Genomic DNA, 505,891 nt, shown 5'->3' on the forward strand with positions numbered 1-505,891 from the left:
TTATACAAAGGACATCCTAAGTGGCCTTCCAGTATTTTTAACATTTTACATTTAATTCCTTAAATTCACTTTTGTATTTATATTTATATTCATATATATGGTGAATAGTAATCATCTACATAGATGGGTGTGTGGGAATCATTTTCTTACTAATTGAACAGGCCAAATGCCCATATGAATTTAGAATTATTCCTGGACTCCCTACTTTGATTTATCTATTTTTGTGCTAATACCACACAGTTTTGATTCAGTATCTTCATCATCAATTTTAGTATCTGATAAGACAATTTTCAAAATTGTCTTAGTGCTTAAAGCACACCTTTTCTTCTATATGAACTTTAAAATCAGTTATAGCCATGATATATTTAGTAAAAAAGGTCAAGGTGCTGAACAGCATATATAATATGACCTGATGGCCTGAAAAACAGAGAACACTGGGTCAGGGGAAAGGGAATGGAGGAGTGGTGTACGTGTGTGTTTGTTTAAGTTTGTATGAGTATAAAGAAAAATGCAGCAAAAAACACAAACCAAGTTGTCAGTGTCAGTTACCCCAGAAGGATGGGGCTTGGTATGGAGACTGGCCACACAACCACGTTGTTGTGTTGCTTTGCGGTTTGGCTTGTTACAAGAATGCTAGTTTCAAAGAAAAAATCCAATTAAACATTTTAAATAAATAAAAGATAATTACATTATTAGACCTGGAAGAAACCTTAAAATGTATTTATTCCAACTCCTGCTCAAACAGGAATCTCCTTGGCAATATCTCTGCCAGATGGCCTTTTATACTGTTTGAAAACATCCAGAGACAGGGAGTTCTCATATTTTTGCTCGACTGCCTGCTCTATAATTGGAGAGCTGTAATGGTTGGAAGACTCTTTCTTACTTTATTCCAAATATGTCAGCCTCTAATATCCACTCAGGTCCTGGGTCTGTCTTCTGGAGAAACGTAGTATAAAGAGGACATTTTCTCCAATTCCCTAAGTATTTAATGTTCCACCATCAGCTAGGTCAACCCCTCAACTGTATTACTATTGTTGTTGGTGGTGGTGGTGTTATACACCTTTTTAGAGTGTATCATGTGTTAACCACTGTGTAATTAAGCATTTTACATGGATTTACTTATTTACTTCTCACCATAACCCAGTGATGTGGCTATTGCTACATTCTCCATTTTACAGATAAGGAAAGTAAACCAGAGAGGTTAACTAATTTGCCTGAAATCATCTAGTTAGTGACAGCACCAGGACTCAAATCTAAGTCTGGCTGGCTCCAAAGACTATATTCTAACTCCAGCACTGCACTTTACTGCCCCTCTATTATAACAATATTATGGGGTTATTATTATAACATAAGCAATGCTACAATGAACATCTTTGGCTATGTCTCCTTTGCACATGTGCCAAAAGTAAAAATTTCAGCTCACAGATAGGTGTACTTTCAGCGTTATAAGATGCTACAAGTAGCAGACCAATTTATACTCTAAATCAACTTTCTATAGCTGATTAAGGGCCCCCAAAAGAATCCTGATCCTAATCTCTAGAATCTGTGAATGTTACCTTTATGGCAAAAGAGGCTTTATAGAAGTGATTAAGGTACAGAGAGGTAGAGGGAGACTCGACTATGGAAATTTTTAAAAAAGAAAAAGAAAAAAAGCAATGTGATGAGGGAAGCAAGGGGAGAAAGATGATGTGGTGCAAGGAAGAGGTCACAAGCCAAGGAATGCATACAAATTCTAGAAACTACACACGGCAAGAAAACAGAGTCTCCCCTAAAGTCTCCAGGAGGAACCAGACCTGACAATACCTTAGTTTTAGCCCCTTAAAACTATTTTTGGATTTCTGGCCTCCAGAACTGTAAGGGGATAAATTCATGCTGATTCAGGCTACTAAGTTTGCAAATAATTTGTCATGGAAGCCATAGGAAACCGATACAATTTTAAAGCCCATTTTAAAAAAAATCATGAGTGCACCTAATTTTATTTATTCCTTTCTTTCTACATCAAATGAGATATACTTTATCTTTTTTACTTTGTTAAGATTTTGAATTACATCGATGGCATTGATGGATTTTTTTTTTTTTTTGACAACAAATAATCCTTACATTTCTGGGGAAAAAAATCATACTTAAGTCATGATGTATTTTAAAAATATGTTGTTGAGTTCACTTTGGTAATATTTTGCTTGTAACTTTTGTGTATCTATGTAAGAGTGCCCTCTCATTTTCTCCTTTTTACTAACATTGGGTGGTGCAACTGAGATTACTGCCCCAGTAAACCTTCCAGCACATTCTCTCACTCCATGTTCAACCATTTACGCCCAGGGCCTTTTCCTGGGAGTAAGTGCTGTCATTTCAGTATCCCTCGTCTTGTATTGAGCTGATTTTTAACTGAACTATGACACTTTTTTATTCAATTAAAATGAATTAAGTACCTTTTGAGTGCCAGGTTCAAGAGATTTAAAAATTAAAGACATAGTCCATTCCCTCAAATAACTGGCAGGCTGATGGGGAGAAAGACATGTAACAACAGAATAATGGGATAAAGCTCTTTCTTCAACAGAATATAGAAGGAACACCAAGAACAGAAGAGAATAACCATGCAAGGCACATATTTCCTGTCTGGCCACAATTTCTGACCCTTCTATGTCCTTGGTCCTTCGTAAGACTGATTCTACCAGCCATGTTCCACGGAGGCAGTCTCCCAATTTCAGGCAGCCTTTTCTCTGTCTTCCTTCTTGACCTGGAGCACACGGTTAGTTGTTCAAAGGGGACTTCTCTGCCACCCAAGAGCCTTCACCTTCAGCTTGCTTTTTCTTTTCCAGTCCCTAGAACTGGGTGCCTTCCCTTCACCATTCCCCTTAAATAAAGTTGCCTTATCCTCATCATCTTTCCAAATAAAAATGTCCTCAACTCATCCTCCCAAATATTGCTGGCCTCTACTCAATGCCCCCCCAAACCCAAATAAAGGCTTCAAAAATGTAAGAATTCACACTGTAAGTTTATAGGACTGTACATCTATATGGCAAAGGCTTAGGAATTGTTATTGTTGTTACCATCTCTTTCTGACACATACTTCATTCTCCACAGTAATGACTCCAAATCTCCATTCTCCCCAATGCTACCCCCACTCTGGTTACTCTTGGACAACCAATAGGCTTGATAGTTTTACTCAAAATCTCTCCATCATTTTTCTTTCCCTCAAGACCACAGCTTCTTCAGTCTTTACCTTGTCATCTACAACAAAAGACCCATCTCCTCCAGCTCTCGTGTTTTCAAAGTTATATTATAACTCATAAATGAAACATGACATAAAAGATATAAATATATTTACCCACCCAAACTATTTCTAAGAATTTATCCTAAGGAAATAATTGGAAAGATTTAAACACAAAGGATGTTTAAGGCAGCATTCTTTGTTAATTAAAAAAATGAAAACAGCCTACATCAATAAAGGAATAACTAAATAAATGTCAATATGTCTATATAATGGAACACTATGTAGTCATTAAAATTGATGAAACAGGCCAATATTTGTTGACATGGAGAAATGTCAATGAAGTATTATTGATTAAAAAGGAAAACTGCAGAGCAGCATGTATAGTAAGATTTAATTTTATAGAAATTCTCTGTGTGTGGTTATATACAAACCTGCAGAGAAATAACTTTAAACACATTCAGCAAAATTTTAATTTAGGTGGCTATCTCTGTATGGTGAGATCTGGAGTGACTTTTGCTTTCTATTTGCTTCTCGGGGGGAGGCGGGGGCCGCAAGGTTTCAGGTGACCTACGGGCAGTGTTTAGTAGAAATATTTTGGCAACCAAATCCTTTATCAAACACCACTACCTCCAAAGCACAGGACTGGCCATAAGAAGTGAGACTGTCCTAGTTGGACATGGATAAAGCCCCTAAGAGTTCTAGACAGATACACTGTTGCAAAACCTCTATTTTCTCTGTGTTCTTTCTGTGTAAAATTTGTATGTTTTTCCAAGGTTCAACTGGATGTGACTTTCACACGATCACTCCCAAGAAATAAACAGACAAGGTTTCAGTGATTGTGTCAAAGCATGTCATCTGTTGACTTATAAATGTTAATACTGACAGTTGACAGGTAGATAGGAACTGTTTATAAGAATTGTAGGCATTTCAGAGTGTATATTTACTGAACCTTTTAGAAATTAAACTTAGAATTTGTACCACGTGCAATGTTAAACACACTATTTTAAACTTAATGTGGTGCATAAACATGTTTGTAAGAATTGTATTCTGAGAGGTTTCTTTTCAACCTAGTCAAAGAATTTTTATGTGTTTTAGCACATGTGTTTATTTAATCAAAGATTTAAAAGTTTTAAGAAGTATAAAAATGGCTGTGAAGGAATCCTGAGACGCCATGGATGAAATGCTAATGAAGCACTGGAGAAGAGGTCCAATGAATCCCAGGACTAAGGCAAAATTCTAGGGTGAAAAAGACACAGAAAGAACATTTAAGAAAAGAGAACGCTTGGAAAGGAGTAGAGGAAAACACCATAGAAATAATCTAAGAGGAGAACCACACGTAATTAATCAAGTTGAAGACATACTTCAAAGAAAATATATAGGTTAAAATAGCACAAGGCAATGCAGATGTTGTCAATAAGAGCTAAACACGGAGTGAATACAATCATATTTTGGTAATAACTATGAAAAGCTGATAGACTAGAATACATTGTATCAGATATGGCTGGTGCACAACAATGGGAGATGATCACATGCTACTACTTATCAATCTGAGGGTTATAAATCGCCTCACATATGTTAGTAAATTCTTATACCAGCTCAGCTGATGTGGTGGTGTCTTCCATAGTATTGAGAGAGAGGCACAGACCCAGTCACATAGCATACTACTAGTAAGCCTGGAAGAAGACCAAAATCTTAGCCCATGAACTTCATTCCAACTTTTGGATCCACTTTGCCAAACAATTCCCTTGAGATGTTAGATTGATTGCCCATGAGTGAAGCTGCCAACTTTTAACTGTTACTTTTATTCATGCAACCCTGCTGTGCTGCAGAAACTAAAATCTGAAATGGTCCCCTGGCTTTGCCTATTAGCCCACAGGAGAAATTAAGTGCTGGAAACCAATACCTTCATCCATTTCCTTATTTGATTTATTCAGGCTCAGTGGAAAACTCCCATGCCTGTCTCTGCGCCTGGAAAGCCAGCCTGATGACCAGAGTTGTGGGAGGCAGGAGCCTTGATGAAAGGGGCTCCTGACCATTCTCTCCTCAGGTGCCAGCCCACCTCATCGTTTCTCAAGGAGACTCTCGAGCTATGTCAAAAGAAAATGCTCCAATGCCTGGAAATATTCCTCACAAGACTTCGATTCTTTTTTTAATACAGTTTGTACATCATTTAAGAGCTAGCACGATAACCACAAAGTTTACCAATTATCTAAGTCCACGTCAATTACTGTTTGCCCAGGACTGAGGGACTTTATCACAAGACAGCTGAGGAAGGTAAAGGTTTCCACAGACATCTGATTCACAAGAGAAGGTGCTCTCCCTTTTAATTTCATATGTATACAGTGAAACACATATAATGTGTATATAAATATATATAATTTCAGTAAGGTTGAAAAAGGATTGAGGCAATGAAAGAAGATGATCATGGGAACAGGACCCACAATAAAAGTTATTTTTAACACAAAGGAAAAAATTACAGTTAGCAGGAACCTTTTATGTAAAGACAGGAGGAAGCCTATAAGAACAAGGAGAGAGCAATGCCAGAGAAAACATGGAATGCATACATTATAAATGTGTATGTGTGAGAGGCAGATTCAGAGACAGAGACCCAGAGAATGAGATGTCATAAGAGAGCGAGCCTGACTTGTGGAGGCAACCTTTTTTTAGAGATTTACCTGAGTAAAGCAACGAAGCAATTTTCCAGTCCTACTCCTGAAGGGTAGGAGCTGAAGATGAGAACAGGGCTGGACACAGAGAGTACAGAATGCCTCACAATGTGAAGATTGGCTGCTACTGCTGAACTCACAAATTAGAGAGAGAAGGGAGGTCTCTGAGGACTTTGGGCACACACAGAGCAGAGGAAATTCCCTGAGGTCAAGGCCCAGGGGATATTCTGGTGACTGACATTAGATATGAATGGGGCTTCCAATTAGGCCATTTTCTTCTCAGTTGACCACGGACCAGCCTGGCTTGATTGCAGACTCAATGCAGACATTTTCTTGTTCATTGAAAAACCCATGGTAGTTTGGAGCTTTGCATGAGAAAATGATTGGAGGACACAGTGGCTCTATCAACGTGCACAGCTGGACCATGCTGACTCACCACCTCACAGGCCCAAGTCACCTAAACCCCTTGATGTCACACTCCGGGTGTTTCCTCCACACCCAATCACACTGCTGAGTCGTTCCTGGAATGGATGGGGCCATGACAGTGTCTGGAGATGACACACAACCTCACAGTGCCAGAGTATGATTTGAAGAATGAGTTCCAGCTGCAGTGAAATCCAGCCAAGAGCATAGAGCCAAGAGCATACTTGACAAGTTGCTGAAGGGCAACCTGAAGACAATTCTTTGCCCCGGAGAAGATGAAAGGGAAAAAAGAAAGGGAGACTTTTCTCAGAAGACTTTTGTTACCACTTGACTATCTTTTTCTATTATTATAAGCATAGTCAGTTCACAATGTTGTGTCAATTTCTGAAACAGCAAAATGTTTTAGTCATACATGTACATATATATATTCCTTTTCATATTTTTTCATTATAGATTACCACAAGACACTGAATATAGTTTCCTGTGCTATACAGTAGAAACTTGTTGTTTATCTATTTTATATATATTAACTAGTATCTGCACATTTCAAACTATCTTTTATTTTTCCTCACCAGTTACCACAAACTAATTCACTCTCATGGTCGTGTTTCCTTAAAATATTCCTTGTGAGATTTGTGAAATTGCTTTGAATTTAAATTGCATGCTGCTCCTCCCAGTTGGCTTATGTCCCTTGGTTTTACTGTCCTTTGCTACGTGTCTTTCTCACCTGAGTAGTTTACTGCCACCAGAGGACTTTGCCACTTGTTCCTCTCGTTGGCAACTCGTTAAAAAATGTAGCAACCAGTACCAAGCCCAAGGTTCAATGCTGGATGGTAGCATTATTAATATTTGGCCTGGCTCATGGTCTTGATTTGAATTGTGTGATTTTCAACCTATAATCCAAATATTTGTACATATGATATATAGATACATAATCTTAAACAATGCTATGTTATATATACCAGTTCTTTTTTCAAAATTCATTTATATTTTTTTTAGTTTATTTATTTATTTTTAATATTTTTTTACTGAGTTATAGTCATTTTACAATGTTGTATCAATAAGGCTAACATATATGGAAAGTATTGTTTGCCCTTCTGAAGACAAGTGAGAGTATTTCATTAGATTTTCTCAGTCACTATGTAAGAGCTTTCAGGAGACTATCAAATTTTCCAGTCTTTCATGAAGATAGGCAACAATTCCAACATTAGACAGCACCCTCTAGAACTCTAATACCTGTAACAAGAATGCCACACCTCCCCAGACAGTCCTCTTACCGAGAATGTGTTTCAGTTCCTAAGGAAAAGACTCTTTAAGCCAAAGCAATTTAAGTACAATTTAATTTTTTCAAGCAACATAATAGAGGGGGTGAGATTCCTGACCAACCGAAGAATTTACCACAATGTGACAGATAATAAACTATAAATTGTTTTTCAGTAAGTTGTACGAAAGGCTCTCTTTTGAAATAAAGGGGTTCTTTTTTAAATCATATATACTTATAGTAGAAAACTGGATACTAAAGAGAAAGAAGGAAAGGAAATTTCCCATTATCTATAATCTAACTGATTTGTTCATTTCAGTAGTCTTCATAATACCGAACTGATTACTCATAAGTACTAGGTGTGAGCCAGGCAACTCACAAAAGCAACTGAAGTAAACACTCAGTTGGCTCCATCCATTGACTTCCCACAGAATCAGGACCTTCAATTTGCTCCTTCCTTCCTAATAATAGTACCGATAATAACAACACTCATAATGATCATTATTATCAGTTCAGCTAACATTTATTGTGTAATTATCATAGTAAGCCCTTAATTCCACACTGCACAGGCATCATCTGTTTCAATGTCCACGAATGTTTTATGATGGAGGTATGGTTATTCACCCCATAATGCAGATGAGGAGACTGAAGTAACAAGCCCAGGTTCCTACAGCCGTATGTGGTGAGTCCACACATGGGGATCTGACTCCTAAGGCAGGTTTTATTACCACATCAGTGGATTTTCACACATTAGCAGTCATAAAAATCACCTGGAGAACTTGTTCAACCATCAGGTTCTCCAGCTCCAGTTCCTGAGACTCTGATTTTGCAGGTCTGAGCCGGGGCAAGGAACCTGCCTGCGTTACATCCGAGTCTAAAATGGCAGTATGTGGCCGGAGTACCACTTCGATTTAGAGTCCCCTGGGTGGCTTCTAAGATGTCTCCAACCACAGTGGTTCATAAGCTTTGTGAGGGAATCCCAGACCCCTCTGAGAATCCAATGAAAGCTACAGACCTCCTCGCAATCAAAATGCATCAAAAACTGTTTTGCATTCATTTTCAAGGAGTTAAAGCCCATAAACCCAAGATTAAGTACTCCTGCTTATTCTCTCTTTACCATTTTTCTCTAGTGTCTCTTAACTCATTATTTCCATCCATCTCTGAAATAAGAACACATACCTTCCTGGCTGTCCACTTTGCCAGGCTATTACAAAGATGTATGTGTGTGTGTATATACATATATATTTACACATGTATAAATAAGGGTTCTGAGATACAGAAATAAAAACACTACATGTAAATCTCACATTCATAACATATAGAGAAATAGGGAAGAACAGATTTGAGTGGAAAACTGAGAAACTTAGAAACCTGAGCAGTTAAGAGAAACTAAGCACTGGTTACGGAAATAACCAGCACATAACGTAAGTATAATTAGAATGGTCATTTGCCATTTGTTCAGTACCTATCATGTGCCAGGAGGCACTGTGGTTTGTGCCTTTAAAGCACTTTTTTTAGTGCTCCCAACAGCTTTTTGATGGTCACATCATCTTTATTTTATAAATGAGGAAACCCAGACTGAGAGAGATTATGTAATTTGCCGAAAACCAAACAGCTAGTAAAGTTACTCGGGCCCAGGACTGTCTGTGTGCAAAGCCCATCCAGTTTCCATGATATAAGGACATGGCAAGAGCCCCTTTCCAGCCTGGATTCCATACATGGACCAGACAGGGTTTCTGAGGTAAGCCCTGAGACCAGAGAGCTGAGCCTCCACGTCATCTTTCTCCCAATCATCAATTTACCTCCTATGGTAATAGCCCCAACAGGCTTTAGTTACTATTATCCATCAGTTGCCTTGTCCTCCCAATGGAAGCAAAATAACAGAAGGCACTGGAAATGCTTAGGTTCCTAGTGGCCAGGCCAACAAAGACAGATCTGCAGCATTATAAAGGTTAACATCTTTCCACTTGCTCTGCGGCAAGTTTCTACTATCAAAACCCTTGGGACCTGCTGCATGAGTCACACTTCTAGACATTGTTCCAACTGGTAGGAAACAGCCTTTCCTTTAAATAAATTTCACTTTCAGAAACGGCTTTAAAGGACATTACAGATAGGACCATGAAACATTTGGCTACATGTAAATCCTTCCACAGAAGAAAAAAAAAAAAATCCTCATGTACCAGTAACGCTAAAACTAAGTCCAGGAAAGTCTTAGCCAGAAGGAACGAAGAGATATCTGGTGGAAAAGAATGTTTTACTCTCTTTCTGTTTCAAACCTACAAGGGTCTTCTGAAGGACTCTTAAAAATAGGAATTAACGGCAAGAACAAAACAAAACAAAGAAGTGTTAACCGAGGTACTAAGCCCAGCAGGTAGTCTGTTCTCCTCCACAAGTCCCCCTGCACTCCTCCTCTCCTGCCTCGACCCACCCTAATGTCTTTTCCTTAAGGCTGCTTTCACGTCCTTGTTTGATGGAATAAAGCTGTTACCCACACTTGTCTGGGCACTAATGCATATCGCAAGGAACTACTTCAGCTTGACGCCTGTCTCTTGCCCTTTACTCCCCACAGTCAATGCCACAGTCCTTTGCACCCGAAGTGACAGTTCTAAAGGCACTAGCCATTTTGTACCATCCAATGAACTTTTTCAGTTAATTTTTTTTTAAAGGGGAGCTAGCTCCCTTGGCCATCTCAGACTATTCTTGGCTAGTTATTGGAGGAAACCTGTTACATCAGGCAGTTACTTTTCTTGTTGTCAAAGATAAGCTGTTTTGACCTGGTATGGGCTTGATTCTGCTATTTTCTAACGAACCTTGTGACTCCCAACAAATTATCATACATCTCAGAAACTTACTTTTCTTTTTCGCAATAACTTCCCTTAACTCTGACATAATACTTTCCCATAACTCTATATAGTATTTTCAAAAATCGTTAAAAGAATGACACAAACATAATGCTTTGTTATAATGGTTATTGGTATTGCTTTCATATTTTACATCATCCAGAGTTTTCTGAGACACCAGAAGCAAAGGCTCATTAAGAACAGACAAGGGAATTCTAAGCTCATGTCCTAGATGGATAAGTTAGTAGGCTCAATATTTTTCTGAACAAATCAGAATTTAGTATGTAACAGTTTCGGTATTTTATTAAACATAATAAAGCCTATAACCCTGGATTTCTAATTGCTTCCCACTTACTAGACTATAGTGGGCAAATGCACAATAGCTTGGAATTGAGGAACAAAAAGTGATACATCAGTGGTCTTGCAAATACTTGTCTAAAACCAAGGCAACAGCAATGGGGGAGGGCAGCCCTCCATAATACCTAACTCAGAAAGCTTGATTCAGCCCCTCAGTGGTCAGGGTTCCACTGCAGAGAAAAGATTCAATCTGGCTCGTTTAAGCAGATCCGGGTTTATTAGTGTGCTTGATGGTTTACAGGGCCTTGGGAGGGCTATTGAAACAAACTCTAGGTTCTTCTAGAAATAACTCCCAAGCCACACAGCAGAACCAGGCCACCCAGGTTGCTGCCTGCTGGTTGGGAAGCTGGTCTACGAACACACCCTACTGCCATGAGGAAGAGACTTCCACAAGCCCTACTCTTGCTGCCGGTTTCAGGACTCCATCAGGAGACCATTTGCACTGGCAATATGGGTGCCTCTGCCCCGACTCTCAATACCCACAACACGAGTGGCCGGGTTCTGGGGACTTTGTTAATACCGGCTACTGGGAAACCACGTGCTCCCAGTCATCCCTGCCGCAGAAGAAATACTTCTGCGCCACTTCTGCCTTCTAAATAAAAGAGCATCTAAATTCAGCTCATAATTCAGACTGCGAGGGTGTCTGGAAATGTAAGTTTTAGCTCTTCAGCCCCTGCCGTGTAGAGGGGCACGGCAGAAGGAGACTGACACGGATGTTGTGACAACCCCTCATACCCCACCACGTAAGTCAATACAGAGAGATTCACCTTCTTCACAAGCCCTTCTCCCCCCCACCCACCAAGACTGCTGAGAGAGTTGTGGGAAAACTAGGTGATAAATGCAGTGAGGATTTGTTTGTACAAATAGATGGCTCAGAACTGGCATGGCTGTTTACACTAGGCTGCTTAGGAGGAGAGGTTACAACAAAGTTGAGGAAACTTCCTCTCCATTAGCCAGCAAAATTTAAGAAAAAGCTTTGTTCTCCTTAGGACCCTCAGGGGACACGCCTTCCTCCCACTGGTGGTCTGAGCTCATTATGCCACTCTATTATATGCCTATTCACAAGCCAACCTAGGGTCACTGGCATTATTTTAAGTCTTCTCTTCTGAATGAGGCAATAAAATTACTCATCCTGAGATCTGCTTAATCCTATTGGGCAGAACTTCCAGACTCACCAAAGGTTCTACAGGAAGAGGGCTCTACTAATAGAAAACTGTCTATTTACTAATAAACATCTATCCAAAATAGCCTTCCTTCTGCAGTTAGAGTTGCTGTAATGTTGTTGGTGTTTGCATGTATTTTACAACAGGGTCTTTGCTCTCTGTCTCTGCTGTGTCTGCTCTATTTCAGCACCTTCTGTGAATTCCAAGATCCCAGCACACAGTGAACAAAATCCTGTCAGGTGCTATTATATGTCAAGGACAAGAGACAGAAATAAATAAGACAGACGTGGTACCTGCTCTCGTAGAGCTTGCAGTCTAGTGACGCATTCTAGAAAGACGTTTAACACAGAAAGTAATACCATTACAGCCCTGAGATCTGTGTGGAATTTCTGGAAATGAACTGCTCCAGTGTTAAATCACCTTTGGACTTTGTTCCCACATGTGAAGAAGTTGTAGGTACACAGTAAAATTGCTTCAGTGTTTGAATTTGGAGAGTCTTCTGGAAGAACACACCCGTCAAGGTCAAGTGTAGTATTCCAGGCCCCAATGCTAGACAGGTATTTCTGTTCTGAAAGAGGGAGCCTGGAGCTGACAGGGGCCGTAATTGAGACGTGGGGCTTCTGGTCAAGTTCCTGGTGTAATATGAATCAGTGAAGAAACCTTATGAAACTTGATCTCAATGACAATTAACAGGCCACAGGTCACATGTCAGTTATCTTCTTGGGAAACGGATAACCAGCAAGCCAAACTAACTTAGCCATGGTTCTCTTTACTGTCTGAATAGCACCTGCTTCCATTTAGCTAAGGAAAAACATCTTTTTAATTAAATTTCCCTCAAAATTCACGTGGGTTTAGAAGGTGTTAAACAAAAAAGGGGAAAGTTTTGCCAAAAACATTTAAAAATAGTTCTCTAGAGATTTTTCAAAATCCCTCAGGCTGTGAAATTCCCCTCATCCCCAGGTCGATTCCAGTTTGGTTTACATTTAGGCTGGAATTGGGAATGACATTTCATTCTATCAAAACAAAACAGACTAGTCACCCTGGGCTTTCCTGGCTCCATATTGGAAGAGAAAGGACCTAATCCTTGTGAGTGGGACCTCATTTCCTCTCTTTTTAGCAGTCTTTATTATAAGCCAGGCAGTGCTGGACATTATGAACACTGAGATGAACAGGTGATGATCTCTGCCTTTCAGAAAAATAGCCTGTAGCTCACAAGAAGAGATCAAGTGAAGCTCCATCAAAGACAAAGGGCCCTTTCTGACAGTTGTCACAAGTGAGCAGCCTGCCTTGGACATCAAGCAAGTGTGGAAATAAACAAAGACCAAGCAAATGAGAAAAGCAAAGGCTATTTACTCAGAGCTTGCTCTAGCAAGGTTGTCCGCTACCATCACTTGTGTTTTGGTAGAGACTCAAAGTAGGCAGAGTGAGGAAGCTTGATAGTGGGATAAAGAGAAGCCTTAAGATGAGCCCTGGTTGGAGGCTGTTGGCCTGGGGAAGCTGGAGGTGGTTTAACTAGAAGTGGGTCATCTGATGTGACTGGTTAGGGTGCATGTTTGAATTTCTTTGGTTGGTCCTAAGTTGGAAATAGGGACAAAATACAGGGAGCTGTCAACTATTAATCAAGTCCTTGGTGCGAATTGTTTAGCTTCCTGGATTGCTTCCTGCAAGCCTGACATCTAGAAGGCTGGCTTTCTGGGCTATTTACTGTAATAAGGGGTTGGCCCCCTGGGCTGGTTGCTGCAGGTTGTGGGTCAGAGTTCTGTTCTTATATATGGTCCAGCAATTGTCCATTTGTATATTTAGCCTCTCACAAGTCTAAGATTCAGATCTGTCCTGGCCCTCGGACTCCATCCAACATTAGCTCCTCCTTGCAGTGTGAGCATCTCCGGAACCTCCCACCTAGAACTCCTTAATGTCTCCCAACATCCTCAACTTCTGGCCTTCACAACTGGGCCAAGAGAATGTCTGACAGACTTCCTCCAGGCAAGCCTCTTCTGGCCCCTTTGCCCTGATTCCACCCTGTGTAAAGTCAGGAGAACCAGCCTTGCCTACAAGAAAACAAGCGAATTATCTTATATAAAACAGCAAGTCCTCGAATCATGTATGATCCTGTGGCAAAGGCCTGGTTTATCTTTAATGGTATTAAACATCTACAGGCATAAGCATACAGCTACAAGCATGACAGTGAGACTATATAGCAAAACAAAAAACAAACATTACGGAATGAAAAGGCATTTAAAGAACAATCATGTACACCATCCCATTCTAAATAATGTGTGTGAATGTATAGAAAAAATTCAGAGGATAGAAAAAAAATTAAATAAGTTCTCTCTCGGTTGTAGAATTAATGGTGACTTTTTTTTTTTAAAGCTTTTGCTTGCCTGATTTCCTGTTCTTTTACAATCACATGCATTTCTTTGTGAAATAATAAATAACAATAGAAGTTTAAACTTATTAAAAACCTAGAGTGTACTTAAAATATAGGACTCTCTCACAGCAGCACACCTAATTCATTAGATCATTAATAGCTGCCACCTCTGAGTACTTCTGTGGTTATTATCCTCAAAATAACTATGATGAATCTACAAAGTGTTTCTATCCCATTTTACAGATGAGGAAACCAAAACAGAGAGCAAAGGCTGACAACCTGCCAGGTCTGTCAGACCTCCTACGTAGGGCTCTCAGCCACTATTCTGTTCTGCTGTTCTGCCTCCCTTCTAGAACACATGCCCTTAAACTCTTCTTTATATCAGGTGTATGACCAAGGAAATTCATTTCCCATCTGTAAAATGGGCATGATAATTGTGCCTACCACATACAGAGGGTCATAAGGACATAGAGATAATACACATACAGAACTAACACAGGGCCCAATCCCTAGAAAGTGTTCGGTATGTGATTACCAGTGTAAGGACGACTGTTTCTATGAATGGTCCAGGAACGTCCTTTATCTTTAAGTTAAAAGAAACAGCAATGGGTAACAAGAAACATTGTAATGAATATTTGTGAGGCGATTAGGCTTTGGAAAAAATTGACATAGTTAAGAATGAGTATGAAGGACTTTTTAAATTTACTCTTGGAATTATCTTCTTCATTGTTCAACATTTATCTATTTTTGTAATGAGTTATGGTTTATTTTGATAGAATAATAACATGGGGCAAAGAAAATCTGAACCTTCCTCAGGTAATCTCACCTGTGGGTGAAGTCAGGTTGCTCTGGACCTAACAGCTGGGTTATCCCAAAACACTGGGAGGCCACATACCTTGACTCCCAGCTCTGACTCTGCTGTCTAACAAAGTTGTCATAGAGCCTGTAAGACACTCTGATGCCCACACTCACAGACGAGGTTTTGATCAAATTGGCTATGCTGAGGCCCTGGCAGAACTAGGAATTAAAAGTGTCCCAGGTAATTTAATATGCAGACAGCTGTGAACCACCTAAATCTAAAACCACTAGGAAATAAAGAACTTCTCTGGGAATTAATTTGCAAATCTAAATATAGATGACAATGGTAATAATCACCATAGGCAAGTGATCTGTTTAAAAGCAATTAACACTCATCTGTTTTGGACACATTTTCATTAATTTTATTTTTAAACTCCCCATTGATAAACATATATATATATATATATATATATATATATATATATATATATATATATATATATATATATATTTAATGAGCACTTACTACATGCCAGGTACTGTTCTAAGCATTTTTCATAGTGAAATGGATGACACAGTATTTGAATCCAATCCTCTGCATGGCAAATCCCTATTTTATGCTCTCAGCAGTGCAAAGGTTCTTAAATTTTAGAACTGGTTTGGGTGTTGAAAATGATTGACTTAAAAATTGGTAAAAATGCAATAAGCAAATTTTTTCCACTTGACCCAAGTTTTGTACAAATAGACAATTTGCTAATGGGCTGAACTGTTTCATTTGTCTATATGAGCCAATGTCATAAAACCTTGTTCTCTGGAACAAGCAGATGCATTTAACAATAACGACAAGGGCAAATCATTCTAACTCAGAAGCTCTCACGGTTTTCACCCAGAGGTGGATTTACCATGAAGTTGGGCTCAGCGTCCCTCGTTTGCATGTCCTCAAGGCCAGGAAGAAGCATAGCAATGTTTTTACTTATAAATTTGTTTTACTTTTCGTAAAGAGGATTCCCCCAAATCAGATAAGCTTTACTCTCCACCAAACCTGGATCTGTCCTTCATGGAATAGGTAGAAATGTGCTTTGAGTCTCAGTTCAAGGCTCTTAACACCCAGACTAATGCAAAAGTTTTCTACCTGATTTCCTCACCTGCAGGCTGCTGGTTTGAATCCTTACCACAACCATCATGGAAGAATTCTGCGAACACTACTGTCATCATATTACTTCCCTGCCTAAATTCAGTGATTCGTGTTACCTACAAAGCCCAGTCACTGATGACTCTTCATAACCTGACCTACACTTACATTTTGGGTCTTCTATCATTCTCCCACCTTTATACAGTCTGATACCACCTTTATACCCTCATGCTACTTTATGCCCCTTTCTACCCAACATAATTGGGTTTCCTTGTCTTTGAGCATGACTTATTCTTTCTTATTCCTTGTTCTCATTCATGCAGTTTGTTGTACTCATAATCATGCTCCATTTAAACCAGTCCTAGTACCACTGAAATATGTCTGCCCATTAATAATTCCTACCCATCTCTATGGCCCAGTACAAACACAACTTTCTCCAGAAGACTTTCCTGGCCAGAAAGGATCACTATGTAAACATATTGTTTGTATTATACATAGGATCCTTGTTCTGTAACTACTTCAAATTATAGTAGCTAGTATACATGCTCATCTCACCTCCTAATTTGTAAAAAGTGAAATCACACATATTGCTGAGCAACATGCCATGCAAACTATAGGATTTGAACAATTTTTGAAATATTTATAGTATCTTTAGACTGAACAAAATGTTTTCAACCTGTATTTTTGTATAAATGTCTTGCTTTCAATTTCATGGTTGTTGGGAAAAGAAGTGTGGCACAGATTTTTCTTCTTTGTGGTTGTAATGGACAAGGACTTCCTTCTACCCGGGCAATCTCTAGTCAGGTAGAGATGTCCACTGTCAGTTTATGGCGCTTGTGGGATCTTTCACCTTCTGTCCAAAGGAGAAGTGGTAGAGAAGCAGCATGGCTTTTCCCTAGTGAGTGTACACAGACAAGCTAAGAATCTAAGTAGGTCCACACTCTACCAGCATAAGCAGGGTAATTATACCACCATGAGCTGGGAAGGACAAAAGTTGCTAGTAAGATTAAAATTAAAAAGTCATGTGAAGGGAATTTTAACAGCAAGTTGGACTGAAGCCCCAACATTTAGTATCTACCCTGGAAAGGAACTGAGTTTAAATGAATTCTAAGTAATTTAGCAAAGAGACATAATCAAAGTCTGGAGGCTACAACTGAGTTAGATTATTCTGGAACTGGTGTAAGCATTAGTCCTAAAGTGAATACTGTCTAATTGGGCTATTGTTCTTTTCTCTCCTAAAAAATTAACTCTCGGATCATTTACTGTTTATTGTAGCTAGTTTGTTTTTATATTTTCAAATTTGGAAAAGTAGTAGTTATTCATGGAAGGGATCTGGTGCCAGACCTACCATGCAGAATTTGGAGCAGTATAATCCGATAGCATGAAAATGACCAAAGAAGAAAATGCTCAGACTCAACTACAGAATTTATAAAGCTTGTTATAAGGTTTTTTTGGAGACTGAAAATGTTACACCATCTTAGATGCCGAACTGTACTAAGAAACTAAAATTTTAAACTGTGCAGTTATATGGTATTTGGCACACCCTCCCTATCCCCAGCGACTCTTTCATTTGCATAAACTAAATATGGGAGATAAATGTTTACATGGAGTTAGGGAAGGGCAGAATCTTGATTCATCTGGGTAGCTGTCTGTTTTATTAAAATAAATCTCACAATAAATTTGCTTGTTTTCTTCACCCAAAATTAAAAGACCTGAAAGTAATAAAGGAATGAGAGGAGAGGGGTTACATATTACTTATGTTTATGAGAGAGTTGAATCTTTTACCATGGAGGATGTCACTGTCACGGTTGAAGAACAATTTTTATCATAAACTCCCCTTTGTTGATTGCTCATAACTATAAGTACTTTAAAAATATATATTCTCCTTTTAGTCTTGAATGTTTCAGTCTTGGTCTCTACTCCCCAAGGTAAATTACTTTGGGGCAATTGCACAAAATAGCCTAAAGTAAAATGCCATTTTTCACATTCAATGAAAAGCATCTTTACCCTTAGTGTTTCTCCAAGAAGTCTGAGTCCAGGATCTCAGACTTGGCAAACAGACTCAGAAGCACTGATGAAGAGAAACAGAGCCAAACATGACCCCACTAGCTGAGTGTTTTATTCATATGCAAAGGTTTTCATCTACAGATAAACTGAGTGCTGTAACAGGGGTATTCTGCTCAGTGGTGAAGTCTACCAGAAATAAAATCTCAGAGGGAAAGGCTACCAGGTAAACTGAATTCAGTAAAGTTTCCACCAGACAATAACAGTTAAGTAAGACGATTGGAATAATTCATCCTCCTGGAGTTCAAAACACAAAGGGTAATATGAAATGTGATATTAAGATTTTAAAAAGACGTACACAAAAGTCAGGAATATCCTTCCAAAATAAAAGTGGGTGGAATTGATTAAATGTTAGAAGTTGCTCTGCTCAGCTAAAAAAAAAAAATTTCTTTCTGCCAGGATTCAGTGATAGGTAGCAACCTTTAATTCTAACTTCTTTCAAACAAATACACAGGTATGGCAGCAGTTAAAAACAGTTGGCTGTGAGTTACATCCAGCTGACTTCATCTTGGAGCCCCATCTTATGCTTTCACTCCTCATCCAGCACATGGTCCCTGATATGAGTCTTTTTCCCATGAACTTGGCAGATATAACCTGGCACTTCTTTTGTGTCAACTCTTGGCTTGGAGTTTGAGAAAAAAAAAGCTTTTCTTATCCAGATCCTCTGGTTTTTATCTCCAGTATTTGACATCTGCCAAATCTTTATGCTCTACTTCTATACCCATCTCTATAGACACTTGGCTATATTCACTTAACAATTAGATAATTTCAAAATATATAAACCATACATTGATGAATTATAAGGAGAATCTTACAAATAACACCTACATGAAAGATTTTAACATTATTAAAACAGATTGGAAAAAAGCAAGTAAAGTTATAGAAGATTCAAAAAACAGAAAAAGCAAGCTTGATCTAATGAGCATGAGCATGGAGAATGACATTCTTTTTGAGTACACATGAAACAATTCCAAAAATATTATTGAAGCAAATTAAGGATGTCTCAACAAATACCAAAGATATGATATTATATAGACCACATTCTCTAACCATAAGGTAATTAAATAAGGAATCAATAAAAAATTAATTCATGTTTTTTAAAACTAAAAATATACTTCTAAAGAATTCAAAGGTCAAAGCAGAATTGCGATGGAAATTATGAAATGTTTAGAATTAAACAATGCATTTATAGTATGCAGCTAAAGTGATACAGAGAAGCATATGGACTTAAATTCAAATTTGGAAAAGAAATTTTGAAATTTAATAATTAATGCATTCAACTCAATACATTATTTAAAAAGCTATGGAGTAAACCCAGAGAGGGATAAAAAGGAAGAAAATATCAGTAAGAGAAGAAATTAATTAAATAGAAAATAAAGAAAAAATAGTATCAACAAAATCAAATACTCTTTGAATAGATAAATCTTTGGCAAGTGAGAGTATAATACAGGAAGAGTGTATGTACAGAATGCACAATATTAGAAATGAAAAGAGAGACAAAATAGAGCTACAGTAAAAATTTATAAAAATATAAAAGAATACCAAATTAGTCAATAAATTTTAAAAACTTAAATATAATGGGCAACTTCTTGGAAAACATATTGCAATTTCCCAAAACTGACTTAAGAAGTAACAGAAAATCTGAAGAAAAACATATCCATTAAAGAAAGTAAATCAGTCATTGGGAATAAAAAACTATCCCATAAAGAAGCATCAAAGCATACAAACCAGATAGGTTTTGAGGCATATTACCATATCTTTAAATATTATATAACCTCATTCTTATTCAAACTATTCCAGAGGCCAAAAAAGAGGGAAAAGCTGTCCAATTCCTTTTATGAGGCTAGCAAAACCTTAATATCAAAATGAAACCAAAAAACAGTATAAGAAAGTAAAATTATAGCCTCAATCACTTTTATGATTATAGATTATAGATGTAAAAGCTCTGAATTCTAATGTTAGCAAACCAAGCAAGCTTTAAACAGGAATATAAGGATGATTTAATGGATGTAAAATTTATTCATGTAAATATTGTATTAACAGAGTAAGGAAAACATCACAATAGATACAGAAAATTACATGATGAAAAAAGTTAACATTCCTATAAAACAGAGTTTTAGCAAACTAGGAATAAGAAAAAACTTCTTTCAGCTAGAAAAGTATCCACAAAATAATGAGCCTCTTACTTTGTGACCAATGATGGAAGCACCTGCAATAAAGTCAGGAAAAGAATGAACATGTCTGTTTTTGACACAACTATTCAACTTGTAACTGGAGGTCCTTGCCAATCCAATAAGACAGGAAATAGAAATAAGAGGAAAGAAGAAAAGGGTTCAAAATTGGCATTAATTTTAGAATATATTTTTGTCACAGAAAATCCGAAAGAATTCACAAACTATTAGAATAATACGAGAGTTCAGTAAGGTTACTGAATACAAGATCAATTAGTTTTTAAGAAACCAATGGCATTTCCATGCACAAGAAACAACCAATTAGAAAGTAGATGACGATAAAAATACTCATTCCATAATAGATGGAATTGTTTTTAATCTGTAAATGTCTTGTAACTAAATCTAATAAAAGTTGTATATTACCTGAAGAAATGAAATCATAGAACTTTAATGAAAGATATAAAGGAACACTCAAATAAATGGAAAGATATGCCATATTCATTTACCAGAATGCTCTCAATATCATAAAGATGTCAATTCTTCTCAGACTAAACTGCAGATTCAAGGAAATCTCAAATAATATTGTACCTTGTCATGAAAGTTGGCATGTTTTTCCTGAATTTTATTTGGATGAAAAAAAGTAAAAAATGACCAAGATCTCTTTAGAAGAGATTAAAGAATAGGGATTTGTGCCATCAGATACCAAGGCTACTGTAAAGCTGTAATAATTAAAACAATCTGCAAAAAGATCGACAGACCAATAGGAAAGAATGGAGAGCTCAGAAACTAAAACTTGTCAAAGAAAATATGTTTATGACCTTGAGTAGGAAATAGTTTCTTAAGTAAGACATAATTAACCCAAACCACAAAAGAAAAAAAAATGGTACATTCAACTATGTTAAAATAAAAACCTTCTACTTAATTAGAACATTATTTTTTAGAAGTGAAAAATCAAGATACAGACAAGAAGAGGTAGTTGCAATCACTATAAATAATAAAATTTTAATTAAAAAATTATATAAATAACTTACATAAAGATAAAGACAAGCAACCCAATAGAAAGTAGATAAAGAAATGAAAAGTCAATTCACAAGGAACCATCTGACTGACAAATACATATATGAAAGATTACTAACCTCATGTATAATCAGGGACATGTACATTTAAATTAACAATAAAATAGTGATTTATACCCATGAGACAAACAAAAATTACGAAGTCTGACAAGAATTACAAAGGATGTATAAAAAATTAAAACTCTACTGGTGGAAGTTAAAATTTTTATGAATGTTTATTAATAGAGTAAATTGGCAATATCTAGTAAAACTGATGGTGTATATACCCTACCACCCAGGAATTCCAAGCCCAGGTATATCCCCTGAAGAGACTCTAGCTCATATTCACATGAAATCATGCACAAGGATACTCAATGCAGAATCATTTATGACACTGAAAAAAATGGAAACTATTCTTAATGCCTGTTACTACAGGATAGATAAGTACATCATGATAGATTCATTCAATAATGCATCAAAAAGCAATTAAAATAAATTAACTAGATTCTCAAGCATCAACATGGTTATATGTCAGAAACAAAATGATGAAAGCAAAAAGCAAGTGTCATTCAAATGTGAAGTACATTATATGAAGTAATACAGTGCTTATAGAAATAAATATGTGCATGTATGTGTACAGTAAACGTACAACATAAGGAGAGGAAGAACACATGCTAACTTCAGAAAAATCTACCTCTGGAGAGAAAGGAGGGGGACTGGGGTCAAGGAGGGTAAAACCAGGTATCTGGCTGTTATAAACTGAAATGTGTCCCCCCCAAGATTCATGGCTTGAAGCCCTAATCCCCAGTGTGGCTGTATTTTGGGAAAGGGCCTCTAAGGAAGTAATGAAGATTAAATGACTCACAAGGTTGGAGCCCTACCCAACAGGATTAGTGTCCTTATAAGAAGAGACACCAGAGATCTCGCTCTCTCTTCATGCACACGAATTAAGGAAAGGCCAGGTGAGAACAGAGCAAGAAGTCTGCAAGCCAGAAAGAGAGAGCTCTCACCAGGAACCAATCAACTTGCCCATTGATTTGGGACTTCTAGCCTCCAGAACTGTGAAAAAATAGACTTCTCTTCTTAAGCCAAATAGTTGATGACGTTTTGTTACAGCAACCTGAGCTGACTAATACAATGGCAAAACATTAATGTTTGTTAAATCTACATAGTGACTATATGGGACCTTTTTATTTATTCATTATTTTCTCTATGCTTTTAATTTTACTTTAAATATTCCATTCACATATGCAGTCATTGTTTAATCTCACAGATGCCACAAGAAGAACATTAGTAATTTTAGTCACACTACAAAAAATGATACAGAACTAACTCTTCCCAGGAGGTCATAAAAGTTTTACATTCACTGAGTTAAGGTTTTTTTGTTGGGAGGGGGTCATTCTGCAACCTGGTGAGGTCATACAGGAAGCCACTAAGCAGTTGGAGAACCAATATGCCCCTGTGTCCCTTTGCTGTCCAAATAGTAAATGCCCAGCAGGATTGACATCATCATCAGTTTTTTGTCCCATTCCTTGAATCTTAGGGAATCAGACAGGGCTGGCCCCAAATATTTTCAATCAATCACTTGATGTGTGAGGGAGAATGTCTGACCACGCAACCCTTCAAACAACAAGGAAAGAAGTGGTACTGCTGGGTCTTATATTTGCCCACTGCGCCAAACGCAGTCATACTAAATGTACATTAAAGCATGCTAGAATAACATCTTGCACCTAGTAAATGCTCAGTAAACATTTGCTGAACAAAATATTCGTGTTTTTAACATTACCATTTGATTTTAGTTGAGCATTTACAGGTTGCTTCAAAGTTACTATATGAAACAAGACACCAGCTAAACCAAATTACATTTTAGATTGAAGATCATTAACATAGAACGGTAATGTGTCTATTCCAGTGGTTCTCAAACTTTACAGGGCATCAGGATTACTGGGAAGACTCACTGAAACACAGATCGTTGAGCCCTCCTCCCTGAGTTTCTAGAGTGGGGCTCAAAAAATTGAATTTCTAACAAGTTCCCAGGTGAAGTTGATGCCATTGGTCTGGAGACTACATTTTAATAACTATTTGGTCTAGATCTTCAGGGGTGCTTGGAGAAAACAGTATTTTCACTAATCTGAACCTTTTCTTAATATATAGACATATGTATATATAATAGTATAAGCATATATATAAAATACATAATAAAATAGTTATAATAATCTTATCTTACTATACCCCTTAAACTACAAATTAATAAAACTGAAAAATAATAATAGCTACCAACAATTGAGTATTATTATATGCGGAGTACTATGATAAATGCATAAGACACATCACTTATTTTAATCTTCACAACTACTCTGCAAGTATTTTTACCCCTATTATACATATGAGTAAGTTGAGCCTCAGAGAGGCTAAGTGACCTAACCAGCTACAGAGTGGTGACACCAAAAACTGTACCCGAGTCAAACTCCAGAGCCCCAACTATCAACATTGCTTTTTTCCTCTGAAATATCTGTGGACTTCCCACCCCAGCACTAATCCACAGACCTGACAGCTGTTTGCACTTCAAGGCACTGACAACTGGAGCCATCAAGTTCCCTGATTATGGGGAAAAGCTCTAAAGGACTTGCTCCCTTTCACCTTTGGGGGAAATTGACCACTCACCCAACAAGAAGACCAAAAGAAACAAACTGAAAACAAGACTAAAAGATCCAGGTACGATTTTTCTTCTTGATCTCCCCAAATCACAGAACAAAGATTCCTATGTAATACATTAATTTCCTCCCTCCGTCCCAGTGGCACCATTTGCAAACACAATAAAGAAAATGACTGAACTGCACTTTTGGGGGAAATATCTTAGCATCCTTTAGTTTGGTTTTCTCTGGTTAGTGAGCAGTTATGGACACTTTTGAAGACGAAAGGAAGATAGTTATTTCTCAGTTATCAGAAAGTATGCTGATGAGCTAATGAAAAAGCAATGAAGTAGGTGAAGTAGCAAGAGGGTATGAAATGAGGCTGACCTCGTCAAAAAGCTAGTAAAATTTTAAAACAAAAACAAAAACAAACAACAAACAAAAATGTTGACTGGGAAAACTGAGACAAGCTGCTCTTTAAAAGGGAGGAGGAAAGTGTCTTTTTTTTTTTAAGTTGATGGCATATTCATTTTTCAGACTTTCATAGTTTTACTTCAGTTTTAAAGAAGGAGAAAGTAGAAATATTAAAACACTGAATGGACAGAGCAGAGCTTCCCATTATAAATTCACTTTGTTTTATTGTTTGGAAATCTCTAACAAGCTCCAGGCTGCTAACTTAATTCTGTCATTTTTGAAAGAAGAAATTTTCAGCATATTTCCAGAAGGTATGTTAAATTGGTATCTACTTAATCTTGGAATTACAAGATTAAAAGAAAACATGCTAAAATACTTAGAAAAACTACATATTTTAGACCTCCAGTGTGGTGTGTTCATGCCGAAATTTGCCTCCTTTTTGTCTGAAATGTGACGCTATTAGCAACGGTAACCTAACTGGGAATGTTGTCTCAGTCTACATGGAGCTCATTTTGCTGTTTGGCTGAAGATGTCAGTAAAGTTAATATTGATCTTGTATGTTTATTTGGGGCTGAGAAAGCTGATTATCTAATTGGCTCTAGCATCCATGCACTGCTCAGAATTAAACCTTAAATTCATCCTTGATGCCTTTTTTCATACTCTATATTTAATTGGAAAATTCTTTCAGCTTTGCCAACAAAATTATAACTCAAATCTCGCCCCTTCTCTTCACCTTCACCACTTCCACCATAGTTCAAGCCACTAGAATCTTTTACTTAGACTGTTGAATAAACCTCTTCCTGCTTCTGCAGAATATTCTTCACAGAGTAATCAAAGCGATCCTTTTAAATGCTAAGTCAGATAGTGACATGACACTCCTCCAATGGCTGTGCATCTTGCTTAGAACAAAACCCAAGGTCATTATTAAAGCCTGCAAGGCTCTACTAGATCTGACCCCGACTCATCTCCCAGACCCCAATTCCTATCTCTCAAGTCTTCTGTATCTAAGACAATAAAATGCTACCCAGCAATTACAGTACCCTTCCTTGCTCCATTTCATCCCCTTCTCTCCTAGATAATTACATCAAAACTTACCTCCTCAAAGCTCCAAAATTCCTCTCCCAGATGATAACCTTGCTCCATACTGTACTGAGAAAACAGCAGCAATTAAAAGAGAGCTCCACATACTCCCACCTCTCTATTTCCCCTGCTACCAGCAAGTGTGCCCATTTTTATTCTGCCCTCCCCCATGGATGCACTGACCATGATTTGATTGAAGATTAACCTCTCTACTTTTGCTCTAGATCCCCTCCCTCTCATCTGCATCAGTTCTTTCTTCTCACTCTTATGTCATCCATTTCCCCCTCTCTCTTGGATTATTTTCTTCAGCATACAAACATGCTATCATTTCTCTCTTCTTAAAAATAAGAAAAAATATTCTGCATCTCATATCTACCACCCCACTGCAGCAAAACTCCTCTAAATAGATATGTATACTTCCTCTCCTCTCATTCACTGTGATCTCACTACAACTACTCAATGCAAATATTAATCCCAGGGTCAGTTTTCGAATGGTACCTTACATGACCCACCAGCATCTCTGGGCACAGTTCATCACTCCCTCTTCGATGTGCTTTCTTCACTTGGCCTCCAGAATGCCACATAATTCGGATTCTGCTCCTGACCAGTGCCTACTCTCCTCTGCTTCCTCCTCCCTACCCCATCCCTGAACTCACCTTCCCTGACCTCCTCTCCTATCATGTTCCCCTCATTCACTCTCAACCGCTGCACAAGTTGGCTTCTTTGCCTCTCCTTAAATATATCAGTTTAGAAGGATTTCTCCTATCTCTTCTACCTAGAATGCTCCTCCCTCAGTTCCTTCAAATTTTCATTCAAGTATTAATTAATGACATAATTAATGTCACCTTCACTGAGTACCCTATTTAAAAGTGCAATACCCACCACCCTCAAACTTCCCATCTCCATTTATTTTTCTCCATGGCACTTACCAACTTCTAACATGCTACTGAATTTTCTTATTTAGTTTAAATCCTCCTTTTTGGCCTGAATGTGGTCATCTTGTCCTTTCTATCAAATGACAGATACCAAGTGATTCCAGACACCTGGCACACAGTAAGCATTTAACAAATCATTGTCAAATTAATGAAACTACAAGCCTTGACTCCCAGGATATGAGTTGAGGCAAATATCACAACTGAAGACCACATATTAAAAAAAAAACTGAGACACACTTAGGACCCCAAATTCATGAGCAGCATATTCAATAATAAGTATACTAAGTTCCCAAAAGATTATTCAGAGCTGGTTTAGCCAACATACAGAACCATTTCAATGGCCATGCTGGGAAAAACTTACCATTCTTATAAAGAGGTCACTCAAATTATTAAGTGATTAGTGCCTAGGTAACTAAACAAGTAAAGAGAGTTATCCCTACATGTATTATCAGAGAGTCACTGGCCCTCAAATGCTGTCATCTCCACAAGCAGCTTGCTCTTCAAATTATTCAAGGCTTCAAATAGACATGGTCATTTTACAGAAGCCCAACTCAGAAATAATCCCGTATAAGACAACACAAGCAGCAGGGCCATTTCATGCCAAGCTAATGACTTCAGGACATGCAAGGCATGACTCCTCTGTATAAATCCACTTCAGAGCAGGGGTCAAAACCATTAAACTAATGTCCAACTGCAGTCCCTGGACCCAGAGCACCCCATGACTCCAGAGGATTGGGATTTGTAAGAAAATACTAAACACAGAGACATGTATAAACACTCTACAAGATTCTTTATACAAATGCCTTTTTGTCTGAAATCAAAACTTTGGAAAACAGAACTTTAAGTTCTTACTTTTAAATGAAAAAAATATCTCTAGAAAGAGATTCAAAAGTTTCTTAAAAAAAAAAATCTTCTCAGGATGAAGTATGAAGTCATCACTGCTTGACTTTAATCAGTGTTCTATTTAAAATGATCATTATAAAGGCCTAGTCTCTCTAAAACATTTTCTTAAAAATTCAAGTTTAGCAACTTATGGGAGCTTTGGTGTTAGTGTGATGAGTAATCTTTTTTTCCTCCTACAAAGAAATGTCCTGTTGAGGGCTGAGTTAGAGGTGAGTGACCCGGCTATATTATGTCAACATATTGCCACAGAAAACAGGAAAGAGAGCCATGTTCACTGAGCTTTAATTTCATATTTAAATATATGGACCACTTGTAACAAGGAAACTTATCCCACACATAAACTAGCTAGCTCTTTACCAAAACTTTTCTGTTCTCATCTGGCACACAACTGTACTATATTTCTAGCCACTCTTGCAGGTAAGTGTAATGGACCTCTAGGCTTTAGCCTATAAAAATATCTCCCCAAACAATGCCAGCTTGATGTAAATGGGTGTGGCAACCTTAGAAGACATATGTCAAAGTGGCAGAGCCACAAATAGAGAGAGCCCTGAATCACTACTTAGAAGATACTTGTCTTTTGGAAGGGAACCAAATTTAGATATTACATAGATGATAAAATAAAGCTTTATTAAGATATTTTTGTTGCCAAAAAAAAATGTAGCTTACATTGCCTTAACAAACATCCTATCTTAGTTCAGAATCATAAGACTTAATTAGTAATTAAGTTACTAATAACTAATCTATTTAAGGTAAACAACCGTATGCCAAGCTCCAAGAGACACTGTCTCCTGCATTTAAATCCTAGGCTTGCAAAAGTTGCAAGTGGAATAATACCAGGGTCTGCTTTTCAGTATCTATAACTTTCTACAGGCCAAACACTTGAGACTTCCACAAATAAGATAAAAACAAAGATTCTGGTTGCTGTTGCTTCTGTTGAATGAAAAGACTTACGGTCTTTTTACTCTAATCTAGTTTCATCCTACCTCTACCCTGGAAAGGGGCAAAAGTATCAGAAAGAGCAAGGGAAGAGAAGTAAAAGAGCAACAAAGAACAGAAAAAGGCCCTCAGACCTGGGCAGGGTGAGGGGAGAAGCTTTGGATTCAACATAAAATTGAAGTTTTGATTTTGCCTGAGCAGGACTTTAAAGCCTGGAAGTATTGTAATGATCAAAATGAGGGGAAAGAGAGGAAAAAAAACAGATGGGACAAACAGAAAACAAACAGCAATATGACAGATATACATCTAACTGTATCAATAATTACATTAAAAGTAAATGGGCTAAACACCCTAATTAAAAAGCAGAGATTGTCATATTGGACAAAATAACCCAACTACACACTGCTTACAAGAAATATACTTTAGCAAATTAACAATACCAGGAATGAGAAAAGTGATCTTGCTAGAGATTTAACAGCTATTAAAAAGATAATATGGGAATATTCAATAATTCTATGCCAATAAATTCAACATGGGTAAAAAGGAAAAATTCCATGAAACATACAAATTACTAAAGTTCACTCAAGAAAACAAAAAAGACAACCTGAATAGTTCTATATCTATATCAAAAGTTGAATTTGTAGTTTAAAACCTTCCCACAAAGTAAATTACTGGCCCAGATGCTTTTACTGGTAAATTCTACAAACATTTAAGAAGAAAAATGTAAATTCAACACAAACTCTTCCAGAAAAGACATTCAGATTGGAAAGAAAGTAAACCTGCTATTATTTGTAGATGACATGGTCATCTATGTACATAATCCAATTGAATCTACAAAAAAAAAAAAAAAAAAAAAAAACCTACTAGAACTAATAAGCAAATTTAGCAAGACTGTAGGGTACAAGATGAATTTACCAAAAAAAATCAATTACATTTCTATATAGCAACAAAACCCAAAGTTTTAATATAACTTATATTGGCATCAAAATATATGAAATACATAGGGATAAGTCTGACAAAGGATGTACAAGATCTGTTCACAAAAACTATAAAACATTGCTGAGGAAAGTTAAAGATAAAAATTACCTACATAACTGGAAAGATATACTATGTCCATAGGTTGGAAGGCTCAATATTATTAATATGTCAGTTTTCCCCAGACTGGTCTATAGGATCAATGTAATCCCAATCAACTTTCCAGCAGGCTTTTTTGGTAGAAATTGACAAGCAGATTCTAAAAGTCATATGGAAATGAAGCTTTAAAAAAGAACAAAATTAGAGAACTGATCCTACGAAGTTTCAAGACTTATTGTAAAGTTCCAGTGACAAAACAGCATGATTTGGGCACAAAAATAGACTTATAGATCAACAGAATAAAACAGAAAATTCAGAAATAGTCTCACAAGTATATGGATGGCTGATTTTCAACAAAGGTAAAAAGGCAATACAACAAATGAAGAATAGTCTTTTCAATAAATGGTGCCATAAGAATTGGATATCCATACACAAGAACAAAACAAAAAAACTGATTTATACCTCAAACCACATTAAAAAAAACTCAAAATGGGTCATAGTCCTAATTATACAAAGCCTAAAACGAAAACATCTGGATGAAATAGGAGAAAATACATGATTTTACATTAGGTATAGGTTTCTGAGATAAAACACCAAAGGAATGCTTCATGAAACAAAAATTATAAAATGGACTTCATCAAAATTAAAAACTTCTTTTTGAAAGACACTATTAGGATACTGGAAGACAAGCATAAGGAAACTTCAGAACATGGCACGTAAAGAGAAAATACTGAGTATTAAAGGGGGACTAGACTATCAGCTAACTTCTCAGTTGCTTAAAAGTAAGACCCAAAGGAAGTCAGAGGCCAGTGAAAAGGTATCTTTGATGAGATAAAGGAAATTAGTTGCCCTAAATCCTAAGCTTAGTAAAAATATCCTTTAAAAATTATTGTGAAATAGACATTATCAGGAAGGAAGAAAAAAAAGCTAAGAAAGTTTAGCATTATCATCTTCACTAAAGAAAATTCTGAAAGATGTGTTTTAAACAGAAGGAAAGCAGTCCTGAGATGCAAGAAAGAATGAAGAGCAAAGAAATTAATATGTGGATAATTCCAAACAACCATTGAGTACAGTATAAGACTACTAATGACAGTAGTAGTTGTAGTGGTGTTATAATAATAACAACAATCGTAATAGTATCTTGTGAGTTTTTTCTAAAGCAAGATATAATAAAAAGAAAAACAATAACATGTAAGTTGAGAGAGGGTAAATTGAGTTAAAATATTCTAAGGTCTTTGTATTTCTCGGCAGGAGGGTAAAGGTGTTGATCAACTTTAAACCTTGACAAGTTCAGTAAACATGGTAATTTTTTGATAATTACTAAAATAATAGGAAGAGTATTTAACTTGCAAACAAGTAGAAGAAAATAGAATCAGAAAAAAATTCTAAAAGTAGGCATATGGGGAAAAGAGGAACAAACAGCATAACATATGATGGTAAGATGTAAATCCTAGGGATAATTACCCTAAAATTAAATTGGCTCCATTTAAGAGGAAAATATTATCAAACTGGATGAAAAAGATTTAACTATAAAGAGTTTTCAAGAAACATCTAAAATATAAAGAGATAGTAAGGCAAAGAGCAGAAGAATGAAAAAACTGAATATCCTACAAATATTAACAAAAGGAAGGCTGGGGTTTTATATTTAAAAGACTTGCTAGAGCTAAAGAGAGATATTTCTTTATGAAAAAAGGTTCAATTCAGCAGGAAAATAGAATCATTTTAAATTTATATGTACTAAATATATAGTATTTAAATATACAAGATAAATTTGACTAAAGAAATAAAACAAGAAAAAATAGAAAAATCCATTATTAGAGTACATTGAGAGAATCAAAATAAATTATTAATTTCCAGGTAAGAAAAGGCAACATCACTACAGATGTTACAGACATTAAAAAGACTAAAGGGTACAATGTACAACTTTTGCTAATTACATGTGAAAATGAAATTAAATGAAATTTTTAAATTCCTAGAAAAATTAAATTTACAGAAATTAACTCAAGAAAAAATAAAGAATCTGAATAGTCATATAACTATTTAAGAAATGACTCTTTTGGGGAAGACTGAACATTACCAGTGAGTTCTATCAAACATTCAAGGATGACATAATTCCAGCATTGCATAAATTTGTATAATTTATTTCATCAGACTATCATAGCTCTGATAACAAAACCCAACTAGGATAATTCAAGAAAGGAAAATCCAAAAAACTCATTCTAAAATACAGACACAAAAAATCCTAAGCCAATACTAGCTAAATAAATTCAGAATTATATAAAGAATAATATATTGTAATAAAAATCAATTTATCCCAGGAGTATAAGGTTGTATTAACAATGGAAAACCAATTAATGAAATTATACTTTCAATAGATATAGACAAAGCATTATTAAAAATAAACATTTGTGATAATTTATCTAAACCTCTTAGTAACCTTAGAATAGAAACTTTCTTAGTCTGATAAAGATCACCTATCAAAAAGCTATATAAAATATCATACTAAATGGTAAAATGTTGAAAGTTTTTCCTTAAAGGGATGCCCATTATTACATTTTTTTTAATTCAGTAGTTTTCTGCTGACTTCACCCTCTGCTCTAAAGCAAGAAAAAAATAAATTCAAAAGGAACTAAAAAGCAAGAAGTAAAACTGTAATTATTTATATAAGATTGTATACATCAAAAACATATCTATTACATCGCTAAATCTAAATTATGATACCTCAAGACCCAAATAAAAGAAATTTTAATACATATTAAACTATGTCAGCAAAGCATAGGAACTGGAAGGTGGGAAGGAAGTTACAGCATTTTCAAGGCTCCTCTGAAGAAGGTAGTAGAGAGGTGGGTATAGACTATTCTCAGGCCTCATTATATAGGTCTGGAAGGCAGTAGGCAAGAGATAGAGCATCTTGTTAAGAAAAACCATGTATGTTTGTAGGGAAATGGGGCACTTATTTCCATGTGATATCAGAGTAGTGTCTAATATGAGAAAAAAGAAAAGGACAGTAACGTTTAATGGAAGGGAAAGTACAGCAGCATAATTTCCAAATTCATTAGAATAAAACAGAATAACTAGCAACTGAATCAAATTAACAAAAATAAGAAAAAGAAATGAGAGGGCAAATGTGCTAATAATAAAAATTAATCAGATAAAAGAAATGAGACATATCATGGCCCTACTAATTGTAAAAGGGCTGAACTTTTCCCCTTAAGAAGAATCAAACTAGGCTAAGAAATAAAATCTGGGCATATGCTATTTTATAAGAAGCACACTTAAAACACAGTAGTAAGGAAGAAGTTTTAAAAATTTTTTCCAAGTGACCAAAGAGGTACTGGGCAAATGAAAACAAAAAGAATGTAGGAATAAAAATACTAATTTCAGACAAAGTAACATTTAAGAATAAATGTAACAAATAATATTAAAAATATATAGAGAAGTATAAAAGATTCCATTTTAAAACAATCTATGACACTCATAAACTGACTTATTCCCAAACACTATAGTAGTTTAACACATATTTTTTAAAAGTATCCAAAATGCAGAAAGGACTTGATAAACGTTTAGCTATAGTAGAAGACAACCCTCCAAAATGGAGAGATTTAGAGGACAAAAAATAAACAATAATAAGAAATTAAGAAATCCCTTTAACTAGCCTTTATGTGGTAAATATTTCACAATACACGTGTATCAAATCATCACATTGTACATCTTAAATTTACACAATGTTAAATGTCAATTGTATCTCAATAAAGCTGGAAAAATAAAAAAAAAGAAATGCCTTCAATTAAAGAGTATATGAACACACATACGTACACACACATACATATGTACACATACATATATAAAACCTCATATATAGAACCTCTTACAATCCCTAGAAGATATATAAAATGTTACCAAATAGATGTATATTTAAAACATTTTTGAAAGTCTATTATGTACTTGACCATACAACAAACTTTAAAAATAAAATCTTAAAGGAGAGATTTCATAGGCTACTTTCTCTGATCACAAGATAATATAACTAAGAATAAATACAATGGGAAAAAAATATTTGCAAATCATATATCTGATAAGGGGTTAATATCCAAAATATATAAAGAACTCGTACCAGGCAATAGCAAAAAAAAAAAAAAAAAGAAAGAAAAAAAAGAATCCCGTTAAAAAATGGGCAGAAAGTCTGAACAGGTATTTTTCCAAAGAAGACCAACATACACATGAAAAGATGCTCAACAACACTAATCACCAGGGAAATGCAAATCAAAACCACAATGAGATATCACCTCACACCCGTTAGAATGGCTATTATCAAAAAGAAGTAAGTATTGGCGAGGACATGAAGAAAAGGGGAACTCTTGTGTACTGTTGGTAGGAATGTAAATTGGTGCAGCCACTATTGGAAAAGTTACTATGTTTCCTCAAGAAATTAAAAATAGAACTACCATAAGATCCAACAATTCCACTTCTGGGTATATATCTAAAGAAAATGAAAGCACTAACTCAAAAAGATATAAGCACCCCCACGTTCACTGCAGCATTATTTACAATAGCCAAGATATGGAAACAATCGAAGTGTTCATCAATAGTTAAAGAAAATGTTTATATATACAATGGAATATTATTCCTCCATTAACAAAAAGAACGAAATCTTGCCATTTACCACAATATGGATGGACTTTGAAGGTATCATGCTAAGTGAAGTAAGTCAGACTGAGAAAGACAAATACCACATGATCTCACTTACATGTGGAATCTTGGGGAAAAAAAAAAGTAAACAAGTACATAGATAAAGAGAATAGATTGGTGGTTGCCAGAGGCGGAGGTTGGGAGTAGGTGAAATAAGTGAAGGAAATCAAAAGATATAATCTTCCAGTTATAAAATAAATGAGTCATGGGGATGTAATATACAGCATGGTGACTATAGTTAATAATACTGCATGTTTGAAAGTTGCTGAGAGACCATTTTAAAAGTTATCATCAGAAGAAAAAAATGTGTAACTGAATGGTATGGATGTTAACTATACTTATTCTGGTGATAATTTTGTAATATACACAAATATTGAATCACTATGTTGCACACCTGAAACAAATACAATATTGTATGTCAATTATACTTCAATTAAAAAAATAAAACTAAAATTAAAAACAAAAAATAAGAAAAAAACTAAAAAGTGATCAAAGATGTTTACTAAGAAATGAAGGAATATATACTATTAGAAAATCACTGAAGGCAATAAAAGGAACACTTCATAGTAAAACCACCTAGAGGACATAAAAGCTATACTCAAGGAAAAATATACAGTTTTACATGCCTTACTTTGTTTTAAAAGGCAGAGAATAAAGGAACTTGGTATTGGTAAATAAGAAAAAAATAACAAAATTAGCAAAAAATAAGCTGGGAAGATAGCATTTATAAAGATAAAAGGTAAAATTCATAAAATGATTTAAAAAACAACAAAATAGTAGAAAGGATAATTAAAAAACCCAAAAGCTGATCCATTGAAAGGACCACCGAAATAACTAAAAGGCACGTAAGCCTGATAAAATAAACAAAAATTACAAAGGAAACACAATTTAAGAACGAGAAAAGAAACACAGCCATTGAGTCAGGAGAGACTGAATAATGACATAAAAATATTAAACGCAACTCCATGACAAAAGATTTGAAAACTCAGAGGAATGAATTATTTCCTAGCAAAATACCAATTACAAAACCAATCCAACAAGAAGTGGATAATTTTCATCAAAATTACCAAATAATCCATAAGATGGTCAAGAATCTGTCATTTAAAAAGTGCTTAATATCAGGAAAGATATCCATTTTATCCAGTACAGCAAAAATGTAAAATATAAAAGCCCATGTCTTACGAATACTTAAAAGACATTTGACAAAATTCAATAGTCAGTCCTAATTAAAAACAGCACTAGAAAGAAATATTTAAATCAATAAAAACTTTCCAAAAACTAGCAGAAAATTCTAAAATCAGAACCAGACAAAGATGGCCTATTTCACATTATTTTAACATTGTTATGGGTATTATAATAAATATTAAAAGAAGAAAATGAAACAATTGGCAAAAAGAATTGTAAAAAAGAAAAAAATTGGTTTTTGCTGATTACATGACTCTACACTTGCATACAGAGAAAACTCAAGAAATTCTAATATAAAAAATTCTAAAACTAATAAAATAATTTGTTCTAATTTCTGAATTAAAAAAATTTTTTTAAACTAACAGCTTTTCTCTGGCAATTAGGATTGAGAAATGAAAAATCAAATCTTTTTGCAATACAGACAAAAACTATAAACTACTTTTAAAATAATTTAATAAAAAAACAGGATGTACGGGATCTTATTAAAATATATAATACATGAAAAATATAAAAATGCATTCCATGCTCTTAGAAGGGAATAATAAATCAAAAAATGTCGATTCTCCAAAAATTAATGTACTAATTAATGCAATTTCCATTGGTATCCCACTAAATTTTTTATATCATACATTATTTTAAAATTATATGTGAAAGAAAATGTATTCAAGAAAAGTATAAAAAAAGATACGGGAAGATTAGCCAGAATATATTACAAAGTCATTATAATCAAATACAAACAAGTAAATGGAGCAGTGAAACAGGATAGACATTCCAGAAATAAATCCCAGTGTAGATGAGAGCTCAATATATTATACATGTGGTATATTTTCAACAGGAAAAATTACAGACTGTTTAATAACTGGTACTAATATCCTAATATTAGTATACAAGTTACTAATATCTCATAGAAAAAGAGATCAGATTTTTGGCTACCAGAGGTAAAGGTGGGGGAGACAGGGAATTAGATGAAGGTGGTCAAAAGGTACAAACTTCTAGTTATAAAATAAATAAGCACTAGGGATATAATGTACAATATGATTAACATCATTAGCACTGCTGTGTGTTACATATGAAAGCTGTCAAGAGAGTAAATTCTGAGTTCTCACCACAAGGGAAAAAAATTTTAATAATATACATATATGAGATGATGTTCACTAATTTATCATGATAATCATTCCATGATTATGTAAGTCAAATCATTATGCTGTACACCTTAAACTTATACAGCACTGTATGTCAATTCTATCTCAATAAAGCTGGAAGAAAAAATAATTGGTACTAATATCCTAGATATGTATCTGGAAGACAATAAACATGTCTCTTATAACAAACAGAAATAACTTCCAGATGGATTAAAGTTCTAAGTAACAAAATTAAGAACCTATAAGAAAATCTGAGATCTCACAATCTAGTACTGTCTAGAATTTGTGACTTAACTCTGACTAAAAATCCAGAAGCTAAAGCTAGATGAATTTGACTAAAGAAAATTTAAAAGCTTTTGTAATGACAACAAATCTCATAAACAAATATAATGGATAAACAATAGATGTGGAAAAAACATTTGTACCATGATGATTTAGAAGTTTAAATTAATAATATGCAAAAATCTCTTACAAATAGGCAAGAGACTAGTAACCCAATAAAATAATGGGCAAAGACAATTCACAGACGAATAAATCCTGTGGTAAGTTACAAATGAAAAGATGCACAAATTCATAAGGGGTAACCATGAATATGCAAATTACAGTACTTACATGATTATCACTTTATATTCATCAGACTGACAAAAATTAAAAAGAGCCACAACATCTATTGCTGGCTGGGATGTAATGAAAGGATACTCTCATATATTGCTGGTAGGAATATGAAGTGTCACAGCCTTTGGGGAAAGCAATCAGGCATCACGTATTATAATTAAAACGTATACTCACACTTAGACCCATACAGCAATAACATTCGTGGATATTCCAATAAAATAAAATAATTTATATATAAAGATGTGTGTAAAAAGATACTGATTGCAGCATTGTTAGTCGTGGTAGAAAAAAAACTAGAAACAAAAGCAATGCCTATCAATAGAAAAATGGCTTTTTAAAAATTCTAGTCATTAAAAATAATGAGTTGGAGCTCTACCAGATGACTTGGAGGATTTTCAAATGAGCTATTGTTGAATGAGAAAAGCAAGATGCAGAAAAGCATGTAATATATGATCCTACCTTCATTAAAAAACACATAAAACAGAACTTGTTATATGATATTGTGCGTATGCATGTGTATTACACATTATCTGAAGATTATATGGAGGATAGATAAAATATGCAGAAAAAGATGGATTTGATGCTGTTTTAGGGCTACTTGAGAAATAGGCTGTTGTGAAAGGAAGGAGGATAGTGAAACAAAAAAGAAAAAGAAAAACTTGCAGCAAAAAGAGCACTTCATAATTTCAAAGGTATGCGTTTGACAAAATTATGTATATGTGGACATATATAAATAAAATATATATTATTTTAAAATATGTTAGATTTAAGTATTTTCAGGAAAAAGATGAATACACCAATAGAAAAATATTTTGCTTCTCTAGTGATCACATAATCCAAACTAAAATGAGATGGCATTTTTCCCTACAAAACTAGGAAAGATTTTAAAAATTGATAACACCCACTAGTTGTGTGGATGTGAAGAATTAAACACTTTCAATGCTCTGTCAGTATAAACTGTTAGAACCTTTCTGAAGGATACTTTGGCAATATTTAAGAAAAACCTTTAAATAACCCCTGCATAATCATACAGAAATGTATGTAAAGAATAAGCATTGTCAGGAATATCAAGAAATTGTAATCAAGTTAAATAAATGAAGTAGCATATGTAAAGTGCTAGTGTAAGTTAAGAATATCATTAGCACTCAATAAATGTCCTAAAACAGGAGGGATTGGTTAATCAAGTAATAGTCCAACTTAGAGGAGGAAAAAACACTAAAATATTTAATAAGTAGTACTAGCATCCTGGAATGGAAAACAATGCAAGTTTTAAAAATGAGAATGCAGATCTATACTCATAACATAGAAAGACATTAACAAAACACAAGATATTATTAGCAGAAATGAAGTTGTAAAGCATTATTCATCTTTGAAAAGATATTTGTAATTATATTCGTGTAGAAAAATGTCTGGAAAGGAGTGAACCAAAATGTTTGCAGTGATTATCTCTGAATGGTGGAAATTTTTTTGAGGTTCTTTTTTTTTATTATTGAAGTATTGTTGATTTACAGTGTTGTGTTAGTCTGTGATGTACAGCATGGTGATTCAGTTACTTACACACACACACACACACACACACACACTCATATATTCTTTTTCATTACAGGTTACTACAAGATACTGAAGATAGTTCCCTGTGCTATACTGTAGGACCTTGTTGTTTATCCATTTTATATATACAGTAGTTCATATCTACAAATCTCAAACTCCCAATTTATCCCTTCCCCTCTTTATCCCCTTAGTAACCATGTTTGTTTTCTACGTCTGAGTCTGTTTTGCAAATAAATTCATTTGTATCTTACTTTTTATTAGATCTCACATATAAGTGATATCATGTGATACTTGTCGTTCTCTTTCTGGCTTACTTCACTTGCTATGATAATCTCTAGGTCCATCCATGTTGCTGCAAATGGCATTATTTCATTCTTTTTTATGGCTGAGTTGTGTTCCATTATATAGATACACCACAACTTCTTTATCCAATCATCTGTCAATGGACATTTAGGTTGCTTCCATGTCTTGGCTATTGTAAATGGCGCTGCTATGAACAATGGGGTGCATGTATCTTGTCAAGTTAGAGTTTCCTCCAGATATATGCCCAGTAGTGGGATTGCTGGATCATAGGCTAAGTCTATTTTTAGTTTTTTTAAGGATTCTCCATACTATTTTCCATAGTGGCTGCACCAAATTACATTCCCACCACAGTATAGGAGGGTTCTCTTTTCTTCACTTCTTCTCTAGCATTTATCATTTGTAGACTTTTAATGATGGCCATTCAGACTGATGTAAGGCAATACATTTTGATTTGCATTTCTCTGATAATTAACGATACTAAACATCTTTTCATGTGCCTATTGGCCATCTGTACGTCCTCATTTGGAGAAATGTCTGTTTAGGTCTTCTGCCTATTTTTTGATGGGTTGTTGTTGCTGTTGTTGTTTTTAACTTATTTGAGCTGTTTGTTTATTCTGGAAATTAAGCCTTTGTCAGTCTCATCATTTACAAATATTTCCTCCCATTCTATAGGTTATCTGAGGTTCATTTTTTAAATCCACTTGTGTTTCCTAATTTTTTCACAATAAGAATGCATTTTTGCATAATTTTAAAACTTTTCAGAGTAAAGTAGGGTGAATGAATATTTGGAATATGGAATTCCAGCTCCTTAATTTAATAGCAGTATGAAATTAGGCATTTTACTTGTAAAAAGCATGTTTTTCTCCTCTGCTGATTAATTACACGGAACCAAAATAACCCATCCATTGGGTGATTCCAAATCAATAGGCATTTACTTGAATCCATGGGCAGAGGTGTGTGCGAGGGGGCATGCTGACATTTGTTCACATTAGCAAAATTTTTAAGTTGCCCTAGTTGGTATTCAAAAGAGTGGATCAGACACAGGAGCTTGTGTGGTTATTTTCAAACATCTCATGACTTGAGAGAACAGGTGTTGGAGGAAACTGTGTCTACATATTTGCTAGGAAAGCATTCTCAGGTTTCTTTACTAATCATGGAAAAGATGATACGTTAATGTGACTATTACCCCTACTTTCTGAAAACAGCCAAGCAACCAGATGCATGAAACCCACATTGAGGAGAAATGAAGTCATTGGTCAGAGTCCCAAGCATTCTAGCAATTAAGCTATTAGAATTACATAACATACAAGTTCCAACACATTTTCCCAGGTCCACTATGTACCTAATAAAACTTTTCCAAGTTTTATTGACAATTCCAAATTCATATATCATAACCTTTGGACTAACTTCAATGAAATACAAAATGTCCCTAAATGAGACTGTTTATGGATGCAGTTGGTGTGTGCTCAAAATTACTTCGGAGAACTAATGGAAATTTTTGATTCAAAGATGGAACATGAAAAGGAGGAAAGGACGTTCAGTTCTGGAACCAAAAAAAAAAAAAAAAAAACCTATGAAAGAAATGAGCAAAAAGAGGGATTGGTATCTCCACTCTCCCTGGGAAGGACAAAGGAGGGAGGACAGTGAAACACTGGAGGAAGAATCTGCAAAGATCTACCAGCCTAGCACCATCCTCGGAAGGGAGATAATGAGGATCACTGATCTTCCTGATTTCCTTAATATCAAGAGCAAGTGATTCTGTCCATGAAGAAACGAGAGGGCTGAACACTCAGGATGAGTTCAGGGTGGAGTCAAATAAAATTTTTGTAAACCACCCCTATGTAAAAATGAGCTGTCATCTCCCAGGTGGGCTTTTGCAATGGCCTCCCAACTGTTTCCACTCTTGCCTTCCTCTGATCCACCTTCATAGGACAGCCAAAGTGATCTTTTTAGAACAAAAATCAGATCATGTCTCTCCCTGATGGCTTCTCTTCACACTTAGAGTAAAATCCAAAGTCCTCACCGGGGCCTATAACGTAACCGAAGGTTTTAGGTCTTCTGGGACAATGCTGGTTTATGGTAATGAGGTGCTTCCCCCAATATCCCTATGGTTCATGCCCTCACTTGACTCAGTTCTCTGATTAAACATCATCTCCTCAGAGAGGTCTTGATCTCACTATTGAAAACTGACTCTATCTCCTCTCCTTGCTTTATTTTTTTTTTTTCAAATACCTTGTTACTACTTAACTTTGTGTCACATTTTCATTTCTTAATCTGTTGTTTGTCAGATTGGAATTTGCTCTGAGAGGGTAGCACTTTGCTGGCTTCACTAACACACCCCAACCTCTGAAAGCCTTGCCTGGCACCTGGCAGTGGCTTAGCAAAAATCTGATGACTGAGTGAATGAATGAGCCCTTGGCTGTGCCTCACCAGTATTCATTCACTCCAAGTTTGCATTGAACATTGCTTTAGCTAGTAATTTATAGGTGATAACGAGTGCTGATACTGATAAATATTGCTTTTATACTATCAAACCAAATTTACGTTTTACTTCTGATCGCTTAACTAACTACTTTCTAGGTGCTATGAACGTTATCAGTGGGCAGTGTCTCTAAGACAAGCTCTGAGTGTGGATTCCCAACAGTCAGGATTCTCTAGGGCAAACTCCCCCCAGTCTCATGGCACAGGCTCGAGGATCCTTGCCCACCTTTGAACTTTTTCTCTCTGTGTGTAAGCAGAGATGAGCAAAGGACTAAAGGTAAGCCAGATTTTGCACTCTTTACAAAAATGTCCTAAAAAGCACGCACACACAAAACCAAAATCCCAACACATCTGATTTCTCCCGGAGCAAGCCAAGCATTTCCATTTCAGAGTGAGGTAATTGAGTCTCTGTAAGTTTAACGGGCATGTCAATGTTCATATAACTAATTAGTCGTAATGCCCAGATTTAGAGAGCCATGTCTCTCTGGCACCCAAATCTAAGCTACCTCTAAAAAAAAAGGGAGGATGCCAGTCTTTAAAGGGAAGTGAACTTTCCTGTTAACTTTTAAAGTAGCCTGTGCCTCAAAGGGGATCAACATTGGTGAACAAATGACCTGAAAACATATTCTTGACTGGACAGTAAATAGTTGTCAACAATAGCTCCCCAGGGACCCAGACTCCAACTAGCCTATCAACCAGCTCAGTTTCCTAAACTTTGAAAGCAGGCTGTAGACAGAGGTAAGCTCTGCCCTTTATACTTTTGCCAGCACATGGTGGCTCTTGAATAATTATATCAGAGGGAAAATTTGGCCTTGGGTACAGCTTTCAGTGAATTTACAGTTACCAATTAAATGACTCAGAAAATAGAATTTGTTTGCAGGCCTGAGAATCCAACAGCAAGGCTTCTATGGGAGAAACTCCATCCCCCAGGGGGGAGGGTCTGTGAGCTGCTCCCTGAAGTTCCTGGTTCTTCACCCCGTCTCAAAGCACAGCAGGCACTTGGGACCCCAGCCAGCAAACCCTGGATTGTATTCGGGACTTTCAGCAGTGGGAGGGTGTGAGTGCCACTGTCTTCCTCTAGCAAAGCCTCAACCTGGGGACTACTAACCATCGCCCGGGGGGTGGCTGTGCAAACACTGTGGCTCACGGTATTCTCTCCTCCACCACCCTTCCCTTTGTCTCATGGCTTCATTCTACCTCCAGTTTTATGGGAAGTATTGTTGTTCTTGGGTAGTTTTCTGGAAGCTCTCGGTGATATCCACCAGCCCCTGGAGCAGATGGAGGGTGCCATTCCGAGAGAGTGCGACAGGGTGGCTGGAAGCCCAGCAGCCAACCTCTGTGGAAAGCCCACCCTCTCTGCCTGGGTCTCCACAGCTTTGCACGCTGACCTCAGGGTGGAAGGGTGAATGCTAAGATCCACGGAGGGAGTTAAAACGACTGTTTCCTAGGGCTGAGAAGGGTGTGCCTAATGTCCTGAACTGAGCAAGCTCCTGCTGGAGTGATTACAGGGGAGGAAACTGCAGAGGTGAAGAAAGTGCCCCCAAGGCCTCACCCAGGGCTAGCAGGGCTGAGACCAGCATTTCCTCCCCGTGACTCTCATAGGATCGTAAAGACACGTGGGTATGGCAATTCACAGTCTCAAAAACACTTTTTTATGCATTAGTACATTGAACCATCCAGTGTGACCTGAGAATAACCAGAATCTTCTCTTTAGTACCCAGCACAGTGTGTCCAACACAGAGGAGACTCGAATAAATATTTATTGAATAAACTACAGAATGGGGGAAAGCAGAGTGAGGGTCAGAGTTATTGGGGAATTGGGAACAGGAACTTGAGGGTCTCAGCTTCAGGCTTGCTCAGGGAGGGATCTCAGTTTCAACAACCCACCTCTGGACAACTTCATGTCTTATCTCAGGCCCTGAAAGACTATTAAACCCAAACTCTCCAATTACTAAAACAAGTTTACAAAATAAAAGGTAGCTAAAACAATAGCCACTTGTCACCGTTCTAATTTTCAGATCCCTCTTTGTTTTATATCCGTAGGTATTTCCTTTACTTTCTTGAGAGCTCAAGTATGCATTTAAAAGGAATGCTTGTTATATTTTATCCAGCATTTCCAAGTGTTTTTTTGTTTTTTGGGTTTTTTTAGCTGGAGGGCTTCAGGTTATCTGATTTGCTAGTGTTACTGAAAATAGAACTACATTTATTTTTAATATGCTTTTAAGGGATAAAGGAATTCTACTCCACATTCTTTCCCTAGTTTTACTTACCTAGGGTCACTTTCCTTCAATATGTGCAAAAAAAAAAAAAAAAAAAAAAGCCGTACCCAGTCCTGCCTCCAAGCTCACCAAAAAATCCCTGTTTTCCAAAGTGCCACAGTTCTCATGAATACTCCTTCCCTTCCCACACTGGCACTCACTCAGGTCCACCCCTCTTTCCTTCCCCTTCCATATTACAGAGATCCTTCAATGCTTTTTCTCAAATTTAAGGAATTAATTGTCAAGCCCACGTTCAGTAACAGCGTACTCCCAACATTACACAAGGACAACTGAGTCACAGACTAATCCAGGTTATAACCTAATACTTCATAGTTTGCAAAGTGCTTTCCCATAACATCTCATTTTGATCTTCTCAATTATCTCAGTAAGATGAGAGCTTCTTCTAAAGGAAGAGAAAAGGCTCAGAAAGTTTAAGTGTCTTGCTTCAAGCTACAAACTGATGAGAGTTGGCTTAGATTCCAACTCTCTTAACTCTACATGTAGTTACCCTGGAACCACAGCTGTCAGCACCCCACAACCCAGTCTGTGTCAGGGTGCAGTTAGTTCCCAGCACATTACATCCTAGCACTCAAAGTGTGGTCCAGGGCATCACCCAGGAGCTTGTTGGAAATACAGATTCTCAGGCTCCTCCCCAGAACTACAAAATCAGAAATTTTTTTTAAACAAAACCCTTAGTGACTTTTGGCGCACTTAAAACTTTGACAAAAACTGCCCAAATCACTTAAAATCCAACACGGACTTCATCTTCTTAGAGGCCTTATCATTTCTTATCTTCAGTCAGGCAGGGTGGACAGTCTCTTTGTTTTGTATGCAAATTCAGCAAGATGAAAATAAAAGTCACCTCAAGTGCTCTATCACTTATCAAAAACAGGTTTTCCACATCAAACACTCCAAGGTTATTTTCAGCTTTTATTAGTTCATAAAGTTGGGTGTTTCCTCTGTGCTTTCTTCCCCCCTCTTTTGTCTCTGGGGCACCAGTAAACGTTCAGAGTTACTGCTCCAGGACAAGGTTGACAGTGACACGGGAAAACGCTTCTCTAGCTAGCGAGAAGCCCACAAACCAAAGAGGTTTTTTTGTGTGTGGAGTTCAAATCCTGGCTCTACCACAGTCCAGTCGTGCAAAGCTTCAATCTCTCAATCTCACTGCTTTAATCTGTAAAAATATCTACCTTTCAGAGTTTTGTGAGAGTTCAAGAGAATAGAATACCTAGCAGAGGGATTGATATTTTGCAGACAATAAGTGTTTTCTGACTGGCTGAATGAAGAAATGAATGAATAAATAAGCAGAAACTATGGGGAGGAAGGACTTGAGTAAAAAAGAAGCCAGAGGTAGGAAAAGGATAATTTATTCAATATAATTTCTTGTCATTAAAGAAGCAGGGTGGGTGATGAAGTTTACGGTATTAGGTGTAATAACCCAACAGGCACATAAGGCATGAGCAGCCCATGGATGCTGGAATAGGGAAACATTCAGATTGTACAAAAACGTTGTTCGTGGGCATTGTAAAGTACTTTCCAAACATGAGTATTACTATTACTAAGTGGTGAACAGCAGCACTGCTTTTTAGTCATATATCCTTTACTCTTATTGATTAACCTAAAGGTTGCAACACTCCCATTTTTAAAAAAATCTCTGCAACTGATTCCGATACACATTAATGTTGAAAAACTATTTCCACATTTGAAGGAGGAGCCCAAAAATAGGACAGCCAACAAATGTTGGGAAGAGAGTTTGCTCTGAGGAAGGTACAGAAAGAAGCAAGTGGGGAAGCAGTGGGGACTCGAGCAGAGGAAGGGGGCCCCGTCACAGGAATCTCTCTTGGACTTACGGCTGCTGAGTGCCTTGAGCTGCACGGAAGCATCTTCTTCTAAAATATACCTGAAACTCATGAGGCAAAATTGGCTATTCTGAAGCACTTCCACCTCCTAAATTCTACCCAGTAGCTGGGTATCCCTTACTTTTAATAAGTTAGCGATTAGGTGCAGTGTTATATTGACCACAGGAGAAGCAGGAGGCGGGAGAGGTGTCCCCTAATAGAACCACTTGGTCATCCATCTGCATATGTATGGACATGGTCTTTTGGACATAATTCTCAATATTTTTAAGGAATAAAAAAATTTTTTTCAAAAAACCTCACTGAAATCAGTTCCTAATACATCACATTTTAATTTCAGATCTATTACCAAGATTCCAGGCCTCAAACTTGGCAACAGATGATTAGCACCCAGATTCCACAGAGCAACAAACTTGACTCAGGCTACTGCAATCTCTCTGATGGATACGAAAGCTCAGTGGATAGGCAAGTGAATGCCCTTTGCACCTACAATATTTCAAGCAAAGAAGAATTGCATGTTTGTTTTAAATTTTTAGAAATACTTTAAGAACTACAGTGGTCTAAGGATGAAAAAGAGAAGCACAGTACATTTTTGGCACATACAATACTTGCCCCAAAAAAATCCTATGTCATTTTAAACTTTTGTAAACTTTAGAAACAAACCTGATTTATATCTATCTATTTTGCATTAACCTTTAAAATGGAATCTCCTAACATGTTTGCCATCAAACACCAGTTGTTTTTGTTTTTGTTTTGCTTTGCTTTGTTTGGGGGGCTACTTTCAGTTTTCTCTGCAGTAACATTCACAAGTAGGGGTGGAGGTGGGTTCTTGGTCTCACAGAATCAGGGAGATGCCTGAGACCTAGAAGATGAGCCAGACATTCAGACATCTAGGATAGCCAACAAAGGGAAATGCCTTACCTGCAACATTTCTCTTCAAGGACACACTACTCTTCAGAAGTGCACAACACAGGACCAATCAAACTGCATTTTCTAAAGCACTGTTTCCCAAGAGGTGTTCTGGAAAACACTAAACTCATGAGATGCTCTGTGAATAAAAAAGCGGGAAGATTGGGACTCAGACAATGTTTCTGCCTCTCCTCAGAAAGACTTTATTGTATTGATTCAGCTCATCTCAGATGCATATACCATTGGTCCAAATAGACTTCTATAACTGCATTCGTCATTCTGGACACTTTAATCCATTACTTAATGCATTACTCAGATCCTGGTACCAAGAGGGAATGGCAGGAAGTCAAGGTTGGTTATACATGGATGAAACAATAATAATTTCGAAAACACCTGCACCTGTGAAGAAACAGCCAGAGTTTGGAAACAGCTGACTGTATAAAAGTTTTACAATTTGTCATTTAAAATGCTTGCCAGGGATTTTATTTTTAAACACATAGTATCTTTAAGTTAGTGATCAATTTTTAAGTAATCATCCTTTAATTAGAGTAACCTCCAATCAAAAATGAGTCACTGACCTTTTACTCGGTGTTTTATTTCAGTAAGCCAGAATAAACACATGGAATTGTTACTAAGGAGACTAAGGTACTGGAGGGACCCGGCCTCTCATTAAAAAATTGACACACCAGCAGGAAAAAAAAATGATGGATGTTGTGGTTATTTTAGGGAAAATCATGTCCCAAATGTTGAGGTTAAGTCAGCCACCCTTTTTTCCTCCATAAAAAAAAAAGTTTCCGATGCAAATGGTTTGAATTAATGCCATGGATATTTATAACAACAGTCTGGTTAGGGAACTTATTTGCTATCCATCAAGCAAATGTCCCCTAGGATTAAAGAAGCCCAAAGAAAATATTTTTAAAATAATAAATAAAATGTCTTTTGGAGTGGGAAGCAGTCATATTCGTATTCAAAAGCATGAGTGCTGTGGTGAGTCCTCAAAGCCCAAGGCCACTGGGACCTGACGATTCCTCAGTGCCTTCAGAAGAAATCAGCAGGACATATGTGTCCCAGCTGACGTGCCGGCAGGAGAGCCAGTGTTTTCTTAAGTTGACACCCCAAGTAGTAAATAAGAAAAGAGAAACCAAGAGTAGCCCAATACACAGACCTAAAATTGGAAAGGCATCAACTGTCTCTTTTTAAAACAGCTCCTTAGTTGAGCTTTGGAGAGAAAAGGTGGGAGAGAAGAGGCTTAACTTTTTTTAGCAAATCATTGGAAAATGCCATCCTCACGTCTTAAAAATAGCGCTGAATGAGGACATATTGTTTTGGTGATGCCTGCAGAAGCACCAGCACACCGTCCCCTCTCCTCCGTAGTGCCACCATGCAAGGGGCCTATGGGTGCACTGGTGTAGCAAAGCGGGCTGAGGGGCCAAAACATTATGAAGGGCCCAAGAAGGCCCTTTGCAGGTGAGGACAGCGGGGGTGGCCATGAGCAGAGGGCCAGCATCAGGCTCACACTCCTGTCTGGTCTCCATTCAGGGACCTGGTAGCAGATGATCCAGGACCACAGAGACCCTGCCTTATTTTAAATGTTGATAATTTGTTCAGATATGGATTTTTTTCAAAAATGCTTATCATAAATATTTAATATTTATATATTTTAATACATTAAAATATTATCTCAATTATTGAAGTTTTGGTGTCCCCTTAAGCTCTGTACCCCAGGCACGTGCCTCAGTCGCCTTACCCTACTGCCTCATCCCCAGTAGGGTCCCTCAGAAGAAGAGCAACTGCTTTCCAAGTTAGGCAGCAGGAGAGAGCAGCTCAGGGAGAGCCTGTTATCAGGGAGAGTGGTGCCCTTGAGGGAATTTCTAAGCAGAGGACTCTCCTCTCTCAACAAAGCAGCTCAAGCAGAACCAACAGGACTCTTATTCGTCTTCTAAACCCCAAACTGAAAGGCAAAGTTACAGTTGTGGCTTTGACTCCCTGGTCTAAGCCCCCTGTCTGCCATTTAATTAGTCAAGTCTCCAAGATTCAGTTTCCTCCTGTGTTCACTGGGCATAATAAAGAAGCCCACTTCCTAGAATTGCTGTGAGAATTCAGTGGGGTAAAGCACATCAATAGCTGAGAAATATGACACACTCCATCAGCGTCAGCCATTGTTATTGTTCTTCAAATGCTGGTTCCTCCACTAGGCATTTCACTCCTTGATGTCCCAGTTTTCTCTTTCATAACCTGGGAAAATAACAGTGCTATCCCTTAAGGTTGTTCTAAAGATTAAATGTTACCAGATACTAAGTGCGTAGAACACTGTCTGCACTTAGTGTTAACTACTATTATTACAACTACTACTACTACTACAACTGCTTCTGTTGTTGTTATCATACTAGCTTCCTCTTCCTCCTCCTCCTCCTCCTCTTCCTCCTTCTCCTCCTCCTTCTCCAATTCTTCCTAATACTGCTGATGCTGTCCGCCTGGAAGCTGGAGAGTTAATACTGCTGCAGTGAAACCTAAAAACAACCCCCTTCACTGTGTGAGGAATCCTTAGGCAGTGTTTAACATCAAATCAATTTACTATATGCTGTACTTTCTTAAATGTTTTAAGCTACTCAAACATTTTTATTTTCTGCTTGCAATGCCAAATAACCTGTTGAAGTGATTTTCTCATTTTTTCAGCTTGGTTGTTTGGGTATGCTGTAGACAGAACCCGAGACAACAGAAGAGTTAGTGTACTTCAACTGTTTATAAAGGAGCGGCATAAAAATAATCTTTAAAGCTAAGGGAATGTTAATATTTAGATCCATCTAAGGGAAAATAATAACAGTTTGTGATTTCCTCCCTCCCCACTCCCAGGGCAAACATTTTTGAGGGAGGATTTTATTTTGTAACATAAATTGTTCTCTATATAACCCCAAAGACATGAGTGATTAATAATGAGCTATAGAAAGAGATGCCCATAATTAGCAGCTTGGGTATAGTCAGATATAAACATATATTTTGTTTATGAAACATGTAGCTTGAAAAAAAAATCACATCTTGCTAAATGTGACAACAGGGTCAAGATGATAAGGAAAAAAGTTATTAGGACAAAGATTTTTAAATAAAATCAAAATCAGATATAGTACATATATGCATACCTACCCCACACAAGCCGGAGACAAAATTTTATCGAGGTTTATTTCTTCATCATCACCAATATCACTGTAATTGTTGTTAATTATTATCTGCATCAATTTTGGTAAAACATGATTCTGATTTTAACTACACAGACCTTAACCAAACACACAGTAATTACCTTGAATGCAGATAAATAAATGCTTCATAGAATGAGTCAATATTTCATGACTGCATAATTTATATGGTCTATTATCACTAATAATAGAATTGATGACATCTGGCACTTATGGGGTACTTGTGAAGCAACGGACACTGGCCTAAATTCCTTAAATGCATTGAATCCTGTAATCCCTAAAAGAATCGCTGTAGGATAGAAATGATCACCCCCACTCCCCACTTACTGATGAAGACTTAGACAAATCAAGTAACTTGACCAACATCACATTTTATAAGCTGAGTTGAGATGTGAACACAGTCTCTTGAACATCAAAGTACATCCTCTAAGCCTCTTTTTTAACCAGGAACCACCCAAGTTGACAAAGCAACCTCCTTCTGATCACCATGAACATCTGAATCGGTATCCCTGCCCCTGAAGCTCTAAATGTGTTTTGCGATTCTTCACCAACAGCCAGCCAGTGACTGGACTAACAGTAGACACCTGACCAAAGACAGCCAATCAGATTCTTGCTGTGTGGACACTGAACTGTGAAGGAGCCTCTTTAATGGGGTGACTGAACAGGCAGGAGACCTGGGGCAGGGCCATCAGAGACTGCCTAGGCTCAGGGGATAGGCAAAGCAAGGAATAAAGAGATATGGGAAAGGCTTAGATCTAGCTCCCCAGATTCATGTGTGTAAGAAATAAGACTTTATTTTTCAATACTACAACTGAATTTCTAATTTGAGAGTACTTGCTGAAGGGGTGGGAGAAGCTTAGTCCACTCATTTCAGGATTCTGGGGGAGGGTTGAGTGGTAACAAGGAGGCAGGGTAGGGTTGGTGGACACTGAGTTCCTAGTCATTGTCATTACTATCCACAGTGGTGTCTTCTGAGATGCCCCCTGGACCACTCTCTGGCCCTGGTTATCATCGAACAAGTTCACTGCTGCCCAGCCCACATTCCCATCTATACCTTTGCTTTTGCTTCTCGTATGCTCCTCTCTGGTGTCCAGGAATTCATTTACCGCCCATGCCATGCTGGGCTGAGAGAAACTGTGAGGCCATTCAAGAACCCATCTACCTGGCTCAGAGAATCATTTTTCCCACCACACTGGGCCATGGGAACCTGATGCTAAGGCTCTTCATCCCCATACAGTCATTTCTTATCTGAGCACCACCAGCACGGTGCACATCCTGTGTGCATCCAATTCCCATGGATCTGTCTGGGGGCTCTGTAGTCACACCTTCCCAGGGCTTGACCCAGGTAAGAACTGGGCACCAGTCCTCTTTCTCAGGGACTATACACACCAAAGCTTCCAAATGTGCCCCTACAACTCCCTGATGGTCCTGCTCCATAGGCTCTTGTCCTGCTCCGGGAGGGCAGCTGGCCCCCGTCCTGTGATATTCTAGTTCACCTACTGTTCATGCCCTGAGGTTCTCCTCTCTCCTGAGGGAGCTAGGGTTTTAGGGCCCAAAAGCCAAGGCTGACCTCATATCTTGTGCTTGCTGTATGACCTACTTTCCCAAAGGCAGTAAAACTAGACAGACCTAGTTTATTAAATGGAAGTCAGAACCAAACAACTCAAGGAAATACTAGAAAAATCCTCAGTTGACTTCAAAATTCAAATTTCAAAATTTCAAATTTCAAAACATTGCCCCACTACAGTGCATCAGGACTCTACAATAGTCTCACAAAGCTTTGTTCTGGCCTTGATTTCATGGTCCCTTTCCTCTAGAGGATGCTGGCCAAGCTGCAGTGGGGTACCTCCAACCTTTAGCTAAGTTGATGGCTCTGTGATTCTGCCATTTCAAGTGTGATGATGGTGATGATGTAAGATGATCCATTTAACTCGTTTTCAAGATTTGCCTCACACTGTGAAATCTGGGAGAAAGTAAATTGTAAATGGAGATTTACCCAATTCCCTTATTTCACCTTTTCTATAAAAACGGTGATAAACATTAAGAAACTTGTCTTTTATCTGCTAAAATAACAGTCAGTCCACACCAAAAGGTAATTTATCCTCCTTAACATACTCCTCCATCATCATAAATATATTAAATAATACTTTCCCTTTTATATTTTATTAATCTCACAAGAGTACGAAAAACATTTCAATGCGGACAAAAGAACTTACTGGTGGTTTACAGAAAATACATCCACATGGAATACTACATTTAATAAAAATTTTTTAAAAAGTCATACTGCTTTATCAGAGTCAATATCAAGACTGAGAGCTGTGTCTAAACTTGACTTAGTTTGAGTTTTCTTATTTTCTAGCCTCAAAGTATCTCACCTTTTCTAAGCTTCCCTAAGAAGCTCATACCTTCAGCAGCATCTCTTAACAACTACAGTAGCTCACTCTTCCCTTGACTCTTTCAACATATATTTGCATGGAATTTAAAATAACTAACACAAGGAAGTCAGAGGGAGGAAGAGATGGAAATTGCAACACAAAGTAAGTTCTCAGGACAGAGAACTTACTAGTATTAGTTCAGTTTTCTGTGTTATGTCCCTGTGCTGGGTTCGCCACCCTTCCAGCCTCCATACTGGCACCAACTCCCTTCCTCCAGTGCATTTCAGATTAAATCCCCCTCTTGCTAAAAAATCTCAGTGGCTCCCCAATGGCATTTCCCAGTCTACTTTACGGGAACATTAGTTTCAGAGATTCTGAGAAGGCATTACATGAAAAGGGGACCTTGAGGTAGTATAAATGGGAAGTAACAGGTAAAACAAAGTTAGACCATTTGGTTGTGTTATTTTTTCAGGAATTCTCAGGGCTTGTTATTTAAGCTTATTTAGTTTTTAGCAATGCTAAAATGCATTAGTGTAGCGAAAACATTGTGTATATCCAAGAGTAAAGATGCATATTTACAGCATCTCTCCCAAACTTATGACCATAGAACATTTTTCTTTCAGGGCATCTTGCAGGACTAATGTTGAAAAAAAGGAAGGAAGGAAGGAAGGAAGGAAGGAGGGAGGGAGGGAGAGAAGGAAGGAAGGAAGGAAGGAAGGAAGGAAGGAAGGAAGGAAGGAAGGAAGGAAGGAAGAAAAAAGGAAAGAAAAGAAACCCCATGTGAAAAAACAAAACCAAATAAGGAAACAAACAAAAAACCTTGGGACGCACTTGTCTAAGGAATAAAGTTCAAACTCCTTAGCAAGGAGTTTGGCTGTTGTCATCTGTCTCTAATCTACTTCCTTGCAACTCCATTTCTTATCACTCCTTCCTTCCCCTCCATCATGCACCACCGTTGTTGCCTTATTGTTAGTCCTCTAAGTAGATAGTACACTTTAACATGCTTGAGTTTTTTATTTGTATATTTCTCTGCCTATGATGCTTCTCACCATTCTCCTTTATTTCACCTTTCTCTTCATCTGAATTCCTATCAATACTGCAAAACCCAATCAGCTGTCACTTTCTGATCTACTCTGCCTTCCCTGATCTACCCAGCCTGTGTGAAGCACTCCTCTTCTTTATTCCCACCACTCTTTTGTATATGGTAGCACCAATCACTTTGTATTACACATATCTCTGCCTCCTTCAATAGACTGCAAGCTCCTTGGACTTCCTCTATGTATCCCTAGCATCTAGCCCATCTTCCACCACATAAATGATCATGTATGCACTGAAAATTTCATAACAAGTTTTCCAACATTTGACAAAACTCCCTCACTTTCTTTCAAACCAGAAAAATGCAGGTATGAATTCAGTAAGCCCCTTTCTCCTAAATTTAGATTTCATGTTTGAAATGCGGCTCTCACCAGTAGATAGGCATCTTTGATTACCACAATGGGATTCTTAAGTCACCTTTTACATCTTAGATTTTTTTTCTTCTGCCCAATTATAAAGTCACATGTCCTTATCACATGTCATAACCACTTTTAAAATTGTACAAAATACTGCTCTGTATCTCTCTATAAAAAAGGAAAAAAGGCTTTATACTGCAGTGCCTGGCATAAAATACATTTGTTGGAAACATTTTAAAACTTATATTCTCTGGGAGAGCAGGTAATCTCTCCCAAATTCCAGTTCTTCCTCCAGGTCCAAAGAGCAGACCCACATGCTCCCTGCTGCTCCCTGGGCTCATCAGCCTTTCCCTCTGGATTTTCTTTCTTTTATATTTCCACCTGCCTCCTAGAGTCCAGGCATCTCCAGAACGTCATAAGAACTGCCAGGCTGCGGTGGTCTAGCAGTCTTGTCCTCCTCACATGCCCCATTGACCCCTCGTCCCGTTTCCTCCTTCTCTCACTGAGACGCCAAAAAAAATTGTTCATTTTGCCAAAAATCCTCAGACACTTTTAGTTCAGCAAAGAGGTTGAATTATTTTATTCCCTGGTGGGAAAAAAGAAACGTGACTTTCTCCTCATTATTAAAATACTACTTTTTCTTGCTGCTACGGGAAAATTCAACATCATACAGCCCCCAAATGCTGAAACTTTTAGTTAAATGACACTTTTCCTCCACATTTTAAAACCTTCTCTGGCATGCACATGTACACACACACAGACACAGAGTTTCTCACAAGGGTCTAAACACCTCCATTCTGCATTCAGGGTCCTTCATCAACTGGCCTCACCCTACACCTTTCCTGCTTGCTCACTGCACCCCAGCTTTACGGCAATCTGGCAATCCGATGTAGCCTGTCAACACCATGGCAAGCTCATCCCCTCAATATCTTCGCATCTGTGATTTCTGCCCTCATTTTTCCAGGCTTCCAACCACAGCTTGGATGCGCCACTAGGAAGCCTTCACTGCCTATGGGGTGCTCAGTGAGCCTTCTGTAATCCATCTGGTATTTTAATGCTATAGCACCTATGTTAGCCTTTATTCAGAATTTTTCTAGCCTGGTATTCACTGTTATGTCTTGACCCTCCAACCAGCCAGCCAGTGAGCTGGAGGGAGGGTGTAGGCTCTGAAATCAAGGAGCTGTTGGCTCTGGATCATAATTTCTGAGCTACATGAGGCTCAGTTTTATTATTTGAAAAATGAAGAAATAAACACCCTCTTGCAAAGGTGAGGATCGCCATGCATTAAATGAGGTCCCAAATGTGAAGCTCTCAGCCTTCCTGCCCTTCATGAACTCTCTCACACCTTTCCAGAGAGCAGGACCATATCCTATGCTGGTTACCAGGTCCACTGAATGCCTAGCATGGTGACTCGGGACATGATCAGCTGCAATTGTTGAAGAGACTGAATTAACAAAAAGCTAGAAACACAATCTCAGTTGGAAGGAAATGAGACAGACCTGTAACCATTCGAGACAATGTGCCGCTAGAATTGTGGTGGAAAATGAGATAGCATAAAACAGGAGTCCAGTCACAACACACAGACCATCTGCATACTGAGAAAGATATTTTAAGGAACACACATAGAAAATCAAACGTCCTGTCTCTAAACCTTGAACAGAGGCTGCCTTGAGTCTTGCAGGGACATATAGTAAAAAGGTGTCTCTCTCAGCCTTTCTAACTGAGTTCTGATTAGGTCCTATCATACATTAAATCACAAGACAGGGATCTAAAAGACTACAGTAAGATAGGAAGAACATTTCTTTAGTTTGTGTGTGAGCTCAAAAATGCTACACAGTTAAGCTATGGGTATTTGCTGGTTAAGTCTCACTGTTAACTTCAGGAGTCAGAACAAAACAACAGGCCCTTAATTTATAGTGGGTGTAAGAAGAGTGAGTATTTCCAATTTGCATGATTCCTATCATCGCCTATCACTAAATGAGAAAAAAATGCCATCCATTCACACACGGAGTTTTACTCAAAAGCACAATACTTCTTTCTGTTTACTTAAGCACTGAGCTAGAATATGGAGACGCACAATAAATTCTAAACATGGTGCACATCTGGTCCCAAAACCACAATCAATTTATTGCTGCATCTGAAACATTTTCAGTGATATATTTTCACACATTTCTAACAAGACATTTTCTTGGAACCAAAAGAGACAGGTATATCTGTCAGTTCAATTTCTTGCAAACGAATGAGAAAAATGTTTGGCTCAGATGTCTGTATTGTCTTTGGAGCTATGTACTATCATACGAGAAGGGTATTAGTCAAAGATGCCAGAAACTCAGCAATTACTTCCAAAGAGTGAAATTACTGGCTACACAGAAAAATAAAAAGATATATGCATGTATGTAGGCACCCTCCCTTTTTTCCCATTCCAACAGAACCATTTATTACATTTATTTGAAAGAGATGTACCACAGTCTTGTTAAACCCATCTATCTCCCAATACTATAATATTGGACTCCCTGTTAAATGGAATCTTTTGATCCCTGTGGCTCTTAAAGCAGAACTTTATTAAAAGTTTTATTAAAAATTAAAAAGTAATTGAAATCACATTAAAATGCTCAAAAGCCCTATATTTTCACCCTAACCCCTCATGAGCATTTGAAAGGAGAGTCACAAAGGTATTGGGTAGCCAAAGAGCCCCAAGCCCAATAAAGAGGACTGCCAAAATGTCCCAGTATTGGCCCCAGTGAAACCATTTACTGGCTCACCGCTGGCTGCATAATCTGCTTTTTAGCACTTTCTCCTCTACAAAAACTCCAGGGCTCCTTTAAGAGCTTTGCCTCAGCATACAAAACTTTCAAGTGACTCACCCTTCCCTACCCCAGCCCCTCACATCAGCTATATAGGCTGTGACCTTTCCTGATAACCCACTCAAAGCACATTCTGCTTGTAGGGCTGGCAAGAAATGCATAAAGGCCAGACTAGATGAACATTTGACAAGGCTCACAGACTGGACATCATCAATCCTCTTTCATACTCTGAGCCTTTGTCTGTGTCACTCCCTCCACCATGAAGGTCCTGGCTGACACTGCCTGGTGAACACCTCATCTTGCTTCAGAACTCAGTTTCACTAGGACCTTTGGGTGACACTTTCCCTGACACCCCTTCCCTTGCTGAATTAGGTAGTGCATTCTCTGTGTGAGATGGAGCATCCCATATAACCTTCCTCCAACTCTACCCCAGCATACTGATATCTAATAGATGATAGGATGTGTCATTATGTCTGTCTTTCACAGCAGCCTGCAAGGCCTTCTGGACAAGGCCTCTGTATCCCCAGCACCGAGGATGTTGTCTTGCATGAAGAAGGGACTCTGCAAATATTTCCTGCATGAAAGAGGAAATAGCAGGAGGCCGGAAAATTCCTGACTGTGCACAGAGTGGTTCAGAGCGTCTACTGGTTCTCCATAAGCAGAAAAGAGACTCTCAGGAAAGGGCAAACTCAAAGTTTTCAGGTCCTCAACCAAAAGAGCTGAGGGTAAGGCAAAATCCAACTGATCACATGGAAATGAAGGAGGGCAACATATGCTTTTACAACCTGAGCTGCAAGCTTGCTGCTAGAATTAGAGAAATACAAAAGAGATACGGAAGAGCACCCATGAGAAGGGAGTAAGTGGTCATAGCAAGCAGCAGACAAAACAGCAGGTGCTCTTCACTCCAAAAAGCACAAGCTGAAAGGACAGGATCAAGGTGAGGGAACCATGAAGGGAGTACGTGGGATGAGCAAGGGTGGGGAGGGACATATGCTGTATTAGCCAAATTACAGCACCCTAGAATGGCAAAGGGCCTCTTGGCTATAAAAAGGGTCTCTTGGTCCAGAAAAAAACTTAGAAAGACCATCCCTATGTTAACAGATAAGAAAAAGAGGGCAAGCAAAGAAGAGAAAAAGAGGGCAGACTGCTTGAGACCCACAAAATGAAGAGACCCCTTTTGTGCTAAGTTGAGTTGAACAAAGAAAACTGCACTGATGAATAAATATGAGGTTGATCCTGTACTTAAGCTCACAGTCTAGGGAGAATTCACACAAAATCCAGAGAACTTCAGGAAGCTCACTGAGATCAGAGAAAGGCACACAAGGGGCTGCAGAGCCCACAGCCCCAGCTTACATGAGCACACCACGTTCTGCCTGCTATGGTGCAGGTGCTCATGAAGGAGAACGCCTAACAGCAGCTAAACAACCAAAAACAAGGTGGTGAATGGCAGCCCTGGGCCAGTGTGGAGGCAAATTGGCTGAGTGGAGTGTCCCTCTGCAGAGCTCTCCAACTGTTTGAGAATTCTTCCATCTCTCCTGAGGTGCCCTTGAAAAGCCTCTTAAAATTTTATGTGGTTTCTAAGGCATCTTAATTTTTAATAGAAAGATCTTAATAACATTCTGGATAAAAGACTATGGTACTTACAAGATCCATTTTATAATGCCAAATTCTTTGTGCAATATATGTATATATATTTTAAAAGTCCATGGTTTGGCAAAAGCTAACAGTCTTTAACACATACGATTATTCCCCTTCCGTTTACTGCTTGATCCTGTGGCCAAGGGCAAATCCATCCAATTCTCTGCCCTGACTATACTTCTTTACAAGGGAAGGAGTTTAAAGTGAAATGTAACAGAGTGGTAACTTCCAACAGCCTTAGCCACTCACTGAAACGTGTTTGCCCAGATGACACTGTTTAAACTCGCTTTGGACACATGTTCCCTAAGGCCCAAGCATGTCAAGGGACGTGTACCTCAAGCATGTTTCCCCTAGGGAAGATGGCTATCTGGGGGTTGTCAATCACGACCAAGTAAGACACCTGCCTGTAAGTGTAGACTAGAATCCTTGACACTCTCCTGTCATTTGGTTAATGCCTTACAATTTACAAAGTGGGTTCCCTGAGCCTCAGAGAAGCTGTGTGATTCAGCAAGATTCCGTGGCTTGGTGCCAGAGCCAAAGGCTTCACAGACTTTTTCTTGCAAGTCCAGGCTCTCAGGGCATTCTGACTGGAACACCTGTGGCCACAAATGATTCAGCAATAAAGTTCAGTGATTAACAGCAAAATTCTGGAGTCATTCAGAAGAGTGCTCCATAAGGCAGATGTGAGGCGAACACCAGGGGAAATGACCAGAGCTAAGACATCAGCTGAAGTTCAAAGAGCAGCCAAGAAAACTTTCTAACATAGGAGAGAACTGGTACCAAAGCATCACTGGGAATGAGTTGTGGGAAGCCACAGTGTGGAAGGCCAGACATTGCAGGAGGAGAAAATGACATCTCATGTAACCTAAGCATTAGGCAACTGCTGAAAGCTTAGACTTATAAGAGTAGGTAATGTGTCAATCACTTGGGAAATGAGTCAATTTGTTGAGCTTTGTAACCTCTTATTTGAAAAGGAAATGTAAATGGTGTTTGGAGAGAAAGATAAAGGCCCCCAAGAACACACCCTGCAAAAGCAACTCATTTTCTAAATGAATGATGCATTGATTCTACTTTGTAATTTAGGCTTTTTTGTGCCTCAGTGTTCTCATCTGTAAAGTAGGAAAAATAATAGTACCTGCTGGTGGGGTTGTCAGTAGGATTAAATGACTCAATGTATATAAAGTACTTGGCATAGTGGCCAGCATAATAAATGACAAATAAATGTTAGCTGTTATTTGTATTCCAATGAGTGCTTTGGTTTCTATAAATCATAAAAGGTGATCCTTGAACACACGCATGCAAGAAGTTTCCAGTGGTTTGTTAGGTCTATGAAATTTGATCTTCCTTGCCTTTTCTTGGCAGGAATCTTAACTAGCTAAAGTTATTGATCCAGGTAGCAGGATCTACACCTCTACATGAGTATTTCCACTCACTGAAAATTTCCAGAAAGCAATCATTTCAGGCTGAAATTGTCCATGCTTGGTCTCAACCCAATGGAAACTCACTTGCATTGGAAGATGGGAGCAAAATCCACCCCCTGCTTTGGAGGAACTGGAGTTGAGGAACAAACAGACTTTCTTTTTCTATCCCAAAATAATGTCTCTTAGCTGAACTTTTAAAAATTACTCAACATTGTAAGTTTAAGCTTCCCTTAGCCCTGCACATAATAAGTGACCACTTACTTTGAAGCTCCTTTTATTTTTAAGATTTTTTTAAACCCCCTTTTGAGACAAAACTGGTCCCAAGTTTAAAATTTTGTGTTTTTTTACATCCAAGTTTTTCAGCTAAAATATTCTACATTTTAATAGTTGCTTCCCTGATTTTTCTCTTTTAACTTCATAAGGTCTTTTACAGCTCTGAGGTGCTGGTAAAATGATACTGGAAAATGTTCTTAATATAGATTAAGTGCCAAGAGCCCTCTACTCTACCCACCAGACATCTGCAGCCACAAGTCCTTTTCTTCATGATGCCAAGATACTCAGATCCAGTGTTTGAAAACACTGGTTTCCCAGTCACCAGACTAAGGAGGGCTGCTGCAAACCCAGCTCCAAACCCAGTGACCACCATGATGGATGGGTGACTGGATGAATGAATGAACAAATGGGCACTGTGTGGACCAAATTAGCTCAGGGTTTACTGAATATTCTACTTATCTGAATATTCCATAGAAATGTTATAAGGTTTTGTTCATTATAAATACTGCATTTCTCCAACACGAAGGTTTCTTCTCTCTTTGTTCTTATCACCACCAGCTACCAGCAGTCAAGTTACAGAATCAGCAGTGATAAATCCTCCAACCCATGACCACTCAGAGTTGTAGTTGTTTTGACTGTACAGCAATCATGGGAAAAGTTACTCTGAAATGAGACCTTTCTGAACTCCCTCCCCTCTGCCACACTCCACAAGCCAAGAATCAGTTCCTATCTAAATGAGGAAATGTTTGGATAGAAGGGAGGCCTGGAGGGCTGGAGAAATGTGACACAGAAGCCCAGCACTCAAGCACCTCCTCTCATTTGATTCTGTGTCAGAACAGCCTCCAGGCTTTGTAAACTATCAGGGGTCAAGAAAGCAGAAATGATGGCCCAGAAAACTTGGGCTCCATTCATAGCTCCACCTGGACAAACGATTAGCTCTAGTGAGCTGTAAGCTCTCAAAATGCAAAAAAACAGTCATCTGCCTCTTTGTATTCTCAGCCTAGTACAGTGGCTGGATTACGGAGGGGGGTAACTTAAGAAGTATTTGTGAGAGGAAGGAAGGAAGAAACAAAAAGGGGGAGGGAAAGAAAGAAGGAAGGGGAGGAGAGAGGGAGGAAGACAGATGTTCAGTCTCCTTGGAGCCCCCACTTTGCTAAAACATTACTACTGCCTTCTTTGGGGGCCCTGCCAGTTCACTATAGCTGCTACAACTTCCTGATGTCTTCCATCCAACTCCTTCACTAATTTGTGCCTGGACCATTTTCAGCTCTCTGGACAACGTAGGCTAGGAGGAAAACCTGGAGTTCATATAAATGATAAAGTATAGAACATTAGGTTGGTGGATGAACTCATGACTCCTCTGCATGAGTGGTTTACTTTAACTGCAGAGTACAGCTGGAGGAAGGGGGCAGGCATGGAATCCTATAAAACATGGAATTGCATTATTGAAAACTATCAAAGACCTTCACTTGCGCTCTCGAGGCTTGCAGGCATGGGAAATTAGAGCCCTGGAACATGTGACACTAACTCCAAACCAGAAGACACGATTCTTTGATTAAGCTTCAGGTTTGTGGAATCTCCTGATTGTCCATCTCATACTAATGATTTGGGAGAAATACTAGAAGGCAAGTTAATGATACTCGCTGCTGACTCTGAATTGGGGAGGGAGCCGCCTGAAGTATCAGTAATCGGCTGAAGTAATAAAATAATTACAGGCTGACTAGATTAAAAATTTTATCTCCATAGGACTTTCCCACAAGTAAATGAGATTAAATTTATAAAACATTATGAAGGGAAAAAAGCTATCACACACGCATCAGGTGTACCTTAGAAGACTGGCTACATCTTGACTCTCAGCTATGCCTTCCTCAGAGCTATGTGCCAGAGAGGTGGCCCCCAAAACAGAGTGGAGCTTCCAAACAGGAGATACTTTAAAATGTAAGCCCTCAGCCCTACCCACCAGGACTGGACACAAGCATGCCCACCACCCTACATATCCAGTGTACACTGAGCACACACCACACGCCAGACACTTGTGCCTGAAACCAAGTACACAGAGACAAGGAAGATCTCATCTCTGCACTTAGAGTACAGTTGTAAGCGCTCCTTCCTTTGGAAGAAGACAACTGGAACTACATTCCTAAAACTTGGAAACTTCTGGACCAGCTTTGGACCTATGTGCTCAGAAGCCCTGCCTTAGTGCAAGTTCCTCTAGCAGAGTTTGTGCAGAATCCCCTCCTTTGAGACGGAGAACTTCGGTTAGGTCTAGAGAGCTGTGAGCCTCAGGGCATTGGTGGCCTTGCCCCAGACTATCAGAGAGGGGAGCCCACCGTGTTTCCTAATTGCCCCTCTTTCTTGTTTCCCTTCTAGTATTTCCCAACAAGCTGTACACCAAAATCACTGAGGGAACTTTTTAAAATACAGATTCCTGACCATACTCCAGTCTTGCTGAATTAGAATCCCTAGATACGGTGGAATCTGCTTTTTAAACAATTTTCTCAGGAAACTTTTATGTCAAGTTAAAGAGCTATTTGGTGGTACAAAGAGCACAGGCGCTGCAGGCAGATAAACCAAGATCTGAAATCCAGCACTGCCACTTAATTAACGTAATTAACCTTAGGGGACCTGGGTTAATTTCTTAACTTCTTTGTGACCTAGTTTCCTGTGCAGTAAAATGGAACAATGCCTACTATTGTTATAATGTCAGAATGTGCAAAATAACTAACATTGAGCCACTATCATATTTTCTTCCCACCTCCACTAAATATCTGCTCCCAGGAAAACATCTTATATTGATGTTTCATAATTTGGTTTAAATTTAAGCCAAATTTCTCCAGGACAGTTGTCTTATGGGTGTATCTCTAGCTGTGAAAAAAAAAAAAAAAAAGAGCTTTTTCACTAATTTTAAAACTCCAAGAAGTACATTGTGAACAGAGCAAACTCAGGGAATTGAATTGGTTTTAGCTATGGGTATGGAGCTATAAGTACCCTTCCCTGGAGAGACAAGTTCAATTATATCCTGAATTACTGGGAGCAAGAGATACAAATGTGGTGAAAATTATGAGAAAGAAGAGAGGCAACCATTCTTTCCCCCTGTATTTCTGTATTTCTGAGCTACCCTTTACTGCATGATGAAGTTACAGTATGCAAAAAACACTGGACTAGAAACCAAAAGATCTGGGTTCAAATCCCAACTATGTAACTTTGGGCAGTTCAGTTCTCTCTAGGCCTCAGTCTTTCTCCACAGAATGAGTGATTTACTACACTGATTTGTGGGTTTCATGTCTTTTCAAAGTACAGAATATTTAACTAACAGTTACATAAATGACGCAGGAAAGCTGTGGTAGGCACCAGAGCACTGAAGAGCAAGGAAAACCTTCCTGAGAGGTAAGCATTCAGGAAGCCCAGATCTCAAATGCCTCACAGGAATCTAATCTTAGACAGTGTTTACCACGAATTTGCCAACTCTTGACCACGTTAGCATTCATAAAAGTTGCCTTTGGCACAAGTTCTCAGCTAAAAGAGGAGTCAGCTGAGTGTCTTCATGCCACCTGTCCCTGGATGCTCCACTGTCAGGAGGCAGCCACCAAATACTTGGATACAAACTTGGCTAGAAATGAGCTCTATCCAAAACAACAAACAAAAGGTGAAATCAATCAGCTCTCTTTCTAAGAAAGTTTGGAGAATATCATCAGGGATGAAAACTACCCAACAGGGCCACGTGAACACTGACAGTGGTCCAACCAGTCTATCACCAGTGGCCTAGCAGAGGCTCAGATGCATTTCTCCCTGGTAAGGCATCGTGATATTGGCAGGTCTGCAGCTGGGTTACCCTGGGGTTGAAGTGCTCCTGCTCATGCACAGCATGAGAGAAACTACTAACATGATACTTTGGGAAGGAAGGAATTAAGCCAGAAAAACCCAAAGAATATTCTACTTCCTTAAAAATATATGGGCCTTGACATATCTTCCTTAACTTTGTCTTCTCTACACTTTCTAGTGTATCTGTCTTTCCCCCATCACCTCTTCCTTCTCTCCTCTCTTAGAGGAAGAGATGTCACCTAAATTGACAGTTCTGCATCATTCCATTCTGATGGTGCCCTTCTCCTGGATGACCGCACCACACCCCACTCTTTTCTGGATGACCTCATACCACCCTCTCCTGGATGACTATACCCCACCCTCCCCTGGATGACCACACACCACTCTGTCCTGGATGACTATATTCCAGCCTCTGCTGGATGACCACACTCTACTCTCTCCTAGATGACCACACACCAGCCTGTCCTAGATGACTGCACCAAAACTGAATCTTCCTTTTGGACCTTCCTATTGGCTTGTCCTCCTCTATACTCCCCTTAATACTGGTCTCTAGGAATCCAGCCTGAGCCCTTAAACTCTTCATTGCACCCTCTCTCCTTAGACAATCTTACCCACACCTATGGCTTCCAGCGCCACCTTCATGTCACAAACTTCCAGGTCAGTATCAGAGTTTCCAGATTCAGTCTTAAGGTCCTGATTCTCAGACCTGAACTGTCCTTTGGTCTCTCCTTTTAAGAGTAAAAGAAAATGGCCTGTGCTATAAGAAGGAACTTACAGTAAGATGTTCCTCGGAAGGCTTTTTTCCTAGAAAGCCATTCTGAGCACAATTCCTGTTTTCCTATTCAAACCACTCCCCCTTCCCAATTTTATAGCTACTGAAGCAGTATAGGAAGTGATGCAAAGGTATCTGGCATCCGGCACCTGGATTTGAATTCCATCTCCACATTTAAGCAACCTACCTAACCTCTCCAATCTCAGTTTCGTCATCTGTCTTGAGAGGTTCATAAAAATATTCACATCATTATGAACATAAAAACTTTATAGATGATGCCTATAAAGTGCTTAGCACAATGCCTAGCACTTTGAAATCACTCAGTTAGCTATTATTATATATGTCTGTGGTTATTATGCAAAAATGGTGGTTCACATTCTGCCATCTCAAAAGGAAAAGGAACCCCTTTTCAATGCTTTCTAAATCCTTTAACCCCTTCCTGCCCCACAGCTACATATAATCCAAATGGTGCATACCATGTCCTGAGGCTGCTGGTTGAAAAGACCCATTGAGTGGAAAGGGCTTTATTTCTTTTGAGCCTCTTTGTCTAAGGTGTAAGATTCTCCTGTCAACCAGGATGAGCTCCTTCATGCCAAGCATCCTTCTGTCCAGGGTAAAGCTGAAAGGAAAGTGCATGTCTGAATTCAAACTGCAAGGAATAGAGAGATGAATATAAGGCAGAGTCAGAAAAACAAGACACCAAATACAGGAAGCATGTTTTTACAAAAGAATTTACTTTTGACAAATCTTCTCTGCTTTCAAATTCCATCTTTTGCCCTGTAATTAAAATCCCTAGTCTCACTCCCAACCAAAAGGGGTGGGAAAGAGCAAGCTTGAGATCCTATGAGAGACAACTGTCTAGAAAGACAAATTCTTGACCAATTAAAACAATTCTGTCTCTTACATCCTTTCTCCTGAAAAAAAAATTATAAAAATCTTCCTGCAGCTTTATTCTACGTGGTTTTCCTGGTGTGGTGTGCTTGTCTGCACGTGTTACTATTGGGCATACACCTTCCTCCTTGCAGAAGTTCCAGCTTTCCTTTTTCTTTAGAAAACAACGCTTAGTTCACCAGAGCCTGCTGACTATGAGGATGCACAGACCCAGATGAATCATAGAAGCAGGCAGATTGCACAAATACAAATCCTCTGCATTATGTCTTACACCCACACTAACCTTCTCATATGGCTTCTCTTCCCAGCATTCCTTTCCTTGATTATCTCATCCATACCCAAGGTGCAATCAGTACACTCAGGCACTAGAGACAGTTAACAATGCATGGAGGTGTATAGCAAACTACCTTCTGATTCCTAGAATCTAGACACAAAACAAAAGCAAAAGAAATTTAAAAAAAAATACTAATAGTATCTATAACAAATGCCCTGGGGTGCCATCCAGATCTCCCCATTAGCTCATTCCCCCAGCTGCCAGAAGTATAGGTATGTCACTTTCTAGGTTATGTCCTTAGGCTAAGGGAGCCTCTTCTCCCAAAGTTACACCTACTTCCCAGAGACAGACAGCAGTCAATACCTGGTCAGTGTAGGGTGTTCAAAGCCTAATCTCTCTGGGTGAATTCAGGGTAATTCTGAACGGGCATCCCAGGTCCAGTGCTCCCCACAGGGCTGATGGGAGCCTTTGTACGGACTTACTGCTCTTTAACTGTTCTCCTCTGCCCAATCTCCTTCCCCTCACTTCTAATAAATATCCTGAGTACAAATCTCCATCTCAGTATCTGTTTGCTACATGACCTAACACGATAGCCCAGAGAGGCTAACATTTCAAGGCTCGGTGAGACTGATATTCCAGAAACTCCCACCAAGACCTGAAGCCTTCTTTAAGATCCACGGAAATAGTGACAGAGTAGTCTATGGCGTTACAGAGTCAGCTTGGCTCTTGGCTCCACAATAAGATGGATACTCAAGTCGAGCTCTAGGGAATGAAAAGAGCTGGGATTGTAGCCAACAAGTCTTGGGCTCGGTTCCAGCGCTTCTTCTGTGTGCCCTTAAGTAGGTTTTTAGAGCAGTGCTTCTCAAATGATCAGTGGTGAAAGACCTTTTTCATTTTCAATCTATTACAAACCAACTACATTTTTATATCACACTATATATATTTGATATATATCACAAGCTATATTTTTATAAAGTACAATAAAATAAATTACAAGTCGCCACTCCTGAAGTGTGGGCTGCACATAGTGACTTCCTTCGAAAAAGTACACTATGGAAGTGAGATGTGGGAAGATAACTTTACAGTGGAGAAAACTGACAAATGCCACCTCAGCCACATGATCAAGGTCAACATCAACAGTAATAAGTCACGCTGAAAATATGTACCCTTGAAATGATGTGATGAAAATGCCCTTTATCTCTCTGGTCTTCCTCCCAAAAACCTATACACCCAATATAATCATGAGAAAATACCAGACAAATCCCAATTGAAGGATACTCTACAAAACTCCTCACTACTACTCCTCTAAGCTGTCAAAGTCATCAAACCAACAAATGTCTGAGAAATTGTCACAACCAAAAGGAGCTTAAGGAGACATGACAAAAAAGGTTAATGTGGATCTTAGACGGGATCCTGGGATAGAAAAAGGACGTTAGGTTAAAAACTAAGGAAATATACATAATTAAATACGAACATTAGTTAATTATGTATCAGTATGAGTTCATTAATTGTAATGAATGGACCATATTAATGCAATATATTAATTAAAAAGGGAAAATTGGTACATAGGATATGGGAATTCTCTGTACTATCATCTCAATATTCCTGTAAAACTAAAATTTTTCTAAAAAATAAAATGAATTAAATGTACATGAATTTTTAAGAAGCATACATAGCCTAGTTTCTTTATTATTATTATTAAATTAGTTAAATTATTATTATTATTATTGACTTAAATTTTCTCTGTCAAATTACCATAAAAGTTTCTAAATGTTTTATTCTATTTTTTTCTTTCTTTCTTTATAATTTAGGTATAGTAAATTTATAATATTCAGATATACAATATAGTAATTCAAAATTTTTATATAAGATTATACTCCATTTAAAGTTATTATAAAATATTGGCTATATTCCCTATACTGTACAACATATCCTTGTAGCTTATTTATTTTAACTAAATGCTTCTTAGTTTCACTTTCTGTACGTATATTGCCACCAACCAGTAGTAAGTGGTCCTCAGACAGGCACCAGTCTGAGGACCACACTTTGCAGAGCTCTCTGTTTGACTCTAGGGCTCAGCTTCATCATCAGTAAAATGAGAGTATAAGACTAGAGGATTAGATCCTATATGCCAGGGAATATCATAAGGGTTTTATATCAATAAACTAACACTCAACAACAACTCACTGAGGTAGAAATTTTCTCCACTTCATAGAAGCTAACCCAACCAAAGTCATACAACTAGTAAGTGGAAAAGCTAGAACTGGCACCTCAGGCATTCTGGCTCAAGAACTCAGTCTCTACACTATCATTTCCCACCTCCCAACAAATAATCCCTATTATTATTGTTATTTTAACACTTTTATTGAAGTATAATTGATGTACAATAAACTGCACATATTTAAGATGTACAATATGATAAGTTTTGACATACTATGTACCTGTAAAACTGTCACCATAATCAAGACTATGGACATACCCATCACCCCAAGAGTTTCTTCAAGCCTCATGATAATCCCCCCACCACCACTCCCCACATGCCCCATCCCCAGGCAACTATGTATCTGCCTTCTGTGACTATGGAACAGCCTGAATTTTCTAGATTTTTATATAAATAGAATCACACAGTATGACTCATTTTCATCTGTTTCTATCAGCATGCTTACTTCAAATTTTATTAATACTGTTGTATGTCAATAGTTCATTTCTTTCTATTGCTAAGTATTCTGTTGTATAGATATGCCATATTTATCCATTCACCTAGTGATGGACATTTGAGTTGTCTCTTTTTTTGACTGTTACAATAAAGCTGCTATGAATAATCACATACAAGTGTTTGTATAGATAAATATTTTTATTTCTCTCCAGTAAATACCCAGGAGTAAAATGGCTGGGTCATATGGTAGGTGTATGTTTAGCTTTCTAAGAAACTGCTGAATTATTTTCCAAAGTGGTTGCACAATTTACACATCCACCAGCAGTGTAGGAGGGTTCCCGGTTGCTCCATTTCCTCAACTTGCCATAGTTTATCTTCATTCTAATAGGTGTGTAACATCATCTTATTATGGTTTTAATTTTCCCGTAACAAATAATCATATTGAGCATTTTTAATATATTTATTTGCCACCTGTATGTTTTCTCTGGTAAAGTGCCAGCTCAAATCTTTTGCCTAATTTTAATTGAATTATTTGTTCTCTTATTACTGAGTTTCAGGAGTTCTTTAGATATCTGTTTGCAAGTCTCTTATTAGATACGTGATCTGTAAATATTTTCTTCCAAAATATATATAGCTAGTATTTTCATTCTCCTAACAGCCTCTTGTAAAGAGTAATTCTTAATTTTGGTGAAGTTAAACTTATGTATGTTTTCTTTTATGGCTCATGCTTTTGATATGAAATTTAAGAAAATTTTGCTTAATGCCAGAGTGCCAAAATTTTCTTTTATGTTTCCTTCTAGAAATTTTATACTTTTAGATTTTAAATTTAAGTCCATGATCCTTTTTTGGTCTGTATATGCCCCAAGGTTCAGATCAAAGTTTTTTTTCTTTTTTTGCATATGGATGTCCACTTGTTCCAGTACCAATTGTTGAAAAGACTAACCTTTCTCCACGGAATGCTTTGCATCTTTATAAAAAAATCAAGTCTGCTTTGAATCTATAGATCAATTTGGGGAAATTAACAACTTTAAAATACTGAGTTTCCCAATCTAAGAATTCAGTGTATCTCCACATTTATTTAAATCTTCTTTAATTTCTCTTAGCAAGATTTAGTTGTTTACAGTATACAGATATTGCTATTATTAAAAACTTCTCTCATGTCCATATTATTTCTTTACCTAGACTGTATCTAAGAGAAACACATCACTAACATCTGTCTTGTGTCCTCACTGAGCTTCCATTTTCTCTTCAGTGAAGAGGAAATTGAAAAAAAACAAAACCTACTTCACAGAGTTGAACACAAAATCACACATGTAAACCACCCAACATTTGTGCCTGCTGCTCAATTCTACTGGTCTGATTATAGGGTTATTAAGTTTTATTTAGTAAAAGGATAAAGAGGAAAATAGAGGGGTTATAAGGATGAAGCAACAAAGTGTGGGTTCAAAGCAAAAGACATCTGAGCTGATAAGATAGAGATGGAAGAAGGAACCAACGACCACAGCAGTAGGATCTGCGTGTAAATTAACCCCAAGACTCCAATAACCAAATGAGGTGCTGTTGTGGCAGCAGCATTAATACCCATGGCTAGACAGAGAATATACACTAAGAATCTGCTGCACGTACCTACATTAAGAGAATAACTGGTGATGTTCCAGTTTAGGGAATGAGACTTAGAAGGGATTAGCAAGTCAGCCAGAGAAGAAACCTGAGTATGTAGCACTGTGTGTTCTCTACATCTCTGGGCAGCCTGTAGCCTTCTCCAAGCCCTCGTAAGAACTGAATAAAGCTGACCTGGCATGCTTTTAAAATATCTTAACCTCTGTGTAGGCACCAGGAAAGAGGGTTTCACCTACCCAGACGGGCACCCAAGAGTGAAACACCCACCATAATGCTAGGTGTACGTAATACACAATGAAGCCTTGACTGACCAATCTTTTTCCAAGTGTAAATACTTTTACAATTAGGGTCCTAAAATGCCGTTTATTAATTGGTGGGTGTGACAAGAATAGATTTATTAATCAAGGTAGTTTGCACTTGGCAACCGCAACAAATAAACCAGAATCTCGGAGGCTTAGCACAATAAAGGTTAGTTGATATGTGTCGGGTAGGCTTCCTTCATCTCATAGCTAGCTACACTCTCTCTCGCATGTGGCCCCTAAGGTTGTCATACCAGGGCCAGAACACCATGGAGGAAGTACACTGACTCTCAACTGCCTCAGCTCGGAAGATTCACCTATAGTCCATTGAGCAGAACTAATCATGTGGCCGAGATGACTAGGCAATACAGGGGAGCAAGCATGTCGTGAACATTAAGCATATTACTGCAGATAAACCCAGTTCTTTCCCCGACTCTACTCCCTTTCCCGCTTCCAGAAGTGGTAGGGGAGCAAGTAAATAAACTATTTCAGCAAAGGGTCTGCTTTGAGGTGTGTTACATCGACGGGGGTGAAAAAAAGAAGGTGGAAATCTGGTCACAGTGATGAGGGAGATGGACCAGTATTTACAGAAGGAATTTCCAGAGAAGCATTCTCAAGGACAGTATTCTTGTAGCCAAATATCCACCTAAAAGCTCTGAAACATCTCAGTGTTCCAAATGTGTAACCAAGGGAGGAAATCAGAGAGACCCCACTCGCCATCACTTCCAATGACCTACTGGGGGATTTTGTCCTTCCTGTCCCCACAATTCTGGGTTCTGCAGAGTTGGAGGCCTTGGCCCTTGAAGGGCACATTCTAAGTAGAAGACACAGAAGAGTCCCATTGAACTGTAAGTTATGACTGTTGACAGAGCACGCTGGCCTCTCAGAGCCCAGGAATCACAGGGGCAAAGAGCAGTCAGCGTTTGTCTTATTATATCTCCATGGGGTCTGTAGTTATGTTCTCTTTTTCATTCCTGACATCAGTATTTTGTGTTCTCTCATTTTTTCTTGATCAGTCTAGCTATGGATCTATAAATTTTCTCTATCTTTTCAAAAGTCAACTTTACATCTGTCTTTATATTTAGAGTGTATCTCTTGTAACCAATGTAGTTTCACCGATTTCTGTTCTTATGTAGTTTCATCTTTTTACTGAATTGGGGTTTAATTTGCTCTAATCTTTCCAGGTTTCTAAGGTAGTACCTTAGTTCATTAATTTCTTTTCTAACATAAGTCCTTAAAGATATGAATCTCCCCCTAATTACTGTTAAAATAGTTGCCTTAAAATCCAGATCTGATCATTCCAATATCTGAGCCACCTCAGGATTGATCTATATTGATTATATTTTTTCTCAAGAATAGGTCAAGAACCCCATTCTTGCTCTTTGTGTGTCGAGTAACTCTGAATGATATCTTGGACATTGTGGATGGTTTCTTGTGAGGTCTCTAAATTCTATTATATTTCTCCCAAAGAGTATGATACTTTTGTTTTGGCAAAACTGTAAAAAAATTAAAAAGTCCTCTGCTTTTCAGGCAATAGCTTATATGTCAGTTCAGTTCATTTACCCTTTACTGAGCTACTTGTAGTCTGCCACATACATTTATAGTTCAGGAATCAGCCAGGAATTTGGGGAGTTTATACACAGAATTTACGGCTCCCTTCTCTGGTTCTCTCCTTTTAGAGATCCACCACCCTCTCATCCCTACCCGGCCACTTCTCACTGGTTGCATCTGCTCTCAACTCTTTCCTCTAGTTCTTCAGGCCAGAAGACTATGAGCATTGCCTATAGCCTACTCTTAAGCTAAAAACACCATAAGTAAGAGAAGGCATTTCTTGTCTTGTTCTTTCTTCAAGTGCCAACCACCCTCCGTAATCTCCTTGCATTTATTCACTTTCCAGTGCCTTCAGGTAGTTCTTAGTGTTTTTCATCTGCGCGCAATCCAGTAGCAACTTAGCCACCCCAGGAGGAAAAATCAGTACATGTTTTTAAAAACAACAATTAGGCATACGATATTTAAGTGTGTGAATTAACTTCTTGTGTTAACTTTTTTCACAAGAAGACTTAGAGGAGTAAAAGAACACAGGACAGCCTGGGAGTGAAGTGGAGAAAACACAGAAGAGGAGGCAGAGCCATCAAAGACAACAAAATTTTGTATTACAGTTGATTTAGCCAATTTGACAAAAGTGATAAAGATTATTAACATATTAATATGAGGCTGTGCTCCGTACCTTCTGCTTGTCCAAATCCACCTTCCATTCTTCACCTGCTCTCTGCCCTCGGGGCCGACTGTGTGGACTGCATCCGAGCTACCTTCCCCCTGGCTTCCATGGGGATTCAGCCATGGTGAGCATCTGCAGGAGATCAAAGGGAGGGAAGAAAGTGAGGTCAGGAAATTTTTTTCCCCCAAGATATCTCCCTGGTTGGTTTCAGTGGGTTGACTTCATCCCTCCACCAAAGGCCACAGTTCCCATCAGGCGGTTCTTTCCAAAAACTCTAGATTCTGATAAACACTCCCTCTGCTTGCCCCTTTAGACTTACTGTTGGTAATGCCCACACTTCCCACCCTCGACCCCTGCCCTGGGGTACTTGCAACATCCCTTGTGCTTTTCCTAAATCCAGCATACACCTTTGTAAACAATCCTTTTATTAAACTCTTCCCAGCATGAGTGCACCATCTGTTTCCTGCCAGGATCCTGATGGATAGAACACTCACAGGAAAAAAAAAAAAAAATGACTTTAACAGGTCTTAAAAAACAGAGGATGGCAAAGTACAGTCCCACATGTTGTCGAACAGTGGAGACCTCCAATGTCTCTAAAAATAATAACTCATAAATTTCACTCACATGCATTGTCTAATTGAATGCTAACAACACTGATTTAATAGGTATTGATAGCGGTTCCATTAAAGGTGAGAATACTGAGACTCTAAAGAAATGAGGTCACTAGGATTCCCTGATCTTCTTTAGACTACAAATCCTGTCATCTTCTCCCTAAATCCTGACCCTTACAATTCAGATAACACACACCACCAATGCTGAAATTCAAAGTTCTCTAACTTTGCAGGCAGGCAGGAAATTTTTAGTGTCTTGAAAGCCAGGGAAGGGTGTGGTCACTCACAGTTAGTTGCCTGTTAAAACCCAAATGTTGGAGAAATAGCACATGACAATTTCAGCCAGTTTAAGGACCTGAGTTTATTAGTCAGAGACCCCTCTTGTATTTATTTTAAAGAAACTTTATTTAAAATAAATTTATGGCAGTTGTAGTATGTACAGAACACTTAAATATTCCTTAAACATTATCTCATGGCTTCCTAGGAGTCCCCAAACTTCAGATTGTGAAACTCATGATTTGGAATGTAAGTCAGCAGAACAGATTAAGATCTCAGGCTCTGGGGACAAGAAGATCTGAGTCCCTGGTGTAACACTTGCTAGTAGCTGTGTTCCAGGCAAGCTACATAACTTTTCAGAGCCTCAGTTTCCTCATCCATAAAATGGGGATAATAATAGTACCTACATTACAAAGTTAAATTAATTAAATAAGCTAAAGCATTATAGTGCTTGATACAGGGCCTGGCTCCCTGTAATCACTTAATAAAATGCAGCTAATAATACCCAGACTCAAATTCACAGTAAAGATTTGTTTTGCTATAAGATAGCCTATAAACATTAAAGGGGAGAGGACTGTTTTAGACACACATTAAAGCCCCCTAATTAGAACTTGAAAAAAAAATTAAAAACTAAGCCTTAAGTGTATCCAACATTGCTCCCACTTCCATTTTGATTTAAAAAAAAAAAAAAAAAAAAAGAGAGAGAGAGAGAGAGAGACTCCAGGAGTTGCTGGCCTTCTAAATAAGCCTGTCATTTCCTAAAGTAAAGGCTATGTACCACTGGGTATAAAATGTAACAGAAAGCTGTGTGCTCAATTTATTTTATAGTTTCTTACTTATTGTTTTCCATTTCCTGTTTTAAAGCTGTAAACTTCCCTCAAGCTGCAGCTAAAATTACTATTGTCATTGAATTACCTAATTCCTTAGTATAGAGTCTGGATTGGAAGATACTCCCTCCCACAGCAAGCTGCAAAAGGGAGTGTTGCTAAACAAGGGCTGTGCAGTTTGCCCTTGCATGTGGTTACAGCCTTGCCATTTGATGTAGGCGAGTTCTTTGTGCAGATGAAATTGTTGTAATGAACAATTCTGGATCCAGATTTTAACCATGGAAGGCACGCTATAAATATTTGGGGATTGATTGGCTACCAGAAATAGAAATATTTTAATAGTATTTGGTCATCTTCCACAGGGAGACCAGAAGTTTCTCCCTTATAAAGGCTTTTTAACCTTTTAAATATTTTGTCCCCAGATTCCATTAAGTGTTTAGGGGAGCCTGTAATCTGTCTTCTTCCTTTGGGTAAGGGCAGGAGCAAGGCTGGACCACTGAGCCTCGCCTCCAATACCTGTCCTCGGAAAGATGCAGAGCGACCTACTGCTCAGTGTCAAGGCACAAGCAAGGCCTTCTGGGGGACATCATCTTGCAGAGTTGGGTTGAAGCCAGAGACCTGTCTGTTCCAGAGTCAGAACCCAGAACCTCTCACTCACTCCCATAAAAATGATTATAAGCATCATGTTATAATCAAATATCTGGTAGGGTTTTTTTGTTTGGTTCATTTTCTGAGTTGATTTTTTTTTCTTTCTTTCTCTCTCTTTTTTTTTTTTTTTTTTTTTTCTTCTTCATAATCAATCTCTGTTCTGAAAATCTAGAAGTAGGCTGCAGTAATTGATACTTTTGTTTATTGGGGTATAATATGTACATGGTTTGAATCCTGCAGTTATCCATTCTAATCTGAACCCCCACTTCCCTCCCTTTGGGTGTCCCAGACAAGCATAGATTTCTCTTTTGTGCAATAATTTGTGCAATGGCCTCTCAGATGGACGGCAAGATCCCACAACTCAAGATTCTGTACACTTGTGACTATTTGTGTCAATCATAAACAGGTATCATCTAAACCACAATGGCTTTTGGCATCCCCGAACTTGAATCAAGTTAAGTTCAGATGTCTCTAGGGAAGAAAGTATTGGATTTTAACTTAAAATGTTATAAGAACTCAGCGACTCTGAAGACAGATATTTAATCTTTCCTTATAGTAAAACTGGCTGATTAGATAGACAGGACTCCTAGTATTACTGATACAAAAATGACTAAACTGACAAACTATCTTCAGCAAAAAACAAGTATTTCAGTTTTCAGTAACCCAAAATAGCACATTACTGTGGCTGCTATTATCTTAGGTATTTCAACCACTGGTTAGGGTATCATTATAAACTGTAAGCACTCTCAGAGGTGCTGCCTCAGGCTCTGTGACCCATCAGCCTCACTGCCAAGAAGTCTGGATATCATGCAAAGTAGCTGGAAAGCAGGCTACCTGTTGCATGGTGGTGTGTCCATGGCATCATCAGGCCTTCTGCTGTACCCACCACAATCTACATATCAGCAGATGGATTAAACACGGCGTCAGCTTCCACTGCTGAAGTGGTTCCAGTGTCTCCATCATGAGACACACGCTGGGGCTCTGACCACTGGGAGGTGGTCAGAAGGGGCCAGGTGGGGCTGCTTCCATCCTGAGGAGGGCTCCTCCTACTCCCTAAATACAGGAGACTCTTTCAGCTTCTGTTCTAATTCGCCTGGAAAACCACCACGGGAGATTGGAAAAGTCAAAACTTTGCAGCAACGATAAGAGCACTGAGAAGCAGCAGACTTCCTGAGTCTTGAAAGGAAAGGTCATTGGAAGATGTTTTTCTCACTGCCGTCTGTGTTTTCTTAGGCCCAGCTAAATTCAAAGCTGGTCTTTCCCTGTCTTAGGTACCAAGGCCTTCTGGTGAATGGAAGGGCAGGCAGCTGCTGAAAATCTGTGGCTATGAGTCCAAGAAAAGGATCCGAAACCCTCAGGAAGAAGGTGTGTAATATTTTTGTTGAATCAAATCACGATTTTGTAAGGGAAAAAAAAGGACACACATAAAAGTCCGTTTAATGTTTGGCAAAAAAGGAGAAAAAATAAGAGCTTTCTGTGTTTAGTACAAACTCACTTCAAGGGAGCTGTAGATCAAATAACCAGCCTGTGACATGTGGAGATTGGCTGAGCAGGTTAGGGTAACTCAAATACCAATGCTTCTGGACTGTTCCTGAGCCTGTAAGCTACACAGAAAATGATCCTGTCTGCTGAATTATTTTCAGTTGCAAAAGCTTCTGTGACAACTCAGAGAATTTTAATATGCATATGCAGGCCTGGTGAGTAACCACTTCAAATATTCTGTGTTGGGGTCCTATCTTTCCTTTCAATCCTTTTAGCTAGAGATAATAGAGCTGCTTTGAGGGACCCAAAAGAATAAAGGAACATGTTCAAGGAGATCATACAAAGAGTAGAGTTAGAACCAGAATTCCAAGTGGCAGATTCACAGGAGGAAAAAAATGTACTTTTTTTTTTTTTACAATAAGCAAATACTCATGCATTACTTTTATAATTTAAAAAGTGAACATGGTTTTTAATAATCTGGATAAACCCATATAGCATCACGATGGAGCAGCTTTATGAAAAATAAGGCTATTTTTAAGTGAATTTGGAATATACTAACAAAGGATTTTGCAAGTTCCTAGGAGGTGAATAGGGTATTCTCCTACATAACTCTCATACCATTATCAATCATTAATATCAATAACAAAATGAGCAATCATTCCAGTCCATATTCAAATTTCCACGATTGTCCTAAGAATGTCTTTGTTAGCTATGTTTTTTTGTTGTTGTTGTTGTTCTAGAACTAGCTTCTAATCAAGGTTCACAAGTTATATTTGGTTAATTCTCTCTGGTCTCTTGTATTTAGTCTGGGATAGTCTCATCCCCATCTTTAGTCTCACTTCCATCAGTATGCAAGGAAGAATTTTTAAAAGATGACCTAAAATATACAAATAATATCAAACCTCAGGCAGCAAAAAAAAAAAAAAAAAAGAAATAATTATTAAATGTAATTCAGCAAGTAAAATACAAAAATAAGAGAAAAGTGGAAAATAATGGACAGTAGAGCTTAAAATAGAAAGAATTTTAGCAATAAAAGTTTAAGAATGATAAATTTGATAGAAACTAAAATTTGGGGTGCAAAAAAACTGAATAACAATCAGAATTAAAATCTATTTTAATCAAAATAAAATGTTCGAGTACAGGTACATCTTTAAAACAATAGGATTCCCTGTGTTACATATATAAGCACTTAGAACAGTGCTTGGTACACAGCATTTGCTATGCAACTGTTCTGTACTATTGGCACATTAAACAGATATTGGAAAGCAAATGTTGAAACAGGAAACATGAAATATAAGTGAGAAAAAAAGAGAAGATAGTACTATACTGGGAAAGAATTCAAAAGAAAAAAAATGAAGAGGAACTTAAATCACTACAACAAAATAGTCAATGCAAAAATACACACTAAAAAGTTTTAATTATGTAAAAAGTTAGACATCATAGGGATGAGAAATTCTCACTGGGATCATCTGAGCAGAGAATGTGGGCAGCTCCTCTCTGGGGAGAAGAACACCCTCAGTGATGTTGAATGAAGAGCCCCAAGGCAGGAGCACAAAGCTGGAGGCTCCTAAACAAACCCCAGATCAAGGGCCCTAGATTGAAGGCCAAGTTCCCAGACTATCTAACAATGTGCCCTAATCTACAAGGCAGGCTAAATGTTGGGACATCTTCATTCTATTTGCTCATCTGCAAGACACTGAGTTAGAAAAAACTATTTCTAAGATATGTTTCAATTCCAGAAGTCTCTAAATGTTCAGAGGTGTTCAGGTTTTATTATTCATTCATTTCTTTACTCATTCACTCATTCCTCTAATTAAATTCCTAGTGTTCTTTTGGTTTTGTCTCAGCCAGTGAGACTTGGCTTATGAGATGGAACCACAGAGCTGACATTTTAGGAATTTGTCCACCCTGTTTAAGTTCCAGGGAGTGCTTTCCTCTGCTCTTCCTCAGCAGCGTAAGTTTATAACACCAAACAATAAGAAAAGACCTCCGAAATCCCCATTTCCAAATAGAGGCTAATGAAGTAAAACCCTCTGTGTCAGTAAAACATCTCCGTTGAACCCCACACAATTCACACCTTGGGCACCCAGGAGAGGGAGAGAGACACAAGCCCTAGAAAAGCTCACCAGTAAGCAGTGACAGGTGAGGGTCTGGGACCTTCCACCTGTGCAGATACACCACTAGCTACAAATGACAGTAACTATTCTGCAACAAAGAGTATACAGTACATGTGAACACTTTGGAAATGGCAGAGGTTGGATTGTCAGAAGGTCTTGTATCAGCACAAACCCTGCACCATCCACCCACAACCATGGCCAAGCCCATGCTCAGGCTGAGTTCCAGCCCCAGGAAGAGAAGAAAGACAAAGTACATCTATATTCATGAACAGCCAGAGGCCACTTACCCTACCTATACAGGCATTCTCTTGAAAGAAATAGAATTTGGTCTAAGGCACTCAGCTCTGAGGTTTTTCCCAGTTATGCCCAGACACAGCAATCTCTACATAGAAGTTTTGATACTGCTTCCAAATATACACTTGATCATCTTTCTCCAATAACAGCCACCCACCCCACCACACACACATACACACCCCTCTCAATCTCCTAACACCCCCGTGGCTCTTCTTCCTGGGAGTGTAACCTTTGTCTCTCTTCTTCATTAATAACCTGTCAAGAAAACGCAGTCAGAGAGCACAAACATTGGGAGCTAATCCATAAACTTGAAAAGCTGGCCACTTGTTTAAAAGCAACAACAACAATCTTAGATGAATTTGTCTTGGATTCAAGTTTCCCCACATGCTTTTGTCCAGATATGATTGGTACCTGATCACAAAACTTTCTGGAGGAGAAAAGTATTCTAGCTGGAAATGAAAACAGCGGCACAGCTGTCACTGGCAGCGAGAACCATGCACTTAAATAAAAGAGGCCTTCACAAAAGTCCCCCAGTGGAGAAGTATGAGGTGGACAAGAATGGTTCAGCTCTGCCTGTTTGAAATGCTCTCCAGTCCTCTGCCAGTCAGGGGGGCTGGTCAGAGCTTTTGAAAGGCCCCATCTCTCTTACATTAAAACACAACTGCTCTGTTATACTTTCCTGATTCTCTGTTTTTTTCTACTGGGTGTAGAAAAGCTCTGAAGAATCTTTCAGCTCCAGAGCACTGAACTCTAAGTAGACGCTGATCTCTGTAATCTTGTTTGTTCATTTACTAAACTACACTACCTAGTCCAGTTTACCATCCATACTTGTTCTCTTGAACTTAAAGTTTAAGCAGTCACAGTAGGAATCCATTAATGAGAAATATTTAACAGAATGCCCCAGCTGGATAGAGATTTTGTAAATCGTTTCTGTTCAACAAAAATAATCTCAGATTTGTACCATTCTACTATAGCTACTAAATTAATAAATGACCTGTTACTCTTCTTCATCAGTTGAAAAATAATAAACACTTGATTTGATGACTAAAGTAATAGGATTGGATGGTTTGAAAATGTTTCTAAGGAAAAGAGACTTTCTTTGTGGGTCAATAATTACAAAAAGGTCACCAACAGTATTTAAATTGAGGATTCTCTGCAATGTAACCGTAAAAGTAGAACATGCATTAGGGGGAGGAAATTCTTACTTTATATAAAAACTAAAGGCGGCTACATTTAAAAAAATATATTAACCCACATATTTACCTTTTTTTGTTGTTGTCTGCTTACTCAATTTTTTCCCTGTACCTCAGATGTTCCTTCTGGGGCCACTTCCCTTCTTCCTAAGGTACTTCCTTTGAAAGTCCCTTTAGTAAGGGACTTTTGGTAATGAAGTTTTTGTTTGTTTGCAATAGCCTTAACTCTATTTCTAAAGATAGTTTCCCTGGGGTTAGAAATCTATGGTTGCTGGTTATTTTTTGTTCAATATTTTCCTTCTAAAGGAGTGGCATGAATCAGGAATAGATGGTTATTTTGTTGAGGAAAAGACCTTCATGGGTTGGTAGGCCTTTAGGACAAGAAAGGGGAGGCCTCCTGGGCTCAATCCAGTTGTACTGGGGCAAGTCCAGGAGAGATGGATTGTTCCTCACAGTAAGGTGAGAATTTTGCATTTCTAAGGGCAGTCTGACAAAAATAGCATATACATACAGAAATGAGGTAAAAGAGAGATATTAAAAGGGTCCAGAGAAAAAAAGAACCTTGAAAACCGTAACAGAAAAGGCTGAGAGTGGACCCAGTTAGTTAGATTCAGATTAGCCAATGAGTTTCTAGAAATAGCTCATCAATGTAATTGTGTAGTGAAGGACTGACCTCACCCAGAGGGAGGTCTGGCTTTCACCTCTTGGTCACTAGGAAGTGAGCTGTAGGCCCCTGGAGTATTTTACCTGATGAAAAGTGTCTTTGTGGGGGGGTTTTTTTGCCCGTATCAGGGGACTTAGGCCACTGAATGGTCTAACAATGTGATTTATAATGGACACTTTGAGAAATGTATAAACTTCCACGTCCAGAGAAACTAGAGACTAAAGGTATTAGCCTGAACCTCTGAGGGGGCCCGGAGACTAAAAGACAGTCACACAGGCAGTGTGTAAACAAGAGCCACTAAAAGTCTGGACACCAAAGGCTCGGGCGGGCTTCCCTGGTGGGCAATACTCTGCATACAGCCGCACATCATGGTCAGGAGGAGGAATGCCATCATGACTCTAAAATAGATAAACGACAAAATCCCAACATAAACATTTTAGTAGGTAGCCTCAAACTTCTCTGAGTTTTCAGAAGTTCTTACCAGAGAGGCAAACAGGAGGTAAAAATAACTCTCTTCAGCCTGCCTTCGCTTGCTACACAATTGCCAACTAACAGAAAAATTCCCCAAATGCCCTTTTGACCACCAAGAGCACAGAAAGAGTCTTACAGCCCACAAATAGGAGTCTCAGTCCCTGTTCTCCTAAACACTCATGATGAAAAGTCACAGAATAAAAAAAAAAAAAAAAAAGCACTGATGTTTTTATTCCCCTCTGTTATTGTCTCTTGCAGCATTTGTCACAACGTCTTTGTTGACAATAGGGCCACAGGTGGTTGGCCCTAGCTAGTATATCAAGAACGTAATCAGAGTTGTCATTGTCTTTAAACCCATTTCAGCAATGAGAGGTTATATGAATCATAAGCAACCATGTAATGCCAAACTGCAAGCTGTGGGCATTCTCTGGGTTTATGCTCTTAATTTTCTTGCCACTAATGGGCTCCCTGAACCTTGTGGGTCTTTCATTTCCCAGTAGAAAGCAAATCTTCCAAGGTTCAAGTTTAATTTGCAGCTACTGCTGCCTCCCCCAGGCTGGATGGGGTACAAAAAAACCCCCACTGGGTTCACTTTTCTCCTCCTCTACTGCTCAATAGGCAATTTCATAGAGGGAGATCCAGTGGCAGAAAAAGAAAGAGAAGATTGCGATAGTATTCTGAGACAAAGAGGCCAAAGCCAGCGCTGACAAGTTTAGGACAAGCAATTTCGATGGAGAAGCAGTGAAAAGCTCCCAGAGAGAAGCCACAGAAAAGAAAGCTTGACTGTCAGAGATTCTGGATTGACATGTAAATTAGCACAGACTTTCTGGAGGGTAATTTGTCCATAAGAATCAAAATCCTTAAAACTGTGCTTACACTTTGATCATGTAAATCCACTTCTAAGACTTCATCCTGAGAGATAATCACGTGTGCAAACATTTAGCTACAAAGTTATTTCTCACAGAAGTGTTTATAGTAGCAAAAAATAAACAAAAATGTCCAACATTAGACATTAAATAGATTAAATAAAAAATTAAAAAATTAAACTTCGCACACACAACAGAATATGGTTTAACCATTAAACATGTTGTGATTAAAAAGAAAAGATATTCACAATAGTTAAGTGAAAAAAACACAAAACTGCATAAACAGAGTGCTCCCACTTTTGCAATCAGAAAGAGAAAGTGCTAAATTGATATATATCAAAATTTTAGTGATTATCCAAGTTGGGGGGATTATAGGTAATTTTTATTGTATGCTTTGCAATTAATTGGACTTTCAATTTTTCTATAATTTTTCTACACAGCAATTTTGCAGGAAGAAAAAAGTTATTTTTAATAGAAAAAAACAGTCTTCAGAATCAACCGGAAGTGTTCATTGGAGTTTTTTAAGCTCAAAGGGACAGAGTTGTCAGGCTACTTCAAATTATGATGGAATTTCTTATGACAATACATTGAGTAATGAGGAATTTTATAACCAGAAGTCTATAAACAAGAACAGGACTATCTTGAGGAATCCAAGAAGTGGCACATCCCAGTCTGGCAAAAAAAATTGGAAGGTCCCAGAGTTGATCTAGGAATGGGGTTACCTTCTTGCCCCCTTAGAGCAGATGGTCAAAATCCATCTACTCTTTGATAATTCACATGCTCTGTCTCTGCCTCCACAGCTCTTGACACAGCGCATCAACCGCCTCACCCTCCACTCTGCTTATCTTTCCTGCCTCTTTTTCAAAACATCTGCCTACGCATAACTACGACTTACTCAGGAACCCTCAAGGACCCTAATTGCTCACGGCAGCCTCTTTCTGTGTCTAATAAAGTGGCTGGCCCTTTTCATGCTTCTCAATTCTGGCCAGTCCCAGACACCTGGGATCAGGTGTCCACTTCTACCCAAAAAGCCATGAGGAGAGGAAAGGTCAAATTATGGCTGCTTGTGATCAATGGCTTATTAACTGCTCAGTTAAATCTGTGGTTATCAAGGCATCACAACTGACCTACCAGTATAGGCCAGGTTCAATATTTCAAACACTGTACTGCCTGCAACACTGGTGTTTAAGTTTGTCGGCAAAAGGAAAATTTCCACGTTCAAATAGTCTTAGGAGTTCCTACAAACTTAGTCTCCTCTTAAAGATTCACAATATAAATCAGTAGATTAAAAGCTATAATGGTTTCTACAGTAATAATGCCTTCTTAATTTTGTTCAAAGCAAAGTTTCCCAAAGTTATTTGAGCACAGAATCTTTTTTTTTCCCCTAAACACCTACTAATATCAGTTAACCATGGGACCCTTTTTAAGAAATACTGCTACAGACCTATCTTCCAGAAGGAAAGAACAATCAACAACGATATTTATTCCACTTTTCTATGCCTTTATATTCATCATACATTATTTGGTTAATTAAGATATTCTACTTTTTCAGAGGAATCACTATGAAAATATTTAACAAGCCTAGATTCATTCCTATGATAAAATTAGGAGCTATTAGACATACTAGTAAAATAAAAGTAGCTTTCAATTACTAAACTCTTCCTACGGATGCAGAAATTCTTAATCTAACAAATAAATAATCAGCTTTGGAAATGAACTTGTAAGCAGAATGTAGTTAGTGAGTTTGTTGGGGTTTCTGCCCATGTGGATGGTCTATAACATTATTTAAGATCAAGAATGACCTGAGAGGGTGACCAAGGTGGACAGTCAGACAGAAATGAAGAGAAATGGGGTTATGAACAACAAGTCACTTAGGTATAATTCTGAGGTGGTTGGCAGCTGGCTGCTTTGTGTTTTGTGCTGTGTGTGTGTGTATGTGTGTGTGTGTGTGTGTGTGTGTGTGTGTGTGTGTGTGTGTGTGTGTGTGTTTCCATGCTGGTTCACCATGTCTTTGGCCTTGGCTCTGTGTTGATCCAACCCAAATCCCTCTGACTCAGCCCAGGCTACCAGCTCTGGAATTCCCAGTCTTCAGAATCACTGTGGTTAGAACACTTAGGACTTGCTGAGAAGGAAGGGCATGGAAATCTAAGACAAGGAAAATGCCTGTTGCTTGTTTTACTATTTTTGTTTTGGCTTTGATCCTCTTTAAGCAAAGGCCTTTGACCCCCATACAAGTAGATGAAGCTTTCAGAGCCTGTTTAGTAACCCAACCAAAAATATGACTCACATCACTTTTTATATGCAAGGATTTTAAGGTAGGAATGGGATGGGGGTGGGGGGAGTATGGAAAGGAAGGAAAGAAAAGAAATAGAATAGTAATACAGCCAAACATATATTAACCCAAAGAATTCTAATAGTGACAATAATATTATAATTAAAGTATCTGAGTATTTTTTACCTATAAAAACAGAAATTTCATATGACTCAACCTAATAATAATAGCCACTATTACTGCATGCTTACTCTATGCCAGCACTATATAGTTTATACACAGTTTATCCCTTAAAGCATTTTATTATTATTCCACCTCATCTGTAATTCATAAATCCAAAAGTTCTAAAACCTCAGGTTTTTTGTTTTTTTGTTTTTGTAAGTCTAGAGCAAATTTACTTGGCAGCAAAAGCTGACCTGACCTAATGTGAGGCAGCTTATAGTCTTTAGTTAACCCATTTGGTACACATTTCACTACAGAAATATTAATGTATTTCATTAGGGGATAGGGCCCATAACCCCCTTAGGGTTCCATACAATAAATGGCATGTTTACTTCATTACTTTTATAGAATATTAAACATGCTGAATTCTGAAACTCATCTGGCTCCAAGAATATCAAATTGTTTCTCCCTGTTTTACAGACAAGGAAACTGAGGTCTGTTTGTCTTCACTGATATCATCCTGGTATTTTATTTTGGGTCTTCAAGACTCTACTTTTTTGTTTACTTTTTTCTCCACACTATTTCAGTTCATATATGCACTGATGAGATTCTAGATTCTCCTACAGAACAGTTTTTAAAGACATCCTTTTTTCCCCCCAAAATGGAAAATGCTGACATTCTCAGAAATTTTCTTTGAACCCAACTGAACTTGTTTTTAATTCCCTCACCCTTCATTTTCAGATTACTCAGTGTATTTAATGCTATCCTTCCTCAATTCCACCCAAAGCTCACATGGCCATGTTAAGGGTATTGGTTAAAGACCCGTCGAGGAGTCTGCATGGGCCTGAGATACTGCTGAGCACTGTGTGGTTAGAGTGTCTACGTGAAGATTACCCATGCTGGGCTCCAGTAGTTCAATCACAACCCCAGAATGAGCGTCTGGTCACTCTGTGGTCTCAACTCTGAGAGAGGAGAGTATTTTATCCTACACTGCATTTCATAAACAATGATTTGATACATTGAAGAAACCATAAATATTATTTATCTTACCATAGGCCTCAGAATGTCCAAACACCACAGCTAATTAGGGCTCAATAATAGACTCAATAAGCTGAAGCCAGTTTTTCTGGCTGATCATAACAAGCAAAGCAAAGACCATTACTTTCTAACTTGTAAGCGATGTATTTGATGGCTCTGAATGGGAAGGACACAGCATCACTCATCCTATAGGAGGTTTTGCCACCATCTAAAGTCAGCACTAAGCTACATCTGTTGCCATTTATAATACTTTTTCCATTTGTTGAAGCACATTATTTGTTATAACCATAAGAGTATATTCAAATACAGATGGAGTTTTGGGTGGAAAATAGAAAGCTATTTTTTTCTAACCAGGAAGGGGAAAAAAGGATTTGGTTAAAAGATGCTGATGAGAATTTCTTGTTCGATTGTTCTTTGTCCAGCGGCTGGCTCCTAGGAAGACCTTAGCTCATATGCTACAGATGAAAATAAAGTAGACACTTTGAAGCACTGGTAATACACACTAGTTCATGTTACCATTTCAGGGTAGCCCAGTTGAAACCTTTTACTCAAGGCTCCCTAAACCAAGGTTTCACAGCCTCAGCACTGCTGACTTCGGTGGGTAGGTATTTCTCTGTTGTGAGAGATGCCCTTGTGCACTGTAAGACGTTAGCAGCATGCCAGTAGTATCCTCCTCTCTAGTCAGGACAACCAAAAATGTCACCAGACCTTGGGGAGGCAAAATCATCCCCAGCTGAGAACCCTGACACTGTTCCACTCCTTGCATGTGACACATCTTAATATTTCCATGGGGTGAATTTCTAACATTCATAACCTTGTTTCTAAACAAGCATATACTGATGTGTACACCCATTTTTTAAATAAGTAGAGCATTTGTTTAAATCCATATCATGCTATTCAGACTATTCTAGTCTTGCACTTTTTACTTAATTATATAGCTTAGGGATTATTACATATCATTGAATAAGGGCCACCTAATTATTTGTAAAGTTAGTTACAAATTATGTTATTATATTGTTAATTAGCTCAAAGCTACACTGTAATATTAGTTTTCTAGTATTTCCTTGAATGGATATGCCCTAATTACTTAAAAGTCCCCTCTCAAAGAACATTTAGTTTGTTTCCAATCTTCTGCTACTAAAACAAGGCTTCATAAATAAACTTGTATATAGACTGCTAGATCATCCAGCCATCCTCCTATCTTGAGGCCTTTGCTCTGGCTGTTCCCTCTGCCTAAAATATCCACATGGCTAACTCCCTCACCTCCTAAGTTTGTAAGGCTTGGCTATACTACAACTACAAACAAACCTCAAAATCTCAGTGGTTTAAACACACAACAGTCCTATGCAGACTGTTCATAAGGGCAGCATTCTTTCAAGTGGTAGCCAAATAGTTGGGACTGCTTCTATCTTAGGGCTTCTATTTTCTATCATCAAATAAGGCTGCTGCCGGTGCCATGTCAGGAAAGGGAAAAGGGGGTCATGTACCAATTCTCAAACACTTCTGCCCAAATTATTTACAATTATAGCCTATTGATCAAAGCTAGTCACAGGGCCTGCCTAATTGCATGAATCTGGGAAATGCAGGAAAGCACAATATTTGTAACCACTAAACATCCCTGCTGGAACTCCTCCTGGTTGTTGCTCACAAATCATCTCAATGAAGCTAACCCCAATCATACATTTAAAAATGCAACCCAGGAGGAGCCAATATTGCAGAATAGGAAGACCCTGAGCTCACCTCCTCCCATGGGCACACCAAAATTACAGCTATATACAAAGAAGCTATTAATGAGAAAGACTGGAACACTAGCAGAAAAGATCTTCAGCCTCCTCATGACCCAGCCCCGCCAACCAGCTGCAGGCAGCCTCCACACAAGGCAGGGCCTGGCAACCAACCAAATGGAGGGTCAGCCACACCTGCCAGACTGCCCACAGTAGTCAGCCCACCACAACAGAAGGACCCACACAGCCCAAATAAGGTGCACACCTAGAGCATATAGCTCTGGTGATCAGAGGGAGTGTGCTGCTGGGACACATAGGGTATCTTCTACAAAATGCCACCTTTCCATGGTCAGGAAATGTGACCAATTCACCAAATACATAGAAAGAAAAACATCAAATTAGGCAAAATGAAGCAACAAAGAAATATGTTCCAAGCAAAGGAATAAGATAAACCCCAGAAGAATAAAGTGAAATGGAGATAGCCGGTCTACCTGATACAGAGTTCAAAGTAATGATCATAAAGATGTTCAAAGAGCTCAGGAAAAGTTAGATGAACAGAGTGAGAAGTTAGAATTTTTTAACAAGGAGTTAGAAAATATAAAGAAGAACCAGAGATGATGTATACAATAACTAACATAAAAAATACACTACAAGGTATCAACAGTAGATTAGATGATTCAGAGGAACAGATCAGTAAGCTGGAAGACATAGTAGTGGAAACCACTGAAGCTATACAGAAAAAAGAAAAAAGAATAAAAAGAAATGAGGACAGTTTAAGGGACCTCTGAGACAGCATAAAGCGTACTAACATTCTCATTACAGGAGTCCTAGAAGGAGAAGAGAGAGAGAAAGAGGCAGAGAACATATCTGAAGACATAAAAGCTGAAAACTTCCCTAATCTGGGAAGGGAAACAGACATCCAGGTAGAGAGTTCCAAACAGGATCAACCCAAAGCAGGCTACACCAAGATACATTGTAATTAAAATGGCAAAACTTAAAGAGAAAAAGAAAGAATATTAAAAAGCAGCAAGGAAAAACCAAGAAGTTACACATAAGGGAACTCCCATAAGGCTATCAGCTGACTTTTCAGCAGAAACTCTGCAAGCTGGAAGGGAGTGGCATGATATATTTAAAGTGATGAAAGGGAAAAACCTACAACCAAGAATACTCTACCCAGCAAGGCTTTCATTCAGATTTGATGAAGAGACCAAAAGGTTTACAGACAAGTAAAAGCTAAAAGAGTTTAGCACCAGCAAACTAATTTTATAAGAAATGTTAAAGGGACTTCTCTAAGTGAAAATGAAAAAAACACAACAAGAAACATGAAAATTATGAAAGCAAAAATCTCATTGGTAAAGGCAAGTATACACCAAAGGTAGTAAATCAACCACATACAAAGCTAGTAGGAAGTTTAAACAACAAAAGGAGTTAAATCATCTATATCCAAAATAGGTAGTTAAGGGATATGCAAAACAAAAAGATGTAAAATATGTTGTCAAAAATAGTAAACACAGAAGGAGGGGAGTGAAAATGCAGGTTTGTTAACATGCATTCGAACTCAAAAGATGGGGAACCTAAAGTAATCACATATATAGAGATTGCTATATATAAACCCCATGGTAACCACAAACCAAAAATCTATAATAAATACACACAAAAAAAGAGAAATGAATCTAAACATAACACTAAAGATAATCATCAAGTCACAAGGGAAGACAATGAAAGAAGAAGAAACAAAAAGAACTACAAAAAAAACCCCAAAACTATTAACAAAATGGCAATAAGCACATACCTATCAATAAAGACTTTAAACGTAAACGGACTAAATGCTCCAATCAAAAGACACAGAGCAGCTGAATGGATACAAAAACAAGACCCATGCATATGCTGCCATATATATATATATACACACACAATGGAACATTACTCAGCAATAGGAAAGAATGAAATCTTGCCATTTGTGACATGGATGGAACTAGAGGGTATTAATGCTAAGCGAAACAAGTCAGACAGAGAAAGCCAGATACTGTATGATTTTACTTACATATGGAACTTAAAAACATAAAACATATGAACAAACATAACAAAACAGAAATAGACTCATAGATAACAGAGAACAAACCAGTGGTTACCAGAAGGGAGGGGATTAGGAGGAGGAAAGAAATAGGTGAGTGATATTAAGAGGTACAAACTTCCAGCTGCAAAATAAATGAAGCATGGGTATGAAATGTACAGTGAAGGGAACATAGTCAATATTTATGTAATACCTTTGTATGGTGACATATTATAACTAGACTTCTCCTGGTGATCAGTTTGAAATGTATAAAAATATCGAATCATTATATTGTATAACAAGAACTAACAGAGTGTTGTAGGTCAATGATACTTCAAAAACAAACATACATAAAGAAATCAGATTTGTGGTGAGAGAGATGGGGGAGGGGAGGGAGACTTGAATGAAGGTGATCAAAAGGTACAAACTTCCAATTATAAGATAAATAAGTAGTAGGGATATAATGTACAACAGGATAAATATAATTAACACTGTTGTATATATGTTATATATGAAAGCTGGTAAGAAAGTAAATTCTAATTTCACAAGGAAAAAAGTTTTTTCTTATTTCTTTAACTTTGTATCTACATGAGATGATGGATGTTCACTAAACTTATTGTGATAATAATCACTTCATTATGCATGCAAATGAAATCATTATGCTATACACCTTAAACTTATACACAGCTCTATGTCAATTATATCTCAATAAAACTAGAAGAAAAAATAAATTATATTAAAAAATAAAATAAAATTGCAACCCATAATTGTCTTCAGCACACCCAATCTCCTTTATCCTGCTCTGTTTCTCCAGAGTACCTATTATTTTCTATCTATTGTATCACTTATTTATTATGTTTATTATATATTATCTGTCTGCCCTTATTAGAATATAGCCTCAACAAGGGCAGGGATCTTTGTTTTATTCACTGATATATCCTAAGCAGCTAGAACAGTGACTGGCACATAAATACTTGTTGAGTGAATTAATAAATTTCACACATATATCACTATACCTATTGAAAAGATTCCCATAGGTAAAATTGCTGAGTCAAATAGTATTACCATTAAAAATTTTCATAAATATTGTTAAATTGTTCTTTATACAGCTTTATTAGCTTATATCCCCATCAATAACGTATGTAATTACCTGTTTCCCCAAACACCAAACGTGTTCTCAAACTTTTTGTCCTTGATAAGTTTGGTGAGTTAAAAAAATGGTATCTATCATAATTTTTTTTTTATATACCATATTGTGAGTGAAATTAAGTATATTTTCATGTTAAACAGCCATTTGTACTTATTTTTCTGTGAACTACTTGTTCTTGCCCTTTGCTAATTCTCTAGGGTCACCTACCTTTTAATTATTGATATTATACATTATATATATTTACATACACACACACACACACACACACACACACACACATATAATGACACAGCCACCCTGGAAAAGTTCATCAGTTTCTCATAAAACTAAACATGTTTTGCCAAATGACCCAGCAATTGCATTCCTGGGCATTCATCCCATCCCAGACTTATGTTCACACAAAACTGTGCACATGGATGTTCATAAAAGCTTTATTTATAATCGCCAAAATCTAAAACAGCCTAGATGTCCTTCAATGAGTTTAAAAAGCTATGGTACATCTATACAATAGACTACTACTCAGCAATAAAAAGGAACAAAGTATAAATACATGTAACAACCTGAATGAATGAATGAGTGAATGAATGAATCTCCAGAGAATTATGTGCCATGAGAAAAGCCAAACCCAAAAGGTTACAAACTGTATGATTCCACATATGTAATATTCATTAAATGACAACATTATAGAAATGAAGAGCAGATTAGTGACTGCCTGGGGTCGGAGCTGGGGAAAGTGGGGCAGGAGGGAAGTGGCAGTGATTATAAAAGAGAAATATGAAAGGTCCTCGTGGTGATGGAACTGCTCTGTATCTTGATTGTGGTGGTGCATACACAAATTAAACACAAAATGTGTGGTAATACTCTATGGAATTAAATACAAACACGTAACACAGACAAATGAGTACAAATAAAACTGGGAAAATCTGAATAAAATCGTTCAGTTGTGTAGATGTTACTGCTGTTGTGGAAACTGTACTACAGTTTTACAAGATGTTGCTGTTGTTGGGAACCGAGGTTTCTGTGTATTATTTTTTTTACAACTGCATATAAATCTGCAATTATCTCAAAATTAAAAGCTTAATTTTAAAAACTCCTGTGACTTTACAGAGACATTCCATGTTACCCTCTCACCGTTCAGGCACTCCCTCCTGCCTGCATCTCGCCTACTTAAATTGCTCTCTGCAGCTCACAGCTTCCAAAGCCCTCCTCTCTCCTCATCCTCTTACTTCCTATTCCCACCTTCTCTGCCCAGTGAAGTCAATTCCCTGAATTGCTGATCCCAGTTGACTTTCCTAACTATACAGCAAGTCATAATAAAATGTGACGGTGCTTAGGTTTAACATTATAATCCAGAAGCAGGTTAACTCAAATGATTGATACACTGTATCTAGGAATTTTGTGAGGTCATCTTAGCTAAAACTCCTGAGCTCCAACTGATCTGCTACCCGACCCACCCTCTATTCCTTTTTATTCCTCATCCTCTTTAAGTAGTTTTTCTGGAAGTTGAAATACATTCAATTATATATCTTCCTCTTCTTCTTTTCAAAGAGATCTGTATAAACATTACCACTTGCCTGAAGAGTTTTTGACTAACACTCTAATTTAACTACAGAAGGGAACCCCTACAACTCTTAAGAGGCTCCTGAATTCTGCATAAAGCTTGTCTAGGTGGAGAGCTGGAGAGCTGCAGAGCTGCATGCCCAAAGCCCAGTTTTGACAAAAAGAAAAGCTTGGGTTTTGCTGGTACAACAGGTCAGGACACTTCCCATGGTTCTGGATATGTAAATTGAGCTTCAAAGGTGGGACTTAACCGGGATAGTTTCCAGTGTTTGGAGGCTTCACAGAACTTAAAATGTTCTTCCAGACACAAGCCAGAGGCTGAGGTTGAAACGCCCACCTCTGTGCCCTCAAATACTGCAGACCCCCAGAGTAATTCCTGCTGACAAAGCTCCTCCTGTGGGGGACCCAACTCTATCCTGCAAGCCGTCTTCACAAACATTATTTTCCAACTCCCCTGTTGTATCATAAGACAGGAATTTCAGGGAGGAGAGTGGGAGCTGTGTCAGCGGCTTAAGTTCACACTTTATTATGCTTTTATTACACTTCCTAGTCACATCTGAACAATTCATTGCAAGAAAGAAATGCTTTGGCCCTTGGCAGTATGATATAGAGTTACTTACTCTCCACCCCACAGTTCTCCCTCTCATGGTGAGACTTTCTCTAACCAATATCACGTCTTCCACTCTCCTCACCTCACACCTCAGTTCCTAGAACAGCCTCCTCACCAGTTTTCTTCCTTCATTCTTCCCACGTGACTCCATCCCACACGCAGCTGTCAGAATAATCTTCCAAGAATCCCACTTACATCATGAAACTAACTTAATTACTCCTGCTCCTTGCTCCCTTCCCACCACTCCAGGCTCAGTCTGAGATCCATCTCCTCCCTGAAATGTCTTGAGGTGGCCCCTATCCCTTGCTCCTCAGAGGTCCCATAACCAGGATTGATACTCCTGGTCATGAATTGTTCACTCCTAGAGTATGTTCTGATTGGGTCCCATCCATTCCAAGCCTGTATGATGCCTGTGCAGTACCAGTTGTTAAATTTTTTTTTCAATTGTTGAATATTTTGACTGCCATTCTTGTCTACAGCACTTACAGTTTCTATTCAATCAACTGGGTACTTCATCATAAACGGATTGCCAGTGTTTTTAACTATTCACAATGGGCATATGTTTTGACATTCCTACCAGATTATGCATTCCCTGAGGGCAACAACTCTTTCTATCCCAATCCACAGGCACTAGCCCAGAAGCACATGCAGACGTTGCTCTCAGAACTGTTTCTGAAGGAGTCACTGGATGAGATGAATAAACACTTAAAGTAAAAACCCTGTGCTTACTTACCATCATCTAGCCTCCCGGTTTCAGAGCCCCTTGCCCTGCCCAAAACTACCCATCCCACCATCCACCTCTCCTTCTTACTGAGTATTATGCCCTTATGTTGCAAGCCCCTCCTGGCTGTCTCCCTCACAAATTTGAAAACAAGCCCTTCCAGGTGTTTCCATGCGAGACTCCAACAGGAGCTCTTCCAATGGTGTTTAAGTTATTTCTGGAGACTTTAAAATCCCACTCAAAATCCCCAACAAGCCAAAAATTTCTGGGCAAAACGTACCCACCAAGGAAGATATCACAGTTTCGTGGCTGACACACCAGACAACGTATTAACTTTAGCTGAAAAAAAAAACATAGAGCTATCTACCTTTTCAAAATACTGGAAACATTCCCTCCCTGCCCCCAACCCTCCCAATCGTCTTAAACTTTCTCTGTTTTGTCCTATATCACTCATCTCTTCCCAGCAAAAGTTCGTAATATACACCTTTAATCTGTTTACTGTTCATTATCTGTCTCCCCCAAGTAGAACATGAGCCCCACAATGGCAGGAGTTTTGTTTAATTGTAGCAAAATACACATAACATAACATTTATCATCTTAATCACTTTTAAGTGTACAGTGCAGTAACATTAAGTACGTTCACACTGTGGTACAATCATCACCACCATCCATCCACAGGACTCTTTTCATCTTCCCCAACTGAAACACCGAATCCATAATAACTCCCCATTCTCTCTCCCCTCCAGCCCCTGGCAACCACTATTCTACTTTCTGTCCCTATGGATTTGACTACTCGAGGCACCTCATATAAAAGGACTCATACATTACTTGTTTTTTTTTGTGACTGGCCTATTTCATTTTGCATAATGTCCTCAAGGTTCATTCATGTTGTAGCTGTGTCAGAATTTCCTTTTTTAAGGTTGAATAATATTCCATTGCACTATATACCACATTTTGTTTATCCATTCACCTGCTGACGGACACGTGGGGTGCTTCCATCTTTAGACAACTGTGAATAGTGCTGCTGTGAACGTGGCTGTACAAATATCTCTTTGAGACCCTGCTTTCAATTCTTTGGGGCATATACCCAGAAGTGGAGTTGCTGGATCATACACTAATTATGTTTTTAATTTTTTTGAGGAAATGCCATACAGTTTTTCATAGTAGCTGCACCATTTCACATTCTTACCAGCAGTGCACAAGAGTTCATATTTCTCCACATCCTCACCAACATTTATTATGCTCTAAAAAGACAGAGATTTCTCTTTCTATTCACTGGTCTATGCCAAGCACCTTAGAACAGGGGTTAGTACAAAGTCAGCCCTTCATTGTGTTTGTTTATTGAATCCAACTGTAGAACTGGTGTTAACCAAGTGGTCCAGCACTACCCGGATTTAAATTTTGATTCACACACACAGACACTACACTATGGACACATTATTTGACATCCCTGAAGCTCAAATTATCATTCATCTGTAACAGCACCTATCTCAAGGGTGTTATAAAATCCAATGAGATAATGTATGTAAAGCTCCTGGCCCAGCTTGTCTCAAATGCACCCCGCCCTCCACCCCGATTCTAACGGCACATTAAGCTGACTTGGATAGGAAAGCTATCAATAATCAAGGTCGATTAGAGAGAAGTCTCTGCCTTTTTTGGTAAGTTTCATTTGACTATCTCTTGACTTTTGAATCTAAGAAAATTTCCATTGACCAACAGCCTCTTAACATTTCTTTGTTCTTCTTCATAGCATGTATCATTACCTGAAAGTATATGTCATTTCTGTTTGTTTACCTGTTTACCCATCTTCTTTACCAGAATTTGAGTTCTATGGAGGCAAGCTCTTTATCTGTCTTATTTACTACAAGGCCCGGGACAATGACTGGTACATTAAATGCCTCAATAAATACTTGCTGAGTGAACAAACGCAGTTTTTATTGAAGTATAGTCAGTTTGCAATGCTGTGGCAGTTTATGGTGTACAGCATAAAGCTTCAGTCATACATGTACATACATATATTCCTTTTCATATTCTTTTTCATCATAGATTACTACAAGATACTGAATATAGTTCCCTGTGCTATACAGTAGAAACCTGTTCTTTATCTATTTTATATATAGTAGTTAGTACCTACAAATGCATTTAAATAGTTACTAATCACCTCTGCAGGCACTGTGCTTACTGCTGCACATCCTGATATAAGTAAGACATAGTTCCTTCCCTCACAGTTTAATTGGGAGATTATTTATAAACAAAACATTAAATACAGTGTGAGATGCACCACAAATAAGAATGTAAAAATAATACAAAGAAAGAAGTTACTAAGTCTATTTGGAGGCAGTGGTCAAGAAAGGCTTTCATAGGAACGTGTCCCTTACAAGGTTTTAAAGATTAACTAAGGTTTTCTCAGTAGAAAAAGAAGGACATAGCATTGTATGCTTAGAGGAGAGTAAGTTAAAGCTGCAGGACCAGGACCCATAAGGATGCACTGTGAAAACAACAAGTAATTTTGTAAAGCTAGATGTAAAATTAAAGGGAGGATATGAAAGAAGAGGAATCCAGAGCGGGGATAGATCATAGAGGCTTTTTACAACATCGCGCTTAGATTTGATCCAGAGGCAGAGACACCAGAAGGTCATATGTAGGAAGTGACATGGTGAAATATCCATTTTAGAGAGTGGACATGGCTCTGGTATGGCAGGAAGCCAGCTAGGAGCGCCAGAGCTTCTCGGAGTGCCCCCACCACCATGGGCATGGAACCAGGCGATCTGCTTTCATGCCATGAAGTCTGGAATGAGCTGCTAAACTGGCGCTGGATCCAAATCTGCACTAAACCAGCAAATTCAGAGTCTGCATCTCTATTCTAGTACTTTAAAAGGAAATTTTGTTAGGGTTCTAGTCATTTGGGTTTTAGAATAGCTACTTGGGATAGGATAGCTATATTGGATGTGGAATAATTAGCCATTGGACCCTTGGTTTTAACATTCCACATTCCAAATTCATTTTTAACTATATAATTAGGCTACCCTATACTTTTGTTGTCCCACTAGTAATAAAGAGGGTGTCTATTAAGCTGGGGTGAGTTCATGTTGTTTGAATGAGTGCACTCTGTGTGGTGGGAGGAGAAAGATTTGGCCCTTTTGGCCCAGATTACAGATTGCCTTCTCTTGGGTCCAAACTGTACATTGGGAGGGGGAGGGGAGAAGAATCACTTCAAATGAGTTTGAGGACTCTCATCATGACACTCTGAAACAGCTTAGAATCTACCTCCTCTAGTAACCTTGTTTCCACTGGTCCTTTGTCCATTCTACATGTCATCCTCACTACATAGTGTGTATGCAACAGATCCATCACCAGGTTCCATGCTGCCTAAAGACACAAGGCATTCCACACTGTAGCAGTTTCCTAGGGCAGTTGGAACAAAGTACAACAAACCAAGTGGCTTAAAACAATAGAAATTTATTGTCTACAGTTCTGGAGGCTAGAAGTCCAAAATCAAAGTATCAGCAGGGCCACATTCCTGCCGAAATCTGTAGGTGAGAATCCTTCCTTTTTCCCTCTCCTGGCTTCTGGTGGCTTGGGGGCATTCTTTGGCAGTCTTTGGTTTGCAACTGCGTAAGTCCAATCTCTGCCTTTATCATTACATGGCATTCTCCCTGTGTGTCTCTGCTGTCACATGGTAATCTTCTTATAAAGACACAGTTATACCGGATTAGGAGCCTACTCTACTCCACTGTCACTGCATCTTAACTAATTTTATCTGCAATGATGTTATTTCCAAATAAGATCACATTCTGAGGTACTGGAGTTAGGATTTCAACATTCTTTTTGGAAAGAGAGGAGACAATTCAACTCATAACACTGCCTCTTCCTTGGCTGCTCACCTGCAGTATTTAGTCCAGTGCTGAGAATAGGACAGTGAATGCTACTTACCAATGTGAATTAAGTCACCAGGCCATCTGCCTATCTGCAAAAGAGCACGGGAGCACCGTGACTGCTTTATGCCAACACACCAAACGGCTTCACTTTCAAGATGACTAGAGAAGACGCTGAGTGGGATTTGATTAAAGTTGTGGTCATCCTGACTAAAAGCTGGAGTGAGGCTGTTCAAGTGTCACTTATAGCATGAATACAAGGCTGAACTTTAATAGAACATAGATTTGTGGTGCATACTTAGGTGCTGCCCTATCATTTTAGGTCTTTCAAAAGCAGAGTATTGCTTTCAATCACAGCATCATCATAATTAGTAATGGCAACATTTTCTTCAAGTTGCCCTTGAGGGCTGTAGAATCTTAGGCTGCCACCCCTGCAATTAGACTAACAACTGGCAAAGAGCCAAACTGGGGAGCAGGGGAGAATTATACTACCAAATCAAATATGGGTTTGTTTTGAATTAAGCATTCAAACTTCTGGTAGGGAAATCTGCTCTGATTGTATCCTTCCATTTACATACGTAAAATATGTTAAAAGAAAAATATATATCAGGCACCCTTTTAGCCATTAACAGATTTCAGGATTCTTTCTTGTTAGGATCTTTCCAGTGGGATCCATAGAACTCAAGTTAATGACAAAGGGGGCTGCCCCTGTGCCAGAGAAGGGTCCCTGAGAGCAACCAGGAAGACATGGTTTGTGTGCCCCTCATTTATTTTATTTTGTCCAAGCAAACAGTTGACAAGAGCAGACATTTCCGATTGCCTGGGCAATGTTTTAATCACTGTTTAAGTATTTGCCATCCTGTCTTTGTTTTGGTTAGAATTGCAGAGTTAATGCGATACAGATTTGTACCTTCTGCTGAGTGAAATACAGATTTCATTTTATGAACTAGAGCTACGTTCACTGGAAATAGTTTTCCCCATGCCCCACTTCCACTACCTGTTTTTCAGCTTAGTTTCATATCTTCACAATGCTTACAGGTTACCAACAAATTGCCACACTAAGTTTCAGCAAACCTGGCCCCATGTATGACTCGCTACAAAATTTCAAGGACCTTAAGTCAATCTCTCTTAGTACCAGCCTAGAAAAATGTCAGTCCCAGGAAAGAGCCTCACCATCTGATGGACATTCTGGGGCCAAGGTAAAATGAGTTTCTGGCCTCAGGCTAGTCTCTGATGGACAATAGGTTTGTGCCAAAGACTCTTTTTATTAACAAAGTTTCATAAAGTTTCAGCTGACTCCAGGCTAACCTGGCCCCTGTGTAACCTGATTTCTCCAAGCTTTACCAGCCAGGGTGTTCTTAAAGGGTCATATTAACCGTAATAACTCAAATTTCACTGGTTCTTGCTCCCAGCTGCTGATGGAGGACTTCTGGACTTTTTTTTTTTTTCTCCTTGGCAGAATATTGAGTAAAAGTGTCATTTCTGTTTTAACACAGTCAACTGTCTCTATGCAACTCATCATATACCCAGTGGAAGCTGCACAGAAAAGAAATACGAATGACTGCTCATACTCACTCCTCCTCCTCTCTGATAACCAAAATTCCATTCTTAGGTGAGTTCATCCTGTCTGATTCTTTCTCCCCTCAGGACCAGCACCCTCTCAAGCATCTCCTCAATCCCCATCAGAGAAGAGGCCTCCAGTAGCTCTTCCAAAAGAACTGTTAGACATGCCAGATGACCAGCTCTGAATCCCACTTAGACTCTACCTGGGGACCCCACCAGACCTGAAATAACTGCTCACTCCTCTGAAAAATACTTGGTTGAAATTAAAAGGTTTGGGGCTAACTTCTTCCAACAACTGCAGACAGTAATTACTACCAAACCTTTTACAAAAGAATACAGAAAGAAAAACCTAGATAAAATATTAAAACCATATGTTTGATAGAATAAGAAGGTAAAAGTGATAGTGAATAATTACCGGAACAGAATCCAAGAGAAAGCATAGGACAGAAAAAGAAAGAGAAGAGCCGTACAACAGCACCAGCTTACTGCCATGAAATAGCTTCCATGCCATGACACAGGAAGTGGGATGTAGTTCAGCAGACTCCCTGTGGTAAAGAGATGCAGCTAAGAGTTTGAAAAGACCAACATGGTTAAAAATCGGCAGGATAGAGGGGAAAGAAAGAGCTGCAGGGAAAGAGAACTGAATATCGGTGGAAAGACCCTTGTGCATTCAGCAGAGAACTGATCAGTGCATACATGGGAGGAAATTAGCAGAGGCCAGGGAAGAGCTATCTAAAAGAATTACAGAGAAGAGTTTCTGGAGCTCACACAAGGACAGGAAAAGTGACTGCTCCCCCAGCCAGATTGGAAAACCTCATAATTTACAGAGAATTGAGTTGAGTACTCAGAAAGTTCTTGCCTCAGTTGTGGGAAACAATCAGCCCTAGACTAAACAGTGTTCTACTCCCACCTAACAAATATTAAAGGTGAGATTTAAAAGCATCAAACAATTTCTAAGTAACTTAGCTACATTCCAGCCCAGAACAAAGCTCAAAAAATTTATAAGAATAAAAAAAACTCAGAACCCAACAATGTAAAATTTACAATGGCCATTATTGCATCAAATATTATTGGGCATGCAGAGAAACAGGAAAATACTGAGGAGAAAAATCAACCAGTCAAAACCAACCCAAAACTTAACATAGATGTTAAAATTAACAGACAGGGGCATTTTAAAACATGTTCTAACTGTATTCCATACATTCAAAAAGTTAAGTAGAGAGAGGGAAAATATTATAAAAAGACTCAAACCAAAATTCTAGAGATGAAAACACCACTGGAGGGAATGAACAGCAGATAAGACATTGCAGAAGAAAATACCACTAATATAAATAAAATACAATGAGGAAAAAAGCTAAAAAAATAACAGTGTGTTAGCTATACTACAACTTCAGTCTAATATACATGTAATTGGAGTACCCACAATTCTGTTATTGACTTCTAATTTAATTCCATACTTTGTATGACCTGCATCTTTCTAAACTTATTGAGACTTCTTTTACAGTTAAGAATATGGTCTATTTTCATAATGGTCAGCGAGAAGCTGAAAAAAAAAAGTGTATTTGCTGTTCTTGGATGGAGTGTTCCATACATCAATTAGATCAATTGTGTTTTTTGTGTTTTTTGTGGGTTGATTGTGTTTTTCAAATCTTCTATATCCTATAGATTCAAAACAGAACTGAATGAAAACAAACATGCAACATATCAAAATGTGTGAGATGCTGCTAAAGCAATAATTTAAAGGGAAATCTATATAGCCCTAACACCTACATCAGAAAAGAAGGAATCAAATCAACGGGATAAAGCTTCCAGCTTAAGAAACTACAAAAGTTAGGAAGTAAAAAATATAAGAGGAGAAATCAATAGCAAAAAAAAAAAAAAAGGAAATTAATGAAACCAAAAGATGTTCAATAAAATTGAAAATCTCTACCTAGATTAAAAAGGAAAAAGAGAGCAAATGCAGTTTATAAGTATTGGCAAGGAAAGAGGTAACATCATTACAGATTCTATAGATATAAAAGGAAAAGAACAAAATATTGTTAAAACCTTATGCCAATAAATCTGGTAACTTAAGTGAAATGGAAAAATTCTTTGAAAGACACACATTACCACAACTCCACACAAAAATAGATTACCTGAGTAGTCCTTTATTTCCAAAAATATTAAATTCATAGTTAAAACCCTTCCTACAAAGACAATTCTAGTCCAAAAGACTTCATCAGAAAATTCAACTACGCATTTAAGGAAGAAATAATACCATTTCTACACAAACTCTTCCAGAAAGTTAAAGAAGACAGACTATTCCCCAATTCATTCAGCAAGGCCATCATTACACTGATAACAAAACCAAAAACATTACAAGAAAAGAAAACTATAATATTCCTCATAAATAAAGATGCAAAATTCTAAATACAATTTTAGCAAATTGGATCCAACGATATATAAAAAGGCTAAAACACCATAACCAAGTGGCATTTGTCCCAGGAATGCAAGGTAGATCTAACTTCCAAAAATCAATCCATGTAATTCACCATATTAACAAACAAAAAAGAAAAGCAATATATCATTTCAATGCATGTATAAAAAGTATATGACAAATTCCAAACTCCATTCTGATAAAAACTCTCAGCAAACTAGGAATAGAAGGGAACGTCTTCAAATAGACAAAGGATACCTACAAAAAAACCTAGAGTCAACATCACAATTCCCTCTAAGATCAGGAACAAGGCAAGGATATATATTCTTACCATTTTTATTCAACATTATATTGAAGATTATAACCAGTGCAGTAAGGTAAGAAATAGAAATTAGAGACATAAAGATTGGAAAGCAAGAAGTAAAATGAAGAAGATGACATGATCATCTTGGTGGAAAATCTGATGGACTGTATAAAGAAGCTACTAGAAATAATAAGTGAGCCAACACAGCAAGGTTGCAGTAATACAATACCAATATATGAAAATTAATTGTATTTCTACATATAAGCAATGAACAATCAGAGTATGAAATTTAAAAAAAAAAAAACCATGAATGATAACATCAAAAATTATGAAATACTTAGGAAAATAAGAAAACATTGCTGAAAGAATTTAAAATCAAAAAAATGGAGTGATATACCTTGCTCATGAATTGAAGGACTCTATTTTTAAGATGTCAAATTGTGCTAAGCTGATTTATAGCTGCAATACATAATCTTAATGGACAACTGATTTGCAAAGGTGCAAAATCAACTCAATGGAGAAACGATAGCCTTTTTAACAAATTGTGCAGAAATTAGATATCTACATGCAAAAAAATGAACTTAGATACATAACTTACACCATATATAAAAATTAACTCAGAAAATTCTAATATTATTGAAAAACTAAAAGTAAAAAAGACAAGAGGGAACTTAGTCTTAGATTTAAAAGACTTCATACAGTAAAGAGAAAAGTTCTCTGTAAACTGATCTATAGATTCTATGAAATCCTCATCAGTATCTCAGCTTTGACAATGAGAGACTTGATAAGCTGATTTCAATATTTGTAGATAAATGCAAAGTCCTACTAATAGGAAAGACACTGTTAAAAAAAAAAAAAGAAAGAAAAATTTTGGAAGACTCCATATACTTATTATCAAGACTAGCTAAAAAACACAATAAGATAGTGTAATATTAGCCCAAGAATAAACAACTTGACTAATGAAACAAATGGAAGAATCCAGAAAGACAGAATAGGAGATCCATATGGAAAATAACTGAAAGTCAACTCCCTTTCAAAAAGGAAGAAGATAATATTGGGGTAGAGAAGCAAGATGGCAGAGTAGAATGATGCTTGTAGCTCACTCTCTCCCACAAATACACCAAATACGGACCTACTCAGCCAACCAGAGCACCTGCCAAACTCCAACAGAACATCGCCCTCTTCGAAAAACAAAGACGCCACGAATCTGGTAGGAGAAAAGGAAAAAACAAAGAAGAAAAAGCAAAACAGTGCGGGACCGATCCCGCAGGGAGGGAGCGGCAAAGGAGGGCTGCCACTCGTTCGCTGGGTCACCCCTCTCCAATGGAGAGGCCAGCTGGACGGAGGGGGAGCCTCCAAGGCTCAGATCTGACCCAAGCACCCCTTGACCAACAGAACTGAGTTAAACCGGCACAAAGGGTCCCCACAACACCCAGCCCGAGACGCGAGCCAGCAGCTGGGACCTGGACAGGCCGCCGGAGCTGGGCGGAGGACTGGGGCAGCTGCACTGAGGCAGCCCCAGGGGACTGCAGGGTGCCACGTGCCGTGGCTGGGAGGGGACATGGAGCAGAACAACCTTGGTCCCACATAAATTGTGAAAAAAGCAGAGCAACACGGCTGGTGTGCCCTGGGGGAGGGGCGCTGTAGCTTTTGCCTCCTCAGACCTGCACACCATTACTGGTGCTTCTCGCTAGAAGGGAAGCAGGGGGCAACCACAGCTGCCATCTCCTCCTGTGCACAGTGCCCTGGCAGGGGCGTGGCCAAGTACTGAATCTGCACCCAGGGGCTCCACACCCAGAGGTTCCGCAATGTCCTAGGCAGGACTGAGACTTGTTTACAGCCCGAGGCAGATAGGATCTTTCTGCCCTGGCACCTCAGAGAACTTGTGCCAAGACAAACAAGGAGCTGAGATTTGGCACGGAGCAGGGGCAGGACCGTTCTGCGGTCTTCCCTGAGTCCGCCTCTGGAGTGCCAAATCGAGGCAGAGCGGGCAGCTGCACAGAGCAGCGGAGTGACCAGCACCGGGAGAGGGCAGGCGGCAACTTGCTTTCCTGGCAGGAACGCAGCACCTGACCACAGTGCTGGGTGGGGGTGCAATCCGCCTACCTTCCTTGCCCGAGCGCAGCATCTGACTGAGGCATCAGGAGAGGGAGTGACCCACCCACCCACCAGGTAAGAGCTCAACACCTGACCCAGTGTTGGGAGGGGGCGCGATCTGCTAGCCAACCGCAACTGGGAGCAGCACAGACAAGGGCGCCAACAGAGGGCCTCTGGAAACAGCAAGCTGAGTTCACGAAACAGGGTGAAGACACAAAGACCTCTTGATAAAATCATTAAGAGCACACCGTCTCCAGGAGAGCTAGAGAACTGATACTCCTTAAGCTACAGTGCCAAAGAGATATGAGCAAGATGAAGAAGCAGAGGAACCACTCCCAATTAAAAGATCAAGAAAAATCCCCTGAAAGCACGATCAAGGAAATAGACATTGATGGCCTACTAGATCAAGATTTCAAAAAAGGACTGATCAAAGTACTGAAGGAACTAAAAGAAATAGTGTTTAGAGATATAAAATATGTCAAAAATGAAATAGAAGCTACAAAGAAGAACCAAGTAGAATTAGTAAACTCATTTGCTGAGATGAGAGCTGACCTAAAGGCTGTACAAAGCAGGCTAGATAATGCAGAGGCACGAATAAGTGACCTAGAAGACAGGACAACAGAAAGCACCCAATCAGAATAGCTGAGAGAAAAACAAATGAAAACAATACAAGGGACCTATGCGACAATATAAAGCATGCCAATCTATGCATAATAGGGGTTCCAAAAGGGGAAGAAAGAACAAAGGGGATTGAAAAGGTATTTGAAGAAATCATGACTGAAAACTTCCCAAACCTAATGGAATCAGATATCCAACTACAGGAGGCTCAGAGGGTCTCAAACAGGAAGAACCCAAACAGACCCACACTGAGACATATTATAATCAAGATGGCCAGAGTCAAGAATAAAGAAATGATCCTAAAGGCAGCAAGAGAAAAACAAAGAGTGAGTTACAAGGGAACCCCCATAAGGTTCTCAGCTGATTTCTCTACACAAACACTACAGGCCAGAAGGGAGTGGAAAGATATATTCCAAGTCCTGAATGAAAAAAAGATGCAGCCTAGGATACTCTATCCAGCAAGGCTATCCTGTAGAATAGAAGAAGAGATAAAGAACTTCACAGACAAGCAAAAACTAAAAGAGTTCAGCAACACTAAACCCATGCTAAAAGAAATATTGACAGGTCTACTCTAAATAGAAAAGAAGCAAGATGCTACAAAAATGAGAAACTCATAACTGGAAAGGAGATAATTGCCATGAATTACAAAAAGAATAAACACAAAATTGTAAAAGAAGACATCGAAATCATTAAGAGTGGGAAAGGGAAGCAAGGAAAGCCACTGTGGAAAACAGTATGGAGATTCCTCAAAAGACTAGGAATAGACTTACCATATGACCCAGGAATCCCACTCCTGGGCATATATCCAGAAGGAAACCTTCTTCAAAATGACACCTGCACTCCAATGTTCATAGCAGCACTATTTACAATAGCCAAGACATGGAAACAGCCTAAATGTCCGTCAACAGATGACTGGATAAAGAAGAGGTGGTAAATTTATACACTGGAATACTACTCAGCCATAAAAACCGACAACATAATGCCATTTGCAGCAACATGGATGTTCCTGGAGAATGTCATTCTAAGTGAAGTAAGCCAGAAAGAGAAAGAAAACTACCATATGAGATCACTTATATGAGGAATCTAAAAATAAATAAATAAATAAATACATACATACATACAAAACAGAAACAGACTCATAAACATAGAATACAAACTTGTGGTTGCCAAGGGGGCAGGGGGTGGGAAGGGACAGACTGGGATTTTAAAATGCAGAATAGATAAACAAGATTATACTGTACAGCACAGGGAAATACATACAAGATCTTGTGGTAGCTCATAGAGAAAAAAAATGTGACAATGAATATATATATATGTTCATGTATAACTGAAAAATTGTGCTCTACACTAGAATTTGACACAACATTGTAAAATGACTATTACTTAATAAAAAAATGTTTAAAAAAAGATAATATTGGCAAATATATTCACAACCTCTAGGTAGAGAAAGACTTCCTAAACAGAACACAAAAAGCATTGACTGTAAAGGAAAACACAAATCAAAATTGATTTTGATAAAATTAAGAACTCTTGTTCATCAAAAAATACCATAAAGAAGTTATAGAGTAGGAGAAGATATTGGCATATATATTTAACAAAGAGCTTGTATCTAGCATATATAAACAACTCCCACAAATCAATAAGAAAAAGACAAATATCCGAATGGAAAAAAAATGAGGAAGAAACTTGAAAAGGCATCTCCCAAAGTTAATATTACATATGAAAAAATACTCTACTGGATGGCTAATACGTAATCAGGGCATACAAAATAAGATCACAATGAAATACTCAACAGAATGGCTAAGCTTAAAAAGACTGACAACACCAATACTGGCAAATATGTAGGCCAATGGTAACTGTATATGTCTGATGGGAAAAATATTTAGTACAACCATCTTGGAAAATAGTTTGCCATTATCTACTAAAACTGAAGATACTCATGTCCCGTGGCACAACAATTCCACCAAGATACACATGCAAAAATGTTAAGAAGAATGTTATAGAAATATTGTTTATAACACAGAAAAATGGGGAAAATCAAGTAGAAGAATAGATAAATAAATGTGGTAAACTTATGTCATAATGGAATACAACACAACAATAAAAATAAATGAACTATAACTATTCACAACAACACAAATGACTCTAAAAATGTAATGGTATGCCAAAGAAGACAGACACACATACAAAAAAACACATCCTATATGATTCTGTTTATATAATGTCCAACAACAAAAAAATAAGCCAAACTAAAGTTTAGCATTTAGGTATAGAAACATTTTCAGGTGGCATATTATAAAGAAAAACAGGATGTTATTACAATGAAAGTTAGGATAGTATTAGCCTTTGTAGGGAGAAAGAAGTCGGTGATTGAGAAGGGGCATGAAGGGGCCTTCCAGGATGCTGGTGATGCTCTATTTCTTGACTTGGGTGGTAGTTCTTCAGTTATTTGCTTTGTGATAAATTATTAAGCTGTACATATTTGTCATGTGCAGTTTCTTATGCATGTAATATTCCACAATTTTTACAATGCTAAATTAATAACAACAAAAACTCGAGACTTCTCTGGGCAAGCTTCTAAGGCTTGTGTGTGAGTAATGCCTACAGTGAGAAGTTGTTGGCCAAACACCTATCACGCACTGCCAAAATTAGAGTCACTGGAAAATTGACCAAATTCTTTTTCAGGTGTGCTGATAGTGGTCAGGATCCAGTGCAATAAACCAACCCAGGACAGGAACCCCTGTGTTTTCACTAGTCATCATTCACTCCTACCAATTCATTCATTAAACACAACAATATTAAGCATCTTCTGTGGTCCACGTGCTGGACAAGGTGCTGAGGTTTCAGAGAACAGTCAGGCATGATCACTGTCCTCATGGAGCTCTCCCAACGTTGTGCTGGGTGGTGGGGGTGGGAAAGAGAGTAGAGGGACAAAGGAGAGAATAAGCAAAGTTAATGTTAAAAACTGTGTGGACTGAACAATAAGTGCTACTGCTTCTTTGTCAAGAATGGGTGATCATATTATAGAGAAAAGATCATCTGAGAAGCCACCACTATGGAAGGTACCTCTTTGAATTCCTTAACAGAAAAGTTAAACAGCAGACCAACAATACAGTAGATTAAGATCCTCCTTTTGGAGAAAATTGTGAATTACCATCCTTAGATTCAACCCTTTTTGGAAGCCCATTCCATAACCACACTGTTAAAACATGTCAAATGGAAGAAAAGTAGGTGGATTTGTATACGTACATCAAGATGGGTCCTTTCAAAGGACTACATGTTTTGCATCCTTGGGATCACTGAAACTTAATGTTTTATCTATAGCCTCTGTCTTTATGTTCAGAGTTTATTGTACAAAGCAAATTTCTAATTGATTTCAACAATTCAACTCATCAAGTAATCCCCAAGTGCCTGTGTGTGCCAGGCTCTGTCCTTGGCACAGGAAACAAAGGTGGAGGTGCCATATTGAGACATGGGTGACCCAGAACTCAAGGATCATACAGGCTTTGGTGACGACTGGGGCTAACACGAGGTCCTCCTGAGGTCACCATTCCAGAGTGGGAATGTCACATCAGATGATGTGCCTAGCCTCATATCAGATCAGAAACTCAAAGGTGGGGGTGGGGGGCAAGTCAGGAAATGCCTGTGCACACATTATCAGGAGTCCCTTAGCTGGCTTCTAGATTGTTTCTCAAAAAAAAAAAAAAATTTGACCATATTGGCTCTTTCATTAATTAAACCAATACTTAGTGAGCATCAGTTACATCAGTGTTCATCACCCCAGTGGCTACAGGTGCTGATGGCTCCAGCAAGAACTTTCTCCCTTCTGAACCAGAGTCCCAGGACAAATGACAAGTATCTTGTATGGGACTATGGTTCTCGCTCAGAGTAGATGGCTGAGCTTCAATGAAAAGTCTGCTGATGTGAGTGCATCCATCACATCCTTTGGTGGAAGTACACGTGTATATCAGTCTTTGGGGGCCAGCCTCTCCCCTATACCTCCAGCCCCCAGCATCTTTCCAAATCTGCATCTAACTGATGGTGCTTCTGGTCCTGAGCATGGTGTGAGTTTAATCTAAGCAGAAGACTCCACGAGGGAGGTAGGGAATGAGAGGCTTTCCCCATTGGGGTGCAGGGGGACTTCTTGAGACAATGGACACTATGCAGTCAACTTCTGATCCCAAACTGGGGGAAAGGGTGACCCTTTGGTGGCTTAGCGATTCAAACCAGAGGATAAGTGCTCGGCAAACTGATGGCAAGGCATGCACATCAAAGAACCTCCTAGCTTGCAGGTTTGGTGATTTATGCCATCACCAAAGTAATGATACTGTGGGCAAACTATCAAGCTTGACACTGCCAGCCTTTCCTCTCCAAGTGCAAAGCAAACATCTCTCGAGCTCCTCAGAAACAGAAAGGAAGCATTTCCTCTCCAGAGACCACCCCAGTAGTGCCTGTGGGAAAGATACAGAGCTCAGCTCATATAGGGCTCCTTATTAAAACCTACCCTCCCCCTCCCACCTAAATAGGCAGACACCTACCACTACTTTCATCCTCAAATGAGACCACAGCCCAGCTGTCCACATGAAGCATTTTACCACTAGAAAGAAGGAGTTCTTCTGTCTTCTCAGCCAAATAAGAAGGCTTCATCTTCTTATTCTCAAGGAGCTTGCAGGGAGCAGGGAAGTGGGAAATTCCAATTCCTCGAGAGTATTGACTTGGGCAGAAGGGAGTAAGCACGGGCTTGTATAAACATGTGCACGTACAAGCTGTGTGCACGTACAGCAGTCATGCTGCTAGAAGAGAACAAGTAAGACTTAGGGCACAAAAAATGAATTTTAATTTAAGATTTTTTTTCTTTATTCTTGTTTCTATTTTCTTCTCTATATGAACCAAGAAAGAGAATGGCACTGAAGGTGTGTTTGTAAAGAGGCTTTGCTAATATTTCCAGCTCCTTGGAGATGCAGCAGGAGGAGAAAGAAAGTTGGTTTACTTCACAGTAGACCTTTACAAAGTCCAGTATCTTTGTATATGCTGAGCAGATGTGAATGGTGATCATACTAGCATCCTGGACTAAGATTCCACCAGTTTCCTCTGATGTAGTCAGACTCCCACCCTTATCCTCAACTAAAACAGATCTGAAACTCAGTCTAACTATCCCTGCATTTAAAAATACATTTACAAGTCATCCAGGGAATTTTATGTCCTTCCTAAAAAAAAAAAAAACAAAACCACCTCTAAATTTATTTTGTGAAGAGGTAAAGAAAAAAACAAAAGAGTATCTTTGCACTACCCCTGTAGTCTGTGGACTGACTCCAAAACCAAATACATGTGGTCATGACTATTTGAAAACTGCACTGTTACCCTTGTAACAGTGAACTCCTCTATTCTTTTCTTTCTTTTCCTTCAATATGAAATGAAGATAAACAGTGAGAGTGGCCTTGTATTGGCTTGTTTAAACATCAGGCTCTCCTCTTAAAAGTACTGTGTTAGTATGAAATTTTCCTGACATGATTTTAAACCCCACTGTGTACCCTGCTAGCTCTGTACACCAGAAGGCACTGTCGACTACCATGAGCCATTAATCAGAAGAAGAAATGGATGCACAGGGCCCTGGAAGTGGTGTGGGGACTCTGCTTCTCTGCAGACAGGCTCCTTCATCTGCCCCATTTTGGTCCAGGTCCCATCTGAGGACACAGACCCCCCAAACAGACCACATTCCTTCCTCACAGTGATGGGAGACATGGCGGGACAGCAGGGCTCAGGCTCAGGGAGACTCTGTGGTGTCCTGAATCCCTGGTGACATAACTGGGCACCACAAACTGCTGATAACAGGAGAATGGCAGAAAGGGGCATAACGTGTGCTTACACTGGCCTAAGACTAGGCAAACTCTGGGGACCCTTCGAGGCCATGACCCACAATCCCCAGAGGCATCACGCGTCCTGTCAGCTTTGGGCAAGTGCACGGCTACACCATCTTGGTTGAAAGTGGACTCTCGGCATCCATGCAATAAAGCCTGGGCTGCTTTCCTGCCAACTCTTTATTCTTTCATGACATTTGAAAGGCAAAGGAAAGGAAACAGTCTTAGAAGGTAAGCAGGCTACTTTCACTTCCAGACTTGATATTTTAAAGCAAGGCTAAACTATTTCAAGGTCTTAGTTTCAATTTGTGCCATTAGTAACAAAACATTTTCGAGAGTTAGTGGGTATCATAACCAACACTAAGACCACATAGAGGGTGCAGTTAGAAAAATATCCAACCAAAATACAGTCGAGCCATCCTTTTTATTTTATACCTGGGGTAGGGCACAGGGAGAGGTGCTGTTAGTTCTTGGTTTTTCGCTTGCAAAAGCACATTTCGCTTTTGAGCAGGGCTGTGCCAGTAAGTGACATAATGTCCACAGGGTAATATGATACGTAAGCACAAATGCGGCGCACAGACCAGACTGCGGCCTGGGAAAGGCAAGCTCTGTCCATATATCAACGGGAATGGCATGGAACTCGGAGAGTGAGTATTTTGAAGCAATCGCACATGAATTCACCTTCAGGAGATTAGAGGCTGATGTCACCAGGAGAGTGAAGTCATCAGAAATGACCTAAACTGATGGGACGTTGCCAGAACAAAGCCGCACTGTGCAGACACACAGCTTAACTCCTTCTGGGCTTAAGATGTCTCCGAGGCATTTTCTTTTTTGGTGAATGTGAGGAGCTTTCAATGGAGACACAAAGCTAATATGACTCCCACTCTCCTTGGCATCAGCCAGTGTTACTTGATGGAAAAGGCTGGAAAATAAATAGGTTGTACTAACCAAATGCCCTAGAGGTAAGCCCCTATCTTTTCATCCCATAGTTCTACCCTGTGTGTATAGATCCCCAGGGAAACAGTACTAGTAGGCTTTTGCTTTTAATAAATATCAACCGATTTGGAGTAAATGGAATTGTTAGCAATAGCAGGTCCCCAGAGTGGAATAGTTGGGCCCCCAGAATGGTGGTGGGATAACACTATAACAAAACAGTCCACCTGAAAAACAGCTGGCTGCCTGAGTCTATCTGTGACTCTCAGTGGAGTCCTCCACAAGCCAGTAAGTAATAAGATGCTTGGCCATCCTTGCCTCCATGGACAACCAGGACATCTTCTTCTACCTGTTACCTTCTTCATGCTTGAAAACCAGTGTCACTTGCTTGTTTCACTCCCTTCTAATATCACCTCTTGGTTAGTGGAGATGTCATAAGGCCTATCATATCTCACTTAAGTCAAGTAATAGCAACATAACTTCAAAGGTTAAAAGTTAATCAGACACAGGAAATACTTCTGGATAAATGCATCCTCTTCCAGGAGGTGGCCACATTAAAACTGAATCATCAAATAGTCACTGTGCTAGAGAATATCCTGCTGGAGGATTCTCAGAGGCAGGAAGTTGAACCTGGCCTCCCCTCTGGGATGAACCTAGCTTTTGGAATCTAGAATCCATAATCAAGTGGGCTACCATGGACAAAAGCACCTTACAAGCCAAAAAATATTCACTGAAGAAGATTTTTGATTCCATGATGGTCCTCTACAAAGCAAGGATAAAGGAGCAACATCAAAAGGTATGAGATGAATGAGCAGGCAAACCGGGAGGCTGGCTGCCTACATGGAATGGTGGAAGTTATGCACGGAAAGTCTCCTGCCCCTATACCTCTCTCTCCTTCCTAATGCTTGCCATGTGCCTAAAAATCAAACAACTTAGCTTAAGTCAGTGCTTTTCACATTTTTCTCATTACAACCCATGTAAAGAATACGTTTTACAGCACCATTCAGTACTGTCTCCTATACACATAACTGAAACAAAAGTTTTACAAAACCAATACTCTCCCTCCTGCCTAAGATGTGCTCTGATAGTTTCTAATCTGTTTCATCATAGTTCATTTTTCAGTGCTGGTTTGACCCATTAATTTAACAACCACTAATGGGTCAAGAGTCATCATTTGAAAAATACTGGTATTTAAAGCCATTTAGGAATGTAACAGATAAAACACAAATTAAGGTGTTCAAGGTAAGGAAATAGGATCCTTAGAGGGGAAAACCCACGATGCTTTAAGGCAAAGTGGGGGCCAGGAAGTTGGAGTCTGAGATCAGTTCATGAATTATCTCGGGCTCCCAGGGGACACCCTCATCAGAGCCTATCAATCTTCTTGACTACAAAACTCCTCTATTTACCCATCCCCAAGCTCATCCACAATCACAGAAAGATAATATACCCTCCTGGATAGAACCCAAAGGAAATCACTGTGCGCTGTTTAACTTAGACCACTTCAAAGATCAAAGGGACAATGACCAGTGAATGGATTGAAACCATTATGCAGCTGAGACTGAAGTGGGGAAAGTTTCTAAATATGAGTCAAATCACATTGAGGTGAGTGCACTCTTGTATCTACTCGACAGTAAATGGAAAATTAGCTCCACTTTCTCACTTTAAAGTACCTATGACCAGTCACCAAAGCTGTTGACCTTGGAAGCTAGAATTGGCTTTCAGTGCCATGGAAACACGAAGAGATTTAGGCTGACTCTATCTCGGACTATTGCACAAACTGCTGCAACCAAATATTTTCCAACATTGGGTCAGTTTTTAAAATACAGTAAATATTTACTGAGCTCTTACTAGGCTGGGCACTAAAATAAATTTGTGGATGCTTTTACTTGGTTGAATAGTCCAGGTGTTTGACTGAACTAATAGAACTCAGAGTTGTGGTTATGCTTATTATGATAACTCTGACCCTGAGGAGCCTCCAAGACCCTGGCACAATTTGTGGGTTTTTAAGATACTGTTCAACATTTACTGCACTGCAACAAAATGTTACTATTGATCCTTTGGATGTACTTTACCAAAATACCAGTAATTTTCAAACCTTCAAATCAACAGTGGAATCATGCACTGTCTGCTGAAGGAAGCAATTCAAGTATCTTAAAAAGGGGATCCAAACTGGTCAGTTTCACTTTCTGTTTCCATTGAGACTAATCTCCTGTGCACTTGCCTTTAGATCTAGAATGAACAAGAAATTTAACCTATTTTTAAAATTAAAACCCATGTTTGTTTGCCTTTTCTGAAGTATTGCACAAGCCGACAGGAGAGGTAGTGTGCAGGCAACCTTGATATGTGTAAGGTCCAGGCAAGAACACGTGAGGACACCAGGCACAAGGTTCCCCATTCTTTGCTCACCCAGCGCAGAGGTGCACCTGAACAGCACTGATAACTTGCATGTGGACAATCCAGCCAGCATGTGCAGGCTCTGCCCCCACATCATTCCACCTCCAAATATAGTCACTCTTCAGACCTAGGTGCGTGCACACCAGAGTAGACACAGAAGTCTAGATGCTGGTCTCAGAGCATAGTCTAGAAGTGGTTTGTCAGGAATAGGGGTGAAGGATTGGTCAGAGGTAGGCTGGAGCAGGCATGGGGTCCAGGGAAGGAGCCCCAGATGCCCAAAACCTAAATGAGGAAGGAGAGGCAACTGTTGTGCTAGTATTAATACATTCAAAGTAATGCATTCAATATGCTACTATCTGCACATGAGACATCCATAGGCAGCTAATGAAACTCTGTCATGACATCAACAGAACCAGCATGAAGGCATAACCAGTCTTAATTTATAACCCAAGTTTTAGCATAGTCATTCTTAGAAAACAAAACAAAAATAAAACTAGATTTGTTTTTACCCAAGCAGCATTTTTATTATTTAAAAAATCTAATATTTTTCATATACTCATTTTTTCAAAACGTGGCATTTCAACTTGGAACTCATTTTAATCCAGGCCTGTTTTTTGGAGCAAGTTTGTAAAGACCTTACACTTGATGTTCTCTTTCGCTGTTGATGTATCCCGCCATTTGCAGGGAGAGGAGAATGACTGGGAAATGTGCAGAAAGCAGATCTTTTCAGCAGGTTTATATGCAAGAGGAATGGGGGAAGGAGAAGATAGAAGCTATTTAAGCCCACATCTCCCCCATGTCAGCCTGTATATCATAATAGCTTGTCTGTTAGAGTGTCAAGTAACCCGTAGGAAAGAAAACATTTCTCAAACACCTGTAAGTCCATTCCAGGGGTCAGATATGGCATCTTTTCCCACCAGGGACCACTGCAAAGCTAAAATCAACAATTAAGAACAGCTGCAGCCCTGCAACCAGCTGCCCTTCCTAACCCACTTGGAGGGAGGGGAGGGAGAGTTCTGAGAGGGATAATCAGTGGAGAAGACTGAAATTACTCCTTCTTTGTATTACCTTCTCCCCTTGTAAAATGTGTTGAAACTTCCCCTGTATGCTGAACAGAGTCCCACGACTGCTTTTTAATTTATCAAATGTCCTGCAATATTTCCAAGTCTTACAGACTATGATGATATCTAACTGTCCATTTCAAAGAGCTGAGGCTCACAGCTTCAAACTGGTGCAAGAAAAGGCTCAAATATGCAAGGAAATTCTGTTGCATTTGAGCAAGTTCCTTTAGGAAGAGATCACTAAAATGTGTCATTTGGTCACAGGCTGTGGGACCCCTCCAGAGCTAAATGAAAAACAGAAGAGACCAACAGCTATTGACAAAATTATATGTGTAGCAAATCAATGAGCCTACATGTCAGAAAAGAAAGAGCCAAAGCCAGGTGATGGGAAGGCTAAAATGATGAATAGCAGTTCATAGGTATCTCTGGAGAGTGAATGCAAGGACAAAAAGAATTTCAGGGTTGTTCTAGGAAGATTAATGTGATAAGAAAATCATCTGAAAAAAAAGAAAGTCATCTGAGAAAACTGGTTCATACTGATGGTTCTTTTTTTTTTTTTTTTTTTTTTTTTTAGGATTATGTCCCTGAGGGAAGTGGCAGGAAAGCCATCAACTAAACCATTTATCATAAAGAAAGAGAGTCAGAAAACAGGTTACTGAGAACATCCTCTTCCTCCTTTTCCAGGCCTTTCAGGCAGCAAAATGGTGAGTTAAGTGAGATTATCTCATGTGCCTTCTCATCTCTTAATCTTGTTCAGAGTGGAAACCTGTTTCTGGCTGCATTTCCCCCACCCTTTTTGCCTATGGCCCTTCTGCTAATGGAGATGTTCAGCACATAAACCTGGGATTCACTCAATTTTCATTGAGCTTCTCCATTTCACTTTTAAATAAATTAGGTCACCTTATCAGCACAAACTGTGATTTAGAGAGAAGACAGACGAATAAATCAGGTTTGAAGACCCTTTGGCTGTAGATGTCCCATGCCCGTCTGGGAGACGTTTTGGTGATCTTAGTGTTGGTGCTTTCTTGCACTTGCCCATTCTACAACATGATAGTGTGAAAAATAAAAATAAAGCTAGTAGTGAGATTCTCAGATGTCTGATATCTTGCTTATATGCCCAGGTTGTCTGTTTTTAAAACAAAAGCACTCTCATCTGTGAATCTGTCAACAAGTCATAGGTCAGAGGCCTTGCCCTCTATTTGTTTTGCTCTATCACTACACACCAAATGTCTGGTGCAGATGTTTTTGAACCTGAGGAAGTCAACCTATTTGAAAAGTTTTTGTTTAAATTTTTAAGAAAGCTATTCACAGCACCTAATCAAGAAGACCCAATAGAACTTAAAAAGAAAATAATTCATAAATCACTGAGTTCTACTAGTACAGACTTCTGGGGACATCCAATATACTTTATCCCTTCTCTTTTGATTCACCACTATTTCTTCCTTTTCCTAAAGTAATTCATGTCAACAAATGTTGACCAGTGTGGATTTCTATATTTCACAAAAGTAAAGGGCATCCAGCACTCTCTTTAATTTCTAGCAAAAGCTTATAAAAGGTTTTGAGGCTGCTGTGAGACCATGCTTTACAGACCTCCAACTACAGGAATGTCATTAATCAAGGTCTCTAGCTGTTATACTTTGAATAACCACTGTCAAATCTGTACCAAGGTGACACTTGCCCCAGGCCACTCCCACCCAGTGCCTAAGTGTGGCAGGTAGTCCTGTTCCAGGGAAATAAACTCTGATGGCCAACATTGGCTCAAGGATTCCCCAGTAGCTATGCTGAAACTTTTAGGTTGCACAGCAGTTAAGGACACTTCCACCCAACTTTCCCTCCTTGTTTCTTTCAGTTGTGGTTAGGCTTGCATCATAGTCTAACAGCTCTTGCAGCTCCTCCTCCACTCTCTCTCACACAGACATTCTGCCTAGTAAAATCCTTGCACATTTAATCCATCCTGGTGTCTGCTTCTCAGAGAAACCAGACTAACACAGCTTGATTCTTCATTCTTGGCCCTTTTGAATAAATATGGGAATGCTGAGGTCTTAGTATATAAACATAGGCTCGTTACTTTCTGCTAAACTGGGTCCCAGTCTGAAGGAAACATATGAAACCAGTGGAGTAAGGAACAGATGATCTCAATAGAAGAGTTGCTGGGACTTTCATCCCTATTCAACCCAATTCTAGCAGACAAGGGAGTAACAGGAACCATTAACTCCCCTGAGCTGCACCAATGTTACTCCACCTGAGACAGCAAAAGCTGTGGAACTCTGCTCATCTGGTAAGTGGGGAAGGTATCATTTCCTCTAGTTTTGGAAGGATTAGCAACTGATTCAGAACTTGGTAGTTGCCTACCTGATGTCCATTCTCCCCTTTTTTCTTATGAAGAAAATCTCAATTTTGTTCGGGGTACAATATGTCCAGCCCAAAATACTACATTTTCTAGTCATTCTTGCAGCTAGAGATGGTCATGTGACATAGTTCTAGCCAGTAAGATTTAATAAGAAATCACTGGTTGGGGATTACAGGAAACCTCTTTAAAAGATAGTCAACTACAGGGTTTTGCATATGGAAAATGATAAGTTGATTCTAAGTTCTAAAATCATCAAACAAAAAAGCTTCTGCATAGCAAAAGGAAGAATCAACAAAATGGAAAGGCAGTCTACAGAATGGGAGAAGGTATTTGCAAGCCATATATTAGATAAGGGGTTAATACCTGAAATATATAAAGAATTCATACAGCTCAACAACAAAAAGTGATTAAAAATAAGCAGAGGAACTAAACAGACATTTTTCCAAAGAATATATTCAAATGGCCAAAAGGTACATGAAAAAGTGCTCAACATCACTAATCATTGGGGAAACGCAAATTAAACTACAATAAGATATCACCTCTTACCTGTTAGAATGGCTATCATCAAAATACAAGCGATAACAAGTACCATTGAGGTTATAGAGAACTAGCTGTCAAGATTCATTTTATTAAATAACACAATGTGATATTGAATCCAGAAAACACAAATAGAACAATGGAATAGACACAGAATAGAGTCCAAAAATAGATCCACACAAATATGGATGTCTAATTTACAACAACAATACACTGCAATGCTATAGGGAAAGGATGGTTTTTTCAATAAACAGTGGCAGGTCTGCATGGAAAAAAAAATAAACCTTGACTGCTACCTCACACCATATATAAAAACTAATTCCAGATACATTACACATTCAAATGTAAAAGGTAGAACAATAAAGCTTTTAGGAAAAAAACAAGAGAACAAACATCTTCATACCCTTGGAATGACAAGAGTGTTTTAAATAGGCCCCCAAAAGTTCTAGCCATAATGAAAAAACTGATAAATTTAAAAATACTGAGAACTTCTGCTTATTGAAAGACATCATTAAGAGAACTAAAAGGCAACCAACAAAACTGGGGGAATTTTTTTTTAATACATACACCCAACAAAGGACTTGTTATGGACCAAAGTGTGTCCCCATAAAATTCATGTGTTGAAGCACTAACCCCTAGTATCTCAGAGTATGACTGTATTTAGAGATAGAGCCTTTAAGCAGCAATTAAGTTAAAACAAGGCCACTGGGGGGACCCTAATCCTGTATGACTGGGTGTCCTTAGAAGAAGAGGAGAATAAGACAGAGAGAGACAGCACCTGTGCACCAAGGGACAAAAATGTGAAGAGGTAGCAAGAGAGTGGCCATCTGCAAACCAAAAAGAGAGGCCTTAGGAAAAACCAGTGCTGCTGACATCTTGACCTTGCACGTCTAGGCTCCAGAACTGTGAGAAAATAAAATTCTGTTGGTGAACCCAACCAGACCATGGTATTTTGTTGTTGTAGCCCTGGCAAATTAATACAAGACTCCTATCCAGAAGATGTAGACAACTCTATGAAACAATATGAAAATGACAAACACAATGAGAATAGAACAGAAAAGATGAACAAGTGTTTCACAAAAGAGAATATTCAAATAGCCAGTAAACACATATACATGAAAAGTTGCTCAACTTTAGTTGATTCACTAGTTATCAGGGAAACAAAACTAAAAACACAGTATGAGACTATTACACACCCACCAGAATGGCTAAAATGGAAGAGACAGATAATTCCAATTATTGACTAGGATGTGGAGCAACTGAAACTTTTACATGGTGATATGGAATAGTAAATCGGTACAAACACTCTGGGAAATTGTTTGGCAGTGTCATACCTAAACATAAGTGTATCTGTAACTCAGAGATTCTTCATCTAGGAATATGTCCACAGAAATGAAGACATTTGTTCACCAGAAGACTTGTACTGGAACAGTCACTGAAGTACTATGTATAATAGCTAAAACCTGCAAGCTATCCAAATGCCCACCGATACTAGAATGTATGTTTTAAAATTTACATTCACACATTGGAATAATACAGCAGTGAGAAAAAAATGTTTTACAATTACATGCAATAATATCCCACAAATATCATTTTAAATACAGGAAAGCAGACACAAAAGAGTACATGCTATACACCTCCATAAAGTACAAAATCAGGCAAAAATAATCTATGCTGTTCTTTTGGGTATACAAGATGAACTTCTGGGGAAATAAGGTGGATTCTGAAGTCCTGAAGAATGTTCTGGCTTTTGTTCTGGGTGCCAGTCACACTGATATGTTCACTTTGTAAAAATTCACCAAGCTATCTCTACTTGTGATTTGTGATCTTTTCCGTATGTATGTCACTATAAAGTTTTTATGAAAAAGAGGGAGCCAACCTATTTGGCTTGCACTTTTCCCTTCACCCTTCCCCCTTTTCCTGCCTGAAGCACAGATGTGATGCCTAAAGTGGAACCACAAAGGGACAAGCATGAGAACAAAAATCACATGCTAAAGATTGCTGGACAGTAAAACAGAGGTAGCCTAAGGGGTCCTTGAGTGCATCATGAAGCACTGGACTACCTACTTCCAGCCTTCTTGTTCCACAAAAAAGATTAAAACCCTAACTTGTTTAAGCCACTATCTAGTCAGGTTTTCTGTTATTCACAGCTATCTGCAATGCTAATCAATAAACCAACTCCTCAGCAACTTCCTAAAAACATGAGGTAGACGAAGAAGAAAATAACATGTTACACATGATGACCAAGGATAAAAATGGTGAACAGGGATGATCTGGACCAACAATGAGCCTGTCCCATCCTTCCTAGTTGGTGCTTTTGTACATACGTATCACTTTAAGCTAGTCTTCAGGCAAGAGAATTTAAATTCTTAGGGATGGTCTCTCTGGAAGCCTTTAATATAGAACAGAAACAGGCAAAGAATTCAGACATCAGTATCATATTGTAAATGTGTGTGAATCCTGAATAGAAAATAAGCAACTTTATATTAGTCTTATTACTAACAATGAGATATATAGTTCAAACGCTGTAACATAAATCCAAATTACCAATGGCTTATATATGGTAGCTCATCAGTGTTAAGGACCCAACTCCACTTACATTGCTGTTCCACCATCCCTGGGATGTTGCCCTCATCTGCAATGGTCCAAAATGGCTCTCCATTACTACTCTGCATTCCAGGTAGTAAGATGTAGAGAGAAGTACAAGAAAGACACATCTCTCCCTTTAAAGACACAACCAGGAGTTGTCACTTTCTGAACACATCCAATTGGCCAGAATTTGGTCAAGGATGTTAGTAAGTAATGTTAGGAAATGTAGTGGTTAGCTGAGTAGCCATGATCTCACTTAAAGATTTTTATTACTATGGAAGGAGAGAAAAAGTGGAAATGGGAGAAGTGGGGACTAGTGATCCTGCTGCTACATGGGCTACATTTTTCATCCACTTCATGTATTGAGAATCTACATATCAGTAAGCACAAGAAGCAACTTTCTTATTTTGTCAAACCAAGTTTCTTAAAAGGAAGTATGAGTTGAACTTAAATTTTTTTTTAAATGTAAACTAATTCTTGCCTCACCATATTCTATTCTCCAAGAATTCCATTCAAAGTTCACCTTTCCTGTTAGGAGCCCCAGACAAACTACACCTGGTTCCAATCGCTCTAATCACTTCCCCAATTTCACCCAGAGCACGTATCTGTGTGGAGCACTAAGTGATTATGCATATGTGTAGACATTTTTTATTGAGCTTAAATGTATTTTTCTATGATGAGGTGGAAATGATATGGCTTTTGAAGTCTGGCACACATTGATTCAAATCCCAACTCTGTGGCTAAGTGGCTACATGACCTTGCTACAAACTCCCCACACACACACTGATACCTCTGGTCTCAAAAGAGAAGTCTGCCCTGGTACAATCCATTTCTTGACCCCATCCTTCCTACTTACTCTAACAATTATCCTCCCTTGAAACTTCAATCTCTTTCTCCACTAAACTTCTTTCTCTTATATGAACAGGCTCCTCTCTCTCATTTTTTCTCAGCTGTCCTTCAAGGACACAGGGTTGAGCTATCCTAGGTAGCTCTTTTCCCTTTGTCACTTCACATATAGTTTCTTAAAAGTCTGTACCCCCTTCCTTACCTGCTAGTCAGCCCTCTGCTGATTTAATTCCTATTACAAAATGAATCTGTTCTTAGAAAGAGTCCTGACTACTTCTAAAAGCCAATCCAATAGTCAGTTTTCTGCCGTCTTCAACACAACTGACCACTTCATTTACGAATTTTTTTTTTTCCCTTGGGTTTCACAACCTCACCCCCTCAGATCTCTGCCTGCCTCTCTGGGGTTTCCTTCTGAGCTCCTTCATGAATTCCTCTTCCTCTGCTGCCCATCAGAAGTTGGTTTGCTCCAGAGCCATCTTTGGCCACCCTCTCTTCTCACTCTCCACATTCCCTATGGATGCTCCTCGGTGCATCTGGCTTTCAAAAATTCCAAATCAGCTTTTATAGCCCAAACTCTACTGAGTTTTAGGCCATCCCAGTTTCCTTGGGACCAAAGGATTTCTTGAGACTTGAAACTTTCAGTTTTAAGACTGAGAAATTCTCAGGCAAACCAGAATGAGTCAGTCACCCTAGAAACTCGAAGCACCTTCTAGACATTTCTACTTGAATGTCCTACAGGAACCACAAATTGAACATGTCCATCCGTGAAATCATTGTCACATCCCACCCCAAACCTGTTCACCTTTTATTCAACATCTTGATGAATGATGCCTAAACATCGACAGCTCTCTTAGCTACTATGTCCACTAGTCACTAAAACCTGAGCAGAATCAAAATGTACCTTTGTTGCCTCTACCTTCTTCATCTCCTACTTCAATTATCATTACTATATCCTAATCTCCCTGACCCCAGCTCTGTACACCAATCCATCCAAGTGATTTTTCTTGAAACAAAATCCAACCATGTTACTTCCCTGCTTGATTGAAGGTTTACATGGAGTTCAAACTCCTTTCATAGGGCTCCTACAAGTCCCACAAGATCTAACCCTGGCCTGTGTCTCCAAAAATCCTCCTTCTGATCTGGCTACCACCCCCTGTAATCTCCTTACATCAGATACTGCCCTCCTTGCACTTTCCTGAAAAAGGGGATGCTGTTTCTCACATCCATTACTTTGCTCATGCTGTCCTCTCTACTTGGAGTGTCCGTTCTTGCTACCTGACCAGCTCTCAATAACCCTTCAAATCTTAGTTCAAGTGTATTCTTCCCTGAGAAGCCTTCACTGTATCTAGACTATGCCTCTCCATAATACCTCTTAACACATGAAAATGCAATTGCAGACTTATTCACATCTGTTTTCCTTGCCAGGCTGGGTACAAAATTCTTGAAAGCAGGAACCTTTTATATTCATTTTGTATTCAAGGACAGTGTTTGGAATATACTCAGAACTAAAATATATTTTTAGTTGACTGACAGTCCTCTGGGTCTAGTTCCCCATCTGTAAGAACTCAGATGTTACACCCATTTTGAAGAGTATATTGTAGGGGATTAACATATAGGAAAGTACCTATGACTCTACCTGGAACTCAGCAGATCCTTGTGTTTCTCTTCCCCTTTATTATTAAATTAAGAGCTGCATTTTCTACATGGTTTGTTATGTCCCTCATTGAAACCCGATAGATATTTCTGGATGACAAACACAATGGTTCCGAGCTGGGGGCCAGGAAAAAGTCTCCGTTCCTCCTTGGAGGAGGGCAAGAAGTCAACTTAGGGATTAATCAATACTTATATCAGTATCAATTCCCAGCAACAATAGGTCACCTTGACATATAGTTAGCAAGTATCTATGCTGTTCGGCAAGGTTCACATTCATGGAAGAACAGTCTTGTTTTAAAATAATTCTCACTTGTGCACCATATACACTGCACTTATCACCGCAGAAGGTTCAATAAAGATAGTGAGATTAAGTGTTTGAAAAGAAAGTGTGAGACCATTTCACACCTACCAAACTGATAACATTTTTAAATGGAATTGCCAGATGCTGGTGAAGGAAGGATGGAAGGAAATGAAGGAAGAAATCCAATGTCCATAAATGGAAGTGGAATACTTTTATGACATTGGAAATGAATCAATCACAGCAACACACTTCAACATAAATGAATCTCAAAACGTAAAGCTTGCAGGAAAAAAAAAATTAGTGGAATTTCACTTACATAAAGCTCAACAATCACACCAAAACTAAATAATACATAGTTTAGAGATCTACATATATAATAAAGAAAGAAAAACAAAGGAACAACATGAACAAGTTTTCAGTTCAAGATAGAGGTGTGAAGGGACGCCGGAGGGGCCCTGAAGAGTTTCATAGGTTTTGGTAATAGCCTGTGTGGCTAGTATATGGCTGCTTACTCTATTTTTGTATTACTATCATATTATATATTATATTATTGTTTTTCAAACTGGACGTGTAAGTTATACCCTTTTCTACATGTAAGATATACTTTAAACTTTTAAAAGTACTTTTTTAGGGAGACGATAAGTAACTTTTTCATGGTCATACTAAAAAGGAACAGAGCCACTAAAAAGGAACAGAGTAAAGTGAGACCCCAGGTCTGTCTGACCACAAAGTTCATGGTGTTTTAAACTACCTCCAATACACACTGGCTCCCCTAATCTTGCACTCACATACAAGACACACGTCCTTAGCCCAAATGTCCACTGATGGATGGCTGGATAAACAAAAGATGGTCTATTTAAGGTTTTCAGCCTTAAAAGGAAAGAAAATCCTGTCACATGCTATAATATGGATGAATCTTGAGGACATTATGCCAAGTGAAGCAAGCCAGTCACAAAAAGACAAATACTGCCTGACTCCACTTACGCGAGGTACCTAGAGTAGTCAAATCTATATAGACAGAAAGTAGAAAGGTGGTTGCCAGGGCCTAGGAGAAGAGTGAATGGGTACAAAAAAAAAGAAATCATTAGTATTTAACAGTATAGAGTTTCAGTTTTACAAGATGAAAAGAGTTCTGAATGATGGTAACGACTGCACAACAACTGTGAATGTACTGAATGCCACCAAACTGTACCACTAAAAATTATTAAAATTGTAAATTTTGTGTTATGTGTATTTTACCATACTTTTTTAAGTTGCACATTCTTATGTGAATATTAATCAAGATGAGTGGAATTTAGTGGCAGGGCACAGAAAAAAGCTACTTTCTAGATATCTAGACTTGGCCCAGTGATTCACAGCTGACCTGCTTTCCTGGCTGCACCATCGCCTTAGTTTCTGGGCCGTGGCTTCCTGGAAAGTTGGTCTATCAACCAAGGCAACTGCCATTTCTGGCTTGTCCCTGGCCTCATCCCCATGGTGATGGAATGGAATGTAGGGTGGCTGCCAGATGGCAGATGAGTAAAAGCGCATGATTTGAAGTTGAGAGAAACAAGAAATAAAGGGGTATTAGATGCTGCTGAAGCAGGCCTGGTGCTCAGGGGTCTGTGGGCCTAATCACTAGCCTTCAGCCACATGGTGAGAGGCACAAGAACAGAAAGAGATGAGGCATCAGAGAAGGAAACTAGAAACAGAAATCAGCACCTGGAACACAAGCAAGGAAACCAGAACTTGCCACAAAGCTGAGCTTTGAGCCTGAACACATCTCCAAGAAGAACAATTTAGCTCATATATAATTAGCAACTCACTCTTGATGAAAACACAACACAAACCACAAACGTACACACACAGACACATCCCAGAACATGATGTTGAGAGAGACACAATTTCATCACCTGGAAAATTTGTCTACACAGTATCAAGAAACCAGACTCTAGATGACTGACTTAATTCTTTGTGTCTGATTCTTTGACATATGCTTACCTAGCCTCAGAAGTCCAAACACAAGCTGACACTATTTTTCCATTGCATTAAACCTACCACACAATTATCTTAAGAATTATCATGGCCAATAGAGAGAGTATATATTAAACTAACATTTAGAGATGAAATGCCACTGAGATAACAGTGTTCTTAAGCATTCATGAAGCATCTGATGTGTGAAAATGTTTAGGATCCCATTTTCAGTGAATCCCCTAGGATGGTGGGAACTCACTATTAAATGATCTCATGTCCATGATGAGAAATTGGGGCACAAAAAGGTGAAAGAACTGGTTGAGATTCCATCCAAAAGGCTAACTGCAGAGCTATGATTAAGCCTCCCAATGCCCCAAGCACAGGTGTAGGCTTTGTTGGTTGGGTCCAGGCACCTCGTCATAGAAGACTTAGCATGACTCTGGCTCCTCAGCTTCCCCACTCAAGGTGGAATCACACCAAGTATGCATTTCAGTGGCGTCCTTGAAGATATCTCTCATACCTGCTCACCCTCAGTCTGAAGGTCTCCCAGGTGAACAGATCCTCTAAGCCTTTTTCATAAGGGGACATTAATCTACTTCAATGTGGTCTGGACTATGCCTGACTCCCATTTCCACTTTAGCATAGACCAGATTCAGCCTCAGAAAAACAATCAGCCTTACCAAAATCCCAGGATGTACTTTCATGTCTTATACCTAACTCTAAATTCACCTCATTTCCACCCCTCAACACACACACCACATTCCTTCAGACTCCAGGCTAATGTAGTACAGCATACAACTAGACAGCCTGTGTTCTCAAGTTTTCTCACATACCCAGGGCTGTGTTGAAAAGGAACTGGCCCAGAGTGTGTGTATGTCTGTGAGTATGTGTCTGTGTGTACATATAAATAGAGAAAATAAGAGTTAGAAATAGTTACTGGTCCTACTATTTTTCTTTTTACCACATTAGCTTCTCTTCTTGGGTAGTGCTTAACTGTGAGTATTTGGCAAAGGCCCAAAGCTAAATCTTTATCGTTTCTCTTATCAGGATGCAACTTTCTACTAGGGTGTCTCCTCATTGAACCTCTATGCTTTGGGGAAAACTGAATCTCGAAGAACAATAGAAACTGATGGAAAACTGCAGGTGACGCTAAGCATCTCTAAAATGTATTAGTTTGCCAGAGCTGTGTAGATCATCCATTAATCAGTCCTTCAAATCCATGACTAGGAGTAACAGACATTGTCAATATCCAGCTTGCAACTGCTATTCTGGAAAGGTCTTTATTTTTTTCAATTGTTTTAAATATGAAATGTCAAGAAAAAAAGGAATGGACTCTCACATGGCTGTCCAGGTGCCTCCAGCAGTTCCACTATGTATCAGGGATGCTGGTGTTCTCCTGACTATGGTTTTCATCACGCTTCTCAGTCTTGTGTATCTCCACTTACCAGCTGTATAAGGTCGTATGCCCCACAGCTGGATGCATCTCCAGAAAGCAGAGGACTGCCTTGTTCTCATCACCAGAGAAGTGGTTCAGAGATGAAACTATTTAGCTGTGTGGTCCTCCTGCCCAGGACATCACTGATACCTTCCTAATAATAATGTCTGCCCAATAATGTTTTCTATCTCAAACTCCAGTTCTCCAATAGCAGATTGGTGAACTTAATTTAACTGACTCTAGCTAAACTCAGACCTTTGGGATTTTCTTAATCACTGCCACTTTTCTTAAGTCATTTCCAGATTTCTTCTTTCCATCCTCTTCTCTTTCTCCCTTAGACTGACCTGAATTTCAGAGGGCTTATAGAATGCCTCAGTGTCAGCATTGGGGACAGGGGTGTTTTTGTTCTGGGACTGGCCTTTCTCCTCCCCAGGGTACCTGAGTTGTTCAGTCTCAGCTGGTTTCCATGTGTGCCATCTTTCCAGGATGGCACTACCAAGATGTCTGTACCTATCTTGCCTTTGACTGGGACCAGTATTAACTTCTGCTGCAAAGACCCTAGGTAGGTAGGTAGGTAGGTAGGTAGGTAGGTAGGTAGGTAGGATCCTAAGACCCATTCAGTTCCACTGGCCCTCCTGCTTTCTGGTGCTATTTAGTCTCATCCTTCCTCTTTCCCTCAGCCAACTTCCACACCTTCCATGGGACATAGGAAAACTCAGCTGTTCTGAGGGTAACAGAAGACCAGATGTGCAACCATGGGACCTACCTATTATAATGAGGTTAAGGCTTACAGCTACAAGCAACTGCAGCACTGTGTCCAGGGATGAGTGAAGCAGAAAGAGCACCACTGGACAGGACATTAGACAAACTGGCCACTAATTCTCTGTGAACCACAGACACATTACTTTACCTCTCCCAGCTTCCATTCTGTCCTTTATAAAATAAGCATGTTCCACTAAATAAATGCTAAGCTCCCTTCTATCTCTCAAATTTGTCATCCTGGGCTCATCCTACATATTAGCCTGCCAGATTCCATAGGATGGAGCAGTGACTAAGACACCTAGTTCCCCTTGACATCCTAGCTCCAAAATGGGGCCTGGTCTCTCCACTCATCTAGAATAACAATTTGATAGGACATGTTAAACCATGAAGCATAATATAGTAATGTGCTACACACACAGCATCTCCAGGATCATTTTCACCAGAAAAAAAGGACAGCTTGATCAGAACAGCATGAGTCAAACAAGAAAGCTCACAGGGAAGAGATGAACAGGCAACAGGGCAGGGGATGATCTATGATGAGAAGGCTTTAAAGAGAGCAGACCCTGGAGGTTTACCATGAGTACGCACCATTTAAGATTTGCTTCTAGTTTTCGAGTGTATTTCTGCCAACATCACCATCTCATATTGAAGGAGTGAAAGACATTAAAGTCATGAGTTCACTCTGAGATCTGGAAAGAGGAAAAGGGGAAAATGAAACTGTCTTCACTCTGTGCAGCTTCCCAATGGGAGTAATAAGAGACTAGATGAGTTTGGAAGAGAAAGACAGGTTGGAGGCTAGGAAGGATAGTCAGGAAGAAACCCCCCAGCAAGTCTAGCTGTCTGCTTGGGAGTACTCTAGGCATGCAAGACGCTGCTCCCAGCTCCCTACCTTGGGGATTTCTGAAAATTGAGTGTTAGTGACCCCCTCGCTTGTGCTCCCACAACACTTAGCACATATCTTTATTGCACCACTTCAAATGCTAACTGACTACAGTCTATCTTCCCACACTAGACTCCTGAGGTCCCCTAGTGCCTGCCCGGTGCCTCAAGCCCAGCAGGTCCTCAGTAATGTTTGTTTTACCAATGAAGGCGGCAATTAATTCCAGCAGAGAGGGATGAAGGTTGGGTAAATTTCCACAGAGGTTTTAGCCTATGAAAAGGATTTTTTTAAACAAAGATTTTTCCAAATGAGAAAGCAGAGAGAGAGGACAAGACTGGTGTGTGGAAAGGTAGGTCATTTCAGAAGGGGCGGGGGCACTTAGTAACCAAGACACAGAACACAGGACGAGGGAAGTTAAAGGAACTCACAAAGACCCTGTAGAGGAAGTCCCAGAGCGGGCTGGCCTTGTGGGTATGAGCTGAAATCAGGAATCTGGATGACCCACCGACAACATGCAGAGGAGGAAAGGATGAAGGCCAAGCATGTGGCTCTGAAGACAGTAACATTTCAGGAACAGAGAAGAGAAAGCATCGAGGAGACTAAGAAAGAATACAGAGAGAGGAGGTAAAACAGATGGACTGTGCTGGGAAAGCCATGAGAGAAGAGAGTTTCCAGAAGTCAAGAACACAGGCAGCTGAGCTACATTTCAGTTTTAGACCAAACAGTGTGCTGAGTGGCTGTAAGTTCAAATCCCAGAGCCAGCTCTGGTTCAGTGGCTCTGCTCTGGGTCAGCAGAATCCCACCTAGCCCCTGGCAATTTTCATGGAGCCTGTGCAAATCCACTTTAATACCAATGAATGGGCTTGTGTTCCAGACTTGCTGCAAAAGACTTGAAGTTCTCAGAACGGGTGTCTTTTAGGGAGAAAAAAGAAAAAGAAAAAAAAAAGTGGGACCTTTTCTAATGCATGATAAAGGAAATGCAAAAGAATGTTCCCAGTGTTGGCCTGAGGTGATGGGTAGTTATTTTCCCATCAGTAAACCTCTGTGAAACAATCCAGGACTGTCGTCCTTCCTTGAGGAGCCGAGGCTGCTGGCAGTGGTCACCATCTGGGAGAGCAGGTGTGGTTGAAAAGTGATACTGACAGGCCTTGCCACACGTGCACGTGCAGAGGCTGGGTGTTTATTTAAACACTGCAGCTGCTGCTTGCAGATCCTGAAGCTGTTTGTGCCTAGCTATTAGAATCCTGGGTTTTGTTTTTTTTGTTTTGGGGGGTTTTTTTTGGTAATGCCTTAGCTCCACAAGACCCATCCCAATTCTGTTAGCTACATAATGTATATTTATGTTTCACTAAAGTGCTTGAATTTTGCAAACATTTTGCACAGCTGCAAGAATTGAGTCTGTCTGCCCAATCCTTTCTCAGAAACTTGCCCGGAGATCTCACCTAAGTTTGTGTCTTAAATGGCTTCTTAGATCCATCCTGAATTTAGATTGGAGAGTTGACATACGCTCCTGTCTGACAATTGATACCTGAAATTCCTAAGCAAAAGTTCTTTGAGTTGGTGCTCTGTCCTCTGGGATAAAGAAATCCCTTTGGGCTTCTGGCTAAGAAATGAGAGAACAGTCTGAAAAATCTTCCCACCAAAATCATCTACATGAACAAAGAAAATATGAAATAAGGAAAACCATCCATGCAATAACATAAAACCTTACAAATTACAACTCTCTGGATTCCAATACAAAATTAAATAATCCTCCTTAATCCATGGCAGGCGACCAGCATCTGTGTTTATTCTACTTCAGTGCTTCTGGCTCTGGAGTGGGTCTTACATCCTGTGCTACCCTGAGACCATTTTGTTTCCACATTGCCACAGGAAACTACATTTATATTGACTTCCTTCTACCTATGCATTTGTTACTGCCCATTCCCAAGGGATCCAGTTTGCTTGTGGGTCCAGGAAACTGTTATATGTTGACTGGAGGCATAACAGTGAGTCTTTTCTCCCAGGAGTCATTGGAATCTGTGCCAGAGGGCTCAGGAGTAGTTTCCATGAAATGAAGTCCCAGAGCAGCAGCCACCTTTTCCAGCACCACGACTACTTGGTTGTCAATGCAGCACCTCCCATGTGTCCTTTTCAGTCTTTTAATCTAACCCCAAAGAGGACCCTTTGTATCTTACCTAGGTGAGGCTATGTACCACTGGGTAACTCCCATTTCTTGTCTGTACTTAAAGATTGGTCCTTCATAGGATAAGTATAGAGAAATAAATCTGAGCAGGTGAAAATATTCTAAAGTACAAACACAGAGGAAAAGAAAGACCAATGTTCAAAGTTTGGAGTCATAAATAATTATTTTGTTCTTGATTTTGGTATTTCAAAAAAAAACTTTATAGAGTTGGGTTTTGTTTCTTTAAGGTATAAATTAAGAGAATGAAAAACAGGAAGTTTACATTCAAAAAGGAAAAAGCAAAGCAAATAGTATATACGGCACTAGTAAGAATAAAAGGGAAATATAGAAACAGAAAGTATAGATCACTATATCTGAAAGAAAATTTTTCTTTAAAATTTGTGGGAATAAATGTAAATGGATCAAATGCCTGTACAAAAAAAGGGAGCTTTCAGACTAGGTAAGTAATAATGAGCTATCTATAAGAGATTCTATATATTATTTTTTAAGATTGGCAAGGTAAACAAATGCAAGATGCAATTCAAACCAAATTACATTAAATTTTAAAAGATGCAAAAGTTTTAAATGGATAATAATAATATTATCACGGATAATATTTTGCAGTAGAAATCTTCCATACATCCAAGAATAAAGCACCAATATATAAAGCTGACTCCAAACTAGAGACACCAGTCACAGCCAGTACTAGACACTAGTACACCTCACAATAATCCCGGGATGTTGACATCATTGATGGTCTTATTTTATAGATAAGGAAACAGACTTAGGAAAGTTAAGTGATTTGCCCAAGGTCATACAAATAATAAGTAGAAGAGTTTACAACCTGCTACCAGGCCTTCTGACCAGAAATCCCATTCACCATACCTCCAATGTCATATCACCCATCGATATTTCAAGTTTTTGTTTGTCCAATCAGTGTGGCGGCCGTTAGGGGTGTTCACAAGTATTGTGGATCTCTCCTTGCAGGCACACGGAGAAGTGCCTTGTAGTGTGAGACTTGTAGTATGAGAGAGAAATCAACCTTTATTATTTTCAGCCACTAAATTTGGGGGGTTGTTTGTAACTACAGCATGTCCTAAAACCCATCCCAAATGACTCATCATTAATAAAATTTTTTCTCTACAATAGTGCCAAGGACAAAGCCTGGCAGCATTTCACAGGAAGCATTTCACAGGCCAACAGCCACTAATCAGTAATTTTGGCTTCAGCCATTTAACCAGTTGCTCTTCCACCTAATTGTACTATTACATGGACCACAAGACTATCAAGAGAGACTTATCAAAGACTTACTCAAGTCCAAATATACCATGTCTGTTGCATTTTCTTTATCAGATGAGTAATAAAGCTAAATATGAGATGAGGATAGTGTGTAATGACTTCTTTATCAAAAATCCATACAGGCTACCAGTGATCTGCTTCCTTTCCTAAAAGTTCACAGACTTTTTGCTGCTCAGAAATCTGTCCTAGGAGACAGAAAGGCAACAACTGGTCTGAATCTTAAAAGACAAATACAATTTTTACAGTCAGAAATTGAGAGGAAAGGACCTCTCAGGTTGGATGACAGAATGAACACAATAGAGGAGAAACAAAAGTGCATGGCTATGAGTAAGTTATCATTTTGCTCCTGTTTTAGACCAGAAAGCAAAGATTGAGAACTTGATTTCATAATACATAAAGATTATTATCGTGTGCAAAAAGTTTTAGAAACAAAAAGTGAGAAGACAGAAAATTCCATTTTTAAGCTTTCAGCAACTTGTAATAACTAATATAAACTTTGTCTTTTTAAATTTACCAAGAAAAATTTCAAGTACATAAAGAATTAGATATTAAACTAAGCCTTCCCTAAAATTGCTTTCAAAAAGAAAACTAATAAATTTTCAATAACAATATTTAATTTAAAACTCCTTCTTAAGATTACAGGCAGATAAATAAAAAGCTTTTGAAAGTTTTCCATTTGAGGAATGAATTCTCTCTGCTAGGCTTTTTTTCCTAAAGTGAATTCATTTCCCATGCACTTGATGACCATACTCAGAAATTTCACGACAAAAATAATAGAAAGCATCTGCAGAGTAATTATGGGCTCCCCTTGGCTGACTAGGAGGAGCCATATCTCCTCTTCATGCTGTCATCCCCAAGGTCAGAGGTCTTCTGTCAAGTACACGAGGCTGGAAATTTCCAAATAATCTAGGAAAACACTCAGACCACTTCAGACAGTCTTTTCCATTATTCACGATGCAGCCCATGATAAGATGGAAATTTTCTGAGGGCAGCATGATAAGCTTCATGTAAGCAAGACTCAGCTAATGGCCTGAGGAATGGAATTCTGGTGCTTCCTGAAGGGGCCATCTTACTATAATCTCCCCTTGACAAGGTTAAGCTGCTTATAGATTCCTTAGATAAGACTGCAAAGCAGACAGCAGAATGTAGACCCAATTCTAATGCCTCAACACAAAAATGTCAGAAAATAGCAAACCAAATACCAAAAAGCAAGGAACTCCTGAAATGCAAGGTGTTTCTCTCTGACACCCTTCAGTTTTTCTGCCCCTACTAAAGACTAAAATGACTGTAAGCTAAACTGTTTCAGCCACAGAACTGAGCAAGCATTTTCAAATTGAGTGAACCAAACCCCAAACTTTACCTAAAATGCCAACCATCTGAACCATGGTTTTTGAGTTTCTGATGTTGTATCTGGTTTGCTACACGGCCGTCATTTCTGAGCATGTCTTCCTTTTTTGGTTTTTGGTCACAAGACAGCAAGATACAATGATGATGCCGACTATAAGACACACTGGAGAGGTAAGAGGGCTATGTTTCTGCTGTCAATTCCCCTTAAACAAGCCTCACCTCTGGGCATCGGAAACCTTCTCTGTTCAGCTGACCAAGCAGCAGGCAGGGGCTCATTCTGACATTTCTTAGTGTCTTCTCTAGCTCAAATTTTTTAAAAAACAGGAAGTCAAAAATCCTAGAAAAGTACAAGTTCCTATTTTCGTAAGACTTCTCAGGCTACTCTGTAGTTTCAAAATACTAGACTGGTACCTAAAATTATGAGAACAGAGAATTTTTAAAGCCTTTAAATATCAGCTAGTCCAGAAAGCACTTAACAGTGATAAAGCAGTAGAAGAAGTAACTAGTCAAGATGATGTTGCTGGTGGTGGTCAGAGCCCTCATTCCCAAACCAGAATGTATTTCCTCTATGTTGTACTGACTTCTTTGTCCATATTCAAGGTCAAAAAAGGCCAGAGGTGGAGTGGACAAATTCTACCATCTAAGTATTTCTTGAGTCTGTTTCTCTCTAGCCCAAATGATACTACCTCCCCCATTTCTTAAATATTGTTGATAAAGGTAATGTTTTCTTTCCTAATGGATTGCCAGATTCAAATCTTATCTTCTCTAATACTCTTCTCTGCCGCTTAGAGTAAATTAGAATAAGCTACCTAAATTTCCCATTGTCAATTTGATCAATGTCTCTCTCCTGCTTAAAACCTTGTGATGAATTCCCATCTTTCATGATCCTTCTCCCTTTTGTTTGACTGGGTAATACTTATACTTCCACCTCTTTCAAAATGTGGCTTAATGAACTGCCCCAATAACCAACGTCTACTGAGGCCAAACTATCAGCCAAACATGAGGTGACTATACCTCATATTCAGAAGTGCCATGTTAGGCAATGCATGAGTTTGGTGGAGTATCTTATGAGCACCACAATGAAAACTCATCAAGATTTAAAACCCAGAAACAAAATGTTGTCTGATAAATAAGACAGGGAAAAACTTTCTGAGCATAAAAGCAAAAAAACCAAGAAGAAAAAACCAGTAGATCTGACTACATAAAACTTAGAAACTTCTGTTAAAAAGACTTGGAAATTTCTGCATATGACAAAAGATTGGTATCCTTAATAAATAAAAAACTCTTACCAAACAATAAGAAAAACACCAAAAACCACAATAAAAATATGAGCAAAGAATATGAACTGAGATTCATAAATGACATATAATTATTAAAAAGAATTAATTCCATTAGTAGACCAAAACAGAAAATTAAAAGAAAATAATGTTTTTCAACTATTTATAATGATGATCATATTCAGTGACAATAAAAGTAACCAGTAATATAATCACTCTCATACTTTGCTAATGGGAACTAGATTTATATTCTCTATCTGGAAAGCAATTTCACAGTACACATCACAAACCTTAAAACTTTACCCCTTTGACTCTGTTGGTTTTTTTTTTCTTCTCAAAATCTAGCCTGAGAAAATTGTCATAAATTATAAAAATCTACTTCACAGTATTATTTACAGTAGCAAAATGGGATACACCACTGTGTGCAATAAAGGACTAATAAAATAAATTATGGTACAAACAGAATATAATGCAGTAAATAAATGGTATGAGAAATGCTTATGATTCAATAAAAAAATCTTCTTAAAATGTGAAAATTGTTTTGGCAAAATGATCCAAATTATATTTTTAAATATATGTATGTCTAGCAAAAGGACTGGAAAGATACATATCAAAATGTTAACACTGATTTTTTTCTGGGGAATTTTAATTTTTTTTTATACTTTTTATGATTTTCCAAACTCTCTATGATAACTTTACATTGCTTTTATAATCAGGGAAAGATGCTAGTTAAAAAAAATTATAAATATATAAAAGTCATATTTATATATGTGTACGTATATACATACACATACATAAACATTTTGTGTGTGTTTAAAAATTAGTTCAATCCAGCAGTCCATTTACAGACTACATGATTAATCATTTTTTAAAACTAGGATATTCCTTTTAATACCTAATAAAAGTATCTAAATCATAATAAAAGGCTTCTGATATTTACAAGAAAATAAGGTATAGCAATCCCACCATTGATGAATCCATCACACAAAAAAGAAATCTTCTCTAACAGCACCATAAACATCTTCCTCAGTCACAATTTTACAATATTTTGTGTAGTTATATGATTAACATCCACCTCCCCCACTAGACTAAGAATTCCAGGAGAGCAAGGGCTACCTGCATGCTTGATCACGAGTATGGTCTGGGACACAGTGTGCCTGGGCACATATGAGGTGCTCAGTAATTTTTTTAATTGATTATGAAGAAGACAGAAAAAAAAATCAAGGACATCTGAGGTCACGGGAGCCTCTAAGAGAATGTGACATTTGCCAGTAAAGTTCTTAGTTATCTCACACCCTACTTCCCTGTCCCCACAGTCACCACCCAGAAGGAAATCATATGAAAACTGGAATCCACCTTTTGTTCTCTTTTCCTCAAATTCATCCTCACTTCAATCCTTTTCACAAAGACTAATTCCTTGTAGATATTTTACCTAATTAGAGCCGCTGACACTTAGACATTAACACTTGGCTAGATGCAGCCAGGAGGCGTCTGAATCTGTGAAGAAGCCCTTACTCTCTAGAATGAAACCCCAGTTGGCAAAGTGATGGGTGAGAGCTGGTCTTTGTGGGTTGTAGGCGTTCTGACATCCCCTGCGCTGTGTCTCTCCCAGCTGGCAAGACTTGCTCTGATCATCTTAAATGAGAGAGACTAAAATAAAGAGACTCCACGGTGCTGACTAGTCAGTCTCCCACCTCTAATGCATCCTCTCTCCGGGGCTTCCTCATCTCTTGAGTGACTACACCCAGGGTCGTGGTAAATGCAGTCAGTGACGGCTAAGAGAGCATTGTGGATTGGACCACTTACTGGAAATAAGAAAGAAGTATGCTCTGGGAGGCTCATCTGGGTTTCTCAATTCAACAATTCATTCAGGGCAAGCAAACAACTAGGCCAAGAGGAAAGCAAAGAAAAACGACGTTTTACTGCTTCTGAGACTTATAAGGGAAGAACGGATTGATAAATATTTTTTAAACTAATAAAATATTTCTGCTTGTTTATAAGGATTGCATGATGAGAATAAATTCTACCACAAAGAATGAGTGAATGAAGAGAAAAATGAAGATTTTCCAAGGCATCAAATAATGACTAATTTCCCCTGAGCTTCCAAAGTGTGTGACTTATTGATACCGTCTGGAATTCACATTCAAGAGAAAAGAATTATCTAAATTTTTATGAATCCCATCTCGCTCTTAATTTGCAAAACACAAAACAATAACCACAAAACATTCGCTGTTGCAACATAATCTTTATAGCTAGAAGGGGTGCTGACTTAACCATCAAACAAATCTGGTTTTCAGTCTGGCTCACACACTAGATAGTGGCGTGACCTCGGCCAAATCTCTGTCATCTCTCAAATGAAGAATGATGGCAGCCACCTCAAAGAGGTGTTGTTAGGATTATGTAAGAATGCTTCTCACAGTTCCTGGTACAGCAGATATTCAATAAATGGTCTGTATCCATATCTGAACAGGAATAAAGCCACATAATCCAACACTTAACTATAGACATTGACTTAGGTATGTACAGACCTTGAATTTAGATAGTTCCCTCTCCTTGAATCTGAATTTTAGTGGATCTTCTTGCTTGCACCAACATCTCATTTCAACCTCCCACCATGCCTGAAAAGGTATATGAAGAATAACACGTATCAAAGGCACTTACTATCCCCATTTTGAAGTTGAGAAATTAAAACTCAGACAAGTTATGTGAATTGTGTGCCATCATCACCATGGCTGGAAAGAAGCAGAAATAAAGTGAAATTCCAGGGGTTCTGAGTATTCTTACTTTACTTTTTCCATTCCCCCAAGTAGCATGGTTTCTAGACAAATATATCTGAGATGCCCACCAGACCAACACAGTCAACTAAACAACTTCACCAAAAGGTTCTCAAAACAGATGGTAGAGACACAAAGGCTGTGCTCAACAGAACATCTAGAAAGAGCAACCTTGCGATTTGTAGCAAAGGAAATATATATTGGAAAGCTAACCAGCTCAGCAAAGAGTAATAGATAGTAAAATAATGAATAAGATGAGAGAATTGTATATGGAACTTTCAGATACAGAAATTATTTATTTATAACCAAAAAGGATTTTGCAAAAACATTTCTGTCAAAAAGGACAAAGATACTCCAATGCTCAATAGCTAGGCTCTAAAATAATATTTTACATTGAAACAACATTTTTCTGATTAACACCACATTTGATAGAACTCTTTCAGTGAAACAAGATGAAGAATTCCTTATCAGTAATTCTAAAATCCAAAATGCTCTGAAAACAAAACATCTATTTCCTAAGTTTTGCACTAAAGACTCATTTGAACTAACAGGAGGCTATCCCACATAGTTTAAGTACTGAGATGTCTCACATTAGAAATATCATGCTTGATTAGAAGGTGCTGCCCCAGACCTTGACTAGAATACTATACAATACAGCCACTATATTATTTCCGTAATATCTGCAAAACTTTGTATTTAAAAAAATTTTATCGAGGTAACTAATTTATAACATTATATAAGGTTCATGAGTACAAGATTACATTTCTACTTCTGCGAACCCTAAAACATACTCACCACCAAAAATTTACTTTCCAACCCCATAAGTTGAATTCTTAAATGTATCTGGACCCAAAAATTTCAGACAAGAACTTGCATATGTGTATTATTACCTCCATTTTAAATCTGGAAAGTGGTTCAATCTCAAATTAATATTTATTTATTTGGCTTTGTGTCTAATAATAATCTCTAGGTAAGGATACTCAAAAACTAGCAGAGCAGGGAATCCACATGACAGTCATTTAAAGAACTCCTTTTGTACCTGGAAAGAAACCCAGTACATGTCTATAAAGCTAGAGAAATTAGTTCAAAAAGGAATTAAATCATGTATAAGTTCCCAAGGTTATATCTTAATGACTATAACACGACTGTTAAAGAAAATGTTTTTATCAAACCATGTTGTTAAAACCATTTGAGTTCTGATGTAAGAGGAAGATTTCAGCCAAGTCATCTGAGTGGTGTTCATAAAGACATCCTAGACCATTTGCCTATATTTTCATCTCTGCCTTGATGTGTGCCCTGGGACCAGCCCAGGACTCCAAACCTCTCCTCTCTTGGATAACTGCCTGGAGCCCAGGCTTGAGAGGAAAAGAGAAAAGTTACATCCTGAAAACAGCAACATAAAAAGATCAAACAAACCCACAAAACTCCTCTGTTTGAGGAAGATTTTTAAAAAGAGTTATGAGGCCTCTGGGCGGGGTTTAGGTGGTTTCGGTGTCTCTGAATTATTTTGGGTTATCACATGGAGGTGGGGAAAGGACAGGCTCCTGGTGGTTTGCTGAAAGTCATTTGCTTCAGATCAAATGATTGGCTTCAAGCTTAGAAGTGAGGAACTAACCCCCAAGAGGATTAAATCTGAAAGAAGGAGGTGTGTGTGCACTGGGGGGCAGGGAAGGTGGGAGAGGCCAAGGAAAGGATGGAGAAAGCATTACACCCTGAACCAGACTCTCCAGAGTTTCCCTGGTTCTTTTTAAGCCAAAGATAAACCCTGCCAGGAATCCTTCCTGCTCTTCTACCTCCTAGTAACTGACCTCCCCTAAGAAAACCAACAGCGATATCTCCTCTGCCTAGAACACCTTCCCTTCTCTTCATCACTCAACTCCACTTATCCTTCAGATCCCAGTCTAATAGTCTCTCTCTGCAGGAAACCATCTTTGACACACCCCCACATGCCCCTGCACTACATTAGATCTTCTCCTATATATTCCCACAGCTCCTTACATCCTCCATCAGAGCACTTACTTTTACTTGTCATAACTGCTTTTTTCCTCTGCCATCCCTGGTAGATATAATCTCCTTGAGGGCAGGGGTGCATTTATCTTGATCACCATTGTAGTCCCCGCACCTACTACAATGCCCAATCCATAATATGTTTCATAACTACCTATTAAATAAATGAGTAAATCAATTAATAAATTGATTCCTAACTGTTTGGGGTTTGGTATGCATTTAAGAAAGCTCCAAGCAGGGAAAAATGGACCCAGTAGGAGTCTTTCAGGAACTGGTGAGACAGAATAGACAGTATAATAGGCCTTTAATGACACCTAGGACTTAAAGGAGCAGAATGCTTCTTCTACTGTAAATGAGAGAGAAACATGGAGTGGCAGCAGGAATATGCCTGGTGTGTTCCAGAGCAATGACAAACCTAGCTTGCCTTCAGCAGAGGGTTTATGTGAGAGAGTAAAAGGAGAAAATGCTGGCATAAAAGTAAGGATCAATCACGGATCACGGTAGTTACCAAGCTAAGGTGTTTGAACTTGGCCCTGTAATAAGGTAGAGCCAAGAAATATATTTGACCTGGGACTAGTGCAGATGAGCTACAGGAGGACTGATGTGAGGAATGAGTGCCAATTAAGAGATAGTTTGGTCATAAGGCAGTAAGGCCATGAGAGCCTGGACTGAAAAGGTGAGAATGAAAGTGAAAAGAGAGAAAATATGAAGAAGTCTCCTGATACCACAGAAATAAAAGCAAAAATAAACAAATGGGACCTAACCAAATTTAGAAGATTTGCAAAGCAAAGGAAACCACAAACAAAATGAAAAGACAGTCTATGGACTAGGAGAAAATATCTGCAAACAATGTGACTGACAAGGGATTCATTTCCAAAATACCAAACAGCTCGTACAATAACAAACAAACAAACAAATAAAATCAAAAAATGGGCAGAAGACCTAAATAGACATTTCTCCAATGAAGACAGAAAAATGGTCATGAAAAGATGCTCAGTATCACTCATTATTAGAGAAATACAAATCAAAACTACAATGAGGTATCACCTCACACGGGTCCGAATGGCCACCAAAAAGTCTACAAATAATAAATGCTGGAGAGGGTATGGAGAAAAAGGGAACCCTCTTACACTGTTAGTGGGAATGTAAACTGGCACAGCCACTATGGAAAATAGTACAGAGGTTCCTTAAAAAACTAAAAATAGACTTACCAAATGATCCAGCAATCCCACTCATGGGCATATACCCAGAAAAGAAGAAAGATCTATTTCAAAAAGATATGTGCACCCCAGTGTTTATAGCAGCACTATTTGCAATAGTGAAGACATGGAAACAACCTAAGTGTCCATCGACACATGACTGGATAAAAAAGATGTGGTGTGTATGTGTGTATGTATGTATATATATATATATATATATATATATTTACATATACACAATGGAATACTACTCAGCCATAAAAAAGAATGAAATAATGCCATTTGCAGCAACACGGATGGACCTAGAGATTATCATACTAAATTAAGTGAGATAGACAAATATTATATGATATCATTTATATGTGGAATCTAAAAAATGGTAAAAGTGAACTCATTTATAGAACATAAACAGACTCACAGACAGAAAATAAACTTATAGTTACCAAAAGGGAAGTGGGGAGGGATAAATTGGGAGTATGGGATTAACAGATGTACACTACCATATATAAAGAAAATAGACAACAAGAATTTAGTGTATAGCACAGGGAACAATATTCAGTATCTTGTAATAAACTATAATGGAAAATAATTTTTAAAAAGAACATAGATATATTCAAATATATCTATAATGGAATCACTTTGCTGTATACCTAAAACTAACACAAATATTGTAAATCAACTATACTTCAATAAAAAAAGAAAAAATATATTTAGTGTCCAGACTGAGTGATCAATTGTCTAGGAAAAATAGTAAAGTCTAAGTAAGAAGTTAGTTTGAAGAAAGATTATACGGAATAATAATAATTACTGCTATCACTTGCTGAGTGTGTACCATATGCCATGGCTTTATATTTAACCTAATTTTCATAAAATTTAATTTTAATAACTCTCTTGGGAAAGTATTATTTCTGTGTTTTACATTTTAAAGCATTTTCAAAGGCTGTTACAATCACATAGGGTAGTGTTTTTTCAAACCATAGCATCATCTGGTATCACCTCACTGGGTAAGGGGGTTGCTACAAGATCCCTTCCCTCACCTTCAACTAATGCAGCTCTTCTTCATTTACCTTATATAATACTTCTTTATATAAGAGGTCACCTTTTAAAAGGGTTCTCTTTCTGAAAAAAAGAAAATTTTGAGAACTACAAAAGTAAGCAATGCTGGCTAGGAACGTATAAATTACATAGCATGGAGGGACATCTGACTTACAGTAGTAGAATTTGGTATTAATGGCAAAGGAAGAAAGGAGTAAAGAATGGTCTTAGGTCTTGGGCTTAGACCCACCTAAACTGGGTAGTGGGGAACTTTACTGAAGGCAGGTTACAGGAGAGGAACATTAGGTTGAGAACCACTTTGGTTTGGATTGGGTTGATCTTAAAATATTCTAGGATAACTCCATGAAGATAACCAGTTAGAAATAACAGGCCATGACCAGCAGATGGATGACCGTGAAGCCATGGTGTTGGATAATACCACCAAGGAAAAGAGGGCAGGAGAAAAAGAGAAAAAGCCCAAAGGAAGAATTGTAAGGAAAACTAACATTTTATTCATTCCTCCAACAAGTATCATTTATTATCTACAATGAAGCTGTAAATAGAAAGAAAGAAAAGACAGTAAAAGAGACAAAAAAGAAGAGTAATGAGAGAAAAAAATGACTTAAGTCACAAAGAAAGAAGGAATTTCAAGAATAGGGGGTTATCAGTGTCCAATATGCAGAGTTCAAATAGGATAAGATCAGGAAAAGGAGAAGTGTCAAATGTGACATTTGAAGGTCACAGATGACCTCTGAAATGGGAAATGCTGCTTCTCTTCACCCAACAAGTACTTTCTGAGCATCTCTGACGAACCAGACACTGAGTCAGCCTCTAGTACTAAATGGTGAGCAAAATCATACAGGCTCCTGCCTTCACGGATGTAGCTTAGTGAGGGAGACAGACATTAATCAAATAATCATACAAACTAAATGTAAAATAGCAATTATATAATAAGGGCCAAGAAAAAGACATGCCAGGCCATAGAAGTCTACAGTAGAAGAACTGGACCTCGTCAGGGAAGGTTCCCCTACAGAAATGATGCTTGAACTAAGATGGCAGAGATGAGGAAAGAGGAAAGAGCTCGTGCAAGGTTTTACAGTCAGAGAAAGCCCAAGATGTGTTTGAGGGGTTGAAAATCCAGTATGTCAAGAAAAAGAGTGAGTGAAAGCTGAGAATGGAGAGGTAGGCAGAAGCCAGGCTTTGGAGGTCACATTGAAGAGTCTTTGTCTTAGGATATCCTAAGAGTAACAGTGGCCCCCTGAGGTGTTTTAAGTATTTGGGAGTCAGGAGGCAGGCAAAGAGACATCATGAGATTCGCCTTCTGGCAAGATGGGTCCAGCTGAAGTGATTCAAGACAGAAGCAGGATATCTGGACAAAGTTCCACGTGATGGAGGAAGATCGCCGGGATGAGAGTAGGGGCAAGGATAAATATGGAAACGATGCCTCTTCCTGAGAGATAGGACAGGCAGAGGTAAAGATGTGACGAAATGGACACATCTGGAAATAAAGAGGAAGTTTCGTTGAAAAGTTGAAATTTTTATTTATCTGCTAAGAATGAAGAAAACCTGGATGGAAGGTGGGGATACAGTGCCTGCTACAAAGAAGGCTGCAGTCAAAATTTATTGGATGTTAATGAATGTAAAGGTTTGGAACAACTGCTGCAGCAAACCCAAAAGGGGTCTGGCCAGGGATGACTCTGAGGATTGCCTAGCAACCCAAGGCCCCACTTTGCTATTTCTACTTAGTGTGTGCCATCAATGCCTAGAGGGAAAAATGTGCAGGCTCTAAAACATCATAATCTTGGGAACACTGAGGACACCTGCACTAGAAAATCTGAATCATGGCGTCGTATTCCTTTAAAATGCTGAAAATTAGGAGGAATGTCTTTAACGTGCTTGATTACCACCTCACAAGGGTAACAGAGGTCATCCTGTGATTAGTGTGATTAGTCATAGGTGGCTGGAATATTCTGGAAGTGATTTTTGGCTGCTGGCATTTTCTAAAGAAGCATAAATTATGACTAAATTTCTCCTGTTTATATGCATTGCCATTTCTCCCCACAGCTTTCATCAACAAACAGCAATCAGAGCAATATGGCTAAGAAGTAACAGCTATGTCTTCCCTATGCCAAGATAGGCTGCCAATGCTGTCTGCCCACTCTTCTGTCCCCCCGAGTCACAGAGAGTAAGAGGTAAGACGCTGTGGTTGCCAGCATGGAGACCAGATTCGGTAATCACAGAAAATAATCTAATTTTGATCACTGGAATGAACATGGTGCAATGTTTTATTCTTTGGTAGCATTTCAGAGATAGAAAGCCATTTTACCAGCATTCTCCTAATCAGGGAACATGGTTCACATTATTGATGCGTGGAGGTATGGGAAGAAAGTATTAAAACTTGATTTTTAACTCACTAATTTATTTTTATTATTTAAGAGGCAAGGATTAAGCTTTACTGGTACTAGGTTGAATTTATTATACAAATCAGCACGACATCTTACTCAGTCTGAATATCAGATGCCACATGTCGCCCAAGGGAAGAGTGGGAGTTCCACAACCCAGAGGGTTTGGCAGTGGCATTCTCTGTTACGGTGTCTAATCAAGTAGATTTGTGAGCAACCCTAGAAGATGCAATTGTTAAGATGCCAGTTTTCTCCTAATTGACCTATAGATTCAATACAATTTCAATCAAAACCCAATTTTTTTGTAAGAGCTGACAGAAAACTTTTCTGTAGAAATTGAGAATCTAATTCTAAAATGCATATGGAAAATGCAAAGGATTTGGAATAGCTAAAGCAACTCTGAAAAAGAAGAACAGTGTTAGAGGACTTCCATTCCTTGATTTCAAGACTTATTATAAAGTCACAGTTATCAGCACAGTGTGGTATTGGCATAAATACAGGCAGATAAATCACTAGAACAGATAAATCACTGGAGAGTCCAGAAATAGATCCACACATACATGAACAATTGGTTATTGACAAAGCTACAAAAGCAAATTAATGGAGTAATTTTTAATGATAGACTTTTCCACAAATGGTGCTGGAACAACTGGATAGCCATATGCAAAAACATAAACTTTTATCTATACTTTGCATCGTATACACTAACTCAAAATGAAACACAGACTTAAATGTAAAGCCTAAAAGTAACACTGGAGAAAATCTTTGAGATACTAAGTTAGGCAAAGATTTCTTAAATGTAACACCAAATGCACAATCCATAAAGAAAAAAATGATAAAATAAAACTCATTAAAAGTTTAAAACTTCTGCTCTTAAAAGACTCTGAAGAGAATGAAAAGATAAGCTACAAACTGGGAGAGAATATTTGTAAATCACACATCTGATAAAGAACATATAAAAACTCAATAATAAGAAAACAAAAACCCCAGTTTAAAAATGGGCAAAAGATTTGAACAGACACTTCACAAAATAAGATATACAGCTGGCAAAAAAGCACGTATAAATATGTTCAACATCATTAGTCTCTGGAAAATGCAAATTAAAATTGCAATGAGGTAAAAAAATAAATAAATACAGTAACATAAAATTGCAGTGAGGTACCATGTCACACCTATTAGAATGGCTAAAATTTAAGACTGACCATACCCAGAGTTGGCAAGGAAGTGAAGCTACTGGAACTCTCACACACTGTTTGTACAGATGTAAAATGGTACAATCACGCTTAGAAAATGGTTTGGCAATTCCTTAAAAGTTAAACATACACCTACCATATTAACCAAAAATTCTACTCATAGATATTTGCCCCAGAGGAAAAAAAAGCATATGTCCATACAGAGACTTGTACACAAATGTTCATAGCTGCTTTTTTTGGTAATAGCCAAAAACTGGGAAGAACCCAAATGTCCATCAACAAGTGAATGGATACACAAATTGTAATATAACCATAAAATGGAAGACTACTCACCAATAAAAAGGAGTTAATTATTTATATTTCAACAGCATCAATAAATCTCAAAATTATTCTGAGTGAAAGAAAGTGGATTAAAAAAAACACATACTGTGTGTTTCAATTTATATAAAATTCTAGCAAGTGCAAATTAATACTTAGTGACATAAAGATCATCAGTTAGCTGGAGAATGACAGGACTAAAGGAGAGATTACAAAAGAGTGCAAGAAAATTTTTGAGGATAGTGAATTCATTATCTTGATTGTGGTGATAGTTTTAACATACACACATATACATATTACCAAATTGTACACTATACCTATATGCAGCTTACTGTATGTTAATTATACCTCCATAAAGCTGTTAAAAGAAAATATGTCCCTTCAACAAAAAATTATTTGTAGATTCAGCAAAATATCATCAATTCTACCTCATCCACCACAGCACTTAGACAGGTACAAGGAATCATTTAAGAACCCTGCGGGATTCCAGTGGTGTGCGCAAAATTAAGATAACACTGACATTGACCTCACTGAAAAATGATGAAAATCATTAACTAGTGTAGACTGGGTTCACTGAAAGTGCTAACTGTTGTACAAATTGCTTTATTTGTAGTTATAAAATATAGATGTTACTGTAGATCATCGGACCTAAACATAACACTGTTGGCTGAATTTGTCCCTAAATTCTTTCCTTTGGGCAAGCTACTTGATTTATAATATCAGTTAAGCACCTGTGTGGTTCTAGATTTTCAGGCTGTACTGGTGTACTAGCAAAGATTAAATTTTACATGTGAATGATATGCTTTTTTAATCTGTAAACTAAAAATGCATAATATGGTAGATTTCATAAATACAATGTAATTATTGGACTCCATCCACAATCAATTCATCAAATCCACCTGAACTCACCTGAACAGGTTTCCTCAAGAGAGAATCTAGTTGCTTACATATTGGAATGAAAAGCCTTTTCTCCTTGGATCTTCACATTCACTGACTAAGTGTGCTAAACAAGAAATGCATCAAAAACTTGTACTCTGGAGTCACATGAGTCTGAGTTTTAATCCCAGCTCTCCACTAACCTGCTATGAGATCTTGGACAAGTTATTTAACTGCTTCAATCTCTGTTTCTCTCTGTTAAAAAGGAGCAAGATGCTTGACTTTCAAGACTTTTAACACATCATCCTGAAAGTTGTCACAATCATCTGATTTTCAGTATTGAATCTTGAACCTTCACTGCAGTGGTGTGCAATTACAACACTTTGGTAAAGAAAAGGCACTGACTCTACTATGGTCTTGCACTGTGGTTTGATCTGACCCTCTAGAGCCCATGTCAAAGACAGATTTATTTTATTTTCCCAACACCTGTTTGAGACTTATGAGAATTAACAAAATATGGTGACACATTTATAAATTAGTTACCTAGTCACAACCATCATTCATTCTACAAACATTTGTTAAGTACTTAAACTGTGCATCAGGGAGCCTGCAGTTAACAAGTCTCAGCTTACCATTTGCTATGGACTGAATTGTGTCTCCCCAAAATTCAAATGCTGAAAATCAAACCTCCAATGTGACTGTATTTGGAGAAAAGAACGTCTAAAGAGATAAATAAGGTTACATGACATCATAAGGATGGGCCCCCAATGACTGGTGTCCTTATAAAAAGAGGAAGAGACACCAGGAGTGCCCACACAGAGAAAAAGCCATGTGAGAAAAAGGCAAGAAGGAAGCTCCAGGAGAAACCAGACCTACTGACACTTTTGATCTTGGACTTCCAGCCTCCAGAACTGTGAGAAAATACAGTCCTATTCTTTAAGCTGCCTACTCTGTGGTATTTTGTGAGGGCAGCCCTAACTGACTAAGACATCATTTTTAACCAAAAAACTGGCACTCTGGTTTGAGAATGTTTTTCTGGGTCAGAGATCAAGAGGAAAGACAAACAACTGAGAGGCTGAAAATGTGGAGGAAATGTTTTCAGAAATGCCCCTATACTACTGCTGTTTCCTGAGTTTTGGCCATTTTTCACCTATGAATCTTTCAGGGAGAGTTTTAAAAGCAGCAGTGAAGTTACTACGTCATGCAATTTGTCAGCGTAGGAAAATCTGCATAAGACTTAGAGCAGCAACTCTGAGGTAGCTCCTGGCCAGCCCCACCTCAGAGTGCCCTAATTCCATCTGGGACATCCCCATTCAGTCTCTCCTCCCAGCCCTGAAAGTTCTCACTTTCATTCTCTCTTTTTCCCCCTTGGTCTGGCCCTATGCATTCACTAACAGATGAAAAGTTGGTCCTAAAAACTGATCTTATAGTAAACTGCCCTTGAGTCTGTATTGTTACGCAGGTGTGCTGTCTTCTGGGTGTGTTTCTGATAGTTTTGGGGTTCTGAAGGAAAGCTCTCTACATCCTCTACAAAGTGGCCTGCGGTCTCTGGGTGATTGTATAAACCAAAAGAAGCCACCTCCACCCCAGTCCAGGAAGAGAGAGGGAAGGGAAGCAAGGGGGTGATACAAAGGGCAGAAGCATTGGAAGAAAACACTTTTCTTCTAGTCTGCACTCCTCTCAGTCCATATTCCTGTCAGGGACGCCTACACTACCCTCAGAGCTTCAGTTCTTGGCTCTAAAGTGGAGGTTCCTACGTTGTTCGTCTCAATCCCAATGTCTCAAAGAGCACTGGCACTAAGTCTATATTTGTCTACTGGATGTTTTCACTTAGATGCCCAAACTCATTTCTCACTAATCTAACTCACCAAACCTTCAGCAATAACATCTGAGTGTTCCTATATGTCAGGAACCACCCCATTAAATTCAGTTATTCATCTAATTCCAGGTATAGGAGTCTTTATTTTAAATTTCTTATCCTTTGGCCTTTCACAATAGAGACCCCATCTGGAGAGTGTTTTCCCATTTTATCTAGTGTTTTTTTTTAATTGCACAAATGTCCTGCCTTTAACAAACAAGTTAAATGCTACTATTTCTGAATAGTCATTTTTATACATAAAAACACATCTTAGACACTTCACACAACCCACACCTATCCTATGAATGCGTGCTCACAGAAAGTTTTGGAATGAAGAACAGACTATTCAGAGGTTTTATAATAGTTTTAAAAACTGTTATTAAATGTGTTAAATTTATTAACATTACCAACCAAATAAACACCAGACATGGACCAGTGATGAGAATGTGTCATGAGCCAAAGATTCCAACTGACCCAATGTGAAGCATCTGATAGTCATTTGATTTAAAAAAATACATAAACTTCATTATTCCATAAACTCTTAAGTTTAGCTTACAAATATTATTTCTATATTTGTAACTCTAACAAATTTTAGTATTCACTTTTAAGAATTTTTCGATATTGAGTTTAATGTTCAAATATTTAAAATTAAATTTACAAATTTAATATACTTTTTGAAGTATTTCAATTTTATTTAACCAACAAATTATCCTATGAACTTTAAGTAATTCTGATAAATCTGATAAATTAAATTCATAAATATGGTGAATCCTAAGTTCTCTTAAATGTTCCAATACTATATATAAACTAATTAAAACTTCAAGTTAAAACAAAAAAATCAAAGCTCAAAATCAACTACTCAAAGATGTAAGATCTGTTTCTTGGTTTACTTTTATAACATATGAATTTCTGACTGTCCCAGCACCACTTGCTGAAACGATAAAGACTGTCCTTTATCCTCTGAATTGCCTTAATTCCTTTGTCAAAGATTAGTTGACTCTATTTGTATAGGTCTATTTCTGAATTCTCTTCTCTGCTCCGTATCTGTCCTCTTGCCAGTGCCATGATGTCTCGTCTTGATTATTGTGGCAGTACAATAAGCCTTGAAGTCAGACAGTGGAAGTCCTCCAAATTTGTTCTTTAGTAGTATTTTTGCTACTTTGGTCTTTTGCCTTTCCATATAAATTTTAGAATCAACTTGTTGATACCTACAAAATAGTTTTCTGGGATTTTTTTGCTAACATTTTTTGAGGATTTTTACGTCTATGTTCATAAGCGATATTGATAAGTAGTTTTTTTTTTCTTGTAACGTCATTACCTGGTTTTGGCATTAGGGTAAAGCTGGTTTCATGGAATGAACTAGGAAGTGTTCCCTATGCTTCTATTTTTCTGATTATGGAGAATTGGTATCACTTCTTCTCTAAGTATTTGGTAGAATTCACTGGGCCTGGTGCTTCCTTTTTGGGGAGGTTAGTCATTGTTGATTCAATTTCTTTACTAAATGTAGGACTACTTAGGTTATCTGCTTCTCCTTTTGTGAGTTTGGATAGTCAGTCTCTTTCAAATAATTGGTTTTAATTTCCTCTGAGGTATCAAATTTGTGGGTATAGAGTTGCTTATAGTATTCCTTTATTATCCTTTTAATGTCCATGAGATAATCTTGTAAGATATATAAATATATTTTCCATTTCAAGAATCTTGAAGTACTCCTAAATTCTTTTCATATATTCCCTATATCTTAGGACCATGCAACTTGAATGGACATTAAAATGATACCCCTTTAAATTCGGAATATATCTCATTTATGTGTCTATCTTGTTGTAACCTCTATGTCATTTCCTCAATATAGTTAGGAGGACTTTGAACATTCTCACAGTGTGTAAGCAGTTCTAGTCTAAAGGAGCAATAGGTCAGCCTTGTTACACCAATTTAAAATTGTCACTTGAGTAACTGATATAGATGTGATTTTTAAATATAAATTTTACTATAATTATGTACATTCTAGGAATATTTAAGAGAACTTAAGAAACAGTGTACTTAGAAGTTATTTTACAGATTTATAAGCATTATTTAAATCTTCAGAAAAGTTTCAAGTCAGACAACTGACATACTTATAAAAATCAAGATAGTTAATTTTAAAAATAAGTAAATATAGGGAAGAGTTTAAGTTTGTAAATTAAAACCTTATTCAAAGTCCATCTTATGAGTAATTCTTAAAATTTATTGAAATAAATAGTGATGAGATCTGTAAGCTAAGTTTAAAAACTAAAGAAAGACCTAGGTTTTCAAATGCAACTTTAAAAACTGAATTATTAGTTTTAAAATCAAAGTCCCTTGAATTGCCTTTGTGGGCAAAAATCACCTTGGGGGCCACCAAAAAGGCACATTTCATGATTCTAGCATTTGGGGGTCAGATAGCTTGAAAGCAGAGAAGGCCAGGTAGTCAGTACAGAAGGGTGCATTTTTACAAGTGCTTGATGGGGGTTGATTCTCAACAAAGTACCAGCCCTGAAGATAACCTATAACCAAGGGTTACAGTAATTTAGTGCTTAAAAAGGCAAACCAACTCCCTCCTTTATACTCCTCAAAGGCTGAACATGAATAAGAAGGAGAAAGAGAAATAGGGGTAATGAAAAGATCAGTCCTGTTTCTTAATTGTGTGTTTTAAAATGCCTGCAGGAATACTCTACTTGTTAGCACTGGAAGCTGAAGGTGTGCCCTTTCAGCAAGATCAGAAACTTATTTGGGGGCTTTAAAATAGAACCCTAGACACTTCAGCAGCTTAAAAAACATTAACCAGTGCCTCCAAGTATCTAACAATCACAGTGGTCAGCCTGAATGATATGGAGATGCCAGCAGGAACAAAGCTCAGCCACAGACTCATTCTCCATCAAGCGAAAAATGGGGTCTTCCCTTTTCAGACCTCGTGTGATTGACATTCGTCAAGCACTTTAACCCTTCAGATGAAAAGTATCACACAGGTACAGGCTATTTTCTCCTAATCCCAAACAGTTCTTTATAAACAACATATTTACATTAACTAGCAGTAAATAAGATGTCCAAAGAAGGGAAGTAACATTTGTTAGTGCCATGTGCCAGGTATTACAGAAATTATTTCCGTTAATACTCCCAACAACCCTGTGAGATACATATTATTATCTCCATTTAACAGAGGATGGGAAATTGAAGCTTAGGAATTTTTAATAATGTATCCAAGGTCACGAGGCAGGAAATGGCAGTGCCAAGACTTAAACTCCCTAAGCTCCCTTCCTTAGTTCAACATCATCCAACAGAAATATAATTGCAAGCCACAAATGTCAGCCACATATGTAATTTTAAGTTTTCTTGTAGCCACATTTAAAAAGTAAGAGATAAGATGAAACAATGAAATTAATCATAATAGCATATTTTATTAGTCCCAATGGACCCAAAATATTAGTATGTAAATCAGTATGAAAATTATTAATGAGATACTTTACATTCCTTTTTTCAGTCTCCAAAATCCAGTGTGCTCTTCTAGCACGTCTCAATTTGGACTAGCCACATGTCAAGTTCCAATAGCCCATGTGGCTAATGGCTACCATACTGCATGACACAGATCTAACCTCTGGGTCACCTTACCAGACTATTGTACATTCCTGGATCAGAACCAGCTGTACTACACCTGCGATGAAATTGAGGAGAAAAATGTTACAGATTAAAAGTCAAATTGCTAGAAAACTATACATTTTTCTGGTCAAAAGACCAATAAAAGGAAGTAACTCATCAGCTGCATCCCTTCGTACAGCAATCATAAATGCACCAACTGCGCTGAGCTATTTACCTCAGTGGGACTGGAAACAAATGATCTAAAACTCATATATCCACACATTCAGAAAGTGTAGACTGCCAGAGGGTAGTAAATCCAAATGAGTCCTATCTGAATTCTTCTAGGCTGTTCTTCTTTAATCAATGTTAGAGGAATCCCCCACAAATTATACAGTTCTATATGAATTTCACCCACCCCCCACCATCCACTCTAACAAAACTCCCTCAAGGGGCTTAGTTTGGGTTAAGGAATTTCCTTTATTTATTTTCCATTTCCTTCTTGTTGTAACTGTAGTTTTATCCATCCTGCTCCCCACTCCCCGCTTCCTTTCCTTTACTTTCTAGTTGGTCTCTCAGATTTTTAAACCTGCACTAGGTCTTTTGGTTTGCTTTGTGTTTTAACATTAACCATATTACTTTGCAGCTGCTTTTCAACGATTGCCTGCCATGTAGATCATGCTCCCTCCTGCCTGGAGGATAAAGAGAAAACTTTCCCAGCACCAGGGTTGCTCCAGCTGCTGCCCGAAAGGAGCAAGGGATGGAGGGATGATGGAGACCACAACAGCTCACAACTCCCAGTAAGGGAGAGCTCCTAGTAGGGGAGAGTGGAGTGGCGTGAGACATGTCCAGCTGCCAGTGCAAGTTTTCAGTGGAAGAAAAGAAGTCTTCACTTTGTAAAACTCATTTACTTTGGTTGTTCTGGATTATGTTTACAAAATGAAAACAGCTTAATATTTTTAGACTTCAGAATAATACAAAAAAAAAGAAGAAGAAGAAGAAAGAAAAAAAGTACCTGAGATTCTACTAGCAGAGAGAAGCATTATTAGCATCTTCATGTTTTAAATCATTTAGTTTTTAACCCACAGAAAGTTAGTGAAATGCCCCCATCCCCACCCAAGGGTGAGAGGTGAAAGAAACAGTTCTGACTTAGTTCTGAGATGATGTAACAAATATTTAAGTGTGAAATGCAAACAAACATTAAATGAACTATCCCTCACTCAAGCTGCTAGCAATCTTTGCCTGAATGTTTGTCCTTTTTAATGTAATTGTGGAATAATAATAACAAGAATAATAATACTCATAATTTACTGAATACTAACTAAGTGCCAGGCATTAAACTAGGTGCTGGTCATATGTTTTCCATTTTAATTCTTATCACAATTCCATGAGTTATGAAGTACTTTTCCAAAACACAGGTGGGGAAATTGAGAGTCAGGGAGGTTAAGGCCAACTACTGACAGAGTTAGGAATGTGAACTTAAGCTTGCCTGATTTTAAAGGCTGACTTCTTTTTGTTGTATCATTGTGCCAGAGTGAAGGTCATCATAAAACTGTGCCATCCAGGGTTGAATGTTTCTTGTTCATAAGAAAAGAATAATTTATTAAATTTACCTTTACCAATTTTAAAACCTGAAAAAGTTGGGCCTAAAAACTTGAACCAAGTATGAAGCAATTTACTCCAGGCAGAAAGATTCCTGGAATTTCCACCATAAAACTTCTCCAGTCCCAAGGACAGCAGAAGGGTTTCCTCACTGCAGGAACTCCTCACTCCAGTAACTTTGCCTACCAGCCAATTACCATCTCTTTCAGGGCCGGGAGAGCCTTGCATTTTGGTTGCAAGGCAACCACTTTCATTTTCTACAAAATCAAGAGAAGCTTCTTAAAAAACAGCTTAGAGGGAGAAACTTCTTGTTTTTGATCAACAATGATCTTTCACCCTAAGGGCCATGTGGCTTAGGCTGTTTTCCCAGGGGTAGAATTGAGGCTGGAGTGAATTAATAAATTCACATTTGTGGACAGAGCCAAGATGGCAGAGTAGAGAGACTCACAGCTCTCTCCCACAAATACACCAAGAATTACATCTACAAACCCACTGAATCGCACAGAACATCTACTGAACTCTGGCAGAGTGTCTCTCATTTTGAAATATAAGAGGATTCTCACAAAATCCGGTAAACAACAAGTTTATACTGTATAGCATAGGGAACTATATTCAGTATCTTGTAGCAACCTATGGTGAAGAAGCATATGAGAACGAATGTATGAATGTTCCTTTGTTACTGAAGTATTGTGCTGTACAGCAGAAATTGCCACAACATTGTAAACTGACTGTACTTCAATAAAAATTAATTAAAAAAAAAAAAAAGAAATTCACATTTGCTATCCACAATCTCTGTATCCATACACCCTAACACCTACTTTGATTTACACGTACTTAAGAGCTTTAGGGCAAAATCTGTTCATAATACAAAGGAGAGATATAGAGAACTCCTGGCAATGGGTTAAGCTGATGAAGGTAAGACACTAGCCAGCTCACTGGAAAATCAATGACAAGGTAGGTAGCCAGTAACTATGCAGTGCACTGTTCTTTAAATTACTGCTTTCCAACATTGTCACGTCATGGCACTCAGATAAAATGGCAAATGGGGTAAACTGGAGGAGACCTGGAGGAAATTCTTACAGTTTCTTTATACTATATATTTATGATTTTGAAATAAAGTACAAGTATTAGGGAAGATAGTAAGTGCTGAAATATTTAAAACTTCCAGAAAAGATCTTTTCAGATTTTTAATGTGAAGTCTAAGTTTGCTCCTTTGAACATAACTTCTTCATATAAGGTCTTAGGCATAAATTAATTTCATGTACTTTCAGACATAGGCTTTTTAAACCATGATCTCTTTAGAATTCTTGGTCACCAGCAATGAGAAACTTTGCACCAGCAAATGATTAACTTCTTTCAAACATTTTATAATCATTCAAAAATTTACAATCACTGAAGCTGTATTTAGTGAATCTAAGCTCTTCCTCACTATAATCACATTACAGTTCCTGCAGTCAAAACAACCTTTCTCTCTTTATCCATCTGGTATCATCCCTCAGAGTTCCACTGCCTAGATGCTCCATTTTACTGAGTTCTCTTTGTAGAGGGCACATTTGGACTCACCTTCATACCACACAAGAATCACAAAGAGATTTCAAAATGAAACTCCCCTAAAGGAGTTCAAACTCTAATTTAAAATATTCTAATTTAAATGCAACTTTTAAAAAGTTTTATACTTAACTTTTTAATGAATTTTTATAGTCCTGTGGGGACTGTCATGTACATCACCTTCAGATCCTTAGGATGATTCTTTAAAGAGACAAGATGAGTATTATTTTTCCCATTTTACATGAGAAGCTGATACAGAGAGACTTAAGTAACTGGCCCAGAATCATTATACCAGTAAACAGTGAGCTCAGATCTCCTGACTCATAAGTCATTGCTCTTCACTGTCACATCTCTTACCTACTTGAAGTTAACTCATGCCCTGTAGGCTCTCAACTAAAAAGCAGGTCATAGTATTAAGAGTGGCTGTTACTTTTGTGTCTCCAAGGTCTGAAGTCACTGTGGCTTAAAGCGGACAGACTTCAACGGTGCCCAGGACTGTCCAGAAGAGATCCTGCTAAAAGGGGTCTGGATCCAGAGCAGGGTGGAGAAAATCACCCACCTCCTTCTACTCAGCTCTTTTTCCACCCCTATTTCTCACCCTTCAGCCTTACTACAACCTTGCATTCTCCTTTGTTCAATGACTGTGAAACCAATTAAAATAAACTTGATTGAAGGCAACTGCATAGAGAAAAAGAAACCACAAAGGACAAGCAGGATCTACACGTGAGGGAAGCCAGGACAGTCCATCTCTGCCTTGAGAAGGTAAATGAAGAGTGCTGTCTATGCAGATGAGCCAGAGCCTTTAAGCACTTTCTGGCAGGGCTATCTCCTTTATCCTAACTTCCTCCAGCATGTTACCTGACGGACCTCCATCATGAACAGTACTGCACCCCAGGGATGACTATGATGCCAGTTTTCTCTGTTATGGCCAAAATGGGTCTGCATGCTCAGGAGGTGTTAAATTCTCAGCGTGGGGGGGCCAAGCACTCTCATCATTTGGATGGATACGATGGTTACACGACTATATGATTTCAGTACATCATTCCTCATGCATCACTGAAAATATGGCAAAATGTCAGCAAAAAAGATTGTAGGCTGAAGCTTAGTTCATTCCTAGCTGTCTCTCAGCAGATATATCCTGCTTTTCAGAAAGGATAGCATTGTACATTCAACCAGTTAAGAGTCCACCTTCCTAATGAATAATTGTCATTGCCTCAAATTCCCCTATAATTTTTGTTTTAGCAACTTTCTTTGGCAACTTTTGCTTCCATGAATTTTTTTTCCTCCCATGGATGTCCTCCTCCTGTGAGGGAAAAGGGGGGGAAATATCCTGTGTCTAGTCTCTTGCCTTCCTCAGCTCTAGCTCTTGCCAAGTTCTCTTTACGTCCCTCATGCCCTGAAAGGTTCCTAGTTGAACCTCTCAAGAACTTATAAATCAAGATTACTGTCAAGGTTGTTTACACTACATTACTATTTAAATCCTTCTCTATACAAATCAAAATGGAATTACACTACTTTTTCAATTTAACATTTCCCAGTGAAGGACTGATGGTTCACATGAAAAGTGAACACTGTAAGTCATTTATAACTAATTTGTGTAACTCAATTGTTGGAAGAGTTTGCCATGGTTTTTCCATTTTGATAATATAAGAATGTTTCACAACTTCATCATATGGGTCAGCTGCAAATCTCAGAAATCCTTTAGCCATGAACGTTAAAAATGGTGATAACAAGACAAATAATGATTTACAATAAAAATTTCTGGAGCAGTAAAGATGGTGACTATCAAAGAGTTAAAAGGTGATCATATAATTTGACATCTCTAGACCCAGTGATACATCAAAATAGTCTATAGTAAACTAGTCTTTTTATTTTTTAGTCTTTTTAAATTTATTTTTAATTTTAATGAGTTATTTTCAATTCTGTATTCCTTGAAGTGGGAAACCCATTAACTCAGGAATAAGCCAGGCAAAATGTGTTACATGTTAGCAAGTTTTCACATAGCTCTGCTTGTGTTATTTTTTCTGATTCCAAATTCAAATTCCCATTGTCCCTGAATACTATTTCATACTCAGTTTAACTCAGCTTTCACTAGGATTGGGCATAGGTGACTCCTCCTTCCTTTCTGAAGCACTTCTCTCTCTTGACTTGCCTGACTATACACTCACCTGGATTTCCTTCAACCCCATTAGCTGCTCCTTCTCAGCCTCCTTTGCTGACTCCACGTTTTTTCTTATCTTTAAATTGTTGATGTTTCTTAACACTCAGCCCTAGACTTTCTCTCTGTCTCACACATTCCTTAGGCAATACATCCACTCCTTAGATTTTTAAGGTTATTTCCTACTTGAAATCCAATACCCTACCTCTAGCTTAGACTTCTCTATCCCAACTTCTGCACTTGGATGTGTTACAGAAAACTTGAATTTAACATGAAAGATATAAAAAGAATTAAAATTCAAATGTTGAATTTAGATTCAAGAATAGTCTAGAAGAGCAACATATTTTTGTTTACCCTTTGCTACAGTATTTCTCCAATAGCCTTTTTTATTTTGTTGAGGTCTACTGAAATACAGTAAACTGCACATATTTACAGTGTATAATTTGATTAGTTTTGACAAACATACTTGTAAAACAATCACCACAAAGATAATATTTTATCACCCTAAAAGTTTTGCCCTGTCCTTTTGTAATCCCTCCCTCCCTCTTCCAGACAACCATTGATCTACTCTCTGTCACTACAGATTAGCTTACATTTTCCAGGATTCTATATAAATGGACTCATTAGAATACACTCTTCTGTGCTTAGATTCTTTCACTCACCATAATGATTTTTTTACTGGAATTTAGTTGATTTATAATACTATATTAGTTTTAGATGTACAACACAGTAATTCAATATTTTTATAATTATACTCCATTTAAAATTGTTATGAAACAATGGCTATATTTCCGTGTTGTGCAACACCCTTGCTGCTTATTTATTTTATACACAGTATGCTGTATTTCTTAATCGCCTGCCCCTAATCTTGCCCCTCCCGCCTTCCCTCTTCCCACTGATAACCTCTAGTTTGTTCCCTATAGCTTCACCATAATGATTTTGAGACACATCTATGTTGTCATGTGTATTCATAGTTCTGAAAGGGAGCAGGACCCCATACCCTCCCCTCCCTGGCCTCTTGTTTATAGAAAAGCTCAAGTCTCACTGGCCTCCCTGAGTCATAGAAGAGCAGCCTTAAGAAGTTGATTAGGACGAGCCTGCAGGCACTGAGGGATGGCAACAACTCTGACCATCTATCGGGGTGGTCCCAGAAGAAGAGAGAAAGGAGGGTAGAAAACTTATTTGAAGAAATAATGGCTGAAAACTTCCCTAAGCTCACCTAATGAAAGGAAACAGACATTCAGATCCAGGAAGCCCAGAAAGTTCCAAACACAATGAATCTAAAGAGACCCATACCAAGACATTTTACAATTAAATAGTCAAAAGTTAAAGAAAAGAAGAGGTTTTTATAATTAAATGAAGGATTCTTTAAATTCTATAGTGTTTTAGAGTTTTCAAAAATTTCACACACATGATTTCATATAATCCCATAATACCCCTTTTTTCCCAACTGTATATTGCCCCTCCCTCTTTAAGAAGAGAATCACTTCAGCTTTAAGAACACACACAGACTGAAAATGAAAGAATGAAAAAAGATTTTCAATGCAAATGGAAACCAAGAGAAAGCTGGGGTAGCTATACTTATAATAAATAAAATGTACTTTAAGACAAAGATTGTAATAAAAGACAAAGAAAATCATTATATAATGATAAAGTGGTCAATCCAACAAGAGGATATAACAATTGTAAATATTTATGCACCCAACATAGGAGCAAATATTAACAGACATAAAGGGAAAAATAAACAGCAGTACACTGTAGCATTATTTACAACAGCCAAGATATGGAAACATCCTAAGTGTACATCAACAGACAAATGGATAAAGAAAATGTGATATATAGCGTCATATTGTATATAATATATATTAAATAGGTAGATAGATAAATAGAGAGAGAAAGAAAGAAAGAAAGAAAGAAAGAAAGAAAGGAAGGAAGGAGGGAAGGAGGGAAGGAAGGAAGGAAGAAAAATATTCAGCCATTATAAAGAAGGAAATCCTGCCATTTGAGACAACGTAGAATGAAACTTGAGGGCATTATACTAAGCGAGATAAGTCAGGCAGTGAAAGACAAATACTGTATGATCTCACTTACATGCAGAATCTAAAAAATCTTAATTCACAGAAATATAGACTAGATTGGTGGTTGTTAGGAGTAGGCGTGGAGGGTGGGGGAAATAGGTGAAGACGATCAAAGGTAAAAATTTCCAGATACAAAATGAGTAAGTTCTGGGGGTGTAACGAATAACATGGTAACTATAGTTAACAATACTGTACAGTGTATTTGAAAGTTACTAAGAGAGCAGACTTTTAAAGTTCTCACAACAGACAAACAAAATTGTAACTATATATATGATGGATATGGTAACTAAGATTCTTGTGGTAATCATGAAAGAGAGAGGAATCATTATACTGTACACATTAAACTTACACAATGTTAAGTATCAATTATATCATTTCATTAAAGCTGGAAAATTTTATTTTAAACAAATAAATAATCAAAACCATTCACAGTCAAACCATGCCATAAAATGTCTATGACTAAATCTTACAAAAGATGACCAAGACCTCTACACTTTCTTTTGAGATTTTCTTGTAACAAAATCAATTTCTTTAATAGATATAGCACCATTTAGAATTTTTTATTTCTTCTTGCATCGATTTTGGTAAGTTGTATTTCTCAAGAAATTTGTCTAGTTGATTTAACTTGTCAAATTTGGTGGCTATATAAAGTTATTCATAGTATTCTCTTACTACTCTATTATTATCTGTAGGATCTGTGGTTAGAACCCTTTTATTTCTGATATTGGTGATTTGTTTTGTCTCTCTTTTTTCCTTGGCCAGTCCAGCTAGAGGTTTGTCCATTTTGTTCATCTTTTCAGGAAGCCAGATTTCAGCTTTATTGATTGTCTCAATTGTCTGTCTGGTATGTATGTATGTATGTATGTATGTATTTCTGTTCATACCTTTATTATTCACTTCGTTCTGCTTTGGGTTTGCTTTGCTCTTCTTTGTTTAGTTTACTAAGGTGGGACCTTAGGTCACTGACTTTAAATCTTTCTTCTTTTCTCACATAAGCATTTAAAGCCATAGTTTTCACTCTAAGTACTATGTTAGCTTTATCTCACAAAATTTGTGTATTTGCATCATCATTCAGTTAAAATATTTTCTAACTTCTCTTGTCATTTTGTCTTTGACTTATGAAATATTAGGAATTATGCTCTCCAATACAGGATTCTTGAGGTGTCTTGCAATTGATTTCTAACTTAATTCTGTTACAGTCAGGGAATATAATTTGTAAGTTTCTGAGACCTGTTTTATGACCCATAACCTGGTTTTTGGCCATTATCACTTAATCTTGGTGAATGTTATGTGCACTTGAAAGCAATGTGTAATTGCTTTTCAGAATTGTAACTGTTGGATGTAACGTTTTATAAGTGTCAATTAAGTCAGAAATGTTGATAGTGTTGTTAAAAGCATCTATATCTTTACTGATTTTTTTTCTGTATTTGTTCTATCAAATGCTGAGAGAATATTAAAATTTTCTATCACAATTGTGGAATTTCTATTTCTCCCTAAAATCTGGTCAATCTTTACTGCATATAATTGAAAAGTCTTCCTGATGAAAAAACCTTTTTTATCATTGTGATATGCCCCCCTACTTTATCTCTAGAAATACTCTTTGTCTTGAAGCTTATTTTTTCTGATACTAAAATAGCCACTCAAATCTTCTAATGTTTACTGTTTGTATCTTGTATCTTTTTTCATGTGTTTACTTTCAACCTTTTTGTGTCCTTACATTTAAGCGTATTTCTTAGAGGCAGCATATAAAAAAAGTCTTGCTTTTTTGTTCACTCTGTCAATCTCTGTCTTTTAATGGAGTATTAAGATCATTGATACTTAATATAATTATTGCTATAGTTGAATTTAGATCTACCATTTTAAAACGAGTTTCCTGTTTGTCTCTGTTGTTATTATTGTGGCAGTTTTCTTAATCTACTCCTTTAGGGTTTTTTGCCACCTTTGGATTATTTGAATATTTTTTAGTATTCCATTTTAATGTTTTTGATTTTTTGGCTTTATCTTTGTTTGTTGTGGAATTTTTATTGTTATTGTTTTTTGTTCTTAGTGATTTATCCAATAATTACAATATACACACCTGATCTTCACATTCTACAGAGTCAATATGCCACCACTAATGTAAAATGCACAAGTCTCACAACCACAAATGCCCTTCTACCACCTTAACTGACCTTTATACTTGCCATATATCATATATATAAATCTCTTCAAAAATGCACTTTTGTTTTCAGTGATCATAAAGAAGTACAAGGAAGAAAAATATTAACCATTCCTGTTGCTCTTATTTCATTCTTAAAGAGCCAAGCTTCCCTCTGGTATCATTTCCCTCAGCTTGAAGGGCTTATCTTAGCATTTCTTGAAATGCTTATCGCCTGGGAATAAATTCTCTCAAATCTTCTTCGTTTGAGAATGCCTTTATTTTGCTTTCATTCCTGAAAGACATTTTTCCTGGGTGTTGAATTCCAGGTTAACAGTTGTCTTCTTTGAGCAATTTATGCTGTTCCAGTATCTTCTGGCCTCCCTTAGCTGCTGATTAGAAGCCTACAGTCACTTGAATTGATATTCTCCTGTCCATAATGTGCTATTTTTCTCTAGCTTCTTTCAAGATTTTTATTTATCATTGGTTTTTATAAGTTTGATTTTGAGTTCTAGGCTTACAATTTTTTAAAATTTTTATCCTATTTAGGGTTCACTGAACTTCTTGAATCTATAAACTATATTTTCACCAAATTGGGGGAATATTTTGGCCATTATTGCATCAAAATTTTTTCTGTCTTAGTCTCTTTATCCTTGCCTTCTGGGACTCCAATCACACATACAGATATTGTCCTACAGATAAGTAAGTTTGTGTTCTTTTTTTTCCAATTTTTTTTTCAGTTCTTCAGATTGGATAACTTCTGTGGATCTATCCTCAAGCTCACTGACTCTTTTTTCCATCACTTCCATTTTGCTATTGAGCCCATCCAGTTTTTAGATACTGTATTTTTTCAGTTCTAAATTTTCTATTATATTATTTTTTAGTTCTAAAATACCCATTTGGTTTTCTATTTCCCTGCTAAGAGCTCCTATCTTTCCATACATTTCAAGCATGTTTTCCTTACCTCATGGCACACAGTTATAATAGCTGCTTTCAAGTCTAATAGCTGATGACACCTAGGTCATATTGGCTTTGGCATATGTTGATTGGTTTTTGTTGTTGTTGTTGGGGTAAAGATGTGGACACGTCTTCTTGGTTTTTTAAAATATGTCAGGTAACTCTTGAAATGTATCTGGACATCATAAGTGTTACATTTTGTGAACACTGAGTCCTATTATCCTCTGGAGAATGTTGATGTTTTTGCTTTAGTGGCAATCAACTGTTTAGGTTCAAATTACAAGTTCTATCTTGCTATCTGTGGGTACTGGTGCAAATTTCAGTTTAGTGGTCAAAGCCTGTGCTGTGCTGGTTGAGTCTGTCACTCCAATCTCTACTTCAAGAATGAATCTGAGATATGGAAAGATTCATACACAGAATTAGGATTCCCTTTTCCAGTTCTCTCTACCCTGGCATTTTCCTCTCAGTCTCCAGACCCCGAAGGCTCCATTCCTGATTTCTCTAGCCAGAAGGACTGGTTTTCTGTTAGGGTTTTATCTGCCCATGCTGCCATCGCTTCCTTACTGCTCCCTTACATAAGGGCACCCATCCTTGGGGTAATGCTGTAAGAAAGAAGAGGGGAAAGGGGAATCTTACCACCACGTGGTGACTTGTGAAAGCATTGTCCCTCTTCAACAATATGCCTGCTTTGATTTGGTGTTCAGAGACCTCAAACTGTGTTTTGTTTTGTTTTTATTTTGTCCAGTGTTTATAGTTGTAATGAGCGAGACAGACAGTTGTATTGAGAGATGAGTTACTTTGTCATGCCAGGACCAAATTCCTTAGCAGTTTAAAAGGCTGAAAATTGGGGCTATTTCAATGCCATCCCAGTTATTTAAATTTAAAAATTCCAACAGGAGCTTGGGCACACATGTATCCCTGTATGTATGTGTTTGTGTGTGCCTGTGTGCAAAGCACTTGATCTATGTCCCATAGACTAGTATAAATTCTTATCTCAAAGTATTATTGCAAGGGTTAAATAAGGTAATGGAAAGAATACCAAGGTGTCCACTATGAGTGGCACACCATATTCCATGACAATTAAGAAAGATTAGTGCAACACAGTCTCCAAAAAAGGGTTTTGGAGGAAGTGGAAGAGAGATGGAATGAGGGAAAGTAAAGAAAGATTGAGTGAGAGAAGGAGAGAAACTAAAGTTTCCCTGTTTCTTAAAAATGTAGGAAGAATTCTAGTCAAAATATAATCATTCAAATCCTTTTCAGTCTTGCAGCTGTAACAATATGACCCAATCCCACAGAAGTCAAAGCCATTTGCCATAAATAGAGGTGTCCCATCACCCCAGGTCATGCATAGAACTGCTCTCCTGAGGCCCCTGTTTCTGGTACTCTGTGAGCAAAAAATTAAAGAGCATTTTTAAATGCAGAGTTAAAATGCAGTCTGCACAGAATTTAAACCCCTCTGTTTGGCCCTCTAAACATAACCATATCCACCAGCTTTTCTAGAGGCCTTGGCTAGGCAAGTGCAGACTCCATAACCTACCCTCCTCAGCCTATTTCACCCACTTATTCAACAAAAGCCAACCCACAGCATCATCCAGGGGAAAATCTGTTTCCATAGCTCTGCTCCATTCTAAAGCTTTAAGCCAGCTCACTGCCTGCTTTGCACCGTGGTCACACATTAGGGAACAACCTGAAAGGAAATCGTGAGAAGAACAGGAAACTTCTAAATCCAATCTCTCTTCAAAGTGAAGAAGTTCTCTAAATGCAGCCAAGAATATCAAGGTGCAATAGGTGAATGACAACAATATTCAAAGGCAATCATTAAAGGATAAGTGCAACACAGTCTCCCAAGAATCAGGTTGGTGATGGGAGCAGGAGTGGTGGAAGAGGAGGTGGCTCCCTGTGCGCCAGGCACTGGCCTCCTGAGAGCAAAAACAACCTTGTTTTTTCAGATCTTCTCCAGTCCAGTAGGGTCTCAAAAGGGAAAGAGCTTAGGAGTATAAATAACTCCCTCTTTACACCCTATGGCAGTATATAACTGGACTGGGGCTGCAACACTTACGAACAAGGTTGACATTGTTTCTTGCTACTCAGCTTTCCAATTGGGTCAAAGGCCTGGAGCTTCTAGACCACAGGGTTCATAGGAGCAGACCTCTGAAGGAATCATTTTTGGGTTAACAAGATTTATTTTAAGTCTGTAACCAATCAGAAAAATGGAGGAAAGCAGGCCTAAGTGATTACTGATTGCCAAGTGTCATAGAACAGGTCCTCTGCATACGTAACGTCATACAGATGTAGTTCTCACTCTGATGTCTTAAGGGGCAAAATGGCAACTACAGATAGCACAGAGAAGGATGTTTAGAGAACAACTGCAAGTGTTTTTGTAAAGCATTGGGTTACATTATTGAAGCATTTTGTTGGCTCCTTTATTTCTTTTGGTTGTAAGTCAGTAAAAGAAAAAGAGAAAGTTTAAGAAAGTTAAAAAAAAAAAAAAAGGAACATCACCTTGGAAATTTTCATTATTCCTGGATAGTGTTATAGAAAAAATCATGCTTGGGAGGAAGGAAAGATATATTTAGTGACCACTCTGCCCAAGCACTGACAAGTATGTTTACCGTAACTGTTTTCAGTTTCACAAACCCTGTGAAGTTCTTCTCCATTTTAGAGATGAGAAGACTGAGCTTCAGAGATAGTTAAGTGACTTGCCCAAAGTCACAGAGCAAATGAACAGTAGAGCTGGGATTCTAAATGGATCTTTTCTAATTGCAAATGCCCTTCCAACTCTACTATGCAAAATGTGTTTAGAAGCAACTGAGTGCTGATCCTGGTTTTTCATTTACTAACTAGCTGAGTGACCACGGACAAGTCCCCCTGTTTCTCTGGAACTTGTTTTCCGCATACGGAATTGGTGGCTCCCAAGGCATCCTTCTGAACTACCTTATATGCCCCCACTGTGAAGGGGTTCCCAACCCTTGCACTACCAAGGACCTTTTCCTCTTTCTCATATTTTTTCTCTTGGAAGTCACCTTTAGAATGATGGATTTACCCAAATTTGTATCCCTTGGATAATAATGATTTATTTTTTCCATCATAATTAATAATTTTTTAAAAAATATGTATCAGTTAGGGTCCAGTGTGGAAAACAGAAAACACCCTAGATATTCCAAACAGACAGGATTTGACATGAAGAATTTATTGCGCAGATGACAGGAGAGCTGGAAGAGCACCTAGGGAATGGTGAGACAACCCAGAACATAGCAGGAGCAGGAAGCCATTGCATTCCTATGGCTGAAGAAACAATGAGGAGATGTTGCTGTCAGAGTTCAAGGCTGGGCCCATCCAGCAGGACCCAGAACCACAATGAAGGCTGCCTAGTGGGATGGGACCATAAAGGGAAGGACTGTCCAGTGGAAGTCAGAGCCATGAGAAAACACAGCCAATGAAGGAGGCACAGTCCAAGGCAGAGAAGAGAGAGATTACTGGTTTCTCCCCATTTTCTACCCTCTAGTCTTCCTCTGATGCCTCCCATTAACTGAACCTACTCAGAAGCAAGTTTGAAGTATACGTGGTAAATATAATTCCCTTTGATACAGAGCAGAACAAGGAAAGGTGGACAATGGATTTGAGTGCAGTTAAGTGGCCCACACAAAGCCACTTAACTGGTAAACAGAGCTTCTGGTCAGTATGTGACAACAAAATGACCCAAGAGACTAGACAGAACTCTGGCCAAAAGTAAAGTAACTTCACATCTTATTTAGTCCATGAAGCTTTGCCTCAGATTAAATGTACACTTTCAATTAGGCTCCTTAAAATTGTTTTTATATGTTTTGGAATCCTCAGGTGATTGGGGACACCAGTTTGGGAATCAGAATTCACATTTCACCAATCTGTTCTGAATGTGATTCTAATGAAATGGTGAGATCAAGACTCAAAGACAGTGATGGGGAAAACTGGTTCCTGATTCTAGCTCTGCCTGAAATGACCCTAAGGAAATGACTTCCTTTTCTTTGTATGTCAGACTTCCTGTTTGCAAATGGAGTAGTCAAAATCACTACTAATCTCTAGAATTACAAATCATTACAGTGTTACAGAATCACCACGAATTTCCAGAATTACTGAATGAAGTTATATAGCAGAGTTCTAAATTTACTTATACCACATCCAGAAAACGTACTGTATTTCAGAATCTAAAATGTACTTTCTTTGTATTTTAACATCTCTACAACTGAGATACATCTTACCGTAATATACCATAGTTTAATTGGTAGCTGTAATGGTCAGTTTTATGTGTCAACTTGACTAGGCTACAATCCCCAGCTATTCAGTCAAACACTAATCTGGGTGTTACTATAAGGCATTTTATGGTGTAATTGAAGTACATAAGTTCATTTTAAGGAGATTGTTCTAGATAAACTGAGTAGGACTGATTCAATCTGTTGAAAGGCCTTAAGAACAAAGCTGAGACTTCCCTGATGAAGAAAAGATTTTGCCCGTGCACAGCACCTTCAGTTTATGTCCAAGATTTGCACCCTGCTGTACCTAACAACCTGCTCTAAGTATTTCAAACTTGCCTAACTGGCACCCACAATCACATATGCCAATTCCTTGCAATAAATCTCTTAATATAGATCTCCTACTAGTTCTGTCTCTCTAGTTGAACACTGACTGATATATTAGCTTCATTTTTTCTTAGTAATTCATAAAATAATGGTTCTTTTATTAATCAATGGTCTCCTAGTTTTGATAAAATACAAGAATTTCTACTCTCTTTCCATGACCCATGTGATCATCCTCATAAGCCCCTAGCCTCTAGAGCTAGCCTGGAGAAAAAAAATGAGAGGCCTTCCTAATCTAGCAAACTTGATCTCATCCAACAATTACTGCAGTTCCTTTAGTCAACTGCTTCATCTATTTGGGTAAAATCTCCTCTCCCTCCCCATCCTCCAAGATGGTGGCTGCCTGGATAGGATAGCAATGATCATACATGATGATGTGGATGGTGTGACAGAGAAAGAAAGGGGGTCATCTGGATTCTGCAGAGTGGCTGGAATGAGCTTCTCCCTGAACTGGTGACCACAGAGGTGCAAATGTGCCCGCCTGGCCTTTTGAGGTCATGTGCTAGCCCTCACTGTTGGAATCCATGATTTAAACTATTTATTTTCATTTTTAAGTCCTCACCCAAAATGAACTCTGTCCTGTATCAGGGCCTCTGCTAGTTCACCAGGACCCTCAGCATCTCCACCTCCCCTCCCTGAGGCATGAAGTAACTGAAAAGTCCTCTATGTACCATGCACAGGCAGGGGATCCAGAATGGCTGGCATGGGTTTCCAACACCACCTACATTTGCTCGTATGCCGTACAGGCCATGGTTTCAAGCCAATAGCTGCAATTTTCCTGCAGGGCTTCAGTCTTCACCACACTAACCCAAAGGAGCAAAGGTTTCTTTGGTTCCCCCATTCGAATATGAATGACACTTTCTAAAGCCAAACCCCCTTCCCTATCCCACAGTGGACCCTGAAAGAAGACAAACAAAGACCCGGACATCTGACTTCTCCTTATTTCCATAATCTTCCCAGGCCAGAAGGACAAACTTTGCATATTGCTCTCTACATCATGTCTTCCTTCTACCCAAGGGCAGCAAGACCCTTGGCTTGGCCTGCAGAGGCAGAGCAGGAATGTTCTGAACACTTCAGGAAGAAACTGAATGATCTGAGTCCTCCAGATCATATTCTTTATAGGCTGCAGATATTTTTTTAAAAAGTCTCTTTCATTGATTTACCGAGCCAATTATGCCAATAAGTAGGAAACCCCCAAAATATCAAGATTTACAACAGATGGAAATACACCTGAAAAAAAGCTTAAGATGTCATCTACATTACAAATACTTTTGTCACCATTAGGATCAAGAGTCTACATGCTGCAAATGAACACAATACCCAGGCTTTCATAAATCCATTAAATTAGGAAGATTTGGACTGACTAACTGAGCTTTACTGAATCAATGATGGGTAGCACACAGAACAGCAAACCTAGGTCTTTCCACTTAAACATCTGAGTTCTGCCACCTCCTCTGCAAAATCCTTCAATGAAATGTGAAAATGCTTTATAAATTTCACAGAGCTATGTGCGTACAAGGTATTAGTATTACTCTTTTTGAAAGCGTTAAAATTCTTGCTTCACTCGTTTCTAAAATTATGTTACTCAGACTAAATTCTTAAGCACTGCTGGTCTACAGCCAATTTTCCCAGCTAAAGAAATTCACGGTCTCATTATGCTGCAATATAATGTACTACAGCAGCAGCAGTAGTAGTAGTAGTATTACCTAAATGAAATATGTTCCTTTTTTAAGCAAGGCATGTTGACGTTTCTTCTTCCTTTTTTTTTTTTTTTTTTGTTTATTCCTGATAATCCGAGAAGGATTGAACAGATTTTTTTAACCAAGTTTTATGCAGTGTCATAGGACGATGAGTTATATCTAATTTGTTCAACAGGCCATTTGAAACAAATGTGTGTTGCTTCATTTTTCAAACACTGAAGATATTCTATAGTTTTTCAGAATTCCAGCAAAATCCGGTAAGTACAAAGAAATTACAGAAATTCAGACTTCCCTGAATGTTGACTGTAGGTTACAGGTTACAGTGATTTTTAGTATTAAGAGAAGCCATAGGGGAAAGGGACTGGGAAGGGATAAATTTTGGAATTTGAGATTTGCAAAAGTTAAGCACTATGTATAAAAATTGATTTAAAAAATTTCTTCTGTATAGCACAGGCAACTATATTCAATATCGTGTAATAATCTTTAATGAAAAAGAACATGAAAATGAACATACACATATATATGCATGACTGGGACATTATGCTGTACACCAGAAACTGACACGTTGTAACTGACTGTACTTCAATAAAAATAAATAAATAAATAGAAGCCATATACTTTCTGAACTTGAGGATGCTAACAAAGCCTAGAAGGGGTGGCTAAGTAAAGGCTACCTTTAGTCAAACAAAGGTTGTGTTCGTGTCACTGCAACTCTTAAGAGCAAACGAATCCTAGATCCAGTTAGGATTAAACTTAAACATGTTTGAATTTTAGGAACAACTATCACCAGCCATACTGACAAGCATACTCAACACATGCTTTTTAAAATTTTTGCTTTGTAATGTTAGCTCACACCATACTCACAAGGGCTATGAGCTGCCTTTCTGAATCTCAGACAAGGCCCCACTGCTACCACTGCTAAGAACTGTGGTTGTGAAATGCACAGACCTGTCTAACACCAGCTTTTATCTGAGTCTGCATGTACTGCAGTTGCCGTAACTGTTACATTGCCGCAGGCCTACTCAGCACAGCAGGTTGATTTAATTACTTTTCTGACCAACTGGGTAGAGAAATATTTCATGTGGGTTCTCCATACAGTACTTTATTTGGTTATTGGTCTTAGAATAGAGAAGGAAACAAATCTTTTTTGGCAGGAGCTGGGACCTCCAGACAAAATTTCTAGGAATCCTGTTTTTAAATAGAAATCATGCAGACAAAGCCTTGGTGAAGAAGCTGTCTGGCCATCCCAGTGGTCAGTTGCTCTCCTGAATGGAGACGTTTGTTAATCTCCTCAAAGGAAGAAATTACTATTATTGAGGACATATTCGATTTTTGGAGATAATTAAAGGCCATGTGGAGCCAAGTCCACTGAACTAGAACTTTGGGATTAAAAATAAAAAGCTCCACTGAAAATAGAATAATTTTTCTGTGTGTTTCATTCACTGGCTTTAAAGACAATTCAAAGGTAGAAGTTTTAAAAGTATTTGAGCACTAAGCTCAGAGTAAGCAATCAAAAAATATTTTATTGTTCTAGTAACAAAAAATGAGGCATCATTGGACTAAGCATATAATCTTGCAAGGTCACTGATTTAAGGAGCAATACTGATTTGAATAGATAAATTCTGGAAATCTTAGTTTTTAAATGGTTTGATGACTTCACAATCTCATTGTCTCCATGCCTAAAGAAAAATAAGTAAATAAGACAAAAGCTATTAGAAAGTACTTTCTAGACCTTTGGGTATAGACATTGTCCCATCCCGGTTTTGGTCCACATGTATTATCACCGTTTATGGATTTGAAGGTTTCTTGGGTAGCATCATTCAGAAGACATAAGCATCATTCAGAAGACTAGTTTGCAGGAATGCTTAGCAACAGGATGAGAGTAATAATCCTGAAGAATTTCACTGATTGAAAGTATGTGTCAGCAAAATATCATGGTTACCAAAAAAGCTAATGCAATCTCAGGAATCAAAATATAGTGTTCAGCTTAATGTCTGCCAGAGTCCTGCTAAAATTTGTAATGATAAGGGAACCTGAACTGACATGCTCACTTCTGGAAAAACTGAAGCACAGCCAAGTGAAGTGACTGGCATAGTGAGGAGAACAGAATCCAAAAAATATAAAGAACAATTGCCAGACTTAAGGAACTTGCACCTGGAGAGAAGAAGTTCTGTGAGACACTTGATGTTTCACCAATATCTATAAAGGAAGATGAGAGAATAGATTTATTGTAGCTTCTTCTTCTGGAAGAGGAAGATTTAGGACCAGTAGATAGATATTATAGGAAGTAGACTTGAGTTAGTATAGAGCATTCTGAAAATTTGGATTTCTGAAAATCCAGCAAAAGAATGAGCTGCCTAGTAAGATAAAAACAGGGAGAAGGGGCATTACCAAAGGTGTTTAGATGGAAATTACATGATTATTTGTCAAAAACATTATAAAAGGATTCTTTTGGCCTGAAAGACAACTAAGGACCTTTCCCAATTCTCACAGCCCTTAATTCTGGGTATTATGTGATCCCGACTGCACATGCTTCATGTACATATATACTTTACATGGGCAGTGGATTGATCTAAACTCGTTAAAAATACCGTAACCTTACCACTAAGAGAAAAAAATGATGTTACTCACTTCCTGATATAACTGCTATTAACCACTTATCATTATGAAACTTTGTGTTTTTTTCACTTCAACCTTACTACCAAATAGGAAGTAACTGAAATATTAGTTGAGTGAATGTTTAATATTCAGAAGTTGCTGGGAAACACTAAGCACGTGTTATGTGTTTGGCACTGCATTCAACACAGGCAAAAGTGAATAAGGCATAGTCTCCTTCCATAATATATTTATAGTCTAAAAGATCATATTACACATGAACAAAAATTCAAATATATTCAGTAGTAAGCCAGAAGCCACAGAATCTAAAGAAGGGCCCTTAGTTTAAGGGAAGAATTTCTAGAGAGAATGATGGCTTATCCAGTAAGAGTCAGTCAAATGAGGAAAAACAGGAAGGGTATCCCAGAGAGAAAGATTGTTGTGAAACGTATGGCCACACAGAGTGTCAAGGGATCAAAGTATATCAGAGTGTCAAAGTATAAAAGGTCAAGTGTGAAGCAGGGAGGGGCAGGAAATGAGGCTGGGGAGACAGAGAGAAGGCAGCACGTAATGGATTCAGATCCTATTGCTTAGGAGCTTGGGGACTGGCCACAACAGGACCATAATCAGGGAAGTAACAAGGTTAGATCTGCATCTGGGGTAGAACAGTCCAGCTAGAAATCCAAAGAGAGCAAACTTAGTATTTGTAAGTAAAAAAACTCATTTGAAGGATGGCTTATTCATATGCACTGCTGAAGGTTTAATTTTGAAATTCCACAAGATTAAATCCTAGGTTCAGCACAGTTATCCTAGGTTAGACACACTTACAAGCACAGATACATGCAACCCAAGGACGGGAAAGCATAGTTCACATTGCACTTGCTAAGACCCACAACTCGCTCTACTTCCCATTCAGTCACCTGGCCCCAAGAATAGAGGGTCAATCAAACACAGCTCTTTATTATTTATCTTTTTCAGAAATATATCTGGAAACCACTGTTCATCACCCTTGTCCTAATGAGCAGAAAAACAGAAGTAGAAACCAGTCCTTAAAGAAAAAATGCAGGACATCTTTCTCTTTTTTTATTACTGATAAGTTACCTCTAATTTTTTTTCATGTCACCATAAACTGATAGAAAGGAGAAACCTAAAGTCCAAGTAACTCTCAGAGGTGACTGTTCTCACCTTTCATTCTTCTGAGACCAGAGCAAGAAAATGTTGGTTTTGTACACCTTAAAGATCATCTCTGCAAGTCTCTGAGACATTTGGCTTTACCTGGTGAGGTCCCCCATCAAAGATAACACAAATAAAACTCCTGATATGCTCTATATTCTTTCTCCAGAATAAAAATCTCCTGTTCATAATACACACCACAACTCTTTTACCCTCCTGTCATCTCTGAGCATCCCATATTGCTGACAGAGTTCATTTTCCAGCACCTCTTATAAAACAGGGGCACCCTCCCATTTAATTCCATTAACACTCTTAACAGTTTGACATTAAGTATCCTAGTCAGGTCCTCCACACCAAGGTTTTCAAATGTGTGCACATGTGAATAAAACTATTTCTTTTTTCAAAAGCAAAAACTAACTTCAACTTCCTTATAATTCTGTCACAAAGCTACAAAAAAAAACTAAAAAGGAAAACAAAATCTAGCAGGTTAGAGGGCTGGAATTCTGCAACAATTTGCAAATGCTCATAAGTCTCACCAAAGCTTGTCTCACTGTGAAAACTGATCATTCAGGGAAAAAACCATTATGGTAACATGGCCACCACGTAAAGGCAGATGCTTCCTCCTCTTTTATCTCTAATCCCCAAACTCTTTCATTTTCCACGGAAAAGTTTAATAACATAGAGCTATGGGAAGACCTAAAATTTTGCTACTACATCCATCCAACCTAAAGAAGGGAAAGAACTGGGGTTCTGAAATGGAGATGCTGGGGAAAAGGTTAGCTTGAAACAGTGTAAGAAAAGTCAGTGTACTTGGAGACTAATCCCATCTGGTCCCAGTAACTCCAGCATCTCTTGTGGCCCTTGGGCACGTACCACTGTAGTTGGTGATGCCTGTGTTTCTGTGGTTTGTGGTTTTATTTACCTTTCTCCTTTCTTTTGTCCTTCTCCAGTAAATCGGAGAAACTGGCTTTGTAATTTCTACTTCCTCTAAAACTACAAGCAACTCCTAATAAAGTGCTCCCCATATGGGGCACATAAATGAGGCCAACTGCCTTGATGACAAAGTGAACTAAAGCAGAACTTGCCACTGAACACAGAAATGCCCTGGAGTGGAACCAGCCTGAGACTCCATCCACAGAGGACAGGATTGATGCCTTCTGGAGACATGTTTGTTTTCATTGAGAATGACTACCATTCCTCTTTGAACAACTATTAAATTGTTTTCACAGTTCACTGAAACAAAAATTCTAAACTTACATAGTGAATCATTTAGTTCTCAATTCAGAAGTCGCCTCCTCAGAGAGGCCTGTTCAGACCATCAAGCTAAAGCCACCTCCAGTCACCTTCTACCATAAGACCCAATTTAACCTTCTACTTAGCACTTACCTGTACCCAAAATTATCACACTTACTTATGTGTTTACTAAATTACTACATATTCATTTATTAGCTTATTGTCTGTCTCCACTCACTAGACCGTAGGCTGTACAAGATCAGGGATGCTGTTACCTTCTCTGCTCTATTCCCAACCTCCAAAACAGGGTCCAGCATACAATAAGTACTGATTAAATCTTTGTTGAATCTCAAATATTTGTTACATCTCTTCTTGTCTGATGTACAGACTTGTTCTGGTGGGAGTTTTTAAAATTTAGAGAACATATAGACATTAAAATTAAATAAAGCCAAGATTGGAGACCACTGGAACCTCAGCATAGTAAAACAAATAATTCCATTAGATGAATGCTTGGGTAAAGTAGTTTTCTTAGAAAACACCCATTAATCATTTTAAAAGATAGTTTATTGGAAAATATGCAGCTAGAAAATAAATTTGAAGTAGACTGAGCAGTTACTGGCATGGAGAACAGATTCCCCAGCTATAGGAAACAGGTACACCATGCAGCTGAAGGGTAAGACCCCCTGAGGGGGGGAACCTAAGACAGGCACAGTCGCCTGAGTCCAAGAAAATCTTGTCAAGCAGCTGATTCCCATAGGTTCCACCCTGATAAGCTGTAAGGCTCAACACGATTATGATTCACCAAAAAGGGTCTTCTAACCTTGAGCCAAACATCAACAATAAACAAAGCCTTTGTACTCATTGTGATCCCACCGTACTTCCCTCAATTCCTGCTTCAACTGTACTCAATAAGTATGAGATTTGAGAGGCTCATGGAGTTGGCTCCCGACTCCCTCTCGCTCTCTTGACTTTTCCCCAGAGTCTTGAGTAATTCATTCTGTCTCAGTGGGACTTCTGCTGGCCAGAACCCACAACTGGTGACAAACCCACATGGCACCATGCCGGGTGCTGACACTATTAACAAGACTGTTTCTGACCTGTTACTCACAGTCCAATGGAGGAGACAACAATGTCAATAACTGAATTCGTATTATCCATCGTGATTTATAATACTTGTAATTAGAAGGTGCAGATTATGATCTGAATGTTTGTGTCTCTAAAATTCATGTTAAAAACCTAATATCCAAGGTGACATTATTAGGAGCTGGGTCCTTAGGGATGAGATTAGGTCAGAGGGGCAGACAGAGACCTCACGACAAGATTAGTGCCCTTATAAAACAGGCCCCAGAGAGCTAGTTCACCTCTTCTCCTATGTGAAGATACAAGATGTTTGTGACCTGGGCCCCCACCCAACCGGGTTGGCACCATGATTTCAGACTTCCAGACACCGGAACTAGGAGAAATAAATTTCCTTTGTTTATAAGCCACCCAGTCTGCCGTATTTTGTTACAGCAGCCCAAATGGACTAAGAAGGAGTAAAAAGGCAGGAGGTATTAAGTCTAAGCTAGCCAAGGAAATCATCTGAGAGGAAAGGATATTCTACTTATATTTAAATCACACTTTAAAGCACACGAGTGCTTCTTTGGTTGTGTCAGCAAACGAATTAGCACTTCACTTCTGTGGAGAGAGCATGAAAATGAAGCAAGCGCTTGCTGAGGTGGACGTCCAACGTAGCGCAAGTACTAAGGAAACGTGATGCAAAGGGGGAAACCATATACAAGACTGACAGAAGCTTTTAAAATAAATCTCACATAATAAATAGATGAAGTAAAGGCTAAACTTCGGCATCCACCCTCTGAAGTTCTTCAAACATGAAGACCTCAAAAATGCACCAACAACACTGTGCATACCAGATTAAGACTTAAGTGAGAAAAAGAGCACCCTCCTCTCTCATTTTTGTTCTTTCTCCTTCAAAAACGGAGTGACTATGGCCTCTAGGCACTGTCTCCACCAGAATAAACCCCCGGCAAACTGGTCCGCTCTGGTCCGTTATCCCTCGGTTCTTTTTCAGATACTAACATCACCGGCAAAGCCCACTAGGGTCTCCGGGAAAAATACGACGGAATCTAGGTAGTAAGAGAAGGTCTAACCTTACTTGCCTGCAGGAGGCAGCGTGCGGAAGACCAAGGACTTCAGAACAGCGTTTCTTGTGCAAAATGGCTGCGGTGACACCTCAGCTGGGCGGGGCGTATGCAGAACGTCCAGGGCGACACCACGATTCAAGATGGCGGCGGCGGGCCGTGCGCAGAGACGCTACGGCGCCTGGCACGGGAGCTGGAGGTGCGAGCAGCACAGCTGCGCCCGCCCAGCAAGAGCCACGCCCCCTTCACTGAGGCGATCCTTATAGAGCAGCCCGGCCCACGGGAATAGCGAGTTCCGGAGCGAACTCACCCCTGTTCATTCTCGGATCCAAGAATAAAGCTTCCTTTTGATTCTGAACCGAATTCCGCCTCATTCCATTGGCTTAAGCGACACCGGGCAGAAGGACCCTTGTTGGGGCCTGACTTGGGAGGGTCGGTAACAATAAAGTAATACTTTGTATCTTTTAAACAGGCTATGTCTTGCTGAAATTTTTTCAGTGCTATTAAAGTGATTCCCACTGTATTTCAATAGGAATATTATGTAAAGCGCACTGTTTGTTCTGGAGCTCTACAACGTGTAAAGAACAGTGAAGTACCCATTTTTATTGTTTGAGAGTATCATTGAGGGGGTTCTTCTTGGACGGCACCACTAACCGCTGGTTAGGAAGAGGGCTTTGCATTTTGGAGACTCTAATCGTGTAGGGTCTGGGATGTAGAGGTTAGAAAGTTTGCATGTAGAGAGTGACCAGACAAGGCCCTAATATTCAGTGTTTGACCAGCAAGTTCAGCCCAGCTCAGCCCTGTGGTGTCTCCTGCCTGGACATGAGAGGGGCGGTCACACTGAGAGTCTCTCCTCACTTCTTTGCCTACTGTAGTCTCAGCCCTCCTTCTTCTGTGAAATGTCCCTCAAATCCAGCTTTGAAATTAATTGCTCTTTCTGTTAAGTTCCCACTTCAGCTATTATAACCCTTATTTTATTCATCCTTATGTTAGTTAGGTATTTCCTCCTCTGTCTCCCTCACTTCTTGAGAGTAAGAACTGTTCTAATTCATCTGTTGGCATGGATCATAGTTCTTTACAGTTAGTAAATCTTTGGTAGGCTGAATTTTATTAACTTCCATGTTTGCATGAGACAGTCTGATCAATTTATATTCAGCAACATTTAAACAGACTGCCTTACTTTCCACTAAACTTCATCCTTAAACTTGCAGTGTTAGGCAGTTGGTTCTTACATATGTGCTATCAGTCTGAGATTACAAGGCCCACATATTAGTGCAGCTCATACTTCTATTGTAGCTTGTCCTAGAAAACTTCTTTTTTCATTTCTCCTTCAGTGTTCTTACATATATCCACAATTTCAACTACCACTCACAGACCAGTGACTCCCAAATTTCACACCTCTGGCCCTCAAGTTCCAAAACTATACCTCTAATTATCCATCCACATATTCATCTGAATGTCTCACAGAAAACTCAAATTCAACATGACAACCATTCTCTCAAAAAAAGTCACATCAGTTTCTTGGGGCCAGCAGGTGATAACCACTATGTGTGATTTGAAGAATGCTGAAAGCCTCCCCACTTAAGCCTAACTTTTCCACTATAAGAGTTATTCCTCTGGATTAAGGTATGAGATTCTCCAAGATCTCTACTGAATGTAAAATAGTATATAAATTAATGCTAGAATTTTTGTTATGTCTCCCTTTATTGGTACTGCAAGAAAAGAATGGTCTCATGACTTATTTCACCTGCTAATAAGAGAGGATTGATGGCATGTTATAAAGGAGAAAACAACATCTATTTGGTCAAATACCTTGTCTAAACCCATAGAAAGCCCATTTTGTGTCTCTGCTAATTTAAGCTAGGAAACAGTCAGCATTCTTTCTAAGGGGTATAAAACACAGAGAAAATCAGTAGGTGTCTTTGCCCAACACAAGTGCACACGTATGAGTGTATCCCTCCAAACATACACACATAAGCAAATACAGGTAAAATCTCTTGTGAATGAACATTAAGACCAATCTCATTCAATGGAGCCAAAAGTTTAACCAGAGCAAACAAGAAACAGAAGGAAGAGCTGTTCTACAATAAGGAAGAACAAAGGTGGGCCACTATCAAAAATGCCAATCCAAAGCCCCAGAAGAATGTGTGGAGGGAGAGAAGGAGGAAGCTGGTTACCACCAGCCACCCCATCTTATGGGGCTAGTAATTGAGCACCTTTAGCACCAGCAGATGGTATCATCTCCTCCTCCTCCCCATTCTTGCCTCCACCCCCACCTTAGGCCTGGACTCATCATTTAGCCCAATTATTGGTCTCGGGGCAGAAAAGAACAGCATCAAACTGTGACCCCTGTTGGTCATCCATGTCCTACCCTACTCCAAGACTGGCCTGGCTAAAGACAGTCCATCTCAAATCATTTCTGGAAATAGGTGTATATGGGAGAAAATCATACAAAGATTTATATGTAATAATACTACGTTTTTATTATTTATTATCATATTATGTTATTGTCTTATTGCATTTAATATCTAATATTATATTGTCATAATTATTTTATATAATACCTATAATTATTATAATAATTAATATATTATTTCCCTTTCCTCAAGGCAGCTGCACTTCCATGTCCTTAGCCGTCCCCTCCCCCTTTTCTTCTATCCTTAGGCATCTCGGGCCAACATTTCTCCTTTCCTTACCCACTGAAAAAAAATGGAAGAACATTTTGGTCCTCCATCCCCTGACCGCACCCCCCCCCAAGAAAATTTTGCTTTTTAAGAGCCAGATATAATTCAAACAACATTTTGTTGTACACACTTACACTGACTGCCTGCAGTGTTTTACAATTTGTTGAGGGAATCATTAGACTCACTAGACTGTCTTTGGCACAGATTTAGAAATTTTGCTCTAAAAAAAAAAAAAACTCCTATGAAAACATAAATTGTTTTAGTGGCCTAGTCTCTTTGATAGCTCAGACTGACTTGGACTACATCTGGAGGCTTTAGCTTGATGAAAACTGCCTGCGTGCTTGCCTTTTGTTTTGTTCTCTCCCTCAGCGTTCAGATGTGTGGATATATAAGATCTTGGAAGATCATTTTGCATGTTGGGTGTGGTCTTGCCTCCCAGCCTGTGGTTTCACCATGGATCCCCTGGGATTTTGCCCTGGAGGCTTGGGGCCGCCAGCTGTCTGACCAGGACACGCTGGGTGGACAGGGTTAGTGTGCCCTCGGGCTTTCTTCCAGCTGTAGCCACATGGCAGAACCACAGAAGGGTAATGGGCTGACAACAGTGCCCTGGGCCTTTGCTGTTGGAGTCTCACCTCACTTGAGTGGGGAGAAAACTGTCACACAAGTGGTAGCTTTGATCTTCAAGAACACAAAAGGCCAGGTTTTTTTTTCCTTCATTCTCCCACCCTAGTTGGGTGTGAATAAAACATTCAGAGAAGTATAACTCAAAGCTATTGGGGGGAAAGCAAATTTCTATAAGTTAAGCCATATTTATCCTTGATTTTCATGAAGTTACATTCTCATAAAATAAACATCTTGTACATGAGACATATAGATAAAGGATACAACAAACCATTTGAAATTGTTTATTTAAAGAAATGAAACATTAGTGACAAAGTATTAATAATTATCCAAAGGAAACTAGCACCATTCAAATTACCTCCTCAAATTTTAAGCACCAAACCATTCTTAGGTGAAGTCCATACAAAGGGCAATGAATGTTAATAAATAACCTTTTAATGTCAGTCTTTATTTTATCCTAACATAAACAGGCCCAGTTCAGGCTCTAAATGTAGATGTCACTGTTCCTTCTGAGCAATGTTTGATTTATACAATAGGTAAGTCTAAATTGTGTGTTTAATAGCTCAGGTTAGGGTTCTTATAGCTCTCCATGTGTTTATTTAGCAGCTTTTCTAAATTTTTCATGGAGAAATTTGTATCATTCTGCACATGAATTTAAGGGGTTATTGTCTCATCCTAATTATTGCTAAGAATGAGAAGGGCAAAGCTTTTCCCAGAAAGAGATTTTTTTTAATGCAAGATTGTCAGTCTGTCCTTACTTTGTAATCTTTTGGCAGCTGAAGATTTTGTTGTCGTTGTTCAGTTTTAAACAATTAGGTGGAAAACACTAATTGCTAACGTATTTTTAAATCTGCAACTACCTGTGCTTACAATCCTCTGTTGCGACTACTGTTCATGACCAAGCCTCAGTGCATCCTACCCCCTACCAATAAATAAAGAAAATTTTTTAAATTTAATAAGGAACAAGTTGCAAGAAAGAACTGTTAGGAAGCTTTCATTGTTGGTTTCAAACTCTGGTTATAACTGAAAGGTTAACCTAAACCGTCAAGACACCAGCTGATGGGAAAATGAAGGTGATGAAAGGCATGCGTTTTATGTACTGTCATTTTGAATGTTTAAAACCTGAGAGTGCTAAACAGAGAATTCAGTACTTGTCTGCCCATCAGGACAGGCCGTCCAGTCTTGACGCATTAATCAGGGAAGGCTGTGGAAATGAACCCTATTACTTTGCTCAGAAAGAAATCCCTTTGAAGGCAATGAAGACATGCCAGACAGAGAATCTTCACAGAAGCATGTGCTGCAGAAGCATCTGGGAACCAAACAAACGATGGGACCACTCTCCAGATGTGCAAAATGACCATTTTCTTTAGAAAAAGAAATCTCTTATCTCATTACTTCTTTTCCACCACTATGCCCCCTCCCAATATAAAATGCCCACCAAGCTTTCTCTGCTAACACTTGAGGACAAAAGTGGGAGTCATCCGGACTGATAAACTATCAGGCTTTAATACAGTTTTCGGAGAAAATCTTATTCCTTTCCTCTAGGGGGACCCTTATCTAGACTTTTCAGGAATTCATTTTGATTCACGAATGATTGAAGCAAGATAAATCTAGGGGAGGCTGCATAGTTTTCTATCACCACAAAGTTAATGGTGAAAAATATCTGGCCATGTTGTAAATCCATTAGAATAAATTAATGGTTCCACTGACATACTCAAAATAAATATGTGCTTGTCATAAATGTAATTAAATAATTCAGTGGAAAAATTAAATGTTGAAACAATTACCCACATGGTTTAAAGCATTATGAAAATATGGAAAAGAAAAATGGGAGCTGTTATTAATAGAACATGGGGATTTTCATGTCTTTGGCTTTTTTTTTTTCTCATTCCCTCATAATGAAAGGAAGAAGAAAATAATATTTATGAAGTGCTTTATATGTGCCACTAGGTACATTCATATCCATCATCCTGTTTGATTGTCATAACAACCTTGCAAGTTCATCTGACAGATAAGGTAAAGGTAACTGAAGTTTGGAGATGTTAGATAACTTGTCCCAAACCACATGGCCAATCAGTGGACGAGTTAGCATTGCAGCTAAGGTCTGTGCAACTCCAAAACACCATGCTCTCTCATCTCTACCACTCAGCCTCTCACCTCAGCCCTCCATTCCACACCACCTCTCTGTAGAAGGCAAAGACTGCAACCTTCACCCTTCTCGTGCTGCTCTGTCCGCTGCCCATCCTATAGCAGTCAAGACATGCAGATTCCTCTTCCAGGCCCAGTGACTGTATCCTTGACTTCTATGTAATGTATAATCTATAAGCATAAAGGAGCAGTAATGTGAAAAATAATAATTAAAAGAGAACAAGAAGCAAATAATGCAATTGCAGGCTCTCTCTCAGAGCCTACAGAAATCTGCCTATTAATATAAGTCCCTAGTGGTGAGAAGGTACTGGGAGGGCAGCCAACAGTAAGTAGGAGTGGGTGTGGGAAAATGCAAAAGAAAGAAGGAAAGCTGCTAAAAATGACTGGCCATATGTAGCAAATTATAAATCCTCTGGCTGCAAAAATAATTTCTGCAAGTCCAGGGCCTCTTAAGGGAGTACACCTCAGACACACTGCAAGAATCAGTGCGTAGGACTCAGTGGAAGCCCAGACTGGGCCACCAAACCATGCTAAGCTGTGAACTTTCTCCATGATCAATGTGGCTGTGAACAGTGGATCTGGAGACTGACAGCCTGGTGCTAACAGAGATAATGATACTGTTTCAGGGCCATCTCCCAACCCTAGCTCAGCTTCAGCCTGTAAAAAGGCTGACACCCTGACATAATCCAAAACTTGGAGATTTCTGAAAATGTACAAAAAGATTCCATTAACCTAAAATTATGGTCATTAAGGAACACAGAAAGTAAGGGGAATTCCTGTGTTCTGAGCAATAAAGATCACCTTATGCAAGAGCATGCACCGTCGGCCCCCTCTCCCCCAAGAATGCTTTCTGCAGAGTAGAAGCCAAGAACTTGGTGTGGCTTGAAAGTCCCTTATCCACAAAAAATTTCTGCCGATCTCCTGAACAGCCTGAAATTCCCATATCACTTTCCCCTTCAGAATAAAACTCTCAAAGATTCCTTTTAAGGTGTAAACATTATCTTGGAGAATTAAACCAAAGAACTAATGCCATCTATAAACACCACAGGTCAAAAAATTTATTAGAATGGCTCACAGCACTAAGCAGGGAAGAGACACAATGATTCCCAGGATTCAGTGTAAAAGACATCACTACTAATCAGGTCTAGTGCAGCCCTACTGTCGTGTGTGTGTGTGTGTGAGTGCGTGTGTGTGTGTGTGCATGTGTTGTCTTGCTAACAGCTTTTTTGAGATATAATTCACATACCGTACAATTCAACCATTTAAAGTGTACAATTCAATGATTTTTAGCATATTTACAAAGTTGTGCAACCAGCACCACAACCAATTTTAGAATATTTTCATCACCCAAAAAAGAAACCACATACCCTTTAACTATCACCTCTTATTCTCCCATCCCCTCTTCAGCTGTAAGCAACCAGTAATCTACTTCCTGTCTATATAGATTTGTACATTCTGGCTATTTCATATAAATGAAACCATACAGTATGTGGTCTTTTGTGTCTGGCTTCTTTCACTAGCACAATGTTTTCAAGGTTCATCGATGTTGTAGCCTGTGTCAGTACTTCATTCATTTTTTTATTGAAGTATAATTGACTTACAATATTATATTAGTTTAAGGTATACAACATAGTGATTCAATATTTTTACACATTACAAAATGATCACTACAATAATTCAAGTTACCATCTGTCCACATGCAAAATTATTACAATACCATTGACTATGTTTCCTATGCTGTATATTATACCCCTGTGACTTAATTATTTTATAATCAGAAGTATGTCTTAATCTTTCACACCTATTTCACCCCTCCCCCCACGCCCTGCCTCTGGCAATCTCCAGTTTGTTCTCTGTATCTATGAGTCTGTTTCTGTTTTGTTATATTTGTTTGTTTGTTTGTTTTTCAGATTCTATACAGTAGAAATTTGTCTTTCTCTGTCTGACTTATTTCAGTTATCATAATACACTCTAGGTCCATACATGATGTCACTAATGTCAAGACTTTATCCTTTATTTAATGGCTGAGTAACATTTATATATATCTTTTTTATCCATTCATCTATCAATGACTGCTTCGGTTGCTTCTACATTTGGTTACTGCAAATGCTGCTGCAATGAACATAGGGGTGCATTTATCTTTTTGAATTAGTGTTTTCATTTCGTTCAGATAAATGCCCAGAGATGGAATTGCTGGATCATATGGTAGCTCTATTTTTTATCTTTTGAGGAGCCTCCATAATGTCTTTCATAGTGGCTGCACCAATTTACATTCCTACTGGTAGTGCATGAGGGTTCCCTCTTCTCTACATCATCACCAACACTTGTTATTTGTTGTGTTTTTGATAATAGCCAGTCTGAAAGTTTTGAAGTGATATGTCTCATTGTGATTCTGATTTCATTTCCCTGATGATTAGTGATGCTGAGCATCTTCCATGTGTCTGTTGACCATCTGCATTGTCTTCTTTGGAAGAATGTCTATTCAGGTCCTCTTCCCATTTTTTAATCAAGTTGTTTGCTTTTTTGATGTTGAGTTCTATGAGTTCTCTGTATATTTAGGATATTAACCCTTTATCAGATATATCATTTGCAAATATTTTCTCCCATTCAGGAGACTGACTTTTAATCTTGTTAGTTTCTTTCACTGTGCAGAAGCTTTTTAGTTTGATGTAGTCCCAGTTTGCTTATTTTTGCCATTGTTTCCCTTGTCTAAGACAGATACAAAAAAAATTGGTTTTTTTCACAGATAAAATGATCTTTTTTAACATTTTTTAATGATTTATAATCATTTTACAGTGTTGTGTCAAATTTCAGCGTAGAGCACAATTTTTCAGTTATACATGAGCATATATATAATTCATTGTCACATTTTTTTTCTCTGTGAGCTACCATAAGATCTTGTATTTATTTCCCTGTGCTATACACTATAATCTTGTTTATCTATTCTACATTTTGAAATCTCAGTCTATCCCTTCCCACCCCCAACCCCCTTGGCAACCACAAGTTTGTATTCTATGTCTATGAGTCTATTTCTGTTTTGTATTTATGTTTTGTTTGTTTGTTTGTTTGTTTTTTAGATTTCATATAAGAGCAATCTCATATGGTATTTTTCTTTCCCTTTCTGGCTTACTTCACTTAGAATGACATTCTCCAGGTGCATCCATGTTGCTGCAAATGGCATTACGTTGTCGGTTTTTATGGCTAAGTAGTATTCCATTGTATAATTATACCACCTCTTCTTTATCCAGTCATCTGTTGATGGACATTTAGGCTGTTTCCATGTTTTGGCTATTGTAAATAGTGCTGCTATGAACATCGGGGTGCAGGTGTCATCCTGAAGTAGGGTTCCTTCTGGATATATGCCCAGGAGAGGGATTCCCGGGTCATATGGTAAGTCTATTCCTAGTCTTTTGAGGAATCTCCATACTGTTTTCCACAGTGGCTGCACCAAACTGCATTCCCACCAGCAGTGGAGGAGGGTTCCCTTTTCTCCACAGCCTCTCCAGCATTTGTCATTTGTGGATTTTTGAATGATGGCCATTCTGACTGGTGTGAGGTGATACCTCATTGTAGTTTTGATTTGCATTTCTCTGATAATTAGTGATATTGAACATTTTTTCATGTGTCTATTGATCATTTGTATTTCTTCCTTGGAGAATTATTTGTTTAAGTCTTCTGCCCATTTTTGGATTGGGTTGTTTGTTTTTTTCTTATTAAGTCGTATGAGCTGCTTATACATTCTGGAGATCAAGCCTTTGTTGGTTTCATTTGCAAAAATTTTCTCCCATTCCGTTGGTTGTTTTTTGTTTTACTTATGTTTTCTTTGCTGTGCAGAAGCTTGTAAGTTTCATTAGGTCCCATTTGTTTATTCTTGCTTTTATTTCTATTGCTTGGGTAGACTGATCTAGGTACAAAAACAGACATATAGACCAATGGAACAGAATAGAGAGCCCAGAAATGAACCCACAAACTTTTGGTCAACTCATCTTTGACAATGGAGGCAAGAAGATACAATGGAATAAAGACAGTCTCTTCAGCAAATGGTGTTGGGAAAATTGGACAGCAGCATGTAAATCAATGAAGCTAGAACACTCCCTTACACCATACACAAAAATAAACTCAGAATGGATCAAAGACTTAAACATAAGACAAGATACAATAAACCTCCTAGAAGAAAATATAGGCAAAACATTATCTGATATACATCTCAAAAAAATATTGTTAAGACTGATGTCAAAGAGCATACTGCCTGTGTTTTCTTATAGGAGATTTATTGTTTCTGGCTTTATATATAAGTCTTTAATCCATTTTGAATTTATTTTTGTATATGGTGTGGGGAAGTAGTCCAATTTTATTCTTTTGTATGTAGCTGTCCAGTTTTCCAAATACCATTTATTAAAGAGACTGTCTTTTCCCCATTGTATATTCTTGCCTCTTTTGCCATAAATTAACTGATCATTTAGTGTGGGTTTATTTCTGGGCTCTCTATTCTGTTCCATTGATCTATATGTTTGTTTTTTGTGCCAGTACCATACTGTTTTATTATTGCAGCTTTATAGTATAGTTTGAAATCAGGAAGTATGATACCTCCAACTTTGTTCTTTCTCAAAATCATTTTGGCTATTTGGGTTCTTTCATATTTCTGTACAAATTTAGTACTATTTGTTATATAGTTCTATAAAAAATATCATTGGTATTTTGATAGGAATTTCATTAAATCTGTAGATTGCCTTTCAACCAGAAAGTGTTTTAAATTTATAATTCCATATTTATAATGTTGACCACAACATTATGATTATTCCTTGTCTGTACTTTAGAATTTTCACCATTTGTGCAGAAACATTAAAACAAGTTAAATGGTTTAAAAAAAAAGTGTGGTCATTTTAACAATATTAATTCTTAATCCATGAGCATGCTATATCTCCCCATTTATTTGTATCTTCTTCAATTTCTTTCATCATTGTCTTATAGTTTTTAGTGTATAGTGTCTTTCACCTCCTTAGTTAAATTTATTCCTAGGTGTTTTATTTTTGATGGAATTGTAAGTGATATTGTTTTCTTAATTTCTCTAATAGTTCCTTGTTAATGTATAGAAATGCAAGAGATTTCTGTATATTGATTTTGTATCCTGCAACTTTACTGAATTCATTGATGAGTTCTAATAGTTTGTGGTGGCATCTTTAGGTATCCCTTATGGTATTATGTCATCTGCAAGCAGAAACAGTTCTACTTCTCCCTTTACAATTTGGATTCCCTTTCTTTCTTTTTCTTATCTGCTTATTGTAGGTAGGGTTTCCAATACTATGTTAAACAAAAGTGGTGAAAGTGGACATCCTTATCTTGTTCCTAATCTTAGAGGAAATGCTTTCAGCTTTTTATCATTGAGTGGGATGTTGGCTGTAGGTTTGTCATCTATGGACTTTATTATGTTGAGGTACAGTCCCTCTCTACCCACTTTGCCTTTATCGTAAATGGATGCTGAATTTTGTCAAAAGCTTTTCCTGCATCTAATGAGATGATCATATGGTTTTTATTCTTCAGTATCTTAATGTGGTGTATCACATTGACTGATTTGCATTCTTGCATCCCTGGAATAAATCCCACTTAATCATGGTTTATGATCCTTTTAATGTTTTGTTGAATTCAGTTTGCTAATATTTTGTTAAGGATTTTTGCATCTATGTTCATCAGTGATATTGGCCTCTAATTTTCTTTATTTTCTTTCTTTTTTTCTTTGTCTGGTTTTTGGTATCAAGGTGATGCTGCCCTCACTGAATGACTGCAGAAGTGTTCCTTCTTCTTCAATTTTTTGGAATAGTTTGAAAAGGATAGGTGTTACATCTTTAAATGTCCGGTAGAATTCACCTATGAAGACACCTGGTCCTGAACTTTTGTTTTAGGGGGAGTTTTTTTTTTTTGAATTGCTGACTCAGTTTTATTACTGGTAATCAGTATATTCATATTTTCTATTTCTTCCTGATCAATCTTGGAAGATTGTACATTTCTAGGAATTAATACATTTCTTCAAGGTTGTCCATTTTATTGGTGCATAATTGTTCACAATAATCTCTTATAATCCATTGTATTTCTGTGGTGTTAGTTTTAACTTCTCCACTTTCATTTTTCAATTTTATTTATTTGGACCCTCTTTTTTTTCTTTTTTTTTTCCTTGATGAGTCTGGCTAAATATTTATCAATTTTGCTTACCTCTTCAAAGAACCAGTTCTTAGTTTCATTGATCTCTTCAATTGCTTTGTTAGTCTATTTCATTTATTTCTATTTTGATCTTTATGATTTCTTTCCTTCCACTCACTTTAGGCTTTGTTTTTTCCTTTTCTAGTTTTTTTAGATGAAAGGTTAGCTTGTTTGAGATTTTTCTTGTTTCCTGTGGTAGGCCTGTATCACTGTAAACTTCCCCCTTAGAATTTCTTTGCTGCATCCCATAGATATTGGATTCTTGTATCATTGTATTCATTTATCTCTAGATATTTTTAAATTTCCTCTTTAATTACTTCAGTGACCATTGGCTGTTTAGTAGCATATTGTTTAGCTCCTTTATCTTCATTTTTTTTCAGTTTTTCCTTGTAGTTGATTTCTAGACCAGTTCGTGTCATGGTTTAATATGGTTAATTCCAAGTATGTGTTTCCTCCCAGTTTCTGTCCTTCTTTTCCAGGTTTGCAGTGAGTCTCAATAACAGGGAAGGGAGGTATGGCAATGGTTCCACTAGTACTAATCTATAAAAGGGAAAGGGATTTTACTTCATTCTACCTTACAATCTCCATGACAAGAACTTCCCTGTCCAATTCCCCAGCACTCTGGCCCCCAGGACTGCAAAGTTTTCAAGAAATTAAATAGGACTTCTCTCAAATGTGCAGATCCTGGATATATATCCAATATAAAACTGAATTTGTTTTGCCATTCAGACAATTTTTCAGTATTATTTCTGTTAGGTAAAGTAAGCCTTTATTATGTTTGTGTTTCTGCATGTTTTTACCATTTTTTGACACACATATGAAGACTCTCCCAAACTTTTACTTGTTTGGATACCAGGTTACCTCTATGCCCCATACACCCAGGTTCCATCACAGAAGCCAGTTCATCCCAAATTCTTATCTCCAAATGGTTCCCAACCTCTTCATCTTTTTTCCCCTATATTTTAGGGTATGATAACTTTGTAAACTGTTTGAAATTCTTTTTAGAATTAGACAATGTAAAACTCATGAAATAGATAGTAATTAGAAAATTTGCAAATCATGTTTCTCTACATGCAAAATGTTATAAACTATATGGCACAGTGAAAAGCATCTTGGGATGGAAGGTGGGAGACCTGGGTGCTGGTCACTGCCGGCAGAGCTCTGAGGCCCTCAGAGCCTGAGTCTTAATGTCTGTCCTATGAGGTTCACTGAGTGGGTAGCTCTCTGAGGACCACTCCAGGCTCCTGGTTCTATATTTGGAAGAACTTATTAAAGGGCATTTTGTCGTCTTTCTTCTTCCTTTCTTCAGAAATATTTTTCATCTGAAGTATATATATAAAATGAGGAGCAGAGACAAGAGGTGATGACACATCTTGCACTGGGAAATATGGTGAAAAGAGAGCTGAGCAGACATTGAGGGACCATGAAATGTGGAGCCACTTTCTGACTTAAAATTCTTCACTTCACATACAGATCTAACCAGCCACAATAAAAACTATAATCTCTTTGAACTTACAATTATCTCCTTTCCTCCCTTTCTTTGTAATTATCAGCCCAAGTATAAGTTGATCATGGTTGTGCTACTATATGGGAATGTGGTTGATTAGCCTGTCAATAAATGAGCTTGGGCAGCTTTTCCCACACCAGGAGAGATGCTGAAAATGCTCAACAACCTGCATAGGGTGCCAACCAATCAGAACAGCACACAATTAACAGCACAGACACAGGCTGGCCTGCCACACAGGTGTGTCCCAGCTGAGTGTCAGCTGTGCCCTGTTTCCCCCCATATTCCTGTTCTAGCTCTTCTCAGAAGGAGGACACAGAGGCATGGTTGGGTGGTGCAAGGCCTTTAATTCTGTCTCTGGTGACCTCAGCACTTCCTAGTGACAGAATCTACTTGTGAAGTGTTGTGATCTGCAAGATAGGCAGCCTGAATAAAGAGACTGAAGACTCTTTTTAAAATATGGCCTATATCTGTCTATATATCTATCCATCCATTCTCTCTCTCTTTATTATAATAACATTATAAGTGCCCACAAAACAAACAAAATCTAGATTCTTTTTTTTTCCTTTTTTTTTTATTATTTTTTAAGTGAAATACAGTCATTTGTAATGTGTCAATTTCTGGTGTACAGCACAATGCCTCAGTCATGCATATACATACATATATTCATTTTTATATTCAAAAGCTAGATTCTCAACAATAGCCTCTAACTATACCAATCCCCCATTCCATCCCATAGTCTTCACCCACCTGAAACAACTATCATTCTAAATCCACATTCAGCACTCCCTTACTTCTTTTTGAATAGTTTCATTGCTTTATACTCTTCACAAAAATTATATTTTTACTTTGGTTATTGTTTATATTATTATAACTACATCATGTTGCTTATTCTCTTTTGGAACTTCTTTTTAGCTAAATATTACATGGCTAAGATTCATGCATATTGTTGCACTGAAGACTGTTTTTAAAGTGACCCCCATTTTCTGATAACAAAAAAAAAAATTCATGCTTATCGTAGAAACTTTAGAAAACACAAAAAATTCAAGGAAGAAAGTAAAACATATCATAATCCTGTGTTTCTATTGGTTTTTGCCTTTCCAAGGCACACGTTATTTTTTCTCACAAAATTGGGATCATGTTACATAAACGGTAAACAAACACGTGAATAGGTAATGACAAATTTTGATAAGTACAGTAAAGGAAACAAATAGTACAGTTTATTTTCTGTGTAACAGTAATGGGGTGGAAACCACTGAATTGTATACTTTTGCAGGTGAATTTTATGGTATGTGAGTTATATCTCAATAGTTATTTTTTAAAATAATAATAAGGTGGAAGAACAGAGGACCAAATTAAGGTAGCTAAGGAAGAGTTTTGGTATACATTACACAGAGACAGAGGTTGGAAGAGAATTTGGCGAATCAGTAAATACCTGAAATATATTTGATTTGCTTGTATGCATACTCTGGAGACCCTAACAACTTGCATTAACAATGTGTTATGTTACATCGTTTATTATTGACATTATTTTTTAAACTGTCTTCTTTAAATATTTTAAGAATTGCTACACCAAAACTCTAGAATATTAGCTATCAACATTCCATAAATAGGTCATATTTGAAACCTGAGGGCACAAAAGAGTAAAACTCTGTGGGTTTTTCTCAGATTTTATCCTAAAAAACCTATTTTGATATATCATTTCAGAATCAGATACAGTTTGGGGAAATTCTTACTACATTCTAATCAACTGAGAGATTAACAGGCATCTTATAATGACGGTAAAATCACTTTTGCTACTATAATTAAATATAATCAGGAGGACTAAAAACTTATGTGAAGTACCCCAGGGCCTCTATGAACTGGGTAATTTCATTATCATTTTACAGGTAAGGGCTCTAAGCCCTGGGAGGTAGACAGTTTGCCAAAGTGAATCATTTGCCACTAGAATGTCAGTTCATTACTGCTGGTTCACAGGTGTCCATACAGTACAAACCAGAGAGTTAGTAAATATCAAGTTCAGTGAATCAGTACAGCCCAACCAGGTAATTCAGATCGATCGCCATCTGCAATCTGACCAGAGGGATGCAGCTTGGCAGAAAAAGTACAGTTGGTAGAGACCAATTAACCATATTAGTCAAGACTCTTTCCATTGCAGGTATAGAAATCCTATTAAACAAGCACTTTTAAAAGGAGAACACATTAGAACCCCATAATTAGAACGTCCAGGAGCATTACTGAAGTACAGATAATATCACTGGGAATCTGCCTCAATTCCTCCATCTCTCAGCCCTGCTTCCTCTGTGTTGACTCCTTTATCAGTCTGTCTCTGCCCAAGAGTAGCAAAGCGGGCCACTGGCAGCTTTAGACTTCTACTGTCCTTCCAGCTAATGAGCCCGCAAAAAAAGCCTACACTTCTCCCCCGGCAGCTCCAGCAAGAGCTCCAGGACAGCTTCAGACAGGTGAGCTGAACCAAGTGTCCACTCTTGTGCCATGACTACAGGTGATGAGAGTTCTTTGATGGCCCAAGTGTGGGTTATGTGGGTCCAGAGGTTGAGAGTCAGCCCTATCAGAAACGAAAAGCCTGAGAACTGCAAAGGAATGGTACCCACAGAGATGTCAGACAGACAAAACCTTGCCCACCACAATAACTACCTATCATGGTTTACTACCCTGGCAATAAAGACTACAGCCTTAGGCTTGGTAAATGTATCAAGTTTCATGTTTCAAATACAAGGACAGTGCTATTAACCTGAGATTGTAAAAGGATTAGCCTTGAATCATAGCCAGAGGGAACATTTAGGGAAGACCTGCAGGGGCTACCCTGGCTCTGAATTTAGATGAGAAAACTCTTGGATGGGATGCATCTGAGTGATAGAGTCTTGACTCCTCGTTTAGCATATGTATCAGCATATGCATGTGCTGGCATTCAGCGCTGGTGTATCAGCACAACTCCACTACAGCTTCCCAACTCAAAACGCAAAGCTGTGAAATTCAATGAAACAAACTAACATCTTGGAAGTATTCTTATTCTTTTGATGTATGTGTGAATACGTTAAGATGCAACATTTCTGGATATCTTTTTGATAACTTTATGTCATGCAAAGGACCAAGATTTATGCAGGTTATAAGTACTGGAGTTGATAGTCCTAACTTTTTTATACAGACCTCTCCGGATTTTATATCATTTGTTTTCTTATATCACCAGCCATCCAAGGCAAAAAGAAAAGTTCATGTCAACAAGTACGTTTCTTTGGAAATATAATACAGAAAATAACTGTATTTGTAACTGTAGAATATAACTCAGTATTTAGTGTAACATCCCTGTCATTAACAACGTATCATTTCAAACAAATATTCTAGAAAATCAGAATGTCTCCAACCAGGTTCTCAACCAATGAGCGCCAGCACATGCAAAACCTGTACATTGCCCCCATAGCTAGTAATGTTCACACAGGGAAAATGTACTACTGTTAATGAGCCAAAAACATAACACCATGACCTATTTGAATAACCCACCCCTGACTCCTCTAGCAAGAGAGAAGGCTATGATGAGAGAAAGGGGTTCCACTTGGAGACTAAGCTGTTTCTATGGCTATAATTCAGACTTTAGGGGGGGTCTTATCTGAAAACTAAGTGGAGCAAGTCAACTAGAAGGCATTGGTTTCAGGGACTGAAGTGAAAAATCGGTTGAAAATAATTCACCCTGAGGTGAAAACATTCGCATGAGCTTGGTCCAACATCAATGTCCCCTCTTAAAGGGTAGAGCACGGTGTCAACCTAGCAAAAAAAAAAAAAAGCCAGGAGGAGGAAACACAAATAAAATCCCTGTCAAAGGATTTCTGTTAAAAATAATGGGCTGGACTTATACTGCTCCATCCCAAAACCCTACCAAAAGAACCGTAAAGCTCCTAAGGATAAGTGTGAAGATGGGAGGGGTGATAACAGCAAAAAACAAAAACAAAAAATAAAAAAACTTGGAAGCTAGAAAGTGGAGGAAAAAAATGGTAATTGACATCACGGAACAAAGAAAGCTGAGTCCTTATCTGGCATTTGGGGAAGCCCAGAAGCAACTCAATGTATACTTCAGAACCTCCAGGAGACTTCGGTACCTCTGGAAACAGGGAAGAAAGACAGGCTACAAGTAGGTTTCTTTGAAAGTCCTCACATCCCCCACCCTACCCCTAGATGATAAACGCTCATTCTCCAGAAGAGGAAAATCAGGTCTCTGGATTTCGAGACAATAGGCACCACTGGGGGTGAGTGTGTAATACTGACAACAGAAGATGAAGTAAAATCAGGAAGATGTTGAGACTCCCAGGCTCTTCTCTCACTCAACTCCCGTAACACTAGCAGTGAGGCTTACACCCTCCGGCAGGAGCTTGGAAGAGCCTCCTGCAATCAGCCCAAGAGAAAAAACATAAAGTCATTAACATCAGAAATTCACCCCACAAACAGCCCAACGTGCGCGCGCGCGCGCACACACACACACACACACATACAGGGGTTTCCAATCTGCTTCTGATGTCCCATTTTTACATATGAGCAGGCAATTAAAGATATGAAATATTGGAGAACTTCTATTTTGAAAGAAAAATAGAAAATAAACCAAAAAAAGCACTCTGGAGGAAACAAACTATGCAGGAAAAAGAAAGCTTCAAAAAACAATCTATCAGTAATGACTTTAGAGAGATATGGGAGACTATTGCACTTAAAAAAAAAAAAGAACCCTGAAATTTTAGTGTATTCAGAAAATTAAAGTCTTAGAAACTTAAAAACATGATAGCAGAAATGAAAAACTCATTAAAAGGGCTAGAAGTTAAAAATTCAAGAAATCTACTGGAAAGTACAACCAAAAAACAAAGATGGAAAAAGGTAAGAAAACATAAGAAAGTTTATTTATAAATATAATGATAAATATAAATATTTAAATATATTGATATATAAAATACCAATATATAAACACATAAATGAATATATATAAATATATATGTGAAACATTTCTTCCTACTCTATGCACCAAAAAATATGGGGTGTGTATATGCACATACACACACACACACACAGATTTTCATTTTCTTCAACTTACGATGGGGTTACATCCCTATAAATGTATCATAAGTTGAAAATATAAATCAAATGAATTTAATGCATCTAACCTACTGAACATCCTAGCTTAGCCTAGCCTACCTTAACTGTGCTCAGAACACTTACATTAGTCTACAGTTGAGCAAAACCATTGACTTGAAGCCTATTTTATAATAAAGTGTTGAATATTTCATGTAATTTATTGAATACTGTACCAAAAGTGGAAAACAGAATGGTTGTATGGGTCCAGAATGGCTATAAGTATATCAGTTGTGTACCATCATGATCGCGTGGCTGACTGGGAGCTGTGGCTGCAACACGAAAGGGTATCACACCACATATCACTAGCCCAGTAAAAGATCAAAATGTGAACTACAGTTTCTCTTGAATGTACAGCACTTTCACACCTTAATAAAGTCAAAAATCGTATGTCGAACCATTTTAAGTCGGGGGCCATCTGTATATACTATGTCATGTATTTATGTGCCATATATGTCAATCACTAGATATTGCAAGAAACCGTAGGAAATCTTGTAATTTCTTCCTCTAAACAGCTAACCAAGCATGCCGCACCAAATGGGCATGGTAGAAAAGGGAGAGGTACTGCAAAGGATGCAAGGATAGAAGAGGCTGCCACCTAAGGACAATCACTGGTTTCTCTGAAATCTTGACGGTGATGGCAGAGTGACTTAAGAATCAGCAGAAATGGCTGGGATGACTTCTATTTGGGGGCCACCTTGGATCACAGTTTAGAGAGGCTGACTATGAACTCCAGGAAGGCAAGAATGGTGCCTAATTGGATTCTTCAGTGAGAGCTTTTCAAGATCGTGGTTCCAGCCCCTGTGTCAGGCAAGCTGAATCTGCATTCAGAACATGTAAACATATAGTGAGGAGATGGCTCCCCTCCACTCACACAGTGGTCAACTGTTACAGCACACAGCTTAGAGGGGTGGGAAATGTACATCAGTATTATTCTCATAGCACTAGCACAATTCTGTGGAATTCTGGAGGGGGCAGAGGCCAAAGCATGAGAGTAAACATGGAGGTATGGCTGCAGGGTCTGCGGTGGTGAATACAGACCTGGAGGATCAAAGTTCAAGGCATGGCCCATGTGAGCCTTCCACTCCACTCATTCCCACCAGCACCATAATATTTACACTGTGCAATGCAGTTAAAACGAACATCAAGGGCAGATGCAACATGTATCTCTATAAGGCATGTAAGACCACCATCCTTGTGTTTGAATCCTGATTCATGTAACCAAAAATAATTTCAAAATAATGTAAACAAGATGAAGAGCATACACAGATCCCATTTATACTTCTTAATATCACCTTCTTCCTTCTTTCTCTATTGTCTTCACATATTAAAACTGCTTCCAAACCTCTCTTCTCAGTACTTAACCCCAAGACTCTTCCAGCATCTTGCTCCCAGGTGACCCTTAGGTAGTCCACCTTCCTTCCCCCAGGTCCAGAAAAGCAGGATTCTGCTCAGGAACAGAGACAGGCTTAAAAATTACAAGTTCCTGCTCAAGAAAAGAGACAGGTTTAAAAACTACAAGTGTTCTTATATTAATAACCTTTATTCTGTCACATTCCAAGAAGGAAACATGAACAACATTAGCTAAAGTGTTCTTCTAAGAAGGTGTGTGTGTGTGTGTGTGTGTGTGTGTGTGTGTGTGTGTGTGTTACGTGTACGTGTGTAACACAGGAGAGATTTGAATATATCTAAAGACAGGTGATGTTGCTGAGTACATCTGCATTCTATAAACTGTATTGAGAAAGAGAAAATAGCTGTCAAGAGAAATTGTGGAGAATGAATAATGTATAATTTATAACCTGGTGAAGTCTGTTCACATAGACAGCTCCAACACCAGTGCAAACACAATGAATAAATATATTCAATATCAATAAAGTCAAGCTGAAGTTGAAAAGGAACTTGAAAAATAAAAAATCCTGTCATTTGGGATAAAATTTCTCCAGTGGATTGAAAGCCAGCCCTGGGGGCAGCCCACAGAGAGAACAGATGGCTAGAAATATGACCACAGGCTCATATTGGCTACTTCAAGCTTGCTATGAAAAACTTAGAAAAGAAAAACCGTAAGACTGGGTTTGTTATATTTCCCTTGCAGTTCTTTTATTTTGGTGAGATAGTCTTTCTTTCAACTTGACCACACAAATAACATGTGGTTTTGTTTATCATGTTGTGAAAGGAAAGAAAACTGGAGCAGAGGTGCAAAGCAGAGAGGGCAGTGGTGTGAGATAATATTGCCCTATATCAACATGAAGGCAAGTCCCCAAAACACATGCAAATCATAAAAGACATAGTCTCCATAAAAGGAAATATTTCTTCTTAATACTAAATGGTCTTTTCCAAGTTGTCTGCAATAAGCAAATATCACTTTTATAATCACTTTTATTTTAAAAATTTGTAAATATTGAATGGGCCTTCTTTGTTTGCTTCTTTAACTTCTCAACTCTGTAGGATTGCTTAAAAATCTCTTAATTGTTCCAAACATGCAGGTCAGTGAATTCCTTGATGACAATATCAGCACTTGAGAGACTTCCAATGGTTGTGACATTGTTTAGAGGTATCACTAGGATGCCATCCCCAAAGTATTGCAACAGCAGAAACTGGTAATAGTTGCCCCAGGTTCAGCAGACTGACAGCATGTCACTGACTTAGCAGACTAAGTCTTCCTACCAGAAACTCTTGCAGTGTTTAGCATTAGACCAATCAAAGAGAGAATACAAGAGAAGCAAGTGGGGAAAGTAACAGAACAAGAATGAGTCCACCATGTTGGTTGTTATGCTACTTTCTTTGAAAAATATTCTGCTCTTGAGAGATTTTCATTCCAAAAATAAAGAATGCAAATAGGAAGACACAATCCAGAATAGACTTAAATATTCAGAGTCTGAGAAATAAATAAACATAGGTTGACCTTTATTCTATTAGGCATATTGTCAATAGGACTCAAGACAAGACCTATCTCTTTCTCATTAGCTTCCCGGTTGTTCCCAGAGTCAGAAGGCATCCCCCATCATGGCTTTTCTAAACACTAATTTGTTGCAAACTGAAGGAGTGTTAGCTGGACAGAGCTGTCTCCAGAGAACTTGTGGGTGAAACTAAAAGATTCTGTTGATTCTTACTCTCCTTTTGAACAATAAAACAATACCGCCTTTAGCTTGAATTTTTTTGTTTCACATTACCATTTTTATATCTTCTTTACTTTTTCAGGTTATCAACTCTTCATGTGTGCATAGTTATATTAGAAGAGTCCACTCTTTTAATATGGCTTGGATGTACTTAGTGGTGAACTCCTGAGTTCACAAGTTTTGTGTGAATGAGAGTAACATTCAGGGTCACAGCTATGCTGTATAAGGTTAAAACATGTTAGATCTGGCAGACACAGGCATAAAGAAGAAGGCAATAATTAGTGCCAGGCTCCCTGCTGGAAATACTGTTGCTAGCATATTTTCCTTCCAGTGAATTACATTGCAACAGGCACCACATTTTGACAACGGGCTATCTTAACGCCTACGTGAACAGCAAAACCATTTTTTTTCTATAAGAAATTCTTTAATTTCTTGGGAAGTGCCTCTTAAAATGGACTTGAAAGATCATTTTCTGAACTTGCATAAATCCCAATTCTTTAAAGAGCATTCTGGAGGGCAGCTCCATGCTGTACATTCAAAGAGCAGATCCTGAGATGACCCTCCGGAAAGGCAGAGGCAATACGCAGAAACCTTCAGAACAAGCAAGAGGGGGACCTGCCAGTCCCAACAAGTGTGTCTTAAAGCCACTGAGCTCTCGGGATTCTTCCCCCAAATTAATTCTCACCTACAGAACCCTAGTTCCACTTGTGTTTCTATTGAAGAGGCTGAGAAACATCATAAGCTGCAAGCGATCAGAAGACTGATACCCCTTAAAGGGCAATGGATAGACTGGGCAGAGTGGGAGGATATATTTAAACAAAAGATGGGGGTGGGGGAGGAATATGCTCCTTACATCAGTGGAGAGCCTCCCAAAAGTCATGTGTGGTCTGTACCATGCTTTCCCAATTTATTAGTGCTGTTCAAATATAACAGTAGAATCAACTCAATGTGTGTGCTGGAAATTCCAGCCGCCTTTCCAAAAGCACTCTCTTGTCATCACCTCAGACACTGCCATTGTAATCAATGTCATATTCCAGACAATAAAATGGCAGAGGAAGAGGAAGAAGAAAAACGACTGCTCAGAAACCTAACCACTACCAAGCCCAACATCTCCAAATTAGGGTTCTTGCAAAGTTACCAGCTACCTCGGAGCTGAATAACCTCAAGTCGGGGCTCATCCTGCATGACTGGGTGAGACATTGTTCAAATGTCACATCATAGGACACATCAGTTGTCTACATTTCTTCACCCCCTACTCATTCCCCATATCAATCTGGCATTATTACTCCACCAAAACAGCTTTTACTAAGGCCACCAATACCTAAAATGGCCATGTGTCCAGACCCTGTCAGTCAGCAGCAACTGACTCTAGTGACCACTCCTCCCTCAAAGCCCTCTCTTTCTCTGGTTTCACTGGTATCACTCTCCAGGTTTTCCTCCCAGTTCTTTACTGTTCCTTCTCACTCTTCCTTAAACAGCTTTTCCCTCTCTGCCTGGCCTTTAAATGTTGAAGTTACTCAATATTTGCTCCTAAAAGGTCAGCTTCCTTCTCCCTCCATATTCCTCCCCTAAGTCATCTATGGCCACCATTCTGCACAATTCCACAAAAACACTATGTACACTATGGTCTGTGTAACCAATGCATGGCCTGTGTGGTCATAAGGGCAGTTCCCTCTACTCCTGTGGCTTTAATTACCATACATACATTACAGACTACAGAATGTTTGTCTCAGACCCAGACAATGCTGAAACTCAAACCCACATGTACAACTGAGTACTTGAGATCCACCTGTTCATCCCAAAGGCACTTCAAATAGCATGTCCAAAAATGAACCCACACTCTTCCTGGACAAATCTGGTCCTCCCTCAGCATTCCTTGTCTTGGTGAATGGCACCAGCATCCATCCAGTTACACAACCTAGAGACTGGAGGGCATCCTTGTCACTTCCATTTCTGGCACCATCAACAAATGATCTGTTTGCATGTGTGTTTGTGATCTGTCTCTTTCCACTACAGTGTAAGCCCTTTGAAAGTTGGAATCGCTCCCATTCACCAGCATGTCTCCAGAGCTAGAGAGGTATGTCTGGAATTTAATATTTGTCTAGTGAAATAATAAAGTCCTATTGATTTTACCTGCTGTCTATCTCTTAAGTCTTTTCCATCACCATCACAGTAGTTGTGCCTAGGTTGCTCCGTCAAGCTTCGTCTCTCTTTTTAGTTAATGCCTGTCTATCTTTCAGACCTCAACTCAACATCACTCCCCCAGGGAACTCCTGTGATGTCCAAAACCGGTCAGGCCCCCTTTAGATGCTATCAGAGCTCTTCTTACTTAACACTTCTTTCCCTATCTGTTTTCCACCACATTTTTTTTTTATCTTTCATACAACCTCTAAGTCATTCTTCACTTTTCCATTCCCTCAAAATTATTCCTTAATTTATCCAAAGAAAGTGCCAAATCCCAGGTATAGAGATATGCACTGAGAATCCTGAAAGAATAAGCCTGAATAAGTAGTTCAGAGAAGTACAGGAGATAAGGACATGCAAAAAAAACCCCATGTAATACAGTATGTAATGTCTGCAAACATAGAGATATTTACAAAATACAGAAGAAAAGGTGATTAACCCCATTCAGGTTGGGATGGTCAGAGAAGTCTCACTGAGTGAGTTTTGCAAGGAAGATCTTTATTCTTACTTCCTCAAAGACCATTCCTATATTCAGAGAATTCATGCAAATTATTTAAGTTTTTAATATTTTCTTTTAACCAAACCCTCCAAGTCATCTCTAGACAGTTTGAGTATGGAAGACTTTGCCATTCACCTCTAAGACCTCCCCTTCCTATGGACTCACAACATCCTTAAACATCTTCATTCTTCTTAATTCCTGTTCATTCTCCCCAACCCAACAAGCTTTTTGCCCATTCTCCCCTTTTTCTTTCTTCAAAAAGTAATCTACTGTACTCATTCCCACAAACGTGTTATATCTTGTTAGTGGATGTAAATTTTACAAGAGGCCCTTGAGAGAAATTGCTACCCTAAGAAATGAGTCTTCATATAAGAATGGAGGATCTGCTCCAAATCCTTTAATTCACAGCAACAGACAAGACCTTGTACTCTGCCTAGAAGTAAGGCCAACACTGCCAGAACAAACATGACTTTCCAAGTTTGCTAAGTGTGTGTGCTTCTTGGGTTATTTCTTTCCAGCAAATATGAAAGCAACTTGAAATGATCATCACACTTAACTTTTGCAAAAGAATATTACCTATTATGAAAGATATTAAATTTTAAGGAAAATCCAACAACACTCAGCTCACCTGTGACATTTACCTGGACTGCTCTTCCCCTCTCTTCATGCTTGGCCAACTCACACCCTTCACTCAGCCTCAGCTCAAACCCTTTCTTTTTGCCTGACTCTCACTCTCACGGTAGTCTGTGCCTTCCCTTCCAGAATACTTACACACATGTAGTTCTTAGTTAATCTTCACAAGAGATGTGTGTCCCTTGTTTTATCTGTATCCCCCAGGGCTTAACACAGCATCTGGTAAATAGAAAGTCCTCAAAGCCAGTATTTATTGAATCGAATTGTTATGTCTGTGCCCTCTGCACACTTCTATTGCTACAACCATCACACTACTTTGTAATTTATTTATGTGCATGTCTATCCACTTCCCTTCACAGTAAGTCTCCTCAAAGAAATCATAAAGTATTCATTTTTTTAATTCCTGGAGCCTAGCATATTGCCAGGGCTCTCAATAAATGAAGGAAGGAAGGGAGGGAGGGAGGGAAGGAAATCTGAGTGGTTGACATTTCTACAATTCCAACAAAGTCTTAATAATAACAACCCTATATGTCTGCAGGGGATCACAATAAACATTGCAAAAGTGGGGAATCAGACTCTCAGTTTTTGAAGACTCAAAGATTCAGAAAAACTCCCAATTCCTTGAAAGGGTTTTTAGTCAGCATGTTTTCCAGGACCTATAGCATTCTGACTACAAAGAGAGAGGGGAAACTAACCTGACTGAGCACCTACGATGTACCAGGTGCTTTGCACACAGTATAGTTGGTGCAGCAACAGCTGAATTGAATACTGAGTTGCTATTAGGTACCACACATGTGACTCTGTGGATCAGAGACTTGTTAGTATCCGTTTGAAAAATAGGACTCCTAGAACTGAACACAATATTCCTGCTGTGTTCTGACCAATACAGGAGTTTAGGATACTCTATCCCTATTACTTTAGCCTAGGAGTCCACTAGATCATTTCACAGCTACAGCCTTTGAGTTGCTGAACATAGTGCTTGTGGTTAGTTAGCCAACCTGTCTCTAAGACCTCTTTGGTTTCAACACCCTGAAGTCAGGTTTTCCATAGCCTGGACTGCATCCATTGATTTCAAAATCTAAATTGGATACTTTATACTTTATGCTTTACATTGATTTCACCATCTCTTACGCCTGTCAAAAATGTTTAATTCTTGATTCTACCATCAAACATGTAAGAGTGGCAGCCTGAGACCACAAGTGACCTTGAGCAAGTCTCTTGACTTCTCTGAACAGGGCTGCCAAGTTGAACAACTCCAGAAACCTCATTCACATCACAGTCTATATGAAGGTCACCTTCTGAAGTCATGCAGTAGCTCAAGTTCAGGATCTGCCTTTGTTCCTCTGTAAAATCAGTGGGTTGGACCAAAACCTTGTTCTATTCTTTGGAGTCATTTGCACTTTTGATAAATATTTCTTCTGTGCTTTCATCCTATTTAATGATAAAATTACTGACTAGAAGCGAAGTACAGAGGAGCATGTGTGTACCCCAGGTCTCGTTTTGCATTCTTGGGAGGCTGCTTTAAGTAGGTCAACTGTCATCCCTCACTTCCTTTAGAGCACCAAAGACCTTCGAGAGTGTGGAAAGAGCAAATTGCCACTTCCTTGTCACACTGAGCAAGGTCCTTGTGAGCTACAGTGTGTGACAATGTGAAACACGTATTCTGCAAATCCTTGAAAGAAAAAAATCGCACCAACCAAGGAAATAAAATAACTCATCTGAAAGTCACTGATATGTGGCATTGTGTTCTATCATGCGCCTTTCTCTTTTGGTTTTGCTAGGCAAACACCCATAATAGTGATACATGGTTTGCTTTTCCTGGAAAGCCAGAGAAATGTCATGCAGCACAGTGCTGGTTGAAGATGAAACAAATCATACTCTATTTCTTTAAGTTACTAATTCTATTTCCTGAAAATATGGGTAGTATATTAGTAAATAACCCAATGAAAGGATATAGGATAAATGTGCTGTTATATATAAAAGTTCAAAAGGTAGCACGTATGAAAGCCCTACCTGCAATGGGAGAGAGCTTAGCGAGTTCCAGGAAGGGAAGGAAACCAGAGTGGCAGGAGCAGAGTGGTCAAGCTGGAGACTGGTGGGAGATAAGCCAAGAGGGACCAGATCATATGGGTTTGCAGGCCATGTTAAGGAAATTGGGCTTTATCCCCAGTGTGACTGAAATTGTTATCCAACAGTAGAGGAATGGGTTAGTAAATTATGTGATAGCAACACCTCAGAATACTATCCCTCCCTGATTTCCGGAGTGTGTTCTAAGCACTTTTCTGTAGAACAGATGGTTTATTGTATATTTCTTTTTAAGTTTCATATTAAAATTAATTTGAAGAAAATACATCATCATCTCTTTTTTTAATGCCTATGACAATATTACAGGCTTTGGGAAATCCTACAGTAAAAGAATGTATTTACTTTTAACAATTTTACAAACTTATTTGGCCTCAGAGATGTTTTATTTTCCCCAAGTAACACCAGCTAAAATCCCATGAAACTAGCATTTGTAAAAATATCCCTTGGTAAATGTTGCTGTATATCCATTTTAAATGATCACATATAGAAAGTCTGTGGAAAAATGAAAAATATCCCATGATTGCAACTATCTGAAAATAAGAATACATGCGAAAGCAACATGGAACAAGGAAAATATCTGTTGCTTAGGATGACAGATATTATCAGTGATTTTATTTTCTCTATTAAGTCTTTCTTTAATTTGTATATTAAATCATTTTTTCAATTAAAAATTATAAAGTAGTAAAAAGTTATGAGAGCCATATTTTTTAACGTATTTGAAGTTTTGCCAATTCAATCAATTCACAGCCTGCTGCACAAATTTCACTTCATTAGTGTGTCTAGAGACATTTTATGATGGAGAAGAAACCAGTTATCATAATACCAGTTCTAATCCCCTTGCTGGCAGGTTGATCTAATTAACATCTCTTAATTGGATGAATTAATTTAAAACTAAAACACAACTTGATTCATACCATGTTTAACTACAGACATTCTTTATAAGATTCATAAAAGCCTCTGAACTTACCTTCCAATCCCATTACTACCCAGAAAGCCATTTCAGAGAGTATTTCATATACACAAATCAAAATCTTTTTATAACTTTGGTGTTGGTGCCAGAAATTAAATTCTATATATTCATTCATTCCATTCATTCAACATTTACTGAAAGCACTAGACTATGCCTAAGAGTATCATAACTGAAAAAGACAAAATCCTTATCAACAATGAGGTATCAGTGATACAGACATGCAAAAAATGTGACATAGAATAAATACTCTGATTTTGGTATATTGGCATAATGTTGGTACAAAGAAGAGAGAAGTCAGTTCTTCCCAGAATAGGGAGAGTAAATCAGAAAGGCTTCAAAGAGGATGGGACATGTTTGAGCCACATCTTCAAAAATGACCATGACTTTGCCAGACAGGTGAAGTTAGGAACACTCCAGTCAGAAAAGAGGGTGTACAAAGAATGGATGTGTGATTCGGTGCAAGAACGAGGTGGGACATAATAAGAGGGCAAATGGAAACCTACCCTGGATCTATCAAATAAGATACAATTAACAAGTAACCATAGGTTTGAATTTTAGATGGGAGCAACCACTACAAAGCAAGAGCAGATTCAGAGAACCAAGGAGGAGCAGATTGAAACTGCAGTAGATTGAAGAGTAAATAAAGGTCTCAGGAAGCACACTCAGTAGACCCAGTTATATGTGGGATAACATTTTGGTAAGTGATATTCTTAACTCATGTAATAAGTAGGTGCTTATGATGGGATTCTGTAGTGCATTAAAGATAAAGTGTATTTTGTAACCCTGGACTTCTAATGTGTAGCAGTGACAGAATCTAACGTATAGATGACTCGTATGAACTCAAGCAGTTCATCCTTTTGCTTCCTTATAAACAACAGCACGTCATGGTAAGTTGTATGTAAATCTTGATACACTCAGTTGGAAATGCTATATAAATATAAAGGGTGATTTGTCAAATCCACTTCAAGTACAAAGACTCCTAAAGTAGGTGGCACAGAAACATGTGATCTGAGATCTTTGATGAAACAAACAGGAGAGCGGTGCATATTCATAGCGATACTACACTCTGAGTGTTTTCAGCATTTCTCTAAGGGTTGCAGGACACATTGTAAGTGTGTTTACTCTCGTATGAAGAGAGTGGTCTGTGTTCACATCCAAAGAAAGGTAAAGAGGTAACATTGTAAAATGCAAGAACTGCAAGGGACCTTAAGCATCCTCTAACCAACTTCTTCATTCTATGGATGAAAACAGAATCAGAGAGGTTAAGTAGGTTGCCCACGTCTCACACAGTGAGTCAGAGCTGAAACCAAGATTGCAACCCAAGATCCCTGCTTCCAGTAGTCAGGTACATTTGTTTTCACTGAACTCTCCTGGCCCAAAGCCTGAAACTAAGTCTGAAACAGAACCAAGGGAGTTAAATGTAGAATCTGCAATACAGTAATCCTATTACCTGTTGGCCTATAACTGAGGGCGAGTGTTAAAGTGAGCATCGGGGGAGGGAGGGTCACTGTGAACGCCTGCTACATGCCAGTCACTTTGCTGGGTGTTGTGCATACACTCATGACACATGATGCAAAGTTATCCTCTCATCATTTCATAGTCAGTGAGAAAATAAGTATTTCCTGGGGGGCTCTTATGTGCCAAGGACAGTTCTATGCCCTAGAGATCACATCACACTGAATAAGACAGAGTCCTTCCTTCCCAGAATTACATTCAAATTAGGAGAGACAGAAAATAAACCAGCCTACTAACGACTACACTAGAGAGTAGTAAGTGTTAGACAGAGAAATAAAGTAAAATGATGCATTTGAGTGCAGGAGGAAGGTGGGAGAATGGGCACTGCCTCATCTGGTACGGTCAGGAAAGCCTTCTCTAGCTCTTTTCCTTACTGGCTGATAAAAAGGACATGCAATCAGCAATTGGGCATGAACCTTCACATCAGAAGATGTGAAGATGGCCTAGAACCTGATGTCCAGGAGTAAAACCAAGTCAGAAGTCAGGGCAGGGCATGTGTGAGCCTGTGTGTGGAGGCACCAACAGAAGTGGGAGAGAATGGGCTGAGGACAGCTCAAAAGAATTTTCTATAACAGTCTGCTGCTGTTTCCTGTGGCTTCTACTAGGCTGAGCAACTTAAAATGCACAGGTTTTCACTCAGTGGCCTTCATTCCTCAAGGCGCTAATAATATCCAATGCCTCCCCCCACCCCTGCACACTTCTCTCCATATATTTTCTTCTTTTAACTGGATATAACTGTTTCATAACCGATGGGTTGAAGTAAAGGTGATAGAGGATGACTATCAAGACCCCTGTGCTAATCACAAGCATTTCTGGAACCAAGACCAATGGGACAGAGTGGTGGAAATGCTGGTCGAGTGGACATTCCAATAGGCATGAGCAGACTGAACCCAAAGCGAGTGAGTACCATCAGGACTCCTTAAGGGAAAACAGTAATGAGATGTTGGAATTAATTTGAGGCTTCTGACATTGACAGACTTGGAAGCAACACGAAGCTCAAAAAGTCAGTCTGCTTTGGGAATGTTAAAAGGAAACACTTGTTTGGAAAGAATGTTTAAGTGTGAAAAAGAAAGACTATTTTCAGCAGAATTTGTGAGCAGTGAGTCTGACCACACACTGGGGGCTGAGAGAAGATATATCACTGAGGGAACCGTGGTCTAGCTCCCAGCAGTTTTCATGCCCAGCACCCAATTGAGAAATAATATGCTGTGATTAATGTCTGCAACATGCCAAATGACTCCACTGGGAGTGAATCAGGCTCCCATATCCAATCTTGGTCTTATTTCTATGCTTCCTTCTCCTTGCCCCAGCATTCCCTGTGTTTCTTCATTCCATGGTAATTGTGTACACTTGAAGAATCACACACCTTGGGTTTAACTGTTTCATAAATCACTTCCTCATTCTCCATCGGTAAAAACAAGTTCACACAGAATGCCACACTTCAGTGAGAGGGTTCCAATTAAATCCACTAGACCATATTTCCTGTAACACATCCCCAGATGAAGTTAAAGCCAACAGGCTAAAGGACTCCATGCCTGGAGCGAGTTTACTCACTCCATTTCTGGGTTAACTGTGGTGTGTTTTATGACATCTCTCCCTACTTTTGGTGTCTGAATAGACATTCAATCTTTTATTTGCCTTGTTGGTGTGGTATTCAGGAACAATTTGGATCCTGGGGGTAAAAGATTATAGACTATTCTCATTTATCTTCCTGGATAGCTTTTTCTAGCACTGCATCAAGCACCAGTGGATTCTAAAAAGCACCCTTCTCATGATCAACATGCACTGAAAATGTCTAGTCATTCCCCAAATTCCATCATCATGCTACATCCATGAAGATGACACACCTGGGAAATCTCTAGCTGCACAGGGTTAAGGATGCCTTCCTAGTCTGAAAACTCCACTTCCTATCCCTTGATTTGCTAATCCAGTAAGACAAAACTCTCCTTTGCTTCTCAGTGAAAGCTCCTAATGATGTATTCTATATGATCATTGCCTTTGGAATGGTTAATTTTCCACTTGAATCTAAGGCAACTTTGCCTTCATAACATTGTAAATGTAAAAGTTCTTTGCCCTTTGAAGATATTAGAGACATAAATTTGAAAATGTTTTTATGGGGTGATAATAATAACAGATATCTCTGACTAATGATACTTCACCAAGGTGAAGGAGAAAATTTTTTAAATATTTCAGGTTAGACTTACAGTGTTTAGTACAAGCTACTATGTATAAAATAAACAAGCTACAAGGATATACTGAAAAGCATAGAGAATAGAGTCAATATTTTATAATAACTTTAAATGGAGTATAATATATAAAAATATTGAATCACCACGTTGTACACCTGAAACTAATGTAACATTGTAAATCAACTATACTTCAATAAAAAATACATTTTAATATATTCTTTAGGCATAAACATGATATTTCAGGTAATCACTGAAAATTGTCTCAGTTCCACTTTTTCCAGCAATAAAGGAAACTTTAAGATTGTGAACTATCACTTGATAAAATATGACATGATATAATATATGCATAAAATGTATATAAATATATAAAAAATATCTATTGCCTAAAGGTTTAAAGCTTAAGAGATCATACATTTTAAAATTTTATAGCTAACCTTATAATTTTCTCATTTCAGATTTCCTGGATCAAAGATACGGAATTAAGAACCATGATTTTACATCACTACATGTAATATTTTGTAACATACATGTAGTAAATTGCACATTTTGTTTTATTAAACATAGTGACACACTGTGCAACCTCATTCTTCACAGATTCCATATTTGCAAATTCCCCTACTTGCTAAAATTTACTTGTAAGCCCAAAAGCAATATTCACAGCACTTTCATAGTCATTTGAAGACATGAGGAGTGGTGAAAATTTTGAATCGCCTGATGTGCACATTCCCAGCCGGGGTCAAACAAGGCAACACTGCCTTCTTGTTTCAACTTCTATCAGATAAATAAGTGTGCTTTTCAAGGTCAACTAAGTTCCACATTTTTCATGTCGTTGTGCTTTTTGTTGGTAATTTCACTCTTCAAAATGGTCCCAAACATAGAGCCGAAATCCTGTCTAGTGTCTCTAAGGGCGAGACGACTGTGATGTGCCTCCCAGGGGATACACCTGTGTTAGATAAGTTGTTCAGGCATCAGTTGCAGCGCTGGTGGCTGTGAGTTCAATGTTAATGGATATATTAAATAAGGCATCTAAACAGAAACACACCTAAAACAAGGTTTTGTATTGATCAGTGACAAAAATGTTGTAACCACAGGCTGGTAGAAACTAAATCCCTTATTTCTCCTAAAAGTAATGGTTCAGTATTCACTAGTTCAGCATTCAAAGTGACTTTATAGCACAGAGCTCCCATGAATAATGAGAATCAACTTTATACATTTAAAATAAGCTCATATGTTACCACAAATTCTCTCCAGGGTTCTGTGCTTCCCACTCTGAAAACTCAACAACTATGACTATGGACTTCTTTTTCCTTAGACCCTACCTTACTTAGCACAATTAAAATGGGGAGTTTTTTTTACCCTGATTATCAGATGATGCTTCCCAAGAGGCATAAAGTCCTGGCCAGCAAATCTGGCGGGCTGAACAGGGTTTCCTACTCAGGGAAGCCCACTAGCCAGAGCTGTCATGAGGAATGTGGGCAGCTCCCAGAGGCTGTGTCCTACACGAAGCCACGTCAGTACTAAGGTGTGCACTGCATAGACAGGTTATCACACCTGAATGGGGCAAGATGAGAAGGGAGAGTCAAGAGGAGAACCAAGAGGCTCAGAAAGTGATCTGGGCAGAGGTTCAAAGGGAAGATGGGAAGGCAGGATCTGGAGGGATGACTGTGTCAGTACCATAAGTCTCCTGAGAAGTCAGAGGTGGAGATGGTGACCTCAGGCCGAGAGGAAGGGGAGCTGCTAAAGTGCTGACAGGAAGTTAACAAGGTGGTCGGCTATCTAAGTAACCTCCAAGGGAGGTGGACAAATCTTCAAGGTTCCTTTCAGCCCCTTGGATGTATGATGACAGGGTGATGATAAAGAATACCAGTGCCGACTGGAAGATCAGCTCTGTTCATTTTTATTGAGATTCTTACTTGCCATTAGAGTCCTTAAAAGAGAAACAAATGTCTTTTGGGGACAAGTTTCCCTGGTCTCTAGCAGGATAGAAGTATTTTGTAATATAAATTGTCTTTTGACTTTCTTAAACTGTTACAAAAAGGGATAGAAAGATTTTTTTAAAGCCTGGTTGTCTCCAATTATTGCATCAGTCTAGTCTCTTTTTTTTAACTGTTATTATAAAACTTCTCAGTCATACACAAAGTAAAAAGAATCATCTTATCCTGTTAGCCCAGCTTTTCATCCTCTTATTTGACTAAAAGAGGGTTCATATATTTTTTCATTCAAAAAGTATTTACTGAGCAACAGCCATGTCAGGTACTTTTCAAGTACTGGAGATGTATGAGTGAAAAGAAGAAAGAAAATGGGGGAAAAAAAAAAAAACCCTGCTGTCAAGGAGCTTACATCCTATTAAGGTAAACAGAGTAAATAATTTTACTGAGATCCACAGGACATCACTATTCTGGACACTTTACAATTATTTCATTTAATCCTCACAACAACCCAAGAGACAGTGGCTCTTATTATTCTCTTTTACAGATGAGGAAATTGTACACAGAGAGGTTAGGTAACTTGCCCAAGGTCACACAGCTACCAAATATAGTTGGGGTTCAGAATGCTCCAGAGTCTGCACTCTTAACCACCATGCATACTGCCTGTCTACACTTCAGCAGGTCCTGCCTCTTCCAAAACTCACTTCTCTGAAGAATCCTGGGCTTCCCTGACTTCCCTGATATGATGAGAATTACAGCAACAGGGTAGATGTTTGCTACATAACTTTTTTTCTCTGTTCATATTGACCTCATGGAATCTCTAGATCAACAAAGCTGTGCCTAATTGTATTTGTTGGTCCTACTTCATCTCAAAAGACTTGTCTTTTTGTAGATTCCAATTCAAATATTATAGCAAATTAAAATACTTTTTCTGAGCTATCAAAATCCCATGCTCTCTACCCTAATATTAAGAACAGCTAACGTTGATTGAGCCTTTGTTATGTGCCAGACACTGAGCTGAGTATTTTAGGTGCCTTCACAGAGACCTTGTAACAATTCTGCAAGATAAATATTATTATCCCCATGCTACTGATGAAGAAATGGGGGCACAAACAGGTTGTGTAACCTACCCAAGTACTCATGGCTAGAAAGTGGCAGAACCAGACCTTGACTTTATTCTACATTTTTTACTACACCACCCTCCACCTCCACCTTATTGGAATTCTCTATACTATAAAATCTAGAACTCTTTTAATGGTTCAGCAGAAATACTTTACATGTATCATCACATATAATATTTTTCAAAACAAACCTTTTCAGCTTTGTATTGTCTCACGCTGCATTTCAAATTGCATTAAAAACTTCAGTTAGTTCTCCAAAGGATGTTCTGATTATCTCATCCTATTTAATCATTCAAGATTAGGGTAAACCAACAGAGGATTCAAGAATGGGGTAAACCAACAGAGGGAGAGTTTTTACGTTGAGGCCAAGCTCTCATTATTAATGGTATCTGAAGAGATAGTAAAGGGACCCAGAAATAGGATAGAAATCACATACCAAGGAAAACATTCAATAATGTAGATCCCACATCAAGCCATAAATCATCAAATAAGAACTAGTAGAGTGCTTGCCGACATTGGTTTGATTAATGAATGAATTTTAAAGTCATATGCAAACAAATCAGACTCTTCTTTCGAAAAGTAGTCTTGAAATTCAATAGTAAACTATTTATGTTACTAGCAAGGTGGGGTTGTAGCACCACTTCTGTAATCTCCCAGGGTGCAGATGGGAAGAGAAAAATTCCCCTACTATGTTAATGGCCTATTCCTTCTCCTCTTCCTTCCTTCCAACAAAAAGAAAAACAGTAATGACTACAGCTATTACTATTAAGCATTGTAGCAAGCGTTTGACCTGCATTGTTTCATTTGCTCTCCACAAAAACCCCCTTTAGTGAAAGTCAGTAGCCTCATTTTAAGTATTAGTATCGTTTTTAAAAACACCGATCATTTTACCAATTACTGATCATTTATCAGTAACTATCAGTAGCCCCATTTTACTAATGTGACTGAAAAATTTAAATAAATAGCCCCACTAAGATATACTAGGGACTTCTAAATCTCAGTGTTGGGGAGGAATTTTAGGCATTGTGGCAAGCCAGTCAGAAAGAGAATTTTTGAGGATTAGGAGACTCGCTTTTCTGAATTACTCTTCAAACCTTCCTTCACGGAGCACCTACGAAAGTAAGTTAGTTCCAGAGTTCTCACCCAAATCACTCTCAGATTAGAGAGCCCTGGATTCCAAAACAAAAGTATCCAGTGCGATCTGAAAGGGGAAGAGGCACATGAGAAGGAAAACACGTCCAAGTGTGCACAAACAAGCTTTCCCTCCACCACCAGGCACATTTACAAGTGACCACGAAAATTGTGATTTAACGGTCCAGCATGTGGTATAAAATGTCAGCAACTTTCACAGTTTTGAACACGGTGCAAAAAGAGAGGCAGAGAGAGAAGCCTGCTCTTTACACCCACACAGTACTGTGTACTTGACTCGAGCGCCCCGAAAATTCCCCTAAGCGTTTTTATCGTTACGTATCACTCGTATCGCTCCACAGTTTAGTCAGCCAAACCATATCCTTTTCCAGCTTTAGATAAATTGCCTTTTGACAAACTGCACACAGACAAAATATCACGAAGTCCCCAGGTTGTAATCTTTACCCTGTTTTTCTACCGAGATGAGTAAGATTTTCCTGTTTAGTTTAAGTGCATAAGCACCAGATGTATATAACATGCGAGTACCGTCATTAGTATATTTACTCATTCTTTCTTACAATGTATCTGAGTTTTATCATTACCTTTGCCCAGATTATGGCACTTGCAAAATGTAAAAAAGAAAACTGCTGTGCAAGGACATATTGGTTTTAAAAAGAGGTGGCCATTTGACCTTTCTAACTCTCATTATGATGGATAAAGCTTTAGCTGTATTGGGGGAAAAAATGATCATCAAAAAGTGCTAGATGCTTTGTCACTTTCACCAAATTTATAGTCAATATTTAAATAAATCCTTTAATATACTATAGAGAAACCCAACTGTGTAAACCACTACAAAATGTTTAGGCATAGTTCATTTTAGCCAAAGTCAAATAAAAGTTCAGCTCACCTTTCTGTGCTATAACAAGGTTATGTTTATTTTGAAGAAAACACAGTAACTAATACTTTATTTGTCCAGCTAATGTTAAATTTATGTTCAATGGCTTTCTAAGAATATACTTAAGACTAAGATTAGATAAATGACAATATATGCACAGCTCCTGGTGCCCCTCAACCTTTTAAGGTTGTTAACACAACAAAAAGACGTTAGTCATATTAATGTACACAGCACTTTTGCCAAGCTAATGAAACTGTTGTGATAGCACACACACACACACACACCAGGGAAGACTAGCAACCATTGGCCAAATAAACCAGTGATTGCTCTAAGAATAGCTGTAGAAATAACAACCCTGACAGTGCCTGGCACGTGGCAGGACTTCGGTATTTGTTCACGGATACTGATAGATATTAACCCTAATGTGAATTTCTTAAGGAGAATTGTTAAAATGTTGGACTTAGAGAATAAGTCAGAGACAACAGGTTTTGAATATTTTTCACATCTCGGTTTTGTTTTTATGTTTTTTCACTAATTTCTTACTTGAAGTTAACATACTACTTCTTGAAATTAGTGTTACACAAGTTGCTGAGTTTATTTTCACATCCTAAAATATATGAGTTTTACTTTCAGTTTTTACCTAATGCATATTTCGATCAATACACATTAATTCACACAATCCTCTACAAAGTCAAGTGCTTTCAAAATGATTGTACTCTATATTTGTAAAGTACCTTAGGGTTTTCAATCACTTTCATGCCCTTTATCTCATTTAATGGCTGAGAACATCCAGGCGAGTGAGAAAGACAGCTTCACTGTCCCCTTTTTACAAGGGAAATGAGCTCAGAGAAGTCAGTGTCTGGGACGAAATCACAGAATTAATTAGTGACACAACTGGAACTGGAATCCAGGCCCTCTGGGTTTTCCTTCCACATGCCACCCACACATAGTCAGCACAGTAATTACAGCCATAAAATTCATCACACAGAAACGATTTCTACTATTCTTTCATTCATTCAACAAGGGTCTATTTGTTACCTATGTGTGCCAGACACTGAACTAGAAAGAGATAAAAGCTCATCAACTCTGCAAGCTTCTCCAGGAGTTTTGTCTGACTCTTTTCTTTCTTCTACTCCGTTTCCAGGGGTAGCCTGGGCTTTCCTCCTTAAACTGTCCAAAATAAACACGGCAACAGCTTGAAGTCATAGCATGCCATTGTGGGCACTGTGCTGAAGGCATCTCAAAGTTCACTTGGGGAAAGTTTCTGAGACATTCCTCGAATCCTCAGTCTACTAAAGACCAGGGTAAACAGAGGCATGACTCTGTTCTGCTGAGAAACCATGATTCTGTGATACAGGAAGATGATCTATTTAATGTCCCACTGATTTTTTTTTTCCTATCATCTCTATGGCTAGACAACCTAGGTACTTGGTAACCTCTTCCCAGTGCACATCCACCTTTCTGGGTGCATGTGATTCACTGAATCCCCCACCCACTCACCTCAGTATGAACATCTAACCAGGACTGTTTGAGGAGGTACTTTCCAGAGACTCGAGAATATCAAAATTTCTTATACAAAATTTCTCCTTCCTGAAATGTTATCATTCAAGTTTTATTCTTTTTTTGTTAAACATGGTTCTCTTCATTCAGACTGTTTTGAAAAATATGAGTGTTGTTAGAAAAACTACTGCAGGAAGCTTCTATCACCTTAATGTGAATTTGATTACTATGAGCTTTCTAGAAATGTGGGAGGAACCAGGCAACTACACTTAAACAGGGTCCTCAGAAAGAAGCTGTGGAGGAAGAACATTCAGAGGCAGGAGGAAAAGAGCAAGGGAAGGACCACCTCAGACACAGCTCTCCAACTTCACAGCTGTGTCAAAAGGAGCTCTGAAGTAAGAGGCGTATCATTGGCTCCTGGAGATATTATAGCCACCTGGCAGTTTTTCTGTCTTTGGTCTTTTTTCCTTAATAAAAAATTAATTTTTAATGTAAAAATGAAACTCTGACTTCTATGGGGAAAACGGATGAATTACTTAAAGCATGAACATTTCCAGCTGCCATTAAGAAATTTCTACCCAAGTACATTACCAAATCATCAAATTTAAATCATCACCCCCCCCAAAACCTCCCCAAACACTTCCCCAGAAATATTCAGTTTTTCCACAAATCCACAATTTAATCTACGATGTTGGGAACCTCTTTGATGCACTCTTTGTCTTTCCCTATATCTAATCTATCACTAAACGCTGACATTTCTCCCTTCAAACCGTGCAATTTGTTTTATCCCATGACTCTATGTCTTTCCATTGCACCCTGGATTATAGCAGTGACCCGGGGGTTAGATTACCTGCCTTGAGTCCAGAGGTTCTCCAACTTGGTTTAACCCTGGAGAAGGCTTTAAAATACGGAAACCCTTAATTCAGTGGATAGTTATTTTCCATTTTCTAGAAGTAGGATATGGAACTGATAATAGAAAAAATAATCCCCATTTCATTCTCAATAATTTGTATTGCATTGGGGCTCTTTTTAAAAAAATTTCAAATCATATCCTCATTATAATATTGTATGGAGAGTGATATTAAGATCAGATTACATTCCTTATTTACATTTCATCATGTTAAGAGGCAAAGAAAGCTAAAAGCCTGGAAACACCTTTTTTTACATTTAAATATTTGATATTCATAGTTGAAAGGCAACATAACATAGTTATTAAAAATAAAGATTTTGAAGCTAAACAGCTTGGCTCCAAATCCTGGCTCTTTTACTTAGTGGCTATGTAAGCTATGGAGATTACTTAACTTGTCCATGTAACAGTTTCCTTTTTGTACATTGAGGATAGTAATAAAACCTGTATCACAAGATGGTTACAAGGATTAAAGAAATTAATATATGTATAATCCTTAAAATAGGGTCTGTCACATATTAAATGTGTAAAGGATATGTCAATAATCAAGTATAACATACATAATAAAAAAAAAGTTTAACTAGTGCTTTTTTGGGGGAAAGCATAAGTGGTATGTTTTTAAAATCCAAATTAAAAAAAAATTAAATAAGTAAAATAAAATAAAATACAGAAACCTGAGGTTCACTCACAGAGATTCTGATTTGACTGGTCTGCAAAACAGCCTGTGCATTTAAGGTTTTTTTTTTTAATGTGGTAAAATACACTTAATATAAAATTTACCATCTTAACTATTTTTAAGCATATGATCCAGGAGTGTTAATTATGATTAGATTGTGTGCAACCAATCTCTAGAATTCCTTTCATCTTGCAAAACTGAAATTCTCCACCTACAAAACAGTAACTCCTCATTCTTCCCTCCACCAGCCCCCAGCAACCAACATTCTACTTTCTGTCTTTATAATTTTGACTATGCTATGTACCTCACGTAAGAGGAGTCATAAGGTGTTCGTCTTTTTGTGACAAGCTTATTTTCATTCAATATAATGTCCCTGAGGTTCATCAATGTTACAGGCTGAATAATATTCCATGATATGTATATACCACATTTTAATTATCCATTCACCCCTCGATGGACACTAGGATTGTTTCCACCTCCTGGCTATTGTGAATAATGCCGCTATGAACATGTCTGCAAATCTGTCACCAGCAAGGCCTGGTAATAATTCCTAAAATCTCCGTAATTTAATAAGTCTAACCTTTTTTCCTTTGTGCTTAGTCTGGTTTCACTTGCCCATAGGGTGCTGCGTGCAGTAGCTTTGTAACTTGCACCTCAAACCAGAGTTCCTGGTGCCAAACGGCTGCGCCAACACCTCAGCGCGCCGACACCTCAGCGCGCCCGGCTATAAGCAGAAGCATTCAAGATGGCGGCGGCGGCGGCAGGTGGTGCGCAGACAGTGAGCCCGACAGCGCTGTCCCAGCGGGGAGCAGCATGCCTGTGCACTCGCTGTGAGAACCCCGCCCCTCCCTCCACTGATGGGAGCCCTATAAACAGCCCTGCCCACAGCCTGGCGGGGAGAGCTGTTCTGCAGTGAGCTTGCACCTCTCCATTCTTTGGTCAAAGAATAGAGTTTCCCTTTGCTTCTGAACCAAACTCAGTCTTGTTCTATTGGCTAGAACAACACCGGGCAGGAGGGCCCTTGTTGGGGACCGACTTGGGAGGTCGGTAACAAATCTCTGTTTGAAACGCTGCTTTCAATTCTTTGAAAGGGTACATACCCAGAAATGGGTTTTCTGCCTTTGGCCTTTTAAATGCCCATAAAAGATGGTGATAATTGGCTCTGCTGTCAACAAACAACAAACCGGGTAAGACTTGAGGCACTCCACCCCGACAGAGTAGCATTCCCTTCCCAAGTCTGGCAGCATCCTGTCTTGAATGCAGAAAGTATAAAGAGCCTCTCTTGGCCTGGATACTGGGCTTGAGCTGAGTCATTTATGTGTTTCCACCGACATGGAAAACAGAAGGTGGGAGCAAACCAGAAGGGGTGGCAGGCACGACTCTGGCACTCTGGGTTAGAGGGTCATTTCCCACATCAGCAATTTAAGAGCTTCAGAGGCTTTGAGCACTGAAGGAATTATTATGCCCACTCCTCAACTGTAATTAAAATTGCAATTTTAAGGTTTAGATCCTAAAATGAGTATAATGAAATTCCACTGTTTTGGTGTTTCCTATCATATATATCAACCTCAATATCTGAGGGTTTCTCATCTGTATTAGGTAGTATAAGTAATCTAGAGAGGATTTCAAGTACATGGGGGTGTTCATAGGTTATGTGCAAATACCATTTTATATAAGGAACTTGAGCATCCAAGGATTTTATTACCCATAGAGGTCCTGGACCAATTCCCTGTAGATATCAAGTGATGACGATACACACACACACACACACACACACACACACACGTGTGCAAATCAACTATTACAGATATATCGAAGTCTAAAACTTTTTCAAGACATTGTTTTCTTATCTGAGGGGCTTCCTTCTTGCCAGTGCCCACAGCCAACTTGCCTGTTATATCTGGGTCACCAAGCATTGTCCATCCCTCTGGCAAGGACTAGATTGGGTGCAGACCCAACTCAAAAAAGCCTGCGTGACACTTCCTGGTCTTCCACATACTTAGCAGGGTCTTAGAGCAGGAGGTTATGACCCAGTCCTAACACTTTACATTGCTGAGGGCACCCTCCCAGGCATCACATCACTAGATCCCGAAGGGAGGAGGCGCTGTGCTTACACGCATTTACAGACAAGGAAGCTGAAACCCAGTCTAAAGTCATACAGCAAATCAGTGTCTCAGCCTGCTGTCCTGCCTCAGACAACTGCTCTTATTCACTGCATTCCTGGCACGGGTCCTCCGACTTCTGCTCTCCTGCCTTGCCTTTGAAGTAGCAGGATCCAGTCTGCCTAGCCATCAGCCACTGCTCTCTTGGTAATCTAAACCCTAAAGGAAATGGAAGCCCCAAACCCTCTTCTCAGAACACTTGTAATCCAGAGGAGAAGAAAGGATGCACATAACGAAAACAGACAGGAACACAAATTGTTTTAAATACATAACCATATACAAAACCAGTTGCAGCTGGTACACAAGGGCTGTGGGTGGCTGATGGAGGAAGGGGTGGAGCTGATCAGGAAAAGGTGGGCTCTGAGCAGAAGGGAGTGAAGGAGCATGGCTCAGAGATAGGGATGGTGCAAGAGAAAAATGGCTGTCAGGTAGAAAGTTGCAAAGTTTGAGAAATGAAACAGGATACATGATAGCAGCCCAGGCAAATGCAGGCAATTGGCAAATGTCACAAGCCTATGAGTGAAGTTGAACATTTGTTTTCTAGAGGCAACCAGAAGCCATGGAGACAGGAGCTTCCTCAGGGGTGTCCTTGGCCTCAGCTCCCCTATGAGCCCTGCAAAACATCCCACCCCAACCTCAGTTTCTCTTCGGGTGGCCTGGGGTGAGGCCATAATTTGAACAGATGCTTCAGTGTAGTAAATAATGGGTAATGATAGAAAGGGTCTGAAAGTTGCCAGAACAACCTTACATGAAAGAGATTTTTTTTTTAATTGATCCAAATATATAATTAGGGTAAGAAAGCAGATCACCTCAAAGGTATCTTTCCCTGTTTTTTTAACTCTCCACTGACATTCTGAGAGACCACCTTCTCTTCAAAAAAGTCCTCCCATCTGTGGCTGTTGGTTCTCTGCCTTATTACCAGACAGTACATTCTTCCAGAGCAAGAACCACATTTGTGTTCTTCTCAGTCAAATCCCCCACACATTCCACAGGCCTGGTCCATCGGAAGTGCTCCACAAATATTTGTTAATTGTTTTCCTGACAAACTGTGGAAATTTGAGTAAGTTACACCCCATCTTTGAGCCTCAGTTTCTTCGTTTATCAACTCACAGGTTTAAACTAGCTCAATAGTCAAAAAAAAAAAAAAAAAACCAAAACTAACCATGTTTGTGGCTGGTATTTCCCAAAAGGAAATGGGCTGTGATGAGACACACCCAACACGGGGCAGAGCTAGAGGCCCTACCCCAACCTCCACTGTGCACCTGGTCCCCAACACCAATCTCAAGAGGACACCTGAAGTGTGAGCTGGAAGACAAGCAGAGGATGCAGGAAAGGGCAAGACCCAATGGGAAGAGACCCGACTGGAGTTTAGGAGATCTGGCTCTGCTTCTGGTTCTGCTGGTTCCATCTGTGACCCAGAGAAAGTCACTGTGGATCTCACATTTCCTAATCCATAGAATGACTGGGTGAGCACCAAAGAAAGTTCCCTCCAGATCTATGATCTCTCTTTTTTTTTTTTTTCCTTCTATTCAGAGACAAAACTTGCTCCGTCAGAGCTGGGCTGGCCATAAAAGAGACACAAGCCCATCATTATTGCTAATATTCCCCTGGTCTTCTGCACTCCAGATCTGCACATTTTCCTTGGGGTGTGGGTGGGAGATTGAAACAACAAAAAGGAAAGAGACTCAGTTTTCTCTAACCTAAGCCATATTAGGCTACCAGGAAAAAAATATATAAGGGCTATCAGTAGAGAAATTTTGGAGCATCAGTATAATCCCTCCCCAAGCTGGAATAACTACATTTTTCAGTTTTTGCATCTGTGTTGTCACTGGGGAGTTATCTGGCTGTGTCTGTGTTTTAACATCTGTCAGCTAAATCAGAGACCTAACTGCAAAAATTGTAGGGCTCAGAAGCACCATGTGGTTTTTGACACTCCCTAGATGACACAGGGTCAAGAAAGCAATAAATGAATTGCCATGAGACCCAATATAACATTTTCATCAGTATTACAGCCCTTGTTCCAAAAAGCCTTTGCTCCAAAAAGAAAGAACTTGTACCCATTTTCCCCAGGACCATATTTGGAAATTTCAAAGGAGCAGACCATAACAAACTAGAAGCATCTGGGATGAACAACTGGCTTTCTATTTAAAGAGTGTCATGTCTCTAAACGTAACAGAACCAACATTGCCCGTCAGAATCTATTCCAGGTATGAGTATGTACTGCCTTGAAGCAAGATACATGTGCTTTGCCACCTGCTACACAATATCACAGGTATCCTAGCCATGGGGGCATATATTCACATAGAACTGATTCCTGAGGTCCTAATGCTTTAACCAAAGGTTCTCTTTCAATTTCCTTTGTTTTGCAGATAAAGATATTGAGCTAGGAGGTAGTGGAGTGACAAGTGAGCTCAAACAGCCTGATTTATGTTAACAGCAGGATTCAAAATCACTGAATTCTCAAGATTTCATATAAAAATTAAGTTACCAAATCTTTCTCCCCCATGCAAAGTAGTGTTCAGTGTTTCAGAACACCAGGTGGCCCATCAGCAAATCCCCATAACAAGTCTTCCACTGGGACTGGGGAGCCTTTCCTTCCTAAAGGGGCCCAAACTTTTAATATTACCTACTAATTCCAAGCAAGATCTCGACTATAAATGTGACAGCTGAAGCCCTGTGGAAAGACTAGTCAATCAATTGTCTGTACTACATTTCCGTTTAGGCTTCTTTTTCAAAGGCTAATGTTTGCTGAAGCTGTTTCAAAGGCTAATGTCTGAGTCCCTTTGCTTTTCACAAGTTTTGAACTCCACACCCAAAAGCCACATTCAGCAGAGGCCTCATTTAAACACTTGCTCTGTACTAACAAGTGCATGAATGTTTTTCTGCTCTTCCCTGTCCTTGGACAGCAGCTGAAGTTTATTTGATGTGTAATTGTTAACATTTAGTCCTTACTACGAGGCATCCATTCTTGTAAACCTCTTACACGTATTACATCATTTAATCCTCAAAACAACCTTATGAGGTAAAGACAGTTTTGTCATTCCATTTTTTCTAACATTTTTTATTGATTTATAATCATTTTACAATGTTGTGTCAAATTCCAGTGTAGAGCACAATTTTTCAGTTATACATGAGCATATGTATATTCATTGTCACATTTTTTTCTCTGTGAGCTACCATAAGATCTTGTGTATATTTCCCTGTGCTATACAGTATAATCTTGTTTATCTATTCTACAATTTTGAAATCCCAGTCTATCCCTTCCCATCCTCCACCCCCTTGGCAACCACAAGTTTGTATTCTATGTCTGTGAGTCTATTTCTGTTTTGTATTTATGCTTTGTTTGTTTGTTTGTTTAGATTCCACATATGAGTGATCCCATACGGTATTTTTCTTTCTCTTTCTGGCTTACTTCACTTAGAATGACAGTCTCCAGGAGCACCCATGTTGCTGCAAATGGTGTTATATTGTCAGTTTTTATGGCTGAGCAGTATTTCATTGTATAAATATATCATATCTTCTTTATCCAGCCATCCGTTGATGGACATTTAGGCTGTCTCCATGTCTTGGCTATTGTAAATAGTGCTGCTATGAACATCGGGGTGCAGGTGTCATCCTGAAGTAGGGTCATCCCATTTTACAGATACGGAAACCAGAGGCACAGAGATGCTAACTTAATCAAGGCTAAGTAACCCAACAAGCTAATCACTGACACAGTCAGGATTTGAACTCAGGCTTTTTCTGCACTGATAAGGAAGCTCCATCAGAACAGAGGCTTTGTTTTATTCACTGCTTTATTCTCAGCCATCTGCATGGTGCTCGGGTACAATTTATTTATTGAATGAATATACTGTACATCCTCCACAAACTGAGAATGAGCCAGCATCACAAGCATCAACTTTAACCAAAAGTAAGTTGCTTAGAGAAGCATTTTGGACAAGAATTCTTCACGCAATCCCTGGTCTTTGCTTAAAGAATGCAAACCCCATTGTGTCTGCCTGAGAAGAACCGGGAGAAATCCTTCTGACCTATTTCTTCCAAGTTGCTCCCTGAACCCCCCTTCTCACAGGCCACCCTGATTAGGTCACTGCTGAAACTGGGTCAGTGTTTAAACATCACAGCCCGCTTATAATGCTTTAATCATTAAGGTTGATTCTATCATCTGCATGTTAAGAAAGAAACTACTACTCCAAGACACAACACCCAGAGTCTCCTTTAGATCTGGCTACAGCATCATGTTAAGGCACAGACTTAGACTTTGTCTTTAGTTTATCACAAAATAACTCTTCTAGAAAATGGACGGAAGCACATGAGGCCTCACTCTACTCCCCACCCCTCATCGGAGGGCCACCTAGCTCCTGTCCTCTGCTATTCTCTCAGGCTCCTTCCTAAATTAAAATTTTGGATTACCCAGACTCTAATGCCTATTTAAAATAAAACCTAAATTACTACCTTATGTTTGGGGCAAGTCAACACTCTGTCTGGCATCTCTCATTTCTGTGTGAGATTTGAACAAACCCACCCGGCACAAGTGGAAAATTGGTCTCGCATCACATACACTGTTGGGATCACCACATTTGGAATTCTAGGTTTATTCTCCCACAGAGTCAAATTTAGCCCAACCCTGGAGAACAGCTCTGTGCACTCTGACATTCAAAATAATATTTGCTAAAAAGCGTGGGGGGTTTGCAGGCAACTTGAGCTGCAGCAAGAGGCATGTTATTACTGACTTAACTCCTACATGGGTTCCATCTTAGTCATCAAGCACATGGCCACGGCCCTGACAGGGTTTCACAACCTCCCCCTTTGTTTCAGTCCAACCTCAGAGGACACAGGTAGGTTTTGTGTAGTTGCTGTTTTGTGAAAGCCAAAGAGTAAGCCATAATGGTCACAGAATTTTCTTCTAAGGAAACCACCAAACATGAGATAAAACTTATATATAGGCAAGTATGCCTTGGATAATTGGAAATAATGATGATTGCCTCTAAAACAGCCTGGATTGAACAAGGAAGTAGCAATCTTTAAAATATTCTGTGATTTATAAGCAAATTTCATAGTTAATTTGATTCCCAGTGGTATTTGTCCTTCCTGCTGCTAATTTTAAGTGTTCGCCAACCATACAGGCAGATGTCATTGGTAAGAATAATTTCTCTTTTACCATAAAAATTGAACTTCATTCAAATTACCTCAAGTTAAAATTGGATTTATTTTCAAGGTAAATGGTGGGGGAGGGTATAGCTCAAGTGGTAGAGCACATGCTTAGTATGCACGCGGTCCTGGGTTCAATCCCCAGTACTTCCATCAAATAAGCAAACAAACAAACAAACCTAATTACCTCCTCCTGAAAAAAAAAAAAGGTAAATGGGCTAGATCTGGCTCAGAAAATATCAGGATCATAGGAAGGATCACTCTTCCTTCTCTCTTTAACCACATCTCTCCCTCTCCACATGTTAGTTTCATTCTTTTCCCTTTACCAACCAGATTCCTTGTGACTTCAGCTTGCATCTGACCAAAATAGCTTCCTTGGAGCTAAATCTACCAAGTGATCTTTTTAGTGAGCTGGCCAAGGCTTCTGTTTCCCATCTTCTGATTCTGAAGGACGTATATTATCTTTGTAGGCCAGTGTATGTAGGTCCTGGTAACTGGTCAGTCTAGGCAAGAGATATCCCTGAATGTGAAGTCAAGAGCCCACCAAGGTCTAGAAAGACACGGTGAAATTGGGTACCATAAAAGATAATTATTGTGCAGCCATTATGGAAAACAGTATAAGGATTCCTCAAAAAACTAAAAATAGACTTACCATATGATCCAGCAATCCCACTCCTGGACACACAGCTGTCAGAGACTATTAATTCAAAAAGATACATGTACCCCAATGTTCATAGCAGCACTATTTACAATAGCCAAGACATGTAAACAGCCTAAATGTCCATCAATAGATGACTGGATAAAGAAATTGTGGTATACTTATACAACGGAATACTACTCAGCCATAAAAAGAATAAAATAATGTCATTTGCAACCACATGGATGGACCTGGAGATCATCATTCTAAGTAAAGTAAGCTAGAAAGAGAGAAAAATACCATATGATATCACTCAAATGTGGAATCTAAATAAAAAAAAAAAAAGACACAAATGAACTTATTTACAAAATAGAAGCAGACTCACAGACATAGAAAACAAACTTATGGTTACCAGGGAGAGAAGTAGGTGGGAAGGGATAAATTGGGAGTTTGAGATTTGCAGATACTAGCTAATACATATAAAATAGATAAACAACAAGTTTATTCTATGTAGCACAGAAAGCTATATTCAATATCTTGTAACAACCTATAATGAAAAAGAATATGAAAAGGAATATATGTATATATATGTATGACTGAAACATTATGCTGTACACCAGAAATTGACACAACATTGTAAATTGACTATACTTCAGTTAAAAAAAAAGACAATTATTAAGGGACTAGGGGTGGACAAGCAATGTCTGGCATCTCCAGTACAAATGTTTTTAAATTTTTGTTCTCACTGGGGGCAAACTTGCTAACAGCCACCATTAAAAGTTAAGGTTTCATATATTTAATACTACTATGATTTTTAATCTTCATTCTTTTTTTTTAAATTGAGATATAATTGACATATAATCCTCCCTCATTTTTAAAAGTCAAATTGGACCAATTGAGGAAAAAAAACTTTAAATGGTAAATGTGATTATAATTTGAAAAGCTCTGGGAGTCTTTGATCTATGTGGAATAATGTATGAACTCTTGACTCTTTCAAAACACTATTTGTCAGTGAACATCATTTGTCCCCTCCAAATTATCCAAGCTTCACCAAGAATCTAAAAAATGTAGGATGCACACAATTTGAAGAAAAATCAATAAACATTGGTTAATGTCTCTCACTACCTCCGTTTTTCACAAGCTGCACTTACCTCCTGCTGCTCATGAATGCTCAGAAAATAGTAAGACATGGGCAATTCTATCACAGTCTTTGCATGCCCATTCTTGACACTCCCCCCAATTTTCTTTCTGATATTAAGAATAATGTTTACAATGTGATAACAGCTCAGTCCCAGTGTGAGTGTGGCCAACAGTCATAAAAGCAAACACCTAGGGCCATCTCTGTCAAACGTGCTTTACGGTACCGGTCCCCGTGGGATAAAGCAGCCCAGCCCTTGGGGAGGGAATTGTAGTACAAGCATCCATTGACCTGCAGCTGAACTTACCACTTGCTGTTTTTCTCTTATAATCTAAATCTGGAAATGTGCTGTCTGGTCAGCAGTGCACTACCAAGTCATTCAGCAAAATGCTCCAAATGCCATAAAAGCGTGCCTGTGTGTTAGAAAATGAACTTGTAAAATATAGTCTAAGGATTGTGTGAAGGCCATATTTCAGACAGCCAAAATGCTTCTGCCGAGACACCTTTGTAATGCAGCCAGGCGGCAGCTGTGTGTATTGTAGACGCTGTGGGTGTGAGTCTGTCTGCAGAGTCACAGCTGACCCTGCCCCTGGCCTGCCTTGTTACTGAACACCCTCACGGGGACAGGGTCCTGAATCCATCTCACTGGGCACTGAGAACTGAGCCAGGCATGCCTCAGAGAGTTCCTCTCAAATCAACACTCTCTCCAGTCTAACTTTAAGACACATCACTACTCTCCAAACCACTGGCAAAGTGGAAAACAGACACAAATCACATGTGACAAATTTATATAATTTGATAAAGAGCAAGCCAACTTTTTTGAAAAACACTGCAGTGGCTATTTTGAAAGAATAATTGTGCTTTTAAAAATACCAGGCATTTCATTATTATATCTGGCCTTTTGGTTTCTCAGATCAAGCCCTTGGTTTTAATTTATCCTTGGATGTGTTTGTTAGTTGGGCTGTTGTTCTGTCTCTTGCTTTTTAACAAATACTTTGTGTTGATATTTTTAAATAAAATGATCTGTGTATCTATGTTATCTGTATGTATAAATTATGCTATTTATCACTCCATAAACTTTTTTGTTGTTTCACCTCCTATTTTTTTTTCAACTCAGGGTGACTTCTTTTCACCACAGCCTCCCCGTCTAAGCTGCTGTAACCATTGCCTTCAGTATTAGCCTCCAGCTAGGAGGCCCCCCTCCTCCACTGCTGCTCCCCAGTCCATTCTAGACACTGTACTCAGAGTATTGTTTTTTTAATACACATCTGACCAAGACACCTCAGGACTTAAAAAGCTTTCAGTGACTCTCAATGCCCCCTTCCTACTTCTCCAGTTTAATCTCATCCCAATTTTCCCCTTCTACTCCCTGCCCCAGCACCTGCCCCCACACCTCAGGGCTACAGGAATCTTCTTTCAGTTCCTCTGGAATCCTTGTCCCCTTAAGACATTTCCCAGTGCCATTCCCTCTGCCAGAAATGCCCTCCCACCTCCTCATCAGAAGCACTCCTATGGTCCTTCTTCTCAGCTCAACCGCATTTCCTCCATAATCTTCTCTAGTTGCCAACCAGGTGAGATATGTTATAAGATCTCAAAGCACCCTGTTCATCATGCTCATTGTCACAATATACTTGTGATATAATGTGCAGTTAGCTTCATATGTGTGGTTCTGTGCCTGTGTTCACCTTGGTCTCTCCCAGATGCCTATTGTAATAGGCACTCAGCAAATACCTGCCACAACAAGAGTGCATCACCTTTATGTGATATGATGACAGTTCAAAAGAACAACTGAAGTTGCACACAAGCCAGGTTGAGGAGCTGGTCTGAGGGAGCTTTCCACAGATGGGAACGCTCTTCCCTCAGTGCTTCTGTCTCCCTGGAATCTACAAACATATGACTAAGCCAAGTCTGACTGAGAAGCTGACTAGTGAAACTTACAGCCCAAAACCCAACTAGCCAAGTTGCACAGGAAATCACATTTCTAAAGTCAGAAGAAACCTCAAGATTTTATTTATCTCTAGGAGTTAATGTCTAATAATTCAATAGGCTTATAATTACATTTTCCCCCTGTTAGTTTTTTCTTAAAGACCTTTTTAATTTTAGAATACTTTTAAGATTATTGTGAATTCTCATATTCTTCTTCACACCCAGTTTCTCCTATTACTATCATCTTCTACTAGCATGGTATATTTTTCACAATTAATGGGTCAATATGTATACATTATTATTAACTAAAGTCCATACTTCACTCAAATTTCCTAAATTTTTCTGTAATGTCCTTTTTCCAACCCAAGAGCCCATCCAGGATACTACATTACATTTAGTAGTCAGGTGTCCTTAGGCTCCTCTTAGTATGACAACTTCTCAGACTTTCCTTGTTTTCGATGATCTTGACAGCTTTGAGGATTACTGAACAGGTATTTTGTATACTGTCTCTCAATTGGCATTTTCTTAAATTGAGCTATGACTCACATACCATAAAATCTATCCTTTCATAGACAGAGTACAATTCAGTGGTTTTAGTTCATTCATAAAGTTGTATAACTATCACCACTATCTAATTCCAGAACATTTTCATCACCCTAAAAAGAAAGCTAGTACCCATTAGCAGCTACTTCCCATTTTCCCCTCCCCCTGGTCCCAGCCAACCACTAATCTACTTTCTGTCTCTATGGATTTGCCTATTCTGGACATTTCATATAAATGGGATCATACAATATGTGGCCTTTTGTATCTGATTTCTTTCATTTAGCATAAGTTATTAAAGGTTCACCCATGTATTAGTACTTAAATCCTTTTTATAGCTGCATAGTATTTCATTGCATGCATATACAACATTTTCCTTATCTATTCATCAGTTGATGGACATTTGGGTTGTTTCTACTTTTTAGCTTATGAATAATACTCATATGAATATTAATGTATAAACTTTGTGTGGACATCTGCTTTCAATTCTCCTGGGTCTACACCTAGGATTGGAATCACTGGGCTGTACATAATAACTCAGTTTAAATTTCTGAGGAACTACCAAACTGTTTTCCAAAGCAGCTACAACATTTACATTCCCATCATCAATGTATACAATGTTCCGATTTCTACACATTTCTCACCAATACTTCTTGTCCATCTTTTTTATTTTAATCACTCTATTGGGTGTTAGGTGATATCACATTGTAGTTTTGATGTACATTTTCCTAATGTCTAAGGATGTTAAACATCTTTGCATGTGCTTATAGGCCATTTATGTACTTCTTTGGGAAAATGTCTATTCAAATGTTTTACCCATTTTTAATTGGGCTTGTTGTCTGTTTATTGTTGAGTTGTAACAGTTCTTCTTATTCTAGCTACACCTTTGTCAGATGTATAATTGGGAAATATTTTTCCCATTGTGTGACTTTACTTTCACTTTCTTGATATTGTCCTTTGAAGTTCAGTTTTCTATTTTGAAGGTATCCAACTTATTTAGTTTTTCTTTGTTTGCTTGTTCTTTGTGTGTCACAACTAAGAAACCATTGCCAAATCCAAGGTCACAAAGATTTACAGTTATTTTTTCCAAGAGTTTTATATTTTTAGTTCTCACATTTGAGTTTTTGATAATTTCTTAGTATATATAGTATACTACTATAAATATATATAGCTTTTAATATATATACTTTTTAATATATATATATTTTTAAATATATATATAATTCATATATATTTTTTTTTTATTATGTATAGTACAAGGTAGGGGTTTGACCTCATTCCTTTGCATGTTGACATACAATTGTCTCAGCACCATTTGTTGAAATCACTATTGTTTCCCCTGTTGAATTGTCTTGGCAACCCTGTCAAAAGTCAATTGACCATAAATGTATGTATTTATTTCTGGACTCTCAATTCTGTTCCATTGATCTATATGTCTATTGTTATGTAGGATAATTACAATGTAGTATGTGCTCATAACATAAGTCTCTGTGGTCTCAGGGCTCCCCTCTGTCTGTGCTTAATCCAGCACAGCATGGTGAACTGACATATATACATAAACTGACATACATTCCCTCATAAGATCACAGTAGAGAACAGAGACACGAGGCCAGCATTTGAGCCTAAACGAACTCAAAAAAACCTGTGAGAAACAGATGTACCCTCTTATCACCCACATACACTTCATCCTTCTCTAGCCTTTGCTCCCCTTTCCTTTCTCCTCTTTCCCTTGGAGTAACTTCTCCTACCCATCTCTGCCTATTCAAAATCTGACTTTCTCAAAGCCCTATTCAAATCTTTCCGCCTTCATGCAGCTTCCTGTGACTCACCCAAGGACGCCTAGCTAGTTAATAGCAGAGCTGGAATTAGAATTTGGTACTCCTGACACTTAGTTCAGTGTTCTTTATATCATATCCACAGTTCTTAAAGTTTTTCAGGTGGTGGGTTACATGAAAGTAATGGTACTTCCATAACACGAGAAAAACATCATGAAATACTGATATATTTTTAAAAGTTAGTGTGCTATGCTTAATCAAATACTCTCTTACACTAGATTCTGGCACAGACCAGGTATCAAAGCTTAAAATAGTATCAGGATAAAAAACATAATGCTGGGAAAATTCGTTCTTTTAATCAAGAAAAGGCATTCATTTTTTCCATTATTTTAGTGGCCAAACTACTTGGTCCTGCCTAAAGAATACCAGTGTTCTGCAGGACAGTTGAAGGATCATTGTACCATATACCATGCTGAAATTTTCCTTTACTCCCCCTGGAAATCTCTGAGCAACACTTTACTAAGGCTGAACCCCATCCTAATTTCCAAGGAGATTTGCAGAAGAAGAATTTCCTCAGTCTCATATTGCTCTAAAATAAAATGGACTCTTTGTAACTGGGCAATGTTTCATTTTAGAACAAAGATTCCTGGATTTATGGCTTTAGTCATCGTTTATTTCCTCATTCTAGATGTAAACTCTTTCAGTTATACAAACAGACCCACTAGTCTCAGGACACTTTAATAATAGGTCTCTTAACACCTACACTCATGTTAAACTGAGAAAATCCTGGCATGGGAGAGAGAAATTGTTCCCACAGACATCCTCTTCATATGGCATTAATTAATAATTGTGCTCTATATAGAGCACATGTGGTTCTCTAGGATGTGTGAAGTACACCACCACCTTGTGTGCTTGGTACCAAAAGACATGCCAAAATGTTTGCTACTCATTCCTGAAAGTCTACCTTTCTCACCAGAGGCCTGATGAATCACACATCACAGCACTGAGATGCGGTATGGCTTAAACTACAACCAACTCTGAGGAGTAATTCCACGTTCTCCATAGAGGAGATAAGGACACAGGGACCAGGGATCTCCAAGGTAAGTTAGGTCCCCTGGAAGAACAACTCCTTCGAAATTCCCGCAGCATTTAGAGGCTGGAGCACAGCTGGCCTTAGTCACCACTCAGGGCAGAACAAGAGGAAATGAGTCTAAACCTCATCAGGAGACATCTAGGTTAGACAAAAGGAATTATCTGTGGAGACTGTGAGCAGGATACAATGCCCAAGTGTTTGCCTAGCATTTTTTAAATTAGTCAACTGTCTGCACCAGTGGCTGTGACTAATTAAAAACCATATCATCGTATCCAGAAATGCAAACTGGCTATAGCCACAACCAACTTCAAGAATGTATCACTATGTGTCAGGAACTGATATAAAAGTCTTGTCCAGCCCAGAAAGGGTTCCTGGGATATTTCTATACAATGCGACAATTCGGGAATTTAGTTTTTAAGTGACTACTGAGATAAACTTTGTGAGGCAAGCTACATGAAGATAATTAAACCAAAGTTTTTTTTTACAGTGTATTTATTCAAAATTGGAGTAAGTTCACATAATTCACTATATATCAAGCCTAGACTTAGAAAGACATCACACTGTCATAAAACATGATGTAATTACCAGTTTTTGCAAAACAGTCAAACTCCCAATCATTAATAAGAAATCTTTGAATTCAAAAGTACACATTGTTCTTTGGCTAAAAATAGCAGAAAATCTCAATCCCTTAAATACAGAGTAATCTCTTATGCTCTCTAATTTATTGCACTTCCTGTGACCAACAAACACTTACTGAATACCTATTGTGTGCCTGTTTTATGTAAACATCAAACTGAAAATTTTCATATAAGGGGAAAAGTTAAGGGGAAAAAAAAACCCTCAAGGATTTTTAAAACCATTTAGCATGTTTTGAAAATCGCATTATACTTTTCAGACATGATAATGTAATTTAACTAGTTCGTATTTATCTGTTCCCTCTTACACTTAGGTATATTTTCTCAAACTTCTAAGACCTATGTAAAATTCGTTTTCAAGTAATATTTTTTAAGCGCCAAAGACTTTCAGAACAGATCTTAGAATTGTGACACTAGTTCACACAAAGAAACTCGGTGACGTGCACACGCACAGGAACACTACAATCGTGCTCCGGACCCCCACCCCCTCACCGCTCATCCCCACCACCCCCGCCCTGGCCCCTGGGGATGTCTGAGCTCGGGTCTGGGAAAGGAAAGCGCCTCCTCCACATCCTCTCCCAGGGTCTCTCCCCAGGCCCGCGTCCACGGGGAGAAGTGCTGACTCACAGCCTCGGCGGGTAGCGGCTCCCTCTTCCCCAGCCCTGCTCTGTGGGACACGGAGCGGAGCAAGGCGGTGGGTGTGGAGGAATTGTCGCTACGCTCCCCAAAGCCTGTGAGAAGGAACACCCCGAGGGGCGTCTGGCCGACGCTGGGAGCGAGCGCAGGGATCAGAATGCTGGGCTGCTACGGGGGAGTGGCAGAAAAGGAAGAGAAAGAAAAGAAAGGAAATTGAAGGTCAAGAGGACAGAGAAGGCAACAGGAGAAAAAGAGAAGGAAAAAAAAAAAAAAAAAAAAAAAAAAACAAAGAATGCCTGGGGTGAAGTGGCCGAGACTTGGACTGCCCACTCCTCCGTGGGGTTCTCTGTTCTTCCCCTGCCTGCCATTCCAACTGGGGGCCTCTTGGCAGGATGTGTCCCCTTCCCAGGGGGCAGCCGGCCAGCGGAGTGTCTCCTAGCTTTGAGCTAAGAAATAATCTTTAGCCAGACACCTGCAGACTTCTGTATAATTGCTCACTAGGTTCCCTTCCAAAAGCTTTTCACTTTTTCAGGCCACAAAGGAGGAAATTTAATGGAAGTGACTTGCACAAGAACATAGTTCAAAGCTATCTCTTGTCAACCAGATCCAGGGGTAAAGTACTGCTCTGCCCTGGATGATCCCCCACTGGTAATAGTCTATGAGACTCTGTGCTTTAGGACCCTGAAGGCCACGTTTCTTCAGCCCAGAAATTTAAATAGTGTTAACAATAAAAGAAAAACTCCTTTTTATTCTCAAACACAGTTGTCTAATTCAAGTTGTAAATTGTAGAAGAGAGAACAAATCTATGATAGGAAAAATCAGGACTATTTTTGCCTGAGGGGTTTGGGCAGGGAGAATGACTGGAAAGGAGCATGAAGGAAAGTTTCTGGAATGATAGTTATGTCCTATATCTTAATAGTGGTTTGGGTCACACAGCTGTATGCATTTATCAGAACTTCCAGTGGTACGTGCATTTTACTGAATGTGGATTTCTACCTCAAAGAGGGAAAAATCATAGAAAATGTTTAAGTCTAGCTAAAGATATGCGTGCTGAAGTGTTTGGGGATGACGTGTTTTGATGTCTGCAACTTCCTTTGAAATATATCCCCCAAAATAAGATGTACTGGTGAATGGACAGAGGGACAGGTACGTAGGTATCTACGCGTCATGAAGCAAGTATAGTAAAATGCTGATTATGGAATCTGAATGGTGAGCATATGGTTGTTCCCTACAAAATTTTTTCAACTTTTCTGGAAGTCTAAACATTTTCTAATAAAATAACAAAAGAGCATCTGATGAGTATTAATGGGGGTGAGATACCATGTTTAGGTATCTCTTTATGGGCACAGGTATTATATCTGACTCATATCTATTCACTATATACATATAACACAACTATTATAGGTGTACATATGACACAGATACACAACCATAATTTGTGTTTTATATTAAAATAATAGAAGCATTAAAAGGGCATCATATGAATTAACAAAGAGTATCAAATAGATTTCATCACATGCGCAAGCGGACTCTTGTTAACATGAGACAACTTTCATCTGTTGACTCAAAGTTCTATATGCAAAAAGCATGCACAGAAGTATACTAGACACCAACCTTATGGATAAGACATTCTCGGGAATTGCTACATAATGTTATATATACAGGGTGATAGAAAAGTTTCCCCTACACCTCTCCTTGTGTCTATCCCTACATGATACTTCCATTAATAACTTCTTTAGATTATAAGAAGCAGCAATTATAAAACTCACTTAAGTAGACAGATGGAAGGGTACATGGTGGGGTGAGGTAGGAATTAAGCTCTTATTGAATATTAACAGTTTGATCTTTCTTTATGAATGACCTCCCTCCTAAAGATTTTGAGGTGCTTCCAATAAAAATACATGCAATAATTGATAAAACTAAATAATAAGAAGAGCATCAGGACCAGGGAGAATATAAATAAAAGTGGGGGTTTCAGACCAATAAAAAGGAAAACACAAATACACAGCATAGGAGCCTAGGATAATAGCTAAAGCTGAGCTTTATATGTGTCTCTGAGCCACACAGAAAAGTAACAATCAATTATACTTAATTTTCTAATCTAATATTTAGCACAATGATGCTAAAGCAATATTATCATTTGAAACTTTGAGATGATGCAGTGATGTCCCTGACAGTTACCTCGACACCATTCCTACCAAAAAATGCACTAAATTATTTGCTATACCTATTTCTTGTCATATTCTTCAATTTAAAAAGTCTAGGGTGTAAGAATAGTTATCTCCAGAGCAAGAACTTCTAGCAAAGGGAATTCTAAGTAATAGAAATACAGACTACCTCCAAAGGCAGTTTGGAGTAGAAGTAGATAAAACAGAAGCAATAAAATAGAAGAAAGTAAGATTTTATGTCATAGTCTATGCTCTATAAATGAGGAAAACATGACAATACTTTTTTCTTTAAAAATTTTAGAATGAAATAGATGTGTTTTCTCTGAAAACTATACCCAGTTCCCCTAGCTGCTCCCCTCCCCAACCCTGACCAGTCTCCTCCACTCTTGGGGATGAGGTGGCACTCAAGCCACCTTCTTTATTCTGCTCATGCACGTGTGGGTTCCTGGGTCAGAGATGCTCAGAAGGCTGGGTCCACAAAGAAAGGAAAGAACAAAACTGACACAGTAAGAAGCAGAAACTAGAAGTGCAGGTAAGAGTCTTTCTGATCTTTCATTTTCTTCCTAGTCCTCCCTAAGGCCTGGGAGAATTCTTCCAGAAAGTTCTGTGAGAACAGCACTGTGGCCTTTTAATAAGCTTCCTATTTTTCTAGGATAATATTTAAATGAATATAATTTCATGAGAAGCAAATATATAGAAATATATAGAAAATATATTCCAAGCATAGAAGTTAATGTTGGTTTGGCTTGATTCAAGCACAGGACTTGTAGCATCTAAAGGAAAAGATGAATTCTAAACCATCCTCCGTAAATATCACTTCTCTCAGCCAGGCTTTGATGAAAGTGATGAAGAGCAGACAATTTGAGAAGGCATGCTCTTGCAGGCCTGGAATGCTGATGCTCTGAGCTGAGCCATATGCTCAGATCAAAACCCCCACAAGCATATGGTGAGGTATTGATCTTTTTTGAAAACTGGGTAGACTCTGCTCTGGACTTACCCAGATGAGCTCAGACGCATGAGGTTAATCAAGGTCAGCAATCCAGGGAAGATCAGAGCTCCTCCGGGTAGAATGGGTTTTTAACTGTTTTGGTGGCAAAAAGTTGTTCAGTGGCTTTATTAAATATAAGCCTTTTGATCAAACGTGTGGAGGTTTATAATGTCAGAATTTAATTGGGGGCCAACTGATCAAGAACTATAAAGTAGGGAAAAGCAAAACTTCCAGATATTAAGTGGCCATCCAGAACCTCCAAAGACAATTTTCATATTGATTCATTGTTAATTTTATTATAAAAGTAATGCATCCTTATTGCAAAAAATTCAGAAAATGTGGGAAAATATTTTAATAGAAGGCAATTAATAACTCAATCTTCTAGGATAATTACTATTAGTATTTTACTATATATCCTTCTATACTTTTTTTAGGCTTATGAAAACATTTTTCCCTATAAAAATGTTTCACATAGACATTTTATTTTGTAACCTTAGCTATGTATTATAAATATGTGTCAATGTCAATAAATTCTACATCATCAAATAACTATATAACATTACAAAAAAAAAAGAAAAATAACTATGTAACAGTCCAGTAAACGGACATACCATCATAATGTATTTAATTAGTCCCCTACTATTGGGTGTTTAAATGATTTCTAGTTTTGATTATTATAGAGAACACAGAAATGAATGTCTTTATATAAAAATCAATATTTACTTGTCCGATCATATCCTTGGGATAAATTCCAAGAACAATTCTTCAGTCAAAGAAGCTTAAAAAGCTCCTCAAAATTTGTTGTGTTCTATTCACTAGAAGGAGTTCCTCAGTGGAAACAAGTTTATAGTAAGATTAAATGAGATAAATTTGCAAATGATTCTTCATTGTTCTTTTCTGTAGCATGCCTCCTTAAACTTACCAACATTTTCTAGGGGTTCTGGGTTTTCTTTGGCTTCTTTCAGTTTCTTGTGGGCACCAACCATCCTTTTCAAATCATAAGTCTAGTGAGCAGGGTGACATTTACTCCAATAAGATGCCTTCCTTTTGAGAGTCATCAGATGCTCAGAAAACTGGAAACAACTGGGTGAACTAAAAAGCTGTTCCTTCTACCATAGTCTGCTTAATGTCCTTATTTTGAGTGTACAATTGTGCATGCAGATGGGCCCAGGAATGGCAAAGTCAAATATCTGGGAAAGAAATGGCTGCTTATGGAGCACTAGGGTAGCGTTAAGACTCACTTGATACAGGCTGCACTTGCCCATGCAATGGAGAAGCTAGTAAAGACATTCAGAATTTATCCTGCCATCTGACACTTAGCAATATTAAATTATATTTGCAAATTAGGCAAGAAATTTTCTGCTTCAAATTATACAGCTACCCCAAGAGGAATGACCCACAGAGAAATAATTCTTACAGCCTTCACTAGATAAGACCTTAGTGTCAGAAAATTATCATAGCCATTCCATACTCAAAACATATGAAGATGAAAAGATTACCAAACAGTGCTGAGATATGCAGACACTTTGGAGGTTAGGATGGAAACATATGATAAGCTGATATCACTTCAACAAAGGAACAGAATCTAGAGAAAACTGGTCCTTGCTGTATGAGCTCAGATGCACAGAGACTACTTTCAAACCTCCTGCTATGAGTTGAATTTTGTCCCCCCAAATCCATATGCTGGAGTTCTAATCCCCAATATCTCAGAAAGTGACTTTATTTAGAAACAGGGTCACTGCAGATGTAATTAGTTAAGTTAGGATGAGGTCATACTGGAGCAGAATCAGCCCTTAATCCAATACGACTAGTATCCACATAAAGGGGGAGAAATTTGGACACTTTCCAAAGAGACAGACATGCACAGAGGGAAGACAACCTGAAGAGATGCAGGGAGAAGACAACCACCAGAAGCTCAGACAGAGGCACAAATTTCTCCCTCAACGGCCATCAGAAGGAACCAACTGTGCAACATCCTCTGACCTCAGACTTCTGGCCTCTAGAACTGAGAGACAATACATTTCTGTTCTAAGCCCCCCAGTTTGTGGCACTTGGTTACAGCAGCCCTAGCAAACCAATAAACCTCTCCACCCACATTTAACCTCAGAAAGAAAAAAGTCTGAAACACCAAAAAATAAAAGAGATTTGATTTCCAAGATCTTGCGTTTTGGCAATACAAAATGTTAAACCACAGAATTAAGGCATAGCATCAGATAGTTGATTAGGGCCCCAAAGAGAAAAACCCCCATGATTAGGGAATGAAATAACTTGCCTGCAGAGCTCTTAGGTGAAAGATGTGAGTTATGACCCAGGCCTGTTCAAACACAGTTATTCCATCCTGCGCTACTTTGGGCAGGTTTTCACTGCTCTTCTGAGCCCTAACCTGTCTCCCTGTTACCTCTTTTTGGCTCTCAGAGACACAAGGTCCACCTGCTGCCTCTGGTCCTAACCCCCACTGCAGCACCCTACCCAAGCCACCCCTCCTCCCACATTCCAAAATGCACCTTCCTTCTTCCCCCTTGCTCCCCAAACAAAACTCCTAGGCCTTCAGAATCAAATCTCTACTAGATTTTCAGAAGAAAGCAATTGGAATACCTAAATTAATTTACACAAGCATGTATGTAAGATGTGTACAGGTTTGAGGAGTTTGTAAACCAAACAATCTTACTTGGCAGAATGTGTAGGGCAAATAACTTCAGGAAGGTACATGTTGGGTATGACTTGATGGCTCAGATTCCCTCAGTCGTTCCCATTCCCCACTTCTCAAAGGTTGTGACTTCCAGTCAGGGACCTAGGAGGTCATTAACCAGTCCCCCAAACTTCTCAACTCCATTCATCTGTTTGTATTTTGTTAAGATGGATGTGTCCCTGGGAAATGTGCAGCTCGGGGCAGTGGGCCTCTCCTGAGAGCTGCTGAGTTACAAGAAGAAGAATGCCAATACCGCAGGTTGGAAGGTGGGGGAGAGATGCCATGGAGAACAGGGTAACAAAAGACAGCCAGTCTAAAAGAACTTGAGATCACACTTAGCCTGTCCACCCATTTTGCCCACACAGAAATAAAACCTTAGTAAAAGCTTTGTCCCTAAAGTGCCTTTAGATGTCATGGTAATGGCAGCTTTACTGAGCATTTTCATTCAATATCCCAGCCACTACCCTGAACACTTTTTAGGCATTAACTCATTTCATCTTTACAGCAATCCTAAAAAGTGGGTGCCATCATAACTCTTTCATAAGTGGAAAAACAGAGGCACCTAAAGCCTAAGTAATTTGCCTAACAGGGAGTGAAACCAGCATCCAGACCCAGGCAGGCCAACCCCACAGGCTCCTGCTCTAACCACTGTCCTAGGCAGGGAAACCTCTTATGTGATGTATTATTATTATTTCGGCAAAAACATACAGTAGTAAATGGAAAAATCTGCCAGCCCAGTTGAGATACAGCAAATGTTTCCACTTAGATACCCAAAGCAGACATCAGTACAGGCCCTGCCTTCCAGAGGCACCAGGCATACCTGCGGATCCCAGGTACCCAAGTCCCACTCGAATGATACCTGGGAATGACGACCAGAGGCCTGCCTCGGGAACCAAGTTTAAATAACTAAGCAAACCTAAAAACATGACTTTGACTTGAGAACGCCGGCTATTCCTTATGGGTCAGATTCCAACCGTGTCTTCTCACTGCATCTCACTGGAGATGGCTGAGTGGAGCTCCCAGCGCAGTCACTCCTTAACCATGGACTCACGAGGCCTCCTCCCTGCCCACCTCTGGAGCATTCCAGAGTGGCAGTCCAAACAGCTTTTCTGAACTGTCACACTAAAGGAATTTATTTCCAAACAGAACAGAAGAAAGAAAAATCCCAAATGTCTGCTCTCCTTGCAAGATTTAAAAGTCCTGATGCAAGAAAGTAAAAATAACAAACTTGAATGTGTGAAATTCTAGTGAGTATCACGCCTCCAGTAGTTTTTTTTTTACCATGAATTCTTAATCTGCCTGTGCCTTTCCACTTCAGTAAGGGAGAAGTAAAGTGTATCATTGCCTGACTGCAAAAAAGCTGTGACGGAATCAAAGGATGGCTCTATCAGACTGGCGGTGGTTTCAGAATATAAATCTGAGCTCGTGCTGGTTCTCAGTTTTATTCCTCAACCAATAGGGCAGCTGTAAGAATTTCACATACGCATGTGTACACACACATGCTTCTCTCACAGAGCAACTCAATGATGAGAAACAAAACACAGCATGCACTGTGAAGTGGAAGCCTCCGCCGGCACAGAGCCTGCTCAGCCTTCCGAGGGACAGCCTGAGAGCTGCCCTAGTTCTCCTTGAAGTCGTGCTCAGCCAAGCCCACCCAGCCCCAAGCGAGAAGGGACTGTTGAGTTCCCCACTTCTAGAGCTTGCAAGTCTCCTGCCTGCAACAAGACCCAGAGCCTACCGCTTCCCCAGTAAGGGTGCTCCCGTAGCTGCTGGCAAGCCTAAGGAGCTGAAGTGTGTAACAAACAAAAAGGGGTAAGAGTGCTGACTCTCCCTCCAGAGGATGCAAGCAGCACTTCCTAGGGGAAAATGTAGGTCACCAGCACAGGGAAATTGAAAGAGGGGCTGGAGGAGGAGAAAAGGGTTCAGTGGGAGAAAGAAAGGGAAGCAATGGGATGGGACGCCTGCCGTAGTCAAGAGGAGCAGCATGTGTTCTCCCAAAGAAACTATCCCTGGGGATTGAGGCGATGAGTAAGTTGGATCCAGTCACAACCTTTGCTCTTTCATCTACACTGAGCAGGTAAATCTGCCTCCCAAATCCATAATGGTCCTGGGTGGGCTTTGCCTGAGGAAGACCACCAAGGAAGAAGGTCGTAGAGAAAAGGGGCGATGGTCCCCATATCATCATTCGGCGGGGTTCTCCATCCATGGCAAGGACAGGCCTGAAGAACAGGCAGCTCTGTGGAGTAGAGCTGGAGACCTGGGTCTCACTAGCTGCAGGGGGCAGATGGTGGGGGCACCCACAATCCTGCAGCAGCCAAGACACCCCACCCGCAGGAAGAAGAGACATCAAGCCAGAGCTTCCTGACGTTCCCCACCTACAACAGACTGACGATGAACAACCCGGAGAGAGAAGAAAGGTGGAGCTCCTGCCACACAGGAGTTACACTGCTCATTTCCACCTTTGTTGTTCTCGCTCTCTTTGCTGCTCTGCAGTGAAGAGCTCTGAAGTCCTTAAAACAAAAATGGTATTTGCTGATTCCTAGAGACAAAAAGTAGAATGGTGGTTGCCAAGGGCTGGGAGAACGGGGAATGAGGAGTTGTTGTTTAATGGCTACACAGTTTCAGTTTTGCAAGATGAAAAGAGTTCTGGAGGTGGATGGTGGTGACAGTAGCACAACAATGTGAGTGTACTTAATGCCAGGGAACTGGTCACTTAACACGGTTAAGGCGCTAAATTTTATGTTATATGTGTTTTGCCACAATTCAAAACAATTGTAATGGTATTTGCTGATCTTCAGGGTCAATAAAGAGAAAGGTAACCAGTGGGATGTGTCCCACTCCGTGGCTAATTTTGAGATTAGAAACCTAAAGGAGTGTTAGCAATTGCTAAAAGGAAAGAAAAGAAGATTCTATCCCAGGAGCCTGCAGCAGAGAAGGAAAAACAATTGAGAGGCAGAATGAACCTCTGAATTGGCCTCGGGGGTTTACAGTAGAAAAGCCTTGAGTGACATGGAGGTGGCTCACTCCTCCAGGCCCACCCCATGAAAAGGCCTCCCCTTCTCTTCACTGTCTTTTCCAAACCATTGCTGTTCTGTCTTTCCTTAAGAGCCTCTTCCTTTGAAGCATATGCTATCTATCATGTAATAATAGATGCAAGAAAGTAAAAATAACAAACTTGAATGTGTGAAATTCTAGTGAGTATCACGCCTCCAGTAGTTTTTTTTTTTACCATGAATTCTTAATCTGCCTGTGCCTTTTCACTTCAGTAAGGGAGAAGTAAAGTGTATCAGTGCCTGACTGCAAAAAAGCTGTGACGGAATCAAAGGATGGCTCTATCAGACTGGCGGTGGTTTCAGAATATAAATCTGAGCTCGTGCTGGTTCTCAGTTTTATTCCTCAACCAATAGGGCAGCTGTAAGAATTTCACATACGCATGTGTACACACACATGCTTCTCTCACAGAGCAACTCAGTGATGAGAAACAAAACACAGCATGCACTGTGAAGTGGAAGCCTCCGCCAGCACAGCATCTGGGTAACTCCAGTGCTCTCCTTGATGACTTGGCCAATCAGATTTTCCAGGTACTGAGCGAAGGCCAGGCACTATACCAGTAACTTCACATCGTTATCTATAACCCTCCCAACAAACCAAGAGCTCGGCTATAGCACCCCTACTTAGAGACAGCAGGGGCGGGGGACCCTAAACCACGCTGGTCGGACTCTCAAGTTCATGCTCTCCTCTTTACAGCACTGGCTCAGAATGCATCTAAAACATAAACCTGAATACCCTGCTCTCTGCGCATACACTCTTCCCTTGCTGCCTCTCCCATCAAACCTCTTCGTCCGCCTCGCCAAACATCCAACCCCTGGATCCCTGCCTTTACTCCTATTAATCAGCCCTTCCTGACACTTTCTTCCATACCTGTGGCCAGAGAAATGCCAGGAAAACCCCTCATGAGATTGTTTCTTGGCTCAATGCCCACATAATGAACCCCCTTCCTTTGATCATCAGACTACTGATCAAATCAGTAAAATCCTCTAGGCCTACAGTTGTAAGCTATGTTATGATGGTGATGTAAGTGCTGGTTTGAACTTTTAGTAAGTATGTTAGATTGGTTGGGACCAAGCAGAAAGAAAACAGCTGATGGCAAGTGGCAACTGATAAGCACCGTGGCTACTCCCGGTTAGCCTCATAAAAATGAGGTCCTGCACTTCCTCTTGGGGCTCTTGTCCTAGCAGAAGCACTCTCTCACCATGATGTCACTGCTGGCATCCACTGATAGACATGCTGTCACTCTCCATCCTGAAGACAGTCACTTAGCACTCTAGGGGTCCCACAAGTGGCTGGAGGAGATTCTCACTCCCTTTATCTTCCATCAACATATACTCACTACTTTGGGATGGTAAGATGCACTCTGCAACAGGGATCCCCCTTCCCTCTTCTCCAGGACCAAGGTTTGCAGGGGGAGTTGAGAAGCAAATACACTTTTGTCGTTCAGTGCGAAAGCATCTTTATGCCTGCATGCTCTTTGTCCTTGGGCATATCAAAGATGTAAAAGTATATAGCTCCACAACTAGTTCTGAACTCTTGGTCAAAAATAATACAGACAGTAACACTTGGTCAGTCACAACAATAACATTCTAATCAACATTTCCAATCTCTTGCCCTGTTGTCCTGACCTGTCCCACCTCCCTGACCATCCCCAGCAACTCTCTGATTTCCCTAATTCTGAGTGTTCTGGTACTATTGGAGAGAATTTCAAAACCATGTTGATTACCTAAATTACAAATGTAATAGCTCCAATCTCAGCTCTGCCCTAAGAATTCCTCTGTTGTATTTCTCTACAGCAGCACTTCCAAAGCTGTTTTATGTTCTTTGAGTGCCCTACCCCAGCACTAGCCCCTACCTTCCAAACGAAACAGTCGTCCACAGCTTCCATCCCTTCCACATTTCACATTTTATTTCCACTCATCTTCCCCACGTCTTTCTTGTCCAGAAATAAAAGTATCCTGCTCCTTCTCAGGACCAGTCACTCCTGCATTTTGATCTCATCCTTGTCTTCCTCTTCTAAGATGTTTCGACGGTTCTTGAGTCTTCTTCATCCAACCAATCAATCAATAATGGCAGCCTTCTTTCAACTCCACCTATTCCTCAAAGCACCACCCTGAGTGCCCTTCCATTCACCATCAAGCCTCTGTGTGGTCCTCACATTCTCAGCTGCCTCACCTCCCATTCATTTCTCAGCTTGTTGTAATTTAGCTCCCAATCCTACTCCCATATTGAAGTTTTCCTGGCAAAAGTAAAAACTTCCTATTTGTCAAACCCAGTCTTCAGTTCTCATCCAACTCTCCTTTCTGAAGTTAGAGCATGGCCGTGAGGTGATACCAAGTGGGGTAAAAAGCAGGAATCCTGGAGGCAGTGGTCTGGGTGCAGTTGGTTTCCGTCCAATTACAAACTGTTTGACCTTGAGTTGAATTACTCAACTTATCTGCACATCAATTTTCTCCTCCCTACGATGGAGAATGTGCTAATAGTAGCTCCTAGCATTTAAGGCTTATTAGCTAGTTTAGTCAATGGAGAGGTGCAGTCTGAGACAGTGAAAAGCTGTCTGGGAGTCAGGGGAACAGGGATTTAATCCCAGCTATAGAATCTTTGTAATAACAAGATCTCTGGGTCTTACTTCTTAAATAAACTGGGTGATCATGAAAGTCATTGCTAGCCCGAAACACTTCTATAAGACATTAAATAGTTTGGCAACAATTTGAAAAAATGTACAAATGAGTGCTAAATGAACACCACATGCAATGAAGGATTCGCGGAAAGGGAAAAATACTGTGAGCAGGATATTGGAAGGAGGTGAAACAGATAAAACGTCAGTGGGCCCTAAAGATGGGAGGATTTTAATAGATGTAAAAGAGGGAGGAAAGATTTCCAAGTTTGAGAAGAAAAACAACAAAGGCATGGAGTGATTTAAGGAACACCAGGAAGACCTCTATGACAAAATTACCTTCCCCATGACTTGTCGATAGGTTCTAAGTATCAGTTAATGATTTTGAAGTGATCGTTAAATAACAAATAAGTTGTTATTTATAACTGATAAAAAATGAATGTGATCTATACTCTGAAGCCATTTAAAGTGATTTGAATAAGAACAGTTAATAAAGGATGTGCACCAAGGTATTAATAGCGGTTGTCCCTAGACAATGGTTGTATGTGACTTTTATTATGTTTATCGGTATTTCCTAAAATGACCATGAATTGCTATTTATAACCAGAAAGAATAAAAATATACTTAAGCTTTTAAATGCAATTAAGGAGGTGGTGACATCTTAAGCCATTAACAATTAACAAAGGGAGAGGTTGCTTGACAGATGGCTGGGACTCAGTTGAAGTCACCGAGATGCCGGGGCACTGAAAGAACTGTTACAAGTGGGGACAGCAAAGCAATGGCAATAGTCTTTGCCTAGTTCCTAATCTGCCCCTGCAACAGTGTATTTAAACCCCTTAAAGCCCATTTTATTCTTTTTCACACCTACTTTTATTTCTAGTACCCAAAAGGATTCAAAGATTTTATTAATTCTGGTGCTTTTGCAGTGACAAAGGGCTGTCGATTATTCCTCACCTCAGTCCTTACTCTCAGTTAATGGAGTTCTGAAGAGTGAAAGGCTTGGCAAGATGACTCATATGGACAAACATGATGGGGATAAATTTTTTATATATGTTAAGTTGTATTTTTAATTCATTCTTTCCTATAAATCAGGTTTTCTGCAGCCTCTCCATCATGTTGCCCTCAGAGGAGGGGAAAAAGCAACTCCTTCCTCAGGAAGGAGGACATGACTTAGAAATATTTCCTACCAACCAGAAAAGGAAATTAAAGACAACTTTCCAATGATGGTGACTTCAAAAAAACAGACATAAGCAGGGATACATGTGTGGCATGATTTCTTTGTGTTGGGCTTAAATCTCAAAGTAAGTGGTTGTTAGGTAAAAGCTGAGGGAAAAGTCAAAAGTGGAAGGGTTTCTGCCTCCACTTCCTGTTGGAACTCCAAAAGAAACCTCATCCCAGAATAACTTCCTCACCAATACGGTGGAGCCTCAGAAAAGGAAAAATGGAATCATTAGAAGAAAGAAGGTTTGAGTGGCACCTCAGTCTCCCTCAGCTCCTTGTGGCATGGAAGGGGTGTAGAAATTCCCATGTGCCCCGTGGAGGACTTCCTGATGGATTTCCCAGAAGGTTGCCAGGGCAGCAGCAAAAAGAGCCTGTGGCCAAGGAACACAGAACAAACCACCCAGTCTGGGAACAAATGAGAATCCCAACAGACCTCAGGAGCATGTCTGGTGCCAGCAAGAGATGAGGTGGGTCAGGTTATCTAGGGAAGACCAACCAACCAATGGGGAGAGTCCAACCAGAACGAGAGAGAGACCCGGGTTCATCAGAAGCAGATAGCAGCATATGGTCAGAGACCTGCAGAGACACTTCTCCGCTGGCGTAGAGAACACAGGGCAGCACAAAGGCCTGAGTCTCTGCACAGACCTCGAGGTGACTTAATGCCAGTGGTGCTCCAATAAATGATTAACAACAAACCCTCCAGAGAGGAAAAGCCCTGTTTTGTGGCATTAGGGGCTTCCTTGGCATCAATACTTCCACCAAAGCAGACTTCAACTACCAGTGTTACACCATTGAACTCAGAGGGTGGAAGGAGACGAGGTTTATAGAGGCATACAATTATATAGTATTTCCACTTACAGATACAACAGACATAACTTTAAGAGCATAGATAACAGTAAAATACAGTCAAATAATTAGGAAGTGATGAGTCTTGAGTATTACCTCTATTTTCAGTATTATTTAATTGTCAGTTTGTATAACTTAATTGTTGAAGATTGTATTTAAAAACTGACTTGAAAAATTCCCCCAAATTTAACCATCAGTTCTGGTAAGCCAGTGCAAGTGAGCTAGAGCATGCCACTGCTCAAGAAACCCTACCCATTATCTCCAAATATCATCTTGGAGAGATACAAGGGAAGTGGAAGGAAAATCAAACAACTGGGTCATTTACCCAAAATAAATTAAAATAACATTAACTGATAAATGTCAGTGTCTACTACTACCTCCACCACTATCGTTTCCAAACTGAAGCTGGGGAAGAAGATGAACTCAATTGTAAAAAAAAAAAAAAAAAAATTAAAGAAACTGTATTTTCTCTACACATCTACCTTTTAGTGTGTGTCAATTAAAAATTCTGCACCCAGAGAAAAGGGAACCTTCCTTCACTGCTGGTGGGAATGCAGTTTGGTGCAGCCACTGTGGAAAACAGTATGGAGATTCCTCAAAAGACTATGAATAGACTTACCATATGACCCAGGAATCCTGCTCCTGGGCATATATCCAGAAGGAACCCTACTTCAGGATGACACCTGCACCCCAATGTTCATAGCAGCACTATTTACAACAGCCAAGACATGGAAACAGCCTAAATGTCCATCAACGGATGACTGGATAAAGAAGAGGTGGTATATTTATACAATGGAATACTACTCAGCCATAAAAACCAACAACATAACACCATTTGCAGCAACATGGATGCACCTGGAGAATGTCATTCTAAGTGAAGTAAGCCAGAAAGAGAAAGAAAAATACCATATGAGATCGCTCATATGTGGAATCTAAAAAAACAAACAAACAAACAAACAAAGCATAAATACAAAACAGAAATAGACTCACAGACATAGAATACAAACTTGTGGTTGCCAAGGGGGTAGGGGGTGGGAAGAGATAGACTAGGATTTCAAAATTGTAGAATAGATAAACAAGATTATACTGTATAGCACAGGGAAATATACACAAGATCTTACGGTAGCTCACAGAGAAAAAAATGTGACAATGAATATATATGTTCATGTATAACTGAAAAATTGTGCTCTACACTGGAATTTGACACAACATTGTAAAATGATTATAAATCAATAAAAAATGTTAAATAAATAAATAAATAAATAAATAAATAAATAAATAAATAAAATCAGTAAATTAAAAAAAAAAAAAATTCTGCACCCAGTAATGGAATCCTCCAATGACAGTAGCTTATGTGGGAGGAGGTTTATTATTCTCACATAACAAGGAGTCAGGTTTATACTTCAGGGTCACAAAATGGCTGTACCAGCTCCAGGCACTACATTTACATTCAAGCCAAGGTAAAGAGGCAAAAGGCCCAGCAGTTTCTGTATGCTTTTATCAGGAGCACAAAAACTTTCCCAGGAATCTGCCTTCCTTTGCCCCTCCCTACTAGCTTCCTCCCTGTGGACTTATGCTGCTTAAGTCTTACTGGCCAGAACTAGATTACTCAGCCACCTGAACTGCAGGGGAGACTGGGGAAAGATATTCTAATTGGCTGAGACCAGTCAAGATCCACTGCCCGAGGTTGGATGTGTTGCTGCCAATAATGAACAAAATCAAGGTTCTGTTAGCAAGGAAGAAGGGGGTAATGGAGAGTGGGCAAGCTGGAAGCAAGTCTGGCATGACATAAGTCAGTATTTCTAACCCCAATTCACACAGCAAAGTGGAAGAACTATTTTAAATGGAAAAGAGCCAAGATTTGGCATTTGCTTGCCAGAGAATAGGATGGAAATGCAAGAAGAGCCTGGCAGTGTCTCTCATATCTAATCAGAGGTTATTAAGGGCACAGACAGAAGGGAGGCCTGGAGGGCTTGGCGGGCCAAGCAGTAGTCCCCTCAGACTCCTGGACGAAGCCATTTCCTTTTAGCTGCTTCAGGAGCAGGAAATGGGGTAAAGACAATGAAGTCCAATATCAAAGAGGTTTCCCTATCAGGGAAAATTAGGGAATAATAGACTCCTGTTGTTTACTACTTCAGGATGCTCGGAGCTTTTGCCAAGCAGTGCTCTCTAAGGGCTTGAGTCCACTTAGTCTTTGCTGAGTACACACTTCAGGTGTCACTCACAAAGCTGAGGAGGGCAGCAAGACTGAAAGGGAAAGCAAAAAGGTCCTTCCTTCCCTGACTCTGATCAACCTCTAGACCAGCAAAGGTTAATTACTTAAATGGTTGGGGCTTATTCCTGGGGAAAGGGGCTGAATGACTAAACATCTGTGAGCACTGAGTGGCTCCATCAGCAAACGGAGCCTGCCCCAGGGTGACTGGGTGCCTGACTGTCTATCACGGGCCAATTAACTAATTGTAGGAATCACACTAGATCCAGGAAAAAGGCAAGTCACAGATGCTCAGGATAGGGGCTAGGGTGGATGAAAGATAACTACTAGACAGGAATTAAATGTTAAATTAAAGTTCCACATTAGATTTTCCGACATAAAATGTAGCCTCTTTAATTGAACAAGTTGAATAAATGCAAATAATTTCAAGCAAAAAAGATCTGAGATTCATCTGTCCATACTGGAAAGTTTACGCATGTGAATTAAGTTCCTTCGTGCAACATAGCCAATGCTTTTCCTCTCTCATGTAGAATTAACTTGTGCAACTTGTTCAAAGAACACAACAGCATTTTGAATTCTTTGTTTTCCATGTTTCTCAAAGTTCCCTCCTTAAAGTCTCTATTTGTGGGAAGGAAGAAAAAAAAAGTTGCTCCCTCTTTAAACAAATGCTCAGACCTGAAAATGTTAACTAATTTCATTTTCTTGATAAAGTGTGTCTGTGATCAGAACTGAGTCATACCAAAAATACTTCTACAAGATTTGACCTTTTACTTAAATCCCACGTTGAGATAATATACTTAAAATGGTTATCAATAAGACCTTTGTTTTTAAAAGCACACTTAAAAATAAATCACTTTTTAAAAGGAGAAAACTGTTTTCAATTAAGTTCTTTACAGGCAATCAGCTTGAAAGTTATGTTTGCTCTTTTATTTTCCTTATATATAAATTATGCCCAAGAGTGCCATGATAACAGAACTATACAAACTACACTTTACCTTTGTATTTACTTCTTGTCAAAATAAACTCTACAAATTAACTTGTTTTTAGAGTGCTTTATGACCAGTAAGCCCCCGGGTAAAAACAATGCAAGCAGCGACCATTTTTTACTGTTAATGAGAAAAACCAAGTCCAATTATATGAGGATAATTAATTCTTAACTCCTTCTGACGAAGAGTTTTCTTGCAGTAGAGAAATTTTACTCAATTATAACAATGTTTATATTTAGAAAAGTTGTAAAGATAGACTTTTTGTTTGAGTCCCTGAGCAAAGTGGCACTGTGATACCCGAACAGGGCTAATCACTAGGACTGGCTTCCTGTATGTTTTAACCACCTAAAGCTTTTGTCATCAAACTCTTGTTTGCCCCTGAAAATGCTGGGAATTTATTAGATAGACATGTAATCTAAAAATTATCCATTCCAAAATAGATGTTGCTCTTATTTCTCAAATTTCCTATTTTTCTCCCTTTGGCTTGGCCTTCTACCCTATCCATGTTAGAGGCTGTTTATAAGTAGTAGATTTTACATTCTCCTTAGTGGTTTTACTATTAACATCCTAGAGGAGCAAAATTCTAATCTGAGCAAACACAAGTCTGGAAAGAAAATAATCTTAAAACAAAATAAATACGTATCTGTATTTATTTATTTATATAGACTTATGTGATATATAAATTTAATCCAAATCACTATAAAATGAACTTGAAATTTCTAAAGTTAGCTGTGGTTAAGTGCAGGGTTTTTGAAAATTGGGTTTCATAGAGTATTTGTTGGATTTCTCCTCCTTCACCCCTTCCACCATGGCCTGGGTAAGTAAGCACAGGGTGAGGCCCCAGTGCCCAGAGTGGGGTTGGAAGAGGTATTTATTTCAAGGACCTAGGAATGAGAAGAGTTAGAGAAGAGTCAGGGACTGGAAGAAGCTGAAAAGGGGCATCAACCCAAAGGCGAAAGCACAAAGCTGCAAAGACAAAACAAAGGTCAAGTTTGAGATATTGGTTGGATGGGAGCAAAGAACAGCCCAAGTCTGTTTAACAAAGAGGTCATATTTGTACCAGCCACAAACCACCCTGAGGAAGGAACCTGGTTGGGAGAGGGATCGCGTGACCAAGTAGGGAGTCTGGTTTGAAGGCACAAAGGAAAGCAATAAGTATGACCACAGACTGCAAGTAACGCCAGTCTTTCTCCTGAGTCTTTCTTTTGGGCCAGTTACTAGACCAAAGATCTTTAAGAAGTTTTACCACAGAAATACCACCACTACAGCATATTTTGCCTCCCAGGTAATTGGATTAAGAAAGTTATGAGCTCTTGTACTAGCCACCTCTGAAAGAAAGACCCCCACATTCAGAAAACCCGTCCCACCCAACAGGTATTTCCCTGTGCTGTGGTCCAAATAAGTCCACCAACTGGATCAGGCTATAATCTGTTGACAGATTTCTCTATCAGTCAAATTCTCAGATGAAGAAAGCTGACAACACAAAACCCAAAAGGTATCATCGTATTGAGGTGAGTCAGCTCAAGCAGGCTTCTCTGAGACAACCCAAGTTAAATGAAGCTAATGGAAAAAAAAAAAAAACCCACAGGATTTCTTTAAGCTAGCATTCAGGCAGAAACTCTCGCTTAACTATTCCTTTTGAGTTGGGTAAACCATTTAGAGACTTCATGGAGTGGATGGATGTCACCTTCTAGAGAGAAAAAGAACCTCATCTTTCCATAGAATAGAGAAGAACCATCTTATTTCCTGGTGCCAAGGACAGTAATATAAGGTATATATCCTAAATTGTTAAATGAAGTGGAGGAAAGGAGATCTATGGATTAATATAACTCTTTGAGAAAAACACCAGAAATAAATAATTTCATTACAACTTTCCCATGCCTTTCCTTCCACTGAATTCTAAAAGCATGATCATATTCCATCAAGTAATACCCATATATATATGAATGGAAATTGAATTGTAAATTACATACTCCTGCAATCTCGTGGATACCGTGATGGATAAATCCATATGTCAGCGTGACTGGGCCACAGAGTGCCCTGATATTTGATCAAACATTATTCTGAGTGTGTCTGAGAGGGTGTCCCTGGATGAGATTAACATTTGAATGGGTGGACTGAGTAAAGCAGATGCCATCCCTCCTGTGGGGGGGGGGGGGGCATCCAATTAGTTGAAGGCCAGAATAGAGCAAAAGGGATGAGTAAGAGAGAATTCCTTCTGCCTGACTGCCTTCAAGCTGAGATATCAGTTTTTTCCCCCTCTCTCCAGGCATGAACTAAAATATCATCTCAAGCCTGCCAGCCTTCAGACTAAAACTACATCATCAGCTCACCTGGATCTCCAGTTTGCAAACCCACCTTGCAGATCATGGGACTTGCAAGCCTTCATAGTCACATAAGCCAAATATATATATGTATATATATTCCATACACACACACACATCCTATTGGTTCTGTTTCTTTGCAGAATCCTAATACAGATGCTTCTATAAATTTTATAGCAAACTTGTGTAAAAGATAAGGATATATCAAGTAGCCTTAGTTGTTTTTCTCTCCCCAGACCCACAGCCACATATCCTGCTCTTGCAGCAACTCAAAGAATGATGTGGGGTAGAAGTCACACCCAGACTAAAAAGGAACTAGCCACGGGCCCCACTTTACCACCATATTCAGAGCTGCCACATTTAGTCTGGGCCATTTATATCTAAACTTACCACCTTCATGGAATCAGGCTGTTTTAAACAACATAATTTCTAAGGAGAGACCAAGAAGGGAAGTGAGTTGTGTTGCTTTGAGCCCACTGTCTGGTTATACTGTAACTGTAACTTCCCCTCTTAGTGGTCCCACTGATTTAATGAAAGAGTGAAGGCAGATTGGTCTGGTTCACAGGGTCTTAGAAGACTTGACTGAATGCATCAGATCAACATAAGAACAAGCAATATGTCTCAAGCCAAGATCAAAGAGTAAATAAGAGCAAAACTTCCATACTGATATGGAAATTTCATTCACCAGCATTCTGGGGCAAGGGTAGCCTATGCTCATAAGAGAACCCACCAGAGCTAGATAGCACACGTTCCTGAGGGCTGCATACACCACAGAAGATCAGTGTGTGCTGTGTGAGATCACCCAGAAGTGCACCCTTTGCAAAACAAGAGAGAGATTTTTGCAGTTGTCCTGAGTAGGAAGCTGGCAACAAGGAAAGAGGTGCAAAGGGAATTTTTAGGATGCTTTCTGTGTGATTTCACCATGTAAAATCCCTATACTGAAATCTCTTAAAAATAAACCTTAGAGTAAATATTCACATTATGGTTCAAGGTTTCTCAAGTTAGTTAGACTTTTGTTGAATGTCATACTTACAAGAGATTAGACATATACAAGGAGGCCTGGCTCTATGCGAGTTTCATTTAATGTAGACAAAGCTTATCTTCAGATTTCAACATATTTCCCAACCACTAGTCAGGGCAGACCCTTCCCATTATAATAACTTAGGATCTACAATAAATAGTGGGGTTATTATCAAGAACAGTGGAAAGATTGAGCTTTGGTGTTCATCTTCAGAAATCTTAGCTAATTTTTATGACTCAGTATCTTGTGGCACAGGCATCCATCAATCAACTCTAAAAAAAGCAACCTGGGATGTGCCCAATATTTGGACTCCAGGCATGGTTATACGTTTCCTCCGTAATATCCCAGAGCAACAGAAAGTTTACATAGACCCTATATAGCACATGGATAGAAGGCAATAAATAGAAGCTCCAATTATATGCTCATCACCTACCAAAACTAGAAAATATTTTAGATTAAAAAAGGAACACAGAGGTTCTATTTTTAGGTTTTTGAGAGACCTCCATATTGTTTTCCATGTGGCTTCACCAATTTACATTCCACCCAACAGTGTACAAGGGTTCCCTTTTCTCCACATCCTTGCCAGCATTTGTTATTTGTGTCCCTTTTGATGGTCGCCATTTTGGCAGGTGTGAGATGGTGTCTCACTGTGATTTTGATTTGTATTTCCCCGATATCAGTGACGTTGAGCAAATTTTCACATTCCTGTTGGCCGTCTGCGTTTCCTCTTTTGGAAAAATGTCCATTCCGTTCTTCTGCCCATATTTTAAATGGATTGGTTGGTTGTTTGCTTTTTAATTGAAGTACATTTGATTTAAAATGTTGTACTAGTTTCTGGTGTTCAGCATGGATGGATTTGGAGGGCTTTATGCTAAGTGAAATAAGTCAGACAAAGAAAGACAAATACTGTAAGATATCACTTACATGTGGAATCTAATAAAATACAACAAACTAATGAATTTAACAGAAAAGACACAGACTCACAGATATAGAGAAGGAACTAGTGATGACCAGAGGGGAGAGGGAAGGAGGAGGGGCAAGATGAAGGTGGAGGATTAAAAGGTACAAACTATCAGGTATAAAATAAGCTACAAGGATGTATTTATTGTACAACATGGGGATTATATCCAAAATTTTATAATAACTATGGAGTATAACCTTCAAAAATTTGTGAATCGTTATATTATATGCCTGTAACATGTAATACTGTACATCAACCATAATTCAATTTTAAAAATATGATATCGTAAAATAAATACATAATTTTTTTTTAAAGGAACACAGAATGTCACCTGAATTACATCACAAAAGCTGCCCCAAAGAGAAATCAGACACTACTACAGTGTAATATCTTAGGGGAAAGATTTTTAAATCAGCACTTAGGGCTAAAGTTACATAGGATCAAAATGACCCTTGAAAATCCCCAAGGAAGGCAACATGTTGGAGACACACAGTCCCTCTGTTCAGGCCAGCACATCCAGATTTTCCTCCAAAGGTGGAACAGATGACCATGACTTTGGCTGAAACCAGAGAATTAGCTCCTGTTTAGAGACTACGTGGTAACAACAATATGTTGAACCAACCAATATTAAAGTCACACTCAGCACAAGGAAAAGTTCACACCATGAGCAGCACATGGAAACTAAGACAACTGAGGGAACAGCGGGTTCTTTCCTGCCCTGTCCTGCGTGCTCCAAGGCAAACACTCACTGGCTGGAGTAGGGAGCAAAATTATCTAAGTATAATTGTGTTTGTTTAAGCTAAACACACAGTTAATAAGATTCCATTCTATTCAGAAGGAAAAAAAAACAATGGGAAAGAAGATACATCAAAGTGGTGAACTTGACCCCACAACTGAAGACCCAGTGTCACTCACTAGAAATCTGTTTGAATGTTTAGTCTCAGCATCAGATACACTTGGCTGAAAGTCCAAAAGAGAGTAATTTTTCCTTAGATTCTCAAAATTATCCTAAAGGCGGGGAAAGGAGCCACCACCTCCAGAGCAGACACTGCCCCAGAAGAGTTTAATTTAAGAAAAGCCACAGTCTGTTTTCCACTGACTTAACAGATAGTTGTGGCCTATGGAAGACAAAAGTGACAATGGCAACAGACTCAAACCATGTTCTAAAAAGCTGAGAAGCTAGAGGAGAACACTTCCTAGTTCCAGAGTCCAGAAGCATGCGATTCATCCGAAGGTTGCTGGAATAAGATGTGCTGTGAACACAGCTAATTTTAAACCCCTTCGCTTACAGCATTGGAAACCCAACTTGAACACTGAACAGTCACTCTTCTATAAAAGCCCTTTGGCCACCTATGACCATCCCACCTATCCAAGCATCAGGACCAGAGAGCCCATGGTAGAGGCAGGTGACTATGTCTGCATTTGAGAGAGGCTGCATAGGGATCTGATTCTGAAGTGTCCTCATTTCATGTCCTCTTAAATTGCCATCAGCCTAGTCCTGCCTAAGAATGTGAGTCCCAGACTAGCCTTGTCCTTCCCCCTGGGTTAGAGAAGAAAAGGCAGAGCAACAATGGGACAGCATGATGAGAGGACAGGGGGTGAAGAATTAAGATCTGAGAGGATACACAGAGCTGGAGGCTGCCACCAGAGAGGCTGAGCGGGGCATAGCACGACCATCACCCTCTGTGGCGTCCAACTATTCATGCCACAAATACTGACTGACCATCTGCTTTGTGCACACCACTCTGCTGGGCTTTTCTCATGTTTGACTGTCTTAAGGGGGTATTGTTTCCAACGCCTTTTTTATTGAGGGTCTCTGTTCACTGGGCGAGTAAGCACCAGCTTTTCCTTTCTGTATGGCAGGTCACACGTCTCACCCCACCTTTCCGCAGTCAGAGGCCCCCAGCCCCAGAGGCAATGAAAAGAAGAGGAGAATTCAGCCATAGCTGTAAGACAGGAGAATTGCCTCAGATGTGGTCAGCTTCGAAATCAAAGCCGGCACTGGGTTCACGCAGTGTTCAGTGGTAAAACAATGCTTCATTTTCACTGCAGATCCCCGGAGGAACATTTTTAGAACAGAAACTTGAGAACACTTGGATTATTCACTGGAGCTAAAAAAGGGAAGCCAATGAGGGTAATTTACAGTATTACAAGAGATTTTCGAGTTCAGAGATCGAGGGCAGAGTCTATAAGATTCCAACGCGAGCTAACATAAAGCGAGAGTTGTACGTGGTGAGGCTGACTGAGGATCCATTTCCTCTTCTGATGGAAGAAAGATGTCTGCAGCCCAGTTGCCATTTCTCAAAAGGACCGTATTCTGCCTGGGGTTAAGCAATTGAAGAAACCGTTGTTCCAAAGCCACAGAGTTCATCTTTTCCTTGATTTAGCAAAAACGTGCCCATCTGTGACAATGCAGATTTGGGCAGTTAGAAAACAAGATCAAAGATAAGGAAATCCCACTGTTTTCCAAAAGCTATTCTCAAGACTGAGACTAAGGTCTCTACTCTCCTTGACATTGTTTATAGATCTAGCTTTCTTTCCTGTCAAAACTATATTTACTTTAAAAAAATTAAGTAACAGTGAGCGTCGATAAGCTAATGTCCTGATGTACCTACACCTGCATGAGACAATGCTAAGAGCAGATCATTAAAAAGTACCAGACGGGGACTGCAAGAAAGGGAGAGCAGAAAGCGGAAGCCAACTCCTTTCTTACCTCAGAATGTTTTGTTCCAAAAACATCCCTCTCAAATAATCCAGCTATTCATCTCATTGAATGAAGCCATAAACCACGGTAAAACCATCAAGCTCAGCACAAAATAACTTATTGGTATTGCTATTCCATTGCCTTGAATCTGAATAGGAAGAATAACTTAATGGTACTAACACTGAGAAAGAAAGAACTGCTGATTGCCAAAGTCTAACCTATAGTTTATCATCTGATTACAGCAGAGGAAAAAGACCAATGTCCATTGTACAGCCTGGTGCAAGAGCCTAAAGTGCAGAGTTGTAGGTAAAGAGGGAGGGAGCTTTGGGATAAAAGACAACAGGTTTCTAACCGCTTATGTATGGACTTCCTGCATCAATATAGGAAAGCAAGGAGGGAGCGTCTGCTGTCAGGACTGTTGAGGAATTTCTGGTGGACACACTGCCTAGGTACAAGGCCTGCAACCTGACTCCCATCCTACACACAATTCCTACACACACACACACACACACACACACACGTACAGAAGTAAGCAGAGGAGACTCTGACAGTACGCCACTAGCATACCCTTCCCAGGAGGGCCAGGGCAAGCCAGAGGGTGGGCAGACACGTGAAGTGCACTGAGGGGCTCCCTCAGAGGGGCTGCAGCACTTGGCAGAGGAGTGGAGTTCCTCTGGCAGAGGTGGTCCGTGTGAAAAAATTCATCTGCCCCAGAATTAAAGTGACCAATTGTGAGAATCTAAGACCTGCCTCTTCATTACCCTCCACCCTCATTCCCACAGGCACTGGGTCTCTGATACAACACTGTAAATTTACATCAAATGTAAAAGTTTCCTGTTATTTGAATCGGAGGGATTTGTGCATTTGAACCTGAAGGGAATCTACCCGTTCTGTGCAGTTCTACTGGACAAATTCTACCTGTTTCTGAAAGGTCCCTCCTCAACTCCTACTTTATTATAAGATGGTAATCATGTACACACCACTGGCGATAAGAATGAAAAAATACATTCTAGCCATTCTTCTGAAAAGACTGTATATTTAACCTGCACTAAAGTCCTACACATACAAAGCACATGGTGCTCCCATGTCCTCAGGAAAACATACGGGCTGATACCACCATACCCTTAGTGCTCACGGCCAGCAGCTCCTCTCTCACAAGCCTGCAGGCTTCTTCTCCCACCAATTGCATAGTAGGCTTTCCAAGAGTCAGTTAGAAGTAAAGTTGTGCCATTTGTACTTATTCTAATTATATAATTCAATTAAATATTATGTTATCTAATGAAACATGAAAAGAGAGTCATATTTTAAGAAGCAAATCAAGTTATTTTAAAGAATCAGTAAAGATGAGTTGCTAAGAAAATCTGCACTCAAATTGGCTATGAGTGATAAAACTGTTAATGACGGGGAAGAAGAATAAAAACTATACAAGGACTCTGGACTCATTATATCACAAGTATCTTTAAGATCTTGCTCCTATTTAAAAAAACCGACACTGGAAATCATACGTGATTCATTATGAGTACGGTTTATATAAGAGAGATGATATGAAGAATCAGCAGGCCAATATTCAAAGGAAAGCCTTGACCATACACTAAAAGATTGGCTAATAGAATGTGCATTGATCTATTTTATTTCAAAAGATGTGTCTGTATCATTTTCTATGATTCCCCCACCTTAATCAATTTCTTATGATTAACCAACTACTGGTTCTAGTCACAAGATAATAAGAAGGCTACTGCCAAAGACAAATCAACACAGCTATAAAAGATGTTATGGTTCAAGTAGAGAGAACAGAGTTGAAAAATAAGAGGAAATGCTTCCCTTTAATTGACTACAAGGGAGAAAAGACATTTAAAAAACTTTTGGAAACTAATTTGCCAAATGACTAGCCCCGTAATAACTAATTCAGTGAATGACCAATTCACTGAGCAATCATCTGACAAGTATTTTGGACGGCAAAATCTGTCATAGTCATTGCACCAGGCCAATGGAAGAAGACCCACAGGGGCAGAAGCAAAAGCAACAGGGATGGAGTAAAAGTGATTAAGACAACAATTAGTGTTAAAAAAAAAAAAAAACTTGATCATTCCATACAAAGTGCTAAATATTCTAGAAACACTCAGGATCTAGAATGTAATACACAGGCAATGTTGATATTAAACAGCTGTTAACCAATATATCTCCAGGAGAAGAGATGACACCAATGACACCAGAAAGAGGAGGGAGGAACCAACCTCAACTTTTCAGCAAATTCATCATTTGGTCAAATGATTACTGGAGAAGTAGCTTTTGAGGAGGAGTTGGTCATTCACCAAATGGCTTTTGGTGATTTCATATTGGGTAAAGTAGCCAGCTTCTGAGGCTAAAAAGAGGAATATAGTGGCTTGAACAAAGGAATCACTTTATTCTGAAGTTAGTTCCGTGAGGTGCGGCACTAGGTCCATTTCATTTACTGCTACATGAGCAGCACTTATCTCAGGGCCCAATACATAGCAGACACTCAGAAATAGTTTTTCATAAGCAAGTATTGAAGATTAATAACAGACAGTAATATTCTGTACACAGGTCAGGACCCAGAGAAGGGAAAGCAGTGGGTAAAGGTTGTGAAAGCTGCACCTGATCCCATCCATAAGGAGGAACTCACTAAAGACTTTGAGCAGTCAAATAACATGATGAAAGAAAGGTGTAGGTAGATTAATCTGTTTGTAACTAGTAGGATATGTTAAAACCATCCAAATGTCCCTTGATGGATGAATGGATAAACAAACTGTGGTATGTACATACAATGGAATATTACTGAGCCTTAAAAAGGAAGGAAATTCTGACACAGGCCACAACATAGGTTAATGTTGAAGACATAATGCTAAGTTCAATAAGCCAGGCTCAAAATGACAAATGTTATAAAATTTCATTTACATGAGATACCTAGAGTAGCCAAATGCGTAAAGGCAGAAGGTAGAATAGTGGTTGTCAGGGGCTGGAGAAGCAGGAAATGGAGAACTAGTGTTTAATGGACACAAAGTTTCAGTTTGGGACTGAAGATGGGTAGTGGTGATCGTTGCACAATGATGTGAATGTACTTAATGCCACTGAACTGTATCCTTAAAAAAAAAAGTTAAAATGGTAAATTTTATGTTACATATATTTCACCACAATAAAATAGTCTAGAAGTCAGAGAGAGAACAGATAGATTGAAAAATTACATTTTTTCCTCATGACTGAAGCAAAGCATTAATAGTGTAGAAGATTTGAGCTAGGTAGGTTATCAGATAGCATATCATGAGGAGCCATGGCAACTCTGATAGAGGGTGGGCTTGGTACTGATGTTTGAATGATTCTAGCTAGAATATTCACAGTCATTCATGGAGTTTAAAAAAAAAAAAAGAAAGAGGAGAAACTGATAACAGGATGATCCTGGAGGCTATTTCACCTATGCTTGGTCTAACCCAGGGTCATGGCAATGGAAATAGATAGGAAGAAAAGAATTTATAACAAATGGTCACAAAAGAAGTACAAATGATTTGTTGGTTGATTGGATAGGGTAAGGGCTTAAGAAAAAGAAAACATCAAAGTTTTTAGCCTGGGACTGGAAAAATAATGGTACCGTTAAGACAAAAGGTATGGCCAAAAGAAGGAAGTGGTTTATAAGTTAAAATGATGATTTCCCCCTTTGCCATGTTAAGTTGGAGGTGACAAGAGAAAAGCAAGATGGGGAAGTCCAGTAAGCAGCTGGAGATTTAAGTAAGTGATGCAAAACAGGATAGCTAGTTCAATCTACCAAAGGAGGCTGAGGACATCAGCCTCACTATGTGGCAGCTGGTAAATTAATAATGGCTTTCAAATAAAAATGACTTGTATTAGTGCAGTAAACAGTCTTCATTGAAAAAGATTGATTACTACCACAGAAACAAGCCATTGAAAAAGTTACGAAATAAATCATATATACATCCTTTAGTCTAAAATTAAGAACATTCTATTTAGATGAATTATAACGCCCTTCATATAGTATGCTGAAATAATTTCTGAGACAAATTTCCTTAGATGGACTAATGGAATCAAAGGAGAAAACTTTAGGATCTATGCTATCAATTTTTCAATTCAGTTTTCTGAATTATTCAATATGAGATTTCTTGGTCTAATATCAACATATATTCTAACAACATAATGTACGAAGGATTGCCAATACCCTATCCTTTGGTAATATTTTCATGCATCTAGCCATTCAACAAAACATGTACTGACACAGAATTAGAGTGGTAGGAATGCAAAGAGGAATGCCACGCATCCCATGCCTTGGAAGAGCTCACAGTTTAGAGAGGAAAACAGAGTAGATGAAACGTGGCTCCTAATCTAGTACACTAACAGTCTTACCCAGACTCCTGGTGTAAGTCACCTCACAAAAATGCCTATTTGTAGTGTTTAGCTTCGTTTTTAGAAAGACTTGATCATATTAACAGTTGATTATAGCAAACTATTACAACCAATTACTACATCCTTGGTTAACCAATACATATGTAATTATTATAATTATTACTTTAGATGTATGGAGAAAAATAGGTGATAGCAGTTAGCAAGAAAGGAGAAAATGAGCCATCAAGTTACCAAATAATTTTGAAGCTCCTCTCTACTTAAATATGTAAAAAGTATACTTTGAATAGTCCAGAATCGACAAGATTACACAGCCACTCCAGCTGGAACTTTTTTTGCTACTTTTACTATCTGTGCACTTCAATCTGGCATGTTAAAAAGAAGGACTGATTCATTCTGTTCACTATTATTTTGTGAATGTATCCCTTTCTTCCCAGATATCATGCCAGCTCCTTAAGGATAAGAATTATGTCTTACTTTTCTTTTGAGATTCCTATGAGCCTAGAGTGGGTTTTAATAACTATTTGCTTAATCTAATTAAATTAAGCACGTGCCTTGAAATCCTGTGTCAGTTACATTATATTGTAGAACGCTGCCAAATTAGTAATTAAACATGCCATCTTTGGTTAGCACCAAATGATTTCTTTTTGTTGTTTTTTAATATCTCTTTCTCACAGCCAGTTCCTACAGCTTTGGAATTTACAGTATTTTCATATTTCCATAATGACACCTGCTGGTAGGAGAAGAATGGATGAACTGCAGGAATTTTATTCAACTTGCTGTAGTCAGCCATGGTGCGGTCTGAAACGTTCCTCAACATGAAAAGAGTACGTCTCAGTGACTCCAAATACCCAAGCACTAAAAATATGACAAGATAAAGTAAGTACTATTTCAATGCTATTTTCCAGCCAGAATTAAAATGTATCCCAGTCATCTCTGTACAAAGCAAAACTACTGCAATTAAGGGTAGGCATTATTAACGGCCGTAAAATTATCAACTTCTGTTAAATATTCTACTCCATGGAAGACTTGGCATTTAAAATATGGCTTCAGGAGATTATCAATCTCTTTAACTTTTTCTATTGTTTCATATGATTAATTAAATAGATCAAGGTTTAAGTGGCCCAGAAGACAATGAGTGGGGTGTTTGTCTCAGTGATAACTTACATGTCCTGTACTTTGGGAGAACAAGCCCAGCCACCTCTGGAAACACGGCTGGAAGCTTAGGAAAAGCCCTAGGTCTTCTGCAACACCCAGATAAGAGACATGGTGGCTGTGCACATCTGTTTTGCATTATAAGCTTCAGGAGGGACAGGATGGTGCCTGGCTCACATCCTCAGTCCTCGGCACACTCCCTGGCACACAATGGGCGTGGATGAATAGTTTTAAATGCTTGTGTGTGTGTGTGTGTGTGTGTGTGTGTGTGTAGCAGCCACATAGGCTAGATCCTGAGATCTCATCCAGACACCACAATGGTAACCAAAATAGGTGGGTTCATTTTGATAACACCTGAGTGAGTTTATTTCACTTAGTAGTTTAGAAAGCAGGAAAATTAACCAAGATGACCTCAAATAAAATATGGATAAGCTGTATGCACCCAGGTTTCTTAAACAATTGGCAGGTAATCTATAACCTATTAGGACATGTATTACATAGCCTCTTCCTTATTTAACCAACAATTCCTCTTCATTAGAGATTAGTCATGTGTGCCAGTTACGGGGGAACAGAGGTAGTCTCAGAACAAGTTTTCTTTCTAGCTGCCTGCAGATTAGATTCCACGCCGGTCTTCACTCAGCTGACAGTCTACTTGTGATTATTTGGTCTTTGCAGGCATGCTCACTTGTCAGACTTCCCTGGGCTTGCTTGTGTTTGATTTCTTTCATACAGAGAATGAATAGCTTATCAGCAAAGCATGTGAAGTAGACTGATTCTGATTCCTCATTTGAAAAACATTCCCCTTCTAAAACATCACAGCAACGGACCTAATAATCATGCTTATTAGTCAAAAGCTGCAGTTTTCTTTCAAAAAAAAAAATCCTCTGGGCACTTTAAAGGTCTTTCTTTTTACTCCTACTGTATGTAGATAGACTATAAATCAATTCAGTAGCTATTCCAAACACCTACTATATACTAGCCCTGGTAGGAACTGAAAAAAATGTATTCTTGGATCTTGCCCTTGAAGAAATGAGTTCATAGTCTAGCATCATAGGCATTAAGCTAGTCTGCTCTGCAGACTAACTCATACTCCGAGAGCAAGACAGTGGTTAGCAAATTTCGTGTTTCCACTTCCCACCACCCACCACACAGAGACTATGTCTGCATGTATGTGGCTGAAACAATCCTATCAGAAAGGCTGTGCTGTCCCAGGGTACGACAGCTCACAAGGACACCCCTGAGCAGCAAACCCCAGTTCCCAGATTCCTACATTTCATGAGAATCTAGCACATGCTTGGAGCTTTGCTTATCAATATTTTTTTATTGACAGATGAAGTTTTGAAGAAAAACTTCGGTGATTCAGAATTATCTAATTCTTCAGCCATAGAAATGAACATGAGAGAGAGTGTGTGTGTATGCATGCGTGTGTATGTGTGTGTGTGTGTGTGGTGGCAGACATACTGAATTCGAACTTTCAGCCCAATATGCTACACAGCTGATGAAAGCACTTCATTCTTTGCTTTATACTCAGAGAAAATACCATTGTGATTCATTTTATCTAGGGCTTATTAAAGACAAGAATCACAGGGGAAACCTCATCTCTCTTTTTAATAGCCTTATATCAGAATTCATTTTGAAAAAGACAAAATATTTCCTCCCCTGGGTCCCTGACCTAAGGTAAACCTGTGAACCATTCAAGGGAGAGGGAGGCAAAAAGGGAACTAATATTTATCAAGTGCTGATCACATGCCCAGAGCTATGCTGAGTGCTCCTTTAGGTCTTACAACTATCCTGTGAAGAAGGATCATCCAAACTTTAGAGCTGAGGAAACTAAGGTTCAGAGAGGCTAAGAAACTTGCTGAAGCCACACAGCTTGCAGGTGGTAGAATCCAGGTTTCTCCTTCCATTACAGCATGTTGCTTCTCTACACAGGTACTCCCAGCTGCTACTGAATATGTCCACCTGCGAGAGTGAACGTGTGGAGAGGAGCAGATTCAGGTCTGATGGGGCCTAAAGCTTATACAGATGTTGTGTCTCTCCTTAAGGAAAATAAAATACAAAATTCTATACAAAAAAGATTATTTATTGAAACTGAGTAAAGAAATAACACAATTTTTAAAAAGATGGTAAATACCACAAATATTTTCTTTCAATTTTCACTTCTGGCTTTCAACAGAGATACATCTTTCCTATCATATCTGAATTTTTGTATGAGCAACAATTTGGGGAAAAAATACAAAATTAATTGAAACTAAGACAAACAAGAGAACAATTCAAATGTTCCTAAATTGCACAGGGTTACCTAAGTAGATAATTGAATTCCCCTTACATCACATACTGTGGCTTACTGATGAATATGTGTGAGAGTTTTGTCACCAGAATACTTGCTTCTCTTGCTCTGGTGGCAATTCTGCACATCTTTCCCCCTGAAACCACCAGGTTTTGCTGGGATAAGATGCAACAGGTATGACACGACAAGATCCAGGATGGGATATGGAAAGCATGCATCTTCTCACACATTCTTGCTGTACTGCCTGCAGTCTGTGCCCTACAAACCCAAGAATTCTGATAAAATCTATTCCATGCTATTCACATGAAAAAAAGAAAATACATATAGTGAGTTTATAATTGCACATTCAGCATAATCAAGCATATTCCAGACAAGAGAGTATATTTGGCTAGGCATCAATCTTCCGCTCACAATTTTATGTCTGTTGAAGGTAAGACTTTTCTTCTAAGAAACTGAGCTTCTCAAACCTTTTTCCCTCCACCATCCCTGTACTTCCAGTGATGCATGCCATAGGACTGGCTCATGTCCTTAGGACCTCTGGCTCTCACCTCGGCTCACCCATACATGCTGGTGAATGGCGTATTCCCAGAAGCCATTCCTCATGCAGATGGCCATGAAAGGGACTGCAAACCACATAAAAATATCCCACTAAACTACAAGGATCCCCATTTCGACTTCCTCTTAGCCAGATCCAAAATATGCCCATCACTCAGATGGCAGCTGACAAATTGTGATGGAAAGGAAGTCAGAGGGGAAAGAAAAGGTGATCCTGAGTAACTGCATTTAAAACAGCTTGTTTTTGCAAAATTTAAAAAACACACATGATCCCATGGACACGCGGGTAGCACCTCTTGCAGAGTCTTCCTAATTGGATTGCTGGAGACTGGCTGCTGGTGTGGAATAGACCATACAGAACACAGAGTTGGAAGAGAAGTAATCCAAGGATGGAGAAGACATTTGATAAGTCTAACAAAGTCCCTGGGTGCCCCTGTACATCAGATAAGACTCAGTTGAAAGCGGACACCAAGTAAGGGAGGAAGAGTGAAGGTCGAGCAATCATCTACACTTCAATGATTTTAATAAACCACAGTCAGCCAGTGAGACTGAGAATCTCCCCCAAACGTCGCCTCCATGATCTCCTCTAAGAAAACTTTGGAGACCGTGACGGTACAACCCAATAATTAAGATTAACTTTTTTTTGGCCTTTTTTTCTCCCAAAGTGGTCATTTCTTATTTTCCTCACATGCTTATAATGGGCCACTCTGTACAAAAATTAGCAGTACTATCATCCAGTCATTATTTTTAAGAGCCCGCTATAGACTGCGAGGCTGTGATTATTGTCTTTTTTTCCCTCTTGTCAGCTCATCAAAGCTTACATGTCTAGTTTCAGGGAAGGCAAATTGGTTTTCGTCAGACTGAAAAAATTAATACGATCCTCCACAAAAAGGCAGTTTGAGGTCGCTTTATTCCATTTCATATTGCCTGTAGAGCTGATCCTTCAAAGGGAAATACTCATTAATTTCAGCTCCGAAGGACACACAAAATTGACACCACAGGATTTGAGGCCTTCATTCATATGTCTTAGATAAACAAAGCTCTTTCCCCTCCTGTTGCTACCTGAATTGGCTAGACAGTCCAGGGAGCTTGGGAATACCTCTCCCCAGACACAGTCCCACAATCTTGCAACCCTCTCCTAACCCCTAAACCCAAGTGCCTAATGCAGGCTTTTCTAGCAGTGGTGAGGTTGAAAAAAACGTCTTGCCTTCTTGCTTAGGGCTCGAAAACAAAATCACATCACAGTTCCTCTTACCATAAAGCTGACTCACAAAAGAAAGGAAACACAACACTTAATCACTGGCTACAGTGTACTTGTGTGTAACGTGTGTTCATACGTGCTTCATACATACCCTTTTGAGGTCAATACTATTATGCATATTTTTTTAGGTAAGGAAACTGAGGCTAAGTAAGAGATACTTTCCCTAAGCACTTGGAGCTGTAAAGCAGCCGAAGCAGTATCCAAACAGGAGACATCTGACATCTTGTGAAGGGGGGAGACCATGGCTCTGGGCTTAGCTCACGGCTCTGCACAGAACAACAGTGTGACCTCTCTCCTCCTCATACAAAAGGGGTAAGAACAGCACCCACTTCGGAGGTGCTGCAAAGGTTGAATGAGTGGTGAATGCAAAAGGCCGGCAACTGAAGGATACTCAGTAACTTTGCTACTTTCTCTTCTTCTCAAGCTTCTTGGAAGCAGCAGGCCGAGTCTTTCTTATCTAGCACACACCCAGCCCTTAGCAAATTATCTATGCAAATGACCCCTGCTGTATCCAGTGCTTTTTGGTGTTTTCCAAAGCCACATTGGAAATATTAAATATTAAAATGCTCATTTCAACAGATGGATCGGATGAAATACCTCACACAACAATGCAAATGAAGTAGGAAATGGGTGGAGAAAGCATTTTTGTGATGTATTAAACCATCAGTTCCAGCATCTCTATTTTATTAAAAAGTATTTTAAACCAACGGAATGTAATAGTCAAATTATCAAACATCTTGGGCAACATCAGGCCCCTACAACAGGCATGAATAGACAGGATTACATCCAATTTAGTGAGCCCTAGGTCCTAGGGTTCTGAGCCAGCTGCTCAGACGCCAACCTAAGCACATGGATGCTGAAGCCAGCGCCCCCACCAGCCACAAACGAAGGCTGCGCTAGCATGAGAAATAGGGGTGGGACTACGAGCACACATTTTGGCAAGAACTGGTCCACTTCTCCCCATTGCTACTCCAAACACCCTAGTCTAAGCCATCATAACCTCTAGCCTGGAATCTGCAATAGCTTCTCTGAGGAACTTCTCATCCTGCCCTTGACCTCTTTCATCCATTCTCACACTGCAGTCAGAAAGAAACTTTTGAAAACCGAAATCAGTCTGTGTCAGGCCCCCGGTCTCCCACAGGTCTTAGAATCAAAACTAAACTCTTTATTATGCCCTGGAAGGCCTAATGGGATCTGGCTTCTGCTTACTTCTTTATTCAGTGAATGAATGAATGAATGAGAGAGAGAGAGAGCAGTGCATACCTATCTAGGACGAAGCCGAGGATGGCTTGTATAAGACAGGAGACTGCTATTGCTCTCACTTAAATTTTATAGACTGTCTTGAGCACACTGGGATGTGCACAGAACAACAAAGATAATTCAGCCCCTGTACTTCAAGAGCTATATTCCAGGGGGTGGTTTTTCAAACATGGGAAAAAGGGAAGGGTCTTGCTTGTGTTATTCTTTTTCCTTCTTCAGAGTTAGAGACAATGGCACATAGAGAGCCATGAACAGCTGTAAAAAAAAAAAAAAAAAGAAAAAAAGAAAGAAAAAGAAACTTGGAATGCTAGGGAAACGCAGATGCACGGCTAGGAGTAAGGGAGAGAAGGTAATCAGCAAAAAGACAAAGAATGGGGCAGGGAGGTCAGAGAAGGGAAGAAGCAATGAGGAAGAAAAGGGGAGTCCATATTTGGTTCTCTGTCTCTCCCTGCTTGAACCAGCCATTTGACCGGAAAACCAGAAATCAGAGTGAGTACCTATGACCTCGGTCAGACCTGTGACCATCCAGGAATGGACTGCAGTACCTAGAAGAGTATATATGTACACTTGGCTGTCTGGGTGGACAGACAAAAGGCAAGAGCTACCATTGGTTAATATTCCACAATTACTACCTTCATCTCCATTTCTGAAAAATAATTTTCCCATCAGTCCTCAAGTTTCCATAGACATTGACTGTACAGGACCCAGAGATGAGTAAGCCTTCTTCCACTCTCCTCATCCTTCTCTCACAGGGTTCTGGAGTCATTGACCACTAAATGAGAGGAGCAGCCTGTGAGTATTTTAGCTCTTTAAATAATCCCACCGTTCCTTCCTTTTTCTAAACTACTACATCATTGTAAGTATAGGTATCATATACTGTCTTATACTCATTATGTCACTGTTTCAGGAATACCTTGTCTCTCTTAATAAATTATATGTTCCTTGAGGGTACTCCCTCCTTCATTTGTATCCCCCACAGCACTCAGCACAGTGTCAGAAACACAGCAAGCACTCAGGAAAAATTCATTGCACTAAATATGATTCAGTGTTTTATAGTCTTCCAAAATTTTCCCTCAAGGACATGAGAATTTACAGTCTGACATTAGAGAAAAAACTAAGAATCACAGATAAAATGTCAACAGTAATGTCAATAAATCAGTGTACTCAACTTCCTCATCTGTATAGCCGGTCTACTGCAGCAAAAAAACATTCTGATACCCCATGATGTGAGCAGTCCTAATAACAGCTCATCTCATTGCCATGTAAACACTGAGGAGCTAGCCCATCAATAGATGTGCTGGAAATGCTGGTCCAAGTCTAACAATATCACTTCCTTTTCTCTTCAAGAAGCAATTTTCCAGGTTAACACAAATGTGCAAGAAAGATATTAGCCCCAACAAGGCTGCCTTGAAACCTACAGATTCATTAGCTGGATGTCTCAAGCTCTTCTCCCACTTGCCAGGACTGGAGTGAGCTGTCACTGCCATTGTTGATCTACTTAATCCTCAAAAATGCAGCAGAATCTAAGGTTGCAAAGACCACTCGTTTCTCTTGGACCTGTGGGAGACATCATTAAAGGAAGGAATTCCTTCCCCTGAGCCTGGACTTGGCTTCAGAACTTCCCCTTGACCCAGCACCCCAACCCAAGCAGTTTTAGTCAAGCAGAGTGAAGACTTGAGGTGAAGCCTTTTCCCACACACAGACTAAGGCCTTCTAATCGCCCATGAAGAACTACTGTAAGGATCAAATCCTGAGTCAGGTTGGGAAAGAGGCTGTATTTGTCTTAGGTGACACTTAACCCTCTTTACCGGAGTTACTCCATTGTTTCTATCACCCTAACCCCAACAAAGCCATCATTCTAGGATGTTTATGCTAGGTCAAGTTGCCAAAGTTCCATGCTGTGTGCCTACCCCCGGCCTGCCTTCTAAGATGTTATAATATTCTCAGGGCCTTTCTTCCTTTTCTGTTAACACCTATGAATATCTATCATCTTACTCTTCCTGGACATATGTGAATTTTAGCAGGGCCCTTCTTGGAACAATGGCCTGAATGACACTAATGGGAAAATTTTCAGACCTTGATGTTAACTGGCTAGCAGAAAACACTGGGAGTCTGAGAGAGAAACCACTCCCTTCCATACCTCCTAGACTTTCTGAAAGCCCACTCAAGAACCCTTTTTCAGTGAGTCACTGCCCTTGCTCTTTGCTAGATCCACTTCAGCAAGTCAACTTACTAGAACCTTCCCCCACCCTCCCAAATTGTAAACCCTGCCTCTATAAGCATCAACCCAGTACCTTCCAGAAGCCGAATAAATTAGCTATCCAATACCACTTAGGTAAGTGGCTTAATGTTTTCACCAGATCTGAAAAGGCCTAGACAACAAGGAGTGGGTGGGGATGAGCATGTATTTTCATTTCTTTCATGAGTCCTATTCCCTGCAGACTGGTTGTTTCTAAAACTACACACACAAAAAGCTTTAACTGCATGAGTAATTTTTGCTTTGCGGTACATTATTATTCACTTTCAATCATGCAACTCAAAAGTGACTTACAGGATTACAAGAAAGTAGTATAAAGTTTCTAATACAATTCAATGGTCCTTAAGTAAAAACATGAACACCATCAACTGCAGTTATCCTGTGCAATGGCAGAAAGCTGTCAAGCCCAATTATGTGAAAATGCAAGAGAACTGTTCAGACAAGCTCCTCACCAAGTCTTTCCATTGCTCATACAAGAAAGGATGCTTAAGATCAAAACTCTAATGACATTAAATCAGTTTTCTGATTATAAAACATGCTTTTCAAGTTAGTTCAACATAGCATTCTCCGTCCTGGTACATGTATTAGGATAAACATTATAACAGTTATTCCTAAGAGGCATATCACAGAAGTCACTTGCCAATCAAAATTTGTACATTCCAGGTGAAGCTGGAGAAAATTCTTGAGGTGGATGTACTAATGAAGAGTGATTTGAGAATGCAAAATACTTGAGACACACACACCTATTCCCAGCTGTCCTGTTTCACTAAATGTAATCCACTTCCTTGCGTACTTGTTCAATTGAAGTTTTAGAAAACTATTAGGTTAACATTGGGCACATATTAAGTGCACCAAAGAATGCTTGACAAGTGAATGAATTCTTAAATATACTAAGGAGCTTCAACAAATGTAGGAAACTCACATGTAGAACCATATCTCACTTTCCTCAAAAATGCTATTACAATATACTCTGCTTGTTAATTACTCTTAAGGAAGTTTCTCTTTTTTGAAATGTTTTAAGGCATTTATCTTCCCAGCAGTGAATTAAACGTTGATTAAGCATCTGCACATCTGTATTATTTAGATATAGCATGTATTGTTTTCCTATTTCATAGATTTCATAAAATGCAAGGGTCCCATAACCCTGTCAGTGTTAAGTCATCAGCAAAGATAAAAACTCATGAGCTTGTGTTTTAGTTTAGCTAACATTCTGCTTCATAGCCCGAGTCTCATAATGAAAATTTCCTTCAGCTGGTGCCTCAAATGCTTCATTTTTAAAATACTAATGATTTGGCCAGTATCACTGTGATTTAGAAATCTTTTCCTCCCTGTTGGTCTCTGCCATGATCTCCTCTGGAAATAGCTCAATTAGATGCCTTCTCACTTTTTCACAAGTAGCCTGTTTTTGTAAAAGTTCGAAAAACTTTGGAAAAGAACTATAAAATGTTTTCACTGTCAATAGGGAAAAAAAAAATGGATTGCTTGAGCCAGACACAGCTCCCTGTAGAGCTAACCTTTTGATCCTGGAATCCTTTCATGCACTTAAGTCTTCTCTAGAGTCAATGGGAGTGTTGTGTATGCATGGGCAGCAGGATCGAGTTCAGTCTCTTCTTTAGTACTCTGTAGCCAAGTGGGGTAGCCAGCTGAATCTGGTTTTAGTCAAAAAAAAAAAAAAAAAACTTTTCTGATGCTTTGAAGTTTTTTGGGGCAGTGTAATAATATCAGGATTTGTAGGCGGTTACTTTGCATAATCCTTAATAAGATATTCTTATGGCTTCAAAAAGTTAGTGGGCTAAGAGATGCAAGAACCTCCAGTACTCATATGAAGTATTTTTTAAAAGTGCTGTGCAGAAATGACCCAAAATGCATTTCAGGAAGATGTGTAAATTATAGGACTGTCTAACTATGTGTCCAGACAGGAATGCACCTAAAACCATCCCTGATTGATGGACATCTACCCTAGTTTTAAAAGAAAGAGATATAATACAAGATCCCTCAAAAAAGTCTCCACAGAAAATAGAATGGTGATCGCCAGGGGCTGAGGGACGGGGAGAATGGGGAGTTATGGTTTAATGGGTCCAGGGTTTCAGCTTTACAAGATAAAAAGAATTCTGGAGATGGATGGTGCTGACGACAGCACAGCAACGTGTGTATATTTAATGCCACTGACCAAACACTTAAACAGTCAAAGTGGTAAACTGAATGTTATATATATCCTAACCACAATTTTAAACTATATTTAAAAATTAAATTTTAAAAGTACCCAAATGCTTACACTATTTAGAATCAGGAAAATTAGAACTCTGTTAATTCTGTTAGCTGGGAAGTTCCTGCATGGTTTGCATTCACTTGTTCATTTTTTTCCTTTAAATAAGTACAAAATACTCAGATGGACACAAAGAAGCTCGCTGGAGGATTCTACTATTTGTAATGGATTAAGTATCCCTGTGACTAATCCAACTACCTGAATTGAAACAAGCTTCACTCTTTCCTTTAGAATCCTTATCACCCTAAGCCCACAAGTACTCACTGACAAGGACGTTTTTCCACGCAAGGCTAGAGGGCTGAACAAGGTGTGCCAAGTGGAAAAGGGGGCTGAAGACTAGGGAAGTGCAGGGGCGCCTCGCAAGCTGCAAAAGCTCTCTGCTGGAAGCCAGTTCACCTTATCATCACCAAAAAACTGAGGTTCCTTCCCTGGCATTTTGGTCTGGACATTAAGAATTTAAACTAACACCACTGGGCATAACCTACTTGCTTTTAAAAACAGACATTTTATTATCATTTTGTGGAAAGATACTAAACCCCTGTGATTTATTCTTATTGGGAATTCAGCAGCAACTTGAGTCTGAAAAAAAAATAGCCTCACTAAATAAGTGACAGTCCCAACACTACATATGAGGTTAGGAATGACTTTCTCTCTAATTAAACACACACACACACAAATTTTGGAAGCCTGACAATTAAAAAAAAAAAAAAAAGAGGAAGAAGAAGAAAGGTGAACATAGTATTTATCAGTTGGAAATAAAGTGTGTCATTCTAACATATATGAGTAATAAATAATGACCTGATTCTCCCCCACTTTTTTGGAATCCAGATATTGAACAACATAATCTTTACTCCAGATGACTATTGCCTCTTTAATAAGTCTCATAAAGCTTGAGTAGTAGTCCTCAGACAAAGACACTACGCTAAGGTAAAATCTCCAAATTCTCTTCTTTGCTATCTCTGACAAATAAGGATTCCACATGTTCACTTCCCAGTATACCCAATTAAAGGAAGTCTTTTGTTACCTGTTTGGGGTATATTTTAGGATTATAAAATTAAATGATGTCAGCAGAATAAAACAAGCCCCTGGTGTTTCAAGAGAAAAACTGCTGGACAAAGAACAGGCAATGCATAATGGCCAATAAATATTCAGAGATATTCAGCTTTGTTTGTTATGTGAGCAATGCAAATAAAACCAGTCTAGCAATGTTTCTATCAGGATGGCAAATTCTAAAAGACTAACAACAATCAGAGTGTAGGGGAGAATGTGTGGAGACAGACACCTTTGTGTACTATTGATTCTGGTATAAACTGGAATGACTTCAGCATAAATTTAGCAACTCAGCAAATGTATCACTGCCAAACTGTTAAATATTTCTACCTTTAAACCCAGCAATTCCACTTCTAAGAAGCTTCCTTAAACAGATCGTTGTACATCCAAACGAAGAAGATGGAAAAGAATATTCATTGCAGTGTAATTTACAAAGTGAAATTGGAAATAAATCATGTCCCTTAATAGGAGATTGGTTAAATAAGCTACTGCTCATTCATTCAGCAACTGTTGGTTGAGGGCCTACTGAATGCCTTCAGCATTCCATACATATTGTACATAATGCATCCATTACATAATGATGTAGAGCTATAGTTATTAGTATGGGAAAAGGTTACAAGACAGTTTGTACAGTATTATCTCATTTATGTAAAAGTTTATGTGTATTTATATATATTTATATGTTACTATATGTACATTGAGAGACATCTGAAGGGATGATCACCAATGTGTTACCGTATTACCGGTGTTATCTCAGGGACTTTTTTTGTTGTTAACCTCTATACTTTTCTACACTGTTTGAATATTTTTCCAACAAAGCTATCTTATTTTTATAATCTAAAAATATTAGGAGTAAATTCATTTTGAAGGGATCAAAAGAGGACCATTGGTACAACTTAATCATATTAATATGCAGAAGAAAATACCAGACAGCCACAGAATTCCAGAAATCCAGCTGCAATTCTAAGAAGTAAGATGAAAAAGCAGATGCTTGCCCACAAGGATGAGGTAAATAGGGATGAAACACAACGGTTCCATAGAACGCAAATGCACAGTGCAGCTGGGTGTGTTCTACTAAACCAGAAATCCAGACCAGCAAGTCCCCAAAGACTATAAAGCCTAAAAACTAATAACAATAAACATATCATACACAGGGCTTTTATATAACTTGGGTGTTATTTGCGTTGAAACATCAGTCCTTTAGCAGTTTATAATGTTGCTTTTTAACTCTATGTATCATTCTTTTTTTCCTTTAAAAATGATTTCCCAGGAACCTTCCCCATCCCTGTAATCCTACAAGGCAATTTTTAGGCTGGGCAGGTGAGGAATGCATATCTTAATTAAAAAGCTAAAATGTTCTTGCCTTTACCTGATTCTTTTATTATCTTAGACAAAGTATCAAATGCATATCAATAGTAAAATCATAATCCAAAATAATTCCTTTCTGCCATAATGAGTGGAATCAACAGGATGAGCATCATAAAAACAGACAGAGAAACCATTACACAGAATGACAAACCAGAACTCCTGCTACAAATTCTCCCATGAATCCACTGAATCTGACTATATGAATAGCTGGCTGGCCAACATGAATAAGAGGACAGAAATTTACAACCCCATCAGATCTTTTAACCATTGGGAACCAACGTTCATAGATTTCTCATGTTAAATGCATGCTGCAATTATTTAAAAGTCTGGGTTTCTATTCTGGGAGGTGTACGAAGTATTCAACTTTGGGGTTTTTTTTAGTTTTTGTTATGTTGTTGTTTACTCTTTCTAGGTTACTTTACATTTTTTATACCTTGTAGTATATATGCTTCATAAAACACCAACTTTCTGAAACTGGTATAAAACTTTTGCTCCAGGTCTTTAAGATGGAATCAAATCCCAGCAGTAAGCAAATACCCTGCTTTCACAGTTTTTACGATAAAAATTGAAAATGAAACTTGAAGACATTTAGTTAAGTCAAACAGAACAAACAAAGCAAGTACTGTAGTCTGCTGTCTTAGGCCAACTTTGAGTTCTGAACAGCAAGCTCTCTTGACCACATAGAAGTCTTAAGAACAAGTGTGTGTGTGCACATGTGTTGAAGTCTACCATGGACCCATAAGATGCATCAAATATTCTAGCGTTTGCTCCTTTCAAAAACTGTTTCAAGATTCAGGATAACCCACCAGCAGATTTTTAAAAACTGAAAAAATATTCTGTAACTTATGACCTTCCAGATTAGAGAGAGGGCACATGTAGACTATTGACCAAACCCAAGCTTCAGGCTGTCACTGTTAGCAAACCTGAAACACTTGCTGACTTAACTGTGTTACCTGGGCCGGAAGCACCAAGCTCTCTCTGGCTTCTTGCCCTTACTTCCCCATTTGTTATATTATTTAGATGAAAAATCCAACTTCAAGCAGCCTGCTGGTGTTCCTAAGAATAAATCAGGTTTTATAGACCTGAATATCTTGCAAGAACAAAGAAAATTTAGGAAGCCCTAAGACTATTATTAGACTGACCCATTAATTTTTTGGATATTCACCAGGTTAATATGAATAGGTCTGGTTACTCCCCTACTGGGGAATGGAAAGGTAAGAGTTCAGGTTTCTGGGCTTTATATTAATAGTTCAAAGCTAAACAGTGGGGTGGGAAATTGAGCGCGTCCCTTCCTTGCCTGCCAAAGCACGTCCTCACTGCAGTTTCTTCTTTATGAATCTTTGTGAATGGAGCATTAAAGGAAATGACTAAAAGAGAAAGAATACACCATGTTCATTAGTCTGACGCTGCACAGTAAAATGTTACTTTCATTTTTTTAATGACATTTTTGTAGAATGATGTCAGAAGTAAAGTTTAAAACAGTTTTAACCTCACAACTTCTTAAAATAGTTGAAAGAGAAAAATCTTTAGGTTAAAAATTGCAGTAGTATAATCTTTCACCTTAACTGTTCAGTAACAAAGGGTTTACATTTGACTTTGTGTGTGTGTGTTCATAATCAGAGGTGAATCTTGACTCAATCCCTTCTTGCAATTCTATTGCAATAATGACGTTTGAAGCAACCAAGAATATTTTGTTAGCCAGTATTTAAAATTTTAGTACTTAAAACTGAGTAAATATTGTCAAATCTCTTAAACTGTGTCTAAACGATGAAATAAATCCAAAAAAAATAGAAAAGTTCAATTCAGTAGAAAGTATTATACTTACAGCTTAGTTAACAAAAATAACACAGTGAGTTATTTTGGTTAATGTAATTTTACTTAAATTCTTGTAATATTAACAGTATTTATTACTGTCATGGCAATACAATTTGGAGATTATTAATAAAGTTAGAAAAATTCTTCCACTGTGTTAAACTAAATGGTCTCTCCAAGACTCCATCCAAGCCTAAAATCCTACAATTCTAATTAGTTGATAAACAAGAACTAAACTCCTTCGGAGACATACATATACTGCTGTATCTCAAAAGCTTAAAATAAGGGGAAGAGTTCATGAACACATAGAAGCTATATTGCTGGGGAAAAAAGTATTTGAGGGCTTAAAAAAAAGAAAGAGAAATTATAAGGGCCCCTCGCACTTCACAGACTTTACCCTTATTCACTCAGAATTCTTTGAAGGGGGCTGATGTATATTTTAGCCTGTGACAAGGCTGTATTCTTTACTTCCTTCCAGCTCTGCCCCAATCACTACTTCCCACCAAATAATAATTAGATACCAAGAAAATCAAGCCTGTGGCAGAATGAACTCTAGCCCAGCGTCTGCTAAAACAGATGAAGGCATGAGCTAGCCTGGCACTCTTCCATACCTTGTCAGGCTGAGGTCCAGCTGGCTTGGTGTAGACTCAGGGGACCAGGACAGGGCAGGTCATCTGGTTGATTCTCCAGGGACTCAGGCAAAGCTCCACCTATCTAAACTATTCCTCCCACATCAGTTTCTGACTTATTTCCAAACACTTCCAGAGAGAGATTCCACAGTAATCCATTCCAATGTTTAGCAAACCTCACTTTGGGGAAATTCTTCCCTATGTCCAGCCTAGCTCCTCCCTGCTGAAGTTAAAGACCATTTCCTTTTGTTCTCTCTCAACAGCAAGGAGAACAGCTGGTCACCAGTCTCATACAATAACCCTTCATATACTTGAAAAGTTTTACTAAGCCTCCCACCAGTTTCTCTCTTTCAAGCTGAATAATCCTGGCTCCTGTAACCCACATATAGTCCTATTTTTCCAAACTTTTGATCAATTTTTTTCCTTTCCTCTGTATTCTCTTCTTGCTTTAAATTACTGGACTGCTAAGAAGTGAAATCTGAGATGCAGAGCAGTAAAGTGGGCTAGAGAGAGGGTTTGAGGATCGTTAAACAGGGTCTGGGGATTGTCAGAGGGGGTGATAGAGAGAACACTGGAGAAAGACATCGGAATCTAATTCATAAAGCCAAGATAGTCTTGGAAATTTAAGTCTTAGTCATTCTAAATTTTCCACAATTTCTTGCACAGTCATTGTATTTTCAAAACTACCATTGGATAACGTTACATTCAGCTGCAAGTTTTGTGAAAGTCACTCTTGCCCAATACTTGGAAAACATGCTGTCCAAGGCACCCCTCGGTACAACTCTAGACCACAATTAAATAGCTAGATAATATCAGATGTCCAGAAGAATGCCAGTCTCCAGTAACTCATCAGCTAATAAATGCTGAGTGCAAATGTTAAAAGTCACACACTGAGACACATGGTTTGACTCTATCCCAATCTTTCATCAAGACATGGAGCATGATCAATGCCTGAGATGAATATTCCTTGTCCTGAGATGGTCAGATGTGCCTTGCAGTTTTGATCTAAATCCTAGGTACAGAAAGTCCTGAAAATCTCAAAGTGTTTCTTAGAGCACCCCGGGTTCCTGTGCCTCAAAGAATGTGCCACACTTAATACACTGAGAGTTTTCTTTACAAGTCTTTTTTTTCCAATTTTTATTAAATAAGAATCCAAGAATAAGTGCATTCAGATGTATGAAGTTAAACTTTTTAATCTTGATGATGACAGCACACTTTTTTAAAAAGAAAAGAAAAACGGTTTTTTCAAAATTGAAGATGAAACCTTCCCTACTTTGTGGCCTCAATAAAGTTAAATACCGTTTAGATGCACTTTGGCAAGATGCCGTTTCCACAATGCCAGTTTTGACAGAGACAAAGTGAGGTGTTTGACAAGTTCTTGTTTCTCAAATACCACATTTCTGCATTGGAACTTTTTTCTTAAGGCATAATTTTTTTTCCCCAAATATGTGTGGTTCAGTTTGTATTTCTCAACTCTAGGTCAAATTCTATTCTTAAGAATCAACAAGGCAGGGTGCCTTAATAGCTGCATGTTCCTGCATATATTTGTGAATTGTGTGTGTGAAAGTGTATTTGGAACGTGTCTTTAATTTTATCATCCTCTTGTGTGGACAAGTTGATCTTTCACTGATTGAAAAGGTATTGAGCTGCTTATCAAAAACAAATTGCTGCCATCTGTGAAATAAATGACTTAAGATATTAGTACCACAGTGAAATTCTGGAACCAAGATCAATGAGGACGGGGATACTTTTAACATCCAAATTTTGATTTTTTTTTTTGTTCCCCCTTCCAACCTCTCCATACTGCAAGGAGGGTCAGGCAGCAGTAACTGAAAGATAGGTTCTTACTGCCCACTGGGGAGTCAGCAGTGACATTCTTGACAGGCCTGAGCATCTGCATTGCAATGTAGAACCCAGGGAGGCCACATGTAGCATGGGCTCTTATGTGTGTCTTCTAGCCTGACTCCCTTGACTCCTACCACTGTAAATTTAAGTGGTAGCACAGGACCTGACACAAGGTCATAGTCAATAAACACTTGCTGAATAAATGAATGGAAAAAAAAGTTATAGATTCTACATCATATCTTATTGGCACCAACATTTTGCTACAGCTGGAGAAACTCAGGCAAAGAGGAAGAAAAGCCCTGTTTGTATGGCCTAAATTGAACTCGGTGGTCAGGTGTTCTTTTTATCCAGTTGTATTTTGACCACCCAGTTTAACAAAGATATCATGGAATGTTATGGCCCTAACTGAATTACTTGGTCACACTGCTGTTTCTCAGATGCCTACATCATCATGACCTACATTACTTGTCCAGACTAATGCAGGCTATTAACCAATTTGGGACCAAAAATTGAACACAACCATCCTGGCTTAGGGTTGAACCTGCTCCCCATTACACCACAACCTCAATTCCTTTGTGACTTAGTTATTGCTGTATTCCATTGTCATAAACTGAACCCCCACGGTATAGTGCTTTATTAAAATAGAGTTGGCTGTATTTCAAAACATTGCCTATTTGGGAGCTCTCCTTTCTAGGGAAAATGCATAGCAATAACTACAACGCATCTCCAGTCACAAAATCTAAAGATCAGGAAAATATTCAGCTAAAATGTAACACATGACTTTTCTTTAAAGACTGAATGAAACTGTGGTTTGTTTCTAATGGTCACAGTTGGCTAAACCAAAGTGCTAAAGTGTGGTATTCAACGCAGATAAAATATGGTTACCTTAATTATTATATGCTTAAGAAAAAGCTTTGGACCTCGGTCATTTTTAACTCCAATGTATTTAAACTGCCATTCATTACACTGAATCTCCATTGGTCTCTTTCCCTCCTCCAACAGTGGCCTTCCCCTGGCTAAGATGCCCTATCCTCCAGTCTTGGGCTCTCTTTCCCTCCCACTAACAAAGACTTTTAGAAGCTTAATCAAACCAGGCTCTAGTTACTGGAATATAAATGACAATGTCCTTTAATATGTTTCATTCCCAAAGGATTTTATATTTTAATAGGAAAGGAAATTTAAGCCTGCCAGTTTCAAAAATTAAAATATATATATATAAAAATTATTAATCTATGAGTTCATCATACTAAATAAAAACAGAAATACAGTATAGTAGAACTTAAAATTCCCAAGCGTTCTTTATAAAGTCTCACCAGAGGAATCAAACATGATCAAGGCACTAGAGAATTTGAATTACTTATTTTCCCTATATTTTGAAAGGAATGTCCTAAACTAAAATTGAGGTAAAAATTGGCACAGTGACAATGAAAATTTTGCCTTAAATTTTGACTAGTTCAGAGTTGGAAAAGGGTAGGACACAGTTTCTCATATACAGCTTTGGGTAATGAAATCCAGGATGACCCTTCTGTAGGAAAATTGGCAGTACGTACCAGAAGTATATAACATTTGACCCAGTCACTTTACATCTAGGAATTCATTCTATGGAAGATGACCCCAAAATCTGGATAGAAGATATTTATGCAACATTTTTAAAAGCAAAATAAAATAATTTCAAATCAACCACAATGTCCAGCAATAGGAGATATCCTTAGATCAATGACCTCGTTGATAATTTTGAAATGCATAGAAATACTGAATCGCTATGATGTACACAGGAGCTAACGTAGTGATGGAGATCAATTATACTTCAAAAACAAACAAACTCACAGAAAAAGAGATCATAATTGTGGTTATCAGAAACAGGGGTGGAGGGATGAAGAATTGGATGAAGGAAGTCAAAAGGCAGAACGTTCTATTTATAAGAAAATAAGAACCAGGGATGTAATGTACAGCATGATAAAGATAATCAACACTGTTGTATGTTACATATGAAAGTTCTTTAAGAGAGTAAATCCTAAGAGTTCTTATCACAAGGAAAATTTTTTCTATTTCTTTAATTTTGTATCTATGTGAGATGATGAATGTTCATTAAACTTACTGTGATGACCATTTTGTAATGTACATAGTCAAATCATTATGCTGTATACAGTGCTGTATGTCAATTATACCTCAATAAGACTGGAAGAAAAAACAAATTAACTATCCACTTGTGATGCTGCCTGAAAAACCACAAAGTATAAAGTGGCTTGAGTGGAATGAACTTATTATTTAAGGAAAAAACTCATATATACACACACATACAGGCATACATATACATTTATATATTTACATGTCTAATGACCATAAGACTACACCCCAAGTTCTAAATGGAGTTACCTCCAAGAAATGTGACTGAGACAAAGTGAGTTGGCTGCGTGTAAAGAAAGAGAAAGTTTAATTTTCTGCTTTATAAAACTAGTTATTGCTTAAATCTTTGTATCTGGCAGATACCTGTTTTATAGTCCAAAAACAAAAATAAAATCTTTCAAAAATCATGTTTCAGAATAAGGACATGGGAAGAAATTCACAATGTTCTCTCAGGTAAAAAACAAGATACAAAATAGCACAAACAATGTAAAAAAATAACAAACTTTGTAAAAATAAATCATACACGGCATAGAATATAAGAGAAATATAGAGTCAAAAGAAATGAAAATATATCAAAATATTACTAGTTCTGAGTGGCGAGATTAAGATCAATTTTCCTTTTTTCAGAACATTTCGTAAATGTTCTGCAATGAACATGGATTACTAGCATAATAAAAAGAAACATTAAATGCTATTCTTAATACATTTAAATTTTTTCAAACTGTCAGTTCAATAAATTAATGGTATTTGCTTTCCTAATGCTGAGACTTACACACTCTGCCAACACTGACACTTTAAATGCTAAGCAGTGTTATTCTGAAGCTTGAGATGTCCTATTTCTACGGATAAGTATCCTTTTAGTTCACTATAATGTGCTTGTTCTAATAAGGACTTAAAACGGTAAGCAAAAGAAGTGACTTTGCGTGGCAGACCGACATGCAGTTGGTGAAACTGAGGTCCAAAGAATTAAAGTGGTTTTCCAAAAGCTCAAATCTTTTTATTTAATAGAAGGACTGAGACGAGAATTGATTCTCCCAGTCCAGTGTTTTTCCATGACATGAGGCTGCTATGTTTTGGATGAGAATCACTAAAACCACAACAAAAATAGCACTTTAAGAAATATACAGCAAAAGGGCAAATGAACGAAATTTCTACGTAACTTCATGGAGAACTGTTAAATCCAGTAAAACACCAGGTTCCACTCTCAAAATGCCATTGGCCTTTCTGAGAATTCTATCTAGAAAAAATGATTAGATTGGACCTGGAAGGATACTTAAAGAAACTTGATTTTTATTTTAATAGTAACACAAGTCAAAGCTTAAATGAAAACATCTGGTTTCACTTTCTTTACTGATTATGATAGCTAGAGATTCTGAGACATCAAGCATGACTCTGTCATTTATTTGATATGCAAATAAAGCTCATGGTTTGAGTGTAAATCTTATACTTTCAGTTGTGCCCCCTGTAGCTAATTATTTTTTATATCCCCTCTTGGGTCCAAAAACAGCTTAAGGTAGAACTAGTCATTAAGAAATGCATCCTTCCCACAAAATGCCTAGAGGCATAATTCCCCCAAAAAAAGTAGAAAAGAAGTAGACCTTAATTAATTAGAATCCAGATCACTGGGATAATTGCCAATTCTGCTTTTTTCCACCCTTCCACAAAGGTTGTGACCCAAATCCCAGGGTGAAAGGCCAAATTTGGGGGTGGGGGTTGGAGACAGCGAGGAAGCAAGGACATGGCAGATGGATCGATTTCTATTGCAGCTATGAAACAGACCCATTTTCTAAGTGCCAGGTATTGTGCTAAGTGATATTCAGAGATTACCAGGGTCAGATGAGAAACTTGGGGTTGTTTCCAAAGGGATCAGACTCACAGAACTGTTCTCACACTGGCTCTCACCAGACACCCTCTACACACACACATACACACACACACCCCCCAAAACAAACAGAAACATGCATAACTCTCAGCCCTCTCATTAATCAAGTAAGTCTGATATAACAGAATGAGGCACTTTCACCCCTGCTAATGAAAACCTGGCTCTGGCTCTGTGTATCACAAAGTCAAATGTGCAGTTCTGGATTTCTATAATGAACTACTTCTGGGACTTGTTGCAACACATCCTCAAACTTAAAGAGGCTTAGGCCTATCTTTTCCACACAGGGCATCTTTTCCCAGTTGGGATCTGTGTGTATATTCACTGACAGTGGCGGGGTACCGGAGTGTGGCTGTGTATTCATTCCTGTCAGGCAACTTAACATTCCAGAAAATGGGGGACTGGGAGGCCCCCCTCCTTCAGTTTTTATTTCAACAGACCTAGGTATGAAATTGATAATCCCATCTGAACCAGAAAGAGACACAGAAGAGAATCCAGGTAATGTGGTACAAATATATACCTTCCCACAGAGAAGCCAACATCCAGAATATTCCTTCATTTATTTAAGCAAGCAGAGACTAAATCAATGGGGGAAAATAAGTGATGCAATTAACTACTGTTTAACTTTTTAAAAGTAAATAAACTAGCCAGTTTATATAGCTAGAATATTTTTAAAAACATGTTCTATAACCTACTTTTATGAGATGAGGGTAAATGAATAGTATTCACACTGGCAGCAGGAAATAAAATAAAATAGGCAACTGCCAGGTTGTACCACTAAATTTGTATCTATTAAGACTAACCCCAATGCTGTCATGTCCAATGCTGCACAGTAACAACTGTTGCTTATAATCCACTGAAGTTCACAGTATTAACTATGATGTTCTAAAACGCCCACTAAATAAATCAACTAGATAAATTCTATTTAGCATAGTCATCCTAATCAACAGATCTCATATTTTTTCTCGTACTTTAATTGATTACAAACTGACAAGCCACGTATGACAATACAGTCCAATTACTCAAAAATAGCCCAGTCCTGAACATTTAAAACCATACTGACTTTACCTACTACAAATATGACAAGTAAAACAGAAAAAGAGACCAAACCACACTGACAATCCAGGAAGCTATAAATGCTGCCCTGTCTTATCATGATATTGCATACTGAAATATTTAAGTATGTCCCAGTTTTTACATCCAACCAGATTTCACATTCCTAAATAGACATAAACTATTTTCCAAGTGCAGAGATCAAGCTGGTTTCTCTCATCCTAGCTTCCTGAGTATTCTGACCAGTGCCCCCACCTCCCTCCACCACTCATACATTTTCACCACTGAGACATCGCAGAGTGAAGAAAAGAAAGAAGAGAGAGAAGTCTCATGACTTCTGAAACTGGAAAGAGGAATTAGGTTTTGAAAGGGAGAAAAAAATGGCAGTTTGCTTAATTAAAGTATTTAGTAAAATACTATTGCTTAATTATTAAGATACACTAGATCTTTTTCAGCCATTTATTTCTTTATTTAATTTATAAGAAGTGAAACTATAATATAATGGAACTTGACCACACACAAAAATCATTTGCCCCTCACACCTGACAACACCCCACACACATACACTCCTCAAATCATAACTTGCATGATCGGGCTTTACCTTGTATTCTTAAATATCAAGCAAACAAAATGCTAAAATGAGGAGCCTAACACAGTTGAACTGGGAAAAACACAAAGTGGAAATTTATCCCCCTTGAAAAATAAGTAAAATATATGTTAAGGAAATGGGTAATTCAGGGAACCAGAGTATTTAAATAAATTCCCAGATGTTTGTGCTGCTGTCTGAATATTTTAAAAAGGAAACAGATTTTTGTTACTTCATGAGTCCTCCCTCATTCTGAAGATGGTTTCAAAGCCACCAGCATTAAAAAGAGAAAGCCTGTCCTCAGAGTTGTCAGGTTCCTGTTGTGTCTAGAGCACATGAATGTTCCAGGAACCCACAGAAAAAGCTTAGGCATGCAAACGGGTCTGATTTTGACCTCCCAACCCCCGAGTCTATGTTTATATAATTTGTGATTAAATGGATTTATGAAGCTCGAATAAAATCACATTTCACATTCCCCCAATCAGTATTTCAAAATAAGTAAACGAACAGTCATTTTAACATTAACAGCACAGATAGGATAGTCACAAATCACCACACCTTCCCCTGGACATCACACGCCTTCACTGGGAAGCTTTAACTGCCCCTGGCAGTGCCAATGGATGTGGTTAAAAATCAAGCAGAAAATGTCTGAATGTGCACACTCAGTTACATGATTTTCATGTCTGAGACTCAAAAAAAAAAAAAAATCTCAAGCAATTTTCACCCAATTTAGCTTGCCTTTCTTGCCTGTAAATTGCAATACTGCCAAGTTACAAGTTAAAGATTCTGCCAATTTTTCAGTTTTGTGAGCAAAGAAAAGAAAGTCAGCGTACTTTCCCTAAAAAATAAAAAAAAAAAAAAGTGTGGGTAAAGTGTGTGTGCTATGTTGAATTAACACTTGGTTATAGCAGTATACCACAACAACATATGGAAATCTTGTTCAAAATTTCCAAAATAACACACGCACACACACACACTTTGTATACAGATTATGAAAAAAAAAAAAAAAACCCAGACTGAACTGGAAGGGATGGGGGAAGATATTGTTTGTAAGCTGTAAGTGCTAATACCACTGCCATCATTTATGCAATTTAGACAGAAAAATTTACTACTCTGTGAGATCTTTATTCTAATGTGACTCATACCACAAATGTGGTCAAGTGACTAGTTTCAGCCTCCACACAAATAAATTTAAATCTAGAAAAGTCCCCAAAGCAAATTTACAGCCAAAGACAGACTCAGTTCAGAAGTGGTGGTGGTCATGGTGGCAGAGGCTCTTCTCGGGTAATATCTCATTTAGGCTGAAGGATGAGGCTCTGAAGTTAGGAAGAAAACACTCAGAATGCCCTGCAAGCATGAGGCAGCAGCCTTGTAGCCAGGGAATCAGCCTTCCTCAGACTTGGCTGTTTTTTAAGAAAAAACAAAATATTGGGATAGATTTCTAAGTGTAAATATCTGGAAAATATCTACACCTAGGGCTTTAATATCCTTTCTTCCTTCCTAAAGTTAGGAAAATGATGTGATCACTGTCACGTAACCAATACTGATCATAAATAGCCAGATTGTTACTGCAGATGAAAAGTGAAGTTCTGGTGTGAGAAGCAAGAACTTGCAACCAACATCAGCAGGAGTCTAGCCACTGTGGGGGTCAAAAGCCTTAAAAAATACACATTCCATAAATGCTGAGACACAGACACACACACAAAGATTAAAGGATACTCAATGTCACAGTCTTCATAACAGTGGGAAAAAAACCTGAAAATAACCCAAATGTTCAACAATAAGAAATTTGTTTGACAAAATGTGGTACATTCTTCCATAGATTATGATGTAGAAATTTTCAAATGATGCTATAGAACAATACTAAATAACATAGGAAATATTCATGTATATTATTTAGTGATAAAAGAAAGTTTAAAACATATTAGGATGTGATCCTAATTTGTAACAAAAAGACTACTATATAAAGATATGACTGAAATGATAGACACCAACAACAGCATTATATCTGGGTGATGACAGGAAACATAAATTTTATTTCCTTCTTTGTGCTTTACTGCATTTCCCAAACTTCCTACAATGAAAATATTTTTATAATCAGGTAAAAAAATTATTTTTAAAATTAGTCATGTGTGATTCTTACAAAGAAATGGTTTCCTTTCTCCCTTTTTGTCCTGTCCTACTATCCACCCTGCAAAAAACAGCCTGGATTTCACCAGTTTTCCTGACTTCATCTGGGTTCTTTTCCTGCTTAATTCAAGTAGAAACAGTCCTAGAGGAAATTAGACTGTGAAAACCAAATGTTTCATAAATTCATGTTCAACGAAGGCAAGAAGGACCATAAGTGGCCAAAAGAATTTAGTGATGAAAATGAGCCACTAAATGAATTATTTATTTTGGTCTTTAATGTTAAATATATATATATAAATAAACATATTATATATATATATATATATATATATATATATATATATATATATATATATATATATTAGCAAGTTCTGCATTTCTCAACTACATTTTGAAGCAGAAATGATGGCATTTCACTCATTTATTCACTCAGCCATTGTCTTAGTCCATTTGGGCTGATAGAACAGAATACACAGACTGGATAATTTATAAACAATAGAGATTTATTTCTCACTATTTTGGAGGCTGGGAAGTCCAAGATCATGGTGCCAGCAGAGTCTGTGTCTGATGTGAGTCTGCTTCCTGATTCACAGACAGAAGTCTTTTCACTGTACCTTTACCTGGTGAAAGGAGTAAGGGAGTTCTCTGGGGTCTCTTTTATAAGGGTACTAATCCTATTCACAAGAGCTCCACCATCATAATCCATCGCCTCCCAAAGGCCACATCTCCAAAATACCATCACATTGATTAGGCTTCAACGTATGAATCTGGGGGCAGGGGGGTGCACAAACGTTCAGTCCATAGCAGTCATCAAACACTGTGCACTTCTTACGTGTCCACATGGCACCAGGCCTGGAACACAAAGTAGACAAGTCTAGTCCTTCCCTCAAAGCCCTCACAGGCTGCTGAATTCACAGCTGCATTGCTGGTGGTTTCCAGGGCAGCCATCTCTTCCTCATCCATCCTTTTTTTCAGCCCCAGCAGTTCTTTTTTCTACGTCAGCCTTCCATTAAAGTGTCATTGGAATAAAAGATTTCTTGTCTTAAAAAAATAGAACATTTGGAACTCTCTGCTCTATTCTTATTTAATCAATTAGACGCTCTGGAGTTGAGTGGCATCCACTCACAGTTTTAAATGAACTCATGGGTAAAACTATTAGCCAAAATGCTCCCGCTACCCCCATATAATGTGTTGTAATTGTATGTCATCTATATCTGCTCTGAAAATTTCCTGTCAACCTTTCCCACCCTTTAGCACACTGAATTCCCTAAGTGGGTTTGGATTCTTAACCTTTGCTGGTAGAGTATAACAAAATTCCTGTCAGGGGCTGGGGGACTGTTTTTCTTTAGGCCACTTGACTATAATCAAGCGGTCTAAGTTTTTTCCAAATTCAGGTCTAGTCAGCCTTCATAAGAGCTATTGGGGAATTTGTTTAAAATGGAGAGTCAGGTCCCACCTCCAGAAGATCTGCTTCTACAAGAGTGAAGTGGGATTCTATGTTTACAACAAGCTAGCCAGGTGTCTTCTAGCTTGACAAACACTCTTAGGAAACAAAACTTCTAAACTTGGCAAAGGAGGCTCAGAATGTTTAAGCTCTCAAGAGACCTTGGGCATCTGTCATAGTACATTTTCATAATTTACTTGTTTATATCTCTTTCACTCCCTATATCTGAAGTCCCTTTTGGAAAAGTAACTTGCTGTAATTTCTGTACCTACAGGTTCAGTGCAATTCCACTGTGTCTGATAAATGTTTGATATTAAATTAATTAATTAAACAAAGGACAACAATGATTCATCAAATTCTGATCCCACTGGATTAGAAGGGTTTTTTCCCATCAATAGATTATTAATAATAAACTTGTTATTAGAGCTCATATGCTTTTTCTCCTGTAAGATTAAATTAAGCTAAACAATTAGGAATAGCTTTTTTTTTTTTAATTTCTTACGGTGCTTTTGGGTTTTCAGAGTGCTTCATGAGGTAAACAGGATAAGAACAGTTATCCAGCTGTTTTAGTTGAGGACCCAGGCCAAAAAGGGACAAAATGACTAGCAAGTACTCACAATTTTTAGTATTTGAACAGCCAAGGATTCAGTGTGGTGTAGTGAAAAAAGCATACTCTTTATTGCTGGGTTTGAATTGGAGTCCTGCCATTTACTAGCTGTGTGATCTTGAACAAGTTATTTAAATTTTCTGAGGCTTCATTTTTGTGCATGTACTCTGTACACAAGGACAGAAAGCAGGCCTGTGTGAAGGATTAAATGAGTGGAGGAGAATGTTTGGCACATTGCAGGAGCTGAGCACACGTTGTGTTCCTTCCTTCCTGACATACTCTTCACAGCAAGGAATTGTCTTGATCAATGTTGTATCTTCAGTACACAGTACAGTATCTGGCAGTAGTATGTGCTCAACAGATATTTATTGAATTGATTAATTGACGAATGTAATCCTAGGATTAAAGAAACCCACTAACATCTTTTCCTTTTACTTATCAAATGTTATCAATCTATGAAATTATAATATTACCATCATCCCTCTCCCAATCACAAACACCCGATGGCCTACATACTAATGACATGCCATATTCAGTCACAACCCAGGGAAAGTCATCTAGAGACTATGAATTAGGAAACCAAAAGGGAATTTCCATTTAAATGTAAAACTACACATACATGTTTCTCTATATAATAAAACTCATACATCAGCAACTCTTTATTCTGAAATTTTTCTAGCAAGCAAATGATGGTAAAGATAAATTAATCATGTGTGAATTTAATCTGTATAAAACATTCCTACCTATTGTGATTGCCTTAATTTTTATACTGGCAACCCAAAAATACAATTTAAAGGGATACTATAAGTTTACCCAACCCTATTTTTTCCCACAGGATTTGAAAGTCCTCATATGTGAATTCTCTTAATAAGATTCTTTTTAAGGATCATCACTCTCTGGGTTGGGAAGAGACCTCATGAGAAGAACGAAGAGAACACAGACTTGAAGTCAGAAAGTTCTGCTACTTACTCGTCAAGTGACCCTGCATAATACACTCACTGGGCCTCAGTTTCCTAATCTATACAATGGAAATATAAACACCAACATCATGACGTTGTTATGAGGGTCCGAAAAGGCAATGCACGTGAAGTGCCTATGAAACATAGCAGGCAATCAATGAACCATTCCCTCCTGCCACTGCCAAAATGCTACAAAAGGATTCAGTAGCTCCAATTAAAGGTACTACACGTAGATATTTTCATAATTAATCATTGTGACATCAAACTAGCACTTTTTTTTTTTCGGTCTAGTTGGTTGCAAGATCTTTCTTTTGTTCCTCTAGAGCAATTCTGAGCTTACAGCAGTCCTGAGATTCACAAATGTTGTGAAGGCTCCAACATTTCAGAGAGGATAAGGGCTGTGTCAACCTGCGAAAGTTTTCTCTTTCCTGTGAATGTTCTCCAGATTTCCCCAAAGGACTTCCCTGAGCTACCTTGAGCTAAATGCCCCACCCCCATGACCCGGCTTTCTGAGTTTAAAGCCTGCCCTGTCTGCTGCCCTTTATATCCCAGGATGGTAGAACAATTATTTATTTCTCTGTATCTTCCATTGGATTGTAAACTCCATGAGGTCAGGACTGTGTCTTACTCACTATTTAAGGTTTAATCTCAAATGTCAATTTTCTAACTGCAGTGTTTTCACAAAATTTTCTGCTAGATGGGTTCTCTTAAAATCAGTTTTTAGGTTTTTATTTTTTTCTTTTCAAGGTCTGACATATTAACCATGTAGGTAGAACAGGCATAGATGTGTTTTATTTATGCCTCAGCAGGTCCTGGCACAGAATAACAGAATAAAATAAAAGTGAATCCTCTAAATCTTAACACCAGGAGGGAAACCAAGAGGACGTATGACAGAGGGCATCACCGTGGTCCCCTGAGCTTCATTTTCTGTGCCACCAGCATGAAAGCCCCATGATGCACTGCTCACCTTCTAAGTTCCCCTTCTGGTCCAAGCTAATCACCTGAGGCTGTCTCTCTACTCCTCCACCCAGTCTGCTCCCCTTTGTGTTTCAGAAATGTTGAATTTCTTGTAAACAGCCCTAAACAGTCACGCTCACTTCACCACGAATATGCCCATGTGCCCCTTTTCACAGCATATTTTAATTGCCTGGGTTTTTTCTCTGTAGAGAACATTGGATTGTAAACTCTGTGAGGACAGGAACTGTTTCTGGTGTACTGTAGGCTCTCAATTAATATTTGTTAACTGAATGACTTCCTTCTGGCAAGATTTTCAGAAACACTTGACTAAAGAGTAAACAGAAAACAAATGGGAAAGAATCTTAAAACACAAGAAAACACAGCCAGAAAAATACAGATCTGCAATTCTAGTTTGCTCTCCAGAAGCTGGGGCCTTATCCCATCCACTTTAGATGGGGCATACCACCCTGTCTTAGCCCAGGCAGCAAAAGTCCACAAGGCTCTTTTTCATAGGGAGAGACCTACTTTCACTACCCCCAGTCCTCCACACAGCTCAGGCCCTGTCTCCTCCCTAACATGCCTCTCTGCCATCTCCAGGTAGTCCTGTCACCCCCATGTCAGACTGTCCTGCAGGGAAGCCCACCATCCCAGCACAGTGCAGGATCTCCCGCAGGCCCAGCAGTATGGGGGACACACAGCAACCCAAGAAGGAAGCACAGATCTTAACAGGGGATGAATCCTTCCCAGGCCTGTAACCCATCTTCTGTCTGTGACCAGCTCATGTTAGGGAAAGAAAGGCTCAAATTCACCTCCATAGGCAAAAATACCTATAGGATCCTAAGAAAGCAGTCAGCCTTGAGTTCACTGCAAATCTGGGAAACTTGTGGTTTTTTGTTTTTGGCCTTTTTTTTTTTTTTTTTTTTTTTGGTCGAAGAAGACTCCGTGCTAACCCCTGCCCAGAAGCTGCTGGGGCCTGGAAATATGCTTGTGAATTCTCCGCGTCTAGGCCGGCGCCTGGGGGGGTTCCCAGCCATCCGGCCAACTGCAGACGTCTCCTTGAGGGCTAGGCCGGCCCCGACTGAACGACCTGTGGCCAGACTGCGGCCAGCACACAGAAAGCAGAGGCCACTGAGCTGCCTGGGCTGGAAATGTCGCTGGGTCGCGCAGGCCAGGCCCAGCGTAGCTGCTCAGAGCTCTTGGGCTCCTGCGACCCTCTCTTAGCGCTTCCGCTCACCCGCGAGACCCTCAGGGACAGAGAGTTCCTTCCTGCCCCTCATCCCTTCCCCGCCAGACTTGCCTGTGCCACAAAACTCTCGAGAAGCGGTTTCCCCTGCGCGCCCCTCGCTCAGGCCGAGCTTGGAAGCGCCTCCGACTTCGCGGCGGCGCCAGAGCCCGCGTGGGCTGCCCTCGGCCGCCGCTCCTCGGTGTCCCCAGCTCTGCGCGCGATGCCGTTCCCGCTGCCCCCCGCCCCTCGGTGCGAGGCCCGGGTGGGACACTAGTGGTCCTGGGAGCCGTGGCCAATCTGCCCCCTGGACGTCCAAACCAGAGAGCCCTGGGGTTATTCCGGGACGCGGGGGTGGTGAAGGACGGTGGTTCGCTTCATGTCTCCATTTGCAACAATAATGACATGTCCTGGTCGCACTGATGCCAAGAGCCCACGGAGGGCAAGCGAATAGAGACTCCGCCGGCCCTTCAGGCGCGGCGTCCAGTTTGCCCGAAGTATAGAAATCCTCAACGTCTGCGCTCTGGGAAGGATTTTGAGGGGTAGCCAGGCTGAGCCCCAGACAGCAGCTCCGGGCCGGACTTGAAATATATTTTTTCCAAATCTGAACCGGATCCACGTCTCTGAACTTACTGTGACCTCGGCTCTGCGCGAGCGGGAACCCAGTGCAGGACTCAGGATTCACACTCACACCCCGGATTTGCAGACCACTGGAGGGGAGTGTGCGGAGGTATCTGTATAGGTTCAAGCAGGGGGGCTTTTTCTAGAACGAGATAAATAGATCTCAAAAGAGTAAAGTCCTGGTCCCGAAGCCACGACCGCGCCACTAAGTCTCTCCGCGGACCACCCCCCGCCAAGAGCTCTTGTCTAAAGAGGAGACTTTGGTGCCCCAAGTTTTCCTCAGGTGCGGCGCGTTAAACTTGGGTGTGTTTGCGACGCACGCACTGTGCCCACGCGCTTACCTCCGCGGGAGCCACCGACTGATTAGGTGCCCCTGTTCGCCGGCTCTGCTGGCGGGGCAGCCCCGCTCCAGGAGGCTGAGACCTGTGGCAGACGCCAAGGTCACCCGCCGTGACCAGCCTCGTCATTTAGAAGGATAAAAGGGCAAAGGGGCTACTCGGAACACTTTTTTAATACTTAACAATTTAGGGCAGGAGCCTGTAAGCGGAGACGAACGTGCGGGAATTCTCTGCTGTTTAAAGAGCAGTGCAAAGTTGCCAGGAAATTCACTACGACGTGACTGTTTACTCCCGGCGAATGGGCCCCAAAGAAAATATGCTCAGACCAGGTGACCGGGTGGGATCCGCAAGGGAGCTCCGGGAGACTCTCTTCTCTAGCGAGTCTGCGACTGGGGAGCAGGGAGCGGGCAGGTGGGGTTTCTCCACTCCTGAGTGCTACAACCTCTTTATTTTCTCATTTTATTTTTTAAAATTAAAAAAAAAAATCATAGCTCTCAAAACTGCATAGCCGAGCAGCGTCCAGATAAATTTGCACTATGAAAAATGTGAGGTCGAGATAGATCAATGTGTGGGTGAAGGCTTGCTCTAGCAGAAACGCGAGAAGTGAGCAGGAGCCCACAATTTTCGTTTTTACTGTAGAAATTGGTAAACGAAATCAAATGATAAGTTACGTACTACAGCCACTGAAAAGTTCGAAATAATTTAGTGTGTTACGGATTTGTATGTATGTAATCACCATACCTTTTATTTTGTCTAGCTGTTTCCATTAAGTTTTAATAAGCTATTTAAGTTCCCTGGATAAATTTTGTGGTTTTTGTTTTTTTTTTTTTGAGTGGAGATTACATGAACCAGAAGCGAAGTTTGAGCATAATTTCCTTAGCCACTGGGAAGTCTGTATCTCCTGCCAAAATTTCCAAGGATGGGGAGAGAAGAAAAGGAGACTAAATACTCATTGAATACCTACTATGTGCAGACATCCTGCTAGGGCTGGCTTTATAAATTTTATTTCCTATTAATAATTGTTTATCAATAAGAGCTCTTTATAAAAAGGCTAAACCCTTTTTCTTCTGTATCCGGATCACAAATGGACAGCTTCCATAGTTTTATTTTATTCGCAAGAATTTCGGTTTTATTACTTCCTTCTTCGAAGTGACATAATTGCCAAAGTTAATGGAGAAATCCATGTTTAATGATATTAAAGTCTGTTTGGTTTAACTGATTACATCGTTTAGTGTTAATCCCGTGGGGGTCGGTGGGGAGTGAAGTTGAGTCAGCACACACCGAATTTCTCCTAACTCTTTAGGTCCCCATAAAAATAAAGAAGGTGGAGAAGTAACTTGTAACTAGGAGGAAAGCACCGTCACTGAAATCGATGTGGGGGGGGGAAACATGCAAAGCAAAATTTTTTAGTCCCCGTGGATCAAAGGAACAGAAAACATAACCCGTTTTGTGAGGACTATGCAAACATTGTGGCTTATACTGACCATTGACAAAGACTGAGACTAGAATCTACATATGTTACAATGGATATGATGGAATCATTGAGTATCCCGAGCTTTAAAAGAAAAAGAAAAAAAAAAAAGAGAAAGGACTCGACAACCAATGAAGTGGAAAGGAGGGGAGGAGAATACACCCAGGAGCTTAAGCAGGCAGGTAAATCATCAAAAATGCAGTTCCTGCAACTAATGAAAAAACCAATCTCACTGTAGTCCAGGGGAAATGGTTCTCTGACGCAAGGCTGATGGTGAGTCTATTTGTCGTGTTTCTTTTCCGGACTATCAAAAAAGTTATTTCGAGATTCAGCCAAATGTTTTGACTGGGAGACCAAAAACGGGACAAGGCGTTTCCTGCCTTAACGTCCGGGCCCGCTGCGGGGCCCAGCGCCGAGCGCGCCCCGAGTTGCGCTCTTCCCGCCCGGGGCTGCGCTGAAAGGACGCTCCCCGCCGCCCCGGGAGAAGCAAGCCCACGGTCAGCCGGAGGGGGCTGCTCGGTTTCCACGTGGGCCTGAACTTCAGCCTTCCTCTGGAGGAACGCTTCTCTAGTTTTGTTCTGGAAGACGGAATGGGAAGCAGCTCTTCGAGAACTGTCAAGATTCCCAGTCGCTGGACAAACCTGGAAACTCTGGGAAGTTCTGTATTGAGCTTCCCTCGTTCCCTGAGTCCTTTTCTACCTTCTTTACCAGGGCTAAAGGGCTGTTTGCGGAGGAGGGTGCTCTTTTAGATGATTTTTTCCACGTAGACTGGAGAAGCGCCGCCGCCGGCTCCGAAGGCGACTTGCCGACCTCAGCTCTCTGGGCTCGCGCAGCGCACCGCCCGCCCCTCGGCGCCCGCCCTGCCCCGCTCGCGGAGAGAGCCTGAGGAGGGAGTATCTTCTCCGCGAGCCAGAGCTCGGTGCCAGGGCGCTCTCCTGACATAACCCTGTGCAAGGGGGCCAAGACGTGCACTGAACAGTGCTTGACTCCCCTGCTGCCGGCCCCGTCCCCCCACTACCGCCGGCAACTGCCTTGGAACCAGTCCCCAACAGCAGAAACCCTCGCCTCACACCTCCCCTTGGTCCCGGCTTTCCCGGCCCTTTCCGGGATCCGACACCCCACCGCGCTTCCCCCGCGCCTCAGGGTCGAACACTGGCACCACTCCTCACGCCCATTCCGCCGCGCCATTTTAACCCCTTAAGACGTTTCCGCTGCGGAGGGGGCGGGAAACAGAGAGGAGCCATCCTCCCCACCTCACCCCACCCCGCCTGGGTCCTCGCCTAAAGCAGCTTGGAGGGGATTATGAAACAACCCGGTGGTGGGCGGGAGTGGGAGACACGCTGCCTCCGGACTCTCCAAACTTTGGCAAAGTCTCAGGAACACTTGTGCTCCCCCAGGACAGTTTTCTTCGCCTCGCGGCGAGCGCCGGGCGTCCGAGTTTCTTGGCACTAACTGCGAAGAGCCTCTCCCTCTCCCCAGCCCCTTTAAGGACATCTGATCTTCAGTCTCCAACTTTCTCCTCTAGTCTAAGAGCTCCGTCAGCCGCGGAGAGCGACCCCAGGCGAGACCGGGAAAGGAGAACGCTGGCGTGGGGTTAACCCAAACCAGGGCGCCCAGAGATTGGCTGAGGCCCTGCGGGTCGAGGCCCCGCGCGCTCTTTGCAGTGGGGAGCCCCCAGGGACCCGCGCGGGGCATGTTGCCGCGCCTGAAACAGGCGTTCCCTTTTCCAGATCATATTCCCCATAAAATCTAAAGCCAGATGCATCGCTTGGGCAAGTTCCCATTTCACCGCGAAAAGCAGATTTTTTTCCAAACTGGACTCCAAGTCGAGGTTTCTTGTGCGGGTTCCAGTGGCCCGAGCAAGGTTGGGCTTTCGATGGCTTAAGGGATTGCCCAGGCAGGTAACGTTTTAGATACTGACTGAAGTCTGAACCCAGCCCAGACAAAGCATCATTTCCGAATGTAGAGATTTAAAAAAAAAAAAAAAAGTAGGGTGAGAAATAAAGACAGCTACCGGCTTTCAAAGCTGTGTGTATACTTTTTAAGTGGGGTGGAGGAGAAAACACCAACTTCATAATTTTAGGTGCCCAGTTTAGCAAGATAACCTAATGGAATCTCTGTTTAACAAAAATAAGTTACAAGGGGGAAAACTCGCAAGAAAGTGAGAACAGTGGCCACATACGAAACCAAAGGGCAAGCATGGTGAAAGTAGGCAAAATAGCCTGTTGAGTCAAAAATAGCTTTTGCTAAGTTTTTTTCTTTTTAAGAAATAGAAGACTCTTTCCAAAAGTAATAGCCTAGGGTCTATTTCACCTGCAGGTCTCCTCTCACGATTGTATATAGAAATTTGGGTGGAGTGGGTCGTGTTTTTTACAGTTAGAAATGTCTGGTATTTGCAGTTGTGGTGAAAAGGGGAGGAATAAAAACGAGCAAAGCTAGTCTGGGATTGACTACTGCCTGTTACCAGCAAAACATTAGCAGGAAACCAAGACTGCCTTCCAAGGTTCGCCAACGAGAACTCAATTTTGCATCTTTTAAATTATAGCTGTTTTTTCTTTCAGTACTTTTGGTGAACTGAATAACCAGCGATGCAGAATCTAAAGAACACAATTCCAAGTAGCATTATTTAAAGAGCGAAAGGGCGCGGTGCGAAAGTGCCCCTGCACAGCTAGAGGTGTAACAGCCATGGGCTGCGACATGCATTAGGTTCCTGTGAGAGAAAGCACAGACCCAAACTACAAACACAAAAAAACTTTCCACATTTTACTCATTTAGGATGAAATGATTTTTTAACACTTGCCCAAACCCACAGATATTGCTACAACACAGGTGCCAATAAATAGAAGAAAGTTAGATGTTTACTAGAGCAAGGTGGGGCTTTTTGGGCGTTGGCTACACAAGCGTAGTGGAGACAAGGCGAGCGTTTCTCAGGCCGATCTCCCAGTGTTGGTTCACTGCGGGGGAGAGTGGGGGAAAGAGGACACCTTTTAGGTGATCAGATTTTTGACTGGCTGTCACCCCTGAGGGGTGGTTGTGGGGGATACCTTCACCATGTAAAGGCATTCTTATCCTTCTCTTAAGTGAAAAAGTCTGCGGCCGCTACAGCCGCCCACACGGGTCGCGCCTAGTCGAAATCTTTGCAGGCCGCCTTTGTCCCCGCAGAGACTACCACGCTGGGGGAGGGCGGGCGCGAAGGATGTCACCAAAGTTTCCTGAAGTCTTTATACAGCGAAGAACTCTGGTTTTTGCGGGGAAGCAGGCTGCTTATCCCACCTCAGCGGAGCATCCCACCTCAGCCGAGCAACAATGCCGTGGGCCTCCAGTCCTCCGCGGCCTCTGCGCGCCCTCGCTGCGCTCCAGCTCGCCGAGGCCTCACCCCTGGATCAGCCGCCGGGGGCCAACGCTTGCCCCCGCGCCACACTCCTTTGCCTCCGCGTCCCCTCCGCACGGTACCAATCTGTCTCGAATTTCAACTCAAGACCCAGGCCAAACTTTCCCTTCAGGACTGTTACATTCTCACACAAGGTCGCTTTTCCCAGGGGGAGGAGGAGCGACGGAGCTCACGGCAGCTCCCGGGTCCCTGCGGGGACCACCCGCCACCCGTTTTCCGCGCAGCCCCCGCGCCCACCCTCGCCTCCGGACCCCAGACCTTGGCCTCCCACGGCCGCGCTCAGGGAAGCCGCGGCGACTGATGCGCCCCGGGTGCTTTCGTTTTGCTTTCGCTCCCTTCTCTCCGCAGCTGGGAAGACTATGGAAGAACAAAGTTGGGGAGGGGGGACCGCTGGTGAAAAGCGCGTGTCCTGACAAAGTGGTGGGGACACTGCGGTTCGGCCTTAAGCGGGGCCGTGGGAGGGAAAGGCTCAGGCTGAGGCCTGGCACCCCTGTCCCCTGCAGGGGCGGGAAGAACCAAGAGACCCTGGCTTCTTTTCGTCATGCAAAGAAACGTGATTTGCAGATACTGATGCAACAAAATTGGCGCCTAAACGAATTCGCCTTCTTAGGTGGACTGTGTCTTTCAAATATAGACGAGTAAGCAGGGTAGAAAGGCAGGAAGAGGGGCAGCCAGGGCCTTTCACTAAATTGGATGGAAACCAAAAGAGAAGGCGCGAGAGCGGGGAGAGTAAGATCCGGTCCCCACACCAGGCTCTGAGCACCATCAGGTGTGAGGGGACCAATGCTCATTCCCATTTGCTGCTGGTCCACTCAGCTTCGCGCTTGGGAAATCCAGCAATCACTGCACAGGCTGGCTTTACTTCATCTCACCTCTCTGTTTATGGCGAGCGAAGAACACACATCCTAAATTGATGAACCATGGCTTAAGGTCTCCCCGCTTTGGGGGGAAAAAAGGGGGCCCAAACCCAGAAACGTTTCTCCAATACTGCTGCTGCCCCGTGTGGCCTGTGCGAAAGCGCTCCTAGGTCTGCACGAGCCCAGTACCCGGCCAGGTAGCGCGCTTCGGGGCAACGGCCCGCGCAGAGTCCAGCCCCCCTCCTCCGGCCTGCACTTAAGCACGAACAAGAGTGAGTGCAAGGGAACAGTCACTCCAAATTCCTTAGAAAATAGCATGACTCTTGCAGGCTGTTTACCACACTGCCCAGCTGCCGGGAAAGGTCCGACGTGTTTCCTGCACTCGTCCCAGCTCAGCCCCAGCTTTCCTCCACCCGTGATCTGAAGGGCTAAATTATTTTATTCCAACTCTGTAAAGTTAAACTGCAATCTAAATAAATCACTTAGGGAAATGACCGGAAGCTGCGAAGGTTAAATTACACTCAAACCAGCTACTTGCACTTGGTTTTGTTATAAGGCCTTCCTCTCTTATTTACCGCCCTCCTTGTTTACTTCGAGCTCAGGAACAGAGGCTTTAGGCCGGCAGGGAGCTCAGTTTCATTTCGGGGCATATGGCGGGGCCTATCATTTCGTCATCAGGTTTTAAAGGAAAGTTCGAAAGGTTTTGTGACAAATCTAACTTCCAGTAACTCCTCAAAAACTGTATTACCCCACTGCGGCTCAGGTCTGCAAACGCCTTGGTCCCCAGATGTCCGGGAAGCGGTTAAGTGAGCTCGCGCAACGCCCCGCTGCACCTGCGGAGGAGGGAGAGCGTCTCCGCGCGTCTCGGAACAGCCGCACCATTACTTCCCGCGCTCCGCGGGCTAGCCTGAGAGCGGCCGCCAGCCACCCCCGCGTCCCTCAGTCCCCTGCGCTCAGCCAGTCGTGCGGGGGCCAGGGGTACTGGCATCTCAACGCCTTGGGAAGCGGCCGCCCAAGGGACAAGTCAGGCCCCTGGTTCCGAGGCGAGGCCCGAACGCGCACACACGCCGCGACCAGGGCGGTGGCGCTCCCGAAACCGGGAAGCGGGAGGAGGGCGGAAGCGCAGAAGGCTTGCGAGCACACCCACCAGCCGCGGACCCCGCTGGGTGGCTAGGGCGCGAGTGTCCACACTGTGCACGACGCTTGGGCCGCGGCCGGAGCCCGCGAGCTGGGTGCACAGCTGAGCGAGGCAGCCGCCGCCGCCACGGAGCCTGGCGGGCGGCGCGGAGCCCCGGGGAGCTGGTTTTCCCGGGCGGGCACGTGACGGGGTTGGCAGCGCTCGGGCCGGGCTGGGAGGAGGGGGAAGCGGCGAGCTGGAGGCCGGGGGCGGGCAGGCGGCTGGCGCGCTGTGTACTTAGGTCGTGTGCTGGGGCTTTTCTCTCCCAGGAGCCGGCGGGGGGAGGGGAGGAGGAGGGGCCACCGATCCGCCTTCTCCTTTTCGCAATGTTGACGCAATCTATAAATAGTGGAACAAAAGGACCAACTTCCTCGGAGCTTTGCTGAAACTGCACAAAAAATCGAGCTGGGGGGTTCCCTGGTCCCTGGCAGTAGGGCGGGGAGCGCGGCGCCGGGGGAGGGGGCGGGCGCGGCAGCGCGGGCCCCGGCGAGGGGGGACACCTAGCTGAGGCACAGCTGCTGCCGCCGTGCTGCTTCGCGCGAACCCAAGGCTCCGGTCCCTGCGCGGGCTCGGGAGCTCGCCCCGAACGGGGGTCTTCCTCCTCCGCCGTTGACAGGTCAGTCCACACCGCCCCTTTCTACACTGGGTTTTCTTTTCCCTCCCCCAAGCCTCTACTTTTAGAAGGGAATTGAAGGGAAAAAATAGAACCAGGCGCAGCAGTGACAGCCACCCAATCTGGAACCCCAGCAGTGCACAGTAGGGTGACCGAGGGGGCTCAAGAGACGGTCCGCGCCTGGCCCCTCGTGCGGCCACTGGCCGCGCCGCAGCCCAAGACGAAGCCAGGCAGGACTAGCGTGCGCCGCCCAGGCGGCTGGGAGAGCGGAGGCGGGAGCGCCGCGGGGGCGCGGGCAGCCGAGCAGGCGGTCGACGGCGGGCTACCGGCTGCCGCTCCCGCCTGGGGGCCGACCCCCAGCGGAGACGTGCCAGGACCAGGAGGCTATTAAGTGCAACTCGCCCCCCCCCCCCCGCGAGCTCGGACCTGGCGTCTCCGCCTCGTCCTGTAGCGGCTGTGGGAGGGCTGAGCGGAGAAGCGCTGTCGCCGCACGCCACCGCGCACCCTGGCTCCGTTGCCCACGCACCCAGCGCGCCGGGAATTGTGAGCTAGGTGAGGACAGGAGGCACGCTCTCCTCCAGGAGCCCGGACCTGAGAGCGAGCGCCCGCCGCGCCGCCGTGGCGGTTACACAGGGCGCGGGGGAGGGGGCGGAGCTGGTGCTGTTGACAGCCGTGTTGGAGCGGGGAGGGCGAAAGTTGGGGAGAAGGGGCTGGGGGAGGGAGCGCGCGCGCGGGATTCGGCGGGGAGTGGTGGGGGCTGGGGTCACGTGACGGGCAGACGCCCCCGCTACAGGCTGACAGTAGGGTGACGTCACCATCCCCTGACTGCAGGGGGTGGCACTTCCGTTCCCTCCCCCATTTCTGCTCCCCTAGCCCCCAAGCTGGGGGCTGCAGCCATTTCGAAGTGTAGGAGTGGGCGGAGGGGAGACAGGAGTTTTCCTTACGGCCCTAGCCCCTAGCTGCTTCTCTAGCCACCCAGAGTCCCGGGCCTGGGACAAGAGCGGGAGCCGCCGCTGCCTCTCGAGACGCGCCCCATTGTGTGAGCGGGCGGTGCTGGGCGGAGGCTGGTGCCGGCCCCCTACGGCTCCCAGCTCCGGAGGGGGCGGGGACGGCCCCTGAGCGGTCAAGGCCAAGTCCGGCCGCGTCCCGAGAGCGCCATCCTCGCGCCCGAGGTCCGACGCTCAACTCCTGGTTGGGAAAAGGCAGCCTTGCCCTCGTTCCCTGGACGCCGGGTGGTTGGAGACCCGCTCGGCGGCGGGGGCCTGCAATCCAGCCTCGCGGGTGTGTGACAGGAGTTTGCCACTGCTCTGGGGGACGCAATTCCAGCAGTCGTTATAAGCTATTTGGGGAAACTCGGGGTTTTGGTGACTCAGCGCGGTGAGCGCTATTTATAAGTTGATGCGTTACTAGCAGGGAAATACACTTCGCTCAGATCTGTGCGCCCAAAGAGGGCAAAGAGCTCGGTTTGGAGGCAACAATTAAAAGACAACTTTTTTGAAAGAGGAAAAGGTTGACTTACAGCCTGTGCTATAAGACACAGCAGGTCTTATGAGCAGGCTTAGAACATGGTTTATCATCAGAAAGATGAACCGATGAAACATCTTCCAGGGTAGATGGAGAATTTTAGGGATACATGTTGATGATAGACCGTCTTTTTTTTTTTTTTTTTTTTTGGTGATGTCAAGTGACCCAAAGAGAAATAATTCAGATAAATGAGCCAGCAGTCCTAGTAGATGGCAGAATATCAGAACTGTTGTTTATTAATTGCAGGATTTGTTAAACAAGTAACACCATGTGGTGGCTGGGTGTAAAAAAAAAAAAGGAAAACTGGATGATATTGAAAATTCTTACAGGATATTCTGTAACAGGAAGGTGTGTTGTATTTATCATCAAAACTCTGCTGGCAACTATAAATTACACATTTACCACCCAATCTCTCCCTCCCAAGAAAGCGTTACGAAAACGTATAGTACAGCCTGGAGTTCTTCTGCTATGTATTAGTGCTGCACAAACAGTTATCAGCCACTGCTTGTTTTACAGGTTTTACTTTTCGGTTTTATTTTCTTTTCTCCCAATCCTAGTTTGGAAATCCAGGAGGTAGATGCTAAAAGAAAGAGCAATTGCTAGGCTGGCTTAGGGAGGCAAGAGTTCACACCTAGCTTGTCCAGCCTGCATAGCTTTCTGTAGGTTGCATGGCCGCCTGAGGTACTTCTTAAAAGAAAGAAGGCTGTTTCCTGGAAGGGCAAAAGTTAGGCCAGCTAAGAGGAAAGGAAAGGGCTTCCCAAGCTGAGCCAGTAAAGCAGCATATACAAGCCTGTAGTGAAGAACTACAGTGAGGTAAGTATGGATGGGATGTGACCGGAGCGAAAAGAAGGGAGAGAAAAGGAGGCTGGATGGTTGGCCAGGTCACACAGGCCTTTGTAGTCCATGCTGGGGAGTTTAGACTTTAGCCTGAGATGTACACATTTTTAGTCTTTGGGGGGGACATACACCCTTCTAAGAGCAGAAAAGTTCACCTTTAGACCTCTACTACAATTTTACATACAATTTCAAAGGGTTTACTCAGCTTTGTGAGTAAATGACTATTTGGCCTCAGGATTAAAACCTATAGGAAAGGGAGAACCATGAAAGGATTGTTCCTAATGGAAAATGCATGGTCAGGTGTGAGAAGATTACCAGTCTTTGAAAAGACTGCACCAGTTGGGGTTGTGGAGATTGAAGGATGGAATGTCAAACAGCCTGTGATCTAAGTAAGACTAGACTAGGATCACTGCTGTGTACCTAGTGGCGGTGGGGATAGAGAGAAGGATTTAAGAAAAGTAATTTAAAAGAGTAGGTGGAATGAGAAAGGGATTGGCTGTGTAGGGCCAGGGCAAGGGATGCAGACCCAGATTTCTGGTCAGGGGTGTGGGCTAGGAGGAAGCGTGGGCTTCACGTTCAGGAGGAGGAACTCTGTTTTGCTTCCTTGATAAGGAATGAAAACATGTGGCTGGTTTGGTCCCCATATACGACTGAAAAGGCTATGCACCCTTTCAGTGAAAAAGTACCATCCTAAAGATTGAATTCAGAAGGGAGATGAGGGCAGGAGAGGATTAAATCTTGCTTTCCCCTCTTTAAAACAAAACAAAAAACAAAACAAAACAAAAACCAGGGATACCTAGGGAAGAAGGAAAGGAGAGATGGTGGGAATCAAGCTTTCTTTTTTCCCCTGCTCAACCATTAAGCCTTCAAGGAAAAGGACTTTGGCTAAAATGGGGCCCCCTGATGGTGTTTCTTTATTCCTAATGGCAATTCCAAATCAGTTAATTGTCCACAATTAGTACTAGGACATGGACAGCTTGTTTCTAATCCACTGGGAGTCAGCTGGGACAGCTCATAGGCTAGAGACTTGCATCACCTGAAGGCGTGTTCACTTGCATGTCTCCCAATCCGTATTGATGAATGGCTGGGACCTTAGCTGGGCTGTCAACAAGAACACCTGCACGTGGCCTCTCCTTATGGTCTGGGCTTCCTCACAACAGGGCGGCTAGGTTCTAAGGATCCCAAGACTGACAGCCAGGTGAAGCTGTATCACTCTTTATGACCTAATCTTAGAAGACTGGAGATGCCTATCCATCATATTCTATTAGTTAGAGGCAAATCAGTAATGCCATATAACGGGATTTTAAAATTGTAGAATAGATAAACAAGATTATACTGTAAAGCACAGGGAAATTTACACAAGATCTTATGGTAGCTCACAGAGAAAAAAATGTGACAATATATATATGTTCATGTATAATTGAAAAGTGCTCTACAATGGAATTTGACACATTGTGAAATGATTATAAATCAATAAAAAATGTTAAAAAAAATAATGCCATATAGATTCTAGAAAGGGAATTAGATTCCACCTTTTAATGGGAACAGTGTCAAAGAATTTGCAGTGTGTTTAAAATCATCACTCATATTAATTTCAGCTAAATAGACTTATAAACAATATGTCTACATGAAAAATGTTTAAGCATAAGAAACCAAATAAATATCCTCTTTTTGACATAGAATGGAATATAAAAACCCAAGCATTTCATTGTTACAGCAAAGCTAATCATGAGCCAATCTGAGTGGCAGTCTTATAATCTTCCCCACTTCTCCTTCCTGACCATTCCTTCCCCTCCAAGTCAAGCCTCCTGTACACAGACACCTCTCTCTCCCAAGCTAGGTAGGACCCCCCACAGTGGCTGTACCTCCAAGGAGATGATCCAGGTCCTAAAAGTTTTTTTCATCTCCCCCTTGAATTGTCCCTGGCTTTGGACCTTACTAGATCACTGGCAAGGCCATAAATGAATGTCCTTACTTCTTAAAGTTAAAAATCAAAATGCTATGGAGATTATTCTAGTAAGTAATTTTATAATACATTCATGTTATATAATTAAGACAAAATAACATTTCTAAAAAAAGGGCTATATGTTTTTAGATGTCAGGATCTTGACTCTACTTGGGCTTGTTTATTCATAAAACTCAGTAATTCTAAAGTGATGGTTGGGATTTTAAGAATTTGCATGTTTCCTTGAGGTGATAGTACACTCGATTATTACAATATAAAACTTGAATGACTCTTCTCTCACTTTTATAATGCATATTGCTTTATTTTTCTTTAAAACCAGTACCCATTGTTATTTGTTGGTAAAGGGGCTCAAGAGTTATCTTTTGAAGGAACTGAAAATACTACCTTTCTTTGTGTAATCAAGATTAAATAATCTTTTCTTATAACTTAGTATCTTTTAAAATTCTCCCAAAGCTGATATAATTTATGTATCTTTCATGTTCTCTTAGAAAGACTTCCTTTATGATTTAGATAGAAGTGATGCTTAGGCTATTTTAAGAATTCATACTCTCCTAAAGGCTATGTAATACCTGTATACATTTTGGCAATTTTGCATAATTATTTACAGTTATACTGAGTCAAAAATCACACTGTGAATTCATGCTATAGAGTACAGGTTTTAAAATAAATACATCTAGGTAATGAGCAAATGTACATTTATGAATCCTTTGGGTGTGTGTGTGTTTCTTAATGATTTTTGAAGTAGCAAGTTAAATGAATTAAGTATATCTTTTAAAATTAAAGTTTTTAAAGTTCCTTATACAGCAGTGATTAAAAAAAAAAAAAACTTGACAAAGGGTTCACGCTAAACTAATAGACTTTGTTATCAGGCCCAAACTGTTTCTAATTCTCAGTGACTTCATAGCTACCATGGAGGCAGCCCAAAGGAGCTTAAGTAAACACTTTAAAATTACGTAATGCAGTTCTGAAGGAGGAACAACCCCAGCCAAACTGTGCCATATAGTTTTACAGATGCTATTTCTCTGTAGGCCAGAATGGTTATTACCCTATCTATAGAATGACTTCATAGCAAAGATAACAGGAAAGAAAGTTGGAAGTGGGCCAGTCTGTTTCTCAGCCTCTTAAATGATGGCAGGGTTGAGGAAATTATTTCAAAGTAGTTATCTAGTGAATGTTTCTCTTAACCTTATAAACTAAGCATTTTGAAGCATTTTGGAAAGTGCTATAGTGAAAATGGCACGTTAAGCAATAAATTCAATATGATTTTGATCAATAAATTCAATAAATAGGACATTGCTAGCTGATAGTAATCATGCTCTGTCTACTACTGCATTAAGAATTGAATACAGTCTTACTTTTTATTAAGTAAAGTAATCTGGATCCTTCTTTATGTTATTTTTCTTCACCTTTCTATATGTTCAAAATATAATTTATTTTAAAAGAAATATTGCCAAAGTCAATAAAAAAATACATTTCTTCAACATTGGGCAAGGCTCTATGTTAAGCATGATGGAGAAGTCCTTGAAATAGTAAAGTTATTAATATGAATGTATGAGCAAAAACACAACTTTATCAAACTAAATTACAGAAAAAGTCACTTCATCAGATTGACAGAGATTGAAAATAAGTGCTAATAACTCATGTTGCTAAGAATGCAATGAAATTTACAAACTCATCTATTACTGTATTACCTTTCTGGAGTCTTAAATATGTCCAAATCTCTGAGATAGTAGTTCCACTTCCAGGAACCAATCCTAAAAAAATAATCAACTGTTAAGTCAGAGATTTACATATGGTCCTTACAGCATCTATAGAGAAGAAATAATCTAAATATTCACCAGTATAGGAGCGATTAAATAAACCATAGTACATCAATCTAATGGAATTTTTGCAACCACTAAGAATATTTAATGCCACAGAGAAATACTAATATTTAATTTAATGTGCAGGTAAATCTTTCAGGTTATAAAACTATTTCTTATTGATTTATATGCAAAGGAAAAGGGTAGGGGGGAATGTACCCAAGTGTGTTATGTAATTATGGTAATTTTTACCTTTTTCATATTTTCTAAAAAGAGCTCATACTATTTTAACAATCCAGAAAATAATCATTAAAAGATTCCTTCCAAATATATAAATAGAAATATATTTATATTCTTACAACACTAAGATATTTAATAGAGTAACACAACATATTAGTTACTTTTTATATTCATCTTTTTGCATACTTAACAATAATATCTGCCAGTGAATAATCTGTTTCTAAAATTAAATTAGATATATACTGGTATAGCCAAGTACAGAATATTATGTAAAAGGTGTAATTTGAGGGGTAACTGGAAAGTTGGTTTGGGGAGAATTTGGTATAGTCAGAATTCATCTGTAAAGCCATAATGGCTGGACCTATTTTTTATCATAAGTTTTGCAATAGTATTTTTTATTTTTAATTGTGATAAAAAACACAGAACATAAAATCTACCATCTTGACCATTTAAAAATGTATAGTTAAATAGTATTAGGTATATTCACATTGTTGTGTATAATAGTATTTTAAGGATAGTATTTTTATTGGTTTCCTAAAAACAATACATGTTCATTTATAAATAATTTAAACAATATAGAAAGTTACAGGAAAGTTTTATTAAAATTTCCTCAGATCCCAAATTTTACCATCAATATTAAATGACCATCATGGTAGGCATATTCTATGCACTTATAGAAACAACATAATCTTATTTAAGAGGAGAACAAGTATCAAATTTAAAATTATTTGAATTTGGTAGTAGTAGGATAAGTTGAAGGAACTGCTAAACTTTTAGAAAAATGTTTCTTTGCCACAAGATATCTTATTTCCTAAAATATCCAAAGTTTAAAAAATTAAGAGCTTGGAGATTTTTTAAATCTCTGTGTTACCAATTTAGAAATGCCATTAGACCCTCCTATGAAAAAAATGTGTTTTTTATTTGTTACATCATTATTCTTAAAAAGTCAAAGTTTTCTTAATGTTTCTGTTTTATAACCTTAATCCCTTTAGTCATTTGGTCTTGATCTGTATTTTAAAATCCAGCGGGCACAACACACCTTGATTCTCAATTCCTAGGTATTAATTTTGATTCATCACTTGGTTATCTGCTCTTAACTAAGTAGGGTTTTTTTCCCTACATGGATTCATAGATGCTATGTTTGCCTTTTTCATCAATTTTTGAATGACACTTATCTAGGTATAATAGTGTGGCATCATACTGGCTTTGCCTTAAAACTGCAGACATTTTTCCTTTGTTTTCTGGCTTTGAATATTGCTTAGAGGAAGTCTAAGGCCAGCATGATTTCCTCCCTCTTATAAGTTATTTAATTTTTTGCCCAGAGGTCTGAAGATTTTCCTTCATTCTTTATTGTCACTCAACCAGTATATGCCTTGATACTGAATATTATGTCCATTTTTCTTTGAACATTTTATTCTGCAGACTTAGTTGTTTCATGATTTTGTGGAAACTCTCTTCTATTACATCTTTAAGTGCTTTTTCTGATTCATTTGTTGCATCATGTACTCAGGGAGCTGAATCAGGTTATGTTTCATGTTGTCTTTGTCTCACTTGCATATTATCTTCTTTGCAGTTACTTTGGTCCACTTTTCTTCTGCATTCACTGCAGTTTATTTATTAAATTCATTTGTCAACTGGAATTTATTGAGTGCCAGCAGTGGTAAATAAGATCACATCCCTGCCTTTATGAAGCTATGAAGCTTTTACTTGAGGATAGGGGAGGGAGAAGTTAACAAACACCACAATGTCAGGTAGTGACAATTAGAAGAAACTAAGGTAAGGAAATGGAGGGGTGGGGGAAGGAATTGTCCATTTTAGATACTGCAGTGAGAGCAGGCCTAAGATGACATTTGAGAAGAGACATATATGAAGCTAGGCAGGGAGCTAGGCAAAGACCTGGGCAATCCAGATATAGAGAAGAGAAAACACAAAGGCTTGCTCTGCAGTAGAAAAGCGGTGTGTTCAAGAATGATTAGAACCAAATAAGTAACCAGAAAGTGATAAGAGATGAGACTAGAGAACTAGATAGGCCAGGTCACAAAAGGAGCTGGAGGCCCTAGAGAGAAGACTGAGTTTTGTTCTATCTAACTGTGATGAGGAGCAAGGAGATGGTATTTGCTTTAGAGGACTCACTCTGGCTACTAACTATTTCAACAGCAATAAACTGAATATAACGAATTGGTCAAACAGATGCTGTTGAACTGGAAAAGGAAAAAGGGAACAGTGAGACAATAGAGTAACTTCAGGAAGTAGCTACTACCCCTAGTCCTGGATAAATGTGGGAAGACCCTAAGTTACTAGAACCCAGGAGCTAGGAGAGGAGGCTTGGCAGGGCTGGAGCTCTGACCTGGGGCGGTGAGGGGCTGCTGCCCACTTGATGCTGGTACCTCTGAGAGCATATGTTGGGGCTGGTTCTAGGTGAGTGGAAGATAGTTGAAATTTGGGTCAAACCGCTGCTGTCAGGGTGAAGGGCCATACCTGCGGCAGTGCTGGCAGGTGCAGAAAGCTAACAAGGAGGAGCAAGTTCTTTTCCCCTCTTCTTGACCTTTAGTCTTTTTTCTAATGCCCCTTATTGACGGACTGTAGCAAGGATTCAGCTGATGAAGTAGAAATAGTAGTAGTTTGCAGAGAGTCCCAGTCCCAGCATCACAGAGCATAGTATGTTACAGTTTATTCTAAGAGATAACAGCTTAATAACTGGCACAAAGAAGAACTAAGGATGATTTCTAGGTTTTTGTCTTGAGCAACTGGGTAAAAAAATAATGTCATTTATTGACATGGAGGAAACTTGGGGAGAAGGAAATTGAGGGGAAGAAGAAAATAAATATATTTATTTTGAATGAGCTAACTCTGAGGTCTTTATTAGACATCTAAGTGTAGTTTCTGGGCAGGCAGCTGGATATGAGGTCAGAGCTCAAAAAGAGGTATTAGGGATAAAAAAAAAAATCTTAGGAGTTCTAAGAATACAAGCAATATTTAAAACCAGAAAAATTGGGTGAGATGACCTAGGAGGGAATGAATATTGATGGAGAAGAAAAAAAGTGTGAGGAATATATCTGGGAGTTCCAGACATTTGGGAAGAGAATAATGTTCTGGCAAGAAGGTAATTAGTGATGTCAGCTAGAGCAGTTTAGGTGGAGCTGTGGAGACAATAATCCTGATTGGAATGGACTAAAAAGATAATGTATGGTGATGAGGAAGTGGAAACTCCAAGTTAGACAATCTTTTAAAAGTCTGTTACAAAGGGGAACAGAAAAATGGGCTCCTATTCACCATGTAAGTAGAGGGGGATATGAGGTCTAGGGTGATGGTATTTTTAGGCTGGGAAATATTACAGTATGCTTATTGATTGGAATAATCCAATAAAGAGTGAGAAACTGAGGATGCAGGAAATAGAGATGATAATCACAGAAGCAGAATCCTTGACTCTACAAGAAAAGATGGGATCCGGGGCACAAGTAGAGGGGCTTGCCTTACATAAGAGCAAGGACGCTGACCCTTTTAAGGAAAAGAGAGTATAAATGAGTACAGATGACGGTGGGTTGATAGGTACAGCAAGGGAAATATGAGTTTCTTTTGTGACAGGTTCTATTTATCAATAAAATGAGAGTGTGAAGTGAGGAGCGGGAAATGCGAGAGTCCTAGGAGAGAGAAGATGAGGCATAATCAACTCGAGTTGACCAGGGAACGTGCTGGGATGGCCAGACTTTCCTTTTGGTGAGAATTTGATTCCTAGCCATGCTTATTCCATTTCTTGATGTTCCAAATTTATTTATTTTGAAATAATAGTATTATTTCGGCCTTTTGTTGGCTTAGGTTGCAGACATTTTCTTTTTCTGGCTACTTTTGGTGATGTTTTTAAAGGAGTTATTTACCTGTTCTTTGTTGTGTGTAAACTGTTTGGTGAAGTATTTGGGGAGAAAGATTTTGTGATCTGCCTTCATTCCCCACCTTTATCTGAAAATCTAGAATAAATGTTTTTAAATAGACTACACTGCACATTTTTTCATTTCACCATATATATAGTAACATAACAGATAAGTCATAAGAATATTATGTATTATTATAATAGCCACCGTTTACTGAATGCCTGTGCACCATGCACTATGCTAGGCACTTTACATACATGATTTCTAAAACACAGCAACCCTACAAGGTAAGTATAGTTGCCATTACTTCCACAAGGAACCTTTTTTACTGGTGGTGTCAGATCAGAGAATCTTACTTGAAGCTCATAGCTTGCCAATATAAACAAAGTAAGAAAAAACTTTTCTCCCTCTTATGTTTGTAAAAAAAATTAGCTTGTAAGAGACTGTTCTTTTTGAAGTACAAAATAATAGTTTGCAAACATGTACCACCCGAACTAAGGGAGATTTTTATGGACAGCTTTTTGACATCAGACTATACCATTAATCTCTTGGTTAGAGAGTTGCTAACTGACGGATTCAAGGAACTTGGTAAATTAATTGAAGTATCCCTTCTCTAACCATCTCCATCATCAGTGAACATACTGAGAGCCTGCCATGTCAAAATAATTAGTAAATTGTACTAAACCATCACAGCTTTACAAGTTATAGGATATGTATCAGTGTTTGTTTTGGAAACTACATTACTTGGATTCAAATAATATCAAACTTTTCTTTTGGTCAACAGTCTTTATACTCATGTTATGATACAGAAAACATACCATTGGGACATAAACATGTATCTATGCCAAGTAATTGGTTTCTTTTTCTGATTACAAAAGTAGTACATGCAAGTGAAGACAAATTTGAAAATATGTTTAACTGAAATAAAGAAGATATTTTAAAAAGGACAGCAGGAAAAAATAACCAATAATTCCTCTATTTAGAGGTAACTGACTATTGCAGTTGACATATTTCCATAAGCTTTTTAAGCTTATGTAGTTTAAACTGTTTGCTTGAGTACACTGCCTTTTTCCATAACAATTTATCAGAAATGTTTCCTCAAGTTATTTAAAACTCTTTAGAAACATTTTCAATGGCTGCATAATGATCCTTGTGTGGAGTAGTGTTTCCTTAAGTGGTCATTTAAGCTATATTCCTTACTTTCTTATAAATAACGTTGCTGTGAGCTTTTTTATGCATAAATCTATTTTAGCATTTCAGATTATTTCCTAAATTAGGATAAATTCCTAGAAATGGGCTAAAAGGCCAATATTTTTAAGCTTCTTCCATCTGGTAAAAATTTTGTTGTTAAAAAAAAAATCTCTTTTAATTCTCTGTATACATTTATATTGAAAATAAGCCTACCTTTTAAAATTGAGATTAGTATTTAAATTTAGGCTCAAGTGTTTTTGTTTTGTTTTTATTTTAATAACCTTTAAGGAAAAATCCACTCTTCAAAATATTATTTACTTCTTTTTTGTCAGGTTTGAAACTTACACTTAATCTGAGATAGAAGTTCAAATGTATACTTAATTCAGCCTAATGCTTCTATTTTTCAAGGTATTACCATTTCTTTTTTCCTATTTCCAAATATGCTCATCCAACAGTGTTGTCTCCTGGCTCATCTTCAGTTTAATCTCACACATAACACCACTAATTCATGGTGTAAGTGTACTCATTCATCTAAGGATAAAAATCTAAATAAAATTACAGGTCAAGGTCATTCTCAAATTTAGCAAATTTGGCACAAGAGTTTAAGAGTGCCAGAATTACTAGTTCAGTTGTGCTAGACTGAAATGCAGAGCATAAGTAGAATAAAGCAGATTCATCCAATTCTAAAATTAAAAATGAGAATGGTGATGGAATCGCGAAACTTGGGAAAACTTCCAGAAGAAGTCTAGACAAAGTAAATAAAGGATTACTGCTTTTTAGAAGCTTGTCATTTATTAATTCACTCACCAAATACTGAACATCTTTTATGTGTCAAATACTTGCTAGGTGCTGGAGTCAACAAAAAGACAGAGGCCTGCCCTCCTGGAAGATAACATTCTAGTGGAAGAAACAGACAAAAGCAAATGAACAAATAAATAAAATAGTTAAAGGTTGTAATCTAGTCATGTCTATTACTCAGCATTATTTATGTGAGACAAAGAAATGATTTGAGTACTCTCCCAAGAATTTTTAAAGTGGTACTGAGTAAGAAAAAGTTACAGATTTAGGATTATTAGGAAATAGATGATCTCAACAGATATTTTATGATTCTGATCATTGTCATTCCCTTGTGCCTTATACCCACTGCCTCCAAAAAAAAAAAAAGACAGACTAAAATAAAGTTCATACTCTTTGGCCTGACCTTCAGTACTCTCTCTAGTCTGACCCAGTCTCAGATGTAGCGTGTTATAGTAGAAGGTAAAATGTGCCAAATCTGGGGAGTAAGGAAACCCAGGTTTTAGCAAGTGGCAATGCTAGAAGCAAGACATTTAATTTTCTTGTGGTCAGTTTCCTTTGCAGAATGATAAATTTTGACTAAACTCTAAAATCCCTTCACTTTAAAATCCCTTCACTTTAAAATTCACTGTCTATGCAACTCTCCTTAAAATGTTTCTTCCATTGTGCTCCTATTTATACTGGGGATAGGGAGGAAATAGCGTGAGGAGAATGTAAAGGTTGGAAAGAACAAGACTGATTCCTGTTTAATAGCAATAAAGGATTTGTAGCTTATAATGATTATTTTCTCATGTTATTGAATATTTTTGAAAACATGTTTTTAACATCTCCATGGCATTCCAACATATGGATATACTAAAAATTATTTATCTATGCTTTCATTTTAAACGTTGTTTCCCAATGTCTGCAATTATCTAAGGATATTTAGAATCCATACTTGTTTATTAGTATTCAAAATACTATTGCAGGCTCTCTGCCTTGCTCCTTTTGTGGGTAAAAAAGTTACTGTGACTTTTTTGTATCTCTTCTTATCTACCCCAGCCTATACATGGCTTTCTCTTAACATAAAACCTCCACTTTGGACAATGATATACAGCCTGTCCTTTCTCCTTTCTAAAACAGTCTCATCCCTGAGCAAGTTCCATACTTTTGCAGCTCCCCTGAAGCAACAGAATGTGAATTAAAGCCAACTCCATCAAGTCCAGATAATGTATATTTTTTAGCTTCAACCAAAGCTGAAATCCATGAGATTAAATCTCTACCAGCAGACAAACAGGTAAAGATTCATTACTGTCACCTATAACAAAAAATGTGACTTAGCACTAAGTCATACGTTTATGACTATGACAGAAGTATGACTTTAGTGATTTTGCCATGATCCTGAACTTGTTGTATGTAGGTAGTATTAATTGTTATTACATTGAAACATTAGAACATAAGTATACAATTAGGCATAGTAAAACTTAAGGTTTTTAACTGGTAAATTCAGTGAACAACTACACAATCTGTTGATTTACTTTTTTACTTTTTTGTGGTATTTCAATAAATGTCACATTCTGCATTAGCTTTGATACTGCACCCACTGAGTAAAGAGATCAGAGAGGTGGTACACTGCTTTATAATTTTAAAAATATCCTGAGTGAGTTAAAAATCTTTTCAATTTAATAATTTTCACTTGGGAGAAGAGTAGAACCTCTGTTCTGCCTCTTTTATTGTGAAATTGGTGCAAGTTAAACATCTTTCTTAAAACTTCAAGTTACTTTTAAGCACCTGTACAGCATCAACTTGGAATCCAAAGGAACATTCATATTAACAATTATTTCTACCAATAGCTATGGACGTTGTAGTCATACATAGTAGAATTTTAGTGAAGGGATCTTTGGGGTCACATAATCCAGCTGTCTCATTTTACAGATAGGGAAAGTGAAGCCCAAAAAAGTTTCTGTTACCCACAGCAGTAAACTTGAGTGGCTGAGGGAACAGGGACTCCTAACACTCCCTGTTGGCCTAATGCATGCCAGAGGGTAATGGTTAAAGGCAGAATATGTAGCTAACACAATTGAACAGATCCAAGAAAGAGATCTGATTTGGATTCTAAGTATACAGTTCCCCCTTAAGATTCTGGTTGAGTGATCCATTCCACCTTAATCTATTACCACAGACACAAAAGGGAAGTGCCTTTGCACAAATTGATGCTCCTACGCAATAAAACCCAAGGGAGAAGCTAGAGGTCCTTTTGCAGAGCTGCAGTGTTGCACAACTCCTGGGGGGAACATTTATATACATCCATACATACCCATACCGGTAGCCTCTTGATTGTGCTTCCGAAATGCCATTTATATGCATTACAATGTCAATGGTGCCAAGGAGTTCAGTGTAACAGGGACACTGCAAGTGTAAGTTTTGTATATTGAATTAATTTAGGGTAGGCTAATTGCCATAACCCCAAAATGTATAATGGCTCAAGTTTGTTTCTTGCTAAAATAAACAAGTAGTTTAATACTTAGTTTTCAAGGTCTTTCAGTACCTAGGTTTTCAGTACCAAAGTTCCAAGGTCTCCCTGGGGAGTCTTCTCTATTAAGGGGAGTTTCTAGGGGTGGAGACTCAAAGTAGCACATATAACTTCCACTCTCATTCCATTGGCTGTAACTTAGTCACAAATCCACAGCTAACTGCAAGGGAGGCTGGGAATAAGCTTTATCTGTATGGCCACGAAGTGAGAACATGGATTTTTGATGTGTAGCTAGCAGCCAATGCCCACTTGGGTGCTCTCAATCTACACACACACACACACACACACACACACACACACACTCTGAAGTGGTCACAAATTTAAATTAACTCATATAGTTATGCTCCAAATAGAACAAGTTAATAGTGGAAGAAAAGGCCTCTTATTAAGAATTGTATTCACCTCTACCCTTTCCCTCCTTTAGGCAGAACTAATTGTTTATTAATGCATAACAACAGCCAACTGAAATTTCAAAATGGGAGGAAAAAGCAAATGTTTGCAAGAATTACCTTTATTTACATATGTACATATATGTGTATTAAGAGTCATTCACTCTCTGGCTTCTTTCACCATCTACCCTGTCTTTGGACAGCAATGAATTTTACAACCTATACATAAAAGCTATTTTAAACAGTGTCAAATCAACAGCAGTTTCTAGGTCATTTCCATTCCTTCCTCCATGAAAATGTACAACATTTAGGTTATTATACACATACACACATATATAAATATATATGGAAAGGAAGGGGTTGGCTTGTTTTTTCTTATCGCATCAACTAGTCAAATTCAGAACTAAGACCATGACTGGGCTGCTTGTTTTAAAGGCGCAAGGCCATCAAGTTCCCTTTTAATTACACTACTAGTAAATGATGTTTAAAAAATATTCAACTTTTTACACAACAAAGATAGCAATTCCACAAGCAGTAAGTTCAGTGGTTTTTTTTTCCTTTGAGTAAGTTGCCGTTGTAATCCTCAAACTGTTCCCAGTTACTCGGTTTTTAATAGAAGCTCTGCATGGTTGCACTTCTGAAATCATAAACAGGAAGTGTGATATATAAATGTCAGTAAAACTAAAACTCCATTCTATGGTTTGATGTTTTCCTTCCCCTCATATTTTCAAGTTAATGTCTGATTTTACATGTATTTAGAATGACTACATGAAGGCAAACCTGATTGGTTTTTCTTTGGCAACCTAACAGTTTGGGGTGTGGGGGAAATATGTGGAATAACCTAAATGTTGTACATTTTCATGGAGGAAGGAATGGAAATGACCCAGAAACTGCTATTGGTTTGGCACTGTTAGAAATTGCTTTTATGTATACTATAGGTTGCACAACTTTATTGTTGCCATTAGACAGGGTAAATGGAGAAAGAGGCCAGAGAGTGAATGACTCTTAATTTAACTATTTGAAAATCCATGATAGAAAACACTCTTACACTTTGTACACTCTTATTCTGAACCTCAGCAATTCCTTGAATGTGTTCCCCTACATTAATTCCGTTGTGAGACAACTTAGGAGTAGCTTAAGTATTGCAAAACTCCAGGATATTATCTTTGACTCTTTTCTATGAAGAAATTATGGTTCTTTCTATAGTAATAACATTCTCTATATAATGCTATTTCAGAGTCTCTGCTACATGGATATTTCTATGGAAATACCAAGAAAAGATTAAAACTGACCAGTCCAGACTTTCATACTACATTAAATATTTCTAGGGAAATGGTACCAACATGTAGATGCTTTTGTAACTTTAAAATGTTTTTCTTTAGGAAATTGTTTCTTAATTTATTCTTAAACTGAATACTGAAGGAATTACTCAAAGTCACACAATATATGAGTGAAATAGCAAAAACAAAAAAACAAAAAAACAGAACCTGTGTATCTAAACTCCCTTTCAAGGCAGATCACAGTGACCCAGAGAATATATTTCAAAAGGAGGTAGCCTGCTCATCTATTGAGAGTCTACCTTTTTGCAGCACTTGAGGCACTGCTGAGCAGCACATAAACTATTGCACACTAGAGGCATTATCTTTTAGTTTAAAACACAATATACACAGAAAAAGGTATGGGAATATGTGAAAAGTAACATGAGTACATTAATCAAGTACAAACAATAAATAATTGCTAAGGGATGTGGAAAATGAAGTAATTTAAAACTAGATTGATAATGGATAGATGTTTACTGGAATAGGCAAATATGTAGTTTTTTTTAAGTCGCTCTGGGTTTGGATTGCCAGAGAGAAACAATAACCATTCATTCATTCATCAAACAAAACAAATACCTACAACTTTTCATCGACTGTGGTACTTTTGGATATAGGCTATGGCTTCAAAAAACAGAAGAGATACATTAACACAAGTCATCCAAACTATTCAGCCCTTAAATGTAGAGTTTGTTTAATGTAAAACTGTCAGGGTCAACATGAATTTCCAGTCCCAAAGCAAATCTTGGCTATGGAACTATATAAATAGAAAACCACATTTAAAGAAGGTTCAATTTTAGAATGTGCTACCCTACATCTTTCTTTAAATAGGAAAGGATCAAGTTTGACACTCCTTGAACTAAGAGTTTTTGGAATCTATGTGATATGACTTCTGTAAACAGAAGATTATATCATAAACTATGTTTAGGATTTCATCACTGTCTAATCTAATATGGCTTTGGATTTCCACAATATGTACAAGTGTCTTCATAGTAGCTAACAATGGAACATTTATTCAGTACATAATGTATGTTGGACACTGTGTTAAGTGCTCAAATATTGATTACCTCAATACAACAACTCCATGAGGTAAGTATTTTCACCCATTTCACAGATGGGCAAAACTGAGGCCCAAGTTAAGTTACATCTTCAAGACAATGTAGCTGGTAAATGGGCAGAGCTAGGATTTTGAGTTCAGATCTGATTCCAATGCCAGTTTTTTAAACTAATACTCTTTTGCCTCCAAAAGTTACCTAAAGGCAGTAAATAAGTAAACAAATAAAAGTTAATTATTTGAGCTACTCCAGATATTTTGCATTTCTATGTGAATTTTAGAATCAGCTTCTTTTTTTTCTTTAAGCCTACTGGAATTTTGATTTGGATTATATTGAACCTTTAGATCAATTTGGGGGGAACTGACATCTTAACAATATGCACCTATGAACCATGTAAATCTCCCCAATTGTTTAAGTCATCTTTAATTCCTCTTAGCAATACTTGCAGTTTTCAGTGTACCAGTCTTTCATGCCTTTTGTCAGGTTTATTCACAAGTATTTCATATTTTTATGCTATTGTAAAAGCTCTGTATTTTTTGTATTTCCATTTTTAATTGTTTGCTGCTAGAACATAGAACATAAATGATTGTTATATATTGATCTTGTATCCTACAATCTTGCTAACCTCACTTAATAGTTCTAGTAGCTTTTTGTCAATTCCACCAAGTGGAATAGATGGAAGATTATGTCAGTTTTATTTCCTCTTTCCAATCTGAGTATGTTGAAGAAAAGTGGTCAGAGCAGACATCCTTGTGTTGTTCCTGATCTTAGGGGGAAAGCATGTGGTCTTTCACCCGTATGTATGAGGTTATCTGTAGGTTTTTTGTAGATATCCTTTATCTGACTGAAGAAGCACCCTTCCATTCCTAGTGCACTAAGACTTTTAAAATCAGGCATGAATATTGGACTTTGTCAAATTTTTTTTCTGCGCCTATTAAGATGATCAGGTGTTCTTTTTTAGCTTAACATGGTGAATTATACTGATTGATTTTTGAATGTTAAAACTAATCCTGTATTCTTGGGATAAACCCCACCCAATAATAATATTACCCTTTTATATATTGTTGGATTTTATTTGATAAAATTTTGTTTAGAATTTCTACATCTATGTTCATGAGAGATTGGCCTGACTTTTCTTGTAATGTCTTTGTGTAGTTTGGATATCAGGGTAATGCTGACCTCAAAGAACAAGTTGGGTAGGATTCCTTCCTTTTCACTTTTCTGGGAGGTTGTGTATAATTGGGATTATTTTTTTCCCTAAATGTTTGGAAGGATTTGTCAGTGAAGCCCTATGGACCCCAATTTTCTTTGTGGGAATATCTTAAACTAATAATTCAATAGATAAGTGACCATTCAGGTTATCTATTTATTCTTGAGTGACCTTCAGTAGTTTATGTATTTCATGGAATTTAGCTATTTCATCTAAGTTGCTGATTTTTTTTTTTTTTTGCCTAAATTTGTTCATAATATTCTATTATCCTTTAAATATATATAGAATCTGTAATGATTCACCCTCTCATTCCTGATTATTGGTCTTCCTGATATGTGTCTTCTCTCTCTTTTTTTTTCCTGACCAGTCTGGCTGAAAATTTATCAATTTTACTGATCTCAAAGAACCAGGTTTTGAGTACATAGATATCCTCAATTGATGTTTGTTTTCCATTTCATTGATTTCCACTTTGATCTTTATTATTTCATGGGCTTTTGTGTGTTTGTGTTTAATTTGCTTTCCTTTTCTAGTGTCTTAAGGTGGAAGCTGAGGTCATTGACTTCATATTTTTTATATTTTCTAATATAGGCATTTCATTTATACAAAACTTGATATGTTCTACGTTTATTTTCCTTCAGTTCAAGACACTTTCTAATTTCACTTCTGATTCCTTCTTTAATCAGTGTATTATATAGAAGCATGTTATTTTGTTTCTAAGTATTTGGGGATCTTTCCAGTTAGCTTTCTGTTATTGATTTCAAATTTCATTCCTTTGTGATCAGAACCTAAACTGTATGACTTGAATCGTTTAAAATGTACTGAGACATGTTTTATGATCTAAAACAGAGGTCAACAAACTTTTTCTATAAAGGGTCAGATAACAAATATTTTCAGCTTCATGAGCCACAATCTCTGTCAATTTTTTTTAAAGAAATCTTTCAAAAATGTTAAAACTATTCTTAGTTCGTAGGCCAAATCCAGACTAGATTTGGCCCTAAGGCAATAGTTTGTTGAATATGCTCATTATAGCCTAGAATATGCTCATTCTGGGTAAATATTTCATGTACACTTTAAAGACAATATGTATCTACTATTGTGAGTGGAGTGTCCTAGAAAAGTCAATTAGGTGATATTGGTGGATAGTGTTGTTTAAGTTTACTATATCCTTGCTAAGGTTCAACTTGTTCTAGCAATTATTGAAAGAAAAGTACTGACATCTCTAACTATAATTGTAAATTTCTCTGTTTCACCTTGCATTCTATCAGGTTTTGCTTCATGTATTTTAAACCTATTGTTATTTGGGGCAAAAACATTTAAGATTGTTATAAACTCCTGATTAACTGGCCCCTTTATTATTATGAAATGACCTTCTTTATCTCTGGTAATATTCTTTGCTCTGGTATCTTACTTTGTTTCTACATATTAATATAGCCATACCAGTTTTCTTTAGACTGGTGTCAGCATCAGCGTGGTATATCATTTTCTATCCTTTCACTCTTAATGTTTTTGTGTTTTGTATGTAAAGTGTGTTGGATCTTGCTTGTTACTCAATCTGACAATCTCTGCCTGTTAATAAATATTTTTAGATCATTTACATTTAATGTGATTATTGACATGATTAGATTTAAGTCTATCATCTTACTATTTTCTCTTTGGTATATCTGTCCTGTGTTCCATCTGCTTATTGTTTTTTCCTTGTTTTGCCTTCTTTTGGATTGAACTTTTTTGTTATTCCATTTTTTTCTCATTTGTTGGCTTTTTACCTAATACTGTTTTGTTATTCTACTTGTTGCTTTAGCGTTTGTAGTCTATATAAGTTATCACAGTCTATTTTCAAGTGATATTACACCACTTCACATACAGCAAATATATACTTCTATTTTTCCCCTCCTGGCCATTATGCTGTTGCTGTCATATATTTTACTTATGCATGTTGTAAACACTGTAATTCATTGTTATTACTTTTATTTAAACAGTTGATTATCTTAAAAGAAAACTAAATAGAAAAAAAAGTACATATTTACCCATGTAGTTACCTTTTCCAGTGCTCATCATTCCTTTGTATAAATCTGTATGTCCATCTGGTATCATTTCCCTTCTGTCTGAAGGACTTTTTTTAACCTTTCTTGTAGTGCAGTCTGTTGGCAAAATATTGAATTTTCAGAGTTTCTATAATACTCTCAGGTTCAAAGTGGGTAAGCATCAATTAATCTACTACTCTCTGCCATATACTACTATAAATAGCCTTGGCTAAATTGTAAGAGAGAACTGAAAAGCAGTGTATTATCCAACCATGAAATAGCCTCTGAAAATCCAGCTTGGGGCAAGGGGAACTTGTGGTATGCCAGGGTGTTAAAAGCCACTGAGTAAAAATGGATCACTTCTTAGATACCAATTTTACTCAGAGATTTTGGAAAAAAAATATAAGCATTATATTTATACTAACCATAGGACTGTTATGGTATATAATGCACATTCATTTCAAATTTAAGACAAAACATGAAACTTGAAACTATCTTGGGACCAAGCTTCTAGGGCAATTATTCACTCTTCTCTGCTATTAACCATACTTTTGTGAAAAAATCTGAGGAGCAGTGATTTTGGTGATTATTCATTATTTTATTAAAAGTTCTCCTAAAATCGGATGCTGCCAACAAATGTAGATTATTCATAGAGGTTTTTATTTAATTTAAATATATATTTCTGAATTGACCACTATATCCTGTTACTCAGCTGATGGATCATTTCTTATTGTACCCATGAAAAGTGTACTTGATTCCAAGTTTTTAAAACATCATTATTCCTTTGAAGGACTTTTACTTACCAGTTCTCACTTTTGTGGCTGTCAGTGTGCCTGCATCAATCAGTACCTGCAACACTGTCCAATTTTCTGATTCCAATCCAGGTTAGAATAAGAATTCACATAAATAAGCCTGTTAGAAATAGGCCTAAAATAAAGATAAATAGGCTTGTTATGAAGACCCTACCAGAAAATCCACATCCAAGACTGCATCCTAAGGAAATAAGTAAGGCAAAAATTTAACTATTAGATTGTTCCTTTTACCAGTAGAAAAAAATTGGTAGGAACCAATATAAATACTCCCAAATAAGAAATTGCCTGTGGTACATCCTTATATTCTATAGTAGAATACTTATTCAGCCATTAAAGTATATTATAGTTGAATATTTACTGCTAGGAAATATATATGAATAACAAACAGGTGTGAAAATTTAGTAACAGTGAGTTAACAGTGGTTATTTCTGAGTGTGGGATTATTAATTTTTCCTATATCTTGCTTGTTTGTATTTTCTTTAATATCAATTTCTTGTAATAGAAAAACCCAAAGTTTTCAGAAATACTAATTCAACATGAATAAATATTTATTCAAAATAATGAGGTCATCATTTGTTTATTCATTAAGTCAGCAAATATTTGCAGCAATAAGACATAGTCTTTGCCCTCATGACTATTAATTTTCCAGGGGGGAAAAAAGGGCACGATCAACAATCTTGGAAATGTTGTATTCCTTCTTCCTCTCTTTCATTCCCATTACTTAATTGCCCAGTCATTCCCTCCCTTATTCATCGAGGACTTCGGCATCTGGTTTCCAGTATCCACCTCCCTTGCATGTTCTGCTACTATGTGCCACTTCAGCATCCATACAGACAACCCATCCAACAGCCTTGAACTCTGACTTCACCATCTTACAACCACTTCATTCAGCCATCCATACCCAGAGCCACATACCACGAAATTGCTCCACAGTCTTGGACTCCAATATATTGATCTCTGACCACAGCCACTTATCACTCCAGTGTTTTTTCACTCCATTACTCCCTTAACACCTCCTTTCTTACCTTATTTTAACCTCAGCTATTCCCATTTCTTTCAAACCACAATCTCTCACAGAGCTACATATCATTTCATATCCTACAGTCCCCAGTACATCAATCCCTTGCTAATAACCTTGCTCCCTGGTGAACTCCCTCTCCCATTCCTTAGAGCATGTATTTGATACGTTTACTTCAACTCAAACTTGCTACTTCACCTGTGTGCCCTTACCTCTTTTATGTTTCCTTTATCAGAAGAAAATCAAAACTATCAGCTATGAATCTCCCTCACCTTTTTTCTCTACATTTATAAGCTATACCTATAACCATCTTCACCACCTACTTTCTAACCTCAGAGGAAGATCCTTCTGCTTTTGCCAAGTCAGTACCTTTACCTGCACCCTTGATCTATTCCCTCATCTCCTACAAGTCTGGCTTTACCTGTATCCCTCCTGTTTTTAATCTCTCCTCCCTGCTGACTCTCCCCCACATTTTATAAACATGTTAAACTCTCTTCACTATGGAGTCTCCTTCTCTATCCTGTAACCTCCTCCCTACAACTACCATCCTTTATTTCTGCTCTGAAGAAGGGATGAAGAGCCTTGAAATAATAGAAATCTATTGTAACCTTTCTCAACTTTACTGTACTTTTCAACCCAACACAAACAGAATTCTGCTACCATCAGTGTATGAAAAGTGCATTGCAAATGTTCTGGCAAACGTTACTAATAGCAAAACTGCCAAATCCCATGATCTTTTTTAATTTACTTGAACCTGTCTTTATCTTCTGACCCTCCTGACGTCTTTCCTTGTAAACTCCTCTCCCATTGGCTTCTCCAGCACTGAGCTCAGTTGGTGCTTCCTTCCATCCCTCTGCTATTTCTTCTCCTTTTGCTGCCTCCACTTTGCCCATTTACTAATAAAGCTGGTTCTCATTTGCTCTCACTGTTGCAGTCTCTATGAGCAATGGTGGCCATTTCCCCCATAATTTTAATGATCACCTATTCAGTGACATCTGCTTCCAGCCCAGGCCTTTCTCCTAAGCCTCAGATGCGTATGTGGAGCTCTGTAGTGAACTGCTCTACATGGATATCCCACTAGCACTTAATCTTCAACATGGCCTCATTGAGCTTCTCCTCTCCCTCTCCCTTCCATTTTCCATCCCACACCCATACATACAAACACATTCCCAAAAGCCCTATTCTTCCTCCATTTGTCTCTGTCTTGGTTACCACTGTACTCTACCACCAAGCCAGGAACTAGGGAGTCATTCTAGACTTTTCTCCTGATCTCTAGTCTAACCATTACTTCCCTGGTGCAAAATCTCATTATTTCCCTCCATGACTGTAAAACCACACAAAAATACTTCCATTTATTTAAAAAATGGTAATAAAATTAAAGCACATTTTATAGCATTCCCTCTAGTATTTAGATTACGAAACAACAACCATGTTACCTCATTAGCAAGACATGAAGGTTTATACAGAAACACGTATAGCTTGCACTGTTTCCAGAGATCAGAAAACTTGTTAATACCCTTGTACCTAATGGTGTATAGCATATGGCAGTTACTGCTTAACTGTCTGTTCACTTTTGAATAAAGTAAATGTGGCATATTTAAAGATACCCATAATAATTATTAAGCTGCATGTTAAACAGTTCAATAAATGATAGGATTCATATATTATTTTATAATTGGGGGGAAATGTTCAAAAGCAAGTCCACAGGTCCAGTTTTAAGGGCAAATAAAAGTTATGCACAAAGTATTTTTACATCAGGTAGTTTAGAAGAAGCTTTGAACTTTATAATAATTAACAACTGTATATACTACCTTTTCTACAACTAAAGGACTAAAATTTAGGAATTTCAATTTTATATAAAAGGAAAGGAAATTAGGTGTAAGTGAAGATAGATGGAGAGATAATTAGATTTAGTTACATGCTATAAAAATTTCTTGTCAGGAAAAAGTTTCTTATCTACTATATTAGTAGTTTTGCAGTTTATTAGAAGTATTGCAATTAAGTCATCAGCTTTGGGTTATTTTGCCAATGGCATAAACATCTAATTGTAAAAAAAACACTATGTTTACAAAAATACATCCCCCAAAAGGGGAAAAAAAGTTATTTGTTTAATTATGTATGATAACTCTCTACTTGGAACACTGAAATGAATTTAATCTTCTGTTTCACTTCAAACTTTTTTTTTCTTTAAGAGTTTCTCTAAAAATTAGGTATATAGTCTGTATATACCATCCCAAGTTCACTGGGTCAAAAGTTAACAGTATGGGGTCATCAAGTAAATTAAATGTTAACAGCAAAAATTAAAGGACTTAAATTAAAAACATAGGGCCTAATCCTATGATGAAGAAAAGTAAGGAAAAAGTGTTCCCACAAGAGCTATAAACTGTTCACCTATTTAAAATAAATTACTTCTTCAGAGCTGCCTTAAAAAGTTAATTTGTTTTAAACACGTAAGCATTTCTTTGCCAAAAGAGAACGTGCTGTATTTTATTCTTCTTATTTCCCTATAGATTTGTCTTACCAGACATAATTTTTTTACATATTAAGAATAGAAATGTAGCATGAGGCTCAACTGTCATAGAAAACTGATCACATATCCTTGGTCATATATCCTAGAGACCAAAAGGTCTCAACTTTACTTCCTGTTTGCTAAAATGAGTAAGAAATGAATGTCAATAGATTCCTGTCCTCCTCAACTTCCAGGACAAGGCTCATCCCAAGTCAATAAAGTCTCTGAGAATGCCATGAGTTATAATTTTAAACGCTTTTTATGTAAAGTTTATATATGTCAATGAAAAGTTTATTAAAACCCTTCAATTTTCTTTTGATAAAGGGTAAAGAATAAGATCCATTTCTATTATTTACCAGTCCAGGCCATTATGAAAAAACCAGGAACTGCACCTCTATGTATGTACATATATATATTCACTACCACAGCCACACATGAACACACGTACGATTGGCTGTGGACATATATTACTTTCCTACTGCTACTATAATAATTAACATGAATTTTTTTAGCAGCTTCAAACAACAGAAATTTATTATTTTATAGTTCTGGAGGTTAAAAGTCCAAAATGGATCTAAGTGGGCTAAAATCAAGGTGTAGGCAGAGCTGCACTCCTTTCTGGAGATGTTAAGGAAGAATTTGGTTTTTTGCCTTTTCCAGTTTCTAGAGGTTGCCCTCATTCCTTGGCTCATGGCCCCCTTCTATCTTCAAAGCCAGCAATCTTTCCCACATCTCACCACTCCGACACTGACTACTCTGCTTCCCTCTTCCAAATTTAGAAAAACTGTGGAATTACATTGAGCCTACTCAGATAATTAAGAATGATCTATTTTTAGGTCATCTGAGTAACAACCTTAATTCTATCTGCAACTTGAATACCACCTTGGCATGTAAAATAACGTATTCAGAGATTCCAGGAATTAGGACGTGGATGTCTTTAGGAGAACTATTATTCTGGCCACCATCTTCCTCTCTTTCTTCAGGATCTCCACTGATCATCATCCATCTCTGAAATTATATGCAAACAGTTCACATATGCACATTTCTCTAGAGAAAGGGTCTCTAAATTTTAACAAATTCTCAACATTTAAGAATCACTGGACTAACTCATAGAATAGCAATATTCCACAGAAGGGTAGTTTGGAAGTGTCAACAATGTCAAATGTTAGACTGGCTTTTTAAAATGTGTATATTTTTAGCTTTGATCAGAAACCTGGATATGAGTTGAAAGTTTTTTCTTGTTGTATCTTTCCTCTGTGTTTTTAGTAGTTTTAATCATCCTAATTACATCTCTTTTTTACATTTTGCACTTATAAACATTTTTCCACATTGGTATGCAAACACATATTGGTATTTTTTGATGATGCTCATAGTCAATCCAGTGATTTCCCACAGTTTACTCAATAATCTTACTGCTATTAGACATTTCAACCTAACCCCCCTTTTTTGCTATTATATTTTAAATGCTGGAATGAGCATCTTCCTGCATAGATCTTTTTCAATATTTTGAATTTATTTCACTAGATTCCTGAAATTGGAATTTCAGACAGGAAAGATATGAATATTTCTATAATCCTTTTTATAATTGCTAAATTACTTTCCAAAAGTCTGTTTTAATTTATATTGTGACCAGCCTTTACTCACTCATACCATCAGTGTGAGATTTTTAAAATATCTTTCAGGGTACCCTTTGTGCATAGAAAAGATTATTCAGGGGTCATTTAAATTCTTATCAAAGTTGTGAACTAAAAAACTTAGTTCTTCCTTAACTTTTAAATTCAACTTGAAAATCTGGTTATTCTTTGTAAGTTTTGACAACAATCACTTCTAAGGAGGTTTTTAAGGTTTCTTAAATACTTAGCATTTAGAATTCTGTAACTTTTATTTCTGTATGTACTCAAAGCTTGATTAATAAATCAAACCTCTCCAAGTACTTAAACTCTTTTAAATCTAATAAATTAAACTTATAGATAATGTTAAATTCTTTTAAATGTCCCCATACTTTAAACAACCAGAGTTTAAGATTCTCTTCCACCTTTCAAGGTTAACCTGATAAATACTCTAACAGGCTTAATTTTCTTAAATATTACAAGAACTTAAAATACATAGATCACTATAAGAATATATTGCACAGTAACAGGGAATACAGCCAAAATTTTGTAACAAGTATAAATAGAGTATAATCTTTAAAAATTGTGAATCATGATGTTGTACACCTGAAATTTATTTAATCTTATAAATCAGCTATACCTCAATAAAAAAAATAGTGGGCTATCTATACCAATAAAAGTTAGGTAACTCAAAAAAATAATATAGATCACTCCTAAGCCATTGTAGCATATGCTTGATTTACTAAATCATTCTATATTTAATGTTATATCTTCCTGGGGTTAAAACTTTGACCCATTGGTAAAAATTCTGCCTTCTCAAGCAAAGTTGCCATCCCAGGCATTGAAGTTAATTATCAGAGCCCCCAAAAAGGAGTGAGTTTACTGACATATCTCCCAGATTCAAATTACACATAACCTAACTCTTCAACTACCACTAAGATTGTAGCTAACTTTCATTACTACCTTGTTCGTTTCGCATATCTCTGGACACCTTAAGATCACTGAATTGCATTCTCCACATTTCTGAAGTTCTGTGACTACAGTCACAATGCTAAAGTCATCCTAACAAATGGGATTAATTTTTTATGGAACAAGTGAAGCAAATACTTTAAAAAATAGATTTGTAAGAACTCTGTGGCCCATTAGTCTGTTAAACTCAGCACTTACAGTCTCTTAATAAAACATTCCTCAATTATTGATTTTAAACAGTAATTCAATAACAATGAGATAGGTTGGTGAAAACTTAGGTATCTCCTCTTTACATTCACTTTAAGGTGTCTTCAAATATTCATTCATTTTTTTGTGTTTGTTTTTCTTCCTTTGTTACTGTATATTTGTTAACTTCTATTCTTCTTACAGACTTGCCTCTATATATTGAGTATATTAACCCTTTATCTGCTTTATATGTTAAAATACTTTTCAGTTTTTCATGTGTCTTTACTGCTTATAGCAAATTTTTTTCCTGTGTATACATTTTTTGTGTAGCTACCAATGTTCTCCAAGGCTCTATGTTGAGCCCTTTCATCATTTTACATACCTCCCTCAGTGATCTCATCTAATCCTACAATTTAAACCACCATCTACAACCAGTTAACCGGTAAATCTACAAACAACATGCAAACCAGATCTTTCCCCTAAAGTCCAGACTTCTAAATCAAAAATTCAATCCTAATATCCAGTTATCTCTATAGTGAGGTTGGGAGGACATACTTAGCCCACAGGCATATCAAAATCAACATTTCCCATATCAAAATCCATCAAACCTCTTCTGTTTTCCCTATCTCAGGAAATGGTACCAACAACCACTGAGCTGCCCACATCAGAAACCTAGGAGTCATGCTATACACCTCCTTCTCTCTCCTATCCACATGCAAAAGGCTCCTAAACCTCTTTAGTCTTACCTTCCCAATTTCTCCACCTTTGCTTTCTCTACTCTAGCTGTATGGGCATTGAATTTAGTGGTCCTCTCTGCTCTGGCATTAACGTATGCTCTTCCTTTGCCTAGAATGGTCTTCCTTTCTTTTTGGCCTAGCTAGTTCCTAAGTCTCAGTTTAAGTGTCCCACTTTAGAAAGGCCTTACTTAACTCTCCAATGTTAGGTCTCCATGGTGTACGCTTTCATGGCATCCTATATTTTTCTACTATAGTACTTATTACAGTTATCACAGTTGTAATGTATGATTATTAACTTAATTATTAACTTAATCCTTGTTTCCATCACTAGACTACACCATAAGGGGAAGAACTGTGCCTGTTTTGTTCACCCGTGTATGCTCAGTATCTTGAACAATACACGACACAGAGTAGTGCTAAATAGTTACCTGGGAATAGCTACATATTAATACTGAATCAATAAATCCAATCTTTTTTATACTTCATTTTACCATCATTCTAATTCTTTGGTTCAAGTACTTTTTATTTCTTGCCTAGATATTATAATAGCCTCTGCAAGACTTTCTATCACTACCCTTGCATTTTCTCATCTGTTCTCCAGGACCCTTGTTAAAATAAATTTCTCAAATATAAATCTGATCATATTACTCATTGGTTTAAGATTTTTCAATTGCATCAATATAAAAGTGACATGCAAGGCCCTTCATGGTTTAACCTCTATCCACTTAATCAGGCTAACCTGTCTCAACTCCTCCAAAGGCACCCAGGCAACAAATCACACAAATTATCTGAATATTCTTGACCATGCCAGGTTCTTTCTGACTTCCCTGTTTTCTTACACTCCAGTGATTCTGCTTAAAATGCTTTCTGTGGCCTATTTCTGCTCTCTCTTTTACACCAGGATAACTCCGATCCTTAAAGGCTTGACTAAGGTATCCTTCAAGACTCCTTCCTAAAAAGCTTTCCTGAGCCACCTATTCCTAATCTGAGTTAAATGTTCTTCCTCTGCATTTCAAATCACAATTTTTTAAAGAATTTATTTTTCTTCAGTTAGACTTTCAGCTCCTTGCTAACAAGGACTACATATTTTTCATCTCTATATATCCAGTTCTGTTATGGACTTTGGTAAATGTCTAGATTTGTTGAATCATTTTGCAACCATCATGGTAAAATTACATCAGCAATAATGGATGCTAAATTTAAACAAGAATTTTGATGAAGAGCAGGATATATCTTCAACTATTTCCCCACAAATTGCCTATTAATTGCCAGGAAGATAAAACCTAGTAACATACATTGGAAAGCTAGGGCCACATATGGACCAGGTGATCAAAATTAACATCCTCAGTGAGGGACATATGGGTATCATGTGCTTCCAGAAGGGATACCCTGAGAAGGACACAATATCACCTGTGCAGTGGTCCACTTGAGAATGCAAAACCTCAACCTAATCATGAAGAAAAATCAGACCAAAGACAAAATAAGCAATGTTCTATCAAAAAGGAGGGTAGAGAAAGAAGCTATAATCTTTAAGAATGTCAAGGTCATAAAAGATAAAGAAAGGCTATGGAAATGTTCCAAAATAAAAGAAGCTAGGGTTAAGACCCACTAAATGTGGTACCTGATCCCAGACTAGCTCCTGTAAGGGAGGAGGAAATACTTAAGGACCAACCTACAAAGTTGGAATATGGATGGTAGATTGAAGTGTTATTTCAGTGTAAATATATGAAGCTGACAGGAAATACACTCAAGTATTTAGGGGTGAAGAGACCATTATAAATATATATATATTTGGAGAGAGAGAGACCTTGCATAAGAACAACTAAATGAAATGGGTGTTCTCTGAACAATTTTTATTTTTTCAATTTTTTGTAAACTTGAAATTATTTCTAAGTGAAAAGGTTTTTTAAAAATTAGGTCCACCTCAGAGAAACCAGGCCAACAGGAAAATAAAAGCTACTTTATGTACCTTTTACATCTATGCAGTTTGCATCTATGCACATTCTTTTTAAAATATTCACCACTGTATACTAAGTTTTCAACTTACTGTTCAAAATGTTTTCTTCTTTTAAGAGTCTTCATTCTTTCTTAAAAGATGAACAGACTATAGCCTTCACAGTTTTATCTAAATAAGCTAATATGTTGAAGCCAACATTCCATCATTTGTAGCTTACTCATCAGAAACAGCAGGAGGGGAAAAAAAAGCATTAAAATTACAAGACCTCTGCTCTCCACACTACCCATATTTACCATTCGTTTGCTGGTGATTGCATTGCAGTTTCCAAGTAAAACCTCAAATTTTAAATTATGACTTCAGTTTTATTCTTATGACAAGTCAAGAAGAGTATGCAGAGACACAAACTGGGTGGGTGGAAAGGGGTGGGGGCGGGTAGGACGATTAACTCTTTGCTGTATTGAAGAAGAAATAAGTATGAAAATTTCTGCTCCAATTGAGTCCCCAAATAACAGGTTTTTCTTCTCATAAATGTATCACTGTGTGGAGTATTAAAGTTTGAGAATGGTATTCTTACTAGTTTTTTTTTAACCTGTGAATCTGGTGATGTGAAGTAAAAGTGCTTTTTCCTTCTTTTCTTTAAAATTGAACTCAGGAATTTGCACCCCCTTGTGGTCAAACATAAAATTCTTCATTTTCAAAACACATTTTTTTTGTCCAGTTGGGCTTTTCTGTTCAGGCATAGGAACCAAGTTACTTGATTTTGTTTTCTCCCATTTTAGTGAATCAAGAAGCTTTAATGAAGGGTTGTTGGTTTATTAAATAGAATCTTAAACAAAATAGGATTTAAATCTTCTAAAAGTGACCCCTATACAAACTTTAGTCTGTGCAAAATGGAGATAATGTTGGATCCACCTCATGAGTTGTATTGAGGATTCAAGGAGAAAATGGATATAGCTGACACATAGTAGGTACTCAATAAATGTTATTATTTATTAATACCATCATCACTTTAGAATTCTCTTGACAGAATAAATCGTAAAAGGGGCTAGATTAAAAATTTACCAATTCATGATGTTCTAGTACAATCTTACAAATAAGATCCCCAAATTATCCAGAGTTCACTTAGCTGATTCTCTCCACAGGTATATTATATTTTTAAAGTTACAAAGAATATGTGTTTATCCCTGGATGATAGAAATTTGGATGGTTTTTACTTTATATTTTAGACTGGCCTGCTTTTTTCCCTTTTTTTCCCTTTAACTTTAATAATTAGAAAAGCAGTAAAACGATTACATTTCCATGTTACTCTTATGAAATGGCAAAACAGATTAACATCTTTATTCATCTGACAGAAATCATTACTAGGCAAAAATAATTTGTCGGGCTGATTTATCATTTTAAGGGCCTCTTGAACACAAATGCTAATTCCTAATGAGCTTGATTTTTAAAACACCTTCTAAAGAAACCATTTTAAGAGATTGGTGTCAATGACTGACTCACAACAATAGCTAACATTTACTAATATACCAAGCACCGTTCAAATGTCTTTAACATATTAGCTCATTTACATCCTTACAACTGGATGAGATACTAGCAATAATCCTTTTACAAAAGATCACACTGAGGAAAAAATAACTCGTGTAGGGTCACAAAGCTAGTAAGTAGTAGGGCTGAGCTTCAACCCAAGCAGTATGGTTCCAGAATCGACTCACTTAACCAGTACACAAAAGTACCATAGAGATGTAAGACATATACTACTCAACCATGTTACTTCTTGATGATGTCAGATTATTAAAGTCCATTTCTCTTCCAGTTGTACCTCAATAATGCAAGCCATGCTAACTTTCTTCCATTTCCTTACTTCTTAGAAATCAGGCACTTTTATATACAGTCTTATTTAACCCTCACAATGATGTATGTACTTGTATACTCAGACTGTTGTGATTCATCACAAGTTGTTTTACAACAAAAACGAGAAAAAAGTGTAACAATGCCTCAGATTTTAAACTGTTGGATTCTTTAGAAAATTAATTATAACTTGGGATCAGGAAAAAAGCAACCAGTCAAAAATAATCTTAAAATGTAATCATTTAGGATCAATGGCACTATTGTTTGTTTATGTTGTTTTAAATTTTCATCTTAATAATCTGGCATCAGGTAGGATAATTCTCCCAAGCAAATGAATGATTAAAAGAAGTTTTTAAAGAAGGTGTTCAAATATTGATAACTTTATTATCATTTATTGTCCTACCATAGCGCCCAGTCTCTGACGTTTGACAAATATGCTTAGGTCTTGTGCTTCTACTTACTAGTTGTAAAACTTTGGGGCAAGTTTCTTAATCAGAGTCTCAGGTGTCCACCTGTATAAAATAAAGATAACACCTACTTCATTGGGCTGTTGTGAGCAATAAAGATAATCATTCCTTAAAGCGTTTTCTTAGCCCCATGCCCAGCCCAGAGTAGTCAACACGTGGTATCTAGCTGTTATCACTTTATCAACGTGTCGCACAACAGAAACCTGTCTTTGCTAGATCAAGTTCCCTTACCACCCATTTTTTAAAAATCACCCTGTGATCCCAAAGACTGCCCAATAACCCATTCACCTCTCCCAAACCGATCAGAATGTTTAAGAACAAGGAAAACCAAGAAAGGAAACTGGGATTCGATGAAAGCGCCTAGAACCGGACTCCACACACACACACACACATACACACTCACACACACTGTCAGTTGTGGAGCAGGGGAAACCACGCCTCCTGTGTTTGCCCAGGCTGGATCGCACAGCCCTGGCTCCAGATTCTGACAGATGCGGACTCGTCCACGTGCTCGCTACCTGTGCTGCCTTAGGGAAATTACTTAAAGTCTCTGAGCCTTAGTTACCTGGTCTGCAAACCGAGATTAATAATAGAACCTACCTCATAAAGTTGTTCTGAGGCTTAAGGCGGTATCTCCCTCCGTAAAGTGTTGACTTACAGCAAGAGCTCTACACACCGGCGGAGCTGTTTTAAGTACACGTGTATCCATACACACGGTCTCAGAACATTCCGTTGTTAGGAGTTTAGACACTGGCAATAATATGTTTTTCTTTTTGCCTAAGCTGCACCCTTATTTGTTTTCCTCGAACAGTAGAACAAATGCCTACCGACTGATGTGTCATCTATGGACCCTCGGGCCCACAGTCTCCACGGTTCCTCCACCTCAGCGGCTGAGCCTAGGAGCTGCACGCACGCGCAAAAGGAGAGGTAGGAGGACTACGACTGAGGAAGCTGAGAGAGAGCGGCGAACAACCGACGATTCTGCGCATGTTCAAGGAGCGGGGGTTGGGGGTAGGAGTTTGCGCATGAGCAGAAGTGTCGGGAAGGCTAGAGTGGGGGGGGGTTAGGAGGCGGTATTGACAGCTGTGGAGGCAGCCCGCGTTCCCGGCATGCCCCGGGGCGACGGGGTTGGCTCTAACGAATTTGAATGAGGAGCCTCAGCGCTTTCGGCGCCATTTTCGAGTGATGCCTGGTCTCATCAATCTAGCTGAAGAGACGGGATAACCTGTCGAGAGTATAGCGCCACTAGGACTCCGCCAAAAAATCACTAAAAAAATCGTCAAAAATTACTTCGAGCAAAGGGCAGTTGGCGGAGCTTCGGCAGGGTTGGCGCAGCCGGTAAGAGCCTGAAGAAGTAGAGCGGGCGGTGGCAGTGGTGGGACCGGCAGGCGGTGGCGGCTGCAAGGAGTGGGTCCTGAGTCCGCCTTCATTTTAATCGCAAAAAATGCGAGGAGATAGGGTTGGGGGTAATTGGGTGTCTAAGCTGGCGGCGGCGGGCGGAATGTGGCGGGAGCGCGGAGAGACGGGGGCGTGGGGGGAGGGGAGTTGCAGTTTGAGCGGGACGCGGACGCGCTGCGGCTGAGCGGCCGCCGCCCAGTGGATCTGTCAGCAGGACCCCCCGCCCGGGGCCGGAGACCCGGCGCGGCGGGGCTCGGCAGGCCGCGGCTCCTTGACAGGAGGAGGGGGACGAGCGCCCCCTCCCCCATTGCCGAACCGAGCCGTCTTTCACCGCAGTTTTCCCGGCCCGCTGACGGCCGTCTTCCCCTGACAAGAAACTTAAGGTTGGCGGAAAATTGAGGACCCGGAGTAGCGGGTGCCTCCGGTCCGATCTGCGGGCAGTGCCCTCCTCGGGACCCAGCCATGTATATTGTCATCTTTGATGCTAAAAGCATGAGATGCCCTAGGAATGTGAGTTTCACCACGCCGCCCTCCCGCTCTGCGCGACTAGGTCCAGGCAAGGGTAGCATTCACCGCTTCTGGCTTTTCCAATTTGGGCAAGATGGGGCGGGGGCAGGCTTTTGAGGTTTTAGCGGGCTCCTAGGAAAGATGCTGGACTTTCGCTTTTTGCTCGGCATTTCTGTCATTTGCTCTCACGGTGTCGTTCTTTCTTGGAGGGGGGCGGGGGAGTGTTCATGGGTGAGATGAAAGATGGGGCTTCGACCTTGCGATTTCCTTCTCTGAGTCGCACTTTTCTTAGAAGACTTTTTCCTTCTCCAGTCTTTGAAACATGTCACAAGGAAAAAGGCAATCTGAAACTGTATTGATGTTTTCCTCCCAAAAAGTCTTTAACTGGACAACTTAACGGTAATTTTGCAATCCCCACCTTTTCTTGGGAACTCTCTTGAGTTTGGGGCGGAGGGAAGAGGGCTATTTGTCTTTGCCTTTAGTGATTTTTTTTTCTCGTCGTTTATACCGATTTTTACTCGGCAACTCTTGAATGATTTGATCTAGTGACTACTTTAAGTACTACTTTATAGATAATCGCTTTTGTAGAATTCGTCATTGAAGATACAGTGGATCTTGAATCCTTTTCTGCGCTGAAGGCGCCTTGGATTAACCCTTTGCTGGTGTGTTATTTTGCGTGTGGGGCGCGCGGCTTTGAGTTGCTAATATGCAGGAGATGGTTTTTGCAGCAGCTATTCAGTTGTTCAAAAAGAGGAATAACGCTTTATGGGGACCACAGTCACACACTTTTTAGGACCGCCTGCCTAAAGAGTTTTTCCCGCTGGAATTGATGTAACGATTGATTGATTTCTTATTTCTATGAAGACTGAGGGACCCGCCCTCACTTAGAATCTTTCCCCGAAGAGAATAGGAGAGCGCAATGTGATGTTTTTCAAATTGTGCCTAACGGAGCTCCCAAAACACCGAACTTGTTACCCCCTGATTGGCTGGAGGGAAGCGGGACTGGGGGGTTTGAATGTTGAACACTAGACTATAATTCTCGACTTTCCAAAAATTATACTTTTAGAAAACCACGGAAATAGTTATGAAACGCTAAGACGGGGAGTTTAAAAGAAAAAATGCTGGTGTTTAATATTTTTTCTTTCATAAAGGATTTTCGAGTGGTTTTGAAATGTATATTAAGAGTAAAATCTAGAGAAGGCGATTTTCGAGAAAATGTAATTCTTCTAGCTGAAATTACAAGACTTATATGTTGCTCCGTTCTTTATTTAAAAACTGACTGTAGGGTTTAGGGCTTTTATTCCTTTGACAAAAAATTTTCCTCTTAAGCTACATATATTTGTTTGATACAGATTACGAGAGAATTTTATTTTCATGAAAAGAAACTTTAATTTTCTTAATGTTAAGAATGAGCTTTTCCACATTTTACACAAAAATCAGATACATTTTTAAAACTTGTCACATCTAATTAAAGATGTATAGGTTTTGCTAACTCAGCCATTGCGATGGACTTAAAACTTTATTTACAAGAAATTTATGTTGCTTCATTTAGACAATATAACCGGTAAGTAGCACAGGTGCGGGTGTATGATTTCATTCATAAATTCATTATAAAGAAATACGTTGCATACACCAGTGTGGGTGTGTTGTGTTTTATTTGGTTGATTTTCAGCTGGTTTTTCTTTAATGTTGCTTGAGACAGCCGTCATTATATTTCTATTTATTATCAAGCTTGTCATTCCGTTTAATTGCATCTTGATAAAAGGCGGGTGTGGTTTTCAAAGAAAATCGGTAAACTTACTGATAAACAAGATAGCTGTAGATGGTTTTTTAAAAGATATTTTTAATAGAAATTTACATCATTTTAATGAGCAGTAGTTGAAATTTTGAAACTTAGAGTTTGTATTCTCACATTAGGTCACATGTGCATTGTTAGAAAATATTCAAATGGAAGGATCCCAAGACGTTTGTGAATTTCTATAGGGCTATAAATATGACTTATATTAATAAGTGGAATAGCTGAGTTTATAAATCGTACTGTTTTGTATTGCCTTCATAACAAGAATTAGAATGACACAACCTATGTTCATTACCTTTTTTCAAAGCTGTTAATTTGAATCATCTCATGAAAATTTCATAAAAGATGCTACTTATCCTCTATAAAATTTGCTTTAATGAAATTGTAGAAGACCCCATTTTTATTTTAAATGTAGTTTTACCTAAGATACCAAAACTAGTGGGTTTTGCTTTTTTTACTCTGTGTGTGTGTGTGTGTGTGTGTGTGTGTGTGTGTGTTTTAATTATCATTCAAATTATGTGACTTAGAGAGTTTTGAGGGTGGGGTGGGGAAAGGCTTTAAATTCCACCAGGCTGGTTAAATTTAACCATGCTTTTTTAGTGCTTTGGTTTATGGGGTTTTTTTGTTTGTTTTGGGAGGTGGTAGGTGAAGGATTGTTTTGTTTAATAAGCCATTTTTAAAAGAAGTGAAAGGACTCCTTTATTTAAAATTGTACACTTAAAGCTTGAGAACACACTAGCACCTAAATAAAATTCACAGCAGTCAGAATCTTTTCCCTTTTATGTGGCGCTAGATAAGAGGAAGACTTTGGTTTTAGATTTGTAGGCATGTAGGTATGAGTTCCAGCACATGTGTTATTATATTATGTATAATATCTGTATGTCTCCACAGAAATTGTTAATTCTGATTTATTTTCTATTCTATGGTAAGGACTAGAAAAGTCTTACATTACCACAGGAAAACAATGGTGGGGAAAGGTGTTGCTACAGTAGCTCCGCTCTTTTTAAAGCTTTGTTTACATATTGTGGGGGAGAGGGAACTAGGAAAGGTGAGGTATCAGTCTTCCTGGTAGCATTGATTTTCATTTGTTTGGCCTTTATAATATTTTTTAAAAATTCAAATAAAAGTGCAATTTTAGACTTTGAATGCTATTGTTTTGGTTGAACATTTACAAAATAAAGCCTCAGGTGTTTGAATGTAACACTGCTTTTTTTAAAAAAAAAAAGATTAGTATCATTTTTAATGTTTATCTAGATCTAAGGATGAAAATTTCAAAGTAGCTTGCATGTTCTGGATCCCTTGTTTCATCATGCTTTGTGTGCTACACTTTTGTCTGTTTGTTGTGTTGTGAAGACATACTTATTTTTATCTGTTTATTTATTAGTATGTATTCAGAACGTCACAAAATACTTCAATCCAAAGTATTGATCAGTGGATTTGGTTTACAAAAAGAAAAAAAAAAAATACCCAGAGACTATATTAGATATTTCTTCTACATGATGCATAAGCTTTCTCCAGTTAAGAAAAAAATCAATTAGAGTATATATTTACCAATGATTTTGAAATTTTATTATATAAAAATTTGTCTTATTAAAATATTACGAGCCTAAAATTGGCTTGTCTTTTTTGTTGTTTAATAAAGCTTACTAATCTTCACTGATTTGTTTTTAACCCTTTTTTAGAAGAAACAGAAATATTGGTCTGATTATAAGTAAAAACCACATTTATAACAAGAAAACACATCTTAGAAAGAATTGTCAGGGTATTAGTGTACATGTAGTTTTGTTTTGTTTTGCTTTAATTCAGCAAACTTTGAAACACTCTGTGCCAGGCAACTAATTTTGGCATGTAATTAGAATTCAAACTATGACTTGATGAAATTTGGTAGCCCCAAATCTCTTAAGACCAAAGAAAATCAGTAATAAACTACCACTTTCTTTCAAATAAGTGTCGAAATGAGATTAAGCCATTTTTGCACTTAATTTTTATAAGTGACAGTATTAGAACTTTAAAGTCGTCATTGTCTTAATATTATAAGAGTAACATCAGTGGTAGAATGTCACATTAGTAATATGCGTTTATATGTTTTTCTGATTAGTGACTGTAGAGCTTTCCTATAAATGCTGCTTTCTTGTAGGGAAATGATTTTCTTTTACCTTTTTTTTCCTTTGCCTGCCTTAAAGATGCTTAAAAGGATCTTTCTTTTAGAAAGACAAATTTAAAATATTGGAATTTGATACTAAATACATGTGCAAATTTTATTCTTAATATTTAACAAATTATGAGAAGTTTAATATACTTTTGTTAAATTCTGTCTTACTTCACTAAAGAATCTATACACTGGAAAGATGTCTTGGGTTCTAAGTATAAAAAAGCTGTATTTTGTAATAGATTTGAGATTTGAATTTTAGTATTTCAAGGATTATTGTACTTTTTTATCATACACATTTGATATTTGTCTTATATCTAAACCTCTTTTGTTCCTTATTATCTAATATTTTTTGTTTTTCTACTATTTAAAAACTTAACATTTGGCATGAAGTACATACTGGTTTCTTCTGTTGTCCCATGATTTTTAAATATTTAGATATCTTAATTTTTGGAGTGCTCACATACAGAAAACTGTCCACATCTTTTGAGGAAAACTATGGAAATTATTCTAATTTTTAAAAATATCATGGTTTGAGGATTAGTGTTTGTGAGTTATATATGTTTTTTGTCATAAAACAATCAAATATTTGGCTGCAGAGAAATAAAGTTCTGTGGTTATCATTTCTTTTCCTAAGCTATTTTTAAATAAGAATGGAATACTCAGCATTGTGGTTCACATATAGTACATTATAAATTTTGGGTAGTTTAACAATTTAATAATTTTATATAGTTGACTGCCACTGAATTATTAAGATTCAAGTGAAACAAATGAAAAGGCCACTTACATACATTTGATTACACCACCTCTACTTGGACACATTAAAAAACTATTGGCCCCAATAGTCATCCATTTATTACTATAAACATTTTAATTTGTTTAAAAAGTAAATTCTAAGTTTTACTCTGTTAGACTGTGATATCTTAAAATATTTGGAAATACCAATATTATTATTCACTCAGGCTTGGCAGAAGACTAAGGTTGAAAATGGTAATTTCTGTCAGCATTAACACATGATAATTTGGGGTAAAGGTAGTTTAAAATTTGTCTCTATTCCTTGAGTAACTTTTTAAACTGTGTGGATTTTGTAAGTTTTAGAAACACAGAGAAACTGTATTTCTGATATTTTATTTACAGAGTCCACTTTACCAGTCCTCTAACTACCTACATAAACACACTCATCTACACTGCTTTGAAAATGAATGCCCTAAAGAGAAATGAAAGCAGAAATATATTAATCTGATTTGTTTGTAGAGGCTTCGGATGATAAAGCATATCACAGGTGTTTCTAATCAAGATATTACTATTTTTAAAACATTTTCTAGTTAGGGTTTCTTTGAACATAGGCAAGATTGGGGTCATTTTGAAAATCTTACCTCTGCATTCAGGGATCAATTGTGAAACTGCAGGAGGCGGAAATCTGTTGAGTGTCTTCATGCTATAATACATGACATTTTTATTGCAGGTTTTGACCTTTAGGAGAGAGCCAATTCTGGAGAACAACCTAACTTCTTTGATTGAACATTCATATAATGCATTGGAACATGATAGGAGATTAAGGTATACTAATGAATTTTAAAAGCATACAATTTTATAACTTTGTAATATAACTGAGCTAGACAGTTGGTAAAGCTGGAACTTTTAAATGAGCTAAAATCAATAAAGACTTATTAATAGACAGAAACCATCCAGTGAAGTGGCCAAGATCGAATTCTCTTGCTTTATTAAAACTTTAGATTTCTTTATATAGTGGATGTACTTACCATCTTATATTAGGTCCAACTCCAAGTGAATTTATCTGTTCTAAAAATAAGTATATATACTTACATTCGGTTTTTCTTCCTATAGTTGTTATGACAGTGTTATATGTAAAAGAATTAAATAGTGGATTTTTCATCTTATAGAATGGAAGATTTAAATCAAATGGAATTTGGTACTCTGTTCTTTGATAGGTATAGTGGTAGACAGAGCTTACAGAATTAGATAAGATTAATGAAAATATTTTAAGAGAATTTAAAGTATTCCAAGTACTATCCTAACCAAAAGTGTCAGTTTGGTTGAAACTGAAAAACCCACTTTCTTAAGCAGAAACTGGTATCTTACTCATAGGTACTCTGAGTAAAATATTTAAATTGTTCATATCAAAAGTTGCAAACTCTTCAAAAATAAACTGCAGAATTCCAAAACAGCTAGTGATTTGTCTTTACCTCCAAAATCTGTATCACAGAACCACTTTCTAGCATATTTATTTTCCTTGAAATAAAATTTATTTTGTTTTAGTTGAAAATTTCAGATACTTTGCTAAAAAAAAATTTTGACTGTTTTCTAAATTGTAATCTGGTGTAATGAAAATGAACTCACTGAACAGCATTAACTAAGTATTACTTGGTTAGTTTTTGAGTAGTAAGGTATTAATTACATGATAAAGTATTAACCATAGTATTTAAATATTTTTTAAAACACTACTTGCTAAATAGAGTAAGGTTTACTAAAATATAGTATCTTATTATTTTTTCTTAAAATTTTTTTCACTACTTTATATACTTAAGATACAGGAAATCGTACAGGTTTGTTTTCATAAGAAAAGTGTAATTTAGTCTTAAGAGTGAAGTGTATTTATCCCTGTGGTCATAGAACTACTTTTATCTTTAAACAGTGTTAAAAAAAAAATTTTAAGCAAATTCTCTGTGTGTTTAAGAAAGTTTGAACATTGAGATACAATTAAAATACTAAAAAAAATTAGGTATTTCTGTGTTGTTATATATTAGATAATCCAGGATCTGACTCTGTTAACAGTTAAGGTTAAGTAAAATATTAAAATAAAATATTAAAATAAAATTAAGGGTGAGGTTCAGATATTGATGTTTATTATACTGTAAGGTGGTGATTTGCGATAGATACAAGGTATAGAAAGTCTTCATAACTTTGATTTGAGAATGTTATGAAAAAGCAGCTTAGTTTGAATAGGGTGAAAATGAAAACTGTTTTCCCCTTTAACTTAAACAGTGTTTTTGAGGTTAGAGAACATGAAGATGAAAAGTGAAAAAATACAGTTTTTGAGTCTGAAAAAAAAAATTCAGGTTTAAATCATCACTTTCAATCCAAGTATCTTTACACACAGCCTTAGTAACTTAAATGGGGTAAGAGAGACAGTTTTTGAGTTTATATTGTAGAAAAAGACATAAATCCACAGAGTTGTTCCTAATTAAGAGAGTTTATGATTGTGATCTTTTGTGTTGTCAAAACTTATTGTTTGGACACAAGTATTTAGCATCATAAAACTATCCTGCTTGTACAGCTGTATACTGGCTTATAAATTTCCAAATTTTTAGCTTAGTAAATAATTTAACATTTGAAAGAATCAATGTAGATAATAACAGTCTTTTTTTTTTTTCTTCTTGGTCAGTTCTTACGGAGTGAGAAACTTTAACCTAATTAGTAGTATGTGTTATTTTTGGAGATGGGTTAATAAGGGGTTTTACTGCTATATGTGATTGGCTATCCTTTAACTACCCCTTTTGTAAATAAATTTGACATTTTGTAAGGGTTTTGGCTGTTTTAAATTTACAGACCTGATTATCTGTATCCAACTAAGCTTTAATATGTTGTTCATTATGACAGGATTTGGGGGAAAGGATTTATTGTGTTATCTTTTTTTCAGTGATAGATTTCTATCTTATTTTTGTCATATTTATACTTTTGGTTAAATGCATTTTCAGGGTTAAAATAACATTCATTTTCAGGAAAATTCCTAATTGCCCCTAAAATACAGTTATACTGTCAGTGTTGTAGTTTTATTGAAATAGTTATCCTTAGAGTGGAAAGACTATTTAGATAAACTAGAGATAATTTAACTTATCTACGTATGAAGGGACTTGAAATTATTCATTATTTGTCATTGATGTATATTTCTAGTTTGTAAGGACAAACTTATATTTTAAGCAATTTGTCAGTAATAACAGTTTTTTTTAATAGAGGGTATGGTGTTGCTAATAATTCATTATAGATTCAATTTCTTAATGAAAAATGTTTAAATGTTCAAATGTTTATTTGAAGCAGTTTTGTACATATGTGTATTTTATGGTATTTTTTGTTTGTTTTGACCAATATATACATCATGAATCCGATTTGGTTTTCTTCAAATAAGACCTAATGTGTCAGATTCATATTTTCTGATAAGCATTTTCAAAATGCAGTATTTAATTAATGTGATTTTTTTAACTTAATATAATTTTGAAGTAGAATTTCGGTTCTCAGCACCACAGACCACACTTTTGATATTTCATTAATACATTTGATTTGGCTTAGTTTTACTTTCCCATTTTCATGATTAAAGTCACTTGGAAGAAAAGCATACAGCATGTTTCAAATACAGTTGCTAAGGCTGATTAACCCACTGGCTAATAGTTGATTAATTTACTACTGTTTCTAAATGTCTTAATTTTTTTAAATCCTTCTTTGATATTTGCTTTTACTCTTTTATTGTATGGCTTTCATACCAAACAAATACACTTAATGATTTTGTTATCCTGTGATCCTCAGGGTTTTTTTTTTTTTTTTTTTCATTTTTATTATTAGCATTATTTGTTACTGAGCTGCTGGTAAGCAGAAAAATTACTTTTTCAGTTTTGATAAAAATTAAAGATTGGGGGTTTTTTTATAGATTATCTGAATTTTAATTATTACTATTTTTTACACCTTTTTAAAAATCTCAGACCTAGCTTTCTTGAGTAGCTATTATTTAAACTTATTGGCCAGTTCTAGCATTTTTAAAAATAATTTACAGATGTCCTAATTTTTCTGACTTAAAATAGTTTTTTCTGTCTTTAATTTTTCTGAATTAAAGATAGTTTGACAGAAAACTATTTCTGTTTCTTAATCATCAATTGATATTATGTGCTTAGTAAGTTTTTAACTTTGTATTACACAAAGTAGATAAATTACATGAGTAAAATTTATTTTTAGTTGGAACTTTTGTAAAAACTGGGCTAAAATCTTACTTATTTGCTAGTAGTGTCTAATGTCAGACATATGGTGGTGATTAGATATGTGGAACCTGGAGACTGGGGCTTTTTCTAAGCATAATATAATTTCATTTCTTGATTGAAATTTAGATACTTTCTTATTTTCCAGGAAAATAGGTAGAGAAGATACTCTTTATGAATTCACCCTGAACCTGCTTAAAACTTTTCTGAGAATTTTGATAACTGAACAGCTAAATTTAAACTAGGTGTTAAAGTGTCATTAATTTTTTTCCCCTTGGATACATTATAGATACCCTTTCTAATCAAAACACCAGTTTTGTCTTTTCTTATCTCCCCATCCTACTCTTTAAAGAAAAAATTTCTTCTTAAATAATTTTATCATGTAGCTATACAAGCAGAGCTTCTGGATAGGTTGAGCTGAATCATTTTTTTCTTCTGTGTGTTAGTGGCATATGCTTTTCTCAGCTTGCTGCTTCAGTGGCAGCAACAGTGAAAAAACAAGTATCACCACAGCCCTTGTTCTTGCTTCTTACGTTGGGAGCAAGGACTAGGAGATTGCTGCTGCTTGTACAGAATAGCATCAGTATACAATAATAGTGGCCAAAGGAGCCTGCACCCATCAGCTTTTACAGACCAGGTAGGAACCCATATATAATATAATGAATACAGTCATTGACAAAAAAGTATTTTCTTCCCAAAGTAGCATAAAGAGAACAGTAGATGCTTAAAGCTCTTAGACTCTTAACTATTTTTTACTATTTACTCTAGTTTTGGTTTATTTAATTTTTATTCACTTAATTCCATCTGTATAAATGGAAAATAGTCTTGATTCTGAAAGTATATGTGGTATATTTCATGCTTTTCACTTTTAAGCTGGTAAATTGGAAAAAATTATTAATCCTTAGTTGCCGATAACACAAGTTAGGTAATACATTGAGGAAAGAAAAGTTGACTGTGGCCACATAGAGGTGTTTCTTTCACTTTGGGACCAAATTCTAAGCTTATATTATCATGATTTTAGAGCCCAGTCTAAACAAGGCCAAACGTGTTGATTTCACTGTCACTAAAAAGAACACACCCTATACTACTTTGTGCTTATATAAAGACAAAGCAGGCTACAGATAGAAACTCTTTAAAAGTCTTTACTTTTTTCTCACTATTAAAATAATGTCTTATATCTGAACTTTGTATCTGGAAAGTTTAGGTTATCCTAAATCTTTTGGAATTAGGACTCTGTAATTTCAAATAGTGTAGAAGAGTGTTTTTTATTTTTACAATTTGAGTTCGCACAGATTTGCATAACCTTCATATCTATATTTTTCTCCTCTTTTATTAAAATTCCAATAGGTTGTAGTTAAAGGGAAATGAATATTGGATTTCTATTAAAGTTCTGATTTCATCTGTAGCATTCTTGGTGAAAAACTGCAAATGATGTTATTAGTGTATAAGCCTAATGTCCCAAGTTACAGTCCAACATTTGTAATAGCATTCTTTTAAAAAGGTAAAACTATGGGGTGTTTTTTTATTTGTTTATTTTTGTCTTTTTTCCCTAATACTAGAATATTTTCTTTAACATGTTGATATAATTTAACAGATAACATATTAATTACTATTATCTACCCTTAACCAAAAAGTGAATTATGTAATGCTATATATTGAAAACACCTTGTTTTTTTCTAATTACTGTGTAAAGTGTCTATGGACCACCTGTACCAGAATAATTTAGAATAAAGTATTTTTCCAGATCTGCTGAATCAATCTCTGGAGCTAGACTTAGGAATTTGTGTTTTTTACAAGCTCTAAGTGAGTTTTTTTTAGAAGCAACACATGTGAGAATACTCTCCAAAATGAAATGGGGAAGGATTCTTCACACTTTCTGCTTTTATTTTTTTCTCTTTGGTCATCATGAATCTAAGCTCACTAACTAACTATGAATCTTATCATTTCTACCACAGTAGTTTTAGATTCAATCTTGTTATTTCCTTAATCATATAAGGAAAATTTATATTATAAGAGCTTAATTTTTGTGCAAGTACCTTGGACCAAATTTTAAGTCTGTTTATTTGGAACATAATGAAACAATACCTCTATTAGACCTGTGCATAATTAAAACAGAAGGGATTGATCACTTAAGAATTTTTTAAATTTTCATTTAGATAGTAGCTATTTTTCTTAAATGTATTTCCAAATATGTATTGGAGAAAATACAGAAAGGGTAACTTTTTATATGCTGCTTGTGGGAGCATTTGGCAGTATCCTACAACAGTTGAAGATATACATAGGCTTGGACCCAACAATTCCATTCCTAGATGTTCTAGATAAACTCAGGCATTTGTGGAAAAGTCTTGTTTATTTTTACTTGTAATAGGAAAAAATTGAAAGCAGTGTAAATGTTAAGCAATAGGAGAGTGGCAAATTGTGACACAGTCACGTGATGAAAAATGTTTGTTTTATAGCTGTTAAAGTGAGAGCTATGTGTATCATGATGATGAATGTCTTACTTCAGCAAATAAAAACAAATTGCAAAAGGTTAGCTACAGTATAACATTTATATAAAGCTTGAAAGCAATGATATATGTTATTTTCAATAATTGAATTTGTAATAATAATGTAAAAAGATGCATAAGAATTAAATAGCAAGTTCAGGATTGTGATTATGTCTTGGGAAAGAGGGGAATGGAATCCAGGGTATGGTACAAAAGGGACTCAACTGTTTGTATATAGTCTTTTTTCTTTAAAAAAAAAAAATAAGCATGGCAGAATATTAGAATTCAATGCAGATGCATTGGAAAGCCAGGAGTAGGATGTGGGGATTTATTTTGCTATTCTCTTGATTTTTCCTGTGGATTTGAAATTTTTATCTTTTCAAGTAAGTGGGAAACAGTACTGTCCCTTTTTTGGTGAAGATATTCTACAATAAGATGTACACTTGGAATACTCCATTAAGAGCATGGATTGGGTTTATTCACTCTATTCTGTGTCTTGTAGTAAGTACTTAAAACCATTAGTTGATGTAAGAACTACAACTATAATCATGGCCTACAGAAATCAAACTAACCAACTTAAGTTGCTAGGATATTTTTAAATTCTTTTATTTTTAAAGATGAACTGTAATGTTTCTTTCCTTTGCACACTGGCTTTTAATCCTTCCTACTTTTGTAAGTAAAGGACAACCATGGAAATAATTTATTTTATCACTACTATTTCATTTACTCTAATTCAGGCAATTTCACAACTATGTTTTCTTTTGGCCATAGATCATAATCATAGCATACTATTTTCAGAAATTTCTTCATGCATTTTGAGTTTCAGTTTAAGCTTTGTATTTATACTGTATTATAAGAGAATTCTTGAAATGAAGCAATATATAGATTTTTAGATATTGCAGTAGTATACATGTGTATGTGTGTAAGAGAGAGATTGGTCAATCTTGAGGTATGATCTTGAATTTATCTTAAAATATCTGTACTTATATGATGTCCTCCAGAAGCCTCAGTGTGTTCCAAGTTAGACATTGAAGTATGAGTTTTATATATTTGATTTTTAAACTTCAAGAAGATAATAGTAACAGAAAAGTGTATTTTAAAAACTAATGATAGACTCTGGACTGAAATATATAAATCTGCTGCTGGGTTTTTCTAATCTGTGATTATTCTGTGCTATGTAAGAATCAGAAAACAATAATTGTCAACCTCAGTTGAAAATTTTCTAACTTAAGTAATGTGATCAAATTTTTATAGTCTTCACTCTTACCTTTTTCGTAGGTTTAGTAACAATAAAATGAAGACCATAATAGAACAAGCCCCCTACGTAGCCCAGCAGTTCTTACCTTGTAAGTATTAACTCACAGTCCCCCTACTATTGCTATAAAAAGTTCAGTGTCATGTTTTGCTTTATTTCTGAATTTTTTCTACCATTCTAGAATCACAACTTTCTAACATCCCTCTACCTCCAACTCATTGAAGTTTGGTATTTATTTAGTCCAATTTAGATCAAGAATAATGCCATTGCCTTGGGTAAGTTTTCTGTTTGTAAAGTACTTTACAGCCAGGCTCTATTATCTCTAAATCTAAGAATCATAATTGTAAACCTTTTTCCTTCAAAGAATTTTACAAATAAGTAATGGTCATTTTTATTATCATCATTATTCATGCTATTGACAGTTATTTTATGGTTTTATAAATTGGAAATGTTCTCCCCACTTGAAAAATAATTTCTGCATTTTGCTAGATTATACTGCAGACTTCTTTGTGAGGTGCTTAAAATTTAGCTGTTAAAACTTCAGGAGGTAGGAAAAACAGGAAGGCAATCCCTTTTCCTTCCTTTTATATATACACATGCACACCTCTTTCTTAGAATAAGAAACATTTTTACCCTGATTCATTTAACTTTTGAGAAACTTACAAATTCTAAGGGAATAATTCTAATAGATTACCTGAAATTGATGTTATACCCCTAGAAAAACTCTCAAAATCAAGATCATGGTAAATGCAGAAGATATTTATTTCCCTAAATTTGAGACCCTAAAATCAGTTACAAGAAAGATTCTCTTCCATCAATTCCTTGAGCTAATCTAAATATCGCGAAATAAAAGAAACTCAGGTGCGTCTCTTTCTGTTCTTGATATTGAGGGATAGGGCTGTTTAAATGAAAACTAGTGCTTCAGATACTTCTGTTACATTACCTCACACCATTGCATTAGTGACCCAGTGAATAATGTGTATGTGTCAAGAGTGACTTCATGATCATAGATCAGCCATTGAGCTCAGTAAGTAGTTTTTCGGGTAGGAATCAATTACATATTGAAAACTTTTAATAATGAGCCAGTTTGAAGAGTAGTGGCCAAATGCCACAGATCACTTCTTTTTCTGATTTTTTTCCCTTTATATTTTTGTCTGTGGAAAACTAGAATGGAAACATTTGCAAATCCCCAAAGAATCCTATATAATCCAGGGTTGGGTTTCTTAATTGGTCCCTTGGAAGCCAGCTCAGCTTTTCTTCAACTTAACTCTTAGAAAAAGAAATCTTTTCAATTGGTCTTGCGCTGTTACTGTAGACTGGAGGGCAGCTCACTTTTCCAAAGGAAAAAAAAAAAGTATCATTTAATTCCCAACAGATTTATAAGTACAGATACCATCACATTCTTAAGCTCATGTCATCTCCTTTATAAATTTCCAAGCAAGCAGCCTTTTTTGGATATTCTTCAGCATCTTTTAAACATAGATCATTTGCTGTATTTCATAGTTGGAATGTTTTCTGTTGTCTCTCCTAGGTAGTATGCCTGGAGTTACCTTTAATCTTAGATACTAAAATGGTGATGTTTGCAATTAAATAATACCCAGAAAGATAGATACACAATGAGAGTATTCATTGATTCTTTATGATTGTGTGGATGTTCACTCTTCTGCTTTTTTTTTTTAATGTTTGTTTTATGCCATTGTTTCTTTAAGATAGGGATTTTTTTTTAATTTTTCACTTATGGAATATGGATATCCCAGAAACTGGAATATTACTGTTCCATATATTTGATACTGTCAAAATTAAATAATGGCAGTGTTTTGGGTTCATTTTTACAAATTGAGTGGAGATGAAATATTTTTCAAGTTTGTTTTCAAGTTTTAAGGTCTTAAACTTTTGTTGCTTAACATAAAATATTCAGAAATAGTCATAATTTTTCCTACTTTTTTCTTTTTTTGAGCTATGCTTTGATTTTTATTTATTTCTGTTATGTGAATTTAAAATAAATGTATCATTTGGTGCTAAATAAAATAACATCTTTAGGTTCATTGTCAGCATTAAGATCATTGCTTTTTTGTCTTTAATCTACAACAACAAAAATTTTAAGACATTGACTTCATAAATAGGAAACAAAAAGTAAAGCAAAAACTTCACTATTCAGTGCTATCAGTGTTAGTAGTCCTGTAAACAAAAGTAATGGAGATAAGTTACTTTGTAATTCAAGGAAGTTATTAAATTTGCCTGGTATCCATAATATAGGCTACCAAAAAGAAATTACAACTATTTCTCACATTGGACTGATTATCAAAGATAAGTTTTCAGAAATGTTATCTAGTTAGCCATAGAATAGCAATGGCATGTAATCATACCATTCTAGAAAATATTGTCAGTTCTTGAATTACTGTGTAAAGTAGGATTTACTGAAAGTATTGCAAATAAAATCAGAATGTCATAATCAGTAGGGCACTAAGTAATCAATATGGCAAATGATATAAAATCTGTTGTGTTTTCAATGAAAGTGTAATACTCTTGGTATGAATCCCTAGATATAGCTGAAAATTCTCCTATTTTTAATTTATTTGTAATGGAAATTTACTTGTGTAAATTACTGTCTACCTGTGCCACTCTTGAGGAAATTTTAATTATCTTGAAGAATTTTATAATGTGAATGTTTCTGAGAGAAAGCTATGTGCCAAATGAGAAAAAAATCAAATTGCTCTTTTGGCACTTGGATTATAGTAAAGAGTGTTATAATCCAAAGCAGAAAAATTCATAAGGGTGCTAGGTACTGTCAGCATTTGGTGGTGAAGAAGTCTTTGCAAACTTAATAATATGATCAGTTGATATTAATTTAGTAAACATATCAATTCCAGGCTCTTAAAGCTGTACATTGTTTTATAATTTGTGAAATAAAGTTGACAGTATGCAACAACCATTTTTCAATTATTGTTCAAATAACAGCTATTTTTGAGAATTAAACAATGCTTAATTGAATGCCAGGTGTTCCTGTCCTCAAAGTTTTATATATTTGACATGTATATATTTAACAGGATGATTGAGTTAAATATGAGCTTTAATGTTTAAGGCTGTGTTTCTGATCTCAGCAAAAGTGTAACCATAAAATTTGAATTTTAGTGCCAAAATTATAGAAAGGGGTTGAATTCATTGTTTTCCCACCTTGAACAACTTCTCGGTTCAAGATAGATGACTCAAAGAATAGTAGAGAACTTACTATTTATAGAGTTACTTTGGATATTTTCTTAAGAAAATGAAAACAGGGCAGAATTCGATAGCGCAGGCCCTGATTTAAATAGCAAATAAATATACAAGTCTAATGAACTCTGGTATAATAGGGATTTCAGGTTCTTAGCATAAATACAGTAGATAACACCCCAGACTACTCTATTCAGTTTTGCCCCTGCCTATCCATTTGATTCTTCAAAATTATCTCCCTATAAAAACAGGAATAAATTGAATGCAGATTGGCATAAATATATATCCACTTATCAGCAATCGCACCTGAAGTTTTGCCTAGACTGTCAATTTCATTCTTCCTGTTAATATCCAATAATGAATTTATTAAAATTTTTCTCAGTTTTCTTTTCCTTAATTTTACTCTACAGGTTATTATTTCTTTATGCCTCTAGTATTTGGTCTCCTATAGTCAGAACTTAAAATTGGCAATTTTATCTTCCAAATCCTTAACAAGACAGCTCAGTAAAATACATTGAATTTTTCTAAAAGCCAGTTTTTAAATTGATCTACATTCATTTTATTTTAGCCCTCAGAATACTAGAATTAAAACCATAATAAAATAGACTTTTTCCTTAGTGTTAAAAATTGTATTTGTGTCAGTAATAACTGATGGCAAATAAAATTCTTGTAGGAGAGAGGTTTCATTTTGATATATAACTTCATCTTTGGCCCTAGATATATCTTCTAAAAATAGTTTTGTATCTTTTCTCTAGGCTAAACATACACAAGTCCTTCCACTGGTTCTCATAGTATGAATTCTAGACCATTGGTATGCTGGATATTTCACTTTGGTCTGCTACATTTTGTCAGTATTCCTTTTAAAATATTGTATATAGAACTGAACCCAGTATTGTCAATGTGGTTTGAGGTAGAAAATACAGTCAATCTCTTATGAATAGGATACTCTGTTAATGCAGCCTAATTCCAGTAACTTTCTCTTTGTCATCAATTCTGTTAGTTCATATTGACTCACAGTCCACTGAAACCCTAAGTTTGTCAAAAGTGTGTTTCATATCCTACAGGCATTTATAGAATACATGTTCACTGCTAGATGTGCTCATAAAAGTTTAGGATTATACAATCTTAACAACAGGTCTATAAGGTAGGCATTAATAGGCCCATTTTATAAAGAGGAAACTGAGGCTCTGTGGACTAAAATAACTAACCTAAAGTCTAGACTTACAAGGGACAGGATTCCAACTTGGATCTCCTGGCTTCAGATTCACTGTTCTGTATCATTGCCACCTCGAATAAATTATTTCTGCTGCTCATTACTTTGATAAAGTTAGAAATTCAAAAATTGACCAGTGAATTCTGTTGCATTCAGGGTGATTTAAGAGCTTAGGAGACATGTCTTGAACTTTTTAATGTCATTGTTAAATGCAATAATGCCTTATATAAACTAGATGAACTGAAATTAGAATAGTGTAAGATAGAAGTAACTATACCGAAACAAAAATGTTAACGGAAACAAAATTTAAGTAGCATATTATGTATAGGGACGTGAGGGGGAAAATCACTAATTTATGTTAAATGTATAATTTTTACTATATTTTAAATTTTTAAATTAAATCTAAGAAAATTAACTTAAGGTAGTTAAATATTCCCATTTACTCATATTCATTTTCAAGTTGATTTCTTAAGCAAGACACTTTATTTTGTCTCACCTTTCAAAATGACTGTTTTTTTCTTAGAAGATTGTAAAAGTGAAAAGTTGATAGATCAAAAGCTAGTAGAGATACATAAGAACCCACAGGCCAAAATATAAACAGCCAGACTTGGAACTAAGACTACTGTATAAAGATTATAAAGGACAAGAACTGAATGGTTCTGTTTTCTGATTTTTTTAATAGCTTTTTTTTTCTTTTTTTTCTCTTTTCGGTTCTGCATCAAGGTTCTTTCCATATCTAGTTAAGGAAGGTGGTTCTTCTTTTAGCCAGCAAACTTTAAAGGAGGTATAGAAGGATGGAGGCACTATGATGTTTCCAGTGGACAAAGATAACAGAGTGGAAAAATGGCATGGTACATACTGGGAAGCATTGCCATATAGCTAGTCCAGTTTCAATGGAGGATAGGTATGAAATGATGAAACCAAGTACCTTTTCAACACAGTACTCAGTTGTCAATGTTCAGAACTTACTATGAATGGACAGTTCAGTATCAGCTAGAAAGGATGAAGTAGGAATCTACTGTAGGAGATAGACTTAATTGTCCTTAAAAGTAGGAATAAATGGAAAGGGGATTAGTGAGTATTTTAGCCTCCAGCAGTAGCTTCGGAGATTCAGAGATCAGGTGGGAATGTACAGCTTAGGAGAGGAGAGAACTGGAAAACGATTTATTATAAGCATCTCAGTTCTTCCTGGAGCCTTGAAAAATCACTTACTGGGAGGATAGTCACTACTCAAATGATGAGTAATAGTATTTGGTTCTACTTGCTACTCATCTGCTGTCCGCAGTAGCTTCATACTTGATCAATCTTTTGTTCACTCATAAATACTTAATGTGCTTCTCTAACTTATAGGTACCCCTTTTTCCTAAATATATAACCACCATACTTTGAACACACTAACAAAATTAATAGTAATTCCTTACTATAATAATATCTAGTTGCTATTAAATTTTCTGATTATTTCAAAAAGGTCCACATAATGCATTTGGTTGTCATGGCTCTTAAAAGAGATCTTTTAACTGGAATTGTAGAGTGCTTTCATTGGAGAGAAATAGGAAATACTGCATAGGTCCTGATTATACAGACTTTGATGCTAGACAGAGAAGTACAGACTCCACTTGGGAAACTACAGATATATTCTTAACTACAGATACATTCTTTAGGAAGTTTTGTTAATTGACTAAAGATAGAAAGTCAAGCTGAAATGCAATTGTAGGTATAAGGTACTTAGACCTAATTTTAAGGTATGAAATTAAGAATGGCAAAGAAATTGATGAACTGAGATCTCAAAGAAAAGATCAGTTGGTCTTACTGACTAACTGAATACAAGGAATGATTGACACAAGGTGAAAATTAGTGTAAAGAGAGAATAGCAGTGGGCAAGTATCTGTAATTTGAATTCAAAAGAAAAATGTGTCTAAGAAGAAAAAAATTAATATAAATAGCATGTTTATGTTCTTATCAAACCTTTTGTATTTCTTGGCTGATGTTATGGTACATTTGTGATTTAGTCATATCTAGGGAGTAAAGTCATCAAAAATTAAAAGCTCAAGAAATATAAATGTTTAGCTTCTAAGTAGTTTAACTTTGTATATAAGGAAGCTATTGTTAGAAAATTAATAATAAAATAACATTTTGGAGGGAAGTGTGTGACACACACATCTGACTTTTCTGGAATAAATTGTCTGGATTGAAATCCACTTCACACAAAGTTTCTAAGTAATCAGTCATTAATTTCTTCAGAAAAATTCAAGGGAGTGTCCAAATGGTACAATTTTATATTCACTTAAACTCAAAAACTAAGTTTTTTGGGTTATACCTTAATATTATTTCAAGCCTGTTCTTAACACTGAATTTTAAATGTATCTTATCTAGTTAATAAAAGTGTTTGTTTCTAAGCATTTGTATCCAAAAAATAAGTAAAAGAAAAGCAAATTTTAATCTGTTGCCTGTGAATTTTTTGTATATGGACATGTCCTAAAACTATTTCTTTAAATGAAAAAAATCACCATGTTTAGTGAAATTGTTAAGCAGTTTAGTTAGACCCCCACAATTTAGGCCTTTGCTTAAAGGTATTAAAGGATGTTCTAATTTTTCATTTTCTCCAAGTATAACATGTATATATCATACCACTTGTGTAGTATTCCACTGTACTATGGTAGGATAGTCACTCTCTTGCCCCGGGGCTGTATACAGCCAGCTCTTCAGAGGTTTATATGCATTATCTGAACCATACTTGAAGAAAGTAATAACTATTATAAATTGTGTTGATGCCAGTTTAAAAGTAAAATTAAATATTTGAAAAATCTAAAGTAATTTAGTGACGCATAAAGGATATATCTAAACAACAAAGCAGTAGAAATATTTTCATGCCATGTATTAGCATCCGAATATTCCTATCATATGACAATGGAAACAATCTATAAATTCAAAAGAAATTTTGAATTTAAAATAACCCCTTCTTGATGACATAATAAAAAATCTACTTTGGCAGCTCCAAAGTAGAAGATAATATATAAGTGAAAAGGAAAAATCAAAGTTTACTAGCCTGAGATTATTGTTGCTGTTGAACACAGGTAAAGAGAGATGTACCTTCCCGACCTGGCTAGAATAACTCCACTGGGATCTTTCAGTTTATTAATACATTTAGGTCAAGAATTTTCCTATTTTTCTGCCATGTGGAAATAAATGTTTTCTAATATTTTAAATTTGTCAGGTTTTCAAATAGAAAGCAGTGATTTTTAATTATCTCAGTTAAAAATAGAAATAAAAATTGATAGGAAAATACCTTTCTCTAAGGGTGTTTATTAAAACATCAGTGGTAAAGTTGCAGTATATCACAGAAATTAATCATCTATAAGAGATGAAATTAAGGTGAGAGAAACTATAGCATGTATATACAGAAAAACCTTGTAACCTTGTAACTAATAAGCAAATTCAGCAAAGTTGCAGGGTACAAAATCAGCACTCAGGAATCAGTTGCATTTCTAGGCACTAATAAACAATCCAAAAAAGAAATTAATGAAACAATTCCATGTAAGTAGCATCAAAAAGAATAAAATGCTTTGGAGTAAAATTAACCACAGTGGTGAAAGACTTGTATACTGCAAATGACGTAACATTGCTAGAAGAGATTAAGGAAGATACAAATAAATGGAAATATATCCCATGTTCATATATTGGGAGTCTTAATATTGTTAAGGTAAGATTACTACCCAGAGTGATCTGCAGATTCAATGCAATCACTATCAGTATCAATGACTTTTTTTTTCTTTAGAAGGAGAAAAATATATCCTAAAATTCATGTGGAATCTCAAGGGACACCAAATAGCCAAATCAATCTTGAAAAAGAAGAACAATGTTGACGCTCTCACACTTTCGGATTTCAAAACTTAATACAAAGCTCTGGTAATCAAACAGCATGATATTGGCAGAAAGACAGACGTATAGACCAAGTGGAATAAACTAGAGGGCCCAGAAATAAACCTTGTATTTATGTTCAGATGATTTTTGACTAATGTACCAAGACCATTCAATGGGGGAAGGACAGTCTTTTCAACAAATGGTGTTGGGAAAACTGGATATCCAAAAGAAATGTTGGACATTTACCTCATACTGTATACAAAAATTAACTTAAAATGGATCAAAGTCCTAAATGTTAGAACTAAAATGATAAACCTCTTAGAAGAAAACATAGGGGGAAAGCTTCATGACAGTAAGGATTTCTTTGATATGACACCAAAAGCACAGGCAAAAACAAGATAAATTGAACTTCAAAATTTAAAACTTGTGCATCAAAGGATTCTATCAACAGAATGAAAAGGCAGCCTACAAAATAGGAGAAAAGATTTGCAAATCTTGTATCTGGTAAGGGATTAATGTCCAAAATATACCAAGAACTCCTATAACAACAACAAAAAACCTATGTATAAAATGAGTAAAAGTCTTAAATAGGTATTTCTCCAAAGAAGATATATAAGTGTATAAACACAAGAAAAAATGCTGTACATCACTAATCATTAGGGAAATGAAAATCAAAACCACGATGAAACACTATTTCACTCGCATTAAGATGGATACTATCAAAAAAAAAACAACAGTGTTTACAAAGATGTGGAGAAATTGGAACTTTTGCATAGCCACTATGGAATACAGGCCTCAAAAAAATAGAATTACTGTATGATCCAGTGATACCACTTTAGGGTATATACCCAAAATAATTGAAATGAGGACTCAGAAGCATTTATATACCATGTTCTTAGCATTAATTGTAATAACCAAAAGATCAAACAAATAAATGTCCGTAGATTGAGAATTGGATAAACAAAATGTAGTATATACACACAATTGAATACCACTCAGCCATAAAAAGGAAAGTCTGATATATACAATGACTTGAATGAACCTTGAAAAAATTACGGTAAGTAAAATGAGCCAGACACAAAAGGTCAAATACTGTATGATTCCATTTGTACGAGGTACATAGAATAGGCAGATTCATAGCGACAGAAAGTAGAATGGTGTTTTCCAGGGTCTGCAGTTATTGGGGAAAGGGCAGTTAGTGTTTAGGGGGTATAGTTTCAATTGGTGTAGATGAAAAGGTTCTGGAGATAAGTCGTGGTGTTGTGCAACATTGTGAATGGACTTAATGCCATAGAACTATACACTAAAATTGCAAAATTTGTTTGTTACCTAAGAAATGAAGACTTTCTTACTATGAAGTGTTTCTTTTTTTAAGGTTTATAAAACTTCACATTTTGCAGTCTTCACATTTATTTCTTTCAAGTTTGGCATACTTGGCTTAGTTTAAAATTATAAATTTAGGGAAAAAAGGATTGGAATTGAAATAACCCAATTGATTCTTCTTGATTTTGAAATAATCACTTGATTTTGGAATAATCATCTAATGTATATGTCTGCTGTGCTTGGGCAAAGAACAATATGCAGTCTTAAAGAATTACTTGTTTCATGATTTTGTGTTTTGTAGTTTAAATGATTTTAAATTCTGAGAAGGGATTATGTTGTTTGGTACAGTGGTGTACCAACTAGCATAACAACTGGGACAGTGCTTTGCACATAGTAGGTGTTAAGTAAAATATTTTTAAAATGAAAACATTTATGTATATAGATTATTTGAAAATGTCATGTTTACATTTTTGTCTGGAAAGTGGGTATGGTTTTTGTCTGGAAAGTAAGCTTGAGCAGGCAGGATAGCCTAAAGGACAGTTCTGTAATATAACTAATAAATAAAAATATGTATTATGTGTTTCTCAAATCATTATGAACAGATCTATTTTGATTATATATTAAAAATTGTGCTGACCCTTGAGCCAATAAAAGAGTAATACACAAAACTGGTTATTCAAGTAAGAAATTAGCTATATTTTAGTGGGAAAATATTCATAAAAATTAATGTAGAATATGTGACAGTTAAGCTTTGTGTAAGCAATTGGATATTAGAAAGGAGGGGCAAACTTCGGTGCACATCACCTTACGCTGTAATAGAAGTATTGTAGCTTTAGCATAGCCATTTTAGCAATGAGAAAACTGGGGCAAAAGAGGTTGCCAAACTTGAACTAGAGTAGTAGTAGTTTTCTGATATCTTTTAGAGAGAGAAGTAATCTCTCTATCTAAGTATGTGAAAACTGTTTAGGAGTATACTTCCTTACCCTGTGAAGAATGGGAACAAGAAGAAAGTAAGACAATCAAGAGCCACAGAGTTCCTGTTGTATTTTTCATCTCTGGGTACAGTTAACTCATTTTTCCCAAGGCTTTCTATGTTAAAATTACTTCAAAGTGATATCCACCTCTAACAGAATAACTATTCCAATAGATTAATGGTGAGGGTAAAATAATTTTTGGGTTTTTTTAATGTAAATTATCTCAGAAAATTGGTTTGTTTTAGGTCTTCTGAATATTTTTACCTTAGTAGTAAAATATTTCACGTGACTTCTGATTTTTTCCTTTAAAAGTATATTTGCATTTTGCTAGCTTAAGTTTATTGAAACTGAGCTCTTGTATTCATTTCTAGTTTTTACCTTGACATGAAGTCTTACCTACTTGATGAAGATGTCTTTTGAATGGTATACTGCAAGGAGTGAAATGCTGTTTGTAAATTATGCTTTTGCCAAGGTAAAGTCCAGATTTTATGAATTCACTTTTTGTTTATAAAAGGAAAAAATAATTTCATATATATTAATACATCAAAAGTTTGATTAAATTGCTAACTGTATTGACTAAAGATGACACCGAAAAAAATGCTTTTATTTTCCTCATACATCTTTGTGTTCTAACCTATAGCAATATGCTTTGCACATAATAGACTTTTCTTAAATCTTCAGTGTACAAATGTTTTATTATGCTACAAAAGCTTCCAAGAAATAACTAATTATGCATACTATGTCAATGTTAGACTCTAAACATGGGTTTTTAATGTATTTATCCTCTTTTTTTCTAAAAGAAATTTTTTTTTTGTATCTTTAGGTGCTAATGTGTGTTTAAAAACTAAAAACCTTGGAGTAAAGTAGCAGCACATAATGGTTTGTGGATTTTGAAAAAGTGCAGGCCATATTGTGCTGCCTCAAAAATACAAGGGTCTGATCTTCTGAAGAAAATATATTTCTTTTTATTCATAGCTCTTATGATAGCAATGTCAACAGTGCCTTAGCAGCACGTAAATATTGGCGTTAAGATTCTAAAATTATCTCCAGTATTAACTGTGCTGCTGAAGTAAGGTTGGCCATACTCTACAGTCATATTTTAATATATGTATTACCAATGTATTTTCAGTTTTATTGATAATTTCAGTATTATTGATAATCTTGTCATTTTTAGTGTGATTCTATAAAAATAAGTTAATACTAACTTTTAAGTGTATTATGTTTATTAAAACAGTGTAATTGCAATTTAATAATTGTATTGAATGCCATCAAGAGTTTATTGGAAGAGCTCATACAGCATCAAATAAACTTATTTTTACTTCAGATAGAACAGAAGTATTTATTTTTCCTTTCTCTAGTAAAATGAAATTACTTTAAAGAATTTTTTTATCTCACAGGTAAATATACATTATAAAATACACATTTTAAACAACATAGAAGATAATTTTTAGTAGTATTTCTAAATATTTTCTTGTAAGGGAAAGTATCAAAACCTGAAATTTCTGAAATCCTGTGTCTCAGAATACACTTAATCATAACTTTAAAGGTAGGAAAGACCTTACAGGTGACCAGCCTATTGGTTGAGTAGCTCAGGAAACAGAAACTAAAATTAAGAAATTTGCTACACATGCAGATTAGGATCTTAACTCTATGCCTTGTAAGTTTATACTATCATATTGTTTTTTTCTTGTTTTTATTTAAATGTTTTTTAAATCCTTAGCCAAAGATTTTTGTTTGAAAGTAAAGTAAAAAATATGAAACCTTATTTGTTTTTTAAATATCTAATATTTAAGTAGAGTAAGACCAAAAATTATTATGGTAGTCATTAATTTTATAGATGCCAACACAGTCAAAATTTTCCATTTAATTACAGTTTGAAGGAAAATATTTTCTTTACCTTCTATTCCTTATTTGTTGGTGTTTTATTAAGTTATTCAACTAAAAATTGATGTTCAGGATAAGAAGAGTGTGTTTGTGTAGTGTACCATACTTCTGGTCTTAATTCCTGCAAGGAATATCTTACCCCTTTCATGTAACCAAGCAGAAAATCTACAAAATAAAAGCAGTTCTTAATGAATCATTTTCAATTATAACAGTCTGTTTTGGAAACTTTAAAAGTATTTCCGATATAATTTAAGGCATTGTATTCAAAAATCTTCTGTTTAAGTTCTAATTTGAAGGTAAGGAAAATATATAAGACAAAGCTCTCATTTTTAAGAACAGCTTTTTTTCAGAAAAATTTTTTCCCAGAATAAGGAAGTAATATACAATATTGGCTACAATTAAATGCCAGTTTTTGCAAGGAGATAATATTACCTTGGTGCTTTTAAAAATCAGTCTTCAAGCTTTTAATCTGTTTCCTTTATTTCATCTCAACCATTTCATGAAAGAATGTAACAAATATATGATAATTTTTGGTTCCACTAAAAATATTTTGGGATCTAATACATAGATGCTTAGAAATATTTGTTGAATGAATTTCATAGTTTGTCCAGTATTTTCCAGAACAATCCAGGAATTGAATTGCTATTTTTTGTTTTGTTTTCCTTAATGTATTTAAAGTCAGATTTTAGAAAATTATATTTAGCCTAATCTACCTCCTAAATGACAAGAGAGAAAACCTGCGTTTTACATTTACTAAGTGAATATATGTAGGTGCTCCAAATGTGGAAAAGGATCATTTGGAGCTAAATAAAAACTTTTGTTGTTCTAATCTTGAGAATGTATTAAAGAAAAATTGAAATATTTGGAGAGTAAGAAAATATAGAAAAACTGTTACACTGAAATGTATTATAATAGTATGCAGTTTCTTTTCAGTCTCTTATTAGAGAAGAGGAAATAACCTATCAATACCTAATAAAACATACATTTAGGTAACTCAATAGGACTTGAAGTTTTACCTGTAAGAGTTAATATACTTTCATCAAAGAGCAGATAGTAAAATAAAAGTTATACCCTTTAATGTTAATCTTAATTTGGCCATTTATTTTGTGAAGATGAAATACTTATATATGAGTGTGTATTAAGTTTTCATTTTTTCCATCTTCTTTGGAAAAAAATCCTAATCTTTTTCATTCAGGTTTCTTTTTAAGTTGATGCCAAATAATTCCAATATTGAGCATCTTAAATCTGTTACTTGGAGTATGGATTGAGTTTGGAGCTAACTCAGAGGACTAAAGGCAAGTATCCAGGAGATAGTGAGAGGGCTATTCTAATAGTTAAACAATTCAGTTTTCATACTATATTCAAATGTAAATCTCTTAAGATCACATATATTGATATGTGATAGTTGATTTGAAAATTTGGTCACAGGCCAAATGCCATATTTAACACTAAAGATTTTCTTCGGTTTTGTATCATTCTAATTGTTACAGAATTAGAGGTGTTTTTAAGCCACCAAGTACGATTATTGATATATGTCCAGGTTAGCCATAATCGGATTAGCAGGATTATACTTTAATGAACTATAATCTCTAAATTAATGTATATATTTAAGGGTTGACATTCTAAATCAGTTTTTTTTTGTTGTTGTTTTGCAGGTGGATATTACTAATCCTTATCCATGGAAAAGGTTTTATTCTAAGTGTCATTTCTCATTGAATATTAGCAAAAAGGAGAAAAACTAATGCCCTAAACTTTTGAGATAGTTTTGGCTCTAGTAAGTATTTAGACATAATACTTGCATATCTGGGAGAAGAAATAAGAGACCATCATCAGTACATTTACAGCTCACATTTTTATTTTCTTGCCTCTTACCAAGGGATTTCTTACAGGTTTTATTACTAATAGATTGAACACCTTTAATGGAGAATTAGTTTTCTCCACTATAATTTAAGAGTTTATGTTCTTACCTTGTTTATTTATAAAGTATACCCACAGATTTCTTATGTCTTCTTTTTTTAGGCTATATCCAATGAAGAAAATGGCAAAACAAGTTTAAACCTTTTATGTTAAAATTACTGTGCAAGGTGACAAGTTAGTTGCTGTTTTATTGTCTTTATTATACTGAAATTAAATTCATTTATAATTTCTATTTGGGTCTATTTCTTGATTGTTAATACACGGAATTCATGCAAAAACTTCATGAAAAATACATTAGATTAGCATATTGATGAGTCAGATCCCCCTTAATTCTGTGGGATTTTGAATAATCTGGTATTTATTATATTCTTGTTATTAGACTTTTGTGTTTTAAAAAAATGTAAACTGCCTGGAGTATCTTGTTATTGTTTACATTTATCTTATGCTATAGGATTAGATTTTGTTTGAAAAATTGTGCTGAGAAAAAAAATTTTTAAGCCACTTTTACACTAAAGATTTCCTCAGTTGATTAACTTGTTATTAAAGTTAGTCTATACATCTTTGTTTTACAATTTAACCACTTAGCATGGGTTTTTCTGTTAAAGAATGTCTTTAGGAAGTGGTAGAAACTTTAAAATCACTCCAGAGTTTGCTTATTTCCACATCTCATTATTTCATAATCTTTGGAATGCTTATTACACTTGTGGAAGTAATATTTTCAGGGATATAAATTCTTGTAGTACCACTAAACCTTTTCTTCCCTTTGGACTATTTTTTTTATAATTTGGGGGCAGTAATTAAGTTTATTCATTTATTAATTTTAACGGAGGTGCTGGGGATTGAACCCTGGACCTCATGCATGATAAGCAGGCACTCTACCAATGAGTATACCCTCCCCACCCTCACCGTTTAGACTTTAACACAGATGATAGTAAACTATAGGATAATTTTTTTTTAAGTTTCTATGTGATCAGTTTAAAAATACCATTTTAGCATGAAGCAGGAGAATAGAGTGTTGTGTCATAGTTATAAGTTGAGAAAGTTTAGGTGCATCATTTCTCTTTTTGCAGGGGGGTGGGGGATTAGGTTTACTTATTTATTTATTTTTAGAGGAGGTACTGGGGTTGAACCCAGGGCCTTGTGTATGCTAAGCATGTGCTCTACCACTTGAGCTATACCCTCCCCCTAGTACATCATTTCTTAAGAGAATTTGTACATTTTAACATAGTCTGTGTAGATTTTATATTAATTTGTTTTATGTATCCATAAATATCTGGCTAATTAAAAATAGCCAGATAAGCTATTTGAAGCATTTGTATAGAGAACAAGGAACATTAAAAGTAGATTTGAAGCATTTATATATAGAGGGGTACAAATTTACTTATTCTACTATATAGTCACTGATGGTCAGCACTTAACAAAATAGATAAATTCCAGCCCTCATGGAGCTTACAATCTTGGGAGTGAGGTGAGGGTAATAGAATAGACAAAAAACTGATAGGTGCTATTAGTGGTATGTCAGATGGTGGTAAGTTCTATGAAGGAAAATAAAGCAAGGGAGGTAGGAATGGGAAAAAGGTGTTTGGAAAGCAGGCAGATAAATTTTTTAAATAATATAGTCAGAAAATGCCTTACAGAGATGACATCTGAACAAAGACAAACAATGGTAAGGGACCAAACCATTAGGTATCTAGGAGAAGAGCCTTTCAGTTAATTGAAATAACAACTACAAAGACCCTGAGGCTGAAACATTTTTGGTGTGTACCAAAAATTGCAGCAAGGAGGTCAGGGTGGCTATGATCAAGTGTACAAGAGGGGAGAATCATAGCTCAAGTATCAAAGTTTATAAGGGCCAGGTCTTATGTCTATTTAAGCTTTTAGCTTAATCCACAAATTTAATTTTCCATACTTCTTTAAGAGAACCTTGACAATTGTGTATGCCTCAGCCTATTTGACCTGTATAGACAGAACAGAATATTTTTATGGATCTGACACAAGGTTAGAACCTCTGGCTGAGACCATTTACAACATAAACAAAATGTTTAAATGGTTGGTTAATATGTGTTATGATCAGGTTTTTACAAATTGTGCATTGATGGCTCTGAAATTGTTTTTCATTTGCTTAGTTTAGCTAGTTAAAGCTAATAGTTCCAAGAGACACTCTAAACTTGTTCATGTTTGTCATTTACTTGAACGAACATCATCTTTGACTTCTCCATTCTTAAAATTATTGCCATATTTCTCACCTACTCCTATTCTCTTAGCATTTTATCTGAGGAGTTCTTTGTCTATAATTGTTTTATCCACTATAGTATATCCCACTAATTTAATCTTCCTAAAACAGTGCTTTTGCTTATAGGATAAAATTCAAGCTTCTTAACTTATACATCATGGTCTTGCCCTAACCTTCTTAAGTTGTTCCATTTTTCTTCAAGCAGACTAGTCCTCCATCTGTTATTTTATCTCTGTATCTTGGTTATGCCATTTCACCACCCCAATTCTCTAATTCCTATACATTTTTAAAAAGTGGGTCATACCTCTTGTGGGTTGTTTCCTGACTTTAACAGTCCAGCATTATCCCTCCTTCCCATATTATGAACAGTTTATATCTGTAGCTCTTAACCTTTTTCTCTCACTTAACACACCTGAGGAACATAACATTTGAATCATTAATTGTACCTCATTTACTCATTCGTATTAACCTTTTAAATGTATTCATAATATGAAGAAAAATTTAAAGTTTAAGAAACAAAATGAAAAGCAGGTGGACTAAGATATCTAGAACTTCAAAACATCAGCTTAAATATAAGGTCCTAAAGTTCAAATAATTGATTTTATGCTGAAAAGTGATATAGTTGATATTTTCTCAGTTGTATATAACAATATATATGTCTCACATATGGTGGAATGTGGACCAGTTATATTTCTAGGATTTTAGCACATTGAAAGAATAATAGATTCTTTATTTCAATTTTCTAATATTGTAAAAGCTATTAATAAATATATTCATTTAAGAAGTAATCCATGTGTTTATTATAGTGTTTATAATATTAAAAGATCAGAAGTTTTCAAAGTGTCTGATAATAAAAGGCTGATTAAATAACATGCTGAGTGGAATACTGTGCAGCTATTTTAAATGATGTAATGAATATTTAATGAGCTAGAAAGTTGTTCATGATTAAGTGAGAAAGTATTACCAAATAGTGTGAACAAACTCATTAGAAGAATACATATGCTAAACTGTTGTTATTACTGGTTTAATATGGGTATGAGATAATTCTTATTCTTGATTATAAATAAGCATGTATGATTTTTGTGACTGGGGGAAAATTTGTTTTTTGAAAAGGAAAGAGATCCTTGAAAAATAAAAACAATTATTTGGAGCAGACTTACCAATATGTATTCACCTCCTTTGGAAATCTGTAAATGGAAATCCTGTGGGTTCAGAATTTTAGAAGTGATAATGAAAAATTAACTATCATGAGAAGAACTGAACAGGTAATTTCAAAAATCAGATAATTTTAAAATCAGCTTAAAGGGAGCAATCTACTCTGTGTCCTCAAAGGAATATTGAAAAGGAATTCAAGAATCACTTCTTGAATTCTTCGTTGAACAGTTTTATTGTCATTTCCCCAGTCTTCTAGCCTGCCAAACCACAAAAGGTAAGTATAAGAAAAAGAGTAGATAAATATATTTTAATTTTAAAGCTATATTAATAAACTATGTAAAGAAAAACAAACTTGGTTTATTTTATAGTTATGGATATTTAATAGTCCAGTGAAACTGACTTTCAGATCGAAAAAGGATTTTTCTGTTTAAAAAGAAGTTTGTTTTAATTTTTCCTGGTATTAAAGTAATATAGGCATAGAAACCTCAAAAAAGGCAAAAAATTCTATTTAAAAGTCACATTTTTACCATCCAGTGATAACTACTGTTATTAGCTATATATTATTCCCTTTTAGTTGTATAGTTGGATTAGCAAATTTATTTCTTAACTCATAACTATGCCAGGAACTGGAAAGAACATCTCCCTCTAGAAAAGAGATAAGGGCTATGCTCTGGCTCAGAAGCTTTTCCTTTACATTTATCTAATGTACAGTGGACCCCCGAACAACATGGGTTTGAACTGCATGAGTCCACTTACATGCGGGGTTTCTTTTTTCCATAAATACATACTGCAATACTACATGGTCTACAGTTGGTTGAATCTGAGGATGCAAAACCGTGGATGCGGGGGGCCACCTATAAAGTTATACATGGATTTTCGGCTATGAGATGGGTTGGTGCCTCTGACACCCTTGTTCAAGGGTCAACTGTAAACTTAAAAAATACCATAAATTTTATCATTCGTTTTGTAATATTTTACTATAAAATACTTAAATTATTTTATTAATTTCTTTTCTTCAAGATATTTTAGTAATTTGAGCATATGAGCGGATGCATCTTGTTTATTACCCTCTGGCTTTCTCTACCACACCTGCATGCCATTCCCAAGGATACTTTTCCATAGTTTAAGAGCCTTTCTGAGGCAAAGGAGGTCATTGAAGGGTTTTAATTTTAAGCAAGAGAGTAAGAAAAACAGTTACTGAAAATAAGTATTGCTCAAGATATACTGAAAGAGAGAAATCTAAGAAATCTAATCTAAATCTAAGAAATCAGTATAATAAATTGAGTTTCTTTTTTGCCCCCAAAATCACATCAAATTTATCACAAAGCTGAGCTGTTGTAAAATTGTGGAATTCACATTTGATATTCAAAAACATTTGCTGATAATTAAGGACATTTTAGTTCAAACACATGGCTATGGTTATCAAAGTGTAAACATGACACAAATGTATGAATTCATAGTGTATGACCTGTTACAGTGACCCATTTAGAATGTAAGCAAAAACAGTGTATCTCAACCTGTTTTCTCACATTGATATTTTGTAATTTAACTAAACTCTTAACAGGAGTTTAATTTAGACAGGTTTAGAATCTGAAAATAACTTGGCTAAGATAGAGTAAAAGAACTATCATTTGAGTGTCTAAAAATCTGACCATCTGAGGGGAGGGATGTTTGTCACAAAAACAAGCTTATGGTACAGATTTCACATTAGATCCTCCGTTATGTCATTTTTATCACCATTTTAATGAGCATTGTATCCTTTGAAAAAATAAGGAAAACACCCAAAGTATGTAATAGTTTAAGCTATCAGACCATTTTTTAATGTAATTAGAATGTAATTTTCACACGTATTTACTTCTAAAATTTGGAATTTGCATCTTTAAAACTTCATGACTTATTTGTTCTAGAAATTTCCTCATAGTTAAAATCTTCAGCAAAAATTTGTGATGATTTTACAATACTTAATTTATTCATTAAGAAACCAAATTCCTAAAAATAAATAAATAAAGAATTCATTCCATTTACTCTTATTTTTAATAATACCAGATGGTCTTGAGTGGTTTGTTTTTTGGTTTTGGAGTGGAGTTTTTTTGTTTGTTTATTTTTTGGACTTTAGGTAAAGGTTCAACAAATTTCAAAACTAGCATGAAAACTCTTCATTTATTTAGGCTAAACTTTTGCTATATGTTAAACACTTCTTCGCCCAAACCATTGTGATTTGAAGTCTCGGTGTATATGGCTCATGTCAGGCCACATGGAGAGGATGGATGTGAGCCAATTTTAGAGGTCAGTCAGAGAACTGAAAAAATAAGAGGTCTTCAAATGTCATAAGGGGTGGTTGAAGTTATTGAGAAGCTTGCTTGAAAAAAGAAAAGAACAATATTGAGACTTTATTCTGTTTTGCCCTGGAGGGCACAACTGAGCAGATCAAGTTTCAGGAATGCAAATATAAACTAAGCAAGGGCTTTCTACCAGCTATGGATGTGTGCATAATGGAAATATACTGCTTTCTGCTTTGAGTGACCTCAAAAGTGATGAAATAAAGGAGGGAAAGTAAGATTTAAAGACATCATATGAAATGTAGAAAATCAGTACATCAGCTTGAATAAACTTGCCTTGAAAACAAAAATTTGAAGTATTACTAAATCGCTAACTGACTGATTTTACCATAAATCTAAATTTCAAGATTCTACTGTAAGGACATTCATGCTGACAAAGAACCATGTTTGACTAAAGGCAACTATAGAGAAATTTCTAGATTGTTTTAAGACAATTTTTACTGAAAACTATCTTAACTGACAGTAGCTAAGGAAGATACTTCTTTAAGAAGTTCAAGATCAAGGTTTTAAGAAGTATATGTCACTTGTCTGAAAACTATGAAACAATGAAAATGTTAACAATGAATTACTAATATTGGAACAATCTTTAAATACCAAAAACTTTCATAAGTTGGCATTTGTTTTCAAGAAGGATTACTTTTTCAAGGCTGTTGGATAAATCCAGTATAGAATTGGATCATTACATTTTCATTTTCGTCTTAAGACTTCAAAGGATAATAAAGTTGAAGAATTTGGATAAACTCACAGAAAGGAACCAATTCTACAAAAATTCTTAATCATACAGTTTTGATTTGAGGAAAGTTGAGCCACAATGTTAATGGGACATTCTTTTATGTTTATTTTCTAGGATGCTTGGATGTTAATAAGACTGAAGGGCCATGGCTTGGGTTTAGGATTACCTCTCTTGGAATTCTCTTTCTGTAGTCAAATATAGGCGAATTCAGCTTCATTTTCTCACTTTACCAGACAAATAATAGGTGCTCAGTTACTAAGTGGGATGTTCCTAGAAAGATTAGTCTCATTCTGAAATTGGCATGGGGTCTAGTTGTCTAGTAATTCTGTCATCAAATATGAAGGAAATCATTCTGTAGTATCTTTACTAGTCTTTTGAGCCAGAATTATTGTTGAGACTTGATAAAACAATGTTATGGTTTGGCTGAGAAGATAATTTTTATGGTATCTCTTAATATAGACTTCTTAGTTTTTACAGTTCAAGTACTTTTCTCTGGCTCTTTTCCAGATTTGTATATGAGATTCTTGATAGGAGAGAATTTGTAAATACAATAAGGAACATTGGCCCTGGCATATTTGTTAATGTTTATTTGCCCCTCTGGGAAATAGGCCAGTAAATTTTTACTGTTTATTATGAGTGGTTATTTTAGTGAAAGTGACCCAAATCAATCAAATCAAAACATTTAAATACTTATCCCTTGAGTTGTGGATGATTTTTTCATAGGTGGATATGGAAACCACTAAAGCTTCAGGTGCTATTAGTGACAAATAACTACTAGCATTTTGTTTATCCTTTGCCAGTTTACATTTAAAAACCCATTCAATTCTCTTAACTACCTTATGAGGAAGATACATCATTATTCCCATATTGAAAGCTAAGGAAACAGTCATGGGGAAATAGCATGCCTAAGTGTTACATAACTAATAAGCAAGGAGTCAGGATTCAAGCTTGGGTAGTTTGATTGCAGAGCTCATGCTTTTAGTAATTTTATCTACATCCTCTGTCCTACAGTTAACAAGAGTAGAGGAGATAAATATTAATGCTAAATACTCAAAATGATAGTGATGCCTTCCAAAGTGTCTTTAAGATAGGTTTGTATGTGGAAGTACTATACTAAGCACAAATTATCTTCTGAAATATTCTGATGGTACTAGTGTCCCACTGCAAGGAGGTATGCTCTTAAAAGTATGGTTCAGTAACTAGGTATTTATGTGTCTGTGTCCTGTGTGTGTGTGGTCCACAGATATACGTGCATCTATATGAATTCAGTCAGCCCTTCGTGTAATAGCATTGTCCTTCCCTGAGAAAACTGTCCCCTCCTACCTGCCAGAGTCTATATTATCTGTAGGTCATACTTGGTTACACTATTTTTAAGGCATCAAAGCATCAAGGAGCATTGTCATCTCACTTCACATGTCTCTTTGGAAGCTCATCTAAATCTAAGAAAATAGACCTTTTGTAACTAAAAGCCTGCAAACTATACAGTTCATTTAAATTGTAACCTTATTTTGGAGACTACCTATCCCTAAGCTATCAGACATTCCATTTTCTTAGTATTGCATATCAATTTAAAGAACTGGACTAGTAACAAGGCTTAGTAATCATTAACTTCATTCTTTCTTATAGAGCAATACCAGGCAGGTTAGCTAGTTATTACTCAGCCTTTAGAAATATCCTGAGATACTACCTCAGAAGGACAACCTCCTCCCACAACCTTCACATACACACAGAAAATTAACTCCCTTTTCTATTCTATCACCCCTATAATAGTTTCATTATTACTTATATTACATCATGCTGTGATTATTTTCTTCCTTATTTCTCTATGATTAGCTTGTAAGCCTAATAGGCTTAAGCCCAGACTATCTGAACTCAGCTCATTTGGTGACAAATGTAGTAAAGAGTAAATAGAGCTGATGACCTCACATAGCGCTCAGTATTATGTTAGTTCCCTTCCTTATTATAGAATACACTGATACCAATATTAGTATGGCTACTCAAAGCAACTTGCTTGGTAGATAACTGGAAGTTAGATCTTTTCAGTGGGATTCTCCTAGACTCAATTATATCAAATCTATATCCAGATCACCAATATCACAATTCCACTGAAGGATCGGAGGGAAAGAAATGAGAAACATGAAATAGTTCTTGCCAGGTAAGTCTTAGGAAAACTGTCTCTAGCAGATTGAAATGGTTTCCCAGATACTCTTTCTGAGATGTTTTAAGAAAGCACTACAAAGTCAGGAATTCCAGTTAGCTTTACTGACATCTCAAGATTTAGAGTTTTTTAAATATATTAAGTGTTTTAAAAGTATTAAAATTATTTACTGGCTCATGTTTTCCTTCCTCATTCATCTGATTGGCCCTACAATTGATTGCTTAAGACCGCTTTAAAATCCAAGTCAACCTTGCTTAAGCCAATGAATTCATATTAACTTGTGAGTAATTCAACCAGGACAGTTGTTTGTAACTGCCTCTGTTTCTGCCTCATCAAGAAAGAGTTTTCACTTGCATTTTTCCCACTGAGATCGTAGAGTGTGACCCTTTTTCCTAGCACTGTGTTTATGTTCTTTTTTGCTGATCTCCCAAACTGAACTTTACCTGCCTGCTTGAACCCACAGTACCCAGCCTCTGAATCCTACCTGCCTAAATCCATGGCATTCAGATGCTTTGCCCTGCATTGGGAAATCACTTGGCCTCCGGGCTCTTCTTTTGTTTGGAGGACCCAAGTATATTCCCAAATTAACTGAAGCTCTAGCCTACATTCTCTGCTGTGTTTTCAAAGTGTTTAATATTCAATATTTTTATATTTAATTTCTCACAATTGAAAAGATGAAACTTCTCACAGAAACAAAAATTTTTTAGATTAAATATTTTAGACTATGTTTTCAGTTCTGTTACTGCTCCTAGGGAAAAGAAGTTGCTCTAATATAGACATATCTAAAGAAGTAATTTAGGATTAGGATTCCTTCAAGTATTCATACAAAAATTATGAATCATGTAGAAAATCAAGTAATAATAATGTCCCTTAGTTAATTTGATGTTTCTAGACATGGGTTATTTTCTATTTTGTCCTCAGTTTTGACCTCAGACAATGAAACTTCCAGCATTCGATTCTCATTCAGTAATGTGTGTACCACTATTCATTCATCCAACAAGTTACTTTGTTCAGAGGCACTTGCCTGTGATACTAGTCTCTCCAATGTCACCAAAATGCATTTTATTAAGATGACAATTGAGCATTTAAGAGAAGCTAAAGCTTTCCCACTGGTTTGGAAGACCATAAGATGAAACAGAATGAAAGGTTATAATGCAGTATAATGAAATTCATATTTGTGAATATTATCTTAAAGAAATGTTTAGGTAGCTTGGTTACTTTGCCAGAGGAATGACAATGTAAATAGCTTAAACTGTTTCTATCCTAAAGAAGTTAAATGTGGTCATATTCAAATACTTAAAAATAGACTCAGCTTATGGTTGTGTGACCTTAAGCAAGTTCCTGTTTCTCTCCAAGCCTCAGTTTTAAATTATAAGGTTGAACTTGGATATGTCTTGTCCCGAATTTTTATAATCCTAGAACAGAGTCAGCCTCCAATATATTCATTTTATGAATAATTCTTTACATTGATACCCATAAAAGCAAAGGAAAAAGTGTATGTGGAAACCTCAATTATCACATTAGAATTTGGGATATTGTATACTTAAGTCTTCCATTCTAGAAAAAATTTTTAGATTTGTTTTTCCTATCCTTTTTGTCTGACCATCACTGTGATGGTATAAGGAAGTGGTCAATAAAAAGAAAAACAATCCACAGGAACTTGGAGGAGAGGCACTCACTGTGAATGAAAAGTAAGAAATTTTTAAATGTTTATCAGATAAAGCATTTAATTGAATTAATGGAACAATGTACTAGATGATTTAGTTAACTGATGTTGACAATGATCTTAAACCTTTCAGTATTTTCTAAAACATTAATAAAAAATTATAATATTTTAGTATATTTCCTTAAACAGTATGCTGAATATTGTTAAATTTTATGTAAGGATCTTATTATCAAGTCATTAAAAATATTATGTAACACAGCATAATGTAATAGGTATAGAATTTTTAAGAGTTGTGTTCAGTGTGTTTTAAGCCATAAAATCCAGAGGATCTTGATTACAATTTTTTTAATTGACTTCTTTTTTCCTGAAGTAGAGTGCAAGAGACAATTTTAAGTTAACTAATGATTTAATTTGAAGAATTTGTTTCCTTTAAGCAAAATTTCACTTTATTTCAAACTGAACAAAATTATATTGTATTCATGATTTGACAACACACTTGAAAAGTGTACACTCTAAAGGATTTGAATAAAAACCTTCCAGTTATAGTCTGCTGGTTGTAAGCAAGGCCATGAATTTGTAAATCTCTCCCACTGCCAGAAATTGGATGAGAAGGGATTAGATTATCAAGAATGGCTATTGGTTTTGATCATGGTTATGTTACGTACATGTGGCAGAGTAGGACAGTCTTATTCATATGCAAGTCTATTTTGAATAGTGTGAAAATCTGACTTGGTGATAACTTGAGGTTTCAATTTCTGTAAGTGAGTATAATTTCATCTCATCAAAAATAGTTATCAAAATACTACTTAAAATACCTTAAAAATCTTGTTTGCATTTTTCAAGTGAGATCATCTTTTTAATAAGGGCCTATTCTATGCCCAGTATTTCACTGTAGTCTAAAAAAGATGGCCCCTGTCAGCAAAGAACTTTAGCCTAGATGGGAATATACTAACTTACAAGAAACTACTATCTAGAAAAGAGTGAAGTATAGTCTGTCTGTCTGACTTGAAGTGCAGTTGAAGCTCAAAGGAAGTGTGGATTAGACTCAACACAGGGAAGACTTCTTAGAAGAGGTAGCAAATGAGCTGGGCTTAAAGAAAAGATAGAATTAATTCAGTGAAATGAAGGAATCTGAGACTTAAGAATGCAGAAAACATGAACCAAGGCATGGTCAAGTAGGAAGGAGTTAAGCAGAAATACTAGTGTTGAAAACAGATTGGTATTGGATAATAGGTAACGAAAGGAGTGTAACCATCTTTGAGATTGTTTTCCTTCCTTTGCATAAGGTGCCCTAATTTCTGATTGAAGAAAACAAGAGTATATTCTGATTGCCTACTGCCCTTCGAAAGCCAAGATGTGATGATTTGAAGAAAAAAATATAATTTGTAAGAAATATTGGAAGGAAATCTAAGCTAAACATTAGGAAATCTTTGGCCTTTAACTCAGCAATCAAGTGAGAAATCTTGAGAGGAAGGGGTTGCATAGCCAAAAGTCTATTTTCCGAGATGTTTTTTGCCCAGGTTGAGATTGACCTTACCACTATGGGAATGATTGTGAATTAATACCTAAGGACTGTCATTAAGCCAAATAGAAATAATGTATTCCTTTTCCAAACCTCTTTCTAATTTGCATCCAAGGCTTAGCTCAAATTATTTATTCCTAGAATGTTCTTTGCCTCATCATCAGCAGTCTAAATCTTCCTAGGCTATCTATTCCCTGCATGAAGTTTCCCCAGTTCACTTTTCCTCCTCAGCCAGAAATGCCATTTTTATCTTTCATGCTCCTATACTTGACTTAGAACATCCTGCTTTATGGACAGAGGCTATCTTATTTTTTATTTCATACTCTGCAAGCCTAACAGAGAGTGCTTAATAAATGACAATTGATTGCTGAAAATCAGCACTAATACCCTGGTGATAAATTAATATGTTCTGGAAAAACTGAATACCAGCTAGATAAATATAGAAATGCCCAGGCTCTTTCCTGGTAATTTAGAAATTCTCCATCTTTTACTATTTCACTTATCAGGACTTCTCTCATTTTGTGCTACCTATTAATATTCATGCCTCCAGTCTTAGCTACCTTAAAATGTCTTTTTAAGAGATTTTTAATCGAAACCAGAAACCTGTGGGTGGGGGTATGAATAATTGGAATGCCTGTGAAATTTTGATATTGCTTTGAGATACATTAGTGATCTAATTGACCATTTAAAAGCTTTTCAACAAAGTATAATTTAACTTTTCTACTGGCTTCTATTTGTTGTTTCTTTGAGGAGATGGGAGATGGTAGTAGAATGAAAAGTCCTTACATTAAAACGTACCTTTTAAGAAACACCATTACCATAATCACAAAAATAAACATGTTGAGCATCTGCTGCAGTTCTTTAACTCTCTAAAGTTAATGGCATGCTTTTGAATCATTCTGCTTACTAGAGCTACCTTATTGAGTGAAATGGATTTTCTTATAAACTTTCTTGGACAATTTTACAAGAGACTATCCAAGTCACACCAAAAAGCTGTCAGAAATCTAAGAACGCAAAGAAAATTGTGGATCAAATATGTAGCATCTGTTTTCTGCTGTGACATTCTAGTCATATTCATAATGTGATAAGGACTTATTTTTTATTTACCCTTAGAGCTTTTATATAACATCTATAGGAAATTTATGTCTGATTTCCAGAACCTATATATACATTACAGTTTCTGAAAAGTCTATTGTTGCTGTTGGGTTTGATTTGGCTTCGAGGGAGTTGACATATTTGTTATACTTAGCATTTAGCCAGAAATCAGGAATTCAACCAGCAATTTAAGAATGGTTCCTGTGGCACAGCAGTTTCCCCTCTATACTGATTTGCTTTATGACCTATTTTCTAGGCATTTATTTTGACATCACCACTGTCCCCACAAAAAATGTGAGAACTGACTGTACCATGGATACCTAGACCATGGAAAGGACTGAGGCTGGAGACTGGAAGTAGAAACAGACATTGTACAGAGCAAAGTGCCAACAACAGCTCACTCTAGTAAAGGGCAATAAATGCCCCATGAGGTGATCTCCTCAGTACAAGACTGTAAGTAAATTTGGGGAACTGCAGGGGGATTAGTTGTCTTTGCTGACTCAGTTTTTAAAAGTCTTCATTTTGTAATTTGCAGACTGTATGCTTATAAATTAAGATATACCTAGTGTAAAGTAGTGGACTTTTCTGACTTGCGGGTGAGAATTTAAGCCAAAATAGAATGCAGGATTCCCCCAAAAGTGACTTGGGACCTTTACCTTAAGACCTGAGGCAAAGGGTACATGAATTTAGATAACTAGGTTAGAACTAACTTATTGGGTCTTTGCTTAGAAATTCTACCAATTAGAGGACTTTAGTCTTAATATAGCAAGGAATAGGGAGGCATTATAGCCTCTTGAAACAAAATAATGAAAATTTACAAAGTGATGGAATTTTTGGAAATTAAATGTGGCAATACTATAATATATAGAGAAGGATTCTAAGAAATAAAGTCTATTGTCAAGGAAACTAGGCATGTGACTATCTAGGAGTAATCTAGGAGTGAAGACAACCTGAACAGAATAGTAGCAATGAGAATGGATATGAGAGAATAAATTTAAAATATTCCAAAGGAAAAATTGTAGCACATCATGATGAATTGGATAAAAGAGAAATGTCAAAAATTATACATTTCCTATACTAGAAGACAATGATAATATCACTGAAAGAGGACAGTTAAGAGAAGCTTGTTTGAGAAGGAAAGATATTGAGTCCCATTTTTGTAATATTGAATTTAAGATGATATCCAGACATTCCTTTTGAAATGCTTTAATTAAAAGTCACTGAATATACAGAACTGGAATTCCATGTAAAATCAGTCTGGAGAGGTGAATTTGTTCGTTAGCCACTTAAAGCTAACAAGGGCAGACAAGCTAACTGAAATGATTGAGGACAATGTGTCCCTTTCTTTTAGAAAGGAATATATAAACACATACATTTGTGTTAAAAAATATTTGATTGGGTATGTAATCTTAAATAAACATTTCCAAAATTGAATTAAACCTCCTATTTTTTTCCTTAGAGTGTCATATCTCAAGCTTATGCCTGTAAGAAAATCCCTACATTTTTATCAGTTACGAGGGTGAATGACTAAATGTGTTAATATTCTTGAACCTTACCTTTGCTTCTAATTAACAAAGATCTTTCCCAGTATTACACTGAGGGAATGAAATTGAGAACTTAACGTCCAAATAATTCAGTCAGTTAAAACTTTGTAAAACTGACGTGGCTTTAATTTCTCAAATGGAAAGACAAGTAATTGAATTGTGGGAAATGTGCTAGTCTCTAGTTTCAAGAAACAGTACAGCACAAAGACCTGGCATTCTGGCTGAAGAGTTGTAATAATAAACAGAAATTTGAAAACCAGGAAGACAAGTTTTCCGAGAGTGCAACTGTGGCATTTCAAAGGAGATATAACAAGAAATTCCGGAAGATGGCCAAAAATAGGTTTAGATAATTGAGATTTCTTATTTGAATACATGTTTTTGATGGAGAAACACAGTTAAGAGGAAATGAACGTTCTAAGAGGTCTAAAACTTTTTCTCCTTCTCACCCTAAATTGGGTTTGCTACTGAGGAAGTGTCAGCCAAAAAAAAAAAAATCAAACAGGAATTCAGTACTGCTTAAATCGTAGCCAGAGGTTTAAAAACTGACCAAGGCAAAAAAAAAAAAAAAAAAAAATTTTTTTTTAATGAATTGAAAGCAAACATTTTGGTTTTTTTGGTGCTAAGCCTTCTTGTATAGGATTCCTATTTAGAAAGTTAGAGTATCTCGGTCTGTTTACCTAGTTATTACATGCCTATCATGAGGCAGAACTATTACTCTACATTATTAATTTTTAATATGTTCTACTTTAACGATATGCAAGAAAACATAAAATGTTAATCTATTCTTGTAAAATAACCTTTATATAACTCAGTAATATGTTAAATTACTCTCTGAATATAACAGGATCTTTTATAACATTTTACCTAAATCCTTGAACCATTTGATTAATCCAGATTCAGTGTATCCAGATTCAGTGTAACTATATCTTCAAGTCAGGTTACTCAAAAGTGGGAACATTTTTTCTGTATTTTCATCCTAGTTACATCTGACTCATATGCCTGGTCTGATGACTTCTACTATCTTTTCGTGACTCCTAAATTATGGAGGTAAGTCAAGATTTAATATTGGTTATAGTCATGTAACATTCATTCTGAATTTGTATTCACTTATTATTTCTTTAATTACTAAGCACTCTTGTAGCACTGAATTTTAATTAGAAAATTATGGTATATTCCAGTTTTGGCTGCGCTGTTTTACTCTGATTAAATGTATAATTTTACATAACTTTCAACTAGTTAATATTTCTGTAGACATCTATACTTTCATCTCATTTTGTGTATGATTACTCACAAAGCTTCTAATAGAAAAATACCATGGATTTTTCTTCTGTAGTCTTTAAACTGAATCAACTCTTTCAGACTCTTTATATAAAGTATCCTCATCTATCTTTGAATCTACTATAATTCTTGTTTTTCTGAGTGCCCATTCACTGAGACTACAGTATTCCAAATTTTTCAGTTCCATTTAATTAAGACTGTTAGATGTCCAGCACTGGGGGGAAATATAAAGTATAAAGCACAGCCACAGTCCTCATCTTAAAAGAACTCATGGAACCTCAGACATTGCAGCCATACTTTCTTGGGGTCTCTTACTACATGAAGGGTAAGACAGAACTCTCCTATCTGGCTTCCAACTTGGGCACCCAAAGAAATTCAAATTCTTACCAGAGTGTGAAATGAGGAAAGTAGCATGAAATAGAAACACTTGGTAGTTGGTGTCTTTTACTCAACTAATAGAGTAAGAAAGCCACTTTAAAGCAATGATTTCTGGATTGGAGGTACTGGTGTAAAGTCTGAAGGTGCAGAAAGCTCTGTATGATAAATCTTAGGCACATTTCAGTGTGGGGAGCAAAGTCTTACTTATTTTGCTGTATTTTGTTCCCTTTTCATTCTGTAACATGCTTAACACTCATTTCCCATTTACCATGTATGGTGTCAGCTTTTTATCTATTAAAATACTTTCGGGGCTGGATCTATCTCATAGTTTAGATAAATATTAAGGCATTTTCTAAGCCTAATAATTATGAGATGATGACTCTTTGGTGAAACTTGTACATAACTTTTCATCATTAATAGAGTCAATAGAAGGCCTAATAATTCATGAAGTGTAGTTCTGTGGCAAAGCTGGTGAGTAATTATGGTTTTATGATGTTGGTGATATTCCGAAAATCTAAGTATTTGGGGTAATATATTTTCATCTCATGTCTTTATTTCTTGAACTTTTGTTTAAAACACTAAATGTGATGTCATCCTGCTATTTTCCATAGGCTCACTGGCTCCAGGAAGACAATAAAATTTCCCAAATTTCTTTTTAGAAATTTCCTCTTAGTGACTTCCACATTGCTAAATATGCTTTTACAGAGTAAACTTCCCCAGCACAAAGGGGAAAATAACAGTAGAATATGGGAGACTTAGAAGTCTTAGCAAATCTTTTATTATTCTAACGAGGTCTCTGGTAATGTGACCATTTCTATTATTTATGGTAGAGAACGAATACAAAGACTTGTAAAATGAAGCCAAGGTTTGTCAGATGTAAACAGTATATGAGAAAAATTAGAAACAATTTATGATTCCCTAAACCATATATTTCTCAAGCTACTTTTCCTTGACTATTTTATACAACTTCAGGCTCCTGACTGCAGATATATTTTGAAAGCAGCCCAGATTATTTTTGATGTTAACATAACCTAAAAATTCTTTGTAATTATGACTTGTTTATTAAATTCAGGAGTAATATTCAATACTAGAGCTCCTTTTCAGAAAATCTCTGTATGGATAACTTCCAATCACTTACAAGGTTAAATTATTGACGTTTAAGAATAAATTAAAATCTTTAATGTCCTTATCAGAAATGAGACTATAGGTGATGGAAAGAGACTGAAACAAACATACATGGGGGAACAGGAGAGGCCCAACTATTGATAGTATCATTAAGACTGACAAATCTAGCCTGCTTTGTGATGATTCATACCTGTGTATATGAGATGGATTGATAGGAGTATATGATTTGATAGATCAAAGTTTTAAGCGTGGTTGGCCAAGACAAGCTTCTGCCATTATTTTCTTATAATTTTCGTAAAATCAATTCAGTCAAGAAGTTAAGAGTTAAGTGGTACCCATATGAAAATGTTAAATGCTTTTTTTCTAAAGCAGGCAAGGGTTTTGATTTGCCTGCAGTGAATCTGACATACCCCTGTTTTCTTTCAACTACATTTGCCTGCCTCCCTTTCTAAAACAAGACTCAATTTTTTGCATGTATTGATATTCCAGTTACAGTGTCCCATTCTATTTTGGAGTGAATTCAAGAGGCTTACTGAGATGTTCTTGACAGATGTGTCTCCAGATGAGATAATCTTGAAAATATTTACTGAAATAAGAAACTCAATCCACTCTGAAAGCACACATTTTCTAATGAATAATATATATATTTTTAATTTTGGTAACCCATCTCCTTGCAGAAACCTCTCCATTGTGAACCCATGACTTCTGAGAAACTGTTTAATTAAAGGCTTAAGTTATTTTAATTTAAACACATTGTCAATGTTATGAATTGTATTTGTAGTAAGTTCCAGAAGGGAAGGCCTTATTTTGTTCCTTGCTGTGTCTCTCATGTCTCGAATAGTATTGGTACACAAATGTCCATAATTAATTAATTAAGTTTATGTATATTGCATGTTTCCCTAGGTAATGTTTCTAGGAGCACATTAAAAAGAACATTTTATTTCTCATCTTAAACTAGTATCTGGCAAATATGAATGTCTAAGAACACATTAATATCAGTTTAAACATTTCCTGTCCTATTCCCTGGCAATCTATAGTTACAACATTTTTTATTTCAGTATTATTTTAACCAGTTATCAGTTTTTAATAATCTTATCAGCGAAGCACTATACAGAGTTAAACAGTGTTACATATATAACCAGGCCAACTATATCTGGCTAGTTAAATCACAAACATGCCAAAAACTTAGCAGAATAGAAATATTGTACCCTAGAATATGATGCTAGCAATGGAACAAGACCAAACACATCATCCCCAAAACTAAGGTGACAGACTAAAACAACTAAGTTGGCTTTTCTGTGGTAAAGAGAGGATGAGTGCCACCAAAAACAAAATACTCATTTGTAGGCTTTTTTTTTTTATCTGGGTCATTATTTTCAGTTACTAACCTTAACATTATTAAATTGAAATATTTTGCACTTTTCCATTATATATAACCTTTTGAGGTACTATTAGAAAATTTTTTTTAAATCTTTCTTCCCTACAACTTTTTTTGTCTTACTCATATTTTAATTCTGAAAACTTAGTATAGTGTCCAACAAATGTTTAACATATGTTTTTGAATGAATGAATTATACTTTTTAAAATGATTCTCAACTGTTTCCACTCAACATTTTTTAACCCTACAATGTGCAGAGTATTTGGTGCTCTTTGACTTAATGATGCCCTTCCTACATGTTTATCCTAATGTTTTATTTATTGTTTGTTTGTTTGTTTGCTTGTTTTATGAGGGGGAGATAGTTAGGTTTATTCATTTATTTATGTTTGGAGGAGGTACTAGGGATATCCTGATGTTTTAAATGACACATGTATAAGGAATTCCTACAAGAGGACTCACTAAGTCAAAGTAAAATGTGTATTTTAAATGTCAGTAGAAGTTATTCAAAAGCTTTTCACCAAAGTAGATGCTAATTGGTAACAAAAGTATTATTTCTCTCACCAAGTGTTCAGCACAGTGCTTTACACAGAGCAGAGTTAGAACTGTTGAGTGGATCGAACTCACATCAAGTGAGAAAACTGTGTTTTTATGGTGGCATATACATCTTTATAGAGGAAAGAGCTGACTAATATGCCTAGGAAAGGAGGAAAACAAGACCACAAGAGAGGCGCAATTGAAAGTGGGCCACCCTCCTTCATCATCTTCGTCAGACAGTTACTGAGTGCCTACCGTGTGCCAGGCAATGTGTTGAGTACTTTATATCCTTTAATCCTCACATATTCCTATAAGGGAGATATATTTATTATCCTCATTTGATAGGTGAAAAAGTTGAGGCACAGAGAGGTTAAATGACTTGCTGAAGTCATACAGCTAGTAAGGGATTGAATTGGGATTAGAAATCAAGCAGTCTGATTTCATAGCCCATTCTTGAATGCTTTATAAGTGCTTATGAAGAAGAGAAAGAGAAAGAGGCATTGAAGGTAGAAGGAACATATGCCAAAGCACCAAGTGCACGGTGTTGTTTAAAGAGCAGCAAGCAGTTAGTGTGGCTTAAGCATTGTTGAAGTTGTGGTTACCCAAAGATGGCATGGTAGAAGACAAGGCCAAAAAGTTAGGCTGAGTACATATTTGACTAACATATATGCCCTAAAATGGAATTTCCAAACAACAAAATGGCAATTTCCTTTTACTCTAAAAGAGAACAGAGAACCTCATTTCTTTTTCTGAGATTGCTCTGGCATGAAGGTTGTCTCTGGTTTCAGTGTTTTGTTCATGGCAAGAGCTTCAGCCTTTTTTATCCTTTCAAAGCTATAACATTCAGTTTTGTCTTCAGAGGATACTGTTCTGGTGCTGACCAGACGGAAGCCTTCCATTAATAAAGTGTCGATCAGTAAGCCGAGGACATTAGTTCCATTGGCCAGTTTTCGGTTATCAGGTTTTATAGAAACATACCTAGGACACACAAAAATGTTAAATTACAAAGCATCCCTTTATACTAGCAAAACTAAACACAGAAATTTGACTTATAACCTCAAATAAAGGTGTCATACCATTTTTATCAGATTTTTTAGAGATTTAATTTATAAATCCAAATCAGTAATTCTAGGCTGCTGAAAAGAGAGACCTTACTGTGATCTCCAGTCATTTTAATTCCACTGTTTAGGAATATAACACTGATGAATTTCATTCAGAAATTATTCTCTGGAGCAAACAATTTGATAAAACAATTAGCTTAATTTTTATATAATGTAATTTATTTCCAATTTTTGTTTTCAATTTACTAAATATTGTTTTAATCAATTTAATTGATTCATTTTAATGAATATTTGATACATTAACATTTTCCCCCTAGATATAATTTTACCCATTATCAGCATCAACATTATAAATTTTTTATGACTTACTCCTATCAAATACATTTTTTCAGGTGCAATTTTGTAGATATTAAATGTCAAGGAGGGAGATTAGAGCTCAGTGGTAGAACTGCATGCTTTAGCATGCACGAGGTCCTGGGTTCAATCCCTAGTACCTCCATTACATAAAGAAATAAATAAATAAATCTAATTACCTCCCCCTACAAAAAAAGAAAGAAAAAAAGTCAAGATTTGTTGTTGTTGTTGTAAAATAATGATTTTTTTTATTGAATTATAGTCAGTTTACAATGTTCTGTCAATTTCTGTTGTACAGCACAACTCTTCACTCATACATGAAAATACATGTATTCACTTCCATATTCTCTTTCACCATAAGCTACTACAAGATATTGAATATATTTTCCTGCACTATACAGTATAAACTTGTTTATCTATTTTATATATACCAGTCAGTATCTGCAAATCTCGAACTCCCAGTTTATCAAGAAGATTTTATTGTCAATTTTCACTCAATAACTGTTCATTGTTGAAGAGGAAAATGAGGGGTTGAAAGGCTTCTGGAGTCAAAATGACAAAACTTTCTATTTCCAGGAAAACTCAGTAGAACTAATACATAAAATTCAAGAAAAATATACCTGAACTTTTCAGATTGACATGTTGCTTTAATAATATCAACATGTCTGCAAATAATAGCTGTATTGCCCCTTCTTCATCTACCATCCAGGATATTTTTATGTCTTTGTGTCCTCCCACCATGTGTTTGTGAGATGTGAAGAGAAGGCTAACTTAAATTAGTTTGAGGCAGCAACCTAAACTATCTGTGGTTTTATAGGATAAAAAGAGCCTTGGGGACATCCCTAGTCTCCTTTTAATTATGATTGAAATAGAGTGTGGTTACTGCAGCTCACATTTAGAAACTCATTCTAGGCAAAGAAAAGAATTCAATCATAAAGTGTAAGAATTGTAAAACTACAAAGTAAATATCAAAAAATATTTATTATGCTTGATACAGCAAATTTTTAACATTTGTAAATCATTTCATCTACTCCCAAGCCCCAGATCTTAATTATATAACCTAGAAACATTTGTCAAAGGAAAAAAAGTTGCAGGACATCTCACAAAATTAAGATGCAAATAGTATATAGTAGGTGGTAACAAAGTGGAATGTACTCTCAAGAAAACACTGGGCCAAAATACTAGATTCCCTAAGAGGCCAGATTGAGAAATGAAAGATTTCAAGGCACAAGAAAAGGATAGAAGAAATCAATGGGAAACAGAAAATCAAAACTTATTTTAAAAACTTAAAAGGTTGAGCTAGTTTAAAAAGGAAAGATCAGATAGAATATGGCTATCAAAGAGGCTCTGGAATCCTGAGACTATAACTTGAGCTTGATAATATGGTATCATATGACTGTACCTCTGCAAGATGCAAGCCAAATATTTCTAGTACTGTGAACTTAAGAGATAATAACTGAGCAACCTGCTAGGTTAACAAGACCTTAGAATGGTAAGTCATGTTAGTGGAACATACTTATTAACAACTGGATGATACACCAGACTTCTAGGAGCTATTTAGGCTTAATCCTCTGCTTTCCAGACCAAGGAGTGAGCAAGAAAAAAAAAAAAAAAAAAAAAGATTGCTAGCTAGGCAGTTATATACCTCAGGTGGGCCTTTTAAGATCAAGAGTTTTTATCTGATCACCTGAACTTCTAATAATGTCACCTTATTCCAATTATTTAATTCTACTTTGAAACTGATACAATAGAAAAAAATCACAAACACTTATAGGCTGGAAAAAATTCTAAACTTCAAACAACTGAAAAGAATACTATTTGGTGATGCAAGAAGAAAGTCAATTTTAAAAATAGCTTCCAGTTTTCCAACTGTCTATTTTGGAATTTAAATATAATGCCATTCTCTCATTAAGATGAAAAAATTGTAGTACTATTCATAAAACACAAACACTTAATAACAAAGGAGAAAATATAGTCACTGTGTACAAGAATATCCCAACTTAAGTGTCTAATTTTTTTAAGATTATATTTTCTCCAAATGCAGTTTTTAAAGAGCATTTAGTATTTCCAGGATATCTTTTTACTTTGCACATTTCTTCTTAAAATCATTATGACACCACTTTTCCTTAGGTTTTTAACTTTTTGGAAAGGGATCCTCAAAGATCTTAACCACTCAATCAAATTTTAAAAAACAAAAAACTGATAATTTCCCCTCTGTTTATGTTAGTGCTACACCAGTTGGGCCCAGAGGTATCTTAAAACAGTCTGAGATGAAAATTGGGTCTTAGGTTTTCTTCACAATTAGCCTGTTAATTTAACTGGCTTTCTTTCACCAAAATGACATTCAGACCTCTTTGGAAGGGCGAGAAATTATAATTCGTAAAAACTTAAGAGTTATCATACTGCCCAGTGTTCTTAAGCTAATGTACAGGACCAAGGGGTATGTTGAGGGGGGGCAAACATTGATTGTTCCTGATGGCTACTGCGAAAGTTAAGAAAATATCTCAAAATATGTCTGTCTACCTTTACCCTCAAAAAAGTCTATTTTACTTTAAATACTATTAGTAAAGAACATATGCAGACTTCTTTTTCTTTCTGAAAATTAAAGCCAGCTTTTACAGTTAGTAAAATAATAGTGGGACAGCATTAAGACATTTTTAAGCAGGGGAAAGAAGTGTCCGTGACAGCAGAGTGGAAATCAGCCTTAGGGTCCAGCCAAGAATAACAGGGGGAGAAAGTGAATAATTGATTCAGAAGCAACTACCCTTAATATACTGACAGCCTATCCCAATATTTTGAGTTTTCTCAGAGTGCCAAAGATGTAAGAGGATACCAAATTTGCCATGGGGTATATCTGCCTTAATGGTGTTTAAAAATAAAGTGGAATGGAGAAAAATCAGTAGGCAAATCAGGACTGAAAGAACAAATATACATAGACTGTAAGGAAATCAGGACAAACTGTTGAGACTTTACTACATGCCAGCCACTAAAGGAATCTCTTAAGGAGAAAAAAGCATCTCATTCCATAGCAATGGAACATAATCTATAAAATTATTCCCTCCTACAACTTGAATGGCCATAGTCCATTTTCCCTGGACAATCTTGATTTACTTCTATTGTCTCACGTAATAACAATTCCTTCTTACACACTGAAAAGTATCCCAGTTTGGACAATAATAATCTGGTCATTCCACCCAACTCTACTGGTTACCCCTCAAAATTATTTTGAGTAGTCATTTTTTCCAAAAGTTTCAGGCATGAGAAACTTTTGGTTTTGAGAGGAAACATCAGAAACTTGTATAAAAGAGATGCTTTTAAAGTACAAAATACCTGATTCCAGTTAGGTTATCAGTAGTGCTGTCAGAGCCACACTGGAAAACCAGGTCATGGTAAGAAGGTCTTTGTGGAGGCAGTGGAAGTAAGGTCACCTGAGGAGGGAAAGAGTTACTACTCCAGGTCGGTGCTGAAGGTTGCTCTAGAAACACTGTAATCCTCCCAGTTAGCATCTCAATTGTTTTGCTGCAAGAGCCAAACACTCTGAAAAAAGCTTGAGTGTTTCGGTTTAGGAAATGCACCTCCACAAGAGCAGGTCTTGGCTGTAGTAGGTGTTCTTGGTTTAAGAGATCCACCAGAGGATCAAGTTCATAGAACAGAGCCTCTCTCTGAAGCCTGAGATAGTCTGAAAAGTCAGTGGGTAATAAAAGCTGGTGAGTTCTCAAAAAATCTAAGATGAAACTAAATAAAACACCATCTCTGTCCACAAAAATCTGGCCACCAACCATCTTGAATTCCTGGTCTCTGCCATCTAACATTCGTGTCAGCCGAGAAGCAGGAAACTGCTTTATGGTTGAAGATCTTGTGGTGAATATCTTGCCTCCAACGTTCAAAGTAACCAGTTCCTGACTACTCATTCTTCTCTTGCTTCAAACTGGAGGCTACAAATCATAAGCCATAGACTTAGGCACTTGTTAATCAACCTATAACCGCAAATGTTGTTATGTATGATTAAGAAATGTAGGGAAGGGGAAAGTAACAAAAACAGAGACCTAGATTTCCAGGTAACTGCTGTAAAGCAAATAGTGTATCCATAGCTATGTTTATAAATCTGGGAGTTGCTTGGGAACTTGTAGTATACAAAATGAAAAAGCAACAGAGGAGGAACTGGATAGTTAAGGAAAACTGCCAACATCTGAGGACAAGTGTCAAATAGATTCCTTTACTGTATCCCATTAAAAAAAAATTCTTCATGAAAACTTCCCCTTGTAAATCTGTATTTAAAAAAAAAATGCTGGGAGCAGAAAAGCATTCCTCTTCCCCAGGCCTATTATCTACAAGTCCTCATGGCAGAGGTAAGATTTACAGAGAAACATTGTCTTAATTTCTTATGATCCCTTTAGCAATTTAGTGGTTCAGTCATGAATTGTCAGTTGGGAATGAGGCAGCCATTACCTCAACTAGCAGCTTAATTCGACTCTTCTTCTCATAGCTAGAATGATTCCTCTGTACTTTTAAGTTTAGTTGCCACCTTTATTCCCTGTCCCTGCTTGTGTTACCTCCTCTCAACCAATTAATGGACTAGGGTAAAGACACTCTTGGCTTTCAAAGGAATGTCTTGTCCCATGACAGAAATGAGGTCGACTGAAAGCAGTTCTAAGATAAGGCCACTTCTTGTTTTCATCTGAATTCTATACAGGGTAATAAAATTAGGTATTTTTGTTCTGTGGGATATCGGGCATCTTTATCTCATGTGAGTAGATACGACAGCATTTGAATTTAGCTGATTACTGTGTACTTTATAATAGCTAATAGATTATTTCATCTATTGTCAAATTAGTCTTACTGCTCTTAAATTTTTTAAACAAGTGGATTGGTTGGTTGTACAGTTACCATGATACTCTGGAACAACACTTAGCTGCCAGTAAAAAGGAGGCTTTCCCATTTTCTGCTCTTGCCATGTGTGAGACATTTTTTCTTACCCATGCCTCTGCTTGCAAAGCCACCTAACACTTAATAGTTTATCACCAAATTCCTTTGGTGATACATTTACAAAACCTAAGCAGATAAAAGGCAAGCTGAAATCCCCACCCTCCTAAAAATGTAAGTTTAGAACAAGAAAATGCCTTTCTGTATACATGAGATATACATTGTACTGAAAAAGGAAATCAACTCTGCAGAAAAAGATGGAAATTCAATCTATCCACATATTATTCCTTTTTAAAAGAATGTTCACTCTCAAAATAAAGTTGCTTTACAGGAGTAGTCTTTATTACATGCTTAAGAACAATCATTATTACACCAACTCATCAATACAATACTAAGTCATGTGCTCTTCCACCTCCTTTTTCCATAGCATAAACACAGCCAATATTGGGGGTAGGGTGCTTATTTCAAAAGCAGTTTAAAAAGGAGGAAGGAAGGTTCAGGACTAAACTATAAATTTTCATTTTTATCTTTAGGCTACCTAATTTTCATTTTTATCTTTATGCTACCTAATTTTCAACATGTGTAGGACATTCTTTTTGAAAGGAATACTTTTGGAGGAAAATGATCTGACTGGAATCTTGACCAAATCTGAACTATCACGCTGTATTCTAACAAATTTCTAACAAAAGACACAGAACTATGTACTTGAAACAGATTTTATAATAGTTTATATTTGCACACAAATTCTGCCACATTGTTCAGCACCACCAAAGTAAAATTCTTCAGTCTTTCACTGAAAATGAAAAACCCATCCATCAACTCTTCCCAGTAAAAAACTGATTGTTCTACAAAATCAGCTGATTTAGTCAGATAGGAACTGAAATTTGAAAGATTGTCTTTCCAAGTTGCGATTCCATCAAATAAAGACCATTCTAGGAATATGGTAGGACTGAAGAAGACAAGAAGGCCAAGCAGAACGACTACCACAAATAACTGATAAAAGCTCCAAGGAATCCTGCTGATGAATGTGCCAGTGTCTTGAGGCAAAGAAAGTTTATCCACATCTACCAGTTTTATGTCTTCCCACTGACTGGTATCAAAGTTCTTCATTAAAGGGCTTGTAGGCAAATTAGATGGAGGCAAAGGAGTTTCCTTGATTACTTTTATTTTCTCCCTGAACTCCTGCATCTGTTGCAGAAATATGATGGGTTCTGACACATCTTTGAAAGCCTCAGCAATGTTAAAGGCCATTCGCTGTTCCTGCAAGATGGTGTTGAGTTTGTTGATCTCTGGGTCATAGGCCTGCATAACTGCAAGTTTCATGGTCTCAAAGTCAGACAGGATTTCATTCTTCTTTTGATCTAATGTGTGCTGTAACTTCTCAAAAAACTCCTTTACTTTATCTGAATCTTTAGTCAGTAACTGTAGAGATTTCCTTTTGCTAGTTTCCAAGGTATCCAAACGAGAAAGAGCATCTCCCCGACGCCAGGTCTCAAAGCTCTGGAAGAGGGACTCAAAGGCATCCCTTTCCTGAATATAGGCTTCTTCAATGGAACAGAAGACATGCTTGGTGTGGTCACCACGAGTTGCACAGACCCCACAAATCAGCTGCATATCGGTCAGGCAGAAAATGTTGAGAGGCTGCCCCAAGTGTCCTTTGCACACTGGCATTTTGGGAGAGACCTTGATCTTGTTGTACTTTTCCACAATACCCTTCAGGGAGTAATTAACCTGCAGACTATTGACTCCAGTAGCTGAAGTTTCCTTCCGGCATGTGGGGCACTTGAATGGAGATGACCTCCACAATGAATTCCGCACATTCCCCTCTAAGATCCCTTCTAAGCATTTTTTGCAAAAGTTGTGCGAGCAAGGCAAAACTCGAGGATCATCAAACAGACTGCAACAAATTGGGCACGTGAGATCTTCTTCAAGCAGCTCCATCACATCTCCTACCAGAGAAAAAGAAACATTTTATTTTACTCCAGTACTCCCCTCCACTTGGACTATGGAATAATTAGAAGAAACTATCTTCACAGGCATTAAAAATGATCTTTCACTGAAATAACCAGTCAAACAAAGGAAACAAGTGAAAAATTTGGGAAGGGAATGCAACCAAAGCAGATTTAATCTGCTGGGGCTAGAACATGCTCCTTATTAGCAGGGCTCCCTGTACACAAGGCCTTTGTGTGGGCTTTCCAACAACAGTCTTTGGCTGAGACAGGGTTAGGACTAGGATGACTGCAAGTTGAGCCAGCAGGGCCCAACTGCTTGTTTTAAAACAGAGCTGACTACTAGCTGTCAGAAACAAAGCTACTCAGTGTCTGAACAGAATGAGCTCTTTAGTTTGGGCCCACAATTATGAAATGGTATGCTATTCAAAGAAAGAAGCACAGAAATATAAATTCAAGTGTGTACTTTCATGTAGACTTTTATTAAAAACTAGCTTTTTTCCTATTTCAAAGGCAAGATTAGAATTATTAAAATCAGAGGTAAGAACATAAAATGAGAGAGTTATAATTAATTCTTCCCTAGAGAATTAAATGAGTATTTTTTAAAACCACAGAAACAGTAATCAAAGCCATCTTGTGCCATCTAGAGAAATCAGTCCTCCAAGATGTGGTGGGCAGAAACCTGGGCGTCCCTAAGACTCTTCCAGGGCATCCATGAGAACAGTACTATTTTCATAGTAACACTGGGCTGTTATTTACTTTCAGCACTGTGTTGACAATGCATTGGAAAAGCAATGGTGAGCAGACACTGCTGGAGCCTTAACAGGATCCAAACAAGGCAATAGGTAGCACCAAACTGGACTCCTGGTCTTTGTATTCTTCACCACCACACACCCACAGTGGGGCAGGGGTGGGGTAGCCAGTTTCATTTGAGAATGTTCTTGATGAAGCAGTAAAAATTGTTCATTTTATTACATCTTGATCCTTGTATACATGTCTTTTTAATATTTTGTGTGACAAAGTGAAATAAACACAAAGCATTTCTACTGTATAGTAGCAGATACTGTCTGGAGGAAAAGCAGTTAGGTGATTGAGCTGCAAGCTGAACCAGCTGTTTTTTTCATGGAACACCACCTTTATGTAAAAGAACGAATGACAAACAATGGCTGTTCAGACTTAGATATCTGACAAACTTTTTCTTGACAATGAACAAAATGAGCCCACTGCTTCAAGGAAAACAAATGACACTGTTGCCAATGACAAATGTTGAATTTTTAGTGAAAACTGGATTTTTGTCACTTAAGAGCATGATAGCTTACCATTAATTAAAGACTTTTCTAACAAAATAAGTGATGATATTAACAAATGTGGATTTTGGTTTTTTTAGGGGGGAGATCATTGTATAATGACGTAAGTCACTATTTGAACTAACTGGCTCAAATCACTAGTGCATGTGATAAATCATGCATGAGTAAAAGATCAAAAGACCAGTATGTTCAAAAACATGACTTCAGATTCTATCCTGCAACTAACTTTCAAGAAACAACCACTTGTAGAGTTTTGGTATAGTATCAAAGAAGATCCACAGTTATCAGAAAAAGCTATTAAAATATTCCTCCCTTCACCAACTACGTATCTGTGGCAAGGCCAGATTTGATTTTCTTTGTATTTCAACCCAGATAACTTACTGCAACAGGTGTAATGCAGAGGCAGATAAAGGCAATCCATTAAAGAGATCTATAAATATATATAAAGCAATGCCACCCTTCTCACAATTTTGTTTTGAAAAATAGTTTTCACAAATTATGATAACATGTAATAGGTTTATCATTGTTATTTTAAATGAATTAATTATCTTAAAATTTCCTGTTTTAATTTCTAATACAGTAAATATATATAATACACACATAAAAAAAGCTCTTGGGAGCCTCCATTTTTAAGAGTGTAAAGGGGTCCTGCGAGCAAAATATTTGAGATCTGAGCTAGAGAATACCGTTTCTCCAATGCAAGTTTCTTCTTTTAAAATGTACATTTTAAAACTTTTATTCCTAAAGTTTTAAAACCCAAAATAGTGCTAAATATGTCCTCATTCAGTTTACTGAAGGATGTATATACACGTATATACATAAATATGTATATATATCACATGACCACCAAAGTAATAAAATAGGGTCTAATAATCTATAAGCCATCCTATAACCAAAAGAAAATAAATTTTTAACAGTAATTTTAAGAATCACAATTGGAGCTACAATCTACAAGATAAATAGTATTTAAAAGATAAGCTGAGCTTGCAGGACTAATTACTTTATGGTTTTACATTGTGAGAGATACATGTATAATAAATGTATAATACATATATATGTAGAATTAAAGCAAAGAGTATTCTGTAAAATTTAGTGTCATATGGCAAAAACGTGTAATGAGCTTATTTTTCTGAGAAATCTTTTGTGACAGGAGAAATCATACAACCTTTGAAAAGCATCAGAGAGGGGAGAGAAATAGCTCAGTGGTAGAGCACATGCTTAGTATGCACGAGGTCCTGGTTCAACCCCTAGTACCTCTACTTAAAAAAAAAAAAGAATTGGGATGTAGATTCCCTTGTAACTACTTTGTGGGGGAGGGTATAGCTCAGTGGTATTGTGTGTGCTTAGCATGCACGAGGTCTTGGATTCATCCCTAGTGCTGCTATTAAAAAATTAAATAATAAACAAACATATATAATTACCTCCTCCCCACCAAAAAAAGATTGGGGGGAAAAGCACTAGGAAGAGAATGGCTATAGAGACTGAGGTCAGTGTGCTAAAAAGAATTGCCTTAAAACATTCTGATCCTTTAGAACAAAGAAGGAACACTTCTGATGATCCTCTATCCCCAGTCCTAGTTCTATACTGCATCACCTCCATTGCTCTCTATCATCTTTCACCTAAGAATTCTATGCTAAGGCTAGACTTTGGATGAAACGGTAGAAACACAAAAGTAATGGGGGCAGCATTCAATAAAGCAAACCTAATTTACTCAGCCTTGCAAGGTTAATATTTCCAGAGAATACTATCCAAGCATTAAATAAATAAGAAGAAAAACGAAGGATTCCAAGTATCTGGCATGAGAAGGAGAAAGGGGCACACAAGGCAAAGAGAAACTTTGAGGAGAACTGAGAAGGACACTGCAAGAGGGGCCACGAATTTTAAGGCAATCCAGTATGATCAGAATTAAAAAAGAAAATGTCACATATAGGAGAATTTAGACATTTTTTTAAATTGCATCAAAATTATGGTAGATCCTGTTCCATTTTTAGTGATAAACTTACAAATTAATGTTTATAATTTAAAGGTTCTCATTTTTCATTTACTTTAAAACTAAACACTATTTCCTTTTCTCTTCTTTTCTTAGCTTTATACTCAGAACTTTCTCTGACAAAGCTATGTGACCACTTCCACAGCTGACTTTTAGGGAAAATTAAAATATATTAACCTAACAACCCAAGAAACCACGGCAAGTCCATTGCCTTAAAAGTTTTAAAGGAGAATACATAATAAATAAAGTTTTTATCTCACTAAGTGAAGGGTATGCTTCACAGTAAAAGAACTTATAGATCCTTTTCTTAAAGTGTGGCTGACACATAAAAATCTAAATAAATCAATTGAGCTTACTCCTTTGAAGAAACTAAAGTACATATCCCCTCTTTTGGGGGACAAGTTTTTACCCAATATAGAGGTCAAGAAACTTTATGGGAACAAAATCATTGTTCACCAGTCATAAAATTTCAACTTAACCAATGTCAAATTAAGTACATAAAGGCAAACAAGTTTTCCAAGATTCATTTCTTCCTTCAAATGTGTTTCTGAATATCAACTCTAAATTTTGAAGCATAAAAATGTATTTTTCCACCAATTAAAACTTTCCTCAAGTTTATACCAACAAAGAAAGTAGTTGTCTACCACCTCTTGGGTTTTCAACTTAATTTTCCTACCATATTTATACTTTAAACCATACTTTTTATGTGGAATATAACTCACTCTTTTTGGTACACATTCTATGAGTTTGGACAAATGCACAGTTGTATAACACCACCACAGATTTATTTTTAGGCAAACTTCCCAGATATCCACATTCAAGGAAGACTACAAGAACTTATTAATCCTACCTTGATTGAGTATATAGTAACAACAGTCTCTACAAATGAAAACCAACAACTAGAATATTAAAAATGGAAAAGCCAACACTTAGGAAAGGAATCATAAGATAGAAGTAAAAGCTAGTATCTATGACTTCTCCCTTCTGGAAGCCCTTTGGTTTTTAAATGATCAATTCCAAATGGTTGTAACTCAAAAGGTGCTCATTTTATTCACTGTTAAAAGTTAATTTTAATAAAACCTATTTATTAAAAGAAACTTTCCAGTTAAATCTTTGAATTTCATTAGTCTATAGCAATATCATATAGTTCAAAATAATACCCATGATTTTTTCCCCTAATCCCATTAGAAGACAGAAAGAAAAGCCAATATATTACACTTTGTATCTGAGGGATTTAAACCAAATTTCCATCCTGCTTTGAGGTATTCTGAAATCAGGAATTTCAAAGCAGTATCTAAATACCTAACAAGTAACTAGACAGCAAATACTGAATCTCAATTCACAGACAAAACTCAATTACGTGAGCTCTACTAAACAGAGAGCTATCAACGTTATCTTGGAACAATTCTTAGAATAAAAGGGCTCACCTTTTTAAAACCTCATTTCTGCTCATCATACTAGTTCATCTTGTTTTCAAGCAGTATACTGTATTCTACTTTAGTATGAGATCCACTAATAATGCTTTCTTGAAACTTGCTAAGACTCTATTAACAACTATTGAATCTAGGTAGAGGTTGTAAGGATATTTACTGTAGTAATTTTTTAAATTTTTCAGTATATTTGAAAATTTCCACAATACAAAGTTGGGAAAAAAACTAAAGATGGGAACTAATTATATGAAAACCATATTGAGCTAAAAAAGTAAAACTTCAGAAACATTAGCTAACTATAAGAAGAGCTTAATTTGCTCTTTGTTTTATCTTTTATAAAATTTTTTAAACTTCTATTGTTTTATCTTTTATAAAATAAAAATGTATTATTGGAAATCTCTGGATCTAAGCCTGTGAGGAGAACGACATACTTGTTTGGCTCTCGATCTATGATCTCTGACAAACTACTTACACACAATACAGTTTTTCTCCTCATTGTACAAACATTGTGAAAGATACCTAAATATATGAAAATTATTTACAAAGTTTTTAAGTACTTTGTATCAACGTGTTATTAACACTTCATTCTGGCTTTTAGAGACTGTTCCAAAAAACTTACATGATCAAAACAGGATAAAGTGAGATCTAATAAAGACAAGATTTCTGATAAAAAAGGAATATTAAAATTACTATGTCACATATAGTATCTAAAATGGTTATCTGATTGTGATGTGGCCCTTGCAAACACAATATAAAAGTTACCTATGTGTCCATATGAAATATAAGTAAATTATCCTTTCTGGAATTATCCTAGAGTAAGTAGTAGTTTAAATTCCCCGCAAGGTATTTCTAGTAGGATTCCTGATGAGGACAAAATAAACCTAGTACAGAAGGTCCAGCAGCTTGGACGGCCCACCTACTGAGAAAGCTAACAAAGAGTTTTTGGACTAAGATTACATTCTCAAAAACATAAAAACTAGAATATTATCTTCCTAGTCCAGACAAACTCAGGAAAAAATTTTTTTTCCCTTTCCTTCAGTCTCTTCTCTGTGCCATTATTTTGCCTTGACTCTTTCCTTTGTTGTTTTTTTTTTTCTGACTCTTTCCTTTTAGTCTTTTAACTCATCTTCCGCATACTGTTTTAAGGAATATAATCTTTTGATTTTATTCTTATTCCTTCCTTATCTCCCACATGCCTCTTTACCCTTCTTATCTTCTTTTCCCTCCTTATCTTCTTTTCCCTCCTTTGTTTTTCCTGAGTCACTTGATAAGTCACACAAGATGTTATTCTGTAATTCTGTAAATCCACAGCATTAATCAATAGTTTTGGGGTTCCAGTTAGATCAGATATCCTGATCTACAACTACTGAGAAATCTATGAAGATACTAAATAAATGGTGTTGAATCCCATTCTTCCCCACCCAGATGAAATCAATTTGAATGAAATAAGTATCTGAATTTGAATGAAACATATATAGCCTAAATTATTTTCCTAGTCTGGTACCAACCAAACACAGACTGCTTATCTTTGACTTAAAGAGTTAGAATTAATTTAAATTGGAACTACTGACTTCTGTAAAACTTTTATGAACCAGAAATGTCTGGTTTCTTTCCTCCCAAATAAATGTAAATAGGTTTAAATGAAGGTGGCAAAATGTTTACCCCTCGAACAAACTGTCTTCTTTCACAACAATATACTAAGCAATCATTAACCTAAATTATTATCCCCAACAGGTTGGTATCCATTAAAAGTTCTCATCACCTACCTGCATTTGAAGTTAATTCCAGCTTGCAGAAAGTACTGTCAAAGTCTAGCATTCCGTAGCTGGCAAGCTAGATCTATCTAGGTAAGTGAAGTAAACAGCATGTAATACTGTGGAAAGTGAAAATAGGTATTTAATGGATAACTGATAAGTATTACCTACCAACTAACAAGAACTTACTTGAGATGGAAATGTAATTGGTATGAACAAAGTTCCTTTTGCTCAGTGTAGAATTATATACACATTTTATTCTAAGTAAACCCGATCTAGAAAATATTGCAAGCAGAAATCTAATTATGCTAAACTTTAATCAGTTTTTTTGGTCGGCTGTAGTCTATGTACTATGTTGGCACTCCTTGCTCATATCCAATACTGCACATATGCAGGGGAGGAAAGGAAGAGCTCTTCTGGGAGTTTTAAGTGGGGAGCCAGGCTACTGCCAAGTAGGATATACTTGTGATGCTTATGCCATAGGAAAGACAGTAATTTAAGCTATCAGCAAAAATTTTCAGTTCAACTTTTTCTTAGAAATGTATCTACATCTACAATGGAAATGAGTTAGAAAGTTCACATTATGGGAATTTGCTTTATAGAAGGCTTAACTGGAATGTAACTATTCTGTGTGTCAGAGGACACCTTTTTCTTGTTAACTGTTTTAGTACTATTCTTCTAGTACCATTCTAATATCTAGAGTCCCAAGCCAAGGTAATGACAATGGCAGTGTCTTTCATGAACAACAAAAATGGATAATGCAATGGTATATTTAAAAAGGTGAAATATAAGCCAAAAGTCAATTCCTGCCCTAAATTCAGAAATGTAGCATATTTACAAAGATATTGTGACTTTAAAAGGTGTGAGAAATGCCTTACAAAAGGACATAGAAAGCTGACACCATACTGAAGTTGGAGGTTATCCATGCAATTGGGTTTTCTTTTTCCTAAATTATGAAAGTAATGTGATTAGAAAGAATTCAGAGAATACAGAGAGAAATTACCCATAATCACATCAGCAAGGAATAGCCACTATTACTATTTTAGTATATTTCTTCCAATTCTATGTGTGTATGTTTGTGCACACACATATTTTAACAAAACTATTAGCATAATACAACTTTATATCCACTTTTCACTTATTTTATTATATGCATTTCCCCTGTTGTTATAACTTCTTCTAAAACATAAGTCTACCTCATGGATATGCTATTCCTTATTGATTGTTTTGTGGGGATCATAACATTTTAATGAACACCCCATAGAAAAATCTTAGTCCAACACTCTAGTTAGTGCCTTAGATGATTCCTTTAAGTGTATTGTTAAATGAGTCAAAGAGTAGAAACATTTTTAAGGCTCTTGAAAAGACTGCCAAGATTCCCTCTAGAAAGGGTATACCACTTTCTGAACTCTGACCAGTGACATATGAGTGCTCTACCTCTCCATGCAGTTCCTGACCTTACAACAGAACCATACTTTTATAGAGCTTAGTAAAAAAAACAAGAGAAAGGCATACTTTTTTTAACCATACTTACCCAAGTTTAAAATAGAAAACAATTTAAGGCAGTTAATATTAGTATGTGTCTGTGTATTACCAATATAGAAAGACTATATGGTGCTAAAGTTATGAGGTAGAAATAAAACAGAAGTACTGGGCTTAAAAACATCTTAGAGATCATCTAGCTAAACACCTAACTTTATAAGTGGAAAAAAAAAGCCACCACAAATCATATAGAGCAAGAAAGGCATACGACCTGAGTTTCCCAATTCTTAGACCTTAGCACTATCCAGAAAGTGGGTCAAGAATTCAGTATCCTCATTCATCAAATGGAGTAGTTTAATCATGGACTCTCTAATTGCCTTCTAAAATTCTGTAATTTTTACAAAGTAGGTTGTAACAGGTTCTCCTGTGAAGAGTACAGAGCACTGAACCGGTGTCTTAACACCTAGCTTCAAACAGTAGTTTTGCCCTTTGTCGAATGAAGATTTTTAAGGTACCTAACTTATAGTGTTCTTGGAAAGATTAAGTAACGTGTGACAATTTTGTAAACTGCTGAACTACATAAATGTAAGGTGGTTTGAGTAAGTATGTATACAGATACTGTGAAACTATAAATACACATTTACAGTTTTATGTTAAAAGCATGAGTGTACTAACCAAGAAAGGTCCTAAAAGAGAGCTGGATGCTCTTGAACTGTTAATTTCAAGGGCAGGCAAAGTATTACATATCACAGCAGGTATAAAACACATTGATGGAAAAGGGCATATCTGAACAATAGCTACAGCGTAAGTAAGACCAGATAACCAATAAATGTAAGAATGAAAATAACCTGGTGTTATGGAAGGACTTGCCAGGGAAGCTTAGTACATCTGCTGATGCAAAAAAAGATGGCATTTTTAGGGAAAGACAGACGAACTGGAAGAAATACATCTTCTCATTGTTCAAGACAGAAGTGTAACCAGTTAATCAACAACAGCTCTATCAAGTGCTACCAGAGGGAGTGGCTATGTAATGAAATTTTGCTTTTAAAATACCTATTACATAAGGGTCTCTAGAGTCAGAAAATGCAAGCCCTGTTGTGCAAGCCCTGTTATACAAGCCCTGGCAAGGCGGCTTGAAGGAAAAAAAAACTATTTAAAAAAATGCTACTGTAGCCTCTTTTCCTTTACAATATAAATCTTTGGTTTATAATATATTTCAAATAATTGCCACAGAAAGAATTTCCAAGTATAGAGTCTATTTTTCTGAGTTTTGACAAAATATGAAAAGAACAAAGACCATCTGCGAGGGTGGGAACACATATTCTACACATAGTTCAATTTGTAAAGGTTCTGGGCCTAAAGAAAGAGTGCTTTCTTTTTTCTTAGGATGTAGGGAAAAGTACTGTAGTTTACCTCTGTCCCTTGAAAGCAGGTGTATTGGTCAGGGTTACTATTTCCCAGAGCAAAGCAATCAGGTTTCGGTTTTGTTTTGTTTCCACGTCGTGACTGGTAATCAAATGAGGCTACTGCGAGGAAAAAACAAAGATAGAGCGTATTATGCATTCATTTGGACAAGACCCTTAGTGTTGACCCTCAATTTTTTTTCAGTCATCCCCCATAAATCAAAAGCCAGCCTGCTAGGACCAGGTGAAAAAGCCAAGATCATGGCAGAGGCTGAAGATCTCTGTGCTAAGGAGCTTGTCGGTTACAGCGCCCTCCTCCGGCGCCAGGCAGCCTCCCCAGGTTCAATGCCAGCGAGCGGTAGCGTGCCGACTCTGGTTCACGGTCGCCTTTTCTTTCTGTAGGCGATACCGAGGCGCTGGCAGTGGAGCCGGGCGTGTTCGGTAGCGGAGCAGGTTTGCCAGAGTCTAAACGCCCTGCCCGGCCGCCCACCCGCGCGCCGCTCCTCCCCACCCCTGTTCCAGTGCCCGGCAGCTTTCTGCTGTGCTGCTGGGACTCGAGCGCAGACTGAGCTCTCCACCAGCACCCCACCCACGCAGGTGCCTGCCCAGCCAGGGCAAGTGCCCCCCCCCCCACCCCAGTTCCCTCTGAAGAGCCGGGGCGGCGGGTACTTATCTCGGACCTGCGGTCGCTGGAGGGGACCCGCCCGGAGCCGCGCAACGACCAGTCCTTCAGCCGCCGACACCGCGCGTTACGCGCCGGGAACGGCTGCAAAATGGACTCGCGGCGCCGACCGGGCCCCGCCCCAACGCCCTCCTCCCCCCGCACTTCGGTCCTCCTCCCCAGCCAGGCTTCGCCTTTGTTCCGCCTCCCGGCTCTTCCCTTTCCCTGGGGGAGGGAGTGGGTGAGAGGAGGCGGGAGTCCTTCCGGTGTCTCCAACCGCCACAGACAACCGCCACCACCCGCGGTGCGCCTGGAAGAGGGGAGGGTCTCGAGCTGCGCGCTTCTCTGACTTTCAGAGGGGCTGCGCGCGTCCGCGAAGCGCCGTTCCCGCGGCGCCTGGAAGCGGATGTGGATCGCGCGGACCCGCGGGCTTGGCCTGGACCGAGCGCGGGCAACGGCAGGCGGTGTCGTCCCGGGTGGAGCCGCCTGGGAAGAAAGTCGGCGCGCAACGAGATGGTTGGGTTTGGATTGTTGTACTTTTTTTTTTGTTCGTTGCATTTTCAGGAACAAAAAAAAAAGCCCAACCCTTCACACCGCTTCATCTGCATCTCTCTGGACCAGAAGCCCGGCCACAGCGGCTTGAGGGGACGGAGACAACTGTCTGCCCCGCACCCCACAATCCAGGGAGGGTGGGACGGGCACTCGTGTTGGGACCAACGCCAGGGCTCGAGCCAACGGCTCCAGCCAGAGCACAACCAAAATAAGGTTTATTGTCTCAGCAACCTTGCACCTATTTCTTTGCAGACTTTAGGCTGAACACTAGCTACCCAATAGGCTGAACACTGGCTACCCAATCAAGATTTCTTTTTAAGGAAAATACCATTGCCCGTTCCTTTAGAGAGAAAGAACTTAAATGTGGCTCTAAATTATCTGCCGCTACGCTCACTATTCTGACTTCCAGCTACCTCTATAGGGACCTTGTCTAACATCAGACTCATTAAGCACTTACTAATGACCAGTTCCAAGAATACTTATAAAGGAAAAGGAATGGCTACTCCAAAACTTGCAGTTTGGGGGAAAGTGAAGCAAGGACAAAAATCACAGAATGTGCTCTGCTGTTGAGTTCGCCCCCAGTTGGGGAAGTGTGGGCTTTGGAAGTAGAATTTGAAGGAAAGGTATTCGAGGCCTATCAGAAATAGTACTTAGGCCTGGTGACTAATAATGCTTGGCTCAAGCCCTATTACAAACAAAACCAAAAAACTCTCCCCACCCCTTCTGAGATGTCCAGGTGCTTGCCATGCCTGGGGTCCCTTAAACCCAGTTTGTGTGCATCTCCCTTGAACCCAATTTTGCCTTTGTAGAACAGTTCCTATATTTATGTCATTTTGTCTTCATAACAATACTGTGGGATGGAAATTATGATCTTCACCTTACAGGTGAGGAAACGGATGAAATGGATTTCTCCAAGGTAAAAAACAAGAGGCAGAGCTGAAACTGCAAAGTCAGATTCCAGGTGTAGATTCTTTCTACAGCACAGTAACTGTCAGTGCCAACGAAAACAGGACCCCAGTCTCCTACCAAATTAGGGTCATTTTGTAAAAAAAACACCTGATTTGTAGAAACATTTTGCATACCCTAATATTAAAATGATACAAGAGTGAAAGTTAGGTTAATAATTCATAAATCACAAATTATCCTTGTGTAATTGTGTAATACATATTTATATGTATCTGGCTGGTGGTAGATACTAATTAATAAACTGCCCAACTAAATGTAAAACACTGATTAAATATGCATAGAAATCCCTAGACTGTTTTAAAAAATCAACTACTAAGAGAACATTGTATATTAAACTCTCTTAAGTGTAGAAAAATAGAAAAGGAAGAAGAATCTCTCTCTCCTCCCATGATTCTAATAAAACAGCAACCAGGGAATCACCACATACAGTGTGACTAGAGAAAGAGTAACTGCTGGATTAAAACTATATAACCAGCTACATCCTTCCTGGAAAAGCACAATGTAACTAGATCCCATTAGAGATAACACTGAGGGATTGTCAAAATTCTTGTTACACTGGAATTTCCTTCTATTGACTATTCTTCAAATAAGTAAACTAACAGCTGAAGATTGGAATTCATATGTCTGCACAGCAGTAAGACTAGAGACATAGTCTTAAGTTTGTGTTTTGTGACAAATATATTTTTACAGGTAGAATTTCTAATGTTATACATTTGAAATATGTATACATATACACATATATATATTTTAATTGTGATTTATTTCATGCTGTTGTTTTTGTTCTGAGTCTTGACAAAGGTAAAATCTGCCAGCTTTCCTTCCACTTACCAAGACATGTGATCACATGTTCCATAAAAGGGACAGTGCCAAATTTGGTGTACACTGAAATGTAAATTGTCAGAGTGGGACACATCTGATAATTAAGACTGGAGCAATTGTGTGCAGGAGAGGGGTGCTGGTGAGCCTCCTTGGATACACTGGAACATTTCTTTATTATTCTGTCCTTCCCTTCCAATAGCTGCCAGAGTCATGAATGCAAGCCCCAACATTTCCCAACGAGAATTCGTGACAATACAAGGCACTGACATCGCAAGGTGTAGCAAAAAGATCAGAGACTTTGGAATCAGTTCTGCACCCAAAGTCTAGCTCTGCCATTTACTAGTTGTTCAAGTTACTTAGCATCTCTAAGCCTCAGTTTTCTCCTCTGTAAAACAGGGATCATGATGAAAATTAGGGAACATAAAAAGCAACCAACATGGTATCTGACATATAGGAGGTACTTAATAAATGGTTGCTACTGCTATGTGGAACAAGAAAACCATGCTGGGTTTTGGGTAACAGTTGCTATGGGTTGGTAAATGTAAGGCTGAAGCATGATAGTCTTAAGCAGAGCTAAACTGCCTATGCATGAGGTGAAGCCAATACCATAATTTCTGCTTTTCTACACCCAGCCCAGGGCAGCCTTTTAAAAAGCATGTATCTTTCCACTGATGTACCTCCTTCCTTGTACTTAGGGAAAGGAGAGGAAAAGGAAAAACCTTCTCACTCAATGAAAGACTGTGCAGTGTTTTTTTTAAAGCTCTACAGTTTCAGAGAAATTGACTGAACATCCAAGATATTCCATCAAAAGGAAGAAATACCAGTAAAATTTCATTTATCACAAAAGACAGAAACTTACCTAAGACTTGATGAAATTAAAGGAATTCATCCTTGGTTTGAAGAAAATTCCAGGTTTCATATATTTCAGTTGCACAGTGAAGATCATGCATTAAATGGAGCAAACCCCAAGATCAGTTAGCTTTGGGAGAGAATGAGAGACCCTTAAGCAACAGAAAACTTGGCCTTTAGTTGTGCTTTTTCTGTAGATGGAAAGAAAAATTATAAGAATAAAGTTAAATATCAGATATAATTAAGATGATATTAGCATATGCTTATAATTTTATCCTCAGGATTGCACTAGACACCAAGGACACTAATCAAGGAATTTCCCGTTTGGTCAAAGAGGCAAGCCTCAAAAGCATGAACTAGCTCAGTAATAGAACGTAATAGTGGTTTTTTAAGAGTCAACGTGAGCAGTGAAGACAAGATCAGAGGAAGGCATCAGAAACATCAGGGAAGATTTCACAGGGGAGGTGGGAGTCAAACAGAACCTTTATAGATCATAGAATTTGAAGACCAGAAAGAGGAAGAACATTGGAGGTGAAGAACACAAGTTCAGGGTGGGAATGAACTTCACTGATATTGAGTCCTCAAACAGGAAATAAAGTTTGAGGCCAAACTGTGGAAAGTTTTGAATGTCAGAATGAAGTGTCAGAATAAAGGAAACGGGAAGCTATGGAATAATTATGTATGTAGCACTACCTAGATAAAAGCAGAATTTTAGGAAGACTAATCTGATAATAGGGTCCAAGATTTAAGGGAGAAGAAATTTCCTTTATTTTAATACTTTTGAGGTTATTGGAAATTACTGATTTCAAAAATGCAATAATGTATATAAAAGTCAGCATATATGATTGTCCTATTGAACTACCTAATATCAAATATATTGTCTATTAAAGTTCTCAATTTGTAAGTAAAATGTAGAAAGAATTAACCATGACAAATATTCTCCTAAAATCCTCTGAGAGAAAATTACATATGTATATATATTTATATATCAATCATATATAATTTATCTTAATATAATTATCTTAAGTATATTGTATGACTAAAGTTAGTGTGTTGTTAACCTACATTTTAGAGTATGCCTCACTAGAGCTTTAAAAATCATTACATATACTATGAAATGTAATGCTCTGTTTTGATATTTTAATAATGATTTATATTCAATTCCGTTAATGGTTTTCTAAATTTACTTTCCATACATATAGAAGTTTATTCTTGATGAAGAGTCACTTTATGAGGGCCTTAAGAAATGATTCATTCAGGTAAAGACTAATAGTGTATTAATACTTGCAATTGTTTAAGAGAACTTGGTTTGTAGAAACTGTTTATTTTGGAAAGTTTCTGTTGAGTTCACTAATCATTATTTGCTCTATTTTTATTTTGAAAACTGTCAGTTATGACAATAAAGTCTTATAATTTCAATTTAGAAAACTACTCTCACCCTGTTCTATGAGACCTTTTTTAGAACATTTCTTCTACAACTAAGGGTACAATAGTTTTCTATTACAGTTTTCAATAGCTGGTAGATTCCTGTAATTTCAACACACTTTCTTTGTCTTAAGTAAAGGCAATAGTACATCTCATAGAACTTTGGTTCTGAACATCTAAATTTATCAGATACCTACCTATACAGCATTACACAAGAAATGCATGCTTCTGTTTTTTAACATGAGCCTAGTTGAGTCTCTCTGACATCAAAGCATGTGGTAATGCCTTGTCAAAATAGTGGTCTTCTTGTTTATAACACCATACTGGTTGTTGCTAGAATGTGGCTGAATCTCCGGGACCTTGTGCTGGATATAAAGCAGCCCACACCCGTCCCGGGCAAAAGACACAGACAATCCAGAAGATGCGTGAGACTCATTATACAATATGAGCACAAAGGTTAGCATTTTGTGAAGGTCATTGACCTCTGTGTTGTGAAATTCAATGAACATTTTTTCAATTTTCATTGTCTTTGATTTCTTAGCAGTGCTCACTCCCTCCTCCTTAAGAAGTCCTTTCTCAGGGCTTTAGTAACATCATGCTCACACCTGGCTTTTCTTTCTCCAACTCAGGAACACTTGCTGGGTCATTCTCTTGTACCCAGCATTTAAATCCTGGAATTCTTTGAACACTCAGGTTCAGGACACTTTCAGGACTTCAACTATCATTTAATGACTTTCAAATTCCCTGTAAAGCAGGGATCGCTAACTGATAGTTTGTAGTTACACCATTTTTAAATGTAAATACTTTAGCAGAGGCATGCTTCTTCCTCATGCACAATCCTTCCTGTCTGTAGGCCTTTGAGTTAGACCTTGTGTTGCTTGAGGCTCTGGTTCTTTCCAGCTTCAGGGTCCCTCCTACTGTAGTTTCTTCCCTCCCTAATGCACCCCCTCACCAGCAACCAAATCCCAGCTCCATCCTTGTCTCCCAAGTACAGCACAACAGGCACATCCCAGGTTAGCTTTCCAAGATGTTCCAGGCCAAGGACAGATCCCTCTTAATCATCTCATACCATCCTATGCTCTTCTTCCATTGCACACACTACAGTTTGTTATTATATATTTATTTGTGTAATAATTTAATAATGTTTGTAAAGTCCATAAGAGCAGAGATTGTGTGTTTGTGTGTGTGTTTGTGTTTTCTCATCATTGCATTCCCAGCACCTAACCTAGTGATTATAAACTTTTTTCTTGAGTATTTTAGAGAAGTAAGAATTCTCTCAAAGATTATTGGTATATTTCAAACTTCTAAAAATTAGCTGTTGAGACCAGCTGAAATGGTAATGTACTCTGAACTTTATTCACTTGAAATAGGCACTTTAATATATTTTATTTTGTCAAAACAACATTTTTTCCCCTTCATTTGCAAAGTTTTTCGGACTCCTATAGTTTACACAGATGTGTTGGTAGTCTTTTCTCTTTCATAATATCACTTGTCTCTTAAAATGAGGGTAATTTCTTGAATAGTCCATCAGAGAATTCCTATAAAAAATTGGAAACTTTCTTTTTAAGCATAAAAATTAAGCAATATGCCATAAAAAAAGACTTGATGATATGACTAAATAAAAATGTAAAATTTTTTATGTTAAAAATACAATATAGTCATAATAGAATACAACTATTAAGAAGCTACAGAGCAATATGTATTGACAATGAGGTATGTATAAGATATAGGAAGTGAAAAATCAAGTTAAAAACAGTATGTATACTATGATTCCAAACTTGAAAAGAAATGTAATTCATGGTATATGGCTAGGGAAAAAACATTTGGAGGAATATACACCAAATTACTAAGTTGAGAAGATGGAACTGAGAAATTTTCAGTATTTATGTTGTACATTTTTTTAAATTTTTACATTGAGCATCAATTAATTTTGTAACATATAAAAAAAGATAAATTTGTAAATAAAGAAGACAAACTGAATTAGAACAAATATATGCAATGTATATAACTATGTTCTCATCCAAATGAGTAACAAGGCAAACACAAGATAGAAAAACAGGCTAAATACATGAAAAACAGGACACAAAAAGAAGAAATACAAATGATCAATAAGCATGAGAAAAAAATTTCAGTCTCACTGATAATCAAAGAAATACCAAGCAAAACTTGGCTTTTTTTTTAGTTCATTAACTTGGCAGAGATTTAAAACATTATAAGGACAAGTAGGCCAGCATTGAGTGGTACAGACCGTCCAGTTTACTGCTGGAAACCAATATAGATGGATATAACCTTTTAGAGGACAGTTCGGTAATCTGTATTGAAAACACTCAAAATATATACACTTAATTCAACTTCTAGAAATTTATTCTAGGGAAAGAATCAAAAACACCACAATTTATATACCAAATATATTTGTTATGGGACTTTCCGAGGAAAATTAGAAATATCCTAATTATCCATCAACAAGTTACGAGTTAAATTAATCCTGGTACATTCATGGTACTTTTTTTTAGCTTTTTTAATAAAAAAGATAGTACAACAATATTAAATTTTTAAATAAATGATCAGAACTACCTATAACCTCACTATAAAATGAGTCTGATTACCTTCTATAGGAATATATTAAATTTTTATTATGAAATAGTTTAAATATACAAAAAAAAAGTGGTAACATAAAAAATAGCCATGTACCCACATTATCTCCATGTATGTTTTTACACTTTTACCACATATATAAATATCTATGAAAATATGTAGTATTATTTTGCAGGTTTGAAAATCTTATATAAAAGTTGTATCACAATATACAAGAACGCATGTTTTTAAATGTAATAATTATAGTAATACATGCTGTCAACTGCTAGTTTGGGATGAAAGTTTCCAACCTCTCTTCCCACTTTCCCAGGAAGGAGTCATCATGGAGGTCGGAGCTGAGACTCTAGAAAGGCCTTGCCTGGATTGGAGTCCAGAATCACCAGCAGTGTAACATTCGGCAGATTACTTGCCATGATCTTCAGTTTCCTCATATATAAAACAGAGGTAATGTTTACACCATTTGAGTGTAAATGAATGTTACGCATCAGAAGCACTTGGTACAGGGACCCCAGTACCTAGAGTGTTCAATAAGTGTTTATCATCATCACCATCATTATTTTGCAGATATGAATCTAGACATTGCTCTCTCTTCCTATAATGAAAGAGAGCGGTCAGCTCAGAGTAGGTGAGGCTAGCATGTTTTCTGCCCTCTCCCAGGGGTGTCCTGATAAACAGTTAACATTAAGCTTTGGGCAAGGTTAGGGGATGGGGAGGCATCTTTGTAGTGTTTACCAATTTCCATATTATAAATACTCCCACCATGGCTGATTTTAGGTTATCAACATGAGTTCACTGAATGCAGAGCTGGGAAGAGATTATCAGAATCATCTCTCTCAAACCAATATGAACCTGCTCCAGCACACCCAAGAGAGAATTTCTTTTCTTTTTTGCTGCCTCTTTGTTCACTGCTGAAACCAAGATCTGCTCCCTCTCAGGCAGAGGACCAGGAATACCTCTCTGATGTGGCTCCTGCAGAAGTAAGAGTTTTTTTATGCCTAGAAGATAGAGGAGGTCTTCAGATGAGAAGCCCAAAGCAGTGCTCAGGCACAGCTTACCAAGGAACTCATAACAAATGGTATGTTAATTATCATTTGCTATGTTCCCTTTGTATCTATCTCCCTTGGGGAATTTTGGGTGTGAGTGTGGGTGTGGCCACAGTCTAGGGTAAAATTCTATTATCTTTGGGTGATGTGGCCATAATGCCATCTTGAGACCATCAGCACCTTACCTTTTTTTTTAAAATCTATTTCTAACATGTGGCATTTTACATTGCATTATTTCTACTTAAGATGTTGAAGTAATCATTTTGGCATCTTTCCATAGTCTATATAGTGATCCTTTTTTTTTAAAAAATTGAAGTATAGTCCATTTACAATGTTGTGTTAGTTTCTGGTGATGGCTACATAATTCCATTAGTACACCTAAGTCTAGGGTGTATGTAAAGGAAAAAGAAGGGGGGAGTGATAGCTCAAGTGACAGAGTACATGCTTTGCATGCGCAGGGTCCTGGGTTCAATCCCCAGTACCTCCTCTATAAGTAAACCTAATTACCTACCCCCCTAAAAAAAAAAAAAAAAAAGGAAAAAAAGAGAAAAAAACCAGGGGGCAAAAACTGGGAAAAGTGATGTAAAGATAAGAAAAAATAAGAATTTCAAGAACTGAGAATGGTCTAAACTATTGACAAGAAAAGTAAATTGAGTCCTGAAAAAGAACATTGAATCTTACAATTAGGTCTCCAGTGCTTTTAGGAAGAGAAATTTCATCTCTGGTGGGGACAGAGGTAGGTAGGGGATCTAGTGTTTATTGCATGCCAGGAACTATGTCAGACATTTTTCTTGCATTACCTTGTGTAGAAGTCACAGTAGAGAAACTGAGGCAGGAGTGGTTCATTAACCTGCTCAGGGTCACCCAGGGCAGATTTCCCAGGTCAGGCTTCATTCCACTGCAGTCAGGAGTGAATTGGAACCAAGGAAGTGTAGACAGGAGGTATGAACAATTCTTTCTGGAAACAGGATTGGGAAAGAAGAGAAAGAGCAATAACTAGATAAAGTACACGGATATGGAATCACTGCTTTTATAATGAATATAAATTCCTCCAAGGTTGACATTGAAAAAGTGACTGTAGGGCCAGAAACAGAGAGACACCAGACCCTAAACCCTGTCCTGGAGATGTGTCTTTATTTTGGGAGTCTTGCTCTGATTATCTTTGCTCCATCAAAGCCTCCCCAGATCCATTCTTCCTTTCATATCTGAAGCCCAAGCGTGAGATGACAAAAGGCATTTCTTAATATCCCGTGGCACAACCAAGTCAAAGCCAGAAAGTTTAAAGGACTTTTCTCAAGGCAAGGGCAGTGTTTCCTAACCTTGCCGTGTCACAGAAACTGCTCCCATACACTAATTTAAATATACAGAATGTCAAGAGATTTGGATTCAGGTCTATCTATGATGGGGGCCTGGCAATGGATATTTTAAAGGAGTGCCAGTTATCCTTCAATTCCTGCAGGCTTAGGTATAACTGTGCAGGCAAGTAACAAAGAGAAATAAACACAATAGCATAAATCCCCATGGTCTGGCTCACAACAAAAGACCTACTCACAACCATGTTGGGATCCTCATCCTACCTCTGTGGTTTGATGCTATCTCGGCACATACTGGCTTAATCTCCAGCCCTATCTGGGCCCCAAAGAGGGATATCCTTTGCCAAATTATAAGGTGTCGGGGGAGGAAGAGGAGAGAGCTTCTTGTGTTCTTAATGTTTCAAAGACTAGGCTATTAGTTCTTAACTAGCACACCGATACAGGCAAGCCTCGTCTTTGCCCACTTCACCCTCTCCTTGCTTGTCCCTCCAGCAGGAGGGAGCAGCCTGGTGGCAGCCACCTCCCTGCTATGGGCCTCTCAGTCTTAGGGAGGGTAACCGTATGTCTTGGTTTGCCTGGGGAGAGTCTGGACCTACTCCTAAGAGCCCAGAGTCCTCTCTGGTTTGGTGTGGGTCCTGGTGTGGATGATAAATTATATCCTGGCACTGTCTATGAACAGAGTGAGAACAAAAACACAGGTGCCCACGAGCAAGAAGTAGTCTGCCAGCAATTTACATAATGACGTCCATTTATCAAGCAAATCACTCCGTGACATGGCACACATCATTTCAATTAATTCTCACGCCATCCCACAAGGGAGCTCTGGGGACACGGATTTTGCAATGAGGAAAGTAACAGGGTTAAATGACTAGACCAAGGTCATCCCACTATGAGGAGCAGAACTGATTCAAACATCCATCTGCATGACCCCAACTTCTGCTCTTAAAGGGGCCTGCCTGCCTCCTCAGGGCATGTGGACACCCTACCCACCAATTTTTGACTGTGTTAAGAAACAGAACTTTACCAAGAAAGTTGATCAGTTTCAACACTAAAGGCACTCTCTCAATATTCATATTTTTCATCTTACATTTGATAGTAGAAATGTTTCTGCAGTTGTGTGTGTAATTCAGCTCTTGTTTCTGTAACCTAATTTGAAAGAAGACTTAAAAAGAACCAACCAAGTCTGCAAAGGCAAAGTTTGACTGAAATGGATCCAGTTCGCAAATGGAGAATAACACTGGAGAATAAGTTTTGCATCACTAGTGTGGCTGCTCCAAGTCATCCTTCATGAAACCAAAGATTTAAGTGTAATCCAGAAAATGGATGGTTCAGCTTCTTTGCTTTACATCTGCACTGCTTAATCTTCTAAATCAGTTGCTCTCCCAGAAATGGTGACTAAAAATTGCAGCCTTTGCTTTTATCACCAGATTTTCCACAATTTTCCCTTTAAAGGGTTTTTTTTTTCTTTTTAAAAATGGATAATTTTTTATTTTAATTTTTAATTCCAAAAGCACTGCCTAATGCATTCTCTTTGAAAAAAAAAACAAACCCACATGTAAGGCTTAAGTGGCCTTTGATTAATACCCCAATTTCAGACCTATATACCGTTACTGGTTTGTTTTTTGCCCTTCTATTTTTCTTATCCAGGAAATTATTTTTCTACCATTTGCCTTTTCCGATGAAGCTTCCAGTACTGAGGTATTTTCCTTCCTCTCCTCAAACTCTATCCATAGGGAAGCTCCTAAAATCTCAGAGATTGAAAGCACCAAGAGGGCTACAGCAGCCTCTCTCTCTCCTTCTAGTTCTTTCTCCCTGTTGAGTGGTTAAGAGCAAAAGATCTAGATTCAGAGGCTGGGTGGAAGCCTCCATCACCTATTAGCTGAGTTGGGCGAGTTCATGTATTCACTATTCATTTATATTTATTGATTGACTGATTGCCCTTTATGTACCAGGGATATAATGTACAAGACAATGTTCCGACTATTGTGGAGCTTACATTTTAGTAGGAGACACAGAATGTAAACATAAGACTGAATATAGTGTAACTTCAGGAGGCAATATATGCCATCAAGAAAAATGAAACAAGGTCAGAAGACAGAGACTACGTTTTATCTCGGTGAAGAGAGAAAACCTCCCTGAGGATGTGATGACAGAGCAGAAAGCTGAGTATAGTGAAGGACCAAGACATGTAAAGATATGAAGGGAACAGGAAGTGCAAAGGCCCCGAGGCAGAAACAAACTTGAAGTGTTGGAAGAACAGGTGAAGGCTGGTGAGGTGACACAGAGTGTAGGAGAAAGAAGGTGGCACGTGAAGCCTCCCACTTCCCACCATCACCTCCTATCCTCCAATCCCTGTAGTACCCCAACTTCAACTGTCTACTGTCTTACTGCCTTTGGTTGTTCCTCTCCTCCCTCACATCCTCACTTCCCTCCTTAACCAGCTTAGATATATGTCCATTAGTATAATCACTTCCCTGCATGGACACTCAACTCCTCTTAGGTTCATACCATTTTCTCTTTCCTCAAACCTCCAACACTTCCTCCCCAATCCTTACTCTTCACTAATGAACTTCCTATTTCACTGAGAAAATAGAAGCAAACAACAGAGAAGACCCACAAGCTCCCACCCCCACAGCTACCCAACCACCCTCGCCTGTGCCAGATCCCTGCCTTGCCTCCCATCACTGGAGCTGAAGGCCTTCCTACAGGTACACAAACTCACCCCTCTCTCCTGCTCCAGCAAGTTGCCTTCCTCTTCCTCCTCCATCAGTCCCATCAGCATAAGAAATTGCTGCAATTTCTTCCATTTTAGTAAAGTCTTCTCTTGACCTCTCTTGTACCTCTAGCCACCACCCACTTTCTGATATTCCTTACTCACTGCCTTCATGTCTCCGCCCCCCACCCCATTTTCTCTGAGCCCTCTCCAGCCAGGCTTGTGCCACCATTTCACTGAAACTGCCTCCATTGCTACATCTTTCGCCTTGGTAAATCCAGTGGTTTTACCATCCTGGCCCAGCACCACCCTATTGCTCCTGCTCTGATTCTGAACCAGTCTCCCTGCAGCCACTGCTGCCCTTCTACACAGTCACATCACTGCCCTGCTCATATTCCTCCCCAGCCACCCCCTCCACCCCACTCCAAGGCCAGTCCCTGCAGCGGGGCAGGGGAGGGACCTACAAGTTCCTACATGGTCTGCCCTTTTCCCGACCACCTCCAGGACCTCTCTGACCTCCACTTACTCCTCTACTTACTCTCTCTGCTCCTCCTTGCTGTTACTCAAACATGCCAAGCAGGCCTCTTCCTTGGGGCCTTTGCACTTGCCGTTCCCAATGCCGAGAATGTTCTTCCTTGGAATCCACTTGACTCACTTCTTCCTCATCTTCAGGTGTCTGCTCCCTTGTCACCTTCTCAGGAGACCTTCCTGGTCATCCACTCAGTCACCCCAGTGGCCCCTGCCTGCCACTCACACTTCCTATTTTACTTTCTACCTCATTTCTCTCCATAGCCCTCTCCACCGTCTGATAGCCTACATTTCTTTTCTTTTTTTTAAAATGAAGTATAGTTGATTTACAATATTGTGTTAGTTTCAGGTGTACAGCATAGTTGGTGATTCAGTATTTTTGCAGATTATACTCCATTCTAGGTTATTACAGGATAATAGGTGTAATCCTCCATATTTCCTTGACTATTGTTTCCTCCCACTAGAATGTAAGCTCTAGACAGGAACAGTATACCCAGCATCTGGAATAGTCCCTGGCACATAGTAGGCCCTCAGTAATTCTTTGTTGAACAGAATGAAGACTTTGCGCACGGCAACCAGGAGCCAGATCGTGTAGGGCCTTGTAAGTCCTGGTAAGGACTTTGGATTTTATTTTAAATGTGAAGGGAAGTCATTAGATGGTACATGGTCTGACTTACAGATTAAAAAGACCACTCTGGCTGTTGTGTGGAAGGAAGATTGTACCCAGGGTAAGAGCAGCATCAGGGGGGCAATTGGAGGCTAATGAAACGTCCAGGCAAGAAAGATAATGAGGACCTGAGCTAGGGTGAAAAACGATCAGATTTTTGGATATATTTTGAAATTAATAGCTGACAGAACATGTTAATAAATTGGATGAGGGGTGGGAGAAAAACAGAAGAATTGAAGATAACGTCTACATTTTTGGCCTCAATGCTTAATCTTTCTGAGCCTGTTTCCTCTTCTATAAAATGAGGATAATCAGAGCATCTCCCTCCTGGGACGGTTGTGAGAAAGAGGGTGGAGGACATCGAATGCTCACACAATGTCAGGCACATTGTGAATCCTCAATAAATGCTAGCTCTTCTCGTCCTAGAGATAACTGTATTTCCTAGGATTACAAAAATATCCACCCCACAGAGACTGAGGGGGGAAAACTTTCTGTAGAGTGTACCTGCCTTCCTAAGGGATAAACTTTTACTTTATTTAACAGAACGCTTAACATTAGTGTTGAAACTGTTTACTTGCAGACAGATACCTAAAAGGATTCCTCACATGTCAAGAAAATTATAAAGCTCCTTTAAGTAGTGCTTGTCCATTCAATACTTAGCAGAAATAATTAAAAGCTGAAATTACAAACTTCTGCTGATTAAAAGTCAATCAAAATGTAAGAAAAAGAACATCTGAGATAATAATTTTTTTAAAGCAGGTATTTACTGCATTTTAATACACCTGAAGCTAAAATGCCATGCTGTCTGCTTCCATACTGGACACCTGGCAACCCTCTCTGTCAGTGTAACTCAGCTTTCTGCAAAGGCAGATCCCAACTCTTTTTTGGCTGCATTGGCCTGCCCTCATTTCCCCCTGGAAAACTGTTTTAAACTTAGTACAGATAACATTTTGTCTCTGTTACAATTAGCAGCTTCTCTCAATGGGTCACCCAGCTTGGCAAGTGCGCGAGTAGGGTAAGGCGGTATCTTCTTTCAAAGCCTCCCAATGGCAGCCTCCAGGTAGCAGGTGAAAAGCAGCTGGTGGGGACTTTCCTCAGGGACTTTCCTGCTAGCATCTTCTGCCTCACCTGATCTCCCTGATCATTGGTGATCTGGGTCCCCTACCCAACTAAAGACCAGCCATTCTTCTTCCCAGACACCCTCTGCCCTGCCCGCCTCACAGCCAGGGCCTCTTTTGTGGACCCTTTTCTCTTCCTGGAGACCTCCCCTCAACACCCTGCTCCTGTCCTCAGGCAAGGGACTGGGGCATTTCCCCCTGGGCTGCTCTTCTGCTGTGTTTCTCCTCAAGTAGGGCCTCTAATTCCTATTCTGCATTCTTAGAACTGCCTTGACCTGTCCAGTGACAGCCCCTTAGAGCTGGGTCTGAATGCCCCAACCTGGTCCTCAGGCGAATCCTAGTGGCCTCTTGAAAGGCAGGGAATCCCTTTTCCCATAGCTGACCCTGAAGTTGCGACATCCACTCGGCATGGACAGACTACCCTTGCTCATCCTTCCTGCCAGCCACTCCCTGCAATCCCAACTGACAAGCAGAATACAAGTACCAGCTGCCCTCAAATGAAGACACAGGAAAAGAGGGGGAAGCTGATTAAGAACTAGCCTAGGAGAGGAAGTCATGGTTCCTCTTAAATTGGAGGACAGGAGGGGCAGGTGTATTTAGAGCGTTCCAAGCACATGATTCTTTGAAGGTTTGGGCATTTGAGTTTGGGGTTGATGTCTTTTAAGCTTTCTAAAATGAGAAAAAAAAAGTCAGATCACTTTTCCGGACCTTGGAAACCAGAGCCTGGCCTGGAATCATAATGTAAACTTCAGACTCTCAATCTGGTGGGCAGATTTATTAACCACACATTTTTTTCTCATACTGTTATCATTTATTACACAATCAGTTTTCCCTAAGAAATATATTAAAGGCCAACCTCCAATCTTTTAAAAAGTACCCTTGGAATATTATCTATAATTCATTATTAAAATAGTGTTTTTCAAATTTTTATGAATTTTATTTAACAATAACTATAGTGCTTTTTAATATACCAAGTACTGTCCTAAGAGCTTTACAAAGATTAACTCATTTAATCCTTATAATAATCTAATGAAACAGGTACTGTTATTAACCTCATTTATAGAGGAGGAAATTAAGTCACAGAGAGGTTAAGTAACTTGCTCAAGGTCACACAGCTAATAAGTGACAAAACCAAGAATTCAAACCCAGACAGTCTGAGCGGGCCACAGCCGTATGCTGAACTAGTAGGCTATGCTGACCCTCTAAAGGGCCTGGGAAAAATGTATGTATCTTTAATACATATTTATTATATATAAAATATATATTATATTATATATAAATGTTACATATTTTATAATGTATATACATATGTAAATAGAAGAGAGAGAGAAAGCAGGATTGTAGGTGCAATTTTTCCAAATGGCCACCTTTCCAAGTTTTCAACACACGCCTAAAACCCAGTTTTGAGAAAAGTACTGTGTAATTTTTCTGTAGCTACATCCTCTTAAGTCTAGAGGACTGGTTTTATAAACCTCAGCTTCTCATCTGAGAAATGAGAAGGTTGGATTAGGGGAACTAGTTCGTCAAAGGAGTATAAGGAGCCTTCCAACTTCAAAATTATTAAAATTCCCTGGAAGACCAGGTGGTTTTCCTCTTAAGATCTGACTGTGTGAGATGTCCTCCTGACTTAGTGCTCTTTAAGCTAACTCTGAACCATTCTTGTGCCTTTCGAACTAAACATAATGCGGATTTGTTCTGTACAACAGGTGATGTTCTAACGTGTATATTCATGTTTAAGTTTAAATTTCTAGGGTCTCAGGCCTTCGGGTTCACCAAAATTGTAACTAACGCTCAAGTAAACAAGTGGGGCCGAGAAAACATGTTGTATCTACTGTGCAAGTGCTCCCCCTGCTGGCCCTGTGCGGGTGAGCGGGCCTCGGAAGGGAGCCTCTCCGGCTCCTGGGGCACAGGCACAAACTTTCGCCCTTGCCGTTCTCCTGCAGCGTTCCAACCAAACCACACTTGCTTAGCAATGTCCTGAGCTAGGCGCAAGTGCACTTAGGGCTGGGGATCGAAGATAAAGCGTCGCAGTCTTAAAGGATCTCACGGTCTATTGGGGCACACCCAAAGTAGCTCATTAGAATGCAGCTTGAGAGGTGCGTCTCTGGAGCTGAGCCTCCTGTCACACACGTTTGCAACCGCGAGTGGCAATCAAACAGCATAGTACAATGCCCTTTTGTTAGGAAAGGAGGACTGTGACTCACCCTAGCATTTTCTCTGTGCGAAGAAACTACGACCTGCACAGGAGCAACACGGCTAATTGGCGCTTCCCTGAACCCCAGCTGCCTGGGAGTAATCCTGACAGCGGGCTCTCCAGGGTGGGCGCCAGAGGGGCTGCACAGAAAGATTAGGATTTAACTGGGAAAGGGGCAGAGGTAAAGAACAGGGGTCAGGATTTTGATATAAATTAGTAAGTCGTAAGTGCATAAAAAATACATAACCAAGACCTCTTAGTAATAAGATGCTAGCTTATCTTCCCAACCAGAACTTGTTGGATTTTTTTAAAATAGAATTTCATCTGGTTGTGTTTTTCAGACTAGGCCAGGAGGCCTCCTCAAATTCTAAAGTACAAAAATTCTTTCTGTTCCTCTTCTCAAACCTAATCGGACTCTGGACACACCCAGCAACTCAGTGTGCCCTTTAGTTAACTCTTTGTCTCCTCTCACAATGATTTCCTTTTACTTTAGAGAAACTTCTGCCAGTAACAAAAATATAAGCCAGGAGGAAAAAGAACTGGAAGAGGAAGAACACGTTTTTCTTAATTCTTTTCAAAATATGTGAGGGGGAAAAAAGTGGAGAAATATGCCACTCACTCTGGACAAAGTGTCTTGGAAGCAAGGCCTAAAAAGATAGCCATTATGGCAACCAAAGGTGGATGTAATTACAAATGAAGACTTTGGGGGAATCTCTAAAACAATTCCTACAAAGGGTGCAGTTCAGAAAAATCTATGCAAAGGATGAAAGAAAGACAACACTGGAACCTCATGAGAGCAGAGAAAAAGCAAAAGGTGAGACGTGAAAGAGGAGGTGGGAAGCAGAGGAAGGGGTGAGTGTGGGTAGCCACCAGCAGGGCTGCACCAGGGTGACCATCTTACATTTACAATTCAATGTAAGAAAATGCATGTCTTTGAAAAAAGCAGGTGAAGAAAGTAGAACTTCAATGTTCTTATACACACACACACACACACACACACACACACACACACACACACACACAAAGGTAAATGTGTGAATATGCGGACAGTACAGAGGAGCATAAGTAAAATGTGAAAGTCTCTCCCCTGCCCCCACCCCCAACAAACACACACCCACTAACGGGCGGGACAGGTGCCGTGTGGGACAGGTGCCGGGGTGGACAGGCAGGAGGCTGTGCAGCCCTGAGACTGTGGCCACATGCTGACCTGCTGAAGGCCAGTCCTGGACACTGCGGTTTAAACCAAACTTTCAGCCAATGGCTTCACAGGAAGCCCTTAGACAGGCTTCCTGCACCCTGAAAATCCTCACCTAATTCTCAGCAAATGTGAGACCTATTGCCAAAAACAACCACCACCTCCCTATTTTATATAATTGGCAAAATACAAAAACAACACCTCTATTTTTATGCATGCCTGAAATGTTAAGAATGTATCTGTAGCAAATTTGAACAGAGTGCATTTAAGCTTTGTAAAGTAAACTGAGTGAAAGTGTGTAAAACAAATTTACAGATGTCATTCCCATGACCTGGTCAGCTGGTATGTAATAGCAGGAGCTGAATGGAAAATTCACCCCGTTATGTCTTACTTATATTTCTCTTCTCTGTCCTAATTCACAGGAGGTGGTGGTGGGAATGAGGATGGAGAGGAGGGGTTGGTAGATGGATGTCTTGTGCTTGGTGATAAATCAAAACACTGCATTTCCATAGGTATTTTACAATTTCTCACATCTTGTAGAGAGGTTGAGACAGCGCTTTCTCATATAGCTTTAACATAAAATAGTTAATCTTGAAGAATGGTAAACATAGAGTAGTTTACATATTAGGTAAATAATAATAAAAAATACTATTTATGTAATAAATAATGAATAATAGATATTCATAGTAAACATAGGTTCTTCAACCTATTATAAAAAAGAGCTCTAGTTATTATTTTAGTAATAATCCATTATATAATAATGCTTTGTGAATTATTAAATTATCACTTTGGCCTTTGACTAGACTATCTGCCAGGTTCTAGTAAAGTTAGGACTACTTGCCTGTGACACACACACACATACAAGGAAAAGAGCTTGCTCTCATCCCTGACCAATGTCCTGGAGCTCAGATGACCTGAGTCTCACTGCTGTGGTCCAGGCTGTTCTGGGTAGCTTTCAGCACCTTTTCTAACAGCCAGGCTTAAATTAAATTCTTAAAACCAGTTAAGCCAATATGTCTTATTTTCCCTCAAAATTGTGTGTTGAAAACTATTCAAAGAGCTTTCTATATGCTTTAAGATAATAAAGTATTTACATTACCAGATTTGATCTTCATTTAACTTGCAGTTTGCTGTGCAACATTTCAAAATGCAGGTTTTGGCATCAGAATACGGAACTTTAGATCTGTGTAGTGCCTGGACATTATGATGTCATTAAAATAGCCTTGAAAACTTTTGTTATGAAAATTTTCAATCATACACAGAAGCAGAGAGAATAAGAATGAATCTCCATGTACCCATCACCCAGCCCCAACAATTACCTTCTTCTTAGTAAAATGCATTAAAAATTCACCCATGTTGTTACATGAATCAACAGTCTGTTCCTTTTTATTGACTACATTTATGGGGATCCATTTCTGGGCTCTCTATTCTGATCCATTGATCAATATGTCAATTCTTTCACCAGTAGCAATGCTGTCTTAATTTCTGTAGCTTTATAGTAAGTCTTAAAGTCAGGTAGGGTCAGTTTTGTTCTGCTTCAAAATCGAGTTGACTATTCTGGGTCTTTTGCATCTCCATCAGTTTGTTGAAATCCACAAAATAACTTGCTGGGATTTTGATTAGGATTTATTGAATCTATAGATCAAGTTGGGAAGGACTGATATTTTGACAACATTAGGTCTTCCTACCCATGAACACAGAGTATTTCTTCATTTATTTAGTTCTTGGATTTTTCTTCATCAGAGTTTTGTAGTTTTCCTAACACAGGTCTTGTACATATTTTGTTAGATATATAATACCTAAGTATTTTATTGTTTTGGTTGCTAGAGTAAATGGTAATGTGTTTTTTTATTTCAAATTCCACTTGTTCATTGCTGGTATATAGGAAAGAGATTGACTTTTGTGTATTAACTTTATATCCTACAATCATGCTATAATTACTTATTAGGGCCTTCTGGAACTTTTTTTTTAGTTTTTTTTTTTTTTTGATTCTTTTGGATTTTTTACATAGATGGTCATGTCATCTGTGGACAAAAATAAGCTTTATTTCTTCTTTCCCAGTGTATATACCTGAATTTCCTTTTCTTGTCTTACTGTATTAGCTAGAACTTCCAGTGTGATGTGGAGAAGCAGTGGTGAGAGGGGATATCTTTGCCTTGTTCCTGATCTTATCAGGAAAGTGTCCAGTTTTTTACCATCAAATATTATGTTAGTTGTAGGGTTGGAAGACTTAATATTGTTAAAATGTCCATGTTATCGAAAACAATATACAGGTTCAATGCAATCCTTATCAAAATCCAAATGGCACATTTTTTTTTGCAGAAATAGAAAAAAAAAACCATGAAATCTCACAGCCCCCAAAGAGAGTCAAAACAATCTTGAGGAAAAAAGGACACTGGAGGCCTCACACTTCCTGATTTCAAAATATATTACAAAGTTATCGAAATCAAGACAAGATGATAGTGACAAAAAGACAGACATACAGGTCAATGAAACAGAATAGAGAACCCAGAAATAATCCCTCACACATATAGTAAAACAATCTTCAACAAAGATTCCAAGGCTACATAACAGAGAAAGGATAGTATCTTCAATAAATGCTTTTGGGAAAACTGGATGTCCACATGCAAAACAATGAAGTTGGACCCTTACCTTACACTACATACAAAAATTAACTCAAAATAAAGACTTAAATATGAAGCCTGCAACTATGAAACTCTTAGAAGAAAGCACAGAGGAAAAGCTTCATGATGTTGGGTTTGGCAGTGGTTTATTGGCTGTGACATCAAAAACACAAGCAACAAGAGCAAGAATAGACAAATGGGACTATGTCAAACTTTAAAACTTCTGTACAGTAAAAGAAACCGTCAACAGAGTGAAGAGGCAACCTACAGAATGGGAGAAAATATTTGCAAACCATATATCTAATAAGGTGTTAATATCCAGAATACATAAAAAACTCCTACAACTCAACAACAAAAAACCCCAATCCAATTTAAAAATGGGCAAAGGATTTGAACAGACAGTTCTCCAAAGAAGATATACAAATGACCAACAAGCATATGAAAAGATGCTTAACATCTAATCATCAGGGAAATAAAGATCAAATCGTGAAATATCAACTGATACCCATTAGGACAGCCACTATCAAAGAAACAGAAAATAACAAATGTTGGTGAGGATGCAGAGAAATTGGAAACCTTGTGCACTGTTGGTGGGAGATTGAAATGGGGCATGTCCTATAGAAAACAATATGGAGGTTCATCAAAAAATTAAATGTAGTCTTACCATGTGATTCAGCAATCCCCTTCTAGGTATATATCCAAAAGAATTAAAGCATGATCTCAAAGAGATATTTGCACATCTGTGTTCACTGGAGCACTGTTCTCAATAGTCAAGAGGTGGAAGCAACCTAAATCTTGCATATGACTAAATGTACATCAATGGATGAATGGATAAAGAAAATGTGGTATGTAGATACAGATATACAGAGACATAGACATATACAGACATACAGAGACATAGACATATACAGATAGAGATATAGATACAGAGCTACCTAGGAACCGGGATTGCACAGAAGCCTGGAGGATGCTCAAGGTACAAATTTACCAAAACATTGTATTTCCTGTAAAGAGATGCAGTCTCTAGGCAAAAGTGTTTTAAGCCCAAAAGCCTTATGATCAAAAGCATCATAGTCCTTGAGAAAATTATTATGAAGCATTTGTCATAATTCCCCAGTCAGTAACCCAAATCATAATTTCTACCATGACTCAGCTCATCTTTAGGGACTCAAAAACTATCTTTCTTATGTGTGTGAGAAATATTGAGAGGCACTGAGATGGGGTCCTCAGAGTTACAAGCCTGCCACTGCCAGTCTCTAGCTGCTTGACTTTGGACACCACTGATGTCTCAGAAATCTATTTGTAAATGGGGATACTAGTACCTCCCTTTATAGAATTGGTGGGAGGACTGAGGAGAAGGACTACAGAGAATTCAGCACTGTGCTCAGCACATAGTAGGTCCTCCAAAACACTGAGTACAATGGTGATGGTGATTTGCCCTTTCAGACTTGGGGCCATTTTCAACACACTTAATCTTGCATATGACTTGAATAGTTTTGTCTGATTTGTCTGGGATAAGGGAGTTTTTCTTCCTGAATTCCAGAACTACATTAATTAGGCATCAAGAACCTCCTTTCCCAACCTCAATTGGAGTAAGTTATTTCTGCACTAAATCAAAGTGATGAATAAAGTGGAGCAGGGTAACTCTACTTGTTTTGTTTTTTCAGAGAGTTTCCCCATTTTTTCATCATGAGATGTCATTACATCAGCAGCGTGTGAGAATAACTGCCTCTCCAACAGAGTGCATCATTGAAGTTTTGGGCTTTTGACAATCTAATATATAAGAAGTGGTATATTGATTTTTTTTTGGTAAGCTATTCTGAAAAATGTTTTAAGTATAAAATTTCATTAATATGAAACATAGTATTTCCTCCAAGTAATTTAAATATCTCTTATGAATAAGGTTGAGTATCTTTTCACATGTTTAAAGACCATTGGCTTTTCTTTATCTGTGAACTGACTGCTCATATCTGTTCCCATTTTTCTAGAAATTGTTCCTCTTGTTCCTCTCAATTTTTAGGAGCTTTTTAAATTTTAGAATATTAACTCCTCAAGAATTCATGGCAACATTGTGTTTAGTTTGTCAGCTGTCTAAATTGCTTTGGAATACTTTGTCAGGGTTCCAGAGTTGATGGGACTCAAACGAAGCCACTCACTAACCGACCAGAATGTCGATTTATTAATTTACAACATGTAATATTCCCTTCCACTATCATTAATACCCCATTTCTGCTGTCCTAGTTACCTTCTTCCTGGTATCAGAATTCCTGAGAAACCAATGATGGGTGAAGAGGTTATTAAGTGACGGTATCAAAAGCTACTTCAACTGTATAGACCTCTATGCACCTGCCTTCCCTTTTCTAAGGATGAATCGTCCATGCTCTTACTGAAGGTCAACTCCACCATCCATATTTTAGTTCCCACCCTCCCCCAGCTTGCTCAAGGATATGGTTCTAACAATTCTTCTTTCTCTTGAATAATGAATTTTTCCTTCACTATTGGATCCCTCCCTATCAGCATTCAAACAAACAGTAATAGCTCCCATCTTTAAAACAGAAATTCTAGACCCCACGATGTTTTGGACTCCACACATCTCCATCCAACTACCACTCCACTTCTCTGCTCTCTTGTACAGTTTAAAAAAATAAAAAGAGTTGTCTATTCCTATTGTGTCGACTTCCTCTCTTCCCATCTCCTGTTGTACCCACTCTAGTTAGGCTTTTTGTCCCTACCGTCACATCATTCATCAGGTTCGCCAATGACATCCATGTTCCTAAATCCAGTGGCCATTCTCAGTCCTCACTTTATCCATCCTCTCAGTAGCATATGACACAATTGTTCACTCCCTCCTTCTTGAAAGTCTTTCTTCATTTGGTTTTTGACATGATATTCTCTCTTGCTTCTCTCCCTACCTCGCTGGCCTCCTTTTTAAAAAAAATCCCCAATGTCTCTTTTTCCTAATCATTGTAGTTGTACTTAGAGTCTAAATTGGTGAGGAAAAGGTATTTAGAAGTACACTAGGACACTTGCATTTTAAGTAAGAGAGCTTGAGGTTGGGGAGTGACAGCCTGCTTTATCTTCCACAGAAGAGGAGATTAAGGTACAGTTCTTCCAAATTGAAAGTTTTTGGTAAATCACATTTTTTTATTCCTGAGGACCTTATTTATAGAGCAATTGCTATTGGCTTCTTTTTCTTCCTTTCAATTAAAAAAAAATTGTTCTGCTTTATCTTCTGTTATTCTTATTTTTCTGTACCTCTATCAAATTCCTTTATTCCACCTCATCTTCTTTTCCCTTCCTAATGCCAGATCTCTATATTTTCCAAGTCTCCAACCTAGCTTAAGTGTCTTAGCAATTGAAAGTACTAAATATCCTTTTCTTTGGGCCATTTAGAGACACCCTATGAAGGACACTCCTGGAAAATGTTCGATGGTGCTGCTAACAGCAGAGCTGCAAGATGACTAATGTCAGTCTGTTGGAAGTAGAAGGTTCTCAGTGTTACTTTTCTCATTAATATTTGGTTGTTGAATATAGGTAATTTACCTTATAATTCTGGAAACTCAGATTAAATGAGTGCAATTAATGCCAGGTAAATTTAATATCAACTTATGAGGTAAGAGGAGAGAAGGGAACAAATGAAAATTGGGAATTTATTCTTAAATGTAGCGCTCTAGGGAGTCTGTCTGCATAGTGGCTAAGAACATAGACCCGAGAGCCTGACTTGTCTGGGTTTGTATCCAACTTCATCCCTTACGGACAATGTGACTTTGGGCATGTTTCTTATCTTTTCTTTCCCTCAGCTTCCTCATCTGTAAAGTGGAGGACAGTCTAACCTCATGGAGTTGTTACAAGGATTAAATTAGTTTCGAAAAAGTACTTCAAACAGTGCCTGGCAATAGTAAATACCACATAAATATCAGTTACTATTACTCAAAATTATAATGATGAATAGATCAAGGCCCAGAAACATTTTTAGTTTTTAGAAGTATGAGGTTTTTGTAATGTTTATGATTTTTAAAAAGATCACAAATGTGGCTTGGATTACTCCAAGAAAAAAAGTTTGACTTAATAACTGATAAATGAGCTTTTAAGAAAGAAACCACTTTGTATGACCCAATACAGAGAGTAAAGTTCACCAACAGGAGATGTCTGACTGGCATAAAAACCATTAAAGACAATCCTGAGAGTGATATTAAACTCAACTCGGAAACACATGCTTTACATTATTGTCCTATCAGTTATTGAGTTCCTGGCGTATGTCGCTGAAGCAGACAGACTTTTTTTTTTAAGTAGTCATTCTCTGTTATTGCTTTTGACTTAGATAAACGACCTTCTAACTAAGTGTTGGGAAATTTTTTGTAGGCTTTACTTGTGATTATTATTTAAAGTGATAGCTGTGAGAGACTATCAAAATATCTCTAACATTGTGCTTTTCAAAACGAAGGGATAATTTCTTTGAAAATAATAATGAGAGGACAATAGAATCCCTGACATAAGACAGAATGAGGTCTGTGAGTTCATGGATGGCATTCATCTGCCAAGACAGGGAAGTCTGTTTCAGGAGCTAACCGGTTTTGCTTGCTTCACACTGCTGAGTACACTTGAGTTGCTACAATGGGGGCAAAGTGCACTGGGCAGTGCCCTAGCAAATTACTTTTGCAGCCAGGAAAGACTATGGTAATTCTGTCTCAGCAGTGAAGGCCAATTCACAGCCATCTAATAGTCGGGCTTTTCATTGAAGATGTGACTAACTTAAATGGCCTGAATGTTTATTATATATTTAAAACATGTACCACTTTTAATAATATTTCTGAATAAATATTTTACCTTATAACAACTAATTTTATTTTATTGCCTATATATGAGTTATGGCAGCTTATGGCCAGTTTGGAGATTAATAAAAAATACAAAAATAAAGTGCAAATCTGAATTTTGAACTGAAAGCAAGTTTAAGAAGATTGTTGCATTAATTGCAAGAGTTGGAACGTCAGAATTTGAGAGGCAGCATGATCTGGTGGAGCAAATACAGGTTTAGGAGTCAGACTGATGGCTTTGAATCCCACCTCATTTGTTTCCTAGTCATCGGAAGCTACACAAATTATGTAATCCATCCAAGCCTACTTCCTCGTCTATAAAATAGGGACAATATTCACTCTGAAAACTTTAGAGAATTCAATTAGATAAATATGTGAAAAACTGCCCAACTCACAAACAGGCAGAAAAACGTTTTCTCTCGAATATTCTATTCAGCTCTCCACTCCTTCCCAATGGAAAAAACTAGAACGCTAACACTTACTATAATGGTTAAGATTTTCAGTAAAAGATAATTCCACGTGTAAAATAATTACCAAGAAAGTATTTTACAAGCAGTAATGGGTTTAAAAATCACGTTGGTTATTAATTCTATAATAACTAAACATCAGTGTACAAAACTTGGAGGTTTTCGTAGGTACTGTAATGAAAACACCATTTGTATAAACATCAAAGAGACCCAGGACCCTGAAAAAATTCTCATTCTAAGAAAAATTCTCCATAAAGGATATTTGTACTCAGGTTACTAAAAAGTTATATGGAGGAACCCATTACATTTTAAGGGGACATTTTGCATCCGGTTTCCCGGGCTTTGAACCGTAGGGAACTCTTCAGGGTGGAAACCTTATTTGAGAATAGAGGTTTGAGCCAGGTTAATTCTACAGGTCGTCCCAGACCATCTCCAAGCGCCAAGTGGTATCTGAAGATGAAAAATGGGTCAGGAACAGATAATCTAAGTAAGCACAGAGAGTACAGGTGCCGGCCATGGGAAGCCCCTAAAGTGGAAGCAGGAAAAAACAGGCGGTAGGAACTGAGGACTTTCCTCCGTTGTCCCCGCAGCCGTCCCGCTGCCTCCGGGGTCCCCATCACACTCATCAGAACCCTCAGTCCACCAAGAGGGTGAGCTTGGAAGAGGCCGGTCAAGAATTGCCTTTACGGCCCGCCCCAGTGGCCCCCTTCTAGGGTAGCCTTTTGCGCTCCCGCGCCGGCGCGGCACCAAGGGCCACGGAAAGCGCATCTCTGCACCTAAAATGCAGCAGGGCCGACAACTTAGAGCCCACGGTGCACGTCCATGGTGCAATCACAGCCATTACTTCTGGGCCCTGTGCGTCTGTTTAGGATTTGACAAAATTCTTCAGAAGCCAGAGAGTGTGGTGGGGGCTCTCGGTCGAGGCAAAGTTCTCTGTCCTGGGAGCGCGGGGGAAATCTTGGGGCTCTTTTAAATAAGCTCCCCTCCCCCAGCCAGATTTGCCTCTGTCAATTCATCCCTAAAGATAATGACGAAGTTGGGGGCAGAGTTTTTGAAACAGAGCATCCGAGGACCCGCCGGGCGTACGCAGGACTGGGACAACCTCGCGCTCCAGTCAGTATTGGGATACACCAGCGGGGCCAACCCAAAGAAAAAGTACCCTGCGCGCAGGCGCACGCCGTCTCCCGCCCACCAGCCTGTCCGTCACACCCTCTGCCCCGCCCCGTCCCTAGCCCCGCCCCGCCTCCCGTATCTTCCGTCTAGGCTGGCTTCGCCTTATCCTGCGCTGCGCCCTCCCCACCTGGGGCGTCGCTGTACCGGCCTCCCGCTCCACCCAGACCCCCTCCGGCGCTCGGGCGGAGGCAGGAGGCGGAGCGGAGGAGTGGGAGGCGGTGTCGCGGCGGTCCAGGGGCGGCAGGCGGCGGCGGCGGCGGCGGCGGCGGTCCCTGAGACATGGCCGCCTCTGTGTTCTGCTGCCTGCGGTGCTGCAGAGATGGCGGGACGGGCCACATCCCTCTGAAGGAGATGCCGGCCGTGCAGCTGGACACGCAGCACATGGGTAAGGGCCCTCCTTACCCTCCCTTCCCCAGACCCAACGGCCCACCCCGGGTCGGGCGCGGCGGGACAGGGGCAGTCGGGGGTCGCGGGGACCACACGCGGCCGGGCCTTGCCCGGCTCCGGCCCCTGCTCCCCGCCCTGCGACGCTGCCGTCGACCGGGTTTAGCCTCGCGGATTTATCGCCTTAGGACTCCGGCCGACTCCATCTCGGCCCGGTTCCGTGGTCAGGGCTACGCAGCCCTGTTTGCGCTTGTCTTGGGGAGATGGGTGTGTGGACCTACCCATTTTCACAGGAATCTCCTCCGAGCTGCCGCCTCCTGAGACTCGTCCCACGTACCCAGGCGAGAGGAGCGCGGAGTGTCCTGGTGCTCCTCCTACAGTGCCTGTCCTGCTCCAATCAAATCCCACACATTTTCAGAATGTTTTAGGTCTGACCTCAGCTGCTCCTTCTGCTCTGACAGTTTTCTCTCAGCCTATTAGTTATCGATTTTATTTGAAACGATTTTCCTCTCACCTTTTAAGAGTCAAAACAAGGCAAACTGCAGAAGCCTGAAGTCACAGCTCAGGTCAGAACTTGTCATTTCAGCTAAAACCTCCCATTGTCCGACTCCTCCTTAGTCACGGTTCGAGGTGTTGTAATTTCATCTGACTGGCCTCTTCCCATCAGGTCAGGCTATTGCAAAAAATAAAACAGCACTTTGCTCCTTGGCATCTATGTTTTTTCCTTCCAATTTCTGTTCCCCTCTGTAGCCTCTGTCACCACCCTATTACTCTTTCTGTTCTTAGGCTGGTCCCATGTAGTTCCCTGCTTCTAGAGTATGGTTCGAGAAGGAGAGGTTTTCCATTATAGTTATTTCAGAATATTGTGTTCTTGTGGATTATTCTGTTCTAAATATACATCTGCACTTTAGGTTTTTCCCATTTCCCTTTGGCTAAAGGATAGCGCATTGAAATAACAAAGGAAATTTTTAATATTCATAGCAAAACCCTCTTCTGCCCAGATTCTTTATAACTCTAGAAACACTCTGCTCATTATATTTATATAGCATGTACTAAACCACAGATGTGATCATTGTATACCACTTTGTACGTGGGTATTTACTTTTGATTCTTAGGTCTCCCAAGTGTAATACAGAACCTTAATACGTAAATATATGTATGTATACGTATATCTCTTTAAATTATTTTTTATTCATCATCATTTATAGACAGCGGATGTTCAAATTCTATGACTTTCCTCAGAAAATGTTTCCATTTCATCTGTTCATTCACTCAACTGATATTTATTGAGTGACTGTCAGATGGCAGGCATTGTTTTCGATGCTGGGAATACAGTAAAGGAAAACCACATGTAGTTCCTGGAGCTGTAGCTCTTTCTGTCTCTACTACAAAACTCGTGAATTACTACAATCTGCTCTTTAAAATATACCTTTTCTCTGATCTCTTCTTCCATGAAGAGCTGGTCACTGTACTCATTCCACTATGTTCTCCTTTTTTAAAGCTGCCCAGCATCTTTCAGTAGAGTAATGTCACTCCCCAGTTTTCTACCTGCATGGAAATTTTTTCTTAACCTGTCTTCCAGTAAATTCAAGTTCTTCAGTCACAGAAGTCTGATTTTAGAAACTGAATAATTGGAGAGGCTACCAAGCTAGGAATAGGTTTCAAGCGTGAATTGATCTTAAGTTGAAAATATGAGAAGCACAGTGAGCAAGTATGCATGTACTTGGATATGTGAAAGGTTTTATTAGATAACCTTAGAATGTGATTGCCTTTTTTTTTTAAAGAAAGTAGTCTATTCATTTCATATCCAAAGGAACGTCTCAAAGTTGTCACTTATTTGGGTGACGCTGCATAACTTGAAACCATTTGGAATTCCTCTTGGTATTTTCTGTGGCGTAGTTTTTATAAATATCTTCATTTTTGCCACAACCTCCATATGTAATTGTGAATTGACTTTTTAGAAATGAAAGTCTTCCAGGGTAGCTACTTTTAAAAGGATGTCATTCATTTGGAAATACCTAATATTTCTTTAAAAATACACTTTGGCTATGTTTATATATATTTTGGTTGTACTCAGATTTGTTTTGACTTTCTAAGCAATACTGATAATTAATAAAATTACACAAATCATAGATCTAGGTATAGGATACATTTATACTGAAAAAGAGAAATGGAATAAGCTTAAAATAATTCCCTAATAATTCACACACATTCCAGAATGGTTTCTGAATCTATCCATCTTTCTATATAAAACATCTCAGTACCTAGCAGAATACCTTGGAGATAAGAAAATAATACCATATTCAGAGCTGGTTCTGTGGTTCCATCTCAGAGTTATGTATGAGAACCATAGAGCATTTCTGGGTAAGAAAAAAATGCCACTTATTGGCATAATTCTTTGAAATGTCTTTCACTTAGGATGCTTTCAGTTATAAGCAGTTAAACCTGCAACTCAAAATTGTTGAAAGAATGGAGGAAATTTATTGGTTCATGTAAATTAAAAGAGCACACAGGCAGCACTAGCTTCAGGAAAGACCTAGCGCTGCCAAGGACTGGGCTTCTTTTCATCTCTTTCTTCTGCTTTCTGCTACTTATTCCTGAAGGCTGGTGTCCGTGATAACTTGCAGCCTCTCCCTGGGCTGTAGGCTTCCTCATTCAGGTCCAGCAAGAATGAGTGAGTCTGTTCCTTCATTCTCTCTGCAAAAGTCCTGAGACTGTCTGTGATGGTAGTGGTTTAGGTCGTATAAGTGGTTTTTACTCAGTCACTGTGGCCAAAAAATGTGGAATGCACTGATTGCCTTAACTTAGGTCAAAGCTGTACCCCTAAAGCCGGAGACTGAGTAAGCTTCCTTGAAACTGTTTTGATCTCCAGGGGGAAGTCTGTTGGGAAAGGGAAAACAGATGCTACATGTCCACTACAAAGTGCTTAGCAGAGCATATTCATTTATTTCTGTATCAGTTATTTGTCGAGCATCTGCCGAATACCAAGCACTCCATGGTCTTTGCCATCAAGGAGGAGCTGGGCCCTGGATGCTCTCCAGTTGAAGCTGCTGGAGGCATATAAGACAGCCAGATGTAAATTATGTATAAAGACACTCTCCCAGAATTTGGGGTGTAACGTTTGTAATTAGAAAAAAAATGAATACTAATGAATTTTTAATAATCATATAATAGGATCTTAGTTTTACCTTATTTAAGAGAGTATCTCTCTTATATCAACCAGTTTAGAATTGTGATGGAATCAGAAAATTTAGTATTTCTCTTATGTATTTGTCCCAAATAATTTTTTGTTTGTTTAAGTATGAATTCAACAGTGACTTAATGAGAGACCAGCCTCCCTGTTAATATCTTTTGTTTCTATGCTCTAGTTTTATTTAACCCCCACTGGAGGAGTTCCCTACAGTTTTCATAGCCAGATCTGCTTGACTTGTACGCTTATCACCAGCAAAGTCATACTGGTCAAAGATCTTGGGAGTCACATGCCTTGATGTTATGGGATATTTCTTGCATATTAGAATTATGTTAAGTTTCTTCATGTTCTCTGATATACATGCTTTCCTAATTGGAAAAGAATTGGTATTGGAGTCACGTCATCAAGAGACTGTTTTTCTCACGCTCATCTATCACGTTATTTGAGCTAAACTAAAAATTTTGCATGAGAATAAAATGCATTTAATGATGTTAAAACCTCATTTACATATTTGCAATGTGATTGACAGCAGCTATCTTGTAAGATCCAAAAATTAGCATTTTTCCATGTCAGCTCTTTAAACATGGATGTATGTTCCTTTCTATATCTCACTAATCTTCAGTGCTTACTTGACCAGTGCACTAGCGTCGGGCTTTGTACCTAGTAGACATTCAGTCAGTTTTTAATAGATTGTTTTAATTCATTTGAATTTTATTGAAAATTGTACTGGTTTGCCAAAGTTTAAGTGTTTTATGTTTTTAATTAAGAGATTTATGAAATCACCAAATTGATTCATTGGCTAAAATTAGAGAGTCTACTTCTACTTTAAGTGTTTAAATATTCAGTATAATTCAGAGTTATCACTGTGTGTTTGAAACTGCCTAATTAAACACAATTTCTAGCCGTAAATTAATATTAAATATAAATGTTCTTCCGGGGGAAAAGTGAATTAAATATTTATATAATTTATCAATATTTTCGTATTTCAGAGCATGTATAGTGTCCCTATTTTTTGTAGACCAAAAATTAAAAGTGAAACAGAAATTGACCTTGACTGTTGGATAAGAGAATACGAAACTTTACACGGTGTCTGTATTTTTTGTTCAGGAACAGATGTTGTCATTGTAAAAAATGGAAGAAGAATATGTGGAACAGGAGGTTGTTTAGCCAGTGCACCTTTACATCAAAACAAGAGCTACTTTGAATTCAAAATCCAGTCCACAGGTTGGTATAATGGTACTTTACTACTATAAGTCCTAATTATTCTATTAGGATTAATTTTCAATATATGAAAAACCTTAATGAGGTAATAAAAAAGCACTAAATTCTTACTTAGAAGATGTTTTTCTTTCACCTCCTGTTGTGCAATCCTGGTTTAATTAGTTAATTTAGTTAAATTACGTTCAGTTTTCTCATCTATGCAGTGGATCACAGGAGCTGCTCTTTCTGCATCACATGAACCATATGTATAAAGCGTTTTAAAGACAGGACATACTGGATCAGTATAAGGCGTGAGCATTATTATTAATATAGTTAATTATTAATGGCAGCTAGATGAGCATATATGGTGTAGACTCTTGCTATTTTATCTTAGGATAAAATTAATCTTATGGTTTAACTCTTGATAAGATTCCCTGATTTCCATGTTTTTGGAAGCAATTGGCAGACTTAGAAATCTGATAGAAGTCTAAATAAAGACTCTTAAAATTTATGAATCTGTACACCTGTAAATCAACTTTTCTTCAATCAAAAATTTTTTAAACTGAAGTTTCTTGAGTTGTAGGGCAATTCTACATGAGTATTACTGACAGTTATTAATTAGTTAACTTGTGGCAGTGTTGACTGTGGGGAAACTTTTCTAAGCTTTATTATAAGAAACTTCTCATGAAAAGTGGCATGAATGATACAGGTACAGAATGGGAAAACTTGAGTGGAGTAAATTAATTCTACTCTTACTCTTACTTGAGAATGACATAAAACATCCCTCTGGGGCTTGTTTTTTAAACTCATTTTAAATACTGATTTTCTTAAGTATGTGAAAGAAATGTGAATCTGTCCTCCATTCTCTTGTAAATTAACTCACTGGCTGTGAAATGTCTCCAGTTACTGTGATCTCAAGTATAACATACCCTTTCTCAAGAGAAGCAAATATTTCCTTGAGCATTAAATCTGATACAAATTTTTACGTGGATTTTCTGTAAAGGAAGGTATCCTCAATGATATCTCTGAAATAAATTCATTGTTGGAATTTGTAGCGTTCATCTCTCAATAAAAGTTTCAGGCATTTGTGCCAAAGTATATCGCAGTGTGCACAGCTCTTAGGAGGAAAGGTGGTACTGTTAGAATCCATAGTTCACAAGTGAGGAAGCAGAGAGAGATGAAGTAACGTGCCCCAGTGACACAGCAAAGTCAGCATTTAGACCAATGTAGTATGACTCCAGGGCCCACTCTCTTACTGCTCAGGCTGTGCTACATCTGCAGAGAACATAGTGTAGTTTACAAACTACTTTTAAAAGATGTTTTTTTTAAAGATTAACAAAAAATAGTTCAGTGATAATATACCACTTTCATTAAAAACAATTTACACTCTTAAAACAACTGCTTTCATATTTGTATTCTTCAGATTTGGGGAACATTTAAACTATTGTGTTTTTAGGAATCTGGGGTATTGGCGTTGCAACCCAGAAGGTTAACTTGAATCAGATCCCTCTTGGCCGAGATGTGCACAGTCTGGTGATGAGAAATGATGGCGCCCTGTACCACAACAACGAGGAGAAAAACAGGCTGCCAGCAAACAGCCTTCCACAGGAGGGAGATGTGGTGGTGAGTTTCCTTGTGGCGTTTGTTTTCCACCGTAAATTATTAAACTTGAACTGCTTCTAGTATATTTAGTTTTCCCTGGGAGTTTGTGGTTTGAATTCCAGAGCACTGGGATTGGATCGAATGAGGTAGTACATTTTCCAGAGAGAGAGCGCTGATGTGGAGGCTGCTGCCTTACCTCACTGCCCTCTCCTTTCTCCAGCCGCCACTGGCCAGGAAGATCAGCGTGAACCCTTATTTCCACTTAGGAGAAATTATGACGGGTTGGCTGCTGATGAACATTTCCTGCTTCTCTCACATAAAAGAAATCTTGGCCCACAATTGTAAGAATTGGTGACCCTTTATTAGAAAATATTAGGTATTTTTGCAGCTGGAGACCTCTTAGAGAAAATTTTGACATTTACTACTTAACTTGTTATGATCTTCTGTTAAAGAATTAACAGCATTTTATCAAGAGTGTTGGTCCTTGTTAAACTTAAACTTTTAAAACTTCCTTCACTTTCAGAACTCTTCAAAGAACTGGACTCAAAATCCTAAGGCTTGATTGTAGAAAAGTTTTTTTTGGAAAACAGAGGATAGGAGGGGATACATATTATTAAGACTTCTTTATTTTTATTCCCAACTATGTACATTTAAGTCTTTACCGAAGCCACCGTACTGAAAATGTAATCCAGAGATCCCTTTCTGTCTTTTCCAGATACTTCCTTTCAAATGGTATTATCCAAAAACCTTACACACTGAGTTCAGGCCATTAGCTATTGATTGAGAACAGGATTCTTGAGGCCCGTTTTAGCAAAGGTGCATTATACACAGAGCCTTGGTTTCCTGGCTCTCGTATCAAGTTGAAAGGAATCTAAATAATGAGGGATAGTTCCTAATAATAAAATGACACAGACAAAGTAAATCCAGATTATTAAATTAAAGAAATATACAGTATTTTGGAGACAGAGTGAAGGAAGATGTGAAAATGAAGATTTTTAATTATGGTCTGATCTTTCTCCTCTTTTCTGCAATTTAAAAAACGTGAAGAACAATTTTTAATTAGGTAAATTATTGAAAGTATGTTTTTCCTAAATTAACTAAAGAAAACAAGGAAACTAAAGGCATAAACCGTTTTAAAAATCTGCTTTCCCCTATTCTTCTTTTTGAATAGTTGGCTCTGAATTTGTAGATCATTGCCAGATGTCCGTAATATGGAACACCCTTACTGAAATGGTTATTTCTTGAAAGAGAATCTTGAAGTCAAGTTAGTGCCATCAACCTGTTTACACTAAAAAATGAAATTCAAACATAAAAAAGGATAATCAGTAACAAATGTTTTTCTTTGTTGATGTGCTGAACTTCTGCTGTGTGTTGTTCTTGCCCTCCTAACTCATTCCTTGAGATGACTGATACCTCAAATTGACAGAGTTAAGAATGTCGTTTTTAGTCTGTCAGCATTATTAAATTAGACTTTGAGCTTTTATGCCCATTCTAATAAAAGGAGGACTCAAAAAGATGAAATATATGCAGGATCCTGAAAGGTAAAATATTATCCTACCATATTAACTTTGTCTGCCTAGTTCAAACACCTGAGAACAAATTTCACCAAATTACTGACAATGGCATAAGACAAGTGGAATGGATTATAAGACAGGAAAAACATTCTCATATGTGTAGAAGTTCAGTCATGTACCATTCTCTGAGGAGAAATCGAGAAAAATAAGCTTTCAACATCTAACCGAATGATTACAGGATAATCATACGGTACCTCCTACAGCTCTCCAGTACCCACTGCAGCACTCGGGGCACACACCCGGAACAGCTTATGCTTTTTTGACCCTTATTGATACAGTTTTGAAGAGTGCGAATTACATTTTAAAATTGCAGTTTTCAGTTTAATTTTAGAGAAGTTTTACAAGCATTCTATGTAATAATAACAGCAGCAAACACTTCTCTAGCATCTGTTACGGGCCAGGTGCTCCCTTAAATTGTTTATTCCTCATAATGACCCTGTGAAATAGGTGGTAGCATTATTACCATTTTACAGATCAAAGGGAAATTAACTTCTTATTTGGAATGATCCCAGGATTACAGTACAGGCAGTCGCATTTCAGAGTCTGTTCACCAAACCTGCAAACAATTATTGATAAACCCTTAGAACACGTTGAATATTTGGTATCATTATGACAGAATCAAACTTAGTTTCTAGATCATGTAAAAGGACAGATTAAGTTAGAAAATACTTGAATTTAAACTCTGCTGATGGAGGGTGGGGGTTCTTACATCCTTTCTCACTTCTTTCTTTGGGATTGGGGATTGGTGCAGGAGGCTGGGGTTTGAAACTTGCTTGCCTGATATAGGTTATGCTGCCACCAGGTGGGAAAGGGTGACGGGATTGCGACCTGCTGATCTGAACTGCTCGATTTCCTGTAGTCCTATAAAGAGAGTAACACACTTTGCAGTTTCTGTAATTACGTTTTTGTTTTTAAAGTGAAAACAGACTTCTTTATTAAGAAAGCTAATCCTAGCTGTCATTTAGCTTTATTATTATATTTAAATACATAAACTGAAATGAAACAAACACACTGTTTATCTTTCTCAGTGTTTAGTCTAAACCCTGGCTTTGCTAAGATTTGAGGAGACTCTTTCATAGCACTTAACACATTGACTTATCTGGGCCTTTGCTGTCTTAACTGGAAAGTGAGGGCGTTAAGACTAGGTCATCTGTAAGATCTTTTTCTATTTCTAAAAGCTTTTAAGTTCATATAATTTATCCAGAGTCAGAAATCCTTGAAGTGGTTGCTTCTTGGTCTGTGATGATTTCTCTATTGAAAGGTCTCCACTACCTATTCTTAATTCTTCAAAAGAAAGCTCTCTTTTGTCATCAATTAGTAACTATTGTACAAAGTTTTAAGCAGAGTTTTAAAAGTTGAAAAGTTTTGAATTGCATGGCAATTAAGAATAAGTATTCTGAAACCGTACTTCATAGGTTTAGATCCCAGCTCTCTCACTTCCTAGCTGTGCAACCTTAGGTAAATTATTTAACCTCTCTGTGCTTCAGCCACCTCATCTATGATAAAATGGGGATGATAATAATACCTATCTTGTTGTGAGCATTAAATGAGTAAATATGAAGCACCTGGGATAGTGCTTGGTACATAATAAAGGTTATTAAAGTGTTTTCCAGCATTTTTATAACAATAATTGTTATCAGTTGTGATGTTTGTACCACTAATAATGTACAAAGTAATACATTTTTATTCTATTGCCTTTTTAAAAATCTTTTGAGCTGTTTTTCTGTTTTCCAGTTTGATACTAATTACCAATTCTATGCAGTTGTGAATACCAGCTTTACCTTGGTAATACACTTGGCATATTTCAAACTAAGGTAAAGAGTTACAGAAATATATTATTTCTTTTTGGAAATAAGTTGTATAAAGACAACTTGTCACAGTTGAAAACACTGACAGGTAATAATCTCTAATGGCGAAAACTTCATTGTTTTCCCCCCTCAAGATCAATTCTGCATGTAGAGAGTAGTGTTTTCTATATAAGTTTAAAAGGTCTTTCTACTTAACAATATGGAAGTACTTACATCATTTTAATATTTAAAATGTAAAATCCAGATTATGTGAATATAAATACTAGGATTTAAACTGATCTCATTAGTTTTACCTCTAATGTGGACTCAGGATTTTACCTTTCCCCCCACCACATAATCACCACCAATTTTTTTGGCTCAGTTCAGGTACAATTCTACCAAGTTGTAAAACCTTAGTAAAAGCTAATGTGACATTTTGTTTAGTTTTTTGTATTTCCATGCTTCCCAGTCAGTGCCTTCTGACTATTTGGTTTTTATGGAACATTTCTATTTTTGCCCTTTTTAATATTTACTTTGCTTCCTAGGGTATTACATATGACCATGTAGAATTAAATGTATATTTGAATGGAAAAAACATGCATTGTCCAGCATCAGGTATACGAGGGACCGTGTATCCAGTTGTTTATGGTAAGCTAAAATATTTCTAAATATTATTAAACATGTGTTAACTTTTGCTTGGCATTTTCATTTACTTTATAACTATCATTTGGAAATCTGGACAGTTAGGACCTTTGTGTATGGAATGTACTCTCTGTAGGTTATCACAGTCCCACTTTTCAGGACTAAGGAAGGTTTTTATTCCCCATGTATTTAAAAAATAAACTTAACTAAATACAGTGATTATACTTAAATATGTAATAATCATATTCCCTTTTACATCATGTAGTCTTACCTTCTAGAAAGTTCCAAAAAACTACAGAATTTACAAAGATATTTCTACCAGTTATTAGAAAGGGTTAGGTGACCAGGGAATGTAACTGTAAAGAATATTTTGAAATTAGGGATGGGAATTTCATATATTGAGCATTGAGCATTAATTAACCTTTATAAAATTACCTTAATGTTAAAACTCTTCCAAGAGAAATTATAATGTAGAATGGTTTCATATTGATTGTTTTGCTTTTGATGACCATGTACTGTAGCTTCTATGCAAGTATGTCTCTCCAAAAATTGGGTTTATTAGAGATGACTCTGTACCACTTACTTTCATTTTTATCACAGAAAATTTGAAACATGTATGGAAGTAAAGAGAATAGAATAATGAACCCTCACGTACCCATCACCCATTTTCAAACAATTATCAGCTAGTAGTCAGTCAGGTTTCATCTCTTCCCAACATGGTCTTCACCTCTCCTCCTTGTATTATTTTGAGGCAAATGCCAGACATATCATTTTATATGTATCTCTAAAATATAAGGTATCTTTCTTTATAAAAAAAATACGTAAGCTCAGGGCCTTTATCACTCTATTCTGGTTCATTTTTTATATTATCAACTTTAAATCAACAGGTATAATTCTTCTGCCTATAGTTTTAATAGATCGAAAACATTTTCTCATTTAATTACTTTAAGTTCTTAGACTTGAGCCATAATAAAAACTAACTTAACTTTTTTGTAGTAACTTACTAGAAAAGTAGCAGTGTTTTTTGGGGATGGCAGAAAAGTATATAATAACAAATACAAATATTTAGTAATTTCAGAATAACAACCAAAGCCTGTGCTTCACTTTTTAGTTAAGGTTTTCATTAATCTTCTTTTCTCCTAAATATTACTTTTCAGTGATCTTACCCTTCTGTGTCTTTGCATATAAAAATAAATTATTAAACGCAACAGGATAGTTTCCTTGCAATATTGGGTAAGCCTAAAAGAAATATCTTTATTGTAGCTTAATATTTAATGTAGCTTAATATTCATAATAGTTTAGCCTGAGAAATGAAATAAAAATTAGTAGTATGAGTTATACAAATGAGAGTAGCAAATGAGTTTTTTTATTCTAAATTGTTTCCTTGATTCAGTATTATTTTTAACATAATAAAGTTAAAGATAGTAAATTACATATAGTAAACTAAATTGATATAAATCAGTCCAATTAAATCAAATATTTTAATAGTCCAATACTCTCAAAGATGAAAATGAAGTTCAGATTCCCTTTCCATTTGTCCTCTATCCCACCCCTAATCCTGGATCCTTCCACCGCTTCACTGAAACCACCGTTGTTAAAATCACTAGTGACTTCATGAATGTCAAACCCAGTACTTAACTTTTTTCTTCTGCATTTATTATGAAATATAAAATATTTAGTAATGTGCATTAAACATATATGTGCAGTTTAACAAATGGCTGTAAAGTGGACATCCATATTACTATAGTCAAGATAATGAACATATCAATCACCCTTGAAAGTTCCTTTCTGCTCCCTTATAATTTTTCCTGCTCACCTCCCCCCACCCCATCCCAGGCAGCTACTATCTGCTTTCTGTCACTACCGATTATGCGTTTTTAGAGTATTATATAAATAGAATCATGCAGTTTGTATTCTTTTTGGTCTGGCTTTTACACTAAGCATAATTATTTTAAGATTCATCTGTGTTCATAGTAGCATTAATCAGTAACTCATTTTTATTACTGAATAATATAGCTCATGGTGTGGATATATCACAATTGGTTTTTTCCCTCACCTGTTAGTGGATGTTTAGGTTGTCTCCAGTTTGGGACCATTACAAATAAAGCTGCTGTGAACATTCATGTACAAGTCTTTGTATGGATCTGTGCATTCATTTCTCTTGGGTAAATGCTGGTTATAAGGCCTGCAGTCTAGTTAGTAGTACTGTATTAACGTTAGTTTTCTGGTTTGGGTATTGTTCTGTCATTGTATAAGATGTTACTGCTGGGGGAAGCCAGATGAAGGGTACACAGGACTAACTGTATTATTTTTGCTACTTCTTGTGAATCTATCACTTTTTTAATTAAATATTTAAGAAGTAATTCATCTTAATATATAAAATTGAGAAAATATAGATAGGTAAATAAGGAAGAAACTCAAATTACCCATATTTACATTATCTAGAAATAATTATTAGTAATATTTTGATATTTTGATTTCCTTTCAGTGTTTTAGATAGATTTTATTCTTTGTTTGGATATTTTTACCCAATAGGATCATGTTTTGTAACCCAGATAGCAGATGTGTTTGTTCTTCTTGCCTATTAACATTACTACATTATGAAACAGTTAATTTTATAATTATGTATTCATTCAAATTAAGGTGTTTGCTTCTAATTTATTTTCTTTCTTTTTCTATCTCTAGTTGATGACAGTGCAATTTTGGATTGCCAGTTCAGTGAATTTTATCATACTCCTCCACCGGGTTTTGAAAAGATACTATTTGAACAGCAGATCTTCTGAATGTATTTGTTTTTGAAACTTGTATTTCTGCACTGTTTAAAGTGTTTACCATTTAATAAAGCTTTATTTGACCTATAGATGAAAATATATTCTTAAAAATATGCCTGTTAATATTGTCTAAGGAACCAATGTGTACAGTATATCACCCTGAAGTTGTGATTTAAAATACTTAACGTTTTGTGATAGGAAATCAGCATTTGGGGCACTTTGTTTAATTCTTATTTAAATAAATATAAGTATGGGTTTGGTTAACAGTATTAAGTGGAAAAATGTACATAGATATTTAAAAGGGAATCTTTCTTATGTAAAATATTTGTTTTGATAGAGATGTAGAGTGGGGTGGGTTTTTTGGTCGTTCTGAAGTTTAGACCTCACTAACGATTTTAAGTCTATAGTACAATAATTTTGTGTCTCAGTGTCTTTTTTTAATATAGTATAACAAAGTGACATATATTATTGGCAACTTCATTTTTGGCAATTTATTTGCTATAAAATGTATCACTTTTCTTAACATTTTAATTGCTTATTTTGTCTGTATGTCATTGCTTTTAATTTTCTTTGTGAAAGGAGCTAAATGTTGTAGTAATTGTCAGAGCATTTTGTTGAAGACCTTCATGCCTCTTTACTTCGATACCTGAGTAAGTAGTGGTTGATTGGTGATGTGTACGCGGCAAACGTTTAGAATAGTATAATGCTTTAAACATAAATGTAAATGAGATTATTCTTTTAAGGACTTTTATTTAAATGCATTTTTCTATAAAGAATAAAATAATAGTAATTAAGGAATATTCAGTACTATATTAAATATATGTCCTTCCTGTTTCGTTAATTATACAGTAAATTCATTTCACCCTTGATTATTTCAGAAGTTCATAAATAAGTGAATCCTCTCCATGACCCTGAGCCTTTGCCTAGTTTTCAGGAAGAATCCCTGTTCTTTAGATAACACCCCACTTAACTGAATGAATGATTGTACATATCTTTGGTACAATCTCCTTTCCAGATGAGTGTGCCAGCGACGTGTACACCTCGCTCTTCTATCAACAGGGAGCAGTGTGTTGTACTAGAAAAACGTGGCTTTAGGATTGAGGGAGATCTGATTTGTAGTTTTGCCACTTGATCCCTTTGTCTCTTCAGGCAAGTTCCTCAGTCTCTCTGAGCACAGGTTCCCCATATATAAAAGGGATAATCATACCTGCTTGGTAAGATTCTGTAACTGGTTAAATAAGGTAACATGGGTAGGACACCTTCATTACCATAGGCACTTAATGAATGTAGTATCTTTGTTGACCCTGCTCAGTGGTTTTCATAGTGTGGCCTCAGACCAGCAGCAGCAGCGTCCCCTGGGAACTTGTTGGAAGTAGACGCTCTCGGGCCCCACCCCAGACCCACTGAATCAGAAACTGCTGGGAATAGCAGGAATCTGTGTTTGGACAAGCCCTTCAGGTGATTCTGGTCCACGCTGAAGACTGAGAGCCACTGCCTGGGAGAGAATTCTTTGAGAATGATTGCCTGCTATAGATTTTCTAAGGATTTAAGATTATTTTTGACCCATAGACAAGAGAATACTACACAATATTTATTGTTCATTTGGTAGACAGAAACATGACAGTTTGTTTTGAAAACGTAGATATATTTAAGTAACATTTATTTACATAAATCCCAGATTTACTTCTTTAGATATATAGACTTGAACTAACTACATTATTTACGCATTTTTGTCTGACTTGCTGACTTAGTAATTTTAATTCATAAAGAACATGCTTACTTGGGAAAGAGAATATGACTACTGTTTGCTCTCTTTATAATGTTATCTACCTCTTAGTTGTTTTTTTAAAGCCCACCTTTTTTTTAAATCATCATATTCTTTTCTCAAGACTATCTTTGCTACCTCTAATCATTCAGACTAGGAAGAGTACCAAAAATGGTACATGAGTTATGTCCATGGCAACAGTTTGATGATATCTAGATATGTTTTTAATCTGTAGGTATCTAATTTCTCTTAGGAAAATTACCTATAACTTCAGTCTAATCTTGAGAAAAATATCAGACAAATTCCAGTAGAGGGGCATCCTACAAAATACTTGAGCAGCACTCCGGACTATCAAGGTCATCAGAAACAAGGAAAATCAGAGATACTGTCACACCCAAGGGGAGCCCAAGGGGACATGACAAGTCAATGTCATATGTGATCCAGGAGCAGAAGAAGGACATTAGGTAAAAACTAAGCAAATCTGAATAAACTAGGCTTTAGTTAATAATGCTGTATCAATATTGGTTTATTAATTACAACAGATGTACCATAATAATGTAATATGTTAATAACAGGAGAAACTGGGAGAGGGGATATGTGGGAATGCTCTGTACTATCTTCTCAATTTTTCTGTAAATCTAAACTGTTCTTAAAAAAAAATAAAGTCTATTAAAAAGAAACTACATTGAGCTAGGAGAAACAAAGCCTTTCTTGAAGCCAACAGAATATTAGTATGGTATATACCCGTGGCTTAAGTATTCAGTGACAGCTAAATGTAAGATGTAGATGGGACATAAAACATTGTATTTTAACACACAAAAACCTGCATTTGTTCCTGGCTGAAGAGACTGTCCACTGTCTTGATTGTGTTTATTGCAAAAATCCATTTGTTCACATTGCTGTAGCTTTTTATACTCACATTGAAAGTTAATCAGTGATTGATTATCCATGTTATTATTTCAATGATTTAGACATTGCAAGGGATTTGCAATATTAGATAATGTGGAACAATGAAAATCTCATAAATAATCCAGAAAAAGAGAATTTGGCTTTTAACTGCCTTTGGCTCACTGTTAAGGTTATTTGAATATATTTGCAACTTGGATTACAAACTATTATAAGTTAATTTAAGAATGGTACAAAATATAATTTGAATTAAGTCTTTTCTAAATCATTGACAAAAACAGACACATGTATTATAGTGTTGCTCACGTCTACTATTTACTGTATGTTTACTTAGTAATGTGAGTCTAGATATGGACCAGCAAAAGCAGAGCTGGAAATGTCAGTGAAATCTTAGACTAATCTTGATAAAATACATTAAATGAATGATTTCTTTTAGATAATGTAAAAACAGTAGATTCTGTATGAAAGTCTGTAATCAAAACTGCAGAATTTCCCTGTGCACATATATAACCAAGTATAGTACTCATAAATGGAATATAATCAACTACCACTTACATTAATTTGCATTATTTATGCAACCTAGTAGGGAAATACTTTGGGGAATTAACTGAGCTGTTCATGTGAATGAGTAGAAACGTAATAGAATCAATTAACTATCAATCTTCCATTTACCAAATAGGATATGATACTCCCTTTCTACCTACTCTTTTAAAATAACTGGGACCAAATTATTGAAATAATGGGTATAAACACAATGTTAAAATAAGTGATATAAATTAATCACCCACTATTCAAGGGTTCTATGGAAATTTAAAGGAAAAATTGTCCCAGTATTGGCAGAAATGTGTAATCTGTAGTTCCATAGGAATCATTACAACGTAGTGATTCAAAAATTAAATCATTTGTATGTTATGTTTCATAAATACTTAAACACAATAGTCCCTGCCCTCGAGAAACTCTGTTAATTGTAATTCATTCATAAGTTTGGCTCTACAATACCCGAGATGTATTGATAAATGAAAAAAAAAGTTGTTAAATATTTGTATGTACATGATTCATTTAAAAAAAACTAGAGCCTTATGTATAGGAAAAAATATATAATACACAACAAAAATTATCTTGGGAATAAGATTACAGGGAACTAGCTCTTCTATTAACAAATATATCTGATAAACATTTTTTTACAATAAACATACTGTTTGGGAAAAAAAAAATTTTAAACAGTAAGAGGAAAGAAGTAGTGACTCTGGAGGAAGCCCTGTACACTAGAGAATGATGGATTTTACATTCATACCTAGAAATCTAAAAGGCTGCAGTAGAATCACAACTTAGTTAATTACAAGATAAAATGTGTTTCATGGCAACTTATTTTAAAGGATTCAGAAATTTAAGCTGATGCCGTGCCTGGCACCACTACAAACCGGATCCCCAGACCAAGGAAGTAAGTGCTAGTGAAGCCCCGCGTGGAGTAGACCAGTGCCAGGGGACCCTGCACTGGAAATCAAGGACAGTGATAGACCAGTGAAGGCTGCCAGGCTGCCGAGCATCTGTTTGACCAACCCATGCATGCATGAGTGAATGGTCCTTGAGGACACTGGGAACGTTGGGGGAAAAAATTCAATCCACTGGGCTATTGAAGCCAAATGCTAATCAATATAAAAAGTAGACTGGAAGTCAAAAGAATCTACAGGTTGGTGTGTGATTCTCACAAATGTATTTCAGGAAAGACCATCCTAGATGTGTTTCAGATATCTGATGGTTCATGGCTTGATTAAAAAAAAAATGGGTAGATTTATTCTCTTTTGCTTTGGAGGCAGAATTATTGGACGGTACAGGGAAGCAGATTTCCGTTTAAGATGGAAAAGAACTTTCCTATTTAGTTCCCTGCTGAAATTGCTGCCTCACAAGAAATGAACTTCTGGTCCCTGAAATTGTCTTAACAGTTGTTTTTAAAATGTAGGTTTTGTTATTGTTCAGGTATGGTGAGCAGGAGACTACTGCCATTGAAAAAGATGATTTGTTACAGTTTCCAAGTGGAGAGGGCACACCATGCCACACAGGGACCCACGGGTAAGCATCAGGGTTGGTCAGGAGGCAGAAGGAGCTATGGGAGGCATGGGCATGAGCCTTTATTGTGGTTTCCTTTGGTTTCGCTAGTTTAAATAATTTTATCAGGCTTTGGGATCTAGGTGTTGTCTCAAATTGTCTGGTACCTGGTCCTGCAGTGAGTAAGACAGGGGAATATTGATTGACATGGGATGTAAAAACCAGATAGAGAAAGAGGGGGCTCTGAATTGGTTGATTTGCAAATGAAAGGCAGGCCCCTGGGGTGAATTGTTTGCAGTCTCTAGGACTTCGCTAACCCGTCAGTGAGGCCCCAGTAAAGCATCAAGAACACAGGAAATAAGGAAACATCATTAATACACAGGCTGGATGACTATCCCAGAGATCTTGTAAATATGGTTCCTGCCTGGTTAGCGACTGAACTAGATACTTTTCAAAACTCTCTGATTGCGATTCATTTACACTGTTGCCAAGTCTCCAAACAAGTTAAATTGAAAACAAGGAATGGGAGAGGCAGAATCTCCAGAGATCTGTACTAGGACTTAGGACATTAAAATTTATATTAATTCTGGAAAGGGGGAATTGATACTATTGCTTATAGGAATGTAATGCTAGTTCAACAGGGTGAACGAGGTTTCACGCAGTTCTATGAGTAGACAGAAGTGACGAGAGATGAACAAGAAACTGAGATTGTATATTTGGGGATAAACTGTAAAAACTATGAGTATGGTGGTCTCCTTATTCAAGGTCAGAAAAAGATCTCTGACGTTCTAATCCAGTGTGTGGTCACAATCAAATGCATATGTAAAATGCTATTATGAGGAAGGGTTTTCAAAATTAAGCAGACAATCTTATCAACCATTGAAAGAAACAAGACACAAAACGTGTCCTTCCTGACCTGTGTTTGGTTTGTTTATTGCATTACAGGTAGGGTGAACTTGGACTTGCTATCAAATTCCAGAATTCTAGTAATTAAGGCAATGACCCTTGAAACTAAAAAAAAAAAAAAAAAAAAGGAATATTTTGAAGCAAATGGTTCCATGTTATTTTCACGCTGTGTAAGGAACAGGTTTATTCCACCCAGCGGTGGTATAGGGATACTTAGTTTTGAAACTGAATTGTTAAGCAAGAAGGCATCTTGGAGACCATTTGTCCGAATCCTCACTTCCCACATGGGGAAAGTGGCCCAAGAGAGATTAGGTGTCTTGGCCGAGGTGACAGCAAAATCCAGGTAATTCAATATTCATTAAATAAATATAAGCACTTACTCTGTCAGGTGCTGTGTAAAGTTCATTCTGCCCCGTATGAGATTAGATAAATCCATGAACAATTTCTAAAGGTTTCTAAAGGGTTTTTGATAGAAGCTAGAAATTTAGAACATATCTTTTTAACGTTGACAATCTGAAAGATAGTTTAGCAGCCCTACAAAACATATCCTCATAAAACCACCTAAGACTGAACAAAGGCCAGGATAGACCATTAGACAGATTCACAGTTGATTACCCTTATTTGGTGGTTGGTGCCTGTAGAGGTTCCAGAAATGATGAAATAAATACCTACCTTTTGGATTATCTATGTGACAGCTCTCCATTAGCGCAAGTAGACAGACTTGTTTTTTCTAGCATCCCAGTGAAAATATGTCATGGTAACAGTAAATTAGAACCATTGGGATTTATTTTACATGCCTTTGGGGGATTGGGTTTGCTAAAGAAAATATTTAATTTGAAGAACTCTTTCATTCCTTCTGCAGAATTAAATTTTTGAGAAGCAATGATTCAGAAGTCTTTATAACATAAAAAAAAAAGAGAAAAATAAAGTTTTAATGCCCACAAAAGGAGCTCAATACAAGCACAATTGCTTGAGTAAACTCGACCTTTGCCTTAATTATTTAATTGCTTCACTCTTCATTACATATTGATTATTTTAAAATGACTACTGATTCAGGTCTGATAGATTTGCCTTGGAGTAAAAATGGATCTAATCTGTTAATACAAATGTATTTTAATCTATTTTAATGGCCATTAAAAATTGGCAATTTGGGACTTTGAGCTGATCTGTAGTTTAGCTTTTCCTGTGATCTGCTTCTAGTCAACATAGAGTTTCCCCAAGTGTGTCCAAAAAAACACCAATTCTACAGGATGTTATTAGATATCATGCAAAAATGGTTCAAAGGGCCAACTAATTTAGGAAATTTTACATCTATTTACTGTAGGACTTCAGAGAACCAGCTGGTGACCAAGAGAGGGAGACAGAGTGTGCAACATCACCTAGGCCTCTAATCAAAGAACTCTTTTTCTTCTGAATGGGGTGCTAGGGAATACTTTAGCAAATACTCGCTAGTGAATTCAGGTTATTCAGGAAAATAATTGAAAGCTGGCTGTAGGCATAAGTAATATAACTTGCTTCTGCATTTCAGAGGGACCGCAAAAGAAGATAAAATAATTGATCATGAACTATCTGCCCAGCAGTGTTGTAAGACTTTACATCTATTCACTCATTTCACATTCAGAACAACCTTATAAGGTAGGTACAATCGCCACCATTTTATAGATACAGAAACTGAGTTCATGTGGCCAAGAGGAGGCAGAATGAGGATTCAAACTCACACTTGTTAACTACTTCACTATATGGCATTTCATTGTTCTTAGATGCAGTGTCAGACTGCTGGTCGCCTCCTGGTATCTGCTCTGTTTTACTCTTCTTTAGTAATAGAATATTCCATTTTTAGCCAACCACATGGCTATAGGGAATACTGACAATATTTCCCAGCCTCATTCACAGCTAGATATGACTGTGTCACTGTTCCTCTGGCCCAAAGGATGCAAGCAAAAGTGGTACATATAAATCCCAGGAAGTACCCTTAAAAGGAGGGATGTGTGCCTTCTTCCTAGCTCTCTTCTTCTTGTGGCTAGAAGAAGAAGAAGGCAATGGCTAGAGCCCCGGAAGCCAGTTTGAACCACAAAGTGATCTTCAGAATGCATGCTATGTACAGCAGAACAACAAAATAGAAGTCTCCCTGGTCCTTGTCACCATGGAGCTGCCATATCAGCTCTGAACGGCTCACTGCCAGACCTATACGTTAGAAGAAATAAATTTCCCTCTTGTAGGAGCCATTTTTATTTTGGAGTCAAATGTAACTCTAATCCTAAGTGCTATGATACAAAGCTTGAAAAGGAGGCTAGAAGATAAGCTTCATTTCAGTGCTCTTCAGACTCAGAAATATCTCAAAACCCTTAGTGACTTAACCTCAAAAAGGCTGACAATTATTTATGTAGTCTGGAAACACTATGTCAGTTTGAGGAAGGAAAAGGAAATAATGAAGATGGCCAACATCACATAGCTTTTGGATTATTGTTATTTTACCACAATGCCTAGGAATCTGCCAGTCTGGATGGAGTGGCTTCAGCATGTCCACAGGGGGTTCAGAGGTGTGTCTCATTTCTACCAGGACAGCTCTGTCCTCCCCTCTCTGAGTGTGGTCCTCTTGGGCATGCAGGTTAGGTTGGTCTGAAAGTGAATGTGCTGCTGTCAGCTGTTCTAACTTGTGAAAGGGGGAGAATTCATTCGCAGGGAAAGAGTGAAATCCCATGATTGAGGATAATCATTTCTGTAATAAACTCAAGTAAAAACAAATTTCCATACAAGTTAATGACATTATAGAAAAAATAAGAGAGTAGAAGACATTTTCACAAGTAAATTCTCAAGGACTTCAAAAGATCAGATACACAGTTTGAAATGCAGAATCACAGAACGTCAGGGAAAGTGGGACGTTGATAATGTCTTACTGAAAGAAGAGCAGTCACTAATATTTTTTAAAACAGCACTTATTTTATTCTGATTAGAAAATGTTATAATTAGCCCTCAGAGAAATGCAAATCAAACCCACAACCAGATACTACTTCACACCCACTACGATGGCTGTAATCACAAAGACATGTTGTAGCAAGTGCTGACAAAGATTCGGAGAAAGTGGAGCCCTCAGACACTGCCGGTGGGAATGTGAAGTGGTGCACTTCTTTGGAAAAAGATGGCAATCCCTCAGAAGGTTAACATAGAGTTAACATATGACCCAGCAGTTTCTCTTGTAGGTACATATTCAAAAGAAATGAAAAACACTTGTGCACGCAAAAGTTTACATGAATGTCCATAGCAGCATTACTCACATTAGCCAAAAAGTGGAAACAACGCAAAGGTCTTAGTCAGTTTGGACTGCTACTACAAATTACCTTTACCATAGACTGAATGGCTTCAACAAGAGAAATTTATTTCTCATAGTTCTTGAGGCTGGGAAGGCTAAGATAGGGTGCCAGTGTGTTTGGGTTTTGGTGAGGAGCCTCTGCCTCTTTGCAGATGGCCCTTTTCTCATTGTATCCCCACGGGGTGGAGAAAGATTGAGAGTTCTTGGGTCTCTTCTTGTAAAGGCACTAATCCCATCAGGAGGGCCCCACCTTCATAACCTAATTACCTCCCAAAGGCCTCACCTCCTAACACCATCACATTGGAGATTAGTCTTCCACATATGAATGTTGGGGGAACACAAGCATTCAGTCCACAGCAGCCCATAAACTGATAAGGGAATAAATTAAGTGTGGTAGTTATACCTGTACCATGGACTATTATTTGGCAGTAAAAGGAAATGAAGTCCAGATGGATGCTGCAACATGGCTGAACCTTGAAAACATGCTAAGTGAAAGAAGTCGGTCAGTCACCAGGGACCACATCTTGTATGATTCTCTTTACATGAAATGTCCAGAATAGGCAAATCCACAGAGACAGACGGTAGATTAGTGGTTGTCTGGGGACATTGGATGGACATGGGGGTGATGGCTAAAGGGTATGGGTTTCTTTCTGGTGGGATGCAAAAATTCTAAAATTAACTGTGGTGATGGTTGCACGACTCTGTAAATAGACTAAAATAGACATTGAAGAGACATTGAACTTTACACTTTATTTTTTCAAATTTTTATTGAAGTATAGTTGATGTACCATATTATATAAGTTACTGGCATACAATATAGAGATTCACAACTTTTAAAGGTTATACTCCATTTATAGTTATTACAAAATACTGGCTATATCCCCTGTGTTGTACAATATATCCTTGTAGCTTATTTTATACATAGTTTGTGCCTCTTAACCCCCTATCCTTATACTGCATTGGGGCCCCTCCCTCCTGTAACTTACCTGAGCCTTCAGGCCTGCATATTCCTCTCACATATACCACTTGTATTTGATGATGGAGTGCTGCTGTGCATACTCAGCTTCACATCTTGGTGGTCATATAACACCCAGTTCTTGATGGGCAGCTCAGGTTGCAGGGTAATTTGGGGGCCCACAGTACACATTCAGTCTCTACGGAGGCCCAAGGGCAGGCTATGAGCTGTTTCACACAAGGAGAGTAGTTGTCTGCAGAGGATGGCGGAGCTTTGCTCCAACATCCTAAAGGCCTGTGCTACATTTCAGCAAGCGGCATTTTTATTTGCCATCAACACTCTAAGCTCTGCTGGGCCCTGTGGCCCTGGCAGCAGAACCACTTGTCTGACAGTGCAGGCTTGTTACAGAGCCTTCCCCAGTCAAAACCAGCAGCTTTTTGTGCCAGTCAGTCAGCGAGCTGGAATAACACCATCACGTGAGAAATATATTGCTTCCAAAATCCAAAGAAGCCCCCTTGTTGTTGTGCCTCTTTTTTGGTTGTAGAGGGGAAGGGATGCATTTTAAGGAGTAGGGGGTTATGCTCCACCTCTGAGAGGACAGAGTAGCTACATGATTTATTTGGAATTCTTCTGCATAGGCAATTTGTCTATTCTCCCCAGTTATCTATTTATTCAATCATCTATTTATATCAGTATGGACCCATGGACATTTATTTATATTTTGGGTTATAATCCAGTGCTACTTGACTAATTTTATTGCTCAGATTGTTCCAGCTTTGGCCCCTGGGGTCTGTAGTTTATGAAGGTCCCTAGGTGATTTCAGTGTGCTGCCAAGACTGAGAAGCTCTAAGTAAAACATTATTTAGAGTTCTATCACCATGAAAGCACTGATTTCCCTAAAATTCAGGCAGATGCAAACAGAAAGTAACACAGGACTTCAGATGGAGCCACATATGCCCACTGATACTAATCTATACCTGAAAAGGGCAGTTAATTGTGGATTTCTACTTCACACTCATTAGGACAGCTGTTATCAAAAAAATTGGAAAATGGCAAGTGTTGGCCAGGATGTGTAGAAATTAGAACTCTGTGCGTTGTTTGTGAATGTAAAATTGTTCAACCACTTTGGAAAACAGTTTGGTAGTTCCTCAGAAAGTTAAATCACGTAGAATTACCATATGATCCAGTAATTCCACTACGAGGTATAGGTATATTCAAAAGCATTGAAAACAAGGACTCACTGTTCACAGCAGCATTACTCACAATAGCCAAAAAGTGGAAACAACCCAAATGTCCATTAACCCATGAGCAGATAAACAAAATGTGGTATATACATACAGTGGAATATTACTCAACCTTAAGAAGTAATGAAATTCTGACACATGCTAGAACAACTTGAGGGTATTATGCTAAATGAAATAAACCAGACTCAAAAGGACAATTATTGTATGGTTCCACTTATCTGAGGTACTCAAAACAGGCAAATTCATAGAGGCAGAAAGCAGACTAGAGAGTACTGGGGGCTAGGAGGAGAAAGGAATGAGGAATTATTTGTTTGGAAAGATGAAAAAGTTCTGGAAATGGATAGTGGTGATAGTTGCACATATTGTGAATGAAATACTGGTTGAACAAATGAATGAATAAAATGAGCCTTGCAGTCCTTACCTCCACTCATGCTGATGACTCTGCCTGGGTGGCTCTTGTCACTCTTTGCCTGGCTGGCTGCTGCTTGGACAGGGTCTCAGTTTCTCACTCTCTCGGGGGGTGCCTTCCCTAGCTCCTCAGACGAGTCAGATTTCCTTGTTCCTGCACATTTCATCATCTAGTGCTTAATGTCTGCCTCCAAGATTCCTGGGATCATGTCCATTTTGTCTGTTCCTCCTGCCTTGCACATATGGGTGCTCAATGAACGTGTTTGAATGAATTAATTTTATAAAATGAAGTTAATGCTTATCTGGATTGTGGTGAAGAGTTAATGAGATTTTGTGTGTCATCTGCTCAGCAGAGTGTTTGGCACGTAGTACGCACTCCATGATAACAGTAGTAGCAATACACAAACGTTAGAAGGGACCAGACCCACCACTCAGCAGACTGAAGCAACACACATATCCTTTCACTGCATGGTTTTAAGAAGGATGCATCTTGAAACAAAGAATAAGCAAATACCCATTAATAATATTGATGCCTGTGAGACTGTTAGATCTTACAGTTCTTTCTGCATTTTCTTTAACAGCTGTGGCCTGATCAGGTCACTGTCTTGCTTGGCTGTACAGTGATTCTCTTTCACTCTTGGGGTGAAACAGGGACAGATCTAGCTTTATGAAGCCTAAAGCTTATTCAGTCTGGGGCACCCTCATTCAGAAAAATATGAAACTACAAATAACTACAACATTAGGCATCAAAGTGAATATTAAGAATGAGAAACAAAATTTTTTAAGTTTACAAATATTACAAACATTATGCAATTAAGAAAAATAAGGATATGTTTAATCAATTGATAATTAAATCACCTCTGTAATAGTCTTTTCTCTACATTTTTTGGCTGCATACTCTTTAATCACCTGCTTATGTGATGACAATCTTTGTATTATCTCGTAAAGAAAAGAGAAAGATTATTCAGCACATTCTCTGGCCTAATTGGTTGAAATTTGTTTTTTATTATTGATAAATTAGGAAAGCTTCTTTCAGCTTCACAAATTATGGCTAGTAAGGCCTTATAAATATTTAAGATGGTTATGCAATTGAGGAGAACCTATATCGAGTTTCTTCCCCTATGACCCGTAAGATCTCAGGGCATGATCAAGCATATTCCTCACGGGAAAGAACCTTCCAGTCATCAGAACTAAATTCTCTGCCCACAGTTTTCATCTTTGATGATCAGAATGTTCCACAGATTAGCTTCTGGCTCTGTAGTTCAAGCCTTGCTTCTCTTCCAGTACCCACATATTTCTGGTGCCAGGCACAGCAGGACACGTTCGTGAAGCAATATGACCTCTGGCCCTGTCTCTTCGTGTCACAGTATCAGAGAAGTCCAAAGAGTGGATGGCTGGAGAGAGCCTGGAGCCATGCGCATGTCTGGGCAGCTCGTAGTAACTTAACTATATGTGAAATGACCGTGACCCCCACAGCTACCTCCCAAGAAACCGTCACTAAATAGATCCCCCAGCTCAACTGCCCCTGAGCCAGAGCCCAAGGACCTGTGGCTACTCCAGCATACCCAGCACAGGGGAAGTGACACAGAGGAGAAGTTGAAGTGAAACAGACAACAGCTGCTGTTAACCAGTTGTGGTTAAAATGTCTTATTTTTATAAATTTTACAAAAACACACAACCATAGGAGTATGTTGCAAGAGTCCTTCCCAGGACTTGGAAAAGCCTGCGTAGATGAAGAGCCCAGAAGCTTCACAACTACTTATTCAATGAACTAAATAACTGAACGAATGAATAAATGAACTTACTAAATTGAAAGGGTGAAGGAATGTCCTTGGTAGTAAAATTTTCTAGCAGATGAAAGATCTGACCAAGCCAGCATGACAGTCCAGTCTCTGGATAGTTTTTTTCCTACTGTCTCACAATGTATTTAATCATTCTGCTGTTGACGGACATTTGGATTGTTTCCAGTTAGAGCTATACAAAAATGCTGCTATGACATTTTTGTGCATGCCTTTTGGTGCACATGTGCAATCCTTTCATTGATTTTATACCTAAGAGTAGAATTGCTGAATCACAGGGTGTTCATTTCCATCAGCAGAAAAACACCAGCATCTCTTGTCTTTTAAAATATTCATATTTCTTTCTAGCTAATTCCTCATTTCTCTGTTCCTCTTCATAGTAAAACTTCTTCAAAGAGCTGTCTACACACAAGGCCTCTATTCTTAATTTCCCATTCATTATTTTTCATACTCACTTGTTCTTGTTTAATTTCTGCCTATTTATCTTTCATAATTTCATATTCTTTTTTCTTTTTTGGAACATGGACAACAGCATATTAAAGTCAGTCGCAGGCAAATCTGAAATTGGTGGAATGTCATTAAAAACCTTTCCAAATTAATCTTCACAGAAGCAAAAAACATTTGAATTCTGTTTGTTATAAGTATTTATAAAATAAAAAGGCAACAACTCAATACATGAAACATACAAAATTATGTGTTCCTACCAGCACACACATCAGTAAGAAACTTAGGTAGCACAGGCAATCCTAAATACACTGTAATCAACATAAACCATCTCTATACAGGTTAACCAAACTTGATACAGATTTCACACTGTGCAATAAAACAAAGACCAAACAACAAAATGTCCAAAATATATCTTGAAGTTTATGTGACATGTCATTACACAGTAATGCCCTAGTGGAAGGCCCCAGGGAAAACTAATATTAACCCCTAGTGTTAAGGGCTCCTAGCCAAGTCACAGAAACTCAAAAGATTGACCTTACTGAATATTGATGCTTTTTATTAAAGATTTAAGTCTCAAGTGATTTAGTCAAAATGATGTTTCACAGCATCTACAAAGTGCATTACAGCAAAACAAAGTATGGAAACAGCCAATCTACAAAAGTTGTTAGCATAGGTAAAAATCACAGGGAAATGAAGATGGGATCTGTAGGTTTCTGGGTTTGTTGTGTGATATCATTTGAGTACAGATGAATTTCTCATATCAGTTCCAAATACGTGCATGCTCTTTGGAAAAAGACAATCTTGTTTTCTTAAAAAGATCATCTTGTTATTAGTCAGTTGTAATCATGATTTAGCATCTTGGTTATCAGTGGCAATGTGACTTTCTTTTTCAACATTAGGGACAGGGCAAATGAGATAAGGAGCAATATTAATGACAACAAAGTAAAAGTAAATTAAATTCAGTCCACTTCCAAACTGACAGCACCTTATAAATGCCTTATATAGGTAACCTGACGGATTCTGGATAGCCATTCACACAAATCAGTAGTCTGCTGGCAGGTAGGGAAGACTTGCAACCTGGGGGTGCTTTTCTACTAGTGAGCACATGCAGTTGTGTCACATAAGAAAAACTAAGGACTGAATAAGCCATTTTTCTCATTTACTTGTAATACCTATTGTGCTTTAATTTTTCTCTTTGAGCATCTTAAACAAATATTTAAAAATCTTCGTCACACTACCCCTTCCTAAAAGCAGTGCACTGACCAGGGGAGAGGACATCTGGGAGGAGCCTGGGAGGGGGAAGCCTGGTCCCTTCCCTGTACACTGAACCCTCTATTTAATGAAAGTAACCCCCTTCCCCCGATTTGAGACACCACTGCCTGTCTTGGCATGTTAGCAGCCTCAGCCTCCCTACCATCTAGTCTGAAGTGCCAACTATAGCAAATGACCTAAACTGACAAAACTAGAGCTTTCCGAGAGAGAAAAAGCAGAAGTTGGGTCCCTGTTGTCACTCATGGCTCAGCAAGATTGCTAGTATTCCTAGCTATTGAAGTAGCTCAGAATGAAATGAATTTGAAAGATGGAATGAAATTGAAAATGAAATGAAAATGAAATTGAAAGGTGGTCAAGCAGGGTTTAAAGAGAGCTGTGTTGCCAGGAAACTCCAAGCTGGGCAAAAAGGAGGCTGTGATGGTGCAATTCCACACACCAGCACCGCCAACAGGATACGAGCTGCTAAGGCAAAAGGCGTGCAGGGTCCTCCCCAGTGTCCCTGTAGAGGCTACCACCGAGGGCAGAATCTATGAACTCAACATACTTCTGGAAAATGAGAAGGAGAGACATGGTACAGGCTGTTGACCCAGGCCAACATGTGTTGCTTCCCCTGTCCCATTTTTACAATTTTATTGAGGCATAATTTTTCTTATAATAAACTGTATGCATTTAAAGTACCATTTGATAAGTCGGATACGCATCATGAAATCATCACCACAAACAAAATGCTGAACATCTCTTTTGCCCTCAAAAGTTTTCTCATGCCTCTTTCTTATGCCTCTTTCAGCCTCCCTTTCATACCTCCCTTCAGCCTGTCCCTGGACAACCTGCTTTCCTTCTATATAATTAGTTTGTATTTTCTAGAATTTTATATAAGTGGAATAATGTAGTATGTATTTATTCTCTGGCTTCTTTCATTCAGCATAATTCTTTTGAGATTCATCCGTATTCAGTAGTGCCTCTCCATTTTTCCCCCACTGAGTACCGATCCACTGCTTGGACATACCACAATTTGTTTATCCATTCCCTTGCTGTTGGACATTTAGGTTGTTTTCAGGTTGGGGCCATTACAAATAAGGGTTCCATGGTCATTTACTAACAAGTCTGTGTGGACAAAGACTTTTTGTCTTAGGTACAAACTAGAAACGGAATGGCTGCTTTATAAGGATGTGTGTATTTAAATGTTTAAGAAACCACCAAATTGTTTTCTAAAGTGATTGCACTATTTTCTATCCCCTATGGCAGCGTATGAGCATTGTAGCTGCTTTATATTCTAACGCACACTTGCTATAGTCAGTCTTTTTAATTTCAGCCATTCTAGTGGGTATGTCGTAGTGTTTCACTGAGATTTTAACTTATAGTTCCTGGATGACAAATAATATTCAGTAGCCATTCGTGTGCTTTTTTTTTCTAAGATTTCTGTTCAAATCTTTTGACCCTTTCTTAATCGGATTGTTTGTCTTCTTATTACTGTGTTGTAAGAGTACTTTATATATTCTGTGTATAAATCTTTTGCCTGATAAATGTGGTTTGCATTTTCATATGACTTTTCTTTACTGCTTTAAATTTTGATAAAGTCCAATTAATCAGCCATTTCTTTAATGGCTTCTTTTGTGTTCTAGCTAAGAAAACTTTGCCTATTCCAGGGTCACAAAGATTTTCTTCTGTATTTTCTTCTAGGCGTTTCATGATTTTAGGTTTTATATTTATATCTGTGATCCATTTGTATATGGTTTAAGCTAAAGGTCTGTAGTAGTTTCTTAGGGCTTCCATAACAAAGGAAGGCAAACTGGGTGGCCTAGAACAACAGAAAGTCATTGTTTCACAGTTCTCGAGGCTGGAAGCCCAAGATCAAGGTGCCAGCCGGGCCGTTCTCTTTCCAAAGGCTCCAAGGAAGAATCCTTTCTTGCCTCTTCCACCTTCTGGTGGTTTCTGACCATTCTTGCTGTTTCTTGGCTTTTAGACACTTTACTCTGATCTCTGCCCTCATCATCACACATTCTCCCCATGTCTGTGTCTCCACATGGCCATCTTCTTATAAGAACACCACCAGTTATATTGGATTAGGGGCCATCTACTCTTGTATGACCTTATCTTAACTACTTCTTCAATGACCCTGTTTCCAAATAAGGTCACATTCTGAGATACTGGAGGTTAAGACTTCAACATATCTTTGGTCACAGTTCAACCCATAATAAGGTCAGTGTTCATTTTTTCATTTTTTTCTATGCATCAGTCAGGGTCCAATGAGTAGACTGAAACCACACAGTAACTTTAACATGGAAAGTTTAATATAAATAATTATTAACTATAATAAGGGATTGGAGGAACAGAAGATTGACTTGTAAGAGGTAAAAGAACCTCTAAAGACTGTAGAAGTAGCAGAAATAGGAACTAGTTGCTAACCCTGGGGCTTAAGGTTACCAAAGATGAAGCCCATTCTCCAAGGTTGAGATCCACACCACGCAGGTGTGGCCGTGGCTGTCAGGATGACAGAGCAGTTTGCTGGGGTGCTGTGCTAGTGAGACTCACTGAATACAAGCCATTTGGGGTGCTAGGGTAAGCCTTGCACAGGAAGGCACCATGCCTTGTAACTTGCCCAAAGCTGCTCTCTGGGATGCTAAGGAAAGCTATTCACAGGCAGATACCATGTTGTCATCATTATACTGTGAAGCTGCCCAAGGTGGGATCAGAGGAGGCTGCCCACAGGGTTGTACATGCCATATGGCACTGACAACTGGGGGCTTCTGGCCCCTGTATCCTGCAGGAGCCCAGCCTGACAGAAGCCACCTTTGCTGCAGGAGCCTAATGAGAGAAGCACATTGGAACCAGGTAGCATGACTCCTCCCTCCTCCAGTGTCCCCTACAGTACCCTCAACTGACAACACTTAGCATCATGTCAGCAGGCAAATGAGAAATGTTTACAAGATTCAGCTCCATGATTTTAGAGCTGGCCATGAAGTATGGATTGGGAGCTGAGAGGCAAAAAATTGATAACTTACACAGCCCACTCCTTTGGTTATTTAGCATCCATCTGCATCCTTCCAGACACATTACAACTTCTGTAAAATAGCAAAGCAGCTTCCTATTTCTATGTAACAAGATGCAGGTATCCTTACAAGTGAAGAAGTTCTCACCCATCCCCCAAATGATGAGAAGCAAGGTCCAAGCAGTCACTATATCCACCACTGATTATATTAACTAAGCTTCAAATGTTGTCCCAATTCCATTTACTGTTCGGTTATCCTAAAGACTAGGTTATAAATGTAACTTCCAACCACTTATATATAAAATAAAAATGAGAAGAAAGATAAAGATGAAAATGGTTAGCATATAAAAATAGAAACTTACATAGAACACGCAAAGAGAAAATATGTGAAGCCATACAGTCTTCACTTCTGTAACTGGCCATGAGGCCATCATTGATATCTACAGCTTCTTTCTTTCATTGCCCATTATGAATTTCCCTCCGTCAGCTCCTCCGCTGGTAGGGGTTCTGGTGAAATAATCCAAAACTTCATTCCCCAAAGAATCAAGCAGTCAATTACCTTGTGTTTGTTTGTTTCTGTGATTTCCATTAACTCTTAACATTAATGCTAAAGACACCCTACAAGATCCCCTGTGTTCCAGACACAGTCCTCCTTGTCCCCATTATGTAGCAGTGACTTGGTTTCCCCTTAGTACTAATTAAGATCAGTCACTTCAGCCATTAGAGTAACCCTTTTTCTGCTTGTTGGTTCAGTGGCATAAGGAGCCCAAAACGACCCGGTGGAAGTCTCACCTTCCGATTTAATTAAACCATTGTTGTTTCCCCTGGTGGTGAGATTTCCTCTTTGGGGACTAAGACCTCCCGACCAGCAGAACTCAAGATTATTAGGATGAGAAGCAAAAATTAACTGTGAGTGAGTTACTGGGTATGATAGTAAGAAGACTCACCCCCAGTTCCACCCCTTGATTCTGGGCCCTGTGTTCCGGGAGATTCTGGACCCTGTGTCTGGTTATGTGGGAGAGAGCAGGGTTCTTCCTCGAGAGGTGCCTGCTTCCTCTTTAATCAAGGAGCTCTGGTCTGTAACTTGACTTACACCTGGAAACTGGATAAGAGGCCATGACTGTCCACAGTGGTCACTCAAGGCTGGCAATTTGGCTACCCTACTTAGAGTTTTCCCCTCTCATATAGCTCAAGCAATACTCCAGTAGACTGCCTACCTATTTCATTCGCAGGAACAGCAGGATAAATTAAGCCATCAAAGATCTCTGCAGGCCAAGGCATTCTGATAACCCCTGACAGTAGATGCATCCACTTTGTCTTTGGTGATTAAGAGCTGCCACTGCCTCTGCTCCTCTGAGATCCCATCATCCCCACTGGAATTGGAGAGACCATGTCAATGATGGTATCTTCCACATGGCTTACCAAGGAGAGGAACCACAGAGCTCTCCATTGAGAGAGCTTGCGAGGGCTCCACTCATGCAATTCTCAGTGCTTTAGTGAGGGAGATGTGTTCTGGGCCTTGTCATGGAACGTAGTTGGGGATTAGGACTGAACAATGATGTGTTAAGAACAGCAAAGAAATGTTTTGTACCATCTTCTGGGCTCTGTTCACAACTGAATTTTTTCCTTATTATCTGGGCTATTTAGATATTGTAAACATTTTAGAGTGTGGCAGAAAGTTACAGAAATATATTAGGGTATTTCATGAATCAAAGCCTCAGGAGGGCCAGAAACTAGGGATATTTCTGGATTCCTCAGATGCATTCATTTGTATCTCTCTCTCTCTCTCTCTCTCTCTCTCTCTTTTTAATTTAAGATTCTGCCACCATCATGACAGATTTTCCATCCTCTGTATTGGGTCTCTCCATTCAAATTCTAGAAAAAGAAGCTGATTTCTCTTTTTCCAATTTGATAAACTTTCCTGGAGACTTTACTGACCAAAGCCAAATTCAGTTCCAATTCAGTTTCAAATTCAAAGGCATGTTTTTAAGTGGCCTGGTTAGCAAGTATTTTAAAGAGCAAAGACCTTTCACATCAATTTCCACAAATGCATCCAACATCTTGCTTTAAACTGGGAACAGTGCTTGGGGAATTACACAGTGGTATGTATGAACCTGAGCAGGCTGTACTCACAAGGGAAAATATGTAAGTTATCTAAGCATAGTAAATACTTCAGCGTTTAGATTTCAGAGTAGGAACGTCTCATGTAAACAGTGGCGATGACTATCCCTGTAGCAAAATTTCTAAGCATGAGAATAAATCAAATTTTTCTAAAGAACATTTGCTCAGTAATATGTTTGCCCTTTTATTCATAGGGGAGAAGAGGGAAGAAATCTGAAAAACATACTTATACTACCCTTCTCTTTTCTCATATCCTTTTCCTTACCATAAAATAAAAGTCATGGTGCACTGAATCTCAAGGCCAGCACCGTATCACTAAAGCTGTCAACTTTTGCAGATTCACACCTTGGCAGTTCAGTGCTCCTCAACTGGCAAACTCCCCTCTGGGTGTGGGTTTCCCTGAAGCCTCCCAGATCCCTGCGTGAGTACTGCTCCGAAGCCACGCACCAGCCAGGCCTTGAAAGGAGAAAAGAAAACTCTTTCATACAGTTAAATGAAACAGATTTGTGCTCTCTCGACTCTCTCTTCACTTTTGCCTACAGAATATGGGGTCCTTGAGGTGCCTGACATATATGGTGTTTAAAACTGAAAGGCAACTCCATCATTTCAAAAGCAGATGGTAGGAATATTTGCCGAGGACACACATGAAACATTACATTCTGACCCACGGGCAGTGAAGATTCCATCTTCCCGTTCTCTTCCACCTGAGATTTCGGTCCTTATCCCCTCAGTACTCCCTGATTAATACTTCTTTCCTCAGAGTTGTGGTTTCATGTTTTTGTCTGTAACTTCCTGCCAAAGCTATTTGTTACCTCTACGTCTCTAAGAGGGTCCCAGCCACTTTTATGCCCTTCTTTTTTTCTTTTTCCCATCTACAGAGTTGATTGCATTTGAACTCAGTGAGTTTTCAGTCTCTGGATATCTTTATTTTAATCAATGGTGCTTTCTAACTGAGTTGGCACACTAACTCCTGCGCAAGCCAGACCCACGTGTTTGATCTAGATTGGTTAACCACACCGCTAGTCATAGAGTTGGCTTGGAAAAATTGTTCCAACTTCCAGACCTTTGTAAAAATCGAAGTGAGTTAGAAGTACCCATTTGTAGAATAATGAACCAGTCTGGACAAACCTAACTGTTTTGGGGAGTGTAGCCTCAGATACAGATATAGATTAGGATTAATCATAATCCTGTTAGGACATACTTTCCTCAGTGGTCCTTAGGTGTCCTCTTCCAGTAGATATGATTATACTGATATAGATATAGGTATGGGTAAGCACCCATGAATTCACCATCTAAAGCAAAAACTAAGACCTTGACAAATTACATCACTCAAAACAACAAAAATGTATTCTTCCCTGTAGAAATACAAAAATGTGTCCAATCTCTATCTCTGTCTTCACATGGCCTTCTCCTCCAAGTGTTTCTTCCTCTATCTCTTCTTTTCTTACAAGAACATCAGTCATTTTGGACTTAAGGTCCCTCCTACTCCAATATGATGACAGCTTAGCAAATTACATCTGCAAAGTCCAGATAAGGTTTCAGGAGTTAGGACTTCAACATACCTTTGGAGGGACACAATTCAAGCAGTACATAAATGTCCAAATTTAGGAGAAAATGCCAAGCCATTTCCCAAAGTAGTTACAAAAATGTACACTCCCACCAGCATGGGATAAAACTTGGTATTATCAGGCTATTTAAGTTTTTACTAACGGAATGAGTGTAAGATTGTATGTCATAGCAGTCTGGATTTACACTTCCTGGTTAATAATTATGTTAAATATGTCTCCATATATTTATTGGCTTTGTGTTTCTGCTTCTGTAAAAAGTTATTTTTTTTCTATTGGCTTCTTATGCTTTTTTTTTCCTTTTACTTATCTGTAGGAGTTCTTTATATATTGATAACAATCCTTTGCCAGTTTCATGTATTTGGAATATCTTCTGTATAACTTTTCACTTTCTCTAAGGTAACTTTGATGAACAAAAGTTCTTAACTTTATATAGTAATATTTATCACTTTTCTTCTATAGTCAACATTTTTATGTCTTCTTTACATTATCTTTCCCTGCCCCAAGGTCTAAACTGTGTCTACCTGTATTTTCTACAAAGAATTTTAAATATATTTGGGGAAGAAGGGGATGTCTTTTCAATCTATCAGAAGTCAAGAGAAGATTGTTGAAATTGTCCATTACAGTGGTGAATTTATGCATTTCTGTCTGTCATTCCATCATTTTTGTTTCATGAATTTTGCATTCTTTTGTTTATTACATGTATGCACACTATGCATCTTAATGTTGTTGTCTTTAGGTTATATTTAGGTTAGTATTTTATCTAGTATTACTGTAGATAAACCAGTTTTATTTTGATGAGTATTTTACTGATGTATCTTTTTCCATTCATTTACGTGCAGCCTTTGCATTTTCCTTATGCTTTATGTTCGTCTCTTGTTAACAGCACATACCTGGATTTTTAAAAAATCCAACTTGTCAATCTTTTTCTTTAACTGATTAATTTAGTTTATATATATCTTACTGCAATTATTTATATGTTAGGACCTGTTTCAGCGACCTTAATATTTTATTTCAGTCTGACCCACTTTTTCTGTATTTATTGTTAATCCTTTCTTTAAATTAATAGCTATATATTCCCCTAATAAGAGTGAGTCTTTACTATACACTCATGTTATCTCTACTCCCCATGCTCACCTCATGTTACTATCTACATTTTAATGCCGGCTTATTGGGGATATGTTTGTTTTTCCCTTTAGTCATAGCTATTCTTTTAAGTCCAACAAATTTCACGAGTGTACTTGATGAACTTTACTTTGCGTATCTCTTGTAGTATCTACTAGATTTGCTCTCCCCTTGTTTAAGCCCTTCTTTCAAAACAGTTTCCAGTGTTGTCTTCGTGTGATAAATTTTCTGGAGACTATTGTGTTGGAGAATATTTTTTTATCATGCCCTTGCTTTTGAGTGGCAGACTGGACATAAAGATAGAGGCTGGTTCTGACTTCTGTTCCTTCAATATTTTGAAACTACCACTCCACTATTTTCTTGACTTAATTGTTGCTATTGAAAAATCTGATGTCAACCTGACTTCGGTCCTCTTTTTGTGATCTCTTTCTTTTAAAATTTTTTATACTTCTTTAAAATTCTTGTTTTTACTATAAAATGCCTTGGTGTGGATTTTTTCCCTTATTTCTCCACTGTTATCTCTTTGATCTGTCATATTTTTATAATTATAGAAAATTATCTCAATTTTTCCTCAAACATTTCTTCCTCTTCATTTTTATTTTTCCTCTCTTTCTAGGACTCTTATTAACCACGTGGTAGTACGTCTACTTCTGTCTTCCAAATAACCTAGCTTTTTCTTTCTATTTCCAATGTCTGTGTCCTTTTCCTTCTTCCTTCTGAAAGATTTCCTCCACCAGGTCCCCCAAGTTGCTAATTTGTTCTGCAGATCTATCCATTCTGTCATATCCATCTGAAGTGTCCTTTTCAGCTATTACATTTTTCACACCTAACATTTCTTATTTTGTCTTCTTCTTTTTGGTTTATATTGTCATATATTTCTTTTCGTATGTTTATTAGGCCAAAATTAAATTATTGATTCATTTGTTTTCATATGTATACTTGGATTCTGTAATTTGTTATTTTTAACTCCAGGTAGGTGTGCTTCCCAAATCTCTCATTATGTTGACGGGTAAATTCATTTTCCCCTGAAAAGATTAGGCTCCTCCACCTGGTAATGCATAGAGAGGAAGGCCAGTCCTAATTAGGTCATTCCCAGGCAGCCCCAATTAACGCAGAGGGTGGATTAGGCCCAAGAGGTGGACAGAAGCCAGGGCACAAGAAAACCAGGGTCCTTCACTCCCCACCTCACAAAACAATGGAGTCAGGACTTCACTCTCTGTCTTCCAGGGATCTTCAGCATGAGGAGGAGACTCTTGGACTGTGATTTGCCAGCCCTGGGGATTTGGAGGAGAAGGGGAAGCCGTTACCCAGGGTTAATTAGCCCTCATTTCAAGCACAATTATGGAATCTAAAGTTGTGAATCTGACTTGATGCTCTCGTTTGGTATCACTGGGAGGCAGGTCCCTGGCAGATTACCCACCACTGCGCATGGTTTGTGCTAACATTCTCTGTCAGTGGGTGTCAGGAAACCTCCTTTGTCCAAAAATATCTCATTTTCAAGAATTCCCCAATTCCATCCCTCTGCATTTCTTTTCTTCTGTGGTTCTTTTCCCTCCTCTACCTCTTCAGACATTTATGAAGGCCTCCTGTAGGTCAGGCACTGTGCCAGACCCTGATTCTGACAGATGCGAAGAACAAATGTACTTAAAGCATAAAAACAGGGGAACAGAAATAGGGCCAAGGTTGAGATACTACAGACAAATCTGGCCTCCTTTCCCTGGCCACGAAGCAAGGAGACGGGGCTGCCTTCCTTGAGGTGAAGTCTGGAAATGGTGGTAGAAAGGTGTTCTAAGCCAGTGGTTTTAACCTGGGTTGCTCCTAGAACCACCTGGGGAGGTTTTTAAAATCCTAACGTCCAAACACACACTGTGCCAATTAAATCATAACCCAGACATCCATACTTCGAAAAAAAATTCTCCTGGTAAATCCAGTGTACACCAATGCTTGACTAGGTGGGCAAGTGCCAGGGTTAGAATCAGAGTCCTGGGTTAAATCCCGTTATGGGTTGAACTGTGCCGCCCCAAATTCGTATGTTGAAATTCTAACTCACAATGCCCCAGACGTCACTTTATCTGGAGATAGGGTCTTTGCAGAGGTAATCAACTTAAAATGAGGTCACCAGGGTAGGAAATTTGGAGACAGACATGCATACTGAGAGAACAGTGAGTGAACATGAGGACAGCCATCTGCAAATCAAGGAGAAAGACCTGGAATAGATCCCTCCCTCGCAGCCCTCTCAGGAGGCACCAACGCCACCAGCACCTTATTTGAGACTTCTAGCCTCCAGAATTGTGAAACAACAAATTTATGGTGTTTAAGCCACCCAGTTTTGGATACTCTATTTTGGCAGCCCTAGCAAATTAATACAAATCCCAACGTAGCCACGTTTCAGCTGTGTGCAAATACCTTCTCGTAGGGTGCGTCAGTTACCTTATATGAAAGACAGAGGATAAACTCTCCCTCACAGGGTACCTGAGAAGTTGAAAAGAGACAACGTAAGCAAAAAACACCCAGTACAGAGATGGGAACACAGTGCACAGTAAATGTTGGTTGAATCTGAGTCTTTCCTGCTTGAACAAACCAAGTAGCTTTTTCAACTCACCCTATTGTGGTCAGCTCAGCACCTGGGGTGCCGCCTGGTACCGACAAGATTCACTTCAGGCGCCCTGAAAACGGAGTCAAAGGCTTTGCCATGTCCTGTCAGCCTCTTCCCACCCTATACCTGTAAGCTTTTCATTCAGCCCAGTCTAGGAAGCAACCGTTGCTCTTGAGGTCGGCCTCTAGGGGGCGCGCTGCCTTCAGAACCCGTGCCTGGGCTCGCCACTCGGGCGGAGGGAAGTCGGAGAGTGGCTCTGAGGCCGCGTGGAGGGCGCACCTCCAGCTGGCCTCCTTCGTCCCGTGGCCCTTGCCCTCAGTAACTCGGGGAGCTGGAAGCCCCCTACTTTCCAGCACTTCGCTGAGCGCGCCCTGTTGCCTAATATGCTGTGTCACTTATTCTGGACAGTCCTGTTTTTCTCAAAGATGAGTAAATTAACGCTCAGAGAGGTTAAGTAACCGGACAAGGATCACACAGCTACTGGAACAGAACCCAGCTCTGCCTGACTCCAAAAGCAGAAAAACTCCTTTGTGGCCAGAAGAAGCCCCAAGTGACCAGCCCTCCACAGGGGGCCAAGTGACTTGCAGACCTAGTCATGGGCCCAGCCAAAGACCCCAGGGACAAGAGAGCCCAGTCTCTATCAATATTTGTCTTTCCTCCTTGGAACCTGCTGCTACTTCTGTAGCCCTAGGCGTCTCTGCCTCTCTTTGCATCCACTGGTGATTTTTTTTTTTAACTTATTTTGAAAGTGAAGGCATTGAGGGTTAATTCCTTTTCTTTTCTCCTCTTCTCTATCTTGCGGGATGGTTGATTTTCACAACTACTCCAAAGATTATTTAGGACAGTTGAGGAGCAAGTGTTTTGTTTATTGCCTTTCCATTGAAGATGTCAGGACACACTAAAAAACAACAGTAGTAACTGCATGTAATTGACTGCTGATGTCTGCACTGCTGGGCAACGGCAGAGTTTTTCCTCCAAGACATAGTCTCCTGTGCCAGAAAAAATAGCCAACAGTAATGTGATGTTCTGTGTCACTGAATTTGTCCTCTGAGGCTGTCCAGGTGATATTCACCAACTCTTTCCTGTAGTCATCCATCCACTCATCCATCCATCCATACATCCACCGATCCATCCTGCCAACAGCTCTGGGCACACAACATGCAAACCATGGAGATGTGTACCTTGCTAGGTATCTGCCCACAGGACAGTTATGATCCAGCAGATTACTGCTCATGGGAGACCTGGCACCGTGCACATACTCAGGAAACTCTCTTTAATGAAGACCATGCTCATGTAAAATATGCCAAGTCTTTCTGGACTTCTTGTTGTTTGGTTGTAGCAATTCTTTTTAAGGGGACAGGCATGATTAGAGGAACAGCTGGGAGGCTGGAATTCTGGTCCTCTCTTGCACTAACCAATCCCAATCTGAGCTCGTCGACAAGGCCCTTGGCTTCTGTGTTTGTAAAACAAGGAACACAGGCTCCTTTCTGACTCTGCCAGTCTCTTGAGTCACATGGTGATGTCATCAACTGCTGCAGCCTCGAGGCAACTTTCATATCTCTCCTGCCCACACTAAAGTCTGCAGGCATAATGCTGTCTGTGTGCAAGGGGAGCTGTATTGAGACCCCTGAACATGATGAGTGTAAAACACCGGCATGTGGTATGTGGTCAATAAATGGTAAACCTTTTTTGTAAAGAGTGTGTCCTTGGGGGAACCTGCATTTTGCCAGGGCACAAAGTCCAGTCAAAGGAATGACCCCATACAGTGGACTGCAGGTCGTAACCAGGAAGGAAAATGTATCTGGAGGGACTGGTCATCTTTGCAGTATCATCGTGTCCCAGCAAGGGGACAGCTACCAAGCAGAAACCTGTTCTGACACTAGAATCTAACAATAATTAGGAGAGTATTTAGAATACTGCTTCCCTTACATTTGTAAAATGATTTAGAATCATCAATGAATTCTTTGCACTGGCTTATTTGACCCTAGAGCGCCCCTTTAAACAGTTAGGACAGATCTCAGAATGTATGTTGAAGAGATGTCGAGGCTGGAGCTCACGGAGGTGAAGTGACTTGCTAGGAAGTGGCTTGAGCCCTGGAGCCTGACTCCTCTGCATTCCAAGCTCAGCATTCCTTCCACCATGCCCCCAGTTCTGAGTGTGGAATACTGACAAACCTAACCAGACCATTAGAGAGCCACGGTTGGCACTGTCACACCATGTCCCACGGGAGCTGGTGCAGCTTTCCTGCAGGAGCACATCCCCAATTTCATGCTGGGAGCTAATGTAAAATGTGAATTTTATCCTCAGCTTCACTTCCCAGCCAACTTCTCCAGAATGTATTTTCCCTGTACCATGGACAGAACTGAGCTCTTGATCTTGCCCAGCAGATTGGCTCCTCCTCCATTCTTCCCTTTCGTTTTTTAAAAATTTTATTTTTATTGACGTATAGTTGATTTACAATGTTTCTGGTGTACAGCATAGCAATTCAGTTATACATATATGTATTCTTTCTCATTATAGGTTATTACAAGATTGAATGTAGTTCCCTGTGCTGTACAGTAGGACTTTGTTGCTTATCTATTTTATATACAGTAGTTTATATCTGCTAATCCCAAACTCCTAATTTATCTGTCCTACCTCTATTTCTCCTTTGGTAACCATAGCTTGTTTTCTATGTCTGTGAGTCTGTTTCTGTTTTGTAAATAAGTTCATTTGTACCATTTTTTTAGATTCCACATACAAGTGATATCATGTGACATTTGTACTTCTCTGATTTCACTTCTTAGTATGATAATCTCTAGGTCCATCCATGTTGCTGCAGATGGCATTATTTCATTCTTTCTTACGGCTGAGTAGTATTCCATTGTATAAATATACCACAGCTTCTTTATCCAGTCATGTGTCAATGGATGTTTAGTTTGCTTCCATGTCTTGGCTATTGTTAATAGTGCTGCTATGAACATTAGGGTGCATGTATCTTTTCAAATTGGAGTTTTCTTTGGGTATATGCCCAGGAGTGGGGTTGCTAGATAATACGGTAAGTCTATTTTTAGTTTTTTAAGGAATCTCCATGCTGTTTTCCATAGTAGCTGCACCAAATCACATTCCTACCAACAGTGTAGGAGGGTTCCCTTTTCTCCATACCCTCTCGAACATTTATTGTTTGTGAACTTTTTAATGATGACCATTCTGACTGGTGTGAGGTGATATCTCACTGTAGTTTTGATTTGCATTTCTCTGATAATTAGCAATATGGAGCATCTTCTCGTGTGCCTATTGGCCAACTGTATGTCTTCATTGAAGAAATGTCCGTTTAGGTCTTCTGCCCATTTTTGGGTTGGGTTGTTTGTGTTTTTGTCACTGAGTTGTATGAGCTCATCCTTCCCTTTCTGTGCACAATCCTCCCACCTGTCCTTTTCCTTCTTCTGGAAGCCTGCCCCCCTCACCCGCACATCCCACACTGTCCTGGTCTTTCCTCCACCAAAATATAGCTCCACGCTCTCCCTCTCCACTGCCCTAATCCAAACCACCGTTTTCTTTTGTCTGACTTTAACTTGCATCTCATCACTGGGAGAGCTTCAGTTAAAATTCAGATTGTAGGGCCCTGCCCCCCAGAGTTTCTGATTCAGTAGGTCTGGGTTGGGGCCCAAGAATGTGTATTTCTAGCAAGTTCTCGGTGATGCTGATGCTGCTGGAGTCCACACTTTGACAACCAAATAATAGCCTCCAGACACCACTGAACCTCCCTTCAGTCCTTTCTCTGCATAGCAGTCAGAGAGATCCTCACAAAATCTCAATTCCTTGCTTTCTCAGTCTGTTCTGGTGATGATGACAAAATGCCATAGACTGGGTGGCTTCTGTCCAACAGAAATTTATTTCTCACAGTTCTCAAGGCTAGGTACTTCAAGATCAAGGTGCCAGCAGATTCTGTGTGTAGTAAGGGCCCACTCCCTTGTCCACAGATGACTGTCCTCCCTCTGTGACCTCATATGGTGGAAGGGGTAAGGGAGCTGTGGGGTCTCTTTTATAAGAGCTCTCATCCCATTAATGAGGTTGGAACTTCACCTCCAGAAAGATCTGCCTCCCAATACAGTCACATTAAGGGTTAGGATTTCAACATATGAATTTAGGGGGGTACACATTCAGTCTGTAGCACCTGTCTAAAACCCATCATGGTTCCCCACTGCACTTAGGAGAAGGACGTGTGTCTGTCTCATATCCCTGGCCGGGAGCTGGCACAAAGCTCCTTCAAAGTTCATGCTATCAGACTAAAACCCTGCCACCCTCCTGGTGGCTTTCAACTGCCAGCCCCTTGTCACTCCTCCTTGTTCCTTTAGGACTTAAGTACTGAGCTGACTGTCTTCATTTTCACCCACCACTTCCGTCACTATCTGGGGAAGGATCCATCTAATGCTTTGGCCTCTCCATTCCTGACCTCTTCCCATGAATGATCTTTAACTCTGGAGGTCATATGCTTGACCTTGTTGTCACCTCTAAATCTCAATTTGAAGCCCCTTAACCTCCTGACCACCTCTTCCTCTCTTTCTAGCTTATCAGTTCTAACACTCCCATCCCAGCAATTCTCTGATCTCATCAAGGCCCATGATTCATTGGCCTTATCATTTTTTCATCGCCCATCATAGCTTAGTTTTTCACTCCCTTCCTGCCTGATTCAGCTTAGGTTAAATGCCACATCATTAAAAGCGCTTCCTCATAAATACCACTAACTCTTTGGCTTTCTCTTCAGCCTTGATTAAACCCGACTACCCCCTGCTCCATCCCTGGACCCAGCAGTGAGAAAAGAACACTAGCCAGGTGAATGTTCTCACTGTAATTCATGGCCACAGACCATGAGGTCCCTACGCACTGCCCACAGATCCTACGTACTTCCCTTCCTACTTCAGACGTGGTCCTGGACCAATGACACAGGCATCAGTAGAGGGGTTTTACACATGGAGAAGCTCAGGCCCCACCTGGACCTACTGAATCAGGATCTATAGTTTAACAAAGTCCCCAGGTGTTTCATTTCCACGTTAAAGGTTCAGGAACACTGACCTTGTGGTTTGTTTTCTGGCTCACCAGAAATTCATTCATCATCTTTCTCTTTCTCCCCAAATCTTCTGAACCCTCATGGCCGATCACTCAGCCTTCATCCTCTACTGAGAATCCCAGAAGCAGTCATGCTGAACTTATTCCCATCCCATCATCATCCTGCTTCCATCTGCACTGCATCCCACCTTCCCTCCTGTGACAGTGGGGGAAGGCGCCCAGCTGTCAGAGGCCGTTGCCTTTCATTAGCCTCTGGATTTCATCCCTCTGTCTCCTGCGTCCTGGAATCACAAGATGCTCCTTGGCTACTGGCCATGTTCCAGTCCCATCCTAAAAGACACTCCCCGACCCCATATCCCAACCCACTGCCCACTTCTTGGCGTCCCAGCAAATCTGCCAGGTCCCCTTTCCTCCAAAATTCTCTCTTCGTGTGGGTCTTGCTCAGACGTCACAGAGAGGCCTTCTCTGACCACCGTTTATAAAATCACACACACACACACACACACACACACATACACATGCACACACTCACTGTTTATCTCTGATTATTTTCATAATGCTTATCTCCCCCTGGTATGTTCTCTATTTCTTTAGTGTCGGTCTCCCCACACTGGAATGTAAGTTCCAGGGAGCACAGTCTTTTTCTGTTTCGTTCGTGGCCATATCCCCAGGGCCTGACAGTCACTCTTGTGGCCTAGATGAGGAGGGGCTAGGCTGGAGTGCCACATGTCACTGAAGAGATAGAGGCTACCAAGAAGGGCCCTGGAAGGCCAAGACCTCAGACACTCCTCCATTCTCTCTTCATGGCTTTCTCAGTCAAGGTTCATTGGTTGCAAGGATATAAAAATACTTGTTATCCCAGGTAAAAGTACTTGTTATCTCAATTTTTTAAAAGGAGGCGGTTCTTAGAAGAGTAAGGAGAATCTCCCTGAATCCCAGGGCAGAGTTCAGAGGGGCTTCACAGAAGGAAGGTCAGCACACAGCCTCCAGTGATTCTTGCCTTGTGTTCCTGCCCGGGTGCCCGGCCCTCCTACACTGAATAGGCCTGGCCTGAGAGTAACCAACATGACTGTGGCAACAACGGTGTGTGTGTAGCTTCTGAAGTTAGGTCGTAAAAGACGCTGTCTTAGGTCACTTGCTCCAGGGGAAGCCAGCTGCAACTCCTGAGGACACTTAGGCGTCCCCGGGGTGGAGAAGGGGGGGGTCCACGCAGGGAGGAACCCAGGCTTCAGCCCTCAGCTGGCACTGCTTGCCAACCTCAAGAGCAGCCCCCTTGAAAGCGGACCCTCCAGCCCTTGTCAAGCCTCTCTTGTCTCTGCCATTCCTTTCTCTGTTCTCTTGCGTTCTGTGGCCAAGTGCCCTGTTGTCTGGACCATTTTCCCACTTCTCTCTGCAAATGGCCTCTTCTGCTTACTTGTTAAGCTGCCAGTGGCAAAAATGGTTGCCAGTTGTTGGTCTATACCAGGAGTTGGTCGGCTTTGTCTATAAAGGGCCAGGTTAGTAAATGTATTAGGCTTTGCAGATTCTGTGCTTTCTGTTGGCAGCTATTCAAGTTGACTCTGCCTTTGTAGGGCACGAGCAGCCGTGGACAGTACCTTAGTGAATGGTTGTGGCCACATGCTAATAAAATTTTATTATTTACATCAAGCAGTGAGCTAGATTTGACTCAAGGGTTGGGTCATGGTTTGCCAACCCCTGGTCTCCAGGACATCATGGCTAGGGCCCAATACCATCTGATGGGCTAAGTCTGAGCCTGGTGTCCACTCTTGGTGACTCAGTTTTGGCCAGACAGCAGCAGTGAGACCCGATGGGTTAAGGGAGGATCAGGGGCAGATTTTCCAAGGAAGGAATGGTGCTGGTCAGGAGATAATGTGCATCTTTAGCACAGCCACATTCAGTCAGTTCATTAGTGTTCATCGAACAAACGTTGACTGACCATCTGCATTGCGCTGAGCACTTTGATAGGATCCGGGCATATAAAGATGACTGATACGTGCTTCACAATAATAGCTGTTATGTATCTCATGCTTAAGTGTGCCAGGCTTGCAACTAAGTACTTTATACACAATGTCTTATATAACTCTCAAAGCAACACTATGAGACATTAAAATTCAGAGAAGTTTAGTAACTTATCTAAGGTCACACAGTAACAGGGGACCAAGCTGCCTCCTACTGTAAAGCTGGGGCTCTTAATCCTCATAACTCCTGCTATTCAATGCTGCCCTTCACGTTCCTTAACAATTTCTGCTCTCTGAAGAGCTCAGAGCCTCCATAGATTTTTTTTTCTAAAGTCTCTATTTTTTTTTGTAAATTAGTTTTGAATCCTTTTTGCTGTTGTTAAGACCAATTATGTAATTGTGACCTTGATTGTTTTTTTGCGGGGGAAGATAATTAGGTTTATGTATTATTTTAAGAGGAGGTACTGGGGATTGAACCCAGGACCTCAACCTTGACTGTTAATTGAGTGACTCTACAATTAAAAATGACACTGGAAGGAGCCCTGCTGGCTGGACAGAGCCTGCACCTGGCCAGCTTCCTGGCAGTTGGGATTTGTGGCCACTTACAGACTGGCAGTCTTTGGGGTCTGCAGCTGCTGTGGCTTATCACAAAGGCACATTTAGGATCATTGTTGAAGAGGTTGGGGATTCAGCCCCAGTTTGTTTCTCTCCATCACTCTAAACTCTCAGAAACTGCAACATGAATAAAGATTTTAATAGTCCATTTACATTATTTTTCAGCAAATTAGAAAGCAAATTGCGGTGAACTAAATACATAATTTCTTAGAAAAAGCTCCCTATTCTTTTAATCATGAAACAGTTAAAATCTTTTAAGTTGCTTTTTCAAGGAGCCAGTTAGTCACATTAGGATTTAAATCTTGGAGATTTAAATTACTGTTTTTCCATTCAGGTTCAAATCCCCACTAATAATACCTACCAAGAAAAACCAAAAACACTATCCCAGAACACCATTGTATTTGTATGAACACTATTTTCATTTTATAATTCTGAAGTTACAAATCAGTAATAAGTTATTATACTATATTGTTAATTTGTCTTTTGCACTGTTCATTGACTGTGCAACTGTGGTTCTGTTTTAAAACTAGAGGCCTAATTTTGTAGAGACTGTGGTAGATTGAAAATCTTGGCCCCAGGACTTCGCAGACCCTCTCGTCAAGGGAAGACTTCACTTTCCCACCACTCGTGGGACCTCTGGTCTGACCTTGTGAACTGTTTAGACCAACAGCATGAGGCAGCCGTGATGCCATGGGGGTTCAGAAGCCAAGACCTCCAGGGTCTCGTAGTTTCTGACTGTGGCTGCATGAATCACCCAGGGGAGGCCATTAGAAGAATTAGCTGAACCCAGCCTAAACTGCAGAAGTGTAAGCAAATAAATTGTTGTTACAAGCCAGTGTGTTTTGGGGTGGCTGTTATGAAGGTGATGAATAACTGATACAGGCAAATAGACTGAAATATTTATGGATAAAATGATATACTGTTTTGGACTTACTTAAAACTAATCTGATGGTAGGGAGAAGTTGGTGGAGGTATAGATGAAGTAAGACTGGCTATAAGTTAATAACTGTTGAAGCTAAATGATAGATGTGCAGTGGAATTCATCATTCTCTCTCCGTTAAGATTTTTTCATTTTTGGATATGTTTGAAATTTTCCTCATAAGAAGTATTTTAAAATGAATCAGTATTGTAATATTGTAAACCAAGTGGAAAATTACCTATCTAGTATGATATAACTTAACCTTTAATGTTGAATTTTAGACCACTTCACATCTAGTCTCATAAAAAAAATAATTAGAGTGAAGACCAAAGAAATCAAGCTAAGCAGAAATGTAGTGCAAAGAAAGAGCAGAAAATTTAGGCCGTTGGTTCCCAAGCCATCAGAGACTGAATGCTGAAAATGTGCAGGGCAGCCAAGTTTTAAAATTAAACATTAGGAAAGAAGCATCGATCCGAACTCCTTTTCAGCCACCTTTGCATCAGACTCTGCTAAGTACTGGAGATGTGTCAGAGAGCCCACCCGACCTTCTTGTCTGCCTCTGGACACACTGTAATCTCTTTAGTCCAGAGGTGGGAAACTCAAATGCCAACGGCCGGGTCAAATACCTACGTGAGTGAGATGGCCACAAGATGGGGGCTGTGGCAAAGTGGACAGCATGTTCTGGGTAAGGATCCAGGGAAGCACCTGGAAAGGTCACTGCAGCAGAGGGAGCTGGTTCTCCCAACAGCAACTCTCAGGTCTCACATTACAAAAGCCTTTTTATCTAGGCACCAGGCAGCCCAAAATAAAGACTGCATATTCACCCTCTATTATGGCTGGGTGTGGCCATGGGATGAAGATTTGGACAATGGTTGTAAAAATAATATGTGCAACTCCCATGTTACGCCCATAGAGGGAAGAGTCATATTCCCTCCTTCCTTCTTCCCTCCCTTCAACGTGCTGCTGAGACAGAGTGGACCATACAGACGGCCATAACAATCCCAAGGATGATGGCAGGGCCACAGTATGACTTGGGAATCCCTAAGTACCTTGGTCTTTGCGGGTCCCTTCCTCCAAAAAAAAATATTAAAAATTATATTTTACACCTGCATTGATATAATGATAAGGTCATCATCACTGGACTCATTTTTATATATTCATTACTATTGTATTCATTATTTCTTCTGATTCTAAACAAAATTAAAATTAAACATTTTCATGAACCCCTAAAAACATCACAGGCCCCGGGGACCATGCTTGCTGTGCCCGAAGGGTAAGTCAGCCGTGGATGGCAGAGCAGTTAGAGAAGAGCCAGATGGGCCCCACCAGATGGGACCCTCCCAAGAAAGAGAAGGAATATCTGCCTTTTTAAGTCGCAGTTATCTGCGGTCTCTCTGACATCCATCTGAACCTATATGCCTATCAGTACAGTCACTGAACCCAGTTACTGGAGGCCCGGAATCTCCCTAAAGGAAGTCATGAAGGATGCGTAGGAATTGGCCAAGGGAATGGGAGAGGGTGGAGGAAGGCATTTCAGGCAAGAAAACAGCTTGAGCAAAGGCTGAGAGGAGACAGAGTGAGAGGAACTAAAGAACTTCATCATGGCTGGAGTTTAGGATGCAAGGGTTTGTGTGTGTGTGTGTTTAAGAGTGTGTGAGTGATGAGCCATTGGGTCCTTTGGTCTGTTCTTGGGGCCGCCCCTGGTGTTTGGATGTGCCCTCTCTACCTGCAGTGCCTACTTGAGCCAGTGGAACAGAGGAGAGTATGTGTCCAGTTTAAGGGGCCACTACTGGCCAGCTTCTGCCACTGTCACATGAGATTGCAGGCCCAGGGTTGAAAGAGTTTCCAGTTTGTCTAAAGAAACCAGAGATTTGATTTTGTTTGTAAAACAAACAATGTAGGGCATTAACTTTAATTAAAAACAAACACTGTTTATGCCCGTCCAGGACCTGGGTTGAAAGCTGGCACCCTCATGCCCTTCTGTGAGACAACGCCCTTTTCTCTCTTCTGTTTTCTTGTTTTCTGCTCTCTTCTCTCCTTTCTCTCTTCTCCAGTGGGGGTGGTCCTTCAGTGTCACCCTTAAGGACTGGGAGACAAGGCTGGATTTGGAGTCTGTCAAAGGGTAAAGCGACCTTTTTCAAATTCTTTGATTCATTTGAGGTTAGTACCATTGTTGAGTCTTTTTTTTCTCCGTTGTTCTTGCCCTTTCATTTTTTTTCCCAATTTTTTTATTGTGACAAAATTACCCATAACATAAAATGTGCCGTCCTAACCATTTTTAAGTGCACAGTTCACTAGTGTATTCACATGGTGTACAGTCATCACCACCATCCACCTCCAAAATTCTTTACATCTTCCACAACTGAAATTGTACCCACTAAACAATAATTCCTCATTGCCCTGTCCTACCAGCCTCTGGCAGCCAACTCTTCTGCCTTCTGTCTCCATGATTTTGACAACTCTAAGTAGCTCCTGTAAGTGGAATCATACAGTGTGCATTTTTCTGAATGTTATTAGCATAATGTCCTCAAGGCTCATCCATGTTGTGGCACTTTACAGTATTTCCTTCCTTTTTAACACTGAATATTATTCCATTATATGTATACACCACTTTTGCTTTTACACTGATTCATCAGTGGATGCTGGGGTTGCTTCCACGTTTCAGCTGTTGTGCATGATGCTGCTATGAACATGGGTGTACAAATACCTCTGTTAGACCCTCCTTTCAGTACTTCTGGACATATACGCAGAAGTAAAATTGCTGGATCATAGGTGATTCTATTTTTAATTATTTTGTGAGGAACCCCCAAGCTATTTTCCACAGTGGCCATACCATTTTACATCCCTGCCAACAGTGCACAAGTGTTCCAATTACTCCACATCCTTGCCAACACTTTATTGTATTTCCCTGCTAATTAGTGATGTTGAGCATCTACTCATGTGTTTCTTGGCCATTTGTACATCTTCTTTGGAGGAATGTCTATTCATGTCCTTTGTCTATTTTTAAATCAGGATTTTTTGTTGTTCAGTTTCAGGAATTCACTATATACTCTGGATATTAACCCCTTTCCAGGTGTATGATTGCGTTTAGTTTGTTCTTTTTCTAGGCCTTTAAGCTGTAAAGTTAGTTTGTTAACTTGAGCTCTTTCTTATTTTTTAATGTAAGCTTTTATAGCTATAAATTTCCTCCATATCACTGCTTTTGCCGTGTCCCATAAATTCTGGTACATTGTGTTTTAGTTTACATTTGTCTCTGAGTATAATTTCCCTTGCGATTTCCTCTTCATCCATTGGTATTTAGAAGTGTGTTAATTTCCACAAGCTTGTGAATTTTCCAGTTTTCTTTGTTATTGATTTTTAACTTCACCCCATTGTGGTCAGAGAAGATATCCTGTGTATTATCTGTCTTTTAAGATCTATTGAGACAATGTGTGGTGGTCTAACATATGATCTATTCTGAAAATGTTCCATGTGCATTTGAGAGGAATGTGTATTCTGCTGCTGTTGGGTAAAGTGCCTGTTAGGTCTAGTTGATTTATTGTTTTTTAACTCTTCTACTTCATTAATTATCTTCTGTCTGGTTGTTCTATCCATTATTGAGGGTGAGGGACTGAAGTCTTCAACTATTATTGTAGAACTGACTATCTGCCCCTTCAGTTCTATCAGTTTTTGCTTCATACATTTTGATGGCCAGTCATTATGTATGTAAATGCTTATAACTATTATATCTTTTGATATATTGAAAGCTTTATTAATATACAGTATCCTTCTTTGTCTCTTTTAACCCTTTTTAAATTTAAAGTACATTTTGTCTCTTATTAGTACAGCCACTCCTGCTTTCTTTTCGTTACTATTTGCATGAAATATCTTCTTCCATCTTGTCACTTTCAGTGTATTTATGTCTTTTGATCTGAAGTGAATCTCTTGTATGTAACACGTACTTGGGACATGCTTTTTTATCCATTCTGCAAATCTCCGTCTTTTAATTGGAGAGTTTAATTCATTTACATTTAAAGTAATTATTGATAAGCGGGGACTTACTTCTGTCATTTGCTATTTGTTTTCTATATGCTTTATAACTTTTTGTCCCTCATTTCCTGCATTACCATCTTCCTTTCTATTTAGGGTTTTTTGTTTTAACTTTTTTTAAACATTTAAATTCCTCTCTCACTTCTTTTGTGTATATTCTTTAGCTATTTCCTTTGTAGTTACCATAGAGGTTACATTTAACATCCCAAAGTTACAGCACTCTAATTTGAATTTATGCCAGCTTAACTTCAATAACATTAAAAAACTCTGCCCCTTTAAGCTTCATCTTGACCCTTTTTGGTTGTTGATATAACAAAATTACCTTTATATGTTGTGTGCCCCAAAACATAAGCTAATATTTTTTTAAATGCTTCAGTCTCTTAAATTATATACAAAACAAAATGTAGAGGTACAAACCAAAGTTGAAATAATACTAGCTTTTAGACTACCAATTGTTTTATTAAAATGTGTCAGTCTCTTAAATTACATAGAATACAAAAAGTGGAGTTACAAACCATTGTTACAAGAATATTAGCTTTTATAATTGCCCATGTATTTACCTTTTATTAAGCTCTTTATTTCTTCATCTGGCTTCAACTTACTGTCTAGAACCTTCCATTTCACCCTGCATGACCCCCTTGAGCACTTCTTATAGGGCAAGTCTAGTGATAACAAACTCTCTCAGCTTTTGTTTATCTGGGGATGTCTTAATTTCTCCATCACATTTGAAGGACAGTTTTCCTGGATTTAGGCTTCTTGCTTGATTGACAGGTTTTTTCCTCCCTTTTAGCACTTTGAATATGTTGGCCCACTGTTTCTAACTTCCAAATTTTCTGAAAAGAAATATGTACATAACCTTAATGACGATCTCTTGTATGGGACAAATTGCTTTTCTCTTGCTCTTTTCAAAATTTTATCTCTGCCTTTTGAAAGTTTGATTATAATGTCTTGGTGTGGGTTTCTTTGAGTTCATCTTAGTTTGAATTAATTGAGCTTTTTCCATGTTTATATTGATACCATTCATCAAACTGGGGGAGTTTTCAGCCATGATTTCTTCAAATATTCTCTTTGCCCCCTTTTCTCTCTCTCCTCTTTCTGGGACTTCCAGGATGTTGGTCTGGTTCATGATATGCCACAGGTCCCTTAAGCTCTGTTCACTTTTATTCTATTGTTTTCTTTCTATTCATCATTCTCGATCATTTCCATTGTTCAATTTTCAATCTCACTGATTCTTTGTTCCACTTGCTCAAATCTATCTCTGACTCCCTTTAGTGAATTTCTCTTTCAGTTATTGTACTTTTCAGCTTCATAGTTTCTTTTTGTTTTTTTAGGTTTTCTCTTTATTGATATTTCCATTTTGTTCACAAATCATTTTCTAAGCTTTCTCCACATCTTTTTTTAGTTCCTTGAGCATCTTTAATACAGCTATTTAAAGTCTTTGTCTAAGAAGTCTGTCATCATGCCATAAAGCTTTTTTCAGGGACAATTTCTGGGTTTTTTTTTTTTTTTCTTTTATAAGGGTCATGCCTTCCTATTTCTTGTATACCTTTTGAGTGTTTTTGGTAAACTAGACATGTGAATCTAATAATGTGGTAACTCTGGAAAACATATTCTCACCTTTCCTTAGGGTTTGCTGTTTTGTGTTATTGTTTTTATTTTTATTTTTTATTGTTTTATGGTGTCTCAGTGCCAAGAATCAGCCTGAGGTGTAAACTTAAGGTATTCTTATGTCTTTTGTGAGCTTGCACCTTTCCCTGAGCCTATGCAATTGAAAACTTTCTAATTTTCCCTGTATATGCAGTTGCTTTTGAATGTCCTAGTCTTTAATGTCTGGCTCCCAAAAGGGAAAAAGAAAAATGAAGGGGAGTGAGAAAGGGTGCCAGCCCTTTAAGTCCCCAGAAATCATTTTAGCTGGGAGGGGGGTACTTACAGTGGTGGGGAGAGGTCAATAACAGTGACAGCCCATCTCTTTACCTGCATCTTTCTGATAAGAAGCAGCAATCAGTGATCAGAACACAGATGCCCAGTATTTGGAGAATGGGGTCCTTTTTTCCCACCTTGGCTCCCACAGGGTGTGTGCAAGTTGCTCCAGGAACATGTGCACAACTGCCTGCAAAGGTTCTGAGGGGTAGAAGATGGGTAACTGCTACTGTGCTAAGAGCTCAAAGTGAACAAAATCAGTTGCAATTAACCACAATTTACTGTCCAAGCCTTCCCCTGGAAGTCGCAAACCTTCAATACACCCCAGAGTTCCAAAATAGTCACATCACACGGATTCTGCCAATGCATTTGTTGTCTAGGTGGGGAGACAGATTCCTGGCGATTCCTATTCCACCATCTTCCTAGAATCTTCTCCCCAGTTTTGAATCTTATGCCACAAGTTTCACTGACCCTTAATGAGAATCTCTGAGTGAAAAAAAAAAAAAAATGAAGACAATCGCTGAGAGTACTCAAAGTGATTACACTGTTTCGAGTGAGAAGGGAGGACATTAGTGAATATTCAAGTAGTACTTTCGATAATATTTAAGTTAAATATGTATTCAGTCTCTAGCTGGCCATGGTGTAGTTGGGTTTCTGATTATTTAAAAGAGCATTCATGCCATAGTCAGAGTTTAATTTTAACGATTTTCCTCCAAGGACAGTTGACGTGTCATCTTGAAACTATGCATATTTGTTGGTGAGAACTGCATTTTAGCAATGTTTGTGGTAAGGAATGTGCTTGTTCACTTAAAATGATCACCACTGTGGTTCTTCTAGAAGGTTGAATTTGCTCACCAGCTTCATCATAAATTCCTGCTGAGTACTCCTCACTAATCTAGTTACAAATAATTCAACCAGTATAAATTCAACAGAAAATTGTCCATTTTCTTAATCAGTTGGAAGAAGTATCTAAAAGCCATTCTTCTCTGCAAAGGGAATGTTGCAGTGGTAAAAGTAAAGTAAGTCAGTGGTTCTAGTAGATTATTTTTAAAGCACACATCACACTCTGATCCTTCTGCGTCAGTTTAGGTAGTTTGTGTGAGATTGATCGGGAAGAGGGAGAGAAGAAGAGGACCTAGAATAGAGCCATGAAGAGCAGCGCCTGTTAAAAAGTGGATAAGTGTTTCACATACCTGTGTGCCTGCGCCACATCCTCCTGGCCCACCCTTTTTTTTTTTAACTTCAGTCATTGCTGGGGCAAGCAGTTAGGCATGTATATCCCCCAGCCCCTCCCCCTCAGCTGCCTATTGAATCTCTAGGTTTCCACTGGGGTGGAGGTGGGGACTTCTCTGCCACCACCCATCGCAAGCCTGTGGGGACCCACTGAGCCATTCAGATATGTGTGAAAACTTGGAAGTACAAGGGAATTACCCACCTCTGTGCAACCCAGGGGCAGCTGGAGGCAGCCTGACAATTCTAAGGTCCATTATTCCCAGCAACTCAGTGTCCCCAGTGGGATTAAAGTCCCAGTTCCCCACAGCAGTGACTGGCTTGATAGTACAGCTTTGGATTCATTCTTCCCCCTTCCTGCTTTTACCCAAACCCCACTCCCATTTCTTGGGGTCACTTTATTTAAAAAAACTATACACAAGTCTGCCTCAGCGTTCAATGAGTGAAACAGAAAGCCCTGCATATTTTAAACAGAAAATTTATTCAGAGAAATGGTTGCATGTGAGATAGAAGCAGAGCAGCCCACAGGGGGCGGGGAGACCACAGTCAGACGTCACTGACACCTCTAGGCAGGAGGACAGAGGACAAAGTTGACGTCAGAAGCATCACAGTGGGCCTGTCCAGCAGGAGCCGGAGCCATAGAGGAGATACCTTTGTTGTTGGAGGTGCTGCCCTCCACCCGCTGCTGGCAGAACCATGACGTGGGAGCCTAGGAAATGCAGCCTTCAGGGATGAGCTCACAGCAGCAGGAAGTAGAGCAGGGGCAGGCGAGGAAGGGAGCAGGACGAAATGGTCTGGACTGGCACAAAGGAACTGGCAGGGGAGCAGAAAGCAAAAGAGACTGAAACTGAATGGCCAGAGAAGTCCAACTTGTTCTGATTTTTTTTTTAATGTGCTTTGTACGATTAAAAGAATCTTCCCAATTAGTATACACCCATGTGTTTCCTTGCTCTGTCAGCTAGGGACTGGGAAGCAACAACACTACAGCAGCAATGAGCCTATCAGGTGCCCACGTCTTGGTTTGGAGTACCATCTTCAATAAAAAGAACCAGGGGTCCTTAGAGAAATGATTGATTCTAGGACTAGGACAAGAGATACATAAGATGAGCCTGGCACATCTTGTAGGGCTAGAAAATAAAGAGATAAAACAAATAAAACAAAATAATACAAAAGAAACTGCTCAATGAGGGAAGTATGTGAAAGGGACTAAGGAGTCAAATAAAGGAGCCCCCAGTGGCCAAAGTTGGGACACTTGAGCAACAAAAGAAAGAAAGTAGTACTGGATTATAACCCAAAGTACAAAATAAATATCCAGGGGTCCACACTGATATAAATAAATGATTGAATAAATAAATACATGGGGGTGGCTAGACACATCCCCCATGCAGGGGATTTCCAAATAATTTATGCAGACACTCAACCCTCCAGGAGGCAGAGCATAGCTCCCACACCTTCAAAGTGGGCTGCACATACTGACTTTCTTTCAAGGAGGACGATATGGAAAGAAGGGGTTGGGGAAATGAGGAACTTCAGAGTGGAGAAACCTGACAAACACTCCTGCAGCCAGGTGATCAAGGTCAACATCAACAGTGATAAATCACACTGATAGTCCGTACCCTTGATGTGGTGTGATGAGAAGAGCACTTTATTTCTGCAGTCTTCTTCCCCCAAACCCGTAACTCCTGTCTAATGAGAAGAAAAACATCAGACAAATCACAGTTGAGGGACATCCTACAAAACAGCTGACCAGCACTCCTTAAAACAGTCAAGGTCGTTCAATACAAAGAGAGTATGAGCAATTGTCACGGCCAAGAGAAGCCTAAAGAGATGTGACAACTACACGCAATGTCAGATCTTAGAACAGAAAAAAGGACAATAGGTAAAAACAAAGAAAATCTGAATGCAGTATGGACTTTAGTTAATAATAATCTGTCAATATTGGTTCATTAACTGTGACAAAAGTACTGTACTGACGTTAGATATTAATAATAGGGGACAGTAGGCACAGGCCATGTGGGAACTCTTTGTACTATCTTTAGATTGTTTCTGTAAATCTAAAACAGTTCTGAAATTTAAAAATTAAAAATAAAGCCTGCTCAAGTGTAAAACTGTGTATCAGCCAGTTCCACAGGCATTCACTGAATGCCCTGTCTAGGCAGACCTTGGGTATAGGATCTGAAAACCCAGTAAGATTCCTGCCCTCAGTAAACACACAGCCTGGTATGATGCAAGTATGTACCCATAAATACCAAATACACAATAATAGAAACAGGCACAAAAAATTTAGAGGAGAGAGTGGTTGAATCAGAAGGAGAAAAATTGTTACCCAAGTAGGATTTGAGAAATGCATAAGGTTTCACTAGGAAAATAAGAGAGGGGCTATTGTCATCTAAGACTTGAACAGTGAGAGGACAAGAATTGGGCCTTTATGTACTTGATCATAGAAATGAATACACCTGAGGTCTCTCAGAGATCAATAGCATACTGACCTCTGGTGTTCTAGTCCTAGAGTCAGATGATCTGGCTTTAGATCACCTTTCCACATCATACTGTCCACGTGGATCAGATGCACCTCCCAGCCTCACCCATCTCTTCAGCCTCTTGGTTTGCCTCAGCTACCACGTGTGGCCCACACAGGTCTACCACCTGGAGTTATGGCTTTTCCCACCATTTCCAGACTCAAATGAAGTACCAGCCCACAGGGCTGGGATCTAGCTTCCCCAGTGACTGCCAGAGAGGCCAGGTGACACGCCCCAGAAGTGTGAGGTTATTGACCTCACCCCCACCCCACCTTGGAGCAAACTTGAGACAGTAGACGTGAGACAGGGGAGAGCTGACACCAAACCCTCTCCTCTTTTCCTTCTACCAGACCTTCTTGCAGGATGGTTTTTCCATGCAGCCAACGTGAAGGTATTCCGTGAGGCCAAGCAGCTGCTCCTGCCAAGAGACCAATTGAGTGGCTTCATGGCTTGTGATAAAGTGTTAGCCAGTGTGGTAACACATCACCTGGCTTTGCTTCCCAACCTTCCCTGCCTCGCTTCCCTTTCCCCTCACTCTTACTGCCCGGGAATTGTACCTCCCAAGAGTATTAGCTCTTGGCCTTGACTTAGATTCTATGTTTTTCAGGAAATTTGAGCAAGTTATAGTCTCTCTGAGCCTCAGTTTCCTCACCTGTAGAATGGAAGAAATACTGGTACCAACCTCTTAGAGATAAAATGAAATAATTCACGAAAAGCACCGAGGTCAGCATTTAGCATATAGTAAGCACTTGATAAATCTGAGCTATTGTCATCTAGAGTGAGCCTTCAGTTTTGCAGCTGTGACTTAATGAGGATCAGAGAGCCCGAGGGATTTGCCCAGAATCACTTGGTGATCAAGAGCAGAATTAGGAGTAGAACCTAAAGTGATGCACTTCTTATACTGGGGTGAACTCAGGAACATAATACTGAATATTAATGTTGACAAAGTAAACAACTAATTGACTTTATATTAATGGGAAGGTCTTGACCTTGGTCTACTGGAGCACAACAGACACATCAAGCTGTAGCATGCTTGACTACACTTCAGCTAAAAAAAGAAAAGGGAGGATATAGCTCAGTGGTAAAGTGCATGCCTAGCGTGCACAAGGTCCTGGGTTCAATCCCTAGTACCTCCATTAAAATAAATAAATAAATTTAATTACTTCCCCTCCCCCAAAATAAAAAAAAAAAAACAATTCCCAGGAAATAAAAATAGAATCTGGGTGATAAAATCTTTAAAAGAAAAAAAGAAATTGAAAAAAAAATCTGTAGCTTCCAGGGCCCTCCTTCCAGGCATGCTTGGTAGGAAATCAATATAATTTCAGGAACTAGGAAGGTTGTTATTATTCTCTAGAGTCTTTTCTCATTCGTTGTTACCTAAAATTCTACCTTCATTGTGTTTTTTCCCAAAAGGATTTGACTCTTGTTTATGGAAGTTTTACAGGAAAGAATAATACATGGAAGTTTTTATCTGAAAGTTATCTAGCACAACTGTGTATATAGAACACCTTGTGGAGGAAACATTACTGAGTAACGAGTTTGTAAGAGTGTCTGTTAACACCTTGGTGAAGATGTCATAGGATAATGGCCCCGTGGAGGATGGCTTATAAGAGATGAAGAGGCTCCAGAGTACTGAGAAACAGAGTTTGAGGAAGACGCAGGAGGTACCATCAATTAAAAAGGTGAAGACAGGCAAGCTGAGGGTCTGAAAATTAGTGTTACTCTTTAGATTTTTTTCCTAGTGACAAAAGCAAAATTTTCTGTTGCAATACAGCTGTTCTAGATGTTACAAACGCCCAGAAAAAAGGAGGAGGAATTTCAGAGGTAGACTTTCCAAGCATGCAGAAACTCCCCACAGTGCAGGAAGGGAGCAGGAAGGGACTTGGGAAGGCAGTGACAGACCAGAAGCAGAAGCGATAGGTAACTTAGTTCTGCTAACTGCTGCCAAGGGGGGAAAAAAAATCAATGAATAGCGGATATAATTTGGACAGATTGCAAAAGAGCACAGGATTTGGAGGCAGAAGCTTTGGGGGATTTTTGAGTAAAGGACTTATTCTCCTAAATACCAAGTTAAAATAAAGATGAAGATGATGATATAATACTTAGATTATTGGGTTACATGGATTCTAGTCGCCATCCTAATTTTTCTCATTTAGTTTAGACATTGGAAACTCACTTTATGTGGACAAGTATCCCTTTTCTTGGGATACCCTTTGCTGAAATTTGTCTCAGGACTTTTACTTGCCCCAGCCACAGGGCTAGCTCTGTGGGTCAGGACCATGCAGGCTCCTGAGGATGTGCACCTTCCAGAAGAGGGCTAGAAGCATTTGTCCAATAATGGGATGTTGTTTTCATGTTATTTGTTAAGGAATAGAAGGACATGTGATTGAGTAAATAAAATCGAGGAGAAGAGAAAAACTTCCCATGTAGAATTCCAAATAATCTTTGTATATGCTCCACCCTCAAGAATGTGGAACATAAATCCCAGCTCCTAAGTGTGGGCTGTGCATGGTGACTTTCTTCCACAGGGTACAGTATGGAAAGGAGGAGGGTGGGTAGAGTAACTTTATTGTGGAGACACCTGAAAAACACCACCTCAGCCAGATGACCAAGGTCAACATCAGTAGTCAAAAATCGTGTTGATAGTATGTATACTTTATAATGATGTGATGGAAATAGCATTTTGCCTATGTGGTCTTATTCCCCAAGACTCATAACCCCAGTCTAATGAGAAAAATATCAGACAAATCCCAACAGAGGGCCATTCTACAAAATACCTAACCAGTATTCCTCAACACTGTCAAAGTCATCAAAAACCAGGAAAGGCTAAGAAACTGTCACAGCCAGGAGGAGCCTGAGGAGATATGATGAGTAAACGTAATGTGGTACTCTAGGTGGGATCCTGGAACAGAAAAGTAACATTAGGTAAAAACTAAGGAAATATGAATGAAGTATAGACTTTAGTTAATAATAATGTGTCAATATCGGTTCATTAAATGTAACTAATGTACAGAATTATATGAGATGTTAATCACAGGGCAAACTAGTTGGGGGGTATATGGGAACTCTGCACTATCTTTGTAATTTCTCTGTAAATCTAAAACTGCCTTAAAAAATAGAGTTTATTTTTCAAAGTTTATTAAATAAAACAGAACAGGTGAAAAAGAGTAAGAACGGTCCCATGAGGTATATAATTAACTGACAAATCAATAATAGGGATCATAGTTGTTCTGAAAGTTCTCTGGAGGGAAAGAGATCTCATCAGGCTAGACTTGCCCAGGAATACGTTACAGAAACAGTGGACTTGAAATGTGTCTTAAAAGACTGGCAAGATGTTTACAGATTTAAATTGGACCAATTTATCTTATGAGTAACTTTAATATCTTGATTAACTAATCGATGAATTGCTCTTTAAGTCCAATGTAAGTAAAGTAAGTAAACTTAAACATTATTAATACTAGTTAGTACCATATAAGCACTGACTTTTTTGTGTAAGTCTTAAGGTCAGCCTTTGAATGCAAAGGAAAATTCCTTGTTTGTGTTCTTTCTTAAAATTTTTTTGATTAAAAAAATTTAAAAACAAACAAAAACGTGAAAAACCCTTGGCCGCCCTCTATCTAGACTATTCCATAAGCTGAAGAAGGAAAGCAGTATCTACTTCTCCAAGTAGCAATGAGTAATGAAGTAACACAGGATAATGAAAAGACACAAAATGTGAAGCCCCGTGAGACTTGGCATATCTCTGTATCTGCAGTACCTGGCATAATACTCAGCTCTCCTGCTTCAACCCTAATCTTTTTGACCCTTTTTGTCCTCAGTCTCTTTTACTACCTGCCCTTTCCTCTGCTCGGTTAAGAATCAAGACTGATGTGGAAGAGATATAGAGAACTATAAGAAAATATGTGCAACACTCCAACAATATATTTGAAAATAGAGGAAATTGATGGTTTCCTTCTAAAATATAACTTACCAAAATTGATCCAGAAAAGGAAAGAAAGTCTAAACCAATCAATACCCATGGAAGAGATTAGAGGAGTGATTACAGTGTAAGCATGAAAAAGCAGTGAGCCCAGGGGGCTTTGCATCCGGGTTCTAGCTACCCTTTGATGCAGTACTACTGCAAGTAGCCAGTGATCGGAGCTATTTGTTACTGGCCTGCAGGGAAATGAGCTCACACTAGAATATACATCAATGTACTGCTTCCTTCATCACGAAAGTCTTGTTAAAAAAAAAAACAAACAACTGATTTTATTACTGGTGTCCTGAAATGACCCCCTTTGAATTTAGTAAGTCAACCTGGTGGTACCAGGAAATATCAGAAAAGAGAACCTATGGAGAAATATAAACTTTTCATATATTGAGAAATATATTTTTAAATGCATATATGCATATTTATTTGAATATTAAATATGTTATGGCCTTGTTATAGTCTAAGCTGAATAGATGGGTGTATAGCAGTTTATTTTGTACTGATGTTGTAGTTTGGAAGGGAGGGTATTTTTTAAGAGCACTTTTCATCTAGCCACCCAGAATTAAGCACTATTAGTATTTTGGGATATATTCTTTGAGGAAATTTTCACATATAAATGGTCATGTGCAGGTATGAGGCAGAGTTAGTCTCCCCCAACTTAAATACTTTGCAAACTATTTTGCAATTTTTTTAACTTATAAACATGAATAACTTCCCATATCAGGAAGGGAGGGTATAGCTCTGTGGTAGAGTGCGTGCTTAGCGTACACTAGGTCCTGGGTTCAATTCAGTACCTACATTAAAAAAAAAATTAAAATAAGTAAATAAATAAAGTACTTACCCCCCCAAATGTGAATAACTTCTCATATCAATTATAGATCTACATTATTTATAATAATTGAATTACATTCTATTGGATGGAGGTATTGTAATGTTAAAATCAGTTTCATGTCAATAAGTAATTTGAATGTCTTCAATTTTTAAATATTGTAAATAGCACATCCTTTACCCCCATCCTCATTATCTCTTCCAGAGCTGTCACAATGGCTTCATAAATAATATCATTTTGTCTGGTAAAGAAAAAGCTGAATTAAATAGTATACTTAGTGACAAAGTTGATTTACATTTTCATGCACATTTTGAGTAGCACTGTTTTAATAAAAGGATAATTTTTGTGTTGTTTAAACTACAGTTGACCCTTGAAGGACACGAGTTTGAACTGTGGGGGCCACTTATATGCGGATTTTTTCGATAAATGCATACAGTATTACAGAATTCAACGTTGCTTGAATCCGCAGATGGGGAATCACGGATATGTAGGGTTTGAGCATCGCGGATTTGGGTAAACATGGCGGGTCCTGGAACCAATCTCCTGCGGATAGCGAGGGACAACTGTACTTCAGGCCATAGGAAAAAACTAAAAAATCCCTAAAACATTTTATGAAGTTATCATAATCTTAAAATCCAGTCAAGATACTAACCCCTCTCCCTTCTGTCCCCCACCTCCAAAGAAAAGAAGAGGAAAGGAAAGAAGAGAAGGACTCTAGGTGCCAGCGACCTAGCAGGGAAACCAGGCAGAGGTGGGTACTGTAGCAGATCGCATTCTAGAGGCGGGGGATTGGCTGTAACATAGAAACAAAACACTGACAAATGTGAAGAAGATAAATGAGGGCGACATGGCGGAGAGCGCCAGGGGTGTGGGGAATCTTCTTTAACTGCTGTAATGGAGACTTTTTAAAAAACTCTCTGCAGATCTACACCCTTCTTTCTTTCCCTCAATCAATCCACAGCTCAGCACTTAGCTCTCAGATTGTCACTGAGGCCCTTTAGCACAAGGACTGCTTTATCCCTCTTCCTATCACATGATAGTTGCTCAAAAAGTGCTGATTAAATTGCACAAAGGCTCTCATCTGATCCTAAGTGTAACACTGAAGCAGCCGTCACGATCTTCCTTTCCCAAGGAGGATGCGAATTCAGTGTGCTCCGGGTGGTTGCACTAATAACACTGGAGTTGGAATGCTTACGTGGGTCTTCCCCCCTGGGTGCTTCCAGCTCACTAGAAATGCTATTGATAAAGGGGTAAAGTGAAGGGCAGGCCATAAGTCATCAGCAATTTGGCTTTAACTAGTGTCTTTCCCTCCTTGTCTCTTTACCTCTCTTCTCCATTCAGAGCTAATGCCAAGCTTGGTTTTGACATGATTAAAGCAATTCTAGAACGAAACCAGAAAGTAACAACTAGAGAGAAGTTGTTTCCCAGAATAAGATTTTTTTAGAATTAAACCCCAAATTCAGGTTAACCTGATGCTGTGGGTCAGTCCCAGGACATTTCCTAGAGAGTAAACCAAGCTTCTCTCTATTCCCCACTCCCCACCAAGATGGCAAGTACTGGAGGTGTCACAGAGCTGGGGATCCAAAGCCTCCACCTCCTCCGCACATTGCCTGGGCTCCAAACCTCTGTGCCTTCTCCCCACCCTCCACCAGGAAAAGACAAACAGCCGTTGTTGAAGACATGCGTGGTGTTGACACAACCCTTCAAGACTGCAGAGGAGACTCCTGGGACAGTCTCCAGAACCAGAGGTAACTGCCCTGGGCCTTCTAAACTACCACATTCTCACATCTATAATGGTATCACAGCTAGGGTGTAATTTCCTAAGTGTCAGAGAACTTAAGTACTTCACAGGTTCTTTCAACAGCAGTTGTCTCTGGGTGTCTGTTGACACCTTTGAAACCTTCCCTAGGAGATTAGTGTATCCCTCTAAAAGCTCCCCTCTTCACTTCTCATCTACAAGTCCTCCTTGGAAGGCCAAGGTCTATCAATTGGATAGTTTTGGCTTTCTATAGCTTTTTTAGAATTAATTTTTGAATAGATGTTTTATGTGCATTCTAAAAATTACAAAACAACAAAAAGGTATATAGCGAGATACAAATCTCTTTTCTCTCTCTCTACCAATCTGTTACAGATTCAGAAATGTTCTGTGCATATTTAAGCCTTTTTTTTTTCTTTTACACAAATGGTATCATACTGAATACTCTGGAGGGGAGGGCAGAGCTCAGTGGTAGAGTGCGTGCTTAGCATGCACGAGATCCTAGGTTCAATCCCCAATACCACTATTTGAAAAATATATTTTTTATATATAAGCCTATATATATAAATCTAATATAAATATATATAAATCTAATTACCTCCCCCAAAAAATAATTAAAAGAAAAAAATTTATAATAAATACTCTTTTTTCACCTAGTTTGTCTAGAGGATGGGTCCACATCCATTCAGGTAAATCTGTCTAAAGGTTTTTGTGGCTGGAAAGCATTGCATTTTATGGATGAATTAGCTGGGGTTGAAGTCAGGCTGATTTCAGATAATATATGCCACTGTCTTGCAGTAGGTTTATAGGTGAAACCTTTAGAACAAAAATGCTTAATTAGAAACCATTAAAACAAACAATTGCTTACAAGAGGCTCGAGGAGACAGCTCTGACGAAAGATACTCTGTCCTTGTATTTTATATGGAACTTCGTTAGACTAATGGTCAAGGTCCCCTCTTCCTGCTGCCCAGTCTCCTCAGTTTTGGAGCCTATAGGCACTTATGCACAAGGGGAAAGGGGGCAAGCTCTCCTGGCAGGGAATTAGCTGTATTCCACTAAGGGAGAGATTTGCCTCAATCTCACCTGCATCAAAGTGATCATTGTTCACAATTATCATGAATTTCCTTTAAATTATGCCCTTTTTGTTCCCTGTGGAGAGCCTGAGGCAGTCAGGGGTTGGGGAAAAGTGGGATCAAATGAAGATGTGAGGGAGCCAGTTCCTTGATGGGAAAGTGGGAAGGGGATGGGAAAGTGGAGAGGAGCAGATATTAAGTGCAGGCAGATTCCACACAGGGTAGCCACCCCTCCACCCCACGAAGGCACTGCCATCCGCCACCACCACCACTTTAAGGCAGCTCATTCGACCTCACCTGCCTGCTCTGAAGCTGCCCTACCTCCCCTTAACACGCAGGTGAGGGGACCTCCCACGGAGTGGTGTTTCCCAGGAGTGAAAGGCACTTCTCTAACCCTGCCTAAGGGAATGCTCTGGCGCTCTAATATCTGGGGTGGCCTGAGTGTTACCCTGAAGATCAGAGACACCAGGCTGCCTGCTCCCCACCCTGGCTCAAGTCAGAATGGGGCCATGTTGTTGCCCTCCATCAAGTAAAAAGCACCCAGAAAAACCTTGTCATGTTGTTTATGGTTTACTTTGATAAGTCAGCATGGGGAGGGTGGTATGTATGTGCGTGCTGGTTTTGATTTATCCCCTAGGGATGGTTGGTTACTATCTTTAATGCAGTGGTCATCTTACTTGACCCATGAGCAGCATTTAAGGCAGTTGTTCATGCCGTCCTCCTTGGAACTCTTTCAGGACAGCACGCTCTCCACGGTTTCTGGCCGCCTTCCAGGACACTCTTTCTCAGCCTCCTTTGCTGGTTCCTCCTCTTTTCTCAGACCTTTAAGTGCCCAGGGATCAATCCTCAGATCTCATCTCCTTTCCATCTCCTCTCATCTTGTTGTCTCATGACTTTAAGTACCATCTCTGCACTGATGACTCCCAAATTTATCTATCCAGCAGGACCTCTCTTCTGAACTTGAAACCTTTCTATCTAATTACCCACTCGTCAGCTCCAGTATCTCACTGGCCCATCAAAATCAATTTGTCCCTCAAAATCTGCTTCTCTCGTTTCCTTCCCCATTTCATCAAATGGCAACCCTACCTTAAAAGTTTTGGTTTTGGCAAACAAACAAATAAACAAACAAAAACAAAAATAACATGACCCTGGAGAGTCATCCTTGACTCTTGTCTTTCACATGTCCCATCTCACTCAGCCTAAAAGCCACAGTCCTTACAGTGGCCCGTGAGCATATCAAGTGTGTGTGACTGAATTCAAGTCCTGTATCCAGACTTGACAGTGAAGTCATGGGGCAGAGTGAGCTTACATTCCCTGCAAAACTCTTATTTGGGGAGGTTACAAATGTTTGGCAAGAATCTAATAATTGAAAAACCAGGTTGGCTAGGGTCGGTCACAATAGCCTTATTTCTTCTCAATCCATTTCTTCAACAACTATTTTCTAAACAGCTACTTTGTCCCAGGCCCTGTTCTAAATGCCAGGGATACAGCTCCGAACAAAATAAACCAAAAGTCTCTGCCCTCTTAGAAGATACATTCTAGTGGGTAAACAGATGGCAAACAAAATAGCAACAAGTAAGTTACATGGTATTACAGGCTAAGTGCTGGGAGCAAACTAAGGCAGGGAAGAGGGGTGCAGGGTATTGGGGAGGGAAGGGACTCCATGTTCCGTGTTGCATAAGGCGTTCAGGGATGGTCTCACTGAGCAGGTGGCATTGGAATAGAGGCCTGGAGGACATGAGGAGTGAGCCAGCGGTGTTTGGAGAAGTGCATGACAGGCCGGGGGAACAGCGAGGGCGATGACGGGGCCCTCGGCAGGAGTTGCGCGCTCTGTTCCTTGTAGCAACACAGTGAGCAAGGAGGAGGGCGTGCCTGGGGTGAAGTGAATGAGGCCAGTAGGAGGAGGTAAGAGCAGAACGGGGGCCAGTCTGGCTCTGGCCACTGAAAACGTCTACTCACATGGCAACCCCAGGAGCAATAAATGTCCCCTGGTCCCCAGAATGAGGTCCCTCCCTTCAACTGTAGTCTCTGAAGGAAACCAGGGCTTCCGTGGATAATCACTGATTCCAGAGCTGGAGCAGGAAATGAACATTTTGTCATACTAGAAAGCAAAGAAGCTTTCAGAGATGCCTGGGTTGTGTCCAAAAGATAGGTTAGGAGCCAATGTAAAGAGACTCTTAATGTTCAAAGATGGAATAATTTGAGCATCTGCAATGGATTGAAGTTCATCAAATATATTAAAATCCATGAGTTTATAATTGTACCAGGAAAAAAAAAACCTCATAGGTCACCTTTGCAGGTTGCTAGGGAACCGACTCATCACTCTGAAAACAAGTTTAAAAAGGGAAAGAATTGAGCATTTGTCTTGTCTTTTCTATATGAACTGTATCTCAGGATAGCTGAATTGTTGTTGAGGAAAAGTTCTTATTTCAGAAGCTTTCCAGCTAATGGTGAAGGAGGAATGGTAGAATTAGAATGCCATACTTTTTCAATCCCTAATGAAATAATAGATCTAAGCGATGATCATCAGTTACTATTAAAAACTATCAAGGGAAAAGCTTATAGGGCACTTTTAAATGAACCGATCAAGCTGGCAATGCCTGAATTCACTAATCAATCCTAACATCACAAAAGAGGAGACAGTGAGACATGTGATCTTGATGTGATGCAATAGGAAGTTTACAGCACCAGCTATGAAGTATCCTTGTCAAAAAATGGAACCTGAACTAATAAAGATCTAACCAGTACCTTTCAGGAAATACAGGGCTTAGGGAAACATGTTGAATGATACCACAGGGATGCAATCAGCACAATGCAGAATATGGGAAATTCTACGGGACAAATGATCCAGTTTCTCCAAAAAATAAATTAAAAGGAAAGACGAAAAGAAGGCAGTTAAAAAAAAATGTAGAAGATATATTAACTGACTACAATGTGTGGACCATGTTTGTATTAAAATACTAATTTTAGAAAAGTGTTAAAAATAATGAGAAATTTGGAGCCTTTGAACACTGAGTATTTGATAACTTAAGGTTTTTAGATATGATACTGATGTTATGGTTATTTTTTTAAAGAGCCCTTATCTTTCAGAGATACAATTCTAAAATAGGTGTTGGTGAAATGATGTGACATCTGGGACTAATTTCACAATAATCCAGGTGGATGTAGAGAAGCAGGGTTTCCACATGTTGATGACTGTTGAGGCTTGGCAGTGGTCCATTACATTATTTTCTGTTTTGTAATCTTTGAAATGTCCCATAATACAAAGTATAAAAAAGAGGGAGCAGCACGTCCAGAGGAGTCATCAGGAAAGATTTCCTATGACAAATGGGAATAATCCTATTTTCTAACTGCAGGGCAACAAATAAGTCATCCTTCAGCACAGTTTCTCCTTAGTGAGTAGTAACTTAGAGGAGACCCCCAAGAGCTGGGCAGGTCATACACTGCATGACGCCAGGGAACCGCAGCGCCTGTGTGAATGGTGCCCTCTGGACCCGTGCAGCATGACAGCTTTTGGCCGGAGCCTGGTCACCTCAAGCTATCTCTGAGTTTGGACTCCTTAGGCCTAACTAGGGCTATTTCATCAGGACCCGGCCTTCAAGTCTCTGCTAAGGTCAATAGGTAGTAATGGTGTAAATCGTATTAGCTTTTAAAATTGGTATTTCCACGAATACATTTTTCCTAATGACAAAATTCCCATGTGTATTAGGATAAACTAACAAGCAACTCTCAGATATCAGTAATTTAACAAAATTAAGGTTTATTTCTTGCTTCCATCACAGTCCAGTGTAGGGGGGGTAGAGAAAGGACATCCAGCCTCTTGCTCTTTCAAGCTCCATCCATCCAGGGCCTCTGTTACCACCTCCAAAAAACCCTTCTGCTTTTTCTGCTGCAAGGGAGGGAAGAGCTTCTTCACCTGAATGGCCTCTGACAGGAGGCAGCACATACAACCTGCACTCACAGCCCATCAGTGAGAACAGGTTCAGGAGCAGAGCACTGAGGAGGCAATGCTGGTGTTTGGGAATAACCAGCTAGTCTCAGCCACACCATGTGAGGCAGCAATGCCTCATTCCAGTTAAATTAACAGCCCGCACTGCAGCATGCCAGCACGAACAGGACAAGTCCCTGGCCCCTCAGAGAGGGGAGGGAGAGGGAGATTTCCGGTGGGATGCTTTCCTGGTGCTTTTATAATTTCGTGTATGTTTGCTTCTTACTCCACCTGCCAGGTGGTAACTGCTTTCGGGACAGGAAAATTTGGAAGGGAAAGTATTCAGTTCTATTCCTTTTACTAGCTGGAGGCCCAGGGGGCTTTAGCTTCAAGGATTTGGTGATTCCCTGGAGACCGTAAGTAAATTTTGTGTTTGTGTGCAGTGTTTTTGGGAAAAGGGTCTACAGTTTGGCACATAGAAGGTATTCATTAGAAATTCCCTCTAAAAACTCAAAAAGGGGTCTGTATTACTCAGTGTTCTCCAGAGAAACAGAACCAATAGCATGTATAGATATACAAATTTATTTTAGGGAATTGGCCCACACAAGTCTAAAACCTTCAGGGTGAGCTGTCAGGCTGAGGACTCAGGAGGAGCTGATACCACAGTTCAAGTCCAAAGGCTGTTGAGCTGGAGAATTCCTTCTTGCTCAGGGGAGGACAGTCTTGTTCTAGTCAGGTCTTCACCTGATTGGATGAGGCTCATCCACATTCCAGAGGACAGTTGGCTTTACTCAAAGTCCACCTATTTAAATGTTAATCTCATCCAAAAGCACCCTCATGGAAACATCCAGAATAATGTTTGACCACATATCTGGGCGCTGTGGCCCAGCCGGGTTTATGCATAAAATTAACCATTACAGGATCCTTGAACCAAACAAAGGGTAGAGATTAGGAACTACTGTTCTAAGAAATTTCCACCGTTCTCCTTCCTGCCCTCTAGTCAGGCTTCAGTGCCCACCCTGACTTCTGTGCTTAGCCCTGGAAGAGCTTACCTATTCTGGTGCCATGTTGAAAATCCACCTCGCAGCTCTCTTCTATTCCACACTGAAAGAATTGGGGAGGAATTCCCAATTCAGCTTTAGTAAATGTTAAATAATGTTAAAAGAAAGCATTTCTTTTCTCCTGGGGGTGAAAAAAAGTTTCAACCAAACCTCCAGAGATGTTTCTTCATCAAAACATTTTAGTTTTCCCACCCTGTATGCGTCAATGATAGTATAATTGGCTAAGGTATGTATCTTTAATGTTTGTACCTTACATCCCTCCTTCTAGTCGTTTGTCTTGAATAAATCCCCCAGCTAAATGAAGTGCCTCAAAATCACAGATTCTATTTTATTCCTTTGCAATTCTGTACCGTGTTGAACGTGCTGCTGGCACAGGCAAGAGCACTGATTAACAGCCAGTGTCGTCACGTTCCGTTTTATTCGACTCCTCCTCCGTGTTAAACCACCAGCTAGCCCTGGTATTAAAAATAGCCCAGATTTATCTTTCAGGATCGTCACCTAACTTTGACATCTCTACTGTGCCTTCACAGAAAGAGCTTCACGTAAAGAAAACTGAGGCAGGTTTGGGGAAAAAATTTCGTCTTACATTGTGGCTATTTCTTAGCATAGGTAAAGTCTGGTGATTTAATGCAGATATTCTCTCCTATCCTCCTCAGCCTAACTTAACTTTCATCTGAAAGAGTCCAGTGGGTTCTGTCTGGAAGAAAAGGGCTCTTTCTGCCCCTAATTCCACAGTGGCCCCTACTTGCACTGTACTGCAGTATGGCTGGGACTTCCCTTCTCTGCCCTCGGAAAGAAAGGATGTTCTGTTTTGTAAAGTACTGAGGGACCTAGATGGGTCAACACTGCTCTATTAATATAAAATGAGATTATTCACCAGCTGTTGTTTCATTGCTTTCAGCAGAGCCATTGAAACATTTACAAAACAGCAAAGTGTTCCAGATGGGAGGGGCCATTATTCAAAATCCAGACCACCCAGTGGGCACATCAGGTAATGGGCTTTGCCTCTGACCTGGGCAGAAATTCAATAACACAACAAGGGTTTTGCACGATAGTTCTATGCCCTTTGGGAAACCACGGCATTCCCCCTTTCCTCCCCACTGACTTCTTTTTCCCCACCATTTTCCCCATTTTTCTTGTATGACCATAGATCTCCCTAAAAATCTATTCAAAAGGAGTTACTGGATAAAGTTAAAGGAAAACCAAATACAGTTTAAAAGATAGAAAATGTTGTTTTGATAGAAAAATTGTCTTTTAGAACCCAAAACATGACCTACTATGTGTTGGGTTTTCATAGACTCATAGAACACTATCCAAGATGGGAGGGAGAATGTCAGGGGAAGGGCTCTGTCTGGAACAGCAAACTCAAACTTCATGTGCACGCAGACCACCTGCACATCCTGGGAAAATGCAGATCCTGATTCCGGAAGCCTGGAGAGGGGCCCAAGAATCTGCATTTCTGAAAGACAGCTACAGGATGGACAAGTCTTGGAGTGGCAAGGTTTAGATTCAGTGTTGTTCCCATTTTGCAGTGCATCTCTCAATTTGCCTAAGCTAGAGAAACTACAGTCCAGACAAATGATCAGGGAGACAAAACTGTTCTTAAAACTGAATTTTTATTTATTATACTTAGTTACAGAAGCATATGTGAGAATAGAGCATCGTATAGTATCCATTAAAAAAAATGGTTCTCTTCCTTCCACTGATGGATCATTCAACCTTGATCATGACTTCTGTTGATTTTCTACTGAAATACAAGTACAGGACACCGATTCTCTATTTGGATCCAGTGTACTAACCTTTCCCATGAAATAATGTGTTTTCTGGGAATTTCCTGGAAGGCATCTTGGTCTTGTTGTGGGGAAGGTCAGGTCTGCCAGTTAGGAGCTGAGAGATCTTGGACAAATCGCTTAACCTCTCTGATCCTTAGTTTCTGCACCTAAAAGAATAGGAGAGAGAATTTTAAAAATTTTAATGTTTTTAAGTGGGAAAATAGAACTATCTACCTCACAGGATTATTGTAAGCTTTAAGATAATATATGCAAATTACTTACTACATTGCATGAAGTAACATACATAAGCCATGTGAAGTGTTCCATAAACCAAGCTTCAAAACAAACAAAATCCTGAAATTTACATTTAGAATGGCTAAAATGTTTTCCTGTAAACCAGCTTGGAAGGAAATCTTTTCAAAACGTTTCCCCCACCCTACCTTGTGTAACGGTGTGTTCCGAATTCAATTTAGCTCTTTCCTCATGACTCAGGGTCCTTGTTTTGAATGTGAGTGACTGCACTGACCAGGAACACAGGCATGACCTCAGTCAGGGCGATGATGATCTTGGTTTTTCTGTCATCCCCCCTCTCACCCCTCTCCCCGACTAGCACTCCCACAGCCTTCTCTTCATACTTCCATAATAGCTCTTACCACACGGAGGCAAAAATATCTATTTACCCAGCTTCTTGGCCTCAGACCTTCTTTTTCGGGGCAGAGGCCAGGTCCTCAGTGAATCTTTGCTGTTGAATAAAGATCTCCCCAGGCCCCATTTAAAGGGTTGGGTGTCAGGAACTCAGAAGCACAACTTGTGTTCATTCATTCAGATACTTTAAAACGCCTTCATGTTCTCAGCCAAGTGCTAAAAAGCACTGCTCTGTTTTATCTTTTAAAGATAGCCAAGGACAGAAATTACATCCCTCCTTAGAATCTTGTGATGGTTTTTAATTATTACAGGGCCAAGAAGTTATTTAGCCTTCTGGTAAATTTTAAACCCATTCTGGCTTCTTTGGCCCTTTGTTTTGGTTCTTTGTTCTGCTTTCATTGGCAGCAAGGACATTGGAGCCAGACAGCCCTGGATTGAAACACTGATCTACAGTGTGGTGGTTGCTGGACTCTGGGCAAGTCACTTCAAGACTCTGCTTCTCAGTTTCCAAATCTGTATGTTGGGCTAATAACACTCAGTCTGCAGAATTACTGTGTGTATGCAGATGGCAGGAAAGGTATTTCCAGAAGTCCTTTTAGGGAGGAGTTTTAATATCCTCTGCTTTGATAATCCCAGCAGGGTCAGGGGGGCTCCCTAAGTAATATTAGATGTCTGTGAGCTAGACTTCCAGGAGCATGGCCTGTTAACAGTTGGGCATTTTACTCTGCAAAGCACAGAAGTGAGCAGGACACCAAGCTGCTTTGTATAGCCAAGACTGGTGGATCTCTTCTCAACAACCATCCTCTTCCACCCTTTGTCTTTGCTGCCAGAACCCACTTTCCAACTCCAGAGACTAAAAATGCTAATATTTGTTACTATGAGTCTATAACTTATCCCTAGTAGATGAGTTTAAAGATAAATCTTCTGAGATATTTCTGAGAAACGTTTCCCTTTCTGATTTAGGGTGGGAGGCAGGGGACGTAAAGAGAAATGTTTCTCTTCCTACCTTTAGATGTAGTTATCTGCAGGTATAATTCCTTGAGCTCTGGCAGCCATCTTGTGACCATGAAGGACAACTCTGAAGATGAAAATCCACAGAGGTAAGGCAGAAAGCACCGGTTGGGTGCTTGATGACATTGCTGTGCCTCTGAATTAACTAAACCTGGAAAAGATACCTTCAGAGATGATAAACCTTATTGTTTAAGCTATATTTACTTGCATATTCTGTTACATGTTACTCTATTATACGTTCAATATAAAATTGAGGAGGCTAAGCCTGGGAGGTGGGAAGAAAAGGAGGAGACATAATGGTAGCACAGCAGAAGAGGACATCAGAGAAAAGCCACTTCTGTTGAAGATTTTTGACTTTTATTGGATGTGCAGTGTAGAACTCTGTTGCACTCCTCTGGGGAGGAATCAGCACATCCCACATTACTTGCAAATACTTTTAGTGCTAATGAATTGCTCTGTGGTACTTGAGGAAGGGTTGAAATCTACATCAAGAATGGTGCCTGATGAAAACAGGGACTTTCCTGGGAATAGCAGTACCTCTAGGTTATGTAAGGTCTAGAGATCCTATCTGTCAAGCATCTAGAATGATGCCTAGAATTTAGGAGATACGCAATAAATGATAGATGCCATTATTACCTCATATTACCCATGTTATTATCTCAGTTCCTGATTTGTAGCCAGAAGAGAGGCAGAAAGTAGATGTTCATGGGTGGGGCTGTAATTGGGGGCAGACCCAGTAGTAGGCTTGAAGAAGAAGCTCTGTGATGAAGGCTGTATAAAGACAGCAAGGAGCTGAGCATCACTTGGCAGCAGCCCTGGCAGGTGAGCAGGGAAGTCCATCAGAGCTACCATGACCCTACAGGTGGGGCAATAGGCTGGATTAAGAGGCTAGAGGGAGAGGGAAATGGGGAGTTGTTGTTCAATGGGTATAAAGTTTCAGTCATGTAGGATGAAGAAGTTGGGGAGATCTGTTGCACAGCAAGGTACAAGTAACACTACTGTACACTGAAAAATGGGTAAGGTGGTAAATTTCATCTTATATGTTTCTTACTATGATTTTTAAAAAGGGGAGGATCCCAGTTACTAAAACTAAGGCCCATAATCAGAACAGGCTCAAGAGAAGCCTGATAATTGTTTGGAGAGAGGCTTCCAGAGTTTCCCCTGATTAGAAAAGACCTGGTCCTGGATCTCAGGTTGAGGCTCAAGAGTGGTATAATCCTATATTGTGTGCATGTGTGCATCTATGTATCTCCTTATCTTAACCTATCAAAAGGGCCTTGAGTGTTAACCTAATTTATCCTGACAGCTATGTGGAGCCTTCAAAGCTAGGGACTTGCTTTGGACAATGGGGTATGAAAGGACATAGTGTAGACACCATTTGAACTGAGGGTTTAGGGGCTATTGTGGATGCTTCCACCTACTTTCTTGCTTTTTTCTGTTCTGCCACAGGAATGGCATGTCTCAAATAGGGGTTGGTCCTGCAGCCTTGGTCCCAGAATGTGAAAACATATGGAGCAGAAGCAGAGCCTTCACCGATGGGATGGCAGACGTGATGGCAGAGCAAGGAACACTGGTTGTTACAAGCCACTGGGAGCAGGAAGTCCATCCTTACTGTGGTAAAGCTGACTACTAAATCTGGACTATCGCCCATTGCCAATACACAGAATCAGGAAAAATAATAATATATCGTTGTTTTAAGCCACTACATGTTAGGGTCCTTAAAAGGTAAGAATAGACAGGAATATCCTGTAAAGAAGGGATGTCAGCTTGATTTAAGGCATAGAAAGAGAGAAGGTAAATTTGAGAAACTTAAAGGAGTATATTTGAACTCTTTCAATCACTAATGATAGAACTTAAGCAAAAAATAAACTCTGTTGGCTAAAGGCACTGAAAAGGGTTTAGGAGTCAAATGATGTCACAGGGTTGTTTCCATTTCTTGACTCTACCTTCTCTTCGTTGGGTTGGTACCCTGAACTCCATACAGTGAATTCCAGCACCCTGGAGTACAGCATCTCTAGGCTTATGTCTTCCCAGGTTCAAGTTCAGTAGAAAGAGAGCTTCTTTTCTGATCCTGCCTACAAAAGTCCTGAGATTCACTCTGAATAGACTGGCTGAGGTTATAGGCCACCCCTGAGACCGTCCGTAGGCTGGGTAGAGAGGTCAGTGGCTGCACAAAAGGGTGTACTGGTTATGGGTCTTTCTGTTTAAAACTCTAACAGATTTCTTAAAGGGGGAATTTATTCATTCACATAAAGAAAAGAAAGATAAAGAAAGAAAGAAATTAAGAGAGAAAGAAAGAGAGAAAGAAAGGAAGGAAGGAAGAAAGGAAGGAAGGAAGGAAGAAAGGAAGGAAGGAAGGAAAGAAGGAAGATTGAAAGATCCACGGACTATTCCAACTTTAAGTGCAGTTTGATTTTAGAGCTAAAAGAATGAGACCAGGATTCACCTCTTGACTCTTCAAAATTACTGCCAGCTGAGATACTCTTCCTACTAGGGATTTTGTAAACCAAGGAGCAGGGGGTTTGATGACAATAATAGGCTCCAATCAAATGTTTGGGGTTCTTTTTAGCTGATTTCTGCAAACAACCATAGCTATAAGATATTCGTCTTGGTCTACAATCGTAGGTTTTTGTGTAGTAAGGGATTGGTGTGTGTGTAAGTTCGTCATTGTTCCAACTGCCCACAGAGGCAAGAGTGTGAAATGAATCCAGGTTGCCCAAGCTTAGATCCTGGCTCTCACAGTGATCAGCTGTGTGACTTTGGCTGAGTCATTTTTACTCCCCTGTGACTCCATTAACACGTGTGTAAAATGGGAAACAATATTATCTACCTACTTTGTAGGGTCGTTAATAACACAAGTGAATCACTTAAACAGTGCTTAGAACATGGTAAGTGCTCAATGTTAGTAGTCATTATTCTCATTTCTACAGTAAACAAATGACTACTAATGAAGACTGTTTTTCAGAATTATGGCTATTTCATATGGCAGGGCTTGGCTTGGTTCAGATTTTTCTCTTGGCAGTGAGTGACTAGAATAGAATCTGCTCATATTGTGGATCAGAAAATATTTTTACAGTATTTTTCTATGTATTTTTTAAAAATTTTTTGGGGGGAGTTCATTAGGTCTATTTATTATTATTATTATTATTATTATTATTATTATTATTATTATTATTATTATTAATTATTATTATTATTACTACTACTACTACTACTATTTTAAAGGAGGTACTGGCGGTTGAGCCCAGGACCTCATGCATGCTAAGCATGCACTCTATCACTTGAGCTATACCCTCCCCCTTTCTATGTATTTTCAATGTATTCATCTGCCCCAGCCGTGTTCCCATCAGTTACTGGGCTATAATCTTCCAAGAGAGATAACTCCCTTCATTGTTCTTCTTTGATATGAAAGAATACCTAAGCAAAGCTCAACTAAAGTTGAAGGAGAAACAAACTAAAGGCTTCTTTAATTAGTCTATTTTGCAACACAGCTTTGAATGTAAGGAGAGAGTATTGTTCTCTGTCTAATCGTCTCATTGCATAATCTTGCTTCTCCTTTTTTTTTCGTTGAGAAGCTTAGAAAAACCGGAATTTCCAAGTAAGTGTGACGTTAGCAATTCATATCATGATGAGTTGTAAGTTACTCATAGCTTCTCCTGGTTATTTTTGTTTGGGTTGTTTTGTGTAGTTGTGGTTGATAGAACAATTGTCCTGTGAGTCTGGAATTATCTTGGCTCTGGCTGCTCGCATTCCTAACTGTAATGTGTCCCTCTGTGAGAGTGGCGGGGATTAAGCTCTGCGGGCACATTGCCCACGGCTGGCTCTCTCAGTTTCGGATGCTGTTATACAAGGCTCCATATTGATCTGAAAGTGGGGAGAGTGGGTGGGGCTGGAGAGACGCTTAGATAAATTGAAGCACTTTCAAAAGTGCTGGAATGTGCAACTTGCATGGATTTTATCCCCAAGCTAAAGGGTGATGGGGAGAGGGGAGTGGGAATTTTGTCTCATTTGCTCTGCAAGCCAGACTTAGATCACCAATAGACTTCCTGTTCAAATGCAAACATTTGCTTAACATGTTCCTGAATTAAATTTTAAGGATGGTTTGGAAATCAGAAATCTCCTGGGTCAATTTATGGGTTTCATCAGTTACCCACGTCTTAGGTTTCTCCAGGGCAATTCAACTTCTTTTTCTCCTATAGAATTTTGATGTCATAAGTAAGGAAACAAAAATAGGAATGTCTTATGATGTTTTTAAATTGTTGATTTAATTTAATCTGTTTGACTAGCCAGCAAGATTTATTGAGTCCTCATGGTATGAAGAAGATTTGAATTTGAGTCTCAAAAGCTTGGATTTTTTATCCCTAAGCGTTAATAATCATAGTTTTATTAAGCAATCAAAATGTGCTGGCCATTAACTGACTATAGGTGTAGGTATTTCTAGCTCTACTTTATAATTTAAATAACTGAAGTTTTGGAGGTTTAAAAACTTCCTAGTAAAAGATGGGAATTGAACACAGATCTGTCTGTTGCTAACTAAATCTGTGTTCATTCTAAGGCAGTGCTGTCCCATGGAACTTTCTGTGATAGCTGTTCTGTATCATTGTGGTCCAAAATGGTAGCCACTATATTGGTGGCTATTGAGCCCTTAAAATGAGACTAGTGTAACTGAGGAAATCAGTTTTTAATTTTATTTAATTTTAATCAATCTTAATTTAAATTTTATAGCCACATGGGGCTACTGGCTGCACAGCTGTAGGATATCACATTGTCTGGTCTATAAACGCTCAAGCTACTGTAATCTCATGCACAGTAGATCTGGATATCGAAGAGAGCAAATGTGAACAAGTAGTTGGAGAAAAAAATAACCTTTTATCTAAAGCAAAGTCATTTAAATTGCAATATTTAAAGGGAGATAGACCTCAAAGTTAAGAGACTGAAAATTTAGGTAGGAAAAACTTCTTTTGGAAAACTTCTATTGTATATTTTACTTAGGGATTATGAATGTATTGGTAGTGTTAAGGGACATAGCAATTTGAAAACTTGGGAAAAATTTTTGCCTAGAACTATATTCTTACTGAAAGACCCAGTTCTCTAGGCATTTTCCAATCTAGAGAATCACAAATTCCCCAATTAGTAGAAACATAGGAGTATGTTTACAGTCAAAGTAATTAACCAAGCTTTTTTGATTTCTATTTTCAGGTGTCTCCTGCCTCCAGTTATCCTGTTTTCCATGAGTGGTTTTAGAGCTGAATATTTACAAATGAGAGCCTTTAATGCTAAATATTAATAAACAGATTACATCTCCTACAAAGAGTGATATGCAAACAAAACATAGATGCTTACTTAATAGAACTCTACATGGTAACCCCCCTTTTGTCTGACCTCTGTACTTACGATTCGTCTGGCTGGGTTGTCTCCTAGCTCTGCTGACTGGACTGTAAATTCTCTTTCCAGTAGAGACTAACTTTTCACACTTGTTTAATTCCTTTCTTGGTAACCAGTCTAGAGTTTTTTTTTTTTTTTTTCTTTTTAATTGACTATAACTTCACTGTCCTGTGGAAACACTTTACTTTCTACTAGATCAAGGGGGTGTCTCCATGCGTTGTGGGCCAGAACAGCGCTGTATCTGCCGGTACTAACTGTCACGGGTTATGAGATGGTTGTGCTCCTGGGCACAGCTATTTCCAGGGCTGATGCCCTCTCAAGGAGGAACGCTCCTAGGAGAGCAGTTTTGCTTTCCTTGACCCCAGGACTGTATCTGTTCTTTGGGGAAGGTGGAGGTCTTCATCAGCGTTCTCCCTTTGCTCTTGCTGGCATCACAGAACCTCGCTTGGCCTTGGAACCATAGCCTGGAGCTCCACATGCCCAAGAGAGAGATGGAGATGATTATTCCAACCATGCAGGGTTCTCAGGAGGGTAAGAGGTGATGTATATAAATGCCTGGCATGTAGTTGCTTTTCAGTAAATGAGAACTCATGATTTTAGATTTCTTTGCCACCAAACTTTTTAAGAGTAGTGCTAGGTAGTTGGATTGATGAAGTTAAATGTCATTTTCTGCAATTTTCTATATTTGCTTTTTGCTTCCAGTGCTCTAAGAGAGAAATGAAATAGCCAAAATGTGATCATGCAGGAAGGAGCTAATTCATTCACTTGTTAATTCATTTATACATTCACAAAACATGTGTGAGATCCAGTTATTCTCAGCTGGGGAATACAAATATGTACAAGCCATTTTAAGGGTTTATAGGTGAATAAGAGACAAGACTCAGCAGAAGCTGCAGCAATATGAAACAGTAGGTAAGTTCTTCTGAAGATCAGAGAAAGATATCAGTCCTGATTGGAAAGAGTAACAGCTAATATTAATATAGCAATTTCAAAGCTCTTCTGCATTCATTTTAGAACTCAATTCCCATAAAAACCCAATGATTCAGAATCCTCATTTGTAGATGAGAAGATGCTTCAGGGAAGGTAAGTGACTTGCCTGGCTTGCTCTGATAGGAAGTCAGCCTTACTGTCTGAGTTTTTAGATTCTGAAATTCCTGCCACTGTACCATGCTGGGAAAGCTTCATGGAGAAGGCAACCTCTTGGGCTGAGTCTTTAAAAACGGACCGATTTTGACAGGCAGAGATAGGCCTGGGCCTCCTAGGTAAATCAGAAAGCAAAGATATGCTGTTGGTGGAAATGTAATTTGCTGTAGCCACTATAGAAAATAGTACAGAGATTCCTTTAAAAAACTAAAACTAGAGCTGCCATATGATCCAGCAATCCCACTCCTGGGCATATGCAGCCCAATGTTCATAGCAGCACTATTTACAATAACCAAGATATGGAAGCAACCTAAATGTCAATCAATAGACGATCAGATAAAGATGTGGTATATATACACAATGGAATACTACTCGGCCATAAAAAAGAATGAAATAATGTCATTTGCAGCAACGTGAATGGACCTAGAGATTATCATACTAAGTGAAGTAAGCCAAAAAGAGAAAGACAAATACAATATGATATCCTTTTTATGTGGAATCTAAAATATGATACAAATGAACTTATTTATAAAACACAGACTCCTAGACATAGAGAACAAACTTATGGTTACCAAAGGGGAAAGGTAAGGGGAGGGACAAATTAGGAATTTGGGATTAGCAGATACAAACTACTGTATATAAAATAGATCAACAACAAGGTGCTACTGTATAGTACAGGGAACTGCATTCAATATCCTCTAATAAACCATTATGGAAAAAATATGAAAAAATATATATATCTGAATCACTTTCCTGTACACCATAAACTAACACAACATTGTAAAGCAACTATACTTCAATAGAAAAAAAAAGAAATCAATCTGTTAGTATAAAACAAGATGATAGAAGATCCAAACGTATCTGCCATAACAATAGCAAATATGCAAATAGCATATATTCATATCAGTTAGAGTCCAAAAAAAAAAAATAAATGATGTGAAGGCTGGAAAGGTTAAGGCATACTACTTGGGAAAAAGGTGAGTGAAACATGTTAGCTGAAGCACAAGTTATGCGTAGGTGAGTCAGGAAAGAGAGACATGTACTGCAGTGTGGCTGGATCCCACATGATCTTAATCACTAGACTGAAGAGTTTAGAAATGATTTGACAGACAACGGCAGAGGGGGAGGAGTGTACTGGATTATGGGAGAAGAGGTAAAATCAGGAAGATCTGGAGAAGTGAGTCAGAGTGTTGTGGAGAGGATGGAGGAGGCAGAGGATCTGGTTAGGAGGTGTTGAGGTAGACTTGTGGGTGGCATGGGAAGAAGAGTCAGATTCAAGAAGTACTGAATGGCGAATTAACATGGTGAGGGAGTTGAAAGAGGCAGGGATTAAAGATGGTTCTTAGCTTTGAGTGGAGTCCCTGAAAGAATGGTTATGCCATTAACAGAGTTGGTGAATTTGCAGAAGGAGCTGACCTAGGGAGAAAATCATGAGTTCCTTTTTGGATCTGTTGTGTTTGTGTTGCCTTCTGTCTCTTGCCACCTGACTGTCCACTGGGAAGGTGGGTGGTGAGTCAGAGGAAGAAGAGTTTGATTGACAACCCAGGCAAAGGGCCCTTCCTTCCTGTCTCTGCCCTGCTCCCCACTCCCCTGCCCCTTAATGTAAGTGCCTGATGAATACAATGCTTGATAAATGGTGGACAAAGTATGTTTGGAAAAGAAATTCATTTAAAAGAAGAGTTGTCAGAAGTTTCAGAGTAAAGACAAATCTAGAGTGAGGGAAAGGAAATGGTGGCTAACAGTGAGATGCACCAAATTTGAGTCACTGAAGATAGTTATTTCCCAGAAATCAAGGACTTCAAAGCTTGGTGGGGCTTTCAAGTGGTAGAAACCTGGTTCAGTTTAGAATGTGGAGTGACTCTGGGGCCAGGGTACCAGATGTGTGGATGTTGAAGTCACCAAGGATAATGGCAAAGAGTAAAACTGACCAAGTTAGACCAGGGAAAGAAGGGACCCTGCTCTGGATGCTACCCTTTACAAGACCTCACTCTGGCTTTCTTCTTCTGCACCCAAGGGAAGTCCATGGGGCCAGTGTTCATGCTCACTGGAACCTGTGCTCCTAGACACAGCTCTGGGTTCCAGGGCCCTGGGATTCCCTGCTCAAATGGCCAAGCCTGCTTCCAGGGTCTTCCCAGGCCTCTTTCCTAGGTCTGTCCTGGGGATACACCTGATTCCACTGCTTTGCACACTCTAGGCCTGAGCAGTGGCCAGGGGGCATCTCTTGAGGTGAGTAAGGGGATGTGAATAGAGCTTTGGAGTGAGTGGCAGGACTTGAACATCGCGGGTAGGAGTATGCATACATGTTTTCAAGGTGTGTCCCAGGGTGAGGAAGAGCCAGGACATGAAAGAGAAGGGGAACATAAAGTGGGCTAGGGGCTGGCTTGCATCCTTCTTTGCACAGCCACATTCTAAAGCAGAAGTCAAGAAAACAGGAAATTTACATTCAAACCCAGACTTCCAGGTTGTAAAGAAAGTGCATTTGTCAATGTCAAAGGTTAGAATATATTTTAAGTTTGTAAACTTGATTTGTAACTTTTAAGTTTTAGATATGTGGTATGTGGACCTCTGCCCTCATATGTTAGGATCTTAGGAATCAGCAAGTTGTAAGGATCTCCCTGCTGTGAGCCTTGACACCCACCACACTTTGGAGGTGATAACTTATTTTATTGTCTGTGTATTCTGATAGACACAAAGTTGTGTGGAGGCAGGAACCAGGTTGTCTTGTTTACAAATATATCCCAGTGTTAGCGCAACAACTAACACATGGTATGTGCTCACTAAATATGTCTAAAACTCTAAAACGATGACTTACACGATTGATGACAGCAAGTAGGGTGAAGAAGAGAGGTGGAAAGGCATAAAGTAGCCTAAACAGAGAAGGCCTTGCTAAGCTGTAATAGAGA

The 505,891-nt window shown here is 38.3% G+C and overlaps 4 protein-coding genes and 2 long non-coding RNA genes across 12 annotated transcripts; 2 read left to right on the forward strand and 4 right to left on the reverse strand.

The window, feature by feature from the left end:
• Positions 1-72,143: 72,143 nt before the first annotated feature.
• On the reverse strand, positions 72,144-331,031 carry LOC105066160 (uncharacterized). The gene is made up of 7 exons (XR_006723496.2): positions 330,706-331,031; positions 330,100-330,150; positions 318,796-318,919; positions 318,008-318,109; positions 309,502-309,591; positions 303,284-303,346; positions 72,144-72,313 (listed from the first exon to the last, which is right to left on the reverse strand). It is a non-coding gene; the product is annotated as an uncharacterized LOC105066160 (long non-coding RNA).
• Positions 331,032-378,423: 47,392 nt separating this feature from the next.
• On the reverse strand, positions 378,424-384,711 carry KCNRG (potassium channel regulator). The gene is made up of 2 exons (XM_010951430.3): positions 382,949-384,711; positions 378,424-379,181 (listed from the first exon to the last, which is right to left on the reverse strand). Exons 1-2 carry the CDS (start codon positions 383,527-383,529, stop codon positions 378,941-378,943), a joined length of 822 nt encoding a protein of 273 aa, XP_010949732.2. The 5' UTR covers positions 383,530-384,711; the 3' UTR covers positions 378,424-378,940.
• A 150-nt stretch (positions 384,712-384,861) lies between these two features.
• On the reverse strand, positions 384,862-424,383 carry TRIM13 (tripartite motif containing 13). Of its 7 annotated transcripts, XM_045514063.2 has the most exons (6): positions 424,238-424,383; positions 405,567-405,724; positions 399,714-399,833; positions 395,867-395,979; positions 392,984-393,090; positions 384,862-386,490 (listed from the first exon to the last, which is right to left on the reverse strand). In XM_045514063.2, the coding sequence occupies exons 5-6, from the start codon at positions 393,033-393,035 to the stop codon at positions 385,259-385,261; spliced, it is 1,284 nt and encodes a 427-aa protein (XP_045370019.2). In that variant the 5' UTR covers positions 393,036-393,090; positions 395,867-395,979; positions 399,714-399,833; positions 405,567-405,724; positions 424,238-424,383; the 3' UTR covers positions 384,862-385,258. The 7 variants fall into 7 exon arrangements, with proteins under 7 accessions (XP_045370019.2, XP_074234237.1, XP_074234236.1 ...); XM_074378136.1 differs by lacking the exons at positions 405,567-405,724; positions 424,238-424,383 and having other exon boundaries at positions 399,714-399,852; XM_074378135.1 differs by lacking the exons at positions 399,714-399,833; positions 405,567-405,724; positions 424,238-424,383 and adding an exon at positions 396,537-396,677.
• LOC105066159 (uncharacterized) lies at positions 395,115-421,955 on the forward strand. The gene is made up of 8 exons (XM_074378659.1): positions 395,115-395,208; positions 396,062-396,214; positions 396,259-396,397; positions 396,508-400,962; positions 401,466-401,584; positions 404,034-404,167; positions 404,498-404,798; positions 413,793-421,955. Exons 1-4 carry the CDS (start codon positions 395,115-395,117, stop codon positions 397,331-397,333), a joined length of 1,212 nt encoding a protein of 403 aa, XP_074234760.1. The 3' UTR covers positions 397,334-400,962; positions 401,466-401,584; positions 404,034-404,167; positions 404,498-404,798; positions 413,793-421,955.
• Positions 423,657-438,593, forward strand: SPRYD7 (SPRY domain containing 7). Its single transcript, XM_074378140.1, has 5 exons — positions 423,657-423,957; positions 428,254-428,370; positions 429,803-429,969; positions 433,855-433,957; positions 436,637-438,593. Exons 1-5 carry the CDS (start codon positions 423,852-423,854, stop codon positions 436,732-436,734), a joined length of 591 nt encoding a protein of 196 aa, XP_074234241.1. The 5' UTR covers positions 423,657-423,851; the 3' UTR covers positions 436,735-438,593.
• A 56,036-nt stretch (positions 438,594-494,629) lies between these two features.
• On the reverse strand, positions 494,630-498,361 carry LOC141579755 (uncharacterized). Its single transcript, XR_012511690.1, has 2 exons — positions 496,456-498,361; positions 494,630-494,971 (listed from the first exon to the last, which is right to left on the reverse strand). It is a non-coding gene; the product is annotated as an uncharacterized LOC141579755 (long non-coding RNA).
• Positions 498,362-505,891: the final 7,530 nt, after the last annotated feature.

The sequence above is a fragment of the Camelus bactrianus genome, chromosome 14 (genome assembly GCF_048773025.1).
Source record: "Camelus bactrianus isolate YW-2024 breed Bactrian camel chromosome 14, ASM4877302v1, whole genome shotgun sequence".
Taxonomy (NCBI): Eukaryota; Metazoa; Chordata; class Mammalia; order Artiodactyla; family Camelidae; genus Camelus; species Camelus bactrianus.

Excerpts from the sequence above, each read along its gene's own strand:
- KCNRG (XM_010951430.3), bottom strand. The coding sequence starts at position 383,529 with ATGAGTAGTCAGGAACTGGTTACTTTGAACGTTGGAGGCAAGATATTC. Across the intron at positions 379,182-382,948 it reads GATAACCTAACTGGAATCAG|GTATGTTTCTATAAAACCTG; the intron begins GTATTTTGTACT and ends TGTGTGTCCTAG.
- LOC105066159 (XM_074378659.1), top strand. The coding sequence starts at position 395,115 with ATGAGTGTACTAACCAAGAAAGGTCCTAAAAGAGAGCTGGATGCTCTT. Across the intron at positions 395,209-396,061 it reads AGTATTACATATCACAGCAG|TCATCCCCCATAAATCAAAA; the intron begins GTATAAAACACA and ends ATTTTTTTTCAG. Across the intron at positions 396,215-396,258 it reads AGGTTCAATGCCAGCGAGCG|GCGATACCGAGGCGCTGGCA; the intron begins GTAGCGTGCCGA and ends TTCTTTCTGTAG.
- TRIM13 (XM_045514063.2), bottom strand. The coding sequence starts at position 393,035 with ATGCTAGACTTTGACAGTACTTTCTGCAAGCTGGAATTAACTTCAAAT. Across the intron at positions 386,491-392,983 it reads GGAATTAACTTCAAATGCAG|GAGATGTGATGGAGCTGCTT; the intron begins GTAGGTGATGAG and ends TTTCTCTGGTAG.
- SPRYD7 (XM_074378140.1), top strand. The coding sequence starts at position 423,852 with ATGGCCGCCTCTGTGTTCTGCTGCCTGCGGTGCTGCAGAGATGGCGGG. Across the intron at positions 428,371-429,802 it reads ATTCAAAATCCAGTCCACAG|GAATCTGGGGTATTGGCGTT; the intron begins GTTGGTATAATG and ends TTGTGTTTTTAG. Across the intron at positions 433,958-436,636 it reads CGTGTATCCAGTTGTTTATG|TTGATGACAGTGCAATTTTG; the intron begins GTAAGCTAAAAT and ends TTCTATCTCTAG.